The sequence below is a fragment of the Lissotriton vulgaris genome, chromosome 7, assembly GCF_964263255.1.
Source record: "Lissotriton vulgaris chromosome 7, aLisVul1.2, whole genome shotgun sequence".
Lineage (NCBI taxonomy): Eukaryota > Metazoa > Chordata > Amphibia > Caudata > Salamandridae > Lissotriton > Lissotriton vulgaris.
Window position 1 is genome coordinate 1,027,735,409 of NC_141695.1, and position 576,716 is coordinate 1,028,312,124.

Genomic DNA, 576,716 nt, shown 5'->3' on the forward strand with positions numbered 1-576,716 from the left:
TTCTTTCTCATTTCTTGGGTGGTTTCTCTTTACAGCGGTGAGAATATTTTGTAATCCTATGATTTTCCCACTGTGTACCTAGTCAAAGTGTCATTACGCACCTTAGTAAACATGTTGTAAGAATTAGGCCCTGGCAGAAAAATAATTTCGCTTGCAGGAATTTTGTAACTGCTAAATTCCATCAATTGGCACATGGTGGAATTACTCTCTCATATGTGGCTTCCGGTGTTCACAGGAACAACGCAAGGTTTTGCAACGTGCGCTTGTGAACGCGAGTTGCTGGCCCCTGTCACGATTACCGGTTGCTACAGAGACTTTCGCCACCATTTTGTAACAGGGCTGCTTCTCAAGTAGATTTTCTACTTGTGCAACATATGACTCAGACAGAACATGTAGTTTACATGTTCTAATAGTAAACATGCTAAAACACCATTTTTATTGTGGAAACACTTAGTCGCCCAATTGACGAATACAGGGTTACACGCTGACCCCTCAGATGTGCTAACTCCTGAACGGTGCAATCAAAGTGGGCACTCCAAGGTATCATACAACTCATTACATTAAGCCTGACTTGTATCTCAAGTCGAAAGTATTTTAATTGGTTGCAATGTGCAGCTTTAGCAAAGCTACCACTTTATTGCCTTTAAAACTCCTATGCATTCCCGAGCACACATGGAGCCTGTTCCACAAGACAACTTTATGCCCTCCTGGAGAGACATGCCAGTGGCTCTCAGGAAGGAGGGTGATAAGGGAGTGCAGACCAGGAAGGTGTTATCTGCCTTCTGAAGAAAACAACTTAAGTGTTTGCCCCAAAAGGCAGGCTTCAAAGGAGAAGTCATCTTTGAAGGGCAGATGTGTCATGCTAGGGAGAAGAGCTGACCATTGTTTAGGCGGACCGGCTGGCAGAGAGGAGAAACAAGTTGCCAAACTGGTTTCCCAATGGGCGTGTTGCCTTGAGGTGGCCACATCCCAGGGGTGGGTAGGGAGGTCTGAACACCAATAGAGGGTCTCACCATCTTGGGAGTGGGCATAATGGTTTATCCTGGGATAGCCAAATTCTACACTCCACATGAAGTGGTCATCAGGTGGGAGGCTACCAATGACATCCTGCCCTGGGGGGCATATTCCAAGTATAAAGGGGGTACCCCTGGGACTCAGAACTCAACCAACTTGGAAAAAGGACTGCCCTGTTAGACCAGCAAAGAGAGGCTGCACTGTCAAAGACTGCACCTACTGCACCTGGTGACTAGCGAAGAGAGGGAGTGTGCCTGCCATGTCCCGCTCAAGGTGAAGCTGTCTCCAGAGTTCCGTCCAGCTAAGAGAACTTCAAGGGCCAGCTGACTGCCCTGCTGTTTGCAGCACAGGGGCACAACAGCTGAAGAAGCCTGCTGGGGCAAGTTGGTAGCCCAAAGTCTTCAAACCACTACTACTGCCCGTGCAGCACCAAAAACCCGATGCGCACAGAGTTGAACCTGATTTAGCTGAGCCCAGGGCTGTTGTCAGAGAGTTGCTGCCATCCTTAGAAGGAGAGCTATTGATTTTCGACACAGGAAGGATTAGCCTGTGACCGCAACATCAGGCGACTTGTAGTCCAGTGGCAGCTGCACTTCGGCCAGACTGGAGAGGACCTCATGGGATGTCGATTCTGCTACTAGGATCCCCTAGCCATATTTGTGGATTGAGGAATACCATCAGAAAGACCCCCATCGACTTGTCGCACCCACAGAATCCTGAAAGCATTATCATCCTTCATCCATTACATCCCTTACTTACATCATGACCACTCCATAGGAATTTTTTGCAACACGGATAAAGTGCAAGAAACAGCTGAAGGACTGCTTCTTCACTGAAGATAACTGTTCTTGAGGACTTTGCTGTTCCACCTGACTAGCTCCCTGCCAGAGTTAGTTGCCCCAAGTACTTCTAACTGACCGAATTGACACTTACCCACATTTTCTTTGCAAAAGATTCTAAGTGTCGAGTTTTTTGACTTTGCCAAGGCTTGTTTGCAGTTGAGTGCAATTGCTTTGATTTATCATTGCTTGTAAACATCTATATCTTCAGAACCCATTGGTGGATTTTTTTTGTTCTATTGTCTAAATTCTTTTTTTTGTTGTATTTTTTTATTAAAGCACTGCATCACAGGATATCAATAACATTCGGGTGTCTAAATTCTTATAAAAAATATAGTCTATTTGTATAAATTAATGTTGATTTTTTGAGTGTGGTGTTGATTTCTTCTTCAATTGTTCTGGTGCTGTTAAAATGCTTTACACTTGCTCCTCTGTCTAATCCTTGCTGCTCAGTGCCAAAGCAACCCAGGATTGAACTAAAGGATTGACAAGCGAAACCTAAGGGTCCTAAAGGGTTTGAGTGAGGTCACACAACCAGACCATGTAATACACCCCATTACCTCACAGTCATAATGTGGTCAGCAAAAGCCTGCTGTAACCTTAACAAAACTATACATATTAATGTGTACAAGAACAGCAGGGCAAAACTCCATAGGTCCAATTACATATAGGGTGCATTTTCCCTGTTTGCGCCAAGCGCACCTACAAACAGTTGCGCCGAGTGCAAACAGGGAAAGTGCCCCCTATTAGGTTGAATGCACTGTCCTCACAGCATCTGCGAATTTCACGTTCAAGTGAAATATGGAGCGACTGCTTCAAAGTCGCTTTGTGTTTTACTGTGAATGCGGTACCTGCCTGCACTTGAAAGAAGTGAGAGAGATCCCCTTTGCTGGCGGGTGCAGTAAGTGACTGCACCCTCCTGCAAGGGGATGTCTGGGGGTCAATAGGACCCTTTGACCTCCTCCAAAGGGCTGCCATCAGGGAAGGGCACTGATAGTGCACCACCTTTTTTGTGGCGCAATGTCAGTGCGCCTCCTGATGGTTTCCTTACCTCTGTTCCAGAGTCAATAATATGGCACGGGCGTGGAGGTAAAGAGATTCCCTCATTTGACAGGGCCACGCCCCCCCTGCAAATGAGGAATACCCTTTTGAGATAGCGCTAGTGCAACATATGCGCTAGCATGATCTGTATTACAGGAGGGCCCCACAAGCGTCTGTGGCCCCTTCTGTAATACCAAAGTGCCCCAGGGGGGCACAAAGCGGGCACAAACGCCTATTGTGCCTCCAGGACACTTCTGTAATATGGGCCAATAAATCATCAGGCCTCCTCCAGCTCACATTGATACTTATGGTTTGTTTGATGTTTTCCTGCTTTTAAATCCAAATGAACGGGGTTATTCTTGCTTCTCAAGAGCACACATGATATCACCCAACACTATTCTACTTTCTTCTCTCACCTCATCATTTGAGTTTCATACTTATTCTTATGCCAATTTTACAGTAAGTGTTTTTTCATTCACACCTTGTCTCATTTCTATTGAAATCTAGAGAAAATTTTCTTTCTTTAAACTCATCAGCCAAATATTCTCTTCCTGTTTGTTCATCAGTTGCATCGATCACCTTGTACAGTTTATTTTCCTCTTTCACTTATTTCCTCTACTTCTACTGGCCAGATATTGGGCTTCATCGCAAATGCGCCCCTATTATTATCTGAGCATATGTCTCTGTAACCTACACATCATGTCTGCAGCTTCCAACCAGCTAAGTTTTCTCCTGGTTAAGGGCCACATACATCTCTGTAAATTGCGGTCACAAAGTGGCAGATTCGCAGAATCTGCCCCTTTGCGACCGCAATTTTTGCATTTGGGATGCATTGCACCAACTATAAAAAAATAGCGATTTCACAATTAAGAAACGCAAATTACCATCAAGTCAAAGTTGATGGTAATTTAAGAGAACTTCGAACAATGCACAAAAGAGCATTTTTCAAAGTTCTGTGTTGCACACATACATGTCCTTAGGGCATATGTAGGTGCAACATGTGTTGAAATTGCAAATTCAGGGGTGCATCAGGGTGTCCTTTTCGCACCCTTGCACCCTTGAAATTGCATGCGCAATTTGCGAGTACCTATTTGGTGTTTGCAAATTGTGCATGCAATTCCCATTGATTCCTATGGGCCTCTAGGCTCATAGGAATGAATGGGAAGCAATTCCTTATTTGCGAATTGCAATTTACGAGTAGCAAATAAGGATTGTGTAGGAATCGCACATTTTTTTTGCGATTCCTATATTGTGATTTCTTAAAAATTGCAATTTGTGAATCGTAAATGCAAGTTTGATGCATGTGGTCCTAAGTTCCTCTTCCTTTCCACTGTTTATATTGCTCTAATTATTGTGGCATTTACAGTTTCAAAACCAATTCTGAAGTCTTCAATCCACATTCATTCCAACTCTTCAGCTTTCCACGAATCAATGTTACTTTATCCGTCACTTCTTAAGTATTTATAACATTACAGACACACTTGCTCTTTGTTTTCTCAAGTTTCTATTATATCAACTTGCTTTACCTCTCTGTTCTCCTTCCTCGTCCTCACAGTGCTCCAGTTGCACTGTATCTATTTTTGCAAGGTGCTTTGAATAAAGGTTCCCTTGAAATGCAAATAAATGAACACACCTGCCTGGATGATTAGATGGGGTGCTGTTCTTTAAAAGAAAGATCAGAACAGGTTTGGTGTTTTAACTCCACGCTTTTGGTGGATGGCTCGTGTCTATTGGTAATTTTATTAATTAGGGGCTGGTTTGTTCTTGGTTTGGTTTGACTGGATTGTCTGTTGTCTGCATTTCAGTCTGTACATTCCAGTTCCCAGCAGTATGATGTTTATCAGAGATGGATTCCTGAGAAGTGAATCAGCGAGTTTGTTTTTCCATTCCCAGGAACCAGTTGAACCTGCAAGACACATCAGTGAGCCTGTAATTTCCAGAGATGTAGTTTTGGGGATTACACAATCGAGGGACATCTTCCTTCCATTACACCCAGTCCCGATGGATGGACCTCATTCTTTTGATGTTTCTCGTTTGTATTTCCTGCATACTCCTGCTGCGGAATTTAAGTCGAAATTTTAGATCTCAAACTTGCATCACCTCATTCGACACTTGTTATTTTTAAAAGTGTTTAAACGAATTGCTTTAAAGAACATGTTTTGTCTTTCATGTGTTTACTAGAGACTCTCTGGTGCTCATTTAGTGATAGTCGGACCTTTCCAGTAATGACAGTTTTTTCTGATGCTAATTGGCACTGATTTCCTGGGCACAGAACTGGTTTCACGGGATTAATGGAGGGAGCAGCACCACTTTTTTTTCTAAATACAAAAATCGTATTAAATGTAGGGAAAACTACATTCCACAAATTTTACAACATTTTTCACACCTTCGTAAAAACTGTAATTGCAATCAGGGTCACTGGGTGTTTATTTTAAAGCCTGTGTGCAAGGCCGACCTGTGGGGGGAGCGGGCTCAGGGCGTGGTTACCCAGGGCCAGAGCAAAGCAGAGCTGTCTGTGTTAAGGTCATGCAAAGTCTTCCTCCCACTTGGATCAAACTATTCATGAGAAACAGCTTTTAATCCCATTTTACTGAGCAGCAGGCACCCTTAACTAACCCCTCTTCGAGTCCCTTCCTCCTCCCACATCTATGTCCCTCTTACTTCTGCACCGACCCATCCCCCCCGGCTCTCTCCCACGCCTGGTCCTAGAATTCTGGATCTGGGAGAGCCACCAAGAAGTATGGGTGGCATGAGGATGCAGGATGGAGCAGACAAAAAGAAAGAAGGGCATTTCGCAACATATGCCATTTAGACATTTCCACCTATCTAATTTTGGCCTTTGTAGAAAGTTACATATTTTAGAGATTGTATGTGTAGGACGTTAAGCCACATAATGTGCCCAATGCTTAATTTGTACTGTAATGAGGAATATGTGCCACCGGCTATGAGTGGAGATCCTGTCCAGTGCTGACAGGACAGTGCTGCAAGCCCTGCCCATTGGGTTGTGGAGGCTGGCTACAAGGTCTGGGCTCTGGTCAATACCCGTGCCAGTGCACACTAGGCATAGACTTGACCCACCATTGCCACAGTGTGTGAGCTCTGAATTGTGGGATGTCATGGCACCAAACCTAACAATAAATGTTTAACACTTTAAAAAAGAATAGTTTTCATTATAATTATATTGCTCCTATGCCAATGGCTTCAAAACATATATTTCACAGGAATTTTACAAGCCTAAGAATTATTTTTTTTCAATAGATTGTGGAAATTACAATTGGCCTATGACTTACAGAAGGTAAAATAGTATAGAGAATACAACAGTAGGATCTAGTAGCGGTTAAATTAACATGTTCCTATTTTAAACATTGTAATATAAAAAATACATACTAGGTAACTTGTTCTGGTGACATTTACAAACAAGTCTGCCTCGTGGTTGATTATTATGTCACAAGACCACTGTGCCTTACCTAGGCCGGGTCGCCCCCACGCTCCTCCTGCTGCTCTATTGCCGCCTTCTTCCTTTGGATTTCACTGCCGCTGCAGGCGACCCAGCCGCCGCTGAGCCGCCCGCATTCCTCTTCCCGCTTTCCCGCCGCTGCCTCCCTGCGGCCCCGCACCCCGCCAGCCGACTGGTCATCCCGCTCCCGCCACCCAGAGGACCCTCCCTCCCGGCTCCCTTCTTATGATGCCACCACGCACGTGCAGCGGTCACGCGCAGCGGGCGCGCCGATTGTATGCCGAAGGCGTGCCAAAGGCAAGCCCGTCTGCGCCCGTCCGCGCCTGGACCTCGCCCAGCGCCAGGACCCCTGGTCCCCGAGGCTGCCAACTCATCCGCCGGTCCTACGACACCGCTACACTAAACGCACTCAACACCGGCCGAACCTCCGGATGCTACCGAGCCACCCCGCGACACTCCCACGGACCCTTCTGCTGCCGAGCCTGCAACTTCTCCTGCATCCGGACCTGCACCGCACCCGCCAAGACGAGCACCAGCAGTAACCACCTGAAGTGCATCCTGCTCAACACCCGCTCCGTCCACAGACACGCCGTGGAACTCTGGAATCTCCTCAACACCACATCTCCAGACATCGCCTTCCTGACAGAAAACTGGATGAACGCCTCCTCAGCGCCCAACATCGCCATCGCCATTCCGGACGGATACAAGATCACCCAGAAGGACCGCGTCAACCAGACTGGAGGAGGCATCGCCATCGTCCACAAGAACACCATTCTCATCACAACCAACTCTGACGACACCCTCTTGGCGGCTGAACACCTTCACTTCCAGATCCACACCGACCCCAAGACCACCCTCAGAGGCACCCTCATCTACCCCCAGGACCCCGCACACAATTCAGCGAAGACATCGCCGACTTCATCAGCCCACACGCCCTCCCCTCCGCCGACTACATCCTCCTCGGGGACCTCAACTTCCACCTGGAGAACAACAACGACCGCAACACCACCACCCTGCTGGACAACCTCGCCAACCTCAGACTCAAGCAACTGGTCAACACCCCCACCCACTACGCCGGCCACACGCTTGATCCAGTCTTCTCATCCAGCAAGCACATCACCTTCAGCCACTCCACAGGACTTCACTGGACCGACCACAGCTGCGTCCACTTCAGCTACAGAAGAACCACGACCCACCACCGCCCGCAACAGGTCCCCAGCAGGAGCTGAAGCAAGATCACCGCCGAACAGCTCACCACCTCCATCAGTCAGAACCCACCCCCCAGCACAACGGACCCCACCAAAGCAGCATGCAACCTCACGAAGTGGCTGTCCGACTGCGCCGACGACCTCGCGCCACTTAAGAACCCTACCAACAGACACAGAAGCAAGAAAGCCTCCTGGTTCACCGACGAACTCAAGGACTCCAAGAAGAACTACCGCACCCTCGAGAAAGCCTGGCTCCTAGACCAGACCACAGACAACATGACCGCCCTCAAACACGCCACCCGCAAGCACCACCAGCTTATCCGCACTACCAAGAAGAAATCACTGAAGGAACGACTGGACAATAACACCCACGACAGCAAGGAACTCTTCAACATCGTCAAGGGGTTCTCCAACCCCAGCACCGGCAACAACGACATCTCTCCTTCACAAGACCTCTGCGACTCTCTCGCCTCGTTTTTCCACCGCAAGATCGTCGACATCCACAACAGCTTCGGCGCACCATCAACGCACCCAACCGTCGAACCAAAGCCCTCCACCACCACCCTCCGCACCTGGACCACGGTGACCACCGAAGACACAGCCCGCACGATGAACACCATCCACTCCGGATCTCCGACCGACCCCTGCCCACACCACGTCTTCAACAAGGCCGACTCCATCATCGCACCCCAACTGCGGGACATCATCAACGCCTCCTTCAACACCGCCACCTTCCCGGAGAGCTGGAAGCACGCCGAGCTCAGCGCCCTACTGAAGAAACCAACAGCGGACCCCACCGACCTCAAGAACTTTCGCCCCATCTCGCTCCTCCCTTTCCCTGCCAAAGTCATCGAGAAGACCGTCAACAGACAGCTTGCAGCCTTCCTCGAGACGAACGGATCCCTCGAACCCCTCGCAGTCTGGTTTTTGAGCCAACCACAGCACCGAGACCGCCCTCATCGCAGCCACCAACGACATCAGGACCCTGCTCGACAACGGGGAAACAGCGGCCCTCATCCTCCTGGACCTCTCTGCAGCGTTCGACACCGTCTGCCACCGCACCCTAGTTCAACGCCTCAACAACATCGGAATCCAAGAGAAGGCACTGGAGTGGATCATCTCATTCCTCACCGGCAGAACTCAGAGAGTGCGCCTCCCCCCGTTCCGATGCGAGGCCACCGAAGTCATCTGCGGCGTACCACAAGGATCATCACTCAACCTCACCCTCTTCAACATCTACATGAGACCTCTCGCAGCCATCGCACGCCAGCATAACCTCAACATCATCTCCTACGCCGACGACACCCAGCTGATCCTCTCCCTCACCAACGACCCTGCCACCGCCAGAACCAACCTACACGAAGGGATGAAAGAAGTAGCCGAGTGGATGAAGAACAGCCGCCTGAAACTGAACTCAGACAAGACGGAAATCCTCATCCTTGGATCATCACCCTCTGCCTGGGACGACTCCTGGTGGCCCCCGGCCCTGGGCAGCGCACCCAAACCCACGGATCAGGCACGCAACCTGGGCTTCATCCTGGACTCCTCCCTCTCGATGACCAGACAAGTCAACGCCGTCTCCTCATCGTGCTTCGACACCCTACACATGCTCCGCAAGATCATCCGATGGATCCCGACCGAGACCAGGAAGACGGTCACCCAGGCACTCGTCACTAGCCGACTGGAATACGGAAACACCCTCTACGCCAGAACCACAGCCAAGATACAGAAAAAACTCCAACGAATGCAGAACGCCTCCGCCCGTCTCATCCTGAACATCCCCCGACGCAGCCACATCTCCGGCCACCTGAAGGACCTGCACTGGCTCCCCGTCAGCAAGAGGATCACGTTCAGGCTCCTCACCCACGCACAGAAATCTCTCCACAACCTGGGACCCAAGTACCTCAACGACCGCCTGACCTTCTACGCGCCCACCCGCTAGCTACGTTCGACAAGCCTCGCCCTCGCCGCTGTACCACGCATCCGAAGAGCCACCGCTGGTGGCAGATCCTTCTCCTACCTGGCGGCCAAGACATGGAACTCCCTCCCCATCCATCTTCGGCTGACCCAGGACCATCTCGCCTTCAGGAGGCAACTCAAGACCTGGCTGTTCGAGCAATAGCAGTCCCCTTCCCCCAAGCGCCTTGAGACCCTGCCGGGTGAGTAATGCGCTATACAAGTGTTATGATTGATTGATTGATTGAAGAGCGCCATATTGGCGTTATAGGACTACTGGTATGCAGATCATGCTAGCATAGTATCCCACAGAGGGAGACTGTATACTGTGCTCTAAATCAGGGGGATGAGTGACAGCAGGGAAGCACAATAGTCGCTACCAAACGAGAGTTCCCCATCCTAACTGCTAAACGTCCTGCTCTTAGACTACCAGCATATGAAGAGGTAGAGGTACTTTGCTCGTCAAAACTGGCAAGAAAAGTCTTGAAACGTTATGATTCTGACCCTGCACCATGCCAGAAATGTTACCACTGCTGCACAGGCCCCCTCTGTTTCTCATGATATTTTTTAAACCTTTGGACAACCTTAAGAATAAATAAAATTAAAATAATATAAAAAGTGCTAAGCTTCATCACTTTTTTTAACACAAACCTCATTGCATTTTTGAGTCATACACGTTGCCCTCATCTGGTACTTGTCAATAAACCATAGCCATTTACACCAGATATCAGGCAAAGATTAGGTGTACAAGTTTAAGCCCATAGGAGTACATGGCTTAGTAGCAGGTGGCACAACAGTTAAAAAAAATACTATCAGCTATTAAAAAATGCTATCTATTATCCTGTCTAAACACATTAATACGCCCCCACCCTCCCTGAACTGGACATCGTAAAAAAACATATACATATCATATTTGTGTTCAGAGACTGGGTTTACCCAAAGCAAAGATAGTCAGGTTCTGCATGAGTGATATTGTGCAATAGAGATCCCAACATTGTCTTGGTGAAATACCTCTGTTGCATGAGTATGCGCGGCTTAGGTGATTGTGTCCTATATAGCATAATATTTGTCTGTAGATGGGGTTGGATGTGCAGCATCCAAGGTTTTGAAGGACTCCAACAGGGCATCCCATTCCAGTGCTATGGGCTTTTTCCCGAAGCCGAAAAGCTTCACAACTTTGCACACTACTATATACAAACGTTGCCCATATTTATCCTATATACATACAGACATGGTGATTTTATGGTGGCATACTTGTGGCACTATAATATCACCAGTATAGTTAATATTAAGTTACCCTTTCCAAGGGGAACTCAAAATCAATTTTTTGCTGAACGTGTACCGTCTTCAACTAAAGTTCAAAACATTTTAAATGCCCTTCTTCGATGCATGTTTGGCAACACAATATACATTTACTGAACAACGAGCAAGGATTTGATAGTTTGAAAGACAATTTATAGGAATCCATTTTAGAGGACTACACTTACAGGGGCTTGTTCATAGATATTTTTATCAGTTGAAATTTACTCCTTGAAGCGTGAAACGCCACAAGGTTGTTCCTTTAGCCCTATTTGATCTATTTCATAAATATTCGCATTGGAGACACTGATCAAGTGCTTTACCCAATTTTCTATGTATATGCAGACAGCACACAAATCTTGGTGTTAAAATATGATTCTCTGGCTTGTCATATGGATACTTCGTTACATATATTGCGTTAAGTTAGCATGAGTGCATTACATGTTTAAACAGCCTTTTTTCCTTCGGCTTCAGTTTTGCACACGACACATACTTGTTGTTGTCGCCTTCACCCTAGAAGCGGTGAGGTGGTTTATTTGAGAATAATATGTTATTTCTATGCTATCAGCTTTGCCTGGTACACTTGGTACAACTGTCTGCACACTGAGAGCTGCACACTCTAAAATTAACCTAACACAAGGTTGCTGGGAGGCTTGATCCTCGCACCACATTAGACATAACACAAATAATGTTGATGCCAACATTTTGGGCTCTACGCGGGTTTAAGATAGAGTTACACGGAATAAACGTAGACACTTGGTGCTGCGCATGAAGAGAGCTGGTAGCTGTTGATGTGATCTGCTCCTACTGACATTGAGAGGTATGGGGCCGCCCTGCTAAAGCCCGAATGAGACCTTCTTAGATATAAAATAATATGCTAGATAGGGTGCGCGAAATATAGGTGATATAGATTTCTATAGAAATTGCATTATAACATGCTAGCACCTTTTGCTTACTATGGATTAGTGACTATGCTGCTGACTCTGATTTTTATAATCTGCATTTTGGTATTATACAAGATACTGCGTTTGAGAACTTTGCATTGAATAATAAATATTTCAAACTTGCACTTGTGTTCTTTGACTCTCAGTTTTGGTTTGAAATGATTATATAACGAAAGAGTGTTCATGTGTTCCACGACTCCTGAGGTATTCTAAAGATCATGTTCTGGTTTGTCTAAGACATGGATCATTCCATAATGATCCATGAGACACTGTAGCTAGCTAGGTAAGGGGATTTCTGACACTGAGATGAGTTTTTGGATCATCCTAACTCACTGAGGTTCTAGATCTCTATGCACAGTTCTGTGGGAGAACGGAAACCCTGCTACAGGCTAAGGCCTCCTCTTTCTTCCAAGCATATCTAACTACTCAGGCAGATTTAATGTCAGCAACACACTAAAATGGAAATATGAGACAGCAGAGATACTCAATGCCGGAGGGACCTCTTTCCCTCTCTATCTGGACCGCTGCTTTATGGGCCTCAAGCTTTGGCTGGTACACATGCCACTGAAGCAACAAACCTAGTCAATATTTCATTCAGAATTCACCTTGAAGAGATGCATTGTGTCCCAGAAGCCATGGAAATTACTTTTATAGTCTTCTGGATTATTGACAAAGCCCAAAAGTATTTGCAGAAAGATTTGTTGCCTCTACTGATGGCCTCTCCTTCTGTTATAAAAAGGTGGTTTTGTGGACCTTGCTCCATTTTTTCATGCTAAAATCCAGACTTTGCCATCCTTTAGCAAGGAGCTCAAAACACAAGTGTTCAGAGAAGCCTTTACAATGGGTGTACCCTCAGTTTCCCTTTTCTAAATAATAATCAAATAAATAAAAAGAGAGGGGAACCCAGTTACCATGAGGTGCGCGTTTATATGTATCTAAGATTGGTAAGCGAAATGCACTCAGGTAAATCGATGCTCGCCTCACAATTTCTTAGATGTATGAGTTATATGATTGACAGAATGTATCTTTTACACAGTATGTATGTGTATGTGTATTATAATATATATATATATATATATATATATATATATATATATATATATATATATATATATATATATATATATATATATATATATATATATATATATATATTCCAGTACTCTATCCTTCAGAATCCACTCACCAGCCAGGACTCAGATAGACAAACGCGGACCCATTTTTTCGTGCTTTTCATTATTTATTCAAAGAAAATTCGCCACGCATCAGTATGCCGCCATGACGCGTTTCGGTCCGACCTGGACCTTGATCACATGACGCGTTACTCATGGACCCATGCCAAATTTAAAGCGACAGGTAACAAATAATTGTAAACAGCTGTTACATAGCAAAATGAAACTGAAAAACAGACTATGCAACGAACATAATGTATATAAACCAGACTGCTAATGGAATATATAGACAAATCCTGATAGAATGTACAATTAAAATCATGCGTATTTACAAATAATTTCATGAATGTACACCTTCATATTGATACAAGAATATACATATAAGTCTCAATAGAAAAATATATATATATATGCATCTCTTAATAAATAAAGACATTTTAAGAACTAGCTCCCAAATAATATAAGGAGCACTCCTCATATAGTCTTAATATATAACCAAATCACTGGCCAATCGCTATATATACTATATATAACTCCAAATGCAGTCTTAAATGTGCTGTTTACTTTAATACAGCCCAAGTGGGCGAACACTTTAAAAATGGCAAAAGGATCCTGGGATATAAAGATCGATATTATCAGCTGCCTGAAATGTATAGGCGAGAAATAATGTGATAACATAATCGTAAATCAGTGAACCAAAGAAAATGGAATAAAAACCAAAATACTCCATTCTATTACTAGAGATAACCAACAGTGTGTTACGTGAATTAAAATGAGAAAATACTCAAATTCATATTATAGCGCAGATGTATATTTTGGAGAGACATATAGAGAGGCATTGTTAGCTAAGCTAAATGGAGATTCAGAAACGTGCCAGATCAGTAAAGATAATTAACCAAACAGTTATTTAAAGTCTCTCAAGTCATACAAAGCCTGTCAAAATCAAGTTAGCAGTTATTACAGGGACAGTGAGACTGGTTTTATATACAAGTATATAAGTCCTCCATGGTGTTAAGACCGTTTGGGACTTTGGAATTAAATTCCAAGATGTACCTGGTTTCCAACACTCTCAGGGCACTGTCTCTGTTGCCACCCTTGCGAGATGGAGGTATGCAGTCAATGGCAAAGTACTGAAGCAGAGTGTTATCACTATCATGCTTCGCTTGGAAATGCCGTGCTACAGGATATGTTTGATCCTTGTTATTGATGGCCCTGAGGTGTTGCAGGATCCTCATGTGCACGGGTAGCTTAGTACTGCCAATATAGCGCAATGCGCAGGGGCATTCCAACACGTAAACGACGTATTCAGTTTTGCACGTAATACGTCGCTTGATTTTAACTGGTTGGGACAAAAATGGAGTACTGTATTCCTTCACATTTTTAGCATGTTTGCAGGCTTTACATTGGAAACACTTAAAAAAAACTTTTTGCTTGGAAAGCCAGTTTGAGGGGGGTCTGATTTCGGGATTGCATTTATCCAAACAGTTTCCCATGGATCTAGCTTTCCGAAAAGTTATCTGAGGGGTAGGGTTGTCTCTAAGCAAATCATTGCCTATGACAGGGTCCTTCAACAACAAATCCCAATGCCTCCTGAAAATCTTCCTAATGGCCGCCTGTTGTTTATTATAGGTTATAATGACTCGCAATTTATTATTGGCATCATTGGCCATGGCAGGGATTTTGGGGGATAAGATACTCTCACGACTCAAAGATTCAGTTTTCCTGATAGCTTTTTCAATGATCGCGGGTTTGTATCCCCTTTGAAGGAACCGCTCTTTACAACTTTCCTGTGCCAGTTTACATTCCTCATTGTCACTGCAAATGCGTTTGATCCGCAGCATCTCCCCATAGGGGATGCTGTTGATCAAGTGCTGGGGATGATGGCTTGAGGCATGGAGAACAGAGTTTCCAGCCGTAGGCTTACGATGGAGTCTAGTGCATATGTTATTGTTACTGACATACACTTCCACATCTAGAAAGACTACCGAAGTTTTGCTCATATGAGCAGTAAACTGTAAGTTCAAAAGATTGTCATTTAACTTTTCAATGAACTCCCTGGCTCTTTCCTCAGACCCCCTCCATAAAATGAAGAGGTCGTCAATGTACCTCAGCCATAAAGGGACATGTGCCTTCAAGATGGTTTCATGTTCCCTTTTCAAGAGCTGCTCCTCCCACCAACCCATATGAAGGCAGGCATAGCTGGGGGAGAAGCAGGCCCCCATAGCTACCCCCCTTATTTGCTGAAAAATGGTGTTGTCAAAGGTAAAATAGTTATGTTCTAAACATATTTTAACCATTTCTACCAACATCTTATTGTGGAGAGAAAAACATGCAGGTCTACGATTAAGATAATATTCAATCGCTCTGATCCCATCCTTGTGACTAATGGAGGTGTAGAGGGATGTAACATCCATGGTAATTAAGATTAGGTCATCCAACCAATTATTGTCACTGATTTTTCTCAAGAAATCTGAGGTGTCCCTAACATATGATGGAAGTTTGAGCACCCATTCTTGTAAGAAAAAATCCACATATTTGGAGGTGTTCTCAGTTAAACTACCAATACCCGATATTATGGGCCTGCCAGGTGGTTTTTTCATATTCTTATGCACCTTGGGAAGAAAATATATCGAAGGCACAGCAGGGTAATCATTATGCAAAAATAGGTATTCATCATTGCTAATTAAACCACTACTTTTCCATGCCAATAATTTGCCATAGTAGTCCAACCAAGATGACTTCATAATTTGAAGGTTACTACGCTTGTAACATGCAACATCATTAAGTTGGCTGTAAGCCTCGTCCATGTACATTAGTCTAGGCCAAAGGACAATGTTGCCCCCCTTGTCAGAATGTTTTATAACAAGTTCCTCATTGGCCTGTAGTTTTTTCATTAGTTCTATGTAGCACCTTTGTTTGCAATTCATTTTGGTGCTACATTGATTAATTACTCTGTACAAATCCTTTAAATCCGAGGCAACAAGTTCATGAAAACGATCTAAGCTGTCATGCATCATAATTGGCAAAAAAATCGATTTAGGTTTAAATGGGGTCTTGATGGTACAACCAAAATCCATACCTTCCAACCCCAAGGCATCAGTGGGTTCAGTTTGTTCTTCCTGAAGTTGTTGTAAGTCAAAGAATAAATTCACATCACCAGCTGAAATTAAAGGTGGGCTAGTAGCATATTGAGGAGTTTTGTCGCTTTCCTTATTCCCTTTCGTTTTATGGAATTTTTTCAATTTTAATTTCCGAATAAAATGGAACACATCCATTCGGGTTTCTGAATAATTAAAATTGCTTTCGGGACTAAAAGAAAGACCAAGGGATAGTATCTGACACTCCGCTTTATTTAATGCAATGTCAGACAGATTGATCACAGTATTGGCAACATTATCCAAATTCATTTGCGGTTCCATCTGCCCTTCGTGGTTTTTTTCTTCAGAGGCTTGCTTTCGTTTGCGCTGCCGGTTGCGCTGTCTCCTGGCCCCCCGCTTGGCGTTAGCGCGCCTTTTTGCTGCTGCTGTTTCTTCCGGGGTCTTAATTTGTCTCTCCAATCCTGGCAGAGTACATTCATTTCCTCTGCCCGAGACATGAATAAAATTCCTTCTTTTGGCTGATTTGACGGGCCAGCTTCCTCCTCATTTTCGCTCCCACTGACAACACTTTGTTCTGAAGTGGAGGTGAGCGAGGGTGTGCTATCACTTGCAGTACCCTGTTTTTTGCGCTGAGTGGCAATGTTGCTTTTCTTCTTGGCCGCGCCATACCTTCGGGCAAATGTGAAAACGTTACCATTTTGATAATCAAGTTTGTCTCTATTAAACTTGAAAGCTTTGCGCTTTTTAATCGCATCCTCGTCTTTGCGCAATCTGGTTAGCATGTCCTCTCTCATTTTTTTGGTGTTTTCGGTCGCCTCAATTGCGGATATTTCCACCTGTAATGCATCGATTTGTGCTTGTAATTTCACTCTGTCACTCGCTGCATACTTTACCAGTATTCTGAGCAGCTTGGCCGATGATTCGAGATTGGCATCCGCCCATTCTCCAAGCATGGCAGGGTCAGGGTTATATATATATATATATATATATATATATATATATATATATATATATATATATATATATATATATATATATATATATATATATATATATATATATCATCCCACAATTCTAGTCTTCTGTACCAGAAAAAACGGCCAGCACTCGGATGAGGTGTTATTCTTTTTTATTTTGTTTCCGAACCCCCTACACCCCCGACAGACGCGTTTCGCTCAAGGCTTCGTCAGTGTTGTTTGTGAACAGACATTTTCGCCATTTTAAACAGTCCGCCTTTGCTGTTAGTAGACATAGAAGATGGTACATGGTTTGTTTACATGGCAGCCATTACTGAGTGTGCATTTACTCATTTCTCTCTTCCTGTTCCAAAATGGCGACAAATAAAGTGCACCGTGCAAATATAAAAAAAGTATGTTCGACAGTTGACTGAAATAATTATTTAGACTACCATATATACACTATTCCTATAGAATGATTGATACCATAGAACTTCGTTATTTACATCTTCGTGCAAAATATTTACAGTGGTTATGTAGGGGTGTATCCCCAATCTCATTTCTATCATGAATAAGTGCAGAACCGATATTTACAAAAAAATAAATCATTGTAGCTTTTGTCCCATATTTACAAGACTCTCATCATTCCTAAGTTCATCAATATTTTTGTTACTCCTATATCATGGCTCTTGTATAGGTATTAGGTGCTATTGGGCAAAGCTAATTGTTCCGTTATGCCGCCCTGTATGGGCTATCGGTTTACCACACTTATCCTTCTCACTTTCTCGTTCATGGTACCTTTATGCATTCAACGTTTTTCTCAACATGTGCTATAAGTCTAGGCATTCATCAAATTCAATAGACTAGATTTTTGGTCTTTCCTGTTAAGGTTGTTGGGTATTCCACCCCATGTATCCGTACAATCGATGGAATATTCTATCAGGTTTCTGTCATAGGTGCACCCACATCTCGGCATCGTTGTTGAGACCCCAAGGTGTCATCGTCTTAAGGTCGAGGATGTACTTTGATTCCATTATTCTGAGGGCCTTCTCCCTGTTCCCCCCTCTTTCAGATTTCGGAACCTGATCTATACAATAGTACATCAGAAGGTCTCTATTGCTTTGGTGTTGTTCCGCAAAGTGCCGGGCTATTGGATAGTTTTTATCTTGGTTCACAATAGCCCTCATGTGTTCCAAGACCCTCATCTTAGCCGGTTTTATGGTGCTTCCTATGTACCGTTTTTCACACGGACATACCAAACAGTAGACCGTGTATTCTGAGTTACAATTCAGGTGTTTTAAGATCTTTCTGTTCGGTCTGTCTTCCCCTGATCTACATGGGTACTCCTTCACCTTTTTACTGAACTTGCATGCCTTGCAGCGCAAACAGGGATAGAAGCCCACCACTTGGCTCACCCGTTTAGTTATTTTCTCAGGGGAATAGTGGCTGTGAACCAAATAGTCCGACAGGGACTGGCACTTTCTGTAGGTTACTAGTGGTTTGTCTTGTAACGCATGTTTTAAGATGTTATCAGTCTGCAGAATGTGCCAGTTTCTCCTGAAAGACTGGACCAATTCTCCCGACTTACTGTTATAAGTCGTGATCATTCTGACCTGATCATCACATTTTTTGGACTCATTTATCAGCAGGAGGTCTCTCCTGTTGATGGTTTCTGCTTTTGCACTGGCTTGGTCTAGGACATTGCGAGAATATCCCCTCGCCTGGAATCTTTCCCTAGCTTCTACCTGTGCTTTCCTGAAGTCCTTGTTCTCAGAGCAGTTTCTTTTGAGTCTTAAAAATTCACCATACGGTACATTTTTCACTAGACTCCTAGGGTGGTAGCTTTCTGCATGCAGTATAGCATTGCCCGCATTTGGCTTCCTGTATAGTCTTGTGTGGAGATGATCCCCTTCCACAAATACCTCTAGGTCTAGATAAAAAACACTTTGGTTACTGATGACACTGGTGAATTTCAGGTTCTTATTGTTCATGTTAAGAGTTGAGACATATTCCTCAGCCGAGGTCCTGTCCCCCCTCCAAACTATGAACAGGTCGTCAATATAACGGGTCCACATGAGTATGTTTTGGTTCCATTTTTCATTTTCACCTCCCCAGGCCTCGTGCTTCTCCCACCAGCCCACGAAAAGATTCGCGTAGCTAGGGGAGAAGCACGATCCCATAGAGGTCCCTCTTATTTGTTTGTATATCTGGCCTGCAAACAAAAAGTAATTATTAAACAAGCCTTCTTGTTCATGTTATCTGTAACCAAAAGCCTCTTCCTTCGATCTGTATGCACTGTTTATTTATTTAGGATGTTTGTAGTGAGAATTTCAAATGTGTTGAGCACTGATTTTTGGCATTTCATGTCTTTTTTATAGATTGAGTTCCACACAGAATTCGACAGCATTTCACTCTTTTTCACCCGTCCTGCCATTTAATGGACGTTCATCTTTGGGAGCACTTTATTTCTTCTCTTCACTTGGCATCTAGTCAGTTTCCGGCAAGGTAGGCCCCAATGTGGAGGGCAACCTTACACCTTGGACTTGGTACTTTGAATTCCCTTTGGAATGTTCCTCTGGGTGCGCTGTGGTATTTGTTCTTCACAGCATTCTGACAATACTTGTTTCTCGCTATGTTGCCCCTAGGTATTTTACCAACATAGACTGGTGGTTATTATGTACCAACTGCACAAAACAGGTTTGTGCATTCTGTTTCTTGTTGTATGTTGGCTCACATTTGCTTATAAATGTAAATGCATATACCGTGGTTACCGACACAAACCTGAGGTTAGTTTTTTTTTTTTTTTTTTTTTTTTAATCCTCATATTGCGAAAATTCTATGTATATGGAAAATTTGGTTTCTACCTCTGGAAATATTTTCCGTACCGTCACCGCCCGTTTCTCACTTGCCATAAGATGTTCCTTCTCCTTGTTTTCTCAGAGGAGACTCCTTTGCCATTACATATCCACAAGTCTGTAGGCGAGGGAAGAGGGAGCTAGCCACCTTGGCTACTCTTATGAGTATCATACTCATAATCCAGACTGTGTATTCGCTTAATCATAGGACAGAATGTTATATCCTTTTTATGGATTTACGTGTTTTTCCATAATTTCCCAATAATTAAACCTTTTACTCCTATGACCCATTCTATCCAGTTTGTTTGTTTTGATGACAGAATTCATCCATTCCCCATGTGAGGGGGCTGTTGGAACAATCCACTTAATGCATATTTCTCTTCTTGCTATTACCATTAAGACAAAAAGTAGCTTTGTTTCCATTACTGTCAGCCCTATTTGATCTGTTGTGTTACCAATCCCAAAAAGAATAAGAAATTCACTTACTTTTAGATGTTTTCTGAATATCAGATTTAGCGTCTTACCAACTGCTTCCCAGAATGTTCTTAATGTTGGGCATCTCCAGAACATGTGGATGTCATCTGCCCTTTCCTCCCCGCACTTCGGGCATTTCTTAATTCCTGCATTCTTAAATTTTGAGAGTCTTTTCGGGGTCCAATAAGCTCTATGCAGGGTGTACAAGTGATTTCTTTTCAGTCTTACAGATTTTAGTGTTGACCAGCATTTCTCTACTGACTCTTCCCATAGGTTCTCTAAATCGTCTGTTTCCAAATCTTTTCCCCACGTTTGTTCTGCTATTTGGTAGCTTTCTTCTTCTTCTGTTAAAAATGTCCAGTACCATTTTGCTACCTCCTTTTTTATGGGTAAGGTTTTTGTCATTTCTTTTTCCAGATTTTTGCTGTCTTTATCCTGTGATGGTATTGTTCTTGCCCAACTGTTTAACTGATAATATTTAAATTTGGATATTGTCCCATTAGTAATTTTATTTATTTCTTCCCAGGAGATCAATGTTGAGCCATTTAGTAGTTGACCCCAATAGTTGATGTTGTTTTGTCTTAGTGGATTTGCCATTACGTCTTTCAGACAGATCGGGGTTCCTGGAGAATTCCATATTGGTGCCAGTGCACTGTAGTAGGGAATTTTTAAAGTCAGTCTAATTTGTGACCAGAGTTTTAGTGCTTCTTTAAGGACCTTTAATTTAACTTTTTTAAAGTATTTTTGGTGTCCGAATTTGAACAGATAATGATCCTCTGCTTCTGTAATTATTTGCAAATATTCTGGGTAATATTGATGTATCCCCAAAAGATTCCTTATGTTTTTAAATTGGAATGCTTTACAGTATTCCATTAAGTCCGGACTTGCAATACCTCCTTTCTCTTTTTTTCTCCTTAGCTTCCTCCATGATATTCTGGTTCCCTTAGATGCCCATATGAAACTTGATAGTTCTCCCTGTAATTTTCTGAGTTCAGTTTTTTTGAATTGCAGTGGAATGTTATTAAAAAAAAAGGTAAATTTTGGGAGGATGTTCATTTTTATAATGTTTGACTTCCCTATGAAACTTAAGGGCCGACTAGACCATACTTTAAGTAGTTTCCTTACGTCTCGGGCTACTCTGTTTAGATTGTTCTGTGCTATTTTGTCTATGTTTTGATTTATCAAAATGCCCATGTATCTTATCTCTTTTTTTATGTTGGAGCTATGAAAATTGGTATTCCATGTCATTATTTCTGTTTTAGTATGGTTTACCAAATAACCAGAAACTTGACCAAAATCAGACATGATTTTTTCTATAGCTGGTTTGGATTTCTCGTATTCCTCTGTAAATAGCATGAGATCGTCTGCGTATAATGCTAATTTTTTCTCCCAACCCTGATATTTGAAGGGGATTATATCATTACAGTTTCTAATTTTATTAGCTAGGGGTTCTATATACAGGTTAAAAAGTAAAGGGGAAAGGGGACACCCCTGTCTCGTACCTCTAGCAATTTTTATGTTATTTGTGAGATTTCCATTTACTAGAATTCTGGATCTAGGGTTTTTATATATTTCACTTATCACATGAAGAAAGGGTTCCCCTAGATGTGAGGTTAGTTTGTACCAACTGCACACAACAAGTTTGTATATTTTCCTTTCTTGCTGCATGTTGGCTAACTTTTGCGTATTATTTGTACACACGTATACTGTGAATTTGTACATCCTCGCAGTATTTCACATCCCCTCTCCAAGATCCGCCGCATTTCAAACAGTTGCTGGGCTGCCATTCAGTCTTCATGATGTGTATTTTCTTACGCCTGGTTGCCGTAGTAACGGGTAGTTCTCAGTTGTTCTTTGACTACAATCATGGCGGTGGTTGCTCCGGTCACATGTGTTAGTATTGGGGCGAATGTGACTAATAGTATGCTCATCCTCTGTGCAGTTAACTGGAGGGGGCAAAAAAACGATATAGTATGCATTTCTATATTTGCAACAAGTTTTTTACGATATGTAAGAATTTATTTTATAACGTACTAAATATGTTTTGGGCAACGCTCGACATAGTAATTATAGTATCAATCTAAATATGTCTGATATAACTGAGTTACTTTACATTTCATCAACTGTGCTATTAAGTCCTGTTTCTATGGTCATGCACCTTGACACTTTATTTACCGGAAACTGCTCTTTTCAAACTAGCGTGATCAAGGCTGTCCGCAGCCGAAACATGTTGTTAGTTTAAATAAACACCCTTGAAGACTACAGCGGTGTTGTGTTATTTTGCGGACTGAGAGCACCTGTTATTCTGGAACTTTGAAGTAATTACATTACCGGCTTGCTCGGCCGGCATTGGTGCCACTTCCCGAGGGGCCGCTGTCAGCATTCTTGAGCGGACTTTGGAAAATATATATATATATATATATGTATATATATATATTTATATAGGGTCATCACCCACAGGTACCACCCGTGGCTTGCTTCATCATCTGACCCTTAACCAAACACTGAACGTGAATGGGTTGACTCAACGCATTTGTAAGCAAAGTTCTTTAGATAGTTAAAGTGAGTGAAGTACGGGGTATAGTTGAATAAAAAATAGCCTCTGAATTCTAAATTGCCAAATGTAAAGATGTAGGATTTAGGGCTAGGTTAAAAGAACAGTGTGGGGCTCTTAGGATTTAATGTTACCAGGCATCTATTAGGTCGACATGCTTTAGCTGTTTTGCTGCCCCCAGAGGGTCATTCGACATTCCTCAGGACCTTGATTTACCCTGCGTAAAATAATTTTCTTGCCTGTTGCTGTGCAATTAAGTTAGAATAAATATGCACACTACCATGAAGACCATACTCAAAGGACCTTTTCCTGGTATGGCCACAGATGTCTAGTTTTTTCAATAGACATCATGAGGTATTTCAGGCGAGGACCGTCCCTGTAGTCAAACATTCACCAAGGTTACGCATTTGCTCTCACTTGTGGAGTGTCCCTGTATCCTTGCATCTTAAATTTAAAGGCTTCCTTATCAGATATGAAGTCCAAGTGCCTAGATACCCTTAGCATACTCATTCAAATTGATAGGAAATTTGCTTAAAGATCACCTTAAAGCACTCATATCTTTAGTCTTTATCCATGAAATTTCACAAAACTTGGCATGCACATATAATCTACTTGCTTCATGTGCACCTTAATGATGAGTAAACAACGCCTCTTCCATTCCAAGAAAACACTCAGAATGTGTTCAAGATTTATGTATAAAGTCTGTAGCCCGAGTGTCCACAGGAAATAAAATAGCTTATATTCAATGAGTATCTTAAAAACATTGTGTTTAGCCCCATTGCAAATTCAGCTTCTGCAAGTTCAGTTACTATTCTTCTGTGTGAATGACATGCAACTCATACCCTACCTCTCGCACAAGCCCCTCAATACAAGAAACAAGTTCACGGCCTGCATGACCAAAGTCGCTAACTGTGTGAGAGCCAACTGCTTTAAACTCAACTCAGACAAGACAGAAGTAGATATCTTCAGCAGGAACACCTCACTACAATTGGTGACCAGCACCCATTGCAGGAACCTATCAATAACCATCAAAAGCCAACTGAACATGACCGCTCAAGTCAATGCCATCATGCATCTTGCTTCAAGACCCTAAAGATGCTGATGAAGATCTTCAAATTGGTTCCAAGCAACACTAGAAAAACTGTCGCTCATTGCCTATTCACCAGCAAGTTGGACTACGGGAACACCTTCTACGCCAGGATTACCAAGCAAATCAGTAGACGCCTACAAGCCATACACAGCGTAGCAGCCAGACTCATCCTCAACCTCCCATACAAAACTCACATCTCCCGCAGTGAGGTCCACTTGCTCCCAATAACTTGACATAGCTGCTATAGAGCTAACGTGTGTGATTGAAGTGGGAGAGCAGTGGTGAAGTTTGTGCTCATAGACCAGGCAACGCCATGATGTAATCCACCACAGGCTGAACTGGGACCACAAAAAGAGGGCCTCTATTGCCCCATTTTACTCTGCTGCAGCATTGAGGGAGACATATTTAGTTCTTTAAATGATTTAATTTGAGCTATGGCAAGCCCTGTCTTCATGGTGGTCTTTGGTAACATGGGGTGCAGGATGTATGCAGAAGAGATATTGTGAGGGTACTCCTGAAATCTTTTAAGTATGGGAAAGGTTCACTGCCATTGCTGTAATCACCCTACTGAAGGGGTGATTACAACTGAATATACGACGATACTTAGCATGCCATTACTACGCATGATTTTAGTGCGATGTTTTTACATCACAAATACCTTTACTTTGCATATTTTTATGCGCAGTCCATTACTTCGCAAATGCATTTATAAGATAATACTTTACTTTTACAACGCCTATCCTTACTACATATACCACTACTTTGTGTACATTGTTAATTTTTAATATTTTAAATTATAAGTAACCTACCCCCTGTGACGGGATTCCAGGGAAATAGGGGTTTTGGGTGGGGGAGTAATTTTAAATATATTTTAAAAATTAATACTCGTGTTTGAAATTAAATACATCGTATAGTTTAACATCACATTTTATCTTTTTTTAAACACCTCAACACTTAGAAACGTAAAAAAATATTTTTCAAGCATAAAATAAATAAATAAACACCCCAACACTACGCAAAATACTAAATGCAAATGCACTACACTACACAACACCAACTTCACAACACTACTCTGATCCCATCAACACTACCCCCAGCACGGCCCTACCCTGTGCCCCAGTCCAGCCCCTACACGCAAACACTTCCATACACGACCCCCTGACACTACCCTAAACCCTAAAACACTACTCTACACTACACAAACACTACAACACTACTCTAAACCCTAAATCACTACCCCCAGCACGACCCTCCCCCAGTCAATCCCCTACACTGATACTCTACCCTACATGACCCCCTGATACTACCCTAAACCCTAAAACACTACACTACAGTACACAAACACTACAAAACTACCCTAAACCCTAAACACTACCCCCAGCACAACCATACACCTACCCCCTGTCCGTCCCCTACACTAAACCACTACCCTTCACAACCCCTTGCCACTACCCTAAACCCTAAAACACTATCCTACACTACACAAACACTACAACACTAAAATAAATCCTAAAACACTACCCCAAGCACAACCCTGCCCCTACCCCCAGTCAGCTCCCTACACTGAAACACTATCCTGCACGACCACGACACTACCCTAAACCCTAAACCACTTCCCTACACTGCACAAACATTACAGCACTACCCTAACCCTGAAACATTACCCCCACCACGACCCTACTCCTACCCCAAGTCCATCCCCTACACTGATACACTACTCTGCACGACCCCCTGACTCTACCTTACATCCTAAAATACTACCCTACACTACACAAACACCACAACAGTACCCTAAACCTTAAAGCACTACCCCAAGCACGACCCTGCCCCTACCCCTAGTCTGCTCCCTACACCGTAACACTACCCTGCTTGACTCCAAACACTACCCTAAACCCAAATACACTACTCTACTCTACACTACACAAACACAACTACACCACCCTAAAACTTAAATAAAAAATGACCCCCTGCACGACCCCCCTTTTTGACAACACCCTGGCTTACCTCTCCTGACGTCCTCCTTTTTGTTGTGTAACCCTCTGAGTGTCTTTTGCGCACATGGCCCCTCAGTCCTTGAAGACGGTGGCAGCGCCCCCTGTCCCTTCATCCGCCGCTCTCTCTGCCACCTCCCCCTGGCTGGGGTCGCTCTCCTGTGAAATCAAATCCCATGCGCACGGGGCGCTGACTGTACACAAAGTCACGGCGGCAGCATTAGCTCCAGACGAGATTATGCAGCAAGTATTTTATTTCATCGAATAGTCCATAATGTGTTTCGACCCCTCTTGATCACATGACACAGGGAGTGTGAAAGACTAAATGGGCATAATACTTTGGATAGAACCCCAACTAAAAATGCACCATAATGACAATGTTTTAAAACATGAGTCAAAACACCAGTTAACTATTTAGTACTGTATATAATCCATTTATGAGTGAATATCTCCAGTTAGTTACTACATTATCTTTCTTACCCATCAAAGTCACGTAGCTTTACAAGGTCCTGACATTTCGGGACTAAAGAACTGGTTGAGTGTCAACATACCATGTCATAATCTCTACGCTTGTCTTGATGTCGTATGGTTCAACTATCAACAAAATCCATTGTTTTTAAACTAGCGGGCAGCTTCAGAGTGTCCATATTGCCCTCATCTCCAATACTTTATCACGTAACAATTATATCTTATGGCTCATCTATATTGGAAAAACCCAAAAACCCCTCCCTGCTTCCAGGATTCAATTTCATACTGGGCAAAGTGCTTGTGTCTTACTTATCAGATGAGGCAATGGTAATGATATTGTTACTCCTTCGTTCACCGGTTGTTTCCCAGGGATTGCTGCTATTCAAAAAGACCTCCGCCGCTGTCCAATCATCTCTGCGATAAACATCGACACTGTGCTGAAGTACATTACCCCTACAAACACTGGCTGCTTCAGATTGTCCTGTAATGAGTGGGCCTTAGGCGGTTGTCATGCCTGGATTCCACTCTCTGTCATAACAGTGAATAACTTCAATATGTAGCCGGCAAGCAAAAGAACCAAAGGTTACAGGGGTGTTATAGTTAGAAAATAGAATTTTAAAAAACTTTGAAATTCAGTGGAAAAAAACAAACATTACATGAATGTTACAGTTAGGCTGATATTTCACTTGAACAAAACCAAAGAAATTCAGCAGTTATAGTTAGCTGAGATAACTATAACTCACACCCCCACAATACACTGCTTATGACCTCACATATTACATCGCTCATGACATGGTCACTGACATCACTGATGACATCATCCAGTAACTGTGAGTGTTTATAAAATGTTTATGAGTATTACATATATGTATATACCAAGGTGCATTGATCAATCAGTGGCTGTATTAGTGCCTGTATGATTGATTCAGTGGGTACATGACTGACTTTATAAGTGAGTGATTAGGTATCTCAGTGAATGTATGAGTGAGTGACTAGGTTTTGAGAATATCTGTATCAGTCGGTCAGATGGTGTCTAAGTGGCTGTATGGGTTGGTAGGTAGGTATGTGAGTGGCTTTATGGGTGATTGATTGGGTGTCTGAGTACCTGTATGGGTGTATGAGTGTCTGCGTGGCTGGGTGAGATGGTGTGTGTCTGCCTGCATGGATGGGCGAGTGGGTGAGTGAGTGGCAGTACGGGTTAGTAAATGTGTAGGTGAGGGGCTATATAGGTGACTGTGTATGGGTATGTCAGTGAGTGGATGAATGTGTCAGTGGTATATGGGTGAGTAACTAGATATGTAAAAGGCAGTATAGGTGAGTGTTGGAGTATATGAGTGACTGTGTGAGTGAGGGATTGTGATAGTGGCTGTATGGATGAGTGTGTGCTTGTGTCAATCACAGTATAGGTGAGTGAGTATGTTTTAGTATTTGTATGAATAAGTGAGTGAGTGTGTATAACTGTAAAGGTGAGTAAATGGCTGTGTGAGTGACTCTAGGTGAGTGAGTAGGTGTGTGAGTAGTTCTATGAGTAGCTCACATTGTGTGAGTTGCTGTATGGGTGTATGAGTGGATATATCAGTGGCTGTATTAGTGAGCAAGTTGGTGTATGAGTGGCTGTATGTGTGACTGAGTGGATGTGTGTGTAGACTTATGAATCAGAGTTTGAGTGTGTAAGTACTGGTATGGGTGTGTCAATGGTTTTGAGAATGGTAATGTGGATGTTGGACTGGGTGTATGAAAGGTTATATGGGGGTGTGAGTGGGTGCATCAGAGATTCTGTGGATTATGCAAACACAAAGAGATGATGGACGGAGTACTGAAACACTCACCCCCAGTCACAGATCTGGGTTGAATCCATCATCGTTCTTTAGCTCACTTAGCCACCTCAGTTCAGACCCAGCTATGTGCAAATCAGTCTTGACCCTGTGCCTCATGGGAACAGTCCAGCCCGAACTGCCAAGCCAGATCTTCCCTGAACTGGAAACAAGTATCCTGGGACCGGTTGCGGGGTAACACCCCTCTTTAGCCAGGCTAGCTTGAATCCAGTGGCAAAGTGAGAAAGGGACCCACATCTGGGCATACCCTGCCAATTTAGGGCGAAAAAAGCAAACGCAAATAGATGATGGACGGAGCGCTGAAAGTTTTCAAACACTCATCCCAGTCAAAGATCTGGGTTGAATACATCATCGTTCTTTAGCTTACTTCCCTACCTCAGTTCAGACCCAGCTATATGCTTTATGGGCCTCAAGCTTTGGCTGGTACACATGCCACTGAAGCAACAAACCTAGTCAATATTTCATTCAGAATTCACCTTGAAGAGATGCATTGTGTCCCAGAAGCCATGGAAATTACTTTTATAGTCTTCTGGATTATTGACAAAGCCCAAAAGTATTTGCAGAAAGATTTGTTGCCTCTACTGATGGCCTCTCCTTCTGTTATAAAAAGGTGGTTTTGTGGACCTTGCTCCATTTTTTCATGCTAAAATCCAGACTTTGCCATCCTTTAGCAAGGAGCTCAAAACACAAGTGTTCAGAGAAGCCTTTACAATGGGTGTACCCTCAGTTTCCCTTTTCTAAATAATAATCAAATAAATAAAAAGAGAGGGGAACCCAGTTACCATGAGGTGCGCGTTTATATGTATCTAAGATTGGTAAGCGAAATGCACTCAGGTAAATCGATGCTCGCCTCACAATTTCTTAGATGTATGAGTTATATGATTGACAGAATGTATCTTTTACACAGTATGTATGTGTATGTGTATTATATATATATATATATATATATATATATATATATATATATATATATATATATATATATATATATATATATATATATATATATTCCAGTACTCTATCCTTCAGAATCCACTCACCAGCCAGGACTCAGATAGACAAACGCGGACCCATTTTTTCGTGCTTTTCATTATTTATTCAAAGAAAATTCGCCACGCATCAGTATGCCGCCATGACGCGTTTCGGTCCGACCTGGACCTTGATCACATGACGCGTTACTCATGGACCCATGCCAAATTTAAAGCGACAGGTAACAAATAATTGTAAACAGCTGTTACATAGCAAAATGAAACTGAAAAACAGACTATGCAACGAACATAATGTATATAAACCAGAATGCTAATGGAATATATAGACAAATCCTGATAGAATGTACAATTAAAATCATGCGTATTTACAAATAATTTCATGAATGTACACCTTCATATTGATACAAGAATATACATATAAGTCTCAATAGAAAAATATATATATATATGCATCTCTTAATAAATAAAGACATTTTAAGAACTAGCTCCCAAATAATATAAGGAGCACTCCTCATATAGTCTTAATATATAACCAAATCACTGGCCAATCGCTATATATACTATATATAACTCCAAATGCAGTCTTAAATGTGCTGTTTACTTTAATACAGCCCAAGTGGGCGAACACTTTAAAAATGGCAAAAGGATCCTGGGATATAAAGATCGATATTATCAGCTGCCTGAAATGTATAGGCGAGAAATAATGTGATAACATAATCGTAAATCAGTGAACCAAAGAAAATGGAATAAAAACCAAAATACTCCATTCTATTACTAGAGATAACCAACAGTGTGTTACGTGAATTAAAATGAGAAAATACTCAAATTCATATTATAGCGCAGATGTATATTTTGGAGAGACATATAGAGAGGCATTGTTAGCTAAGCTAAATGGAGATTCAGAAACGTGCCAGATCAGTAAAGATAATTAACCAAACAGTTATTTAAAGTCTCTCAAGTCATACAAAGCCTGTCAAAATCAAGTTAGCAGTTATTACAGGGACAGTGAGACTGGTTTTATATACAAGTATATAAGTCCTCCATGGTGTTAAGACCGTTTGGGACTTTGGAATTAAATTCCAAGATGTACCTGGTTTCCAACACTCTCAGGGCACTGTCTCTGTTGCCACCCTTGCGAGATGGAGGTATGCAGTCAATGGCAAAGTACTGAAGCAGAGTGTTATCACTATCATGCTTCGCTTGGAAATGCCGTGCTACAGGATATGTTTGATCCTTGTTATTGATGGCCCTGAGGTGTTGCAGGATCCTCATGTGCACGGGTAGCTTAGTACTGCCAATATAGCGCAATGCGCAGGGGCATTCCAACACGTAAACGACGTATTCAGTTTTGCACGTAATACGTCGCTTGATTTTAACTGGTTGGGACAAAAATGGAGTACTGTATTCCTTCACATTTTTAGCATGTTTGCAGGCTTTACATTGGAAACACTTAAAAAAAACTTTTTGCTTGGAAAGCCAGTTTGAGGGGGGTCTGATTTCGGGATTGCATTTATCCAAACAGTTTCCCATGGATCTAGCTTTCCGAAAAGTTATCTGAGGGGTAGGGTTGTCTCTAAGCAAATCATTGCCTATGACAGGGTCCTTCAACAACAAATCCCAATGCCTCCTGAAAATCTTCCTAATGGCCGCCTGTTGTTTATTATAGGTTATAATGACTCGCAATTTATTATTGGCATCATTGGCCATGGCAGGGATTTTGGGGGATAAGATACTCTCACGACTCAAAGATTCAGTTTTCCTGATAGCTTTTTCAATGATCGCGGGTTTGTATCCCCTTTGAAGGAACCGCTCTTTACAACTTTCCTGTGCCAGTTTACATTCCTCATTGTCACTGCAAATGCGTTTGATCCGCAGCATCTCCCCATAGGGGATGCTGTTGATCAAGTGCTGGGGATGATGGCTTGAGGCATGGAGAACAGAGTTTCCAGCCGTAGGCTTACGATGGAGTCTAGTGCATATGTTATTGTTACTGACATACACTTCCACATCTAGAAAGACTACCGAAGTTTTGCTCATATGAGCAGTAAACTGTAAGTTCAAAAGATTGTCATTTAACTTTTCAATGAACTCCCTGGCTCTTTCCTCAGACCCCCTCCATAAAATGAAGAGGTCGTCAATGTACCTCAGCCATAAAGGGACATGTGCCTTCAAGATGGTTTCATGTTCCCTTTTCAAGAGCTGCTCCTCCCACCAACCCATATGAAGGCAGGCATAGCTGGGGGAGAAGCAGGCCCCCATAGCTACCCCCCTTATTTGCTGAAAAATGGTGTTGTCAAAGGTAAAATAGTTATGTTCTAAACATATTTTAACCATTTCTACCAACATCTTATTGTGGAGAGAAAAACATGCAGGTCTACGATTAAGATAATATTCAATCGCTCTGATCCCATCCTTGTGACTAATGGAGGTGTAGAGGGATGTAACATCCATGGTAATTAAGATTAGGTCATCCAACCAATTATTGTCACTGATTTTTCTCAAGAAATCTGAGGTGTCCCTAACATATGATGGAAGTTTGAGCACCCATTCTTGTAAGAAAAAATCCACATATTTGGAGGTGTTCTCAGTTAAACTACCAATACCCGATATTATGGGCCTGCCAGGTGGTTTTTTCATATTCTTATGCACCTTGGGAAGAAAATATATCGAAGGCACAGCAGGGTAATCATTATGCAAAAATAGGTATTCATCATTGCTAATTAAACCACTACTTTTCCATGCCAATAATTTGCCATAGTAGTCCAACCAAGATGACTTCATAATTTGAAGGTTACTACGCTTGTAACATGCAACATCATTAAGTTGGCTGTAAGCCTCGTCCATGTACATTAGTCTAGGCCAAAGGACAATGTTGCCCCCCTTGTCAGAATGTTTTATAACAAGTTCCTCATTGGCCTGTAGTTTTTTCATTAGTTCTATGTAGCACCTTTGTTTGCAATTCATTTTGGTGCTACATTGATTAATTACTCTGTACAAATCCTTTAAATCCGAGGCAACAAGTTCATGAAAACGATCTAAGCTGTCATGCATCATAATTGGCAAAAAAATCGATTTAGGTTTAAATGGGGTCTTGATGGTACAACCAAAATCCATACCTTCCAACCCCAAGGCATCAGTGGGTTCAGTTTGTTCTTCCTGAAGTTGTTGTAAGTCAAAGAATAAATTCACATCACCAGCTGAAATTAAAGGTGGGCTAGTAGCATATTGAGGAGTTTTGTCGCTTTCCTTATTCCCTTTCGTTTTATGGAATTTTTTCAATTTTAATTTCCGAATAAAATGGAACACATCCATTCGGGTTTCTGAATAATTAAAATTGCTTTCGGGACTAAAAGAAAGACCAAGGGATAGTATCTGACACTCCGCTTTATTTAATGCAATGTCAGACAGATTGATCACAGTATTGGCAACATTATCCAAATTCATTTGCGGTTCCATCTGCCCTTCGTGGTTTTTTTCTTCAGAGGCTTGCTTTCGTTTGCGCTGCCGGTTGCGCTGTCTCCTGGCCCCCCGCTTGGCGTTAGCGCGCCTTTTTGCTGCTGCTGTTTCTTCCGGGGTCTTAATTTGTCTCTCCAATCCTGGCAGAGTACATTCATTTCCTCTGCCCGAGACATGAATAAAATTCCTTCTTTTGGCTGATTTGACGGGCCAGCTTCCTCCTCATTTTCGCTCCCACTGACAACACTTTGTTCTGAAGTGGAGGTGAGCGAGGGTGTGCTATCACTTGCAGTACCCTGTTTTTTGCGCTGAGTGGCAATGTTGCTTTTCTTCTTGGCCGCGCCATACCTTCGGGCAAATGTGAAAACGTTACCATTTTGATAATCAAGTTTGTCTCTATTAAACTTGAAAGCTTTGCGCTTTTTAATCGCATCCTCGTCTTTGCGCAATCTGGTTAGCATGTCCTCTCTCATTTTTTTGGTGTTTTCGGTCTCCTCAATTGCGGATATTTCCACCTGTAATGCATCGATTTGTGCTTGTAATTTCACTCTGTCACTCGCTGCATACTTTACCAGTATTCTGAGCAGCTTGGCCGATGATTCGAGATTGGCATCCGCCCATTCTCCAAGCATGGCAGGGTCAGGGTTATATATATATATATATATATATATATATATATATATATATATATATATATATATATATATATATATATATATATATATATATATATATATATCATCCCACAATTCTAGTCTTCTGTACCAGAAAAAACGGCCAGCACTCGGATGAGGTGTTATTCTTTTTTATTTTGTTTCCGAACCCCCTACACCCCCGACAGACGCGTTTCGCTCAAGGCTTCGTCAGTGTTGTTTGTGAACAGACATTTTCGCCATTTTAAACAGTCCGCCTTTGCTGTTAGTAGACATAGAAGATGGTACATGGTTTGTTTACATGGCAGCCATTACTGAGTGTGCATTTACTCATTTCTCTCTTCCTGTTCCAAAATGGCGACAAATAAAGTGCACCGTGCAAATATAAAAAAAGTATGTTCGACAGTTGACTGAAATAATTATTTAGACTACCATATATACACTATTCCTATAGAATGATTGATACCATAGAACTTCGTTATTTACATCTTCGTGCAAAATATTTACAGTGGTTATGTAGGGGTGTATCCCCAATCTCATTTCTATCATGAATAAGTGCAGAACCGATATTTACAAAAAAATAAATCATTGTAGCTTTTGTCCCATATTTACAAGACTCTCATCATTCCTAAGTTCATCAATATTTTTGTTACTCCTATATCATGGCTCTTGTATAGGTATTAGGTGCTATTGGGCAAAGCTAATTGTTCCGTTATGCCGCCCTGTATGGGCTATCGGTTTACCACACTTATCCTTCTCACTTTCTCGTTCATGGTACCTTTATGCATTCAACGTTTTTCTCAACATGTGCTATAAGTCTAGGCATTCATCAAATTCAATAGACTAGATTTTTGGTCTTTCCTGTTAAGGTTGTTGGGTATTCCACCCCATGTATCCGTACAATCGATGGAATATTCTATCAGGTTTCTGTCATAGGTGCACCCACATCTCGGCATCGTTGTTGAGACCCCAAGGTGTCATCGTCTTAAGGTCGAGGATGTACTTTGATTCCATTATTCTGAGGGCCTTCTCCCTGTTCCCCCCTCTTTCAGATTTCGGAACCTGATCTATACAATAGTACATCAGAAGGTCTCTATTGCTTTGGTGTTGTTCCGCAAAGTGCCGGGCTATTGGATAGTTTTTATCTTGGTTCACAATAGCCCTCATGTGTTCCAAGACCCTCATCTTAGCCGGTTTTATGGTGCTTCCTATGTACCGTTTTTCACACGGACATACCAAACAGTAGACCGTGTATTCTGAGTTACAATTCAGGTGTTTTAAGATCTTTCTGTTCGGTCTGTCTTCCCCTGATCTACATGGGTACTCCTTCACCTTTTTACTGAACTTGCATGCCTTGCAGCGCAAACAGGGATAGAAGCCCACCACTTGGCTCACCCGTTTAGTTATTTTCTCAGGGGAATAGTGGCTGTGAACCAAATAGTCCGACAGGGACTGGCACTTTCTGTAGGTTACTAGTGGTTTGTCTTGTAACGCATGTTTTAAGATGTTATCAGTCTGCAGAATGTGCCAGTTTCTCCTGAAAGACTGGACCAATTCTCCCGACTTACTGTTATAAGTCGTGATCATTCTGACCTGATCATCACATTTTTTGGACTCATTTATCAGCAGGAGGTCTCTCCTGTTGATGGTTTCTGCTTTTGCACTGGCTTGGTCTAGGACATTGCGAGAATATCCCCTCGCCTGGAATCTTTCCCTAGCTTCTACCTGTGCTTTCCTGAAGTCCTTGTTCTCAGAGCAGTTTCTTTTGAGTCTTAAAAATTCACCATACGGTACATTTTTCACTAGACTCCTAGGGTGGTAGCTTTCTGCATGCAGTATAGCATTGCCCGCAGTTGGCTTCCTGTATAGTCTTGTGTGGAGATGATCCCCTTCCACAAATACCTCTAGGTCTAGATAAAAAACACTTTGGTTACTGATGACACTGGTGAATTTCAGGTTCTTATTGTTCATGTTAAGAGTTGAGACATATTCCTCAGCCGAGGTCCTGTCCCCCCTCCAAACTATGAACAGGTCGTCAATATAACGGGTCCACATGAGTATGTTTTGGTTCCATTTTTCATTTTCACCTCCCCAGGCCTCGTGCTTCTCCCACCAGCCCACGAAAAGATTCGCGTAGCTAGGGGAGAAGCACGATCCCATAGAGGTCCCTCTTATTTGTTTGTATATCTGGCCTGCAAACAAAAAGTAATTATTAAACAAGCCTTCTTGTTCATGTTATCTGTAACCAAAAGCCTCTTCCTTCGATCTGTATGCACTGTTTATTTATTTAGGATGTTTGTAGTGAGAATTTCAAATGTGTTGAGCACTGATTTTTGGCATTTCATGTCTTTTTTATAGATTGAGTTCCACACAGAATTCGACAGCATTTCACTCTTTTTCACCCGTCCTGCCATTTAATGGACGTTCATCTTTGGGAGCACTTTATTTCTTCTCTTCACTTGGCATCTAGTCAGTTTCCGGCAAGGTAGGCCCCAATGTGGAGGGCAACCTTACACCTTGGACTTGGTACTTTGAATTCCCTTTGGAATGTTCCTCTGGGTGCGCTGTGGTATTTGTTCTTCACAGCATTCTGACAATACTTGTTTCTCGCTATGTTGCCCCTAGGTATTTTACCAACATAGACTGGTGGTTATTATGTACCAACTGCACAAAACAGGTTTGTGCATTCTGTTTCTTGTTGTATGTTGGCTCACATTTGCTTATAAATGTAAATGCATATACCGTGGTTACCGACACAAACCTGAGGTTAGTTTTTTTTTTTTTTTGTTTTTTTTAATCCTCATATTGCGAAAATTCTATGTATATGGAAAATTTGGTTTCTACCTCTGGAAATATTTTCCGTACCGTCACCGCCCGTTTCTCACTTGCCATAAGATGTTCCTTCTCCTTGTTTTCTCAGAGGAGACTCCTTTGCCATTACATATCCACAAGTCTGTAGGCGAGGGAAGAGGGAGCTAGCCACCTTGGCTACTCTTATGAGTATCATACTCATAATCCAGACTGTGTATTCGCTTAATCATAGGACAGAATGTTATATCCTTTTTATGGATTTACGTGTTTTTCCATAATTTCCCAATAATTAAACCTTTTACTCCTATGACCCATTCTATCCAGTTTGTTTGTTTTGATGACAGAATTCATCCATTCCCCATGTGAGGGGGCTGTTGGAACAATCCACTTAATGCATATTTCTCTTCTTGCTATTACCATTAAGACAAAAAGTAGCTTTGTTTCCATTACTGTCAGCCCTATTTGATCTGTTGTGTTACCAATCCCAAAAAGAATAAGAAATTCACTTACTTTTAGATGTTTTCTGAATATCAGATTTAGCGTCTTACCAACTGCTTCCCAGAATGTTCTTAATGTTGGGCATCTCCAGAACATGTGGATGTCATCTGCCCTTTCCTCCCCGCACTTCGGGCATTTCTTAATTCCTGCATTCTTAAATTTTGAGAGTCTTTTCGGGGTCCAATAAGCTCTATGCAGGGTGTACAAGTGATTTCTTTTCAGTCTTACAGATTTTAGTGTTGACCAGCATTTCTCTACTGACTCTTCCCATAGGTTCTCTAAATCGTCTGTTTCCAAATCTTTTCCCCACGTTTGTTCTGCTATTTGGTAGCTTTCTTCTTCTTCTGTTAAAAATGTCCAGTACCATTTTGCTACCTCCTTTTTTATGGGTAAGGTTTTTGTCATTTCTTTTTCCAGATTTTTGCTGTCTTTATCCTGTGATGGTATTGTTCTTGCCCAACTGTTTAACTGATAATATTTAAATTTGGATATTGTCCCATTAGTAATTTTATTTATTTCTTCCCAGGAGATCAACGTTGAGCCATTTAGTAGTTGACCCCAATAGTTGATGTTGTTTTGTCTTAGTGGATTTGCCATTACGTCTTTCAGACAGATCGGGGTTCCTGGAGAATTCCATATTGGTGCCAGTGCACTGTAGTAGGGAATTTTTAAAGTCAGTCTAATTTGTGACCAGAGTTTTAGTGCTTCTTTAAGGACCTTTAATTTAACTTTTTTAAAGTATTTTTGGTGTCCGAATTTGAACAGATAATGATCCTCTGCTTCTGTAATTATTTGCAAATATTCTGGGTAATATTGATGTATCCCCAAAAGATTCCTTATGTTTTTAAATTGGAATGCTTTACAGTATTCCATTAAGTCCGGACTTGCAATACCTCCTTTCTCTTTTTTTCTCCTTAGCTTCCTCCATGATATTCTGGTTCCCTTAGATGCCCATATGAAACTTGATAGTTCTCCCTGTAATTTTCTGAGTTCAGTTTTTTTGAATTGCAGTGGAATGTTATTAAAAAAAAAGGTAAATTTTGGGAGGATGTTCATTTTTATAATGTTTGACTTCCCTATGAAACTTAAGGGCCGACTAGACCATACTTTAAGTAGTTTCCTTACGTCTCGGGCTACTCTGTTTAGATTGTTCTGTGCTATTTTGTCTATGTTTTGATTTATCAAAATGCCCATGTATCTTATCTCTTTTTTTATGTTGGAGCTATGAAAATTGGTATTCCATGTCATTATTTCTGTTTTAGTATGGTTTACCAAATAACCAGAAACTTGACCAAAATCAGACATGATTTTTTCTATAGCTGGTTTGGATTTCTCGTATTCCTCTGTAAATAGCATGAGATCGTCTGCGTATAATGCTAATTTTTTCTCCCAACCCTGATATTTGAAGGGGATTATATCATTACAGTTTCTAATTTTATTAGCTAGGGGTTCTATATACAGGTTAAAAAGTAAAGGGGAAAGGGGACACCCCTGTCTCGTACCTCTAGCAATTTTTATGTTATTTGTGAGATTTCCATTTACTAGAATTCTGGATCTAGGGTTTTTATATATTTCACTTATCACATGAAGAAAGGGTTCCCCTAGATGTGAGGTTAGTTTGTACCAACTGCACACAACAAGTTTGTATATTTTCCTTTCTTGCTGCATGTTGGCTAACTTTTGCGTATTATTTGTACACACGTATACTGTGAATTTGTACATCCTCGCAGTATTTCACATCCCCTCTCCAAGATCCGCCGCATTTCAAACAGTTGCTGGGCTGCCATTCAGTCTTCATGATGTGTATTTTCTTACGCCTGGTTGCCGTAGTAACGGGTAGTTCTCAGTTGTTCTTTGACTACAATCATGGCGGTGGTTGCTCCGGTCACATGTGTTAGTATTGGGGCGAATGTGACTAATAGTATGCTCATCCTCTGTGCAGTTAACTGGAGGGGGCAAAAAAACGATATAGTATGCATTTCTATATTTGCAACAAGTTTTTTACGATATGTAAGAATTTATTTTATAACGTACTAAATATGTTTTGGGCAACGCTCGACATAGTAATTATAGTATCAATCTAAATATGTCTGATATAACTGAGTTACTTTACATTTCATCAACTGTGCTATTAAGTCCTGTTTCTATGGTCATGCACCTTGACACTTTATTTACCGGAAACTGCTCTTTTCAAACTAACGTGATCAAGGCTGTCCGCAGCCGAAACATGTTGTTAGTTTAAATAAACACCCTTGAAGACTACAGCGGTGTTGTGTTATTTTGCGGACTGAGAGCACCTGTTATTCTGGAACTTTGAAGTAATTACATTACCGGCTTGCTCGGCCGGCATTGGTGCCACTTCCCGAGGGGCCGCTGTCAGCGTTCTTGAGCGGACTTTGGAAAATATATATATATATATATATGTATATATATATATTTATATAGGGTCATCACCCACAGGTACCACCCGTGGCTTGCTTCATCATCTGACCCTTAACCAAACACTGAACGTGAATGGGTTGACTCAACGCATTTGTAAGCAAAGTTCTTTAGATAGTTAAAGTGAGTGAAGTACGGGGTATAGTTGAATAAAAAATAGCCTCTGAATTCTAAATTGCCAAATGTAAAGATGTAGGATTTAGGGCTAGGTTAAAAGAACAGTGTGGGGCTCTTAGGATTTAATGTTACCAGGCATCTATTAGGTCGACATGCTTTAGCTGTTTTGCTGCCCCCAGAGGGTCATTCGACATTCCTCAGGACCTTGATTTACCCTGCGTAAAATAATTTTCTTGCCTGTTGCTGTGCAATTAAGTTAGAATAAATATGCACACTACCATGAAGACCATACTCAAAGGACCTTTTCCTGGTATGGCCACAGATGTCTAGTTTTTTCAATAGACATCATGAGGTATTTCAGGCGAGGACCGTCCCTGTAGTCAAACATTCACCAAGGTTACGCATTTGCTCTCACTTGTGGAGTGTCCCTGTATCCTTGCATCTTAAATTTAAAGGCTTCCTTATCAGATATGAAGTCCAAGTGCCTAGATACCCTTAGCATACTCATTCAAATTGATAGGAAATTTGCTTAAAGATCACCTTAAAGCACTCATATCTTTAGTCTTTATCCATGAAATTTCACAAAACTTGGCATGCACATATAATCTACTTGCTTCATGTGCACCTTAATGATGAGTAAACAACGCCTCTTCCATTCCAAGAAAACACTCAGAATGTGTTCAAGATTTATGTATAAAGTCTGTAGCCCGAGTGTCCACAGGAAATAAAATAGCTTATATTCAATGAGTATCTTAAAAACATTGTGTTTAGCCCCATTGCAAATTCAGCTTCTGCAAGTTCAGTTACTATTCTTCTGTGTGAATGACATGCAACTCATACCCTACCTCTCGCACAAGCCCCTCAATACAAGAAACAAGTTCACGGCCTGCATGACCAAAGTCGCTAACTGTGTGAGAGCCAACTGCTTTAAACTCAACTCAGACAAGACAGAAGTAGATATCTTCAGCAGGAACACCTCACTACAATTGGTGACCAGCACCCATTGCAGGAACCTATCAATAACCATCAAAAGCCAACTGAACATGACCGCTCAAGTCAATGCCATCATGCATCTTGCTTCAAGACCCTAAAGATGCTGATGAAGATCTTCAAATTGGTTCCAAGCAACACTAGAAAAACTGTCGCTCATTGCCTATTCACCAGCAAGTTGGACTACGGGAACACCTTCTACGCCAGGATTACCAAGCAAATCAGTAGACGCCTACAAGCCATACACAGCGTAGCAGCCAGACTCATCCTCAACCTCCCATACAAAACTCACATCTCCCGCAGTGAGGTCCACTTGCTCCCAATAACTTGACATAGCTGCTATAGAGCTAACGTGTGTGATTGAAGTGGGAGAGCAGTGGTGAAGTTTGTGCTCATAGACCAGGCAACGCCATGATGTAATCCACCACAGGCTGAACTGGGACCACAAAAAGAGGGCCTCTATTGCCCCATTTTACTCTGCTGCAGCATTGAGGGAGACATATTTAGTTCTTTAAATGATTTAATTTGAGCTATGGCAAGCCCTGTCTTCATGGTGGTCTTTGGTAACATGGGGTGCAGGATGTATGCAGAAGAGATATTGTGAGGGTACTCCTGAAATCTTTTAAGTATGGGAAAGGTTCACTGCCATTGCTGTAATCACCCTACTGAAGGGGTGATTACAACTGAATATACGACGATACTTAGCATGCCATTACTACGCATGATTTTAGTGCGATGTTTTTACATCACAAATACCTTTACTTTGCATATTTTTATGCGCAGTCCATTACTTCGCAAATGCATTTATAAGATAATACTTTACTTTTACAACGCCTATCCTTACTACATATACCACTACTTTGTGTACATTGTTAATTTTTAATATTTTAAATTATAAGTAACCTACCCCCTGTGACGGGATTCCAGGGAAATAGGGGTTTTGGGTGGGGGAGTAATTTTAAATATATTTTAAAAATTAATACTCGTGTTTGAAATTAAATACATCGTATAGTTTAACATCACATTTTATCTTTTTTTAAACACCTCAACACTTAGAAACGTAAAAAAATATTTTTCAAGCATAAAATAAATAAATAAACACCCCAACACTACGCAAAATACTAAATGCAAATGCACTACACTACACAACACCAACTTCACAACACTACTCTGATCCCATCAACACTACCCCCAGCACGGCCCTACCCTGTGCCCCAGTCCAGCCCCTACACGCAAACACTTCCATACACGACCCCCTGACACTACCCTAAACCCTAAAACACTACTCTACACTACACAAACACTACAACACTACTCTAAACCCTAAATCACTACCCCCAGCACGACCCTCCCCCAGTCAATCCCCTACACTGATACTCTACCCTACATGACCCCCTGATACTACCCTAAACCCTAAAACACTACACTACAGTACACAAACACTACAAAACTACCCTAAACCCTAAACACTACCCCCAGCACAACCATACACCTACCCCCTGTCCGTCCCCTACACTAAACCACTACCCTTCACAACCCCTTGCCACTACCCTAAACCCTAAAACACTATCCTACACTACACAAACACTACAACACTAAAATAAATCCTAAAACACTACCCCAAGCACAACCCTGCCCCTACCCCCAGTCAGCTCCCTACACTGAAACACTATCCTGCACGACCACGACACTACCCTAAACCCTAAACCACTTCCCTACACTGCACAAACATTACAGCACTACCCTAACCCTGAAACATTACCCCCACCACGACCCTACTCCTACCCCAAGTCCATCCCCTACACTGATACACTACTCTGCACGACCCCCTGACTCTACCTTACATCCTAAAATACTACCCTACACTACACAAACACCACAACAGTACCCTAAACCTTAAAGCACTACCCCAAGCACGACCCTGCCCCTACCCCTAGTCTGCTCCCTACACCGTAACACTACCCTGCTTGACTCCAAACACTACCCTAAACCCAAATACACTACTCTACTCTACACTACACAAACACAACTACACCACCCTAAAACTTAAATAAAAAATGACCCCCTGCACGACCCCCCTTTTTGACAACACCCTGGCTTACCTCTCCTGACGTCCTCCTTTTTGTTGTGTAACCCTCTGAGTGTCTTTTGCGCACATGGCCCCTCAGTCCTTGAAGACGGTGGCAGCGCCCCCTGTCCCTTCATCCGCCGCTCTCTCTGCCACCTCCCCCTGGCTGGGGTCGCTCTCCTGTGAAATCAAATCCCATGCGCACGGGGCGCTGACTGTACACAAAGTCACGGCGGCAGCATTAGCTCCAGACGAGATTATGCAGCAAGTATTTTATTTCATCGAATAGTCCATAATGTGTTTCGACCCCTCTTGATCACATGACACAGGGAGTGTGAAAGACTAAATGGGCATAATACTTTGGATAGAACCCCAACTAAAAATGCACCATAATGACAATGTTTTAAAACATGAGTCAAAACACCAGTTAACTATTTAGTACTGTATATAATCCATTTATGAGTGAATATCTCCAGTTAGTTACTACATTATCTTTCTTACCCATCAAAGTCACGTAGCTTTACAAGGTCCTGACATTTCGGGACTAAAGAACTGGTTGAGTGTCAACATACCATGTCATAATCTCTACGCTTGTCTTGATGTCGTATGGTTCAACTATCAACAAAATCCATTGTTTTTAAACTAGCGGGCAGCTTCAGAGTGTCCATATTGCCCTCATCTCCAATACTTTATCACGTAACAATTATATCTTATGGCTCATCTATATTGGAAAAACCCAAAAACCCCTCCCTGCTTCCAGGATTCAATTTCATACTGGGCAAAGTGCTTGTGTCTTACTTATCAGATGAGGCAATGGTAATGATATTGTTACTCCTTCGTTCACCGGTTGTTTCCCAGGGATTGCTGCTATTCAAAAAGACCTCCGCCGCTGTCCAATCATCTCTGCGATAAACATCGACACTGTGCTGAAGTACATTACCCCTACAAACACTGGCTGCTTCAGATTGTCCTGTAATGAGTGGGCCTTAGGCGGTTGTCATGCCTGGATTCCACTCTCTGTCATAACAGTGAATAACTTCAATATGTAGCCGGCAAGCAAAAGAACCAAAGGTTACAGGGGTGTTATAGTTAGAAAATAGAATTTTAAAAAACTTTGAAATTCAGTGGAAAAAAACAAACATTACATGAATGTTACAGTTAGGCTGATATTTCACTTGAACAAAACCAAAGAAATTCAGCAGTTATAGTTAGCTGAGATAACTATAACTCACACCCCCACAATACACTGCTTATGACCTCACATATTACATCGCTCATGACATGGTCACTGACATCACTGATGACATCATCCAGTAACTGTGAGTGTTTATAAAATGTTTATGAGTATTACATATATGTATATACCAAGGTGCATTGATCAATCAGTGGCTGTATTAGTGCCTGTATGATTGATTCAGTGGGTACATGACTGACTTTATAAGTGAGTGATTAGGTATCTCAGTGAATGTATGAGTGAGTGACTAGGTTTTGAGAATATCTGTATCAGTCGGTCAGATGGTGTCTAAGTGGCTGTATGGGTTGGTAGGTAGGTATGTGAGTGGCTTTATGGGTGATTGATTGGGTGTCTGAGTACCTGTATGGGTGTATGAGTGTCTGTGTGGCTGGGTGAGATGGTGTGTGTCTGCCTGCATGGATGGGTGAGTGGGTGAGTGAGTGGCAGTACGGGTTAGTAAATGTGTAGGTGAGGGGCTATATAGGTGACTGTGTATGGGTATGTCAGTGAGTGGATGAATGTGTCAGTGGTATATGGGTGAGTAACTAGATATGTAAAAGGCAGTATAGGTGAGTGTTGGAGTATATGAGTGACTGTGTGAGTGAGGGATTGTGATAGTGGCTGTATGGATGAGTGTGTGCTTGTGTCAATCACAGTATAGGTGAGTGAGTATGTTTTAGTATTTGTATGAATAAGTGAGTGAGTGTGTATAACTGTAAAGGTGAGTAAATGGCTGTGTGAGTGACTCTAGGTGAGTGAGTAGGTGTGTGAGTAGTTCTATGAGTAGCTCACATTGTGTGAGTTGCTGTATGGGTGTATGAGTGGATATATCAGTGGCTGTATTAGTGAGCAAGTTGGTGTATGAGTGGCTGTATGTGTGACTGAGTGGATGTGTGTGTAGACTTATGAATCAGAGTTTGAGTGTGTAAGTACTGGTATGGGTGTGTCAATGGTTTTGAGAATGGTAATGTGGATGTTGGACTGGGTGTATGAAAGGTTATATGGGGGTGTGAGTGGGTGCATCAGAGATTCTGTGGATTATGCAAACACAAAGAGATGATGGACGGAGTACTGAAACACTCACCCCCAGTCACAGATCTGGGTTGAATCCATCATCGTTCTTTAGCTCACTTAGCCACCTCAGTTCAGACCCAGCTATGTGCAAATCAGTCTTGACCCTGTGCCTCATGGGAACAGTCCAGCCCGAACTGCCAAGCCAGATCTTCCCTGAACTGGAAACAAGTATCCTGGGACCGGTTGCGGGGTAACACCCCTCTTTAGCCAGGCTAGCTTGAATCCAGTGGCAAAGTGAGAAAGGGACCCACATCTGGGCATACCCTGCCAATTTAGGGCGAAAAAAGCAAACGCAAATAGATGATGGACGGAGCGCTGAAAGTTTTCAAACACTCATCCCAGTCAAAGATCTGGGTTGAATACATCATCGTTCTTTAGCTTACTTCCCTACCTCAGTTCAGACCCAGCTATATGCAAATCAGTCTTGACTCTGTGCTTCATGGGAACAGTCCAGCCCGAACTGCCAAGCCAGGTCTTCCCTGAACTGGAAACAAGCATCCTTGGACCGGTTTCGGGGTAAAACCCCTCTTCAGCCAGGCTAGCTTGAATCCAGTGGCAAAGTGAGCAAGGGACTCACGTCTGGGCATATCCTGCAAACTTAGGGCGAACGAAGCACACACAAAGAGATGATGGACGGAGTGCTGAAACTTTTCAAACACTCACCACCAGGTCCTTCCTGAACTGGGGCAATGTGGGGGCTTGCCGGAGGTGGAGGAGCGAGGTTGTTCCAGGCCTTGGCTGCGAGGTAGGAGAACAGATTTATTCCTGTTCTGGTCTTGTAGATGCTTGAAATGGTGGTGTCACACTGTGCCCTATGAACTACTAACCCCTGATACAGAATGGTGGTCTGCTCCCCCCTGTTTCTGTGCCTCTTATTTCTCAGCAGAAGGATTGGACTGCAGACTTGTTTACCACGCAGAAAGCGGGTACTTGAGTGTGGGAGAGCGGGCCCTTTAAACTGGCTACAGGCTGTGGACAGACCGCCTCTAGACCGACCTAAGCGCCCATTGGCCAATAAGAGGAGAGGACAACAAGGCTGGGACGAAGTTCGCTTCCGGGTTTAGCCACTAAGAGGAAGAGACCTTCGCCGAGACAAGGGATCTGAGATCTACGCTCGCAGCGGCAAGACCTGTGCTACAGACATGAAGGGCTCGGGAGAACCGAAGCAGCAAGGCGGCCACCGTATCCACGCTGCGCCCAGCCACGCTTCAGGAGAAGCTTGGCTCTCGAAGGTACGGAGCAAGGTTGCGGGTGGGTTGGGACAAGGTAGAGGTCCGACCCGTAGAGGGGGTGTTTTCCCACTCTCTATCCTCCGCTTCGTATTCCCGATACCTTGAGCATGTGCACTTACTTTGTACAGCCCGAGCACTTACCAATTTAGGGCGAATAAAGCAAACACAAAGAGATGATGGATGGAGTGCTGAAAGTTTTCAAACACTCACCCCAGTCACAGATCTGGGTTGAATCCATCATCGTTCTTTAGCTCACTTTGCCACCTCAGTTCAGACCCAGCTATATGCAAATCAGTCTTGACTCTGTGCCTCATGGGAACAGTCCAGCCAGAACTGCCAAGCCAGGTCTTACCTGAACCGGAAAAAAGCATTCTGGGACCAGTTTTGGGATAGCACCCATTTTCAGCCAGGCTAGCTTGAATCCAGTGGCAAAGTGAGCAAGGGACCCACGTCTGGGCATACCCTGCCAACTTAGGGCGAACAGAGCAAACACAAAAGGGATGATGGACGGAGTGCTGAAACTTTTCAAACACTCATCCCCAGTCACAGATCTTGGTTGAATTCATCCTTGTTCTTTAGCTCACTTTGCCACCTCAGTTCAGACCCAGCTATATGCAAATCCGTCTTGACCCTGTGCCTCATGGGAACAGTTCAGCCCGAACTGCCAAGCCAGGTCTTCTCTGAACCGGAAACAAGCATCCTGGGACCGGTTTCTGGGTAAAACCCCTCTTCAGCCAGGCTAGCTTGAATCCAGTGCCAAAGTGAGCAAGGGACCCACGTCTGGGCATACCCTGCCAACTCAGGGCAAACAAAGCAAATACAAAGAGATGATGGACGAAGTGCAAAACTTTTCAAACACTCACCCACAGGTCCTTCCTGAACTGGGGCAGTGTGGTGGCTTGCCGGAGGTGGAGGGGCGAGGTTGTTCCAGCCTCGGCTGCGAGGTAGGAGAAGGGTTTTCTTCCTGTTCTGGTCTTGTAGATGCTTGAAACGGTGGTGTCACACTGTGCCCTATGAACCACTAACCCCTGATACAGAATGGTGGTCTGCTCCCCCCTGTTACTGGGCCTCTTATTTCTCAGCAGAAGGATTGGACTGCAGACTCGTTTACCATGCAGAAATCGGGCACTTGTGTGTGGGAGAGCGGGCCCTTTAAACTGGCTACAGGCTGTGGACAGACCGCCTCTCAGACCGACGTCAGCGCCCATTGGCCAATAAGAGGAGAGGACAAGGCCGGGACGAAGTTCGCTTTCGGATTGAGCCACTTGGAGGAAGAGACCGTCGCAGAGACAGGGGATCTGAGATCTACGTCGCAGCGGCAAGACCTGTGCTACAGACACGGAGGGCTTGGGAGAGCCGAAGCAGCAAGGAGGCCACCGTATCCACGCTGCACCCAGCCATGCTTCAGGAGAAGCGTGGCTCTCGAAGGTACGGAGCAAGGTTGCGGGGTGGGTTGGAACACGGGTGAGGTGCGACCCATAGAGGGGTGTTTTCCCACTCTCTATCCTCCCACTTCGTATGCCCGATACCTTGAGCATGTGCACTTATTTTGTACAGCCTGAGCATTTACGGGTGATCCCTCATTCCCTTTCCTGCACAAATGTCCCCACAGACCACTGATATTCTTCTCCTTCTTTTACCTGAGCATCATCGGATTAAGCCCTGACCAGACCCAAAGACGAACTGAAGGAAGCGGAGAGGAAGAGGGCCTGGAAAAAGATCACCGGCTTGAACCTTAAGTCTGGCTTCCTTCAGGAGGAGACGTTTATGTAAAATAAAACCCACCCTATCCCGATACGGTTTTGAAAGTGTTTCTTCCCCATGCCCACAGGTGGCCAGAGAGAGCTCGGCTGATCAGAGGTGTCTTTTGGGTGGATGTCATGAGTGATGTAATATGTGAGGTCATAAGCAGTGCATTGCAGGGGCACAAGTTATATTTAGCTCAACTAATATAACTGCTGAATTTCTCTGGTTTTGTATGAGTGAAATATCAGCCTAACTATAATGTCCCTGTGGTGCAGAGTATAAACATCATCGCAAAAATATCGTGGGACAGAATATCGCCTCAAAAAGATCGTGGGTAAGAAATATCGACAACAAAAATATAGTTGACAAGAATATTGACTGACAGGTAAGTAATATCGATTACATACATTTTATGTATTTTAGTGTTTTTAATGAGAATTGTTTGTCATTTTATTATATGTTTTAGAGTTTTACTAGTTATTAATTTTTTTTAAATGTAATTCTCCATTTTTAGTTCCGTAGCAGGTTGTGGGTTTATAGGGGAATAGTGTGAGAAGTAATTTAATTTTATAACATGTATTGAATAATAATTGTGTTAATTGATTAATTAATAATAGTTTAATAGTTAGTTGTTAATTAATTTCAATTAGTCAATTAATAAATAAGTAGGTTAATTGTTTAATTAATTTTAGGTTGGCGTTGTGGTGTTTATATGTGTAAATTGTGTGAAGGGTGGTAAGTAATACAAAATTTGTATTGATTAATTATTAAATACTTTAAAATTAATTACCATTAATTAATTGCTAATTATTAATTGTATAATTAATTTGTGTGTTTTGGTGTTTATATGCGTAAATGGTGTAAAAGCTGGTAAGTAATTAATTTTGTATTGATTAATTAATAAATAATACATTAATTTTCATTAATTAATTAGTCATTATTAAATTTAATTGTGTCATTAATTGTAAGCGTGTGTTTTAAATACAAAAATTATTTATAAGTATGTTATATTTAACTTTTACGCTATCCAACACTTTCCCTACTGTTCCACTCTCTGGATTGAGAATAGTAATTTTTACCCCTACCCTATCCAACACTTTCCCTACTGTTCCACTGTCTGGAGTTGGGATCGTAATTTTTACTCTTACGCTATCCAACAGTTTCCCTACAAATTTTTACCCCCACGCTATCCAACACTTTCCCTACTGTTGCACTCTCTGGAGTTGGAATAGTAATTTTTACCCCTATGCTATCCAGCGCTTTCCCTACTGTTGCACTCACGGGTGTGGGTATAGTAAATTTTACCCCTACGCTATCCAGCTCTTTCCCTACTGTTGCACTCACTGGAACGGGAATAGTAATTGTTAGCCCTTCGCTATCCAACTTTTTAACTACTAATGTTTTTATTTTGTTATTAAATATATGTATTTTTTTAAAATAGTTTAATATGTTAATTAAATATAGAATATTTTATTTAAAATTATTTATATATGTGTTTATTTTATTTTTATATAATGAAAAACGTTTATAAATGACAAAGATAATAGTTAATAAAATATATTTAAGTAAATATATGTATATGTACATATTTGTTTGTGTTTATACTTCTTAAATTAAGTTTATTTGTTATAATTACTTAAAGTATATATTAAATTAAATGTATTATGTTAATAATATTAATATTATTGAATTAATTTAATTTAGGTTATGTCATTTTTTTAAAGTCCATATTTTTTACATCTATATTTTTTAAATCTATATTTTTGAGTCCATATTATTGTACTTACCTGTTTAAATATAGGGAGTCGATATTTTTGTAATCCATATTTTTACATCAATATTTTTTTCATCTATATTTTTGTAATTGATATTTAAACATGGAACAGTCCTTGTAACCTTTGTTTTTTTGCACTGAATTTCTAAGGGTTTTTTAATTCTATTTCCTAATTCTAATTCTCCTGTAACCTTTGGTTTCTTCAGTGAATTTCTAAGGTTTTTGTAAATGCAATCCTGACTATAACGTCCCTATAAACTTTAGTTTTTTTCAGTGAATTTTAAAATGTATCAAATTCTATTTCCCAACTCTAACGTCTATGTAACCTATGATTTTTTATTGATTTTTTAAGGTTTTTAAATTGTATTTTCTATCGAGCAGACATCAATGACCACCAACACATCCAAAAATAATATGTAAAAAAATCCAATCTGAACATTACCTTACACATATTACTATATACATACTTCTTTCAAAGCATGTTTAAACTCTTGTTTTTTAATCAGTTACTTTTAAAACCATCTTTAAAATCTATCTTCTGTTTTCTTGGTCATTCAGGGCATTGCGATGACATCGTTAACCGCCACGATTGCCACAATCACGCCATTTCAATAAAGTGAAATCACATATATGCACACATATTACAGTACTTTACACACTAGGGTTTCATTACAGTACACTTCAAACTCACATTTTTCTGGTGTATTTCTAGAACAACAATCACTAAAACCTATTTACCGTTTTCGGTGTCTGTGGAGATCGTGATGACGTTGGTAATTGTGATTTCCCTGGACATGTCACATCACAAAAGTGTTAAGCAAGAGTAGACATTCAATGGCCACCAACACAAACAAAAATAACATGGAAAAAAATCCATTCTGAACATTGCCCTACACATATTACTATATGCATACTTCTTTCAAAGCATGTTTAAACTCATGTTTTTTTACGAAGTTTCTTAAAAACCCATTTTTAAAACCTATTTTTTATTTTTGCGGTTATTTGGGTAATCGCGATGACGTCATTAACCCCGATGATCGCACCTTTTCCATGAAGTCTAAAATACTTAAATATGGGTTTGTTACAGTATTCTCTAAACTCATGTTTTTCTAGAGAGTTTTTATAAAAACCATCTCTAAAACCTATTTTATATTTTCGCAGTAACTCTGGAGAACGCAATGACGACGGTAATGGCGATCCACTGGATATGTCAAGTAAATGAAAAACAAAAGCAGAAATTCAATAGCCACCACCACATTAAAAAATTATAACTATATAATTAATTCTAACCATCAGAGTAGGTAGCTAACTATCTAAATACCTCTATAAAAACAAATATCAGAATCTCAATATCTCTATAACAATGCGTATTAATGATTCACTGATATATATTTTTTTATTTCCACTAATATTTGCGATAATGCTGAGTTGATAGTTGTGATGTCCCGCAACAGTACATGCCACTGCGTTGGCGCTCGCGTCATCGTCATGAATATCGCATGTGATTAAAAAAATCCATTTTGGACACCCAACTTGTGTCACTAACACCCCCCTTTCTCAACCATGGGGTTACAGCATCTCCACCCTGACCCCTTATGTGGGCTTTCACACAAATTTTCAGCCCCAGGAACCGTTCCTGATAGATAAAAGGGCAGCAGAAACTCTCGGTTCAGGTTCAGTCCAGCCAATCAGGGTATTCCCATTGGCGCGTGCATTTGTGATTAATCGCGAGACCACCGCAAAATATCTGTGGCCAGAGACCTCACTATAATTTTAAACTTACATTTCTCAGCAACTACTGGACGGATTAACTCCAAGTAAGCAAACGGCACATCCTTGAACCGACATCTACCTCCATGCCAAATTTGGTGTAAGTCCGTTCAGCGGTTTGGGCTGAAGGTGTGGCTAAAGGTTTCTATGGGATTTAACATTACAAACCAACCTTATTTCTTGCCCCAAATTCTTGGTCCCCTCTGCATGGATCACCCCAAACTTTCCATGACAATAGAACCCACCTTGGTAATGTGTGTGTGTGTGTATATACACACACACACACACACACTCACACACAATATATATATATATATATATATATATATATATATATATATATATATATATATGTATATATATATATATATTTCAAGCTCCGCAACTCTGCTACCGGAGACCGGCAGCAGAAAGCAACAAGACGGCACTCGCAGCAGGTATAAACCAAGTCCGGTTTATTTAGCGCAAAAAGAATAGGATCAGACGCGTTTCAGCACTTGCCTTCGTCAGTGTCAGCTGGCGTCGGCAGTGCAGCAATAGATAAGGCAAAATTCATTGAAACAAAAAAAGGTTCAAAAGGTCAAATGAAAGCGCCATCTTGTAACGATGAAATCGCGCTATTTACAATTTACATTTCACATTTTCAAGTTCAAGCAATGAAAGTAAATAAACTGAACATTCATCAACATTCTATTATCGTGTTAGTAACTGATTGAGCCCTTGATGGGCTAATTGAACACAAATTCCTACTACAGTGAAAACGTTCATTGCTTTCCTCATCATATCGTGTTGTTGGTATACAGTGGAAATAACACAATCCCCATAAGTTCTTAGTCTATGGTAATAATTGAGGCCTGGATGGCCATACACACAAATACCAATATTAACAAAACCACACAACATAAACCCTAACTAAAGGAAAGGGGTGTGGAGTGGGGGGGTGTTTGTTCTTCTGAAACCAACTGATAACTACGCCTTATGTAAAGTGAACGAAGGATATTACTACAGACAGTAACGTGGTTCAGAAACAAGTAGAAGTGTTCATAGGTGTGATAGTAACTCCTCCCCTGCATTAAGTCCTCCTGGTGACTTCGTTTGGAGGTCGATAATATACCGAGACTCCAGACGTCTGAGTCGCCTCTTTAAGTCTCCACCCCTAACATCTTGAGGGATGCAGTCTAAGCTGAAAAAGCTGAGTTTTGTCCTGTCGCTGTTGTGGTGGCTAGCAAAATGCCGGGCCATTGGATAATTTTCATCCTTATTCGCAATGGCTCGTTGGTGCTCCAAGATTCTCAACTTTACTGCTTTCGTGGTGCTTCCTACGTACATCCGTCCGCAGGGGCACTTCAAACAGTATACCACGAATGTGGTTGAACAAGTAATAAACTTGTTGATTTTAATTTTTGAGTCCCTGTGTGGCACTTGATAGCTCAATACCCTCTGACTGTTACTGCAGGCTTTGCATTTCCCGCATGGGTACGAGCCATGCATCGACTGCAGTTCTCCTTTGGATCTGCCCTTCGGTAGATGGCTAGTGACTAGTGTGTCTTTTAAAGATCTTAGTCTCCTAAAGGTAATCATGGGGTGTTGTTGTAGATCTTTTCCGATTACATTATCGGATTTCAAGATCCCCCAATTCTTAGCCATGATGGCTCTAACCTTATTAGCTGCCACTGAGTAGTTAGTGATCAGTCTAATGATACCACTTCCTTCTTTAGGGCTGCCTATCTTCTTATCCTGTAGGAGGGTATCTCTGTTGACTTTCTCTGCCTTTTTCTCAGCTTGAAGGAGGGTAGATACGGAGTAGCCGCGAGATTTAAAGCGTTTAACACTTTGTTGAGCGGCCTCTGTGTAATCTCTCTCCAGAGAACTGTTGCGCTTGATCCTCAACAGTTCCCCGTAGGGGATACTTTTAACCAGGGAGGTCGGGTGGCTGCTGCGTCCGTGGAGGACAGAGTTACCCGCCGTCTCTTTTCTAAAGAGGGCGGTCTGGATTTTGCCTGCATCAACGAAAACTCTGAGATCTAAATAGTTAACCTCACTCTTGCTGATTGTACAGGTGAAATGCAGGTTAAGGTCATTCTGGTTCAGAATCTTAATATAATCCATAGCTGAGTGTTCCGACCCCCTCCAAATAAGGAAGAGGTCGTCGATATACCTCCTCCAGCATATCACCTTCTCCACCCAAGGGGTTTTATCGTCTGCCCAGGCCACCTGCTTCTCCCACCAGCCCACGAATAAATTCGCGTAACTGGGGGCGAAGCAGGTTCCCATCGCAGTCCCCCTTACTTGCCTATATCGTTGGTTCTGAAAAACAAAAATATTGTTATTCAAGCAAAACGATATGAAGTCCAAAATCATCTGGCTGTGTTGCAAGTAACGGGCGGGTCGCAGATTCAGGAATGTCTTAACAGCTGCAATGCCATCATGATGACTGATGCTCGTGTAGAGGCTCGAGATGTCCATAGTGATCATCAGGAAATCCTCCTCCCACTCCACGTCTTGTATCTGCCTCAAGAAATCCTTGGAGTCCTTAGTATAGGAGCTCAGTTCAGTAACCCAAGGTGCCAAAAATGAGTCGATAAACTTCGACATATTCTCAGTTAGCCCACCTATGGATGACACGATGGGCCTCCCTGGTGGTTGCGTGGAGTGTTTATGAATCTTGGGGAGGTGATAAAAACTCGGTAGTCTCGGTTGTTTGTTCTGTAGGAATGAGTATTCCTCCCTGTTTAGTATGCCCTTTCCATACCATTGATCAACTAGGGAGTGGTTATTCCGGATACTCTCCTGATACTCTCGTTCCGTTGCCGGCATATAGTTATTACAGTCTTGTAGTTGAGAGAGGGCTTCCTTGCAATACTGTTCACGATTTAGGATAACAACGTTCCCGCCCTTATCTGAGGGCTTTATTACTATAGAGTCATCTTGTTGTAGACTCGTAATTGCTTTACGTTGTTGGAATGACAGATTCCAATGTATATCCTTCTTCCGTGCTTCTTCAGTTTGCGAAAGCTTTTGTAGGTCCTGGTTAACGGCGTCTGAAAAGATATCCAAAGCATCCATTGGTGTCTGTGGGAGAAAGCGGGAGGTTGGCTTGAAGTGGCTTGGTTCTCCAATCTGGGTTATGCCCATGGACATGCCTCTCCCAACGGTGTCAGTTGGAGGAGCGATTTGACTTAGTCCTTCTTCCAAAAGGTCTTCAAGCACCGCTAGGCCTTCCAAGTCATTGATATTCATTTCCGTGGGATCAATTTGAGTTGTAGCAGACTCCCTTGGTGGACCTTGTGCCTTCTCCTTGAGTGCTTTCTGTTTGAAATATTTCCAAAGTTTAAGTTTGCGGATGAACAGGAATAGGTCTATTCGTGTCTGTACATATTCATAGCGGCCTGTAGGGCAGAAGGAGAGTCCTAACTTGAGGACATTTTCTTCGTCCTTATTAAGTACTCTATCTGAGAGGTTGATGATGTTAAGATCTTCCATCAGTTCCTCTTGGACCTGTTTTGCCGAGACCTCTGTTTCCTGATTTCCCCTTCTCCGCTTCCTCCCGCCGCGTCTTGTGATGCGTCTCCGCTTTTTTCTTTGGTGATTTCCGGGGGGCGCTTCTTCCCTCCCCTTAGCCAATTGGAGCGGATTAGATCGCATTCCTCGTGAAAAGAAGCCGATTCTTCAGCTTGTGCGCTTTGTTGCGCTCGATTCTGTGCCTCGTCTTCAGACTGCTCTGCACTGGTCACCTCAGATTCAGAGGTTTCTCGTTGCACTGCTGGTTTCTGCCGTCTAGCCTTCAGAGCTCGGCGAGGCGCGTCGTACTTACGTGCAAAGGTCAAAATTCTTCCCTGCTCATAGTCACGAGCATCACGTTCAAATTTCTGTTGTTTTCTTAGTTGGATCTTCTTTTCGTAGCTTGTTAGCCTTTTTTTCATGGACTCCTTCTCTGTGTCCAGTTGTCCCTGGTCTGCCAGGTCTACAATCTCTTTTTCCAGCGCTTCAATATCTTGTAGAGCCTTTTCCCTATCTTTCCAGGCAAATTTGATTAGAAGGCATAACATCCCTTCCGAAGAGTGTGCTGTCAAGGTAGCCCATTCACTCAATAGTTCTGGGTCGGGATTCTCATAGGCTGGAATCGTGTAGATCCGAAGACCCCGTGGGACCCTCTTAGCATCCACGTAATGCTGCAGCGAAGTGGCCTCCCACCACTTCCTTGTTTCCCTTTCGTATAGTCTCTCTAGTTGTTGGTATTTGCTCTTTAGGGTTGGCTGAACCACATCCTCTGTCTGTGCAGCGTTCCGTGCCCTAGGCTCCGGTCGCTCTTTGAAAATGCCTGTTGCTGCCTCCCGGCGCGCTGTGTCGCTGAACATTAGAATTGTAGATTTTAAACTCCCTAATGTCGTGCACGTTCTGCTTCACTCGTGCCCCTTTAGAGTGGAATAGGTCGGCGTCTCCTACCTCGATCTCGATCTCAATCTTTCCGTCCCCGTTGCTCCGGTTGTATTCCTAGGTCCGAACACAGCGGGACTGGTGTCGAGGCTGCCGACTTCCTGGGCGGTGCGTTCTCCCTTTCCTCCGTCAGCTGCTCCCAGTGAACGCCAATGGAGACCGCACTCAGCCGAGTGGGTGCCGAAAAAAACGGCGGCGTGCCGTTTCAAATATTTCAAGCTCCGCAACTCTGCTACCGGAGACCGGCAGCAGAAAGCAACAAGACGGCACTCGCAGCAGGTATAAACCAAGTCCGGTTTATTTAGCGCAAAAAGAATAGGATCAGACGCGTTTCAGCACTTGCCTTCGTCAGTGTCAGCTGGCGTCGGCAGTGCAGCAATAGATAAGGCAAAATTCATTGAAACAAAAAAAGGTTCAAAAGGTCAAATGAAAGCGCCATCTTGTAACGATGAAATCGCGCTATTTACAATTTACATTTCACATTTTCAAGTTCAAGCAATGAAAGTAAATAAACTGAACATTCATCAACATTCTATTATCGTGTTAGTAACTGATTGAGCCCTTGATGGGCTAATTGAACACAAATTCCTACTACAGTGAAAACGTTCATTGCTTTCCTCATCATATCGTGTTGTTGGTATACAGTGGAAATAACACAATCCCCATAAGTTCTTAGTCTATGGTATGGTAATAATATATATATGTGTGTGTGTGTGTGTGTATATATATATATATATATATATATATATATATATATATGTATATATATATATATATATATATATATATATATATATATATATATATTATATATATATATATATATATATATATATATATATATATATATATATATTACCTACTGGCGGTCGCCAGTAGGTAGTTATAGTTAGGATCTACTTTCCATAGGAAATCCGCAACATTCTATTGGGAATAACTTTGGCGCCGGTGGACGAATCTTCGCGAATTTCTCAAAGTAGGTGGCCCGCTCCTTCCCTGAAAATGTGGGGGGGGGGGATTCGTCAAGCAGGGGCCGAGATAAAAGGGGGGTCCCAAAACATGTTTTCTCCATGTTAATTTCCATAGGGCGGTCGAACTCACTTTTAGCCCGAACGGCTGAATGGATTTCCACCAAACTTGGCAAAATTGTAGGGACTGGTAGCCCGATGTGCCTTTGCTATGTCTCAAGATATATGCGCCAGTGGTTTTTACGAAAATTAACTTTGAAAAATATATATTAGGCTACATTGTGCTATATATATGTTAGAGCCCAAATGTAGCCCAATGTAGCCCAAAGATGGCCACCAGAGACAAAAAAACAAATGTAACTCAAATATCAGCCAGATGTAGCCCAACTATAGCCCAATGACAGAATGTCCCAGAGTGTTCTAAAGAACAACTAGAGCGCTAACAGTCTTACTTATAAAGAGTTAGGAATTAGCATTTAAAAAACCTTTGAAATTCACTGAAAAAACCATAGGTTTCACACCAGTTATAGTTAGGAATTAGCATTTAAAAAACCTAAGAAATACACTGAAAAAACCATAGGTTTCACACCAGTTATAGTTAGGAATTAGCATTTAAAAAACCTATTAAATTCAATGAAAAAACCATAGGTTTCACACCAGTTATAGTTACCTGGAAATTTTACTGACATAAAACCATTGAAATTCCCACGTTATAGTTAGTTGGACTCACTATAACTTGCGCGCCTGCAATGCACTGCTGATGGCGTCACATATTACATCACTCATGACATGGTCAGTGACATCACTCTTAGGAAGAAACTTCCGCAGCAGAGGACAACAGAAAGATCCGTGGGAAAGACGCCCGCAGAAGGCTTGTCAAGCAGCCAAAGAGAAAAAAGCAGAAGGCCTAATCTCAGGGCCAACCTGGTGTAAATAACCCAAAACAAAAACACACAGTCCAGAAGGGCCAACCAGCAGCCAACAGAGCCACAGTCCCAACAAAAGAGGACTCACAGGCACATGAAATCCTACAGATCACACAACTGAGGCAACAAAAGAATAGCTCCCAACAACCAGATCAACTCACAGTTCACTGAGGGGGAGAAGGAAGAGGAGGTGGCCGAAGCCCCACCAAGAACCTTCGGATGGCCGAGTCTGCCAGGACGTGCAACAAAAGAGTGCCATCGAAGGGAAGAGCCACCTGCCGTTCGCGAACATTTTCTGGGAGCACACTGTCCTGAAGCAAAGCATGGCGGGGTAGGGCAACCGAAGAAGCCATGGCACAACCAAGCACCTACGAGATGTCCAGAGCGGAGCGAAGAATAAACGCCGCCAGCTCGTGGTCATCTAACGCATGGTGATGCAAGTCCACACTAGAGCCCTCTTGGGAAGCTGCAGATTCAAGGGACTCCGCCGAGTCCTACAATCAAGAGGTGGCCCTAGCCAGCACACATAAGGTGTTAAGGGCCGGCAGAGCCCACTGGTTGAAGCAAACATATTGCCCCAAGAGTCCAGCCAGCTTGCCTCCCATGATGGTGGAGACAGCAGCGACGGCAGGGTGGGAAAGGCGGTCCGCAAAAGAGGGCCACTGGCAGAGGGTGGAGGGAAAGACAAAACGGGTCACGTGGTCCCGGAAGGTGCCGGTGCAGAAGGTGTTGGGGCACCGGATCCCCCGTGGCGGGGTGCCCCCAAGTCCCCATCAGAGAGGAATGGAGTGAGCCCTCAAAAGGAAATAGCAGCTCCCTCTCATCAGAGCCCTGGTGAAGAACTTCTAATAGATGATCCAAGGGGAAATGTCAACTAAGAATGAGCAACCCAATATACCCTTGAGGGCTTGGGCGGTAGGTATGAAAGGGTAATTGTGTCGTCAAGGGTTTTGTTGAACTGTAGAGTATTCAAAATTATATATTATTTTGTGGTCCTAAGCATTTGACACCACTGATGCACAATTTGTGTCAGACAAAGTTTTTAAACAAATAGAGCTAATACCAAAGGGTAATAAAAAGAGAGAGCAATAGCAGGGTGTATGGAAAAGTTCTGTTTGTTTTAATTATTCACAAAACAAAAATAAAATATACATGGGTATACCATTTGTTTCAAAAGCTACAATAGGAAAAATATCAATAAAACAGCCTTTTTGCAGCAATTGTTGTAGCTTATCCACCTATTTACAAGTTATATCATTAAAAGCAGTGGAATAAGCGCAGTCGACGTTTCGGTCTCTAGACTTGCGTTATGGAGACCATCCTCAGGACAGACAAATCAAATCATGAATACCCTTTCTTATAGATAAATGAAGTTCATGGAGTTTTAATGGGCCTCAAATTCAAGTAGATGGTAGCGATGAGTACAATCATCTGTAAAGACAGGAATCGACTGATTTTATATCTCCCTGTGTGACTTTGGAAGTGGCGCTGCTGATGAAAACGCACAGATAGTCTATACTTCAGTTTTCTGTGTATTTAAGCGATTTGCAGGCCCTTGATCACTTTTAAATGAAATTCACTTAAAACGGCGGTCCTGGTTAAACAAAGGTCGAAGGCGATCCTCGCAGTTCAACAGGCAGCAGCTGCCGTTTTAAGTGAATTTCATTTAAAAGTGATCGAGGGCCTGCAAATTCGCTTAAATACACAGAAAGCTGAAGTATAGACTATCTGTGCGTTTTCATCAGCAGCGCCACTTCCAAAGTCACACAGGGAGATATAAAATCAGTCGATTCCTGTCTTTACAGATGATTGTACTCATCGCTACCATCTACTTGAATTTGAGGCCCATTAAAACTCCATGAGCTTCATTTATCTATAAGAAAGGGTATTCATGATTTGATTTGTCTGTCCTGATGATGGTCTCCATAACGCAAGTCTAGAGACCGAAACATCGACTGCGCTTATTCCACTGCTTTTAATGATATAACTTGTAAATAGGTGGATAAGCTACAGCAATTGCTGCAAATAGGCTGTTTTATTGATATTTTTCCTATTGTAGCTTTTGCAACAAATGGTATACCCATGTATATTTTATTTTTGTTTTGTGAATAATTAAAACAAACAGAACTTTTCCAGACACCCTGCTATTGCTCTCTCTTTTTATTACCGTTTGGTATTAGCTCTATTTGTTTAAAAACTTTGTCTGACACAAATTGTGCATCAGTGGTGTCAAATGCATAGGACCACAAAATAATATATCATTTTGAATACTCTACAGTTCAACAAAACCCTTGACGGCACAATTACCCTTTCATACCGAGGGGAAATGGGCAGCCGGATCACCCTTGCGCAAAATTCCCACAGCCGTGGAAAACAGCGTGAGCGAAGGCCGCACTCGCCTCCGTAGGGCCCCACGGTGGGGAAAGCAGCTCCTCCGTTGGCGACGGCTGCAAGCTAAGGCGGTCATCCCCTAAGCCAATCGAAGTGGGGAAGGGCCAGGGCCGGAAAGGAGAAAGAGGCGCCGAGGAGTGGGGGACCTGTGGCTCCTCTGGGGAAAACCACTGTCCGGCGTCTCCGGCGAGGAGCCGCCCTTGGATGATGGGAAAAAGCCATGACACGGCGGCCCGTCTCCGGCGAGGATGACACCAGGAAGCGCCCAACCTCTGGGGAGGAGGGGACGTCTGAAGACGAGTCCACGACTTGACGCCTGTCCGGTGCCGTAGAATCCGCAACCTGGAGCAGGGCATCGTCGGCGTCATCCAGCGCCACCCGAGATACCAGACAGGCCCCCGCCATATCACACAGCGCAGGAGACCGGGGCTGAGGCTGCTAAGGGACAGTGCCGGAACGTCACCGACTCGACCTCCAATGAGGCAGCCATCTGCGTGGAGGGATGAGAGGCACCCGGGGAGTCGCAATGAGCTACCCGCCAGCCTCGACCCATAAGGGGACGAGAGTGGCCTGCAGACCCCCAAGGCGGCGCCAAGGCCGTCTCGACCTCCAGCGAGGCAGCCACGTGTACGGAGCGACCAGAAAGACCAGGGGAGTGACAAGGAGATCCCCGCCAGCCTCGACCCACGAGGGGACGAGAGGGGCCCTCCGACCCCTGCGGCACCCCCAAGGCCAACTCGACCTCCGACGAGGCGGCCGCCTGTGTGGAGAGATGAGAGGGGCCCGGGGAGGGATGAGGGGTCCCCAGCCAGCCTCGACCCATGATGGGATGAGGGGGGTCCGCAGACCCCTGTGGCCAGGGCCAGCAGCTGCCGGCGCCGAAGTGGCTTCACCTCGGCCTTAGACTGCGCCTGTTCCAAGGGCCGAGAGGGGTTCGGGGATGCGACCTGAGCCCCGGCGACCTCCCGCGACACCACAGGGACTCTCGCAGGGGTGCCGTGGTCTGAAGGAGGGACCCCCGAAGGGCCGCACCCCAAAGGCACCACATCCTCCGAGCCTAGATCCGAACCAGTCAGAGCCGGGGCTGGAGCCGCCGGTGACGCCACAGAAGGCACAGGGCGAGGGATCCTCTGATGAAATGGTGGATAGGGGGACGATACGCGGGCCGCATCACCCGCGGAGAGCCCACACCCCCAAATGCTCTTGCGGCACAGGAGAAGGATGAGAACGACGATGATGACGGCTGCTTCGATAACCTTCCCCAGAAGCTGATCGAGGTGACAAAGCAGACTTGGACATGCAAGCCGAGAGAAGTTTCATCCAGTGCTCCTGCCGTGACTTCGGCTTCTACTGTTTGCACGCCTCGTAATCAGTGGAGCCGTGATCTTCCCCCAAGCACCCGTTGCAAATGAGGTGAGGGTCCGTCGCCGACATCAAACATCCACAAGACAAACACGTTTTAAAGCCCAAAGGCATCTGCACAATGTTCCCACAAGCACACGCAATAGCGAAGGGGAAAGCCTAAACAGGCCCAGAGCACGAACCGGATTCGTGTTGCACGCGGAAAAGGAAAAAACTGATGTTGGTGCGCCGGGGTGGGACTTATGTGACCTCGCTGATGTCACGCCCGCAGACGACATCAGGGCGGAATCACGCGGTACCGCCCCCGCATGCAGAGATGCTAGGGAAAAGACCATTTTTCCAGATCCAGTCTCACGCCTGGGGATAATTCTACGTTAAGGAATCTGCGGCTAGTAGTCTCTATCAGATACACCCACTCACTGACTTATACAACCAGTCACACACACACTCTCAATAGTTACATATTGCAGTTAGGGAATAAAATGAAGGTTCTGTGCTCTACCCTGTGTGGGCAGCCATCTCCCAGAGCACATTGATGAAGGCCATGTAAAGCTGGGTTGGCCGGGGGCCTGGTGCCTAACTCTCCACGTGTGGCCAATGCCAGTAACAACTAGCTTTCAGCTATGCACAAGAGGGGTTGGCCATAGGGCACTCAACCCTTGACAAGCAGCCATCCTTCCATGGGAACCCAATCCAAGCTGCGCAAGGCCATGAGACAAGTGAAGCAGGGGTTTGGTTGCTGGGTCTGGACTGTGACCAGGCCATGCTCCCATCCCACCATGTCTAGCGAACCCCTCACATGGGGCCTTTGGCCAAGCACAGCACTCATTCCTTTTATTCATTTTGTACGGGCTTTACAAAGCCTATGGTGGATTTATGAATCTGAGGTCTGTGAAGGGTCCAGGATTTGCCAATCTGTCATGAGATTCACAAACCCCAAGATAAAAATATTTTCTTGATAATTACTTTATTGCCATGGTGGGTCACTTTGGGACCTTAGGATCACTGTAGGTTCATTCTGCCCTTTTGTCAATAGGTCTCACCTATCCAGCGCGCAACGAGGGACCTCTTGAAATCGCTCCGGGCTTTTGTGGAAACTTGTACATGTTCTGCACTGTTTTCAAGGGGCCCTCATGCATGTGTGGCGTTTGCCATGCAGGAGCGAGCAGCAGTGGCATCTGTTTGTAATTATATCGCCCGCTGCTGCTCGCTCCCATAAGGTAAACACTGTAGATGGACTTTCGCGGCCGTGGCCGCGTTAGTCTTTCAGCGCTTGTTTTTTAAAGTTGCTTTTCTCCCGTCTGCTGCTTCAGCTTTCCCACCACATTCAGCCACAAACAGAGCATTTAAATGTTGTCGGGTGATTCCTGTAGTATATTATAGTCCTTCCATAGCTGCTTACTTAATACAAAGTGCTGAATCGCTCGTGGGTTGCGGATAGCAGAGATTACTGAAAGGTGCTCTTTAGCCCCTCTTCACCATTAGCCTCTCACTCACTGGTTCTGTTCAGTGTCGCTAAAGGGGGCAACCCTCTCCCGTGTCTTATGCAAAACTCCCCCTTGCACCCTGCAGAGATAGAGGCGATGCATAGACTGCAGGCCCCTGTGCTGCAAGCATAAAGCCGCCCACCTCACTACAGAGCTTAGGTACACTTACCTTCTCCGCTGGAAGGAGCTCTTTCTTTCTAGCAGCTCTCCTATCTGGCATGTGCCCATTCTCCGATAAGACAACTGTGAACTGAAGCTTGCACCTCAGTAAGGCCTGTTGAGCAATTCGGCAGCCTTCAGATTAATATTTCACCCTTCTGAGGTCATTATGGGTATTGTGCATTCGGTGAGGAGCCAAAGGCCAAGATGAGTATTAATAGTCACTATTTTTCAAAGATTTCCCAGGCGGAGTGCTGGAGATTCCCATGGTGAAGCTTGAGTTACCGAGCCACCCACCCCATCCATATTTTTGCATCACATACTGGAACTTGTAGTACTGATGTCATAACGGTACAGGGACAACGTGACTCGGAGTGTAAAGAAAAAAATATGTTCTGGATGCGACTCTCACGCTTGGACCTGGGAAACTTGAGCCGGTAACACTTAACCCTCGAGCCTTGCTTGGCAGGAACTGTAAAGACGCTGCTACATAGTAGCTACTTTCAGCAATGCCCTCCATCGGCCACAGGACCACCCCTTGGTTTCAAGCAGTAGACAGTATCTATAGCAGCTCGAGTTTCACCAACCCAGGCGTAAGTAACTCGTTAGTACTGTTTTTTTCTTTCTTATTCTGATGTGCTTAGTCTTTTTTAACTGGATTAGCAGGACTGGTGTACAAGAATAAGAAGCATTTGCAATGCAATAGGTCGCTAATTGCTGAAAGTTTAAGCAATTGGCCTTGTATTAATATTTGCAACGCCATTAGCTCAAACTTTTACTAATGCAAGACCTATTTCATTGCAAATGCTTGTTTTTCTTTTGCCCAGCATTGTGCTGGATGCACTGTATTGGGTAATGGCAGCCATTACGCATGCGCATATCGAGCGATAAAGCTCCATGGTCCAATGATGTGCTTTTTTTTTGTTGCATTCATGAATTGTCCATGGATTCCAAGCCAAGTAAATGCACTTCCTTCAGTGTGTATAAATATGTGTGTATTTGTGTATGTATGTATGTATGTATATATATATAAATATATATATATATATATGTGTATTTGTGTATATATATATATTTTTCGTCACAAAGTGATCCTGCAGATAGCGAGTGCGCTCACCAGCGTGTGCTCGGCTCAGGGGTCGGATCCTGACCCAGTTTAGAGTTTATGTCACAAAAGGAGCGGCAGAACCAATTTCTTATTGAAGAAATTGGTTGTGCCGCTCCTTTTGTGACATATATATATATATATATATATATATATATATATATATATATATATATATATATATATATGCATGTATGTATGTATGTATATATATATATATATATATATATATATATATATATATATATATATATATATATATATATATATATATATATATATATATATATTTATGCCAAAAGAAGGTTTCCACCATGCGAAGAACCGGAGAAAACACAGCGGGAATAACAGGTAGGTTTTTTATTTCAGCATGGCATGACGCGTTTCGGACGTAATGCCTTTATCAAATGCCTGCTGCAACATGAGTCCTCACAGCCAGTCAGCCTTCATGTATGTGTGTGTATATATATATGTATATATATATATATATATATATATATATATATATATATATATATATATATTCGAACACTTTTTCACTCCCAATCCGGGCTGAAAGATGGCAAGCGCACAGGTATCCGTTTTCAAGTTGATTTATTACAAACCCCTCACCCCTAACAGACGCGTTTCGCTTAAAAAAGCTTTGTCAGTGTCAGTTTGTGTGCACATGGTGACGCCATTTAAAGCCACGTTATGTTGTACATTCATCAACATAGAAAATGGTATTCAGTGCCTAGATTACATTTGCAGCAGCCATCTTGTAGTGTGTTACCAATAATACAGTTCATGTGGTCATTTAAGGCGTATTTCAAATAAAGTGCTCTAGTGCTAACTATTTAATGACATGTGACATCAGACTGAAAATTATCACAGTAAATACTGGCTTTGAACAAAACAAGGGATGATTTTTCTCCCATAATATCATTAAATACATTACTCATCCCTTTCTCTTTTGTAATGTTTTCATGGCCCTGAGTGGGCTTACTCCATTCATTATTATGTTTGTTTGTAGCCCTGAATGGGCCTGGTTACTAATCATTCTCTGTGGTTACAGGCTGTCATTTACTATGAAAAGTTCATTAACAAGTGTTCAGGGTGTCTATGCCTCATATTTTAACTTGGGCACTTGGTGGAAAATATGACTACACAGTAATCCTGCTGTGGGGGGCTGCAACATCCATCAATTAGGAGGCCGCGGTTGGAACGAGTCCAAACCAGCATGCGGTATGGCAACTTCGGACCTAATAGGAGCACGGACACAGCTCTGAAGTCCACTTCGGACTACAACAAAAACTCATACTATGAACAGCACAGGACCTACTTAAGGTGAAATATACTCCGTTTATGACTACATGTTCCATGGTGCAAAGCGCGCACGAAGCGCGTCCTACTGAAGGCGGAGTTTGCAGGGTTTACCTATCGTGACCCACGGAGCTCCCTGTGGTTGTTCAGAGACACTTAGACCTCTGATGAAGAAACGAGTGCTTGGAAACGCGTAAGGTCGAAAGTAAAGATATTTTCAAGAGAAGTGTGGTGTGGTCTTGTCCCTTGAAGAACACCGATGGTGATACTTGTGGCAGGTGGAACCAGCTGGTGGAAGCTGCAGTAGGTGCGCCCCCACATGCTTGGGCAATTGGTGGAAAATATGACTGCACGGTAATCCTGCCGTGGGGGGCTGCAACATCCATCAATTAGGAGGCCGCGGTTGGAACGAGTCCAAACCAGCATGCGGTACGGCAACTTCGGACCTAATACGAGCACGGACACAGCTCTGAAGTCCACTTAGGACTACAACAAAAACTCATACTATGAACAGCACAGGACCTACTTAAGGTGAAATATGCTCCGTTTATGACTACATGTTCCATGGTGCAAAGCGCGCACGAAGCGCGTCCTACTGAAGACGGAGTTTGCAGGGTTTACCTATCGTGACCCACGGAGCTCCCTGTGGTTGTTCAGAGACACTTAGACCTCTGATGAAGAAGCGAGTGCTTGGAAATATGTAAGGTCGAAAGTAAAGATATTTTCAAGAGAAGTGTGTTGTGGTCTTGTCCCTTGAAGAACACCGATGGTGATACTTGTGGCAGGTGGAACCGGCTGGTTGAAGCTGCAGTGAGTGCGCCCCCACATGCTTGGACAATTGGTGGAAAATATGTATATATATATATATATAGGCACTCTGCTTAAACGAACAAACTGCATGCTGGTTGCTGTAGTCTTTGGAAATAAACACTGAGCAGCGCGAGTGTCTCTGATACGATGGAGGAGTGGCCAACACTACTATAGGGGGATGGGCCAACCTTCAAAAGAGAAAATATGGACTTCCTGCACCCGAGGCATCTGATGAGGCAAACATCGCCGAAACGCGTAATGCCAATTAATAAACAGTGAATTCTCAGTCCCGCTGTGTCCCCTTATCTTCTTTCATGGAAGCGGATTGTTTTAGGAGAACTTATAAGAGCTAAACGTAATTGCAGTACTCCAGAAGGATATATACTTGTAAAAAACTGTATGATTAAAAGATTTTTGGAAAGGGGATACAGTCGATCCTTAATTAAACAGGCAGAGGATCGAGTGGACTCACTTAGTAGAAAAGACCTACTTATCCCCAAGACACATGACAAAAATGAAGAACAAATAAGATTCATCACCACATACGATAGTCAGGCATGGCAGGTCCGTCGCAGTCTTAACAAATACTGGGATGTGTTAAAACTAGACAGCGATATAAAGGAAGTAATAAACGAAAAACCTGCAATAACTTATAGGAAGGCAAAATCCTTAAAAGACAGTCTGAGCTCCACTTTGATCAAGGAACCCAAAAAAGCTAATAGGATCCAAGGGTTTTTTCCGTGCCAGAAATGTAAGGCCTGTAGGCATAGTCACAATTGTAAAGCACTCAAATTGTCATCAGATCATGAACCGCATAAAATCATTAAACATCTTCACTGCAACACTGACTTTGCGATTTATGCGCTTCGTTGCCCATGCAATAAATTTTACATTGGGTGTACAACTAAACCAGCAAAAATGAGAATACTGGAACACCTTAGGGCAATAAAAAACTTAAATCAACAATATCCAATGGCAAGACACTTTGCCATAGATCACAAACAAAACCCTGATCTTCTTGAATTTACGGTGAATTTACGGTGATTGACTGCATTGAGAAAAGAGAGAGGGGAGGGAACAGATGGCTGGAGCTCCGTAAACTGGAGTCTAAATACATCATCCAGTACGATACTTTACAACCAAAAGGTCACAACGTGGGTGAAGAGTTGGCAATTCATCTATACAGTTAATGTGTTTATTGATAATGTTTAACTATGACAGCCGCCATAGGAATTTCTCCATTTATTTATTTATTTATTTATAGTGTTTTATATAGCGCGAACAAGACCCGTGGGTATCAGAGCGCTTAACATAGACGATTACAGATTGACATTATAGTAGCAATTATAACAACAAAACAAAACAGGTGAGGTAGATGGTGATATACTATCTAGGGCGATTTAGATAAATAAATTCTTAGCGCCTGTGCCATTAGCATTAAGAGGTGCATAACGTAAAGCTTGAGTCATAGTCAAATATTCGGCTCGGTGAGGTAGGGTTACATAGTATTATAAGTACAATTATCTAAGTAGATTAGCACTGAGAGTAGAGATAGTTTAGATAGTAGCGAGGATCGTAAAGATAAACAAAGTAAGGTATAGGTAGTATCTTTCAGGTGGGAGATACAGTGTAGAGATCATATAAATATGAGGTAGCAGTAAGGTGTACAGCCGGTGTTTGCGCGGTAATCAGTCCTTTGTCTTGTCGATCTTCAAATTATTCAAGATGAGTCTGATCCTCTTTTGGCATAAATGTTCACACCAGTAGTCTGTAGGGATCTTTATGTAGGGTATATACTCATCATGTGGTTCTTCAGTTCCCGTTTAAATGTTGCAGTGTTTTTAATCTTCCTGATGTTAGGAGGGATTGAGTTCCAGACTCTGGGGGCGGCTCCGGAGAATGCTCGGTCATATGTCTTTTTCTTTCGGAAGAAGGCCGGCTTCAATAGCAACTCTTTAGCGCTTCTGGTTGGTCTGTTACCTCCCGATAGTTTAATTTTCTTGGCTAGATATCTAGGCGTGTTGAAGTGGATCGCTTTGTGGGAAATACAGGCTATCTTCATTTTAATTCTAGCTTCATAAGGTAGCCAGTTTAGTGCCTTCAGGTGAGGAGATATGTGGTCGAATTTCCTGGTTCCCGTGATGAGTCTTGCCGCTGCGTTGAGACAGGCCTTTAATGGTGCCGTCGATGTTTTCGGTAGGCCAGCTAACGTGGTGCAGCCATATTCGATCCTTGAAATAACTAGCGATTGGATGGCAAGTTTTAGATCCGCTTCTGAGATAAAGGGTTTCAGTTTTCTTAGATAGTTCAAGTGGAAGCGGGCGCTCTTAGCCATTGAGTTGATGTGTTCTTTCATGTCGAGGTTCTCATCTAATATAATTCCTAGTGATTTGGCTGAGTTAACTAGGGTCGGAGTGCATTGAGCGCAGTCACCAATTTAGCCCATTCCTTTACCTCTGGTTGACTCCTTGTCGGTGAGATTAACAGGAATTCTGTTTTGTTGGCATTAAGTTTCAGATGGTTGGTTGTTAGCCATTGCAGCGCTTTCTTTAGAGTTGCATTCAGTAGGTCTATGTCGTCACTGCAGGTGATCTTCATATATATTTGCGTGTCGTCTGCATACATATGGTAGGAGATCTGTGATTTTCGAAGAATCTCCGTGAGGGGTTCTACATATAAGTTGAAAAGATCTGGGGATAATGTTGAGCCTTGTGGTACACCCATTGCGTTAGGGCATGGGGAGGAGATTGCTTGGTTGACCAGGAATAGCTGAGTCCTGTTCTGCAGGAAGGAGTTAAACCATTTCAGTACGTTTCCCGATAAACCCATCCTGTCTTGTAGCCTGGTCATCAGGATCTCATGATTTACTGTGTCAAATGCAGATGACAAGTCTAGAAGGATCAGTAGACACGCATGATTTTGGTCAAGGGCTTGTAGGGCGTCATCAACAATATGTAGGATCGCGGTTTCAGTACTGTGCCCTGTTCTGAAACCTGATTGGCAGTCATCAAGTAATGAGAACTTAGCGATGTGTTGACTCAATTGGCCCTGCACGCATTTCTCAATAAGTTTGGCGAGTAAAGGGATGTTGGTCACTGGTCGATAGTTATTCGGGTCTGTTGCATCCGCTGTCGGTTTTTTGATGATGGGAACTACCTGCCCTGTTTTTAGGCAGTCAGGGAGGGTCCCTTGTGCAAGTGAGGCATTTATTATCTCAGTCCAGATCGGAACTAGAGTGTGGTTGATTTCTCTTACACATTTTGCCGGTAACGGGTCTTGATAGTGGTTGTTCGGTCTAAGTACAGCTAGTGTTTTGGCGATCTTTCCCTGGTCGTATAGTTCAAATGTGTCCCAGTTTGCCTTATTTTTTGTTAGGAGATCTTCCGAGGTCACATTAGTCTCATTTTCAGATGAGGGAAAGGTTGTGATATTAGCAGCGGCACTTGTAAGCTCAACTTCTAGCAGTTTAGTTTTATCCGTGAAAAATTAGGAGAATTCTTCGCAGCTTATGGGATTTTTCGGGTTCTCTTGAGTCGTTTTAGTTAGTTTATTAGACTGTTGTTTTAGGATCTCAAAAAGTTTTCGTGGTCTGTTTTTGGCATTGTCCAGTTCCGCCCTTATAAATTCTTTTTTGGAGTTGATGATCTTTTTGTTATATTGCTTCCTTATTTTCCTGAGGGCTTTCAGCTCGGGGGAGGATGGATGTTGTCTCCATTTCCTTTCAGCCATTCTCAGTCTTCGCCTGTCCTCGTTCAGTGCCTCATTAAACCAAGGATTTTTTGGCTTTTCCGAGACTCTTTTTAACTTTTGAGGCAATGTGTCATTAACTATCTTATCGATCGACGTTAGGTAGTGATCCGTCATCTCATTGACATTCTGCCTGTTGTTACAAGGCTTCAGGTCTTTCTCACATCTTTCGACCAGAAGTTCAATATTAGCTTCTTTTGTATCTCGTATCATTTTTTTGGACTTACGGGGTTGCACGGTCCTGCCTTTTTTCATTGTAGGTATTGTGAATGTTATGGCGTGATGATCTGACCAATCACACGGGTCTATAGCAAGGATTGATATCTCTTTGTTTCTTGAAATAATCCAGTCTAGAGTCGCTCCTTGTGAGTGAGTGGGCTGGATGCATGCTTGTGTAAGGTCTAGCTCGTAGAGGAAGTCTTTGATCGAGTTAATTAGTTTGTCATTGTCGTCGTCCCAGTGGAGGTTAAAGTCCCCTAGGAATATGTTGTTGGCATCTGGGTTAGAGTTGGCCGTTATAATCTCTATAAGATGCTCTGTGAACTTTGCGTTATCTCCAGGTGGGTGGTAGAACGCGTGTAGGTTGTAGCTTTGATTTTTTGGTAATCTTACATTAAGACCAAGGTATTCACAAGATTCTATAGGGTCAGATTGGAATTTGTTGACCTCGATCTCTGAGCGGTGAATACACGCTATACCTCCTCCCACTTTCCTCGGTCTGTCTAATCTGACAATGTTATATTGTGGTGGTACTAGGAGATCCATGGAAGGAGAGGATGATTCACTGAGCCAAGTTTCCGTGAGGATGGCTAGGTCGATTTCTTTATAAATGATTAGGGCGGCTATGTCTGATGCGTGTTTATTTGCTGATCGACAGTTAAGTAGTAGGCAGTTCAGGGTTTTCTGTGAGTTAGCGCTCTTTCCATTTTCTGTTTCAGTTGCAGTTACCTGGATATGTTGTAAGTTGTGGTGGATTACTTTCCTATCATTCTTTCTGGACGATCTATTAGGGTCAATAGGTACAATTTCGATATTCTCCTCCTTTCGTAGAGCAGATTGTTCATAGGATCGGAGTAGGGCCAGGGCTTCTTCGTTTGGTAAGGGATTGGTCCTGTTTGGTCTGTTGTGTCGGAGTACAAGATTCTGGATGTGTGAGACCTTGGTGTGCGTATTTATCGTCATCTCCCAGATTTTCCCGATTGTCTTTGAGACTTTCAACGAGTCTAGTGCCAGGTTGCCTATTAGTTTCTTGAGCTCCTTGACTTCTTTCTGTGTTCGGGATGGTTTCTTATGTGGGATAGATCTGGCTGTTAGCGTTCGGCCTTTTGCTCTCCTCCGTGGCTGGTCTGTTCTCGTTGCCACATATTTTGCCGTTGTATCCATAGTTAGGTTGTGATTCCTGGCTCTATTAGTGGTGTCGCCATTTTTTCCTGTGTTGTTAGGTGTAAGGGGTGTTTTTGTGGATAGGTATCGATGGGGCTCTAGATTCGTATTCGAGGGAGGTTGGGGAAGGTAGGTAACCTCTACCTTGTTCCTTTCGTAGATCTCTTCAGACGGGGGCTCACTCTGAACTGAGCTACCCTCTTCAGGTGAAGTGCTCTTCCAGTGAGGTCTGGTTCATCTCTTTGTTTCCCAGGGTATTGTATACCTCTATCCTTTCAATCTCAGTCTCCGGTATTGCCATCGCAGATTCAGGTAAATCTCCGGGGTTAGAGATTATATTATTCTGGCAGTCCGTTGTATTGGCATCTCTAGTCATAGGGTCGTCGTTGTCAGGTGTGATGTCTGGTGAGGTCATGATTTGGTGGTGATTTGGTCCTACTATGGATTCCTTTAGGGTTTGGAAAGTTATCTCGAATTTCTCGAGTTCTTTGTTGGTTGCTTGTATCAGCACTATTCCTGTTTTATACATAGTAATGCATATTTCTGTGTTACATCTTTTAGTTATTGAGGTCGTTATTTTTGTGCCATGTGGTATGTTTTTTACGGTTTTTGTGAACAGCATTTTTGTAAAGGCGTTGCGCCATTTAGCTGTTTTGTCCGTGTAGAATATCAGGTCATTCATCATGATACCTTTAACTCTGTCAAAATAAGGGTCAGCAAACAGAGTGTCCGCATTTTTTCTCAATGTGCAATGTTTGAATTTTTTGGCCGCATTTTTGGATATATTGGAAGGATATTCTATATTCTTTGCGTGAGACCCGGTCGGCCCTCTGTAACTTCCCTCCATTTCTGTTTCACCTGCACGTTGTGGGTCTTCAGAAGCCTATTGACTATTTTGTACTGTGAAGTTCCTGCTGGTGTTTTGTATTATGTATTTTCCTGCTGGTATATCTTGGTAGATATAGGAGTCTAGGTAAATCCAGTAATACTTTTCCTTGACGGTAGCTGTAGTTTCTTTGTAGTTTGGTTAGCTCTTATTATGCCATTGTGATCATGTCAAATAAAGAGGTTTGAGTGACTTCCGAGCTCTAGTTTCATGGTGGTAGGTATTATTGATTATTAAATTAATGGCTTGTCTAATTAAATGACTTGATTGACTGACTTTCTTTGTGAGAAGTGTTGTCTGGAGAAACTTCAGTCAGTGTCGGATGTTGGCCGAATCAACATATTATTTCCTGAGGGGAAAGTACTTTCTCTCTTTCCTTCTTGCAGTTCTTTAGTCCCTTATCACTTTCTTCGTTCTTACTCTCTTTACATTCCAACTTGGTTGGTCCCTTCTCTCTTTTTAGACCAGGATAGTTGTCCCTTGTCGCTGTTCCTAGTCCATTAGGGCATCTGGGAAGTCTTACTTCCTTTCCAAATGAAGTCGCCAGTCTCCTTTCCCTGTCAATGCCCCTGGGTTGTTGATCAGCATTCGTCTCATACGGCCGCCATTTTAAGGTCAGGCGCGACGTTTTTCGATCTCTTTCACTGCCAATATCCCTCGTTTTCCGTTTTCATTAGTCAGGGCGAGTTGTGCGCTAAGGGGGCTGCGCAGGGGGAGAGGAAGACCATACCTTTCTTGAGGTCACCAGGGTCTCTCAGCTCCGCCTCCGCGATGGTCCGTTTATTCCTGCCGGCACCGGCGCTGCTGCCCGTGTGTCTCCTCCGAGGTCCCGGCCACACGCAGACCGGGGTGACAACCGGTGGCTCCTTCTTTCTTTGTTTTGGGTCGGTTGAGTGTCCTCCCCGGCCGCTCCGCATCAGGCGGTTCCCATCCTGTGGAGTCCGTCGTCCGAGGGGCGGAGGCAGTCTTGACCCTCGAGCAGGTAAGCAGATTCTTCTTTCCTGCGTCCTGCTTCCCAGGCTTTTGCTTTCTCTTCACTCTGAGACAAGCAACAGTTGTTCCGCTTCGTCCATGTGTTGTGTTGGGGGTTGCTCTGGGGTTACATAGGGATTTAATCCAAAGTTGGAGATCCCTGGCCCCAGCGCTCCTCACTAGAGCTCCCCCTCGTCTTTCATATATTTTAATAATTGTGATCAAACTAAACTCAGAACAGCATAGTAAGAATATCATTGTTGTCTTTTTTGACTTGCAGGATGTTGAAACTGATCATTGCAACATGGAGATTTACGCCCACTGGGGCAATATAACTTAGGAATGATCGTTTTGGGCAAGACTTTGTGACTATTAATTTTCCACAATTCTGGGAGATAATATATATAACAGCAATGTTATTGGACTATACATGGACCATTTAATTTAAAAATGATGCTCAAACATGTGGTTTCAACATGTGACAACACTGTGTCAATAACTGCAACTCTATATTACTTTTACAACCACTTGGTTAATACTGCGCAACAATGTAACGCTGTTAGTATTTTGTTTATGTTGATTGATCACATGCACGCAAAATATGTGTTTGTATCACTTTAAAAGGAATGGCAATGGAACAGACCTGGACCCGTGAGCAAGAAGTCGGCTGACTTCGAAACGCGTAGGGTAATTTTCCTTGTGCCTGAATAAACCCTTCTGCGCACTATTGGGGCTTCGACTCTGGTTCTTTCTTTGTAAGAATAGTTTCCAGGAGGTGATTGAATATATATATATATATTCCTTCCCTCGGTTATCTTTGCGCCCGGGAATTGCAGCGCTCGATGTCCAGTTCGTATTACCTGCGGCAGAACCACGCCGCTCCCAATGTAAACACAATTCCCCCTTAGCAGGGCGGAAAACGTGACGAACTCGCGTGTTTAGGTTATTTTGCTTTTTTTATTTGATTTTTAAGCCTTCAGCTAGAATCTTTGCAGATAAAGACAAACACTGATCTGCCCGCCAGGAACATGATGCTGGAATTCGAAGGAAAGGGGGTATTTTATTTCCTTAAGCTAATACGCCTCGCATTTGGCAGCTGACTCGAAGTTTCAACATTATGGAAATGGCCATGGCAGGAGTGAGGGGACAAAGAGGAATGACTACAGTTTTGGGAGCGGTGTTAACAGTCCCTGCCAACTCACCTGTGACACGCACGGACCCATTGTCTTTCAGTTTCACCCCCACGCCACCGACCAGGATTTTGCCGAGACTGTGCATACTGGGAAATGCAGTTCTGTGGACTGTAATTGGAGCTGCACAGGTGAGCCTACAGCTTAAGGGGGAGGAGCATATGTGCAGTCGAGTATTCCACGCAGGAAGAGTTTCACTGGGGAAGGACACAGTACTGGGCGCTGAGGAAGGTCTGCTGACCGAAATGCATTCGCCGCTGCTGGCATCCTCCTCAATAAAGTAGCTGTTCTTTCAGAAATCCCCTCCGGCCTCTGTCTTCTTTAACTGGAAGAATTTCGTGACGTTTTCTGCGCCAGCCAGAGGCGCTGCACAGAAGGCCCCTGCCAAACAAAGAGACTCGGCTTCAAAACTGGCGTTCCGCTGTTCCAGCGTTTCAAGGTTGAGGGATCAATAATAGCCGGAGCCCGTCAGGAACATGATGCTGGAATTCGAAGGAAAGGGGGTATTTTATTTCCTTAAGCTAATACGCCTCGCATTTTGCACCTGACTCGAAGTTTCAACATTATGGAAATGGCCATGGCAGGAGTGAGGGGACAAAGAGGAATGACTACAGTTTTGGGAGCGGTGTTAACAGTCCCTGCCAACTCACCTGTGACACGCACGGACCCATTGTCTTTCAGTTTCACCCCCACGCCACCGACCAGGATTTTGCCGAGACTGTGCATACTGGGAAATGCAGTTCTGTGGACTGTAATTGGAGCTGCACAGGTGAGCCTACAGCTTAAGGGGGAGGAGCATATGTGCAGTCAAGTATTCCACGCAGGAAGAGTTTCACTGGGGAAGGACACAGTACTGGGCGCTGAGGAAGGTCTGCTGACCGAAATGCATTCGCCGCTGCTGGCATCCTCCTCAATAAAGTAACTGTTCTTTCAGAAATCCCCTCCGGCCTCTGTCTTCTTTAACTGGAAGAATTTCGTGACGTTTTCTGCGCCAGCCAGAGGCGCAGCACAGAAGGCCCCTGCCAAACAAAGAGACTCGGCTTCAAAACTGGCGTTCGGCTGTTCCAGCGTTTCAAGGTTGAGGGATCAATAATAGCCGGAGCCCGCCAGGAACATGATGCTGGAATTCAAAGGAAAGGGGGTATTTTATTTCCTTAAGCTAATACGCCTCGCATTTGGCAGCTGACTCGAAGTTTCAACATTATGGAAATGGCCATGGCAGGAGTGAGGGGACAAAGAGGAATGACTACAGTTTTGGGAGCGGTGTTAACAGTCCCTGCCAACTCACCTGTGACACGCACGGACCCATTGTCTTTCAGTTTCACCCCCACGCCACCGACCAGGATTTTGCCGAGACTGTGCATACTGGGAAATGCAGTTCTGTGGACTGTAATTGGAGCTGCACAGGTGAGCCTACAGCTTAAGGGGGAGGAGCATATGTGCAGTCGAGTATTCCACGCAGGAAGAGTTTCACTGGGGAAGGACAAAGTACTGGGCGCTGAGGAAGGTCTGCTGACCGAAATGCATTTGCCGCTGCTGGCATCCTCCTCAATAAAGTAGCTGTTCTTTCAGAAATCCCCTCCGGCCTCTGTCTTCTTTAACTGGAAGAATTTCGTGATATATATATATATATATATATATATATATATATATATATTCCTTCCCTCGGTTATCTTTGCGCCCGGGAATTGCAGCGCTCGATGTCCAGTTCGTATTACCTGCGGCAGAACCACGCCGCTTCCAATGTAAACACAATTCCCCCTTTGCAGGGCGGAAAACGTGACGAACTCGCGTGTTTAGGTTATTTTGCTTTTTTTATTTGATTTTTAAGCCTTCAGCTAGAATCTTTGCAGATAAAGACAAACACTGATCTACGCGTTTCGGGAGAGCTTCTCCCTTGCTCATGATCACCTGATCACAGGAAGTGTGTTCTTTTAAAGTGATGTTGTGTCCTTTCCTGTTTGGTGTTCCCATTGTCTCTAAGCATTCTGGAGGTTGTAGTTTTTATTAAAATGTTTTTCTTCACTTTGTTAAATCTTAATTGTTTATTTTGTGAACTCTTTCGTTATTTTCACCATTGTTCCTGTTTTTTATTTTTCTCTCATCAGTCCAACAATCCTCTCACACAGATTTCACTCATACAAAACCATTGAAATTCAGCAGTTATAGTTACCTGAGCTTACTATAACTTATACACCTGAAATGCACTGCTTTATGACCTCGAATATTACATCACTTATGGCATGGTCAGTGACATCACTGATAACATCTTCAAGTGAGTGAGTGTTTGGTAAATGTTTCTGAGACTTAAAGATATATAGTAAGCTATTGCATAGGTTCAATTAATATTCTTTCTAAACTAGTAATGAGTGATACTCTTTCTAACAATTGTCATCTGAGTGGGCGTGTGACTGTATCAGCGTGAGAGTGGGTGTGTGAGTGGATGTATAGATGAATAAGGTTTTGTGAAAGTAGCTGTATGGGTGTGTGAGTGACTGTGTGAGTGGCTGTATTGGTGATGGAGTGTGATTGGCTGTATGGGTAAGTGAGTGGCTGTTTGAATGGCTATATGGGTGGGGGAGTATACAAATGGCAGCTTTGGTGACTGGGTGGCTGTGTAAGGGGTTCTATGGATAGGGGTTAGGTGTGTTAGTGGCTGTATGGGTAATTTAATGGCTGTTTGAATGGATGAATGGGTAAGTGAGTGTGTGTGGCTGTTATGCACATTAAGTGTCTGTGTGACTGGTTGTATAGTGTGTTACTGCTTGTATGGATGTGTGAATGTGTATGTAAGTTATTAACTGGGTAAGTGAAAGGATATGTGAGTAGCTGTATGGATGAGTGAGTGAGAGTGGCTGTGTGCTATGTAAAAATACATTGTATTTTGATGAAAGAAAAAGGGTAAAGTCAGTTGTTGATAAGTAGATGATTTGGTTCATGTTAAAGCTCCTGTAGGTACTGTGTCTTGGTCCAAATTCACTGTTCCCTTTCATGTAACGAAGTGCTTTAAAAATGCTGTTAAATTGGAAAATGGAAAAATTTGGAATTTGAATCGTTGTGCCATTCTTAGACCTAACTCTGTCAAGACCGTTCTACCTTAGTTATACCATTTCAGTGTGTGTACCACCCCCTAAATGTTGCAGAATCTATGTGTTCCCTTCATTCGATTGGTCAGAAAGACGAGGAAAGGTCATCACACCATACTAAGATGAGGTAATTTTCATTGACCTAAATTGATCAAGTTCCCGCCCATAATTTACTTTCCCATGAATTTTATACCACCCAGCAATATTAGTTTCAATTCGTATACAATGTATTTATACAGTTCAATATTTCTTCCTCTCATGGGGTCAGACGGTCAGGTTCCCAGGAACATCTTGGGTAAGACGGGTTTTGGCAGCCATTCAATCTCACGACTTCAAGGAACTTTGTGCTTGACTGCGCGTGGTCGAGAGCTTTCAAAATGGAGTACACGTTCCCCTCAGGCCCAAATACGAGCTATCAATAAAGTTAAAGAGAGACACATTAGAATACAAATATAAATGAATGCATTGTATACCACTTACCTCTACTCTAACCCCATTACTTTATTTTAACTATAGCATTAGTGGTTAATCTAAACACACGAGTTTTAGTACAAGCAGAAGCATTTGCATTAGTATGGGAGAGCATGAAGCGGCCATCTTGGCACTGGTGCTCAGATGCAAGAAATTCCCACCAGAAGCGAAAGACGTCACACCACGTAGATGTAGAGGACGCATGCGCAAAAGAGTTCCTGCATTTTCGGTGGCCATTTTAGGACACTCGGGTCACTATTAGTAAAAGCACATAGACAAGCTTCCCCATCTTACTAGAAATGCCGTGTAGTGTAATTTTAGTAAAACAAAACATGTTGATTAATTAGTTACATGTAATTTCGAGAGGACTGAGTCCAAGCACGTTTCTGTATGTATGAAACCTTGCTCCATCAAGCATCCAATGTAAATTTTTCTAACACAATGGACGTATTCTGATTGGCTGCCTTTCGTCCACTCAATATGTGTCTCTTTATAGACTACTTATATTTGCAACCGTGTAGTAGTGGTATGTGGCTTTATGGGGGGATCACACCCGCTATACACATAGTTTTATTTTGTCTGCAATTGTAGAAGCAATCCCCGTAAAAGGGGCATTCATAGTGAGATCCACATTCACAAACCACGGAAGAAAAAACAAAATCACTCGCCTCAGATGCACAAAGTTAGTTCTTAACACTGCGTAAGTTTTCATTGGAGTTTAAGATAAATTAAATGCGTAATGTATTTAGAGTAAACTATTAATTTTCTAGTCAATACTGTTACTGGCTTTTGTATGCTCATTTTAACTGGAAGGCTACCTAACGTTAAATTGAAAGAAAAACTATAAAATGCCTCAAGGCGTACCATTGTTTCTTAATGCAAAGTTAAAAGTCCGTTGCTGCTTTGAAGTTGTGAAGATTGTATAACCATCGATGGGTTTTAGGAGCTGTGAAAATGATTTATATATACAGGACTGCACTGGAAAGCTCCCAGCAGTTTGCTTTTAAAAGCGCTTCAAAGCACAGAGCTCAGTTTGAAACGGGATTGTAGTCTGAACTGCAGCCAGATTCCCCCAGGCTGCTTCATTGTGTCGCTGCTCTGGTTTTCGAAATATAGGGTCGAGTGTTGCATAGAATATTTTATAGTTTCACCTCATGTGGGCTCATTTAGAGTCCTTTGACATGCCGATTTATTGGCAAAAATACGCAGTGCCCGATTACAGGACATTTTTGGTAATTCAGTGAACAGAGATGCAAGTGGTTTTACTGTGGTACTGAATAATGCGTCACTCAGTAATACTGCGTCACACCGGAAACATGCTGTTATATGGTTTCCACAAGCAAAACGCTGTGATGCTGCAACTGAGTGCTGGTGGTGTGAGATGGGTGGTCAAGGGGTATAGGACAAGGGGAAAAAATAGTCGAGAGACAAAGCAGGAACAAGGGTGCGGGAATGATGTACTCCAAACCCTAGTCCCTTCAGACAGGCACAGACATAGGGCATGAGGCTTTGAATAGACGGTGATAGCAGAAGGGGCAAGAAGGACATCATGGAACAAAGGAATGTTTGTAGAAGATAGTAGGACCTGGGACAGAGAATACGAAATTGTGGAAGCTTTTGATGTCAGAGACAGAACCTGAGAATTGGACTGTGATTGGTGATGTAGATTTTCGCACACAAAGATAGCAGCTGCGCTCTGCTCAGGTGCCATCACCTCCTACCTGTGTGCTGCAGCAATAAATGATGGATGGAATGCTGAATGAATCAAATATTCACCCCCAGTCAAGAGATCTGGGTTAGGATCCAGCTTGGCAGTTTGAGCTGGACTGATCCCATGAGGAGCACGGTCAAGACTGATTTGCATATGGCTGGGTCTAAACTGGGGTGGCGTAGTGACCAAAAGAGCGATGGATTCAACCGAGATCTCTTGACTGGTTGTGAATGTTTGATTCATTCAGCATTCCGTCCATCATTTGTTGCCACAGCATTTTTCGCCCTAAGTGGGATGGGTATGCCCAGACATGGGTCCATTGCTCATTGTGCCGCTGGTTTCAATCTAGCCTGGCTGATGACGGGCGATAACCTGAAACCATACTAGGATTCTTGTTTCTGGTCCAGGGAGGATTTGGTTTATGATGCATTCAATCCAGATCTCTTGACTGGGTGTGAATGTTTGATTCATTCAGCATTCTTTCATCATTGGTTGCCGCATCACCTTTTCACCCTAAATGGGATAGGTATGCCCAGATGTGGGTCCCGGGCTCACTGTGCCACTGGATTCAATCTAGCCTGGATGATATGGGGTGTTAGCCCGAAACCAGACCTAGGATGCTTGTTTCCAGTGCAGGGAAGACGGCTTGGCAGTTCGGTCTGGGCTGTTCCTATGAGGAGCAGGGTCAAGACAGATTTGTATATGGTTTAGTCCAAACTGGGATGGGGTAGTGAACGATGGACTCAACCAGATCTCCTCAGCATTCCGTCCATCATTTGTTGGCGCACAACATCACCTCCTACCCGAACACTGGCAGCCTGGTAACATAGGAGGCAACATCAACAATAGTATCTCCGGCTGCGTCACTACTGGTGGTCCATCTAAACCCTGCCAGTGTTAATCATCCAGTCATTACATGGGCTGGCAGGTCAGAAGGAAGGTAGTGGCGTGGGCCCCACCAGCTCAACTCTGGTGACATCACCAGCTCCCTCTCTCTGGGGCTCAGGGTGCTTCTCACAAGTCAAAATAACGGTTTACTTGTGAGGACCATTTTCACTGACACTACAAGATATACGCATTGACGCTCTATTGAAAGCAGGAAACAAAAACTGTCTCTCACTCATAATACACTCCTTTGTATTGAGAAATGTTAAATCTGTCCTTGAACATAGGATTTCAAGACAGGTATTTAGAAAGTAGGAAATAAATACTTTTCAAATACTGAGCAATCAACCAATTTAAAAAACAAAGATAATTTTATTCAGAATAAAGTATCTTCAATTGGATAGGACTGAGCGCCCAACTTCATGCTTCCCATTTATTGTGCAGTCCAAATGTTTCTGCATTGTTTATGCAGAACAAGCAGATGCGTTTGCAAAGGATTGTGGGTATTGAGATATTAAGCTATTCTGGAGTTGGGATGTTCACAGTCCTTTGCTGCAATGGTTGACAAGGGAGGAATAAGTGAAACAAGCGTTGGCAAAGCCAGTAGATCTGGTTTATTACTAAACATGCAAGCCAATGTTTGTGTCACCTTCAACGACCTCAATTTCATCCCATACGGCTTGTCTGTCATAGTCACTGTGAACAGTAGCCCGGTCCAGTATAGACATCCGCCCCTCGCGCAGGAGAGAGACACTGTTTCCTCTCCCGCTCTCTTTCCCATTCTTTGACTTGGTTCTTTTGGCAGGTCGTGCTTACATTAGTCATAAACAGTCCCTGCCATCCAGAGCTCCAAACGGCAGCTACTGTCGGATACGCAGTACTGCAGTGCTTTAGCTGGACAGTGAGAATAGCAACATCTCTCAGCAGAGGTGCAATACCTTTTAACGGGGAAAGCGCAGTAACCTCTCTATACCAAGCAGATACCAAGAGGTAGTAAGTACCCGCTTCAGCCTTACCATCTCAAACATTGTTACCATCCTTATCGCTGTAAACCCTGATAAAAGTCTCTGTGACAGTCACCTATCTTGCAGACAATCTTGTTGGAGGAGAAGTAGAACAGGAGCGCCACCTTGTGGCAGCTTCTTCTCCCATGGGCCTTTCCGCACACCGTTTGGCGTTATTTTGTAATATTAAATAACTATATTGTGATAAACAACAAACCGTCTGTTTTATATTGTATTAATAAAAGCGTAAATGATCTGATTGAGACAGAAAAAAGACAAGGCACCAAAATAAAAATGTCCCCCCATTAGAACATCATACAGCTAAAAACGTGGCCCACATTTGCAAATCATGGGCAGTGTTGAACTTGAGCAGACCCGCTGTATAGGAGTTTTGTAAGGCATTGCAGGCATTTGTGTTTGCTACATGCAATGTTCGTGATGATATCAGCGAAATCAACAGGAAACACCGTCCCACCGGCCCATACAACAGGGCAACGAAAAGCCACAGAGAAACACAGCCCCCATCTCTGATCTGTTTTACCAGCCCTACTGGCACTGCCTGATGGCCGTATTCCTAGCCGTATAGTCAGAGCCACTGAAATTATGCGATTGTGCGACTGCAGCGTTTTTCACATAATTATGGATTTGCCGCATTTGCCATACAATCCATCATCTGCAGGTTTTAACAAAAAAAGTTTCTAGCTCAAACGGTTCAAAAGTTAGTAAAAACGCAGCGACATGTAATGCTGCGCAGTGGAAGGCCCTTTGCAAACCTCTGCAAAGGTTGACTAGCCACCTTTCTGTTGCTTACTTCTTAAATTAAGATGTTAAATTGGTAATAATGAGGTGCAACCTATGCCCAGACAGTGTTAAGAAGTGTAAATTGAGAATAGCCGAACGATGTTGACTCGATTAACCGAGTATTGGGAAGTTGTTCAACTGTTGAGCTTGACAGTGGTCACGATTGATGCTAATGTTGTGGGCCTACTTTACACACTAACTCCTAATGACAACAGTAGTTAAGTCATATACCTTCCTCCTCGAATGTGTGTGGCAAGGGCTCAATCCAACAAGCATTTGCAATGCAATAGGTCTCGCATTAATTAAGTTTGAGCTATTGGCATTGCTAAATATTGCAACCCCAATTGCAACAAAAGTCTATAAATTGTAGGCCAAAAAAATGAGTATTTATTTTTGTAGCAATGGTGGCATGCTGCGCTTTAGATGAATATGTTTAAAAGTAAAGTGCGCCATACTGCGATTGCTACAATAGTTAATTGTGGGTGCGTTAACAATTGATGTTTGCACAGATGGCTGGTGGTGTGTGTGCCTGTAGAAATTGTACACTGATGGCTGGTGGTGTGTGGGCCTGGTGGAAGTGTGCACTGCCGGCTGATGGTGTATGTGCCTGGTGGAAGCGTGCACTGACGACTGGTGGTGTGTGTGCCTGGTGAAAGTGTGAACAGACGGCTGGTGGTGTGTGCTTGGTGAAAGCGTGCACTGACGGCTGGTGGTGTGTGTGTTTGCCTTGTGAAAGCGTGCACTGACGGTTGGTGCTGTGTGTGCCTGATGAAAGCGTGCACTGACGGCTGGTGGTGTGTGCCTGGTGAAAGCGTGCACTGACGGCTGGTGGTGTGTGCGTGCCTGGTGAAAGCATGCACTGACAGCTGGTGGTCAAGTCATGTCAATAATCTTTATTCGGATATTTCGTTATCCATAAAAGTACACACATAATCACGTACATGGTCATGATAATAAAAATCACATTAAAAGTAAGATAAAAACGTTGTTATGTTTTCCATTTCATTGGCAACAACAGCAATACTTGCATGACAATGTGCAAAAGTGCATTATTTCCCAGAGCATCACCAACTTTCAGGTATATTTCTAAAGCAGCATCAGAATAAAGTGCCCATGTGCAGAAATCACCTTTAAGATAGCAGCAATATATACGTAGTACACAAATTCTCATAGCATCAGCTACAGAGCAGTTTATTAGAGCAATTAGCAGCATTGTCTAAAGTGCTAGTTTTGTAAAGTGCATAGTTCCTGTTTAAAAAACCGTTAGATTAAGGTGCGAAATACAAGATTTCCTGTGGAACATCAAAGAGACCAGATTACTGTAGCTCATATAATTAGCAAATAGCAGCATTAAATAAAATGCGACTGTGCAAAGTGCAAATATACGACACCTCTAAATACATGTAATACATCTTTGCCCAACGACAATTAATTCATATAGAAACGAGAACGAATAGACATTTTTAAAAAGGTGCACACACGATATATAATATCATCATCTCTGAGCTGGAAAACAATTTTACAGGTCACTTTAAAATCCTTTATACCTTTAGCTCTGAAGAACGGTATCAACAAGAGCTTACTATATTTTTGATAGAAGGAACAAAAGAACAAAAAGTGCAATATAGATTGTTTCCCTGAATTCTGACATGGGCAAGCCAAGTTCTCAATGTTAGGTTGATAGCCTATAGGGAAACACAACAAGTATTGCATCGATCCTGCTCTTAATCAAAAAAGAAGACTGCACTCCCAACATGTAATATCTTTGAGGAGATAACCAACGGGTAAACACGAAATGGACTCAATATCACCTTCCATTTGAATGTACTGTTTCACAGAGGTTTTGACAGATTCTTGTTTATATCTAATCTCCCCATAATGTTTATATAGGATGTTCCGAATCGTCTTCCTGTCAATCCCATCTAATTCATCAGGTTTATCAAAAATATATTCGAGATTGACTGCTGTCAGGCTCGCCTGTACTGCACATGCACTGACAGCTGGTGGTGTGTGTGTGCCTGGTGAAAGTGTGCACTGACGGCTGGTGGTGTTTGTGCCCGGTGAAAACGTGCACTGACGGCTGGTGGTGTTTGTGCCCGGTGAAAGCGTGCACTGACGACTGATGGTGTCTGTGCCTGGTGAAAGTGTGCACTGACGGTGTGGTTGTGTGTGGTTGTATGCGTGGTTGTGTGTGTAGTTGTGTGTGTGGTTGTGTGTGTGTGTGGTTGTGTGTGTGGTTGTGTGTGTGGGTGTGTGTGGCTGTGTGTATGGTTGTGTGTGTGGGTGTGTGTGGTTGTGTGTGTGGATGGTTGTGTGTGGCTGTGTGTGTGGTTGCATGTGTGGTTGTGTGTGTGGTTGTGTGTGTGTGTTGTGTTGGTGGTTGTGTGTGTGGTTGTGTGTGTGGTTGTGTGTGTGTGGTTGTGTGTGTGGTTGTGTGTGTGGTTGTGTGTGTGTGTGTGGTTGCGTGTGTGTGGTTGTGTGTGGTTATGTGTGTGTGGTTGTGTGTGGTTGTGTGTGTGGTTGTGTGTGTGGTTGTGTGGTTGTGTGTGTGTGTGTGGTTGTATGTGTTGCACTGGTGCATGCAATGCTCCAGGTCAGGCACTTCCTGTCTGCAGGCTCTACATTGGTCAGGCTCTTTGCTAACCCTTGTGGGGTGTGTTCTAGCCCTGTCTCAGCTTTAGAGGGAAAGCAGAAAGGAGAGGCGGCAGTTTACACACCATTAGCAGGACACTGGTGGGAGCACTCCTGTTCTAATTCAACCATTCTAATAGTGACTGAAGGATGCCATTAATTGGTTTGTATAGTCAAGCACTAAATACACCCTTAACTATATAAGCAAATTATTGTCTGTGGCATTAGGATTTTTTGCACTTAATACACATTGACAGTAATCTCATTATGTTTCTCCAATAAATACAGCATGTGATATTTATATTGCACAAACTAAAAGGCCTAGGAGCACAGGACAAGGTAGACGGCAGAGGCCAATAGTGAGTGATAGGTGCTGAGAAGGCCTGCGCTATTTATGGCTTACCCTTGTATCTTTTAAAAGGAAATACTGCTCTTTTGCCATTTTGTGGTGAATAACAGAGGATAGTCCTTTAATGTAACAGTGCATCGTTCAAAGTTAATGGACTTTGTCAGCCGAGCTGGGGTTCTAAGTTATGTAACGCAGATCACACTATGCGACACTAAGAGATTAACTCGGTCTCATGGCAGCAGGATGAGGAACTGACAAATTCCATTCATTAGAGACACAATCACATTTTAAACAAATAATGAAAAATGAAATCTGCAGCAGAGGTTTTGACACTTGCCTAAGTAGGCCCATTTAGTGCTGGAGTACTCAGAACCTTCTAAAGCAGTCTGAATGGAATGGACCTGAACACAAGCAAACTAATGTGCGTGAAAACAGCACAGCTCACTGAGAGAAGCAGCATAAACAGCAAACTGCGGTGAACTGATGCCACACAGGTGTAAGGGTCACATGAGGAGACATGCAGACAGTCTAATCACCAACACCAGGTTACTATGTGATGCCGTGTCACAATTGTGAAGCCTTTTGCCAGCATTAAGATTAAAGAACCTTGTTCGAGTTTCAGCAATAGCCTCACCACTGTGTGACTCTGGGCAAATCTGTTAATTTTAACATTCCCGTGCCAAGAAAAATCAAGGTGTCCTCGTGTAATGTAATGTAATAGTGTTCGTGTAGAGTGCTCCAATACCTTTGTGTCCAGTGAAAGCTATGTAAAGATAGCAACAAGAAGAGAAAATGAGCGAGGAAGATCTGGCCTTGGAAACGCCCCCTGCTGTTTTTATTTTTTTGCAGAGGGAGTGGTGGGGGAAGGGAGACCTAGAAGCATACATCAGAGCCATTCACAAGTTTAAGAACTGGAAGGTTATACGAACGAACTGTGACATGGCAGACATGACTAAAACACCTCAGTACATGAAGCCAACACTATAGACATCTATACTTATTTTTTAATCTTCACGAATTCTACTTACTGCATTTCCACAAGACGAAATAATGGGTAAAATCTAGTAAAACAACTTGCTTTGTGATAGATAGATTTAGTGTCATTCTGTGAAAAACGATTTCATGTAGTAAAGAGCTGGCTGGGGAAATTCTTCAATTATAAACAAAATCCACCTACGTAGACATTTCACTCTGGGAATTATTTCTGTTTGTTCATAAATCTGTTCTGCTGGACGAATGTCATTCTTTTCACGCAATGCCATCCACTACTCTGTTGTGTAAAAGAAAATGCTCAGACCTAGTAAAGAGCATTCGTACCAAGTGTATATGATAATATGCACTTTTAAAACTGCCCCCAACTAACCAGCACTTCATTAACTAATATATACCGAAATGTATTAATACCTACAAGCATATAAACTGGGTGATAGTTCAATAAATAAAAGACGACATTTCAAAGGTGCAGACCTGGCGGCCGCAGTGGCTGCCTACCTTTAGCCCGTGGATGTTGCGCTTTCACAGAGGGTTTGCAGGCTGAAACTGTAATTTACCAAATTGAAGCACACATCAGAGGCATTCACAAACACGCTCAAAAGCAATTGTTTAACAAGCAGGTCGTAGGATAAGGGAGGTGGTGGCAAATGGTGAGCACTTTCGCGGCCACTTTGATGTTATCAGTGACCGCGCGGCTAACTGAGAACATCAAAGCTGTTGCGAAAGTCCTCCCAAAGGCTGCAGGGAGCATTTTTGAGAGCCCTTATTTAACTCTAGCCGAGTTGTCTCAGTGAGACCTAAAAACAACATAGAATATTAGCTTTACTGCAGACGCTACACGCACATTGTATATCTTCAAGAAACGCACCTAATACCCACAGAAGATCACAAATTGAGTGGAAGATGTAGGGGACAATTACACACTACTGCTTACTCAGCCTTTTCACGCAGTGCGGCAGTGTGGATCCGCGCAGTTGTCCCATTTTCACTGATAGAAGCCAAGATCGAAATGTGCTATGAAATGGCACGTTGGACGGGAAGCGGGTGGTGTTTGGCTCAGTGTATGCACCTAACACTGATCAGGAGACGTTTCTATCCTGTCTATCGTTGGACTGGACTCACTACCCATGGCTGTAGGGCTAGACCGATCACACCCTCCACAGGGTGGAATCTGGAGGCTATATGGTGGACCAAAATAGTGGTATGCATGAATATTCCTTTTCCTCCCATTCCCAGGGCCTTTACTCCCACCTAGACAGATTCTTGTGCTCACCGGCCCTACTTCCAGCTTCGACTTACACCACCTATTTGGGCAAGACTATCTCAGACCACAACCCACTTGAACTGACTCTTAACTGAGGCTGAATTATGTATTCAGGAACACAATAGCTTCAGCAGTCACCTCTTACTTTACAGAAAACGTGGGCACTGCCACAACGTGATTGGTGGAATGGGAGACTTCGAGGTCACGATTTATGTTGTTTCACTGGGAACAGTAGTGAGGGCTAAACAGAACTATCCTGTGACATTACTGAGCTAGAATCAGAGTTACACTCCTTGGGGGTGGCTGCCCAGACTAATGCACTAAAAGAAGGGAGGCTCCAAGATGCCAGGGTATGGTACGCAATACTCTTGGAGCGCCTCCGTCTGTTCGACTTGAACACATTCATTATGCGGTCGCACACAGATGCTGACAGGTCTGGTACTTTGCTAGCTCGCATAATAAGGCCACAACCTTCCCCCATGCCTATATTATCTGTTATCACCACCAATCACAGTCCGGTGACCACGCAGCTCGGGGTCGACACTGCGTCCCATGACTATTACACACAATTTTACTCCACATTCGTGTCACAACTAGTCCCCAAGTTGTTATAACCGTATGAAACATCCCTTGAGGAAGAATCCACCCCCACAACTAGGGAAGCAACAGTGACCTAGTTATTAAAACCTGATAAACCGCCCATGGACCTCTCCTCTTATAAGCCTTTATTGGCATCCTGTTTTCTTCCCTTGCTTCATGGGCTGATACATACTGAACAAAGTGGCTTCATACCCCGCCGGGACACTTCCCTAAATATACACGACTCTTCAGCTTAATAGACACAGCCCGTGACCACTTCCCTTATGCAGGCTGCCTGAAATTAGATATACGGCAAGCCTTCGATACATTGAGTTGGAACTATATGCTTGCACCACTGAGAAAATATGGGATCCCCCTGAATACTGCAGTTGGGTAGAACTACCATATACAATGACCACAGCTAAAGCAAAAACTGGCCACCACATCTCCCCTGCATACCAGATATTCCGTGGACCGCTCCAAGTCTGTCCCCTATCACTGCTCCTGTTTGTACTGGAAATTGAACCCCTTGCCCAACACTTGCGCCAAGCGATGATACCTTATGGTATACCGATATGCCTGGACACACACTCTGTGTCCTTATATGCTGACGCTATGCTATTCTATCTTAAAGATTTATGGCTGGACTTACATTTACTAACCACTCTCCTGACCCGATTCAGCTCCACTTCGGGACGACAATTAAAAGCCTCCAAATCGAGTGTATATTCCATTTATAATTTTTACAATTTGCCCACTTTGCAATTTGGCACAGAGCAGCTTTGGGTGGACCCGGTAATCTAGGCATCCAGATTTAAAGAGAAGCACACAATGTCCTGGAGGGGAACCTAATCCATGCGATCAACGCCCTAAAATCACAGATGGCCTTCTAGATTAAATTGCCTTTGTCCACGGCTGGGCAGCTCGCAGTGGCTAAGATGGTAATGCTGCCAAGGTTGTTATACTGGCAGGACCCTAATGCCATATGCTGACTTCACACGCACACATGGAGTGCCTAATACACTATTCTTGAACCATGCTAGCATACTACAATTTATCCGGAGACACTGGCTGGACGAGCATCAAGAGCCCTCCACATATGAATGTTTGAGTGCACTGCATACAATGGAATATGGGAGCCATTTTTTTGGTTAGATGGCTGTATAGAGGCCTGAGAGAACAATTATTAGTCGCATTACTTCGTTTTTTTGGCAGAAATGGCAGGCGGATATTGCAAGGGCCCTTACTGAACAAGGATGGGCAGTTATTCTTTAATATCCCAATAGGGTCTCTCGCAATACCAGGTTCAAGTGTATACAGTTTCATTAGTACACAGAGCATATTTAACACCACATAGAGTGCATGCAATTTTCCCCTCTGCCTCTTCATAATGCCCCGCTGCCACTAGCCCGACACCGACTTGATTCATATGCTTTGGTCATGTCCTTCCCTGCAAGAGTTGTAGAGGGAAGTTACTGAAGGCCTGTCGCACTTATCCGAAAACCCCTCGTGGCTATCTATAGAACCTTGTATCCTGGGCTTGTCCCCGCTACTGAGGATAGCTGTGGTACTGCACAGCTTGACCGATCTATCCCTAATATTGGCGAAAAGGATGCTCACACAGCGTTGGACATCCCACACAGCACCTACATAGGGGGCATGGGGAGAGCAAGTTATGTGATGGGCCATTGCAAAGAGAGAGGCCCAGAAGCGCATCTCCATGGAGTGGGTTCACCTGCTACAGCAGCTCAGGTCGTTTTCCTCAGATGCTTAGGGAACTTAAGAAATGTGGCCCTCTTACCAGTTAAACTATTGCGCATTATAATACACGTCATTAGACAATTGTTCTGGGGCCCACGGCCACCTCCCTCCATTTGCTTTTTTGCTCACTCTTTCCAATGTACACACTAAGGACCCACCAGACCACTCAAGCAAGTTTAAAGGTGGGAGGGGGGAAGGGGTTGAGCTATTTGCTGCTGTTTGTAACAAATGTACCTTGCTTTCCTCACGCATAGGCAACCTATGTGTACCTGCACATACCTTTGGAAACTGTCTACTATAGTATGTACATGGAACAGTGCTTTGCACACTGAATATTTAGTCGCTCTTGGACCTTTTCTTAATAGGCTACCAAAGTAAAACAGTAACAATGTATATGCAAAGATCTATGGGCTACCTATATCCAGCTGCTAGTCAATGGTATTGCGAAGGGCTCGCCTATCCCTGAGACTTGGAAGGGAGCCGAGATTATCCCTGTCTATATGCAAACTAACCTTTTAAACCCAATAAATCATGAAAAAAAGAAGTGTAAAATGAGAAAAGAATGAAGTTCTGCTTTCACAAAAAATGCAGCAAAATGTTTCTTTTCTTGCTGCATAATTTAGTCAACACTGTCACATAATTTGGCCCTCCCCTGCTGCATAATTCCAGTGGCCCGCATAAATCCAACCCTGAAGGCTTAACACCAATTGTGTGTGGTTAAGGTAGGCGTTGGTAAATACTGCCAGAAAATGAAAATTCGTTTCTGGGATTTTGGTGTACAAAATACAAGAACCTTACTGAAGGAATTATTACAGCTGCATGAAAAAGGACTTTGAATGTGAAATAATAAGTCATTGATAATGATAGGGGAGCTCCTTCTGTTGAAAACACGAGTAATATTTAACTATAGGTTACCCTTGTACCCGCCTAGTTTTGACAGAGTCGACCAGTTGACAATTTTTATTTTAACCTCTGTACAAAAGAAATACATTGACGATTTCTTTAAATTTAGGGTGTAGTCAGTGGGTTAAATAGAGTGGATCCAACTGCAGGCGAACGATAGGGAGGCCAGAAAAGACATCAACAGATGAATCCAGGAGACTTCTGCTGGACAAGCACATGAGGACTTGAGATTATCAAGGACTGTGGGTCGCGAGAACTTGTCACAAGTGTCTTTACAATTATGTTATGTTATGTTAGTTTGACTTATAACGTGCACAGCTAATCAAGAGTGTCCCGGCGCGAACAATTTAGGGGAGCAGGAAACTAGCAGATGAAAGGATACGTTTTAAGATTTTTCTTGAAAGCTGACAGGTCTTCAATACTGCGTAGAGCTAAGGGAAGTGCATTCCATGCTGTCGCCGTTCTCTGAGTCAGAGACCTGCCTCCCAGCCTCTGAAACTGAAATCGAGGAACCAGTGCTAGTCGGAGGGATGCCGATCGATTATATGACAAGAGAATTGTGTCCACAGAGGATTTCACAGCAGACCCATGTACCCATAAGATTATTAAATGTCCTTTGTGTACAGTCTCTGAGGTTTCTTGCTCCTGCTTTGAGGGTGACTAGTTCTTGATCCAGGGTTTTATTTCTATTCCAGGTAAGAGTTTCCCCGCACTGCCATGAACAAGTGAAAAGGAACCACCATCCTAGACCCTGATTCTGCTCTTTATAACACTTATCTGACGTGTGCTTCCCCTAACTCCTCCTTTTGTCTTCTGATAAGGACCTGCGATAAAAGTCACCCTCAGCATTGGTGAAGGTGTAAGAGTAAATTACATGTGTAAACTACACAGAAGTTTAATACTTTTGTAAATAGCCCTACAGTTTGTGAATAGGCCCAGGGCCCTTTAATTCGGTGAAAACAAGCTAGTTATAGTTTTGGAGTAAATTTACATTAGGATTTTGTAAACATCTAAAAAGCTAACAACTCACTCACAGGTGTAAAGTTATCTTTGTGAAGGAGGTCTTTTGTCTTTGCAAGGACATCTTAAGGATTTTAGGGGCCCAGGGCCAAACATATTTTGGGGGCCCTGGGCCAAACATATTTTGGGGGCCCTTGTTCAGAACGGCTCTGAATTTATGATACAATTTCAGCTTTTTCATGCCCTCATTGGTCAGTTCACCACGCTGAACTGGCTGTAGCTGACCCCGAGCATTTTCCCGGTGGGCCGGAAGCGTGGGGATGGGTTTGGACCAGTGGGGGCCGTTTTTGCTACTGGCGACGGTCTTGCAGCTGTACTGCAATTCCAGCCCCCTGTAACAAAAGCGCAGAAACAGTGTCCACTCTCCCTGTCCCCCCCCCCGCCCACCCTGCGACGTAATTGCCAGGGCTGGTTTGTGTTCCTAGTCTGGCCCAGGGAGTTGATGTGGACACATTGTATAGTATGAGCCGGGTGGCTCACTATAGGTGGGTACTAGCTTGTTACTCCATGTCATCAGACTGCCAAGTAGTTCTACCCCAATGTCTCCCTTCTTCCACATACATTTCACTCTCGTCCATAGTACATGTACATAGTCTCTTAACTCCGCCCTGGAACCAAAGCTAACTAAATTTGAAGAACGAACATATTTTAAACGTTTCTAAGTACTCTTTAGTTTATGCCGTTATGAGTGGAAAAACAAGCCTCATCTTTGGATCCAGCTGAAGCCTCGAAAGAGGAGTGCCTGGGCCACCAGATTACCATAGAGAGAGGCATCGTCACTCCTGGCACTGAAACAAAAGAAGGACGACTCCTGCCCTCTCGTTTAAATAGGCGTATTTTGCTCATTTAAGAATAGCAGTTGAACAGGAGAGTCCGACAGCTAATAAGCCAAATTGAACACTTCAGGAAGCAAATGTCGGGGCTTTGAACTGGTAAAAACATATTGGTGTCCAGTATCGGACTAACAAAAGAATGGAAGCATATATATTGCTTGATTGTATTTATATTCTATTTATGTTGATGCATATAACGCTGGCAATAATTTGTGTGCCTCTCTCTTCACAGAGGCTGCTGAACTTTGACTTCTTGAGGACTTCATTGTTTATTTCTGTTTACAGCTGCTTTGTGTAGAAAAGTAAAAACTCTTTTCTGGCTTATGTTAACCAGATTATGCATTAACCACCTTTCACAGGGACTTAAGCCCACACAGCTACAGGCTATCTAACAGAGAGTGTTTTCCAAGCCTGGAATGTGTACTTTGCTGTTTGTATTGTGTTTCTAGAGTGCTCTTTAACTCGCATGCACTGTGACCACAAGCATTGCTCATCTATTGAAGAAGCAGAATTGTGGTTTTTCCTCTTGCTCTAAGTGTTCCCGTGGTTGTAAATGGTAGAGTCTGCTTTAGAATGATGACCGGCCATGATCGGTGTGCGCGACGGGCAGCTGTGAAGAAAGGTGAAGCTACGCGTGAAAGAGAACAGGCAGGCAAACAAAGAAACGGCGCTGGACCATTCAATAAAGGTACTTTGTTGTTTGTATTGTGTCTTTTTGTGTGCTCTTGAACTTGCAGGCACTTGATTACTTATTAAAGAAGCCCGATCGTGGCTTTTGCATTAAGTAGATGCGGTCTCCATGTGCTTGCACATGGTAGAGTCTGCTTTAGCCCGATGACCAAGCATGATAGGTATGCACGACGGGGGTCCGTGAATCAAAATGAAGCAGAGCACGAATGCGCAGAGGCAGGGAAACAACAAGAAAAGGTGCTGGACCACTCAAGGAGACAAGCCCAATCCTAGAAAAAAAAATTACTGTCAACATTGAAAATTGCTACAAGCCTAAAAAATATAAGCAACGAAGAAGGAGGCATGGCAAAAGACATACCCCAATACATCTGTGTAATTAGGAGGAGGTGGGAGGGAGGAAAAATCTATTTAAATGTAATCAGCTATGGTGCCGAAACTACACACAGGCAAACAGAAACAGAGCAGGAAACAAAGAAAAAAAGTAGTCTCCCAGAGAACCGACAAAGAACTGTAGTGTGATGAGACAGTATTTAGTCACTGCTACATGGGAGGAACGGAAGAGAGAAAGGAAGGACAAAGATGCAGGACTAGCCACTGGCAAGCAAGGAATTTTCAAGGTCACTGACACAAACAAATCAAAAGGTGGGGGGTGGCTTTAACCCGACATAAGAAATTACAATAGGTCTTGAATGCTCGACCTAAAAATGACAAATCCAATAATGGTGAAACTAAAAATGTTCTGTGGGTGAGTGAAACACAGAAAGGGAGAAAAGCAAGAAATAGAAGCAAGGCACCTGAGATTGGCATGTACACCATCCAATTGTGACTCTGGAGTATTGTGTACATTGCTGTCTGTAGCGAGATAGCAAAAAAACATTAGGTGCAATAAAAATGGACAGGGGTCACATTCAGTATGAAGGTGTCTGCACATGAGACTGTGGCGAATGGGGCAGTCAGCGCACCCAGTGCACATGACTATGAATGTAAGGTTGGGCTTATGAAACATGCAATGAAAATTGATAACATGATTACATTTAAAGTTACAAAAACAATATGGAAAAGGGAAGGGAAATTAGAAAATATGAGTTCTGGGGCTTCTCTTCTTACGTATAAAGAGAAAAAAATAGCACAGAATACATAATTCAATACTGCCTTATACAGGGAAAAAAGAAAACATGTATATTTGATAACATCAAAATTCAGTTTTTTATTCATGATCTCAAAATGATTGACTCCAAAATTAAATACTCAAGATTAATGTTACAGTAATTATTAGATCTGAAACATTCATATTACATAAGTGCATCCATATTCAAGATCCGGCACAGAATGCAAGTCACTAGCATATGTGGGTAGCCCATACAAAAAAGTGATTTGTTGATCCATTCTGCTCCTGTAATAACAGTTTTATGGGAATCTGCCTGGACAACCAACGTGGTAGAGCTTGCGCCTGATGATGAGTATCACTTCCAGGGCTTACTCCAACCTATCATAATCACTTATTTAAATATGCCCACACCATGTGATTTCTATATAGGTGGCAGATGTTTCACTTCATAACTGAGTGGTCAGGAGGAAGCTTTCAATATGGCGCTCACCCTTTTAGCTGCAGCAAATAATATATCAATGAGACAGGGCTATGTCAGTGGAACAGATACAACAGAAGGGTGATTTCTCATTCTCTCCTGAGTGCATAGATACCAGACATGCAAAGGTATGCATGACATTTGGGGCCTACACGCACCTAAGGCTCAGGGGACATACCAGCATGTGCAGAGGGACACCTACCAGCTGCAGCCTTTCAAATCCCTATGTGTCCTGAACATGACAATCACCAAGGGATCCATAGGTGGAGGCAGATCACCAGCTGGCTACTGAAGAAAAAAAGGAAGTATATCTAAACAGAAAACAAAATCCACAGTTAATGATGGGCTTCTGTCTCTTGGCGAGGTTAATTGATGAGTCAGTTCTTCAGCTTTGTGCAGAACTTGAGAAGCGATGAAGAGGCTCTGATGTGGTAAGGGAAGTCGTTCCATGCTTTGCAGGAGAGTTATGAAAAGGTGTGGCCTCCGCCAATGGCTTTACGGATGCTGGTATGCGTGCCACTGACTCTACAGCTGGTATGTAGAAGTGTATGCGGCTGTTAAGGTATGAAGGTCCGGTGTTGAATAGTGATTTGTATGTGTGTGCGAGCAGTATGAATTAGGTGCATTTGTGGATTGGGAGCTAGTGCCGTTCTCTGAGTTGTGGGATTATGTGGTTGTAATGCGGTAGGTTGAGTAGGAGTCTTGCTGTGTCTTTTTGGATTGTCTGGGGCAGGTTCAGGAGTGATTCCTGTGTAAAGTGTATTGTCATAATCGAGTCTGCTGGCAATCAATTTTCTTGGCTTTCTCAGGAAGATCTTTGATCTTCTGTAGCATCCTAAGGATGTGGAAGCAAATGGAGGTCATTGTGTTTATTAGGGCTGTCATTTGGAGCTTGTCGTCAGGGCATGACTGGCCATACAGTGTATTGGGCGATTCCCCAGGAGGCTGGAAGGGTGGGGGCCGGATTTGCAGAGGTGGGGGTCCGGTTATGTTACTGGGGGCCAGTTTTGCAGCAGTACTACAATATCGACCCCCAATTACTAAAGCATCAAGCAAGTGTTTCCATCCTCTTGGGGTCAGGCAGGGGAGAAAATTGTCGGGCTGCTTGGGTTCCCAGTCCGGCCCTGCTTATCATGCAGGATGATTTCAAGATTTCTTGCATTGGTGGTTGGGGTAGGTGAGGATCTGAGGTTGGTTGACCACCAGGTGGAGTCCCAGGTGGAGGCTTTCCCTCTGAAGATCACTTGCTCAGTTTTGTCTGTGTTCAGTTTGAGGCAGTTGGTTTTCATCCATTTGGTTACAGCAGTCATGCATGTTGCAAAGTTGTTTTTTGTACTAGGGGTCTTGTCTGACAGAGAGAGTATCAGTTGGGTATTGACTGAGTAGGAGAGTATGTCGATGTTGGAGGATCTGAGGAAACCCGCTAGGGGAGTCATGTAGGTGTTGAATGATGTAAGGCTTACGGATGATTCTTGTGGGACTCCACAAAGGAGGTTATTGACGTTTGATGTGTAGAGTGCCAGGTTGACTCTTTGTGTTCTTCTTGTGAGGAAGGAATAAATTCAGTTGAGGGCAGTTTCTTGTATGCCTGTCTTGTGCAGTCTTTTTATCAGGGTGGAGTGGAAGACTGTGTCAAAGGCTGCAGAGAAGTCAAGTAGTATAAGGGTGGCTATGTTTAGACTGTCTAGGATCATCCTGATGTTATCGGTTGCTTCAATGAGGGCAGTCTTGGTGCTGTGATTCGGCCGAAAACCTGATTGCATTTTGTCCAGGAGCTGGTCAATCAATCAATCAACCTATCAGTCATTTATAGAACGCAGCAAATCACCTTTGAGGGAGGCGCTGGAGCTGTTCTATACGCCAAGGCGACCTTTGACTCATCCCTCCAATGTCGGCTGGTGGTCCCAAGGTTCCGTTGGTCGCGGATTGGTGGTCAGTCTTTATCAGTCAAAGCAGCTATGATGTGGAAATCTCTACCGGATGATCTCCAGCATATTCAGGATTTCCATATCTTTAAAAAACATCTTAAAACGTTTCTGTTTAAACAGCTGCATTAATATTTCTGCTCCCTCCTGCCATTGTCCACCTACGCGCCAGGACACTCCAGAGTATTAGTGAGCAATATATATTCCCCTATAACATAACATAACATAACATTAATCAAACAACCTGATCTTTAGCTCTCTTCTGAATTGCTGAAGTGACAGTGTTGTCCTGAGGTGCAAGGGGAGGTTGTTCTAAGCCTTTGCTGGCAGGTAAGAGAAGGAGCGTCCTCCCCTGGTTCCTTGAAGGATCTGTGGGGTGTCTGTAATGGTAAGGAAGGCTAAACGGAGGGATCCGGGCGGTTGGTGGAAGGTTAGGTGTTTGTTGATGTAAGATGGTCCTTCGTTGTGCAGGGTCTTGTAGAGGTGGGTCAGCATCTTGAACTGGCACCTCTTCTGAATCAGGAGCCAATGTAGTTTCTTGAGATGAGATGTAATATGTGTTCTTCTTGGGAGGTCGAGTAATAGTCTTGCAGCTGAGTTCTGTATCATTTTGAGTCTCTTCAGGAGGTATGCAGTGATTCCTACGTAAAGCGTGTTTCCGTAGTCCAGTCTACTGGTGATAAGAGCTTTCATGATGGTCCGTCTTGTGTTGACTGGGAGCCACCTGATGATCTTGCGGAGCATATGAAGGTTGTAGAAGCAGGCGGAAAAGACTGCGTTGACTTGTTTCTGCTTGGATAGTTTGTTATCCAGAAAGATGCCAGGATTGCAAGTGTGATCTGTTGGGTATGGGGTATACCGAGCTCTGCGGGCAACCATAAGTCATTCCATTTTATCCGAGTTGAGTTTGGAACACTTGTCCTTCATCCAGTACGTGATGTTCATCATGCATCTGTGGAAGTTTTGTGGTGGAGGGATCTTTAGACAGAGAGAGGATCAGCTGTGTGGCATCGGTGTAGGAGATGAAGTTGAGTCGGTGTGATCTGATGGTGTCGGGCAGGGGGGTCATGTAGGTGTTGAAGAGGGTCGGGTTGTGGGACGAACCTAGGGGGAGACCGCAGATGATCTTCTTGGGCTCTGAGATGGTGTGCATTGAGGTGGTGAAAGAATTGCTTGTTTATTGCTTTTTCCTCAATTTTGGCCAGGTAGAATAGGAGGGAGATTGGTCATTAATTTGCTAGCTGGGTAGGGTCTGTTGAGGGTTTATTTAGCAGCGCGTTATGACAAATATGATAATATGACAAGATGCGTAGCAGTACTTAATGCATGAGCACAAGCGCACAAATAAGAGTGTCTTTGCATGATTGTGTGACTAAGACTTTATTTCGACTTCCTGTCAGTGGCTGACACTTCAACTGGTTACAATCTAACCAACGGGTGTTTCATCTTGTCTTATAAAACAACAACATCTTCATGGCTAATGATGATTAGGTAAATCATATGCTGTTTATCCTCTAAAAAGATTATTCCTAGTCATAAAATCAATTTCTGAGCCATACCTGACTCGAGTTACAATGAAAAGCAATAAAATTCATAGGACAGGTAATAAACTTCGAATCCTTATTTTTCAATAGCGCATGTATGTAATTTGCTTGCATTTAGTAAACCTCAAGATGTAGAAAGATCTTTATTATTCCCAGGATCCAAAGGTTAAGAGTCCAGTATAAGAGTCCAATATACTGCAAGTGTGCATTTCTGTGTCTATTGGCTGCTGCAGTCTCGGCCTTTAGTCTTGAATGTTGTTTTATTTTGTATCCATTAGCTTCAAATATGCTTGCTAAATTTCATGGCTCTAGTCGGCTCAGGTGTTATGTTATTCAAGGCTGTTAAAGAATTATGCAAAGCATTACCTCACTTTCAGTCCTGGCAACCGGAAGCAGGATTTTGGGAGACTAATGACCTTAGTACTGCATTCATGAATGATTTTTCTACTTCTGGATGACGCGTGCTTCCTCAAGTAGAAGATACTGCCACCTGCTCATTAGAAAAGTTTTTTCTGAAAGTAACACGTTTCTGACACGTGATCAAGTTCCATAGACTTGTATGGAGAGAAAACCTATATAAACTATCCTAAGTTGCATGTAGGTTTAGCATTATGCTCCAACTGACCCTTTTCCAGAGAGAACCCTGGGCAGTTGAAATGACAACTGTCTTTTAATCATTTTGCTGTGCTGCTTGCTACATTGCATTGATGGCAAGTTAGATTTTGGGCTTCCTGATGTCACATCTTCAGAACCTGGCTATATTACAGCAAAGCATGCCCTTAACCTCCGCCCCGAGAATCTTATGATCTCCAGGTTGCAAGGTCCTCAGCTGAGATAGAGGCACTATTACAGACAAACTGCCCTTTCCAATTCACAGAAATGGTACAATGTATCTTTAACATGTCTCATACGACGGGTATAATCCACCTATTTAAGACCATAGGTTCTGGACTGTTAAGCACCTTTCAGACAATCCTCAAAGTTAATTACAACTTCATACACTCTGTATTCGGAAGCATTTTTGGAGGGCTTCAGCTGATCCGGTTCCTAATAGCAGGTATCCTTATTGTAATTTTTCTATTATGCAATGGACTTCCCAGTCACCAAGAAGATGGAAAAAACGCTCTTGGAGTGCAGATACCGTGATCGCTTGGTAATCCATCTGGGCACACCTCGTCTTCGAGAACTGAGCGAGTCTTGGTTCTTGTCAACTAGACCAGTCTGTATCGACTGTATTCTGCCTGTCCTACAATGCCTGTTCTGCTGACAAGAATGCATGTTGGACCTCTGTCTAACACTTCAATCAATTGTGCAATTGGACATTGATGCTTTACTGGGCCCAGTAACGGCCCATGTTCTACAGTGTCCTCAGCGTATTCCAATGTTGATGTCTGCATTCTTAAAGCCACCACAGGATGCTTCAGCTCCTGTCGGAAAGGATACAAACTCCTCAACAAATACTCAGCAGCAGCTGTGGAGAATATGGAGGAACATATGTGCTCGATTGACCTGATCTGCGAGGTGTTGCAGGGACCGTCATCTGCGATCTGCATCAGCCACAGAATAACATCTTGGTTGATGCAGTGGAAAATAATGGCTTCTGTGTGTTTAGTGTTACAAAGTCCCAGCCTGTGACAGAAAGCACTGTGAATATGTAAGTCAATATTTGAAACTTGCATAACACACACTATAAGATAGAATGCTACAAAATACACAAAAAGGTTTAAATAAAAGGATGCTTCCAAAATAGAGATTTTAGTAATACCCAGACTTTTTATAAAGCAGTCCCTTGAAAGCAAGCACTTCACAGCTCAGCTGGTAACTCCCTTGCACTACTACTCAAAAAGAGTAAATCTTTGCCATCACAAAGCTTCAAGTGATTCCATCAATTAAAGCGAGTACCAACTCTCAAGCACCCTTAACCTTTTCAGATTAACTAGTTGCACACCTTTGCATTTCTTTAAGGCAAACAGGGATCCTGGCAAGAAAGCTTGTTTATTGTTTAGCTGTGTGCCCGCCATCGGTTTCACAGTACAGAAGACTTCCTGAATAATATTTCTGCTGAATCATTATAACCATTGGAATTAACCGTCCTGGGGCGGTTGTCTTTTCACAAAAAGTGGGGGAACGTTTTTTCCTAAATTAAAAAAGTATGGGCACAATGTGCCCCTCCGATCGGCCTACTGGTTAGTTTACATGTTGATATTAAATTAAGAGACTGCCCATGCCGGGTCACCACACGGTCTCTGCCGGGGGCTTCCCTTTGCCAAGCAAGCTCAGTACTTAATTTGACCCAGTGGTTTCCGGTGCTCGGCACTAGCACTTAATTTTCAACAACCTCGCTTGTGACAGTCTGTTACAAGGTGGCACTGACTGAAATGACCATAACAACAGTCAATTATTAATTCAATATAAATTACAAATTACCTGCGCCCAAGCCCTTCTTTTGAGGCCTGGAATAGTCCGAACTGTCACACTTGCAGGAGTGTGATGGCTCGTAGTTGTGTTGTTACTGTCACTGGCAGCACAGCAGGGCCAATGTGTGGTACAAGTTACAGTGGAATCCTGACTAGAGCCCCGGCGCTTATTTTTATACAAATTAAGCACGGCCCGGCCTGCATTGCGCCCGTGCACTGCCGTTTGCCGTGTATGGAATGTTGTGTGGTATTTCTCTCGTGTCATCGGTTTATAAGGTGCAGGCGTGGGGGCTTGCCAGTGCTCGTTGCAGACAAGGAAGAATAAATGGGCCCACTCTGTTTGCACAGAAAGCCTTTGAGCCGTGCAACCAAAGAGGCGCTAATAGCACCCCATGCCTGGCAGCGGTCCAATCGTACATGCCCTTGGATCCTTACATTCCTTCGATGTATCCAGTGATGCATACCCCTGCGTTCCCAGACGGCAACAGGCAGCTGGTGCCGGGTTACTTCAAATATGCACCGAGGCGAAAATCGAATCAATAATCTTTTGCGACTCGTGTAAAATGGAATAGGGAGTGTTTGCACTTTTTGTTGCGTTCATAATAAGAAACAGAAACAACTGATTTGCCGTAAACGAAATATTTTTGTTCATATTTTAAAAGTGGAGAACATGTTTTTCCAAAATAGCTGAAACTCAGCTTGCTTCGCTTTTTGTGAACAATCTTTGTGTGGAATCTTTAATATGTACTGCAGTAAAACCAATATTCATCCTTTTCCTGTGTCATAAGTAGCAAAACGAGACAAAAGAACCTGACTTCATATTTTCACCAGTGCATTGATTACAATATTCAGCCCGAGAAGTCTATCTATGAAGGTCTCTAGGAGATGCAAAACGCTTTGTCGATGAACACAGCACTTCAAGGCTGTTTTTTTATATTATCATTTATGGCCATTGTCTCTTTGATGTTTGAAGTGCTGCCACATTTTCTAACAATGAGGCACTTGAACTGTGAATGCAGGATTCAAAGTTTGAGGCATTGACATCAGGTGGAAGCACTTGGGCCTTGAAAACAGATTAGGGAACCTGATTCCGTGCAGGGACTGTAGTGCTTGGTGAGCATGCAGGCTGTCAGAGTCTTTGCCTTTGTAGCATAATACCATAAAATGAACATGTTTCCTCCAAGTCTGAGTATGATAGGGGTGTAGCTTTCTTTGGTGCAGCAGGCGCAGTGGCACCGCGGCCAAGAGGCCTAAGTCGCCCACTGAACCCTGCTTATTGCTGTCTTTCAATCAATCAATCAATCATAGACATTTATAGAGCGCTCTACTTACCCGGAGGGTCTCAAGGCGCTAGGGGGGGGGGGGGGGGGGGGGTGCTGCTACTGCCCGAACAGCCAGGTCTTGAGCTTCTTCCTGAAGGCGAGGTGGTCTTGGGACAGGCGCAGGTCGGGAGGGAGGGAGTTCCAGGTCTTGGCGGCCAGGTAGGAGAAGGACCTTCCTCCTGTTGTCGTTCTTCGGATGCGGGGGACGTGACTGGCTGATCGGAGGTGTCGTTTGGGAGCGTAGAAGTTGATGCGGTTGTTGAGGTAGCTCGGGCCTTGATCGTGGAGAGCTTTGTGTGCGTGGGTAAGGAGACGGAAGGTGATTCTCTTGTTGACCGGGAGCCAGTGCAGGTCTCTTAGGTGTCCGGAGATGTGGCTGTGTCGTGGGATGTCGAGGATGAGTCTGGCTGAGGCGTTCTGGATCCGTTGGAGTCTCTACTGGAGCTTGGTGGTGGTTCCGGCGTAGAGGGCGTTGCCGTAGTCCAGTCGGCTGGTGACGAGGGCCTGGGTGACAGTCTTCCTGGTCTCGGTGGGGATCCACCGGAAGATTTTCCGTAGCATGCGCAGGATGTTGAAGCACGACGAGGAGACGGCGTTGACTTGCTTGGTCATGGAGAGGGAGGAGTCCAGGATGAAGCCCAGGTTGCGTGCGTGGTCTGTCGGTTTGGGTGGGGTTCCCAGGGCGGGGGCCACCAGGAGTCGTCCCAAGCGGAGGGCGAGGATCCCAGGATGAGGACTTCCGTCTTGTCCGAGTTCAGCTTCAGGCGGCTGGTCGACATCCACTCGGCTACCTCTTTCATTCCTTCGTGAAGGTTGGCTCTGGCGGCGGCGGGGTCGTTGGTAAGGGAGAGGATCAGCTGGGTATCGTCGGCGTAGGAGATGATGTTCAGGTTGTGTTGGTGTGCGATGGCCGCGAGGGGGCTCATGTAGACGTTGAAGAGGGTTGGGCTCAGCGAGGATCCTTGGGGTACGCCGCAGATGACTTCGGTGGCCTTTGATTTGTACGGTGGTAGGCGGACTCTCTGGGTTCTTCCGTCGGGGAAGGAGATGATCCATTCCAGTGCCTTCTCCTGGATTCCGACGTTGTAGAGGCGCTGCACTAGGGTGCGGTGGCAGACGGTGTCGAAGGCCGCGGAGAGGTCTAGGAGGATGAGGGCCGCTGTTTCTCCGTTGTCCATCAGGGTTCGGATGTCATCGGTGGCAGCGATGAGGGCGGTCTCGGTGCTGTGGTTGGCTCGGAAGCCAGACTGTGAGGGGTCGAGGGATCCGTTCGTCTCGAGGAAGGCGGCCAGTTGCTTGTTGACGGTCTTCTCGATGACTTTGGCCGGAAACGGGAGCAGCGAGATGGGGCGGTAATTCTTGAGTTCGGTGGGGTCCGCTGTTGGTTTCTTGAGTAGAGCGCTGAGTTTGGCGTGCTTCCAGCTCTTAGGGAAGGTGGCGGTGGTGAAGGAGGTGTTGATGATGTCCCGCAGGTGGGGTGCGATGACAGCGTCGGCCTTGTTGAAGACGTGGTGAGGGCAGGGGTCGGTCGGAGATCCGGAGTGGATGGAGTTCATTATGCGGACGGTGTCTTCGGTGCTGATCGGAGTCCAGGCGCGGAGGGTGGTGGTGGGGGGCGGTGGTTCGGTCGTGTCGGACGTGGCGTTCGTTGGTTGGGTGTTGAAGCTGTTGTGTATGTCCGCGATCTTGTTGTGGAAGTAGGAGGCGAGGGAGTTGCAGAGTTCTTGCGATGGGGTGATGTCGTTGTTTCCGGCGTTGGGGTTGGAGAGCTCTTTCACGGTGTTGAAGAGTTCCTTGCTGTTGTGTGCGTTGTTGTCCAGTCGGTCCTTGAATGCAGTTTTCTTGGTGTCGCGGATCAGCTGGTGGTGCTTCCGGGTGGCAAGCTTGAGGGTGGTCATGTTGTACGGTGTTGGCTCCCTTCTCCAGGCTTTCTCGAGGGCTCGGCAGTTCTTCTTGGAGCTCTTGAGTTCGTCCGTGAACCATGGGGCCTTCTTGCTGCCGGGTCTGCTGGGCGGGGTCTTCAGTGGGGGGAGTTCGTCCGCGCAGTTGCTGATCCACTTCGTGAGGTTGTCGGCGGCCTGGCTGGGGTTCGCTGAGCTGGCGGGAGGGTGCTGGCTCAGGGAAGCGGCGAGCTGGTCGACTGTGATCTTGCTCCAGTTTCTGCGGGCGACCTGTTGCTGGTGGTGGTGGATCGTCGTTCTTCTGAAGGTGATTGAAGATTGATTGATTGATTGTGGTGCTTGTCAGAAAACACTCTGATGACAGAACAGCAAAGAGGCGTTTTTTTGCAGCCCCAGAACATGGCTCTGGTGATTGCTACACTTTCTCCATGGTTTATCGTGTGCCACTGTGCCAAGCTGGCGCTTCAACGCTCTAAGATAAGGTGGTTCGTGAAAAGCCCTTGATGGCTACTGTAGATCCTGAGTGCAGGTCCTGTTCATCAATATCCTGGGGTGTTTGGCAGTTGTACATTTTTTTTTGCATCTGCTTACTTGAGGAGAAACACCTTCCAGGCAATAAAACTTGGAGTTTCTACTAAAAGTTCTAACTGCTGGAAAGAACATTGGTCTTCTTGCTTACAGACCAGGTGATAGCAATAACTTGATTGTATTTCCCATTATCTATTCTCCCTTTCCATGCTTTATGCTGGGGGGAACTCTAAATCTTACACCCCAAAGGACACCTCAGCAACACGCTCATGGTTGGGTGGATCCGGGGCAGTGTTAAACCTCAATTTCATGAGGCAATGTGTCCTCAAGTTAAGGTGCAGTCAATTAAGGAAGTAGAGGCTCTATAAGTGAGTTCTACAACAGAAAATAAGAACAATTTATTTCAAATATTTAAAGGAGTACAATACAGAAATTGTAAATACAGGTCCATAGTTCATTGCCATGAAGGATCTTACCAACAGAGCAATACAGAATAATAGGCAAAATCAAAATTGTAAGTCCCAAATGATCAGCAAACTCAGTAAGAAATTGGACAGCATCCCTAGCAACACCCAAAAGATTCTGGTCACCCCCAAATTTCACGGTTTATATAGGAAATCTTCTCATAGTATATAACAGAAACTGCAGATTCTTCATGGTGTGAGCAAAAGCAGTCACATGTTCCTGGTTTTAATGGGTCATAGCAAAAACGTTTAAAATAAATAGCATCATATAAGTATACACATGTAAGTTTGGGTGTAAATCCATTTCATGCACAGTCTTTGTGGTGCACAAATAATATTAATGCACAAAAACTTCTACAATGCCTAGTGATTTTTCCAAAGCTGGAACCTTACTCAGTTTATCTGAGTCTGTTTTTCTCTTGCTATTGTTGCATTCCAGTGATAAGTAGCCAGGGCTTAGCTCACACAAGGGACTGCAGAGAGATATAATACATTGAAAAACACACATTTCACAACACCTTAATGGGAACTTTAAAGTAAGATCACTGGATAGCTGACAAATTCCACAACCTGTGGGCTTGTGTACTTAAATCAAAGATAAACACAGCATATTACCGGAAAATGTTTTGTCCTCTCAATAAACAACATAAACAATTGCATACAAATTTTAAAAAAAGCATTTGAATTGCAATTGGTCTCACATTTGTTTTTGTTAAAGCTTTTAGCATTGTAAATGTCAATTTTATATTTGTTGCTATGGCCGTTTAACGGCTATGCCTACCCTCGGCTTGGCTAGACCCGTTACCACCTACTTTCCAACAGTGGCTAGCCAGGCTTTTAGCTGTGCATAATATCGAGACAGCTATATATAAGCGGAAAGGCAGACGACGACGCGAAAGGGGCATGAAAATTTGGACTCCTCTCACACACTGGCGAGCTCTACAAAACTGATTTATTATCGATACTGTAATGTATTCATGTTACTGCTTTAATTGGTTTTTCCGTGATGCTGGGAATATATTTTATTTTGTAAATTCTCTATAATGTATATCTAAATATGACAAACACAACGTAAAGTTCATGATGTTAATGAACAGAAAGTTTGCCTGTCCCGGGGGGGGGGGGGGGGGGGGGGGGGATAAATATGTTAAAATCAATAAAAACATTGAAAAAAAAAGTAAATGTCAATGTCTTATACCTATGTGTTATGGAGTGTATGTAAGTGGTGTGTAGTGGAATTATGTGGGTTGCATTGGATTAGCTAGTTGTGTAACTGTGTGGTGGATTTGTGGAGTGGAATTATGTGGCATGGTGAGCTGTGATATTACGTGGATAGTAATTATGTGGTTTTAAGTGTACTGAAATTGTGTGGAGTGGGATTGTGTGTTATGGAGTGCAATTATGTGGAATGGTAGTTTGTGTTGTGGAGCGTATGTAGTGGATTTTAATTATGTGTTCTGCTGTTGAATTTTGTGGCACAATGTGAAATTGTGGGGGGTGAATTGGATGTATGTGGTGTGTTGTGTAATTGTGTTGTTGAGTTGTATTTTGTGGTTTGGTGTTGAATTCTGTGGTGTGTATTGGAAATGGGTGGAGTTGAATTGTGTGGCGTGGAACTGAGTGGATAGCTTTGCCTTTTTGTGATGAAAAAGAACAAACAAGTAGGAGCTAAGCTCTACATCTGTGTGTTTGGGTTTTAAAAATAAGGAAAGAGAATTAGAGCTATTGGTGTTGTAAATGTTTCTTGCCTATGTGTTAAGGATCGGAGTGGATGTATGTGGTGTGTAGTGGAATTATGTGGGTTGGATTGGAATTGTTAGGTATGGAACTGTGTGGTGTGGAGTGGATTAATCTAGTGGAATTTTGAGGCATGGCGTGCAGTTGTATTATGTGGATAGTAATTATGTGTTTTTAAGCTGATTTCATACTTTTATAGAAAGATGTCCAGGAGAGTCTTGCACCCAGAACAGCAAACGGAAACCATCCACATGTTTTTTTACCAATAGGTTTGGTTTTAATCTGCTAACACTCGCACATATCAGTTATGCATTCTGTGTGCACACATTAGCATTCTAAAGCCAGATCTTTCCTCTTTCCCATTGCTCATTTGCCCAGTTGTCATTACTACTTTCCAGTAAAGGCATTGTTTTCTGGATGAAGTTAAAACCCTAAACAAGCATAGGCTAATGCATTGTGGCATCCAGGCATTCTACAAATTCTATGAAATGGATAATGAAGTAGAACCGTGGTATACCATCACATCTAACACTCATTCACAGTGTTTGATATGCAGTTGTTCCAGTGCGCCCCTACTGCATGGAGCACATGGTGAAGGCTACTGCTCAGGGGCTGTGTGAAAAATGCTAGCTATAAACCCATCATTACCCAAGAATTAGCAATTGTAAAAATAATACACAATAAAATAGTGTACTATCTGTACAGTTCTCATTAAGGGCCCGATGTAGGTAAATCCCATTTACCGATTTAGAAATACCGAATCTTACCGATTCGGTATTTCAAAATCGGTAAATGGGATGTAGGTCCCAACATCTGGATTCGTTACCGAATCCTTAACAATTCTTTAATTACCGATTCGGTAAATACCGAATCGGTAATGCCCATTCATTCCTATGGGCTTTGAAGCCCATAGGAATGATTAGGCATTACCGATTCGGTATTTACTGAATCGGTAATTAAAGAATTCACAAGGGTGCAGGGGGTGTCACTTTGACACCCTCTAGCACCCCCAAAACGGGCATGTGTGCAATGTGGCACACAGACATGCCCTAAGGGCACGTCTGTCTGTCACATGGCACATGTGTACATGCACAGATGTGCATGTACACAGGAATCGGTATTTTACCATGGATTAGTATTCCATGGTAAAATACCGATTCTGTAAGCCATGTGCCATAGGTAAATTTTCTACCTACATTGCTTTTTCGGTAATTTTAACGAATCGGTAAATATTACCGAATCGGTAATTATTTTACCGATTCGGTACATATTACCAAATCGGTAAATATACCGATTCGGTAATGATACCGATTCGGTAAAATTACCGAAAATGTGCCCCTACATCTCGGTAGCCCTTTACCGATCGGAAACGGCCGAAAATCGGTATTTTCGGCCGATTCGGATCGGTAAAGGGCTACCTACATCGGGCCCTAAATGTGGCCTGGTAATGTGTAGTGTGCAGCCTCCACTCGCTGTTTCTTTGACATATTGGGGTTTAAACCACAACACAAACAACTTATTATCAGGGATGCCAAACAAGCATGGTCGTACAAGCACAATATAGTATTCCCCTTCTGCAGTGATCCAGAAACAACCTCCCCAGCACCATATTATGAAACAAGTCCCCATTAATATCGATAGCTCGTTTAAATAAAAAAAAAAGATCTTCCCTTAAGATCATTTTAGCTTCAGGCAGATGTAGTTAGGCATCCGTAAATAATTAAAACAAGGAACAACTGTTCTATATGAAAAGAATACGAATTTGAATAGCCGAAGTATTTGCTATATTTTCACCTCGTGGTGTGGAACAAAGTAGGTTTATCTTTTAGTTATCTGCACAATCTTTTTCCCCATTTATGTTGTCTTTATTCCGATGTTTATTGTAAGATGCTGGGAATATGTGCAGCATTTCATTAAAATTTTTACTGCGGCGCATGCCCTGGAGCCACCAGCAGTAGGGAAAGGTAGGCTTGGACAGAGAAACAAGCTGAACCTAACAAAACCAGTATCACGGCTAGAGCAGTGGCGGATGGTGACATTCGAAAGTGGTAAGGCGTAAACCAATTGTCGTCCTGCACTGCGGCGAGCGAGCGTACGGGGAGTTGGGGGGGGTTATCCCCTGAGAATTTTCTTTTGAATAAGTGGGCAAATTGTGAATTTAAAGCAAATTTGAGAAAGCAGGAAGGTGTCAACCACTCTGAGGTCTGATGACCATGTCCCCTCTAGACCTCGGTGCCACTGCACCTTCTGCACTAATGCTAGCTACGTGCCTGGTTATCTCTCAGAAATCTTTTCTCCGACCAAAGCATGACTGCTTTGGTCGGCCCCAGGGCCAAACAAGCAGAAAGGGCACTTAGAGTGGTGCAAGCGACTCCACCCCCACCCGCCTAACCGCCTACCCGCCTGCCATCAACCAGGCATACCCTCCCACCCGCCCCGAACCAGGCATACCCCTGCCATCTGCTTTTTCACAGCGCGAGGAGCAGAAAATAAAATGGTATTCAAGATACCATTTTATTCTCTGCTTCTCGCACTGCGAGAAAGCAGTAGGGCGGTGCTCCAATGCCCTAATGGAGCGGTCGCCAATGACCTGCGGGCAAGGATGCCCGTTTTCCTTCCTGGAATTGGTGCCCACGAACCCTTTGTTACACTACTAGTGGATACCCTGATAATCAGACTGGATTGTTCAGTTTGATAGGTCGATGAGGTCAGCCCAGTAGAGACCTCACGTTTCAAGCATGAGGAGTAATGCATACACATTTTTGAGATCAAGTAGAAGTCACTAGTTCATACCAGGCTTTAACTCATGCCTAGTGAGGACACGTCATCTCTGCCATCAATTATGCTTTAGGCAGGGGGAAGGAGCTTGCCAGCGTCGATGTAGGACGTGTGTGTGCTGAGCTCCACGCCATCACCCGTAATATCCTGCTAATTATCCTTCCACAACGGACACCAGCGGATTTTCGGGGTGGGGACCCACTCCGTGGTCATTGCTGCTACAGTCGGTGAGGTCGCTGGCGAAACTGGGGCAAAACTTGCGGAGCTCTGGCAGTGCGTCGGTTCTGGCCGACTGGGCCTGAGGCAGCGGACTTGCCTGGAAGCTCGGCCGCCGTGCGTGCCTGTACGTGCGGCCACTGAGGGAGCTGAGACCCGAGGACCCCCAAAACGCCTCGGCGGAGAGAAACACTCGGTGTGCGGTGAGGTGTGGCGCTCCAGGACACACTGCGCTTCCCCTTATAGGGGGGGGGGGGAGAACTGCGTTGCCCCGTTCCGGAGGCCCCGAAGCCTCGGAGACGGAAACGAAGACTGTTTTGCGCGCACGGCGCCAGAATCACCGACGCAACTACAGGCCTTTAGCGGCCCGCCAGACACCCTGAAGTCGGGCTGGGCCGCGTTTACTACTGCTGTGCTGGGCGTTGCCCCCCCGGGACGACCCCTGAGACGCCCCCTCCCATCGGACATTGGCTGGGCAGTCCTGTTGAGGCGCGACAGATTCTGGGGAGCTGGGGGTGTTGGACCCGAGGTGGTGACCGAATCCCCGTGCAGGCTCCCCCACAACAACACCTGCTGCGGGCCTCGGCCAGGCGGAGCTGCAGGACAGCATTTCCCTCCTCCATTCAAGCGGCTCACGGCGGAGAGTCGGGGAGGACTGCCGGGGGGTTGCACTGCGACACCAGGGACAGCGCGCCAGTTTGGAGTTTGGAGACCCTGGTGTGAGTGGAGCAGCGCAAACTTAAAATTGACGACGCGGGTTGCAGCACTGCTGGCGCAATAAATTGGGGCGGTTTTAGAACAGCGTGGATGCCCCTGGCCCAGGAACGAGTGTCCGCAACTGCACTCGGTTAACACCGGGTGAAGGACTGCACTGTCGCCTGAGTGATCGAGGTTGATACGTTAACTGGAAGTGAGGCCTGCACCACGACAATACCTGGGACTGGCGTCTACCAGCTTCGGGGGGAGCAGCAACACGAGACCTGTAGGCAAGTGCGGAGTTGTGATACCAAGGCTGCCTATAGCCACTGCCTTCACACCGGAGACTACATACAGAAGCGTACACTGCCCGACTTGCCTGCGCACTATGGGCAAGAACGATAGAACCCAGACCAAACTGGCGTTTGAACAACGTAGAGCGAAGGCTCCGGAGAAACCAGCACCTGACCCTTCGCCTCGAAGCAAGGGCGCAGACAGCAAAATGTATGCTGACATTAAAGAAATGCTTGTATCCATGGAGAAAGGACTGCAAGAAAGTATGTCCTCCATCGGCACGAAGATAGATGCACTCACTTACCGCATGGACCGCATGTCGGAACGGGTGGATAAACATGCGGAACGACTCAACATGTCAGAGAGGCGTCTTACAGAGGTGGAGGAGGCGCAGACCGAGTGGGACAAGGACGGCAAGCAGTTCTCCAGACTCCTACAGGTCATCCAGGACAAGTCGGGGGACTTGGAAGCCCGCTCGAGGCGCTCCAACATCCGAATCACGGGGGTTGCAGAAACGACACAAACGGGCAAGATGGAGCTCTTTGTGGAGAAACTATTGGTCTCCCTGCTGGGTGACGACGTCTTCTCGCCGATGTTTATTGTTGAGAGAGCCCACCGCACGCTGGGAGCTACCCAGAGGCCGATAATTGCCAAACTCCTCAATTACAGGGACCGTGACACAGCCCTACGAGTGGCCAGAGACAAGGGGAAGCTCCAGTACGAAGGCATGGAGATTTCCCTGTACCCTGATTTTATGGCGAAGGTACAGGAGGAAAGACGGCACTTCGCTCCGTATAAAAAACAGCTGCGAGACCTAGGCCTAGACTATGCAATGCTGTACCCAGCAAAACTGCGGGTCAACAGACGAGGACACTCGCACTTCTTCACAAACCCAAAGGAACTACAAAAATCACTGAAGGAGTGGTCCAGTGAACAGAGAAACAGCCCAAGCGGACAGACCGAAGAGCAAGAAGACAGCAGTCGTTTGGACAAACAAGAATAGTCCACAGTGTGCTCCCAGGCTTGGGGAGCGACTGGGCGCACTAGACCCTGAGCAGTGTCATGATGGTGAACCACTGCCTCAAGATGACACCTGGGGGACAGGATGCGCTGCTGACGGGCAATTGCTGTGACCTGAGATTGGACTGCGACATGCGGAAGGGTGAGAACATTCCATTGTACATATGTTTGGCCCTGGCTGAGTGGAGTTCGAGACACAGCTTGTGACACTGTATCGTTGGTTGCATGCCATGCAATGCCATAGACCATTGTTGTTTTGGGGTGGGTTGTGGATGAGATGGGGGGGGGGGTGCTTTGGAGATACTGGACTCCATGCTCTTTTGTACCTTGATTAGGCCTTCCGTTGTTGGACTTTGACTAGGGTGATGGTGGCGGGAGCCACGTTTGCACTGGATAATTCTGATGCACTGTTTGGTGCCCTTTATGGTGACCTCTGCCCTAGCGCTTCTAGCTCTAATTGTTCTCGGGGGTAGAATGTCAGGAAATGCACGGAAAGACACCACAAGTTGGAAATTGATGGGAGGGTGTGGGTCCTGCCAGGCCAGGTTGGGGGTGGTCGGCTGTGGGTGGGGGGGGACTATGTTGGGGATTGTAGTTGTTGTTTTGACCGTGGGGTTTTGAAAGTAAAGCCAAGCAACGTGTTGCCTGATTTCAAGTATAGGAGAATGTACGTCATAGTAGTACAGCTGTCTGAACCCTATCGTTATCACTGTTGGAGTGACTAATACTAATGATGTGAATGCTTCACTCAATTTGCAGGAATTGAAAGTGTTGACATGGAACGTGAGAGGGCTAAATGATTACCGTAAGCTACGGAAGGTACTCAGTTACTTGCACAGACACCATATTGACCTCGCTCTCCTCCAGGAGACCCATCTTCCACTCACTAGTAGGATGCTACTGGCCAGGGGGCTTGGGGGACACAGTGTGGCAGCGGGGTTCACGACACACTCCAGAGGAGTACTCACTTGGGTTAACCCTAACTCACAGCTAAAACTGGTACCAGCGGTGTCAGACTGGAGGGCCGGTTTGTTATAACTAGATGTGTAGGCAGGGGGCATGATTTGGTAGTGGTCAATGTTTACGGGCCGAATTATGATAGTTCTGAATTTTACTCAACGCTGGCAGCACAATGCAGAACACACGTTCACTCTAGAATGCTGTGGGGTGGTGATTTCAACGTTGTATTTGACCCTGATCTAGACAGGTCGGCGGGGCCGACCTGGAGGCCAGTGGCTTCGGCTTTGCACATGAAGTCGGAGCTGATTACATTGGACCTGGTAGACGTATGGAGAAGTAAGCACCCCACGAAAGGTGGTTTCACTCATTACTCAGCATTCCACAATATCCACACTAGAATAGATTACTGGCTAGCGTCCCAGGCTCTACTTGATAGTATTAAGAGCTGTGTGGTGTTGCCCCGTACCCTCTCTGATCACTCCCCTATTCTGCTGAAACTGGTGGTCCCAAAGAAAACAATTCCCCCCTTCACCTGGAGGTTTCCCCCCTACTCTCTCCTGGATGATGTGTTTCGGGGTGAACTTGCGGACGATATCGACACGTTTTTTGAAACAAACTTGGGGTCTGTTGACAGTTTCCAGACTGTGTGGGACACTTTTAAGGTCTACATCAGGGGTATAGCAATGTCCAAGCACTCGAGTGTGCTTAAAACTATAAGACGCAGCTTGAAACAACTTGAATCCCAACTGTCCGATTTGGAGAGACATCTACAGAGTGGCTCTGATACTAACGCTGAGTCCCAAATCAAACTCCTACTGACCGAATACCATGAACTGGCAGACAGGGAAGTACAGCACATGGGCAAATACGCTACAGCGTGAACATACGGGGAGAGGGAAAGACCGGGTGCACTACTGGCCAGAATGGTACGCAGTACCAGGAGGCCCCTGGTGGTGGATGAACTGCTCACGTCAGATGGGGAGGTCATTTCTGATGAGGAGGAGATCCTCCAATCGTTTAGGCAGAACTATGCTGAGCTGTATAAATCCAGGTCACTGCGGGTCGAGGAGGAGATCGATGACTACCTCGAACATATTGACATGCCGTTTTTGCCTGATTCAGACAGGGAATTCTTAATGTCTCCCATACAAGAAGATGAGATTTTGGAGGCACTGGCGAGCATGCGATCTGGTAGTGCTCCGGGAGCGGACGGTTTGACAGTGGGCTTTTATAAGTCGTTTAAAGACAAGCTGGTCCCACACCTGATCACCTTATTTGACGACATATGCGAGGAGGGTAGTATGCCCCACTCCATGAGGGAAGCCCTACTCATAACCGTTTTAAAGCCTGGGAAACCCCCAGAGACTTGCAGCTCCTACAGACCACTTTCCCTGATAAACGTGGACACTAAAATATTCGCTAAAGTGCTAGCCACACGATTGGCGCTCCTGGTACCAGAACTGGTAGCGCCTGAACAGGCCGGTTTCGTCCCCAATAGGAACCTGACATACAATATCCGTACTGTGCTGGGGACAATGCAGCATGTGCGTCAGGAAAACACTGCCTTAACAATTTTCCTGGACATGGAAAAGGCCTTTGACTCTGTGGAGTGGCCTTTCATGCTCAGAGTTCTGAGAAAGTTGGGGTTGGGTGAGCCATTCTTGCAGATGTTGGGGGCCTTGTACTACAAGCCCACAGCGAGGCTGAAGATAGGAGACAGAGTCACGGACCCATTTGATATAAGTAGAGGAACTAGACAGGGATGTCCCCTTTTGCCCCTCCTGTACGCGCTGGTGGCAGAACCGTTGGCGTGTGCAATCAGGGAATACCACAGCCTGGAAGGTATTAGTTTTCCAACATATAAAATCGGCATATCTACGTATGCTGACGATACACTCCTCTATGTCCGTGACCCGGAAACAAACCTTTCAGCTGTCCTGAGGGAAGTGGTACGGTTCGGCGCCCTCTCGGGGCTGAAAGTGAACTGGGATAAATCAATCGCTTTCCCACTGACGCCCGCAACACAGCCCTTTGAGATGGAATACCCACTGAAGTGGACCACCGACTCAGTTAGGTACCTAGGCATACAGCTTCACACTGACCCAGACATATTAGTCGGGGAAAACTATGGCGTGGCGTACGCAAAGCTAGTTGAGGAGGTGGACGCATGGTGTAAACTCCCGCTGTCCCTAGTGGGCAGAATAGCCATCATGAAAATGGTGGTACTGCCTAGGTTCCTGTTCCTCTTCAACAATATACCGGTAGTCCTGTCAAAGGCATTCTTCAAACAGCTAACGCAGGTGCTCATCAGACTGGCAGGGGGGGGGTAAACAGCCTAGAGTTAAGGTGGAGACTCTACTGCTTCCTTGTGAAATGGGGGGGTTGGGGGCGCCTGACATGGAAAGGTACTACCGCATTGCGCAGGCAGCCCACCAACACTCATGGATCCATGGGGACCTGCGCATACCGCATGTGACTTTAGAGCGCTTATTCGTGGAACCCCTCCCCCTACCTGCCACTATCTGTCGCCCGGTAGACCGAGCCATCGGACACCTAGATTCTATCAAATCTACCAATCACGCATGGCACGAGTTGACCCGAGCGCGAGACTGTAGACTCCTGTATTCGCCACAGATGCCGGTGGACTGGGCGCTGTGTCTGGGCCCGTTGATGGAAAAGGGAGTAACAGGGGCACTGCGTGCGCTGGGACTCACGAAAATGGAGGACCTCTTTGTTGATGGGGTGTCCAAAACCTGGGAACAACTCTCCTCCACGCAGCCGGAGTCTACGCTTCTACAGCGTTTCCAGTTTCATAGGGTTCGGAGTGCGTTAAAGGAGTTACTGGGCCCTGAAATGGAGGAACCACCGGAGGTCCCTGAACTCACTTACGTAATTAACTCCACGTCATCCCGCAAGTTAATCTCCAACCTAAACAAGTTGGGTGTCGCATATCACCAGCTCCAGCACTCAAAAGCTAGGTCAGAATGGCAAAGGGATCTGCAACTGCAAATTGATGACGACATGTGGAAATACTGCTGCACCAGCACGAGAAAACTGTCCCTTAATGGAAGGCATAGGCTGGTACACTTTACGTTCCTACAACGTGTATACTATACCCCGGAGAGGTTGCACCACTACGGGCTCAGGCAGACAGCGGAGTGAGAGAGGTGTCATGCACAGGTTGCAGATTTTATCCACATGGCATGGTACTGCCCGGGTGTTCAAAAATTTTGGGTGGAAGTTTTCTCAGAACTCAGCACGATTTTAGGCTCGGAGCTGACTGTTAAGCAGGACTTAGCGCTCCTGGGATACTCCAAGCCACTTCCGTTATCCCAGCGACGACTCGTTGATATGGCCCTACTGATAGCCGGAAGAGTGGTGGCCATGTGTTGGATGAGGGGCCCACTTCCCACCAAGAAGAGATGGGGAGGTGACTTGCTTTACTGTTGTACACAATCGGAACACTACAGCGAGCTGCTCCTGCCCAGGAGCAGGCCCAAAAATTTCTGGGGTTTATACCAGGCCTACATACATCAGGGAGAGGAGGAGAGCCTTGACCAAGACGAGGCACTGGACCCCCCAGAATCCCCAGAGGGACAAGTGGAGCGGTAGTCGTAGTGCCTCCTTCAAGCTAGACTAGATCTTGGAGTAGGGACTTCAACACAGTGCTTGAACACAGTGGGGAATGGACTAGCCGGTAGCATAAACACAGATACATTACTAAAGGAACAGGATTGCTGGCACACGGGGGGAAGTTGGGGTAGCATGTTTTTTTATTCTTAAGGTTTTAGGCTCATATGAAGATACGATTTCTGATGCGTGACTCACTGACACAGGCAAGTCATGTGTATGTTGGAAGCGAAACGAGAGCGCAAACACCTACAGAGTTATATATATACTGCTATGTCGCTGCAACTAAGAACTATTATCTTTGCACATCTGATGTACTGAACGCCGCCGGGCCCCCGGGATGCCGGCTAAATGGCTGTGTCACACATTTTTACACTATGACGATAAGCAGTGCTGCGCTGACTACTTGTATAAGAAACTGTGAGTTACGTAATGTACACTATGCTTTATGAAGAATAAAGGTCTTTAATAAAAATAAAAAAAATTATGCTTTAGGCAATAGAGTATGATCTCCATAGGGTATCTGCACTGTGCGAAGAAGTGCTCTACTTCGCCCTATAAGAATGATATATTTAGTTTATTTAATCTGGACTGCTGCTTATATTGTCCTTTTCAGTCCAATAGTATAACATGCGTACATTCATTTACATGTGATATTTGGTATACCTTTATTCTTTTTGCATATATTTAAGCATTTTTCATCATTTCTTTGATCTCACATCCTTACGGTCATTGATGTAAAAGGTTATGTGACAATACTTCCTGTGACATCACCACGTCTACTTTTAGTCCCCACTCCTAAGAACTGTAAAAACCTGAGAGTCCCGACCCAGTGCAGCCCACCTTTTTCCCTATTTTTTCCATCTATGTTTCTACATATGTGGATTGTAATGTTGGTACAGTAGAGTGCACAGCTGGTACCATTGTAATGCTTGTATATATATTTGGCTGGGGTGTGGTGTGAATGTGCACTGGTTTGGTTGTAGTGTTTGTGCACACTGCTGATTTGCATGCTGTGATAGTGTACACGGATGAGTGGATCGCAATGCTCGAATTATAGTGTGTACAGATCAGATGGTCTCATGTTAGTGCTATCATACGTACTTGGCTGGGGTGTACTGTGAGTGTGCACATATTTGGTGGTAGTGAGAGCACACCGGTGGTTGCGCATAGTGATGGTGTACACGAGTAAGTAGAATGCTATGCTAGTGTAATAGGGTGCACTGATGGTGACTTTTCAGTGCTGGCATACATAGTCGTCTGGGGTGTAGTTTGAGTGGGCCTGGTTTGTTTGCATTATTTGCGCACACTGTTGGTTGCATGTAGTGATGGTGCACTGGTGCACTGATGCGTGCAGTGATGGTTTACACGAGTGAGTGAATTGGAAAGCTTGCGTAATAGTGTGCACAGGTGGTGGAATATTAGAGCTGGCATTCATAGTCAGCTGGGGTGTAGTGTGAGCGTGCACGGATAGTGCTAGTGCATACAGACGCTGTGTTTGAGGTTGCCCCGTAACCAGTATCTGCTTGTAAAGTTTGAAAGAAGGCTTCACTTTGCAATGGTGCACCAATTGATTCATCATAATTTATTGAGTGGGCATTTTGTGAGTGTATTCCTTCTTCACACTCTGCTGGGAGTTCTGCTGCCCGCCTGTTCTCTGGCCGCTGCGCCGCACCACGCCTCGCGGCCCCCGCTACGCGGGAGCCGCTCGTAGGCGAAGACACTTTTTGGGGACTTTGTTACTGGCCCAACGTGCATTGGAGCACCACCACAGCCACAGTACCTGCCAATCCTGCAACCAAGCCCAGAGGCGGGACTGCGAGGACCAGCGTGCTGAGCGGCGCTGATCGGCCGCAGCTGGTCCTCTTCTCGCCCCCTCCTTCCGATAAAAACCTGACGGATAGTGAGCTGCCTGGGTTCCTTCTTCACACTCTGCTGGGAGTTCTGCTGCCCGCCTGTTCTCTGGCCGCTGCGCCACACCACGCCTCGCGGCCCCCGCTCCGCGGGAGCCGCTCGTAGGCGAAGACACTTTTTGGGGACTTTGTTACTGGCCCAACGTGCATTGGAGCACCACCACAGCCACAGTAACTGCCAATCCTGCAACCAAGCCCAGAGGCGGGACTGCGAGGACCAGCGTGCTGAGCGGCGCTGATCGGCCGCAGCTGGTCCTCTTCCCGCCCCCTCCTTCCGATAAAAACCTGACGGATAGTGAGCTGCCTGGGTTCCTTCTTCACACTCTGCTGGGAGTTCTGCTGCCCGCCTGTTCTCTGGCCGCTGCGCCACACCACGCCTCGCGGCCCCCGCTCCGCGGGAGCCGCTCGTAGGCGAAGACACTTTTTGGGGACTTTGTTACTGGCCCAACGTGCATTGGAGCACCACCACAGCCACAGTAACTGCCAATCCTGCAACCAAGCCCAGAGGCGGGACTGCGAGGACCAGCGTGCTGAGCGGCGCTGATCGGCCGCAGCTGGTCCTCTTCCCGCCCCCTCCTTCCGATAAAAACCTGACGGATAGTGAGCTGCCTGGGTTCCTTCTTCACACTCTGCTGGGAGTTCTGCTGCCCGCCTGTTCTCTGGCCGCTGCGCCACACCACGCCTCGCGGCCCCCGCTCCGCGGGAGCCGCTCGTAGGCGAAGACACTTTTTGGGGACTTTGTTACTGGCCCAACGTGCATTGGAGCACCACCACAGCCACAGTACCTGCCAATCCTGCAACCAAGCCCAGAGGCGGGACTGCGAGGACCAGCGTGCTGAGCGGCGCTGATCGGCCGCAGCTGGTCCTCTTCCCGCCCCCTCCTTCCGATAAAAACCTGACGGATAGTGAGCTGCCTGGGTTCCTTCTTCACACTCTGCTGGGAGTTCTTCTGCCCGCCTGTTCTCTGGCCGCTGTGCCACACCACGCCTCGCGGCCCCCGCTCCGCGGGTGCCACTCGTAGGCGAAGACACTTTCTGGGGACTTTGTTACTGGCCCAACGTGCATTGGAGCACCACCACAGCCACAGTACCTGCCAATCCTGCAACCAAGCCCAGAGGCGGGACTGCGAGGACCAGCGTGCTGATCGGCGCTGATTGGCCGCAGCTGGTCCTCTTCCCGCCCCCTCCTCCTGCCCCTCTCCTTGATAAACTGAGTCAGTGACGCGCACGCAGGACGCGCGCGGGGCTCAGGCCGGGGAGAAGACCGGGCAAAGAGTGGGCCGTTTGAGGACGTTCGAGGACAAAGAGGACTGGCCTGGCCCACCCCCCTTGGTTCGTGTCTTCTGGCCTGCCCATTGCTACCAGTAAGCACATTGTCGGAACTGTAATTTAAATATATCATGAGTACACGGGGCAGTCGCAGTAAAACTGCAATGGGGCTGAGTAAGCCCAGCGGGACATTGGATGATTTCCTTGTGAAGACTAACTTGGCAATTGACGCCGAAATTACCAAAATGCAGAAGAGGGTGTCAGTTGAGCTTGACGCTGCACGTAGGCTTTCTCAGACCTTTGCCCATTCTAAAAAATCTTCTCTAGGGAAAATCGCGTCTGCTGCATCTCCGCAACACGCTTCTTGCCCTCCCCCACTGATAATTCATGCCGATGTTCACCATGTTCTCCCATCTCTTTCCCTTCCATTAGAGCCCATATCCACCTTAACTACTGTGCCCTCTAAATCTTTTGAGGGAATCGTGCCTATTGGACATGGAACTGCCATTATCTTGCCGGACAGTCCTAACCCCCCTCCCCCTGTAGTAAAAAATAAAAATAAAGATGGCCCAAGTCTAAAAAAGAAAAGCAACGCAAGATCTGCCTACGCCCGCAAAAAAGCAAAAATTGCAAGGCTGCAGTTTTTTAACAACAGGCGAACATTACCTACCACGGGGGAGACCACACAAGTGCCAAACTTGGATAACCACCTAATAGGGGGGGACAGGGAACACAGCAACCTTAACGTGGTCCTTGGCCCTATTTCAGGGCCTCTCCCCGCATACGGCGAGAAACTCAAAGAGGGAGGGCAAAGTGAGCCAGGGAGGGATAGAGACAAGGGGGGTGATGACGAAGATTTTCTTAAGACAGTCTGGGTCACTTTAAAACAGCTATTGTCACCTCTGGAACTCAGACTTTCACGTATTGAGAATAATCTTCTCGAGATGGATAAGACCTTAGTCTCCCTGGCCACTCTTAGCCTAAAACAACTGGAAGCAAGTTATCCTCGTATTGCTGAGTTGCTGAGGGTGCTCCCCAGGATGGTGATGATGGCATCCAATCGGCCCCAGAAACTAACGTTATTTCCCCTGCCCCTGAAATGTTGCCCCCGGTCTTGCTCCCACCCCCACCAAAACCGACTCCAATACCCAAACCCCGGTCAATCCCAAATGTTCCCGTTCCTCTCATACCAAAACTCCCAATACCAGTGACAAAAGGCCCCGAGAACCAGACCCTACCCAAACCTATCCCTAAGGCTGCCCACAAGCCCAATAAGAATAAGACTAATATCCCCCCTACTGCGCGTATAACTAACCAGCACCATGGTCGCCAGAACTTTCGTGGGGGCTATATTGATCTCCCTCCTGACGCCGGGCCCTATGTCGTTATACTGGCTGGTGTACCACCACTTGACCCTCATTCTATGGAGACCCAGTGGTCCCTAAAGAATAAGGTGATTCACTGGCTTAACGTCAACAGGCAGCTCCCTAATACTGTCAGGAGCAGGGTCCTAATGGTTAGGAGAGTGCCATGGGTGGGTCGTACCCATAAATCCATCCCTGGAGACTGCATAGTGGTTTCATTTGCAGACCCCCACACAGCCCAACTTATCACTATATGGGATTCACGTGACACTGACCAATCTATTGTCACCAGACCCCTTACTTTTTTCTATCCCCCAAAACAGACTGTTGAGCTACCTGGGGCTTGGTCAATAGCCCACAATCGCAGATGGAAAGGACATGGGCATGGTTGGCAACCCATTAATAACTGGTGGGAAGGAGCACCCACTATGAACAGGTTTGAGTGTCTGGATCAGGTGGATTGACTGGGAACTAGTGTTACTTCAATCCCTACCAATGCCCATAATCCCCCAATGGAGACCGTTTCGAGCAAAAAATTAACGCCCACACCCCAAGATCTAAGTCCAATAGGGATAGACTTAAACTCCCCTGAACAGCACGCTCTTACTGCACAGGTCACACGACAGGCAGAGCTTGCACACTTGCAAGATCTGAAAGGCACAACGGGGAATGAAGGTCATCATCCTCAGGAAATTGGAAACCCTATGCACTCTCTCCTTTCCTGGAATGTAGCAGGCCTTGGTAGTAAGATCACCCACAAACCTTGGCTGGAGATTGTGCAGAAGTATGGCATCCTATGTCTTCAAGAAACCTGGCTTATAGAGGAAGCCCAAAGGTTGGGCTACCGAACCTTTCATTCTCCTGCTGTGCCATCAGCCCAGGGTCGCAATAAGGGGGGCTTGTGCATATACATCTCGAACGTAGGGGATGTAAAAGTTTGCAATTTTCATTCCAATCAGTATTTCCAAATCATACTACTTAAATGGGGCACTTCGCAAAAGGTGATTCTTGTGAATTTCTATAATAACTTGCCAATTAGTGAAGTGGAATCAAATATGAACAATATGATCCATCATATCCACAAACTGAGAGATCAAGGTACGGGGGATCACATAATGCTGTGGGTGGGTGACTTCAATTGCACCATCTGTCCGTCTTCTGAGTTAGGTTTGTGCTGCCTGTCAGATCTCGGGGAGGATGGTCCTCTGCACTTCTCCCACACCAACATGGGGTCTCTTCTTAACAACGTTATATTCACCTTCGACCTCACTTTTATCAACCAGGCATGCTCCCCCCCGGTTCCCTTTGCCCCAACGTATAATGGAAGAGGTTGTAAATCGACTATTGATTTTGCCTTGATATCACCCACTCATCCTGATTTTATAACCTTCTGGGAAATTGGGGACGACCCTATGAGCGATCATTATCCCATCACCTTCGGGGTAAAGCTTATGGAGGGCAAAGTAAAGGAACCTAGTAGGGTTTTATACCCATATGAGACCAACGGGTATGTAATTAAATGGGAGAAAATGAACCCAACATTCTTTTTTCAAAACTTCCTATCCTCTTGCTCCACGGACATACTTGCTTGCTTAGAGGAAGATACCGACCCAAAGAGCATCATGGCTGCATTTTCTAACATTCAGCGCCACATAAAAAATGCACTGACTAGGAACTGCAAGGACAATGGGAGGCATACTCGTGGGTGGTTTGACTCTAGATGCACATCTACACTGAAAAACTTAAAGAAAGCTTTATCCGCTGACCCAAAAGATAGGGTTCAAATTCGTCAGGCGAGACAAGATTATAAGCTGGCAATTAAACAGCGGAGGGCGACACTGAAGAAGGAAGCCTGGGAAGCTCTGGGGGAAGCCGCTAGGAACAAGGACAGTAATGCCTTTTGGAAAGTCATAAGATCTGTTTATAATTCAAAAGATAGAGATAATTCTGTAGATGTAGCCATAACGGCCGAGCTCTGGGTAGAACATTATGGTAATCTTTATACCAACACCCAGGGTAATGCCCCGAACCCACACAAGGAGACTTCACCTACAGATAATATAATTCAGGATAACCAGCTAACTGTCTCTCCAGCACCCCCTTACCCGATTGAACTGGTATTTACCACTCTAGAAGTGGAAGATGCCCTTAGGGAAAGTCCGTTAGGCAAAGCCCCCGGCCCTGACCACACCCCAGTGGACGTCTATAAATCAAAACCGTATTTCTGGGTTCCTTTGTTAACCAACGTATTGAATATGGGAAATAAATGCGGTTTCATTAACACCTGGTCAGACGCGATCGTAGTCCCCATATTTAAAAAAGGGAACAGGGACAACCCTGCTTGTTACCGTCCAATATCGTTATTGGACGGACTTATGAAAGTCGCAGGAAGGATCGTCCTTAAGAGGATACAACACTGGGAAGAAGAGAAAAAGGTTATCTCGGAGTTCCAATATGGGTTCCGAAAGGGACTAGGGACACTGGAGCAATGTCTAAACCTGTCCCTATTAGTCTCTAAGTACACGCAGGCCAAAAAAGGGGACCTATTTGTTACCTTTGTCGACCTCAGCTCCGCATTCGATTGCGTGGACCACGCGCTGCTCTGGTCGACATTGGAAGACATCGGGGTGGACTCAACTATTCTCACATTTATTAAAGAACTATACAGAGATGCTGGGGCTAGAGTAAGATTTGGGACCCAGGGGCAATGTTCTCAAAAATTCGCCATAAACAGAGGGGTTAGGCAAGGCTGCATACTTGCGCCCTTGCTTTTTACATTTTACATAAATTCTATCGCTGAGAGCTTAATAACTCTGTCAAGCGATTACCCAGCTGTCAATGGTAGGCCTGTACCCATTCTTTTATATGCCGATGACGCGGCAATCATGTCTAGGACAAAAGTAGGCTTGCAGAGAGCAGTAAATGAATTTGCATCTTACATGGGTAAAAGAAACTTGAAGGTGAACATTTCTAAAACTTTCTCTATGTCCTGCTCCCAAAAGAACAATAGACCACCATGCTCAATATATCTGGAGCAGCAAAAGATTGCCATTACAGACACTTTTTGCTACTTGGGCATTGTGTTTGACAGGTGGGGAAGGTGGAAACATGCAGTGTCAGCTAGGAAACTCGCCTTCAGCCGTGCCATAGGTGCTCTACGAACCTTTGCAGGCAAAATTGTGGGTAAACCCATTAGAGAAATGTTACAGATCTACCGGGCAAAGTGTATAGCCACGGCCACATATGGCGCAGGTCTTTGGGGTTTCGAGAATGTGTCCTCATTACAAACTTGCGAGAACATTTTCATTTGTTACTTACTAGGTGTGCCCAAAACCACGCCGACTTTTATGACTCACATTGAGACCGGCGTTAAATACCTTAGCGACATTATAAAAATATCACCCTGTTTGCTTTGGTATAAGATTTGGACCACAGAGGAGTGCAAACTGAATAGAAACCTCATTAAAGACTGCATGGCTTTGGATGGTGCAGCAAAAGTCAAGTGGCTGCGATATGTACAAACGATGTTCTCTAACATTGGACACCCTGAATTTTATGATGAACCAGAGACTCTACAAACCTTGACTAGGCCGGCCCTTAAAAAACTATTAATTACACACCTAGAAAGCGCAAGATGGGACATAGAGAAATTTAAAGGCACAACCCTTAGCTATCAGCAAATTACCCCTACTGAAGGCCTACAATTTTACCTCGGGATTGAAATAGCACCCTACCCTCGCATGCTTTTGACCAGGCTGCGCCTAGGGATTTTCTTCCGCATGATCACTTTGCCGAAACAGAATGACTGGGCCTCATTGAAACTAATATGTCCATGCGATGACCATTCAACACAAAGTAACATTCATATCATGTTCTTTTGTAACCTGTATACCAGCCCGAGGAAACTTTTCCTTCTACCCTTACTTAAACGCTGGGGGCTAAGAACATGTAAACCTGCATATTCGAAATTATTGCTTTTAGAAGATGAGGATGTTATCTTTGTTGTTTCTCGCTTTTTAATGTCAGTGATGAAATTTAGAAACTCAATGAGTTAAGTAACACATGTCAATATCGACTGATCAGTGTAACACGAGGCCCTTCGCCCAAATGACTGTTGTAGATTTTAATCTTTGGAGAAATGTTTTACCTATTTTTGTAACTTTGTTTATGTGAAAACTGTTCTTAAATTTCCTGTATAAATTGTATTTGCACGCTTTTATGATTTTCTGATAAATCGAATAAAGCTTATTTGATTTGATTTGATTTGATTTGAGTGTATTCGACCTGAAATGCATGGGTGCATGGGTGCATAACAATGAGAGGCGTGTTTGTGTACTTGTTCAATAACTAAAGTCATCCTGCAGAATTTAAACGCCTGTTCTGTAATGTAGCGGGAGTTGAACTTTTTTACTCAATTACTTTTAATACTCACATGCCACAGACTTCATGTATTTGCATTGTGATAAGACGTAATATGTATTCTCCTCACTGTCGCAAACAATGACATTCTAGTCATATGTGCTGGTTGGCAGACTGTAGGCAGGAGAGAAAAACGAGGATGCCGAGAAGAGAAAGAGATAGGCCCTTTAACACGAAAAACGATTAAGTTAGTCAGACGCGCGTGTGAGAGGCTCCGCTGGGACACCCCGGCGTTTTTCGTACCTGAGGTCTGTGGCGGCCCTCGGCAGCAGTTATCCCGGGACATTTGGTGATCTTGCGTGGCGCTTGCTTCGGTAGTCCCCCAATGCCATTGGGGGGGCTCTAAACGGCAAGGAGCAGCAAGTCGGCGCGTGGGTGTGCTTCCTGGCGTGGCTCTCGGCGGTGTGAGGCTGAAAGAAACCACGGAGCAAGTGGTGGGCGGAGCGCACCGGGGAGCTGCTGTGTTCGGCCGGACTCAGCTACCTGGATACTATTTGGATACTTCTACGTCTACGGTGATATTTCTGCTGGGATACAGTGTATAGAGGCAACTCTCTCTCAGCAAGGGAGCGAGAATACTACCAATCCGCATTTCTGACGCCCTGGAGAACAAGCATTTGCAATGCAATAGGTCTCGCATTAGGAAAGTTTGAGCTATTGGTACTGTAATTTTTTTATTTTTTATTTATGTTTTGTTTTTGAAAATAGCGAAATTAATAGCTTTGTCATTTACAATGCCAATAGTTATAACTTTTGCAAATGGGACACCTATAGCATTTGTAATGCAATATGTGTTGTATTTACGTGACTTACATGTATTGATATTACAAATAACAATGGCTTTTAATTTTTTGTTAAACATTACTACTTAAATAAAGGTTATTGTAATTTATGATGGCAATAGCTTAAACTTTTGTAAATAACTTTTTTAAAGATTATGTGCAGCGTATTTTATTGTGACCAAAATACAAGAACAGAAGTGAAATATTAACATCTTTTTGTTACATTTGTAATAAAGCTTGAAACATTGAGAAAACATATTTAAACCAAGTGTTGTTGAATGGTTGCACAGATTGATGCTGTGGTGGCGCTGGGTGATGTTGTGATGGGGAACGAGTGATGCTCTGGCTTTCAGTGATGCTGTGGTAGCGCATAGTGATGTGTTGCCCCTCAGTGATGCTGTGGTGCTGAATGAAGCTGTATGCTATGCTATGTTTTGCTATCCTATGTTTTGTATTGTTATGCTATGCTATGTTTTGCTATCCTATGCTTTGATTTGTTATGCTATGTGTTGTTATGCTATGCTATGTTTTGTTGTGTTTTATTATGCTATGCTTTGTTTTGCTATGCTATGTTTTGTTATGCTATGCTATGTTGTTTGGTATGCTAGGTTTTGCTATGCTATTATGTGTTTTGTTTTGCTATGCTATGTTTTGTTATGTTATGCTATGTTTTTTATGCTATGCTATGTTTTGTTATGCTATGCTATGTTTTGCTATGCTATGTTTTCTTTTGCTATCCTATTCTTTGTTTTGTTATGCTATGCTATGTTTTGTTGTGCTATGCTGTGTTTTGTTGTGTTTTGCTATGCTTTGTTATGCTATACTATGTTTTGTTATGCTAAGCTATTTTTTGTTGTGCTTTATTATGCTATGTTCTTTTATGCTATGTTCTGTTATGCTATGTTCTGTTATGCTATGTTCTGTTATGCTATGTTCTGTTATGCTATGTTCTGTTATGCTATGTTCTGTTATGCTATGCTCTTTTATGCTATGTTTTGTTATGCTATGCTTTGTTATGGTATGCTTTGTTATGCTATGCTTTGTTATGCTATGCTTTGTTATGATATGCTTTGTTATGCTATGTTGTTTTTGTTATGCTATGTTGTTTTTGTATGCTTTGCTATGTTGTGTTTTGTTATGCTTTGCTATGTTTTGTTGTATTTTGTTATGCTATGCTATGTTTTGCTATGCAATGTTTGTTGTGTTTTGTTATGTTTTGTTTTGCTATGCTTTGTTATGTTATGCTTTGTTTTGTTATGCTTTGTTTTGTTATGCTATGTTTTGTTATGCTATGCTTTGTTTTGTTATGCTAAGTTTTGTTATACAATGCTAGGTTTTGTTGTGTTTTGTTTTGCTATGCTATGCTTTGTTGTGTTTTGCTATGCTATGTTTTGTATCCTATTCTTTGTTTTGTTATGCTATGCTATGTTTTGCTATCCTATGCTTTTTTTGTTATGCTATGCTGTGTTTTGCTATGCTATGATATGTTTTGTTATGCTATGCTATGCTGGTGAGAGTGAATGAGGGTGAGTGAGGGTGTGTGAGGGTGTGTGAGGGTGAGGGTTATTGAGGGAGGGTGAGGGGTGTAAGTTTGTTAGGGGGTGTGAGGTTGTGAGGGGGTGTGAGGTTGTGAGGGGGTGTGAGGGGGTGTGAGGGTGAGGAGGTGCGAGGGGGTGAGGGTGTAAGGGTGAGGGTGTGTGAGGGTGAGGGGGTGTGTGAGGGTGAGGGGGTGTGTGAGGGTGAGGGGTTGTGAGGGTGTGGGGTTGTGAGGGTGAGGGTGTGGGGTTGTGAGGGCCATTGGGCCCGCCTCTCGTGCAGAGTGCAAGAGGGGGGCACCTGGAGCCCGGGTCCCACCTGCACTGCAGGGGGTGTAAATCTCAGTTCCCAGCGCTCGGTAAATGCTGTAATTTTTCTGTAGTGTGCCAAGTGCTGGACATGGAAGTACACAGGAGGCTCAACAGAAACACCGCACAATGCCATAGTTGAACACCCGTGGTATTTTCTCGGTGGGCTGGAAGCTAGGGGGTGCTTTCTGTGATAGCCCAACCATGAAAGCTCCGTTAGTTCATTCTGCTCATGGCCTCCTGCAGTGTGGGGATGGTTTTAACATTTTTGCGGAAGTTTTTCGGTCCGGCCCCGCCCACGACTTTTCTGCAATGGCTCCTTACCCTGGACAACCCTGCACCTGCGGGCGCGCGCCAGAGAAGGCCATCCTCATGCGCACTCTGAGCAAGGTCCTCGTGCGGCAGGCACATTTTTAGCGCAAGCATTGCATGGGAAAGGAATGCAGGATGCTGTAACCGAGGCGGGCTGGGCCCCAGCAGCACGCGGCACAGTGTTCTAATAGAGTGGCGCGAGCTCGTTTAATCACTACTGCACCGCCATTCTTTCCACATATATAGTGCATCACAAAACGCCGGCATCTATGAAGGCGGCAGGATTCAGAATTACTGAGTTCTACCCAAACTTAAGCATAACGGAGCAATTAATGGCCGGGGGAAAAAAGCACACACAGCTCACCAGGTCAATTGGTCTATACCAGGGGCGTTCAACGCCAGTCCGGAAGGGAAGTTGCAGGTGTAATGTTCAGGATTTACACTCAAAGTACTTTTTATACCGCTGATATCAATGAAAACGATTACGATAATGTTATTAGTGCATCACAAAACGCCGGCATTTATGAAGGTGGCAGGATTCAGAATTACCGAGTTCTACCCAAACTTAAGCATAACGGAGCAATTAATGGCCGGGGGAAAAAAGCACACACAGCTCACCAGGTCTGGTTTTAACATTTTTGCGGAAGTTTTTCGGTCCGGCCCCGCCCACGACTTTTCTGCAGTGGCTCCTTACCCTGGACAACCCTGCACCTGCGGGCGCGCGCCAGAGAAGGCCATCCTCACGCGCACTCTGAGCAAGGTCCTCGTGCGGCAGGCACATTTTTAGCGCAAGCATTACATGGGAAAGGAATGCAGGATGCTGTAACCGAGGCGGGCTGGGCCCCAGCAGCACGCGGCACAGTGTCCTAATAGAGTGGCGCGAGCTCGTTTAACCACTACTGCACCGCCATTCTTTCCACATATATAGTGCATCACAAAACGCCGGCATCTATGAAGGTGGCAGGATTCAGAATTACCGAGTTCTACCCAAACTTAAGCATAACGGAGCAATTAATGGCCGGGGGGAAAAAGCACACACAGCTCACCCGGTCAATTGGTCTATACCAGGGCCGTTCAACGCCAGTCCAGAAGAGAAGTTGCAGGTGGAATGTTCAGGATTTACACTTTTTATACCGCTGATATCAATGAAAACGATTAAGATAATGTTAGTTCTGACAAGGTGACAAAGAGATCCAGCCCCAGCGTCAATGGTCGAAATGGGGAAAAAAAAGTCTGTTTGCCCGCCTCCCTGCTCGGGGCCGCGCTGCCATTGGCGGACCCCTGAGGCAGGAAGCCAGGCAACGGGAGAGAAGACGTAGGCCGGGCCAGAAGACAGAAGGAAGTCCCGCCTGCTGCTGGGCTATGATTGGCTGCCCGCCGGTAAGGAGAAAAGAAGCCGAGTCCTCCCGCGGCCGGGGCTCCCGTGAGCTACGGAGCGCCCCGGGGCCGCCCCAGAGAAGAGAAATCCTGCGTAGCCGGTGAGTGGGGTCCGGTGCTGGTGTGTGTGTGTGTATGTGTACTATTGCGGCGGCGGGGGGGAGGGGGGTCTTTGTATGTGTGCGTGCGTGTGTGTAGGTGCACTGGTGTGTGTGGGGGGGGTCTCTGTGTGTGCGTGTAGGTGCGCTAGTGTGTGTGTGTAGGTGGGGGGGTGCCTGTGTATGCGTGTGGCTGTGTATGCGTGTGTCTGTGATGTGCGCATGCGTGAATGTGGGTGCGCGTGCACGCAGCTGAATCCATCCGAGGAAAAGCTCGTGACAGTTTCTTGTCCTCCCATTCCCCCGTGTCAGATAGCTATACGTCTCCGCCCTGGACGCATCCTTCGGATGCGAATTCCAGGGCGAGACCTAAAAAACGCATTTTGCATGGCTAAAGCGGCAAGTAAGTGGCTCAGGAGTGCTGCACAGCTGCTTTACTAATTAATAACTGCTCCGACTGCCCCAACATTGTGAAAGTCGTTTTTGGGGGGGAATTTGGTGCTGTGGAAAGAACAAATAATAACAAAATGTGTTAAACTGCATGCCCCATTAGTTCTGTGCGTCAGTGATTCACCGCAGGGCATTATGGGAGGAGGCAGGGGGAGACGAAGCTCTGCTAGACTGTGCTATTTGACTTGTGTTCTACGCAAACCTAACACCAGCTGCTTGTCATACAGATGAATAATAGAGCGTCATACTAGGACATAACGAGGGAACACTCTTCTGGAGGGCTGGAGCTGAAGGCGGAGCAAAGATTTCTGAGGGATAGCTAGGGACATAGCTAGCATTAGTGGAGAAGGTGCAGTGGCACCGAGGTCTAGAGGGAACAGGGTCATCAGGACTCAGAGTGGTTGACACCTTCCTGCTTTCTCAAATGTGCTTGAAAATGCACAATTTGCTCACTCATTTTCAAAATAATTCTCGAGGGAGACCATCTAGGTGATTCAGGCTCGCTAGCTATGCTCGCTCATCACAGTGCAGTACGACAATTGGTTTACGCCTTACCACTTTCAAATTTCACCATCCGCCACTTCCGCAGGTTCTGGTGACTGAGTGAAATACCGCTATCAGTGGAATGTCGGGGGACGCTTACATCCTTGTGCCCCAGCGCCACTGCAACTGTTGAGCTAATGATAACAAAGCCCTCGATAGCCACAATGAATATTAATGGGAAAACTGTATATAACGAATGTTGCGCGATTATTTTTAGTTTTTGTAGCTCAGCTAGTTAAACATGGATACACAGACAAGCAGGCATGATGGTGACTGACAGACAAGACCTACGACAGTAGAAGACGAGGAATGAAAGACGAGACATAACAGTCAGTAGGTTACAACAGGGGGCATGGCACAGAATACAATAAAGGAATAAGGGGTGAGTGATAGACAGATGTTGGATAGATTACAGTCCTTTTGGCTCGGTTACTGATCTTGCATCACCACATTCAGGACAGAAAAAAAATCCATATTTTAATCCTAACCCCGGGCCTTCTCTCATTTCATAAACACTTTTACTATAAGTATAACTTCCTGTAAATCTCAATTGAGCTTGTCTTTTCTGCATTATGTGTACTCCGTAGTGGTGGTGACTAGAAACTTTCAAAGTAGTAGTGTGTAAGTACCTGCCTTTAGTCGCGGCTCGCAATACTGGCCGGGGGGGGGGTGGTTCGTGGTGGGGGTTCGCGTGGGGGTAGGGGGAGGGTTTAAAGTTAAAATAAAATAAAACTTACCTGACCCGACCAGTCCGCGTCGCCTCTGCTCCTGGGACAGGGTCCGCCGTTCTCAACAGGAACAGGCATGCTGCAGCTCCCTCCCCTCCCATAAGCCAATCACAACACTGCAAGGTGAGGAGTCTCGGATGGCACCAGTAGGGACGCCTTTTTAGGTCTCGGGACGAAGCTGCGAAGCAGCTTCCGGTCAGGAGAATTAATGTCAGTTAGTAGGGCAGTTTAGACCCGCCTCTCAGCTCCGTTCGCTTCCATTGGCTGGCTTCCTAAACAGAGGCCAGCCATTGGAAGAGAAGTGAGTCATTCCAAACAAGCCCCGTCTTTTTCGGATTTGGGGGTGTCATTTTTGCTGTTCTTTAGCTCGTGACGTTGTCCGTCACTCAGGACAGCAAAACACGCCCCCAAATCCGAAAATGGCCGTGCGTTTCTCCAAGGCATTTTCTCCTTGCCTCGGAGAAACGTGGTGGTGTTTTCGGAGCTGCTCGCCTCCCTAGGATCTGCTCGGCTTCGCTCCTTTCCTCCCTTCCCTCTGCCCTCCTCATCGCGCTCTCGCCTCACTCCCTCCTCCCCCCCCCCCCTGCAGCTCTCCTCCGTGGTGCTAAAAACACATCGGACCGTTCTTCACTCCTCCCTAGGAGCTGCTCGGCTCCGCTCGCCTCCTCCCTTCCCTCTGCCCTCCTCCGTCGCGCTCTCGCTTCCCCCTCCCCCTCCCTCTGCTGCAGCTCTCCTCCGTCGTGCTAAAGATCACATCGGACCGCATTTGGTCCACTTCTTCACTTCTCCCTAGGAGCTGCTCGGCTCCGCTCGCCTCCTCCCTTCCCACTGCCCTCCTCCGTCGCGCTCTCGCTTCCCCCTCCCCCTCCCTCTGCTGCAGCTCTCCTCCGTCGTGCTAAAGATCACATCGGACCGCTTTTGGTCCACTTCTTCACGGAGAGGCTAGGTTTGGGTCCAAGCCAGAAGACTTTCAGCAGGTCAGGGAACCCGCAGTCAACTCATCTGTCAGGCGCTGTGCCCCACTAGAGGTACGCCGGAGGCGCGCTGTCCAGCGATGCGATGCACCTTTTCTGTCTTAATCTTGCTAACGGAGATCCAGTTTGGAGATGTGTTTCAGAAAAGCTGGTGCTTTGTTGCTGTCATCCTAGCAGTCTGGTCAGGTTGAGATGGATCTGTTATTTGGGGTTTATATGAAACCCAATGTTCTGACTTGAGATGCTTGTTAACGGTGCACTGTAACCCTTGGTGAGCTCCAGCGAGAGCAGCTCTCTTCAAGCACTACGCCATTTTGGTTGCAAGTATTGGGCATGACGCGACCGAGTTTAAGTTGAATTGTACACTCCATCAGTCAGCTACCTGAATACCATCAGTGGTCCGTGGTGGTGGTATCTCTTCAAAATAGGAAGCGTTAATCTCTGCACACCAGACTTGGAACTTCAGAAGCCATCCTAATTTCCTACTTATAGCCATTAAAAATGGTTAAATGTCAGTGATGTTCTGCATATGGTAAACTGTTGCATACTGTCACGGGGCAGTGTACTCCAGCTGTATCCACTATATTCACACTTATAAAATTCAGTACATTTAAAGGAGCACTTGTTTTATGTTTAGTGATCTACTCACAGGGGTCCACCCAGTGAAATATTTAACCGAACATTTCAAAATCGCAACAGAAATCACGAAACAATTCTACAATGTCTGTTGGTGGTTGTTAGAGATTGGGGACTGGGGAAAGCGCGCTGTGTGTTTTTTATTTTCTCTACCCTAGAAGGCCCTTTTATATCTGGTGCATTTTCTGTGCCATACAGACCGAGCATATACTTGAGCATTAATTGCTCAGTGGCATATCCTATAAAATAGTATTTATGTATGGACAACATATTTTCAATAGGGACATTTTTACATTATACATGTTTAAGGTGTTTCTACTACAACAAATTTTTTTCTTTTGAAAAGTAGAAGCACCTATTGCCGAGCGAGTATACTATTCTTGGATCATTTCTGGGCAGATATTGTTCTTTTTGTTGTAATCGGATGTAGCTCTCTTTGGTTGAGGAGGTGCATTTGCACCAGGTCTTATTTGTGTAAGGTTTCCCCTGACCGCCATTGTAGCTGTTTTCTTTTTTGTCACCCTTCTGTTTGGCCAATGAACTCATTCACATTGCTTGCCTGAAGATTAGTGCACCCCTGCTCTGCCACTGAATGCAATATCACGTTTATAATACTCTCACACACCGGCAGCAGTGGGAGGAGGAAGCAGCGTCATGGCAAGAGATGCTTCTGTGGTAACCGTCTTCTGTTACTGAAAGCCGTCATCTAAAGGCTAGTGTCCAACAACTTGCACTGTGTTTGCAGTGGGGGAGGGGGGTTGTGCACCACTTAAAGCCTGGCACGTCACGGCACAGAGTAGCCTTTATACGTTATTGTTCAAGCCACTCAGTCCGGCGAGTTGCATCAGCCTGCCACCCTGCAGGACTCGTGGCCATATTAACTCAAGCGTGCAGCAGTGAACACCGACAGGAATGTGCTTGCACAATAGTTTCTGCATCACCCATCTGTTCTGTGTTAAATCCCTTGCAGCGCCATCATTTTCAGGACAGCAAGTTACAGCTACGCGTGTTATATCTACACATGATTTAAAAACCCGTTCTGTAAACACGCCTTAAGAGGTTCTTATGGTTCAAGGAGACACAACACGTGGTTGAAACGTGCTGCGCATTCTTAACAGTTCGGAAAGGCAGAGGTGTCCCGGGAAAGCTTATAAATGTAATCCGTATATTCCATTCAGGGGCGGGGGGCTGGAGGCCCCCATCCTTCAGGGATTCCCCATTCCCCTGAAAGCCTATGACTATCTTTCAGATATGGGATGCTGGGGGCCCCTCCTCGTATATTATGCTGCGGGGACACATGGTTTTGTGTTATGCCACTGGTCCAATTCTTGTGAAAACGAGAGAGCACTGTTCTCCTCTTAAATAAATATTTGTTTGTGTGAATACACTTTCAGATCAGATCTGCTTGTATATTAAACGTATTCTGGTTTTTTCTACAGTCTGTTCTGGGTTTGGCATATTTGACATTCCTGCTCTCTTTAATTTTTTTTTTTTGCATCGTGGATCCTGCTGCCGCTCCAGAGTCTCTGCGTCTGTGCTGTTTTTCTTGACTCTGCCACCCTGTTTGTGCATCCAGATCTCTTGCCCCCCTTCTGCCCGCAGCTCTCCTTCCTCCTGCTCTCGCCCCCCCGCCCCCACCTCGAGGCTTAATGAGGAGGGCCTAGCCATATGGTCGTTACATATATCTATCAGTGATGGCGTTATGCCTTTAGTTAGCAGAAGCTTGGATCATAAATGGCTCTGTCTGTGTGTGGCTCTGTCTGTGTGTGGCTCTGTGTGTGTGTGGCTCTGTGTGGATAGCTTTTTTGTAGGTGGCTCTGTGTGGGTGGCTCTGTCTGTGTGAGGGTGGCTGTGTAGGTGGCTCTATGTGAATGACTCGGTGTGGGTGGCTCTTTATGTGTGTGTGGGTGGCTTTGTGCGTGTGGCTCTGTGTGGGTGTAAATGCAATAGGTCATGCATTTGCGAGCGATTAAGCTATTGGCATTGTAAATGACAATGACATTTATTTAACGATTAAACTATTGGCATTGTAAATGACAATGCCATTTATTTATGATTAAAAAAAAAATCATGAGCAATGCCAATAGCTCTACCTTTAATAATGCCGAGACCATTGCATTGTAAATGCTTGTTTCTCTATGTAGGCTGTTTGCAGCCTATTTAGAGAAAATGTAGAGTGCGAATGACTTATTTGATCGGCCCCACAGCTTACCAAGCAGTCAGGGCACTTAGAGTGGTGAAAGCTTTTTCTGCTTCTCGCACTGCAAGAAAGCAATGGGGCTGTTGGAGCGGCCGCTACTGGGCTAGGGCTTCAAAGAAGCGCAGTACCGACTATCTCCCGTACAAGAAATAAAGTTAAAACATACATGCTAAGTGACTCTTGTTGGATGACATGCATGTGTTTTCAGGAACAAAAATGACAGTTTAGCTGCAATGTAATTTTAAAGGGAGTAAATAACGCATTGCTGTGCAGCCAAAGGTTTACTTTAGACCAACAGTTCCTATATTATTAACATTTATTTCCAACAGCAATTCAGTGCTCCTGAAGCAATAGGGGATGGAGGCAGGAGTTGGTGGAGGCGAGTAAGGGGGGTGGGTAACGTAGAAGCAACATGAGGGACGGTGTGTGGACTAATGTAAAAGCAACATGGGAAGGGTGGGTGTAGGCAGTGGAGCGAAGTACAAGGATGAGCACATCAGGAAGGGGGCCCGGCCCCAGCCCTACTTCCAGAGCTGGGGAAGTGAGGCGAAGGTGGCAGTGGAGGTAACTGGGTGTCTTGGACATGAATCCTGAGGAGTTAATAAAAACAAGGCGAGCTCCCACTTCTTGCGCTCGGCGCTCAGCTCTGCCACTCCGAGGCTCTGTAAATTAAAAGTCAAAGTGCTTGCAAAACAGAAACAATTCATCCTCTTGCGCTGTAGAAGCTATAATTGCTCATGAATATACACATTTCAGATGGCGTTTGTAAGAAATTTAAAAATGGGCAATGTATAACGGAAACTGTTCCAACATGTGAACATTGTTTATAATGTTTTTGCTGCACTGTTTCCAGTGTTTCAGGACAGGGGTTTCCAATGAGGCAAAGTGAGCCTGTGATAAATATACCAGGCTATCTATGGACAGATCTTTTAAAATGCTGCAGTTACCAACTAACGTTAAATGAAGAAGTGCAGCGGTCAAAAGCCATATGTAACTGTAAATTAGCAGTGAGAGGAACAGTCTGGCAACAGTTCCAATAGAAGCGCAGGGATTATTATGCTTTTTTTAAGCTCCAGGTGTATTTAAATGAGAGCAGGTCGTAGGATATGGCCCAACTCCAAGGCAGAGGATCACCGGACATCCTAGGGCTAATATGGTGAAGAGCTATTTATTTATTTATTTATTTTATTTTTTGTATTTGTATGGCGCTCAGCTACCCAACAAGGGTTTCCCGGCGCCTTTGACATTGAGTTGGCCAAAGGAAAATGCTGAGTTGGTTGATTAGCACATTTGTTTCTGAAACAGCCAGGTTTTTACGTATTTCCGGAATTTAGTGTAGCTATCCTCTTTCCGGATATGCAGGGGGAGTGAGTTCCATAAAATTGGGCCTCTAACAGAAAAGGATCTCCCGCCAGTTCTTTGTAGTTTAAATCTGGGTACGGCGAAAGTCGAGGCCGTTTGGGAGCGGAGGTTTCTTATTGGTAGGTAGGGGGAGACTAAGGCTTGTAGATAGGAGGGAGCCGTTTTGTTTTTAATTTTGAACATGTAGCTCAGGGTTTTGAAGCTGATCCGATGTTCAACTATGAGCCAATGTTCATTCAGGTGTTTTGAGACTCTTTCAGCCTTTGGAATCCTTCGCAAGAGTCTTGCAGCAGAGTTTTGAATCATTTGGAGTCGCTTGATTACTGCTAAGTTAGAGCTAAGATAGAGGGTATTTCCGTAGTCGATACGCGATGTTACTAGTGCGTTGACTACGGTTTTCTGCGTGTCAGGGGGCAGCATCCAAATGATTTTCTTTAACCATTTTATTATGGTGAAGCAGAGTCCTGCGACTTTGTTTGCCTGCTGTTTCATAGACAGAGTATCGTCTAGAATGACCCCTAGGTTTCTTACCTGAGTAGCTGGCGGGGGAATGTTACCCAGCTCAGGCGGCCAGTGGGAGGGGTTCCAGAGTTCCTTGTTTCGTCCTAGTAGGAGTACCTCCGTTTTGTCCCCATTTAATTTCAACTGGTATGTAGTCATCCAGTTGAAAATTTTCTGGAGTCCGGTTTTGAGTAGGGAAGGGGCTAACGGGTTTGCTTCAGAGAGGGAGAAAATAATTTGGGAGTCGTCAGCGTAGGTCATTAAAGTCAGGCCTGCGCCATCTGCCAGATCGGCCAGTGGTCTAAGGTACAAGTTAAAAAACAGCGGGCTCAAGATGGAACCTTATGGTACTCCATGTGGAGCAGGGAAGATGTCTGAGCTTGCAATACTGGATTTAATCTGAAAGGTTCTTTCGGAAAGAAAGGACTAGATCCACTGTAAGGCGTCATTGCGAATGCCGTTTTTCTCTAGGGTGGCCAGAAGAGTTTTGTGTGATATGGTGTCAAACGCCGCACGCAAATCTAAAAGAATGAGTGCGACCGTTTGACCCTTGTCCAGCAGTTGTCGATTTTTTTCCGTCACACCCAGTAGGGCAGTCTCCGTGGAGTATCCTGCTCTGAAGCCTGACTGTGAGGGGTGGAGGAGATTGTTGTCCTCTGAAAAAGTGGTGAGGGCGGAGTGTATGTGCCTTTCCATGAGTTTGGAAAAGGCGGGAAGCAGAGATATAGGTCGATAATTCGAGAGAACTGTGGGGTCGGATGACGGTTTTTTCAGTAATGGGGTTACCACTGCATGCTTCCAGTTAGATGGGACAGTGGAGGCTTGGAGGGAAGCATTAAGCACGTGTATTATGGCAGTCAGGGGGGTAGGATCAAGTTGTTTTAAAATACTCACTGGGACAGGGTCGCAAGGGAAGCCTGATGAGATGGACTTTAGGGAGGTTTTTAGGGAGTCCATCGTTACCAGGGGCCAGTTTTCCAGGGTGTTTACTTTGCCTGATGACATGGGGATATCCTGGTGTGAGCAGTTGCTGAGGGGCCTGGTCGTGATGTTGATGATAATGTTCTCAATTTTATCATTAAAAAATGTCGCAAGGTCCTGACATTGTTTTTTAGTTAGGGGATGGGCAGTAGCCGTTGTTTGGGCCCCAGCTAGGTCCTTTACTGTATTGAATATAGTCTTTGCTTTGTTTGTGGCATTATTGATGGAGTTTGCCACATGTTGGGCCCGTGCTTTGATGCAAGAGGAGTGATATGCGTTTCTCGCCTTATTGTATGTAATCTTTTTTTCAGGGCAGTAATCTTTGCGCCAATTTCTTTCTAGTGCTTTACATTTAGATTTTTCAACTATGGTTTTCACACCCATAAAAGTTCAACACTAAAAGTCAAACCCTGATCTAACAACATGCTGTATCTGTGTCGACCCGCAGCAAAACGTCACCCCAGAGAGCCCCACATGCTAGCCACCTCTCACAACCAAGAGCACCAAAGAGCTCTGTTTTCCATTCAAGACACCAGGCGAGCAATACTTTCCACATCTGCTCATTGTTTGACTGTGCCAGGGTTTACCTTCCGCTCCGTCTAGTGAGCAGGACAAGCTTGAAGGGGAGGGGAATCAGCAGCGCCATGCAGGCTGCAAGGGGGAAAAGAGCCTGACAAGCAGGAGGGAGGAGGAGGCAGCTGCAGCTCGAGAGGGAGCAAAGGGCAGCTGATCAAAATAAAAACAAGCTGCAAGGGCCGAGAGGTGTTGTTGAGGGAACTGCACTGGAGATTAAGTGAACTCAGAGCAGCGGCGAAGAGATAGTGAAAGATAAAGTAGTGCACTGAGGTAAAACATATGGCCCATAGTTAAAGGATCCATATATCAAGGCAGAACAAAACAGCCCAAAGGCCGGACCAATGTATGCCATTGACCAACAAAAACAATGGAATTTGTAAAATCAGGCAAAAGAACCAATGGAAAGCGCTGGGCGTCTTTGAAGCGCAATTGCTGAAAACCACACGTCTCGAAGGCAGCGCATGCGCTGCCTGGGTGAGACCTAAAAAGGAGCTGTCTCTTTTTGTGGACTCATCTCAGGGTTATAATAATGAAATACCAATACTTCTTAGTGGAATGGCAAAGCTCCATAAATCACGAATGATATTAACTGTCAACCAGTGGCTGATGGATGTGTAGATTACAGGAGCTCTGTCAAAGGCTACAGGGTCTCTGTCACACCTAAGCATCATCTATCCATGTAAGCTTAAAGAATTGTTTTTCAAAACACCAAGATCATAAGCAAATGCTTGGCTAGATCTGCCAGGGCTATTTTTGCACCTTTGGTATTTATATGTCATGACCGCACACTGACTCTTTGTTTATTTGCTTGCCTTAGTTTTCTTTTAGAACCTTATTTCAGTTTTGAAAAATAAAAAAGCACATTTTGCAACTTGCATATTTATTTTGTGTTATCTTGAAAATGTAAAGCTACACACACAATTCGATATCGTTCTCCTCCCCTTTATGACCAAAATTAAATATACTTAAAAACATTAAATAAAGTACCACTTTACACTAAGTGTGCGCAAAATTATAATTCTGCTGGTGGAACTGGGAGCAATTCGCAACTGTCCCCTTTATGACATTGACATATGAAATGTATAACTTTTGTTTTCCCAATGTAGTAGGATATTTTTTTATTAGCATAAGTAAACATATTCCTGAGTATTTTCTAATTACTTTGCAACGAAGAAAGAATTGCAAAAAGTCAATGTGTGCTTTTTCTCGCAATGTTATTTATCTGATTTTGTTTCTGAATCAATTGTTTTGACAAAATATGCACATTTCTTTTAACGTTGTTCTCCATTGCTTCATGAAATATATGAAAACAATGTCAACAATTTTGCACACTCATTCCTATATCTCCTGGCACGTTTAAATGAAATAGTTCTATTGCTGATTACCAATTAGAGAACTACATTATTGGGAAATAGTCATGTTATCAATGGTTCGCGAAATGACTCTTACTTGTCTAAAAGCCTGAAAAACGGTGAGAAGTTTCCCAAAGGGCAGCAACCTGCACAGAAAAGAATCGGTTACCCCTGTGAATGAGGCATCACTAAATGTTTGGGAGATTTACCATTTTTTCACGTAGCGCACTGCAGCAGCCGCAAATATAGGAGAGCGTCCAATTTACTAAAATAAGGCACTCTCCTTCCGTCTCCCTTGCGCCATTGCTGAATCAGCTGCAGTGTGCCTCTGAGACACCTTTGCGTCAGGGTGCATGGGTGTCTCAGCGAGTCTAGCATAGGTTTTGTACTGGAAGGTAATCCTTCCAGTACAAAATACTATGGGGCAGATGTACAAGGACTGGCGCATCCCTGCATATCAGCAGGGATGCACCAGGTAAGATGCGTCACGCAAGGTTACCCTTGCGCCACCACAGAAGCGCCGCATTTATAATGCGGCGCATCATGGCGCAAGGATAAACAGATGCGTGACGCATCTGATGGCGTAAGGGCGGCGCATTGCTGGAGTTGTGTCGCAAGCGTGAGGCAACTCCAGCAATGCTCAAGGGCTGCCCATACCTAACATGCTGCGTCACGCCTTACGCCTGCTTCAAGCAGGTGCAGGGTTTTGAAGCAGAAGCTCGGAAAGGTGACTCCGTGTAATCTTGTAGATTTCACTGCGTCACATTTCTCAGGCTTTAGACAGAACGCCCACCCTGCATACATTAAACCTGATGCAGGTTTAATGTGGGGCAGGGCTTTACAACGTGACGCATCTCCCTAGGTGCGCCATGTTGTAAATAAGGCGAAATATGGCGCATGGTTTAAGCCGCCGCTGTGTCACAGAAGTCACGCAACGGCTGCATAAATGTGTTGCAAGGGGCTTGTGAATCTGCCCCTATGCTTAGACTAACTTGAAGCCTTTTCCCACTTTGTATGTGTGCTGTACAGTGCAGCACACATGCAAATTCGGAAAAGGAAGGGGAAATGAAAGCCTTTCTCCTTCCTTGCGCCTACTTTGAAAGGGTGCAGTTTTTTCAAGCTAAATAAACCCTGTTAACTTTGTTTACTAAATTGAGTTTAACATGAGAAACCTTGGGTGGTTGCATGGGATCGCCCATGCTCTACCAATGATACGCCCCCTTGAAGCTAAGTAGTGCAAAGCAGCGCTACTTTCCTGTTATTTCCAGCTCTAAACAAGTTTAGCACTGGAAAGTAAATCAGGAAAAAAGATTTTGCGCCTATTTGCGTCACTTTTGTGACACAAAAATGGCGTACCATCTTAGAGAATCTCTCCCTTTGTAAAACTAAGCACAGAGAACAAGTTGTTGTATACCATTGAACGCAATCAGTAGTAAAGGATGGACCGGTATATAGCCTTGTCTGTAATGCAGTGGCCTATATTCAATACAATCTGATTAGAACCATTCTGCAGTCTGTGCAACCACCGGATCAAATACTGGGGTGAACCAGATTCCTACAAAAGTCCAAAGGGTAAGAAATCGAACATGCGTTCACTGTACAGCACTGCCGCTCAGGATGCAGAGGTAATGTTCTATGGTGAACCACAATTGATAGAGGCAAAATTTGCAGACTTCTTCAATCTATATTGGAGATTTCCATCTAGATTCTCAGATCATAAACCACTTTGACTGAAGGGGGTTATCAGCAGAGTAAATAAGGGCAATGCTCAGGTGTTCAAATATGAGTTTTTAATCTCTCAGACCTAGATCTTGGTTTTGCTGCCTTTTAGGGACTAATAATTACAAATCTCCTACTAACCAGTGGCTTCAGACATCTGCTAACAAGGGCAACTGATGTTGTTTTTTTGTTATGTGACACAATGGTTTGGTGCTCTTCTACATTTTTGTATGGCCCCAAAGTGCATTTGCAATGTAGGTGCCCTTTACAATTCTGGGATTCTCAATATTCAGTGTCAAGGTGATTTGTGGATATTGTTTATGGTTTTGTTTCATGAAATTTAGAGGGGTAACATATTTGATTGTGGCCAGAAAGGTTAGGCTAGAGTCTAGACTATTACATTTGTTTAGTTATGAGTTAAACTGGACATTGGCAAGCTAGATGTGTAATGGGTACGAGTTGAGCATGTTTGTGTGTTGAAGTGTATGCCTAAGGAATTTGATGTTTATTTAGTTCTGCACAGTTGTCCTTTGCTTGTTGTGGGTGTTCAGATTGGAACCATCTTTGCTGATTAAGTGACTTTGGTACAATATTGTGTGCATGTGAGTGAGGAATATTTAAGTAAATATCTTTGTGAATGGTTTATATGGAGATTGGTGAGAGGTCATGACTGTTTTGGTCGGATGGCATACGTTATAAAGGTAGGTGGATTTGTTGCTGTGCTGTGTGTGTCATGGTGCCGGAAATTGTGTCTAATGTGGTATGTTGGAATAGGGTGTAGTTTGTAAATAAGCTTATAAGGTGCTGCTGTTGAGGTGGGAACATTCATCTAACTACATGGCTTGGAGACGTGTGATCTGCATGATGATGCTATAGGTTTTATCTCTTGTTTACTACTAGTGCAGGTTGATATGTAATTTCTGTGAGTTCTCTTTGACGGGGTCATTTATTTGGTATGCATGTCTGTAACACTGGTTTTAACCTATATTCTCTGCATACTGTTTTGTTGGGCGTAGGGCCGCCTGACAGCTTTAAACTAAACAAGATGGGCTGTTCAGATGGCAGTTATTAGCCAGCTATATTGCTTTGGTGCTGTGTGGTATATGTGATGGTGTTAAGTTGTGTGTGTATGTTGTGTTCCATTGGTGTAGTGGTAAATGCGAATACATTTTGATATTGAAGTGTGGTGAAGATGGCAACCCTGGTCCACCTCTATGGTGCGGTATTGTGGGTGTTATTTGTGCCAGGGGGTATAGTACATTTACATACGCTGTATATATTTGGTTATTGTAGTTATAATTGACCAGAGTCAGGCATCATCCAGCAAAAGTATTTAGTTTGGTTTAGATGTTCAGCCTTGAATGTATGTGAGTTGTTCTGCATGCTGTGATGTGTTCAGTGTTTAGTTGTGTGGGATAAAATCATGGAGGAATTGAAGGGGGGAGGAGTTGGCCTAACGGCTTGGGCGGCCGTCCTCGAATCTGGGGAACTGGGTCCGAGTCTCAGCAACAACACTGAACATCCTGTGATTCTGGGCAAATCACTTAATCTCCCCGTGCCTAACAAAAAAATAAATGTGTCCTCATGTAACGCAACTGGTGCTATGTAAAGCGCTTGATACCCGATTTGGGTCAAGTTTGCGCTATATAAAACTCCGTAAAAAAAAAATCTTTGCCATTATAAATACTTGCGTTCTAACCAACGTGGAACCTCTACTGCGATTGTGAGACAAATACCGAGGCACACTGCATGAAGAAATTCATCTTTCCCTATTAATCTGAAGAGATTCTAACAATCAAATATTTTTGCTCTCTTTTAAGATTGGGGATATCCCTTCTGGGATTCCCATCTGGCCTTCAATTCTTTGACCAAGGGGTCAAGAAATTACACATGAATATTATTTGTCCTGAAGATGGTCTTCTTGACTTGATGCAAGGAAGACTTAAACGTCAGCGACTAATCCATTCTTTCCTTTAGTGATTGTTTAGTTCTGAGTCCTATGTATAAGACAGGCTCACTATATTGCTTAATAAAGATGGATAGCCAGACATTGATAACTAAGATTATTTCTTTGAATCTGATTTATATGTTCACTATTGTCAATGTTTGTTAAGTTTTTCTGTTGTTATTTCTGTACACTTACTGCTTCATTTATGCCATTTGAAATATATTTTTCAATTTTGGTTCACCCGATTGCTATAATTGATATATAACTTATTTTGATTAATTGTTCTTATTTAATCAATTGAGTGCCATTTGATGCCACTTCATATAGATTGGCATAGAATTTATTCAAAACCTTTGTACATTTAAGTAAATCCCTTGTAGGCATCTTTACCCTTCATATTTCAATACCCAAGCCCACAAAGGAATATTGGTTTGCCCATTGCTATATTATAAATACTTAGACAGCATATCAGTCACTTAGTTAGAATCAAAAAGGTAATACTGAATACATAAATCTTACGTTACCTGCTCTTTCTGATGACGAAAAAGTGTCCTCATCTACAGAAGCTCAGCAAACCCTCCATCTGTCGCAAATCTGTGATGTTTTGGTTATGCCCTGGAGTCATGGGGCTACCGCAGTGTGAGCATCCTTTACCTCCTGCTAGATGTGGTACAAGAGATCCCCAAGGTCTGAGGTGATGATTGGGAGAATTGGAATTATTGCGAGACCTGGTTATTTTGTAGTGGTTATTATCCTTATGAGCACTGTGATGCCCAGCACTATTGCATACATCTGCTGTGTTGGATATACAATCTAATATTCTGTTGGATTTGTTTTGTACATAGTTTCTCTGACTTTTGCTGTTCTGGGTGTTGTGTTTAGGCTATATGCAATATGTGCGCTGTCTAGATGCACGGGTGACTTTTTTTTAAATAGTTTCTCTTGAATGCTGTGGTTAGACTGAGTGTTGAACACTAAAGGATAAAGTACATTAGCAGGGATATTAAGAGGGAGGTCTTTTTGATGAATTGAATAATGTATTTTATTAGTTAGCTAAAAAGAAATAATTTTTAGGCAGTATATTGTAATTAAACGTCTTTCCTTTCACAAAACATTGTGGTGACCTGTGACTGTATGGAAGTTTTCATGATACTTTGTGCATCTTGTTGAATAGGATGTGATACTGTGCCAGAGTTTAATGAGCAAGTAGTTGTGCTTACCTTTTAAAGTACCCACCAAAGTGCTCTCAATGTGTTCTTTGTCCACTGTTGTTGGCGTCTATGAATAACCTTTCGGTCCCTAGAAAAGTAGAATGTAGAAGTCGATTGGAAAACTGGTTCTTGTGAACTGTTGAATTTTACAGCTATTCTTTGCCATATCGGAAGTATAACAGATTGCCGCCGATAGAACTGACATGATGCGGGTTCTATGTGGAAGAAGGGTGATTGTAAACCATCAGTACGAGAAAGAGAATTGCAATTTTCCGAGTCAAACAAATCCTTGGGTGAGAGGCCAATGCTGGTGAGAAAGTCTTCTATTGTGTTATATAAAAGGATGTTCTTGGTAAAGTGTTTATGGAGTACATTGACGAGTGATTTATAAGGAATGTAGGGAAATACCCTGTTACTGGAAGGATCTTTGATTTTGAAGGGCCCAATTTTTGAAGGCCCCAATCCTTATGTGATTGGCCAAGGATACAAGGTTTTACTCAGTTCAGACAATTGATTTTATTAGATTTATTAATATTTGAATGTGCAACAAATGCCAGGTGATGAGAACGGGATATCCCCTGCATGGTGTACAGTCGTATCCCTTGTCCTGATTGCTTAACTATAAGTAACTAGTATCCTGTTTTTTTGATTTTTGGTCCCAGCCTCACGCAAACCTAGGGTGTGCCACAAGTACTATGGCTGTCGTTAGATGTAATCACAATCCTGGAACATCAGGGGTGCACCAGGCACACTCTCTGCTGTTACACAAGAGTACTGTACCTGCCACGATTAAAGTATGCTGGTAGCAGCATACTGTGTTTTTATCAATCCTAGTGGAACCAGATAAATTAGGCCTCGCCTAAGGCAGCGCCTGTGCTGTCTCCTGCAAGAACTTTAATTATTTTGTAGGGGGCTTACAGGGTGCCCATTGCTTACAATTGGGTGGCTGTATTGTCACTCTCATTTGCTTTCTTCTTATTGGTCAACTTTCATCCTTCCTCTTCATGTATTTGTCCCTGCCATGGAGCATGGACGCATTACTTGTGTCCTTCCAGTGTACATTTTTAGAGGCGCTATACTTTTATCTTTATTAAAGCATTCTACGAGAGCGTGTGTTTTTCAGTTGTCTCCCTCATGTCCTTCTTTCCTCTCTGCATTCCTCTCCCAACCCCTCCCTCTCTCCGTTGTCAGTTTGCTTGTCCCCAGCAACTCTCGACCACCCTCTGTTGTCCGTCTACTTGCCACAACCCCTCCCTCCCCTTCTCCATTGTTCATCTGCTTGCCCCAGTCCCTCCCTCCCACACTCTGTTGCCAATGTGCTTGCCCCAGCCCCTCCCTGCTGCCCTTGGTTGTCCATCTGCTCAGCCCTAGCCCCTCCAACACACCCTCTGATGTCTATGTGCTCCTGCACCTGCGTCCTTGCTTCCCGCCCTCCTTGAGGCCTTCCTTCCTCCCTACCATCCTATGTTTTACCTTCTTCCCTTCCTCCCTCCTTGTTGCTTTGTGGGAACAATAAAAAAGAAAAAGCACTGACACAGCAACCGCTGCTCGTGTCACAGCACTTTTTGTTTATTATTCAATACTCTACCCACGTCATAGTCTCTCGTCCTCCATCTCTCCATGTTGCCTCCCACCGTCCCTCCCACCCTGTTGCCTCGGGGAAGCAATAAAAAGAGCACTATAATGCGGCCAGCACTGGACGCGTCATAAAGCTTTTTTTTATTCCTACCCCACCCATGTCTTTGCCTCCTGCTCTCCGAATTGCCTCTGGGAGTATCAAAAAATGCTCTATGACACACCCAGTACTGACCGTGTTACAGCACTTTTAAAAAGTACTTTTAGCCCTTCTGCCTAGCAGATGCGCTAAAGTACAATAATGCTATGAAACATTGAAAAAGTCAATAGCTATCATAGGCGAAACAAATTGGCGTTGCTAATGCTTGTTCGGTGTATCACCTGAGTGGTGGCCTACCGGCCCACTCTTGTAAAGTTCCGCTGGAACAGACGGACCCAGATACTTGTGCTACTATCACAAGCACATGTGTGTATGTATGTATCTGTGTGGTCTACGTGTTGCACACATCTGAGCGAACCAGAGTGAAAGAGGCCTGAGGATTCCATTTTGAAAGCTCATGGCCTGTTCATATGCAAAAGATGGAGGTAAAGTTACTTCCTCCGACGGAGGAGGTGTATTTCTGACATTCCTGAGATTGGAGGGAGGGGACAAAGACACACAAGTGGGGAAAGCGGTCATTTGCTGCTGATTAGTCTCCCTGACTACTGCCATTTAGTTGATAGAGGGGGTGAAGGGGGAAAGATCGGACTGCAGTTCTTGTTGTCAGTGTGTGAATGGTCCTTTAGAAAGGGCTCCCATTTTGTCTCTCTTTCTGATCAATGTTAGGTGTGGCTGTCGATTGCCGAGTGCAGAATACTCACACTTCTCAGTTGTGGGTGTTTTAACCTGGAGCGACACTGCTGTGAGGGGAGACTCTCTAGACAAAGGCTGAGTCTGAAAGACAACCGTAGAACCCATGAAAGAAAAACTTACTCAAACCAGAGCTGGTCGTGCAGACAGACAATACATATCTATTTTCTGCTGTACCTTTATAAGAGTGAGAGCTGTTGGACGACTTGTTGTTCCAGTTCAAATTTCTCTCTGACCAAGAAAGGGGTGCTCCTCCAGAGAGTACCCAGAGGGAACTCTGCACAACCAGTGTCTGCCTGACAGTCAGCTGCAGTTGAGGGAACATCAACCTTGAGTCTGATCTGGAGGAAGAACTGTTTCTGATCCTGGAATGCCTGGAGAATCCTGTCTGGAAGTAAAGAGAAGGAGTGAACCCGTGCTACAGGAGGAGCCGACTACTGGTATTGGCAAGAATAGTTGATGGCGGTGCTGTGGCTCTGTCCAGCAGACTACTAAAAGCCTGACTAGCTCAGAGTCATCACCATCTCTGAAGTTGAGGATTGGCAGCACTGCCGAAATGTGCTCAAGTGGATCGCACCATTGACTCTGTTGTTGCACATGTAGCATTCTTTCAGGGTGCCTCAGGAGTCCGTATCATTGAAGAAGAGACTTACGTTACGTTTGGGTGCTATCCAACTGTTGCCGAACAGACTTTTGTAGTGGCTAGCTGTGTGGCACTTGTCCAGGCCGGACCAAAGAGGACTAACCTACTGTAACTAAAGCTGCTGTGTCAAAGCACTTTTCCACTGTGTGCTGAAGTGACTATGCGCTGACTGAGGCACGGACTGAAAATATACCCAATCAGACTAAACCACTGTCGCTGAACTGAAGCAACTGAACATGTGATCTAAAGCAGACTGCATCGCCGCCTTTAGACCTTAAGAGCATGGATCAGCTGAATCGCTGACTCACTACACTGTCCAGGAGGAAGGAGGCCCAGCTGAGACCTGCAGAGTCCAATCTCCAACTGACGCCATGTGCCAGGAAGAGGGTTGCTGGCTGAAGACAGCTGCACACCTGACTCTTCTTTTATGCGCCGCTGTGCAGACTGCAACTGCTCTAAAGAAGCAGGGCAGCTAATTGATGCGCCTGCGGCTTTCACCTCTTCTCACCAAGTTTGAGGCCACGTCAGAAATATGGGAGGCGGGTGCGAGCCACACCATGGACACAAACTGTTGAAGAAGTAACAGCTGAGTGACTTAGTGCTTGCTATTACCTACTAGACCAAAGCAGGGGGTATTGATGCACTTGTGCCTTTACCCACAACAGAGTACCTTTAGAATGCATGGATAAATGGAGGTAAAAAGGGGCACAGGGGGGACATCCTCCCTTAGGAAATAGTAGCCCTGCACCAGAGACTCAGAAACTCTGAGTTTATGATACAGTTTATAGTGTGCAGTGCTGAGTTTTATTGTTCATTAACCTACTTCTTCTCTTTTACCAATACTGACTGGGCAATCAAGTTATTACGCTGTCAAGCATCTGTTGAGCTTGTTATACCTCCACAATAACCTGCCTGAGAACCCAGTGACTGCTAGTGAGATGGACACCAAGACAACACAGGCAAATGACCTCAGTCCCCGCTGCTGTAGTCCAGTAGGCCCTGCTTGCCTTGTGTCCTCATAACGGGGACTGATGCCTGAGGTCCATTTTCTAGATGCAGTAGCTTGATGGTAGCATGTGAGGAGTAGTGGGACAGAGCTCTCGACAATGACTGTTCTCCTGGCGTTTTGGGAGGACCAGGTAGGAATCATTGTAGATGTACAAGTTCTGGCTTCAGACCCTTCCAAGCCCACACAGGGAAGTTGCCAGTGGGAGTCTTCCTTTACGTCAGACCCCATTCACTAGGGAGTGCCTAAGAACAGGGATTGTAAGAAAAGGCCCCCTTAGATCATGTGAATCGATTAAAAGTGGCAACGCTAATTGGGCCCCAGCTATAAAGTGCCCAATAACCATGCAATTTCAATAGGGAATCCCACATTTTTAAAACACAAAATACATACAACAACAACAAACCACCAATTACCAATCATACCCGTCACATTCATGTCCCATCAGTGGAACCTCGTTTAATTTATTAGATGGGCTAGAGAAGATTATGGAGGATTACCTTCTCTCCAAACTACCATAGGGTGGTTCATGTTATTATTTTTGCCTTTTGGGCGGGATTATGTAGCCACATTAGTCACAATGTAACGTCCCCGATCCCAGGACTTCGCATCTCAATATTTCTATATTTCGATGCTGGGTCTTTAGGGGCAGCGCAGAAAAGGACAAGGGTTGACACGCAAGCAGTGAGACAGAAATAGGGTGAGGAAGAGAGAGCACAGGCATTTGGACAATAGTGAAACTGGAAGATCAGAGCAGCATTTCAATGAGAATACAACCCTAGCCCCCTCATCGACTTGTTTCCCTCGTGTAAACCGTTCATTGTGAGCAAAGAACAAACTTTGTGTGGTTGTGTGTCATAAAAACTTTACTTGGATTATTCTGTGGAAAAATCAATATATTAAAATATGAACAAGGACATCACATGGCAATTCACAAACCAGAAAATGTATAATTGCAAAAAAAAAAAAAAAAAATTTGGCATTGCTAAGGTGAACTGACAGAGGGAAGAACAACATGATCACTTGTGTTCCCTGTAAAGCTCAGGTTACATAAATAAGTGTCAATGACAAACGTTAATTAGACCTAAATTCCTACTCAGCCCCCAATTTAGGTACATGGAAAATAACCCATTCAAATATTACCCTCAGCGGTTTAAAATGCTTCATGTGTTCTTTCTAGAAGGCAAAGGCAAATCTTTTTCATTTCAGCCAATCTGTGTCCTGCTTGACTAACCAATCAGAAGTGAGGACACACAAAGCCCCGCCTCTGCAAAAATTGTCCTGGCACATAGATGTGCTATTGCACTGTTATATAATGTTGAACATTCTTGAATACCTGGCAGTTCATTTGTTGGTCTATACGATTTCAGTCAACTCACTGAAATCCCTACTGAGAACACATGGGATGTCACATAATATTACAACACGGTCATAATTTACATCCTTGCTGTTGAGTTCAGCATAGAGGCCAAGTAACCTTTAAAGCTAGAGCTAAAAGGTTCCGGGGCAGTTTTATGGGCAGTCTGATGCAGGCTTGCACTTACTTTAAAACACAATACTTTCTACTGCTCCCACTGTATCTCTTTTTGCAAGAACAATATTTTCACTCAGCAACATTCACATACGCATTTACAGGTAGCTCACGCAGCTGTAATACTATTCAAATTTTCATTCGTGACAGCTGGTAGAAATCGTTCTGAAAACAACTAAGAATAGTGGATGCGTCTGTTGTCTTAGAGCAGAGATTAAGGTCGGTATTCAGCGACTACGACATTACACGACTTCACTGAAATGATTTAAGTACTGGAACTGGAAGATGCAACTACATGAAATTAGCATTAGTGAGATGCGTACTGTAGATAAGAACAACATTAAATGCACAAACTCTCAGTGAGATTTTTTTTACTTTTGTCCTTGATTTTAGTATTTCTACTTACAACTTTTCTGACACAAATAAACTCATAATAGCTAAGTTTGTTCCAAGGAACACAACTTCAAAACAGATTTATATATTTTTTAAACAATAGTCTTGTAGTCACATATGCCAAATGTGGTCGGTGAATAGCTATCATGACTGTCAATGCATTCATTAACAGCAAATACTCAAAAATAGACCTTGGTTACCTGGGTTTGGTAAATTCTGAAGTTTCTGAGCTTTTAGGCAATTCAAGACTTGTTTGACTTACAATTTTGGTAGGTATGTGTGAAAGGTTCTAACAAGACAGATACATTACAGAACATAAGGCAATCCCACAATGCTTAGAAAATAACCACTTACCCTTAAAGGTTACTCTAGGTGACAGTAAATAAGAAGTGTCTTTAAAAAGTGAAAATGTTTACAGTACAAAAGTGAAATTCTTTACAAAAGTGAAATTCATTGAAGCCCACCCTAACACTTTTAGATGAACTACTTCTCATTAGTTAAAGTTAGACACATTTTCATCATTGGAATGGTGCAATGCTGAGCCAGCCTTGCTTAGATCAAAAACGTTGTCATGCTATGAGCTGCACATGCCTTTACTATTGGCAAGGTAACCTGCTGTGTTATGTCACTAAGATGAGAACCTTCTACCTGAACATTACACACAGATCTCCAAGGCAGACACAGTAGGGCACTGATGCTATCTAAATGACATTGGAAGAGGTGACCTGCAGGTTAATCCACATCCCCATAGCATGCACATTAACCCACTAAATTATGTAACTGGGTGGACATCTTTGATCTTTACATTACGCACACAGATATCTTTAGTTGTCACATGCTTCCCTGAGCTATTCCATAGGCAACCAAGAGCAGGAAGAAATAAGGGGTGGGCTACAGTACCTTTGGATGGCCTGAAAGGGATGGGAAGAGGTTGTTACATATAAAAATGACGAAATCAGATACATGTTGTGCATGCCAGATATATATTTTTGCCACTTCCCCTGCCTTGCTAGCCCTTCACAGGTACCAGCTATGAAGAAAATCGCATTCAGGCCTGCATGTTTGAAGGGACAGAAGAGCTCGAAAGGAGCTAGTCAACTGTCAGCACCCAGATTTGATCACATCAGCTTGCCTTCATTTGAAACTGTATTTCAGTCTTTCCAGCCCACTGTTTTTCAAAGCACGCACCTGATTCCAGACATGGCAAAATCTTAAGAGGATGTAAAGCCTGGGGATAGTGGCAAAAGCAAGTCATGAGTAGCATAAAAAACAGACATACTAGACACTGGAAGACTCACAAAAATGAAAACCACTGACTACCTTCCCAAGTCTCCTGACCAGCGACAATCTGATCATTTGATTATATTTGGAAGTTTAAAGATAGCCTTGAAAAAGCACAGTGGTCACCCATGCCATGAGCAAAACACATGTCTGTTTTGTGTTTTTGTTTAATATTTTTATATCCCAACACAGCAAAGTTAATAGACTATGGATGTTATTTTCCTTTTCATGGAATGATGATTGCTTAATAACAAACTACAAAAGTTAAATACAGTTAATGAAAAATGAGTTTTTGGAGTATGACATTTTCATATAGTTAGTGGAAACACCTTCACGTCAATAATTAATACAAATTGGAAAATGCGTTCCTGATTAGGGTATCTACATCCAGAAAAGATTACAAATTTTGATCTGAAGTTTCAACTCAGCACTTAGATCACAATTTGCATTTATAACACGCAATGGTAGTTCCAATCAGATATACCCAACTATAGCCCTTCCAATCACAAGGAATTAACATAACAGACTCCACCTGCTAGATAACTGACTCTTCCTCGGCCCTGGTGGCCTTTTAGTGTAATTGGCCATGTCTGGAAATCTCCACTGCTGCCTGCAGGTCAGCTGCTTTCTGCACACTCTGAGAGGACCTGATTCCCAAAGATGTTGTCTTACTCCAATCTTACATCTAAAACACTCCTGAATGTTCAGGTCTGATTCACATTTTCTGTGAGTAGCTATGATGTACTTCAGGCTTAGGTTAGTCTTGCTAGTTAATTTTCAAGAGTAAGATATGCTTTTCGAAGAAAAAAAAATTAATGATTTACAAAGCAAATTTTCATGAGATCGCATGTGTTACTCATAGCAATAAGTACGTAAGTCATACCTGGAGTAAGAGAAAACTACTCAGCTCAGCGAAAATGTATCATGATCAGGCCTGGAAATGCAAGTGTAGTTCACACCTATGCCAGATGAGAGACACAGCAGCTCATAGAAAAAGCTTTGTGAATCAGGCCATGAAACTTTAACACTGTCCATTATTTACTCCCTATTCAACTCAAATCTAATCTCCCCTCTCTTGATTTGTACAACTGCCTTTGAATATTATTTCTACATTTTTTTCAAATATCAAATTTCCATGAGAGATATTTCGGATCCTGATTACTTTGCAAAGGTCCACAAATAACTTCTACAGAAAAACGTGAGCTCTCTGCGAACTACTTGAGCAAGAGAATTGTCTAAGGATACTTGCACATATATAATAGTACCATATTTAGTAATACATTATTGAAAGATAGATGCAACAAACCTCAAGTCGGTGTTCAATGTAAAATCAATACAGAAATGAAATATTACAAAGTAAAAGTTCTAAAAAACTTGGCATCCATACCAGTTGCCATTGCAGTTTAACTGTTCGTCTTATTATGAGTTTGATGTAAAGGTACCTTGTAGAAATTCCCTTTATCAACCATGATAGGACTGCAGCAGGAAGCCTGAGATAACACTGATTGACTGGGAGTTGGACTGGATGTCATCCCAGTAGGAATATAGTACAAACGCTCCAGGGGGTTGTCTGGCTGGTTAACATGCACTTCCTGCTTTGGAATATGGGAGCAATTGCCACTGGTGATTTGATGATCATGTCTGTGTTGTTGATTCTGCAGGTGTTCAGGATGAACATGTGGCATTGTCAATGGAGGAGAAAAGCCTGGAAATCCTGGGTATTGTAAGTAAGATGATCCATAACAGTCAGAACTCAAAACCATTGGCGGAAACGGAGCCTGATAAAACCCAGCATGTGGGGGTACTGGGAGAGGTGGTATCAATACTTCAACATATTGGCCTGTTTCTGGATCATAGAGCATTTTGAGATGAGGGTTTCTCGGTGGTTCAATATAGTAGCATTTTCCACTATCAGGATCAATCAACATTTTTCGCTGCACCTGGGGATGATGCGCACAAGGTATGCCACGACATGAAACACCTCTGTTACACTGGATTGATTCGTCACTCACTTGCGCAGAACGGGCAGTTAATTTTGCAGGAAGAGTCTGAGGATGTTTTCGGTTGGGTTTAACATTCTCGAAAGATTGGCCCAAAAGTGATTTCTCTTGCAGTATTTCTTGGGGATCTTTTCCTGGTGTACCTGACTGTGAAAGATCAGAATCTCCTTGTGTGAAGAAGGAGAAATTTGAAATTGAAGATGCGGTGCTTGAAGCCCCTGAAGCAGTGCTGGATTGTGGAAGAGTGGACCCTGACGAACCCGTCTCCACTGATTTCTGTTCTTGGAAAGGAATTGTAAAATAAGGTGCATTTCCAGGTTGGGCGGGCGAAGAAGCATCTTCATCAATATTTTGTACTTTACGTAACAATTCTGGATTCATATCTAGTTGTCGAGCCTGTACAGAGGTTTGTGACAAAACAGAAGATCCAGACAGTAATTTTGCTTCTTTCTTGTACCCTGGAAAAATATTCAGAGGAACGCTGTACTCAGGGTCACATTCCTCATACAAGTGTGCAAGGTTGCCATGTTTCTGAGTGGTATCACATATTTTATTTTCATTTGTGTCATGTTCCACGACTGACTGTATGTTGTCATTGACAGATGCATTAGTGACAGTTTCTAGGTTCACTGACACTGTTGATTTTCCCGCAGAGTTGAACTGATGATGCACTTGTTCACAATTGCCCCTGGGCAGATCGGGACTCAGTGGTCTACTTTCATGTTCTGAATGTAAAGGACTAAAAATGGCCTTATTGATCTCCTGTAGTTCAGCTGTGTTAGTTTCAGCAAATACATTTTCTGGCAATGATGAGTCTGTATTAATGTCCGTGAAAGAGTCACGAGAAATCCATGGTGGGATACTTGTTTCGGGAGTGACACCATCATTTGGACTATTCCAGGTAGTTTCCTGAGTCTCTTTGATGTGACATGATGAAGTGTCACTGATTTCATGACTACCAGTGGCAGGGACTGTACTGCAATCATAGGAGTTTACCTGGGTTAAACAAGAAGACTTCAAGTCCTGTTTGGCTTCTGTTGGTAGGTCTTCTTCAGCAACTGTACTGTCAGATTCTGGGTTATTTAGACATTGTGGAGGTTTACTGTTTATTCTAAAATTCAAATGAGATTCCTTCATAATTACTTTTTCACCTATGTTCAAAGTACGTTGTATAGTAATGTGGCTAATTTTTGACTGACTTCCCACTTCAGTTTTTGTCTGCTCAACTGGATCTTTATTTTCGCAAAGCACATTTATACTGTCTCTTGTGTATGGAGGCGTAATATTGTCCATTGGAGAGCTATTGAATAAAGCATTCTCTGTCTCAATCACATCTGTGATGTGGGCATTGACACTTCTGCTGTGCTGCTGAGGACTTTTCTCATCTTGCACGGTAAATTGTGATCCTTTTGACTCAACGTTGTCAAATGTTTGTTTTTCATTCAGTGAGGTCCTATTTTGTGAAACATCTTTTTGGCATATTGCTTTGCATTGTATGAAAGAAGGTGCTAGTGAAAGCTGTCCTTTATGCAAGGAATCCGATGCCTTCGTCATGGTAGTTTCTTGGTTATGTAAAGTCTGGCCTGTACTAATAGTGGGTATTTCAAATCCTACACTACAAGATTCTTTCTTTAGTTTGGAGATGTCTCTTGTTTGGCAGATCCATGATGTTGGTTTGTTTCTGTCTTCTGTGGCTTCCCAGCTATCAGAGTAAGAAGATTTATTTACGTTAGCATCACTATCACAAAACAGGTTGGCTGATGATGGAGCAGTAGGAGACAAGATCGCGTGCTCTGTAGCTGACACTGGTTTTGTCCCCGCATCAGTTTTGCGTTGTAAATTAATAACTCGACAGATGCTGAATGTGTTGTTCTTCTGTTCACTGTTTGCTTGTGGCATTAGCTTTATTTGTGGTGTCTTTGATGTAAAGACGTTCACTGGTGGCAAATCGTTTTCCAAACTATTGTCTCTTTTTTCATCCCTACTTAAAACCTTCCTATATTGGTTAGCAGTTCTTTTTGCGGGGCCTGGCCTCAATCTATTCATTACAGCGGTAGCACTGAGTGGTTTACAGTTAAGCTGCTGTGTGATGAATCCTGGTTTGGCATCAGCCTCATGTTCTTCCCGCTTTTCCTCAGCCTCAGTGTTCGTCTCACCAGAACTCCATTGCAGGCGGTTGGCATGTGTGTGAAGGTTCTTCAATTGTCCAACTTTCTCATTATTTACATGTTTGCGATTTTGTTTGCGTGCATTGGTCAAAGCATTCTCTCCTGGAGAAACCCCTGAGTATTGCTTGAAGAAGCTGGAAGTGTTCGGAAACACGCATTTCGACGAAGACCTCTTAGAGGAATTGCACGGCAGGGCTTTAGAGGAACAGTCGCTCTCTGGCTTTGATGGACCACTTGTTTCATTGTCTATGTGCATCCCAGTGCTTTTGCCATGGCCTGATGATTGTGCTAACAAGACATCTTTTGGCAATATTTGCCCAAGTCGGAGACTGCTCTCACTCTGCATTTTTCTAGCCAATACATCTTTGACATGGCACGACGCAAATCTGGAATTATATGCTGCTTTATCTAAAGATACTGCACGGAGACATCTTCCCTTCCCTTCTGGATCTTTAGTTGCACCAGAATATCCATTCAGACCACCGTTACTGTTTTGTAAAAGTTGTTCTTTGTTATCCAACTCTGCCGGTGGCTGGGCAGGTGCGTGAACAGCGGGGCACACGTTCTTTTCGTTTTTCTCTCTGCGCTTAAGCAGAATTTTGCGCTTCGGCACTGTTTTTTTCGAAGAGTCTTTCTTAGCGCCATAGTTTTCAAGGTTAACATCAACACATTCAAAATGCTCTCTCCCGCTCTCATCGGACAGGTTCTGCACCGGCGTTGCCTTGGGGGGCGCAGACGTCGCATCTTCCTCAGAGTGGCACGTGAACTCCGCAGCGCGCAAAGTAGTGCGGTTAGTGGGCGGTTTATGGCCGTCGCCGCAGGGCACCAGCCTTGGAGCCGCTGTGTCCCACTCCCGGTGCGTGTGCAGGTAACGCTCCTCCGGACCTGACAGGCTGTGAAACGACAGAGCCGTCAGCCGCCGGACCTCGCTGTCTGCCTCGTCCGAGTCACTCATGGCGCCTCTTTGCCTCAGCACACTCCGCGCGCGCTCGCGCCGCTATACTACTTACAGGGAAGTGGCCGCGTCCACCCGTGTCCCTTGCACCCCAACGCTGTGCACGCAGAGGAGGGAGTCGTCTGATTTTTTTTGCAAAAGATTTTATAAGCCGCGGTCTGGAAAGTTAGACCGTCTGTGTCCAGGCATTTTTTTTCTTTGTGTGGGGGCCCAGGAGGGCAGTTATTTTAAGCAGTGACTGACGGCTGAACCTGTTGTCGGTCTGTGCCAAGGCGCCCCACCAGCCGTCCGCCTACGCTCCGGCTGCAGCACTTGCTGTTCTGTTGGTGTCTGTTTGTTGGGTGCGTGACCTCTTACTCGTGACTGTCGCAGATTCAACTGGGCTTTTACTTCTATTAAGGGTTTCACCAGCCCTGGATTCATCATTGTCCACACGGTCTTATCTTTTGCTTATTTCTATTCTCAGAAAGGCAGATTACGGATATTTTAACGTGACCATTTATTGCACCGATTTCGCTGACTCAATCGTAAACTACCACATTGCCTACTTTTTATTTAATGCATGGCCTTGCACACGTACAAAATGTGCAGACGACTCAACGCATGCAGTAATTTCACCGTAAAGGATGTGTGAAGTGAGCAGGCACAATCACAAATACACTGCAGAATTTGTGTAGCACTTCCCAGTCATGACTAGGACATTAAGTACCTAGATTAGTATTGGTTTCCTGGACGGCCTTTGGGAGTGTTGGGTTGAGCAGAGTGTTGGTTTTAGGATGACCTATATGGAACGTGGTGGGTAAAGTGTGTGAGGGGGGAGATGTGTTCTAAATGTGGTGCTATGTTGTCGCAGTGCCTAAGCACGAAGGACGCCATTGTGAGTCAACAGGAACCCTATCCCCACATTGGATCTGACTGCATTCCCTGACCTCAGATTACCAGGCCCACAAATCTCGGACTAGATAATCCCGGTCCCAGAAACACTTGTCCCAATTTAACTGGGTGCAGATCCCCACCAGGTGAAACAGGGGTCAAAGGCACAGCCTAGCCTCTGTCTGACCCCTGCAGCACCACAGGGGAGCAGACAACACACACCCCTTCCCGCATTGTCCTGCCCTTTTTTACCTGCAGCCGACCGCTTCAATCCCTCCACCAGCATTTACCAATTTATAATACAGGTAGTATTGAAAATATGATGGTTAGTCGGCCTGGAAGGAGGAATTTCATGTGGAAAAGGACCCAAGATTTCCAGGTTCGCATGTTATTCCCCATTCAGGCTAGATAAATGTGTAGTGTCTGGTATTTGTTGTGCCAGCCATATTCATTGATTCTAGCCCCTTAGTATCCTTGCACAAAATAATAGACAACTTGAAATAAGGCCTGAAGTGTTGAGGAATAGTGTGATCGTAGGCACTATGCTGACGCAGACATATGTGGTTAATTATAGCATGGAAGTTAAAAACATAGACAAAGCCAAGCTGTTAGAGCTCTAACGACTTCAGACTGGCTGTCAGTAACTCTTTTCATGGTGGAAGATTTAAATGTTTTTGCAGTCTGAACAATTAAGGAGTTTCTCCTGGTACGAGATTTGTTGAAGAAAGGGACAACTGGCAGTGGACCCGTCCTGAATCCAATTGGTCTGATTTGATGGTAGTCATGAACTTTTTGTTGAAGTAAGCAGGACCCTGACCCATGGATGGCACTATGAGCTGGATTTAGGCACAGCTCTTTGTACTGGGGTGAATGTATGACATTGTTCTGCATTCTGTCCATCAATTGTTCTTTTAACTATGAGCTGGACACCATGCTTTGAAAGGGATACTCCTAGCCAAAGGCAGCCAGTGTAGAGACTGAAAAGCAAGGAAAATGCATGCTCTTATATGGAGGTTGATGAGTTGTTTTGAAGTTGCATTCTGGATTCTTTTTGATCCCTTGGTTGGCTAATGCGAGTTATAAACCATTGTCGAAGTCCAGATGGATGAGGACTAGACTAAAGGTAGCATGTATCTTTTGGTCGAATCCTAAATAAAGGGAGTTTTTGCCTATGCATTGGATCATGTAAAAGCACCATTTTGTGACTTGCCTCATTTGACATGTCAGGGACGGGCTTGAGTCCCAGTGCTTATTTTGTGCCAGTGTTAGTCAGTGCTCGGCTCCTGTACTTATTTCTTCACACGGCACACATTTATGAGAGCCCACTACATGGTGGCACTGCCAGTCTATTTAAACAAAAATGGAGCAGAGTGTTTAGAAATCGGATGCACAATTAAAAATAATTATTATAATAATACCAGTATGCCCAAGCCATTCTTACATCTTTAAGTCACCTGGTATAGCCCAAATTGGCATATTTATAGGAGTGTGCCGGTTAACCACTGCATCAACCGCAGGTGCCCGGGCTGAAAAGTTTGTTAAAATTTGAAATTGCAGGGAAATGCTTCCAGCAAAAAATTTAGAAGGGAGAGCGATGGTCTCTAATTGTGAAGTAATCTCCAAAATAGGTAAACAGAAATAATTGCAGTAGTGGAAAATATTTAAGTAAATGCATCAGATATGCGTATACAGTTTCTATGATACTCCAGGTTTTGTGACATTTTACACCCTGGCAGAGCTTTTTTTTTTTTTTTTTTTGCTCTTTCAAAACCTTTATTGTCAAATTCAATATGAACAAAATACATGTAATGATAATACTGTCATGCAAGAGTCGAGCTCCGTAAGGCACTACTATGGCACCATAATTAACACATTTGCTAAAGGAGGTGGTGCCACTACCGTAGGGATAGAGGCAAAGACAACCAGAAGAGAAGGCAGGAGGGAGAGAGGGGGCCAGTTACTGAACAGCACCGGCGGCCACTGCGGGCGGAGTGCCGGTCGGGAGTGAGGGGAGGCAGCAGGGCTCAAATGAGGACGGGAATGAAGATATGTCACCAAGGGCCCCCATATGTCAATTGGGCAAGATCGCACAGGAAGTAAGTCTCAAAATCCAGATAGCAGGGTCTGACATCTCGAGGCGTCTTCAAGCCAGTGAGCGAACTGGGGTGCCGGCCTGCGACCCAAGCACATGGCCACCCTACGCCTAGCCAGGACGAGCAGCATTGCGATCAGGCAGCGAGAAGCATCCGGGCAAAATTTAACAAAGCCTAGCAGACACAGCGTTGGGTCGGGCTGCACCGGTGCAGAGGTAATCTCGGAGATAGCAGAGCAAACCGCCAGCCAGAAATCTGACACCTTAGGGCACAACTATGCTAGATGAGCAAAATCCGCAGCAGGGGCGGCGCAACACATGCAGCTATCGTTAGGTATGAGTCCCAGTTTGTGGAGCTGAGCAGGAGTGCTATATAGTCTATGCAAATATTTGAAATGGATAAGACGAAGCCGGTAGTTGGGAGACAATGTCTTCGTCTTGATTACAGCAGTAAAGCCAGTCGGCCTGGGTGATATACATGCCCAAGTCCTCGCACCATGCCATACGTGCCCGATGCGTGGAGATAGAGGCGGACGATAACGTAAGGGCGTATAATTTAGTGACTAATTTATGAGTTGGGGATGTATATATAAAATCAAGAGCAGGCATCAAATGTGGAGGCAGGGAAAACGTTGGATGTAGCTCCCTTCATATAGCACGCAACTGATAAAAGAGTAAAGTGTCCAGATTGTCTTGGGGGTGGTGAACGTACAATGTGATGTCATCAGCATACATGGAGATCAGGTGAGAGCGGGCCGAAAAACCTATACCCCGCTGAGTATAATGCCGCTGGAGTCTAGCCGCAAGAGGCTCCATTGCAATGGAGAAGAACATAGGAGATAGAGGGCACCCCTGCTGAGTTCTACGTTTGATCAAGATAGGATCCGGTAACTGACTGTTGATTCGAAGACGAGCAGAGGGGCGAGTATAGAGAAGGGATACCTTTCGTATGAACATATCACTAAATCCAAGGCGCGGTAGGAGATAAAATAGAAAGGGCCGTTCAAGCATATCGAACGCCCTAGTGGCGGCGAGAAAAACGACAACAGCGGGGAGACTGGGGTTGATTTGATAAAGAACCGAAAAAATGGTACTGAGGTTATGCAAGGTGGCCCGGCCAGGGATGAAAATGGACTGGTCCGGGAGAGCAATTAGGGGCATGAGGGGGAGAAGGAGGAGGCCACCAATTTTGCAAATATTTTGTTGTCAATATTAATTAGGGAGAGGGTCGGTAGGAATCACGACAGTCAACCGGTTTGTCCGACTGGAGCAGTAGCGTTATCATCGCCTCACGGAAGGACTGAGGGCAGAGGCCATTGTCGAACGAGTCTTTGTACATGGCGGCCAGATGTGGTTCTAAGAGCGATGCAAAAGTCTTATAGAAAGCGGCCGGAAGCGCATCGAGACCGGGGGCCTTATCACTAGGTAAGCTGTTTATAGCGGCAAGAATCTCCTCCTTGGTAAGGAGCTCGTCTAAGAATTTCCGGTGATAATCCTCCAGCCAGACCAACTAGATAGTTTAGAAATATTGTTCAAAGGCCTCACGCGAGGGGGGGGGGCCGGCGGTGTAAAGTTGCGAGTAATAGTCTGTGAAACGAGCCTGGATTTCCACAGGAGAGGTGGTTCTAGTGGGGCCACCATCTCGGAAGGATGTGACGTACGACGCAGCACAGGGGGTGTAGAAGGTTGGCCAAGTGCTTCCCAGGCCGATCGCCTTCCCCGAAACGACAGGCTCTGGCCTCTCTACCCAGGAAGGCAAGTTCCCTGTCGGCCTCCTCAGTAAATTCCGTATGCTTTTCCCTTAAAAGCGTGAGGTCTCTGGCCTGCGGTGGGTCGAATGGGCAGCATCCAGAGCCCCAATTTCAGATTCAAGCTTATCCAGTGTGGTACGGATAGAACGAAGGACACCGGCCTGTTTGGAGATGCACTCACCCCGAATTACTGTTTTAAACCCTTCCCACAGGGTGGAAGCAGAATCCACCGAACCAACATTTAAGTCGAAATAGTTGGTGATCGCTGCTTGGATCCCGTTGCAAAAGACTGTATCGCGAAGGTCATTCGGAGGGAGCTGCCATGTAAATGCACACTGTGGAGAGTGAGGGAGACGAAGACAAATTTGAACTGGAGCATGATCCGAGAAGGTGCGCGCCATATGAGTAGCAGAAGTGAGCCAAGTAAGGACATCCAGTGAGGTGATCCATTAATCGATGCGGGACCAGCAGCAGACCAGCAGGTTCCTTCACGGGCATCGGGCCATACATGACGCCAGGCATCATATAAAGAGTTGTCCGTCAGAATGGACTGAAGCAAAGCGGTAGCGTGAGAATGGGAAGAGTGTGGGCCAGGTCGGTACAAGGCCGCCGAAAGGGTAACATTAAAATCCACCCCCCAAAGAAGGGCCACCGGGCCCACGGAAGAAATAAGGTGGCACATATGGGTAAAAAGGTTGTGGTCGTCAGAATTAGGGCCGTGCACTGCAGCTATCGTCATGGGTTGGGACAACAAGGAGCCGTGTAGAATCACGTATCGTCCATCAGGATTCGCAAGTACCTAAATAGTGTTCCAGGGAAGACCCCTGCGTATCAGAATGGAAACCCCCCTTGCGTAAGAGGAATAATACGCTGAATGTGATTCACCCCAATAACGCGATTTAAATCTGGAGGAGGTCTCGAGCAGAAGGTGGGTCTCCTCCTGCAAGAGACAAATGTCTACTCTGTGCTGCTGAAGGTGAGAATGTATGAGCCTGGCTTTTCGGTGATCGTTAAGACCACTGATGTTCCAGGTCCAACAAATGGTGTCAGTCATGTGAACTATATCTAGGTAAAATGTGGCGCAGCGCAAGAGGAGCAGGCATTATATAAGACTGGTTGGTGTGCTGCAGCTTAATAGTGCCAACCGAGAGGGAAGCAGGATGGACGCCTTTAGCAAATGGTTGGACAGATTGGGGACCAGCAGAATGAGAAGGCCCAGACACAGGGGAGACCTTCCAATGCGCAAATATCAGAGGGAATAACAGGGAAGGAAACAGTGCCATTCAGACAGAGGAGTATATCATGCACAATCGTGCTGCAGAAAAAACATTGATAGCGGTAAAGCGATGCATTCTGAGTACAAAAGACAAATTAATACAAAACGACAACATCCCAACCCTCAAAAAACGCAGGGCAAACCTGCAGAACCCCCCACCCCGACCCGACCCACTCCACAGAACCTTCGGCGGTCTAGAATCTAGAATCTGCCAGAATAAAAGCAGACAAAGTACAGGCAATAATAGTACAAGAATCCCCCACCCGCCTTTGCAACCCAAAAAACATTCCCAAAAATCCCGCCACCTGCACACCCACTCCAACCCCCCAATCCTGCTGAGATACCTCCTCAACCCACCCAAGGGACCAACAACTGGGAAGAAAGGAAAACAACAGTAAGAAGGGGACACCCCGCAGTAACGCACGGTGGCCAAGCTGTTTAGAAAGCAGACAGCGTACAGTAGAGAGTTTACCAATGAGTCAAAGCCAATCAGTCATTGTCACTAAGATTGTCAGAAGTAGCGAGCTGGGAGCTGGAGGGAGACTGGCATGAAGATTTATCAAGTTTCTTAGCAAATGCAAGTGCATCTCTCGGGTCAGGGAACATGGGAGGAATTCACGTCAAGCTGCCAGAACTGCCAGAGTATAGTCCGGGAAAAAGGAGAGTGAGTTTCCTTGATGAGTGATTTTCCCCCTGTTGCGTGCTGCACGGAGGATCGCGTCTCGATCTCTAAAATTCAATATTTTAGCAATTAAAGGGCGAAGAGGGATCCTGGGCCAGGGTGGGGACCAAAAGAGTGGTGGGCACGTTCCACAATAAAGACTGGAGAAAGAATGTCTCCAAATAGTTCCCGGGCCAGCTGTTCCACGAAATCCTCCATGCGGGAGATATTGGTTGATTCTGGCACGCCCGTGATGCGGAGGTTGCTCTGACGGGAACGTGCTTCCAAATCTTCATTCTTACTTCGAATAACGTCCAGAATTTTATTCATTTGAAGCATCCTCTGGCGATCCTGAGTGGCAGCGTCCTCAATTTCCGAAATACGGGACTCTACATGGAGTAGGCAATGGTCATGAGAGTCTACCCGGGCCTTAACCGAGTCCAGTCGTGCAGAGAGTTGTTCGAGTTGCACAGCGATACCAGTGACCGTTGATTTAACGTCCAACATGATCGCCTTCAGGTCGTCATCGTGTGCCGGAGGCGCCTCCATGCTGGCAGCAGAGTCACCCCCGTCCGGCCCGCACCGTCCTGACGAGTAGATCTACGCTGATCAAAGCGAGTTTTGTCTGTTTAGGGTCAGTCCTCCCCATGGCGAATGGTCACCGGCAAGGGGCGCCTTTAAGGCGCAGAGAGGCTGGACTGCAGGCAGGAGGAGCAGCAGCACAGAGAGCAGCGGGCCGGACACCACCTCTCAGAAAAGGCAGGCCGGGTGGCAGAGCCGGCAGAGAACCCAGCGCCAAGCAGCAGTAGGGGTCAGCCGCGACCCGCAGTGGACACAGAAGGGCGCCAGAGAGCAGCTACAGGAGGAACCGGCTCCCAGATGTCACGAATCCGCCACAGCGTGGCTCCCCAGGGGCGAGCCACCAGCGTGTGGTGAGATTATTCAGAGAACACACCGCGGTATCGGCTGCAAGCTTCAGGTAGGCTACAGGACCAATGCGGCACCGAATACTTGGATAGGCAAGACACGTAGCGCAGCTTATTGGAGTCTCAACAGCCTAGACCAGGGAGAGTCCAGGGTGCAGGGGTGCACCAAGCTCCTAAAGCTGGGGCAAAACGGTGGAAACAGGGCTTCACACAAATCGATGCAACAGGCGGTAAGTGCAGGATCAGAGCGTCACGCTGGATCTCCTCGCTTTCTGTGGAGCAGCCAAAGCGGAGTCAAGCAGGCCAGGGGGTAGGCGTCGTCAGCCCAGCGCAATTACAATCTCGCAGCCGAGGCCCAGGGTTAACACTGCAGGAGAGGCAGGAGGGAGGCAGATCCAAGAGCCGAGGAGCAGCCAGAGCAGGGCGCGGTGGGCTGTGGGGACAGGCAGCCGGAGCGCGGTCTCACGCTGGCCACGCTGCACTGGAGCTTCAGGAGGCCACCGGGAGCACACGCCAAACTGAAAGGGAACCGTGGCGAGGAGGCGCGGGTGGTCCGCCGCTCCCGGTACCAGGCCCAGCCTCTAGCAGCCGTAAGCTTGATCCTGGCCGGGAATCAATGCAGAGGAAGTGTGTCGGCAGGCCCGGGCCGGGCCGTAGCACTCACGGACCCCCAACCCCGCCGTGGGCAGCCCCAGCAGCAGCCGCACTCACTGAGACAGGATGCAGAACGGCCCTCGGCGTCCCTCGGGCAGCACAGACCTCCCAGGCGGCAGGCAGCGCTAGGCCAGACCAACCCCACTACGAGGAGCGGGCCCGGCGAAGCAGGCAGGCCACTGATCTCGGCCCACACAGGTCGTCCGGGAATCAAAACGGCAACAAACAACTCCCAGGGTGTTGCAGCTTCGGGATCGGCAGTTAGGTGGCAGAATAACTGCTGTCTGTTGGCAGATTATGTCGGATTATTAGCGTGGCCGGCAGAGCCCACTTAGAGTGTGGCCATCTTGCAGCCGGCCAAGCCACGTCCCCCCATCCGCGCAGAGCTTTAGTGCTACTAATGGACTGCACTTACCGCTCGTAAAGCGACAAAGCTTAGTGTATGAAGGGGTTCACAGATGTGAGCTGCCCTTCGGAGCTCTCAGCTGCCTCCTGCTGTGGGCTGGGGCTGGCAGAGCGAGCAGCCTCAGTCTCACACCTCAAGTACCCCGGCTGCACCAGCGCCCTGTGCTCCACGCGGCATGGAGGTTTGTGGGGTGGGGACCTCCCTCAATGTTCTTCTCACTTGCGGCCAGGCAGCGAGTAGGCTAGTCTGGTCTCTCTTCATTGACCAGTCTCGTGACCTTCCACACTCTCTGTTTTGTGCATGCACAACATATTATACCCGAGGGGGGATGTGGCACGCAGAGGTTGGGTCTCGTGCCCAAGGGGGATGCCTGCCTTTAATTTCCTAGCTGGCGTTCATTTGTAAGCATGCCTTCTCCTTAGATGCTCCTTGTCCTTCACATGACACTTTATTTTTAAGAGTGCACCTTGAGGCCCTGGTGGGGACTTAAAAGTGTACTACTGTAGCTGGTATGGCACCAGAAGACTGTTTGGAAACTTTGGAAAAAATTTTCACCAGAGCTCCAGAGGGACTCGCCAGGAAAAGTATCTGTCCAGCAGGTCTACAGCATTGGACTGGATTTCAGCATCATCCTGTGCGGAGACCTCCGTACCTCAGAAAAATTGACAAAGTCCCATTCTGCCTTGGGCCTTTGAACACATTTCAATGTTTTCTTTGATAAACGGACTAAGTCCAATTCTGAAGTGGGACTTGGAAACTTTTTTGAACTTTTTGGCTTACAGACTTTCATACGGACCAATCCACTTGGTGCATTTGACCCGGGCTCCACTGCAGTCAGCCAGAAATCGCACCTAAGTCCCAGTCTACTGCTTCAATAGACTATCCTTTTCACTTAGTGCTTTTTGGAGCTATTTTTCTTAAATAATTAATATCTCTTATTTCCCTTATTGTGTTTTTCATGTTTTTGTGTCATTTTCTTTATTAAATGTTCCTCTATATTTCTAATCCAGTCTTGGGTTTTTATTGTTTGCTTTTTTGTCTTTTTACTGTTTTGACACAGCATGAATACTTTATACAGTGCCCGTTAAGACTGTCTGCTCTGCACAATAGCTACAAGTGGGTGGAGTTCAGGTTAATTTTGTGACTTGAGGTTGGCAGTTGCTACCCCAAATAATAATCCACTTTCTTACATACATCAACTATATTATATAAGCATTGTATGTGCTAAACAGTATACTTGCTAATATAAATATATAATGGAATGGGATGCATATTTTAAGATGAAAGGAAGGATGACGTATGTAGGAATGAAGGAGTAGCTTTCCAAATGGTTTCTTGTTTTTGATGAATGTAAAATAGATGAATATACACTCATTCCTCCCTGGTGGAAGTCCTACCACTAGTAATATAGCTGTGAACAAAATCCGCCTAAACCTTTTGACGGTAATTGCTATTGCCTGATGTAACTGCATCACATATGGGGAAACTCGTAAACAGATATCTTGAACAGAGAGTAACAGATAAATAACTTGCATCTCAAATGGATATTAGGACAACAGTTTCTAAGTGCTGTAAATAAAAGATGTCTATTTACTGATATGCAAATCACTGTCAATAAGCATTATGGATTTAACTCTTAGTTGGTCCTTACTGAGAGTCAAATTTGCGTCCTCTGGTATACTTAGTAATTGGCAACTAACCAAAAAACAATAATCTGATAACGTTACCCTCTCACTACGTTAGCAATGATCAGTATGCAGCTGGATTGACTGACGCAGCCTCTACCATGGAAGAGGAGACTAAGATGCCCTGTGTGATGATTGGAAACAGAGGAGTGATTTGTTCAATGGCAAGGTCCCTAAGCGTTACCCCTGACTTTCATAGTGGCCTTTTCTGGGAGGGAACCATTCTCAGGAACACCAGGTACCCATAAAGGTGTGACCCTGGGAGCTATAACCGGAGAATAAACAGGGCGTGTAGGGTGGGTGCAAGGGAATTTATGAACTATCCAAATCCTTACCACCAATGAGACGACTGAATGGGCTTTACATTATTTTGAGCTGCGAGTGACTATTGTACTTCGCTAAAATCTGAGGTTGGAAACACTTAGGCATTAGTGAAACCTGTGAGCGTCATTTCAACTATATCAAAGACCTCCAGGCTACCAAATTTCACACCCTACCATTCTGTCGAGAGTGGTAAGCGGCAGCGCCACAACATCAGAGATAACACACAGACGGCTGCAAGTTCAGTCCAGCTAGTGCACAACATGTGTTCCCCAACTGGGTACCGCTGAAACAGACATCCTGTATAATGCCCTCTCACCTCATGTGCTGAAACGTCAATGTTGCACTTACAACTTGGGGACCAAAGAACTGATATAAAGATCTCAGGACTTTAACATACCCAGGAGTATGACCTGTCCTTGCTGCTTCCCTCTATTAGAGCACAAGTAGCGGCATGGTGGCTCCCAGAATGGACTTGCAAGCATACCTCTGCACCTCATCCAACATGTTCCATTTGAAGATCCATACCCCAGCTTCGCTTCCTGGGGTTGGGAACAGTAGCAGCTCTTAGATGTGGAATTGGTGGCACATAACTGAATGAATGACCTGCCTCTGCAGTGTTCAGCAGAGTTTTTCTTTCTGAAAACATTTTTAAGAATGGGGCCATACAGTGAATTTTACAGCAACATTTTTAGATAAACTGGCTAAATAACCACATTATTCATACAGTTTTGTTGGGAACGTATACATTATTCCAGTATTTGCATAAAGTGAACAGCAAACCCATCCTTTCATAGGATTGCCATTGATGGCACCCCTCAAAAAAACATGGAAAACGGCGGTGGCAGGTGGTACATTGTTTTTATGCTTTATTGTTAATGTTAGTTAAAAGCATACATAATACAACAAAATCAAATACCTTGGCACCGCTGGATGCCGGCTTACCTCATTTATAAAATACAAGCAAAGCACAGTTTTCCAAGTGCTTCCTTCAGTCAACTCACATCCATACATTTTACCAACAAATGACATACATCAAGACATTTACGATTTAACACGCCTCAAAGTATCATATTAATTAGATATTTGTTTGGCCAATACAGATTTAATCTACCCTAATCTTGGTTTGTATAATTTTTTTAATGATGCATGTGTCACCACAATTTTCCTTGAAAAAATCACTGAAAGGTCATTAGTTAAACAAGCTGTTTGGCGCCAAACAATGGTAAAGATGTATATTAGTGTTTTTCGTCATTTCTAGCTTCCACTTCTTTAATTTTTCAATCATTCATCTCCTAAATAGATTTTCGGTGATATATCTTGACTAATAATCTACTTGGAAGAACCGAGTGAAAAATACACTTATTTCACAATTTCAGATTGTAGGTAGCAGTGCTATCTCTTGGTTTTGTCAGATCACACTCCCTCAGACACTAGTATGGCTACTCATCTTATAGAGACCGTTCAAGTCTTTGACTGCAAACGTACCGTGCAGTATCTGGCCTTAAATAAAAGTTCCTATGATATTATCATAAAATGCTATTTGAATACAGATGACAAAATGCCTGGAGATCAGTCATGACACAATAGCGTACCAACAAGTACTTATTGGCACCAAGTTAATCACATCAGCAATTAGTATTCCACACTCAGCATGAACTGAATAATAGCTTCAAATATTTCATATAAATGTAATAGGGTAGGTAAATACTTAATTACATCAAATAAAACCATATGATTGTTGGACCTGGCCAAACGTTTTTGCCTTCACTCTTTTGTTGGCTTTAGGACTCTGTACACTTTACCACTGCTAACCTGAGCTAAAGTGCTTGTGCTCTCTTCTTTAAACATGATAAAATTGGCTTACAGCCAATTATCCCACTTAATTCATTTATAAGTCCTAATAAAGTGGTCCTACAGGTATCCAGGGCTTGTAAATTAAATGCTACTAGTGGGCCTGCTGCAGTTATTGTGCCACCCACTTAAGTAACATTTAAAACACGTATCCGGCCTGCCATTGCAGCCTGCATACAGTTTTAAACCAACATTTTGCTCTGTCAAAATAACCAGGTCTAAACCTTCCTAATACATATATTTCACACCTTAGGTAGGTCCTAAAATGCCCATATGGCAGGGTGTGTTGTACTTTTAAGTTTTACATGTAGTGGTAGTAAAAAACTCTCAAATTCGTCTTTCACCATTGCACGGGTTACCTCACCCATAGAATAACATTGGATTGCCTTATAACAATTAATAAGTGATAACTTCTGTGTGGGAGTACGTAGTAATATCATTTTTGGTGTCTGAGGAATTTTAATGTAAAACCTTGTTTAATGGTAATGTTGGATCTTCAGTCAAAATTCTGAAAATGCAACTTTTAGAAAGTTGGTATTTTCTTGTTCTAACCATTTGGTGCCTGCAGCCTGTTTCCTGGGTCACGTGAATAGGTGTAGTTGCCCTATGTGTATTCCTCCCAGACAGTATCACAATATAGAGCCAGGGTGTTGGCAGGATGGGCCATCCTTTCTTGATGGGGGGGCGAGCTGTCACCTAGCACACTTGCTCATCAAAGACACTGCCTCAGCTCACACACAAACAACTTCACACTAACCGCAAGAAGAATGGGAAATTCCAAACACCTCTGTTGGGGAAAAACTCCAGAAACTTCTTCCATATCAAAGCTAGCCCCAGGTATAAAATTGGGCTGGCACCAGAGTGTACTCCTACTGGCCCAACTATGGGACTCCACAGAACTGACAGTGCCAAGCAACTCTATGCAGAGCAGTGTAAGACCATAGATCGCAGTACATCGCAGTTCCTCATCCGAACCGATGCAGCACGACGCAACTTAAAACAGGACCTCGCATCACAGCCCTCGCAGCTTCTCATCGGAACCAAAACAGTATGATGCAACCCAACACAGGACCGTGCATCGCAGCCCTTGCAGCTCCTCATCGGAACCAACGCAGCATTCCTGTATTAAGGATATAAGATACAATTCTCAGTGGGACTAACTTGTTTCCTTATATCCAGCCCACATTCCACCGCGATCAGCCTGAACTTGTGACTTTGTCATGGTCCACCGTGACCAGATAACCACAGTTGATGCTTTGCGCTTTTAGACGCTGTACTTACCTTAAGACTTTTAAATTGCATATCTCCAGTTGTACTGGGTGGATATTTGTTGTTTTGGTGTCAAATAATTTATTAAGTATTATACTATTTTTCTAAATTGGTGTGGGATGTTTCTTGTGTTATGTTTTCACTTTATTACTGTTTAAGTGCAGCATAAAAAACTTTACACATTGCCTCCAAGTTAAGTGTGAGTGCTTTTGTCCCAAGATGATAGAGGGTTAAGCACAAGTTAATTTAGTGACTGTGGTTCAGCCTGAAAAGGATTGTGGCTGTTGCTTGAGAAGGGTTCACACCCCTCCTCAACCAACAACCAAATTTCTCTCAGTAATCATAAAATCATATTTTACATAATGCCAGGCCGTGAACCACCCTCAGTTACAGAAAGTAAAAACCCTTAGTCAGTCATTTCTAAACAAAACATTTAATTATTGTAAGTCATTGTTCAAAAAAGGTAACATATAACAATAAGTGACGTCTGTATAATCTCATTAAAAAGTAGCCTGCTTATATCCAGTTTAATAACTTAAGTACTGCAACTGAGTGTTCTGTTAGATCCTTTTTAAAAATACATACCAATTGCTTTATGTATTGCTGGGCAACCCAATTTAAGGACAATAGGGTGTGAAATGCAGCAACATTGTCAAATCATTGTTACATTAGTTTGTCATTTTCTAAAAATACACACATTTTGCTCTCAAATGCCAACTCTTCTAAAATGATAAATGAAAAGACACAAAATCAAAAGAGGTTGTTACAGGGGATGGGACAATGCAGGCATATCAATTCTGGATGATAAGTGGAGCGAAGCAGGAATCAAAAATTTGCTAGCATTCGCGCCAAGAATTTTCAATTCTATTACGGACACAGAGGCGAGGATTATGCTTCTCTTATCTTTACTGCAAAACACAGCAGCCAATGAAAATGCATATTTTCTGTATAAACATTATAAACAACTACATTTCCCATGATGCACACATATAGCCACGCCTCCATAGTCCATAAGAACCCTCTGCGTGGTCCCATCATCCTCTTTCTTTGTAGAAAACGGAAGTCCCAACGGTAACATGAATAAGTCTATAAACTCCTCTAACGTGGAAGAACAACCAGTCCTCAGGCATACCCTCGTACCATCCTTCTTCTTTTATTCAGACTTCTTGTCTGAACCTGAAACAAATGAAATGAAACAACCGTAATCACCGTATAAATCAGATCGTCATAACAGTGAACATGGGCGGGTAAGCTTTTTACAGTTAACAAAGCTGGGTGGGATAATCCTCGCCTCCGTGTCCTTAATAGAATTGAAAATTCTTGGCGTGAATGCTAGCAAATTTCAGATTCTATTACAGGACCGGAGGCTTCAGATTATGCTAGTTTAACGCTGTTCAAACACCACAGAAGTAATATCTCCCACCGGCTTATAGTAAAAGGTTTTAAAAGTCGACTCTGAGGACCAATCTGCACAACGCGTAATGTCCTGAATGGTAGAACCCAACATGTATGATTTCGAGGCCATAGCACCTCCAACAGAGTGTGCACCAAAAATCTGCAGATCAACACCAGCTTCCTGCATTATGAATCTGAGCCATCTGGCAATGGTGGCAGCTGCCACAGGTCCGTACGGTTTTTGCAGTGCAATCAATAATTGGGAGCAGTTTTGCGGTCTCAAGGCTTTTGTACTCTCTTCATATGCCTTTAAACAATTCACAACACATAATTTGTCATTTTTTGGAAAAGCATTATAATCAATATGACGAGGCATTGTCTTGGTACGTCTTGTAATAGTGAAAGAAACCCCTTCCGGGGTAAACACTCTACCTGTAACGTCGAGTGCTCTCACGTCCGAGGAACGTCTGCACGCTGACAGACACAACAACATTGCCAATTTTACCGAAAGATGCTTCCTGGAAAGAACACTATTGCCAGGCCAGGTATTGAATAAGGAGAGAACTAATGACACGTCCCAAAGACCCGAATACTTGGGTTTAGGAGGATTAGCAACCCTAATTCCTTTTAGCAGTTTGCACAAAACTGGATGCATACCCACTGGTTTACCATCTACTAGCCCATGCCCCGCCGAAATTGCCGATCAAAAATTGTTGACTGAACGATAAGCCAGTCCCTCTGCCGCTTTATCCGACAGGAAGTTTAGCACCTGGGAAAGCTCTGACCCCACGGGATCCAAGTGTCGTTCCACGCACCAATCCATCCAGTTCTTCCAGGCCGGGGAGTAACGCTTTCTGGTGGAAGATGCCCAGGCTTGCTTGATAAATTCCGAAGCCTAGTCCGAAACTCCCAGCATGTGCCACTGTTCCCTGAAAGCCGCCATGCCATCAGAGTGAGTCGTCCCTCCATTATCATTGGATGCCCCTCCTGATGAGGGCCCAGCAATAACAAGGTCGACTCGGGGAGTAACCTGGGGAGATCGCAGATCCACTGAAGTAACATCGGAAACCACGGTTGGGATGTCCACCATGGCGTCACCAGGACAATCTCTGCCTGTTGCCTGATCACCTGTGACATCACCCTGGGGATCAGTAAGAACGGAGGAAACGCATATTGAACTGCTCCCGACCATTCTTGAAGGAAGGCATTGGTCGTCTGAGCCATTGGATCCGGCCTCCAGCTGAAGAACCGGGGTAGCTGGCAAGTGAGTCTGGAGGCGAAGAGATCCGTTCGAAACGCACCCCATATCTGATGAAGCCACTGAAAGACCTCCGGCAGCAACATCCAGTCACTGAAGTCTCTGAGGTGTCTGGAGCTCCAATCCGCCACCTGATTGGACTGTCCCGGAATATACTCCGCAATCACTGAGATCTGATGATTGAGGCAGTAGCGCCAAAAGTCTTTGTCTACCTCGACAGAAAGAGATGATCTCGTGCCGCCCAACTTGTTGATATACCTCACTGCAGACACATTGTCCATGCGCAGGAGGATGCAACATGAGGTCTGCCTCGGGAATAGTGTTCGAATTGCAAACGACCCTGCGAGCAACTCCAAGCAATTTATGTGGAGAGACAATTCCTTTGGAGACCATCTTCCGCCTGTGGAGATGTCGCCACAGCGCGCGCCCCAGCCCCAATGGCTGGCGTCGGACTCTATTACCACCTCTGGTTGAGAACCGAAGATTGCTCTGCCGTTCCAGGCCTTGACGTGACTTAGCCACCACTGTAGCTCGGTTCTGACTTCCTGCGACAGTGGGATGACATCCGCGTACGACAACCCTTTCTGAATGTGTCTGATCTTCAAGCGTTGAAGGGCCCTGTAGTGAAGGGGGCCCGGAAATATGTCCTGAATCGATGAGGCAAAGATCCCTAGTACCCTGGCAATGGCCCGGAGGGAGACAGTCTGCTTGCCCAGCAGGGACAGAATTTCTTTCTTCAAATCTCTCAGTTTCGCCTTGGAAAGACACAACTGAGACGACCTGGAGTCTATTGTGAACCCGAGGAAGTCTATGACCTGCGTTGGGAGAACCACCGACTTTGCCAGTTTGATGACAAACCCTAAGCCCTGAAGCAGCGTTGTCGTGAGGTTCAGATGCTGTAGGAGGGAGACTGGGTTCTGCGCCATGATTAGAATATTGTCCAAGTATATTATCAACCTTACTCCTCGCTCTCGAAGGTGAGCGACTACCGGTTTCATCACCTTGGTGAAGCACCAAGGAGCTGACGAAAGCCCGAAAGGAAGGGCCAAATATTCGTACCATCGGCCGTTCCACCTGAATTGGAGGAAGCGACGATACGGTCTGAAAATTGGAATGGATAGGTAGGCGTCCTTGAGGTCCAACCTGACCATCCAGTCGTCTCTCTGAAGTAAGTCTGCTAAGAGATGGATCCCCACCATCTTGAAATGATTGTACGTGAGAAATTGATTAAAATCTTTGAGGTTTAGAACAAGCCTGTTCCCACCTCCCTTCTTCTGTACAAGAAAAATGTTGCTGCAGAAACCGTGAGGCCCCGTGTCGCACTGTGCTATCGCGCATTTCTGCAGCAACCCTGCAATTTCTTCATCTATAAACTTGCGATCTTGTAGGGAAAAATGGAGACTCGCGGAGGGAGCGGTTTGAAAAGGAGAAGAATAGAAATCTAAGTGAAAACCCATGACTGTTTGCAACACCCACGCGTCTTGCGTCAACTGCTGCCACTGTGGTAGACAGTGCTGAGTTCGACCCCCCAAAGGAAGATGTGAATGATCGGAGACACTCACCTGTGGACTGCTGAGCCTTCAAGTTTGTCCTGTTGTTTCCGGTCTGGAATCTTCCCTTGTTGAAGCCTCGGCACGATTGGTAAAAGGTGCCTCCAGGAGTGGAGTCCCAGTCCCCTCAACCACAACCAAAGTTGCCTCTCTGGGAGCCTTGCTGGAAACTGCGGCCTGACGAGCGGTCCCTACCTCGTCCGGCCTGATTAAAAACACCCTGCTGGAATACCCTCTTTATTCCAGATTGTGCCTTATCCAAGGATGTAAACATGCCTACGTACTTTGAGACGTCTTTAACAAATCGCTCTCCAAAGAGCTGTCCGTTTGCCAGGGGGCCAGGTTCGGCGTCCGCCAGCTCTGTGAGATTACTGTCCATCCTGATGAGTAATGACTTCTTACGTTCCGCAGAAATCGCACAATTGGCGTTCCCAATGAGCCATACGGCCCGTTGAGTCCAGCCCGCCAGGATATCTGGGTCTATTGAAGAATTGCTTTTTTTTGCTGCCAGGGCCATCTCTAAGATTTTTGCCAAAGGGCCCACCACGTCGAGCATCTTATCTTGACAGCCGCGCCAAGCGCGGTCGAGGCCCCGTTTAGGATCTTTTGATAATTTCTTCAGGAATGTTATTAGGCTTGCGTCTATGTCAGGCGTCTCAGCCACCTTGTCTGGTAGATCGGGGCGTGGGCATTCGGAACGCAGTCGATTGCGCACCTCCAGAGAAAAACCCTTTCGCAGATTCTCATGCAAGTAAGCCGCAACTGCCGAAGGCGGTATCCAATCAGAAGATCGTGGGTGCATGATGTCTGAAGGATCGAAGGTAAAGGGAGTTGAGGGGGCCGCCAAGGCCAATGGAGGCGAAGTCTTCGCCTTGTTTCGAGGGGGAGGCTCCTCCGAGGCGTCGGTATCGGTGTCTGTGTCCGTTGTGGTGGAATCCATATCAGTATAAGCCGTTAGTTTAGCCTTGGCCTTACCTCTCATGTAAGAATGGTCGCTTGCCCCACTGGCGGGCAGCGTGGATAGCGCCTGGGCGTGTGGCCACTGTTTGGCATTAACCGAAACCTGACCAGAGATTGAAGCCTCTGACTTCTGCTTTTGAGGCCGCTTGCCGTAACCATGCCGCTTAGCGAAACCTTCCAACTGCTTCCTAATAGGCCGCAAGGCAGTTGCCAGGGCCTGCTGGACGGTCAGGGGGACCGTGGTCTCCATTGCTCTACTTACGGAGGACTGGACAGAGGCGTCCAGTGCCTCCACCAGATTATCTTCTAGGACAGCCTCCTGCTGTCCATCATACGCCTCCTCCTCCTCCTCGTTCTCCTCAGGGTATTTAACCCAATCTTCCATAGTCAGGGTGGACTGAATAGTATGTTAATAATGACGCAAGAGATGCTGGTACCGTAATACTCGAGCCACCAGGAGGGATAATGGGGGGGGCAACCCACAAGCACACTAATGGAAATTCTTAAAGTTCTTTAAACTACCCCCCTCAGCAAAGCTGTAATCATTGAGGTCAGAGACCAGGGCCAATTGAATGATATAACGAGCGTATGCCCACTCTAATGGCCGATATTTTCCAACCATAACAGGCGATTTTGAACAGGGCGGCAAACCGAGTCCTAAAACGTGTTTAAATGTAGCTGAGGGATCGCGCTGAGGCTCGCCGCCCAAACGCGCCCAAAACCAGCCCAATTGAGCATGCTTGAGGCACGCGCGTCAGCTGAGAGCCAGCCGGTGCCTGCGTAAGACTGAGGGCGATGAGGGAAGCCCAGACGCTGATGCCGGTAGAAGGCCCCGTGAATGTGTGAAGACGGCCGCCGCCCTGCCCGGTCAAGGACCGTGACCTAGACGCGCTATCAAGCGTTGCGTCACTGGCGGGAGAACTCCGCTTCTATGAGGCCACACAAGGAAGTCTAGAAAGGCTGAAAATCTGGCATAGACCGGAGCGTTCGCTCCTAGGCTGAAAATCAAGGGTAACAACCCCTAAAGGTAATTCAAGACACCCAATGCAATATAAATCACCCCTTAATCAGTGACAATATCAAAACACAATGAAAGCCCCCATCATGCAAAGCAGAGTGAGGGAACATAAAATGGAGCACTTAACTCTTGCTGTGAGCAGCAAAGAAAGAGGATGATGGGACCACGCAGAGGGTTCTTATGGACTATGGAGGCGTGGCTATATGTGTGCATCATGGGCAATGTAGTTGTTTATAATGTTTATACTGAAAATATGCATTTTCATTGGCTGCTGTGTTTTGCAGTAAAGATAAGAGAAGCATAATCTGAAGCCTCCGGTCCTGTAATAGAATTTAAATATACAAGCAACTAAAGTTTGCAACACAGGAATTCCTGATAATTAAATACTTGCAACTAAACCGCACCTTGGGCCCTTATGTCCCTAAAATGGTCACCATCCCAGGAAAATCGCCACTTTGTTGCGCGCACTGCATCGCATTTGGGAATGCAGTGCACTCAACAAAATTTGTTTTATTTATTTAAATGTTTACTTACCTGGGAAACTCCGTAATCCATACATTACTACCCCCCACCCTGCCCCTCCCCAAGTCACCGCCCTGCAGGTGCTCCCACTGCCGGCCGCGGCTGGTTCTCAAATGTTTGATTTTAATTTGTGTACATCTTGCAATAAATATCACCACACCTGATTCTTTGCTGACGGAATGTACTACACAGTGCTTTAGCACAAGACATTTTGCAAGGCTCCATTTACACATTTGCTGTATTTTATAGTTTTGTGTATTAATGAATCTGTTTATTCAGCGCAAAGGTTTATAAAAATTATTAAAAATGGTTTGAACAGAAATTATGCCTGGCTCCTTAAAAGATATAAATGTAAACATTAACATACGAAACTTCACAATTAGTGGAACCTCCTAATACACACATACTATATACTAGTTTACCTGGATGCTGGATTTGCAATGAGTAAAAACATGAAAACATTTTAGCTTTTAGTTTGAACTAAATTATCGCCAACGTCCATAATTAATAGAAATAACAAACCATGTAACTATTTTCAGTTTAGCTGGAAACACTAACTACAAAAATCGAGTTTCATATGTTTCAATAATTTCTTGCAAAATAAGTTCCAATGGTTCAGTTTTCATCAGTTCTCTCTTACAATGAATACTCCTCGTCTTGTTGTTGCTTCAGATGTTTTAAAATCACATTTGACAGAACGTGTGAATTGTTTTCTTCTGTGATATTTCCTTGGAAGTCTGAAAAAATGTATTGATTAAGATATTTGTTAAAGTTGAATCACGCTCCTTTTATTGGTAAATACATCATGTTTAAAAAGTTAAAACGTAAAACATTGTTTGCATAAAAAGATTATTATTGATATTCGTGCCAACTGAGATGTGTTGCATATCACGAATGCACAGCAAAGGAAATGGATTCTATTTTTAAAAAACATATTTTATTGAGTTTATTAGCAATTGTGGAAGGGGCCATCATTATTGTAGAGCCACGATTAATGTAGGGGTGACGGTTTGCAAAGCCAAACAAGCATTACCAAATGCAACACGTCTTGCTTGCATTCTAAATATATGCCTTTAATACACAAATTAAGCCAAAGGGTGGTGTTAATACACCATGCATATTAAATTGTAGGCACTCCTTTATGTTTTGAGAAATCCATAATATTATGTTAATGATATTAAAATATAAAATATAGCAATTACTATAGCATCACTTTAACCTTTGTTTTTTCAGTGAGTTTCTTGGCTTCATTTCAATGTAAGATAAGGACTTAGAACCTAATCTAACTATAACGTCACATTTGTTTTTTTTCAGAGAATTTCTGTGGCTTTTTGATCATACTTTATATTGAACCAACACCCAAACTTTGCACGCAGCCAATCTGCTAGGCCCTACGGCCAACTACAGCAGGTGTTGGTCGCAGGACGTGGCCAAACATCAGGTCCTGCACCAACCCCCACGTGTTGCCAGCTCCGCTGCACTCAACCTTCGCCCAGGTCCTGCCCCTAAAATCCCATGTGCTGCCAATCTCAGTTGCGCACGCCATTTGGCCGCGCGTAGTTGGGTTGGCCGTAAGGCTGCGCTCGGTCCCACAAAAGTACCATAGTACCATCTACAGTACGCCAGTGCCATGTATAATCGATAGATGGCATTAGCAGCTACTAGCAACTAGAAAAGGTGGTTAACTCAGGGGTGGTTCATCAAGTGCAGGCTGTTGGAGGGCGAAGTGGGCTGGGAGATGCTGTCTAAAGGAGCAGAATATATTTTAACGTAATTCTCTGGAGGTAAGTTGAGTTTAAACGAAATAAGTGTTGTATTAAACTAGGTTGAAAGTATGAAGAAAGTCTTATTAATATAGTGCAAGAATAGACTGAGTTCGCAGATTCAGATTTTTTTTTTTTACATTAACTAACTTTATTTATTAAATACTGTAATGCAATGTCAATGATTTGAAGAATCTAAAGAAATATCTAAATAAAACTTTATTTCAGTCGTAGACCATAAAAGTATGAATACAGTAAATTACACACCTAACAATTTTAAGCCATTAAAAATACACTAAAAAACCTACTATAAATACCAATCATGGCTATGTCTACAGTTCATAATAGAGTTCAACAAGTATCATTATCACCTGGCACCAAGGAGGCAAAAGCCATTGTGTATCCCCATTTGGATGGCATGCCCCTCTATGCTGCCTGGTTCAGACGTTATTTACACACTCGACAAGGTTAAACATTTCCAAACAACACAGACCATATCTTCAATATTAAATAAAAGTTGCAACATAGAGCTGTTCGAATAAAAAGGTTGGCAACCTATACAGCAATCTAAAACGTTCGGCAAGTGCCTTCTAATTGCCCACATATGACCCAGAAACTTAGAGACAGAGCAAACAATTGCTGAGCTAGTGTCCGATCTTAAAATGCGTAAAGCTTCGCGCAGTGTCGGGTGCCCTGCTGCTTGCAGATCGACCTCAGCCACTTCTTTCTTGGGCAGGAGTCCTTGGAACAAACAAAAAAGACATGGGCAGTGGATTGGATTATAGTGGGACATTTAGGGCAAAACTGGGAAATAGTCGTTATCTGTCGCCAGGAGGCAGTAAACGAATTCAAGGGAAGGCAACCAAATCTAAACTGCATATAAAGTTTCCTTTCCTGGGGTGTGGTAATTATTTCAAAATAGTATTCATAAGAACCAGTCAATTTAAATGTAATAAAATCCATGGTTAAGCGTCCCCGTGAGGAACTGGAAATAGAACCCTGTATTACCCAGTCTCAATATTGCTTTTGAACTGTACCTTAACTAGGCGGCAATGATCTATTCTTTGGGGCCCAATAGCTCTCTAGACCTATTGCACTTAACAGAGAGTTCAGATTATAGATCCAGCCAATCTTCCATGAACGATCAAGTGCAATAACTGCATTAAGGGCAGCAGCATATGAGGAAAGCTCTGGGGTAGACCTAACGCGCAGCCAAAACAGTAAGGGGCATAATTTAGCCTTCTCAGTGCTGGTGGCTGGCTCTACCCGGATCCAGCCTTAGCAGAAGTAGCAGGGTGCTTCAGGGTAGAGAGACCAGGGACCTAATGAACTTGTTCTCGCAATTCAAAAGGGAATCCACCGTCTCAACCCCCCCCCAGTTCGGCTCCGTACAGTGCAGAGCCTACTGTCTTGGCCTCGCAGATCTGGAGTGGGGCCGCCAACGGTCTGCTAAAGGAAGTACTATGTTCTTTTAGCAAGGCCCCCACAATTTGTTTGTGCTTTAGGGTTTGTTTGGCTACGTGAGGCTTCCATGAAGTACCATCTGAGATGGTAATACCCAAATAGTTGAATGTGCTTACCTTCTCTAGAGGACCCCCCTAATGATATTTTGCATCTGAATGACTTTTGGGGGTTTAGTTTTAAAGGCTTTGTCTTAGAGGTATTAACCTCTAGACCATGTCGCAAAATGTTTTAAAGTGATCTAGGAGTAGTTGGAGCCCTCCTGGAGTTTTAGAGACAAACAGAGTATCATCTAGAAACAATAGTGTTACCACTTAATCACCCCCCAAAATTGGAGCGTCCTCTGCACCCTCTGAAAGTTACTGAACCACACCATTAACAAAAAGAGAGAAATGTGTAGGCAGCAGCGGTGCGTCCATTGGGGCGTAGGGGCGGAGCCCCACCAGCCACCATGGACGCATCGCGGCCGCCGGCCGTATCTTAAAAATTGCGCAGGGGGGTGGCCTGCTGCAGCTTGAGTGACAGTCCACACACTCAGGCTGCAGCAGGCCGTAGTGCGCAGTCCCGCTGGGGAACTTACAGTACGCATGCTTGAGAAAGTTTTCAACTTTTTCAAGCATGCACACTGTAAGTTCCCCAGTGGGACCCTGGGGTGCTTCACAGTGCTGCTGTAGCCCGGGTTTCCTAAGGGCGAAAGGGCGAGTAGCAAATGTGACCCCCTAGCCAATCCTGGCGCTGCTGCTGCGCCAGGATTGGCTGGTCCACCTGCAAGCGGCATCCCATTGGATGCCGCATGTGGGGTTGGCCCGGTGGCAGCATTCGTCTCGTCGTAAGCCAAGGAGGACTGGTCGTTGGTGCCGGCGGTGCCCGATTCCGGTTTTCCACAGCACAGTGAGTGACTTTTTCAATTAATTTTAGCTCTGGTGAAGAGAAAATCGGAAGGCGGTGGTGCTGCTTTGCATGACCTGTCCAGGAAATATGATTAATCTGGAAAGAATTTCAGTGATTGAGGCCGTAACAGAGTATGAAACCTTCACGGTAAGTGAGCAGGGTGCATTGCTCATGGTGGCCAAATCAAAGCCCCAGAGATCTGTCTTCTCACCTCCATTAACATTATGATTCACGTTATTATGGGCTGTGTGAAGTGTGATGCTGTTCATAGCAAAGATGCAAACATCACGCTATTAATAAGTCAGATCCCTGATTAGTAAGGACTAAAAGCAAAAGCAATAAACATAGGCACAGAGACGTTTCAGATTTCAGAAGTTTAACTTGCAAAGACTGTTTTAGAAGATGGAGTGTATATTCGAAAAGCAAGTCATGCCCAGTGGTCAGCTTTGGACTTTTCATTGGAAATTAAGCAACTATAAATGATAATCGTGATTTTGCCACACATTTATATCTTGGCTGTGCATGGCGCGCTTTCGGTTTAGGTACGGCTGCCGACTGCTTTTGTTTCCTTGTTTAAAAATATGATTCGTTTTAGACTGATCACCTTCAACACTGTTTTTCCTATTGCGGTGCTATCAACTTACTGTGATGTTGGTGCAGTGTTTTTTTTAAGTAGCAGCCATCCCATGCGAGCAGGCATGCTAAGGAGGTGTCCTGTCCATTTATTAACATCGCAATTCGCAAAGCTGTTCTCATCTCTTTCACATCGAGAGAGAGAGCGAGAGGCGGGAGTTAAGTGGAGGGGGCCGAGGGAGGAAAACGAGATAAGAGCGTGGACGGAGAGAACGAGACGCAGAAAGGGAGACGGGGGCGACGTGCAGAGAAGGGGACGAGAAGAGACAAAACAGCCCTGAGAGAAGATAAGAGAATGTAAGAGAGAGGGAGAGAGAGAGAGGGGGGGGGGGGGTGAGGAGAGAAGCTAGGTCACTGCTGAGAGGGGAGGGCAGGCACGAAGGAAGAGGAAGAGCATGTGAAACATAGGGGGGGGAGGGTTGAGGGAAAGAGTGACCCAAGCAAGGGAGAAGAGATAGGTGGGTGGAAGAGAAACGTGTGAGGTGAAGGACAGAAGGAGGAAGTGAGGGAAGCGGGGACAGAACGTGGGAGGGAGTGACACAGAGGGAGGGGGTGACACAGAAGGAGTGAGTGATACAGAAGGAGGGGGTGACACAGAGGGAGGGAGTGACACAGAGGGAGGGAGTGACACAGAGGGAGGGAGTGACACAGAAGGAGGGGGTGACAGAGAAGGAGGTGGTGACACAGAAGGAGGGGGTGACACAGAGGGAGGGGGTGACACAGAGGGAGGGAGTGAAACAGAGGGAGGGGGTGACACAGAGGGAGGGGGTGACACAGAGGGAGGGAGTGACACAGAGGGAGGGAGTGACACAGAGGGAGGGAGTGACACAGCGGGAGGGACTGACACAGAAGGAGGGGGTGACACCGAGGGAGGGTGTGACACAGAAGAAGGGGGTGACACAGAGGGAGGGGGCGACACACAGGGATGGAGTGACACAGAGGGAGGGAGTGAGGGATGGAGTGACACAGAGGGAGGGAGAGGCAGTTGTGGCAACGCCAATACATTGATTGCTATTGGGCAGTACTTAACTTCGCAGACCACGAAATCGCACGCCCCGACAACGCGTTTTGTTTTTTGTACCCCTCTGTTTCATGTGTGAACTGCTCTTTTATCCTACTGAAATGAAATTGTTGTAAAAAAGACAAGAATACATATCCCATATCGGTCCGTATTTAGCCAGCCACGCATTTCCCAGAGTGTGCTTGCTGCCCGTCCTATAAGGCACCTGGACGCCACCCAAAGCGTTATGAAGCGCTATGTAAATATCATTACTGTTGGGGATAGTCTGGTCCGCTGTGTATGAATTGTGATTGGCTTTAAAATCTGTTCCCTAAAGTGTACTTTATATCGGTGCATATTTCGTCAGCCACGCATTTCGCAGATTGCGCTTGCTACCCGTTCGATAAGGCACCTGTACGCCACCCAAAGCGGTACGAAGCGCTATGTAAATACCATTAGTGTTCGGGATAGTCTGGTTCGCTGTGCATAAAATGTGATCAGCTTTATAATCTGATTTCTAACGTGCATTTTTCTTTTCTGCTGTGTACGTTTCTTTCGCTTGCAATTACATTTTTGAGGCACAGTGTTTTCTATGGGAACGCAAACTGGCACTGACTGTACATGATTTACGACCTGATTCTTTAAACATGGCTAGTTTTTCTTTTTAAACCTAGTTCATGTACGTAATGGAACGACAGAGGTTTTTGTGAATACATTTATTGCAGCTCGCTCCTCCCGTCTACAAAAGGCCCTGAAATGGTTATGCCTGCAATTCCATCCATCCACCCTGTACAGACTTACATGAAGCAATTATTAAGTATTTGTTTGCGAACTATCCACCCATTCATCCATCCACCCACCCTTTGATCCATCCACATACCCATCCAGCCATCCTTCAGCCATCCTGCCTTTGAAACATCCATTCATCCATGCACCATTTCATCTAGCCATCCACCAATCCTTCACGCACCCACCCTTTCATCCGTCCATGCATCCAGCCACCCTTTCATTCAGCCAGCAAGCCATCCGTCATCCACCCACCCTTTCATCCATCCAGCCAGCCTTTCACCAGTCCTACATACACCCTTTATCCATCCACCCACCCTCTCCCCATCAATCCACCCATCGCATTAACAAAGGAATGATGATATTGACATTGCGCACGATTTACGTTATTTGTAGCTTTGTTGAGCGTTTGCAGTATTAATGAATGCATTACAAACAATTCAGTCAACTGGCATTAAGTATATGACCGTTATTAAGTATATGAGCGTTATTAATACGCGCGTCAATAAGCTAAGGTGACATAGCCGCTGTTTAAAATAACCATGTCTTCAGCTTTTTCTGAAATTAAAAAAATGAGGTACACTTTCTCAGAGACTCAGGAACAGCGGTCCAGAATTTGACTTTGACAAGGATGTTTTTTGGTCTTGTGGTAGCCAAGACATTTTGATTTTCCTAAAATTGTATACAATATACTTACCTATTGGGGCTTTCAGCCAACCGAATTGGTCTGTTGTTGACCCATGTGCACCCTTGACTTGTGCCTGATTTCAAAGCCATGTACTTCAACATGGCTAATGTCCATCTCGGTGGCCATGTTTAGGTCACCAAATACTTCATAAGTACCTGAGTATGAGAGACAGTGGAGGATGTGGGGCTATTTAATACATGTCCTGGGGCCCAGTTCCACTTTTCAGGTATTGGGTGACCTGGGAACTGAGAGGTTAAATCACAGGAGGGGATGGGAAAGATTGGAAATCATGGGAAGGAAGGCGCATATATCATGTGGAGGACAAAAGAAAAGTAACTGAGACCTCGAAACAATAAGGGAGTGGAAGGATGAAAAATAATGAAACAGGAAAAAAAAAAGAAAAACAAGCAGTGGCTCTGTGTTGAGTAATGTAGTCTTTTTAAACCATACTGCTCACGGTTCACAGGATATAGGCAATACACCGTGATACTGGTCCCCCAGGGATCTGTAGTGGTGCTTAAAGTTTCAGTAAAAAACACTCTTGATTTCTGAATAATAAGTATAAAAGTGTTAAGGTAGCTATGTTATTCTACTTACATTTCATATACTTTACTTAATCTTGCATCCATATGAGGGTTTGCTTTTTCCAGGAAGGTACTTTTTTTCCAGGCAGCATATCACTCTTGTGCATAATTTAAATTGAGCCGCATCCAGGTATATGTAGCAGGGCACAACTGGGTTGTAGCTGAAGACAGTGTGGGTGTCTTTGTGGGATAGTATGGTGTTCATTGGGGGATGTGGCACTACACCAGAGCTGCCGAATTTCGTTCTGGGGAACCAGGTTCAGCCTTCATGAACAGTCCACCAGACTACCCTCCTGGAATCCTGGAGTGCCTCTGACTTCGTTCTGTTTCTTTACTTTTTGTGACTGTTGGTCCTGCTGGGAAACATTTTCAATTTATGTTGTCTTGTTTACTGGGAGCATTGCTTTTATTTTCCTTTAGTGTAATAGGCTGGCTGGTGAAGTGCACTTCCCATAGTGTGCAGTCACTTCAATTTGCCTTTAGGTGACTACCTGGCTTGATGGTGGTTTTCTATTTGATTTCATGTAACTCCTTGTCTTGATGAGTGCATTGGTTTTAGTTTGTTTGAGGTAACTGCTTCACATGCTGGTTTCATCACACAGCTGACACCCACCCTGAGAAAGCCAGAGCTGCCCTGTTATTGGTATCAACACCAGTGCGCTTAGGTTCCTTACAGCTCCTTCACTTGAAGTGGGTTACCACCTACTCGTTTACTTTTTGTATCCTGCTCGTACCAAGTCAGATCCAGACCCAGACCAGACATTTGTCTTTCATTAAACTGTTTGACTTGCTTGGTGCTTTTATGTTGGTGCCTGCATGCTGAGGTGTACTCTTCTTCAGTTTAAATGTATGTGACTGGCCTGTTGACTAGCACCCTGCTTTCAAAGTGAAGGTTAATTTTGGAAAAGGTGATGGACAGAGTTTCTGAATGATGCAGAATACTCCTACCCAGTCAAGAGATCAGGGCTTGATCCATCACTGTTTTTTAGCTCACTGCACCATCCCAGCTTCAGAACTTGGCTATATGCAAATTAGTCTGTTCCTGTCCCAGTGCATGATGGGAACAGGGCAAACCAAACTACCAAGCCAATTCTTATACTGGAAAGGAGACAAGCTACCGGGTACCGGTTTCTGGCATATCAGCCTCGTCGGCCCGGCTTGCTTGAATCCTGATGGTGCAATGAGCTAGGGACTCACGTCTGAGTATACCCTCCCACAAATAGTGTGGATAAAATCAATTTTGGAAAAGGTGATGGACAGAGTTTCTGAATGATGCAGAATACTCCTACCCAGTCAAGAGATCAGGGCTTGATCCATCACCGTTTTTTAGCTCACTGCACCATCCCAGCTTCAGAACTTGGCTATATGCAAATAAGTCTGTTCCTGTCCCAGTGCATGATGGGAACAGGGCAAACCAAACTACCAAGCCAATTCTTATACTGGAAAGGAGACAAGCTACCGGGGACCGGTTTCTGGCATTTCAGCCTCGTCAGCCCGGCTTGCTTGAATCCTGATGGTGCAATGAGCTAGGGACTCACGTCTGAGTATACCCTCCCACACATAGTGTGGATAAAATCAATTTTGGAAAAGGTGATGGACAGAGTTTCTGAATGATGCAGAATACTCCTACCCAGTCAAGAGATCAGGGCTTGATCCATTCAGAAACTCTGTCCATCACCTTTTCCAAAATTGATTTTATCCACACTAAGTGTGGGAGGGCATACTCAGACGTGAGTCCCTAGCTCATTGCACCATCAGGATTCAAGCAAGCCGGGCCGATGACGGCTGAAATACCAGAAACCGGTCCCCGGTAGCTTGTCTCCTTCCCAGTATAAGAATTGGCTTGGTAGTTTGGTTTGCCCTGTTCCCATCATGCACTGGGACAGGAACAGACTAATTTGCATATAGCCAGGTTCTGAGCTGGGATGGTGCAGTGAGCTAAAAAACGGTGATGGATCAAGCCCTGATCTCTTGACTGGGTAGGAGTATTCTGCATCATTCAGAAACTCTGTCCATCACCTTTTCCAAAATTGATTTTATCCACACTAAGTGTGGGAGGGTATACTCAGACGTGGGTCCCTAGCTCATTGCACCATCAGGATTCAAGCAAGCCGGGCCGATGATGGCTGAAATGCGGAAACCGGTCCCCGGTAGCTTGTCTCCTTCCCAGTATAAGAATTGGCTTGGTAGCTTGGTTTGCCCTGTTCCCATCATGCACTGGGACAGGAACAGACTAATTTGCATATAGCCAGGTTCTGAGCTGGGATGGTGCAGTGAGCTAAAAAACGGTGATGGATCAAGCCCTGATCTCTTGACTGGGTAGGAGTATTCTGCATCATTCAGAAACTCTGTCCATCACCTTTTCCAAAATTGATTTTATCCACACTAAGTGTGGGAGGGTATACTCAGACGTGAGTCCCTACCTCATTGCACCATCAGGATTCAAGCAAGCCGGGCCGATGACGGCTGACATGCCAGAAACCGGTCCCCGGTAGCTTGTCTCCTTCCCAGTATAAGAATTGGCTTGGTAGTTTGGTTTGCCCTGTTCCCATCATGCACTGGGACAGGAACAGACTAATTTGCATATAGCCAGGTTCTGAGCTGGGATGGTGCAGTGAGCTAAAAAACGGTGATGGATCAAGCCCTGATCTCTTGACTGGGTAGGAGTATTCTGCATCATTCAGAAACTCTGTCTATCACCTTTTCCAAAATTGATTTTATCCACACTAAGTGTGGGAGGGTATACTCAGACGTGAGTCCCTAGCTCATTGCACCATCAGGATTCAAGCAAGCCAGGCCGATGACGGCTGAAATGCCAGAAACCGGTCCCCGGTAGCTTGTCTCCTTCCAAGTATAAGAATTGGCTTGGTAGTTTGGTTTGCCCTGTTCCCATCATGCACTGGGACAGGAACAGACTAATTTGCATATAGCCAGGTTCTGAGCTGGGATGGTGCAGTGAGCTAAAAAACGGTGATGGATCAAGCCCTGATCTCTTGACTGGGTAGGAGTATTCTGCATCATTCAGAAACTCTGTCCATCACCTTTTCCAAAATGTATTCAAAGGGAAGGTTCACAGGTTCACACTTGCTTTAGTTTACTTTTGTATGGTTGACTGCATGCACTGTTTTGCTGGATGCATTGCTTTAAGTTACTACTTGATGCATTGCTTTCAGTTTGCTTTCAAGTAATTCCCTCTCATTTTCCTAATGCTTTGTGAAGGCTGTTTCCCAACTGCTGTGCAACTTCTTCTACTCTTAGAGCTGAGATTTTCATGAAAGTCTTGTAGTCTGAATTCAGCACCTGAGCGTAAGAGCGTAATAGGACGAAAGGAATGAAGCTCTGTGGTTATACTGAATAAGCAGCTACCTATGTTATGCCATCTATTAATGTAATAACTGCACTTTCACAATTGCTTTATTAACCTTCCTGCTTTCTGAAATTTGCTTGAAAATGCACGATTTTTCTTCTTTTTTTTCTTCAAAATTTTCATGGGGGGGGGGGTAATCCCCCAAACCCCCCTTTTGGGGTTCGGGCTCGCTCGCTGCGCTCGCTCGCTACGGTGCTGTATGCAAATCACTTGCCGCCCCACCACTTTGAAATGTCACCCACCGCCCCTGTGTGTAGGAGCCAGGACACAGCCCTGGCGTACTCTCCTATTGATTTCTATTGGATCAGTGAGCTGACCTTGGCAACCTAAATGGACCTTAGCAAAGTTTGCTTCATGAAGGCGAATGATGAAAGAGAGAATTTCTGCTCTGGGGTACCTCCCACGATTAAATGGGGCTCAGGGTTTCCTACACAGGAGCCTTATATACTTTTTAAGAACATGGAGACCAAGTCCCTAAATCCTGTCATGGCCACTTCAAAATTGTATTTAGCTCTTGCTGCTGTCCAATCAGATCACGAGTTACCACATTGGCTGATGAGAGAAAAGGCTCCCTCAGTTAATAGGGTTCAATAATTGTACTATGAGAGTTCCGCGGTATATAATGGTCCAGATATCATTACGTTTTCCGGCTAATTAACACTTCCATAACCACCACGAGCGCCTCTTCAATAGCAAATTTATGGAAAACTAGGAAACAAATTTACAACAAATGACGAAAAGCATACTATCTGACTTCTAACTTTCTGACAACATTGATGTAATTCCGTTCAGATCTTTTTTTCTGTATTGGGAGGCAAAGTTTCCCATGAGAATTAACAAATTAACATGGGAAATCATTGTTTTGGGTGCCAAGTCCTTAAAGAACACAAGAATGAGACAGTGTGATATATATATATATATATATATATATATATATATATATATATATATATATATATATATATATATATATATATATATATATATATATATATATATATAGACATATGTAGAACATAGAGGCACAGTAGTGTGTTCCTAAATTGAATATCATGGAATTTAATCCTGTATTTATGTCATGTTATGCATAATCGTAAAAATGCTTTTACAGATTTTAATTATTATACCATTACCAGTCAACATAGATCTATATTTGTATTTATATTTTGGTATATATTTATATATCATTGATGGTTTTTAGAGTAGGCTTTTAAACAAATTCTTGTATTTGCTGGAATGTTTTTAGCATGACCCGATTATTAATGAACTTTGCTCGGGGCAAATGGTATTTGCAAATCTGGCATTTTAGCACTGTACAGTGCACTTTACATGTCGAATCACACTGTGTTTTTAGAAATAATAATGCATTAATACAATGATCAACTTTGCATGTAACCTAGGTCGTATTGATTTGAAATACTAGCTTGGTTAAATGTGCATAGTTTTTCTACCATGTCTATCACCATCATGTGACTGGGTGGGGAGATACGTCATTCTCACAAAAAAACACACAGCATATCTATAAAAATATTAGCGGACAGCGTTTCTGTGAGTGAACAAGGGTACTTGTTACCCGAAACGTGTCTGACGGTGGTGGCTATTGAAATAAAGACCTGCTGAATCACAAACTGCTACGGAGTCTGTTTCCCGTTTTTTCCTTGATGAGCCCGGCTGGGAGCGCTAAAAGAAGGGCGGGAGATTTCAAAAACACACGTATATATATATATATATATATATATATATATATATATATATATATATATATATATATATATATATATATATATATATATATATATATATATATGTATATGTATATATATATATATATATATATATATATATATATATATATATATATATATATATATATATACACGAAAATGTAACATTTTAAACTAAAAAAACACTGAAATTAATCAAGTTAACTGAAGAAACTATAACTCATGCCCGCCATGCACAGTACTGTCATCAATGATGTAATTTCAGATGTAGTCAGTGATGTTATCAATGATGTCATAGAACCTTTCCTGAGTGGTGTATTATGTGAGGTCATAGCTTGCTTCCAACTCCCCTAGGGGGGGCAAAATCCTGCCGCACACTGTCCTTTTTTGTTTTTAATTTTCTCTATCCCATTGGACTCTCGCAAGAGTCCCTTGGGGTGCAGCTTGTCCACCTATGCTCCCGCAAGACTTTGTCACTAGCACAAAGTACCATGCTGGCTCTGAAGAGAGACCTGCTGGATCGGGGAACCTTAAAAAATATGATTCCAAATTTGACTCCAGGGGGTCCATTATGGACCTCCCCTACAAGGCCTTTTACCTTAATTAATTTTAATTTTCCGAAAACAAGGGACCGAGTCGTGACTCCTTTAATGGTGGCCAAAACATTTCTGTTTCTACTGCAGCCAACCAATCAGAGCGAGGGCTCTCGTTGGACTTGCAAAAGCATCCCACTCCAGTGAGAGTGAGATGCCCCGGCAGGAAAAAATGTCCTTGCGGCCAATCACATTGCTCCATTATTTGAAGTTGCGTGACCATGGTAATCTCTTGAGACTCCTGCGTTCCCAACCCTCCAGATATCTATACATTTTTAACCTTAATTTCTCAAAAACTACTATATGCATTTACATTAAATCAGAAAAAGTAGGCTTTCTGAGTAAAGATCTAGTTTTCTACCAAATTTAGCGTCATTATGTTCAGCTATTTTGGTTGTAGCACTGTATAAAATTCTCTATGGAAATTTAATGGGGAAATTGTGTTTTGGGACCCCCTCTTTTTCTTGGCACCTGCTTGAAGGATTATCCCAAAAGTTTCAAGGAAGGAGCTGAGGTGGATGAACTTCTTTTTTCAAAGAAGGAGGTGAGGTGGATGAACTTTTTTTCAGAAAGTTTCGAGGAGGTTTGTCCAACAGTGCCTAAGTTATAAGCAAAACAAGATGCTGTCTGTCAATCAAACGACTTGGCCAATCCCAGTAATCTACACATTTTGAACCTTAATTTCTCAGAAAAAACTGAACAGATTAATACCAAATGACAAAGTGTAACTATTTAGCTTTCTGTCACATTTGGTGAAATTCCATGTAGCCATGTTTAGGTCTTGCCTAGCAGCGTATAGCGTTGCATAGGAAAAGACCTGTAGCCATCGCTTCAGCTTTGCTGCCAAAAACGTGCACGCATTCCATTGCTTTGAATGGGAACGCGTGCACGTTTGGCTATTTCCTTTCGGGAGTGAGTTTGAAACCATCTGTTAGTAATTAACAGACAGTTTCTGCTCGCTCACATAATTAAAACAGGAGCAGGCCCCCTCCTCTCTCCCCTCCCCCTGCTGCCAGCTCAAGGCTCGCTGGGCAGACCGAGATCTGCATAAGATCACACTGTTGCTTGTCTAACATGGCCGCCTTGCAGCTGTGCGAGCTGGCCTCTCCCACTCCAGCGGGCTGTTGATTCATGGCTAACAGGATCTTTATGAAGAGATAAAATGCGAGGTGTTCTTGAACATCAGAGAGCTATGGGAGGCACGGGCCGCTGCCGCTTCCCCTCTAAAAGCATTCCGGCAAAACACCGCATGAAGCGCGGCGAGGACGGAGATTTCATTTATGAAGGCAAACCCTTTTCAAAGAGCACATGTAATGAAACTAGATGTTTTCGGGGCTCACGCCCCTTCTCTCAAAACTCAGCCCTGTCGATTTCGATTAATGCTAATGGGCTTCTGTTACTGTTAGGCATAATGAAGCCCGCTCTCTACCCGAGGTTGTTGTATGGAGGCTCATGGCTTTAAAGCCGTGGAGTGCAGCGCCCTGTGCCCCAGTGATGCATATGAATTAGGAGTAGGCACACTGGTGGTGTAGTCAACACTATTTTCCTTGTTTTTAGCACTGCAATGGATTCGCACTGCTTCAGGGAGCACCAGTAGCCCAGTTTGGTGAAATGCGGCCAGATCAAGGTGTGCGCCTCCAGACCCTGATTCTCTTCTGCAGCCCAGGGGGGGTGTTGCCAAGGGACGGTGCTGCGCCAGGTTTAACTTAGTGTAGTGGCAGGTACTGCACATGAACCGAAGTCGGCAGGTACGTGCTGTGCTCAACTTCATGCATTAGGAATTTAGGGGTCTTTTATTCCAGCCGTGCTGGCCAGCTGCAGATCTCTCTATGCTCGAACAATTACCCTGCCTGCAAGCATAACTCTGCCATGTGCCACTCTCCGGTACCACGAGCAGTGAGTCAGCAGGGGGAGTACCGATGCTTTGATGGGGACAGGTGCTAATCACAGCGGTTTACTTGCTCTAAGGAAGTGTTTTGAACTGACCACTGATATGTGACACATTGTTCAGATGAAAAATTACCATTTTGTATAGTGCATAGTGCCCCAAAAAGACCCAGCAAATGGTGCATAATTTCATTTGTTGAGCATAGTAGCTTTCATGAGGCTGGCTTTACATAACAGCAACCTTGCTGTGACAATTTCATTAGAGATGGGCGAGCCACTGAGAGCTCGAGCCAGGCTCGAGTCTGAGGCCTGGCTCGAGCACAGCTCGAGGTCCAGGTGGAACCACCAGCCTCTAACCAGCCGAGTATTCTTGTAGATTCTGCCTGCCCCCATCACTGCACCCAGGATATGGCGTTATTTCCACAGCTGCCGACTTGGAAACTGGTGAACCAGATTTGAGAATCAGCGCAGATTGACACACCCCGCAGTCCACTACTATAAACAGATAATTTCTCCACGGGACAGTGTATGTCAGGCCAGGGTTAAGTGATATTTTCCTGCGTGGCGAACGTGTCATAAAATATTCAAATTGGGCACCTGGTCTAGTCTCTCCCCATGAGCCATGAGTCGAGGAACAATTGAAGACTCGGACTGGACTGGACCTGCGTTGCTTTGCAACTTGCGTGGGCAACAAACCATTAAACTAACTCAGGTCTCCTGGTCACAAAGTGGCAAATCAGAATACATTACAATTCCATATGGTTTGGGGCACAAAAGGGTACACATGTGGCATTGCAGACTTGCTGCAAGCTAAATTTGCTGAAAGAAGCAAAACAAGAAAACACACTAGAACAGACTTTCAAATACGAAAACAGAAAAACAAAACGCAAACAATGCATCAGTCCAAACATTGCTAATACCAAATGTAGAGGATGTCCAGAATATGAGAAAAGTGAATAGGGTGGATTTATAATTGCAATGCATTCTTGATACTAGTGGATGTGAAGTTCACTGCACACATGTGATACAAAAGTATCTGCATGAAGTGGGATAAATAAATTAAAAAACACAATCTATTACATTTTAGTCCATGAACTGACATCTCGCAGCTTGGTGCGCAATGTTTACTTTTGGGGAAATAAAAGTGAAAATAGAATTAATTTGAATGTGATGTTTCGCTTTAGAAGTGAATGAATGCTCTATGGAAAGCCACAGCTGCGCACATTTAAAACAGGGAAGTTCCTGATTGAATGGATGACCGTCGATCAATTATTTAGTTAGAAACGCATATAACATTCAAGACCGGCACAACCGATTCTAGGTGGTACCAGTGAATGGGGTGTAACCTGCAGACTACGACAATCATACATCGATCTATTGGAAGAGTTTGTTAACACCCCCAAACTGCGAGCGTCAGCGTACACTCACTGTGATGTCATATACCCATGTCTTCCTAAATCTTGTTCTTAGTCTGAGAATCTGACACCTGCAGTGTGTGTCCGGGGCCCCTGTGCAAGGGGGCCCCCATGGTGCTGCTTGGGAAGCAAAAGTAGCAGTAAACAGGGTTCAGGTGGCCGATCGGACTTCCGGGCGCCGGTGCCACTGCACCTGCTGTACCTGCTGCATCGCTGTTAGCCCCTGGCTAACTTGTTGATGGAAGAACTTTGTTTAGTGGGTGAAATGGGAGGAAAATAGGGCGCAGTATATCGTACGAATTTTAACTTAGCACCAACAAGATAGTTTATGTAATTTGGCCCATCGCAGGTTTCCATTGGCAAGGATAGTAGCAAAAACCTCTCTTACAATTTTATACATTTCTGCTACGTCCCCGATTAATTAAAAAAAAAAAGTGGCTAAATAGCTCATAAGATATGTGCTCTATTAATACATGTATTTTGTTTCTTGGAAGCACAGTTGTGCAGCTCTTGCATTCTGTTTATTGTTCAAGGCCCAGATTACACCAGCTCCCACACATGAAAAGGATTAATCGGATCCTATGACTAATGATGCCCTTGCCTCTTGGCCTTTCTTTTATCAGAACTATGCAGAGGATCCTTTATTTTAAACTTTCAAATAAGGTGTGCCGACCAAGCAACAGCCCGTATATTCTTCACTCGCAGAACGTATCAAATTTCTATTGAATCTTGACCTGACATTGAACTACAGCCCTAAAGTCCTTCTCCTGTGTCCCTCTGCCCAGTGGGGTCCTACAGCTGGACAAGTCAAGATGTCACGAGAGATGCAATAAGCATTTGCAATGCAGTAGGTCTCGCATTTACATGACTTTCAGCTATTGGCATTGTAAATGACAATGCCTTTTATTTATGTTTTAAAAACAAAAATAAAAGGCATTGTCATTTACAATGTCAATAGCTTAACGCCTTAACCGCGGCGGTTTTTCCGCCACGGTGCGGGCGTTCTATTGAGCCGTTGCCTGACGGCAGCACCCGCGAGGCCGACGGGAGCACGGAACGGGTTAAAGTCATGTAAATGCGAGACCTACTGCTTTGCAAATGCCCGTGTTCTCTGTTTGTGACACCATGATCTGCAGCATTCATGGTATGGCTGCAGTGCATCGGAAACTTAAGTGTATCAACTGCATTTAATTTGTTGTTCGGACACTAGACCATTGGTTAAAAAACAAAGAAAGAAAATATTCGTTTTCCCAACAGGCGTGGCGACATGATATAGTGTAAGTGTGAAACCTGCATGGTATCTGTTGTGAAGGAGGCAGCTTTGCTCCATATTTCTAAGTTTATGAGGTGAGGGATTCGCTCATGCTCTGAGGTGGAGGACTAGTGGGTATATTATTAGGTTAATGGGAGTATGGAGATGGCTCAAGGTGGTAGGACACTTGGTTTGTCTCCAATACATCACGCCCCTTGTATATATGCAGTGACGTGGAGGAGACAACCCATGTCTGCTGGCCCAAGGAGGTGGGGGCTGAGGGAGGACACAGGCCCTCACACAAACCTGTTGTCTGTGTGTGCTGTGTAGTTTTCGAGGTATGTATCCTTGGCATCCCAGACAGTGTGGTCTCTCGCCCCGTGAAGGTGGCAGCAGTGCCATGTTGAGATTTCCGCTTTTACCCACTTAAGTAGAAGGGACTGGGAATTTTAAAGCCATTGCTATACAAGATTTTATGAACATACACCAGGTTTATGAATTTAATGACACATGTGTTCCTATATGTGCACGGCAGGATCCCCAAGAGACATTGCAAGGGATCAGTGGGTACAACCCAGCCTGTGGCATCCAGCTAAAACTGCCTGATCTCCGGGCAGGCCCCACCATATGGCAAGACTCTTCCCGGGAAAATATTGTGGATACATGAGGGAGTGAGATAGGTTTGATGTGGATGGTTAAATTGAGTGAACTTCAGGTGGGGGTTCCTGGACACTGTACGAACATATTCCAGGGCAACAGACCGTTAGAGCATGGTCCTTGTTCGTGGCCAATTTGTATTTGAGGGTAGAGAAACTTGTGATACAGTCATCCAGAAATGCTTTATATTTCACTGCAGTTGCTCGTCTATCATTAAAGTGAACGAGCATTGGCATAGCCAATAGGTCTCGCCTTTGGGACCTTATAAGTGTTTAGCCATGCAACAGTTGATGTTGTTGCGCCAAGGATATTGTACTGGATAACTAAACACTTATACGGTCCCAAAGGCGAAACCTATTGGCTATGCCAATGCTTGTTCTGTATTGCTGTTTAATTTTCTTATGGACAAATTGCATGGGGAAACTGCATTTTGGGACCCCCCCTTCTTTTTTTACAGCCCCTGCTTTTCGCATCTCCCTGAAACTTTCCAGGAAGGAGATGAAGTAGATTAGACTTTTTTGGAAAGTTTCGTGAAGATTTGTTAGACAGGGTTAAACTTATTAGCAAGCCAAAAAATACATTTCCTATGGAAACATGGTCCTAACTAAAATTACCCAATGCAACTTCAATTTGGGAATATATATATATATATATATATATATATATATATATATATATATATATATATATATATATATATATACATACACCACGGCTGTTCTCCTTTCTCCTTTCGACATAGGAGAAAGGAGAACAGCCGTGGTGTATTTTGAAGAGGCTGCCTGCCTCGTCACGGACCGCCTTCTTTGAGTGGCTGGGATAGGCGCTGCAAGCAAGTGTGTGTGTGTGTATACATACACACACACACACCCATATATACACACACATATATGTACATATATATACTGAAAAAAACAAAGTTTACAGGAACGTTATAGTTAGGCTTCAGATTTCACTCGCACAAAACCAGTGAAATTCAGCAGCTATAGTTACCTGAGCTAACTATAACTTACACCTCCACAATGCACTGCTTATGAACTCACATATTACATCACTCGTGACATGGTCAGTGACATCATTGATGATGTCTCAAATTACATCACTGATGACATCATCCACAGAACCACTCGCACAACCACTCACACCGCCCATACTTCCTCTCATATGCCCTCTCACAAACCCACACAAGAGAACAAGGCTTGGGGCTCAGGGTATTCCTGTCTTGCCCCCTTTTCTTTTTTTCACTTTTTTGGGGACTCGGCAAAGCCAAGTCCCAAGATGGCTAACAACACTTCCTGGTTGAAGTGTTGGCAGCCAATCAGAGTTCTGCATTTCCCTGCCTGAGGTCGTCATTTTTTGCGATTATTCGCACAGGACCCGTAGCCCTACATATCACCATCTTGATTCTCTTAAATTTCTCAACAACTACTGAACTGATTTACACCAAATAATTGCATATGTGATCTGTGTAACCAAATCTATCTTTCTGCCAAATTTGGTGTAATTCTGTCCAGTGGTTCAGACTGCAGGATCAACTAAATGTCCTAGGGGAATTGACATGAGAAAACACACGTATTTTTACCTCCCTTTTTCTCAGCTACCCCTTGATGGATCGCCCAAAACTTGTGATGCACATCAAGATTCAATGGGGCACTTTCTAGGGAAAATTTTGCGAAGATTTACCAAACTGCATCAAAGATAAAGGCAAGGCAAAAATGCTTTTCCTATGGAAACATGGTTTTAACTATAAGTACCTTCTGGTGAATATATATATATTCGCACTAGATGGTTCCTTTTCTCCCCGATTTGGCGCTGCTTGGCAGGTGCGTAGCTCTCGCAGTTGAACCACACCGCTAACAAATCCAACAACGTTTCGAAAAACAAGACCATTAAGCCGCAACTCCAGTCATTTATTCCTGAAAGTTAATTTATTCTTAAATCAATTTTTAGTCTTAGTACAGACTTAAACCAACGCGTTTCGGTTGCTCCGTCTACCTTGTTCACGGTTAATTCATAAGGTGATTATACACAGTTTAAAAACACTTCTCTACAGGAAGCCGTGATTACCCAGCTTCCTGTTTGTCACGAAAGGAGGAAAGGCTACCCCAGAGGATTCTGGGCTCTGTAGTCCTCTCACTTCTTTTGCGACCTAAATCATTATGAATGCAACAGTTGATCTTAATTTTGCAACACATTATTTCTTGTTCAGGGGAAAACACCATTGTTAATATTGCCCAATTATTTCAAGAAGTTGATTTTCAAATAAACATATGTTGTAACATATGATTTATATAACCAATATCAATAAAGTTTTTTATCAATAAAGTTTTTCCTTTTCTTCCTTTAGTGGGCTATTGCTATTGTCTTTTCGCATAGTGATATTTATTATCCATAAATCAAGCCCTCCAGTGGGCACATATTTTTGGTGTTTTGTGTTCCTCATTTTACCTGAACAGTGTTATGCTCTGTCTTTCCCTCCTTGTTGCAATCATACTCAAAACAGAAAAACGAAGCCAATTGTTTAAGTTCACAAATGTATATACAGTTCTTCCGACTGATTCAGTCCGAAAGGTGTCATGGTGCGGAAGTTCAGAATTTGACGTGACTCCTTTTGAAGTAAGATTTTCTCTCGGTGGCCACCTCTATCGGATAAAGGCAATGTTTCTATCCCAAAAAACTTTAAAAGTTTCCAATTTCCGTTATGGTGAATTTCCATATGCTTTGCTACAGCATTGTTTCTGTCTTTGTTTACTGTAGCACGAACATGTTCAAGTATTCGTTTCTTTTTTTTTTGTTTTAATATTTTATTGAAAAGAAAAAACAGAGAACAGCAGAGTCATCATTCAGCAAGCAAGCAATGCAATACAGAATCAAATAGAATGGGCATACACAGAAATAAATCAGTTAAGGATCATTATATCGTCTCGGTCTAGCCTTATCTAATGCCATTTCCACAGAGGGGGAGGTACAGTTCTCGCAAGTATTCGTTTCTTTAATTCACATATAGTGCTCCCTACATATTTTAGCTTGCAGGGGCATTCTATGATGTAAATTGTGTACTGACTCTTACATGTAATCAGTTCTTTTATTTGCCAGACTTTGTTGTTTGCTATAGTTATTTCTTTTGTAGGTTTGGCGATCTCACAAACTTTACAGTTATGGCACTTTAAGAATCCCTTTGTTTTCAGCCAAGTTGTTTTCAAATTTTTATTTCTGAAATGGCTGTGGACCTGTTGATCTTTTACGTTTCTGGCTCTCCTGTACGTTATTACTGGATGTGTCCCCATTTTTTCTCCAACTGTGGTATCCAACTGCAGAATCTTCCAATTTTTCCTTATTATTTGTGCTATATTTCCGGACTCTTGACTATAGTCCAGAATTAGCCTTATGGGTTCCTCTTTTGAGCTATTTTTCTAATTTTTTGGCATGAGGCACTCCATTCTCGGTTTATCTTTAGCTCTCTTCCAGCTCTTATTTATCATTTTCTTACCATATTTCCTTTGCTAGAAGCGCTTTATCGTTCCTGCGCTGTGTTTCTTCCATTCATTTTCCTCACTGCAGATTCTTCGCAGACGGAGGAATTCCCCGTAGGGGATACTTGAGATCAATGATGGTTGATGGAAGCTTGTTGCTTCCAGAGTTGCATTGGTCGCTGTCGCTTTTCGATGTAAGGTTGTCTCCACGCAATTATCCTTCACATACACTTCTGTATCCCGGAATACCACCTTGCTCTTGCTCTGTTCATAGGTAAATTTTAAACCTGGAGTACTCGTGTTCAGAAATTCATTTGCTGGAACTCCATCTCACTTCCATCCCAAATGATGAAAAGATCGTCTATAAACCTTTTCCAGGTAACTATGTGTTTGGTGAATCGCTCATTATTGCTGTTCCAAGTCACCTGTTGTTCCCACCAGCCCTTAACTACGCACGCATAGCTTGGGCTGAAGAAAAAGCCCATTGCAGCTCCATTTTGATGAGGACATACCCTACTTTATAGTAAGTATAGCAGACTCTTTGCTATGTAAGAGTAAAACATTCCTTGATAAACGTAGATAGTAATAAGTGTTCTTTTTGAACCCATATTAGGATTATGATGAGAATTTGCCCACAAGCACCTACGCAGTAATAACTAGGGGTACTATTGGAGTTTTTAAAGGTATGTCTATAAGTCTCCCATGATATTGGGAAGAGTGATGAGCATGTATGAATGTTTCGTCTCTCACATGGCTGGGGAGGGTAAGGTATAATAGTATGGATGCAAGAAAGAGGAAACACGAGAAGAGAGGTTTCCACCACCTTTTATAATAAGGGGAACCTGCAAACAGCACAGGAGTCAATGTAAATATTATCTCTATTAGATGAAATGTTATATAATATGCGAAGTAATGTAACTACTGAGATGAAATTAAAAATAGTGAATTGTGTGATTCTATGTAAACGTTTGTCAAGGATGGATAGTGATTATGTTTTCCTTTCTTATAAAAAAAAATATATTTTCAGAATACTGTGTTTTAATTGTCCTGAGGAAGGTGGAGCGCACAGCAGGATCCACCGAAACGCGTCGACATGTATAAATTTGTATGGTTTTAACAAAGGATTGTTTTTGGCATTGTTTGTATGGTATTTTGTTTTATGATATATGAACTTATCAAGTAACATACAATTGTATACCCTTACAAGTAGTATATGTACACTTGATTGGTATCTTCAAATGTTTTTAAATCCTTCTTTTTAATAATAAAAAAAACTGAATGATATATACACCTTGGCAGCGTAATATATATATGTTCCTAGTTTGTAAGTGCTTTTGTGGTTTCACTTAAGGTGTGGGGCTCAGAGTAAATGAGAGGATGACTGAGGACCATCTTTGACTAAGAGATCCCTAGAATATCAGGAAAACGATATTGGAGGCGGTTGTATGATAATTTTAACTATAATCAAGGGAACCTTCTTGTTTTATTGAACTACTTACCCTGTTCCCTTGTGGCAAAAATGGTTACTCTCCTTTTTTCCCACAATATAATAGTTACAGTTTTGCAGAAGTACTCAAATGGAAAACCTTTGCAGGTGGAAGAGTAATATAAGTGTAATATAAATCTGCATTAGCACATTACCTTTCTTTCTCCATGGCACCAATATTTTTTGGCCATGGAGGTACTGATGAAAACTAGACCGTCATCAAACACACATATCGGTTCCTTCAACCACCTCTAGTGTACAAACACACTTGCTACTCCCCTTGCCAATGTAGTATTTCTTTCCAAATGTGTAATATTGGGTGAATTTATTTTGGGAAAAGTGAAGATTTTAATGATGCATAGGGTCATAATTGATGAATCAATGATTTTGCCCTTGAAATGAATTTACTGAGTCATTTTGAAATGTAATTAATACTGTGAAGTGGTTTTGCCACATTTTTTTTATTTTTTATTTTTAAACTTTATTTTTGTCATTTTGCAAGTGCAATACAATAAGACAGCACAGTGACATATTTCAACGAAAGCAGTCCTGTATGATTCACAGTGGGTAGGAGTGCATTTCCCACGCAGAGATAAGAGTGGGTAAAAAAGAAAAATGAAAACAAACATTACACGTCCTCTCAAAGATACATAACTCAGTACAGGGCAAGGCAGTATCACATGTTACAGAACCCTCGTAACAGATCATATGCAGTCCTACACAGTTTGACAATGTCGACACCGTCTTCCAAACAGTACATTACATCGCAGCCGATATCCTCTAAACAATCAACTACTATCAGGCATGCCTCCAACTTCCTCCAGTCCAACCCCCGCTTGTACCTCCTCATCTATTGTGGTATCTCCCTGTTGTGGTATATAGTCCTGTAGTGGCCCCCAGATGTCCTTAGGCCTCAAGGACATGGGCTGTGTTTCGGCATAAATTCCAACCTGGTCCTGGCAGTATATCATGTCCTGTAGCCATTCTTTATATTTCGGGGCCCTCCCCCTCCCCCATTTGCATGCAAGTCGCCGCTTAGCCAGCAACAGGGCTATATCTAATAACTTTCTGTTTCCTTTAGGTATGTGTGAAGTATACCCAAGCAGGAGGATTATGGGATCCATATCAAAGGTCAAATTTAACATCTTCTCCAGAGCACCATGGATTTCCTCCCAATAGTGCCATATCTGTGGGCATTCCCATGACAAATGGAAAAATCCAGCCCCTGTCTGTCTACATCTCTCACAACAGTCAGTGTCAGCTAATTTGAACCTATACTTCCTGGCAGGCGTATAATATACCCTATGCAAGAATTTATAATGAATAATCTTAAAGCAGCAGCTCGAGGTGATACGTCCGGTAACTTCACAACAGTATTCCCATTGCTCATCAGTGAGCTCCTGCCCTAAGTCGACGTTCTAGTGCCCCCTGGCATTCCCCACCACCTCTGGAATGTGTGTGCGATAGCTGCTATATATTCTCGATTCCAAGTGTGAACTGTCAGCGCTGCCCAATAAAACATTCAGTGGAGGGACTACCTCCGGTTCTCGCGGGTAGTCTGAGAGGAGTTGTTTCATTCATTCCTGCAGTCGTACACAATAAAAAATGTCTAGGGGTGTGGGGACAGTATCTCTAAAGAATTGCTCCTTGGAACGAAACATCCCATCAAGAAACAGATCTCCCCAAAGTGTTATGTGAAGACGCTTGCACATGTTTTGGAAGCCAGTTTCTTGTATCACATTCACTCTAGGGTGATAGGTCAGGGGCAAGCGTGGCGCATACAGCAAAGGGATCTGCAATTTATGCAGTATTCTCTGCCATGCATCTATAGTACAGGACACCGTGGTAGGTGGTGTCTTAAGGACTGTAGCCGGACCATGGACATCACCATTAAGCGGCAACGGTCGTGCAATCCAGTCCTCCACCGCTATCTGCGGCATATATCGAGTAGGTGTAATCCAATGATATACGTAATGCGCCTGAGCACTGAGATAGTATGCCTCCATATCTGGGACGACAAAGCCCCCTTTGCCATATGGCTGGGTCAGAACAGTCCACTTAAGCCTCGGCTAGTGACCTCCCCAGACTGGCCTAATCAATTCCGATTTCAGGGTTTTGAAGAAATACGCTCCCGGATGATAGGGTATTTTGAGGAAGAAGTATAAAAAACAAGGCAGTATGACCATTTTAATAAGCAAGACTCTGCCAGCCATTGATAAAGTCAATGCGATCCAGTGGGTGATGGTATCCTTCAATTGCATCATGGTCGTACCATAATTCATCCGTATTGTCTCCTCTTTATCTCTCGAGATCTGGACCCCCAGGTATTTCAGATCAGATTGGCACCATTCTAACGGATACTCTAAGGGGAATTCAGATACAGCGGGTGTTAGTGAGAAAAATTGGGACTTGCTCCAATTAATAGTTATACCCAACAGTCTACCAAAACTACACATTCGAGTAGCAATGCGTTGAGTCTGAGCTGGGGATCCGCGACGTATAACGTCACATCGTCCGTGTACAGAGATTTGACGTTGGAAGCATCGTAACGCACTTTCCTGGTGCAACTGTCGTAACTGGCATGCCAGTGCTCTATTGCTATTGCAAAAAGGAGGGGCGACAGTGGACACCCCTGCCGAGTGCCTCTAGTGATGGATAGGCTGGACGAGAGGTGGCCATTTACAAGCACCCTCGCAGTAGGTTTATTGTATAATAACTGCATCCATGTAAGGAAAACGGGTGGGAAACCCATCTTTCGCAATAAAGTGAAAAGGTAGCTCCATTCCACCAAGTCGAAAGCGTTGGAGGCATTCAAGAACACTGCAGCAAGTGGGAAGTCTGGTGCTACCGTTTGGATGAGGGAGAAAAGAGTACGGAGGTTATGACTGGTCGCTCTAGACGGGACAAAACCTGACTGATCTTTAAGTACAATTTGTGTCATGAGCAGAGACAATCGAGTGGCAAGGACTTTGGCCAAAATCTTTGCATCACAATTAATTAGGGACAAGGGACGATAGGAATCGCAGTCTTTAGGGTCTTTGCCAGGCTTCAACAGGGATGTGATCACTACTTCACGCATTGTTTGTGGTAAAATACTCTTGTCAAATGAATCTTCAAAGACTTAGCGTAATACCTGCGCCATTACATCTATGAAGCATTTGTAGAACTCAGCCGGTATACCATCTAAACCCGGCGCCTTCCCATTCTTCAGGGACATGATTGCCTCCCTGATTTCGTCCAGTTCTATTGGGGCGCTTAAAAATTTTCTATGAACATCACTCAGCCAACATAGGGCCACGTCCCCCAAGTAACCATCATATTCCATGGCGTCCGAGGCCCGCGTGGTGTACATCTGTTCATAGTGTGCGCCTAAAGTGTTCATGAGATGAGCATTGTCCCTACATGCCACTCCATTCTGATCATTAAGCTCAAGGATAGTGTTATCTCCTCGAGCCTTCCGTATGACCCCGGATAATGCTTTTCCTGACCTTTCCCCTTCTCCGTATTTACGGGCGACCCAATATTTGTTACGAAATTTCAACTCCCTTGCCACTTCCTCCTCATATTCTGACAACTGATTTCTAAACTCTTCTTGCACAATGGCTCCATTCCCCCTCTGCATTCTACGCTCTAACTCTTTCAAGTCTCCCTCCAGCCTGCGGATCGTGCGTTGGATGTCTCGCAGTACTCCACACCCTTTCGCTATGCACCATCCACGGACTGTGACCGTAAAGGCCTCCCATACCATAGCAACGCTGTCAACAGTGCCCTTATTTAGTGGAAAAAAGTCCAGTATATCTCCCTTCAGCTCTTCCCGAAATGCCATATCTAGTAAAGCAGTAGGTTGTAATCTCCATACAGGAGGTCTGGGACAGTCACACCCAGGCACCCGCAGTTCAACTAGTACTGGGCAATGATTGGAATATGCACAGGCCAAGTGCTTCGCAGCGGTGATACCTACAGCCAGACCCCTTGCTAGAAAACAGTAGTCCAGCCGTGCCCAAATGCCTGTGTATGAAGTGAAATGTGTGCCCTCCAGTTTCATGGGATGCATATGCCTCCAGCTGTCAATCAGTGACCCGTCTTCAACTATACCTTGCAGAGCCTCCCTTGCTTTGGTGTGATAGTGTGCCAGACCATCTTCCCTGTCCAATGCAGGCACCAAAGCCACTATAAATCTCCCCCCCCAAATCACCTGCGTAGAGCCAACATCAAGTACCTTGCCCCATATCATTGCAAAGAATTCTGGCGTATCTGTATTGGGGGCATAGCAATTTACGATAGTAATCGTTCCTTCTCCCAGCCTCCCCCATATTATGACATACCTCCCTGAGGTGTCCACCATTTGGCCAATCAGGATAAAGGGGACTGACCGTTTAATCAGTATTGCCACACCTATGGCGTATGAGGAGTAAGACGAGAATTATCTACCACCTGCCCACCTACTGGCAAAGGAAGGGCTAGACTGTGGAGGAATGTGTGTTTCCTGCAACAATATTATGTGTGACTTGTGTCTGTCAAGGTATGAGAGGACCTGTCTACCTTTGCGTGCATCATTAAGGCCTCTAACATTCCAGGAAAGTAACGTAAGAGATGTATCAGGTGAGTCGCCCATCAGTTATCTGAGAAATGCATCCTAAGCGGGTCAACAAATCGTGCATGAGGTCTGCCCCTCCCACCCCACCATGTCGTCCTGAAGTGTGATCTCGTGCATCCGTGCCGTCTAAATCATAACAATCATCCCCCTCCTCCACCCTCCTCCCGGAGGCGTGCCGCATATAACAAGGCGTAATCAATTTGTGCTGCTCGCAATTTTTTCTTGACCTCTATGAATTTGCGCCTTTCTTCCAGTACTATTGGAGTAAAGTCCGGAAAAATGGAGACAGAAACCCCATTGTACACCAATTCTTGTTTGGCGCACGCTGCACGTAGGGCCACATCACGGTCGCGATAATTTAGTAGGTGTGCAATGATAGGTCTCGAAGGACAGCCAGGTTTTGGTTTGGGCCCGAGCGACCGATGTGCTCGTTCTACGATTAGATGTGTGGAGAATGCCTCAGACCCAATGGACGTTAATAGTAGCTTCTCAATGTAGTCCTCCATGTGCCCAGTGTCTGTGGATTCCGGAATGCCCGTAACGCGTATATTGTTGTGCCGACTACGGGCTTCCAAATCTTCATTCTTTGCTACGATGACACGCAATAGCTTATCCATTCTTGCCAATTGTGTTGCATGACCTGCAGTGAGATCGTCAGTGTCCGATATCAGCCTCTCGGTCTCCTTAAGGCGTTCCTCATGTTGGTCCACCTTATGTACAATGGCATCCATTCTGGAGGACATGCAGTCCACCTTGTCGACAACTGTAGCAAACCCTTGCTTCATTTCCTGTAAAATCTGCCTCATGTCCAAGTCGGGGGATGTCGCGCATTGCCCGGCATTTCCGCAGTGGCCAGTTCCACATCAGCTGAGCCCGGCTTAAGCCCTTTTTTTTCGCAGCCTCAAAGTTGAGTTTAGGCTGTCGGTGTCTGGCTTCCCCATAGAGTCCCCTACTCAGGGCTTTCGTAGGTCAGCCACCGCCACACAGCGCAGGTTCCTCTTTGGCACCATCTGCAGCACAGAGCCACGGCGAGAGTAGAGGCAGTATCTGCAAAGTCGCTATCTGTTGACCTTGTGCCGGCCGTAGGTCACAGAACACCGCACCGCCCTGTCAGGCGTAGCCACAGCTTCAGTCTGAACCTCAGTGCGACATGCCTATCCACACCAGTCCTCAGCTTAGAGGCCGCACAACACCAATATACCTCTATTTTCAGGATCACCACGCTGGCGGCGGGGGTCCGGTAATGCGCCCAGCACAGTACAGGCATCCAGTTTCAGGTCTACAGGCCTTCACACATCAGTCGGCCTGTTCGTTGCCCAAGCAAGCCATTTAGTGGGCACCATCACAGTTCAGACATAGCACAGCGAGGAAGGTGGAAGGGGGGGAAGGTGGACTAGCAGCCCCCGCATACTGACCTTTCTATTAGCCAAATGCTAATGCCAATATCCGCTGTGCCGCTTCACCACCGCCACCGCTTGTCGTCCTCTGCACCTGCGGCCTGAACAGCAATCTCCGTCTTGGCCTACACAGCCCTCCTTTGTAGCCGCTAGTACTCCAATGCGCCCGTGTGCCTCCCAGCCATTTCCAGCCTCACCGTCGCAGCAGGGCGTCTCTCTCACCAGCCTCCGCATTCTTCGGGGGGGGTCGCGAGTTCCGAGCACCTCAGGCTGGTGCCTCGAGAATTCACCCACAGTAGCTCGCCGCAGGTTACCCAATATGTCTGCCACCCTGATTTGCAACCGCTCATAAGCCTCAGTGGCGGACGTTATTCCTGTAAAGTTGCTGGGCTTTCAACATTGCAGCTGCCTGCAGGATCCCACACTGCGAGCAGACAACCCGTTTCCGCTATCACTGCCGGGTTACAGCCAAACATGTCATCGGTTATCTCCAGCTTACCAGCCAAATCGACTGCCGCGGCCTAGGCACCTCGTGTTAGACCGCGGTCTTTCCCAGTAGCAGTCTCCGCCTTCCGCAGTCGCACCTCTCCGGCAGCAATCCCGGGCAATTCCGTCCCGCGCCAGTTCTCAGGGACGAAGCATCGGAGCAATTTGACACTTTCACCGAGGAAGGATGGCAGGTCAATGAATCCTCCGGTGTAGTTGAAGCGAAGTTGCAACCCAGTTTTTAAGGATAAATGTCGGATCAGTTCTCCAGGAAGCAGGAGCCTCACGCAAGCGCGGCCATTCTGCTTGCCCGCCCTCTAGCGCCCCCGGTTTTGCCACATTTTCATGTGAGAAGCCGTTTCTTTGAATGACAATTCAGTTTCTGGTGTTCTACTTATCTTGCCCCTGCTCATTCCCCATCCGAATCAGTGCCCTGCTGCAAACCATCCCTCCTCTTGTTTCTGTGGATCACCAAGTGAATGACGTCAAGGATTCAAGGATGAATAACTTTGTTAGGAAGTGTGTATTATGAATGAAGCTTTCATCATGTACCCAAATTATCATATTCAAGGACTTCCGCTGGAATTTCGGCTGAAGGCATGCTAATTCTATGAGCTATTGTTTAAGAAATGTTTAATTTTGTGCTCAACATCTCCGGAGTGCAGTTGCTGAGAGAAAAGGTGGAAGATTTCTCTTACCTTAAGAATTGGGTTAGTACTAAAAATATTACTTTGTTGTTTCTGATTTGCCAATGCGAACTTAACCATGATCATACATGCTGAATTTGCAGAATCTATTAATAGGCAGTGTGATTTATGTATAAAAACTCTTGGTCTTTGGAATCATGGGGGTCATTTTTATAGCTGCCTCTAGGGCTGCTAGGGAGAGTTCTAATTTGTTTCCCTGATACTATGTCCATTTGACTTAGATTTTCTCTTGGCAATGCTGTTAGTACTCTTCATGGGTTTGATTTGGGATTTTATCTAGACTTGAATAATTGGGTCTAAGTTTTGTGACTTTGTATTACTGTATATGGACCTTCATGGCAACTCATACATTTTTCTCTGTACCACATTTATTAGTAATTTTGCAATAAATACATTTTTACCTTACTGTTTTTATCTAGAATTCAATTATTAATGCTTCCTCGTTTATTTTGTTTTATTCTGCGGAAATGTATATTGTTTTATGGGAAGTGTAGTCTCTAACCGTTAGATCTATTAGAGATTCTGGAGCCAAATTAATTGAGTGCAAATTCAGGTGATCAAAACATTGGGGTTTGGGTAATTATTAGAGTTTGGCTCCCACACCAAAAGAAAATTTGTGAGAATTTCCAAGATAGAAAGCTACCTGCATGGGCTATAACATTTCACAGAGCCTGTGTTTCTGGTTGTTCACACAGGATCTCCAAATAAAACCCACAAACTTTCCAGCCCGCCTTTCCCCAAAACCTGCAAAGGCAAAAATTTTAATATTTTGGCAGAATTTACAAATTCAAAAATCTTATTACGCGGGTATATTTCCACCAATTTGCCCTCGTAAATGTGTTTATTTGCACCCCTAGCTTGAATTCCGTAACCAAAAACATTAGTAATACAATTAGTTTAAGATTATCTCCCTGAAGCTAGAATTTTATAATTCTTTTTAAACCATCTATTTTTCAGCCATTAAAAATTTGGAGACACCTTAAGTTTGTCCAAGTGGACGAAAACAAAAAAAAAGTAGAATAGCCTGGCAAAAAATGCTTACCTGCAATTTTCCATCGTTCTACATGAGGGGGGGGGGGGGGGGGAGCAAAGAGTTTTCTAAAAAAAAAACTAAACACGTTATTTTGTGAAATGGAAGGAAGTATTTACCGTCATAAACAACGAGTCTACACAAATTTCTGTGTTCAGGTTCCAGACATGTTTCCAAAATGTTTTCTAAAGTCCGATAGAAGAGCTTTGCTTGTTGGACGCGATCTTCGCTGCTAAACGCTGCACTGGATAGGTTTGACATCTCACGCAAGGATGCCAATGGCGTTGCATATTCCACAATACAATAATGTGGCTTCCGAAATAAAAGAGAAAATGTAAAATGTTAATAAAACTTAAGTATGTGTGCAATTGCAACAGGGTTATTTTTGTTACAGTTATTTCAAAACAATATAACTTCTAGACGTGCAGAAATACAAAGGTGCAACAGTAGACAGTTGTTATTACTGAACAGTCCAAAACATGCTCACATAATACAGGAATATTACATAATAGATTTTAGTCAAAGTTAACGCATCAATTATTTTTGAGCTGTTGAACCAAACATCCATGAATCTAGGGAAAGACACGAAACTGTACTTGAAGTCTAACAACCTAGAGCAATGATTCTGAAGACAGAAAGAAAGACATCATGCATTAAGAAAAGGCATTCATTTATATATGTGGTATTTGTATAGCGCAAACCCAGTCAAATGCAGAGAAAGAATCTGAGTGACTCTGGACAGAGTGTGCTGGGGTTTGGTGTGGGCTATTTACTGTGTTATGATGTATTATTCTTGGAAGAGTTGTCTCTTCGGCTCTTTTTGAGAGCCACTGGAGATGATGAGCTTTTGAGCCAGGGAAGTGAGTATGCCAGTTGTGAAGGCTTTGTAGACGATACAGCTGGCAATTTATAATAATGGAACATGTGTTTTTCGTGTTCTAGTTAATTAATCCATCATGATGGCCATTTACAAAGGTATGGGAGGATATGCTTTGCAAAGTGTAAACTTTGATTATAAGATTATGCTTGTGCATAAATAGCATTTTTTGATGATTGCGGCACATTTCATTGCGGTCCATATTAATATACAAACTGCATAAACAATATATGCATCTCCTTGTAATTTACATACAAAAAAGTGACCCCTTTTGCATACCCGGTAGACTTAGGAAAATTCCCCAAACTGTTTCCATTTCACTTTTCATTTATTTAGTTTTTCTTCTACATGACACCACGTCCTACACATATCACATCTATATGTAAATTGTATTTTATTTTAATTGCATTTATATAGCGATTACTACCCCTGACGAGGCGTCAAAGTGCTTTTTCAGCAAGTCGCATGCTACTCCAGGAACCCATAAAGAATTAGTGGTGAATTAGCATAGTGAAAATATGAAAGTAATTTGAGTGGTGAATATGCTAGTCAGTTAATTGGATTGAGAAAGATAGAGGAGGGCTAGAGAAGGGAAAAAGGTTTGCATCTATATAGCGCTTGATACCCTTAATGAGGTGTTGAAGTGCTCTTTGGCGAGTAGTACGCTACTTTGGAACCCAGAAAGGATTAGTGCCGGATTAGTATAGTGAAAATATGAAAGAGATTTGAATGGTGGATATGTTAGTCAGTTATTTGGATGGAGAAGGATAGTGAAGGGATAGAGAAGGGAAAAAGGTTTGCATTTATATAGTGCTTGCTACCCCTGATGGGGTGTTGAAGCGCTTTTTCGGTGAGTAGCGCATTACTTCGGAACCCATAAAGGATTAGAAGTGAATTAGTATAGTGAAAATATGAAAGTAATTTCAGTGGTGGATATGTTAGTCAGATTATTTGGATTGAGAAGGATAGTGGAGGGAAGGAGAAGGGGAAACATGGTTTGCATTTATATAGCACTTGCTACCCCTGATGGGGGGTTGCAGTGTTTTTTTCGGCGAGTAGCACGCTACTCTGGAACCCATACAGTGTTAGTGGTGAATTAGTATAGTGAAATATGAAAGTAATTTGAGTGGTGGGTTTGTTAGTCAGTTATTTGGATTGAGAAGGATAGCGAAGGGGTAGATGAGGTAAAAAGGTTTGCATTTATATAGCGCCTGCTACCCCTGATGAGCTGTTGGAATGCTTTTTCGGTGAGTAGCACACTTCTCTGAAAGGCATAAAGGATAAGTGGTGAATTATAGGGTAGTGCATTGGATATGCTGAATTAGAAAAAAAGTAATAAATAAGTAAAAGTAATAAATATATAGATCCAAAATAAATAAAGATATAGATCCATAAGTACATGGACGGCATATAGATGCATAAAGGAAGGATGTTGTTCTGTGATATTTTTGCAAATAGGTTCTGCAAATCATGGTCTAAAGATGAAAGCCCAACATGGCAGCTGGACTCAAAATAAGATAACCCAAAGTATTCAGTCAGCTTTAGTGGCGGTTCCTCTGCTAAGTCGGAGGAGTGTTGCCCCACTGCCCTCAGAGCAGTTAAAAAAGGAAAAATAAAATGATAATAACACAAAGTTATTATTATTATATTTTTCCGTACTAGCTCATTTCTCGGGGCGGACTGTGGTGTGGCTGGGCTGTGCAGAGCAGGGCGAGGAGGGGTAAGAACTTTCTGAATGTGCATGACGGTTTGGCCGGCCAAACCATAATGCGCACTTTGCATGTTCTCCACTGTGCTACAATGCACAGCCTAGTTGGAGAACATGCAGAGGCTCATAGTCCCTGTCTGAGTGCCAAACCACTGAGCTCAGACCAATCACAACGCTGCTGTCATGGTGACAACAGCGTCGTGACTGGCTCAGGGGAGCCTGAGTGCTACCTGCTTCGGACCGGGAATCAGAAGAGACAAGGAGAGGTGGTGTTGTGGCGACAGTACCCAGGTAAGTGATTTTTTTTTCACTTGTTCTCCCAACCCGCTCCCCACCACACCTTTCCTGTTCGGTTGCAGCTGATCAGCTTTAACAAATCAGATGCCCAACATCGTACTCAAGTGCCTAGTGAGCACAGTCTGGAGCATGACCCATTAAACGAAGGACGTGACCTTGTGCAGTGCCCAGCAACTAGCCAACAGTGCCCACTATTAACAGTCTGAAGATGTTCTCCTTCCCCAATGTATTCTTGGTATGGATTGTGGCTGTTTCCACTGTAGAATAATGAATAGCCACACCCTCTACTAAATATCGAGGCTCTAATTCCCACTGGCCATCTTGTGCGTCCATTGGCCCCTAAAAGACATGTTGTTTTGTTGGATGTGAGGGTAATCTGGATCTGAGCCGAGGACAACAGACCCATGATTATGGTTACACTAATGCCCAGATTACTAGTTGCACGGTATAGGTAGCGTGCAAACTCTTCTTCCATAATTAGCACTACAGTAAGTTAACACCCCACAAATACCTTGCAATATGTGTTGACCTGGGTTCACTAGATCACACATAGTTATCCTTTTTCCATGGGGTTTAACACACACATTTCATACCTTTTCTCAGTGGTGGTGGGAGGGTAAATGTGTGCGAAGGTTGGTGTTTGCTGGGGGACAGGGATCGGTTTGAGGAGTGTGGTAAAAGGTAAGGGGAGAATGTTGGCTGCAGAGGGAGAACTATACGCTCCCTTGTGCCTAGTCTGAGGGTTCGGCGGGAGCCCATAGTACAGGGTTGGGCTTCAATCCAGATATTTCCCTATGCGATTCTACTGGCCAGATTTTTGGTCTGGTAGAGCAGGGTGCGGGACAAACAACCCACACATGATTGGGTAGCCCAGAATTGCACACAGGAATTCTGCTCCGCTCTACTCATATTCATAATGGGGCCCTATATGTGAAAGACCAGACACAAAAATGCATATTATTTTTCAAGTGTCAGTCAGTCCTGGTTTTAAATGTGCGAACGTCACATTCCAAATTGTAATTCTGTAATATTGGTAAATTACATTTTCCATCCCTCCAATCTCAGTTCTTCCCCCCGATGCTTGCCGCCATAGCTCATTCCTCATCTCTAGGGCAATACTGCCAATGGCAAGGCCCACACACCTCACAACATGGCAGACAAAGTACAAGACGTCTGCAGTCTTTCTGTTCACAGACTTTACAATTTACCTCAGTTTTCCGGGGCATTTCTCAAACAACTCTTGATTAATTTAAACGAAAAAAAATAGCATTGAAGACAACAGAGAAATATGTAATGTTGATCGAGCAGGCGTTTTATTTTTGGTAGTAAAAGGAAAAATTCACTAAGGGACTTAAAATGACAAGCATTTAAAATGCAATAGGTCCCGCATTATTTAAGTTTGAGCTATTGGCATTGCTAAATATTGCAACACCAATTTCAACTTAAGTCTATAAATTGTAGGCCAAAAAAATGTGTATTTATTTTTGTAGCAATGGTGGCATGCTGCGCTTTATTTTAATATGTTTAAAAGTAAAGTGTGTCATAATGCGATTGCTACAATAGTTAATTGTGGATGCGTTAACAATTGATGTGTGTACTGATGGGTGTTGGTGTATGTGCCTGTAGAAATTGTGCACTGATGGCTGGTGGCGTGTGTGCTTGGTGAAAGTATGCACTGCCGACTGGTGGTGTGTGTGTGCCTGGTGGAAGCGTGCACTGACGGCTGGTGGTGTGTGTGCCTGGTGAAAGTGTGCACAGATGCCTGGTAGTATGTTCCTGGTGAAAGCGTGCACTGACGGCGGTGGTGTGTGTGTGCCTGGTGAAAGCATGCACTGACGGCTGGTGGTGTGTGTGTGCCTTGTGAAAACCTGCACTGATGTCTGGTGGTGTGTGTGCCTGGTGAAAGCGTGCACTGACGTCTGGTGGTGTGGGCCTGATGGAAAAGTGCACTAACGGCTGGTGGTGTTTGTGCCCGGTGAAAGCATGCACTGACGGCTGGTGGTGTTTGTGCCCGGTGAAAGCGTGCACTGAGGACTGATAGTGTCTGTGCCTAGTGAAAGTGTGCACTGTCGGTGTGGTTGTGTGTGTGTGTGGTTGTGTGTGTGGTTGTATGTGTGTGGTTGTGTGTGTGGTTGTGTGTGTGTGGTTGTGTGTGTTTCTGGTTTGGTGTGGTGTGGTTGGGTGTGGTTGTGTGTATGTGTGGTTGTGTGTGTGGTTGTGTTTGAGTGTGGGGTGGTGTGTGTGTGGTTGTGTGTGTGGTTGTGTGTGTGTATGTGGTTGTGTGTGTGTGGTTGTGTGTGTGTGGTTGTGGTTGTGTGTGTTCTGTATGTGGTTGTGTGTGTGGTTGGATGTGAATCATGGGCAGTGTCTAACTAAGCTCAGCATACATATTAAATACTTCTATTAACAGGCTGCACGCAAAAACAACAAGAGTTTGAGCTATTGGCATTGTAAATGGCAATGGCTTTTATTTATGTGTTCTTTTTAAAGCAGATAAATAAAAGGCACTGTAATTTATATTGCAAATAGCTTAAAATCTTGCCAATGCAAGACTTATTGCATTGCAAAAGCTATGAGAGAAAATAGTGCACGCAGGCTGTAATTAAGACATACTGAGCAACAACACACGTACAAAGGGGTGTCGCCGCCGGAGGTTCCAAAATGATACACATCTGTGCGAATATGCTGCACACGCAGAAGCGAACATTAAAGGGCCCTTTACGATGTTGGGCGGATTGCCCCCGCCAGGCTGGTGGGGGCAATCCGCCCAACATCCACACTCATTTTCTCCCCGCCATATTAGTATGGCAGGGGGGACCTAGGCGGACGGAAAGACCGTCCGCCGCTTTTTCGCCCCTGTCGCCTTGCGGCCAGGGCGGAAAAGGTTTAATATGGGGGCGGTGTCTAATAGACACGCCAGCCATATTATGATGGGCATTTTGGAATGCCTTTCCGCGGCGGCGATGCCGCCACGGAAAGTCATGCGGTCTTCACTCTGGGGGCCCCCTGCAGGCCCCCAGAGTAAAGGTGATGTGAGGGGTGCACACTGCATTTGCATATACAAGGCGGCAGGCACCGGGCGGTGCCTGCTGCTTTGTATATGCAAATGCTGCCTTACATTGTTAGCATTGTGGCGGGCGGTGCTGAGTGCTCCGCCCGCACAATGCTAACAATGCAGGATGTGCCCGCCACTGTGGTGGGCACATCCTAATACCAGTCACGGGACCCCTGCACTTATGGCGGGTGGTCCCCAGTTACGTTAGGATGGCGGGTGGACTAAGTCTGCCCGCCATCCTAATGGGCCCCTAAGTCTTAGAGATGTATAGCACACATTCACTTAGTCAATCACAAAGTCACAATGTGCATGAGGATCCAGGCATTGAACCACAGAGACACACTGTACAATCAGGCTTACTGTATTCATAGAGGCATGCACTCGTTGAATCTCGTAGGTAAAACCAGAGTACCACACCCATACACTGTGTACATGGGTACAGCTTCACAGATGCACTGTGCACAGAGCTAAGTCTGAGACGTATTCTGCACACACACAATGTATACAATAAACGTACTGTACACATAGATGCATGCATTCACCCCCAAAGACACTTGGTACCCAGGTATGTCCTGAACCTCATAGATACAGTGTTCATTCAGACAGCAGGCACACAAACACAAGGATTCAAGCACACAGATTCAATGCAATCCTATAGACTCACTGTGCATGCAGATACATAATACGCAGAGGCAAACTCAATTCAACAGATTAAAGACAGGTAATGCACAGACATACTCTGTACTCAGGAACACTCCCCACACAGATACTAACATTGTTTAGCACAGGTGCACTGTACCAAGATACCATCTTTGAACAAAGAGATGACCAATGAACACGGATATTTGTAGATGTGGAAGTGAACATTCAAAGCATGCGACCGACAAATCTACAGAACAGACAGAAATACAAATTCAGATTCACAGATGCACTCTGTATACACAGACTCCTTAACCTGTATGGATATTCTGCACACACTTAACCTTTGGGTGCTGGGATGGTGACTTCCTGAGTGGAGCTGCAGCCAGTGAACCAGGCACAACCTATGACTAGAGTGATACACAACGTATATTAAATACTGTAACCTATGGATGAGTAGTGGCACCTGGATCAATGCACAGGGTGCGCACTGTGCGCTATTTGATGTCAGTCATGATTAGGAACACATAGCAGCAGGTGGCAGGAAAAGCGAGGAAGGAGAATGCAAGATCCCTGGTTCTCTTGATGCGCCCCAAAGATCAGGAACTCCCTACCCAGGAATGCACCACGACTCTTACTACGGCTAAACTGAAATCTTCCTCTTCAAGCAACATCTTTACCATGTGCTCCGCTCCAGAGGATGCTCCTCAGCCAATTATGCATCTTGTCCTGCCTGCAACTCTCTCTAATCCCCTTTCTGTGTCCTACCTTCTACTCCCACCTTCGTGTAGTGCTCTGTTGCTTTGCAGCTATGTCTGTGCTATGTTATTCTCTGTGTGTGTGTGTACGCATATGTCTACACATACATATGTCTCTCTCTATCCCTTTTGTTTGCCTGCCTACCTTCAGGAGTCGTGTGGATCTGACTGAGTTTTTAAGAGCGCATGGCTCAATGCTACAGAACTCTCTCTCTCTCTCGGCTAAGAGGCAGAAAGACATTGGCTGCTTTTGCAAAACATTAAACCTGACTATTCATAGAAAGTGCCCCTTGACTCTCCTTGTAGGGCACTTCGCTAAGTGTCTGGCATTTTTTTCACACCTGAAAAGCCCGTTCTGATGAGGACAGTGATTCGTTCTTTGACCTTTATGGTGCATACGGCGAGGTGTCTACAAACCAAAAATAACATAACCTGGCATAACATATGGATAATCTCTTGTGAGATTTGTTACAAAAGAAATGGCTTCCAGAAAATAAAAGTGTTTTAGGTACGTACAAAGACCCACAAATGAGTAAACTATTGTGAGCTCCTATCAAAACAAGTAAATGTTATGGAATGTTCCACATTCTATAAAAAAGGCTGGGTGATGGGATGATGTCTTGGCGGTTCAGTATACAAGTTGTCGAATGTTGCACTGGCGATAGACATGGGTGTGGGCTGGATGATGCAAAGGAGGTGCTATATCGAGACTGTAGAATGTTCCAGTTTCTATAGACCTGGCCACATGTTTGAGTGATGCCAAGGAGGTTCTATATAGAGTCTGAGGAATGTTTCAATAGATTTCTGTGCTGGTTTATATGTGGTCCTAAGTGAAGAGCTAGCCGAGTACACACCTAGCCGAGGTGTGAGCATAAACTGAAAATCCACACGTTTCTGCAGTAATCCTCTTTCGCAAGAGGGTGTTGGCGGCCAGAGATGCCGACTCGGATGCTGGGGATCCAGGGTCGAATCTCGGCGTCAGCGCAACATGCTTGGCAAATCACTTAATCTCTCAGTTGCCAATGGACAGCGCCTGGATACCCTAACGGCTGATAAGCCGCGCTCTATACATTTATTATTAAAACATTATATATATTATATTCATTATAATAATTAATAAATCAAACGTTGGGTGAGGGTGTGATGCCTCCGCACAGGAGGAGTGTGGCAGCCATGTGTAGCCTTAGTTTTTTCTAGACGATTTGGTAATTTCTGACCCACTTTGTGCAAATAGCAAGCCATGGAGGAAGCAGTGAAACAAGAGTGCACACGTTTTCAGTGAAAAGATCACATTTCCTGCCACACTGTTAGTCATGTTGGTGCTTAGCAGCTGCGAACCACCCCATTGCTAACCCCAAAAACTGCAGTGCCAGGGTGTGCCAAACTTCCTGCCGCCTTCAAACACATACCCGATAAGGACCGTGGGCACACACACACCAGCACAGACCCTCTGCTTCTGAAGAGGAGGGCCTCAAAGGTCCCACGGCATGATAAGTGTATAACACTTCAGGTTGGCTCACATCACTGATAATTCATTTAAACAAGAAGGTGTTCAAGTCCTGTCGAGGAAACTCGTCTAACATCGTACACATAGTGTATCCTGTGGTGTTTGTGATGAATAGGCGGCATTTCGAAGGTTGTTGAGCACACAACCTATTTTTTTTACGTCTCACGGGCTGAGAGCCGCGGGTAAAAGTATAACATAAGGCGTGCCCGCTGGTATCATAAACAAACAAGGCGATATGAGACCATGGTGGGCAGGGAGGGGCCAGAGAACAATAGGAGAGTGTGGTGGGTGGAGAATTGAGTGGGCACAGTGGAACGCAGGAGTCACAAGAGAGAACAGAGGCTAGACTTGTGCACACGTGGTGTGCATCTGGTGATGTGTACCGTGGCTGCACACGCAGCGCTTCAAGCAGCTGGGACTCTTCCAGCCCGCGGAAGGTGAGCGGCAGTGTTCTACGCTTTCTCAGCTCAACAAGTGGCGCCCACGTCACGCCTGTGTGGGCACAATCATAGCTCCTCCCACAGCCTATTGGTGTCTTTTACAATAAGACGCATGCAAAGGCCAATGGGGGAGCTGAAAAGGAAACGCACATGCACGAGCGTGTGCGATTCCTAGGTGACTGCTGAAACCCCTTTTTCGATTACTAAATGCCTCGTTCTGCGCGAAGTACTGCCGCGCAGTGCAACGCTAGGTGGAGACCTAAAAAAGGATGTTTTTGAACCCTGCCTAAAACAGTTCCACTACTTTGACCAATCTGTGTGGAATGGCGCATGGCCATCTGTTTTTTTTATAAACGGTAATGCAAATTCGCCAAACAAAGGTAAAGTTGTCAGCAAAACAAAAGCCTGTTTTTCCTTGGAATAACCAGATATGAAGAAGGGTGCAGGGATAGATATTGTTTATTATGACTCAATAAGTCGATAAAGGAACTCATCCTGGCTGAAGATGGCTGATAGCCAGAAACCGGTCCTAGGATGCTTGATTCCGGTCCAGGAAAGACATTATTATTATTATTATTATTATTATGTTTCTTATATAGCGCCAGAATCGACCCCCGAAGGGGTATCTCCGCGCTTGCCTTGGGAACCCGTCCTGGCTTTTCCCTGTGAGATAGCCCCTACAGGGCATCCCCAAGGTGAAAGCCAGGCATCCCGCCACGGGGGGCCGTAGTGGAGATTAAGCAAGCTTAATGCCCAGAGTTGCAGAGTGTGAACCCAAGATTAGGTCAGGCCCCGAAGCGAGAATTATCGAGTCCATGGACATTTGAGCTCAAGACCCTGCCGCGTCGGGAATTGAACCCTGGTCCCGGGTCTGACCTCTGCTTCAGGGTCTGCCTGCTCTAACCAGTGAGCCACACTTCTCCAGTCAGTTCGGGCTGGACTGTTCCCATGAGGCACAGGGTCAAGGCTGATTTGCATATGGCCATGTCTGAACTGGGGTGGTGTGGAGTGCAAAAAACGATGGATTTAGGCCCAGATCTCTGTACTGGGGTGAATGTATGACATTGTTCTGCATTCTGTCCATCAACTGGTATTTTTGTAGAGTGTATGGTGGCATAGAGTGCAGTGGTGCTGAGAAGAGTGGCACAGAGTACAGTGGCATAGAGTGGTGCAGAGAAGAGTGGCATAGAGTGGTGCAGTGTAGAGTATAGTCCCGTAGAGTGCAGTGACACAGAGTTGAGTGCTGGAGAAGGCAGTGGCATAGAGTGGGGTGATGAAGAGTAGAGTGGCGTAGGGTGCACTGGCATAGAATGCAGTAGTGGAGAGTAAAGTGGAGTAGAGTTCAGTGGCGTAAAGTGCAGTGTTGAGTGACGTAGAGTGCATTGCTATAGAGTGCAGTGGCATATAACAGAGTGGTGCTGAATGAAGTGGTGTTGAGTGCAGTAGCGTAGGGTGCAGTGGCATAGAGTGCAATGGTGTAAAGTGCAGTGTAGAATAGAGGGCAGTGGCATAAAGTGCAGTGTAGAGTAGAATGCAGTGGCGTAGAGTAAGCCATACTGGTAGAGTGGTGCAGACTATAGTGGCATGGAGTGGAGTGGCATAGAGTACAGTGACATAGAATTCAGCTGTGTAGAATGTAACATTGTAGAATGCGGTGGTGTAGATTAGAGTGATGCATAGTTGAGTGCAGTGCGGTACAAAAGGGGGTGGTGATGGACAGAGCATCTGAACCAAGCAAACACTCACACCCAGTCAACAGATCTGAGTTTAATCCACCTAAATTGGCAGGGTATGCTCAGATGTGAGTCCCTTGCTCACTTTGCCACTGGATTCAAGCAAGCCTGGCTGAAGCCGGTACTAGGAAGCTTGATTCCGGTCCAGGGAAGGCATGGCTTGGAATTTCTGGCTGGGCTGTTCTCATGAGGCACAGGGTCAGACTGATTTGCATATGGCCATGTCTGAACTGGGGTGGCAGAGTGGGCTAAAGAATGGTGATGGATTAAACCCAGATCTGTTGACTGGGTGTGAGTGTTTGATTGGTTCAGATGCTCCGTCCATCACCACCCCCTTTTGTACTGTAGTTGAGTGCAGTGGCATGCAGTGGAGTGGCGTAGAGTAGAGTAGCATAGAGTACAGTGATATAGAGTACAGTTGCGTAGAGTGCCGTAGAATAGAGAGGCAGACTGCAGTGTCATAAGGTGATGCAGAGTGCAGTGGCATTGAGTGCAAAGATGCAGAGTAGAGTGGCGTAGAGTGCACTGGTATAGAGTGCAGTATGCAGAGTATAGTGACGTAGAGTTCAGTGGCAGAGAGTGTAGTGTAGAGAGCAGTGGCGGAGAGTACAGTGGTGAAGAGTAGTGTGCAGTGGCGTAGAGTGCAGTTCCGTAGAGTGCATTGGCACAGAGTGCAGTGGTTTGAAGTAGAGTGGCATAGAGTGGAGTGTAGTGGCATGGAGTGTAATGGTGTAGATTGTTTCAGAGTAGAGGGAAGGGGCATAGAGTTGAGTGGTACAGGATAGAGTGCAGTGGTGTCGAGTGTAATGGCGTAGACTAACGTGGTGTAGAGTGCAGTGGCACAGAGTGCAGTTGTGCAGAGTAGATTAGAGTAGCCTACAGTGGACAGGCACAGACAGCAGGGGCGTACAGTTGAGTGGTACAGAGTAGAGTGCATTGGTGTAGAGTGAAGTATTGCAGAGTGGCGTACAGTGGAGTTGTGCATGGTTGAGTGGAGTGGCTTAAACTGGAGTGGTGTAGAGTGCAGTGGCGAAGACTGCAGTGGTGTACAATATAGTGGCGTAGAGTGCACTGGCATAGACTAGAGTGAGTAAACTAAGAAGCATAGAGTGATGTGGCACAGAGTGCAGTGGCGTAGAGTGGAGTGGAGCGCAGGGGCACAGAGCGCAGACGCTTGGAGTATTGTAAAGTGGAGTTGTACATAGAAGAGTGGAGTATGCATGGTGTGGCAGCACACTGCCAATAACAGACAACATATTTTCAATTGAAATGACCATTACATTTTCACAGACATATAGTTTTACTAATAAAACTATACAGCGCACAAATGCTAATGCGTGGAAATGGCATCACCTAGTGTATGGATTTGTTTTGATCACATTAAAGTATTTGTCTTCTACACTCTTCAGAATTAACAAAACATGCTTCATTTGTGGGTTTCCTAATTCTGATACATTCAGAAATACTTGCACAGTTCATGTGCAAGTATTTGTTGGCATGCTTGTTGGCATGCTCTCCTGTGCTTTATCTATTTATGGACCCCTCTTCACCTACCCCTTACCCCCTACCACTACAATTTGTTCTCCTTGCTTTTGTTTATTGTGTGCCCTGATCGTTACTTCCATTTTATTATTTAAATGTATATAATACTATGAATTCTCACTAATCTGCCTTCTCCTAACTCAATGGTGAGAGTTGCTTGAGCCTGATTGTAGCTTTTGCCCAGAACTATTGTATCCTGTATATTTTGCCTGCTCCTGTAAAGCGCTCTGATACCTCTGGGTGAAGCCAGCGCTTTATAAAACCTTACAAATAAACAAACAAATAAATAAATAAATAAAATGTTGTGTGGTAGAAAAAAAACTTTCTTACCTCCAGTATCCTGCAAGATTGTCACATACATCCTCTAATTTTGAAGTAAGAGATAGAAAAGTAAACACCAAGCTCTCATGAAAGACAGAGCCTGACATTTGACCTCTGTCTTTGAATGCACAGCAAATGTGACAAGATAAGATAAACTTGACATGCCTGTTTACAGAAAGGAGAACTTGTGGAAGAATACAAGGAGAGTTAGTGTGAAAAGGCTTTTCTCCTTGAGAGGGTCAAACTCACGCTGGCCACCCTAAAACAAATAAAGCCAGCAAATATAAAGCCAGGAAATGTGAGTTACAAACCAATGGTAAGCAACAGGTGGAATGCATTCCCAGGGAGGCTTTCTGAATGTTCCAAAAATGTCCTTAGCAAACCTGACAGCTGCGCTGACTGGTCGACTTTGACCTAAAAATATCTTCCTCTGGCATAAAAAAGAAAACATTTTTGAACTGCTATCCGTAGGAACCGAGTGGTTTGTAAATGTCACCAAAAATCCATGGGTCCATAATACACGTTTAAATGTTTCAAATGTTGTGGTTTTGTCATAGTTGCCAGCTTTCACAGGTACCCGGTGACAAAGATCAGTCAATTCCATTTTTTTCTTTACGAATTCTTGGACTTCTTTTCTTAAGAGTTTTATGACTTGTAGTCCTCGGTTCATACTGGGTTAAATATGAAAGTCCCAGAAGTCAAAGAAAAAAACCTGGACTCCCCTAGTCACGCATGAACCAAATGTGTGCAGCATGACAATATCAGATTTTTGCCAGCCAAGAATCAGATAGAGGAGTTGAGTATTTTGCAGTATTATTTTGGAGGTTGTAGTAAAACTATGAAAAAATAAATCGCTAGTTGACTCTAATATTTTCACTATAAAAAGGCGGTTTTGGGCTTGGAGACTAGTTGCCTGGCAACAAAGAAATAGGAATGATGAACATTTTCAGGCTTACCATTGGATGAAATCCTTAACCCACATAATTGATGTAATTCCTAAGATTTACATATTCTAACTCCGGTTTGGTACATAATTTCCACATATTTCGTGTTTTCAAGCTACAGCTGTGCAATGACAAATGTCACAAATGTAAAATGTATATAACTTGTTTGTATTACTAACACAATTTAATAGACTATTTAATAGCATAACATTTACCCTTTTTTCTTCATCGAAAATTTGGTACATGCTGTTTTTATAGACTCTTTGCTTGACTCCAGCTCTGTCTTTGTAAATTGGTGGCAGGCTTTTGAAGAACTCGATGTTGCTGTCCGCGTTAGATAAACTGTCGTACATTTCACAGCTTACTGGAATTAAAATGTGCAATTTACATGTTTCTTTGTGTTTGAGAAGGTTCTCATTTTCTTCGGATTTGAGAAGGTTCTCATTTTCTTTCATGAAAAGACTTAAGGACTCTTTAAACTCTGCAAATAAACAGAAGGAACAAGTCACACGTTTGTTTAGTGATTTAAAGTCAATAACACCATTAAGTAATGTTTTCTGGTTCTTTATACAAAAGTATTTTCAAACTGAAATGATTTAAAATCCTTGATAAAACAATTTTTATGTGGACCTGTGACCTTGACTAGTAGAGGACAGATGGTGAAAACACGCGAGAGAAAAGGTTAAACCTCTTTATACAAATCTAATAAAACAAGCAACAAGACTTCTTGAACACGCGCATGGTGGAAATTCAGACCACAGACATGGACAGTTCTCACTGACCCATCCTCCCTTGTTCGAGTATTCCTCATTGTCAAGCAAACTGCGAACAACCAACCAGATTCTTGATGAACTCAATGGAAACACTAAGACAAAAAATATCCCCTCATCTCCCACAAAAATCTGATTTTGCACACATCTTCCATGATCCAATTAACAAATCCTTCAGCGAAGGACAATTTCAAAATGGGCATTCATGCCACCTTCTCTAACCCAGGTTTCATCCAATTGCAGACCCACTACTAACCACTTCATCATGGCAAGATCCTTAAAAATATTTTTCTTTCTAATACAATGCTATCTGGAGAGCTATTTAGGCCTCTCACTTATCAATTTCTGCTCGCCTCTAGAACTGCGAATGTGGATCAGGGAGACCTCCACATCCACCATGTCCAGTTCACATTTGCCAACTGACCGCTTGCGAGCCCTTGGTCGTCCGTGGTTGATGGGCAATATCCGTGATGGGTGATTATGTTTATACATGGTATCCCAGACATTTAGATACTAATGACTCTACATATGGGTGCTCTCCAGCGTAGGTATCTTTGGTGAGCAGTCAAGGCAAACCACAGGAAATTATGTAGGATAATAACTTAGACACAGTGTGCCACAGTAAGCATACACAATTAAGTGAATGTCCAGTCAGAGCTATTACGGATATGTTTTTATCTGCATGTAGGTCAGACTGTTTTACATATGGCCATGTCTGAACTGGGGTGGCAGAGTGGGCTAAAGAACGGTGATGGATTAAACCCAGATCTGTTGACTGGGTGTGAGTGTTTGATTGGTTCAGATGCTCCGTCCATCACCACCCCCTTTAGTACCGCTTTGTTCGCCATAAGTTGGCAGGGTATGCTCAGACGTGAGTCCCTTGCTCACTTTGCCACTGGATTCAAGCAAACCAAGCTGAAGACGGCTGAAATGCCAGAAACCGGTCCTCGGAAGCTTGTTTCCTGTCCAGGGAAGGCATGGCTTGGCAGTTCGGCTGGACTGTTCCCATGAGGCACAGGGTCAGACTGATTTGCATATGGTCATGTCTGACCTGGGGTGGCAGAGTGGGCTAAAGAACGGTGATGGATTAAACCCAGATTTGTTGGCTGGGTGTAAGTGTTTGATTGGTTCAGATGCTCCGTCCATCAACACCCCCTTTTGTACCGCTTTGTAGGGAAGGCACATCACAATTCTCAACATAACATAGTAAAGCAGAAAGTCTTAACAATTGAGGCTGAGATGCGACACTAAGCTTGGTGGAGTGTTTCTCACATGTGGCTAGCAAACATTAAGTTGGCGACCAAGAAAATCGAGAGCTAGGACGAGTCCTGGTGCAATTTCTCAACGCTGGCGATCGCAGCAGGTCGCTGCTGTTCGTGTTGAGAAAGCTGCCGCTCGAGTAGAAAATCTACTTGAATAACAGAAAGAAGCAGTGCCCTCTGGTGCACCGTGGTGCCTTTCCCACGGATTTTACAGCGTGGAACAAGCTCCCGGTGCTAAAAATTAGCATGAGTAGCACGATCTGCCGAAATTCCGCCTTGAGGAACTCTGCAGAGATTTTATGGAACTCCGCAGAATTTCACTGAGTGAAACTCTGCGAGTTACACACACTCCTAGCCATGAACTTGTCTGCCATTTTGTGATGGATGTAGGCACTCGCTAACAGCTGATAGTGTGGGTGTCACTATGGCACATACCGGGAACAGTGCTGGTTGATAATAATATAGCTTCAGGGTTTCATTGCTTTCAACACAACTGAGCGTAGATGGTATCACAAAAGGGAAGAAATTACACTAATTCATAATGCTTCATTTCAGATTCTGAGAATCTTATAAATATTACATAACAAGCAAGTACAACATCTACTTAAACTACTTAATCTATATTAGACCTGCCAGCCTATGGGGTGGTCTTCCACCAAAGCTCTGTCCAACTGGAGATTTCTGACTTTCAACAAAGTGACAAAGTCTGAAAGCAGAAATGCTCACTGTAACTTTGTCCAGTGACTCCCCAACGACAATGCCTCCTCCTTGGCCACTGCTGGCTACCTTGCCCCACTTACCTTTACCATTTAGGGGACTTTTGCTTGAAATTTCTCCCAAGTCTGAAGGTGAGTCAAGACAAGGCACTACAAAAATGGGAGTCTAGAGGGAAAGACAAACAGAACTAGGACGCCCTCCACTCTGAAAACTAATCAACAACACCAGTCCTAGTTCTTATGGCAATATTCTTTTACTGGACTGTAAACATCCATGGTCGAAATTCGTTATCCAAGGGATCTCTTTAGTCTCAAGATAATCCTAAGATGTTTCAATCTACTGCCTCTTTAAAACAACAACCTCTCTGATCTATACAAACAGGACAGCACAAACAAAAATGTGTGAAAAGCGAGATGGCACCTCACGGGCGCACCACCAATGGGGCCCCTGGTTGGTACTCACCAGGATGGCCCTGTTCTCATCATCGGTGCCATCAAGCTAAAACAAAAGCGTGTCTCGAACCCAAAAATAAAAAGACAGTGGATGGTGCAGTGGACACAACTTATATGTGACACAACTGACAGCATGTAACATTTAACATATAAGGCACTGCGCAACTGGGACAATAAACTTTACTTTCGTTCCTTTCTTTGTTGCAAAACAGTGAACACACATATACTAAAAAAGGAGAGAGTAAATACTACCTATCGATTCACTCTCTACTTACAGCCGACATGTTTCATTGCCTTGGTTTCTATCAGGCAATTTCTTCAGGGCAATTCACTTTAAATGCCACTGCAAGAGACACTTAATCTTGGGTGCTGTAATATAAACAAACAAAAGTGTGGTCACCTGGTATCCCTCTCTATGTTCTGCATACCAAACTGTCTATCAGACCACCATGCTGTATTGATAAGTAAATGAATGAATTCCATTATTACCCTGCATGCAGTTTTGCCTCTCATACCAGTCATGAGGATATGATAAAATCGGAATCCAGCTCCCTTAGGTGAGCTTGGTCCTTACTCCCCGTTCGAGAAAGTTACTGGAATGCAAAAAACACAGTGCATTCAATTATTTTAGTATTGGAGCCTTCTCCTACCTTGCGCAGTGTACACAGCCTAAATATTCACACATTTTTGTTTGTGCTGTCCTGTTTGTATAGATCAGAGAGGTTGTTGTTTTAAAGAGGCAGTAGATTGAAACATTTTAGGATTATCTTGAGACTAAAGAGATCCCTTGGATAACGAATTTCGACCATGGATGTTTACAGTCCAGTAAAAGAATATTGCCTTAAGAACTAGGACTGGTGTTGTTGATTAGTTTTCAGAGTGGAGGGCGTCCTAGTTCTGTTTGTCTTTCCCTCTAGACTCCCATTTTTGTAGTGCCTTGTGTACGGCGGCTCAGCCGTGAGAGTACTCCTATACAACCTTACGTCGTAACTCTGATTTTTTATTCATATGTGTGGTCACCCCTACCTGGCTTCCCTACCACTCACTGCACAATCAAACCACCAATAAGCCTGTATTCTGAGAATGGACAAAAATTGCCTGGCTTTCACGAATGAACAGATCGCGGCAATTTTTGCACGCCCATCATTATTTGAAGGGAATCCCCTTTCCGGTAATAATAAAGTCAGAGAAGAATGGGAGAAATTGAGTAATCTAAAAAAGAAACACATAAGAATTGCCCTGCATGGGGCTCTTATGACTGAATATTATCAGTCTGGAGCCTCACCTGCAAGTCTAATAGTGAGAATCGAACCGCGGATCTTCCTTGACGATAAACAGTTCCGACGTGATTGGAGCTTTATCGCTAATAAATGTACTAGGGACTGGCTAATATTGATAATAAGTACAGCTCAGAGATTAAGTGAAGAGGTACTTAAAGAGATTGTAGAACTTGAGGAGGCCATCAGTCGGGACAGTAGTTTTACTGACGCAAAAGAACATCTACAAAAAATTCAAGACGACCTGGATGAGTATAAACAATACATGATAACTCATATCCTCATGACTGGTATGAGAGGCAAAACTGCATGCAGGGTAATAATGGAATTCATTCATTTACTTATCAATACAGCATGGTGGTCTGATAGACAGTTTGGTATGCAGAACATAGAGAGGGATACCAGGTGACCACACTTTTGTTTGTTTATATTACAGCACCCAAGATTAAGTGTCTCTTGCAGTGGCATTTAAAGTGAATTGCCCTGAAGAAATTGCCTGATAGAAACCAAGGCAATGAAACATGTCGGCTGTAAGTAGAGAGTGAATCGATAGGTAGTATTTACTCTCTCCTTTTTTAGTATATGTGTGTTCACTGTTTTGCAACAAAGAAAGGAACGAAAGTAAAGTTTATTGTCCCAGTTGCGCAGTGCCTTATATGTTAAATGTTACATGTTGTCAGTTGTGTCACATATAAGTTGTGTCCACTGCACCATCCACTGTCTTTTTATTTTTGGGTTCGAGACACGCTTTTGTTTTAGCTTGATGGCACCGATGATGAGAACAGGGCCATCCTGGTGAGTACCAACCAGGGGCCCCATTGGTGGTGCGCCCGTGAGGTGCCATCTCGCTTTTCACACATTTTTGTTTGTGCTGTCCTGTTTGTATAGATCAGAGAGGTTGTTGTTTTAAAGAGGCAGTAGATTGAAACATCTTAGGATTATCTTGAGACTAAAGAGATCCCTTGGATAACGAATTTCGACCATGGATGTTTACAGTCCAGTAAAAGAATATTGCCATAAGAACTAGGACTGGTGTTGTTGATGAGTCAAGACAAGGCCCAATCCACCTCGTGTATCCATAATGTGCTCCATCGCAATTGGCTATAACTTTTGACTTCGTATCAGTCTTACACAACTAAATGCCTGCGGTTCGTGCTTTGATATTTTAGATGCTAATTTTAAAATGTTAAAAATCCATAACTACTGTTCTACTGAATGGATTTAATTTTACAATTTTTTTGTCATTGGGGCCTAGTCACAGAACTAATCTGAGACAAAATCCTAAACTTATTACTTCTGGTATTCACACAAGGCACTTACGATTTTTGGTATTCACAGAAATCACTTACGACTCCTGGGCCCAATTCACAAAAGTAATCTGAGACAAAATCTTAACTTCACGACTTTCGGTACTCACATAAGGCATTTAGGAGCACTAAAGTTAGGATTCCTACCTTTACTACTACTAAACTGAGAAAAATCCTAACTTTACGACTTCCGGTATTCACAAAAGGCATTTAGGAGTAGTATTAGTACTCCTAAATGCCTTTAGTGAATACCAAAAGTTGTAAAGTTAGGATTTTTCTCAGTTTAGGAGTAGTAAAGTTAGGAATCCTAACTTTAGTAATCGTAAATGCCTTCTGTGAATAACGAAAGTCGTAAGTGCCTTCTGTGAATACCAGAAGTAGTAAGTTTAGGATTTTGTCTCAGATTAGTTCTGTGAATCAGCCCCATTGTATTTATTAAATTGTACTTTATTTTTCTAAATTGGTGTGGGATTTTCTTTGTGTTGTGTTTTCACTTTATTACTGTTTGTGTGCTGTATAAATACTTAACACAGCGCCTCTATGTTAAGCCTACCTGCTTTTGTGCCAAGTTACCAGAGCGTCAAGTAGAGGTTAATTTAGTAACTTTTATGGTTTACCAGCACAAAGATTATTGTTGTTGCTTGAAAAGGGTTAACCCCTCCCAAACATAAACCCAATATCTTACATAGGTGTTCAGCTGTGGGATCCAGTACTTGTGTTTGTACAGTATCACACAGAGAATTTTTGTAACACTAAAATCCTTTGTAAATAAACTAACATTAAGTTCGTTTACTTTCTTTTTCCTTGATTGACTTTTTTTGCTCTTTTCAAATTCACTTCCATTGTAGCTGTTTGCACCTGTAACTCTGCCTACAAGCATTGAGTTTGAGCTCAACAACCCAGAGAGCTACTCTGTGGCTGAGCTCAAGTGATTCTGCAGGAAGAGGGGGCTTCCAGCCACCAAGAGCTCCAACAAGCAGGAGCTCTAGAAAGTCATCAGGGCCACCCTACAACACCAGAGGAGAAGGAGGATGGCAGCCCCATGATCAAGGCTCCAGAAAAGAGAGAGGGCCCACAGAAGTGAGGTCCCTTTCCAGACCAAGAGTGGGCAGGACCATCTCTTCCATCAAACTGCCCCTAGAGGAGCTGGAGGACCGGAATGCAACAAGGGAATTTAGGCTGCAATTGGCCAAAATCAGGATGGAGGCGGCTTCTGCAAAAAGTGCTGCAGAGGAGGCTGCTGAAAAAAGGGCTGCAAAGAAGGCTCTGAATGAGAGAAGGGCAGACGCAGAGATCATCCTAGCCAAGGAGAAAGTTAAGGCTGAGAGAGCATTGGCTGAAAGGAAGCTGGTCTTGCTTGGCTCATGAGGTGAGCCTGAAGGAACTGGATCTTAAAACTAAGCAAGCAGGAGAATCCAGCAGCAATAGCAGTGGCAGTGGCAACCCAGTGTCCCATGGAGAGGTAAGGATCCATTTACCCCAAAACCTAGTGCCGAGATATATGTTGGGGGACAATATAGACAAATATTTTTCTACCTATGAAGTAGCCCTGAGGATGGACAGGGTCTCGGAGGAGGATTGGGGATCAAGTCTGTAGAAACACATGCCCACAAATACATGCCCACAGTGGGAGGTACCCTTCTTACACTAGAGGTGGGGGATCAGATGAAGTACGCTCCCATAAAGGCCATTCTGGTCACTAAGCTTTGGCACACCCCAGAGAAATACCGCTTAAGGTTCAGGGATAGCCAGAAATTGCCAAACTAGTCTTGGGTGGGTTTTGTGGAGTATTCTAGCAAGCCACTGACTGGTTGGGTTGGGGACAGTAAAGTAAGTGATTTCAATGGGCTGAAGAGATGTTGGTCAAAGTCCACATGACTTCAAATATGTTTAAGTACAGGCAACGAGTCAACATCAGTGGGCAGAGGTTGGAGGCCTGAGGGACACTGGAGCCAGTATAAGTACTGGAAGGTTTCATCTGGTGTCCTCTGAGCAGGTAATCCCCAATACATTCCACAAGGTTGTAGTAGCAGACAACTCAGAGTCACTACCCTGAGGCTCTGGTTCCTTTTGAATGGGGGGGGGGGTCTCTGTTTCTGTAAACGTAACTGTGAGACCTGTCATCTGTATTGTTTGATTGTATGGAATGATTTGGAGCACACCATATGGAAGGAGGTAGAACTCAAGCCTCACCTGGAGATGATAGGGTTGCCTGAGTAGGTGTGCCTGACCACAAGGTCCTTGGCAGCCTGAGAGGAAAGTCTAAAAGCATGGAACCTGGCAAAATGGTCCTTACAGCTGACAAAAAGAAGAAGGGTCAGGGACATGGGAAACCAACTCCTGAAACTCCCACATCCGGGATGAGGCTCAGACTGAGGGCAACACCCGGGAGCCTACAGGGGAGGTCAGTGCAGCCCTGAGAGACCTGCCTGAGCAGGCTGAATGGTGAGTTGAGGGTGAGCCCACCAGGCAGTTCTGCTGAACCAAAAGGGAGTGCTCAACTCTTAAAGGCTTGAGGTGGCAAGCTGAGACCCAGGCTGGTGACACATGTGGAGATCACATTGCCTATCTGAAAAATACCTCCTATAAAGTGAGTCGACGGTTCCTGAGTCTGTGGCAATCTATGTGTTAGATGTCCCTCAGTGCTACAGGGCCTTCCTACTGAGTCTGGATCATGAAATACTCCTGGCAGGACATCTTGGACAGAACAGGACCATTACCATGCAGGTCACCCACTTCTATTGGTCCCGGATGAAGACAGTTTGAGATGTATCCTGTAGGTCTTGTCCCACCTGCCAGGCCTGGGGAAGTCAGGAAAAAAGCTCTAGACTTCCCTGGTTCCCTTACCTGTCATTGGCACCTACTTTTAAAGAGTGGACATCTGCATTGTTGGGCCTCTGGACCCCATGACTGCCATAGGTAACAGGTTTATTCTTGTCTAGTTGGAACATGCCACTAGATACCGATACGCAGAGGTCATACTTCTGAGGAACTGTAGCTGCATCTGCAGTGGCTAGGGCCTTGAAGGAGATTTTTACCTGGCAGGGTTCCGCAAAGCAGTAGTGTCTGGCAGGGTTACAAATTTCTTATCAGCCTAAATTTCACCAAGTCAGTGTGGGATGAGTGTGGAGTAACTTACAAGTTCCCCACACCCAATCACCCTCAGACCAATAGGCTTGTTTAAAGATTCAACAAGATACTTAAAGTCATAATTAAGGGGCTGCCTGAGCCCATGAGGCAGAAGTGGGATGTCTTCCTGCCATGACTTCTTTTTACCTACAGGGAGGTACCACAGAAAGGGGTTGGATTAAGTGTCTTTGAGCTCCTCTATGGCCACCCTGTTAGAGGATCTCTCAGTTTGGCGAAGGAGGGGTAGAGGCAAGCTCCCAAGAAGCACTGCCAGGATGTAGTTAGCTACATGCTGGCTGTCAGAAACCAAATATAGATGCAGCACTTCTGGAATAAGACCTCTGAGACTCTTGAAGCCAAGCCAGAGGTGATGAAGATCAGGCATAAGCCGAACCCCATTCAAGTTGAGGTTCAGCCTCAGCGTAGATTATGGAGCAGGTGGAGCCCAACACCCTCCAAGACTGCTGCTAAGGGCATTATGAGGTAAAGGAGAGAAAGCGGGCAGTTACCTAACTGATGGACATCAAGACCCCCAGGAACCCCTTAAGGGTTCTCTATGCTAACTGTCTCAAACCACACTATGAGAGGCCTGAAGTCACCATTCTCCTGGTGACAGAGGATGGGGTGGAAGAGGACAGTGAATATGTCCCCAATTACCTATCTTCCAAGAGCAGGAGGGGTCAGTGGAAGGTGTCAACCTCTCCACTATCCTGACCCCAGAACAGCAGAGGAACTATCGCCAGTTGCTGGAGCAGTTTGCATCTTTGTTTTTCCTCCCCCTGGGCTTACACATTTGTGTATCCATGACATTGAAACAGGAGACAGTATGCCTGTAAAAAATAGAATTTACAGACTGACACAGTGAGGGCTAGCATCAAGGAAGAAGTGTCCAAGATGCTTGAACCTGGGGGGGATTGAGCACCAAAATAGTCCTTGGTCCAGCCCAGTAGTTCGGGTACCCAAAGCCACCCCAATTGATGATGCCCCAAAACTCAGGATCTGTGTGGATTATAGAGGGCTCAATTCAGTTACTCAAACTAATGCTTAACCCATCCCCCAACCTGATGAGCTCATAGACAGGTTGTGATGTGCCACGTTTCTGAGTACTTTTGAGTTAACATCAGCATACTGGCAGATTGATTTGACTGAGGGGGTTAAAGAGAGGTCTGCATTCTCCACCCCAGAGGGCCCCTTCAAATTCAGGGTGATGCCTTTTGGGTTAAATAATGCCTGTGCCACCTTTCAGAGGTTGGTCAACAGGGTCCTGGCTGAGGTGGAGGCTTTTAGTGTGACCTTACATGATGACATAGCTGTATTCTGTTCCAGCTGGAAGGATCACCTATTTCACCTCCAGGAGGTGCTTCAGGCTCTGCAATAGACATAGCGACATCAAGTCCAGCAAGAGAAAGACAGGACAAGGATCTGTGGTATATCTGGGACACCTTGTGGGTGCGGGCAAGGTGCAGCCCCTCCAAGGCAAGATTGAGACTATTCTGGCCTGGGACACCCCTCAATTCAGACTAAATTGAGGGCCTTCCCAGGACTCACTGAATACTATAGGAGGGTTGTCAAGGGCCTGGCCATTGTTGCCCCCTTGACTGAGTTGCCTTCTAAGAAGCAGCCCAAAAAGGTGATCTGGATAGAGGCCTGGCAGAAAGCTTTTGATACTCTCCAGGAGGATATGTGTACAGCACCAGTGCTCAAGGTCACAGCATCAGTACTCAAGACCCCTGACTTCTCCAAGGGGTTTACAGTGCAGACAGATGCTTCAGAGCATGACATAGTGGCTGTACTATCACAGTTCATTGAGGAGGCCCGAGTCAAACCTGTAGCCTTCATCGTAGGAGGTTACTGCTCATGGAAAGAGGTAGAGTGCTACTGAGAGAGAGACGCCTTTGCTGTGATCTGGGCACTGAATAAGTTGAGACCATGCCTGTTTGGGGCTCACTTCTGGGTACAGACAGACTACATGCCCCTCAGATGGCTCATGCAGATGAGGGGTAAGAATCTTGAACTGTTTAGGTGGTCTATCTCACTAAAAGGAATGGACATTACACTGGAATACCTCCCTGGGTCAGACCACTCCAATACTGATGGTCTATGCAGGTTCTTCCACTTTAGTGATGCAAACTCCCATGAGGGTGAGTAGTTCTCCCCACTTTCAGTTGGGGCGGGGGCACATGTTAGATCTGACAGCCTTTAGTGTGGTCTTCCCCCAAACTTTTTGCCTTCCCCCCTCCTGTTTTCTGACATTTGTTTTTGTTCACTTAAGGACTCTGTGCATTTTACCACTACTAACTAGTGCCAGAGTGCTGTGTTTACACCATATTGTCACATTTCATTTACTTATAAGTCCCTAGTAAAGTGGCACTACAGGTACCCAGGTCCTGTAAATTAAATGCCACCAGTGGCACTGATTGTTCCACCCACTTAAGTAGCCTCAGGGCTGCCACTGTAACCTGTGTGCTGTTTTACACTGCCTATTCGACCTGGCAACATACATTTTTGCCAGCCCTAAACTTCCCTTTTTAATAAATATATGTCCCCCCTAAGGTCGGCCTTAAGAAGCCAATGGGGCAGGGTGCACTGTATTTAAAAAGCTGGACATGTACTTTTAACTTTTACATGTCCTAGTAGTGAAAAACTCCCACTTTTGTTTTTTACTACTGTGAGGTTAACTCTCCCATGGGATAACATTGGGTTACATTTAATAAGTGCTAACTCTTGTTTGGGAACAGGTAGAAATGTCTTGTTTGGTCTCAAAAGAATTTTAATTTAAAATCCTCTTTAATGGTAAAGTTGGATTTTATGTCACAATTCTGAAAATGGTACTTTTAGAAACTTGTAATTTTCTTGTTCTTACCATATGGTGCCTGCAGCTTGTGTCCTAGGTCACATTGCTGTGAACAAGAGTGACAGTTGACATTTGTGTACCCCTCCCACAGAGTGCGACAAAAGGGGACAAGGTGTTGGCAGGATGGGATGGATGGACCTGTTCCTTGCCCCGCTTACATTTCAAAGAGCTGACTACAGCACACTCACAAAGAACTTGATAACAGCCTTTTGTCACTATAGCCCTCTTGGCACCTGGGCATGGGAAGGAAGGAAGTTTCCAGACTAGATGTGGGAGAAAGTCTAGAAGTTACTCCCACTTCAAAGGCTGGCACCAGGTGTTTACATTGAACCCTCAGGCCAACTCTTCAGTACACTCCTGGACAAGCGGAGGACACTGAGAAGGCCTGCTTTGTACTCTAAAGGACTGCCCTGTTGATTTAAGCCTGCTTTGTACCTCAGAGGACTACCTTTCTGATACCAGAGGAATGACCTGCTGCTTGAGCCCTGCCTTGACGCTTGAACCCAGGACTACCACTATGGCACCAAGGGCTAGTTGGCTGACTTCCTGTTCTGAGCTACAGGGATACAACAAGCTCCAACAACCGTGAACCCTGGACCTGGACCCTGCCTGAAGTAAATCCTGTTCTCTTGGGTACCACCAATCCTAGAATCTTGGAAAAGGCGCTAAAGATGCCCAAACTGCCTGAAACTTGGGACTTGGAAACTTTTTCGCCAAAAAGTGGCCTGAGAACTGACAGAAGAAAGGGACCTACCTGCTTGCTGATTCACCCAAGGTGCAGTGCCAGTCGGCCTGACTTTCCAGTAGCTCCCGCTACATTCTTTTTTGCAGCAGCAGATCCTGTTCAGCAGGACTTTATGGTATCTGGCCTAGTGGAGCCCTTGATGGCTACAGCCTGCAGCTTCGTCTCACTGCAGATTGTCACTTTTTTCGAAATCAAAAAAGTCAGAATGTAGAAATTTTTACAGTAACTTCATCCAGTTGCTCCCTGATGATGACCTCCCCTCCTCAGACACAGCTGACTGCTTTGCCGCACTGAACTTTACCTTCTTTACCTTCTTGAAGACTTTTTCTTGAAATGTTTTTTAAGTCCAAAGGTAAGCTTAAACTGGGCCCAATCCGTCTCGTGTACTCGAACTATCGCAGTGGGCCATGACTTTCGAATTTGTCCCATGCTCGCACGACTTGATGCCCACAGTTGTCGCATTGTTGTTTTAGGCACTCGTTTTTACAACAACAAAAAACTTTAAAATAACATAACTTCGGTTTTACTGAATCAATATAATTTGTTTTTGTCTAATTTTATTTATTAAATTTTACTCTATATTTTTCTACATTTGGGTGGAATGTCCTTGTTTGTGGTTTCACTTTATTACTGTTTGTGTGCTGCATAAATGCTTAACATGCTGCCTTTAAGTTAAGTCTGACTGCTTTTGTGCCAAGCTAACAGAGGGTCAAGCACAGGTTTATTTAATGACTTGTGTGGTTCGCCCTGAGAAGGACTGTGGTTGTTGGTTTAGAAGGAATAACACCCACCTCAACCAAAGACCTAACTTCTTACAATCTAGTTAAAAGTTCATGAATAAAAAACCACAACAAATGTTACTCCTACCTAAACATTTCAAACAGAGACAGTTTACAATGTCAGAGAATCTTTAAACAGCTTAATCAATATCAATTATTATCTCTATCAATTTTATAATAAATAAAAGGTAATGAAATAATGGAAACATCAGAAGACACCTGGCACAATATAAAAACACTCTGGATCTGATTTAGAGTTTGGCGGATGCGGTCAACTACCAAAAGGAGGTGCGTGTTCCATCCATCCTATTTGCAGTGCATTGACAATTTTGCACTCTAAATTGGGGAGAATTTAATGAATTTTAATATCTTGCCCCAAGCTGTTCCTAAATATTTTAAACCTCAATGACTATGAGGTTCATAGTTCAATTTACAGAGAGACAAGATGCAGTTTATATCTGTGATCTTGTAGTGGAATGGGCAGCTCTTAAACACAATCTCAAAATCCTGAGTATGGGACACAAAAAGAGGAGGTGGACAGTTATTTCTTTGCAAGTAATACAGGCCAGGCAAATATCGGATTTAGTTTGTGTTCCATTAGAACTGTCTTCCCACACAACAAGTATGTGTAGAGTAATGTGAAGTACCCCAATTATGAGCGAATGCATTGAGTTTATAAGAGAGGGCAGTATACTTTATCCGAAGGCTGCAGGTTAAAAAGGTCTGTGTCACTGCCACCAAAGGACAGCCTTCCAATAGCCACATAGAAGTAAGTAGCCCTCTATTATGGGTATATTTTAGGTGCATGCACCTGCTGTCAGCCAAAGCCCTAGTGGAGCAGGTTTTGGAGCACCCTAGTCATCTCATAAAGGCTGGGGCCACAGGGCCACCAGCCAGAAAAGCACAAAAATGGAAGGATGGCAGCTTTCCGCATATTGTGATGAATTTAAGCTCGACGGCAAGTTACTTTCAGATTAGACTTGGAAGGCAGCCACATCATTTGACCGGGAAACACTTGAATGGTTATAAGCATTCCCATGTGATATTCTTGCCATATGCTCCATGTGATATTCAGCTCTTGCTGGAAAAGGAGCCACCACAAAACCTAGGGGATTTCACTTTTCATAAGATGCATTCACACTTACCTGTCATAAGCTACTTGAAAGGTTTGTGGAGCATCAGTGAGGTAAAATAGCACCACACAAATAAGGTCTGAACCTCTTTAAGGCTCAGATAACTGTGAAACAGTCATTCTTAATCAGTAATCAGTTTTCTGCAAAAGGGATGAAGACTGATCAAGGCCGTGGGATGCTCACTTCAAATTTAAATAGGAATGGTACCAACTACTTTGTCAAAAGTACCCGGGCTGTCATTAGTCCAGATGCTTTACAAGCACTGCCTTACACTCTACAGTACAAATGATCTTCTTGGGTTTCTCATTGAGGTGATGCAGTAAAAGGTGTAATTGTGGTTCTATAATTGTATATAAAGTTGCTGTGGTGTCCTGCAGATCTCAAGAAAGCTCGTACATAGACTTAGGTGTCAAGAACCTAGCAGTCCAGGGAAGACTAAATGTTGTATTTTTTTTTAAAGTGTCATTTTAATACGAAAGCGATACAAAATAAGGAAAAAAAGCAAAGCAATACAATATAATTTTGTGAGTACAGTGATCAGAGGTCATTCGTTGTTTCTCATTTACAATGCTACATTACTCAATAGTCCATTCAATGTACTGCTTGTTGTGGATACATGTTTCCCCTTTCAAAAAATCTTCAACATATTTTAATCCCTTACATTAAAGTTAAGCCACCTTATCTTTCATTTCATTACAATTAACTTTTCCCACCGATTTGATTTTACAGCATCTTCACCTCACAGAGAAGGAGATCAGATTATCAGCATATTATGTGGTCTTTTCAATGTGCAGTTAGTAAACCCCCTCTAGATTGTAAGCATCTCCAGTCTTGTGATCTGTCTCCGCTAGCGTTGCCCTTTAGTACAGAAGCGTGCAGTCAGTAGTCCATCTATCGCCTTCTGTCTCCCAGTATGTAATTATTGATCATTTCTCTGACTTTTGTGCATTAAATAGTGCCTTGAAGTCCTAGGGAGTGATGTTGAGGGTAAGGTTTCAGCACGTTTCTCTACTCTCATTGTAGTACATCAAGACCCTCATGCAATCTTTTAACCGAGCTGCTAACGCCAACATTGGTGCGCCACTCTTCTTTTGCTTAATAGAAAAGAAGGCTACAAATGTCCTCACCCCCTCCGACACATCTTTGATGTGTCCCATCAAGGCTATTAATGGTGCAGGGGTAATCTCATGCTCAAATATCTTGGAGAGATGCTTCCCATATGTGACATTGTAGTTGGTAGTTGATTATGAGTATTTGCCGGTCTTTGATCTATGGAATATCTGAGACCAGAAGGTCTCCGGCAGGGGGCACTTCACGGCTAGGTGCAGAAAGTGAAAATGAGGGTCCCTACATCTAATGCAGGTCGGTTCAACATCGACTCCTGCCGTGTGTAGGCCTGCTGGTGTATAGTACTTTTTGTACAAAAATTGAAAATGTATAAGTCTGCACTAATTGTTGACCAATATCTTGCACGTCTATGCACAACAGTAGTACCATAACCCATCTGTCACTTATTCTCCCAGATTTATCACCCACCTTCCCCTGCCCCTTATCTCTCATATAAACGTATGTAGCCTAGTTATCAAGCCTTTAGGAGAACTAGATGAAATAAGTATATCTAAGGTTTACAGACAGGGCGGCTCCACAGGGAAAGAAGAACGGACCCTAACCACGTGTTTAAGTCTAAAATAAAGAAAAATATAAAGCGGAGAGGTCTCTCCTTAAACGTATCCCTGTTCAGTCACGGTTGTTTATTTACCCACATGTAATTGAGCATGATTGTCTGGGTTTCTGCGAAAAACCCTTTCATCAGTGGTATTGGTATGTTAGTGGACAGGTAGAGTAGACATGGTGAGGATACTATTTTTCTAACTGCCACTCAGGCACCCATCAAAAGTGGGAGGGAGTGTCGTGCAATTGCCTAATATTGGAGCTTCTATACTGCTGGGTCATATCTCTCTCATGCCACCCTGTCAGAATTTCTATGGATTTTAATGTCCTAGTATCTTGACGCCACAAGGGAAAATTTGAATGTCATTCTTGGTATTTTTATAATGATGGGTTTGACCTGAGGTCTATACCACTTAATCTCCAATCCCCGACAGTTGTCCAAAACATATTTTTGTGGACTCATGTTAGAGGGGTATTTGATGTAGAGTACAATATCGTCGGTGTGTAGAGATATATTGGTTCCCCCGTATTTCTCTGGACATGCTTTACTTTGATAATACTAATCAGGGGCTCGGTTCCTATCGGAAAGAGTAGCAGGGACAGTGGGCATCCCTGTCTCATCCCTTTCTTAATATTTCTTACTGCCCATAACTGGCTGTTTATTCAGACATGGGTGATAGGATCTTTATAAGTAGTGTACCCAGCATAGTATATTGCCCCTGGCCCATCCTCTTCAAGACTAAGAACTTCTATTCCCAATTGAGACAATCAAATGCTTTTTAGGCACACAACAGTATGGCTACCACCATAAGATGTGGATCATTCTGATGGGATATGGAGAAAAAACAGCTGTTCTCTCTTTGGCGAGAGGACATTCGAAAGCTAAAGTCATTGATGAACAAGGCAGTAGAACCAGGACACTACGTAAACAATTTTTGACTGGTAACATATACCACAACGTTTTTTTCATTTTTTAAATATTTTTTATTGATTTTTTAACACACACAACCCATTTTTACATGGCATATTTCCAATGGGAAGAAATACATTGCATGTGTATTCAGCATCCACAGTTGAGACGACATCAGTATCATTAGTCCGTATCATCTTATATTACTTCCCGTTCACGTTACTAATCAAGGTCTTCTCCAATATACACTTCTGATGTCATCCCATGGTGCAATGATCCGTCGACTTAGTGCCTCCCACATGTTCCTGCTCTGCCCTCCCCCAACTCCCTCCACCGGTGTGCTCCAATAACATAAACAAGAATAATCCAATATCCTTCCGTGCTAGGGAATGTAGGTCTCTGATCTCACTTCACTCATACTCCCAGTTCCGTAGGTTCTGCCCCCGCTCTCATTTTCCTGAGGACTACTCAAACCTAACTACGTGTGTTGTGGTCCAACTGTTTCCTGAGAACCCTCCAGTGAGCCTGCGTCTGAATCTGCCTTCGGGTGTGTCAACAGCTCCACCAATGCCTCCCATGCCTGCGCGGCTTCTATCGCTAAGTCATTATTTACTCTCCTGGCTGCTGAATTCTAACCATGCTCTCACTGGATGCCCATTTCGCAAACTCCACCCTCCATCGTTCTACACTAGGGCCCTGCCTGGATTTCCATTGCCTTGTTAATTCTCGCTTAGACAGCAACAACCCCAAGTGCACGAACTTGCTTGTGATCTTAGTGCGCTTTGTGTGTGGAAACCAGAACAGTATGCACGCCCCATGTCAGGTTTTATCTGTATGTCCGTCACCCCGCCCAGGACCTCCATCACCTCCTCCCAATACGTTTCGAGCTGTGGGCAGCTCCACAGCATATGTTGGAAATCTGCCGCTCGTGTGCTGCACCTGGGGCAGCACGCCGTCTCTACGTGGAAGTATTTAGCTATCCGCTCAGGGGTTAGGTAGGCACTATGTACAATGTAGAAATGAATGAGTTGAAACCTGGCATTCCGTGTACCTTTCCATGCCCTTTCCACTATTTTGGTCCATGCTGTCTCAGGAATATCCCTTCCCAAGTCCACTTACCACTTTTTCGCGCAGCTGTGTCAGTGGTTGCGGTCCCTCCTCCACCATTCGCCTGTGAAGGCATGTCACTGCCTTCACCGTCCCGCTTGCTATTAACACATATTGACACGTCAAAGACATCTGGAGTTCTAGTAGCCCAGCCCGTCCCCCAGTACTTCTGAATCGCAGCCACCAGGGCTGCATGAAGCAAATAGCCACCTCTAGGCAGGCCATATCTGTCCTTGAGTGCCTGGAAAGGCAGAAGGGCCCCCTCCTCATATAAGCCCCCAATCATCTGCAGTACTAAATCCACCCATTCCACTAACGCAGACCAGTCCTCCCCATGCGGGAAGGTCGTGCACATGCCCAGGGGAATCTCTGACGCATACGGGCGTGGAACACCACTCCTATGCTTGTATCCGTTCCAGCTTGCCCTGAGCGTTTTCTCCTCACTCGTCAAAGAGTTGAGTCGCAGTCGCTGTCCCAGTACCACAAATGAGAGAATATGCCTTGGTAGCCACCTGTCCTCTGGTCCATCCGGCTGCCTAAATTCCCTATCTACTGCCTGCGTAAGCCACTGCAACTGGGCCCCAAATAATACCCTTCAAAGTCCGGGACTGCCCATCCCTCTGCGCCCCTAGGCCTCATCATCGTGGTCAGAGCCACCCGCCGTCTACCATTTCCCCACAGAAAGCCACCCACCAAGGACCACAGTGCCTTGAACACTGAGCCCTGAATCCCGACCGGCAGCATCCTGAAGTAATATAGAAGTCTAGGCAACACTACCATCTTCAGCAGCGCCACTCTACCCGCTACCGAGAGTGGCAGAGTGCCCCAAAACACCATACTCCCTTTGATCCCTCACACTGCCCTGTTCACATTGCCCTCCAAGAGGTCCGCCTGTTCATGTTAGATGTTAGTTCCCAAGTATTGTAAGCAACAAGGCTCCCACCTCTCTCAAGTCCTGCGGGAGCTGCCATTGCCCTGCACGCCGGGAAAAGGCAAGTCTTCTCCCAGTTCACACCAAACCCTAACACTTCTCCAAACATCCGCAACAGTTCCGTCGCCCCCGTATCTACCTCATCAGGGTCGGCCAGAAACATCAGCAGGTCATCCGCGTAAAGCAATATATAGTGTTTTCTCCACGGACCTCTATCCCAGCATAATGCTTCCCCCTATCTGGCCTGCATCGCCAGTGGCTCAATTGCCAAAGCAAACAGGAGCGGGAATAGCGGGCAGCCCTGCCGCGTCCCGTGTCCCACTGAACAGGGCCCCGACACCGTCCCCTCGTCCGCACCCGGGCCATCGCTGAGACATGCAATATGCGGGTCACCCTCACAAACGTTTCGCCCAACCCCACTTTGCGCATTACCTGAAAAAGATACGGCCATTCCAGGCTATCAAATGCCTTCTCTATATCACCGATAAGATCAGGGCTTTCAGTGTCGGCTCCCGGCAGTTATCCAGGGTTCGCAATAAGCGCCTAATATTGATATTTGTGCTGCGTTTAGGGAAAAAACACGATTGGTCCCGGTGCACTAACTGCGTCATGTGCGGGAGTAGGCGTGTTGCCAGGATCTTACTCAGGATTTTGTAATCTGTCGCCAACATTGAGAGTGGGCAGTAGGCCTTCACATCCGATGCTTCCCTATCCGGCTTCAGGAGGGGGATGATAATCGCCTCCCTAATGGTCCCAGGCAGCCTCCCTGCTGCGTATGCCTCCTTATAGACTACTTGCAGTCGCGGAGCCGGAATGTCCACGTACTTGGAATAAAATTCAATAGGTATGCCATCCACCCCAGGTGTCTTGTTGTGAGCCATGTGCTTAATCGTGCATCTGATCTCACCCGCCGTGATCTCACCGCCCAGTGAATCTCCTTGCTCAAGCTCCGCATTGCAAACCCTTCCAGATAATCCTCTATGTCCCCTGCATCCACAGCCAGCTGTGTGCGGTATAGATCTGCGTAGTACTCTAGGAACCGCCCATTAATCCCTATCTGCGTATGTATCAATTCCCCTGTGGCCGCCCTCAAGCCTAAGATCGGCTTGCCTCTTGGTAGCGAGTTGGCCAGCCGCGCCAACAGTGCACCCGATTTGTTCCCCTCCGCGTGTATCCGTGCTCTATAATTCTCATAGTCGAATGAGCGCAATCACTCCATCTGCACCATAACCGCTTCCTTGGCTTCCAGCACCGCAGTGCATGCCCTGGGTCTTCCCGGTCGGTCCCTTTCCACTCCCCTCAGTCTGCCCTCCGCTGTTTCCAGGTCTGCTAGCAACGTTTTCCTTACCCCTACCACCTTGCTAATGCAAATACCCCTGACCACGATCTTAAATGCATCCCATTCTATTGCCGCCGATGTCGCGTCCCCTCGTTCTCCTCACAGTATTGGGCAATGCCCGCCCCCAACTCTTCACTAAAGACTGGATCTTTCAACGCCTCCAGGCGGAGCCGCCAGATCGGTATAGGTGACCGCTCTCGGCTCCATCGTAACGCACCAACAACGGATTATGGTCAGAAATTGTTCTCGCTAAGTACTCACTATCTATCACCTTGGCATGGACATCAGGGGTGCACAATACAGCATCCAGGCGCACATGCATATTGTGGATGCTAGAATAATAATAGTCTCTCTCCTCCAAGTGCTGTGCCCGCCAAGTGTCGATAAGTCCCCAATTAGTTTGCCACATCCTCCTCACCTTGGAGTTCCGATGTACCGGGGCACCTGAAAGCGGAGGGTAGGACCTGTCTTTGTCCACATCTGCTATGAAGTTGAAATCCCCCCCCCCCGGTAGAGTCGCCCCGGTTAAGTAGGGCGCCAAGCTCCCCGATAATGTCTCAAAAAAGGAAGGCTGGTCAACATTCGGAGAATACACACTGCACAATGTCAAATCCACTCCATTTAGCCTCCCCATCACTGCTACAAACCTCCCCTCTGGGTCAATCAGTTGCTGCGTTGGTTGAAACGGAATCCCTGCTCCAATCCACACCAGGACGCCCCTAGCGTACGCCAAATAAGTTGTACAAAATACCTGCCCTCTCCATCTCTTCCTTAGTGCTGCCCCCTCGGAACAGCTGATATGTGTTTCTTGGAGGAGCGCCACCTGCACTCCACGCCTTACTAGGTAGGCCTGCACCTTATGGCGCTTCTGCATGGAGTGGAGCTCCTGTACATTCCAAGTTATACATTTCAGATCATGTAATGTCCCCATGAGTCATGCAGACCCTCACCACCACCCGCCCTCTGTCAAAGAGCACACTGGTAGCCCTAACTTCCCCCAAACCTAACCCAGCCCCCCCCCCTCACCCCCAGTTCCCTCCCCCCAGAACAGGCTCTACAACATTAGAACCCATCCAAACTACCATTCAAAACACTCCCCTGATACTCTCAGGGAGCTACTCCCACCCAAACTTACGGGAGGTGAGCCCTCAACTTCAGAGAACTAGACGCCCAATAGACCCCCAGCCCGCGCTCAACCCCCAGTATAATATGCTGGCCCCCTCACATCCTTTAGTCTTTTACAGCACATTTTCCACCGCCACCCCAATGTGCTCCGGAACCCATTGAGTCAGCCCGAACCAACCTCTTACCCTACTGGCCCCCCTCCCTGCCTCTCCGCCCCAGCTGGAACCCTTCCCATGTCTAGCCAGAGTCTACGTCACCCATCTACAATCTCATCCGCCGTCCCTGAAGTCATTTGTGGCAACTTCAGGCTCCCAGCCTTCGAATGCTCATCGTCCTCTTCCAGAGATCCTCCGTCCGACTCCGACCTTGCTGGGGGGGTACCCCCCTCCATCTGTGAGATGGCTGTGACAGCCTGCAGCGCCGCTGCCCTCTCCTTCTCCGTTTGTGTCTCTGTCGGCCCCCGGGCTGCTGGCTGACGTCTCCGGTTTCACCTCAGTCTGCGAGGACGAGGTCTTTCTGTCCCCGCTCCCACGCCGCTTCCTGGCTCTCCGATACCCGCCTTGTACAACTCCACCCAGTCCCAGGCCCCCTCCGGGCTATCATGAAAGGACATCTTGCCATCCACCATGATCTTCAAACGGGCCGGGTACATCTCAGAGTATTGAATACCTTCATCCCGCAACGCTCTCTTAACTGCCACAAACGACACCCTCCGGTGTTGAACTTCGAGCATGTAGTCAGGGAACAGTGTCACCTTGCTGTTGTCCACTGTATAGGGGCCCACCGTCCTTGCTCTGTTCAGAAGGAGATCTCCCTGTCTTTATGATGGAGCAGTCTGGCCACCACCGGCCTCGGCGGTCTTCCAGGGGACAACGCTTGGCCGGCACTCTGAGAGCCCTCTCCAATGTAAAGAAAGATGACAGACCCTCTGGCGCAACAGTTCTCCTTAGCCACTCCTCTAGGAAGACCACCAAGTTGGTTTCCACTGCTCCTTCAGACAGCCCCACCACACAAATATTGTTTCTTCTGTTCTGTCCTTCTGCGTCCTCTGCCCGCCTCTCCAGCATCTTCAGCCGGGTCTGAAGGTCCGTCATCTGTGCCTCCATCGACTTCTGAGCAGGCCCCAGATTTTCCACGGCCACTTCCGTTTGTTTTACCCTGTCTGCCAGTTTGGCATGGTCCACCCGAAGCAGCCCCAGTCCCTGCGTCACATGCCCAATGTCCAACTGCAGTGCCTCCCTGGTATCCGTTATGGCCTTTAGTATTTGATCGGCCGGCTGCTGGAGCATCCTCTCCGGTTGCACTTGCATTCCCTTGGAAGCCTCTCTAGGTGTTGTTTCCTCTTCCTGTTCCGTTGGTGCTCCCACCTGCTTCCCTCTTGGCTTACCCATGTTCCCACAGGTCTTTAATCCCGCACGTCCCCAGGGGGGGTCCACTACAAGTCACGACCTTTCAGCGGGTCCCACTCCGCAGCCAGGTCCAGCGCAGCAGTCCGCCTGTCCCTCGACGCTCAGCGGCCCCTTCCAGGGGCACACCCCAGTCCGAGTTGCACTCTGCTCTCTGCCGGTCTTCGTCCCCGCCCCCGGTCCAGCTCTCAGTTCAGGCCGGCTTCCTGCTGGGCCTCCAAAACCTTCGCCCAGACGTGCGGCTCACTCAAGGCCTGCCATCAATGGCCACCATGTCCCCTGCATTGCGGGGTCCCTTAAGGCTCCGCCTCATAAATCAGGGGTGGCTGGGCTCTTTCCTCCTGCGTTGTATCCACTTGCCAGAGATGCAGCATCAGCCCGCACCGGTGTGACCCGCCAGGCAGTTCCTCTCACTCCCTGCTCCAGTCCATCTCCCCTTCTGCGGCGCCACCCGGTCCACTCCTTGCCAAGGTCCCTCACTGATGGCCGCCTCTCGCCTTCTCCAGGCTACAGGACCGCTGCGCCCTTCGGCAGTGCTCCGCCGACTTGCCAAATGCCTTCACTTCCTCCTCTCACCCTGCTCAATGCTGCTGTCTGGTAAGGCTCCAAGATGGGGAGGGCACAGGCATATTCCAGCAGTAGCAGCCAACTTCGCCCAGCTCTGCAGTCACGGCTTTCCTCAAAATTCCCGCTGTGGCTGAGCTGCCCTCTAGAGTCCCATTGTCCAGTAAGCAGGTTTCATCACCTGCGGCCCATTAGTCCCCCTGCACCCTCCACAGGGTCGGCGCCACTCTTGAGTCCTGGCGCCAAGTTCGCACCCGGGTCCTGCTTGTCGGGGCCTAAGCGCCCTGTGGACTCCGCAGGTATGCACCTTCCCAGACCCCCAACTCCACAGGGGTGGCACCAGGCGCTCCCAACTCCAGCTCAGCTGCCTCCCGTGCTCTACCTTCTCCTGGCCGCTCTGTGTCCCCACCAGCAGGGGGCCTCCACAATGGCCGCAGCTTTCCAACACCGCCACAGGCCACAAGATTCAGCTCCCGGCAGTTCCCCCAATGGCCGCTACCGTCCTCTCTTCCGGAGGGCCCCCCGCAATGCAGGCAGCGTCCTAAGGGGATCCCCGACTTGATCCACGCAATCCCTGCCCCCTTGTGTACACCGGCAACACCCGGTCTCGCCTGTGGCTCCTCACGGACTCTCACAGCGCCTCCGCTACCGTTTTCAATGCGTATGGGAAGGGGAGGGGCCCGCCGCTGAGCTCCTCTCACCTCCTCAACCGCTCCGCTCACGCAGGCCTCCTGCCAGCTGCCCGGACGCCGCAGCGGTAGGTGAGTCCTCTAGTCCCTCTGTCCGCCTCAGGTCCTCGTCGCTACATACTTCAATCTAGCCGGCGCCGCCACTATTTTAGGCGTAGGCAGTCGCCAGAGCCATCGGGGCCCCAGGTCCTTCGTGCCTCACCGTCTCCTCACTCCCGCTGTCAGGCACAATCCTCGTCAGCGCTAGGCTCTCCGCGAAGCTTCAAGGGCTGCACAGCTCCCACAGCCAGCTGGAGCTTAAAGCCCGCACGCCACAATCTTGGGTCCGTTCTGCGGACCGGGCGGCCCACCGCCAATCTCCCCACTGCGGCGTCCTGTAGCCGCCAAATTTTCAGTGCCGGAGCTTCCAGGCACCTTCACCACTCTCCAGCAGTCACTGGGGGGCTTCTCGTATAGCCCCTCTACAGGATCAGGGTTGGGGTCGGCGCGGAGCTCCGTGCTCACGCGTCCGTTCCCATCTGCCTCTTGGCCACACCCCCATACCACAACGTTAAGTGTCCAGATTTTCTGACTTTTTTCAACAGAAAGGGTTTCCTTCTGACTAGCTCACTGCTTCACGTTCTACTCGTTCAGCTTATAGTTGTCCTTTGTTTTCAGCCTACATCAAGTGGCTGAATTTCTTTTTCAGGTCCTTTGCATAAATTGCCACGCTATGTCTGGGAAATCTCTGATCTCCTTCCCAAACCAGCTTCATCAAGGTGGGGGGGGGGGTTGGTGGAGGGGGGCACTGTAACCAAGCTCTAAACCCAAAATGGCTCCTTTTTGTGGGCCTCTTAATAACTGGAGAGAAAGTATGCCAGGAGGATGTCCCAATTCCACCCCAAGAGCTACTCTTAGCACCATCACTGATGCAAGCAAATTAAGGAAATGCTCAATTAGCCAAATGGTTTGAGGGTAGTATGAGGTGGAGAACCGGTCAGTCACTCCGGATTTAACATGGCTTTCATATTAATGCACATAAATGTAAACCTCGGTCAGAGAGGCCTCTGGGACACCAACTTTGAAAAAAGATCTCTAAAATGTTTTTGGCTATCAAAGGGACAATAGTGCACCCAAATGCATAGCCTCAAGTTAAATGGTGGTGTAGCTTACCACAAAAAGAATGTACTTGTTGCCCGAGTTGTAGGACAGTCAACTGGTCCAAGAAAGTTGATTGTTGGCTCTCAACGTAAATAACTGCTGTTGGTAGTGGTGTACAAGAAAATCCGTTGTCTGCCCTCAAAACATACTACCCAATTTGCAAGTCAGGCAAGTCCAAATACCTCTTAATGTTGATGCCCATTCCAGGCGGCTAATAAAATAGAGGCTACAGGTGTTTCCTTGTTTTCTTGCCCCAAAGTGCTCTGACAAGGGTATCTTATGAACCAACAGTAACAGAAAGTTCCAGTGGCAAGGAGGGTGCCCTGGCCTCTGTCTAGCACACGGCTCAGGATCTGAGGTCTCACTAATCAGAAACCTATTTTCACAGGCCACCTTAAAGCGACCAGCAGAGTGACCTGTCGAGTGTGCCATCTGATACACTATTTCTAGAATAAGACACTTTTTTTCAACTTGCAGAGCTCATCTATATATCACATCCAGCAGCTGACACATCATGTGACCTTGGCAAATCCTCTTACTCAACCACCTGGCCAGGAGCAGGACTTTCAGATTCCTCTCTGTCTTGGGCAGTGAGCTCTACTGGTACACCTGCTGTGTCAGACTTGGCCTGAATGGGGAATGAGCCTTCATTCTCAGTTTGGCTCATATGAAATATATATCACTGAAAATTAGAGAACTTGTTTGTCATGTTCATTTACCTATATCTGGCCTCTGACAACGTTGATAGGAATAAACTTTGGTACTCCCATTCCAAGGCAGGTATTGATGATAGCCTAGTTGAAGATGTTCAGATGATGCATGAGTGAAATTTTGCTAAAATCAAGTGGGACACGTATGGGGAGACTATGTCATTCATTGGAGCGAATCATGGGATGAGGAAGGAGCGTGCAATGGTCCCTATCTTGTGCAGTACTTTTATTAATGAGGTAAATCTGTATCAAGCTATATTTCAAGATGACACCCTTAGGTTGCCTGGCTTCCAAAATACCAACTCCTCTGTTTGCTGAAGATCGAGTAATCATAGATCAAACACCAGAAGGCATTTTAAATCAGCAAAAGCTGTGGGCTTTATTAAATGCATTGGGTGTTTACTGCAAAAGGTGATTCAGGGATCAGCTTGTATATAACAAAGCGGTAATTCTGAGATAAAGGGAGACGCTCAGAAATCGTGCATTCCCAAGAATACAGAGGACAAGAGTCCTGGGACACCCCTAAAACAGAAAGGCAATCCAGAAAAGATTACTGCCCCTATGAGACATATATATTCACTATCATCAATATCAACAGAGCAGAATGCCCAGGTGATTACCTCCATCACATGAGGGGAGAGGCATAGAGATACATTAAAAGTGATGGTGCATTGGTCTGTGACAATACCTTTTTGAAGATAGCCCTTCGCATGCCAATGGATACCTCCACTGTGCTCCGTCACATGGAGTTGGTCTAAAATAGCACTCATTTTCAATATCCCACTGGGAATAAACCAGATGCTGACTATTGAGTGGGAAGAAATCCAAAAAAATCCCTTTCCAATTGCCTAAGAAACCTTTATCTATCCCCATCTAAGTCAGAATCTAAACAAAATGGGGGTGTTGTTTTGACAAACATCTATTTTTATTTTAAATCAGTTGTAACAAAAACTACCAAATTCTAATGGCGATATTAAGAAAGGGTCTCTCTTGTCACTCAAACAAAGCACAGAATTTTAACTCATCAATACCCTAGATCAGCCTAGGCTGAACTGCTGTATTATTATGTATGCTGGTGCATTGAAGAAACAACTTCAAAAACTAGATAGCATCCAACAGCAAGCAGCCAGAATCAGCCTGATTCTGAGGAAATTAGACCAGTTTACCCCAGCAGTGAAAACCCACTTTTGATTCCCACAACTACAGAATCCAATTCAAGATCCTCCCATTCTGAACCTTCAAGAAAGAGATAAAGACCTATCTATGCAAGGAGGCATTTGGCTCCAGTAAGGACCCAAAAAAGACTCAGACCCATTAACAATACCTGACAACAACAAAAAAACCCTCCTTCGATTTAACACCAGGATGGAGAGATTCAGGAGGCATCTGAGTAAACTAATCAAACCATCATTGCTAATCTTAGCCTCGACCGGACATTTAAGCGATTTGAGCGTGCAGAAGGTAATACACAGGGACAACGTAAAACCCTTAAATAAATAAATACCATTTCGTTTACACCCTTTCCTATAACGTCAGTTGTGGACAAATCCCTGCCTTATTCAATTAAAAAATACACTTCTAGATATTGCATCATGTTCAAGTGGCCAAAATCTCCCACAGATTGATTGCGTTAAAACGCTCAGTAGTCCATCTGCTTGGAATAATCTTTCTGAGAATATACCAATGTAGAACAAGTGAAGCAGTCAATTCTTTAGGGAGATAACTAGCTTAGGGCAGAGATGCATACAGTCTATGTCCTACTTCATTCAGATATTTGCATATTGAACAGGTACCAATCGTAGTTTCTGGATTCATTTTCAAGATACTCATCAACAGCTTAAGAAAACTTACATTCAGTTTATTGTGTGTAAATGTATTTTTTAAGAAGATTTCCAGAATATCTTCAATATATTGAACCTTCCTAATCTTATTTTGGACAGCCTTCGTATAAGAGTGCCTTTCTGGTTTATTACCACTAGCATCTCTAGGTGGTAAATTGAAGTCTTCTTTTGAGTCCTCTGACATATGTCTGTTTTACCTGTTTATCTGTTCCTTGCTCAGCTGGCATAGGACTTATATGTTTGTGCTCTGTTGCAGTGTATGACATTCTGTTAGTAAGCCATAGACGCAAGACCACCATCATCACCACTACGATTATCGCAGTTTCCAAAATCATAGGAGTGGTTGGTGTAAGTGCAATGCTTAACCTAACTGAATGAAAAAATACCTGTGTTTTTTTAACCAATTTTTATTGAGTTTTATATTAGTATCACATAGACATATTACAAACGTGTGGATCAATGATACACATCCATGTTTGATGACCCCCACCCTGGCCGCTGCACATACATTACAATACATCAGGTCCAAAAGGAGTGATTGGCTCAGTAGATTAACAATGAAAACATAGTTAAAGTTAAGTCATGACAGTTGCAGTTTCAAATATAGGAAATTAGAGGCAAGACAATCGCTGCCCTCTCGAGTGTCTGCCCTCCGCACACTCACGCCTTTGTTCTGAGAGACCCTTACAAGTACATACGATATGGCACCACCCCGACAGTATACCAACAAGGTATAGCCCCCGCCCTCTTAGCATTCAAGCTTGGGGCAGAGGGGAGGGAAAGCGCTAGGCTCTAGGAGCAAATAAAAAATACCTGCTGTATAAGAGTAACAATATCCTCTTATCAAAGGAGTTACGGGAAACTTGGGGCCCAATTCACAAAGTGCCTCGGCAGTCGTGGAGGAGGTTTTGCACCGCAGTTCTTCCTCAAGTACGAAGACTCCGCAAGGACGGCGTAACCTCCGCCACAACGGTGGAGGCTCTTCGTGAATCAGGCCCTTGGTATTTAACTGTAAACAACATCACTTGACAAGTAGGATTGGGCAAGTTGGCAATGCTGTGCTTTTCGATGACTGATGCCTGTTGTTATGAATGTGTATCTTTATAGCTTAAGGATACTGTAATCCTTATGGAATAAATGAATATATTGTGACTTATTTCAACAGATTTCCGAATGTTTGTTTGTAGAGTATTGAGTTAAATTCTATGGGCCTCATTTATGAAAAGTGACGCATCGCTGCGTGAAAACAGCGATGCGTCACTTTTCACTGCGCCCTCCTTGCGAGACCAATGATGCGTCATATTTACAGTATGACGCATCATGGCGCAAGGAGTTACAGATACGTCAGTATTTCTGACGTATCTGTATGGCGCAAAAGTGACGCATTGCTGGAGTGTGTCACAAAAGTGACGCAACTCCAGCAATGTGTCCTTTCACAAGGGGCAAGCCCCATGTGAAAGGGCCTGCGTCAGTCTTACGCCTGTTGAGAGGCAGGCGTAAGAAATTGACGCATTTGTGTCCTAGAAGTGGCGCAGTGAAATCTGTAAGATTTCACTGCGTCACTTCTATTACCCTGTCTTGCCTCAGAACGCCCCCCCCCTGCATACATTATACCTGGCATAGGTATAATGTAGCGCAGGGGTTTACAAAGTGACGCATCTACCTTCACTTATAGAATTGGCAACAAGGTCAAAAGTCAGGCGCACAGCTGGAGGTAAAACAATAGCAAATGAGTTGTAATATTAGTGAACGGGACAGGTTACCATACAATCCCCAGAAAACCCTGAATAGCAATCCAGAGTTTGTCACAAATTTTCACTGGTATCTCCCTGAGCTCCACAATAATAAACAGCAATGCAATCTATGCAAAAAAAGTATAAAGAACAGTTCCTCTCAAGTGCAGAAGTAATGTCTTTCTTGGAAGAAAATATATCCGTTGAAGTAAAGTGATCCACAAATCCAATGTTATGATTGTCCAATGTATTTTAATGGTCGTTTCTTCAAATAAATCCTTTAACAGCCACACAGCCAACACGTGTTTCGTCAAATGCTTATTATTGCATCAACTGACTTCATCAGGGCTGCAACCCAGAAAATAAAACATTATATAAGTAAGCCAATCTTACACTAATTTCTTAATAACCATCACCGAAATTCAAGGGTTGAAAAGGAAAGTAGCAACCAGTTAGAGAGACAACCAAGCAACTAGTGTGAATCAATAAAAGGCCACCTCAGTGAAAATACATATGCACCATAGTTTGAAAGACGTGCTTAAGTTACAAAGTAAAAAGTAGTCCCAACGTACCATATAATACAACTCAATGTAAAAAGAGAGTAGTTTACCTTAACTGTTATCTAGTCCTTCCCTGGACTATTAATCACAATGTTCAAAGTCTGAGACAAGTTTGAAAATGCCTGGAATAAAGGTATACCGACCTGATCAATCTTAGTCATTATATATCAAATCCAATTATCAATATACTAATTACTAAGCCATGACACCTATTATTAAGGTTGTATATTTAAAAATCATCTATCTATGACCACCATGTGTAATTACAAATAAAACTGCACTGTCACAACTATCCAGTAAATCTAGCTACATCTATCAAAATCCCAACTATACCCAAAACGTCTCTTATACACTATATGCCACATACATATCTATAAATGTTTTGTAAGGTGTATCACCTCACCTCATTTCATCCACATCTTAGACTCCACACATTATCTAATCGTCAAATTCTGCCTCGATAGTAATTTGTCCAAAATACAGGATACACGAGTACATGTACCTGTAAAGATAAGGGAAATATGTTTTATTGTAAGTTCCACTAATAAACGACCCTGCTCCCCTCGATGTCGGCACTCACCTGTCTAATGTCATCAATGCTCCCTCTTACAATTGTTTGCTTTCGCGTTCGCGTTGTACCCTAGCGCCATCTTTAAAATATTATCGTAAGTCAAATTAACGGGCGCCATGTTGTACATTCGATATTGCCATCTAGAGCAAATAACTCCAATAAGTCAATTCTTAATATGTGAGAATTAATTATCGGGTCAGGTACATGATCTGTGGGTGATCTAGTTTCGTTCATAATCAGATGTCGATATATATTCAACTCGTCAATATTAGCCAATACGGGTTTTAATATTTCTCAAATGGCCATCCAGTCACCAAGTATTATGATAAATTAGTAATCCGACTGTATATATCTATTTAAATCTAATGTGAGTCCGACTTTCTTAGGAAGGTAAGACAGTCCTCTCTCTATTTCCATTCAGACATTGTACACGGCGACTCTCCTCGCTTCGATAAGAGTTTACCAAAGTTCCAATTTTATTTACAGTCCCACAACCTTACTTAGTTTGATTAATGTCAAAAACTCATATAACTAATACTACACTAATTCTGTATTAAAAATAGAAATAACAAAAGTGCGTAAGAGAGCTGACATAACTCATGCTCATAGCTCCCACGAACCGGCGGTCTCAAAACTCACTGTCTCACGACAAACCTCATGGCTGTACTTTAGTATCCTAGATATCAACAGTATCCGGTATACCTATGCCCAGAATTCTCCATCCTTGCCCCCATGTCAACATTCGTGTATAAAGTAGATTGGTTCTATACACCAAGGAGAAGGGTTGAGTGAGGAAAATAGAAGTTAAAGTTTAGTAGAAACAAATAGAAAAGTTACAAAAATTATTCTAATGATGTCATTATAACATATCAGTATTTCACAAGTGGTATTTTCTCGTAAACCTAAGATTCATGTTTCCCCTAAAGTCCATTTACATATCAATAACATATACGACTGTGTACATTAGTGGTATTCGTCCACATCATTGTTCAAAATCAAAAAATAAAATCTCATAGTCATCTACTTACATTGTATGATCTACATCCATTGGTTAGAACAAGAACCATAGTATATTCATACAGTACAAAAATAATATTTCCCCATAAACCTGAGATACATGTTTCATGTAGAATCACATTCTGCCTGGTGATCCATTCATTCACCTAAGAAATATTGAAGCTCCGAATCCAAATTAAGACCATCTTCAACCGCTCTAAGTTTCATGATCCATCTTGCCTCAACACGTCTCAATTTAAGTACTTTATTGCTGCCCCTACTGTCCATCGTTACATGCTCTATCCCATGATACATAAATCTATGTTTATCTTGTTCATGACAGTTTTGGACTAGATGGGCAGCGATTGGATACCTCATGTCCCCATTTTTTAGTGCACGAAAGTATTCAATCATTCTGTCTCTCAGTCTTCTCACGGTACTCCCTACATAAATCTTATTGCTGGTGCATACTATAACATAAACAACAAACATCGTATCACATGTGATAAATGACTTGATAATGTGTTTGCCTGTGTTATTGTATTCAAATTGTTGAATCTTTCTGAAAGCCCATCTACATGAGCTACACTTGCCACAATAATAGAATCCTGTTGGTCTATCAGTTAACCAATTATCTCTAGATATTGGTCTCGGGTAGCTCGGGCTAACAATATTCGCCAATGTAATACCCTTCCTAAATGTTAAAGATGGTCTATCAGTAAGGAAAGGAGAAATATCTTTATCGTTCTTTAACCCCTTCCACGCTCATGACGAGCTGGGCTCGTCATGGCGTAGCCTCCTCGCACGCTGATGCCGAGCCCAGCTCGTCATGAAGCATGGGATTTTGAAAATCTGAGCATGCGAGCAGAATTCTCTGAGCGCGGATGCGGTTAAGAGGTGCCAGTATTTGTCAACTATAGAATACAATTTGTGGCTACCTGTGCCAAAATGTGTAACCAATCTAATCTTCTGTGCTTGTAAATCTCTAGTGTTAGCTTTTTTTGGTTTCAATGTGTCTCCTCTCTTAATTTCCTTCGCTTTACACATAGCTTGTGTTACAATTTTCTTCTCATAACCTCTGTTTGTAAATCTATTAGCCATATCGGTCAAATTATGTTCAAAATCTGAATCCTGTGAGCAATTCCTGCGGGCTCTAAGCATCTCCCCATATGGAATTGCATTAATTTGGCTTCTCAAGTGACAACTGTCAGCGTGTAAAAGTGCATTACAACTTGTCTCTTTGCGAAACATACGACTACAAAGTCTGTCCCCCTCCACAATAACTCTATATCCAAAAAAGTAAGTTGTTGTCCACTGTAACAGGTTGTGAGGACATATTTACATCATTAGTGTTCAGCTAATCAAAGAAGCTATGAAGTTCCGTAGTGGTCCCCCTCCAGATCAAAAGACAATTGTCAATATATCGTCCCCAATAGCATATACGATCAATCCATTGTTCTCCCCTTGATGCGTCATTTTGTAAATATTGTGCAACAAGGCACACTTTTTACGCTGCTGGTGCATCACAAAAAGTGACGCACCGGCGGCGTAAGTGACGCACGGCTTCATAAATGAGGCCCAATATTTTTACACCGTTAGCATAGCATCACTTTGTTTTTGCCCCCTGTATCTAAACTTGGGCTTTGAATATTTTTAAACAATATTTTACTGTTTATTTTATTTGTCATTTGATTGAGATTGCTTTATTACATTTTGCATACTGAAAATAATACTGAAAAAGGACAAGCTGTGTAAGTATGTGATATTGGAAATATTCATTCATATGTTAGTGACTGATCAATAACCCATCCAGAGATCACCTTAGATGATTATACAGTTCCCAGGCCTGAACTCTCTGAGATCAGAGGTAGAAGAAAGATAATATTAGCACGGGGAGAACATTAACTTAACAAGCATTTACAATGCAACGGTCTCGCCTTTGCAAAAGTTAGAGCGATTGGCATTGTAAATGACAACATTTTTATTTATGTGTTGGTTTTGAAAACAGATAAATAAATGGCATTGTCATTTACAATGCCAATAGCTTAATCTCTCGCAAATGCGAGACCTATTGCATTTGAACCCACACACACACACCGAGCAACACACAGAGCCACATGCACCCACACACACACAGAGCCACACACACAGACAGAACCCCACACACAGACAGAACCCCCCCCACACACACACAGACAGAACCCCTCACACACACAGACAGAACCCCACCACACACACAGACAGAACCCCACACACACACAGACAGAACCACACACACACACAGACAGAACCCCCCCCACACACACAGACAGAACCCCCCCCCCACACACACAGACAGAACCCCACACACACACAGACAGAACCACACACACACACAGACAGAACCACACACACACACACAGAGCCACACACACACACAGAGCCACACACACACAGAGCCAGGCTGCGTCACGTCAGATTACGGGCCAGTGTCCTCGAGTCATTCAACTCTGAGAGACAGCTGGGGACCCCAGCCTACACTCCACTGTGCTCCCCAAAAGGACAGTGGCCACCTTGTGATAACAGAGCACAGCACCCCAAACCAGATCCCGCTTCGACCCTATCAGAACCCACATCACCAAACTGGGCTTAATTTGTATACAAAAAAAAAATACAGTTGCCCAAAATGTTTGTTAGGAGGCTGCAACAAATTCCCTCCCAGTTCGCAATGCCCGCTTCCTTCTAAAGGTAATTTCCCACTTCTCCCCACTGGCACCACTCACTTCTGTATAGAGCGCGTCAAAGCCAGATTGCAGCCAGCAGGCAAAACCAGCAGGCCAGCTTCCCAAACAGTGTGAGTGTGTGTGTGTGTGGGGGGGGGGGGTGCGCAGGGGGCGGCTAGGGAGAGTTAGACAAATGTTCCCATGACACTTTCCATATTTTAAAAGTTGTGCAACTCCTTCACAAAGTTTCCCATAGAAAAGTAATTACAATAGGCACACCTGACAATAACTCTGTATGCTCTGCAAAGAGGCCAAGGATTGAATGGGCACTATTGAGAATCTTTATTGCATGGTGACTTTCGCTAATAGACACTCGCACTTCCTTCCCTCATCCTAAACTACAGAGCTCTTAGGCATGCTATCATTACCACTCAGCCACCTCTGGAACTCACTCCGAAACCTAAAGGCGGCTCAGTTTGCAGTATGTGCTGTACAAGATTCATATGTTAAACGAAAAACAAAACTGCAGAAACACATCATCTGGGAAAAGAAATCACTCTCAGGAAATAGGAGTCCACATACCATGCATTTTCCAGTAAAGCTTGAAAGCATCACCGACTTGAATGAACATAAGGGTTGTTGCACACATTGTTGAGAAATAAATCATTTTCTTTCCTTCGAAACACAAGGTCTTTAAAGAAAGGCCCACTTTCAAAGTTTGTTTTTAATTTAAAAACTATTGGTGCTAACCACCACCATCCCCCATAAAGCTGTCTCACACACTTTCACACTCACATATTCTCTCTCTCTCTTTGTCACTCACTCCTCTGTCTCTTTATCCCTGATTGCAATGACAGGCAGCCCAATACGTTTTAATAAATAAGGCAGCACAAGTTTCTCACTATTTACAAAATACTAGTGTGCAGTCAAAAAGCATTGTTTAGCATCAAAAGAGTCGTCCTCCCCTACAATAGGAACCAATGAGCAGGGTAAGGTGAGCACTGATAGGGTGAGGTGGGTACTGATAGGGTGAGGTGAGTTCTGCTGTTGTGATCTCTGGCGGTGTGAGATAGGTGTAGTAAGTACAAACTAACCACAGCCAATAAGGTGCACCACATCACCTTCTGCAGAACTGACCGCTCTCTCCACACACAGGCCACAAAACCACTTTACTAGAGCGCACCGCATAATTACAAAGCTCCCTTTTCCACCCCAAAACCCACTGCACAAAAACCTACTGCATGCAACTCACCAGAGATCACCAATGTCAATCACCATATGAGAGCCCACTTCACCCAGCAAGAGATCACAACAGCAGAGCCCACATACGAAAGCCTGTCTCACACCGCCAGAGATCACGATAGCACAGCCGATCTCTGCACAGCCCCTACCTCACCCCACTACTGATCACCAATACGGAGCCCGCCTCACCAGAGGCCCCATCCCAATATCAGATCCCACCTCAGTTTACATGAGCCTACCAGTCTAGAGGCGACCTCATCACCACAGCGCCCACTTCACCAGAGCCCCATCAGTACTTGAGAGCCCACCTCACTCCACCACAGATCACAGAGCCAAGCTCACCAGAACCAACATCTCCACTGCCCGCCTCACCCACTGCAGAGCCCAATTCACCACAGCTTATGTCAACCCAACAAAGCCCACCTCAATCCGCCCGAGATCACAACCGTAGAACCCTTGTCACTAGAGCCTGCCACAGTACTACCTTCCGAAGCCAATGCCACCTTTCACGACTAGAAGCTATTCTAGACAAAAGGCCGTTTCACATGAGGCCGCTTTACCACATCAGACTTCATAGATCACTCAGAACCCAAATCACCAGAGTCCATCTCAGCACATCAGAGCCTTCCTGGCTGCGCAGGAGTAGACTACAGTAGAACCCACCGCAACAGAGACCACATCACCACACCAGAGCCTACTCCACAATGCCAAAGATCACTACTACAGAGCGCAACTCACCAGACCCGACATTACCATATGAGAGTCCACCTGACTCTGCCGGTGACCACAAGAAAACCCATCTCACATTACAGCCCCCTTCACCTCACCCGGGATCCCCACTACAGAGCTCAACACATCAGAGCCCCATCACCACATTAGAGCCAAGCCCACCTCACCACGGAAGAGACCACACAGGACTCACAAAACCCACCTTGCCACAGGCCACTTAACAACACAAGAGCCTTCTTCACCCGCCTTACATCACTATTACAGGACTCACTTCGCCAGAGCACAATCACCACATCGGAGCCAGCCTCACCACGTAAGAGCTCACGCAGAACACACAGGGAAGGGGGAGGGGAGCCTGGCCTTGCACGGTGGCCCCGCTGGCCCAAGTCGAGGCACCATGGCCGCTGGAGAGGGAGGGAGGGGTGGGGGCCCAGGGAGCGGCTGAGGGAAGGGGGGGGCAAGAGAGCAAGCAGCACCAACGAGGGGGGGGGCAGGAGAGCAAGCACAACCAACGGGGGATAGGAGAGCAAGCACAACCAACGAGGGGGGGGGCAGGAGAGCAAGCACAACCAACGAGGAGGGGCAGGAGAGCAAGCACAAGCCACTAGGGGGGGCAGGAGAGCAAGCACAACCAACGAGGGGGGGCAGGAGAGCAAGCACAACCAACGAGGGGGGGGCAAGAGAGAACACACCAACGAGGGGGGGGCAGGAGAACAAGCACAACCAACGAGGGGGATTGGGAGAGCAAGCACAACCAACGAGGGGGGGGGGGGCAGGAGAGCAAGCACAACCAACGAGGGGGGCAGGAGAGCAAGCACAACCAACGAGGGGGCGGCAGGAGAGCAAGCACAACAAACGAGGGGGTGCAGGAGAGCAAGCACAACAAACGAGGGGGGGCAGGAGAGCAAGCACAACCAACGGGGGGTCAGGAGAGCAAGCCCAACCAACGAGGGGGGTTAGGAGAGCAAGCACAACCAACAAGGGGGGGTCACGAGAGCAAACACAACCAACGAGGGGGGGCAGGAGAGCAAGCACAACCAATGAGAGGGGGGAGGGCAGGAGAGCAAGCACAACCAACAATGAGGCGGTCAGGAGAGCAAGCACAACCAACGAGGGGGAGCAGGAGAGCAAGCACAACCAAAGAGGGGGGGTCAGGAGAGCAAGCACAACCAACGAGGGGGGAGGGCAGAAGAGCAAGCACAACCAACGAGGGGGGGCAGGAGAGCAAGCACAACCAACGAGGGGGGGGGCAAGAGAGAACACACTACCAACGAGGGGGGGCAGGAGAGCAAGCACAACCAACGAGGGGGAGTGGGAGAGAAAGCACAACCAACGAGGGGGGGCAGGAGAGCAAGCACAACCAACGAGGGGGGCAGGAGAGCAAGCACAACCAACGAGGGGGCGGCAGGAGAGCAAGCACAACCAACGGGGGGTCAGGAGAGCAAGCACAACTAACGAGGGGGGTTAGGAGAGCAAGCACAACCAACAAGGGGGGGTCAGGAGAGCAAACACAACCAACGAGGGGGGGGCAGGAGAGCAAGCACAACCAATGAGAGGGGGGGCAGGAGAGCAAGCACAACCAACAATGAGGGGGTCAGGTGAGCAAGCACAACCAACGAGGGGGAGCAGGAGAGCAAGCACAACCAAAGAGGGTGGTCAGGAGAGCAAGCACATCCAACGAGGGGGGAGGGCAGGAGAGCAAGCACAACCAACGAGGGGGGGCAGGAGAGCAAGCACAACAAATGAGAGGGGCAGGAGAGCAAGCAAAACCAACGAGGGGGGGCAGGAGAGCAAGCACATCCAACGAGGGGGGTAGGAGAGCAAGCACAACCAACGAGGGGGAGGCAGGAGAGCAAGCACAACCAACAAGGGGGGGCAGAAGAGCAAGAACTCAACAAGGAGGCACGGGGTGGAGGGAGAGCTTACCTGCGTCATCCAAGCAGAGGGCAGGAGAGCAAGCACAACCAACAATGGGGGGGTCAGGAGAGCAAGCACAACCAACGAGGGGGGGGGGGGGTAGGAGAGCAAGCACAACCAAAGAGGGGGGTCAGGAGAGCAAGCACAACCAACGAGGGGGGGGCAGGAGAGCAAGCACAACCAACGAGGGGGGGGGCAGGAGAGCAAGCACAACCAATGAGGGGGGGCAGGAGAGCAAGCACAACCAACGAGGGGGGGCAGGAGAGCAAGCACAACCAACGAGGGGGGGTAGGAGAGCAAGAACAACCAACGAGGGGGGGCAGAGCAAGCACAACCAACAAGGGGGGCAGGAGAGCAAGCACTCAACAAGGGGGCACGGTGTAGAGGGAGAGCTTACCTGCGTCATCCAAGCAGAGGGCCACGACCAGGAGAGACTCCACACAACCACATTTCTCCGAGGCAAAGCAGAAGTGCCTCAGAGAAACGACCCGTGATTTTCGGATTCGGGGGCATTTTTTCTTTCTCTCCTCTTCCCATTGGCTGGAAGGTAAAATTCCAGCCAATGGGAAGAGGAGAGAAAGAAAGTAAAAAACACAACCCCGAATCCCAAAAAGAAGGGGCTTAAACGGAGTGATGCCCCTCTCCTCCAATGGCTGGCCTCCGTTTATGAAGCAAGCCAATGGAGAACAGGGGCGGGTTTAAGCCCCTTACTGAAAAACATAAGATCTCCCCTGCAAGACTGCGCAAGCGCAGCCTTCGCAGGCGGAGACCTAAAAAGGAGTAAATATGCAAACGGATGAACCGTCACCGATAGTAAAAGGAAGTGAGCACTGAGGCTGAGTATAAACATTTTTTTTATTGAAAGCTCTGGAGCCCTGGGACATGAAAGAAACACAATTTGATGCAAAAAGGGGAGTTCAAATTACTAAAGAAAAAGACTATATAGTTTCCAGTTCAGACTATTCCTTTGAAAAGTAGTGACATGCACTAAAGCTCTGAATCTGAGATCACTGAAAGCCCAGTATAAGGAAATGTTCAGGTAATAAAAGCAGGCGTTCAGAGACAGAAGGTTGAGGCTGTGATGAAGGAAGCAAATTAAAAAGGCTTAAGGAAATGCTGGTCCTTCACAGTTAATGGGGCAAGAATTTACAGGAAAATATTATTGCCAAAATGACAAGGGATGCAGAGAACTTAGAAAACAAGCTCCAAACTAATGCAAATAAAACCAAGGTATTGGTCTTTGGACATAAACGAAAAAAATCTCTGTTGGGTTGGAACATCGGACCACTCATAATTGCTACTGCAAATAAATACACCTACTTGGGTGTACAATTCTCAGACACCGGCAGAACAACATCTCAGGCCAAATCATTGGAGACAAAATCCGCTAAGGTCACACACGCCCTATGTAAAATCTACCAGAACCTTGTGAGTCATTCAACTAGGGGCATTCGAAGAGTAATACAAGCCAAGCTCTTTTCAACAATCAGCTATGGCCACCTGGCTTTCCCGGGCGTATTGTCCGATAAACTGGAGCATCTACATATTATGGCTTTCAGGAAAATATTCAGGTTACCATTCTCGACAAGGCGCACACTGATCAGACTTGAGTTTAGCTTAACATCAATGGACATAGAATGTAAAAAAGACAGACATAGTGAAATTATACCATTGTGTGTACAAGGCTAGCCAGGTACCCTAGGGGAAGCACTTCAAACTCTCTTTATAGATCAAACCAGCCGTTGGGCTAGGTACATCGTTTTAGCGAATAAAACACTACGCCTGACAACTGATCAAATATTAAATCTGCCAACAGTTAGCCTAAAAAACCTGTTAAAAAACAGGGAAAGACCATCTCAAGGCTTCGGGATATAGATACAATCAGAACAATTTGTGGCGCTGAGGGCCTCGTAAAATCACATGAAGCCACTCCATGCCAACCATACCTGAATGCCGGACTGGGGAGATATGCTCTTCAAAATGTCTGAAAGACCAGGCTGCTAACCCTACCAATAAAGGACTCTAGGGCTCACTGGTCATCCACACTAAGTGGAAATAGAGGATGTCGACTGTGTCAATACCACAAAGAATCGGCAGAGCATATCATCTGTTGTTGCCCAGCATTGGTAAGTCCGAGGCGTAACTACTTAAGGGCAATATTCAATCTTAATAAAGTAAGAACATGTAAGGAGGCCTTAACACACATTTATACCACAACAGTGCCAATGGAGCTGGCACGTGCCGGGAAGTTCTTTGTCTCTGCTTGACAGAGCTTATGTCAAACACAAAGTCTAAAAAAATAACAGCTTAACTATAATTTGAACATGGACAAGCATCCACAGTATTAATAGTGATGCTTCACTAATTCCTATGGTCATGAACATTGCCACCCTAATTGAATAGACTTATTTTAATCTCATTGCATTTTAAATGTTTTGTTTTTTGTTTGTTTTACCATGGTCGTAATATGCTTCGCTCTTTGTAAATGATTTTAGGTAATCATACAATAAAGTATTTCACGGAGAGAGAGTACACTCTGTGGAAATTGTCTTCGCCCTGGATAAAAGTGAAATGATGAAGCATGGTCTGGGTCTGCAGGAAGAACAATGATAAACTTGTGAACTGGCTGGTGTTTGCAGTACAAATATAAAAAGCATCCTTAAGACCATTGGTCAAATATGGTCCCTTCATAATCTTTGCAATTTAAGAGACCAGTAAGCACCCATTCTTAGCAAATTTGCCATGTGGCTCACCAAATGGCATGATTTCTTGCATCTTTGACAAACTGTTACAGATAAACTAAAGAAGGAAGGAAATAAACCAGAATCCTATAGCTCATTAGGACTCTTAGACGCTGACCACAATATACCGCCAGATACATCTTTTCCACATTAGCAACGAGAAGGAGCCAAATCAAGAAGATATTCCCTACACAAGGTTGGTTCAGAATCGGCACGTCCGCAAACAATCAGATGTCCTCACCCATAGCATCGAGAAGAATCGGAAACTAAAGAAGATGTTTCTACACCTGGTCTTTCTATACCACAGCAAGGCATATGTTATAGCGGATAGAGCCAATCTTCGGACAAAGCCGAGCCGGGTGAGCACAGACACCGCTCTTTGTACATCTACCAAGCAAATGTATTTCAATACCGTTGTGCAATTTAGGAAAGGCCCAGAAGGAGACACAAGTGTACCTATAAACACTCACCGAAGAGTGATGTCAGGCAGTCTCCTAGTAACCGAATTACTTCTTTTTTTACAAAAATTGTATATATCACTTTAGGCTGGAAACGGCACAGGAAATTGTGAGAGTAAGAGATCAGAAAATGTAATATTACTGACCAATGATTTGCTGCACCTGGCAGGAATACAAGCAGCACTTTTGTGCCGCAGCATCAGTGTAAAAAACGTGGGCAATTTACAACATGATGCATCTAGGGAGATGCGTCACGTTGTAAAGCCCTGTGTCACATTTACCTGCGTTAGGCATAATGCATGCAGGGTGGGCGTTCCCATGCAGGAAAGACTCATGAAAAGTGACTCAGTGAAATCTACAAGATTTCACTGCGCCACTTTTAGGAAGCCAATGCTTCATAACCTTACGTCTGCTTGAAGCAGATGTAAGGAGTGAAGCAGTGTAGTGAGAATAGGCCTCAACATGCATTGCTCGAGTTGCGTCATGCTTGCGACATGACTCTAGTAATGCGTAACTTTCGCGGCAATAGCTGCGTCAGAATTTCTGATGCATCTATCAATCCTTGTGCCATGGTGCGCCGTATTGTAATTACGGTGCATCTATGGAGGCGCAAGGGTTTCACAAGTTGGCACAGGGAAACTAACGCATCTATACAGATGCGTCAGTTTCTTGAAAATCTGGCCCCTCTGCTCCTACAGAACTCCTACTGCTATGTTATTGCTATGTCATTGCTATGTCACTGTTTTGTTCTTTTCTTCTTTCCACTTCTCGCTCAGTGATACCATGTCAGCACGAGTTCTAGAGTGCTGGTTAGTGGACGTTTGAGCTGAGAAGGGAGCGGAGGCGTTACTTTGCTGTACCGGTGTTCCTGCATTAAAACCCACTTGAAGTCACACTCTAAGTGTCAGACCATCTTTACAATTGGCAACGAGTGGGACACCTGTAGGACCCACGATTTCACGCATCGGTTTGCTGCACTGATGTAAGCTTCAAAAGATTTGCTGCTCAGACCTGTGAGGAAATTGACATAGAGTGCGACTTGTTTTCCTCTTTCGGGTGAAGTTCTGAACACCTTCTTTTCAGGTCGTATGAGTCAAGCTGATTAATTTTAAGTACTTTTGCTGTGCTCTTGAAACTTATTGTGTTTCAAACTCTTAATTGCCTTCCACGAGCGCTCTGCTTACTTTGTTTACTTCTTGGAACTTGGAATTCCCAGCGGTGTTCGTCTTCTCTTCCTTGCGCTGCTGCTGTTCGACGCACTGCTGTTCTTATACGAAATCGCGTCTACGCACTCTATTCTACACAAGCTCACCCTGGGTCACACACCGTGACCTTATGTGCCGCCATTTTGTCAAGCACCTACTTTCATTGTTTCACTGCGCGGTGATACGCACACCTTAATTCTTCGTTAACACTTCTTATGTGTGATACGCACACCTTTTGCAATATATTTAGCACATATCTTGTTCATGCGGTGATGCACACACCTTCTCTACTATTTATGTCACTAGTCACTTCCCCCACCCACATCGCAGGCCACACACTCGACCCCATCTTCACCTCCAGCAACCATGTCTCCTTCAGCCACACTACGGACCTCCTCTGGACTGACCACAGCTGCGTTCACTTCACCTACAACAAACCAAAACCCAGCATCCACCTCCAACCTACCCTGAAAAGGAACTGGAACAAAATCACCACGGACCAAATCTCCGCATCGCTCCTTCAACACACCCCAGCCCCCTCTTCCAACGCTAACGAAGCCGCCGCTAACCTCACCCTATGGTTATCCAACACCGCCGACACCTTGGCACCACTGAAAAAACGCCAAAGCAAACCTGGCAGCAAGAAGGCCTCATGGTTCAACGATGATCTCAAGAAGTCCAAGAAACTCTGCCGCTCCCTTGAAAAGGCCTGGAAAAAAGACCCAACCACCAGCACCAAGGACGCCTTCAAAAACGCCACCCGCACTCACCACCAACTAATCCGAAAAGCCAAGAAAGCAGCATTCAAGGATCGACTCGACAACAACGCTCACAACAGCAAGGAACTTTTCAACATCGTCAAGGAATTTTCCAATCCCTCGGCCAACTCCAACGACATCACCCCCTCTCAAACCCTATGCGACTCCCTAGCTTCTTTTTTCCACAACAAGATTGCAGACATCCACAACAGCTTTGACAACCAACCCGGAAACCAACCCACCCTACCATCTGCTGTCCATCTTCCCCCCATGAACACCCTTAACGACTGGAACCCAATCTCCACTGAGGACACCATCCGCCTGATGAACTCCATCCACTCAGGATCCCCCACAGACCCATGCCCTCACCACATCTTCAACAAAGCAGACTCCGTCATAGCACCGCACCTCCGAGACGTCATCAACTGCTCCTTCAACTCCGCTACCTTCCCAGAAGACTGGAAACACGCTGAACTCACCGCCCTTCTGAAAAAACCAACAGCGGACCCCACCAAACTCAAAAACTACCGCCCAATCTCGCTTCTTCCATTCCCGGCCAAAGTCATCGAGAAAGCCGTCAACAACCAGCTCGCCGCCTTCCTCGAAGCCAACAAATCCCTCGACCCCTCACAATCTGGCTTCCGAGCAAAACACAGCACTGAGACCGCCCTCATCGCAGCAACAGATGACATTCGAACTCTACTGGACAATGGAGACACAGTCGCCCTCATCCTCCTCGACCTCTCTGCAGCCTTCGACACAGTCTGCCACAGCACCCTCCTACAACGCCTCAATAACATCGGAATCCAAGGAAAAGCACTTGAATGGATCACCTCGTTCCTCACCGGAAGAACCCAGAGAGTCCGCCTTCCTCCATTCAAGTCCGAGGCCTCTGAAGTCATCTGCGGCGTACCTCAAGGATCCTCACTCAGTCCCACCCTCTTCAACGTATACATGAGCCCCCTCGCGGCCATCGCACGCCAACACAACCTCAACATCATCTCTTACGCGGACGACACTCAACTGATCCTTTCTCTCACCAATGACCCCAGCACCGCCAAAACTAACCTGCACGAAGGAATGAAAGAAGTCGCCGAATGGATGAAACAAAGCCGTCTGAAACTGAACTCAGACAAAACAGAAGTCCTCATCCTAGGCACATCCCCATCTGCTTGGGACGACTCCTGGTGGCCGGAAGCCCTCGGAAAAGCACCCATCCCGACAGACCACGCACGGAACCTTGGCGTCATCCTGGATTCTTCACTCTCAATGAACAAACAAGTCAACGCCGTATCCTCTTCCTGCTTCAACATTCTTCGCATGCTCAGAAAAACATTTCGCTGGATCCCCTCCGAAACAAGGAAAACAGTCACCCACGCTCTGGTCACGAGCCGACTGGACTACGGAAACACCCTCTACGCAGGTACCACCGCTAAACTCCAGAAGAAACTCCAACGAATCCAAAACGCCTCAGCCAGGCTCATTTTAGACATCCCACGCAACGAACACATCTCTGGTCACCTTAAAGACCTCCACTGGCTACCCGTCAATAAGAGGATCACTTTCCGACTGCTCACCCACGCACACAAATCACTTTACGACATCGGACCAGATTGCCTCAACTCTCGACTGTCCTTCTACACCCCCTCCCGCCAACTACGCTCTTCCAACCAAGCCCTCGCCACTGTACCTCGCATTAACAAGACCACCATGGGAGGCAGATCCTTTTCTTACCTGGCTGCTAAAACATGGAACTCACTCCCCGCTTACCTTCGCCTCACCCAGAACCACCTAGCGTTCAGAAAACAGCTTAAAACGTGGATATTTGACAAATAATCCTCCTCCCCTTCCTAAGCGCCTTGAAACCCTCTGGGTATGTAGTGCGCTATACAAATTTTATGACTTGACTTGACTTGACTTGATCTTATTCACATGGTGATGCGTACACCTCAATAGTTATCATTTTACTTATTATTGAACATTGAAAGATTTATTGCACATCATTTCAGCGCGGTGACGCGCTCACCTTATTTGTTTTTCTTTCTTCTCTATTTTTTTTAATTATTTTATCTATACCATGGCAACTCAACATTTTTCTATTCAGCCACCCCAAGCGTTTTGGCCTGCAGGTACTAATCCATGCATGCAATAGTGGAAAGCATATTTTATCAACTTTATTGACACTAGAGGACTAAAAGCATATGAAGAAATGACCAAGGATTTAGGTGGTGGAGATGTTAATGTTTTTGATGCCATAATGAATGATTTTGACACTTACTTTGCACCCAAAGTATGTATTGGCATTGTAAGATATACGTTTTTCCATAGGAAACAAGATGTAAATGAAACTATTGATGAATATGTTTCAGCTTTAAGAAAGCTTGCTGCAGATTGTAAGTTTGATCACTTAGTGGACCAGTTTATCAGAGATCAAGTAGTCATGCATAATAAAGATTCTGTTGTACAAGAGGTTATGGATTAATGGAGATGCTGAATTAAAAGATATTTTAAGCATAGTTAGAAAAGCAGAAATATCTAGTTGCAGTGCCAAGTACTGAAGCAAGATGCTGTAGTCTCTGAAACTTATGCAGAGATAATTAGTAAAATCAAGGCCAAGGTTACTGCTGCTACCAAATCTAGCGCTCCAATTAAACTTAAAGTTGAAGCTACTAAAAATAAGGATCTTAATCGTTATGCCAATTTCAGGTGTTATGGTTGTGATGGTTCTATGTACCTCGCATCTAGCAAGTCTTGTCCTGCCTTAAAACAAAGATGTTACAATTGTGCCATTGTTGGCCACTTTGCCAAAGCCTGCAGAAGGAAGGGTGGTAGGAAAGTAAAGTGTTTGGATGAAGCTGAAAATGATTCTAGTGAATGTGAATACAGTATTAGAAAACTTGACGAACAAGTTACTTACCTTCGGTAACGATATATCTGTAAGAAACATTAGTTAGTGTTAGATTCCTTACCTTAGAATATCCCCAGGCGTCAGTCTGGATCTGGAAACTTTTGCGTAGCAGTACCCCTGCGCGTCGGTAGGCGTCGTCTGCAGGCGTCCCCTGCGGCTCCGCGTCCGTCGTCGGCGTCGTGCGCCGTGATGACGTCGCTGGAGTATATAGACGCCGCCTCCGCGCGCTGACGTCAGTTCTTTGCACACAGCTTTTCCGCGCCAGGAGACGCAGAGCCATGAGAGAACCAACACTGGTGCCATGCAAAACTAGGGCCCTGAAAGGGATGACCTTAACCCTAGGTATCAGTTCGCAGAACGGGGAGGATGGGTGGGTTCGGTAAGGAATCTAACACTAACTAATGTTTCTTACAGATATATCGTTACCGAAGGTAAGTAACTTGTTCATCTGAAAGAAACACGTTAGTGTTAGATTCCTTACCTTAGAATACATACCCCAGCAATACCAACCCCGGTGGTGGGTCTGCGAACCAATACAAACTACACCAGAAAGTCCTGGAGGACAGAACGGCCAAAGAAGCCATCCCTCCGGACTTGACTGTCCAGGCAGTAGTGCCTCGCAAAGGTGTGCAGCGAGGCCCACGTAGCCGCTTGGCAAATGTCCTGCAAGGGGACTCCCCGGCCCAGGGCAGTAGTAGCCGCCGTGGCCCGAGTGGAATGGGCCCTCAGCCCAACAGGAGGCTCCTTCCGAGCCAAAGAGTAGCACGCCTTGATGCAGAGGACAACCCATCGAGAGATGGTTCGTTTACAAACCGCCCGTCCCTTCTTCGCACCCACGTAGCCAACAAACAGTTGGTCATCCACCCGGAACTGGCGTGTGCGATCCATGTAGAATGAAAGCGCACGTTTTGGGTCCAGACGGTGGAGCCGCTCTTCATCCTTTGAAGGATGCGGAGGCGGGAAGAAGGAAGGGAGGGTGATGGACTGCCCGATGTGAAAGGCCGAAACAACCTTGGGCAGGAAAGAAGGTCTAGTCCTCAGAACCACCTTATCAGGATGAATGGACAGGAAAGGAGGTTGGACAGAAAGAGCCTGGAGCTCACTCACTCTCCTGGCAGAGGTGATGGCAACCAGGAAAGTCGTCTTTAAAGTCAGGAGACGGAGAGGACAAGAATGAAGGGGCTCAAAGGGAGCACACATCAGGAAAGTTAGAACCAGGTTCAAATCCCACTGAGGCATCACAAACGGAACAGGTGGAAACATGTGAGTGATGCCTTTCAAGAATCGAGTTACAATCGGGGATTTGAACAAAGAAGGCTGATCAGGAAGCCTCAAAAAGGCTGAAAGGGCAGAAAGGTAGCCCTTGATAGTGCCCAGAGCAGAGCCCTGCTGGGCAAGAGAAAGAAGAAACAGAAGAACCTCCGAAAGAGGGGCAGAAAGAGGGTCCACAGCCTTTGCTGTGCACCATGCCACAAATCTGTTCCACCGACAGGCGTATACCGACTTAGTGGAGGGACGCCTGGCTGCCAGAATAACATCACAGACTTCAGGAGGCAAGTCAAATGGCCTCAACTGCCGCCGCTCAATCTCCAAGCATGGAGGTGGAGACTGGACAGGTTCGGGTGGAGGACCGTCCCCTGCTGCTGCGACAGAAGGTCCTCCTGAAGGGGCAGGCGGATCGGGGGACCGACTGACATGCTGAGTAGCTCGGGATACCAGTACCTTCGAGCCCAGTCCGGAGCCACAAGGATAACTTGGGCCCGGTCGCGCCTGATCTTCTTCAGCACTCTGGGCAGAAGTGGTATAGGCGGAAAGGCGTATAACAGACCGCAACTCCACTCGCGCCGAAAGGCGTTGCCGTGCGAGTGCCGTCTTGGAAACTCCAACGCGCAGAACTGATGACATTGCACGTTCTCTTCTGTGGCGAATAGATCTAACCAAGGCTCTCCCCATTGCAGAAAGATGCCTTGCGCCACGTCCGAGTTCAGACGCCATTCGTGATCCATCGAGCACCGACGGCTGAGTTCGTCCGCATTGGCGTTCAGAGAACCTGCCAGGTGTTGAACCGTCAGAGTCACGCCCTGACGTTCCAGCCATTGCCAGAGGCGCAGAGCCTCCTGGCAAAGGGTCCACGACCCCACTCCGCCCTGTTTGTTGCAGTACCACATGGCGGTGGTGTTGTCGGTGAACACCTGCACTACACTCCCGTTGACAAAGGGGAGGAATGCCTTCAGTGCCAGACGAATCGCCCGCAGCTCCAACAGATTGATATGGAGCCGGGACTCCGCCGGAGACCAGATGCCTCTGATCTCTGCCTCTCCCAAGTGGCCACCCCAGCCCTGGAGGGACGCGTCCGTCACGACAACGTGCTCCGGTTGGGGAAGGGAGAGGGACTTGCCCCTGACCCAATCGCGGTCCGTAAGCCACCACTGCAGTTGTCTCGCAGTGCCCTCCGAGATCAAGACGTGGTCGGACAAGTTGCCCTGATGCTGGGCCCACTGAAACTTCAGGTCCCACTGCAGAGCCCGCATCCGCCACCTGGCGTGATGCACCAGAAGGATGCAGGAAGCCATCAGTCCCAGCAGCCGCAGCGTCAACCTGACCGAGACTCGGGATAGCGGCTGAAAGATGGGAATCAAAGCCTGAATATCCCGAACCCGCCGTTCCGGAGGATAAACCCGAAACTGCGCCGAGTCCAGAACCGCTCCGATGAAAAGGAGCTTTTGAGAGGGACACAGGTGTGATTTCGGCACATTGATGGAGAACCCCAGGTCGTGCAAGAGGTCTGCCGTCATCTGAAGGTGGTGGACGACTGTTTGGGGCGAGCCCGCCTTCAACAACCAATCGTCTAGGTAGGGGAAGACTGAAACCCCCAACCTGCGCAGATGGGCTGCGACCACCGCCATCACCTTTGTGAACACCCGTGGGGCGCTGGTAAGGCCGAAGGGGAGCACGATAAACTGAAAGTGCTCCAGGCCTACCGTGAACCGCAGGTAACGCCGGTGGGCCGGCAGGACGGGAATGTGAAAATAGGCGTCCTGCAAGTCCAACGCTACCATCCAGTCTTGTGGGTCTAGAGCAGCCAAGACCTGAGCTAACGTCAACATCTTGAACTTCTCCTTCCGGAGGAAGCCGTTGACGTTCCTTAGATCCAAGATAGGACGTAGGCCCCCCTTGTCCTTCTTGGGCACAAGAAAGTAGTGGGAATAGCAACCACGCCCTACTTCTGGCCCAGGAACGCGCTCAATGGCCCCCTTGGCCAAGAGGGCCGTAACTTCCTCCTGCAGAAGTTGCAAGTGGTCCCCCGACACACGGTGGTTCTGCGGTGGCATGGCTGGAGGAGAGGTCTCGAAGGGGAGGGAGTAGCCCCTTCGGACGATTTGCAGCACCCACCTGTCCGAAGTGATCGTGCGCCAGTGAGCGCGGTGATGGCGAACCCTGCCACCCACTGGCGTCACATGGGGCCGAAAGCACGGACTAGGAGGATTTTGGGGTAGATGCTGCGGGGGAAGGTGTGGTCTGACCCCGCCGTTGTCCCCGACCGCCACCACGGCGGTTTCCACGGCCACCACCGCGTTGGAAGGATTGTTGCGGCGCGTGGCTGGCAGCACGTGTGGGGGCGCCCCTTCCTTGGCCACGAAAGGGACGAAACGAACCCGTTTGCTGACGCTGGGTCGAGAGACCCAAGGACTTGGCCGTGACCCTGGAGTCCTTGAAGCGTTCCAGCGCGTGGTCCGCCTTGTCACCGAACAGGTGACAGCCATCAAACGGCATGTCCATCAATGTATTCTGGACATCAGCCGAAAAATTGGCGGATCTCAGCCAGGCGTGGCGACGAATCGCCACCGTCGTTGACATAGCTCTGCCCAGCGAGTCGGTCGTATCAAGACCACACCGCATTGAATATTTCGCTGCATCCCGGCCCTCAGCCACAGCTTGACCGAGTTTTGCGCGCACCTCCATGGGGCATTCTGGCAGCAGTTCCGCGACCGTATCCCACACAGAGTGGGTGTAGCGGCCCAAGAGGCAAGCGGTGTTGCAAGACCGCAGGCCCAAACTAATGGACGAGAAGACCTTTTTGCCAAACTGGTCATACCTCTTGGATTCCCGGTCGGGCGGGGCCGACGGGAATGCGGACTGGGAGGTCGAGGCCTGGATCACCAGACTCTCAGGAGTGGGGTGGGTAGACAGGTACTTGGGGTCGTCCGGACAAGGACGGTGGCGCCTGGCCACGTTCCGATCAACAGGCGCACCTGAAGCGGGCCTGGACCACGTGCCCAACAGAACGTCTGACAAGGCTTCATTAAACGGCAGCAGTGGCTCCTGTGGGCATGACTGCGGTTTGAAGACCTCGGTGAGGATGTTAGGCCTCACGGCCGCGACGGGGAGCTCAAGGTGTAAGGCCTTGGCAGCCCTCATCAGCACCACAGAATAGGCAGCTCCCTCCACCGATGCCACGGAAGGAGGAGAGATCAAACCAGGGTTAGGAGAGTCGTCCAAACCACTGGCATCCCCCAAGTCACCTGTCCAGTCCGGGTCATACTGGCACTCGCGTGACAGAGGGTCCTCGGACCCCTCCCAACCTTCACCGTACTCCTCATCTTCTCCGTATTCGGAGTCAACGATGAAGACCGGCTCCTCGGGGTTCATGGGCCCCATCGGCGCCGGGACCGGCGTCGAGCGACGCCCGTCCGGCGCCGCGTCCGGCGTCGGGGAAGGTAAGGGGACGGCGCCGCCCGGAGCCGGCGCCGGAACCCCACCGCCGGCCGGAGCCGGCACTGGAGAACCGGCGCCGCGCGGGGGCGGCGTCGGGGGTAACCCCGATGGCAACGGCGCCGGGGAGGCCGGAAGACCAGCCGGCGCCGATCCCGAAGGCCCTTGCGGCGCCGGGGTCGGAGCCGTCGGCGGCGCCGGGGCCGGAGCACCCGACGGCGCCGAGGCAGGGACACCCGAACCGCCAGGGCCCCCAGACGGTAGCACTGGGCCCGAAGGCGCCGTAGGCCCCGTCGGAGAAGCGAGCGCCCTCATGGCCATGAGGAACGCCTCGATCTCCTCAGGCGTCGCGCCATGCCCAGGGACCGGAGGGTATGAGGCAGGCCGCGCCGGCGACTCTCGCGGAGCCGCGGGGTTGGGGTCACCCGAGCCCCCGGCCGCATCGCGCGAGCGTCGGGGGGAGTCGGGGGTACGATGACGACGCCCCGACTTCTTGTGCTTCCTACCTGACGAGCCTGACGAGTGGTGTCGACTTCCGGAACGCTCGGCGCGGCTCCGCGACCGCTCCCTCGAACGCTCTCTCGACCTCCGGCCGGACCGGGACCGATCCCGGTCCCGACGTGGGGCCGACACCCGGAGCTCCAGTAGCTTGCGGGACCGCTCCCGCCTAGCCTTGTTGGTGAGGGCCCGGCAGTCGACACAGGAGTCCACGTCGTGGTCGGGCCCAGACACCGGAGACAGAGGCGGTGATGGTCCGTGACCGACATCGTGCGCTCACAGTCATCACAGTGCTTGAACCCAGGCATCCTATCAGGCACAATAAGAGAAAAAACAATCGAAAAACTTGGTCAAAGACCGGGTACCGCTCTTCAGATCTGCGTCCACTGGCGCGGAAAAAAGAAGGACTGACGTCAGCGCGCGGAGGCGGCGTCTATATACTCCAGCGACGTCATCACGGCGCACGACGCCGACGACGGACGCGGAGCCGCAGGGGACGCCTGCAGACGACGCCTACCGACGCGCAGGGGTACTGCTACGCAAAAGTTTCCGGATCCAGACTGACGCCTGGGGATATTCTAAGGTAAGGAATCTAACACTAACGTGTTTCTTTCAGATGTTAATCATTCCAGTAATGATCCTCAAAACTTAGATCCCAAAAAACTATTTATTTGGAATGTTAATGATAATTTCAATGTGTGTTTGAAAAAGCCATTATGTAGTATGTGTATATGGGGCATTTTTGTACAAATGTATGCTGATTCAGGCTCTCCATACACTATAGTAGATGAAAAACCTTGGAAATCCCTGTTTGCTAAAAGTTTGGGTGATAGACTCTTTGAGTCTGATATTCACCCAGAAGGATTTTCTGGAGAAAAGTTTGATATGGTTGGGTACAGGTCGCTGGTTTTTAAGTTTAAAAATAGGGAGACTACTAGCAAATTGTGTGTTGCTAAGAAAGGACCGGCAGTTTTAGGCTGGCAAGATCAGGGTAAATTGGATATAATTCTCAATCAAAATAGTCCTGATCCTGTCATGGTCCTTAATAAGGGTGATTCACTTTGTGAGAACATTTTGAATGCATTTCCTAAAGTTTTCAATGGAATTATTGGGTACCTCAATGACTTTGAACATGGTATTGTGTTAAAGACAGATGCATGCCCGAAAGTACATAAAGTCAGACACATTCCTGTTCTGCTTAGAGAGGATGTTGAAAAAGAATTAGACAAATTGGTAACGGCTCACATCATAGAGCCAATCGAATCCTCAGGATGGATTTCTCCAATTGTAGTAGCCAAACGTAGCAATGGAAAGCTGAGATTGTGTATTGACCGTAGGCACTTAAACAACAATATTGTAGTGGATACATTTCCCCTTCCAAAAATCTCTGAAATGCTTTCTCTAGTGAAAAATGCTGAATGGTTTTCATCAATAGATCTTTCTGCTGCTTATCATCAAATTTCCCTTGCTGACAAAAGTAAACAGTTTACAGCTTTTATTAGCCCTTTTGGCTGTTTCTAGTCCAAGAGACTTCCCTTTGGGTTAGCCTCTGCTGCTACTATCTTTCAGAGATTGCTGTACCATTTATTTGGCAAAATTAAAAACGTCAGGTGTTTCCAGGATGACATTCTTGTTTTTGGAGCAGATAGGTCAGAGCATGACAACATTTTGAATGAAGTTCTCACCATCCTGGAATCCAAGAGTTTAACTGTTGAACATTCCAAGTGTAAGTTTGCTGTCAAGTCCATTAAGTATTTAGGAAACATGCTCAACAGTGAAGGAGTTTCTCCTAAACCCTCCTTAATTGAAGCCATCCGCGATGCTCCAAGCCCCAAGAGTAGAGAGGAAGTTAGTTCTTTTTTAGGACTTGTTGAGTTTTACTCTAGATTCGTGAGGAATTTCTCCTCTGAAATGTTCCACATCAGACAACTGCTCAAGAAAAAAGTTACATTTTTGTGGGATGTTGAGTGCCAGTTGGAATTCGACAATATCAAGTGTGCAATTGTGGAAGCTCCTGCTCACAAGAGATTTGCTCCTGAATTGGATAATATTGTCACTGTGGATGCCATCGACAAGAGTTTAGGTGGTGTTTTATCGCAAGGTAGGGCTGATGGTAAAGAAAATATTTTTGGCTATGCTTCCCACTGAGGAGGAGTTCTCCGTAGTTGAAAAAGAAACTCTTGCATGTGCGTGGGCCATGGAACATTTTTGATCTTTTGTGTGGGGGAAGTCATGTGTGATTCGTACTGTCTACAAACCTTTGGTCAAATTATACTTACTACGGAAGGAAGTGTGAATGCTTCTGCTAGAATTGCCGGATTATCCTGGCGGCTGCAAGATTATATCTACAAAATTGAGTATGTTTATGGCAAGAAGAAGGTCATAGCTGATTTCTTGTCCAGAGTACCCATGGAAATGCAACAGTGTGATCATTATGATCTAGATGCTGAACAGATTGCTTTGATTCATAACCAGGGTTTGTCAAAGTTTGACGAGAAAGAATGGTCAAATTGCTATAATCTTGACTCTGTTTTACAAAAATTGTCTGAGTTTATTAACATTGGTTGGCCTTGCAAAACCAAAATTTCTAAAGTTTCCAAACCTTTTTGGGGAATTAGACATGAACTCTCTGCTGCCAACGGGTCTATCTTTAGAGGAGATAAGGTTATTCCTCCACTTTCCTTGAGAATGAAAATTGTTAAACTTTGTCATGAGGAGCATAGAGGCATTATGAAAACTAAGCAAAGAGTCAAACAATGGTTCTGGTGGCCTGGTATTGATCTCCTTATAGAGAGAATTGTACGTGACTGCTTGCTGTGATGCAATTCAGATAAATCTTTGGTCACTTTGAGACCTAAAATTGGTGAGTCCTTTGTTCCAGCCAAACCATGGCATAATATTGCAATTGATATCATGGGTCCCATTGGATTAGAGAAGAAGTTTGTCATAGCAATCATTGATGTTTTTTCAAGGTGGCCTGTCATTAAAGTTGTCAGCAGAATTACTTCTGTGGAAATATTGAAGTTTCAAGACAGGACTTTCATTAAAGAAGGTTTACCTGCTCAAGTTATTTCTGACAATGGGGTCCAATTCATGTCCAATTTGACTCAGGAATATTTTAGGAGAGCTGGGGTTAAACACAGAACCACTTCCCTTTACAACCCTTCTGGCAATGGCATGATTGAAAGATTTAATAGAGTTTTGAAGAATTCTCTTCAAATGGTTGTTCAAAATGATTGTGATTGGGAAGTGCAAATCTTTAAAACCGCCGGGATGTATAGAACCACGCCTCATGATGCTTTAGAAGTTTACCCTTTTGAAGTCATGAGAGGTCGTGGTGCCAGGACAAATTGCAATCCTGAATGGCTGTTAGAAACAGCTTCCAGGACCGTTCCTTTAGATGTTATCAGGTCAAGGATTATTAACAAACGTAACAAGTATCAAGAAATGTATAACCAAAAACATAATTCTAAAGATGTTTGTATCAAAGTTGGTTGTTGGGTTAGAGTTAAGAAACCTTGGAAAACTAGTAAAGGTGAAAGTCAATATTTCCGACCTTTAAAAGTTACCAAAGTATTGAGGAATGTCGTACAATTATCTGATGGCAAGGTTTGGAACTTTAAAAGAGTAGCCATTTTTTGCCCAAGTCTCAATTGCTCTGAGAATTTATTTCCTTCTCCTCGTTCTTCTGATTCTCATGCTGAGTGGGACATTGTTGCAGAGGAAAATGTTCCTACCAATTCTGTTACAGTTCCTACCAATCCTGATGGAGACTGTGTCAACAATCCTGGGGTTTCCATGGATGTTTCTAATTGTATTGGTGGGGATTATACTTTTCCCATTGTAAATAATGATGTGGTTACTGGTGATGGTGAATGCAATGTTGATGGTAATCTACCACCTTGTGACAAAAGTATTCACTCTAAACCTAAATGGATGGCGGAATATGTTTGTGAAGATGTATCTTAATTAGTTTATTTTGTTTTGTTAAGGTGGGAAGATGTGTTATGTTATTGCTATGTCATTGCTATGTCACTGTTTTGTTCTTTTTTTTGTTCCACTTCTCGCTCTGTGATACCACGTCAGCATGAGTTCTAGAGTGCTGGTTGGTGGACGTTTGAGCTGAGGAGGGAGCGGAGGCGTAATTTTGCTGTACCGGTGTTCCTGCATTAAAACCTACTTGACGTCACACTCTACGTGTCAGACCATCTTTACAATTACTGCTGGGAAAACAATCTCTCTCCAACTTCAACCCCTTTGTGGTGGTGAACGACTTAGGACTGATTGATTAAAATATTTCTTGTCTGACATTTCCAAAGTCTGCTTATTGCAGGTGAGACTGTTCTGCAGGATCTAGAATTTTCAAAATTGTGTGCATAAGTTCCTGGTTGTAAATGTCTTCATCAATTTGCACACTGATAACTGGGATTAGCTACTAAAAACTTTAACATATTCAAAACACAGCAGTTAGATTATGTGTGGCAGGCAGAAATTAGATCGATAGTAGTTGTCAGACAAAAGAGAGGTTGTGTCTCATTCTTTAATCTCCTACCTCTCATACCTCCTCTTTAGCCACAAATTGTTTCATAAATGTACTGGACTTGAAGTGGACACAATGAGAAGGGAGTCTGTTCAGCATTCAAGTAGGTAACCTTTGGAACAGACTCCCTCAGCATCCTAATACAGAATATTTCCGCGGAACTATAGAAAGCATCCTGAAATAGAACAGAATGTTGTTATTTAAAGTTTAGAAGGCAGTAAGAAGCTTTACTGTTCAACCAGGGTATTTTGGGTCCTCTATCTCACATATCCCCTGGGCAAAATGCTAGACCACCGAGATGCCTCGTTTAGTGTACCTGCTGCACTCAAAACGTGTTGAAGTAAATAAATACATAGACAGAGACTTAAACAAATGTAGGCTTGACAAGATGGAAGTGAAAAGCTATTTCAGTGTGTCTGTGTGAGAGAGAGGTGAAAATATTATAAGAGAATGTTTATTTTCTTAGCTGTTTTGATGATCAATGGTTACCCTTTGTGATAATGATGGATAAGAAAGGGCTCCTAGGATAACGGAAAGACTTGGTACCTCCTATGGAATGAACAAGTAATGTCATTCTGGAAAAGGGATGGGCTACTTTCAAGACAAGAACTTGTACAATAGCCGAATAAGAATGCTGCAAAATAAGCTAACAATTAAACTAGGGATTAACCTAGAGATAGCAAAGTAAAAAGGACTATTTGAAGTACTACTGTATTGAACGTATGCCAGTGTGGTTTCTTCCTTTCACAATGGACCGCTACCAGTGCCTTCTGATTGAGCAAAAACCAATTGCTTGCAGTTGCGCTGAAGTAGAAAGGGGGGTCACTCAGTTTGTGAAGTAGCTCAGAGAAATGACCATCACAAGTCTCTTCATACCATGGGGCAGTAGGCAGTTTGACATTTTTACAAGTAGGGCCTCAGTATCTGTTTTTTTCTTTTCTTATTACTTGCACCTCAGACGGCGAACGAGGAAAGCGCAATGATGGTGTATATGCCTCTGAAATACCTCTCCACAGTTTGGCACTAGGATACAGAGCTCATGGACTCTGGGTGCGAGACCTTGAGGGTTGATCACATGCAGAGAACAGACTTGGCTATCCGGTGTTTAGTATCCTGTTGGTAGGGTCCTGATGGTCAGGAATTTGCAAACTGATGAGCCCTGTCTCACCCAACGCTGTGTTGAGAGAGGAAAAAGCACACAAATCTTAAGAATTGACATTTTGTGTGACCTATTGTCAGATGCAATGGGATATTTGTATTTGTCTGGATTGAATAAAACATGATATATTTTCATAAGCCAGAGTGGCCTTTAAGCCAGTGTTTACCAAACTGTGGGGTGCAAACCACTGGTGGGTCATCAACTGTTGTAACCAGGAAGAAGACAGGGCACTCAACTTCCAATATGGGTCAACGTACCTAATTCAACAAGTAAATCACAGTGCTCAAAGGGAGGAGGGATTGGTTACCCTAACAACCCCACCGATACCCGCACACCCGGGTACATCAATAAACAGAAAATTGGATCCTCCCTGAGCACTCCAATAATAAAAGTTCCACGTATACAGTATTCAATGGCCAGTAATTTATTCTGTTTTCTTCAAATCCAAAGTTCTTCTGTTGGTACAGCACAAATTCTCATATCCAAGTATTCAAAGCAATCAAAAGAGTCTTTTTTCACATGTAACCAATTGTCAATGCAGCCAACACGTCTGCCCTAGGAGTCTATAGAATTTCACTACCCAGGGGGTCCTTGCTATTCTCAGCCAACACGTGTTTCGACATGCTAATTAAAGCATTCTTGACTTCTTCGGGGCTGCAAACCCAATAAACAGAACATAAGCACAGTTCATGCTAAATTAAAAAAAATCCATATTAATACTCTTTGAACCTCCTATAATTCAGAGACACAGAGTATAGCAGAAAAGAAATGTCTAGTTAAGGTATCATAGTACACCAGCACCCATTGTGCAAAAAAATTGAGTTTCATAGTAAATTTCAGAATAAGTACAGTAAACAAAGTATCTCCCTTTTAATCACCCGCGTGCGTGAAAGCCCAAGAGCAAAAATAATAAAGTTACTATCTATAAAAGTCACCTGAAAGTTGACAACCAAAGTGAATGTGTATTGAACTCCCCCGGTATAGAACGCCTCACTCACTATCTGTAAAATCGAGATCACATTATTATATACAACTCCAGTTACGATACCTACACCTCTAATAATATAATATGGTCCCCTATTTAATTCTAGTAAGGAACATGACTGTAACATAATTCAAGACTCTTAACTCCCCAATAACAAATCAATCACTGAGTTCTTAAATGTCCCAAGTATAAGGTACCACTTTCAGAGACATCCGATTTAGTAAGTCATTAATAATACTCAGTAGTGTTATTTCTACAATTAAGAAATAGCACTACTGAGTGTTACAACCTCTGGGGAGAGTGAGATGGTAATGCTACTAGTGGATTTTTCTATAAATTGGGGTATAATGGACTTACTAAATCGCAGTGTGGATTTGCCTGAGCAAGCTGTATCTCAGTATGAAGTGAAAGAACAGGAGTCTTTTTAAAAACTTTTTAGAGTTTTATATAGCACAAACTAGACCCGAGACATCGGGTTTCAGAGCACTTTACATGAGCACCAGTTTAGTCACAGATGGACACGTTCATTTTTGTTAGGCATGGGGAGATTAAGTGATTTGCCCAGAAACACAGGATGTTGTTCGTCGTTGTTGAGACTCGAACCTGGTACCCCGCTTCGAGGTCGACCGATTAGCCGTAAGGCTACATCCTCTCCCTAAGAGAAAGAGAGGATGTAGTGAGGGATAGAGAGCATGCACTTTACATTAAATTATTGATGTATCTGATTGAAAAGGTATCTGTTGTGTCCACTCAGGAGAGACATAGAAGCAGCCCCTGGCACTAGCAAGCACTATATATAGGAAGTTATGGCAGGCAATGTATGTAGTCAACCCAGCTGTAACAGGCACATACTAAGCTTTCGGAATCAGAGGAACTGCAATACAGGTTCCCTCTATTGGTAGCAGTTCAGGGTCCCAAAGGCAGACCCTGTGTCCAGGCCGATGGAGTAAATTGCTCAATCAAGTCCACTCTGGAGTGACAGAGGAGTAACCCATAGGCATCCACTGGGCACACGAATCACAGGTAAATGCAATATAGGGCCTTATCCGAGCAGCAGTTGAGAAACCCAGTCATGTACTGTATTATACAGCCAGCCAGGGTGAAATGTTCCATAACATCCACCTAGGAGGGACAGATGAGCAACCTACAGGCGTGCACTTGTTGCAGGCAGTCAGTCACAGATATCACAGGGCAATGCCATATATCTGTCAATTCCTTCGATCCCTGCTGAAAGCCGAAGGTTTTTTACCATACATAACAATTTAGAAATGTCTGTGCATGCTATACCTTTTTCGGCATATATTCACTACAAAGCGTAACTAAAACTATAATGTACACTTACCTGGCAGAATAATTTTCAAATATCCAATATAATAAGACCAAGCTAGTCCATGCGCAACATTTAGTTTATTCTTTTCACAGATTTCGGAAATGTCCACTTGTGTGGGAGTCTATAGAGGTGAAACAGACAATCAAATACAGCAAACATAACCCTCAGAAAAGATTTCACAGAATTTATTGCAATTGATACAGCTCAACATATGAAAAGCAAAACAAATGACGGCAGTGCCATAGTTGCCAAGGTTTCAGATTGCTTATGTGTGACATTTTCATAAGTCTGTGTAATTATGAGTGACAGTAACCGACTGTGTGCGACACTTTCTCGCGAGAAAAAAATCAAGCAATGAAAACCAGGGAAACATATTGATATCAGATATTACACCTATTTGATCAACAAGGAACCCTAAGAAGATCTTAAACTGCTGCAGAGCACCAGAAATTGAATGGTGCTAACCTCGCTCACTTGTAACCTGGTAATACTGTTAAACAAATAAATAATCATGATATTAAACAAGTCTTTTAGAGGCAGTACGTTATTAAAATTCTGTGCACATATGCAGACACACGTGCAGTTAAATACAAAATATAATGCTTACTTGATGCAACAGGTTGTCACACATTATAAAATAAACATTATACTATTAAAGTCCTTATGACCGTTCACAAGGTCATCTGTAATTATTAAAATGTTCAAAACGAGCTGGGATGCACACCATTGATCTCTCGCTTCCTCCATGTTTATCCTAAAGTCATCCAAGAGTGCGTGCGTTACTAGTATGGTGCCTGGCCCTGGTGGCAAACTGATAATTGATCATGATGAATGGGGTGACCAATTCACCCCAAACCCTGTGCACAGCTGGGTGTGAAGAAACACAACGCTTTGAATCGATCCATTATTCACCAGGTAATCAATATTTTAATCGCGCACGAAGACGTACTTCACCGTTGAAAACTGCATCATTTTAGAGACACTTTCAATAACAGAATATTATGTTATTATTTGCATAATTTGTTGTGCCTAAAAATTACCTGTGGTAAAGAATCGGGTGAATGCAGGTTTATGCATGATGGGAGTTGTAGTTGTTTTGGGTCTGAGTGGTTTAACCAGGTGATTCTTCAGAGTAAGCACGCATCAGGGAGGGATTCCAATTAGCACGTTTGGTTTAAAAACCGAGCGGCGCAACAGGGGAGGTAACACTTCTTCCAAACATGAGGCGGATACGGAGCTGTTAAAATCATCCAGACAGGTACGTGTGGCTGCTGACAGAACGTGGTGATTTTGGGAAATAAATTGATTAGAGCACAGCAAAGGGAGGGGGTGGAAGGCATTGTAGAGTCGCGCTCTAGTCTTCGCGGGTAGCGTCATGACGCAACACTCGAAGACGCCAGTCATGGAGCGAGTGCGCATGCGCGCCAAACTGAGTGTCTGCGCGAAAGGACGCTCGGCGCTCTTCCTGCCAGAGAAAGGAAATAAAGCGAACCTTTCCCCCTAAGCATTGGTCTGCCTCCTTATTGCTCCACCGATTGGAGCAACATTACAGTGGCGACGAGGAGTGGGATCTCCCACATGATACAAAAAAAAAAAAAAATTGCGAAAAACGGAGGGCCAGCAGCAGACAAAGGGGCACAACCTCCATAACTGACCCACCTTGTGGGGAGCATAACAGAAGAAGACACGACGGCCAGAGTTGCTGGAGGAGCAGGGAGAGCGCGGCAGAAGCGCAATAGAGCGGTGAGCACCCACCAAGTGCACCAGTGCCAGAAGGAGGCAGCAGCCAGGAGGAGAAGCACAGTAGGGGATTGATAAGACCCCACAGAGGCCCTGGCGGAACTGGAGGACCGCAGGGAAGGGGGCGCAGAAGAACCCCAACAGAACCCGACACAAGGTGGGAATGCAAGCACACCGGGCAGCCCGAGGAACCAGGGAGCGGGACCGGAAGAGCAGGCCAAGATGAGCACGCAGGCATCAACGCTTACAGCGCCGATCCCATTCTTGCCCAAACCAGGGGACCCTAGATGAAATGGGAAGACTGGAGGGAATATTTCAAGAATTATCTCGAGGCCCTGGAAGATGAAAAAGGGGAAGCCTTGTCCAGTGCTAGGAGGAGGAGGATACTCCTGCACAACATAGGCCCAGAAGGGATAAGAGTATTCACTAACATGGTGCCCATGACCAGACCACAAGCGGACGTCGACGTCTTTAAGCATGCCATGGAAGATCTGGACAATCACTACCGTCCAGCGGTGTGTGTCTCCATTGATCGCTACAACTTCCAGCAAAAGAAGCAAGAAGGGGGTGAATCCATAGACGACTATGTCGCAGCTTTGAGAAGGTTGGCGATAACGTGCAAGTACGGGGCCCTCCAGGACGAATTCATAAAAGATCAAATCGTTATGCACACGACCAATAAGACTGTACAAGATAAATTGTGGGCACACGGAGAAGCGTCGCTGAAGGTGTTGTGATCGTATCTAGGACCCTAATTAAATATTCCCGATTTATGCCCTTGTGTGGTTATAACAAATCATACCCTTATAAAGGCATAAGAATCATAGCCATATTTAGTAATAGCCAATGCAATCCAAATACGGAAAGGCTACTTCCTTAGACTCCTAGAAAGTACAACGAGTTCTTTCAACAAACCAAACCTCCAGCAACCTGGGCATTCCCCATGCTCTTGTTTTGATTTGTCCTAGAACTCCTGTGAGTCCGAAAGAACGGTCAGTTCTTAGTGACATCTTTTATTGACGTCATATGTCCAACCTTACGTCAAACTCGGCACCTTCCAGGTATAAATATACCAACGTTTGCCTTAAGCAACACACGGTGGTGTGGAGCAGAGCGGCTATCTACTTATCCGAAGCCCAGCTGATGCGAGTGCCGAAGGAAGCCGTCCCTCCCATTTGACGCAATGAGAAAGACACTGTCTTTTTCTCCTGCCGAGAAAATCCAGCTCCAGTGTTTCCAGTCACCCTTGCGGGTTACTGGGAGATCATGTCCTGAAAGCGAGATACAAGACCTCCTTCATTCTAAAACCAAGGTACGGAGCTGATTAGATCCTTAGAAAATTCTTGAGTCAGATTCTTGGCAAAACTAACTTAACTTAAAAACTCCTTTACTCCTTCCCACGTACTAGGCTTAGGTTAGGTACACCGGGGTAGGCATATCTAGAAGCATCAGTTGAGTACGTTTAGTCAAACTTTTATCATTGTATATAACTGTATATATTTTATACCTTTTAAGTATCATATGGCTCAGAAACCATATCAATGCTTTTACAGTATTATTTCATAATACTCCTTTTACTGTACGCACTTTACTTTATAACAAGTATTGCAATTGTGGCAATTCATTTCTCTTGCATGAGAAAGAAGACTGCTCAATAAATAACACCTTTTATTGAAAACGCCCGTCACTCTATTTCTCTGCACTCTGGTGAAACTAAGTATGCACGATTGACTGAGTGAAATAGCTATCTATTGTTTTCGCACAACTCTGGAGATATACTCCTTATTCTGGGGGAGCAAAGTTTGTCATGTTTATGCGGTTGTCAGAAACTGAATCCCTTCTTGTCTAATCAGGGAAGTTCACTCCTCCCTGTTAATTCGAGAAAGTTTCAAGTGACCTCTGAGCTAGCTGGCAAACCTAATTAAGTCTAACATATTCAATAGAGACCTAGTCGACCTCAGTCCTACGTCTAAACTATTGTTTATGTTATTCCAATGCGCAGAGCCTATTGGGAAAATAGGAACTACACTATAAAGGAGGTCATAGCGATGGTAAAGAAAGCAGAGTTATCGAAACGATGTGCCGAAGCAGCGAAAAGGGAGATCGCCCAGAGGACCATGGTGAACAGAGTGGAAGATTCGGAACCTTCAGGAAGGTACAGAACGGCGCCCGGAGAAGGTAAAGGAGCAAACAGATGGGCGGGATTACCCGGACAGACAGGAAAACAGGCAACGGAAAGCAAGACTGCGTGCTACAAGTGCGGAAGCCCGACACACTCAGCCCAAGATAAACGCTGCCCGGCGTTCAGGGCGAAATGCATGTTCTGTGGTCTAATAGGTCACTATGAAAAGGTGTGTTGCAGGAAAGGTAAGAGACCTGTGGTGAAGTACGTAGCACAAGACCAACCAGAAGGAGAAGAGGATGAGCTGGAAGAAGATGACATTGTGTTGTGCATAGGGGAGCAAGTGTTGGGAATAGACAACAAGCGTTCTCGTAAACCACAATGCGACATGCTGATAGGAAGAGTGAAGATCAAGATTGTAATATACTCAGGATCCCCGTACACTATAGTCCAGAGATCAGTATGGGAGGAAGAGTTCGAGCCCAGCCTAGGACCCAGATTAGAACCTCCAGACATACGGCCGGTGTCGTACACAAACAACCCCATCCCCATGGTGGGGTATAGGACTCTACTGTTCGAATTCGGAGGAAGAACAGAGGAGTGCAAGCTGTATGTAGCGGAGAAGGGTCCATCAGTGTTAGGGTGAATGGATCAAGGGGACCTGGGGATAAAACTGGACCCGGGGGGAGACATACAAGTGCTGATGACAGAGCATGAGTGCTGGCCGGACCTGGAGAAGATGAAAAAGGACTTCCCGAAGGGGTTCGGAGGGAAGGTCGGCAAACTGGAGAAGTTCATACACAAAATCCTGCTCAAGGAGAACTCCCATCCAGTGTTCCACAAGGTGAGGAATGTCCCCCTAGCAGTAAAGGAAGTGGTGCAACAGGAACTACATAGACTGGAAGAGCAGGGAATAATCGAACCCATAGACAGTTCGGAGTGGCTAGCGCCTTTGGTCGTGGTAAGAAAACCAAATGGCAAGGTGCGCCTGTGTGTGGACCTTCGAGAACTGAATAAGTGCCTGATCGGATGTATGACGGTACCACGCGTACTTTGACAACGCGTACCGTTACAACGCTACTTTTACCACGCAAGTCGTTACAACGACTTGCGTGGAGGGGCGCTGGATAGTAAATTATTTAATTTACTATTCCAACTCCAGTCCCCGTGGACTCTAGGGAAAGGAGGTGGATAGTAAATTAAAGTATTTACTATCCTGGAGCGCCCCCCAGCGCATTTCGTTGTAACGACCTGCGTGGTAAAAGTAGCGTTCTAACGGTACCGCGTTGTAAAATATGCGTGGTAACCGTTGCATACCGCCTGATCGTGGAGAAATTCCTGCTGCCTCGCATAGAGGAAATGCTAGCCAAAACAAGAGGGGTAAAGTGGTTCTCCACCATCGACCTCACATCCGCCTATCACCAAATAGACCTGCACCCAACGAGCCGGAAGCGAACATCCTTCATAACACCGTTTGGATGCTATCAATTCCGCAGAATGCCCTTTGGTCTCGCCTCAGCTGCAGCGATGTTCCAAAAGTTAATGCACCGCCTGTTCAAGGACATCGAGGGCATCCAGTACTTTCAGGATGACGTTTTGGTGATGGGGATGGACCAGAAAGACCATGACAGGAAATTGAATAAGGTGCTGAGTGTACTACAAAAGAATGGCTTGACAGCAGAATGGGAGAAATGTCGGCTGGGAATGACATCAGTTACATACCTTGGGCATGAGATAGGAGGACACGGGATCACGTCGAAAAGAGAGAACGTGAAGGCGGTCTGTGATGCCAGGCTCCCAATAGCCAAGAAGAAGTGAGATCCTTCCTGGGGATGGGCGAGTATTACAGTAAGTTTGTCCAGCACGTTGCCACTAAAACACATCAACTGAGGCAGCTGATAAGAGACAAGACAGCGTTCAAGTGGAATGAAGAAGCACAGAAGGAGTTTGAAGAGTTAAAAAGGGACATAAGTCAGGCGGTACCACTCCAAGGGTATGATCCCCTAGGTCAGACCATACTGACGACAGACTCCAGTGAGAAAGGACTATGAGCAGTCCTTGCGCAAGAGGGAGCAGACGGAACAGTGGAGACCCTCAGCTTTGCATCCAAAGCTTTATCTCCCACAGAACAGAGGTTTAGCTTGATTGAGAAGGAAATGCTGGCGGCGGTATGGGCCATGGGGAAATTCAGGCAATTCCTGTGGGGCACGAGATTTCGACTGCAGACAGACCACAAGCCCCTTGTCAAAGTTCTTACCTCGAGTGGACATGCGACCGCCATACCACGCATAGCCAAAATGACATTGAAGCTACTAGAGTAACGGTATGATGTGGAATATATACCGGGGACACGCAACAAATGGCTGATTACCTAAGTAGAGCCTCAGCTATTGAAGAAGCTCCTAGCCCCGCAGCAGAGAATGAAGAGATGATAGCTGTAATGGAGGACTCAGAAAGGGTGATTGGCCAGCAAGAATGGGCCCAAGCATATGACAGAGACGCAGAAATCTGTGAGGTCAAGGAGTACATAATCAGCGGTTGGCCCGAAAAGAAGAGGTTAAAGGAGGTGCTGCGGAAATTTTATTAAGTCCGCGAAGAACTGTCGGTGAGTGACTCTGGAATCTTCCTGTGCCGAGGTGACAAGGTGGTGCCTCCTACGAAATTGATCCAGCACCTGTTGGCCCAGCTACATGATGGACACCTCGGCATAGTGAAAACCAAAATGAGAGAGAAGCAAATGTACTGGTGGCCTGGACTGGGCATACAAGTGGAAAGGCATGTGAGAGACTGCGATCAGTGCCAAGGAGCTGACAAAATTCTGAAACCCCTAAGGCCAGCTTTGGGCAAATTCGACCAACCTTGCAACCCATGGGAGGATGTCTCGGTAGACATTTTGGGACCTGTTTTGGACAACCAAGGAATGCCAAAATATGTATGTGTCCTAGTGGACAAATACTCCAAGTGGCTTGAGGTTCACATCCAAGAGGAAAATGGACTCTGAAACGGTGATAAAGTTTCTCACCTCGATTTTCCTGAGGGGATCCCGAGAACAATCCTGAGTGACAACGGCCCGCAATTCACCTCCGAGAAGTGGCACAAGTATATGGAAAGGAATGGGATCAAAACCAAGCACACGTCCATATACCATCCTTCGAGCAACGGACAGGTAGAAAGATTCAATCGGGTCATCATGGAGTCCATCCAAGCGGCCATCATGAAGGGCAAGGACTGGGAAAAAGAGATAATGAGTATGATCTGGGCTTACCGGATTACCCCCACATCAACAGGGTACAGCCCATTCCAGATCCTGAGAGGCAGGCACCCCTTCACCAAAGACAATGTGGTTTGGAGGGAAAAGACCATCACCAGCAAATGGCCTCCAGCAGTAGTTCAACACAACCTAGAGAAGGCCCAGAAAGTATATACTGAACAATATAATCGGAGAAAAAGTGTGAAAGAGGCAGCCCTTGAAAGAGGGGAGCGGGTGAGAGTCAAACTGGTGGAGGGGAGAGCAAGCCTCTGCAAGTGAAAGAAGTATACGCCAGAGTTACTCAGCGACGGGAATGTGTGGTCCCAAGACTGCATGGCAAAAATCAACAAGATCCTACAGTGGCCTACGGAGGAAGGGAGAGCCCTACAAGATCAAGGAGCAAGAGGATGTGAAGGAGTTACTGCAGCAGGTGAAGAAGGTCAAAGAGAAGAGGGATCTTATGAGGAAGGGAGAGATCAAGATATGCCCGTGGTAGAGGAAACGGAGATAGAGAAGATGGCGACTCCGGAAAGAGCAGAGCAGAGTCCTCAGAGAGATAGTATGGTGAGCCCTGCTGAGAACTGCACTCCTCGTGGGCAGAGTGGTAGTCAAACCCTATCATTTCAGAGACTTTGAACTGGGGGAATGTTAAGTCGTGGGGACTTGGTGGACTCATTTCAATGTGTGTAAAAAGGGGAGATATGTAAAGTCCCACTCTAGTCTTCGCGGGTTGCGTCATGACGCAACACGCGAAGACGCCAGTCACGGAGCGAGTGCGCATGCGTGCCAAACTGAGTATCGCGCGAAAGGACGCTCGGCGCTCTTCCTGCGAGAGAAAGAAAATAAAGCGAACCTTTCCCCTTAAGCATTGGTCTGCCTCCTTATTGCTCCACCGATTGGAGCAACATTACAGGAATGTGAGGTTGAGCGAGGGAGGTTCTAGTTTGATATCAATCTCTGTGACAGGAAAGCCAGTTTGAAGGGTTAACAAGAGGAGGTTACCCGACTATGTGGAAAAAGAAGGGGAGCCATGTTTAGCGGTCAACATGGTTCTAGTGAAATCTATGTGATTTGCCTATAAGCTGAACAGTTGCATGAAGGATGAAGAGTTAGGCAACGTGTTGTGAGGTGAGAACGATTACATGGACACACACGAAAGATTCAGCTTAGAGGAACGTTTGGGCTTGGGTTTATAGAAATGTTTGGGTTTGGTGAACAACGCAGGTTAAGAGTAGGTTAGGATAAGCGAGTTACGAAGCTTCATGGGGTAGAATGGGGATGTTTTACGGTTTGGTTTGAGAGTCAAGTGGAAGGGTCACGTTAATGCACTGAAGCATTCTCACAATATGACCGTGTCTTTGAGCAGTTTTTCAAATGTTAAACATGTACCTAGGAATAAGTGTAAGCAAACAGTAACTGTGAAATTGTTTACTTGTAGTTACCCCTGAGGAAGGACTTGTGTAGTCCAAAATGCATTGGGTTTTATTAAAGAACAAGCCTTGAACGAATCGTGCATTGGTCGTGTTTTTGATAGAGGACCTGATGGTCACATCAGGAACACAAGAAGCATGGAAAATAGCATAATAGTCCATGTGTGGATGAAGCGCAATTGAGAAAAAAAAGAGGATTCAAATATTGATTACCTGGTGAATAATGGATCAATTCAAAGCGGTGTTTATCTTCACACCCAGCTGTGCGACTGGTTTTGGGGTGAATTGGTCACCCCATTCATCATGATCAGCTGTAATTATTCCCAAAAGATGAGTTTAGTTGCTACCTAAAATAATTTAAATCAATTCATTTACCGCGCTGAGCGGTTCGCCCAAGTCGGCACAGTGCTGGCCAGCCCCGCAGGGCACCAGACCATCTGTAGCCTGAGAGCACTCAGCATCAGCCAGTGACGGAGCTAGAGGCTCTGCAGACATACTATCGCTCAGCGCTAAAAGTTAAAGAAGTTGTGCCAACAGGGAGAAACAATCTTAACAACGCGGTCAAAACACTGCAGTACATTTAGATTGCTGCTTTTACCACGCAAGTCGTTACCCCGACTTGCACTGGAGGGCGCTCTAGACTAAGGAATAGTGTGATTTACTATCCCAACACCTTACCTACTGTACGTAGGCTGGTTTTGGAATAGTAAATCATACTATTCTTAAGTCCAGCGCCCTACAGCGCAAGACGTTGTAACGACTTGCGTTGTAAAAGCAGCGATGTAATATACCACGATCTAAATGATAGCGTTGTTACATCATACATCCCCACCAGGCTCACTCCAAAACAAGTTAATGCCACTGACTCCGTAACGCTGAAATCAACTTGCAGTGAGCAGACTGCAGAGAGATCTCAGCTGTAACTCACACAGCAGGGCAGCTCAGAATGATTTATTCATTTATTTGTATTTTCTGAGTTTTCTATAGTGGGAACTTGACCTGTAGGTATCAGAGCACTTTACAAGGTTGACTTAGCAGCAAATACATGAGTTACGTTTACAGTAACTATAAATACACAGTGATAGAGGGAAGACGAAGTGTATGTCAAACATCCGACTATGTTGACGATACATGTTTAAGGTAAGTACTCATACGTATAAAGTGCTTTACCAAGAAATAGCGTCGGCAGGTGCACAGATTACATGAGGAGTAAATACAATATTACATAATGACAATATATAATGACAAAATTGAGATGCAACAGTAGTACATATAGACTATTGAGGTAGAGGCGGTATATATAAATAAGACGGCATTTGGGGTAATTACATGCTAAGTATATCTAGCGCCTTGTAGAGCTAGCAGATCAGTAGGTGCACGAGCTTTTTGTGGGGTTAATAAAATAATAAAAAGAAAAATGCATAAAGGAAGTTTGCGACAGTGAAATCAATGGACGATAAACCTGCAGAGCTATCAAAAATCGGGTGTTGTACAGGCGAGGAAAGTAGAAGCACAGTTTTCACCACAGTATTGTTGTGCAAAGTTATTCATGGGGTGAGGGATGGGCGCAAACAGACCATTCAAATGGTTTAGGGTGGAGGGTTTAGATATTAGTTGAAGAGAAGAAGTTAAGTTTCTTCTTGAGGTGAGGAAACAACTGATTGTCATGTAAATCCTGAGGCAGTGAGTTCCAGATTCTGGGCACATTACCAGCGAAGGAGCTGGTGCGAGATTTTTCTTTTTAAACTTATAGCGGAATCAAGAGAAGACTGTGAGAGCTTCAGAGAGGAATCTTTTCACCGAATGTTGATAATTTGTTTGTGAGGTTTATTGGTTTTTCCATGTAGAGAGCTTTGTGAGTTATGCAAGGGGTTTTGAGTATAGCTCTTGCCTTGATTGGTAGCCAGTTGAGTTTCCGGAGAGTGGGAGTGATGTGGTTGAAGCAGTTATCACTATAAAGTTTTCTAGCCATTGTGTGAAGTGTGGCTTTCGAAGGGGCTAAGTGTATTTTTGGTTCACCCATAATCATTGCGTTACCGTAATCTAACTTGGTGAGGGCAAAGGATTGCACTACAGTCTTCGATGGGGATGAAAGGATTTACTTTTTTAACGAACTTCAGAATGTAGAAGGTACTTTTGGCAGCGGCATTTATATGCCCTTTCATGTTTACGTGACTGTCATGCATGATCCTCAGAGATTTAACAGAGTTGGAAAAGGATAATTTGCAGTTTCAAGCATTGAGGTTGTCGAGCCAGATGTCTACAGAGTGATTTTCCTTTGGGTTGGATACAAAGCAATTCAGTTTTGTTTGGGTTGAGTTGAGTTTAAGATGGTTGCTAGACAACTGGGATTGAGCAGTGGCGCGAGTGCTATTTAAATGCTGGATGTCTGTGATTGATGAGATTTTCATGTAAAGTAGGATGCCATCTGCATAGAGGTGATAGGCAAATCGGGCTTGCTTCAGGATCATTACAAGGGGTTCTACGTAGAGCTTGAAATTGGCAGGAGACAGGACTGACCCTTGATCGCCCTAAAAATAATACTTTTATTAGGAAGGAAATTGGACTCACACATCCGCTTACTTCTGTGTCTTTGCGACCCACGGTGCCAATTCAGTACACTTCACCTATGATACAGCCAGTAAAAAATACAAGTGGCAACCAGAAGGAACGAGTGGAACCCTTTCTAAGCCACTTTTCCTCTCATATACTCTCTTAACACTCAGAAGGCTCTTCAAAAAATGTAAATATATGACATAGGGGCCCCGAATTCACCTTGCCTGGCCGCAGTGCTTGGAAAAACACCAGTGAGGTGCTCTCAGGAATCTGACATTGCCCATACAGTACACCCTGTTAACCTGGAAGGAACTTGTTACATCCAGACTTCAATGAAAGGCGGATAAGAGACTGGTGAAGTATAGGTTCTTTAATAAGCAACCTTCACAGCAAACACGAAGCAACGTCAGCTCTGAACAGAGATCAGGCAGTAACTGACAAAAGGTAGAACATCAAGGATAGAACCTAAAGAGAGCATTCTAAGCAATAGAGACAGATGGGAATATAGATAGACTGAGAGACAGAACCATAGATACCACACATCTCCCTTCCCCAAAACGAAAAAGAAGGAAGAAGAAAAAGAGAGAAATAAATAAAAAAAAACAGATTAAAGATAATAGTCCTTTAGATAAGCAGGAACACAAGTGTTGCGAGAACTCCGCCTGAGAACAGGTGGAAGATCAAATTGAGCAGAAATGACATTTGTAGCAGAGTCAGAACCATCAGGAAAAACATTAGAGGCACAAACATCATCGATGACATCAGAAGAAGAACATTGGTCCAACAGCAAGGAAGAAGGACCTGGACGTTCCGGATCATCAACACCAGAAATGAAGGAAGAGTCTCTTTGAGGGGAAGGCGTGGAGGGCTGAAAATCCAAAGAAGATGAAACTGAAAAGTTGCTGTCCTTCTGGCCTTTGTAGTCTTTGGAAACAGGAGGATTGACAACCACGACACTTCTTTTGCTCCACCACTTCCCATTTGAAAGTAACACAGCATTCTTGGAGACTCTGATAACTTTAGAAGTAGGATAGAATTTTGAAGTTTGACTACTGTTTTTCAGAGGTCTCTTGACTTTGACGGAATCACCCACATTTAGAGGAATCACTTTAGTTTTGAATTTGTCATCATAAGCAATTTTCATCTTGTTTTGCATAGAAACAACCCTGTTGCGAACCTGATCAACATTGGGTAATTTCCCATCAACCTTTGTCTTGTCAAGGACCCAGTGGGGACTAAGCTTGGAAGAGCCAAAACGTTTCTTTAACAAGACAAAAGGGGTAATGCCAGTTTTGGAATGGGGAGTATTGTGATAACTCCACAACCTTTCTTTGACAGCTTTGGGAACATCCAAATTTTGCATGCAGGCTAACTGGATAGTGTCTTTTAGCATCCTGTTAACCCTTTCGACCATGCCATTTCCTTGTGGACTGTATAGGGCAACAGTCAAGTGTTTGATGTCAAGATTAGATAAGAACTTTTGAGTGACATGGGACTTGAACTGGACACCATTGTCAGAGACTAGAAACTTAGGGATCCCTTCTCTGTGAAAGAGGTCATCCAGAAAATCAATGACACCAACAGTGGAGGGATCAGACATGAACTTGCACTCAACCCACTTGGAAAAATAATCCACCAAGACTATGGCAAATCTTAAATGAGGCTTCAAGTTGTACATGGGACCAATAAAATCAATGCCCAGTTTCTCCCAGGGGCCCTGAGGGTAAGGAACAGGAATAAGAGGGGTATTCCGCAGCTTGAGAGACTTGTCAGCTTCAAAACAACAGGAACACCTACCAACAAAGTTTTCAACATCAACATCAAGATTAGGCCACCAGTAGTAGAGTCTTAACCTTTTCTTGGTACCGGTGATCCCTAAATGACCAAGATGAGCCAAATTCAACAATTTCACTTTGAGCTTGTTAGGAGGAATTAACAAGGAGCCCCTCATCAAAAAATCATCCTCTACAGTAAGTTCATCTTTGACTTTAGCAAACAAACGTAAACCAGAATCAAGATTCCTGTCATCGGGCCAGCCCTTGATAACATGACCCTTAACTAAATTTTGGACCTTGTCCAATTTAACACAATCCAACCACTCATCCTTGCTGATGATATTCTCAGAGAACAACAAACCATCAACCATACCTACAACGCACTCAGAGTCCTCACAAAGGGAAGAAGAATCTTCAGAATCCTTAAGGGGACATCTAGAAAGGAAGTCAGCACGGATATTTTTACCTCCAGGGATGTGAGAAATAGAGAAATTAAAATTGTACACCCTTGAGAGTAACCTGACTAAACGAGGACTGAGACTATTGTGGTCTTTGTTGGACAAAAGGAACACTAAGGGTTTATGGTCGGTCACCAAAATAAATCTTCTACCCCAAAGGTAAGTCTCGAAATGCTTGGTGGCCCAAAGACAAGCCAGAGCTTCCCTCTCAATGGTGCTGTATCTGCGCTCTGCAGGAGAAAGGGATCTGGAAGCAAAGCCAACAGTCTGTTCCACACCATCAACCAACTGAGACAAGACAGCCCCTAATCCGATGCCACTTGCATCCACAGTGACAACTGATTGAATATCATCTCTAAAGGAATGAAGAGAGGGGGCCTGAACAATGAGCTTCTTTAAGTGCACAAAAGTCCTGTTAAGAGAATCATCCCAAACAAACTTTTCACCTTTCTTGAGCAATTTTCTCAAAGGTTCAGTTTGCAAGGCAAAACAATCCACAAATCTTGAATAATACTCGCAAACACCGAGGAAAGACCTGAGTTGATCTTTGTTTTCCGGACTGGGACTATCCACAATGGCTTTAATAAGATCTTGTTTGGGAGAGATGCCACTGCTGGAGATGTAATGGCCAAGATAATCAATACTGTCAACCACGAACTTACACTTCTCTTTTTTTACAGTAAAACCATTGGTTTCAAGAATGTTCAACACTTCAGAAAGTTTCTTTATATGATCATCATCACATTTAGAATAGATGAGAATGTCATCTTGGTAAGCCAACACATTGCTACAATTACCAAACATTTTGTACATAAGCTTCTGGAAGACAGAGGCAGCAGACGCAAGCCCAAAAGGCATGCGTAAGAATCTATAGGGACCAAAAGGTGTATTAAAAGAAGTCAAATCACGGGAGTCTTCACAGAGTTCAACCTGGTGATAGGCAGACCTTAAGTCCAGACAAGAAAAAACTTTAGAATCACCAAGTTGGGCCAACATGTCTTGGATTTTGGGTAGGGGAAAGCAATCTATTAAAATATTTTTGTTTAAGGACCTTAAATCAATGCATAATCTTATGTCTTTGCTACCCTTTTTCTTCGCGATAACAATGGGGGCGACCCATTCTGACGAATTTATAGGCTCAATAACTTTGTCAAGGCATAGCTGCTCTAAGTGTAGTTTGAGTTGAGACCTAACAGATAGGGGAACATTCCTGACTTTATGGACAACAGGAATGGCATCCTTTTTGAGAACAATGCGATGCTCAAAGTCATGAACAAGACCCAGCTTGTCCCTGAAAAGAGCACTATGTTTGGCTAAAAGTTGGTGTAAGGCAAGATTAGAGGAGGAACAAACTTCAACCAAGGAGATAGGACAAGAAGTGCCTGGTCTTAAAACCATGCCGAATTTGCCCTGATCTTTCCATCCCAAAATGTTGTACCCATTTTTAGCAACATATATTTTAGTAGCAATAGACCTGTCCTCAAACTTTATGGTATCATTGAAAAATCCCAGCATGTCAATGGAATGGCCACCAAAAGAAATGGTGTGAATGTCAGGAGGGAAAAGTTGGGAAGAACTCCAGTGTAAATTAAATAAAATGTCAGTGACAAAGGTGATCGGAGAACCAGAATCCACCGTCACTTGGATTACTGTATCACCAATGGTGATATCGCAGATAGGACCACCATCATCCAACTCAGCATCAATGTACAAAACAATCTTTTTAGAAGGGACAACTGTACATACATTCTCAGGTTCAGAAAACTCAACATTTTCAATCGCATTAACTTTTACAGGATTTCTGTTACATACCCTGGTGAAGTGACCAGTACGTTTACAATTAAGACAAGTTTTACTAAGAGCTGGACAACTTTTGGAATTGGCAAGATGTGAAGAAGAGCCACACCTGAAACAAGCAAAGCTTTTTTTTGGTTCTCTGGAATCTTTGTTCTTAAATTGGAAAGGCTTTGGTTTGATGTTTAGAGCATTGACAGCTTCAGTTACAGCTTCACCTTTATTTTTGTTCAAAACCCTTTGAGAAGAGACAGATCTCTCAATTCCTCTCGCAAGCTCAAGAGTTTCATTGAGAGATGGATCCCTACAACAAAGCAATCTCTCTTGGACCTTTTTGTTATAACAATTAACCACTATTTGATCTCTGAGGTAAGAATCAATATTACCATCAAATTCACAAGTTGCTATCAAAACTCTAAGTTCTGTCAAGAAAGTGTCAATTGACTCATACTCAAACTGATGTCTGGTATAGAATTTGTGACGCTCTACCACAACACTGGTTTCAACAATGAAATATTTGGCTAACCTAGAAACAGCTTCCTGAAAACAATCCCACTCAGTTTCATGAGGTTGAGGAGAAACAGGTAAATGATCAAAAATACGTTGACCTTCTGCTCCAAGACTGTTATACAGTAAGGCTAATTTCCTGTCTGGTTCATATTTCTGACCATCTAAAGCAATAATATAACTGCCAAAACCCTTGAACCATTGTTTCCATTTAGTTTTAGGTACACCAGGATCAGGAAGAAAATAAGGAGGAGTGACAATGTTTTGTGACATAACAAAGCAACAATTTGTACAGAGAACACAATAAAAAAACAGAAATAATGTAAAAACACACAAAAAAAAATGGTCTCTCTCAATTGAGGGTTAAAGTACTTGGTAAGATGTGCACATCATCGAGTAGAATTCAAGGAGATGTGCCGTAGGAGAAGCAGAACCAAAGACTTGAATAGAACAAAACCAAACCTGAAGGCGATTAAATTGCTTGAAGTCCAGAACAGCGTAATGAAAAAATAGAATAAAAATGAAAAACGCTGTAAAAATGATGAAAAACACGTTGTCCACCGTGACGATGAGAAGCGATGATCTTGAAGAAGCGAGCGCGTGAAACTGACAGCGCATGCAAATGAAGGTGAAGAGACTTGCGTGAACTGCACCAAGATGGAGTCACGTAGGGTGAAACAACGTGAAGCGCGTCACTCCGTCATGGACTAGGCGGAGGACTGTGACGTGCGCGGAAGCTGACTGGGAGGAGGGACGAAGATGGCCGGGAGAGAAGACTCAGGAGAGTACGTTCGAATGGAATCCTCAAGCAGAGACTCGCTCGAGAGAGGGGAACGTAGAGTCTATGGCGCTCGAGGAAAACTCGCTCGAGGAAAAGGAGGTGCGCAGTGAAGATAAAGGTGGCGCAGGACAGGTAAGAACTGTCAGGAAATAAAAGTTTTCATACGACCTTTTTAAGAGGGTGCGCGTTTCTTGTGGAAAAAGTTCTAGCGCACTCGGATGGTCGAGAAGGCCTCCCAGTACTTCTGTGGATGCTGAAGATGTGAAGGAAATCCAGGAAAAATCCCAAACGTCGCCAAATGTTACATCCAGACTTCAATGAAAGGCGGATAAGAGACTGGTGAAGTATAGGTTCTTTAATAAGCAACCTTCACAGCAAACACGAAGCAACGTCAGCTCTGAACAGAGATCAGGCAGTAACTGACAAAAGGTAGAACATCAAGGATAGAACCTAAAGAGAGCATTCTAAGCAATAGAGACAGATGGGAATATAGATAGACTGAGAGACAGAACCATAGATACACAGAACTCTCTTCAGCGAACACAGTAGCCAAACACTGTCCTGGTGGGCGGCAATTAACCAGACTATTTTCTGCCACAGCATGATCCCGAAGCCTGAAGGGCCTATTTAGCCCCGCCCTACAGCCGCTCCCCTTCTAAAAAGTAAATGGGTTGCTGCAGTCTTTGCTCCATAACCATTGCGATGGACGGGGAGAAGTATTTTGACTGAGGAGGTTGGCCAGGACTGTTGTGTCTGAGAGGCAGTGCTACCTCACTACGTAATGGGTGCAAGCGAGTGGGAAAAAGTAGTAATTTTTTTAACAATAATCTTCCCTTGTTGTTGGCTATGTATATGAATGGTGGGTGGCCCAGTGTGAGCGGCCTCACGCTCCTCTAGCTGTTCCACATTTTCGTCCTTCACTCCCTCAATCACCTATGGTGCTGTCCAGAAACAGACCATGCCTCTAGCCAGCCCTGGCCGCAACTACTCCCCCCCAGCCATGGTCCATCCATGAGGTTGGGTCCGGTCACACAGCAGCTGCAGTATTTGATCATCATTAGTCAGAATTACTGCTGCGCTGCACAAGGCAGTGCGAGCAGCAGCAGCTGCGCTGCCATTTATGGCTGCCAGACATAATTTGAACTCTGCCCCCGGCCCCAGCTCACCCAAAGAGCAGCCGGGCCCGGCTATAAGTGTGTATGGCACACTGTCCTGGTTGTCTTGCCAGTGCCCAGTGGGCACGGACTCCTCGTGATGTTAGGCTGTATCCAGTAATGCCATGCTGTTGTCGGGTGAAACATGGTTATGTTGCTACATTTGTAGCATAATCATTTGAGCTGAGAGCAGCTGAACCAGCCTCCAAGTCTGGCGGGAACAGTGCGGATCGTGCACTGCCACTCCAGTTAAATTTCTCAGTCAATGAGTGGAGCATTACTTAGTAGCAATCTGTCTTGGCAGCTGAGGAGGCGCTATAATGCGTGACTTTGCATTTCAATGCAGTGATGCAGGAAGGGCAGCAGAGAGCAGCAAACAGCAAGCAGCAATCAGCAACAGCGAGCACGAGGAGGAGGGAAGCGGCAACTCCGGCTCTGGCGGCTCCAGTACCAGTACAGTGCCGTGGGTCTAGAGAGACTACAGAGACCGCAGAGACCACGGAGCCACAGAGCCATGGGTACTGCGAATTAGCGAGTGCCACAGGTTCCCCGCCTGATTCCTCGCACAGAGTCGCGGGCACTGCCGGTTCCGAAAACTACAGGAACTACAGCAAACTACAGGAACCATGAATTTGCTGGTGTGGCGAGTGCTGCAGGCACCGCGGGTGCCGCGAACCACAGGAACCGCAAATTTGCGTGTGCCTCGCCTGACTCCTCTCCACTGAGTCACAGTCCGCTTGGACATCCAATAGGCCATCAAGCTGCCAAATCTACAACATACCCCAATTCCTCGAAGAGGCGAACTTGGACTGTTTTTTCCGGTGACCTACTGACTGCCTCCCGCCGCATCCTGCCTCCTCCTGCCACAGTCTGCCTTCTGCAATCTGCTACTCGCTTGTTACCCCCTTGTTACCCACAGATCACATGCAACTTGCAAACAGGCTTGACCGGGGTGACAGAGTGCGGAGAAGGATGGATAAGGAGGCAGGTGAGAGTCAGAACCAGGCGGGTGCGCCTGGGGGTGTGACCCTGGATTGCAGCAGTGAATGGTGAAAGGTGCATGGTGTTACTCAACTTACACCAACTCACTTCCTACAGCCCGCTCTCCCTGTCTCTTTGCCTCCTGTTTTGCCTGGCGCTGTGCACTATCGCTGCAAGTTGGGTTGGCACCAAGGGAGCGCAGTACCGAACAGAGGTCTAAGAGGAGAACTAGCCAACCCGCAAAAGAAGAAATGAGATCTGGCAGGATCAGGAGGTGCCCGTCTGAAACAAACAAACAGACTACAATGAATAAGCGTAAAAGAGAATCCTTGTCGCCCAAGGGCTGCATGGCCGAGCCCCATCCTAAAACTAAGATTAGAGCAGACGTTACCTCCCCTGACATTGGCCCCACTACAAGGGTCAACAATTTGGAGCCAGGACCATCTCAGAACTGCTACAAATGGACATAGCCTAAGATTTATACAAAATTTCAGTTTTTAAAAAATCCATGAGACGCCCTCTTATCAAGTTCAATTGCAGTACAAGGTCTCAAAACTCCAATTTTACCACTCAAACTATCGGATAGCGGGGCGAACAAGACTCAAATCAGCGACCAAAGCGTGACATCTGGTACAAAAAGCGCCCACGAATCGAGTGATTTACCACACCGAACACACAGCACATCGGCTGCAATTCTAGCTATGCAAAGTAACTCCAAAACACTGCAACAAGAGCCACAAGAAGCTGGAATGCTAAAAGCAATTACACCAAGCATTTTAGAACCAACAAAGAAGCTGGCAATGCCTCCTGGACGAGCTGGAAGAGTGCATAAAGACCAGCAGGAAGAGCGAGGTCGCAGTGGGAAAAAAGAGAAAAATTTCACCACAAACAAGGAATTGTCTATAATAGAGATAGGCACACTACCTACTGCTACCAAAAAATCAAGGATCGGTTGGACCCCATCGCTTAACTCCCATTTGTTATTGTCATCAAAGCCCGACAGCACGGAACCAGTATTCGGAGAAGAGTTGGAAAATCTAAAGGAACTATATAAAACGGACGATGGGGACTGTGACGATTTACTGATTAACTCCACACAATAAACATCAGTGAGACCCAGGTTGGACCCCCAAAAAATGTCCTTTAACAGAGAACACAGAGCTGAAAGGGTCACAGGGCAAGGAGCCCCTATCACTGACACCCGACTTAGGAAATCCAACCAATCTTCATCCAAAACTGAACTCTGAAAATGCCTGGGCTAGCTTACTTAAAACAATACAACTCCTAGTGGAAGCCCTTAGGTATCAATCAGACAAAATGGATACTCAGCTAACTCTATTAAACGCACTGGCAGTGTTTGTGGTGGCAATTGATGAAAAACTTGGCTCTCTGAATTCACTCTTCCAGAGCTCACAAGGAAAACTACAAGAACGGGAGGTAAACTGTGGATGCGGCCCGATAGTAGACAAACTCTCCTCTGCCCCCTCAATACTGAGAGGGTTGTGCATCCAAATTAAAGACTCCTCACGGAACCCCACCGAGTCAAACCAAAAGGGAACCCAGTCCGTTGAGGATAAGTATGGAACAAGCACATATTTCACGGGAAATCCATGTTCTAAACCGCCTATCTCAAAGCCGACAAGAACAGGAAACACCAAAAAAGATGGGCACACCAAAACACGCGCATCAGAATCTTACCGGGGGACAGAGACAGAGTCGGCGGACCCAGGAGCAACTTCTAATGTCAAACAAAGGCGAGCCCAAACAAAGGGTCGGAATCAAAAACCTACCTCAAAAATTGAGGATTTTGCCCGCCTCTTTAAACAGACACTACCTGAAGTATCTGACTTTTCTAATCAAGCATCCCTAGCGGAATCCGTCAACACACAATCAATCAAATACATTGCGTCCTGGGCAAGGGTTGATCTCAAACTCAAACTCTATTAAAAAAACATCCACCACTGGTTCCTTGCAGCAGTCATCGCCAGGGGAAGAAGGAGGAACCCGCTCCCACAAGAATTGCAATTTAGTCAGGGAGGAAGCTGAAAATCAATTACTGCTGTGTCGAACTAAATTGGAAGAAACCACCACACAGCGTCATGTTTCTAATCAAACAACTTCAGGATCCACGGTCGAAGATAACAAAATCTCTAAGACTGCCAGCGCTACAACCCAGCCAGATCATCGAATGGAATGGGTGTTTAATTATCCGTCCAACCCGGCTTCTAGTACTGGAGGGGATGAGTATATCGTTTCCAGATATGAGAGTATAAGAATCAAGCCCGCTGCCGTGGAAGGTATGGAGCTGCCCTGCGCTGGGCCAGCTACAAATGTATTCCCTGACGACCAGAGCAGGGCAGAAGCAGCTACAAAATCAGCTCAAGCGAGCACAAACAACCATGAACCCACTAACAAGCCACAATTAACAACCAAGCAAATGACCGCAATAAGAATGTGAAAACACTGGAGCTTATACCAGTGTATAGATCAAGAGGGGCTCACGACTTATTAAACCGAGGGAATATTCTTTGTTTATTATCACACTTACTCTCGCTATCGGATGTAAACTCAACCGATCTGGACTCAGTAGAGTTTGTTAGCCAAGGAGACTCTTGGGGGTGTGAGGTCACACAGACAACATGGAGGTCGGAAAACATTGCACAAAAAATATTACAAGAAAGATCGACATTTGAAAACTGGGGCATAAAAATAAAACCTATCAACACACCCGGTTATCCAGCAACATTAACACAGTGGCAAGAGGACAGACGGTTAACAGAGAGGTCAACACCTCTAAGTCAATACAGAGAGGAGCAAGGGGGCCCTCGCTGGACCATGAGGCAGCCACTGGATACAGGGATATATCGCCTGAACCACACATATCAAGGTTTCTGCCATGAATGCTCAGAATGGCCCACGAGGGTAGTCACCAACCAAGAAAGAAACAACTGACAGAACAGGAGGTAGAATTTGCCAGAAGGTGAAATAAACTTACTACGGATATGCTCATGGAATATCAATGGGCTAAACAGCAAGCTGTCAGACCATGCCTTCATGAATTATCAAAAATCATTCCATATCATTGCTTTTTAAGAGACATGTATGACGGATCCACCGCATCTACAATGATATCTACGCTTTTATGCACCAGCCCTCAAAAGGGCAAGATTTGGTCACCTACAGGGAGGCCTAATGATCTACTTAAACAACATCTGCGCAACCTCAGTTCATACAGTTGGCTTAACAACACCAGAATCCATCGCTATAAAAATCTCCACCACAAAGGGGCCATCAGGGAATGGGCACAAGGATATAGTAATAATACACCCTAATCGGAAATCTAACGATGCAAAACAACTGGTCAACTTCGTAGATTCATATATGAGTGAGGTCGATACACCAGATATGATACTGACAGGGGATTTTAATTTATATCTACTTGGCCCATCAAAAGCGGAGGAAGTTTCTATACATAACCAGTTATGGAACATCCCACCACAGGGCACCAATTCATCAGCAGCACCCTCAAAAATTGGTCAGCGCCTTATAGAGGATCTTGAACATCTTGCCTCAGAGCAGCAAATTGCAGAAGTACAGTTGATACGCCCCCTGCATTCACCTATCACTCGTTAACCAAAAACTCAACATTGGACTATACCTTTGTGTCTCTAACCCTTTTTAATGGGGGGGGGGGGGGGCGGAGCTAGCCTTGAAGCGAGTTGGCCACTTGTTAGCGAGCTCCTCGCCAACGCCTGACTATCCTAAAGCTACATCCTTTCAACACTGGCCCAAGTGCCTGAAACCGGTGGAGGTCAAGAGGCGATGAGACAGGACCACTGTAGAGCTGTGTCCGACTCCGGAAGGCTTCGGCAAGCCCCGAAACGGCGAACAAGCAACTTGCGGCCCTCGCGGAGAAAACTAAAGTACAGCCGCGGGCTGCAGCAGGAAGACACGCTGAGACGTACGGCACGCAGCGCGGCTGAGGGAGAAAGGGAGGCTCGCTGCGACCGCTTCTCCGTGAATGCGAGTGGCGGAAAAGTTGGCGGACATGAACGCTGAGGCCCGACACCACCCGCATTGAGTGCGGAGAGAGGCGGGACACCTGCAGAGGCCCCGACGAGTGCCGGAGACCCGTGAGTAATACAATATCCCGCTCGGCCCAGGCCCTGTGGGCCCTCACGGGCAGAGAAGAGACATACTGACCTCCCCAAGACACTGGAAAAGCGCACCGGAGGATGCACCGCAAATATCCACAGATGTGGCCCACCCCTTTTTCTTCCTCTACCCCCATTCGCCGCCCCGCTCCCGCCTCCCAGTTGCTCCTCCCTTCCACTTGGCCATTTATGGCGGAGTCAACGCGGTGGTGAGCGGTGACCCTTGACCCAGCTTAAGGGCTGGTCGCTCCACACACCACGTGACTCCCCGTGAGTGTGCCAGGCTCCCCGCTGCTGACCTGACTCGAGCTCGCCGCTGCCCTGCAGCTGTGCCTTTGGTTTTTCCTCGGCGGTCTCCACCGGTGCTTTGTCGCCGCCCCTGATATTTATTTACTGTATTTCGTATTGTAAATTGTATCCTGTTCCTGTTTTTTTGTATCTGCCTTGTCTCTGTGCTCGTGTACTGCCCGTTCTCTTGTCCTCCGTACCCGCCTCCTCGCCCGTTTCTCCCGCTCTCCTCTCCCCCCGCTCCAGCCGCTGCTCCCCTGTGGCCCGCCCCTTTTTCTTCCTCTACCCCCATTCGCCGCCCCACTCCCGCCTCCCAGCTGCTCCTCCCTCCCACTTCGCCATTTATGGCGGAGTCAACGCGTACGCGCAGAGAGCCCGCGCAGCGGGCGCGCCGATTGTGCACCGAAGGCGCGCCAAAGGCAAGCCCATCTGCGCCCGTCCGCGCCTGGACCGCGCCCAGTGCCAGGACCCTTGGCCTCCGAGGACGCCATCCCACTGGACGGACTTCCGACGCCGCAACCCTCCACGCACTCAATGCCGTACGGTACCCCGCCTGCTACCGAGCCATCCCGAAACGCACCCACAGACCCTTCATCTGCCAAGCGTGCAAGTTCACCTGCCTCCGGACCTGCGCCGCTCCCGCCAAGCCACGCTCCAGCAGCAACCACCTCAAGTGCATCCTGCTCAACACCCGCTCTGTCCACAGACATGCCGTAGAACTCTGGAACCTGCTCGACACAACATCACCAGACATCGCCTTCCTCACGGAAACCTGGATGAACGCATCCTCAGCGCCCGACATCGCCATAGCCATCCCAAACAAATACAAGATCACCCGGAGGGACCGCGTCAACCAGACTGGAGGAGGCATCGCCATCATACACAAGAACACCATCCGCATCTCGACCAACTCCAACAACACCTTCACAGCCGCCGAACACCTCCACTTCCAGATACACACCGACCCCAAGACAACCCTCAGAGGCAGCCTCATCTGCAGACCCCCGGGACCACGCACACAATTCAGCGAAGACATCGCAGACCTCATCAGCCCGCACGCCCTCGACTCCTCTGAGTACATCCTCCTAGGGGACCTCAACTGCCACCTGGAAAACAACAAGGACAGGAACACTGCCACCCTGCTGGACAACCTCACCAACCTCGGACTCAAGCAACTGGTGAACACCCCCACCCACTACGCCGGCCACACGCTTGACCCTGTCTTCTCCTCCAGCAAGCACATCTCCTTCAGCCACTCCACTGGACTTCACTGGACTGATCACAGCTGCGTCCACTGCAGCTTCAGGAAAAACACGAACCACCACCACCCACAACAGATTCCTCACCGGAGCTGGAGCAAGAGCACCGCCGAGCAGCTCACCACCTCCCTCCACCAGAACCCTCCCGCTAGCACACCGGACCCCAACGAAGCAGCCAGCAACCTCACACAGTGGCTCACCAACTGCACCGACGACCTCGCACCACTAAAGAACCCCCCCCCCCCAGCAAGCCCAGAAGCAAGAAAGCCCCCTGGTTCACCAACGAACTCAAGGACTCCAAGAAGAACTGCCGCACCCTCGAGAAAGCCTGGCACCACGATCAGACCTCAGACAACAGTTCAAGCACGCCACCCGCAAGAACCACCAGCTGATCCGCACCACCAAGAAGACAGCATTCAAAGAACAACTGGACAACAACACCCACAACAGCAAGGAACTCTTCAACATCGTCAAAGAGCTCTCCAACCCCAGCACCGGAAACAACAAAATCACACCCTCGCAAGACCTCTGCGAATCCCTCGCCTCGTTATTCCACCGCAAGATCTCCAACATACACAACAGCTTCGGCGCACCAACCACGCACCCAACCGCCGAACCAACGCCCCCCACCACCACCCTCTACAACTGGACCCCGTTCAGCACCGAAGACACCACCCGCACAATGAACACCATCCACTCCGGATCACCTACTGACCCCTGCCCCCACCACGTCTTCAACAAGGCCGACTCCATCTTCGCACCCCAACTGCGGGACATCATCAACACCTCCTTCCACACCGCCACCTTCCCGGAGAGCTGGAAGCACGCCGAGCTCAGCGCCCTCCTGAAGAAACCAACAGCAGACCCCACCGGCCTCAAGAACTTATGCCCCAACTCGCTCCTCCGTTTTTCTGCCAAAGTCATCGAGAAGACTGTCAACAGACAGCACGCCCTTCCTCGAGACGAATGGATCCCTCGACCCGTCGCAGTCCGGTTTCCGAGCCAACCACAGCACCGAGACGGCCCTGATCGCAGCCACCGATGACATCAGATCCCTGCTCGACAACGGGGAAACAGCAGCCCTCATCCTCCTGGACCTCTCCGCAGCGTTCGACACTGTCTGCCACCGCACCCTAGCACAGCGCCTCAGCAACGTCGGAATCCAAGGGAAAGCACTAGAGTGGATCATCTCGTTCCTCACCGGAAGAACCCAGCGAGTCCACCTCCCCCCGTTCAGATCCGAGGCCACCGAAGTCATTTGCGTCGTACCACAAGGATCATCACTCAGCCCGACCCTCTTCAACGTCTACATGAGCCCCCTCGCAGCCATTGCACGCCAACACAACCTCAACATCATCTCCTATGCCAACGATACCCAGCTGATCCTCTCCCTCACCAACGACCCCGCCACCGCCAGAACCAGCCTACACGAAGGGATGAAAGACGTCGCAGAGTGGATGAAGAACAGCCGCCTGAAACTGAACTAAGACAAAACGGAAGTCCTCATCCTGGGATCATCGTCCTCCGCCTGGGACGACTCCTGGTGGCCCCCGGCCCTGGGCACCACTCCCAAGCCAACGGACCACGCACGCAACCTGGGCTTCATCCTGGACTCTTCCCTCTCGATGACTAGACAAGCCAACGCCATCTCCTCATCGTGCTTCAACACCCTGCGTATGCTCCTTAAGATCTTCCGCTGGATCCCCACCGAGACCAGGAAGACCGTCACCCAGGCACTCGTCACCAGCCGACTGGACTACGGGAACACCCTCTACGCCGGAACCACAGCCAAACTGCAGAAAAGACTCCAACGCATCCAGAACGCCTCCACACGTCTCGTCCTGGACATCCCCCGACGCAGCCACATCTCCGGCCACCTGAGAGACCTGCACTGGCTCCCCGTCAGCAAGAGGATCACGTTCAGGTTCCTCACCCACGTACACAAGGCTCTCCACGACCTGGGCCCCAAGTACCTCAACGACCGCCTGACCTTCTACGCACCCACCCGCCAGCTACGATCGACCAGCCTCGCCTTCGCCGCCATTCCACGCATACACAGAGCCACCGCCGGAGGAAGATCCTTCTCCTACCTGGCAGCCAAGACCTGGAACTCCCTCCCCATCCACCTGTGGATGACCCAGGACCATCTTTTCTTCAGGAAGCAACTCAAGACCTGGCTGTTCACGCAGTAACGTACCCCTCTCCCCCAGCGCCTTGAGACCCTTCCGGGTGAGTAGCGCGCCATACAAATGCTATGATTGATTGATTGATTGATTGAGTGGTTGGGACCCAGTGAGCAGCCCCGCCGAGGACGCATAGTGGACCGCGGAAGCAACGGCGCAGGACCACCCTAAATGCGAACTTCTCTTAGGGGCACTGACACTACAGAGCAGCTGATTGGCTAAAGATAGTCATGTGCCACCCATACAAACCTTCGAACCACAGACATTTTCGAAAACTAGACAACTAGGGGATTGCAGGGTGGTGTGCCTTGTGTAGATCCCATGAGGTCTACTTATCCACAATGTCCTGCAAACCTCAAACTTTGCCTGAAATCATGCATTTTCCTTCCATTTCTGTGATGGAAATGTCTGGAATCCGCAGGACTCCAGACATCCCTACCACACAGCGTTACCCCACTGGGGCAGATAAAAACGCTGTGGCACTTGTGTGGCTTGGATACTGCCCAAAAAGGAACAGATCAAACCAAGGTCAATGGGAGCCATTGGACTCCCATTGACCGTGGTTTGATTTGTTCCTGTCGCGGGAGGTCCAGCCACACAAGTGCCTCAACGTTTTCATCGGCACAAGTATGGAAATCCTGGGTGGTAGGAATTTTGTGGACTGCTGGAGATTCTGGAAGTTTTCATCACAGAAATGTAAGGAAAACACGTGATTTCAGGCAAAGTTTGCGGTTTGCAGGGCATTGCAGGTAAGAAAATGTTGAGGGATCCACAGCAAGCGCACCAACCGACTCCCCCGGATGTCTAGTTTTTAGAACTGCCTGGGTCTGGTAGACTTTCCAACGTGGCAACCTACTCAAGCACAAAAAGCCACTCACCATTGCAATTTAGACAATTTTGGGAGTAAGTCACTCTCTTAGACCACATGCAAAAACAACACCCAAAATAATCAAATGCCCTCTAGCTTGCCTTTGGGATGGGATACTTTATTCTGCATAGGAGCAGAAAGACTGACGCTTTAGGGGTTAGGGTTGGGCCTGAAGTTAGGGTGGGCCAACATTTTATTTTAAAAACGTGGTTCTGCCAAACCGGGGGTCTTTTTGCCCACCAATGGGCAATTTGGGGGCAGATCTCCTTTCTGCCACTGTGGGGGGGGGGGGGGGGGGGGGGGTTAGGGGCAAAAATACACTTTTGTCCCTTTGGGGTTGGGGGGGTTGACAAATGCCAGAGTGCAACACCTTAACTACTTTTTTTTGCTCCAAAGGCAGAAAGACACTAATGTTCAATCTGGGGCGGGGGAATGGCTCAGTGCTGCCCTGACCTTTTGTTTGTTTTGGTGCTGTTTTGTGGTTTTCTGCCCATTGCAGATTGGAAGTCAATACCCCTAGCTTCTTCCCAGGGGACAGACAGTCTAAAGGTTGGGCAGGGTGGGGGAGAGCACGTGCCCATGCCCCAGGGTTTATCCCCACCCCAAACAAATTCTGCATAAATGCAGTCCCTGGTGTCCAGGAGGCTTTTCGCCCCTGTCAGAGCAGATTTACTGTTAGCATATTTTTGGGGGTGGGGGATTGGCCATGCCTATGGTGGGCAGCTCTCATCCCTATATTTATTTCATCAAGCCCTGGTGTCTAGTTGTCTCTCCCCCCCTGGAGAGGCAGATTGGGGATAATCAGTCCGGGGATAATCAGTCCATTCGCCCCATGGGTGGGCAGACAAACTGACAGTATATTTTGTTGCTGGGTAGGGGGAATGGTCATGCCCATAATGGGGGGAGGATGGCAGACCAGGGGAAATCACTCCTGTCTGCCCCTTGGGGGAAGCAGAAAGATTAACTATATTTTGTTGGGGGTGATCATGGCCATGCCCTTAATGTGCAGCTCCAACCTCTATATATGTTTTTAAATTAAGACCTGGTGTCTAGTGCATTTTCTGGCCCCCTGGGGGTAGTTTTGGGGTAATAACCCCCATCTGATCCCCGGTGAGTGGGGGGGGGGGAAGCAGAAAGACTGCCAGTATTTTTTCTTTGGAGTAGAGCATGACCATACCCATAATGGGTAGCCCACCCCCCTATGTTCTTTTATTTTCAAGCCCTTCTGTCTAGTGGGCTTTCTCCACCGGCCCGCAGGGGGAGCACATCAGGGATAATTAGACTGTAGCCATTAAATGCGCTGGTAGGAGCATAAGCCCTTGCCTAAGGGGCCACTTCCCCATCCCTGGTGATTAGTGGGTAGATCCATGCTTGGGGATAGCTCTCCTGTGGCGATCCCCAAGCAGGGATACACTAGGCAGGGATATCATTGGAAAGGAAAGGGGAGATTCACCCCTTTCCAACAATACTCTTCCACACCAATCAGTGCTCAGGGGGACCGAGATATGCCCCCCAGCATTTTGTTTAATGACATCAAAGATTCAGGCTGCTCTGGAACCTCTTCCTGAGCAGCCTAAGTTTAAAAAATAATAAAGACCGCCCCAGTGTCACTCAATGGCTGACAGACGCGCTGGAGAGGTAGTGGGAGTCAGCTATTGGCTGACACCGCACTCAAGGGATTACTGTGCTCATAGCAAAGCCTTGTCTGGCGAGAACCAAAACAAACAACAAACTGTCATACAGCATTGCTGGAAGAGAGTCCATTAGTCGTGTGCCGCACCAAGCCAAAAAATTGTCCCAACAACAGTCTCAGTCGAGGGACATATGACTTCCAAGATGACATCACCCACCTCTGGTGGAAGGTTGAACTTGTTCGGCTGTCGCTGCTCAATCTCCAAGCATGAAAGTGGAGATTGCAGAGGCCCTGGTGCAGAATCCTGCTCCGTTTCTGCAACAGCAGATCCTCCCGAGGGGCAGCCTCATCTGGGAATATATGCTCAAGCCCAGGAGCTCTGTATAACCGGCTCACCGTGCAGTCCGGATCCACTAGAATGACTTGGGTCCGGTCGGTTCTGATCTTCATCAGAACTCAAGGTAGAAGAGGTATCGTCAGGAAAGCATAAAGAAGTCTTGAGTTCTACATTAAATGGAATGCATTTCCGAGGGAGAGACACATTGGAAACTCCAATGAGCAGAACTGCGCTGGTGTGGTTGATTATTTTTATGATCCTGATGCATAACTTTGCACTTGGCGTAGGTGCAGAAAGTGTTACTCCTCGGGTATAGAAAAATTAGGGGGTCTGAGGGAAGCAGACCATGTTTAGATGCATTTGATGTAAACAGAAGCCTGTTTATATTGAAAGTTGCCTTATAAACTTACAAGGGCCTCTACCTAAATTCCTCAAAATACCTTACATGACAAACTTGCCATATGGTGTCGTGCAAAGTTACTATTACAAAGAAGGCTTGTTAAAAACCATCGCTAGACCAGGCCAAACTCGGAAACTTCAGGCCTATATCTCTCCTCCCTTGGGTGGCTAAGATAGCAGAGGCGCATGTTAATAAAACATTTTTTGAACTTCAACAACATCCTGGATCCATCTCAAAATGGCTTCCGCTCGGGCCACAGCAAAGAGACTGCTCTCTTGGCCATGACTGAACACCTGCGGACCATTCTCGATGCCGGTCAGACGGCGGCACTGATTGTGCTGCATCTTAGTGCCGCCTTTGATATGGTCTTGCATGGCATTCTGCTACAGCAGTTGGGGGAGGCAGGTGTGGCTGGCCTGGCTCTGGAATGGTTTACATAATTTCTGACCGAAAGATCTGTCCGAGTGTCAGCCCCCCGTTTCTTTCTCAGGCCCATTACATCGACAATGGGGTGCCCTAGGGCTCGGCGCTGAGACTCTGACTGTTTAATCTGTACGTCCAGCCTATGGCAGGGGTCGCCATGCAGTGGGACCTCACCATGGTCTCCTATGCGGATGACACGCAGCTAGTGTTGGCCCTAGCTGAAGGTTCAACTCTGAATGCCTCTAGGTTTAGAGGTGGCGTGGCAGCTGTTGCAGAATGGATGACCACTAATTGCTTACAGCTGAATGCTAGCAAAACCAAGGTTTTGTTAGTAGGGAAGAACTCGAAACTGTGGAGTGAGCGATGGTGGCTGAGTGTCCTGGGTAGTACTCCTAACCCGAAGGCAGTGGTTAAGAACCTGGGGGTATGGATGGATTCCTCTCTCAGCTTTCAAGACCATACCAAAAAAGTTGCCGGCACTTGCTTTGGCCTCTTACAGGGTCTTAAGCCCCTTCTGAAGTTTTTTGACCCACCAACGCGCCAGCTGATTGTTCAGTCAGCTATTCTATCCCGATTGGACTATGCCAATTCTCTTCTACTAGGGGCAAATCAGGCTGAAATAACTCGGATGCAGCATGTTCAAAATGCGGCAGCCAGAGCCTTGTTGGGGCTCATGCGGTCCTGCCCCTCTGCTGGCGCTATTCGGAGACTTCACTGGCTTCCCATGGGGGAGCGCATCCAATTTAAGACACTGTGTCTTTCTTTCAAGATTCTGAAGCTTGCCACGCCTAGCCTGCTTGGTAACTTGCTTACGCCTTATGTTCCCCCGCGCCAGCTGTGCTCCCTGGGGCAGCACCTGGTTGCTGTTCCCTGTGTGAAACGTTATCGCGCGGGGGCTGGTCCTTCCACTGTCTGGCAGCCAAGCTATGGAACTCCCTGCCTGTTCAGATTCGTAGAATGGAGTGTCTGCTGGAATTCAGAAAAGCTATCCAAACCTTCCTCTTTCCTTTAATTTAGTTTTCTTGGCCTCTTTTTCTTTGTTTCAACATTCTACTGTTCTGGTGTTTAGATCAATTTTCTGATACTGGGAGCGCCGGGGCGCCCCTTTGCTGGGGCAGCTGTGCACTATATAAGTCCGAATATCATAACATAACATTAGAAAACACTAAAGGAACCTGAATTTTTCAGACCATGTCCCAACAGTATGCAAATATTTTGTTAGGACTCATATGTGGGAGGTTTCTTTAATAGCAGTGTCAGGACCTCGCTTTGTTAGATGATAAGGGAATGGACTTCATCACAGCATATGGAAGAGATGAATCTATACTGTGTAAGTATATAGTGTAATTATGTTCTCATGTATGTGGATCATCTCTTTGCCTGTCCAGACCTTTGCATATTAATTCCTTTAAATAATAAAATCTTTTTAAGTGGTCACTATTCTTTTGTTGAGCCTAATAGCAGTAACTTTAAATAATGTATTTAATGTAACTAAAAGTGCTATTTGTATGCCTGGATTAAATATTGGGAAATTGGCAAATGTTTAATTAAATATTTTAGATTTTTGCAAATTAGGGCCATCAACAGTAAGACAAAATGTAGGATGCTAGATTATTCATCATTGTATGTCTGACAAGATGCACATTAAGAGTGTCATGAATAAAAGGTATTTCCTCCTAATAGTTTTCAGGTCTTTTATGCAAGTAAGATGTAAGAGAAGTCCTTTGACACTTTCCTTGATTCACGGAGAACACCTGGGAAACATCAAGATGGCGCAAGGGTCTATTGTCAGGAATGAGCCTTATAACCTAAACCCACTAATTAATTACCAAGCCAAACTCTTGCATCACTAAGACAGTTCAGCTATTTCAAGGTATACCATGGCCTGATCCTCCCACAGGGAAGGTGAGCCAGAGAGAGTTGGAGAAGAAGACTGAACAAAGAAAGGCGATGGGAGTCATACACACCTTCCTGCCAATGACAGGCACGACCAGGAAGTCTCCCCTTCCTTAGCACCTGCCTTTACCCCGCAAGGGTGACTGGATAAAAATAAGATATTACATCTCACATTTCTCTAAACTATACGAGATAATCAAATATGTTTTCTGAACTGATCGATGTATCCTAAATTTCATAAACCTTCACAACAATATAAACTATGTAACTGCCACCGTCTTGAAAACCTAATTTAAATCCAAATCATGCATTTGCTTTGTTTAGGAGAGACAGAGATGTACCCTTTGCCATGTCAACTGTCTCTGGCATTCAAAAGGCTAGTTTAGACATTTGTTGCTGTAGATATGATTATCCTTCTCCAAAGCCCCATAATATGACACAGACGTCACTGGACAGTGGTGGTTATGAACACATCTATCCTATACTGTGCATGTTATGAATATTTGACTCAACTAACATCAACCTGGTGAAATTACACAATGTCAGGTTAGTCTAATCCTAAGAGAGGCTGCTTGTGCAGAGAAGAAAAACTACTTTCAAGAGAGACATGTTTTTGAAGCGTAGATAGTAGGCCACAGACCACAGCCAAAACAGGCAGGTGCTCTCACTCATACAAAAAACTACTCTCAACCCTGATGACCTCGCCAACTACCAGCCCATTATTCACATACTATTAGTTGGCAACACTATTGAAAAACGCAGTCTATGTTCAACTCCAAGATCACATTATTGCTAACCATCTCTAGCACAGCTACCACTCTTGTGTCAGATCACGTTCATGTAGACCACTAACTTACACATCATAGATGAGGCCGCCCTGATTATGGATGTAGCTGACATCTGCTTCCTGATACTACTGGACCTTTCACCAGCCTTTGTCCCAATTGAAAATCTCACCCTCATATGCATCCTAGAGTCTCAAATGGGATTCACATGCAGTGTTTCTCACTGGTTCCCTTCCTACCTTTCAACCTCCACCAGTTTGTTCACATGGCCATTTCATGGTCCCAAAAGATGACTGTCACCTGCGGAGTCCCCCAGAGTTCCATACTATCACCTGTCATCTTCAACGTCTACATGGAGCCACTTAGTGCTCTACTCACTATTAACAGCATCAAGATTCGCCAATATGCAAATGATTCACAACTCTAATTCAAAGTCACCTCTGCTTCAGACAATTAGTGCCTCAAGCACTGTTTGCACATCAACCATACATGGATGTGCAGTGCCTACCTGAACCTTAACCCACACAGGACAGAATTCCTGTTATTTCTGAAGAACAAACAAGAAACAATACAAATCTGGCTCAATGACAGGAACCTTCCTGGTTTCAAACGACAACATTCAATGAGCACAAAGTTATTTGGATTCACACCGGATACCAACCACACCCTCAAGAAGCACAGTGACGAAACGGGACACCAACATCACCCTCAAGAGGCGCAGTCCTAAAAAGGACACTACCCCACCCTCAAAGAACACAGTACCAAAAACACAAAGATGGATTGGTACCAGCTCCCTCTTCCATTGAAAGTGAAACTGTTTCTCTCACTAAGTGACATCAAATCTGTTGTTCAAGCACATATACTCTTACATCTGGATGCTGGTAACTCCCTGCTCCATGGCCTCCCAGACTCCACGATGGAACCCCTCAGGGATATCCTACATGTCGTAGCACATCTCATTCAGGCCTGAAGAACTATGATCCAATCACCCTCATCTAGATGGAAATCCTTCGGCTTCCCTAGCTGCCCTGCACCATCTTCAAAACCAGCTCCACACATTGGCAGAGCCTTCATGACCAGCAGCCCCGCATGCCCTGCATACAGGATCACCCCCGCTTTGGTGTTTCGTGCACATCCCCAGCAAGGACACGATCAGACTCCAGACTAAGAAATGTAAATAAGAAAAAACAAGGCAGCAGGCATTTACCATCTAAGCTCCCAGGATTACAATAACATTCATCCATCATGACTACCCCAACGCTGCTTCAGTTTAGGCAATATTTGAAAACACAACACTTTAAAGAACACTACATCACAATGTATTAACAGACTACATACCAGCTACGTCTCCTATCACTGATTGACTTTATGCTTGTCTTAGACTCCGTACAAAGCTCTGTTGCATTTGACTAGGTAAGCACTATGAAAATACCATATACAAACACACGAAATAAATAAAAATACAAGGGTCCAAAAAGTTTTTTTTTAAACTGGGTAAACATACTAGGGAGGTGGAATGTCTCACACTCTCAAACTGCGCTGCTAATAAGCATGCTCATTCTGTTTACTTGTTCTGGTGTTACAAACAAAAGTTACAACTAACATCAAATAGGCCTGCCAGAATGAAACTAAATATTCATATCATGTGAACCATTCCCAATCATGGAGTCTGGGTCTGTGCTGACTTACCTGAAATCCTGTTGCAATATGTAGCAGATTGCAAATAGATGCAAGAAGGATGTCCCTTATTAGTGTTGTTTGAAATGACTCATCATTGAAGTGCAGAAAGAGCAGCCCACAGAGTGGAACAAAGAAAGATACAACCAAAACTTTAAAATGGGCACAAGCCTTTGCAGCCTCAATCCACTTGCCATAGTACCTAAAATGAATAATCAATGTAGAAGGTAAGGTCCTACATTAAACATGTTGTATACAGTAACATGACATAGCACTAATAATTAACTCTACTCCTATGAGCACAATTGTATCTTTTACTGTATTCAATTCTCTGGTGCTTGCTATTGCAATATGTTGTGCTCTACTATATAAGGAAATAAGGTAAGTACAGATATGAGAGTTTGCATTGTACAGAACGTTGAGAAGTCTTTTTGTTATCCATTTCAGTGACACCTGACGAAGGGCCCCTGTGGCTTGAAATGCATTGGGTGAAAAGAAATAAACATCTTTTGAGCTAAAACGAGTTTCCAATGATTCTTTCGAACGTGTCACTGTCGAAGGCCTGGAAGGCATGCAGGAGATATGTGAAAATTTTAAATGAATCATTCTAGGATTCCGCTGCTATCACAGTGATGCTGAGAACAAGGATAAATTTCTGGAAAAAATATTGGATTACAGACTGGTTTACTGTGAGAAATAGAACACCACAATTAAACGACTTGGAGGTTGACGAGAGGGCACTGTCCTCCTGGCTCCTCCATGCAGCAGATCTGTTCGCCCCCTCCGTACACTTGTCTAACATTAGAGGTAATGATGCCCACAAATGGTTCACCCAGGAACTTAGAGCACTTAAACTAGGGGTTCGACAGAAAGAAAGACAGTGGAGAGCCACTTATTCCCCACAGGATAGGGAAATTTTCTGCGCTACTAGGAAAAAATATCAAAAAATTTTAAGCCAACACAAACTTAACTACTTTTCTACAAAAATTTTATCTTCACTTAACAAGTCCAAAGACATTTTTAATATAGTCAATGAACTCTGTGACAACGACAGGACAGCCCCCTCAATAGCTCCCACGCAGAAGCTATGTGATTCCCTGAATAACTTTTTCAGAGAAAAAATTGTCATTATTAAGTCGAGCATTGCTAGCTCCCCAACGTTACTTCCTTTGGATGACGTTTTTTATAATCCCTCTGTACTAGATGCCTTCCCGGCCATCGATGGTAAAACTTTTTCTTCATTGTTGGCGAGGGTTAAGTCCGGATCCCCAAATGACATCTGCCCCCCCCACATTTTTTCTGAAATCGGTCAGACTATTCCTCAGGGTATCCTGCCTCTACTAAACAAATCATTGGCCCAGGGCAGGGTACCTACTGGTTTCAAACACGCCCTGTTAATCCCTCTGATAAAAAAACCGGGTCTGGACCCACGGGACTCATCAAATTACCGTCCCATTTCCCTGTTGCCGTTCCTATCTAAGATATTGGAGGCTCACGTCTCCAACTGTCTTTCCAACTTTGTGGAAACCACGGGGTTTTTGGAGCCCAACCAAGCTGGGTTCCGTCCAGGCCACTCGACCGAGACGGTAACCCTGGCAGTCCAGAACACACTTCGGTGTAATGCAGACAGGAACGTCCACCAGGCACTGGTACTCCTTGACCTGTCTGCTGCATTCGACACGGTCGACCACACCATTTTGGTCGGCCGTGTCGGGCAGGCAGGCCTCAGAGGTGCTGCCCTGAGCTGGGTGGAATCATTTTTGTCTGACCGGACTCAAGCAGTGAGACTGGGCACTTTCACAGCCCCTAGAATTAAGAACGACTGCGGTGTCCCTCAGGGCTCTTCCCTGTCCCCCCTTCTATTTAATATATACCTGCGTCCCCTCTTGTATTCCTTGAGGAAATTTAAAGTGTGGATCTTTAACTATGCAGATGATCTGCAATTGATTTTCCCCCTAGGCTCGCCTGACGCTGTTACTGAGTTTAGGGAGGTCATGGCTCATATCCAGAGGTGGATGGGCCTTAACCACCTAAAACTCAACCCAGGCAAGACTGAACTAATCTTGCCTGGGAAGAGTGAACTCAGTTGGGGACCTCAATTTTGGCCTCCGGAGATGGGGAATCCCCCTTCCAAATCCCGCACGGTCAAGAGCCTTGGAGTCACCTTTAGTGAAGACCTCTCTTTGAAAAGTCAGGTAGGGACAGTTGTCTCCGCCTGCTTTATTCAGCTGCGCAAGATTAAAAAGATTGCCCATCTCCTAACCCACTCTGCCCTGATACAGGTGACCATCGCCCTTGTGCTGTCTAGGCTGGACTACTCAAATAGTTTATATTTGGGTCTTCCAGCCGGGCAGCTCAAGAGGCTGCAGCTAGTTCAAAACCAGGCGGCCAGGCTGGTCTGTGGGCTTCCTAAATGGCAGTCCATCAGACCAGGCCTGGCAGATCTGCATTGGCTGCCGATAGCCCAGAGGGCTGCCTTTAAAACCGGCTGCATCATCTTCAGGGCGCTACAAGGAAAGGGCCCCAAATTTATCATCAACTTGCTTGCTAAATATGTCCCCTCTCGCAACCTTCGGTCCAGTTACAAAAGCCTGCTCACGGTGCCTGTTGTTAGGAAACAACGTCAGGGCGGCAGCTCCTTTCACTTTCTTGCTGCTTCCCTCTGGAATTCCCTGCCAGCTTCCTTAAGGTCACACGAGGATATTCTGGCCTTCAGACAAGCCTTTAAGACCTGGCTTTTTAGAGAAGCCTATCCTTAGTTGTTTCAGTCTGTCCTTCTGTTGTTGTGTTGTGTTTCTAGAAAACTTCCTACAGCGCCATGAAGCCTACGGGCGTACGCGCGCTTTATAAATCAAATTTAACAAATAACGAAATAGAAAAATTGTTACTTGTTAGGATACATTCCTGAATCCGCAGTACGACATATGGGTGCGTACACTCGCACCCTTTTGGACAATCGTATACAGTAACATGACATAGCACTAATAATTAACTCTACTCCTATGAGCACAATTGTATCTTTTACTGTATTCAATTCTCTGGTGCTTGCTATTGCAATAAGTTGTGCTCTACTATATAAGGAAATAAGGTAAGTACAGATATGACTATATTACATAATATAAAGCAGGAGAATGACAATATGTATTTATATATTTTCAAGCACAGCATGGACTCTGTTAACATAAAACTGTGCGACAACTTGGATAAATCGTGACAAGAATCTTTAGTTAGGAAGAGATTTCATCATAGATTCTGATTAAATTGACCAAGGTTCAACACCTGTTTTTTTCTGGCATTTAAAAAAAACACATTTGCAAACAATGAAAGAAAATGTAAGTGTAGTGAAATTGTGTGCAGCTTTAGATCGCCTCCATTAGTCTTTAAGACAGTTGTGGTTAAGGATGGTCATATCGGATGTGAGTTAGCACAATTTAGAACAAGGGGCAAGATGTACAACTGCAAATCGCAAAATAGGTTATGCGGGTCGCTATCAGGAAGGGGCGTTCCAAGGGCATCCCTTCCTAATAGTGAGTAAGATTGTTTTGCAATCGCCCCTTCCCCTTTGTGATTGGCAGAGAAAATATTTTTAAGAGCAGGCAGTGGTTCCATGGACCAATGGCTGCTCTTAAAAAATTAAACTGAAAAGTTTAATTTTTCTTTTTTAAATGCATCTTGTTTTCCGTTAAGGAAAACGGGCTGCATTAAAAAAATAGCTTTATTGCAAAAGCAGTCACAGACATGGTGGTCTGCTGACCCCTGCAGGCCACCATCCCTGTGAGTGCCGGCCATTCCAAATGGGTCGCCAAATGCTACCAGCCTCATGTGTATTAATTGGGCAGGTCCTTTGCGACCCATTTGGGAATCGCAAACAGTGTCTCAGACACTGTTGTACATCAATGTTGGTGACTCAGAATTTGTGACTTGCAAAAAATGCAAATTGCGAGTCGCAAACACTGAGGGTCTTACATCTGGCCCAAGATTCTGTGAATCAGTGTAGCGTTGAAGCAACAGATGCTGTTTCTGAGGCTAGATTTGATACCTGATGAAGTCTTTGATTTATTCTAACAACAGTTTGGCCTTCGGTCAGAGGAAAGATTGAGGGCATAAGTAGGTTTTTGGTTCTGTTAAAAGGAATTTTCACAGTAGAAAATCTTGGGAAGTTATCAGTGCAAGGCATGATAGGGCCCAGGAAGAACAACATTGCCACTGCACAGTTGGGAGCCTAACTGGATGTGGGAGCCAACAGGCTGAGTGACATTTGAAATCTATTTACTATTACTTCCAATTAAAACAAACCCTTTGTGGAAGATGCAAGACCACAGATCAGAATTAGTATCAAACCATTCGACCCAGTTGATGTTGAATTCGAACTTCAACAGATACTAAGTAACCTTGTTTGTACAAAAAGTGATATCTGCAATGCCTAAGAAACATTTTATTGCTTTGTCAACGGCATAGTGAGAGATTCTTTAGACACCTTTATTATGGTTTACATCAGCGACAGCCTGATATTCTTTCCAGGCAAGTGCAGCACTATCCACCATGAGACAAGCATGACTGGTCCAAGTGTTTCAGTCCTGCTTATTTTGCTATAAAAGAAATGGAGAAGACTGGATATCAGGCTGAGGAGATGCAAAGCCTATAGGCTTCAAAAAGTCTACCTTCAAGTGAGAATGAATGAAGCTAAGTCTGAACAGGGATTTTTGATAACATTCAAAATGATTTGTACTTCGAAAGAAGCGGAGTAGGAGCATAATGAATACTCTGGGCAGATTTGAATGCTCCTGGGCTTCTCTTTCAAAGAGGTGTCGGTCCATCATGTGGTATGAAGTTAGAGTACGAATTCGATAATAGCGCCTGAGGAACTATAATGTAGCAATGAAAGTCGATCTAATGTGGAGCTGAGGTCAAACTTTGGATCGTGTTCTTTGATTTTACTTTTAATATATTTAAAAGCCTTTTTATGCTCGTAGCAGGGTACTTGCATTGGCATGAAATGTAGACGTTAGTCCTACTCCTCATAGTCATGATGAGTGGGACTATTTTAGTAGCTTAAATAACAAGAGTGTTCTCCTCCGGGGTCAGGGGACCAGGCGGTCGAGAGGAGTGGTAGGCTGGGAGCGGGCAGTTATACTGGAGTGGGTGGATCCTTCCGTCGGCCACAGTTCTCTGTTTATTTCCAGGGACTAGGCCTTACATGCTCATCCCTCTGAGCTTCAATTTGAATGCGGAAATGTCGTAACCCATGGTCATATCCATTAGGACAATAAGTGGTTCCAGACCGCTCATAAAAAGGCAGTTTCCCTACTCTTTTTTTCCACTTTGGGAAAGAGTGCTGGCAGCTTGGGCCCTAACCAGTCCATGGATTGTGCTCCCCTATGACGCCCCCTCCATAACCTGAAGTGGTAAAATCTCTCCAGGGTTCTCTAGGAGCTTTAGTCAGGCAGCTCCCTCCACACTTTAAAGCGTTTTCTTTGCCTGACCTAGGGGGGTCACTTCCCCACTCACTGCTTCCTCTGCCTTTCAGAGGATTATTCATACTCTCTAGTAAAGCTTCACAATGGCTCACTACCAGGCTGATTTGGAAGGGTACAATGAATTCCAGGAGGAACCTGGATTGGCCCCTAGGAGAGGAGAATCACGTCCAACAGTCTGTCACTAGGTCCTTGGAGCTCGCACTCCAGCCCTTCAAAAGACAGCCACAGTAGTACGCCCACTGAGCTGCAGTTTTGGAATCTTCATGCAGCCCCCCTCACACGAGGAAAGGACCCCCAAATTCTCGAAAGGCAAGGCTAAAGCACAGAAACAAAAGTTAGTTACGTTCGGTAATGCCTTATCTGGTACATGCTCTATCTAACCGTAGATTCCTTACCTTTGAATATTCCCCATGCGTCAGACTGGAACTGGAAAATGTTGAGCAGTACCTTTGTGCACCGGTAGGGGGCGCCGATCAGCACTGCGTAGGCACCGGATGTGATGTACTCAGTGCCTATTTGGCGCCAGCCAAGCACGCTAACATCAGTTTCTTTAAATGACAATTCCCGCACCAGAAGCACAGAGCTTCCAAGGGCCTACAAGCACCTTTTTAGGTGGAGAGGTCCAGTTCACAGGGCAGGGAGGATGGTAGAGTAGGTAAGGAATATGCGACTAGATAGAGTATCTACCAGATAAGGTGTTACCGAAGGTAAATAACTTGTTAATCTGATATACACTTTTAGCATCAGATTCTTCACCTTAGAATAGATACCAAAGCAATACCTCCCCGGAGGTAGGTCTCCTAAGTGGCTCACTCTAAAAAGTCCTGGAGGGCCAAACGGGCAAAGTGCCCATGACGACAGCCCTGACTATCAAGGCTTTAGTGTTTAGTGCAGAGAAGCCTAAGTAGTAGCCTGACAGATGTCCAAGACAGAGACTTTGTGAGCTAACACAGCTTTGGTTCAGGTTGAATCAGCCCGCAACCCCACCTGGGGTTGCTTCTTGGCCAGTGCATAGCAGATGTTAATGCAGAGTACAATCCGTTTGGAGATATTCTACTTCTGCACTGCTTTTCCTTTCTTCGCTCCAAAGAAGCAGGCATGGCCCCTGCAGGTAAGAGCATTGGAGCGGGGTGGGAGTCGACACATGACGATGAGGTAAATTTACAATAAAAAAAAAGGAAAACCACTTACCTTGCGCTCGCTGCATCCTAAACTCGGCAATGTGGCGAATGCAGGGTAAGTGGCTTTAGTTTTTTTTTATTTACGTTTACCTCGTCGTCGTCTGTCGAGTCACCCCCCACCCTGTCCCCCCGGTCTTACCTGCACGGGCCACGCCTCTAGAGCAGGTTGTCCACCCTGTGTTCCTTGGTGCGACTGATAAAGAATGACATAGGTCTTTTTGGGTCCAAATGGTGAAGCTTCTCCACCTCCTTTGGAGGGGTGAGGTGGAGCTAAGAAGGTTGGCAGAGTGATGCTTTGGCCAACATGGAAAGGTGTCCCCATCTACGGTAGAGAAGAGGCACAGGCTTGGAGACTAGTTTGTCAAGGGAGAAGCTGGTGTATGGAGGGTGAACAGAAAGAGCCTCTAGCTCGCAAGAGGACTGTCTTGATGGTCAGAAGTCTTGGAGAGCAACTATGAATGAGTTCAAAGAGGACACATCAAATAGGTAAAAACTAAATTAAATTCCCATTAGGGCCTTCCAGAAGGGTTGGGGGAAACATGAGCTCAAGTCCTTTGACGTGTCACAACGTGTAACTGAAACAGGGAGGGTTGGTCTGGCAGTCACAAGAAAGCTGAGATGGCAGAAAGACATCCCTCAACTGTACCCACAGCAAGTGCTTACCAGACTAAGGACAAAAGAAACAATAACACTTCAGACAAAGGTGCAGAAAGTGGGCCAACGTGTTTTTCAGCGCACCATGCCACAAACTTGTCCCAAAGGCAGGTGTGTATAGTTTTTGCAGATTGATGCCTGGCTGCCAAGATGACCTCACATACTTAGCAAGGAAAATCGAATACTCTCAACTGCCGCTGCTCAATCTCCTGCACAGGTTCTGGTGTAGGACCCTGCCCTTTTGCTGCACCCGGAAGTTCTCCTGAAAAGGCAGCCTGATAGGAGGACTGATGCTCATGCTCAGAAGTTCGGAATACCATATTCTCCATGCCCAATACGGAGCCACTAGGATGACTTGGGCCTAGTCCGTCCTGGTCTTCTTCAGAACTCGAGGCAAAAGTGGTATTGGCGTTAAAGCATACCAGAGTCCCAAGTCCTTCTCAAAATGAAATGCGTCTCTGAGCGTGCGCCACCTTGGACACTCCAATGTGCAGAAGTGCTGAGATTGAGCGTTCTTGGCGGTGGCAAAATGATCTAACCAAGGTTATTCCCAGACCCAGAGGAGATCTTGTACCACCTCTGAATGGAGATGCCATTCATGATTCACAAGGCATCAATGGCTCAGTTCATCCGTCAGGACGTTCAGAGAGCCTGCCTGATGTTGTTTGACCAGAAAAATGTCCTCACATTCCGGCCATGTTCAGAGGTGCAGAGCCTCCTGCCACAGGGTCCACGACCCCACTCTGCCCTGTTTATGTCATCAAGCATACTTCATCAGCAGGGTCCAAGAGGCCACCAGACCCAGCAGATCAGTCTCAGAGTCAGTCTCATTGAAATCCAAAATTGAGCTGAAACATCTGGATCATAGCCCAAATATCCTGGATTTGTCACTTAGACAAGGAACAGCAGTGTGTCCAGAATAGCTCAGATGAAAGGAAGCGTCTGAGAGGGAGTCAGGTGTGAGTTTGGCACACTTATAGTGAACTCCTTGCGATTGCAGCAGGTCTGCCATAGTATGGAGGTGGGGGACAACTGCCAGGAGAGAGGTCCCCTTCAACAGCCAGTTGTCGAGGTATGGAAAAACTGGAACCACTGAACTCTGCAAATGCAGCCACTACCTTCAGTTTCATAAACACATGAGGGACCCTGGTAAGGCCAAAGGGTAGCACAGTGACCTGAAAGTGCTCATAGCTCACGATAAACCGCAGGTAACGCTAGTGGGCTAGCAGGAGGGGATGAATCAATATCTGTCCTGTAAGTCCTGTCTAACACTACCATCCAGGATCCAGGGCAGACAGAACATGACCCAACGGGAGCAATTTGCATATCTCTTTTTTCAGGAAGTATTAGAGGGGACACATATCTGGTATAGGACAGAGGTCTCCATCCTTCTATGGCACCAAGAAGTAGCGGGAAAAGCAACCACAACCTATTACTTATGGCAGCACCCTCTCGATGGCTCCTTTGGCCAAAAGAGCCTGCACTTCCTGACACAGCAGGGAGAGATAGTCCTCCGTCAGCTGATCAGAGGGCGGTGGCAGGGGTGGCGGGTTACTGTGAATGGAATGGATTAATCCCACAAAGAATTTGGAGCACCCTTTGCCCAAATTTATGGCTAGCCATAGGGGCAGGTCGTGCCTAATCCTCCTCCAACAGGGTACACTAAAGGGGTTTGGAGGTTGCAGCTGCTGGTAGGCGGCAGGTGGGTGGCAGACTGGACACATCCCTGGCCTTGGGTCCCTCAAGGCTTCCTTAAAGCGCTCAATCACCATATCAGCCTGGTTGGCGAACAGATGACAGCCGTGAAAGGGGATGTCCATCAGGGATGCCTAAACATCCTCCGAGAAGCCAGATGTTCTCAGCCAGGTGTTGCGATGGAATGCCACCAATGAAGCAATGGCTCTGCCCAGTGAGTCGGTCATATCCAGTCTGCATCATATTGTGAACTTTGCTGCATCCCCGCTATCTTCATTTGCCTGGGTCAGGGTGACTCGGGCCTTCTATGAGACCATGCGCAGCACTTGCGCAGTGGAGTCCCACACTGTGTGGCTGTACCAGCCCAGGAGGCACGCAGTGTTCACTGACTGCAGTGCAAGACTGGTGGAAGAGAAAATCCTCTTACCAAAAGTATCCACCCCTTTTGATCCCCAATCCAGTGGAGTGGTAGGGAACATGCCAGGGTAAACTTTAGATGTTGAGTCCTGCACCACCAGGCTTTCAGTTGGGGTGCTAGGTGAGGAAAGCTGGCTCCCCACGAGCGGGGCAGTGGTGAAGAGTGATTGTCCTGTACAGAAGAGTGCCTGGGCAAGGCTTGGCCCAATCCCCTAGCAGGGCATCAGTGAGAACTTCATTGAAGGGGAGGAAGGGTGAAATAGCTTGGGTTAAAGCACCTCCATCAGAACACTGGTCTTGACCTCAACCGAGGGCAGCTTAAGGTGTAGAACATCAGGCACCCTCCTTAAAACCATAGCATATGAGGCCCCTTTCTCTGTAGACACGCTAGGAGGGAAGATCAGGCCAGTGACTGATGAAATGTCCACACCACTGGCATTACCCAGGTACTCATACAGTTCTCTTTGGCTAATTCAAAGGGGTTAGCGTAGCCAAAGAGATCCTCAGATCTGCACCAGTCATATTACTCACAGGGCTTATCATGAAAGAAAGGTACAGTCTCCAACCTTGAAGGTCTCGGTCTGGTGAGCGCCAAAGTCAACCGCGGATGATGCTGATCCAGCGCCATATTGGAGTCAGAAATTATGATGTGTTTGGTGGAGCAAGTGATGGGAATGGCGCAACAGGACCAAACCAAAGCGAATGTTGTGGATTTGCGAACAGAGTCAGTCTCGAACCAGGAACAGATCCAGACGTCTCAAATGGTGCCAAAGGCAAATCTGCCAGCAGCAACCCAATTGGGGCACCTCCCGAAACCGTAGGTCCCGATGTAACTGGAGACGGTTCTGCATGCCCACATGTGCAGTGCATAACCTTATAAAAATCTTTGAATTAGGGAGGGGTCCCTTCAGATGCAGGGAAGTCACGGAGGCCCAAAGCATGCACAGGCACAGTGGGGAGGTGTGGGAGCTGTGCAGAGACGTGTGGCATTGTTTCCGCATCTCGTCCGAAGACTTGGCCTTGTGAAGATGAAGAGGGTTTTGACTTCTTGGGTTTCTTTTTTTGTAGGACTTACCAGATGTCAATTTGGACCTCAACAACAACCAGCGGGATTGACTTCATGTGACCGAGACCTGGAGCAGTGCAGAGTCATCCGGTATCGAGAGGCCAGGAGCTCCCAGATCACCTGGAGTCATCATCTGGCTCCAGGCACCACAAACAAACTGGTTCGGGTCTGTCACTAACATTTACATGAGACAGGCTCCACAGGGTTTAAAGCCCACAGTGTTAGACATGTCAGCCTTTGGTGGTCTTCCCCCAAATACTTTGCCTTAACTCCTCCTGTTTTGCTAAATTCGTTTTGTTGGCCTTAGGACTCTGCACACTTTGCTACTGCTAACCAGTGCTAAAGGCCATGTGCTTTGTCCTTTAAACATGAAATTCAGGTTTCAAAAAATCATAAAAATGTTACTAGACCTGCAGGTCTCTAGTGGCTCAAATAATGTACTCGGCCTAATTGTAATGTTCTTGACCCATAAACTGGTTTCAAATGATGTGATTGTGGGCAAATATGTTAATTCATTGAGGGGTCATTTTATTCATTATCACATATGAGAGTACCTTCAAATATATGAGTTCAGCACGTCTGCTGTACAAAAAAACCTTTTTTGATTTAATAGGCTTAACTCTTGCTCCATATATAATACAAATCTAGCCACACCCCTTACTCACCTCTTAGTTTATTGGAAGCATTATCATCAGGGCAGGGGCAGGAATATTTTTCAGATCATGATTAAAAAACGATCACTTTTAATAAATACATACCTAAAGCATGAAGTGGTAGCACACTGTCATTTGCAAGCAGCTTATTTTACATTGAAATGGCCACACAATTTCCCACTGACATGCGGTTTTACTGATAAAACTATAGTGTAAAAAAGATAATGTTTTTCAATAGAGTTTCAGCAAACATGTGTCATTTGCACATCACCAAGTAAAGTTTTCTGTTTTATTTTGCTCCTATTTAACTTTTTTGCATTAACACTTGTTAATTACAAAACAAATGTGCTTTCAGAATTCCTGATATATTTTGAAATATTTGTAATATTCATTTACAGGCTATTTGTTTAAATGTTCTGTGTTAGAGGAAAAGAACTTGACATCTTCAGACAGCTCACTTGAAAAAAACCTCTAATTGTAGTTAAAGAAAGAAAAATAAACTCAATTTTCCAAGCAGCAATAAGTAAAAAGACAAACTGACATTTGACCTCTTTCCTTGAACAGACAGCAAATGTGTCAAGATAAAAACAAGATTTAATGGCAGCTTTGTTGCTCATTCACTTTATGAATGAAAATAACACCTGATCCTTTCTAGCTTAAGTTCACTCCCTAAATGGGACTCGTAGGTGCTAAAAATAGCTCGACCTGATAAAATCCACTCACAATTGGGAGTGGGCAAGGAGATTTTTTGAGGCCTGAAATTGGATTACATCCAGTTAGCACATTTAATTTATTTTTAAACTCCAAGAAATATATACCCAGACCTGTAATTTAAATGCTACTGGTGGGCTTGAGGCACTGATTGTGCCACTCACTTAAGTAGAATTTTAAACCTGTTTTAGGCCTGCCGTTGCAGCCTGTGTGTGCAGTTTTAAACTGCCATTTTTACCTGGCAAAATAAACCTTTTGCCAGGTCTGGCCATTCCAATTTAAAACATATGTCACAAATAGAGTGGGCCCTAAACAGCCCATTGGGCAGGTGCATTGTATTTAAAAAGTTGGACATGTACTTTTAAGTTTTACATGTCCTGGTAGTGAAAAGCTCTTAGATTTGTTTTTCCCAACAGCCAGGCCTATCTCTCCAATAGGATAACATTGGGTTACCTTATTACATTTAATAAGTGATAGTTTTTGATTGGGAGTAGGTAGGAATGTTGACTGTTTCAATTAACAAATATGAAAATGCCACTTTTGTAAAGTTGGCATTTTCTTGCCTAGGCTTTCAGCCTGTTTCCTGGGTCACATGACTAGGTGAAGTTGGCAGTTGGCCCTTGTCTATTCCTCCCAGACAGTAGCAGAAAGGGGGACTATGAGTTTGCAGGATGTACCATCTCTAACAGGATGGGGGGGGGGGGGGGGGGGTGGAGCTGTCACCTACCACAGTAGTACTTCAAAGGGGCCGCCTCAGCACAATCACAAATGGTTTCACGCTAGTCTATTTTGACCCCAAACAATTTGGGGCCAGGGCAGGGAGGAAGGACATTCCATACCATACACCTCTGTGGGGTGAAAATGCTAGGAGCTTCTCCCATTTGAAACAGTACACCAGATATAAAAATAAGACCCTTAGACCCACTTTTCCAATCACTTCTGGACCTGTGGAAGACTCAGAAGGAGGACTGCTCAGATGCCCTGCTGCTGAAAGCATTGCCCTGCTGTATGAAGGACTGGCCTGCTGCCTGGGGCAGGAGGACTGGACCCCTGGAAGTGGGGCTAAAGGTGCAGAACCTCGCAGCTCCTCATCAGAATCAATGCAGCACAACACAACTCGATGCAGGAGCTCATATCATATCCCTCGCAGCTCCTCATCAGAACAGACGCAGCACAAAGCAACTCGATGCAGCACCTCGCATCACAGTCCTCGTAGCTCTCCATCAAAACGACACAATGAGTTGAAATGTCCAGCATCAAGGACATAAGGTACAATTCTCAAGGGGACCAGCCTGGTCCCTGTATCACACCCACTATACATTGCGGTCAGGCTGAATTTGTGGCTTTGTCCCAGTCCTGCACAACCAGATAATCACAGTTGGCGCTTTCTGCTTTTAGGCTCTATTTATGGTATTTATTTACCTAAACCTTTAAAGCTGCATATCTCGCATTCTACTGATTGGATTTTAGGTGCTTTGATGTCATTTTATTTATAAAATGTTGCTCTATTTTTCTAAATTGATGTAGGACTTTTCTTGTGCTCTGTTTCCACTTCATTATTATTAAGCGCAGGTTAATTTAGTATCTTTAGTGGTTCTACCTGAAAGGGATTGTGGCTGCTGCTTGAGACTGGCTCACACCCCCCACAACCAATAACCCAATTTCTCACACACAGGTGTTTTACATCCCTAAAGCACACTGGGAGCTGAAAGCTCAATAAAGGTCAACAAAAATTTGAAAAAGGTAGTCAGAAAATGGCTGAGGCAGTTCTTCTGGATCTGCGCTCATGGCACGGAAAGAAAGGAACTTTTGTTAGCATGCTGGGGTCTTCTATATAGGCACCGTACATATCACACCCGGCGCGGACAACGCCTACGACGCTGATGCAGATCCGATTGCTGCCACCTACCAAATGCACAGAGGTACTGCTCTAGATTTCCGGATTCAGTCTGATGCCTGCGGAAGATTCTAAGGTAAGGAATCTGTGGCTAGAAGTCTCCATCAGATATGGCCTCGCACAGAGGTTTTGGAGAAGTTTAAAGTGCCTACTTTGGGGTCATGTTTATGGCTTGTCCAGACATGCCCGATCCTAGTACATAAATACGGACACAGATCCAACCACCGATCATTCCTCTTATTATAACCCAGAGGGATGACAACCCAGGGATAAGCAAGATCAAACTTAAAACGACAGGGAGTCCCACTCAAGACGCTAGGCCCAACAGAGTCCTGAAGTTTGATGAGGATGACATTACACACCCCAGTATTTACTGGGTTCACTAGGTGACTAGCTACTTCCAAGCATGTTTAAAGAAGAGTTTTTGAGAACAACGTTAGGACCAGAGTAAGGTTCGAATGCCTGAGACCAACCCTTCTGGGCAAAGTAACCGAAACCGTAAAAGTAGAACAGAGCATGGTTACTTTCATGAAAAAAATACTCTAAGGACCTGAAAGAGGGATTAGATTGAGGTTGGTGCAACTGCCAAGATAAATTCCTGGACTTAGTGGGTCCCCACAAAAAGATATTAGAAATGGCCTACGAAGGCATGGATACCGTAGAACCAATATACCCAGATGTATTAACCGGCTTGACTCAAGAATCCATTTGTCAACTTGGTAATGCAAATTGTGCAGTTTCATCAGAAAGACATATATCTACCTTGATCAGCATAGATCCTAAGTTCAATGATTCGATGAGCGCAGAAGCAGGCCCAATTGCTGAAAGTCTGTTGTTCATCGCCCCATTAGTGAAGGACCGCAGCAAATTTGTGACCACCTTCAGTGCCTTGGATAAGGCCCAAATTTCCCTTAAAAAGTGTTGATCGTGGGCTTTTTTGGCAGGGTAGGATGTTTCAGAGGACGATTGTTCGGTCGTGCCTCCGTTCAAGAAAGCCAAATGGGTTAGATGCCTCATGGTGGATGGTAAGACTCCTCTACAAGAGGCAGTTTCTTCTCTTCCATATCGAGAGGTGGGGGGAGAGCAGTTTAATAGAGGAGGTTACCGTAGATCAGCACCTTCAGGAACAGATGCCGGATCTATAGGTGAGAGTGGTGCCTCCAGATGGTTGTTTTGTGGGTCCGACTTCAGTTCTTCACCCCTAACTGGTAAAAGATATCACTATCCTATAAACTGTCGGATGTTACAAGCAGGACTTCTAAGTTGCTCCACTCCTGCAATTTCCTCCCAGACAGCTGTGATGTTCCCTTTTAGAACAGAGTTCCATAGATTGTGAGATTCAGGAGCTCTTGAGGAAAGAGGCAGTTTGTCAATCAGTTCCCCAACCAAGTGTATCATCAGTACAATTTTTCTGGTACAGAAGGGTGAGGCATTTTAGTTTGGTTCTGAATCTACAAGAGTTCATGCTTGGATTTTATATCCCCATTTCAAGATAGAGGGCATTCATCTACTTCGATATCTCCTGCAGAATGGGACTGATCTTAGTCTAAAGGACGTCTTCGTATCCATTCCAATTTCTGCTCTCCACAGGCGCTTTCTTCAATTCTTCTGGTGAGACACCTGTTATGAGTTCAATGTCCTCTTCTTTGGTTGGTCATTAGCTCCATGATGTTTCACCACGGTAATTAGACCAATAGTGGAATGATTTAGGATGAAGGGTGTCAGGATCATCATCTACTTTGACAAAGTGATCATCATTGCTCAGGATCTTCTAACAGTGCTCCCTCATCTATCTTGGACAGCCTTTTAACTGCAAAATCTCAGTATGTAATAAATATCCATAAATCCATGCGGAGTCCAAGTCGACTTGGTTCAAGCAGAACTCCGGCTGCCATCCCAAAAAGTGAGGACGATCGAGAAAGAATTGAGATTAGCTTAATCCTACTAGATCTCATCATTAAGGTCATTAGCCAAGATTGTGGCCCTGTTGGCATTGTCGATTCTCAACATTGCAGGGACCTACAGCGTCTTAAAATTCATTACCTATTCAAAGACCTGTCCTTTGCAGATCAAATAGCTCTATCTGCAGAAGTCAATATTGGAACTGACTTGGTGGCTCAACCACATGAAAGAATGAGATAGCAGGGCCATATTTGACAATTCACCAGAAGTGGTGATAAAATCCGATGCCAGTAGATGAGGCTGTGTAGTGAGATGCAGAACAATTCCATTGGCAGCCGCCGGTCTCTGATGGAGTTGAACTTACATATAAAGAGCCTCTTCCTGCAAAACACTTGTTTCATGCTATATTAGGTTAGTAGTGTGTGGCTAAATAGATGCCATTTGTATTCACGTCATGCAACCCACTGAGTTATCCCCGTAATGTGTAGGCTTCAGTTAGTGAGTGTGACTCCATTTCGTATTTCGTCATTCCTAATAGGCTGCTTAGACTGTGCCTGAACTAAGCCCTATTACTGGTATTGAATGCCTCAGCAGAACACTGTATTTTGTTATTATTTTCTCTTTTGTTCAAGGCTGTTTCTCGATTTACTAATGAATAGGCAATTCTGCCCTCGCATACCTATCGGAGTGTGTAGTTTCTGCTCCCACGTAAGGAGACGCTGAGGCTCAGCACAGTAACCTTGAATTGTCGATAACGTGTACCCATCTGGTAGGTAGTAGCTCATCCGTCTGTGCCCTCTTTGGTCATGTTTGGCACAGGCCGTTAGCCTTCCACTGTGTGCGTGGTTGGAGGCTATTGGGAAGATTCATTATGTGTTGTAGTCTGTTGGGAGGTCAGTCCATCGGTAGACATCTTAGGGTGCAGGTCAACATGGACTCCTCTGCAGAGTATTGCTAATAAAATGTATATTTGTATTCTAAACTGTTTGACCGACACTTCATTCTTGGGAAGGCCTAGCGGGTGGTTGTAAGTAACCCAAGTGGCCTCTAATGGCCACTTCCTTCATCTCCTCACAGAGAATGACTTTCTGTATCCGGTTCGCATGGACAATGTTTCAGCTGTCCAATACATCAACAAACTTGGGCAGATGAGATCCTGCTTGTTAGCAGAGACAACCAAGGACTTTTGGCCTTTTTTGTTTTCAGCACTACATCTCGGTGTTAGCAGACAACATTCCAGGAGGAATATGATAGCCCATTTGAACTCTCTGCAACTAGTGGACAACAGTGACTGGAGGCTCCGTCCTTGGGTTTGAGAGTCTCAATCAGACTTGAGGACCATGCCAGTCCTGTTTGTGACTCAACTCAACAAACTATTTCCAATGTTCTTCAGTTGATACCCAGATCCCCTGGCAAAAGCCAAGCAGGCCTCCCTTCAGGACTGGTCTGAGAGTCGGAATTAGACGTTTGCTCTGTTCTTGATGCTTCCCAGGGTTTTTACTCCAGTGAGGCATCGCAGGGATAGTCCTAGTGACTCCAATATGGAGAGCCCAACCCTGGTTCCCAGTGCTGCTCGATATGTCGTTCGATAACCATATCAAGCTCCGGTCTGCCCTGAATCTTTTAATGGATCCGGGAGAGCAACTATATACCTTGATTATTTTGGGACAATAAACCTCAAGCCATAGAGGGTTCACAGAAATGTTGCTATATGCTGGGCATTTTGCAGCAGGCCGGTCAATATATCTGGCAATCCTGGTCCACCACTACACATAAACAATATGTTTTGGGATAGATGCAGAAGTATAAATGGTAATCAATTTCTTGTCTCATATGGTGGAATCAGGACTTGCTTACAGGTCAGCAAATCATTTTAGTTCCACCATTTCAGCAGGCAGCAGATCATGCTCCACTGGAATTTAAGTCCATAGGAGAACAATGCTATTGTGCTTGACATTCTGCATAAGGGTTCCTTAGTCAGTAGAGTATCCTCCCCAGATGGAGTTCCCTTTACTATTTCAACAACGTAAGAAAACAAATTCACTTTGTATGTCTTACCCTTCTATTCCAGATAATTATAAATTGTGTGTGGCACATTGTTTAAAGGACTATGAGGCTTGTACAAGGGAGTTGCATCAGACACCAAATGGTCAATTATTGATAGCATTACAGAAAATGTTTTGCCACATTTCTTCAGCCACTTTGGCAAGGTGGGTTTCCTGGTTATTATTGGAAGCAGGTATTGCTGTATCCAAATTTAGGGCCCACTCAACGAGAGGAGCAATGGTTCCAAAAGCGTATGCTCTGTGCTCTCAATTGGAGGATATCATGTTGGCAGCAGTTTGGGCAGCAGAATCAACATTTAAAACCTATCGTCTGTGTGGCTTCTTTGGTTGTGGGACATATTTAAACAAGGATATCTGAGCCTCCGGCCTGACATAGATCAAAAATGTTTCTAGTAGACACATCAAGAATTTTCAATTCTATTTAGGAAACAGAGGTGAGGATTATTCTACCCATGATACAATTGGATTGTATTCTAATGTCATGAATTACAAGTTTAATTGTTAAAGTGTGTTTATTTGTATTGAAATATGGATTGCACCTTCACGCATTTATAGGATACTGTGACAGGATCTGTTGTTGGTTATAGAATTATGGCAGTCCTCTTTCGTTTTAGGGGCGACAGTATGCACGTGTAATACTCTTCTATGTCCTCAGACAGCCTGACAGATGTACAGAGGTTTGAGTGCTATCATCCATCTAGATTGAATTTCCGATGTCACAAGTTGAGGTTTCAAGTTCATTTGTCATAGAAGCAGACCTTTGGTTACTTCTGTTCACTGGACAATATATGTGGATTATTCTCCATGTTGGAGTTATGAATTTGAAGGACTGCCGGCGGTAACGATCCCGGATCTGATGGAGTTTGTTAAGGGGCTCGAGGTGCAGCGTTTGTAGCGGATCCGATGATGCCTCGCTTGACAATTGACTCCAGGTTTTGTCTGCCGGGTTTAAGCCGTGGCTAAGTATGGTGTGACGCCCAATCTGAATCAAGCATTCAGGCACAAGATATTCAGGCAAAATGCTGGCCGGATTTTGATATTCACCACAGCATATATAATGTGAGGCTTATAGTGATGCGGTTGGAGGATCTTTGCCGCTCTGATGGGGACTAAGATGAACAATAGTCAGGGGCTGTGAGATAGTAAGGTCCTGGATATTCCCCTAGGCTGAAGCCATTTTACGCCCAGAGCGGAGGCAGTCTTGGAGGTAGGCTAAAACAAGCAGACCAGCCTGTTTGTGATTATAACTTGCTCGAACTTGACTGGTGAATGTTTTTGTAAACTTTGGCCTATCCTGAAGGCCTTGACTGGGCAGAGGACTTCACTCTTGGGCGCCCACTTTGCTCGGTCGTTTGGTCGCCATGTTATACCTCTTCATCAGGCTTGAAGACGCCGCCCCCTTCCCTGGACCTGAGGCTCGGCATAGATGGGAACGTGAAAAAGGACTTGCTCCTCTGAACTCCCAGGGTGGCCATCTTGAAGTGGAGCCCTTTACTATAGAAGAAGTCATTCTGCCTTCGTAATTTAGCCTTAGAAGCTGCAGGATATTATCATTCTTACACTCCATATGCATCAAAATGTCTGCCCCCACTATGTGAGTCCGTATTACGGCTCGAAACTCCACGCCGCACTCAAAGTGCCGCTCCAGCTATCCCACTTCTTCCTGTGTGCAGTATATTTCTGATGGTCATGATACCCATACACCACCCTTTGGACTAACTTTTGGGCTGAACGGATATCCTATAACTAAAACTGATCAGCAGCTAGATTTTTGAAACCTTTAGTCTTACGAGTACCCAAATTTACTCATCTCCATCTTTATGCATTATGCGCTCCTAACATTTTTCATTTTATCTTATATTTTAAAGGCTTCTCGACAAGCTAAATTTTATGCTCAATTGCAACCAGACGTTGGTCGCCTATTGCGCTACATGCAATCAAACTGAACTACCTTGTCAGGAGGCTTTTTTATCACAAAGGTTCCTTTACCTGCTGCTAAACAATCTTTATCTTATTCGGAAAGCTCCAAGATGCTTTCAACTTAATGTGCTCTGTTGGACTTGGCCTTTTTCCCCCAAAATTTTTCGCTTTTGACCCCCTTACCTAGGATGTCTCCCCCATGGGATTAAACCTGTATAGGCCATGAGTGGTGTGAGACCCCTTTTGAAAAATGTAATTACCTGACATAATGTGAGCACTTGTAAAAACCCCCATTTTAAAACTGCACCTGACTGAAATGTATTGCTTTTAAAATGGATGCCATGGCCATGGGTTCTGCCACTGGACTGACATAGGTCAGCGGTCTAGATAATATTACCCAGCTACCCCTAGTTTTGGAGGGAAAGCCTGGCACCCAGGGTGCTCACCCCCTCCCCTAGAACCAGTTTAGGCTAGATGTGCAACATTCTAGAAGGTCCTGGCACTGCCTGGGAGGAGGGTATAAAGAGGGTGAAGTGTCACCAGAGAGTCAGTCAGCGCTGGGACAAGGAAGGGAGGGGACCTGTTGTGAGGTGCTACCGCCACATGGGCCTGTGAGCTGGGCCCTGCACCCCTAAAACCCCCCATCCTCTGCTGTCCCCTGGGCCCCTGACCAGGGAGGGCCCCTACCCAGGTCCCTGACACTGTGGGGACCGGGAATTCCGTCAGCGTTGCGCGGAAGAAGCGCCAAGGAGGTGAGGAGTGTGCCCCTGAGGCTGATGATTGGGACTGTCTGTACTCCTAAACGCTATAAATCTAAAGCGCCGTGCTGAACCCAGGGTTGCTGACCTGCCTCAGATAATTTGCCCCTGGAACGCCTAGCAAGCACCGTGGGAAGAGAAGCACTGGGGCTGTGTGGCCTGGGGAACTGTAGTGAGACTGTCCAACCCCCCCCTTGGGAATTTGTGGCCCTGGACTGTGAAAGAGCTGTGCTGTGCCCCTTTGAGGCCCCAGGGTCCTGGGAGCTGTGGTCCTGAACTGCCTCAACTGCCCTTCAAGCGCTCTCAGGCCGTGCCCCCTGATAAGCGCTGTACTGTACAAGCCTGCTGTGACTCCAGAGACCATGGTTGTGCCTCCAAGCGCTGCTGGCCATTAGGAGCTGTGTGTGACCTGAAAGCGGTGCCCCTTCGAAGCGCTGCTGTTTTCCCACTCACCGCCACAGCCCCGTGAAGCTCTGGGTCCGAAGCGCTGTTGTCTGCCCCGGCGGCCCCCGGTACCAGGAGAGGGCCGCCGCCGTGGTGTCAAGGGCCGCGCCCGGCCCGATTGCGTGGAGTCTTCCGCGGTGGCCCCTGGAGCCCTGAGGAGACCGCCGCGCGTTCCAAGCAGGCCACACTAGGCCTGAAGCCATCGCTACCTCCACCACGTGACGGGGGCGCCGGCCGCGTCACCGGCCTGCCCCCGCCAACGCCGCACAAGGATTGGACCCCGCGGCTACATCTCTGGAGGCTGCAGCTGATAGGCGGGTGCGGTCGTGCCTTTCCCCAAGCTGGGCCCTGATTGGTCCTTGGCCTGCCGGAGCTTGAGAAGGCCGGTATCGTCGACAAGTGGATCCTGGAGAGAGGGCACGGCCCCCGTCTGGTCCCCAGCCCCGATCTTGCCCAAAAGCCAACGCAAGGGCCCCGGAGGGCCGAAGACAAAAAGGTAATCCCCAGGGGAGGAGGGCGGAAGGCCGGAGAAGGCCTCGAGTTCGCCCCTCCCCCGGGAAGAAACTGTGGCTGGGTCCCGTTGGCCCTACTTAGCCAAAGAAAGACCTGGAAGTGGGTAGAACATGGGCAAAAGCCTTTGGTGATGGTCTGGCCATAAAGCTAACCCCTGGCTGGGGGATGGTTCTTCATGGACTACCGCTAGGCCCCGTTTAATGAAGGGTGTGCCTATTTGATGAAATGTTCTACTGGTTGGGTTACTGTTATTAAATGCAACGTTTATTCCAGCCTGACCAGTAATGAAATGTTTACCCCCATTTAATGACTGGCTGATTCCTGCAGCTAGGAAATATTGTTGGCTGTGTAGTGCAGCGTTTGTTCTCCTAATGGGATGACACCTGAATGTTAAGGGTTTATGACAGCACGAGGTTACATGATTTTCACTAAAGTGTTTAGGCCTGCCTGAAGGAAGCTGTTTACTCAGGCCCTGCAGTTATCTGTGGTTACTGTTTTTATGCTAAAGATGTCCTGCCCTAAGCGGGCCTAACGATTGATTCTAGGCCCCTGATCATACCCCGAGGTTGTTGATAGAGGGAGCCTAGCTAATCCCTTACAGGTGTTCCTGAGCTTTAAGGAGTGCCTCTACCTGATGTTAATGCTAGGCGATGTATGTTCCGCCTGATGTTTGATACACCTAGCCAGGTGACATGCCTAATGAAATGCCATAGTTACCTGTGCCAGATGGTCCCTGAGGTTAGGCATGGCTCTTAGGTTACTGTTTATACGGTTATGGTGAGGCCACTTTCCTACCTAATGGTTAATCGCATGCTTTTGTGCCTGTTATTACAGGTGCTCCTATTTATGAGGTACTATGTTGCCCTGATGTTTTCTTTTACAGGGGTTGGGTTGGCGTGATTGTGCATGATATAAATATCTATGCTAAGGTGGTATTTTGCATTTACAGCCTTCCCGGTAGGATGAGAGTCTGAGTTGGCCCCGCCAGATTGGGCTCCAGATCTAATGACATTTTTAACCCATCCTTTTTCCCTTACAGCATGGACTTTGGACTTAACCCTTTTTATCCCATGTAAATAATCCCCCTCTGAAGTACTGGGCTCTGGTGCCAGTTGGCGCCGTGTTATGATGACACTGTTGATGCATTTTTGCCTTGCAGGTTGGAGATACTAAACTGCTTAATTTTCCAACTCAAACTGGCATCCTGCCTCTTTTGTGGTGTGCCTGGTGTGTTGACTGAGGGTACTGCGTGAGTGCTTCACATGTCCTCCAAGTTTGGCCTGCCCGCTTGATGCCATGCTACCCCCTTTGAGACTTGGGCAACCCCCATTTCCAACATGCTCCCTTTATTATCTACCTCATTTCAACGCTTTAATATTTTATATATTTCCTTACCTGCTGCTTGACAACCTGTAATTTTTCCCCTGAACTGTCACTAGAGGTTTTTAACCTATTGTGATCTGTGCATCCAAATTGTTCTACCTCTTCTTGATGAGCTTATATTTCAAATGTTTTGTTGCCTGCTGCTAAGTTATCTGTATTTTTAACCTCATGCGCTACGTGCACCCAAAGTCATCTACCTCATTTTGATGCTTTACATTTCAAATGTTGCTTTGCCTGTTGCTAGTCTATCTGTATTTTATTTGGAATTGTGACTTGATGTTCCTTGTCTAATGTGCTTCATGCTCCCAAACCGATCTACCTCATCTTGATTTTAGTTGCCTTGAATGTTGCATTGCCGGCTCCTTAATTAGCAACACAATAGCACATAGCACCTTGCCTCTTAGTATTATTCTGATCTCCCTCCTACTTTTCACTTCTTCCTCTCATTTTTCTCTATTGTTCTGTCTCCCTAACCGCTAGACCACTATTTAATCCTCTCCTTCTCCATCGTGCTGACTTAGATCAGAGTCTCAACTTCTGGATACCCCCCTTTTTTCCAACACCTCCCCGCCTCAATACAAGACCCTTGCCCAGGTTTTGGGGCTAATTTCCCATTCACTGACTTTTCTCCCACCCCCCACTTCTACTCCCCCCCCATCTTTGCGCCTCCCTCCAATCTCCCGCCTGCACAACCTACTCTTTCCCCCTTGATCATCCTAGCTGAATTACCATGCCACCCCTCAATCATACCCTTACAGCTCAGGATTCGCTCATCACTAGGCGTGGCCCCAACTCTTGGACCATCCTTTACCCTCCCAACCTCTCTAAAAATGCTAAGAAGAACTTGAAACACAAACTAATAATAGGTCACCAAGAAACCTTATTTGTTGATAATTATCTTAGCTTCACCTCCATTATTAAAACTAACTACATTTTTTACTCCAGACGCCCCTCTAAATGGAAAAGTATCTTCCTCCACCACCTCCCCATAACGAAATCTTTCAAAATCCCATATGGTTTGAAACTGTCCCCCACCCCTTCCTCCACTTTTTTAAGCAAAGATGAAATCTCTTAAAAAAAAAATTGTTTATTTGCATTTTTAACAAACACAGCTGGCAAGTCACAAGCGATTATCCATACATCCCTGCGCTCCCCTGACCCCCCCAGCAAAAATGACATCTCTAATTTGAAATCCAAAAATATCCTCATACAAGACCCTGCAAACCACCTCACCGTCTTTGAGCACCACTTCAGCACCTTATACGATCTACTATCTTCTCCTTCCTATATCTCTGCCGCCCCTCAATCACAGTAAGTCATCTCGGCTTTGCCCCTTTTGACCCCAACCCTGCCGCTCCCTGATTCTGCAACTACCTATAAAGTCTCCCAATCCCAGACCTTTGATCCCACCGCCCCCTTAGCATCCTCTACTTCGCCTGACACTTCCACATCGTACTTAGCCACTCAAACCCTCTCTCCCCTCGCCTCATCTGCCTCTCCACCGTCTCCTGATATTTAGTCATCCCACTCGGCCACCCAAACCGTCTCTCTCCTCTTGACTCTCTCCCACTCAACCCTAATCACTCCCTTCTTACCTCTCATTCCTTCCAGCCCCCTCAGACTGATACCCCTACTTTGATCCCCTACACACTGCACCCCCTCACACTGACCCTCTTACTGCTCCCCTAAGGACAGCAATCTCTTGCAATCTATATGTCCCCCACCACTATAGACAAGATGGCACCCCACTCGCCCCATGCCCCCTCATCTTCTCATAGCACCCATCAGGCCCCTGGGTATGCTGGCTCTCACACTACATTTCATCCTCAGTCTAGCATCTAGAACACCCCTCACTTACCGCCTCCTGGGTTTCCTCCATGTCCACTTCCTATTCCTCTCTCCCTGTCTAATGTGGAACATGCCCCTTTCCCCCCCGAACTCCTTGCCTCCTTAACTTCCACGCTCTCAGGAAAGACTTTAACGCCCTCTTTGATACTAATCTTGCCAATCAAACCTTTACCATGGGCTATGTACAAACTAACAGAAGTGTGGCTCACCGGTTAGAGGAGGCAGACCCAGAAGCAGAGGTCGGCCCGGGACCAGGGTTCATTTCCCGACGCGGCAGGGTTTGGAGCCCAAATGTCCACGGACCTGATAATTCTCGCTTCGGTGCCTACTTGAATCAGGGGTTCACGCTCTGCAACTCTGGGCAATAACTTGCTCAATCTCCACTACGGCCCCCGCGGCGGGATGCCTGGCTTTCACCTTGGGGGTGCCCAGCTGGGCTATCCCACAGGGAAAAACCAGGACGGGTTCCCAAAGCAAGCACGAGATACCCTTTGTGGTGATACGTGCGCTATATAAGAAACTACATTTTTTTTTTAACACTACTTTCCCTCAACAAGGGAGTACTACTCCTTGCGGTATTTCAGCTGCTGGACCTCCCAGTAACAGTTTTCTTATACCATCCCAAGCCCTGATCCATCTCTCCTCCCCAGACCCCCGGGACTTAAATGATATACCTACCCCCATATCTCCATAACTACTGACCCTCCAACACTTCACTCCACTATTCCGGTGATCCTGGGGAAAAGCTGTATTCTCACATCCCCTGGCTCCCCCAGACCTCCTCCGCAACTCACCATGATTACTGACCCCCCTACAAGTCACTCCACTCTTCCGGTGATCCTGGGGAGAAGCTATACCCCTACCTCCCCGGCTCGCCCAGACCTCCTCCGCAACTCACCACCATCCATTCCTGCTGTCCCCCCAAAATCAACCCTAAACCCCTCAACTGCATGCTGGCCAACTGTAGATTGGCCGCACGACATGCAACAGAAATCTCGGAAACCATCCTTAGTGAAGCCATTGACATCGCTTTTCTTACGGAAACCTGGCTCAAGGCTCACTCTACATCTATTCTTGACCTGCTCTCTCCCCCGGGTTACTCCATCCTCGGAAAAGATAGGCTTGACAAAACTGGAAGGGGCCTAGCAATAATCTATAAAGAGGAACTCCAACTCTCCTTTGTTAAGAATTCCGATCAAGCTACTTTTGAATACATCGGAGCTGAACCTAAAGTTCAGGGTTCCCCTCCTATTCGGCTACATAATATCTACCATCCCCCTGGTGACCCTTTGCCCTTTATGAATGCTTTCCCAAGCCTCGATTTCCAACTCCGAAAACCTCTTCCTCTGAGACTTTAATATTCACTGGAACAATAAGGACGATCCCTCGGTTAACATCCTCAATGACCTACTCGATGTTACTGACTTAAATGAACTCTGCCATTTGCCAACACATTCCAAAGGGGCTACTCTTGATGCTATCATTACTAGCAAAGATCTGGCTTCCCTTTCCCACATTGTCCCTATTAACTGGTCAGACCATCACCTTATCCTCTTCACGATTAACAGCACCATACCTCCCCTTCCCCTAAAAACTTCAAACATAGGAAATTAACCAGAAATCTTCACCTTATTCCTCCAGGCGAACTGGAGACTAAGATGAAAGCAAAACTTCACCTATCACCTCCCTCACAAACACTACAACTATTCCATCATTGAGGTCCTTGACCAAATTGCCCCAGCCAAATTAAAACCACAAAGAAAACAACCCTGCCAAATCCTGGTTTAATGATGATCTCAACAATGACAGACGCTCACTTAGGCTGACCAAACGCACGTGGAGACAACACCCCTCCCCCCAAAATCTTGCTCTCCTCAGAACCGCAAGGGCGAATTACAAAAAAACACATCCTGAATGAAAAGGCCTCTTTCTTCCGCGCACAACTCGACCGGGCTAAAAATAGTCCCAGGGAAATCAAACAGCCTCTGCCTCCCCCAAATTAATGTCCTCTATCGAAAGATGTGAAGAAATTGAGAACTTCTTTTCTGAAAAAATCATCAAGATTGATCAATCCTTTGCCTTAACCCTTCCACCACATTGCTCATCACCCTTTATGACCTCCCATCCAAGTCTGCTTTTACACCTTCGCCCTCTCCTGACTCTGTTCATCACCCTCCCGCTGTCGCCCCTCCGGAACATTTACTCACCAGCCCACAGCTCAAAAATAATGCATCTTGGCTTAACTTCAGCCCGGATACAGAGTGGGAAGTCCTCAACATCATCACCAAGCTTAACCCCCCTCTCATACCTTGGGCCCTCTCCTCGCTAACCTTGTTCAAGATTTAAAGCATATCATTGCACCTTATTGGGCCACCATCATCAACTCCTCCTTGGCCCAGGGTGTGTCCCTGTTTCCCTCCAGCTTGGCCAAATCACTCCCACCCTCAAAAATGCTACTGCCGGCCCCACCAACCTTAACAATCTGCGTCCTATCTCTAATCTTCCTCTTCTATCCAAGGCCCTCGAAAAATGAGCATTGCTCTAACTGGACAAGCACATTGACTCTTTCAGCCTTTTGGACACATTATAGTCAAGCTTTAGAAAGGGCTGCAGTACTGAAACTGCTATGCTCAACATTGTTGATGACATCCACCACTCCCTCGACAAGGGGGAGGCCTCCCTTCTCATTCTTCTTGACCTCTCTGCTGCTTTCGATACTGTTAACCACTCCGCCTTACTCAACACCCTCAAAGATCGTTTCGGCTTCAATGGTGCAGTCCTCAAATGGTTCACCTCCTTCTTTCACCACAGAACCCAACAAATTACAATCAGCAATTGCCTCTCTAAACTTATTTCTGTCTCCCTGGCTGTTCCCCAGGGTTCTATTCTCTCTCCCTCTCTATTTAACCTCTTCATGGAACCCCTCACCCTCATTCTTAAACAAGCAGGAATCAACTACCACCTCTATGCTGACGATACACAGCTTTACTATAAGATCAAATCCCAAGCTGACATTCTGCACATCAATGATGCCGACTAAGATTCAACAATGGTTCCATCACAATCACCTTAAACTCAACCCTAAAAAAACAGAAGTCATTCTCTTCCCTCCTAAAAACAATGGGCTCCCCATTCAACACTGGATCTCTGACCTTAAAGCGCTCAACTGCTCTTTGTCCGCTTCTTTAACTCAGTTAAATCCCTCGGAATAAGCATTGACCAGAACCTCAGCCTTTCTCCCCACATAAAGAACGCGGCCAAAGGCGCTCTCTTCACTCCACATCACCTCAAGAAAATGAAACCCTTTAAATTAGTTGTTCAATCACTAGTACTTTCTAGATTGGACTGTTGTAATGCCATTCTCTCTGGAACACCGAAAGTCCACTTAGCCCCAATCAAATCAGTCCTTAACCTTGCGGCCAGGCTTATATATGATTGTAAGTGGTTTGGCCACATCTCCCCCATCCTCAAGGATCTCAAATGGCGTCCCATCGAAGGCAGATCCACCTATAAGAATGCTTGCATTACGCATAAAGCCTTGCATCATCACACCCCATTGTATCTCTCAGACAAACTCCACAAAGCGGGCTGCACTAGAGAAATGAGGAGCACAAATACTCACATGCTAGTACCTCCCTTGGTAAACAAGAAATCTACATAGTCACGCTTTTTAGCCGGAAATGCGCCTACTATCTGGAACTCACTCCCCAAAGATCTACGTTGCAACCCCTCCTACCTCAGCTTCAAAAAAGATCTCAAGCTGCACCATCTCAACAAATACTGGGGTCCTTAATCCTGCCACCAAACAGGGTTTCACAACCTGCCCATGACGGTGCTATGTTCTCGCCACATTATACCTGACTTACTACCCCCCTCTGTTCATTCTTACATATACGTCCACTCTCCCCCTACTTGTTCTCTTATAATCACTGCCTAATCCCGCATGCTATCACCTCTCCCATCACCCTCCTCACTTCCTCCCTACCTCCATACTCCCCCACCCTCCAGCCCCCCCCCCCGTCCCCGACCAACAAACGCTAGCTTAGCTATCCAATACTGGTTATGGCCTAATTGTACTCCTTATTTTCTCGTCCATGTAATTACTGTTCTTTGCATATTGTTCTTATTGTCTTGCATTTTACCTTTTTGTACAAATGTTATATTGCAATTTGTTCCTCTCCCAACCTATGTAAATCGCTCTGATAACTTTGGGTCTTGCCAGCTCTATTTAAAACTGTTTAAATAAAAATAAATACAAATAAATTATCATGTAGGGATACAGTTCTAAGGAGCAAAGAAAACGGAAACAAAATGGTGGCATGGCAGAAAGCTATGTGATTGGTACATGTGATCTATGAAAGCGTACATGTATTCATGGGAAACATTGTTTTTTATTTTGATGACTTTTCATTGGCTGCTGTAACAAATGCAGTAAAGACTGAGAAGTAGAATCCTTTCCTTTATGTTCTTATTAGAGTTGGAAATTCTTGACGCATCTGCTAGAATTTTTTTTTTATTCTACTCGTTTCCACATGAAAAGTGATACGAGAGGATTTGAAGAGAAAGCACAACTGGTATTCCCAGTATTAATATCCATTGACAAGGAATTTCATAATTTCTTGCATATTGTTCCTTTATTGCAGGTGGTAGCGCATAACAGATATGGAGACTAACAGGCCGTTTTGAGTGGTGAATACATTATCTTCGACGCTTAGGAACCCCAGCAAATATTAAATCGACAAGCAAATTGTTGTACGTTCTTAAATGCAGACGTCGATGTGAGCTAATTGGAAAAATGAAAATGAACAAGCTTTTTTTTATGAATCAAGTAGACCAGGGATTTATTCTATATTTTATTTTGTAGTTCATATTTTGTTTGCTTTTTGGTATAGGAGGTAATAACAAACAAATAAGAAGTTACATGGATACTTTCCAGAGGATTCTCTTTATCCGCTTACAACTGGGAAATTCATCGAATATTTTGCTGATAAGAACCCACGGTTGTAGTGGTAGTGGTTCTTTATGAAATAACAGGAAGAAGTAACCTTCTAGATTGAGATGAGATGATATTTAGTTAATTACCAATAATAATATTACGGGGAATGGGATCATTATCGATACTGGATATATTTTACTGTGAGTCTGAGCTACAAGAGAAATCTGTTATGTTAATCCCATTTAGTACATTCGCCAAAGGTTTTTTAGCGCTTAGTAGATTGCAGAAGTGACAATGCTGGCAGATACATATCGAGCTAATTAAATGCTTCCTTGAAAAGGCATGTTTTCAGTTTCTTCTAAAACTGCATTAAGTCTGATTTAAGGAGTAAGGTTACTGGAGGGAGTTCCATAGCATGCTTTCTGTATTCTTGGTATGATAAGAAGGTTGGAATGAGCAGATCTTGAGGAACGTAAAGGTGAATAATAGTTTTTTTTTTTTTTAAATTTTTGAAAACCTTTATTGTGCATGAGGAAAATAACAAATACGGGCCTACAACCATCCGGCCGGCCACAAACTCTCAGTTAGCACTACAGCTTACATTATGGCGACACAGTACTGCAGCAGAACCGCGAACATTCAAAGGAAGGAAAACTGGAGAATGTCGCAGTACCGTGGCACAGGATGAATGAAGGTTAAATTTTAAGTTTTTTTTTATGCAACTATCAAGTTCAGACCGTAGTGTTCCGTACTGATAAAATAAAAAGGTAAGAACAAGGTCCATGCAGGTGGGACACGACATTAGCTACTGTATCAAAGCAATTCGTACATCGATAATCAAGTCCCCGCCAGGCAGGGTGGTCTCACAATATCTATGCTACAAAGTAGCACCCACAACCCAGTCATATTTCCACTGCCACCCATCACCCAGCACTCCTGAACATGGGCAAGAAAAGGTAAAATCATAGAGGAAACAAGAACAGGTCCCATAGAAACTAACAAAAATGAAATATAACCCCCCACCCTACACACATGCAGAGGCTATGGCCTACCCCCCCCCCCCTAGCAGCGTGCCTGTCGCCCCATAAACCCGAAATTTAGTAAGAAGAGAAGTCGGAAGAAAGGAGAAGAGACAGCAAGGGAATGCAGTAAGAAGGAAAGAGGAGACAAAAAGAAAGAAAGAATGTCACTCTTGAATATAGGGAGGAAGAAAAGAACAAGCTGATCTACCACTCCCAAAGGAAGGAGGCGGGGAGGAGCCCACCCAGTAGCCGATCTCCCGGACTCCCAGCCACCTGCAACCCTATCGCCTTGCGGAATAAATGATCAGCGTCATGCGGAAGAGGAGGAGCAATTCTGAGAAAACAGGCAAAGGAAGCCGGAGCAGTCCCAACCTAATCCCCGCCCGCCCATGCATCTATCGCATTAAGGAAAGCCTAGCCCTGGCCCGATTTGGGACGTCCCCCTGCGCCCGCCCACCCCGAGAAGCCTGATCCTGCAAGAAGAAGGGGAGAGCCCGCCCCTACGAGAACAAAGGGACAAAATGGCCACACTCGGCAATGGAGAAAAGTCCGAGGGCTAAATAAAATTCGCCAGTCCCAAACAAAATCAGTACTTAAATCAAGCAGCATGGTGAAAACCACAATACCACACAGCACGGTAAACAATGAAGTCCCCACAAGAGAAGCATAGTCAGGCAGGATAGGCCGACGTCATAGCATCAGCCCCTGGAACTCCGTGGGAGGGGTTGCTCTCCGTGCTGGGGAGGGAGACATCGTAGCGATATACAGGCGAGAACATTGTAGCACATTCTCCTGAACATCACGAAGCTGTCGAATAATTCCACACGTCCCCGGCAACAATGTTTCCCTGACCGGGATCAGCAGAGGCTGTTCAGCAGAGCAGGGGGAGAGGATGGGCAGGATATATTCCGATCCAGACAGGCAGCCATCGACCTTCTCCTCCAGCTGTAGCAAGTTCGTACGCCATTCGCACCGCAGTTCAGTTAGTGCCAGGAAAACAGAGGCGAGAGTAACTTGTGAGCGTTCTTCCATTGCCTCCGTGGTATTTGCCTCTTCAGACACGTCAGCTCCCAAAGTAGATGCAAGACGAAACTGTCGGGCAGAAGCCAGGGCGCCACCCGCCATCACCACAGAGGAGCCGCCTTTCAGGATCCCACCATCGAGCATAAAGCGATTTCAGGCAGAACCAGGACAGGAGAACATGAGCCGCTCCCCCGAGGCAGGATAGGTCCGCATTCGCAGGGTGCAAACAATGGGGGGGGCTCCTTGCCGACCGACACTGGAGAGGCGAGGCAGCGTGGGGGTTACGGCTACTGAGGCGCCCTCGGCATGTGTTAGACAATGAATGGGTGTCTCACCGCCGTTTTCCGTGAGAAGGAGCAAGTCAGGATTACCGACGGCAAGCGGAGACAGTCACCAGAGCGCCCAACACAAAAGCCAACTCCTCCGTCGGCCAGCCCAGGATGTCAGCGCCGCCCCAAGGTAATCGGCCCCTGTGGCCACGGCAGTCCTGGCGGCGCTTTGTGAGGCAGAGCACGGGTCCGGGGCCAGGGTCGTCCCCTACACAACTCTCGACGGTTCTCAGGCTGCCGGGCGGGTAGAGACACCGGAGGGACACCTCCGGAATCAGGAAACTTCCCTCTTCGATCCGCCGGTGCACAAGTACAGGATAGGGAGCAGGATTGTTGTGCCGTGTATAATAGTTTTATCTTCTGGCTACACACTAAGGAGCCATACCTCTTAACCCCTTGAATGTACGGCAGTAAGGTTTAAATGGGATCCGTTGTTTTATTGGAACCCAGTGAAATTATTGCAACACTGGTGTTCATTCTCTACTACTTGCAATCTGTTAAGGATGTTTTTGGTAGTCCCAAATAAGTGGAATTATTGTAATTTAGCCTGGACAAAACAGTGGCCATAGTTGCAATTTCCTGAGTCTCTTTGCAGGAATGCTGAGCTTGAGTACCGATCCCATTCCAGAGGGCCAGTGTAACTGACTCCACAGGCTACTTTTATTGTTCAAAAATATGATCTCGTTTTGTCTATGTTTAGCTTCAAACAACTGGTGCTCACACAGTTCCCTATGAAGCACACTATTAGTTGAAATTCCATTTGGGAATCCATGTGCTATCAGGATACATCAGTCATTGTGAGGGGTCGGCATTGTTATAGAGTGTACATCCACTCGCTGCGAGTTCTTGAATCAAATGTTTTTTAACAGAGTTTTATATAGCTCGCATTGATCCGAATCGGGTATCATAGTGCTTTACATAGCACCAGTTGCATTACATGAGGACACATTCATTTTTGTTAGGCACAGGGAGATTAAGTGATTTGCCCAGAATCACAGGATGTTCTGCGTCATTGCTGAGACTCGAACCCAGTTCCCTAGATTCGAGGTCGACCGCCCTAGCCGTTAGGCCATATATGTTGAATAGGTGATGTGACAGGACGATCCTTGGGGAACCCCACATTTTATATACAATGCTTTAGCAGAAAAGTTCAAGAAGTGGACTGCCTGAGTTCACTCTACCAGGAAGAATTTGATCCAGTTCAGGGAGGCTCCTTGTAGACCAGCAACTTCAACCCGGTCAACCAAGGTTGTGGTTGAACGTATCAAAGGCAGCAGATACGTATAATTGCACCAGTGCCAATACTAGTCCCTGGTCATCATCCCATCTCATATCCTCTACCACTGATAGAATTACAGACTCTGTACTGTGCACTGGGTGAAAAGGAATGAAGATGAACAGACGTCTGTAAATATTTGCAGATGTCGTCAGGCACATGTGCTTTTAAAATTTTTGCTATATATGGAAGCAGTGATATTATTATTATTATTATTATTATTTGGGTTTTGTAAAGCGCGTAGTAACCCGTAAGCATCCCAGCGCTAAGATCAGGACAGTCTAGAGGGTGACATAGGGAGGAAATCAGGGGAACAGGTGGGTTTTCAGAAGTTTTCTGAATCGAAGGTAGTCTGGTTCCATCCTTAAAGTGCGGGGGAGAGTGTTCCACAAGCGGGATGCGTTCACAGAAAAACGCCGTCCGCCAGTGCGTGCCCTCTTCACTCTAACAGTGGTGATAAGGTGTTTGTGGTCAGAGCGAAGGGATCTTTATATATATATATATATATATATATATATATATATATATATATATATATATATATATATATATTCAATGAAAAAACCATAGGTTATAGGCCATATATAGTTAGGAATTAGCATTTACAAAACCTTATTTTACTCGCATAAAACCATTGAAATTCCATATATAGTTAGCTAACTATAAGCGCTAACTATATATCGCGCACCCGCAATCCACTGCTGATGATGTCACATATTACATCATTCATGACATGGTCAGTGACATCACTGATGACATCACTGATCAAAACAACCAGTGATTGTATGTGTCTGTAAAGTTTAAATATGTTTCACATATTGAAGAATGAGTGGATGTATAAGTGTCTGGATGAAGAATTTAGTAGGTGCATGACTGACTGTATGAGTGAGTGATTAAATGTGTCTCACTGAGTACATGGGTTAGTGACTAAACTGTCTTAATTCGTGCATCAGTATGTTTGTTGTTGTGTAAGCTGCTGCATGTGTTGATCAGTAGCTATAAGAGTGGCTATATGGGTTATTGATTGGTTGCCCAAATATTTGAATGGGAGGCTGAGTGTGTGTGTGGGTGGCTGGGAGGTGCGTGACTCTGTGCATAGATGTGTAAGCAGTTGATTCACTAGGAGTATGAGTTCAAGAGTGCATGTGGAAACAGCTATATGGGCGGTTGACTGTGCATGGGTGTGTTGGTGAGTGAATGGATTTCTCATTGCTACATGTGCAAGTAAGTACGTATGTAAAACACAATACATGTGAGAGTTGAGATATATAAATAACTGAACATAAGACCCAGTGAATGTGTGAGTGGCTGTATCGATCACTGTGAGCTTGTATCAGGGATTATATAAGAGAGTAAATATGTGTTATTATATGTTTGAATAAGTAAGATGTGTATAACTGTATAGTTGAGGAAATGGAGCTGTGATTGATTCTTTGCATGACTGACTAGGTGTGTGAGTAACTCCATGGATGAGTGACAGTCTGTGAGTGTCTGTTTATACTGAGTGTATGTAAGGTTATATTAGAGTCTGAAGAGGTTCATTGTATTATCACATGAGTGATGTGATCAGTGATGACAAATGAGATGTCATCAGTGATGTCATTTGAGTTGTCATCAGTGATGTCATCAGTGATGTCATTTGAGATGTCATCATTGATATCATTTGAGTTGTCATCAGTGATGTCATTTGAGATGTCATCAGTGATGTCATCAGTGATGTCACTGACCATGTCATGAATGATGTAATATGTGACATCATCAGCAGTGGATTGCGGGTGCCCGATATATAGTTAGCGCTTATAGTTAGCTAACTATATATGGAATTTCAATGGTTTTATGCGAGTAAAATAAGGTTTTGTAAATGCTAATTCCTAACTATATATGGCCTATAACCTATGGTTTTTTCATTGAATTTTCAAGGTTTTGTAAATGCAAATTCCTAACTATATATCCACTATAACCTATGGTTTTTTCTGTGAATTTCATTGGTTTTTTAATAGCAAATATGAAAAGCTTTAAAATGTCAAGTACGTGATAGATAAAAACATTTTCGTATTTATGCACGCTGATGTGCTTTGAACGCTGCCCCCCCCCCCCCTCCCCTCTTTTGCCTTAGTAGTACTCTCTCTTTGCAGATACAGAAGGGTAGTTAACGCAGGCCTTTACCCCCGTTGTAATCCGTCGTACCTCCTTGTCTCTCCATTTGATTGATTGTTGTCCAAGCATTTACTGTTTTAGAATTGGTTCTCTTTGGATCATTCTCTATTTACAAACAAGCACAAAGTCGCAATACTCTGTTTAGTCTTTGCAGATAGTGAAAAATCGTGTAAAAAAATAAAAGTAATCGAGCAAAATCAGTAGGCCACTAATTGGATCTCTTTTTGACCTCGCTAAAATAGAAATATTAGGAACAACCCTTCTTGAGAAATACGAAAATAGTGAGATGAACTGAGCTCCACACCATGAGGGCTGCAAGACAGCTCGGCTCCATCACCCATCCCGCACAAAATAATGACAAACCCTATGCAAATATTAAAAATATAGACAACACACCAGCAAAGAAACAGGGTAAAACATTTTATTAAAAAACTATTTACATAACGTTGGTTTATAAGATGATGTCAGTAGTGGACCGATGTGTGAATAGATCGAAAACAGCACAAGGCTCCAAGATCCGGATAGCAAGCTCCTGGATGTTGGGTGCCATAGTTTAGAGTTCTGAATTTCAGCCTTTTTCAATGCCTGTGCTTTGTTGAATCAAAATGGCGGCTTGACACAAAGCTGACTCAAGCGTTGTTACTGATGCTATGCAGACCAAAACTGGTTTTCAGTTTGTACATTTTTCTAGATTTTTCAATCCAAGTTTGGTTGACTTTGTAGAACGATGGCTTCAGATTTTCAACATACGGTGTGGTGGCGCTGACTGGGAGGGGGCGCTTCGCTCCTGCCCCCTCCCCAAGTAAGATTTTCATACGTGAAAGTACGTTAATGGTTTTGGTCCCTGAGATGCTTCGATGTCACTACCATTCTCAAATAGCATAAGTTCTAGATGTTGGGTGCCATAGTTAAGAGTTCTGAGCAGCGCTTGTAACACTGTCTGAAGCTTATTTCCACCTACTGCAGCTTCACTATTCTCAAAGTAAGTGAGTGTCGTTTGTGGACCTGACTGCATTAGAAAACAATGTGATATGTTACCTTCCTAAACAGCTTGACGGAGGCCCCTGAGGGGCGCTGTGATGGCCATGGACTCGGAGAAGACGCTTGGCTCCGACACCCTCCCCAAGTCTTATAGCACTGGTGTAGCCTGAGATCGCCCCCGACATAGGCGGCCGGCTCCCGGGGTCCGGCGGTACTTTTTGCCTTTTGATGACTCTTCAATTCTGGACCTTGTCCCACAATCCGTTTGACCTGAAGACAAGCTGTAGTGAGGCGCCCCTTTATCGTTTTAGTTGCCATTCCGCCCGCTTTTGCTACACTGTGCCTCTTCCGCCATTCAGCTGTTTTCCGCCCGCTCTTGCGACTACAGCGTCTCGCTCACCATGTAGTTGAGATGCGCCCGCTCTTGCGGTGCAGCGATAGGCGGCTGCCACAGGACTCTCAAAATGGCGGCCGGCTCTTCGGTTTTGGGCCTGGTCCACTAAAATGGCCCTGGGACACCTTGGAACTCGGACGCTTGTCTGCTAGGGCTTGGGTCCCATTCTCGAAAAGCGTCCCCTCAGCCGTGAAGATTCTACAAAAGTCTTGGGGGCCTCCGACTCCCGCAGGCTTCTGGTGGGGAGCGGCTGCCATGATTGCTCGTGGAATGGCCACGACGGAGCTACGAGATGGTAGTGGTCTCATGCTGACGCCAGCTTTAGTCTGAAACATCCAGAAACACTGTAGACTACCAATTCGATCAGTTCCGGTAGCGCCCCAACATGACCCGGAAGAGAAGAACTTGCCCTCCCCTCTTTGACTGATGGTTCTTGTTGCCTGTCCCCTCTGTTGTCATTTAACAGAACTTTTTGGACTGCTGAAAGGGGTTGTGTTCTGAACGCTGGTTGGTGGAGACATTTAGACTATATTCTTGACCTACGTTGTCGCGTAATGCGTTTTATGACACGCCGCGTTAGCGCACCCGGAAGTGATCCGAGGCGCGGCGCGCAGCGCGTAACGTAAGCATAACAGGTCATGTGACTTGTTAATAAAACTTTTCATTGGTTCATTTTACTTTTGTTAATTTAATGATGAAAAGCTTGGTCATATGACCTAAAAATTACGCTTTTTATTATTTTCGAACAATATTTTTTTTTCAAACATATGTTATAATATTCCAGGCTAATGTACTTTCCCGGAAAATTTACAACTGTCTTGCAAGTAAAATATATTTCTTTTTCGAGAAAAAGGGCGTTTCTTCCTTCCATGACGGAGCCGTTGAGTAAAAGAGATTCGGCCTGCTGTCTTAGTCGCCGATACGCCTGATTATCAGATTCTTATCGATCACTTTATGTTGCAGACATGAAAAACACAACTGCCCTTGACCATTTATCTTTACTGCGTTCCTACATATTATACCTTTTATCCGTCATGTAATTGGACTGCTTTATTTCACTTGCCTTTTACTGATTCGAAAACAGTCACTAAAAGTAAAAACTTTACAAATGAAAATACTACTACCGTGTTTTGTTTTAAAAACCTTTATTGTGAAAATGTCAGTATACAAATACGGGCCTATAACCACGTGGGCCGGCCACGGAGCAAACTCAAATCGTATATGATGAGGAGACATTTACACTGTAGAAGAACGTAACGAGCGGGCCATTAGGTGACAAGAACAAAGGTGTCTAACAGTTGCGGAATCGGTGGACGTACATTTTGTAATTAAAATACGACAGGGCCACTTACAATAACATTTTCTAGATATACATTTGCGGGCAAAGAGTTACGAGTCCCATTTATACCGGCGCCATTTTGGGCGAGGCCGGGCAGGTCCAAGATATAGTCAAAATGTCTCCACCAACCATCGGCCAGACCAGAACCCCTTTCGGCCCTTTATGTTACAAGATGGTGTCTTCCATTCAGAAAATATTGGTGGCAGCATTTTGAAAGGAAACAGAAACAGCCGTTCTCCTAGTGAGTTTCACATTGTTACATTTAGGAAGAATGTTGAAGAGTAGTATGTGGAAAATCTGAAGCCATTTTTCTACAAACTCTCAATCAGACTTGGATGGAAAAAAAAACCTGAAGAATGTACAAACTGAAAACCAATTTTTGTCTGTATAGCACCAACAGTAACGCTTGAGTCAGCTTTGTGTCAAGCCGCCATTTTCATTCAATCAATAGCGTCCCCCTGCACACATTCAGGGACCTGGTCGTGTCTTCAGATGAAACGCATTGTAGGAAAAGAAGCAGAAAGGAAAAGGAAAAAAGTTCCGCCGGACCTAGTGAAGCTGCAGCAGGTGCAAATAAGCTTCAGACAGTCTTACAAGCACTGCTCAGAACTCTCAACTGAGGCACTCAACATCCAGGACTTGCCATTCGGATCTTGGCGCCTTGTATTTTTGTTTTGTTTTTGATGGAGGGGAAAGAACAAAAAACAGACATTGAAAAAGGCTCAACAGTGCAGGGCGCCTTGTGCTGGTTCCGACCTATTCACACATCGGTCCGCTACTGACATCACCTCATAAACCAACGGGGCACCCCACGCCGACTTTCGGCGCAGCATTGTAGGATGGCCACACCAGTGCGGCAATTTGCTGGACACCACCTCGGTGCCATCCAGATCTCGGCGCGTTCATTCATTCAATAGCGTCCCCCTGCACACATTCAAGGACCTGGTCGTGTCTTCAGAAGAAACGCATTGTAGGAAAAGAAGCAGAAAGGAAAAGGCAACAAGTTCCGCCGGACCTAGTGAAGCTGCAGCAGGTGCAAATAAGCTTCAGACAGTTCTACAAGCACTGCTCAGAAATCTCAACTGAGGCACTCAACATCCAGGACTTGCCATTCGGATCTTGGCGCCTTGTGCTGGTTCCGACCTATTCACACATCAGTCCACTACTGACATCACCTCATAAGCCAACGGGGCACCCCACGCCGACTTCCGGCGCAGCATTGTAGGATGGCCACACCAGTGCAGCCACTTGCTGGACACCACCTCGGTGCCATCCGGATCTCAGCGCGTTCGAGTCACTGTGCCGGAAGAGTGACCGGAACTCAGCTGAACACGCCGTCTTTCGGCGCAGCATTGTAGGATGGCCACACCAGTACGGCAATTTGCTGGACACCACCTCGGCGCCATCCGGATCTCGGCGCGTTCGAGTCACTGTACCGCAACAGTGACCGCAATTCAGCTGGACACGCCGTCTTTCGGCGCAGCATTGTAGGATGGCCACACCAGTGCGGCAATTTGCTGGACACCACCTCGGTGCCATCCGGATCTCGGCGCGTTGTGCTGCCTTCGGCCTATTCGCACATCGGTCCGCTACTGACGCCGCCTCACGTGCCAACGGATTTTCTACGCTTTTTGTAGCCCTATGTCGCATAACAGGTCATGTGACTTGTTTATAAAACTTTTCATTGGTTCATTTTACTTTTGGTTTCCTAAAGATGGAAGGCTTGGTCATATGACCTAAAAATAACACTTTTCATTGGTTTAGAACATTTTTTTTTCCCAAACGATGAAAGCCCCACCTTGTTTCTGGATCATTCAGACTGAAGCTGGCGTCAGCATGAGAGCACCACCATCTCTTGGCTCCGTCGTGGTCATTCCGCGAGCAATCATGTCAGCCGCTCCCCACCGGAAGCCTGCGGGAGTCGGGGGCCCCCAAGACTTTTATACAATCTTCACGGCTGAGGGGACGCTTTTCGAGAATGGAGCCCAAGCCCTAGCAGGCAAGCGTCCGACTTCCAAGGTGTCCCAGGGCCATTTCAGTGGACCAGGCCCAAAACCGAAGAGCCGTCCGCCATTTTGACAGCCATGTGGCAGCCGCCTATCGCTGCACTGCAAGAGTGGGAGCAACTCCACAACATGGTGAGCGAGACGCTGTGGCCGCAAGAGCGAGCTCAACTCAGCTAGATGGCCGCCACCTGGGGAGGCCCGTTCACGCCGCCTCCCCCCCCCCCCGGGCCGCCGCACGCCAATTTTCGGAGCAGCATTGTAGGATACCAAAACCAGTGCGGCAGTTTACTGGACATCACCTGGGTGCCTGTCGTACATGTTCTGTCAGCCATGTGACACTGGACACAGACCGCTACTGACGAGGCCTCCCCCCGCACCACCCGGGACGCCCCACGCTGTTTTTCTGTGCTGCATTGTAGGATCCCTAAACCAGTGCGGCACCCAGGCGACATCACCTGGGTGCCGTCCAGAACTCTGCACGTTGTGCTGCCTTGGGACTATTCGCACAACAGACCGCTACTGACGAGGCCTCCCCCCGCCCCACCCGGGACGCCCCACGCCAATTTTCGGAGCAGCATTGTAGGATCCCTAAACCAGTGCGGCACCCAGGCGACATCACCTGGGTGCCGTCCAGAACTCTGCACGTTGTGCTGCCTTGGGACTATTCGCACAAAAGACAGCTTCTAACCATTGTTGCTTTTTGTGTTAATAAATGTTTAAATGTTTTTAGTTTTTGTTCTGTTCATTATCGTTAAAAGTTAATAAAGTTTTATAACCTTAATTTGTTGGAGTGTTATCTATTTTTTGAAAAACGGGTGAATGGGGCCTTGAATCGGGTTATTGTCATGTGTGGGCTTTGGAAGTGTGCTGCTGCAGGATCGGACATTTCAAACTCAAATGCACGTTCTTTTTCTTACCTTTCCGAAGCATGGAGCGCAATAGCAGGCAGAGAAAGGGTGATGCACGTGTTGAACACTACCTGACCTGGCAAGTTGCTGGCAGTGCCCCCCCGCCCGCTCCTGAAAGAGGGCACACACACACCGCCGCCCCGAGTACTTCACAAATCTTTAAAAGACCATGCGCTTGTTCATGAGGCTTAAATGGTTTATCACCTCTTCTAGAACCCCTACATCGACCCTCTGACGTTTCATGGAAAAATTACCATGTAACACAATACCAAGCCCTGTCAGCTGAAACCCCCAAGGAATCGTGGGGCATATTATCAAGGGGGTTTATCTCCGCTTTTTTGGCTTTAAAAACCATGAAAGCGGAGATAAAATTATTTCCCTATTATCAAGCTGTCGCTAACACCAGTTAGTGACACCTAAAAGGAGATAGCGACCATCTTGGGCCCGGCTTTGCATGTCAGTGATACTTATCACTAATGACATGCAAAGTGGCGTGCCAAGATGTTAGCGACTGGAAACAGTCCCTAACATCGCTACCTTCTATTACCAACTTTTGGAGATATTCGCGCTAAGCGCGAATATCTCCAAAATCTAACACCTGCCCTGAGCAGTTCTTAGCCATGTTATCCAATGGGAGGTGGATAACATGGCTAAGAGCATTAGGTCGATAATACATGAATATCGCTGACTTTTCTGCGATAATAGCAAGGTTTATCTGCGATAAAAATCGCCGATGTGCGGCGATAATTTTTGTCTCTAAACAAGTTATAGACAAAAATTATCGCTAGTTCGTAATATGCCCCCGGGTTTTTGCTTGCAGAAATCGGGAGGCGGGAGACTAGCACTGAAATCAGTACTCACACGCCTGAATCAGGAGGATTGGCATGTCTGAATTCTCTACAGCTGGGGCCATAAACTACATCCGCAGGGGTAGGTGATAGCCTGGGACCAGCCTGGCATCTAAAATGGCTGCCGTGCACGACAAAATTGTGGCATTCGAAAAAAGGCAAGATGGCGCAGCCGCTGGAAGAGATATATCAACATATATCAGCCTCCTCAGCCACCCTCAGGAAACATAGGGGATTAGGATATGTCTCCCGCACCCCCTTATACCTAGTACTTTAATTAACGAAGCACAAAATGGCGAATTCCCGTTTCGCTACCAGTTTGCGGCCCAGTTCGCGGCCCGTGAAGCGCTTCTACCGTGAAAAATCATTTTTTTTTTATTTTCCCCACGGGACCCTTTAATAACCCCAACAACATTCCTAGGGGGTCAAGAGGGGGATACCTTGCCCCCTTTCATTAAATTCCCCCTTAGTTTTTCACCTTTTCTTCTCTCTCGATCCTACCGAGAGACAAGATGGCGGCCGCTCCGGACTGTCACGCAGCAAAAAAAAAAAAAAAGCTCACGCACAGCCGCTGGAAGAGATGTATCAACATATATCAGCCTCCTCACCCACCCTCAGGAAACATAGGGGATTAGGATACGTCTCCCGCACCCACTTATAACTAGTAATTTAATTTACGAAGCACAAAATGGCGAATTCCCGTTTCACTACCAGTTCGCGGCCGCGCTTCTACCGTGAAAAATCATTTTTTTTTTATTTTCCCCACGGGACCCTTTAATAACCCCAACAACATTCCTAGGGGGTCAAGAGGGGGATACCTTGCCCCCTTTCATTAAATTCCCCCTTCGTTTTCCACCTCTTCTTCTCTCTCGATCCTACCGAGAGACAAGATGGCGTCCGCTCCGGACTGTTTAGAATGTTGACAGACACCGGAGAGCCAATCAGCTTTCTGCGCGCAAAGTTCCGATAAGCGAAAAGTAAGCGGACCGGATCGCTGCCCAGAGCGCTGTTACAGATATATATCTTGGTTTGAACGTTAATTTCTCAAAAACTACTGGAGCACATATATTGAGACCTAGCAAAGGCACATCGGGCTAACAGTCCCTACAATTTTGCCAAGTTTCGTGCAAATCCATTCAGCCGTTCGAGCTAAAAGTGAGTCCAACCGCCCTATGGAAAAATGAATGGGAAAAACGCGTTTTGGGACCCCCCTTTTTTCTCAGCCCCCCCTTGACGAAACCCCACCAAATTTTCAGGGGCTGCTCAGAAACAAAATGTGCCATTTTCCTGAAAATTTCAGCCGATTCCGTCCACAAACGCCAAAGTTATTAGACATAGAATTTTCAAAAGTCCCATAGGGAAAAAATTCTAACTATATATACCTACTGGCGATAGCCAGTAGGTAATATATATATATATATATATATATATATATATATATATATATATATATATATATATATATATATATATATATATATATAAGTGTGTAGTTTTTTAAGATCATCTCCCTGTGTCTTTTAGTATGGGAATTGCAACTGTCTTTGTAAATGAGCTTGGTACTATTGTGATCACGATAATGATTCAAGAGGTTCAAAAGAGGTCACTTTATTGTTGTTGACATTAATGTTAATACTGAAGAGTGGCATGGGTCAAGAGAAGGACCAGAATGAACCTTCAACATAAGATCTTGAAACTGGAAAGAGGTGGCGTGGCCTGAAGCGCCAAGATGGCGGTCGCACTCCAAGAGTGCTCCAGGACCTTTCCGTCATCCGCTTCATATGCCACCACCTTTGGCTGCCATCCATCTCCCGAAACTCAACACCTCTATCCCCGGAGAGGGTCCTGTGCAGCGACGGTGCGAGCTGCTGCCTTATTAAGGGGAAAGGCCCGTTTCGACGCCCGTACCCCCAAGGCCTGTAGGCCACAAGATGGCGGCACCTGCTGATCGGAACATGGGGCCCTGAAGAGATCTGTTTGCTGGATGCCTAGCGGCAGCACAGCTCCTCCTGAGCTTGGAAGTCCCACACGCCGAGTGATCCGCCAAGGAGGAGGACGTGAAGAGGTGGTGTGTTCCCCGGCTGCTCTGGCTCCCAGGCGGCCTACCGCGAGACGGCCTCCCTGGCTGCCAGTGGCGGAGCCTTGTCTATCCGGGCTGCACTCTGAGGCCATGACGGACTCCCGCGCCGCCCGCCTGGTGAGTTGTGTGGGAGCTGGGGAGTTCGGCTGCTGCCTCGGGCAGCAGGGGGAGGCTTGTGGCATGGGACTTCCCCCCCTCTGCTCTGGGTGCTGAGCTGTGCCAGTGGGGGTTATCCAGGAGCGGGCTGTGACTGAGTGTTCTCGTCTGGGGGCACTCCAAGCGGTCCCCCCGTGAATGTGAAGCACGAATTGCGGACCCTCTGGTGCGGAGTCGTGGGAGTCCTCCCCTGCTGATCCTCGCTGAGTTGGTGTGGCGCTGGCCGGGGGGTCGGAGTTCTGCTCGCCAGGGCCTCGGGGTGAGCCGGTCGGCTGCTGGGATCGTGCAGCGGGAGCCTCGAGAGGGACTCCATGCCCCCCCACTGTTCTTCCTACACCTGCGGCTCATCTTCAAGCCTGACGCCGGGGTCTGGGTGCAGGGCCTGTTGGCTGCTTCAGTCGGGCAGCGGATGCCTCAGGTGAGGCTCCCCGGCGTCCGTCCGCCCGCCCTCCCTCTCATTAGGCCACGTCCCTTGTCCGTGCTGCTTCTGGGGGTTGGGGCCGGGTGGTTCGGCTGCGGGTGTCGTGCAGCGGGGGCCTCGGGAGAGGCGCCCCACCACCATGTGAGGCACAGAGCTGCTTGACACAACGCCATTCTGCGGACACACCAGCTGCCCGCCGTTGGGGTCCTGGGATACACGGACCCTTGCACCCTTGCACCTACCGCCCACCTACCTGAACAGGCGAGGCCCCGAGGCCAGCTTGGAGGAAACTGATCACCCAGCCCTCTGGGATGTCCCGGCGATCATGACCCCCTTGAATTTCCTGCAGGATCAGGAGTGGTCCTGCTGCCGTCGCCACCCCGCTGGCACTACCCGGGATTCCTCGTGGGAGTCACAGAAGGATTTCGCTGGGCCTTGAACAGCCTACCGGTGTGTTGCTCCCCTGTTGGCCGGCCTGCATTGCAGACGTCTGGGACTGAGAAGGTCTGCCCAGGCTGTAGGGCGGTCAAGGTGGTCTTGATCGTGCTGCGTCGCCCGCAGGAGGGGGCCTCAGCTACGGGGTCGCGCAGCGTTGGTCTTTTGTAGGCTCCTGTGCCCCACCGAGATAGGCCCTGTGGACCCAGAACAATGGTAACTCACCCCCACGAGGCGGACCCCTCCACTGGTGCACCCCGGGCGACGCTTGGAGGTCACTCAGAGGTTGAGATCTAGGGGCAACAACCCCGGGACCTTCCCGCACACGATTTCGGCTGGGAGGGGGGTGGACCCCACCTGCGTTGGGCCCTGGGTGTCAGCTCACCCTCATTTGAACAGACACCCCCCTCCCTCTTTTGAAATCCATGATGGGGAGATATCATGTCCCTAAATTAACAGCGGCACCAACGCAAACTAAAATGGACCAGTTCACAATGGCTGACCCGGGCCCGGCGGGGGAGGCTCTTGGGCCCCTCCCTTCCGGGGTCTGACCTCTAGACTATCCTACAAGCCATCGGTGCCTCTCAGATCTCGGTGGACAACAAGATCGGCGAGATATGGGTGGATATGGCTCTCATTCGCCAGGACTTGCAGAACACCACGGCTCGTATTTACGAAGTGGAATCCCAAATCTGCACCCTCGAGGACTACCTCAACCAGCTGAAAGACCAAGTAACCCACCCGTGGAAACCTGGCTGAATTCCTGGATCCCCAAGGAAGAACTATCACCCTGGTTCGCTATCGAGCATGCCCACCGCTCTCTTGCCACTAACCTGCCTCCTGGTGCTCCGCACAGGCCCATTATTGCCAAGATCTTGAACTTTAAAGACAGGGATGCCATCCTGACTGCGGCCCGGGCCCAGGGCACCTTGAAGTTTCAAAATCACAATGTGATGCTCTTCCTAGACTATACTAAAGAGGTGCAAGCACAACATCGCTCTTATAATAAGTCAAACAGAAGCTTTGTAACCTGGGCTTGAGATAGGGACTCCTTTTCCCGGCCCGCCTCCGGGTTGTCTTGCAAGACAAGATGCTCTTCTTTGAGACCCCACAATCAGGGTGGACTTGGCTGACCGAGGAGAGGCCCCTTCGAATCCGGTCCACATCCTCGGCCGGAGCCTCCGGAGCGATGAAGGCTGACTCACTCCCCCCCCCCCAGCAGCAGAGGAGGCGCATGCGGTTCCACAGGGGTCGTGGACCGCGTGAGGCGTCATCTGCATTGCTTTGGTTCAAGAGCCCCAGATATCACAGTGTAGGAAATGGGACCCCCGGCCGGCCAGGGCTTGCGCCACAGCCAGTCAGAGACCACCACTCCTATATAAAGTCGACCCCAGCTCGCCCTCTAGGTAACGCGGCGCGGGCAGTCAGGCCTATCTCTGAGGACATGTGTGAAGCATTTGCGCACGCACCCACCAACAACAACCTCCCGGGCCCCCCACAAAAGGAACTCCACACCAAGTATATATATGAAAATAGTCTTTGTATTACGAAGCACACATAGGAACATACACTTTACAAGGGGCTCGAGGTACGGCAGGGGTTACAAGGGAAAAGAACAGGGCAGGGCCAAGGGGCCCCTGCCAGGGGTAGGCACATGATCGATCTAGCATTAGAACACATATTCACTGGGAGCTTCCTCGGACTAGGACTAGAACACATAATCACCAGGAGCTTAGCATAGAATACGTCACGCCCCGGGGTCTCATAGAACCAGCAATAGAACTCACTCTAACCAGTATAGACATACATGAGGCAAGGTTATACAGGAGGGAAGGAATGGCAAGGTACAGCACACCACAGAGGCCCCCATCAGCAGGGCAACACATAAGAATTCCTAGCAACACTTTGATGATAGTCGGTAGCGCCCCCTAGGCCAGATGGCCTTCCTGAGGCAAGGGCGCCTTAAAGTCTCGATGTCCATAATGGGCTGCAAGGGGCCCGGGGCAAACCTAAACGTGGCAGCGGCCCACTAAGTGCTGGGCCGCTGGGGGACTTGGACATAGCCCTGCAGGCTTGGGGGGACAGGGGGTAATGGTGGAGCCTCTCGCAGGGTCAGGGACACGTGGTGGGGCCACTCGGGGCCCAGGCAGGGCCAGGGACACGTGGTGGGGCCACTCGGGGCCCAGGCATAAGGACACGTTGGAGCCGCCTCGGGGCTCGGGGCCAGGGCACGTTGGAGCCTCCTCGGGGCTCAGGACAAGAACTGTGGGCAGGCGGGGCCCCCCCCTCGGGGGTCCCGGCATCAAGGGGCGCCCCCGGGGCCCGTGACGGAGCCTCGAGGGCTCGGAGGGCCAAAACTGTAGACGGAGCCCCTCGGGGCTCAGGGGGGTAAGGTAAGGCCAGGCGGGGTCCCTCTCGGGGGACCCGGCATTACTGCGGGGCCCGCGGGCCTCTAAACGCATTTGTGCTCGAGCTGGAGGGGAGGGGCGAGCACCGACAATGTGCTCCGACGCCCCGCCTCCCCTCCGGCGCACTCACCGCTCACCGGCCGGTCGCGCCGGTCTCTCTTCGCTCTCCGGGGCTCCCGCTCGCTCCTGGGGGGCCCCGGGGGGGGGGTCAGCGGCACTTCTGTTGGGGGGACGCAGGGGCGCGGAGTCGGCTCCCGCTGCCTCCTGCATTGCTCGGATCTCTTCTGGGTGGGCAGCTCCCCGGGCCGCCGGCCAATCAGAGCGCGGCCCGGGGAAACGTCATCGGGCCAGCCGCCTATCAGAGCGCGGCCCGGGGGCGGGGCTTCACGCGGGGTCCCGGGCCGCGGCGGTGAGCACAGGGGAAATTGACGAGGGCCCGGCTCCCTCGATAAGGCAGCCAGTGAGGTGAAAAAGCGAGGTAGGCACTCGCTGAGGTTGTTGAGCCTCCGTAGCACGGGGCAGACGCCGGGTGGGCACCGGTCTAGTTGAGGATAGCGCTCCCAGCGCGAGAGTATGAAGGAAGCGCCCTCAAGGCGCTTGGCCAGCAGGAAAACACTCACGAGCGCCAGAAGCGTAGATGAAGCGCCCAAGGCGCTAGGACAGCAGGTAAACGCTCCCAAGGGCTAGTGGCATGGAAAGCAGAGTCCACAGGAGGTCCAGGAGTTCAGGGGGGAGCACATCAGTTCTTAGAAGGGAAAGAGGAACATCAGCAGTCCAGGAGTAGGGCAGGGCCCAGGGAGGCCAGCCCACCCTGAGCCCACGCAGCAGCACTACCCAGGTAGGGACCCAGGCAGGAAGAAGAAGAGCGAGAGAAGAGGGCCCACCCCCCTTTTATACAGGAGCTCCCTTTGTCTCCAAAAGGGGCAGGCAGGGAGAGAACCAGCCAGAACTGGTTATAAGGAATTTCATGCTACTGGCCAGGCCAGGGGCACTGGACGCACCCTAGGGGGTGGAGCCAGCCTGGTGGGGAAGGCCCAGCCGGCTTCAGCCAATCATACACCAGCACACCTACTGCACACATGCACCAAAGTCTAGAAGTGGCACTTCCCTTCTAGTCACACACATGCTGCATACATCATCTTGTAGCATTCAACCTCACGAGCGCACACATACCAAACACGACCCGGCACGCCCCCACGCATCAGGAACTACCAGAGCCACATACATTCCCCATGCATTCCTATGGGAGGCAGGTCTCTCTCACCACACACACACTCAGAAGGGGAATCACCATTCCCCGGACACATATAATAAGCACCAAACTTCAGGGGCGGACCTGCCAGACGGGCCAAGTCCAACACACAGCCAATGCGAACTCCCCTGCTTCACTTGACCGCAGCAGGGACAGCTCCGTGGAGGCCACGCACTGTGATCCTGAACTCTCCGAAGACCCAGATCCTGTGGCCTCAGACACTGATCTCTCCAAAAGTTCGACAATTTAAAGACTGGGACAAACATCTTAAAGCTAAGTTCCAGATGCTCTTGACTGGTTGAGGTTGGAAAAGGTATATCCCAAGGCCCATGTAGCCCAGGGTGGCAAGACACAGAGACTGCTGTATCCGATAATGTGGAAGGGTCCACTATTTCCACGCATTCCCCGGTATGGCGTTTCAGTCTAGCTTGTAGTTGTTGTTGTTAATTTTTCCTTTTCAGGGCGACAGATGCTTCAGTTCCGGAAGTATAGGGCGGGGGGTGGGGGGAGAGGGAGGGTGGGGACCGTTGTCCTCTGGGTTGTTTTAGGTTTGAACCTGTCAGGGTATCCTTTTATAATGAACTGCAGCACTTCGACACTTGTTCACTGCTCTGACACCGCAAAACACGTAGCACCCAACTCGCACCACGTACATATGCTGGCGTTGCACCGCCCTTACCCTGTTGGGGTCCACTACCCTTTGGCTTACTCATTATGTGCACCTGTCCCGATGCAGTAATCCACCCCTGGTAGGCCCCTTCATGTTCTATCCTGGAATGTGACCGGATTATTGGATTGCATCAAGTGAACAGCAGTTCTTAAGTACGCCCAACGCCACGCGCCCGACATACTCCTACTGCAGGAGACGCACCTCCTAGGAACCCAATGCCTCTTCCTCGCACAATATGGTTTCGATAGAGTCGGGCACTCTGGGTTCGACTGCGGCTCCCGAGGGGTTGCGATTCTAATGCGGCGAGGGCTTCCCTTCCCTCCCGGGCAGGTCTTGGCCGATCCCCAGGGCAGGTTTGTGACTGTGTCTGGGAAGCTAAAAGGGAAAAGCCTTAACCTGGCTTGCATATATATTACACCCACTACGCTCACCTCCGCCTTACAGCACCTCCTAGGCACACTCTCCTCTCTATCCTTGGCAGATGGTGATTGGGGGCGACTTTAATGCTGTTATGCAGCCAGCACTCGACGCAACGGGCATACCCTCCCCAGCTAGACTAGCCAATGCTAAGAAGCTGACAGACTGGGTGGCCACCCTTGGCATGTGCGACATCTGGAGGATCTGGAATCCCAGAGGCATCCAACACACTCATACCTCAGCGGCCCATCATACACATTCCCGCATTGACTTGATACTCCTGACTGCCTCTGAGGGTATAGGGCAGAGGTATTCAAACTTTTCCAGGTTGAGCCCCCCCAGCTGAATTCCCCCAGATGTTGGGCCCCCCACCACCCGACCGAAACCTCGGGAATCCGGCACACCACATGATCGACTGCAACGCGCACACCACGGGCCATATCCGGCAAACAATGCTCAACACAACAAGAGTGCCTAGCAAACTGCAGGCCTGTGAGTGGGTGTGGCGAAACGACAGAGGCGTACCACACAGCTCAAAACACAATCCTCCAAGGCAAAGGAAGTCATCACAACCCTCCCCATCCATCATGTACACCTTGTCATCCACCAACTCCCCCACCATTCATTCCTTCCCTCCATCTGTGCCCCATCCACATCCAAACCCCTTTAACCACTTACAAACCCATCCACCATTGATCCCTCCATCCATCATCTTACCCATCCATCCCTCCATCCACCCCCTCACCCATTCATCCATCATCCATCCATCCCTTCACCCAATCCATCCCCTCACCAATCCATCCACTCTTCCACCCATCCATCCATCCACACACGCATCCATCCAACCACTCACCCCTTCACCCAAGCTATCCTCCCACTCATCCATCCACTCCTCCATTCATTCATCCATCCACTCCTCCATTCATCCATCCACTCCTCCATTCATCCATCCACTCTTCCACCCTTCCATCCATCCACTCCTCCACCCATCCATCCAACCACCCACCCTCTCACCCATCCAGCCATCCCCCCATCCACTCATCCATCCACCCAGTCACTCATCCGTCCACCCACTCAACCCCCCACTCATCCATCCACCCACCCATCCATCCCTCCCGCTCTTCACCCTCCCCCACTCATGCATGCACTCTCTGTCCCAACCATCTCCATGCTCCTCTCCTCACCCATCTATGCACACACCTGCCAATCATTCATCCATGTCCTCACTCATCCATCCATCCATCCATCCTCCCCCTCTCTCTCCATTCCCCCCTCACCCAGCCACCCATCCCTCCATCCACCCTTCACCCATCCACCCACTCATCCATCCACTCATCCACTCATGAATCCATCCATTGACCTCTCACTCACCCCTTCACTCCTCCATCCATCCCCCCGTCCATCCACCCTCCTCAATCACCCATCCATCCCCACATCCACCCCTTCACTCATCCATCCATCCATTCATTCACCCCTTCACCCATCAATACATCAATACATCCATCCATCACCTCTCTCATCCATCCACCCACCGACTCGTCCACCATCCACCCCCCATCGATCCATCCACCATTTCACTGATCCATCCATCCCTCCACCATCCATCTACCCTTCCAACCATACACACATCCATCCGCTCCCATCCATCCCTCCACTCATGCATCCATCCTCTCTCCCACCATCCATCCACCCCTTCACCCTTCCATCCATCCCCTCACTCATCCATCCACCCCCCCACCCATACATCCACCATGTCACCCACACATCTACCATTCCACCCATCACTCCACCCATACATCCAACACTACACCCATGCATCTATTCACCCACATGGCAACATAACGGACGTCTGGTGGCCGGCTCCAGCCGACATCCCTCGCTCTCCCTCTAGCTGCCTCTGTCTCCCTCGCTCTCCCTTTGTCTCCCTCGCTCTCTCTCACTCTGCCTCCCTCGCTCTTCCTCTGTCTCCCTCGCTCTCCCTCTGTTTCCCTCGCTCTCCTTCACTCTGCCTCCCTCGGTCTCCCTCTGTCTGCCTGTCTCCCTCCCTCGCTCTCCCTCTGTCTACATGTCTCCCTCCCTCACTCTCCCTCGCGCTGCCTCCCTGGCTCTCGCTCTGTCAGCCTCTGTCTCCCTCCCTCGCTCCCCCTCTGTCTGCCTGTCTCCCTCCCTCGCTCTCCCTCTGTCTATCTGTCTCTGTCTCCTTCCTCCCTCCCTCTCCCTCCCTCTCCCTCTTCATCTCACCCTGCCTGTGTGTGCCCGGGCTGACACAGCTTCTGGGCACACACACACACTCAGCCAGCCAGCCGCACCCGAGCACTTCACACCTCTTTAAGAGACCATTCACATGCTAATGAGCTTTGTTCAGCTCTTAGGCCCCTGCAGCCCCACTCTGACGGAAATCGCCCGCCCTCACAGAGTCTCTACATCGCCTGCCACAGGGACAAAGGAACGGGCACAAAGGGAAGATCGGAGTGGAGCGCGCGCCCCCCCTGGGATGGTGCCGGGCCCCCCCAGGGGGGCGCGCCCCACAGTTTGAAGAACCCTGGTATAGGGTATCCAATATATCCATTCTTCCCCGGGGAATTTCAGATCACTCTGCCCTATCCCTGCACCTGGGTGGGGCCTCAGACACAACCCGGGTGATGTGGAGCCTAAACGTGTGGTTCCTGCAAAACAAATAAGTTAAGAAGGCAATAGAGGTGGAATTGCATCACTACTTCCTCACTAATCACAGATCGGTCCCCTCCCCGGGCACCCTCTGGGAGGCAGGTAAAGCCACTATCGGCAGTGTGGCAAGGGGTCGGGTTAACGCAAAAGCTCTTGGCACAAAGCGACCGCCTGACTCTCCTTGAGGCACAAGCCATACGGTTGGAAGCAACCCGGACTGGGATCCCGGCCGCTCACTGGGACAGGCAGCTTGCGCTCACTCGGGAAGAGATCAAGTAGATCTCCTTGGAGTCGGCCAAGAAGCTGTGGTGCTTGTCCGCTGCCCATAATACAGGTGGGGAGACAAAAATGGAAGTCTGCTACACAGACTGCTTTCCTACACTCTCGCTAACAGGATAATACTACTATGCCCAGCTGTACTCTGCTCGCGAACCAGAGGCTATCCTCCCAGACACGCTCAGCCAGGAAGGTGTCCATCTCGTATGCCTCGCAGAGGATCAAGCAGATGTCTTGGACCTCCCCATTACCCCGGAGGAGATACATGGGGCAATCTCCCTGCTGAAAGCCAGGAAAACACTGGGGCCGGACGGTTTCCCTCAAGAGTATTATGCGACGTACTGTGACCTGTTGGTTCCCCATCTCGTGCGCCTCTACCAGCACATCGGAGAGGTTGGCTCCTTCCCTTCCAAGACTGATGTGGCGACTATTGTTGTTATTCCCAAGACCCAGGCGCCCTCCCCCAGATGTGCGGAATATTGCCCAATTTCTCTTATCAACACAGAGATAAAAATATACGCCACGATCCTGGCTCAGCGACTCCGTCCCTTTCTCCATAAGTTGGGCCATGCGGCTTCATGCCAGCACGGAGCACCAGACACTGCTTACGACGCCTTCATCTGGCCCTGGCTGGCTGCCAAATCCTTACACCCTACCTTGCACTCCTCCTTGTAGACTTTGAAAAAGCCTTTGACACGGTGGACTGGCACAGCCTTTGACACGGTGTACTGGCACTATCTGGAGGAGGTCCTGCAGCTGATGTGTTCTGGGCAGCAGTTCCGGTGCTTTTTCCAAGTCCTCTACTCCAACCCCAGAGTCAAGGTGCTGACCAACAGAACCCTCTCCAGGGCATTCTCAATCAAAAGGGGTACAAGACAGGGTTGTCCCCTTTCGCCCCTTTTATTTGTGCTGGCAATGGAGCCCCTGGCCTGCCTTATTCGATCTGAAAGCTTGATCCAAGGCTGGACTTGGGGAACCCACCACACCGACAAAATCTCCCTCCACGAGGACGATGTCCTGCTGTACCTGGCGAACCCAGCCAACTCCGGCCCTAGATGCCTTGAGGTCTTACAGGCCTTTGAGAGCATTTTGGGCCTCCGACTCAACCCGGTGAAATCAACACTGGTGCCCCTCCACCTCGCTAGGGAATGCTTTGACTGGCAGTCGACCATCCCCATCGGGAGGCAGTCATTCAAATACTTCGGGGTCTGGGACGCTCTTCTTCCTGATCTGGAATGGGCAATGATATCACCTTGCTGGTCCGTAAAGCCAAAGCAGAGCTCAAGCGCTAGCAAACCTTGCCAGTTAACCCGCTCGGGAGGATAGTGTTGTTCAAAATGATGATCCTCCCACACTTCTTGTACATCATTCAGAACACCACTTTTAACTTCCCACGTAGCTGGTTTAAGGAGTTAGAAGGGGTGATCACGAGGTTTCTATGGGGGGGCGAGGCCCCAAATTGCTCTTGCCCGTTGCAAGATCCCACCCTTCGATGGCGGTATGGGCATGACCGATCTCCACCTATAATACCTGGCCACCCGGCTCCTTGTAATTCACGACTGGTTCACTGGGGGATGGTCCGATCCGGCTTACATGACGGAGCTCAGAGATATGGATCTTCAATAAGTGCAAGCGTACCTATATGGATGCCCCATACCTAAAGCGATCCCGCAGATAACCAGGACAGTCCTGGTGGCTTGGCGCAAGGCCCTGAGGCACACACGATGGGACAACCCTCTGAGCGAGCACACGCCTCTCTGGCGGGGCACATGGCTGGGTGAGGTGTTAGCACTATCGGGGTTCAAGCAGTGGGGGCCTCATTGGGGTTCTCTCTCCTGGGTGATGTCTGGGTGGGAGACCACATTAGGACGTTCCAAGACTTACGGGGCGGTACACTCTCCACGCTTCACAGTTCTATAAATATCTACAACTTCATCATGCCCTCAACATACATATTTCAACAGGCACGTCCCTTCCCGAATTCAGCCCACTAGAAGCTCAAGTCATGATGGGGAACCTGGGGAGGGGTAGGGTCTCCAGAACATACCGTACCCTTGTTAATAACAGACCGGCAACTCTTGATCCACTCTAGACACGTTGGGAGGGGTGAGTGGGTCCTCTGGAGGACGAGGACTGGTGCGACACCCTCATGGCCCTTAAAATAGTCACGTCCTCAGCCAGACTACGCCTCATTCAATTATACTATCTCCACACGGCATATATCACCACAGCACGCTTACACAGAGCAGGGCTGCGTCCCTCCCCAAACTGCACTCGCTGTGGCCAAGCACCTGCGGACTTCTACCACATGATTTAGACTTGCCTAGCCTTGACACTTATTGGTCGGGCATTGAGACAGAGCTCACACAGGTCCTGGGATGGACAGTTCCCCACAATCCCGTACGCCTTGTCTTGGGGGTGATGGAAGGAATGGACGGTTCACGAGCAGACAAAGCATTTCTTGGGACTGCAGTCGCGGTGGCCAAGCGTGACATTGCGGCCTCCTGGGCGCAAGCCAAACCCCCAACCTTGGCAAAATGGTGCCGTGGAGTGGAGTGGATGGTGTGCCGCACAGGAAAAACTCTTATTTGAGGCCCGAGGTTGCCCCGCCAAGTATAACAGAGTTTGGGGTAAATGGCTGAACCCGCTGGTCTAAGTGCACAAAACCTCCCCTATGTGTATGGGTGTAATGTTAGCATGCTACGGTGGTGATTCCACCTAATATTTTGTATGCTGCACAAATGGTGTTTGCGGTAAATGCTTGTACTTCAGTGTCCCGTGATGCTAATGTGTTTGATCTAAAAACCAATAAAGTTGATTATCGAATAAAAAAAACTTGAAGCTGCTCTTAGTCAACACCTCTGAAAGAAGTATGCCTAGAAGAGGGCAATCTGTTTCTGAAAGCAATCTGTGTTGCCATTCAGGAATATATATTTATTAAACACTAGGGGGCTCACTATGATGTCGCACGGAATCACTTCCGCCTGACATCAACTCGGTCATGGGACGACCGACCGACACCCAGTCGGCGATCCCGATTGCCCCATTAGGATGCGACCGTACACTGTTCGGACGCATTCCTACATTTCACTATGGGAGCATGCATTACAGCCGTAAACAGTCCGTAATGCATGCTCCCATAGTGAAATGGGAGGTGCGGTTCATCACTTGTCACCGCGGAGACAGCGCAAATATGATAAGCGAAGAACTGTACTATTATCAGACATTTATTATGATCAGTTTCCACTGGTTTACGGGGTGGTACATTGGGAGAGCATGCTTGATAATCAGCATTTGCTTAATATCTAGTTCAGTCATGTACTCCGGTTTGGGTTTAAACTATTTTCAGATCATGGAATATTATTTATCTAGTTTGTTTCCTGGGTGTTTAAGTAGTGCATTTGTTTTACACAGAGATTTGGTGTTGTTTCTTTGAACTGTTGGGAAGGATTTTTGGGTCAGACATACAGAGTGAGAGATTCCGTGGGAATTCAGTTGAGGTTAACATTGCGTGCAGTTTGAGGGGGAAGTAATCTTGTGTTAGTAGTTAATGACCACGCCCCAGGGTTTTAAAAAGAACGAGAGTAAGAGCAGCTGAAGACTAGGTTTATTTGCCAGGAAGAAAGAGGAAGTAATGGAGAGAAGGACTAGGAGGTGAGGCTGTTGAAGGCAGTGTTTTTGCAAGAGGAAAAGGCGAGGGACAGAGAGAAGGAGGGAGAGTGTTACGAAGGAAGGACCGTGTTAATGGATGTAAATATGAGGGCTGAGAAGGATGCAGGTGGTTTCTTGTGCAGAGATAGCCATGGGGGACATGGTTATGGTGGGGATGGACGACTAATGGCGATGGGAGTTGATTTTTGTGTCTTTGTGGTTTTTCGAGATAAGGGGTATTATGAGTAATTTAGTAAAATTGAGGCGGCTTCATTTACGTAATTTTGGGCTGTGGGCTTTTAGGAGTGTAATGAGCAGGGTGATTTGGTATTTTGATTTTCATAGTATGATAGGGTCAGGAATATGAAGGGCGATATATGCACAAGTAGTCACTGTTTCATTTTTCAATAAGATGTACGCCTTATAATGGATCAGTTACTAAAGCTGTTTTAAGGTTTCGCCTGGCGAACAGCTGCGCAAGCAGCGTTTTGCGCAGGCGAAACTTTTGTTTACCAGTATGGACAAAAGTCCCGCCTCAGTCTTCCATTGGGTAGCTCCATAAATGGAGGCTAGCCATTGGAAGACCGAGGCGTCCGTCATTCTGCGAGGCGACTCGTGGGCGTTTCTGAGATTTTTTCTCATCCAGCCCCTTTGTTGCCGTCATTGCGGCGGTGGGCGGTTCCTATTTTTTTGGGGGGGAAGGTTTGTTTTGGTCATTGCAGGCCGACCGCCGCCGGAAGAAGTCCAGGTGAGTGTTTTTTCTTGCCGTTTCCGCCCCCCTCCCGCTGTCCGTGCCTTTCCCGCCCCCCTCCCGCTGTCCGTGCCTTTCCCGCCCCCCCTCCCGCTGTCCGTGCCTTTCCCGCCCCCCCTCCCACTGTCCGTGCTTTTCCTTGTTTTCTCTGAGATGTCCATCTAGTATCTCCCGAAGGAGCCGACACTCGAGTAGCTGGATATGAAAAAGGGGCTTTCCGTGTAGGAATAGAACGTCTCTTCTTTCTGCTGATGCCTTCATTTATTTTTATTTTTTTTGTTTTTCAAATCCGTTGCTCACAAGCAATAATAGACGATGACCTCACGCTGCAAGCGGGCAATCTGTCGGATGTGAGCAATCCTCACATGAAAACAAGGAGAAGAAAAATCCATTGCTCTTCCTTTGAATATGCCTGACTTAAAATACAAAAACAAACGTGTAGGTATGCAGCGTGTCGAGGAAAGATTAAGAATGAACACTTCGTGCGATACTATTGTCTCAGGAAAACCCTTGTAGATTATTCATTGGGGGGGGGGCATTTTGTCTGTTTACTCAATTGAGACCATCCAGACGTCTTCTAAATAAACCTTTAGCACAATGTGATTTTGGATATTTTCTTCATTTTTTTATTTTTTATAAATGTGTGCTTCTTTTTCCTAGTCTCACCTGCCATGCCCCTTACAAGCAGCACAGAATCCTTTATTAGCCCATTACGCCTCTCTTTTGTCTTGCTTTCTCCTCCCTTGTCACATCTTGTACTGACCTGTCAAATTAGAGATGAAAAAGATAACACGATCATATTTGTTTTTTTTCATTATTATTATTTTTTTTACTTTCCAACTTATTTGATCCTTTTATTTGTGAGTTGGGTTAAGGCGTGTTAGTATTTTTTTATTTTTTATTTGATTGACTCTGCCCGTTAGCCATGTGCAGGAATCTTAGAAATTCCCTTACGTTTTGCTGAAAAGAGGCACTTTTAATAAAATGTTTAATAGAGACACTCTTCAGAATCTTATTCCTCTGTACCATTCAGTGTGAATATGACTCGTTTCTTCAACCCATGCGGCGCCTTTCATCTGTTGCCTCTTTTCTAGGGCTCATGGCGCATGGTTTCAAAAGCCACCTCCCAGCCTGGACTGTTCCTATTGCTGCTGCCTGCTTACTGGTTTGATTTTAATTTAATTGCCATATTTTCTGAATAAACGAACTGCGAGTGGCATAAATACCATAATTGATTTGACGAGTGCCGGGTTTTCTCGGACTCGCAGGTCTGAGTCATCGACTGAAACCGGAAGTAAGGATGCTCTGCCCACCGTCCCTGGAGGCTCCATAGAGCCAGAGCGTTGGCAAGTCCCTGCCGCCAACTGCCTCTTTGCTAGGCCCGTTAGGAGGCGTGACGGAGCTTCCGGGATTTCACGCCTCTTTGCACAAACCTATCACGAATGCGTGTGCGGCGCAGGTGCTGGTTAATTTTGCACGGACGTTTGCACAGTCTGGCCAGTGTGAAAAAATTATGCAATCTCCCAGAGACCAGAATATTATTTTGCTCTGGCCAGTAGCTGCAAGTCCTTGCAAAATCACACCTGCACCACTGCAGTCTGGGTGAACCGCATTGGTGCAAACTTGCACAAGTGCAATGTCTGAAATATGCCGACTGCTTCCAATCAGTACTGATCGTGCATTTAGAAGGCCCAGTTCTTGTTAGTATGCACGCTGCTGATATGACCATTTTAATGCTATCTGCTCCCTTGCTTAATTTATTTGTATTTAATCTGGCGGCGTTCTGTACTATTCCCATTTCTCTGCTAATCTGTAGCCCATAGTCACTGGATGGGTTAGAGACCCATGCCCGCCCTTCTAAACCAAACATTCGACCTGTGTGCAAAAAAGCCACAAAAGCATATCTGTGTTCACAAATCGTGAAGCACTTGGACAAATGTAGCCAATTTCAATTTACGACTCATTACACGTTGAACAATTGGGATGCAACTGGCTAGTAAAGCTGTAGGCAACAGCAGAACATGAACGGCATGGTTTTTTTGGCATATCCGAGTTCAGCTAGAATAATAATTCAGTTTTTTAAACTGTTTTCCGGTTAATATAATTTTTTATAAAGCAGTTAATTTCCAACCCCCCACTGAGCATGGCCTTCGGTCATGTGCAGTGGGGTTTGCAGAAAGGGGCTTGCTGATGGCCAGCCTCTTAACTATCCAGGGGGGTTGGCGGCTGGGGTTGGCCAGTTGATGATGTTCCCCAAAACTGAATCAGTTGAATGATAGGGGGCAACTCCAGGCATTTTTCCTCCACACGTGTAGAAGATGGTTTCCATTACCAAGTTTTGATGAGGGCTGCTTTAATTATGTAGCTAAGAGGGCCAAATTATGTTTCAAGGTTAACTAATTTGTGCATCAAGAAAAGCCAAATTATAAGGGCTAATGCAGCACATTTTGAAGCAGTATTCACTGTTTTGCATTCAATGCACATTTTAAAACTAGATGGGGGGGGGGCAGTTTCTCCTGATTGATGTCAGTTTAATATAGTGTTCTTCAAACTTTATAATTCATACCTAGTACCGATGAAGAAACTGTTTTCACATCATCCCTCCCACCCCAGCCCACACATGCTCAAGTTGGTGTGCATGAAGTGATTGTATTTTTTCAAAGCAAAGGTGGCCTACAAACGGGAGGGGGGCTTATTCAACTGCACAGTGGGGATTGTTCTGGGGCATAAGGAGTAAAGGAGTGGGCTCACTCCAGGTTCCCGCAGCTCTTTCTTACTGCTGACTTCTGCATTGTTTCTGCCAAGCCCGCAAAGTCTCCTGCCTACTGCCCCTCCTCCCCCATCACCCACTGACTCAGGAAGCTTTCCTCCCATCCTCATTGCCACTATGCTAACCTTCCAATCTCTTGCAGCACACCATCCCTGGCATACCACTCAACTCACCCTCGTCTTGAGTGCCACCCTTGCTCATTTTCTCTCATCAGACGCGCAACATCTCTCCTATTTACCTGAATGGGATCACATGCTCTGAAAACCTTCAACTGGAAAACATTTTTTCTCACAATTTGTTTAAATGGTATCACCCTTCAAAACTTCTCCATCTTGCCAGACGCTGAGACTCAAGACTGAGGATCCTACAGCACTTACTGCCTCTGGTCTTCTGCGTCTTTCTTTGTCCCACGTTCCCCTAGTGCTTCCTCTGTTTATGATCCTTTAGAACTCTCTCCATGAAAAAATGTAGGAACTCTCTCTTTCTCCTGACTGATTTTCCTCTCAACCCTTCAATGCACTCCACCTCCAGAGTTTATCACCTCATCTACACTTACTACTGCAAAGACCCTGTTCCTGAAGTCTCCTGAAGTGCACCATCCCTTAAGGCTCCTGCAGCTTTCTCTTTTTGTTAGGTTTCGCCTGTCGAAAGCTGCGCAAGCAGCCTTTCGCGCAGGCAAAATCTAATGACTTACACTGTGTGGCTTTGTTCCGCCCTCTCTTTCCATTGGCTAGCTCCATAAATGGAGGCTAGCCATTGGAAGAGAGATCTGCTCGTCATTCTGCGAGCAGATTCGTAGGCATTCCGGCGATTTTTAGGCTTTTCGCTACGTCATGCGGCTGTGGGCGTGTGTTTTTTTTTTTTGGGAGGTTTTTTTTTGGTCATTCCGCCGAAAGCCGTCGGAAGAAGTCGTCCTTGGTGAGTGCTTATTTTATCGCGTGATCCACTTCAGTCCTCCCGGCTGCTTTGATGAAAGCGCCCGCTTTCCCACAAGCTTCGCCGCTCGCTCCGGGGTGCCGCCTAGTGATTAATGATCCACAACGGCTTCTCGCGACCAGACATGCACGGGGGCCAAACCCGCCCTACCGCCGCCGTGCACGTTCTTAAGTTAGTTCCTCCGGTGCAGCGCAGGGTGCTACTCAGTATTTCTCCCGGCCACCGCTATTCAGGCATGCCGTCAACGAGGCATATGGGCTCACCTTTATTTCAAATATGGTCCATCATCAATACTCTGCATCCAGGGCACCGCCGTGAGTGCCAGGCGTCGCAGCTGCAGTCCAAAGCACAACCCACGGCTTCAGTTTCACTTTCAGCAGGTAGGCCACCGCTGCGCCGGCTTTCGTTCCACGTTTGCAAATCGTCTTATGTGTTTACAGTCGGTGTTTTCGGATGCATGTACCCGTCCTCAGCTTTCCAGCAGCAAGTTTTCTGCCATCATCTGTGTAATTGCAGGATTATGAGAGGATTTTTAGGGCGTTCGAGAGGAGCTCGCTTAAAACGCGGCCATCTCTCTCAGCAGTTAGCTCCGCCCCCACCATGAAAATTAATATTTAGATGAAAACTAAGAGATGTATTACTTTTTAAACAAGTGAGTACTTCAATCTCTGAATAGTATACAGACATATAAGATAGATACATTGGAAGACCACTTTAGTGGCTCAGACAGTGTTTAAGGAAATACCATTGAAACATGATGTCCATAGAGAGGCCACATTCATTTTGCTAGGCATTTTGTCAAGCACAAGGAGATTAAGGGTCTAATTATGACTTTGGCGGTCCAACACCGCCGTAGCCACAGTGGCGGTGGGGCACCAGTGCATGGGCGGTCAGACCGCCCTATTGCAAGTTGGGCAGTCGGACTGCCATGGGACTGCAGCATCACCGCCAGGGATCAGAGATCCCTGGGGGTGTTGTGGTGGTCTTGAGGCCGTGATATGCTTGGCGGTGCCACTGCCACTGCGGCACCACCAAGCAGATTATGAGTTTCCTCTCTGCCACGGTTTCCATGGTGGTGAGCTTGCTATGAAAAATGTGGTGGAGAGGAAACAAAGGGGGCGTAACAGGGCCCCCTGTTACCTGAGGGCCATAGGGTGCATGCACTGCATCAACTGCACCGTTTCAAGCCATTCAGGAACTTCCTTTGACGCTCCCATTGAGGTGTCTTTTTCATAGGCACCGCCATGGGACCACCAAAGGACCACCAAAGAACCACTTGCCAGAGACTAAAAATGTAACACTCTAATCACCAATGTACGGATTTAGTGTTCTTGGAGTGGGGCAGCAGCATGGTGGCCCCGCTCCAAGACTGCCAAAGTTGTAATTAGGCCCCACCGGTTCCCTAGCTTCGATGTTGACTGCTCTATACGTTAGGTGACAACCTCAGAAAATCCTAAAAATTGCAAGCCAAGTTTTTAAGAGGCCTCAGTTGGTGTGTGTGTGTGTGGCTCTGGGTGTGTGTGTGTGTGGTGTGTGTGGCTCTGTGTGTGTGTGTGTGGCTCTGGGTGTGTGTGTGTGTGTGTGTGGCTCTGGGTGTGTGTGTGTGTGTGGCTCTGGGTGTGTGTGTGTGGCTGGCTCTGGGTGTGTGTGTGTGGCTGGCTCTGGATGAGTGTGTGTGGTAGTAATTGCTGTCTGCTGAGCCCGTCCGTAGGGTACAATAGGTCTCACATTTGCGAGAGATTAAGCTAATGGCAATGTAAATGACAATGCCATTTATTTATCTGTTTTCAAAACCATCACATAAATACAAATTTTGTCATTTACAATGCCAATAGCTCAAACTTTTCCAAAGGCGAAACCATTGCATTGTAAATGCTTGTTTTATCTGTTCTAGAATTCCCTGAAGAAGAGCCTTAGGGGCTCGAAATGGATTGGGATAATATAAGTCGTGCCTACTTCATATTTGACTTCAGTCTGTATGTACCGTTGTACGAAGCCAAAGGCATACAGCTGGCATTAGAAGTGTTTAATAAAGATTACAGATTGAATTATACTGTCTCCGTTGTGACGAAGAGAACTAAGTCTATGAAAAAAAATGAAATGACAAAAAACAGGAATGATTGAAAAAAAAAGGGTTTACCTTGGAATACCAGGATGAATAGTTCATGTCATAGGGATAAGTTCCAGCTTTTCGCAGTGCGTCAGTAAAGAGCACGAGAGGAGTGCTCTGTTCAGAATACAGTTGTATTTCATGTGGTTGGGGCGATCCACAGTACTGCACGCACGGATGCACCTTAAATGAAGTTTGTGGTGTCTCAGCAAGGGAAGTAGTGCGCTCTCAATTAGGTTTGTTCTACATCAACAGAGGGGCACCTTAGGTGCCTCCTTGGCCTCCAACCGGAGGCCGTGCACTTAAGGGGGCCCTGCTGGGGCCCCCCTAACACGCTTTCCGACATGTCAAAGCGTGTCAGACAGACCGGCATGGAAACCATGTCGGAGACCGTAATCGTAATCTGAAGGGCGGAAAGAGCCACCCTTGAGATTACAGGCCGGATTCCGACAGGTGGACCGGCTGTCTGAGCCCGCCGGAAGCCAGCTGGAATGACCGGCCAGTTTCCTTTCTGACCGGCTCCATCATAATGTGGCGATCAGAAAGGAAACCAACCCGCCCATTACGATGCAGGCCTAAAGGCTCCGACCATAGGTGGCAGCCTTTACGGGCAGTATCGTAATCTGCCCCTAAATATAAAAAAATATTTGAATGTGGAATTGGTGCTATTTTATATGTATGCCTTCATAATATGAGAAGTTTCTGAAGATATTCTGTGTAGAGGCAGCTTTGAGAAAATAATTGTATGTAGAATCAAACGATAAAAAGGACTGTAGTTCAAGCCTGTAGGATTTACAATATTTAAGGTTTGGCCAATTCTCTGCTTTGATCAAAAGGGGAGTGATAAGAGTGGTGTATTGTTGAATGGATTAAAAAAATGAACATGTGATAATGTCGTGAATTTTTATTCTACTTCACTGATGACATGTTGATATGTTGAAATCGGGAATGGTGTGGGATTGGGGGATTAAAATGTCAAGATTTTATGATAGTGATTTATTCTTTGCATGTTTTAATGTACATATGTGGTTATCAATATAGGTCAGAAACGGTATATGTTTTATTTGCAGATTTCTATATTTGCTGGTATATCAATAAATTAAATATAGGTATATTAATAATGCATGGTCCTGATGAAGGAGACTCATAATTCAAAGAGAATCCCAAAACGTGAACACAACACCTGTGTGAGGCAGGAAGATAATATATATGAATTAATTTTTTGCATTGTTCCATCAAGTGGATAACTAAATGAGGTTGTCAGAGTAATATTAATTGAACAGTCATTTGCCCCTCAAGATTTTGGATTGGAGCAGGGGCCGCAAAAGACCGAGCTGTGGAAATAGCTCCTGCTGTCTGTGGTGTGGGCCCCGACCACCAGGCGGAGGGGACTGCGCAGAGTGCGGCACTATCGGCCGCCGGAGAAAGGAGACAGAGCACCCACAGAGACCACACGATCGCGGCCAAGTCGGGCGCAGCAGGTGAGATACTGCGGACATCGCCCCTTCCCCTTTCGTATCTGTGGAGGGGGGAAGCCCCGTGCTGAAAGTGATCGGGCCGGGCCTCCCCCTGGGACGTTGGATACTTGCTGCGGACCTGTCGAGGCGGAGACTCGAGGTCACTGAGAGAGAGGCGACAAGAGGTGAGGTTGTGTGGACCGGACGCGGTGTTGTGGAAACGGAGGGCTGGGTTTCAGGCCTTGACGCGGACTGCATAGCTGATTTAAGAAGGCGCCATTTTATATGCTGAGTCGTGGCCTGGGCCCTCCTGAGCCATGAGCGGCGCCTCGGTCGCGGGTAGACTCTGCCTTTACGATCTGCGCGCGGCTACTTGAATTGAGGCTGCATAGGCACCGCAATATCTGCACAGGCTGAGAAATACTTGTCTCTCCTTCCCCCCCCCGGGTTGCCTCCCGAGATTGGCCTGCTCCTGCCGGTGGGTGAGGTGCTGTCGGACGCCATTTTGAATGACGGAACGTCCGTTTCCAGCTCCGACAAGTGAGATTGGCAGATAACCTTTAATTGTGCCTTCCTTGGGGACTTTCGCCCATTGATATCCCGCCTCGTGTTACACGCTGAGCTGATACCGCTTGACCGAGGGGGACTCACTTGCGGTGTACTTGCCTAAGTGCGACTGCGCTTCTGAGTCGATATGGGAAAGCCAGATGCTCGCCAGCCCAAGATCAACTTTGAGAATAGGCGGGGGACGAAACAGTCCGGCACTGAACAGGGAGATTTGGATGAGGCAGGTGGGGGTCCAACGGATGGCGCTACGGGGGCTGATCTCCGAACATTAATGTTAGAAATGCGTTCCAGTCTGCAAAGTATAGATGCCAAACTGGACACTCTAACGTCACAATTGGAGACAGTGAAATCCCAGGTCTCCACTCACGAAACTCGGCTGGACTGCTTAGAAAATCATCACACGGAACAACATGAATTCCAACAGGAAACTAGAGCCCCATCTCCAAAATGGATAAATTGCTGGCTGTTATACAAGCAAAGAACGATGATCTAGAGGCACGGTCTCGGAGGAGCAACGTCCGAATTACAGGCATTCCGGAGACGACAGCCACTTCCATGATGGAGGTGTATATCTCGGATCTCCTACACGAGCTGTTTGACCCTCATCTCTCACCTGTCTTCGTGGTGGAACGGGCTCACAGGGCGTTGGACCCAAAACCACCGGTGGGGGGTACGCCCAGGCCGATTTTGGCCAAATTGTTGAACTTCCAGGACAGATACAGTGCTAAAGCTGGCACGGGAAAAAGGGAAAATCACGCACAAAGGTAACCATATTTCATTCTTCCCTGACTTTACGCCAACAGTACAAGCTGTGAGACGCGAATTCCTGCCAGCAAAGAAGCTATTAATGGAAGCTGAAATCCCCTATTCACTATTGTACCCGGCTAAACTTAAAGTATCATATGATGGCACGTCACATTTCTTTGCTGATGCTAAATCGGCACTTAAATTTGCTAAACATGTCTGTGGCTCCAAAGCCAAAAAGTCTAATGTAGGACGAAACGGAACTGACGGCCACCTAAGTGACAATGATTGATGTACTACCCCTCTTCGGAGTGACTCCCATATTTTTGTTTAGATAACTGAGAAGGTCACATACTGTTCCTTGTGTCTCATTGTTCTTAACTGCTGTACTATTTGTTTTGCTTGGCGAGTGGCTCAACTCTCTATTTTGCAATGAATGCCGCGTGCGTGGTCTCTTCTTGCCTCGCCCTGCTATATCACATATGTACTCCTTTCAAGGTTGCACCGATTACTGCTTTTTTATAGATGGACAAGTGGGCGCCATATGATCTATTGCATTCCATGTTAAATCCTAAATGCTGTAACATATGCCATTATTTAAAACTAGCCACGCACGGTTTAGATTGCTGATTGATTAGCTGTCACGGGTGGATGATTGGTAATATGTGATATTGGTGTGCCATTTCCATTGCTTTCTTTATAGCATGGTTCCTGGGGTCGGTCCACTACACTGAGCTCAGCCACCCTGTGAAAACAGGGGTGTATGCTGGAGCTTCCACGCCTCTGAGGGGAGTTCCCATATGGTCTTGTTAAGCCACTCTGAGGTGGTATTTGTGAGGGTATGTCTCCGCCCAATTGGGGGGTTGGGCGGGATGGGTATGTTTGGTTTTGTTGGGCCGGTCTCCACTATTGTACTAGCGCTAGGTCTCTAATATGGATGAGCAGATCACCCGGTAGATCCATTGCACCTCACACTGAGTTTCCCCATGGCTGCGATTAGAATTCTTACTTGGAATGTGAGAGGGCTGAATGACTGTAGGAAGGCACGCTTAGTACATGCATACTTAACGAGGCACAATATTGACATCTGCTTCCTTCAGGAAACACACCTAAATATAACCCCTTCCCCAAGACTTAAGCACAGTAGATGGGCACATATTCACTCTGCGACCTATTCCAGATATGCACGAGGCGTTGCAATACTGATGCGCAGAGGATTAGACTGGAAAGAACATGAGGTGTACTTAGATCCTGAAGGTCGCTATGTTATCTTACAAGCAGTGGCGGGTGGTGGCATTTGAAAGTGGTAGGGCGTAAAAGTCAATGGTTGAGTGCCCAGTGGTGAGAGGTGGAAATCCAGATGCAAGCACAACATCATGGTTACCTATTCAGACTGGCAAACCGAAAATATGAATAGCTAAAAACCGGCCCACATGATTGATGACAATGACGTGCAAATTGGGGCAATTTTGAGCTTGTAAATAGTAGAGATACGCAGTGATGATGTAGCTATGAATTTACAAGGGTATATCGCATGCATTTGTTATTTGTGGTCGTCGGTGTTTGCAGTAATATCAGAGAACAAGTGCACAAAAGTAAACACCAAACCAGGTGGCCGCTGGCAGAAGCAGAACACAAATCAGGCCTACATTTGGTGGTGCTGCAGCTCCTATGATCTTGTAGAGAATGTTATGGCCATTATTTGGCAGTTTCACAACATTCCGGCAACCAAACATTAATGTGAGCAAAACAGAGGCACGCACAAGCAACATCAGGGTCTGGAAAACACAAAATAGATAGGTTCCACATGAGTATGTCGGACACCAAAATAAAAGAGGCCCGAGATAAATATGTGCAAATCGGGGCAAATTTGAACTTGGAAATACACAGTGACGGTGTAGCTATTATTTTACACGGGTAGACTGCATTAATTTGTCTGACTTTTGAGCTGTAGTCGATATTCGTGCCAGTAATATCAGGGAACACCACAACACTAATTACCAACCAAGGCCGCAGCAGCAGACGACAAAAGAGGCCTGACCAACATATGGCGGTGCTGCTGCTTCTGTGATTTTGTACTTGTAGAGAATTATATAACTAGTATTAGGCAGTTTCACTACTCTCATACATTCCGGCAACCAAATAAATATGAATGCGAGACAAACAGATGCACGCACAACCAAAGGGTAACGGGGTCAGACTGGTGAACAGAAAATAAATAAGATTCAGCACGGGAGCACATCGAGCACTGAAATAAAGGCGTCCCAAGATACCTTCTAACCATCCCACATCCCATGATTGAAGACCAGTCGCGGCCGGCATTATGGGCGGGTGGGGGGGGGTTGGAAATGGGGTCGCGACGATCTGAGGGGATAAGGGGGGAGGCGGGAGAGGTTTGGAAACTATTTAAACAAATTAAATATATATATAAAATAAAGTAAACTTACCGTCCGGAGACTCCGTCCCGACTCCCGCCGTCCTGGTTTTCAAGTCCTTCAGCACGTCATCAGGAAGGCGGCGCAGCAGGCAGCCTCCCTCACTTCCACCGCAGCCAGCGCTGTGATTGGTTCGACCGGCTGCCCTACCCACATAATTTCTCTCTGTATGCTGCAGCATACAGAGAGACAGGGAGAGTGGGAGGTGTTACTCGAGGGCAGGGGGGAGCGGCTTGCCTACTGTTGTTAATACTGTCTGTTTGGGCAGCCTCTCAGGCTACCCAAACAGACAGTATTAACAACAGTGGGTAAGCCGCTCCCCCCTGCCCTCGAGTAGCACCGCCCACTTTAAACCAGGAACTTCTGCTTTCTCGCAGTGCGAGAAGGCAGAAACAAATGGTAGTTATTACGCAGGGGGGCGGCCCCCAAACGCCCCCATGGAGGAGCCGCCACTGCTTACAAGGTACACTCGGAGGTAAAAAGGTGGTTTTGGCAGCTATATACGGTCCGAATGTAGACTCCCCGGTGTTCTTTCGCGAGGTCTGGGCACGAATTGCGGCAAAAAACTGCGATAATATCATCTGGGGCGGAGACTTCAACGCGGTGCTGAATGATACACTAGACAGGAAAGGGACTGCTAGGCCGTTACACCCACACACTAGAGCAGCATTGTATGACTTAATGACGGAGGGTGACTTTTTGGATATTTGGCGTGTTCGACACTTGGGTCTGCTTGAGGAGACATGTATATCAAATGCTCATGCCGCCTGGTCTAGGTTAGATTTTTGGCTGGTCTCCTCTACCATTGCTGCATTGACACTAGAGGTGGGACATTTGGCCCGGTCTCTGTCGGATCATGCTCCCGCTCTGATCATTGTCTCTATTCCTGACTCGCCTGCCCGGGCCTTTAGCTGGAGGCTTCCACCACATGCCTTACTTGATGAGGTGCTTAAAGAAGAAATTCGTACTGACGTTGTGGAATACTTCACCCTTAATGCTGGTTCGGTATCTACTGAAGCAACCTTGTGGGATGCTTCAAGGTGGTAATCCGGGGTAAATGTATAGCGAGACAGGCTGGGGTTTTGAAGGCGATTAGAGGTACCCTAGCCCACATTGAAGGTCAGATTCAAGGTCTGGAGAGGCAGTTCTGTGCTGACCAAAGCCCCCAGATTGCAGCTGAATTGAAGGACAAACTTTTAGAATATTCGGAGGAGGCCCAACGTGAGGTAAAATTCTTGGGGAAGTATGCTGAGGCTCGGCGATATGGCAAAGGAGATAGGCCGGGGAAAACTCTAGCAAACATGATCCGCAAGGCTTCATCGACACCTTTCATACACATGATTAAAAATCCGTATGGAGATACCGTAATAGGCCAGGCTGAGGTTCTCAATGAGTTTCGTGACTTTTATGCTAAACTATTTACAGCCGAACACACAAGTAGCCCCGAGGGTCTACAGGCCTTCTTGGACTCCCTTGCACTGGTGTGGTTCAATGATGCACACCATAGGTATATAGACCTCTCTGTCTCAATTGATGACATAAAGCAGGTCATTAAGAGCCTCCCACTGAACAAGGCACTGGGCCCAGACGGTCTAACCACTGCATTCTACAAGGCATACGCTGAGGAGCTTGCGCCGAGGTTGCACGAAGTATACGGCGAGGCGCTGGAGGCTGGGGTGCTTCCTGACTCCATGAGAGAAACCCTAATAATCACTCTATTGAAACCTGACAAGGACGAGGTGGAACTAGACTTGTATCGTCCTCTGTCGCTTATTAATGTAGACGTGAAAATGTATGCAAAACTTGTGGCAAACAGATTGCAACCTCTTCTCCCTATGGTAGCCCTGCCGGATCAATCGGGGTTTATACCCGTTAGATGTACGACACATAACATTAGAACGATATTTGCAGTCCTGCACTATCTACACCCTAGTATAAAAGCCGCCGCCGTCTTCTTAGATGCAACAAAAGCCTTTGACACCCTTGAATGGCCCTATTTATTTCTGGTCCACGTGAAAATGGGCTTTAGTCACATGTTCATTAACCAGATTAGACTCCTTTATATTGCCCCGAAGGCGAGAGTGAGAGTAAACGGCATGATATCGGAGTCATTTCCCATTACCCGAGGCACCAGGCAGGGGTGCCCACTCTCGCCCCTATTATTTGCCATTGCCATGGAGCCACTGGCTGCCAGAATTCGCCAACACCATACTGCTAGGGGTATTGGGTTTAGCTTATTTCATTATATGCGGACGATATCACTTTGTACATTTCGAACCCTTCAGAAAATATTAACACTACACTTAGGGAATTCATTAAATTTGGAGGACTATCGGGTGTGTCCATTAACTGGACAAAGTCCGTCATTTTTCCTTTGACAGACGGCACACCCGAGGTGAATTCGGAATATCCTTTGCGCTGGGAGCCTGTGGAGGTCAAATATTTGGGCATATGGATTTGCAGGAATATACAGGATATTTGGGGCATGAATTTTGGTAGACAGTGGATTGGCTCGAAGGGAAGGTGGAAATCTGGTCCCGGCAGCCGCTTTCGGCGGCGAGCAAAGTGGCTCTATCCAAAATGGTGGTACTGCCAAAATTTGTATATCTATTTGCGGATATCCCGATCCCACTCACACAACATTTTTTTAAGTGCCTTCGCACTCAGCTGCTGTCATTGGTATGGTCCGGTGGACCGGCCAGGGTGTCCTGGGCCCTCTTGACATTGCCACTACGGCAGGGAGGTTTAGGCGCCCCAGATATGCAGCTCTATGTGCTCTGTGTGCAGGCTCAATTATTACATTTTTGTGTACACCGCACACCGTACAAGCCACATGTAGCGGTGGAAATAGACTCAGTAGCCCCAACTTCGCTGGACGTCGCCCTTTATAAAAGGGCGCCGTGCCCTAGAGTTGATGTGGACACTGCGGATATGCTAAGGTGGACTTGGAGAGAGTTGCAGCACAGAGCCCGCCTCCCACTGTTGTTTGCTCCCGCAATCCCCTTGAGAGGAAACCCAATGCTGGCCTGCTTAGAGGATGGTGGTGGTATGTTGGAGTTGAATGGTTTTCAGTTGAGGACATTTGCAGATTTATACCCTGAGGGGCAATTCCGCCCTCCACCTGTAGGAGACGGAGATGAGGAGGTGCCATTTAGAGAGAGGTTTGAATATCACAGATTGAAACTGGCTTGTACCACACTATCAAAGAATTTCCCTGAAACCCCCCCGACATTAGCTGCACTGCAGGACATACTGGCGAGGGGGTCACCACGAAAGCTGGTCACTAGATTGTACACAGCTATGCAAGACCAGGCCCCAATTGCGAAACCTAGATCGATCCAGTTGTGGAATATGGATTTAGACCCACAGCTGTCGGATAAACAATGGGAATTCTGTTGTAAACAATTGCTTGAGCTTTCCCCGAATTATAGGTTGCATCTAGTACATTTCAAGTTTCTGCATAGATATTATAGAACACAGACTAGTCTACACCGCATGAATCTTCGTGATGATGCTCGATGTTGGAGGTGTGGGTTTGAACCTGCTAATTTTATACACATGGCATGGAACTGCCCCAAGCTGCAGGAGTTCTGGCATGCGATTTTTGATGCTATTAACCAAATCTTAGGCAGAGCAGACAACTCCGCCCCACATCAGGGACTATTAGGCCTTGTATGTGATACAGTACCCTCTGTGAGAAAGTTACATGCACTCCTGCTGTTATATGCTAAAAGACCGGTCGCTTTAAGTTGGGGAGGAAAAGGGCTCCTACATTCAAAGCATGGCTGGCAGATGTGGCCTATGGACAGGTACAACTGGGAACGTTCTGGGAACTGATGCCGGCTGCCTCCAGACCCAGGGATATTTGGGAGCCATTTCTATCTTGGGCTAGGGCGAGGGTGGGCTCCCCTACTGCTGAAGGATCCTTGGGACCAACATAACTACTGAGTGAATACTATGTTTGGCTCTGCAGGGTGTTAAAGATGGTGAGAAACCATAAGATTATTGACCTCAAGGTGTGCCTATCTACCATATGTACGATACCTGCTCGAAATCCTTCAGAATGTGTACTCTAACTGAGCTGACGTGTCCCAGGTAAACGAAATGTGTTAATAACATGTCGCCTTTGCGGCTATTTATGCCTTGTTTGTCTACTTTGCTGATCATCGCTCTGAACCTAAGAGTCCATGACCTATACTATGTCTTAATTTTTATTTTTGTTCATTCTTTCATGTGCTGGTTGGAATTGTGGACTTGACCGGTCCTTGTTCTCTTGGTTGTATTAATGTTATCTGATCCTATGACCTGATGTAGCTCGTGAGAATGACATTTGATGAATATATGTCTGTACAATTATATGAGCTGGATTGTTTGAAAATCTCAATAAACATAAGTAAAAAAAAAAAAGTATTTTCATGAGATTTGTGAGAAATGTTATGTTTTCCATTAGCGGTGATTAGCTCAATCCCAAATGATTGTGAACATTTGAAAGCACTGCTAGTGCTAGTCCTGTGGCCAAAAGATTTAGAGAATGAGCAAGACACTAGCGGATCATTCTCCTGGACAAAGAAAGCTTTAATTGCATTGAATATAAGAATTCACAATGATATTACTATATGTAGACCTTACCACTGCCTGAAAAACTGCATTCAAGAGGGATCAGATTGAATCAGAATCATAACTAGAATGCATTTATATAACCCAAATGAGGTCATGTACAGTGTGGCTGATGGGGACATCCTGTTATATTCATACAGGGATCTGGGTAGCGAGCAGTACCAAGAGCTTAGCAGGCAAAGACTGGATTTGGAAGGTAAAGAAGTATTACCATCCATCAGAGCATTGTCAGGCACGAATGTAACCCGCTGCTGAGCGTCCTCGCCATCTGTGTTATACCAGTACTTCAATGCTTGCAGTGACCGGGAGGGGTTTGTCTGAAAGTTGTATAGAGTGCACAGGGCAGCGACTGCACTTCAGAAATCTGTGCTGCATTCAAGGTTTGGCTTCTTTACAGTCTAATGAATGCCACTGGAAAGGGGATAGGATTGCGCTTTATCCTTCCTCATGTCCGGAGAAGTTTGATGCCTTGTTGATTTCTCAAGCGCTATCTTCACAGTCAATCAAGAATTACAAGATTGCCATAGGTTTTTTTCTCCTATCTGTGACAGAAGACAGGAGCTACTTGGCACCTTTCACGTGCACTACTTTGTGTAGGGCGGCACCATGGCTGCTGGGAGGAGTCAACAAAGGTACTGAACAGACCTTTTCAGCATCTAGTCATTCACACAACACTGTAAACCGGTGGATTATCTGCTACACCACACTCTGAGTTCTCGTGCCTCATTTAATAGTGGGGAAATGCTGTGTCCAACGTCGGAGTCTCGTCTTGCTCCACTGTTGGAAACTCCTTAGTGGTGGGCCAGCTACCTCAGGGATGACACTGAAGGCTTTGGAAGGCCCATCCTTTTTGGACTGGAGAATCAAATGGCAATCAAAGGAGGAACTCCTCCATACACTGGGATAAACTATGAGCACATCTGTTTCTTGATTTTTTTTTAAACTCAATTTAAGGATACGTTTCTAAAAACCAAAAAAAGATATCCATCATAATATGGCGCTCTGGTGGCAATACATTTCTGCGGCACTGGCAAATTCACTCCCAACCTAAATATTCCTGTTAAAATCATCAGGGGAAGAGGGGTTGTGGGGGAAGGGTGGAGTTCTCCAAATGTGTCCAGTTCTTTGCCAACTGGCTGGAAGTGGTAGAAGGTCTTGGAACAAGGTGGTGTACGGCCCATTGTGGTTTGAATGGCCCCTGAAAAACCTAAGGTATTCAGATTCTACCACATTCAACATATGTTATTGTAACTCTTTACTTAACTTGACCAAACTTGAAAACAGACTGAACTCAAGGGAAAGCCAATCCAAACTTTTATGTCAAGTACTGCCATGGGTATGTCTAGCCATTGCTGAGGAAACCTTCTACTGCCAGTCAGCTTAGCCCCTGCAGATCTCAGATCTCCAACTAGTACATCCCACCCAAGACAGTTGGTCCAGGCACCATCTGGTTCTGTGCAAGGACGAATATATGTCAGGTTTTAAAACTGGAACGTGGACTTAATCAAATTGAAGTTATTGTACGGTCTGTGAAGGCATGGTTAAATTTGGGAAAGCCAGAAATGTCCCGAGCTGTGAGGTTCTACACAGATTGCAGTACATTGTTAGTGGGAGCTCACACAATTTTTTACAAATATTTCTTTATTTTTGTTTTTATTTATTTAAATATTAACAACAAGCCAAACAGATTAGTCATTGCGTATTGCCATACATAAGCGTCCTAGAAATTGTTGTTAATGCTTCCCGACAAGCAGGGCATTACATTTATGGCTTGTTTAGTCAGCTTATGAATCTCCATCAGCAAACATGTAAAAAAAACTATCAACTATCACTCGATGCAGGCCATTGCTCCCTACTCATAATCCTGGACTTATTGGCTGCCTTCGACACAGTGGACCACAACCTACTCATCAAGGTACTTCAAGAAAGGGTAGTTGCAGAAGAGGTGGTCTTAAAGTGGTTCTCCTCCTTTCTCCAGAACCGCACCCAAAGAATAAAGATCAGAAACTTCTCATCAGACCTACACCCAGTCAGCAGGGGTGTCCCCCAAGGCACAGTTCTTTCCCCTCAACTGTTCAACATCTACATTGAACCCCTCACCACCATACTCAAAAAGACAAACATCCCCTTCCACCTCTACGCTGACGACACCCAGATCTATTTTGAAACCTCCTCCATAGATGACATTCATAGACTCAGCAACACTCTAAGAGAAGTCCAACACTGGCTATCACTAAACCATCTGAAACTCAACAAAGACAAAACGTAAATCCTCCTCATCTCCAACAAAGAGGAGAACCCCCAAATCGTAGAATGGCTAAAAGCAATTGATGCTCAAAACGGCAATCTCACCCTGGCGGATCACGCCAAATTGCTGGGAATCACCCTTGACCCAAAACTCGACATGACCAAACACATCAAGAGCACTGCAAAGAGCGCCTTCCTCAACCTGAAGCTACTCAACAAAATAAAACCCTTCATCCCGCCTAACGACCTTAAACAAGCTACTCAATCCCTGGTGCTGTCCAGACTAGACTAAGGGAATGCCTCCCTCACAGGTACAGCAAAATCCCACCAAGCCCCCCTCAGATCAACTCTCAATGCAGCAGCTAGAATGGTCACCGGAGTAAAGAAGTATGATCACATCTCGCCCGCACTCAGAGAGCTAAAATGGCTCCTAATTGAAATGCATGCCAATTTCAGAACGGCTTGCCTCACGCACAAAGCCCTGCACACAAGGAAACCCACCTACCTGGCCGCCATACTCCCGAAGGCCGGTCAGACAAGGAGCCTCAGAAGTTCTAACACTCTACTCCTCATCCTGCCTAAAATCCGCAAACAAAAAAACGCTTCTCAATCCTTCCCTGGAAATGCGCCCAAAATCTGGAACTCCATCCCAGTCCATATCAGGACTAGCCCCTCTTCCTTAACTGTTCTCTCCTATAGCGAGATCAACTCGCTGGGCACACCCTTTTTCAAAGCGTCGATCCACTGAGGCGCTGGGAACACTGAAAGACAGCTTTGGCAGCCATCTTTGATTGGGCAGGCTCGCCGGAGAGCTCGACGCCCCTCCCACCCTCCTCCCGCCCAGCCCGAAGTATGTATAAAAATCACAGTATCACCCGTCCGCGCAGCGGGCGGGCGCAGCGGGCGCGCCGGCGGCGCGCCGGAGGCGCGCCAGAGGCAAGCCCGTCTGCGCCCGTCCGCGCCGGACACGCGCCTAGCGCCATACCCCCTGTGTCATGCCATATCGAAAGGATTACATACACCGCTGATGAAATCCGTAAGCTGAATCCCGGACCACTGCCGATTTGCAGTCTATATACTCCAGAGAATCTTGAAGATCAAGCCACCATCAGCTGTAGGAGCTGCAAAACTACTATTCCCCTCATTAACAATAAAGTTAAACACCTGATCGACGCTACCACCACGCATCCCACGATATTCATCGCCCTTATTAATGCTCGCTCCCTGGCTAAGCATAGGCAGGATATTGCTGATTTAATTACAGATCACGCAATAGACATCCTTTTTATAACCGAAACCTGGATGGATGATACATCCGAGCCCGACCTTCAGGTAGCTGTACCGGAAGGTTATAAGGTGCATAGGCAGGACAGACAGGGGAGAAAAAGAGGAGGTGGCCTGGCTATCATCACACGGGTCATCTTCCCAGTTAGACTCTCCCCGGTACCATCGTCGGCATGCGAGGCGCTGCACTTTGCCATTAAATTGAACGCGTCGCACAATGTTAAGGGAGTGCTTATCTACAGGCCACCAGGACCTCGCTCAGAATTTCTTTCCACTTTTTCCTCCTGGTTGGAACCCTTAGCCATTGAGGATTCCTTTATGGCATTAGGAGACTTAAATTTCCATCTGGACAGGACAGATGAGGCGGATACACTAACGTTACTAGGAGATTGTAACACACTGGGCTTAACCCAGTACATAAAAGCCCCAACACACGATGCAGGACATACCCTGGACGCTATTTTTTCTAACATCAGTGATCTGGAGGTATCTAAAATCTTGCCGCTCACATGGACAGATCACCATGCTATTTTCTGTCATTTACCGTTTAAACGACCCAAACCGGAAAAACAGGTCCATTATCAAAACAAATTCAGAGTATGGAAGGACATCGATGACGAAACCTTTAAGATGTCCCTGTCCAACACCTGTCCGAATATCCAGTCTGACCCCACCGAAGCAGTGGAGCAGTACCATAATTGGGTAGACAAGGCGGTAGACATGCATGCTCCTTTAAAAACTATATCAAAAAACAGAAAGGTGCCCTCAGCGCCGTGGTATTCAAAAACCCTTAGACTGCAAAAACAGATTTGTAGAAATAAGGAAAGAACCTGGCGTAAAACATATGATAACTTAAGCAAAGCTCAGTATAAAGATGAACTCATCATCTATAAAAAAATGATTCAGGAGGTAAAAAAGGACTACTTCGAGCAGCAAATTGAGCAATCAAAAAATTCGAGTCGACAACTGTTTGAAGTAGTTAAGACTCTGGCAGGGAAGGTGGTAGATCTGAATCCCCCACACACTCAGGAATTCTGCAATAATTTAGCAGATTACTTTTTCTCAAAAGTAAACGATATATATGCAGAATTCTCGGTCATTCCATCAAACACCAGCACTTATCCTAAATCATCAAAAAATAGTATGGACTGTTCGTTTTCCCAATTTAGGGATATGACGGAACAGGAAATAGGAGATATTATGAGACTGGTTAAAACAGGTTCAGCCTTAGATCCTTGCCCCCCTAAAATTTTTATTCCAGTAACTGATGTGGTGAGCAAAGTCATAACCCCCATCTGTAACGCCATGTTCCAATCGGGGATCTTTCCGGATAAGTTAAAAAACACTTTGCTGAAACCCTTATTGAAAAAAACTGGTCTTGATAAAACAATTCTCAAAAACTACAGACCCATTGCTAGCCTACCCTACTTGGCTAAAATTGTGGAAAGAGCAATGAATGTTCAACTAGCCGAATATATTGAGCAAAACAGTCTCCTGGACGAATCGCAGTTTGGATTCCGGAAACTTCATGGGACGGAGACTGCCCTCATTAAGGCCGCCGATGATATCAGAGCCATTAGGGACCAAGGAGGGACAGCTTTACTGGTCCTACTGGATCTCTCGGCGGCCTTCGACACGGTCAATCATACCGTTCTGATTGACCGTGTCGAGGAGATGGGCATTTGCTCAAAGGCCAAAGAGCTTCTGGCATCATTCCTGTCCAATAGAACACAGGCAGTAACATTGGGCGCATTTCAATCCCCTCAGCTCGCCCTCCCATGTGGCGTCCCGCAAGGCTCATCCCTAAGTCCGACACTCTTTAACATCTATGTGTCGGACTTAGCAAGGGTGATTAAGAACCACCGGATGAGCCTTACCTCCTACGCCGACGACACCCAACTGGTGATCGCTATTAAGAACAACGGTGAGGAGGTTGCCGCCAGATTCCAAGAAGGCATGCTTGCCATCAAGGAATGGATGTCGGAAAACTGCCTGCGCCTCAACTCGGAGAAAACCGAGGTAGTGATCTTTGGAAATTTATCACCACAGTGGTCCACTCTTTGGTGGCCGACACCCCTCGGAGCCCCTCCAGAACCAGTAAAAAAGGTCAGGAACTTAGGCATTATATTTGACGACAATCTTAATTTTTCCAACCATGCCAACCAGGTTGCGTCGTCTGCTTTCCACAAGCTTAAGATAATTAAAAAAATCCTGCCCTATCTTCCGGAGAGTGCTAGGAAAACAGTGGTGAGCTCCTTAGTACTCTCTTCACTCGACTACTGTAATGGACTGTTTGTATACGCCCAGGCAAGGGTGGTGGCCAAACTCCAGCTTATACAAAATGCGGCCGCAAGGCTACTAGCTGGCATTCCTAAGTTTCAGTCCACCAGGCATGCGATTAGAAATCTCCACTGGCTAACAGTGAGAAATCGCATCAGATTCAAGACCCTGTGTCTCACCTACAAAGCTCTCAAGGGTCTTGGACCAGCCTTTCTCAAACGAAAACTTCAATACTATTCACCAAAAAGATCCTTACGCTCCGAACATAGTCACCTACTGGTAGTGCCTCGCACCAGGACGGTGACATGGGGCGACAGAAGTTTTACCAATGCTGCAACCAAAATCTGGAACATGCTCCCAAAGGAAATAAAACTGGTACCATCGTTATTTCAGTTTAGAAAACTGGTAAAAACTTGGTTATTTGACCAATAATCCGCTCAGAAACAATACGTTTGAAGGAAGATACCACCTTATTCTGGGATTTTCAGCAAAATTATAGCGCCAAGACACCCACGGGTATACGCCGCGCTTTATAAATTTTTAAAATAAATAAAATAAATAAATAAATGGATAGCTGCTGCCAAAATGCTTAGGCTTGCACATTGCAGGACTCAGACAATATGTCACTGAGACTTCTACCTCATCCCCTTCCTGACCCCTCCCTCTCCCCCCCCCCCCCCCCTGGCTAAAGGAGGCTCGGCTCGAGCCAACCTGCTCAATATTGTGATTCTCTGTGTCTTCCTTTCCTGCAATTGTTGTTCAGTGCACCGAGACTTCCTTTTGCGCTAATAATCAGTTCACAACTGCCAAACTGTGTGTTTTTACCCATGCTGTGAAGCGCTCCAATACCTTCTGGTCTGGCTAGCGCTATATAAAACTCTTCAATAAATACATAAATAAATATAAGCAAGCGCAAAGCAACACTTAAATCCACAGTCCGAAGGCCAACCAGGGTAGATTCTTGTTTAAAAGGAAAAAATTATGCGTTATCATGTATACCCTCTGCAACGGGGCAGTCACCTATACCTGCCAGGCAGGCACTCAAACACTACCTTTTTTTTCTCTTATCGGGTTATGAATGTTTTTTTTAAAAGCTTTATTAAGACTTGGTACGGTACATCAGTGTAATAAACAGTCCAGCGGATAATGAAATTGCAGTGTATTACATTTTAAACACCTTCCCGCTTCCACCAAGTTCAACAACGTGTTCCCCCTTCTCGGTAACCTTGTATGACAGTTCGTTCTCTGATGGCATAAGGCACTCAAACACTACCTTCCTCGGGGACAATGGCCCTTTGGGGTTTAGGATTTATCTGATTAAGATTTTTCACTTGTCATTTTTTGGCCTCCACCTTCACTATATATGTGTCCCTTTTGAACAAGTCAAGAAGCTTAAAGCTCACCTCTGTGTCTTACTAAAATGGGAATTTACAATCATCTTTTCAAATGTGCATTTCTATACAATAAATAATGGTGACATCCTTACCTTGTTTTCAAATGATTTATTTCTTCTGAGAAATCACATAGTCCTTTGACCAAATCATTTAGTCCTGTTATAAGGACGTGAAGTGTAGCAAGCCTTGCAATTTTTGCTAAATTATAACTGCTGCCCCAAACGATAGTAGCTAAAATAATCAATAATATGAAAGCAGCGATACGTGCCCGATTGCCTCTTTCTTTTGGAATGATGTTGTTTCTTTGAAAATGTAAGCTTTCTGAAGGACGGATCATCTGTAAAAGGAAAAAACATTAGAGCAAAAAATGATCAAAGCTTTGTGTAACAGAAATGTATAGAATTCATTTATCTTTAAAAGCAAAATGATTTCGATGTAACAAAGCTGTGATTGCATTTATCAAGAAATACCTACACAGAAGAGCAGCGTAAAGGAGTAAAGCATTCCCCCTATAAATGTTACCAGTGAATTGGCATATCAGTACTAGAGGGGCAAACTGGTTGCCTCTAATACTCTCAATGGTGGGTGGGAGTGTCATAAACATGTCTACAAACACATAGATTGTTTTTGAATATGTATAGAAAAGCACTATATTTTAATTGATTTTGTCTACTATATTCTACATTCGGTACAATTGCATTGAGCTTCTCCAGGGCAATAATATTCCAGATGGGGCTCCACCACAAGGAAAGTGGTGGGGGTTAAGTTGTGCAGCAAACAGCTAAGAGTGATTGGGATGTCAGACCTCCCATTTCCTGTTGTTGATCTTAAGGATTAAATATTATCTTCTCCCATGCCCCATAACACAACTACCTGGGAGTCATAGAGAACATGTATATTTGTGACGTTCCTGACTCTGGAATGGACCATTTTCTAGATAACAACATTTTAATGGGCTCACAGGTCCATTAAGTGTGGTACATATCACCAGGCTGATCATGTACCCTCTAACAGGCATCAGAAATTCCAAACATGGCCTTGGGTTTAACTGGAGCTTGGCATCACCAGCAGCAAAGTTTATATGTGTGTGCTTTGAACTGAGAACAGAGGATATCACAGCTCTTTATCTCCAATTCTTCTGAGATTGCTCTACCTTTTCCCAAAGGACGAGTTCAATGTATAAAAGTGTTCTCATGGGTTTCAACTAGTTGGAGTGCTTTGCACAAAATGATCTTTTCAATGGTGATAATATCTATGTTCTCCCCTTTTGCACTTTGTTTTGCTTACCCGAGTTTAAAAGTTGCACAATGTAAAAGTTATCAGTGTATCCCTTGCATCTGTTAAGCCATGCTTGCGCAACACTCAGTTTGTTATGTTGGTCCTATATATGCAGGTCATGCAGACATGAGGGGTTATTGGGTGACCATCTACAAAATCATTTACCTCAAACCTCAGGCAGCAGGTCAGGGTTGCTAACAAATGAGTGACAGTGCAGAGGTGAAAGATGATGCCGTTAGACCAGGCAACCGGTGTCAAGTAATATGGTGCTGTCCTGGAACATTTGGGAAGGGACACATTGCGCTTGTGATATTTTGCAGATAGGCAGGCATGTCCCAGTGGGAATGTAGAATGTTCCAGTTCTACAGGGAAGCTACGTTTCCCAATAGATGACCCACCTACGGTTTCAGTTGGGTTACTAAAAATTAGTAAATATGTCCACATAAGGAAATCTTAGTTCCTAACAACATATGGACTTACAGAGAACTGAGCTGGTAACTCAGAGATTTACTGAATCAAATAAAGGTTATAATTTTATGGTGAAGGGTCTCAAGGATATCTATGAAAAGACAACAGGAAAGGTCTGCACACCATGTAGACTCTGTGGCGTAAAATTTATCTTCACACAGTTCAATCAATCAATCACAAGAATTTGTATAGCGTGCTGCTCACCCGTGAGGGTCTCAAGGCGCTGAGGGAGGGGGTTCAGGAGTTGTTTCCTGAAGGAGAGATGGTCCTGGGTCAGCCGTATGTGAGTGGGGAGGGAGTTCCATGTTTTGGCTGCCAGGTAGAAGAAGGCTCTTCCTCCGATGGTGTTTTCCCGAAACCGTGGGACGGAGGCGAGGGCGAGGCTGGCGGATCAGAGCTGGCGGGTGGGTGTGTAGAATGTGAGGAGGCTGTTGAGGTACTTCGGGCCCATGTCGTGGAGAGCCTTGTGTGCGTGGGTGAGGAGTCTGAACGTGATCCTCTTGTTGACGGGGAGCCAGTGAAGGTCTTTCAGGTGGGTAGAGAAGTGGCTGCGGCGAGGGATGCCCAGGATGAGTCGTGCTGAGGCGTTCCGGATGCGCTGGAGTCTTTTCTGGAGTTTGGCTGTGGTTCCAGCGTAGAGGGTGTTCCCATAGTCCAGACGGCTGGTGACGAGGGCCTGGGTGACCGTCTTCCTGGATTCGGTGGGGATCCATTGGAAGATCTTTCGGAGCATGCGTAGGGTGTTGAAACAGGATGATGAGACGGCGTTCACTTGCTTGGTCATCGTGAGGGAGGAGTCCAGGATGAAGCCCAGGTTGCGTGCGTTGTCTGTTGGTTTGGGTGCGCTGCCCACGGCAGGCGGCCACCAGGCGTCGTCCCAGGTGGAGGGAGATGGTCCGAGGATGAGGACTTCCGTCTTGTCTGAGTTCAGTTTCAGACGGCTGAGCTTCATCCATTCTGCAACGTCTCTCATTCCTTGCTCCAGAACCATGATATCTCCAGTTTTTCCCATCTGTTTAGGTCTTTATACGGGATTTCTAGGAATGTGTCAGTGAAGAGGCCAACTTTATTGTGACCAGTCGGTATATGTCCTCCCTTGATGAACACATTGGCATTTAATTTTTTATACTAAGGGCTCCATTGTATGGTCAAACAATAGTGGGGAAACGCAGCAACTCTGTTTAATGACCTTTGAGAGCACAATGGAGTGTGCCAGTTGCAAATAAACTGGTATTCATACAGGGGGGCATTAAATTTGAACAAATGCATATCTGGATTTTTGGACCCAGGCTGGACTTCTGTAACATCTTTTGAAGAGACCCCCCTCGCCGTCTCACTGTCAACTATTTTGATTGCATTCTCAGCATCTAGTGACAGAAGAATCATTGGAGGGTCATCCCGCAAGGAAAAGTGTGCTACTCTAACAGTATCTATCGCCTGTGTGTCTTTCCTTAATTAAACCTGATGGATTTAGTGATACTACAGTGGGCATGTACCTTCTAAGAGCACACTAAAAATCGGGATCGTGGTTTTACAATCATAAAGGACACATGCGGTATAGGACTCAATGCCTCCTTCCGGTTTCGGCAGAAGGGATAATGTAAATTTCATCAAGCTGTCAGTAATTGACCCTGACTGTTGGAAAGTGTTAAATGCATTGGGCACTGAACCCTGAAAAGAATTATAAAAAGTGACTGTTAAGCTAACTGGACCAGGACACCGTTTTCATATTTGGGAAAATGCATTGTGCACCTCATCTTCCACCTATGTTTTGTGTGGCAGGGCTTTCCCAATAGTATATACATGTTACGTATAAGCCAGGCCTGATTGTATGCCAATTTAAATGCACTAATCCCTTAGACTATGGCTTAGGGGCTAAACAGCTAACTGTTTGAATGGTAATGCTAACAAATGGGTGCCCCACACCTAGATTTTATTCAGAACTACATTTTGGCATTAGTAGCATTAACAAAACAATAAAACTGGAAACTTTCCATTCTCTGAAAGCTGCAGAGTTATATGTAGTGATTACAGCTGCAATAACACCCTGCCTTGCATGGACCTGAGTTGGAAGGAAGAGGAAAATGTTGCACTGGCTTGCCTTCCTTACGCTCCGGTAAAACGTGTGTTGTCAATGTTCCAAAGTAGCAACATAAGAGCTGCCAGGAGTGCCCCCTCACCACCCATAAACCATAGGAGACAAATTTTAAAAGGATGCCGTAATTAGTGAGGGGCGGCATTCCTAAGGACTGGATGCTGAGGGGGGGCATGCTCATAGGTTGATATCCGACTGCAACCTCAACAGCTTTGTAAGGTATGCAGGGAAACCAGCATGCCTAGGCATGATAGAACTTAGGCTAATGGTGTACCCAAACCTATCTACTGTTTTCAGGAATCAGTGCAGGGTACTGTTTTTAGGTCTTGCCTCATGATGCAGCGCACAGCGCTGCTCGCGAAGCGAGTCTTATTGTCGCTGTGTAGGCTGCGAAGTGGGACAGTAGATGTGCACGAGCCTAAAAACCCATTGCAGACAATGGTTGTGAGCGCGCGCTTAAGCAGACATAGGCGGTGAACGTGCACGTCTGTTCTCGCGCTCTCCCACGCTTTCACTTTCACGACGGAGTGCGCAAGCCGCAGACCACGCCGGTATTGTAGAAGTTAGTTAGCTCACTGTTTGCTACTTAACTCGCTGTTTTTTGTCTGCACGTTTTCGCGGTGCCTTCATGCCTACACAGGCAGCACACGGCGGCAACATTCTTTTTTCAGTCGCAGCCTCGCCCCTTGCTCCTCGCGCGTCAATGTTTATTGTGCAGCAGAATAAAGACGGAAGCAGCAGAGTTCACGGACCTCTGACGGGCTTGTTTAAAAACAGCATCGTGCCCGCTCACCACTTCCGCTTCCCCAGTGCCACACGTCTTATCAGCTTCACCAGTCTGCTCTGTAGCCTTGCACTGTATATCTGTGCATACCAGGCTCTGATGCCTGTAACCCTGAACCCCCCACCGCGCACACAGACGCACGCGCTAGGCTTTGCGTCCATAGTTTCAATCACTTTAGTCCCTCCACCCACTTGGCTTTGCTGTTCCAGCCTCTTACCTTCCTTGCACCCAAGGCTCTGCCGCTGCGTCCAATCATAACCAGTTACCTCCCTCTGGACACCTGGCTCCTAGCCCACCGACCCTAACAGTACACTACCCTCTCTACTCTACCCGTCCCAACCGTGTTCCGTCGTCTGTGCCAGTACTTTTTTTTGTTAGGTCTGGTTTTATTTAAGCAGCCGCCTCAGATGAGATAATGGCGAACGTGCTTTTCTTTTGTTTATTGTTTTTTATCGTTGACAGCAGGTCAGGCCTGCTTTCACTTTAATATTAGTGTGCACACCATGCTAAATATGTAAAGTGGTGGCCACACTTTTGTTTTCTTATGCGCACATCACCAAAAAGAACTTACAAACATTGATTTCATACTTTTTAACAGCGCGGCATCCGTACTTTCACTTCTTTCGTATCGGACGCGCTCTGTGCCTTACAGCACTGCTGCGTCCCCGGCTTACACATGACACCCCCTGATCCGCCCCCACTACTCGGCAGCAGAAGCCAGAAGTAGAGGTGCCACAGTAAGGTATAAGGATACAATGTATTGGTTGTGGCAAAACGAGGTCACTGTAGAGAGGCTGTGTAACTACAACTAGGGACAGAATTGTTTTTTGTTCATTGGGTCAGTATACGCTGAGTCAAAGTGTGGGTTTGCGATTGGCTGTGAGAACCAGCAAAGTCGTTCACTGCGTGATAGTTTTAGAGACAGTTGTGCCACTGGTCAGGAGCTTGTAGAACTTCCCAGTCTTCCATAGGAGCACCAAGAGGTAATCAAAAGCTCTGCAGCGATGCTGCTTCACCAGACATCGACTCTGCCCGAAAAAGAGTTTGTAGTATCATCCGTTTCCAACACCTAGAGTGCATCTAAAGCAGCATCGATTTATTTCTCCCCACCCCGCGTACTGTAGTTCAGCACACAGACTGCACCCACCACAAAAGATATGACTGACATGCAGAACTGCTCCTACAAGCCTCCAGTAGCGATTTATCGTTTTTTTTTCCAACAGTACAATACATTTGTACTTTCACTTTTTTTCAACTTTATGTGTGCAGCTACCATTTTGCAAATGAATCTGTCTGGTTGAAACGCAAATGATGCTCATATAAAGCGCTCCGATACCTTCGGGTCTAGTTCGTACTATATAAAACTTCATAAACAAAACAAGCATTTGGAATGCAATAGGTCTCGCATTAACAAGAGTTTAACCTATTGGCATTGTAAATGACAATGCCTTAGACTTAGGTTCTAAAAACTAAAACATAAATAAAAGGCATTGTCATTTACAATGCCAATAGCTCAAACTCATGTAACTGCGAGACCTATTGCATTGCAAATGCTTGTTTAATAATATTTCCTGCAGATGAGACATGCAGCAGCGCTGACAAGTGCACATACACTCCCTTTCAAATTGAAGAAGTGCAGATACTCCGTACCGGAGAGCACCTGTCCATTTAAGCCTCTCCTAATTAGTATGTTTCATTTCTTCCTTTACTCTCTTCTTCCTCCTGTCCCCCCTATTTCTTTTTCTACTGCTCTCCCTCCAAAAACAACGTGATTTCATGCATATCACATTCTAAGTGTGCCTTAATTTGTATTTAGAATATAAAAACCTCTGTGTAACCAGTTAAAGTAATTGAACATCCTGGTGAGTGTGTATCAGCACACCTCTTAACACCTTGGCTGCTACTTGAATTTTTCCCCTGTGCTGGACATTCCAGAACAGGGTGTGGTCATGACGGAACCATTCCGTCATCAGCACAGCTCAGCCGTGACTGATGACGGAATGGTTCCGTCACAAGCATCGAAGGGGTTAAGGATTCAAGTGCGGCTTCATCAGACTGCAGTGGAGTATATGGACACTCAACGTAGTGTCGCTGTTTATTAAAAGGAAAAAACAAACAACAAAATATGCTGGGTGTGGGCTTGTAGGTACAACGTTTAGTTGGTAAGGCCATGACTCTAGAGCATTAAAAGTGAAAGTGGGCATGGTTTAGGTTAAAGTGAGCCCATAGTCGTGAAATTGGTATCATTGGCAAGGTTATTCAACAGACTCAAAAGTGCTCCAGACCTGCCTGCGTAACGGCTGGTGCCTTCACCATGCGCTCCGACATTATGCCAATCGTGCAGTGTGTTAAGAGCGCCTACAGCGCCCAAGCTATGTCTTAGTGCAGAGCTCTATAGAACATCAGAGTCAGCGTAGCCTCCCAAAAGACCAGCTGTAACTTGTTAGCAATTCCCAGCACCTCTTACCTCTCTTAAAAGCTTGTGACCAGGCATAGTCTCAACGCTTAATCCATACTCACCTGCTTCTGCTCAGAACAGTCCGGCTCACCTACCCGCTGCGCTGCATCAGGAAGGAAAAGACAGGTTGCCAGTTTATGTCTTAAATACCCTCTCCTGGTGCCTTTAAGCATGGTAAATCAGCCGCACCTGGTGTGTGGTGTGATGGTGTTGGCATGACATCATCAACAGTGTAACCATGGAGGCCATCTTTGAATGTGGTGAAAGTCTATAGTTCTGGCTATTACCTTGATGTGGACGCGTATCAAGGGCTTCAAATTTGGCATTGAGTGGTGCGGTTTTATCAACAATGTGAACAAGAATTTATACAGTGCAAAAGTGCTTGTGTCACTGTGCAAAATGTGTGCATAAGTTCCTGGCGTCTGCAGATTGGGTGATTCGTATGTCGACCATCAAAGAGTGCAGTATTGTACTCTATTGTTAGTTATTAGATATATCGTCCTAACATAGCCTAATCTCCATATCTGATTAGCCTGATGTCAATATCATGTGGCAGATGTATTAAGAGTTGAGAGACTAGCGTGGAGTCCTAAGCTGATATACTCATTTGTTAAAGTTGCGGACAATGGTTGTATATATCAGATTAATTAATGGTGCTCCAGGGTATGGCGTCATTCATGCCGTCATTTGCTAAGTCAAGACGGAACACCCACCTTTGTTCAATCCTGAACAAAGCAGTCTGTGTTATTTGTTGGTGAGATTCTAGGATGACCCAGCGTAGACTCCTCTCTGGGGGGTGTCCGTGTTCAGAGAAGTGGGTGTATAGTTTGGTGGTAGTTTTATGGCAACAAATATTGCTCATGTGCTCAGTGATTCTGACCTTAACGGTCCTCATGGTCATGCCAACATACCTCTTCTCACAAGGGCAGTTCAGCTTGTACACACAACGTGGGGTGTTACAGTTAGTGTGTTTGATTAGCGTCAATGTAAATGTGTCTGATAGAACCAATTGTTTGGTGTGTCTGGTCTGTGGGCACACTGTACAAGAGCCGCAGGGATAGTGTCCTGTCACGAGATCCCACAGATGCCTCTGGTTAGGGATGTTGCTCTTCTTGGGTCTAGTGTGCACCAACATATCTTTCAAATTGTTGGTAAGTTTAAACGCAAACCTTGGTTTGGGTTTTGACAGTGTACCCGTGTTCAGAATTGCTTTCAGATAGGGGTATATTTTTTCTTTGTTAAATTTGCTTATATCCTTCTGAAGCTTGCTAACCTTCTTCTTCATCAGAAATTCCTTGTGCTCAGCAATCTCATGGTTGATTTGTCAATTTGGATTTAAATACAGTGCCATGTATGGTAGTCTTTATGGCCCCTTCAGCAACCCGTATTCTAATAAGGAGGGCATCAGCTATCCTCTTTGCTGAATTAATAATGAGGATAAGTATGTCCCTGGTGCATTTCCATGTTTGTATATGGCAGCGTTTGAACAAGAGACCATTCAACATGTGAGTAACGCCTTCTGAGCTAACCTGAGACTGTGGAAGAGGTACATAGATGACATCCTCATCTTTTGGCAGGGTGACATACAGAGATGCGCTGAATGTTGTGAGTGGATTAACACAAAAAAACAGCACTTGAAATTCAACCACACTATATCTGCCACGAACACTGCCTTCCTAGTTCTCACCATCAGATTACAAGAGGGTAGAATAACAACATCCTTATACAAAAAGCCTACTGACAGAAACAGCTTGCTACTGTACAGCAGCTATCATCTGCTACACTGAGAAATAACCTTCCCTTCAGCCAATTTCTTAGAATTAGAAGAAATTGTAGTTCTAGAGAGGACTACAAAATTGAAGCAGAGATACTGGCTGACAATCTGCTGAAGAGACAATACCCTAAGAAACAGGTTCACTCTTGCATGAAACGAGCAAGAAACAATAATCGTGAAAGCCACCTAGAGGTACATGAGAGGGAACCAACTGACACTTTGACCTGTGTGACCACGCACACACCTAGATCCAAGCTAATGAAGAAGGCAGTGAACAAACACTGGGCAATTCTGAACACCGGTACACTGTCAATACCCGAACCAAGGTTTGAGTTTAAACGTACCAACAATTTGAAAGATATGTTGGTGCACACTAGACCCAAGAAGAGCAACATCCCTACCCAGAGGCAACTGTGGGATCTCCCACCCGTGACAGGACACTATCCCTGCAGCACTTGTACCGTGTGCCCACAGACAAGACACACCAAACAATTGGTTCTATCAGACACATTTACATGGGCGCTAATCAAACACATTAACTGTAACACCCCACGGTGTGTGTACATACTGACCTGCCCTTGTGACAAGAGGTATGTTGTCATGCCCATGAGGCCCGTTAAGGTCAGAATCACTGAGCACAAGAGCTATATTCGTTGCCATAAAACTACCACCAAACTATACACCCACTTCTCTGAACTCGGACATCCCCCAGAGAATCTACACTGGGTCATCCTAGAATCTCACCAACAAATAACACATACTGCTTTGTTCAGTATTGAACAAAGGTGGGTGTTCCGTCTTAACTTAGCAAATGATGGCCTGAATGACGCATTCCCTGGAGCACCATTAATTAATCTGATATATACAACCATTGTCTGCAACTTTAACAAATGAGTATATCAGCTTAGGACTCCACGCTAGTCTCTCAACTCTTAATACATCTCTGCCACATGATATTGACATCAGGCTAATCAGGTATGGAGATTAGGCTATGTTAGGACAATATATCTAATAACTAATAATAGAGTACAATACTGCACTCTTTGATGGTCGACATACGAATCACCGAATCGGCAGACGCCAGCAACTTATGCACAAATTTAGCGTAGTGACGCGAGCACTTTTGCACTGTATAAATTATTGTTCACATTGTTGATAAAACCGCGCCACTCAATGCCAAATTTGAAGCCCTTGATGCGAGTCCACATCAAGGTAATAGCCAGAACTATAGACTTTCACCACATTTAAAGATAGCCTCCATGGTTACACTGTAGATGATGTCATGTCGACACCATCACACCACACACCAGGTGCGGCTGATTTACTATGCTTAAAGGCACCAGGAGAGGGTATTTAAGACAGGAACCAGCAACCTGTCCTTTCCTTCCTGATGCAGCGCAGCGGGTAGGTGAGCTGGACTGCTCTGAGTGGGAGCCGGTGAGTATGGAGTACGTGTTGAGACTATGCCTGGTCACAAGCTTTTAAGAGAGGTAAGAGGTGCTGGGAATTGCTAACAATTTACCGCTGGTCTTTTGGAAGGGTGCGCTGACTGATGTTCTGTAGAGCTCTGCAATAAGACATAGCTTGGGCGCTGTAGGCGCTCTTAACACACCGCACGGTTGGCATAATGTTAGAGCGCATGGTGAAGGCACCAGCAGCTACACAGGCAGGTCTGGGGCACGTTTGAGTCTGTTCAATAACCTTGTCAATGATACCAATTTCACGAATACGGGCTCACTTTAAACTGAACCATGCCCACTTTCACTTTTAATGCTCTAGAGTCATGGCCTTAGCAACTAAATGCTGTGCCTACAAGCCCACACCTAGCATATTTTGTTGTTTATTTTTTCCTTTTAATAAACTGCGACCCTACGTTGAGTGTCCATATACTAGGGGTGGGCGTAATTTGCGAAATTGCGTTATGCAAATCTCCGCAAAATGGTAAAAAATCTCTGCGAACACGCAGAAATTCCGCAAACATGCGGAATTGCTTGTTCGCGATGCTTTTTACCTGTTCGCAATCACTGTTTGCGTGCTCAGGAGGAAATATCTCACGAACACGCATTTTGAGAATGCGAACAAGCAAATTTCGCGAAGTCGCGGAACACAGAATTTTGGGCAATTTGGCGTTCTCCGGGAAACGCAAAATTACCCAAATTCCGCAAAGTAAGCGAGCGGAATGGAATTTACCGCCCAGGCCTACCATATACTCCGCTGCGGTCTGATGAAGCAGCACTCGAATCCTTAAGAGGTGAGCCGATACACACTCCCTATGATGTTCAATTACTCTAACTGGTTACACAGAGGTTTTTATATTCTAAATACAAATAAAGGCACACTTAGAATGTAATATGCATGAAATCACATTGTCTTTCTCACTTGTATAGATTCAAAGAGGTTGTGTACGGTGAAACACACCCATTGGAATAATGGGACCATGTACCAATATCTCTATTTGGTTTTTTGATCCTTTTTGTTTGTACTCTAGGTTGGCTGCTTTTCTCCGGGGCAACGTCCTACCGAGAGAAGAAGTGGTATGTAGAACCACACCACACACTGTAGATAGTTTTCATTTAGTCACTAGGTCCTGAGGAATTGCAAACTGATCTATTAATGACATTTTATAGGCGAGAAACATGTTGACCACTAAGGGGTAGAGCGTAATGTTTGTCAGATTAAAACAAAATAGTCGCCCTTCTTCTTTTTACTTTTTAATCAGGTTGTGAACTCTCCAGAATAAAAATAATTATAGAGGATTCCCTTACCTGTTTTAACCCACACACCACATCTACATCTTACCAGGCTCCTCACACCTACGGCACCAATATGGCAAGGAACAAAAGAGCTACGATAAAGAGCCCCTTTATGGGTGCCCATCGAGCATTGCAGCGCCGGCTCGACGAACAGCATACCCATATGATGAAGCATGATACCTAGCTTGCTGGGTGTGTGAGGGTCTTAGTTCCGAAAGGAGGTATTCCCCACCCCCCCACCACTCGGAGTACTCACCAGGTGGCCAACTTGCCACCCACACCGTACCTCTTTTATCTTCTACTCTTTCCTATAACATACACAGCACCCTGCCCACAGGGGTACCTTGGGCCTACCTTAGGGGTGACTTACATGTAAGAAAAGTGAAGATTAGGGCTTGGCAAGTGGGTGCACTTGCTAGGTCGACATGGCAGTTACAAACTTCACGCAGTCACTGCAGTGGCAGGCCTGGTAACCCCTTTTAAGGGCTGCTTGGAGGAGTGGCACAATCAGTATTGCAGGACCACCAGCACCATTTGATTTACAGGTACTGGCACCCTCAGTGCACTTTACTAGGGACTTACCAGTAAGTCAAACATGCCAATCATAGAAACACCAATCCATAATACAATTTAGAATAGGACCACCTGCACTTTAATAGTGAACAGCAATGAGGAAGTGTGCAGAGACACTGAACCAGTAAAAAAAGAGTGAAAACTAGGTCAGAAAGGAATAAACCAGGAGAAACATGCCAGAAGATGGCAGGTATAAGAGGGGCATTTATAGTTATCGATATATGTTGATGACGAGAAGAACCAGTTTCTAGAAAATTTTGTCAGAAGGGGGTCCTTACACCTAAAAAGTTTGACAAGGAGTCTCGACATCAAAAAGTTTGAAGACCATTGCCTTAGATCCCCGTAGCAGACAACAAGCTCCGCAGGTAATTAAATACAGCAGCAATGACAGACTGGAGCTCAGAAGGAACAATGGAGGCGTAGGTCACGCGACAGGTTTGGTTTCTATTCCTCCTCCCTCTAGGCATGGAAAAAAGTTCAACAAAATTACAGACAAGTACCTGAAAAAATGTAAATACTGTAAGATTACGGTAACTTCCTGGAGTCACAACCTCGGGAACCTTTAAGCTTGGACTATCTTTGCTACCTTACGCCATTGTATGCTAAATAGCCTAACCTCAAACACTGCTGAACATTAATGTCTGGTTTAAATGGTAACCTGAAATTACTCTCTCGACTCGGGGACCACACACTGCTGTCTTGAACATGTGCTGACACTGCCATCTGACAGTGCTGTACACATATTTCGGGAAGTGAGATTAATGTATGTGTCACATGTGACTCCGAAATGTCACAGAGGCCTGGGAGTGACAGCGAGTTCCACCTACCGTCATTTTTGGGCTCAGAACCCTTGGGCTGCGGCTCGGCCTGTCCGGTTCACCGTCACAGAACTTAAGTCAGGAGAAAAGTGCCCCTGTGGCTACTATTACACCAACCATACAAAACTTGCACACTACCTTACACCAGTGCTGAGAGAGAGGACATGATACACAAATATCTGTACCAAAAATAGTAATCTATTTTATTAAAATACATACACAATTATGCTTCAATTAAATAAAAAGCACCATACATAGCTCATTAAAAGCATAGAAATAAAAAACATAAGAATAAAAAAACAAAGTATTGGTTACATAGGACAGTAAATTGGGAACAAGAGAAAAGAACACTAGTTCATGATTCTGGAGGAGACTACTAAATCAAGTCAGTATTCAATTGTGTCCACAATGGGTAAAGACTCAATAATAATCATACAGTACAATTGTCTCAACAGATTTTAAATAGTATCCTCTTCACAAAGCATCAACGCGTTTCGGTGGGCCTATAGATGAGCGGCCAACACCTTCTTCAGGAAATAACATACGTCCCAATCACAATATAAATAGTCTGTGTTTTCGGGGCTTGTAAGTACCTTCACGCCAGTATTTCCACTTGGTGCTCAGTATATTCAGTACTCCGTAACCTCGATATCTGAGTCAGAGAGACAAAGGGGACCACTGCTCAAAGCTAGACTGTTCGATTATAGTAGACCTTTCTTCGTCCCGTCACAGCACCTGTCTGCAAATATTTAGAGAAATGCTTCAAGGAGCCTTTGCTTCAATTTCGGGTAATAATTGCTGAATTGTAATGTTTTCAAGTTCACTCGATACAGCTTGAAAAATGTTGCAACGGTGCTTCCAATGATAAAACTGTGGAAAGCCCAACAAACCGCCCCCTTTCCCGATCTTCAAATGCTGTGTGTCTCGCTACGGGGTGGAATGCCTCCGAAAATAGTCACTAAATGCTGTGAGGAATTATAAGCGTTGAGCTAAACGTTTCTGTGCTAATCTGTTGCAGAATTTGAGGGGGTAGGACATCAAAACAGCATCTATTTTGTAGTTCATGGACAGCAGCTTCAGCAAATCATTTTACCTCATTTTTAGGTCTCGCCTGAGCCAGCGCATGCGTTGCTCTGGCGAGACTTTTAGTTAGTGGGTTTCCACAAAGCCGACCACAGCTTTTTGTGAGGCATTGAGCGTGCGGTTACACGCACAAACGCACGCGCCTCGCTTCGCCTGCTTCAACATCCTGCGCATGCTACGGAAGATCTTCTGGTGGATCCCCACGGAGACCAGGAAGACCGTCACCCAGGCCCTCGTCACCAGCCGACTGGACTACGGCAACGCCCTCTATGCCAGAACCACCGCCAAGCTCCAGAAGAGACTCCAGCGGATCCAGAACGCCTCAGCCAGACTCATCCTCGACATCCCACGAAACAGCCACATCTCCGGACACCTAAGAGACCTTCATTGGCTCCCCGTCAACAAAAGAATCACCTTCCGTCTCCTCACCCACGCACACAAAGCCCTACACGATCAAGGCCCGAGCTACCTCAACACCCGAATCAACTTCTACGCTCCCAAACGTCACCTCCGCTCAGCCAGCCGCGCTCTCGCCACCGTCCCACGCATCCGTAGAGCGACAACAGGAGGAAGGTCCTTCTCCTACCTGGCCGCCAAGACCTGGAACTCCCTCCCGGCCGACCTGCGCCTGACCCAAGACCACCTCTCCTTCAGGAAGAAGCTCAAGACCTGGCTGTTCGAGCATTAACGGCACCCCCCCGCCCCTAAGCGCCTTGAGACCCAACGGGTAAGTAGTGCGCTCTATAAATGTCACTGATTGATTGATTGATTGATCTCGTGCTTCAAAGCTCCTCCCCCTCCCCCACCACAGATCGTGTCTCGCGGACAGTCTACCAGATGAGTGAGTCCTACTTCTATTTCTGCAACTGTGGCCTTCTTCCCTCTGGAAACAGCGAGTGTCTTTCCTCAGTATCAATGAGATGTGCTTGCTCTCTGGTTGTGATCAGCTTGTGTCCTTCTTCTATGTCTGTGAGTCGTGCTTGCTCTCCAGGTTTGACCAGCCTTTGTCCCTCCTCTGTGTCTATGACCATTGCTTGATCCCCGGCTATGATTAGCTTGTGTCCTTCATCTGTGTCTGTTGCCCATGCTCGCTCTCCGGCTATGATGAGCATGTGTCCTTCCTCTATCTTTGATCAGCGAGGTCAGTTCCCGGAAGTGATTGGAGAGGTGTCTTAGTGACACACACCTGCACCATGCTGGACCATGCTGCGGACTGCGGTGTTTGGGGCGAGGGCCGCCCTACGGAGGGCGAGTGACCCTGTGGATGGATGGCAGGCTGTCTGTCTTACATATGGCTCCATGCCCCCTCCTGACTGTCATACTCAAGCGTTCCCTTCATGTCCCCAGCTCATCCCCTGTTTTGGGTTTACCCCGACTATGCCCCCTGTCTCTAGACTTTAAATTTGCCCCCATCCACCTGAACCACGCTCGTCCTGCTCAGGGGTATATGTGTGATCCATACTTTTATGCTGCCCAAGGCTGTACCCGGTACTCGGTTTTGTCTCCTTATATTCTTTGTGCTCCACCTGTCCCCATGTGAAGGAAGGTCATTTCCACATTGTTGTTCCACAAACTTGTTCCTTAGCTCTGGAATGTTTGCATTGCATTTTCGGTGCCCACTTGTCTTTTGTCCTAGCGTTGCCCCAACTGGTCCCTCTGCACGGATACAAGTGTGTAGGGTCTTAGAGGTGGCAAGCCTCCTGTTGGTGTTCTCCCACCTTGCATGTTTCCTTGGGAGGTGAGTGACGCGCTGAGGGGGGCACCGCTCACATTTCCTAATATAGTGATAGGGAGCTACCTGTTAGTAATAAAATTGAAATTACTATTGTGGTTGCCCCGAAGTTGTGGGCGCGTATTTTGTTTTTCAATAGTCCCTTTTCACTTATTACTTTCTTTCTGCTACCTTTCTTTATTTTTATTTTCTTGCCCTACTGTTGTGTATGTAACATGCGCAGTTAAAACAGTATATTGAGATATGCTCATAACTGATGGAAATATGTACACTCTTGCGTGTTACTTGGGTCAGTGTTACCTTTAAAAAAAAGTAAAAAAAGTTTTTGAACAATTTTCATGAAAAATTCACAAGTTGTGAGGTCTTTCTGAATAAAAAGAACGTTATTTGACATTACCTAGATGTGAAGTACTTGACCTTTATTTATATTATATATGACAAGTGCTGCATTGTAGGATGCACTGTAAAAAGCTGTGTTGCATTGGCCACTGTTAACTATGAACATATCAACTGTGGTTGTTTTTTGTGATTGTGTGAGCACGGATGTGTAAAGCAGCGACAGGACTGCAAACCTTGATATATGCTCATAAAGCATTAGTGGATACAAAGCATCCAATGCCATACAAACAGAATGGTAATGTGCTGGGCAACTTGAAGTGGCTTTGCAGTTGCAATGGGTTAAGCGTGTTTATGTGGCTTCACGATGTATTGTAATTACGTTCTAAAAGATTCCCTTATTAACCATACGGAATACACGCTCATTGTGTGATAAAGCAATTAAGTGTCTGGTGTTGATCTACATATTAACTACATTTGGCTTTGGTTAGGGCGGCACAGTGCCCAGGATAATGTGCTGCACAGCTAATCGCTTAGAAGGTCACAAAAGCGAGACCTACTGGCTATGCCAATGCTTGTTATGTCTGGCCTCTGAGACACCTTTCGTTTTCTCTCCAGGCTATTGTTTTTGGGAGAAAAATAATCATACTTATTATATAGACATAGTGGATTTCGACAGTAAGCTTCATCCATTGGTCTATCTTAAATATGTTTCCTCCCCCTACAGTATACAATGGGGCACCTCCCTTTGCCCACTTGCTCACCTCACTTCAAGTGAGAGTTTCTATATGGCTAAAACATGTAACAGGGCATAGAATTAAAGAAAAAATTAAAGAGAGTGTATCCTTACGGCCAGATCTGTCGAGTTTGTAGCTCGAAAGGCAGGTTCGAGCCTCGGCCTTGGCTCAGCATTCTGTGATTCTGGGTAAATCACTAAACTCTCCCCGTGCCAAACAAAAATGAATGTGTCCTCGTGTAACGTCACTGGTGCTCATGTAAGCACTTCAATACCTTCGGGTCGAGTTCGCGCTATATAAATCTGCAAAATAAACCAGAACGCTTCTGTTTCCACCTTTCAAGGGCTAGCAGTGTAGACACATCTAGAAATGAATCTACTGCTGTAGACAATTGCTTAGGCGGGCTGGGTTCCAGCATTGCACTCTGGTCACGTGATAGCACTATCCGACTCACTGGACGCTTTTTTAGGTCTTAGCTAGCGTGGGCTGCACACATGCGCAGTCTCGCTGGCAAAATGTAATGTTTTTGAGGGAGCTTCAGTATCGGGCTTTAAGCCCGCCCCTCTTTCCCATTGGCTGGCGTCGCCGTTTATGCTAAACTATGGCCAACCATTGGGAAAGAGCTCTTTGTGACGTGTTCTTTTCTCTTTTTGAGCCGTCCCACTTGGACGGGCTCACATGACTTCCTCCCGTCGCAAAAGGATTCTTATCTTTATGGGGCCATGTGTTTCAAACAAATGGACCCATAAAGACAAGCTCCGGCGCAGCACCAAACTTCTCTTGTATCCCTTTTCTCCCGCCCTCTGACTCGCCCCTCCCTGCTCTCACCCTCCCTCTTCTTGTTAAATGTTTGTCTCATGCCAGCGCCTTTGTCATATTGTTATCATCCTACTTTATTCATAAGCATTGCATGCAACAGTCTTAGCCCCAACTCTACACCAGGGAAATTAACTTATTTTAGTTGGGGAAATCTCCCGCTCTCATTGTCTGCAGTCTCAGCCTGACCAGTGTCACTGTCCACGTCGGATTTATTTGCTTCTCCCACGGGGAAATCCAAAGTTTTTCAGTTTAAAACATTGCCTTCTGCATCAAAGACGTCAGCCGTCTCTTGTGAGAACTTGATACCGCTGGTACGAGCCACTCCGCCTCTGATGCGGAAACCACCGTTCTAAGCGCATTAAACCTCTGGAAATGCTGAGGAACGGGGCAGCGATGCAGAGTATGCACCTCGTCTCATGGCCCGCACAGCCCCACCCACATTCCTCAGTGGAAAGAAACGGCCTGGTGCGCCTCTCTTGGGAAATGCTATCGCTGCACTCTCGTATGAAAGGTAATTATGGAAAGCATAATTGGATTTTATTGTCAGCCTTACATAACACCACCTCATCATACCCTCTTCCTCTAAATCTGTTTTTGACATTGTTGATGTTTTCTCTGAATTTTTCTTCTGTGCTGCAATTTCGACGTACCCGCACCATTTCCCCAAACGGGATATTTTTAATAACCGGATTGGGGTGTGCACTGGAAGCGTGCAATGTACTATTACAAGATGTAATCTTGCGGTACAATGTACTCTGTATCTTACCCTCTTCAATGTAAAAGAGGATATCCAGAAATTCTATACTTGTCTTGCTAGATTTGATGGTTCTGTTATACAGAACGAAACGTGTTGGCTGGCTGTGGTATATAATCCTAATGAAATTAAAATTTGAATGCACACCAAGATTCAGCGTCTTAATAAGGACTTTAACTGATAAATTATTTATTGAACTTATTGAGCAAGTGGTGCAGTTCCAAATTTGGAAATCATTTCAGTTTACCCTGCTGTAAGGGTGGTGTGGTTGGACTGGACACACCTTTTGGAACTGGCACACGGATTACATATTTTTGGTTCATAAACATATACTGGTTTGTATAAACGAGAAGATTGGTGCTAGTGCTTTTGGGTCCACTGTCCAACTAAGGTGTACACCTTTTTGGAAAAACTTTAGATTTATCAACCCCTTTTGGCTCATCCAAGCCCTCGCGATGCCGAATGATATTTAAATATATGCTAAATCTTCAGAAACTGGCAAACGTTTAAACAGCCAATAGGCCAATCTGTTCCCCAGCCAGCCAGTACCAAAGGGATGCTTGAACACGCCTGATGAAGCCTTCTGTTTTCGAGTTTGGATCATCAATAATTTTTTCTTGCAACAGCATTGTTTGTGAAAGTCAGTGCCAAACCTTCTTGTTCTCATTGTGCAAAAACCATACTAAGGATGACCTGTCCGATGTATAGTGGACTAATGCATAATCTCAACATATGACATACATATAAAGCTTGATATTGAAGCGCTGGTTGCTGAATAATTGTAATAAGAAAATATGGGCCACTCACTACTTGTGTTTTTACTAAAACAGTAAAAACCAATGCGCTGCACACTAGGATTCTCAAAATTCCAATGGTTAAAATCGTGACGCTTTCTTCTAATTGCTTTTCTACTACCTTATCACTTGTGTTGCTCAGATGTTTGCATTACTGATGCCACGCTGCACCTGTTTTCATTAGAGAAATTTTGCACTTTGCTAGGGCCCATTCAATCATAGTCGTGTACACTGCTATTGATCGGGTCAGCGTGATACCTGTTTGGTGTTCGCGAATCTTCCATTGATGCTTTCTGTGGTGTGCGTGTTATTTTTATTTTGGCTACACTTGCACCCCTGTTGGCCTTGTTTTTGCTCTCCATGTGTACTCTGCCTTCTATGTGATCCAGCTTGCACTGCTGCACTATGTGCTGTTATTACTTTATGCTTGTGTGGAAAGCGTGCACTGCTTATGAACATTCCATAGCTGTCATGTGTGGTAAGTAATCTACGCTGCAGCTTTAGTGCTGGTACACTTCTGTTCATGTTATAGAAGCTTGCACCATGGCCGCACATTCTACACCTGTTGTGTGTGGGAAGTAACCCACGCTGCAGCTTTTGTGCTGATACATTTTTGTTTATATTATCGAAGCTTTCACTGGTGCTGCACATTCTATACCTGTTGTGGGTGGTTTATATTATCGAAGCTTTCACTGGTGCTGCACATTCTATACCTGTTGTGGGTGGGAAGTAATACACGCTGCAGCTTTTGTGCTGATGCACTTCTGTGTATGTTATAGAAGCTTGAGCTGCTGCTTCACATTCTATACCTGGTGTGGGTGGGGGGGGGCGGGTGTGTGTGTGTGTGTGTGTGTGTGCGTGTGTGTGTGTGTGTGTGTGTGTGTAGTTATCCACGCTATTGCACAGTCTATACCTGCTGTGTATAAGAAGTAATCCACCACGCTACAAATGTTGTGCTGATACACTTCTGTGTATGTTTTTGAAGCATGTTCTGCTATACTGCTGTAGTGTATATTGAGGCTGCATCGGCTGTGTTTTATGCTGTATTGCGCGACTCTGTTTTAAGTTTGTCTGTTTTGTGTTTAATATATGTTTGTATGTACGTGCTTTGCAGCTGATCTCTTGGCATAAGTGCAAAATACACATTAAATAAACGTAACTACAAATAAATACACATTTTGAACGAGTTCTCGGGGTTTGTGTGAGTGTACACTGCCTGTGTTGTACCATCTTTCTTATTTTCAGAGAATGCTACAAAGTCACTGCAATCTACTGTCCTGTGACAGTTATTTGTGCTAGGGGAGCTTGCGCTGCTGCGATCTATGCAGGGTGGTCCTTGCTTGGAATCCGTGACTTTAGCTTTCACTCTTCTGCTGTCAACATGTTATTGCCGATAAGGTTCTCGCAGGGGCTAGTGCTGTTTGTGGAAACGCTTCGGGTGAGATTTCAAGTACTTGGGAGCAGCTCAAAGAAGCATAAAGGTGCTCCTGACGTCACCATGCGTTCTTTATCTGTGCGGCACCAACATGTCCTTTTCACTCTCTGGTGCAGCCTCTGTTCGTTCTCAAGTGACACCTGGGCAGGTGTGTGTGTGTCTGCGCTTTGTTGAAAGGACGCCGGGCCCTCGTTCATTCATGCCTACAGACTGCACCAAATTACTTACAAATGTTTCGTTCTGACTTTGAAATTTCACTTATTTTACTAGATTGTCCCTCCGCACCCTCGGAGGGTATCAAAATCGCAGGCGGGTGCACAGAACAACTTCCGTGCAGAGGGAACTCCCTCCTCTCAGAGCTCGTAACTTCCAAACGTTGTACTAAATACGAGGCGCGTGCACAGCAGCTTCACCCCCTGGCGTGTTTTTTTGTGAATTAGTGTGTACCGTACGCACACACAACACGTGGCTTCAGAGGGATATCTGCAGCAAGACTCTCTACTCCTCTCTACTACTCCCTCTCCTATTCTCTACTACTCTCTACTACACTCTTTGCTACACTCTCTACCACTCACTCTCTACTACTCGCTCTCTACTACTCTCTCTCTACTACTCTCTAACTACTACTCTCTAACTACTACTCTCTACTCTTACTACTACTCACTCTCTACCACTCTCAACTACTCACTCTCTACTACTCGCTACTACTCACTCTCTACTACTCTATACTACTCTCTACTCTCTACTACTCACTCTCTACTACCCTCTACTACTCTCTACTACTCACTCTCTACTACCCTCTACTACTCACTCTCTACTACCCTCTACTACTTTCTACTACTCTATACTACTCTATACTACTCTCTACTACTCACTACTACTCACTCTCTACTACTCCCTCTCCTATTCTCGACTACTCTCTCTACTACTCTCTACTACACTCTTTGCTACACTCTCTACTACTCACTATCTACCACTCACTCCCTACTACTCGCTCTCTACTACTCTCTCTCCTACTCTCTCTGCTACTACTCTCTAACTACTACTCTCTACTCTTATCCAGTATTTGGGTGTCTTTCATGGATTCACATGCCTGAATCATTCCCCGTCGCCGAGACGGGAGCCTCCGGTACATAAAAAAGTAATGTCCTAAGGACATACATAGAGAATATAGGCCGAAAGGCCTCCCCTTTGGGGCCTTTCCACGTCCTTATGTAAAAAGGACCGAACTCTCATCGTTAGCCAATCAGCTCCGACCTCCCTCTAGAACCTTCCCGGGAGGAGCCTCAGTCCCTCAGATTTTTCTACCGCACGTTGTGCTAGGGAGTCTCCAACCTGAGCTCTTCAGGTTTTTCTTGCTTCGAAGTCTCAAACTTCGCTGGAAGTACAATTTGTACAAACAGAATACATATCCTATCTTCGACTACTGTCTCCCATGTCGGAATCCAATAAGAAGGCTTCATCCATGGCGGACTCGCAAAAGAAAGCCCTTCTCAGGGCCTGTTCATCCTGCGGCAAGCAGCGGATTCAAGCGGAGGACAAGCACGATCTGTGCTTATATTGCCTGTACCCTGACCACGTCCCTGACAAGTGTAGGGTGTGTAGAGCCTTCCCAAAGAAGACTGTTAAAGAAAGAGAGGCTCGCCTTCTCGAATGGCTCGACAGGCTTAAGGTCCGAGACACTCTGGAATCTTCCGAGGGTAGTGTCTCCGTGACCTCCAAAGTCTCCAAGAAGAGACCCAGGGTGCAGTCCCCTGGAGAGACAGACACTCCTCCTAAGAAGGCGCAAAGGAAACCTTCGGAGGCACGTTCCACCACCTCCTCCGTGTCTGTTAAGGACGGCCAGAGGTTCAAGAAACCCGCTCCATCTACTAAGCGGACCACCTCGGTCTCGACCACTGTGTCGACCACTACGGCCTCATCGCCCTCCGCGACGGCCACAACGACCACCGCTGCGTCATCAGGCGCACCGGTCTCCTCGACCATTCCTCCGAAGCCTTCGTCCAAGACTAATACCGGACCATCGTCGCTATCTGCGTCATCGTCACCTAAGAGGTCCAAATCTAAAGGTACGCCTTCGCCGAAGACATCTCATACCAAAGGAGCGTCACCTAAACGGTCGAGGTCAAGTTCAAAGGGTCCGCCTTCACCCAAGAAAGCTCAAGTCGAAGGCTCTACCACCAGTAAGTCGGCGATACAATTATCCCCGCAAAATTTGATGCCATCGACACTAACGGAGGCGCTCAAGTCACCAGCACACACGGCGGGCGCGCCATCTTCACGCACGTCGTCGAAGAGACCCCGACGCCATCTTGGAAAGAATCTAGACTGGTCGAAGTCTCCATTCACTCGATTCCAACTTCCTCGGTTCCCCCAACGGTAGAGTTGGCACCCGAGCAAGAGCAGGTGACACTGCAGAGTGAGGAGTCCGAAGAGGACAACCAGGACGTTCACGAGGACCAGGACGAAGTTATGTATCAGGAACGCTCCATGAACGTCAACACGGAGAACACCCCGATGATCTGTTTGCCCCTGTCTCTGGTCAACGATTTGCGCTCCCTGGTGCAGGACTATAAACAACGGTTCCCGGATGCCGACAGCGGATCCCAGGTGCCGGTCACCCAAGCGCAACCGTCGGCATCGCGCCCTCCCGCCCTACAGGCCCGTCCTCGGAACCAACCCCAGCCTCGCACTCGGCCCCAGCCGCAGGTGGAGGACTCCTCGGAAGGCGAGGAGGAGGAGACGGACTTGGAGGAAGGCGAAGTGCAAGACGTCGACTCGGACCACAGAGACGACGATGCCGATGCTGCGTCATCACACCATTCGTCTACCCCGGCATCCCCCCGACCGCGCCAATCAGAGACGGCGGACGTTGGAGGTTTCCACAAACTGGTAGACAGGGCAGCGAAGAGGTTTCACATGGCGGTGGAATCCGCGGAAACGGAATGCTTCCTCCATGATTTCAAGGAGCACAGCCAGAAATTGGCCAAGTCTATTCCACTTATAGACTTTCTGTGGGAACAGGGCAAGAAGCTGATGCTTACGCCTGCCTCGGTGCCTGCGGTGGTTCCGCGCCTAGACAAAAAATATAAGGCCCCGATCACCGCGCCAGCCTGCCTGACCGGCCACCCCAAACCGGACTCGGTTGTGACTCAGGCGGCCCAAAAGCAATCCCGCAACCCCTCCTCGCCGCTGTCCGCACCCCCAGACAAGGAAGGAAGGAAACTGGACACCATTGGCAAACGGTTCTCTACCACGTCCGCCATGACCATCAAGGTGGCGAATTCCATCGCCCTACTTGGACGCTACAACCGTCAGCTATGGGAAGACATAGCCCCCTATCTGCAAGGTCTGCCATCCACGGTCCAGGACGAAGTGAAAGCTCTCCTAGCGGAAGGACAAAACTCCGCAGCTGAAATCATCGACTGCGCCATCGACGCAGCCATGACGGGATTCCGCCAGTTGGCCGGGGCTGCCGTGCTCCACCGCCAAGGCTGGCTCAAAGCAACGTCCTTTCGACAAGAGGTCCAATCTAAGGTGCTGGACATGCCGTTCGATGGTCAATTTCTCTTTGGGGAGAAGATAGACGAGGCACTACAGGCCATCAAGAAAGATACCGATACGGCGAGGGCTCTAGGCTCCCTCCAGTCCCGGAACCAGTCCTTTCGGGGGGGCCGCTCCAGAGGTCAGTACTCCTACAGGGGTTCCTACCAAAATCGGTCGTCTTACTCCTACGGCAACAGAAACCAGCCCCAACACAAACAACAGACCCAACAGTCGTCCTATGGGAGGTCGTCCTTCAGAGGCAAATCCGCCAAGAAGGGCACTGGCGGCCGCCAGTGACCATTTACTCCAGCCAGTCCCACCACCATCTCAATCCTTTCGAATTGGGGGAAAGCTGACCCACTTCCTCCAAAATTGGCGAAAAATCACTACGGATCGGTGGGTACTACAAATAATTCAATTTGGACATTCCCTCGAAATGGTCAACACCCCTCCCAACACTCCTCCGCTGAAGCGTACTCACAAACACCTGCACCTCCTTCTCAAGGAAGTATCCGCCATGTTGGTCAAAGGAGCCATCGAAAGAGTCCCATGGTCCCAGAAGGGGAAGGGTTTTTATTCCCACTTCTTCCTAGTCCAACAGAAAGGGGACAAATGGAGGCCGATCTTAGACCTCCGGGCGCTCAACGCCTTCCTGCGGAGTCAATCCTTCCGGATGGTCACAATCCAGGAGATCCTGGGGGCGCTGGAAAGAGGAGACTCGATGGTCTCCCTGGACTTACAGGACACCTACTACCATATCCCCATCCTCGTACGGCACAGGAGGTACCTACGGTTCGAAATAGCTGGCAGACATTACCAGTTCAAGGTCTTGCCATTCGGCCTCAAATCGGCACCACGTATCTTCACGAAGTGCTTAGCGCCGGTGGCAGCCTTCCTGCGACAAAGGGGTCACCAGGTATTCCCCTACCTGGACGACTGGCTGGTGAAGGCGCCTTCCCCGGAGGGCACGACTGCTTCCTTCAACGCCTGCAGCGCTCTTTTTCAACAGCTGGGTCTGACGATCAACCTCAAAAAATCCTGCACTACTCCATCGACGAGGATCACCTTCCTAGGGGCTACCTTGGACACGAGGCGCGCAAAGGCTTTCCCCTCCAAGGACAGGACCAACAAAATACTGTCTCTGGCCACGGCTGTGGCCAACAAGTCTCGCATCAAAGTCCGGACATTCACCTCCTTACTAGGGATGATGTCCTCCTGCATTCTCCTCATACCACACTGCAGGCTCCGCATGCGCCCCCTGCAGGAGGCGCTGGCGAGACAATGGAAACAGAGTTCCGGCTCCTTCGAGGACATTATCACAATCACACCGGCCATCACAAAGGCCCTTCTGTGGTGGAGAAAACGGACACACCTGACGGCCGGCTTGCAGTTCCTCCTGCCGCCGGCACCTCTGGTCATCACGACAGATGCCTCACTGGAAGGCTGGGGCGCGGTTCTGTTGGACCTCCGAGTCAGCGGCAAATGGGACGCCCAAGAGAAACAACTACACATCAACCTCTTGGAACTGAGGGCAGTGTATCTGGCTCTGCAAGCATTCCTGCCACGTATTGGAACTTCACCGGTGCTCGTCAAAACGGACAACACCACGACGATGCACTACCTCAACAAACAAGGGGGAACGCGATCTCTCTCTCTCTCCAGAGAATCGCAAAAAATCTGGAACTGGTTGGTGGCACACGGGCTCTCCCTCAAAGCGGAGTACGTTCCCGGGAAGGACAACACTATCGCGGACGCCCTCAGCAGACAGACCTCTCTCTCCCACGAATGGGAGCTGAACGGCGACACGCTGGCACACGTCTTCTCGCAATGGGGGACCCCGAGGATCGATCTCTTCGCGACGGCAGGGAACGCCAAATGCCCAAGCTACGCAAGCTGGCATCCCCAACGGGGGTCGCTGGGAAATGCTTTTTCCATCGGCTGGTTCAGCGTGTTTGCGTACGCTTTTCCTCCGTTCCCGATGATACCGAGGCTCCTCCGGAAGATGAAGACGGAGCCGTGCACCCTGATCCTGATTGCTCCGTACTGGCCGAGACAACACTGGTTCTCGGACCTGCTTCGCCTTTCCATCAAGCCCCCGATTCACCTGCGACAACACCCGAACCTCTTAACGATGTCCGGAGGCCAGGTACACCACCCGAACCTCCGTTCGCTCAAATTATCGGCCTGGCTCCTGAGCACCGAGAGTTCGGAGACCTAGAGATCCCGCAGGACTGCAGGGCCGTACTAGCCAAAGCGAGGGCGGGCAGCACGAACAAGACCTACTCGCTGAAGTGGAAGAGGTTCTGCCTGTGGTGTTCGGAACAAAGCTTACACCCTCTCCGGGTCACCCCAGTACAGCTGCTACCATACCTCCTCCACCTGGCTCAATCGGGGCTGGCTCACGCCTCCATTAAGGTTCATCTGGCTGCGATTTCTAGATTCACCAGGACCTCATCTGGACCTTCCCTATGGTCCAGTCGACTGATAAAGCAATTTCTGAAAGGGCTCTACAGATCCTTTCCGAGGCCTCGGAAAGTCCCTCCGACCTGGCAATTGAACTTGGTGCTCAACCAACTAATGAAACACCCTTTCGAGCCCATACACCGGGCCACTCTCAAACATCTCTCATGGAAGACGGCACTCCTGCTCGCCCTGACGTCGGCCAGACGAGTCAGCGAACTCCAAGCGCTGTCTATTCAGGAACCCTATCTCCAATTCAGGCACGACCGAGTGGTACTCAGGCCCAACCCTACATTCATTCCTAAAGTGCCGTCAGACTTTCATCTGAACGAACCAATTGTCCTCAAGTCATTTTTTGCGAACCCTTCCACAGCAGCAGAAAGGGCGCTACATTCCTTGGACCTTAAAAGATGTCTCAAATTCTACTTGGACAGGACCAAACATGTCAGGAAGTCTTCTCAACTCTTTGTAGCCTACAGCAACCCGCGCATGGGTTTGCCCTTGACAAAACAGAGCATCTCCCGCTGGATTTCTTCAGCGATTGCTTTCTGCCATGATCAGGCCGGACGGCCTTTGACGGACCGAGTGGCTGCCCACTCTACCAGAGCGATGTCAACGTCAGCGGCGCTCTTCGCTGGAGTGACGATCCTGGACATCTGCCGAGCGGCGACCTGGAAGTCCCCGCACACCTTTTCCAGGCACTACTGCCTGGACATCGAACTGCAGAAGGACGCTGCAGTGGGACAAGCGGTGCTGCGCCATCTCTTCCAATAAGGTGAGCCTTACCTCGTCCCGCCATCCAGGTATGCACATTCTTCATGGTTTTTTCTGCTATATGCATGACTGTATATTGCCATGTTTCTCTCACGTTGTCTGTAATTTATGCAGGCCTGCTGGTTGTGAGAATGTGCTTTACCACTATGCATGTATAACTGCTGGCTACTCTGATTCAGGCATGTGAATCTATGAAAGACACCCAAATACTGGATAAGAAATGCGTTACTTACCTGTAACAGCAGTTATCCAGTATTGGTGTCTTTCATAGATTCACATGCAACCCTCCCGCCTCCCCGGTAAGGACTCACGTACCTCTATGTCTACATTGCGACTCCCTATCTGGGTGCGTACGAAAATCTGAGGGACTGAGGCTCCTCCCGGGAAGGTTCTAGAGGGAGGTCGGAGCTGATTGGCTAACGATGCGAGTTCGGTCCTTTTTACATAAGGACGTGGAAAGGCCCCAAAGGGGAGGCCTTTCGGCCTATATTCTCTATGTATGTCCTTAGGACATTACTTTTTTATGTACCGGAGGCTCCCGTCTCGGCGACGGGGAATGATTCAGGCATGTGAATCTATGAAAGACACCAATACTGGATAACTGCTGTTACAGGTAAGTAACGCATTTCTTACTACTACTCACTCTCTACCACTCTCTACTACTCACTCTCTACTACTCGCTACTACTCACTCTCTACTTCTCTATACTACTCTCTACTCTCTACTACTCACTCTCTACTACTCACTCTCTACTACCCTCTACTACTCTCTACTACTCACTCTCTACTACCCTCTACTACTTTCTACTACTCTATACTACTCTATACTACTCGTAATTTTAAGCAAAGGTGCACCACAACAAGGACATGTGTAAACTAAGGTCTTCTAGTTTGCACACAAGATATATTCAAAAGAAATTTTTCATATGAAACAGGACAATTTTTTTCTCAAAAAAAGATTTTTCTTTATTCAGAAGAAAAAAGAAAAATCTTTTTTTGAGAAAAAAATTGTCCTGTTTCATATGAAAAATTTCTTTTGAATATATCTTTTGTGCAAACTAGAAGACCTTAGTTTACACATGTCCTTGTTGTGGTGCACCTTTGCTTAAAATTACGCTTTGTATCTCAAAGTTCTATATAGAACTGCCATTGTGATGGTGGGTGGTTGTCAGTGTGCACACTACTCCCTCGGTGATATTTAGAGGGGAAATATTAATTTGGCTATTGTGGTCAGGTGCTTCGTTAAGAAAGGTTCCACCATCCAACTTGCTTCTTTACTCTATACTACTCTCTACTAATCACTACTACTCACTCTCTACTGCTCACTCTCCTATTCACTACTACTCTCTCTCTACTACTCTTTGCTACACTCTACTACGCTCTCTATTACTCTGCTACTCTCTACTATTCCCAACTACTCACTCTCTACTACTCACTACCTACTCACTCCCTACTCTCTACTCTCTACCTCTCTCCAGGGCCGGACTGGTAACCAAAACCGGCCCTGGCAAAGTGCTCGGCCGGCCCCACCCCCGGGGGGTTGTGGGTACCGCCGAGCTGATTGCCAGGTCCGGTTTTCGTTGATTTTGTTGCAGGGCCAATTTTGCAGCTATGGTGCAAAAATGGCTCTGTAACAAAAACGGCCCCCAGAGGGACCCAAAACCGGCCCCCACCTGTGCGGCGCACCGGGGGATTGCCTGGTACCCGCTACGGCCAGTCCGGTCCTGCCTCTCTCTCTGCCTCTCTCTCTACCTCTACCCCTCTACACCTCTCTACCTCGCTCTACCCACACACACACACATATATATATATATATATATATATATATATATATATATATATATATATATATATATACATATATATACATATATAGACATATATGTCTATATATGCATATATATGTATGCATATATACATACATACATTCATACATACACAAACATATATACATCTGCAAATCTATATAAATACAAATATAAATGCATGCATACATATACATATATATGCATGTTATGTACATGAAAGATTGAAAACACTAATAAAACCAAAGCTAAAAAGCCATCTAATTACAAACAGAATTGCAGTAACTTTTACAAAGCCGAGACATGTTGCATTTTTAATGGTTGTTTTTCCAAGGACGCCAGCTCTTTCCGGTGCGCGCTTAAAATCATGTTTCTCTGAAACAAAAGCAGCGCTGATAAGAATGCTCGAAAAGCCCAGCTCCCTTCCTCTCGGTTCCCACTGAGCCAGTTTCCATAAACCCCGGGTGCTGGAAAGGTTTGTACAGGAGGGGGGGAGGGGGGGGGGGGGGCAGATCGCCACCGAGCTTTAGAAACCGGCCCCCGTGTCTCTAGACCCATCAGCAGAGCGAACTAGAGATTTTTCAAGAAATGTGACTCCTGTTCTTGTAAATATAGCATCTGAAATTACAGCCTCAGTAGTGACAACAGCTGGGAGATGCGCGACAGCCTCCTGGACTGTAGCTAAGAAAGGTACAGCAAGTGAGAAAAGCAAAGCGACACGAGCTCCAATGAACCTTACCTTGCTACTTGAAGCTTTCAGTTGAACAGGGTATTTTAAATATTGTTTCAGCATAAAAAACGATTTGTGCAGTACTCATACAGTAAAATATGTTTCCCAGGACTCGAATGAGAAATGTAGGTTGGGTCGGATGCTGTAAGAACGAGGAAACAAAAGTGAAACTGAAAGCACTGTGTAATAGAAAAGAAACTAGACAGCCTGAAAGTCTTAAAAAAGCATTAAATGGATGGATTTTTTGGGTAGCCATCTTAGTGGGCTACATTGAAAAGACATAGACACTCGTATAACAGATTAGAAGAATGAACCAAATTCCAAAAATCTTCTCTTGCAAGCATAGACCTGTCAAAATATTTGTCATACTACTAGACCTTCACAAAACTGATACAATGCCAATCACTAGACCATCGCTAGACCTGGGTGATAGTGGGTGGGTTGATGAATAAGCACCACTCCTGAAGAAATCTTTTCCCCTCCGTGACCCATTTCCAAAGAAAATAAAGGGTCGGTTTTGGTGAGGCTCATTCACTATTTTTATGGATTTCTGAATATATACTAATTTGCACATTATATACTATATATAATTAAAGTGTTATTACCTCCTCGTCCTGTCTCCCCGTCCCATTCCTGACAAGTGAGCAGCTAGTCTGCTTTACAGAAACCCCTACCTAGCTGAGCTGTTTGCACTTCCCCCTATGATGATGTCACCACCACGTGACTATAAAGGGGGAAGTGCATCTAATGAACATCCTGTTCTTTTTTTTCTGCGATCTGCGACCGCGTTCCTGGATGGGCTGTTCGTGGGCTGCCGGTGTTCCGGGTAAGTTCCCTGCTGTTTATGTTTGTTGTTGCGGCGGCGTGCTTCAGCGGCCGCCTTATTTCTCGCGATGCCGATTTCACCGCGATGCCTCTGGTGTTTGGGGGCTGTTGTATTACACGCGGCTCGCGTTAGCGGCCGTCTCTGTTTTATGCACTACTTGCGCTGGCGGCTCGCGTTAGCGGGCGTTTTTGCGCATTTCACTCACCGGGCTTTGGTTGGCCTGCTCCAGCGGCCGTTCCTGGGTTTCCTCCGGTCCTTTTTCGCCCTGCTTTAGCGGGCTGGGGCTTTTGAGGGGTTTGTGTTCTGGCGCGCCGTTGGCTTGGGCCTTAGGGGGCGTGTTGGCTGCTGATTGGGCTTTTTATGCCGGCCCATTGCCTTGCCTGCCACAGGTTTTCGGGGCCTCGTCTTGTATATATGGGGTCCTTCTTGGATGTTTTTTTGTCCTTGTTTTTGCCTGTTGGTGCGGTTTTTGGACTTTTGCTTCTGTGATGGATGCTGAGGCTTCATCTTCTGCGGCCCCTCTGGATGCCCTGCGCTTCCTTGTCAGTGAGGCTGTTGTTGCTGCTTTCCTGCTTAGGGATGCAGCTGAACCTCCTCCCAAGAGGCCTCGTGTTTCTGTGGATCCCCTGGCTGACCCTGAGGATGACTTGGGTCCTGAGGATGATGAGGGTGTGCGTGGTCGTTGTTCAGGGTGCTGAGCTCACTGAACTGTTCGCACATGTTAGGTCCAATTTGGGGTTCTCTATTCCTGCCGCTGATGTTTTGGAGGATGACTTCTTCACGCAGTATGTCCAGCCTGCTCCGGACTCTTTGCCTTTGCACGGTGCTATTCGCAAAGTGTTGTCTCACGAATGGCAGGATGTGGACAAGTCTGCTTTTCCTCGTTTCCTGTCTCGGCGTTACCCTCTGGAGGGTTTTGCTGCTGAGTTCCCTCAGGCTGTGAAGGTTGATAATCTGATGGCTGGCCTTTCTTCTCAGGGTTTGGTCGTTTCTGAGGACGCCCTTCCTGCGGACGCTGTGGATAAGCGTGTTGAGGGTGCTGTGAAGCGTTCTTATGCTGCTTCCAATTTTTCCATCCGTGCGACTGCCTATTCGAACTATATGGTTCAGTCGCTCCTTAAGGATTTCCAGGCCCTGTCGGTTCTGCTGCAGGACGGCGAGGATGCCACGCTTCTGTTGTCTTTGATGGAGCAACAGGTTCGATACCTGTCGGATATTTCCTTTGACAATTTGGGGGTGGAAGCGGCTGCTTCTGGTGCTTCCATCGCTGCCCGTCGTCATATTTGGATGCGTTCCTGGAAGGCGGACTCTTCACAGAAGTCGGTCCTCCTTAAGTTGCCCTTTGCTGGTTCCAAGGTGTTCGGTCCTCAGCTGGAGGGAATGGTCAAGCAGTCTGCTGAGAACCGCAAGCTGGTGGCTCCGGTCCGCCCTCCTTCTCGGGGTAGTGGATTTGGTTACCGTCGCGCTTTTGGGCCTCCTGCTCGTGGCGCTTCTCAGCCCTTTCGTGGCAGGGGTCATGCCCGGGGGGCCCCTGGAAGTGCCAAGCCCCGTGCCGCTGCCGGTGTTGCCACCCCCACTTCTTCCTCTTCTCAATGACTGTCTGCCCTTGCCGGTTGGTGGTCGCCTCCAGTCCTTCCGCCCCCAGTGGTTGTCGGTTCCGGATGCCTGGGCGGTTCAGACTGTTTCAGAAGGTTGCCGGATCGAGTTTTCCTCTCCTCCTCCTCCGGGTTTAGTTCAGACTCCCCTGCCGCGTCTTCCTCTGCGCAGGGATGCTTTGTTGGCAGGTGTGCGGCTCCTGTTGGAAAAGTGGGCTATTGTGGCAGTCCCCCCTCTGGAGAGGGGCAGGGGTTGCTATTCTATCCTCTTTCTCGTCTCAAAGAAGGACACTTCGGATCTTCGTCCTGTTCTGGATCTGAAGCGGGTCAATCGCTTCGTTGCCCACCGTCCTTTCAAGATGGTGACGCTCCAGTCCATCCTGCCTCTGGTCCTGCCAGGGGGCTTCCTGGCGTCCCTGGATCTCATGGATGCGTATCTGCACGTTCCTGTCCATCCGACAGACCACCGTTTTCTCCGGTTTGCTGTGGGGGCCCTTCGCTATCAGTTCCGGGTGCTCCCTTTCGGCCTTTCCTCGGCGCCCAGAGTGTTCACCAAGCTCTTGGCCCCTCTGGTGGGTATCCTTCATTCCAGGGGTCTTCTGGTGTTTCCATATCTGGATGACTGGTTGATTGTCTCTCCTTCCTTTTCACAGGCTCTGTCGGATGTGTACCAGGTGTGTCTTCTGCTAGGTTTCTTTGGGTTCCTTATCAACCACAGGAAGTCGTCCCTGGTGCCCTCCCAGTCCCTGAAGTTCCTGGGGGCTCTCTTCCACATGGACTTGGACATGGTTTTTCTCTCACAGGAGCGCCAGTTGACTTTGTTTCATCACCTTTCCTGGCTTCTGTTCCAATCCCAGGTGTCTGCCCGTCTCTGGTTGTGGAATCAGGGGGAGATGGCTTCCACTCTGCATCTCCTTCCTTGGTCCAGGCTCCATCTGTACCCCCTGTTGCATCATGTCCTGTCGCACTGGGATCCTGCCTCCTTGGACTACGATACTATGATCCCTGTCACTCCAGGGATTCGGGCGGATCTCCAGTGGTGGTTGTCCCCTCTCTCTCTTTCCCGGGGGTTCGATCTCCTTCCTCCTCAGTCTGTAGTCGTGTTGTCCATGGATGCCAGCGCTTTGGGGTGGGGTGCCGTTCTGGGTGCCTCCAAGGCTCAGGGTTGGTGGTCCAGTTTCGAGTCCCTCCAGTCGTCGAACTGGAAGGCGTTGAGGGTGGTTTGGTTGGCTCTTCTTTGGTTCGCTCCTCTCCTTCAGGGTCGGGCGGTCTCTGTGCAGACGGACAATCAGGTAGTTCGTTCTTATGTGAATCACCAGGTGGGCATGTGTCGTGCTCTGTTTCTCCTGTCCCGGGAGATCGGCTTTTGGGCCGAGTCGAGTCTCTTGTCTCTGACGGCATTCTATCTTCCGGGGAAGGAGAATGGGCCTGCGGATTCTTTGAGCAGGGTGTTCCCCTCCTCGGTGTCCCTTTGTCTGTCCCCGGATCTGTTCGACCTGATTGTCCTCCGGTTCCGCCTTCCTTGGCTGGATCTGTTTGCCTCGGAGGAGTCCGCCCTTCTTCCTCAGTTTTGCAGCATAGTTCCCTCTCCGTTGGCGTGGACTACCGATGCTTTCTCCATTCCTTGGTCGAGGGGTCTGCTGTTTGCCTTCCCTCCGTTTGCCTTGATTCCGAGGGTCCTCCGGAAGATCCGTTGGGATCGGGCGGAGGTTCTCTTGATGGTTCTGGAATGGTCTCGGCAGTCTAGGTTTCCCCTTCTGCTGGCCTTCTCGGTTTGCCCTCATTTGAGGTTTCCCCTGTCTCCCTCCCCGCTGCGGGCTCCTCTTCTCGGGGTTGCCTCCCTGTGTCGCCTCCAGCTGGGGGTTTGGCACTTGAGAGGTTAAGTTTGCTGGGTCTGGGTTGCTCGGTTGAGGTTGCCCGTTGTCTCCAGCTTTCTAGGCGTCCTTCCACCTTAAAGTCGTATGACCGTCACTGGAAGAATTTCTCCTCCTGGTGTCTTGTGAGGGGTCTCTCTTCTGCCTCCTGTGAGGCCGTGAAGGTTTTGGACTTCTTGCAGGATGGTTTCGTCTTGGGGCTTGCGGTTTCTTCCAGTGGGCTGCCATTCTTGCTTTCCGGGGTTCTTCTGTTTCCTCTGTCTCCCCGTTGGTGGCTCGCCTTCTGCGGAGTTTCTTGCTTCAGCGTCCTGTCTCTCGTTCTCTTGTGCCTCCTTGGGATCTTCCCTTGGTTCTCCGGGCTTTGATGGGTCCTCCTTTCGAGCCTTTGGATTCCGTGTCCCTGAAATTCTTTTCTGCTAAGGTTATTTTCCTGGTGGCCATTACTTCTGGGCGGAGGATTGGTGAGATTGGGGCGCTGATGGCTTCCCCTCCCTTCTTGCGCTTTTGCGATGATAAGGTCATTCTACGTCCTAGTCAGTTCTTTCTTCCCAAGGTGGTGTCTTCTTTTCACTGTCAGGAGGATATTGTTCTCCCGGTGTTTTTTCCGGCTCCTGCCTCTCCTGAGGAGGTGCTCCTCCATTCATTGGATGTGCTGAGGGCTCTCCGCATCTACTTGGAGCGTACGGCTGGCTTCAGGAAGGTTGATTCCCTGTTCGTCACCTATGGCCTGTCGGGGCTGGGGCTTCGTCCTTCCTTGTCCACTTTGTCTCGGTGGGTCAGGGGTGCTGTGGTTTCTGCTTACGACTCTGCCCACTGTCCTCTGCCTTCTTCGGTTCAGGGTAGGTCGACTAGGAGCGTGTCGTCCTCCTGGGCCATGTTCAAGGGGGCCTCGTTGAAAGACATTTGCAATGCTGCCACGTGGGCTTCTCCCCATACTTTTGTTGCACATTACCGTCTTCAGTTGGGGATGGCGGCCTCTGCTGCTTTTGGGGCTTGTGTCCTGTCTTCTGTACATGATGTATAGTCTGTACTGTTTTCTGTTGATTAAAATGGACCTGTTTGTTCTCGTACTTTCTGGTCTGTTTTTTTCTCGCAATCACCGTGTGCTTGGGTATGGGCTCACTTGTCAGGGATGGGACGGGGAGACAGGACGAGGAGGTAATGCCCGGTTACTCACCGGTAATACTCATTACTCCGAGTCCTGGTCTCCCCGTCCCATTCCTGAGCCCTTCCCTCCCTCCCTGGTTTGGGTTTTTTCTTTGGGTGATTGTCTGTTTTTTCGTTCTGGTTTTCTTTGGTATTTTCAGGATGTTCATTAGATGCACTTCCCCCTTTATAGTCACGTGGTGGTGACATCATCATAGGGGGAAGTGCAAACAGGGGGCGTGGCTAAGCACGCAATGGCGATAGTCGCACCAGGGTAGAGCTCCGTGTTAAGCTCCCCTTCCCTGAGCCGATTCTCCGCCACACTACTCCGCAGCCGCCCGAAACTGCAGGCGGATCCTCCCGGGACACTTCTCGGCATTTTGGCCGACTTTCACTCTGGGGCTCCGACGAGGCCGACCCCGGCCTATCCTGCGGCCCTCCTGAGGGATCTGTTGCCTCCTGGCTGGCACGGTATCTACGAGAGGACGCGGCTTGGGCCCAGCACACAGGCCCCGACCGGCGGTCCCCACCACACGGACTGCGGCCTCCCAGCCTACTGCCGCCAAGCTGATCACACCCTCCGGCGGCCCCGAGGTTGCCCCACCTCGTTGCTGGACGCCTGCGGGGGGATTAGATAGTGCGAGGAGCAGACGCCCGGCCATCGCGCCGCGGCCATCTTACACCTGAGGCCCCGTGAACGGCGCTGACTCACTAGGCTTCCTAACATCGCACCCGGGGCAGACACGACACGGAGGACACCACTGGCGAGGCGCTGGTGTAATGGCGGACCCAGCTGATGGGGGCTCCACTTCGGGATGCAGAACAGAGACCGGAGCCACCCGGTGAGTCCCTCTCGCGCCTGCAGGCATAACGGAATCTGTGCGGAGCAGCCGCCTGGGACTGGCGTTGTGTACCTGCTGCCTGACCAGAAGCTACCCGGCCCCATCGACCGGTCGCCGCACAATAATCAGCGACAGCCTGGCCGGCCCCCTGTGACGGAGGCTCTTAACAGCGCACTCCGCAGCGGACTCACCTGAGGGCCCCCCCACGAGAATAGCGGCTGCCCGTGGGACGGGGAGACACATGGGGAGCCGCGTCCTGGGCTTGGACCTGACGGCCGGTTCTGCCTGCCGCAACTGCACATTGAGGACCCGCGGGCCGCCCTAGCCGCCTTGGCGGCCCCAGCCCCCAGCGACTACTGGGCTGGTGCGGCGAAACCACGCCGGGAGAGAGCGGGGACTCGCTTGACGGACCCTCCCCCCAGTCACGACGACGAGGGTTCCGGCCGGAGGGGCGGCCGCCGTCCGACGGACCCCCCGCCTGGCGGTGGTCTGATCCCGGAGGCACTGCTGGGGTGGCCCGGGTGGAGGAGCTGCGGACCGGGCGATCCTGCCCATGTCCGGAGGGGTGCGGACCCGCACTGGGACTGGAGGTGCCCCGCCGAAGGGAAAAACAGACAAGTTGTTAAATAAAATGGCCACCGACCAACTAACTGCAAGGCTGGACAGCGTGCTAGCGGCCATGGAGCGCATGGAACAGTCGCTCCAACTGACCAGAACTTCCTTGGAGTCCAAAATCAACGGTGTTGCCGTGGACCTAACCCACCTCAGGGATGATCACAGGAAGCTGTCTGATCGGACCAAGACCCTGGAGGGCACGGTGAAGGAAATTGAACCCAAGGTCACACAGACGGACAGGCAAGTGCAAGACCTCCTGAACAGAGTGGAGTTCCTGGAGGACCGGGCCGAGGACGCGGAAGGGAGGGCGAGACGCAACAACATCAGGCTCGTAGGGGTCCCGGAAAAATGGGAAGGGAACCACCCTGCCCAGCATGTTGAGGACTGGCTCAGGACCCTGCTACCCAAAGGCACGCTATCACCCCACTTTGTAGTGGAGCGGGCGCACCGAGTGCCGTCGAGGCCCCGCACCACCGGCTCTAATCCAAGACCGCTGCTCTTCCGGATACTGAACTATAGGGACCGGGACACGGTGCTGAGGGAAGCCAGACGCCTAGGCGAAATCCGAATAGACAACACCACAATAATGTTCTTCCCCGACTACACTGTCCAAGTGCAACGCCAAAGACACAACTTTATGGAGGTGAAGCGGCGACTCCGCACCGCGGGCCTTAAATACTCCCTGCTATTCCCGGCAAAACTGAGAGTGGTGGCGGGGGACAAGACTCACTTCTTCAGCACCCCCGAAGAGGTCAGTGAGTGGCTGGATGAGGGCACGGACACGGCACCCAGACAGGCACAAGGAGAGGCAGAGGTCGCGCGGGCCGCGGCGCCGCCGCAGGAATAGAGCGCAGCAATCTCAACGCCCTGAGGAGGGGTCCCGACACTCTCCCCCGATGGACCAAATGCTCCAGGAACAACAGGATACGCTCCGGAGAGTCACCCAACTGAGTGCCTCGCCGTCCCAGGGGGCGGCTCTGGAGGACGGCCAACAGACAGTCCCTAGCGATGAAGATGAAGCTATATATGGGATCCCGAACTCACAGATATCGGTGGACCTGCCAGATGTCACACCGCAAACTGCTGACTTGTTTCATTGACTCAGTGAGAGTCATCTGTGCAACGTCTGCTGTGGCGGGGGAGATGGCGGCAGGAACTGTCTGGACGTTGAGGCGCGGCTGCTGCCTGGCGCCGCTGGGGACGTCTCCTGCCCCCCTGCCTGCCGATTGGACAGAGGACAGCTAGAACAGTGGAGATACTCCTCCGGGAGTCGATCCTAGCGCTATATAAACTTGCAATTAATTAATTAATTAATAGCTGTCCCCTACATCTACGGCGCATCGCTGTCACCTCCGCCCCGCACAAATGCGTTTCCTGCAGGAGTGCAATGTGCACCTGCTGCCTTTTCAAGTAAGAATGTATTTGGTAGCGGCGTGACGGTGTGTGCATGCCTCTGATGTTCCAGGTGCATATCGTTATCGCGGACATTCTAGCAGTGTGATCTCCCCCCCACCATATTTACGAACAGCAGCCCCATGAGGGCCCAGTGCATCCCCCTTCCCAGCTCTCCCACAACCACCCCCCTCAGTACACTCTGCAATGTTCAGGAAGACATTAGGGAAGGGGAAAACGAAGAACAACAAAAACCAGCTGTGGGTGAACTCCACTAAAATACCAAAAGGGCAGTGGCGAAACGGGCCACCGTCCATACTCTCGATCGAGAGGGACAACCTTTCAAGTCTAGGGGGTAACGCATAGCTTGGGAACGCCCACATCCGCCCATCCCCACATGGCGCTTACAACCTGCCCTACTGCTGGACGCCCCCTTACGGGACTCCCTGCAGGCTTGCGTAACACAATACTTCATAGACAACTCGGACACAGCGTCCTCCCCACGGGTCGAATGGGACGCCTGCAAGGTGGTGATACGGGCACACTGTCTGGGCACGCAGGGGAGTATGCAGAAAACACTAGAAGCTGACTTACGCAGGGTGGAGGCGGATCTGCTCCGCTGGGAGCAGGATGCGGTAGCCGGGCCAGGTGACCGATTACACGAGGCCCGGGCGGAACATGCGGCATTACTGGAACGACTGAAAAACATCAACTATGCGGCACACTCGGCGTGCGTACACCAACACAGTGACAAGCCCGGAAGATTACTGGCCTGGCTAGTTAGGCAAGAGAACCGCACGGAGCCGGTGTCAGCCATCCGAACAGCCGAGGGAGAGACAGTCTACACCCAGAATAGGATACACCAAGCCTTTGTGATACACTACCAGGCCCAGTATAGGTCCCAGCTGGGGGTCTCCTCAGCGGCCATAGCAGATTACCTTGCAGAGATACAACTGCCTTCCCTCCCAAACGCGCAACAGGGGGACCTGGGAGCACCGTTCACACAGGAGGAAATGCGCGAGGCCATTTTCGCCCTATCCAATGGCAAATCCCCTGGCCCGGATGGCTTGCCTGCCGAATTTTTTATAGCATGCTCAGACACACTGATCCCGGAGCTGCTCAAGGTTTATAACGCCGCGATTGAGGACTCTGCGCTCCCGGACACGCTTAATGAGGCCAATCTTGTCTCGCTATTGAAGCCCGGCAGGGATGGCACATGCATGGGATCATACAGGCCATTAGCCATGTTGAATACTGACAATAAAATTTTCACCTCCTTGCTGGCCCGACGCCTAGCCCTAGAGGTCCCACATCTAGTGCATGAAGACCAGAATGGTTTCATGCCAGCAAGAAGCACTTCCCGTAATATACGCCGCCTCTTTCGAGTTCAGGAAGCAGCCACGTTGCATTGGCCGAGATCGGGGTGTCTATTTTTGGACCTTGAGAAGGCCTTTGACTCCGTGGAATGGCCCTATCTGGGGGCGGTGCTAGACAGATTTGGCTTGGGCGACGCCTTCGCGGACATGGTCGGATTACTCTACCAGCGACCCAGTGTCCGAGTGAGGACGGGCGGGCTGTTATCGGAGGCGGTGCAGGTGCGCAGAGGCACCCGGCAGGGCTGCCCCCTGTCACCCCTTCTCTTCTCCCTGGCCATTGAGCCCCTGGCGGCATTGTTGCGGGACAAGGGAGCAGAATGGGGGATCCCGCTGGCTGACGGGGTACATACAGTTTCGCTTTACGCGGACGACCTGCTGCTGTATGTGAGGGATCTTACCGCAGTACCGGGCGCACTGTCAGACATCTTCCAGACATTTGAAGAAGTATCGGGTCTCAGGGTCAACTGGACTAAGTCCGGAGTGTATTAGTTCAGTCCAGACCTGCGGGAATGCGATGTGCACCTCGGAGGCGCTCGACTCGCATGGTATCCCACCACTTTTAAGTACCTCGGGATGTATATATACAGGGGCCCGCAAAACATACTGGAGGGCAACCTGGTGCGCGCTATCTCCTTGCTACGGGCCCAGATGACCTTCTGGAAGACTCTGCCACTGAACGTACCCAGCAGGATCGAACTATCTAAAATGATAGCCCTGCCCAGGCTCCTGTATCACTTTGCAAACCTCCCACTGTATGTCCCCACCAAGATATTCCGTGATCTGGAATCAATGCTCCGCAGCCTGATATGGAACATCGGACGCCCCCGCGTGGCCCTGGCGAAGCTGTACTCTCCGATTGCAGAGGGAGGGCTGGCTGTCCCTAATATGGAGCTATATTACCTGGCTGCGCAGCTACAGTGGGTGACACACTGGCTCAGTGACTCACACCTTGACGACACGGCCACCGCTGATTACCAATGGACCCACGCGCAGGTCTGCACCCTGTTTCATCCCTTGACCAAGGGATCCCGCCCCCTACCCCTGCACATGGCTGTGGCCCATAAATGCTTCATCCGTAGCCTAAAACTGACCCAGGCGGTCAGGCCATATGCCCCTGCACTCCCCCTGATGGGCACCCCCCGGGGGGGCAGGACAGTGACATCCCGTGTTCTGGAGAGCTGGACCGCGGCTGGGGTGGAAACCATGGGCGACCTCTATGCGGATGGGGCCATGCTCCCATTTGCTGAACTGTCGGAGAGCACGGGCCTTCCGGCGGGGCAATTCCTGCTCCATGCGTCCATACTGCGGGAGTACACGGAATCCTGGGGAGATATCCAGGATGAGCCACCGATTCACCACCTAATGCAGTACCTGCACGTCATGGGCAACGGCTCCCACATCATTCGCTGGCTGGCGCAGGCCCTCCTCATGCACACACAAAGGCCCATACAATCAATTAGAGACAAATGGGCGGCCCACCGAGGGAGGGATTGGACAGACAAGGAATGGAACCTGGTTCTGGCCAGCCCTGTGAATATCCCTCGTAACTCCCGCTTCCGGACCATTCAGCTGTACGTACTGCACCAGGCGTATTTATCACCAGACAGAATCAATAGGTACTTCGTGCTTAACACTGCCGCCTGTCCTAGATGTGACCTGCTAGACGCGGACATCTTACACATGCTCTGGCACTGTCCCTCTCTAGCCACTTACTGGGGGGAGGTGACATCTCTCCTGACGCACAGCACGGGCCCGGGGCTACCACACACGTGGGAGGCTTGCATACTTGGGCTATACAAAAGAACCAAACCCAATAAGACACAAGCTAGGTTCTGGGATCTAGGCCTCATCACAGCCAAACGGCTGCTCACCAAACACTGGAAACGGAGAGAACCGCCACACCCCAAATACTGGTATGCATCCTTCACCAACTGGGCTCGAGCAGAAAGTACAGCATTACACCGGGAGGAGACAGCGGGCCTAAGGCAGTTCCCAATAGCACAACTCTGGGATGACATCCTGAGGTCCCTCCAGGGGGAGGGCACGACCAGAGGGCTCACATAGAGACCGCCTCAAACGAGATTATATTGCTGGGGCAACAGTGGCGGAGACAGGGACGCAGGCTGTATATCTCCCCCCCCCCTTGCACGGCACCTGCCCGCCGGGAGCAATAGAGGCGAGGCACATGTGGCCTGTAAGAAGCCAGCCTCCCCCCCGGACGCCCTGAGCAGCAGATGTACCACACGTCCGACATGCTAGCTATGGACTCGGATGGCCACCCACACGAGGACTCACTTATCCACGATGGATTGAAACACACTCCTGGCCCCTCTCCGCGGCATCGCTCCCGCAGGTACACTCTCCCTCCCCGCTCCCCCTCCCACACATATCCCCATGTTCACTGTTTTGGACTCATGTTCCCCGAATGTAGCCATGATTCCCTTACACATCACACTTGGAGGATGTGCCTGGTCGCATGTCCGGCCATAGGACCGGACTCGGGCGGCATCTCCCAAAATCACAACATGGCTGCACCACTTACTAGTCAGGCGCGTCACGCACTCTTCCGACAGCCCATGGGGCCCCACTGCTCTTAATGGCTGTCACATGCTGCGACAAAGACAGGCCGCGTACATGCACTGATAACCCCCATTCCAACGCCACGCCCCCAAGGACTGATATTTCGCTTTGTGGGTTTCAGTGTCGTGGATGCTGGAAAGATGCGCGATAACACAGCTAAAGTACGGGACACACCGATGAGAACTGAACTGTTTTGTTTGCAGAGTTAAATTGTTTACTTATAGTAAAAAAATGGAAAAATAAGATGTCACTTGCGAATGTAATTGTCTAATGAGCACGTTTGACATGAAAATGGTCATTGAAGCCCCGCTCACTGGGAGCACAATCAATGGAACGGTGCACCTTTCCCCATGCTCCCTTACCTCCACGATACACCGTACTGTTGCAGCCGGCCCATCGGGTTGTAGGCTCAGCTATATGTACTGCTCTATAAACTACTAATAAACGTCTTACAAAAAAAATAGGGGGAAGTGCAAACAGCTCAGCTAGGTAGGGGTTTCTGTAGAGCAGACTAGCTGCTCACTTGTCAGGAATGGGATGGGGAGACCAGGACTCGGAGTAATGAGTATTACCGGTGAGTAACCGGGCATTCTCACGTTATAGTTGACCATGGTTAAAGTGTATTCCTGTTAAATTAGCCATAGTTAATATAGACCTCAGTTTAGCAACTCACTGTAACCTCAAAAATGCATTTTGGCTGCTGTGATTCTGTCTCCTCTTTCTCTCGTTTTAGGAGCCGAGCTATAGTAGTGAAAATTATTTCAACTTGTTGCTAATGTTTTTTTTGCTCTCTGAGGAAATGTCAACAGTATGTGTTCTTTCGCGAGTGAACAGTGAATTTCCACACCTGTGCCTGGGAAAAGCTGCCTGTGATATACCAACCTATTCCGAGATATCTTTTGAAGGCCACGCAGCTGAAATCTTCCATTGTGTGATGGCTGGAAAGACCGGTGACGCCATATCATATGGAAACGCTGGGCCCTGATAGGCCCTCCTCCCTGGGGAACCGTGAGGAGTGCTGCAGATTGTAGATAATTGTATGTTTAGCTGTGTATTGCTGAGCTAGTTAGATTCAGATACACTTACCCACTTGTTTGCTGACTCATTACTTGCCTTTACTGCTGCTCACAGAGTTAGACTCTTGAGCAAATCCCTTCTCATCTACCTGACTGAATCTTTACTTCACTCTGCCGGATTTACTTGCTGACACATTCTGCTTGATTCCCCTCCATTCATTTGACTTCTTAGTTTAGCGTTAGGGAAATTCCTTTCAGCGGAAACTAAAATGTACTTGATTTGCTAATGACAACTTTAACAGTCTTTCTTTGTTTTTACTATATTTGAATCTCTTTGAATTATACTTACCATCACCGATTACCAAATGATTTAGGATTTCTGACTCATTTGAATGATTTGTGTTTGGATCTTGCTAATCTGCTAATAAACCTTCATTGTTTGCACATCTACTACTGTCTGGCATCTTTGTGGGGTCAAACGTGCATCACTGTCAGAGGAGATATAAGGACCAAAGGGAAAAGTTCTTTTTACTCACAAGTCTACATAAGCAGGATACATTTCTAAACAATTTGTCTCTAGACATCCCATCATATATGTAGCCTCAGTCAGACCAATGTTGCTAACATTTAAAAGTTGAAAGTAGTAGCTTCACCTGGTCTTTAAGTGAACTGGTTCCCTCAGGGGTTCGAGACCCGGTAGTAAATAAAAACAGACATTGACACAGGTCCTTATATGGCCCTATATTCATGTCCATATTAGCGATTTAGCTCTTGTTTATATTTAATGTGTTTAACACTCATAGGTAATGCTAGATTAGGTAAGCTATTTCCAAGATGTTATGTTTCTTTATTTTATTTGCATGTAGCATACTACTCTTGCATAGTGCATACTTTGGACTGAGTTCTCTCCATGTGTTTATAACAGGCACGATTGAGAGCTCTGGAGCAAAGGCTGGAGGCAGTGCGAGTTATCACAGTGACTGTCAGTAGGTCAAAAAGGTGTTCAGAATTCATGTTCATCCAATCCTTGGCCGCTCTGCAGAGCACACAGAGGAGTAGTCGCTTATTCCAGTTGCAATTGTGGGTCTGTGCAGATGTGTATAAAAGAGGTACACACATCAAGATATTGACAAGGCGAAAGTAAAAACTAAATGCCGTGCTTACAGGTGAACATGTGCATTGTGTATAGGGGCGTTGGGAAGTGTACCCAGGAGAGAGTGAAAAGAGGGCGCTGAAGAGGAAAGAGAGAGGTGGAAGATATGCAGATGGATGAGATGTGGAGATAAAAAAGGTGCACATGGAGTGAACATAACAGGAGTGATTGAGACACTCTGAGAATGACTACCCCTTCCTCATACCTCAGTAATATTTAATTTTAAAATTGAAACATTTTCAGTATTATTCACTACAAAACCATTCTAGTTACTCATTTATCTCAAACTACTAACATCAATTGATAAAGCCAATAGTCCAGGCGGGTTTTAGGTGAATGCGGGTTCTGTGGAGGGTTTTGACGTATACAGGAAGTGTGGTAGTGGTGTGTGTTAGGTAAAAAACAACAATAATGAAGACGGTGCAGCAAGGTCAGAGGAGACCCCGAAACCTCTGCAGAGAGTGGCCAGGGCCCACTCGGTAATTATGACAAGAATCCTGTGCACACATTAAGTGAGGTGTATACATGTATCATGCTTAACCCAAAGAGCACAATAAGTAGTAGATGAAACAAAGTGGACACAATAGAAAGTCTTTTTGTTCTTCAAAGGATTGTATTTGACCTTCCTTTGTTGAAAGGTAACTTCAAAAGCAAATGACCAGCCGACACGTGTTTCGTCAAGCGGGTAAGGAGCCTGTGACTCTTCAGGGCTGTAAGCACAAATGGGGTAACGGTCCGTATAGCCGGTGATATTTCCGACCCGGCGTCAGAAGTCTGTAGTTGTATTATATATATGGAATCAATAACAGAAAGCTTAGGAACCAAAATACTGGTGGGGTAGCAGACTATGAAAAACACTGAAATGTAATCAATATGTTTAAGCCACGCCCTTAATTATGTAGGCCCCACCCCCTCTAGAGATCCCCTGCTTTCTTCATCCCACTTAAAGGTCTGAGCTTTTAGTTTGTTGAGTTACTGCTGGTAACTCACACTCAAGTTGAGGAAGGGGGTTGAGAAAGAATCCACCCTAAAAAACAGAGTGAACTTGGGACTGGTGTGCACGTGCTCCTAGTTGTCATCTTTGGATCAGCTTGTTGGCTTAGCCACCAGTGCTGGGGGGGGCTACTTTGATAATGCTGGGATGAAGTCACTTTTCTCCCTAACAGAAAGTTGCTGAGGGGTCTCTTTGTAATGCAATGTGGGGTAGTGCAAAATGCTCTTCAGAGGCAATGGGTAGGCCATTTGTTGTTCTAGTTTTCTCCTTTCCAAAGTATTTCATTGAATGGTGACATAAACTTCTTGACCTTTCCATTCATTTGGGGCCAGACAGTGGCGAACTTCCAGTGAGCAGTACCCAGCTCTCATAAGTAGGCTCAAAATCCTCCTCTCGGAGCGGGGCTCATTGTTTGTTTTTACCATCCCGGGGATGCCATATGCTGTGAAGATTCTTTCCAATGTTGGATGTACGTGCTCAAATGCCGTGGTTTAGGTGATTTCCATGGCAGAGTATTTCGTAGAAGTGTCTATGATGACAAGTAGAAGTCAGTGCTGAGGTTCATCCAAGGTGAATCACAGGCATCTTCAGTAATGACCAGTGCTGGTAGCTCCCGGCTGTCTTTTGCTTGGCACAAACAGCAGTTATCTGTTTTCTCAACCCAAGCATCCATGGCAGAGTACCACAGCTTTTCCTGGATTCTAGCTTTGGTTTTGATGATCCTTTTGTGGCCTAGGTGCACCAGTTGAGTCATTCGGTCTCTGAATCACAATGAGACTAAAATATTATTTCCCCGTGGAAGCAGGCCTTCACTTGTCACACATCATTTGGGACCCTTCACACGCCATGAGAGTTTGTTGGCTGAATGAATCTCTACCCTTTGATTTGAATAAGATTGTCTTCCACATGTTGTTTCTGGACACTTCGAGTGTCAGCAGCAAGTATGTTTTGGCAGGTGTGGCATTTGCTAGGCATATTGCTCTCCGGTATGTTGATTGGGCTACAAAACTGACATGCGCTCTGGCCTTCGGGCTTTGGCTTGTTGGGTGTTGTGAGAAGAAGTCAGCTGGATTGTTGCAGCCAGGATGGCCTGCTTTGCCAAATCGATACTTTCGCAGCTGTGCGATTCAATTTGCCCATACAAGTAAAGGAGAAAATGAGTACAGCCCCACTCGATTTCAATCATTTTTCCCTCAATCCGAGTGTATCGAGTTTCAGTCTCTGAGAGGGTGCAGCTTGCAAATGCTATCAGTGTCCATGTGTCAGTCCACTCTGCGTCAGTGGGGCATTTCCATCCTTGATGTCATTGACCTTTTAGGTATCAATGTTTAGCCCATGACATGGGAACACATTCCTACAGATGTTTATGATCTCTATGAGGAAAGAACACCTTTGTCTATGTAGCATGGGGACCCTTGTCCTCTGTCCTGGGTGTTCTGCTCGAACAGTTACTATTAGAGAAGTAGCATAAAGGAGTGGTCGTGGGCTCATTACGCTCGTACATATTTCTAGAAATAAACACCCAATGTTTTATTTACCTACTACTGGAGCAGTCTTCCTTCCAAGGCAAGATTTGGCAACAAAAATGGCCCGTATTTTAGCCAACTGACCGGCACAGATTCTTCAAGGACATCACTTGCTCCCACCTTGCCGAAGCTCCTGTATTCCTCCTGCATTGTTTGCTTTTCCCCAGTGAGGAAGACTGAGCAATCTTGTGGAGTCTTCTGGTGTTTCCAGGTAGCATTTCTGAAATTTGACAATAGTTGCAGCAACTCTTAGCTGTTTACCCAATCGCACAGCTTGAAGGCAAAATCATTCACAAGTTTTTTGCATAGTTCCAATATGTTTTTATTCTTCACTTTTAACAATTCATTCTGGTTTAACTTGATTTTTGACAATATGACTGTCCAAAATTGCCCATTGCTTCACATGAGGTGGTTGTGCCCATCCAAAGTGTATTTGTTTAGCATTTGGGTTAAAACGGGTAACACGAGTAAAAGGTTGATTGTTTACCAAGCAACGCTAGTATATTGGCAGGTTCTACATCGAGGATGGAGTGGGGGTGGTCACTGCGTGCAGTAAACTATCGACAATGCAGGAACATAATTGTGGGCATAAGGTAGATTTATGATTTGCAATGCTCCAAAAGGGGCAGAGCTTTGATTAGATTTTTTTGGAATATGTATTTGTTAAAATACATTACATTTGTGTACAATGTTCGACTAATATAGGTTTTATGTCATTTTTAAATCTGAACAGCTTCCCCTGAAGAAGGGCCAAAAATGAGGGCCCGAAATGCATTGGGATTATCAATTACTGCTGTGATACATTAATTTTATGTCCCGTACGTGAAGTGGTACGAGGTCTGGATGGGCACAACCACCTCATGTGAAGCAATGGGCAATTTTGGACAGTCATATTGTCAAAAAAAGCAAGTTAAACCAGGATGAATTGTTAAAAGTGAAGAATAAAAACATATTGGAACTATGCAAAAAACTGTGAATGATTTTGCCTTCAAGCTGTGCGATTGGGTAAACAGCTAAGAGTTGCTGCAACTATCGTCTTTATCTTCAACGTGCCTAGGGCAGGCACGGTCCCAGTCAGCACGCACAGTGGATCAACATGGAAAAACAAGAGAAACTGCACAAATGAACGAAATTAGTATAATTCAAAATTTGCAAACATTCGTGACAAGAACTTTCAATTCTATTAAGGACTAGGAGGCGAGGATTATGCTTTCTCATTTCTTTAATGAGCCCAGCAGCCAAAGAAACAATAAACTACATTACCCAGAAACACATGGGCAACAACCATAGAGTCAGGGGTATAAATAGGCATATAGAGAGTCACTCTTCCTCTTTCTTTCGTAACATAAATTCCAGGAAAACAGACCACATCCAGTCCGGAAAGTTCAACAAGGAAAACAGGAAGGCCAAACTAGGGAGTCCAAGGAGTATCCAGAACTGCAGAAAGTGTCGAAGACTGAAGCCAAAATCCTCAGCAGGAGCAGGAAGACCGGGTCCAGGCAAAACGGAGACATCCTCACTTGGGATCAGATCCTAAAAAGGAACACAAAGCCGTAATATCCAAGCCATTCAATAAATGAGCATAAAGCAGAAATGGGGTGGGAAAAGACAAGATACATGTCAAAACAGCATCAGAAATACCACAATATGATAAGCATCTGAACAGTATGCATACAATAACGGGTGGGATAATCCTCGCCTCCTAGTCCTTAATAGAATTGAAAATTCTTGTCACGAATGTTTGCAAATTTTGAATTCTATTTCAGGACAGGAGGCTCCGATTATGCTTGTTTAAAGCTGGTCCACCACAACCGAAGCAACAGTATAAATAGGCTTAAAGTAAAAAGTTTTGAACACAGAATCAGAGGACCAATCTGCAGCCTTCATGATATCAAACAAAGTCACTCCCAAAGAGAAGGCCTTGGAAGCCATAGCTCCACGTGCAGAATGTGCCCCAAAAACAGATACATCAATGCCAGCTTCAGCCATGAGCCACCGGACCCACCTGGCTAACGTAGCCGGGGTAACGGGGCGGAAAGGCTTCTGCAACGCAATCAACAGTTGACCTTGCATATCAGAACGTAAAGAGGAAGTACTTACTTCATAATCCTTTAGGCATTGAACGACACATAGGTTTGGACGTTGAGGAAAAGAAGGATAGGAAATAATGGCAGTATTCGTTTTGGTTCCTCTGGAAAGACGAAACGAAACCCCTTCAGGAGTAAAACAGCGTCCGGCTAGATCCAAAGCCCGAACATCAGAAACTCGTTTGCAGGAAATTAGACAGAGCAACATGGTAAGTTTAGCTGACAACTGCTTACGGGAAAGTAAGGAATTAGGTGGCCAAGATTCCAGAAAACGTAAGACGATAGAAACATCCCATAAAGAAACATATTTAGGACGAGTAGGAGTTGCTTGGCGAACACCCTTGAGCAACTGAGCAACCAGAGGATGTTCCCCTACCGGTTTACCATCCAAATGAGGATGACCAGCAGAAATAGCTGAAAGGAAGTTGTTCATAGTACGATAAGCTAGGCCAGAAGAAGCAAGAGAGGCCAAAAAATTAAGTATCACAGAAACATCCGCCGAAGAGGGATTAACTTGCCGTTGATGACACCAGTCACTCCAACGCTTCCAGGATCCCCTGTATCGTTTGTGGGTGCTAGGGGACCAGGCGTCACTGATGAATTTGGAAGCGTCCGCAGAAAGGCCTGGGACAGACCAGCGTTCCCCGAAATTCGCCACGCCAGAAGAAGGAGAGAGCCTGACTGGATCAGGGGATGCGGATTCTGAAGCGGATCCAGCAGAAGATTCCACTTCTGGGGAAGAAGGAACGGCACTGCACAAGTCATTTCCAGGAGAACCGGGAACCTCGCTTGAGCCCTCCAAAGAGGAGTGATTAGAATCAAGTCCGACCGGTACCTCTTCGTGTAAGCCAGAACCCTGGGAATCATCATGAACGGGGGAAAGGCATAACACAGAGCAGTCGGCCATGGTTGAAGAAAAGCGTCCGTGGGAAGGGCCGCCGGATCCGGTCTCCAACTGAAGAAACGCGGAAGTTGGGAGTTGAGACGGGACGCAAAAAGATCCAGATGACAAGGGCCCCAAGACCGGAGAAGAAGACGGAACACTCGAGGATGCAGCCTCCAATCGCTGAAATCCTGGAGATATCTTGAGTTCCAGTCCGCCACCAGATTGTTGCACCCCGGAAGATATTCGGCAATAACCGTGATCCTGTGGTGCAGACAATAATGCCAGAACTCCTTGGCGATCTCCGCCAACAAACGGGACCTGGTCCCTCCCAGTTTGTTGATGTACCGGACTGCGGACACATTGTCCATCCGGAGGAGAATGCAGCAGTTGGACTGAAGAGGAGAGAGGGAGCGAATTGCGAAAGAGCCCGCCAACAGCTCCAGACAATTGATGTGGAGCGATAGTTCCTGGGGAGACCAACGACCCCCCGTCGAGATCGGACCGCACCGGGCTCCCCAGCCCCAGCGGCTGGCATCCGATTCTATCACTATCTCCGGCGTGGAACCGAACAGAGCTCGACCATTCCATGCCTCCATATGATCTAGCCACCACTGCATCTCTGTTTTCGCCTCCTCCGAGAGGGGAACCTGATCCGAATAACGAAGGCCGTTGCGAAGATGGCGAATCTTCAGACGCTGAAGCGCCCTGTAATGCAACGGGAATATCGCCTGCAGAGAAGAAGCTAAGAGACCCACAACTCGTGCCAACGACCTCAACGACACAGTCTGTTTCGAAATAACAGAAGTCAACTCCCGTTTGATATAACAAATCTTTGGACGTGGCAAAAGAAGTTGGCAAGTGAGAGAATTGACCTCGAAACCCAAGAAGTCGATCACCTGAGTCGGACGTAACACAGACTTCTGAACGTTCACCAAGAAACCCAGGGACTGCAAAAGGTCTATTGTCCAAGAAAGATGAGACATCAATTTGACAGGACAATCTGCCAGAAGGAGGATGTCGTCCAAGTAAATGATCAGCCGGACACCCCGAATGCGAAGAGATTCTACGACAGGCCTTAACAGCTTCGTGAAGCACCAAGGTGCTGAGGAGAGGCCGAACGGAAGAACCTGATATTGGTACCAAGAACCCAACCAACGGAACTGAAGAAAACGGCGATGGGGAGGAAAGATCGGGACTGACAAATAAGCGTCCTTGAGGTCCAGACGGACCATCCAATCCTTGTCTTGCAACAGATCTCTCAGGAGATGGATGCCCTCCATCTTGAAGTGGCGATAAACCACTCCCCCGTTGAAATCCTTCAGGTTGAGAACCAACCTTGATCCCCCTCCCTTCTTCTCCACGAGAAAGATCGTGCTGACGAACCCTCGCGGATGACGGTCGGTTGGAACTATGGCCCCTTTTTGGAGAAGAGAGTTGAGTTCCTCTGTGATGAACTCTTGATCTCTTTGGGAAAAAGACATCGGAGAAGGAAGACGAGTTTGACACTGGGGATGGTAAAACTCGATCTTGTAACCCTGAACTGTCTCCAGCACCCAAGCATCGCTGGAGATCAATTGCCAATTGTGTAGAAAAAACTGAATTCTGCCCCCCAGAACAACACTGCATGCAGGAATTAAGCTCACCTGAAGTTCCGGAATCGTGAAATCCACCGGCCTGACCGCCGGAGCGTCCTTTCTGGTATTGACCTCGTCCTTTCCGAGATGGATAGAAATTGGACCTCTTGGAATAATTGGAGTCCTGATGACCCCCTCTGTTGGACTGAAAGCCTCGCTGCGAGGACTGCTGCTGCTGACCGCGGCCGAATGAGCGTCCTCCACCACGTCCGGCCTTTGCAAAAACCGGACGGAACGCCCGGCGGAGGGTTGCCTGCGCCTTATCCAATCCGCTGAAGGTACTCACGAATTGCGTCAGTTCCTTCAAGAAAGGTTGCCCAAAAAGCAAACCCTGAGCAGCAGGACCAGAGTCGGAGATAGAGAGCTCTGCCAACTTCGGGTCAAGTTTCAACAATATGGAGCGGCGCCTCTCACTAGAGAGCGCGCAGTTAGCATTGCCAAGCTGACAAATGGCACGTTGAGCCCATTGAATGAGGTCGTCCGGGTCCACCATGGTGGAAGATTCTTTAGCGATATATCCAAGATCGAGGATCTTAGTCAGGGGCCCCAGCATGTCCAACACCTTATCCTGACAGGATCTCCAAGAGCGGTCTAATCCTTTTTTGGGATCCTTAGTGAATTTCCGCAAGTAGGTCAACATAGTAGGATCTACCTCAGGGGTATCAGCCAAACCATCTGCAAGGTCTGGCCATGGACATTCAGAGCGGAGGCGCGCCCGGACGTCCTTATCAAAAGACTGCCTAATATACTGCTGAACATATTCCGCCACCGCTGGGGACGGTAGCCAAGCCGTCGAATTAGGGTGGATTATGTCAGCGGGGTCAAAGGAAAGAACTTGGGGGTGACTAGGGGCATCTACAAAGTGTTCCTTGCACTTTCTCTTCGCAGGAGGAGGGGAAAGATGGTCAGAGGAGGAAGAAGAAAGATGGTCCTCACTTTCGACCTCCACAGCCCTTTTTCTCGAGGTGGAAGCGGACAAGGACTTGGCCAAAGTCTGAAAGGCAGACGCATGAGGATTCCCTGGAGAGGAGGTATAGGACTGCGAAGCAGGGACCCAACCCTGCTGCTGCGCATATTTGGTCAAATGGCGCTTAAGAGGAGTAATGGCTCGAACCAAGGCCCTATTCATAGAGTGCTGGACACCCCTATCCAAAGCCTCCACTAATCCTTGTTCAAGGGTATCAGAGGCCTCCTCATCATAATAGTCGTTGTCATCAACATAATAATTGTCTGCCATTGTGAAGCAGAGCAAGTCACAGCCCACTAGATGACAAAAATTGAAATATGCCGAAGGCACAATCAGCGGGAGTGCAAAAACCCCACAGTAAGCCAAGAAGCAAGAAAAGAATGCTTCACAAAACGAGTAAAGCGTGGAGGGAAGGCTTGCCAAACAAAAGAATACACTCTAGGCAGAGCCTATGCTTGATTGTACTTGCCTGGAGCTTCAATAGCAACCGGCGTCTGAAGGGGTTAACTGGAGGCAGTGGGCGAGGCAGACACGAAGGAACTGCATTCAAAGTGCTCCGGTTCTGACAGACACGGAGCGCCGGAAATGCCTCTATGCGCATGCGCGAGCGCGAGACACCGGCAACCTCCCAGCTGAAAGGAAGAGCTCGCGCAGGCAGCGCGAGCTTTACCAATCCCAGAAAATCCACTCCACAAGGAGCAGCGAAGGCACCGAAGCGCCCGACTGCCAAAAGGGAGGTGAGCACACGCTCCCAATGCGCCGATAGACAAAACCGGCAAAAATCACGAGCACACCCAAGCGCAAACCACAAAGCCGCAAGAGGCAATACAATGCGCGATAGATAACGCGGCAACAGCGCAACAAAGCACACAATGACAAAGCCACACAGCACAAAGTCAAGTAATGCAAAATAGTCAACAAAAGCAAGAGAGCTCTTAACTGGCTGCGGAGCAGCAAAGAAAGAGGAAGAGTGACTCTCTATATGCCTATTTATACCCCTGACTCTATGGTTGTTGCCCATGTGTTTCTGGGTAATGTAGTTTATTGTTTCTTTGGCTGCTGGGCTCATTAAAGAAATGAGAAAGCATAATCGGAGCCTCCTGTCCTGAAATAGAATTAGGTGTGCATATGCCATCCATATATATATTTCTGAAATTTGGCCACAACCCCCATGTCACGCGCTCATCCAGTGACGCCTGCACTTCTCGCGTGCCTTTGTGGTTAGGCATCCATTCAGCACGTCACCACATTTCAAGTCTAAAGCGGTGGCCATCTTGGATCAGGTAAGGGATCTTTGTGAAGGTTTTTTGGTAAAGTTAGCCTGCACGTTTGGTGACAGGCACACCTTGTTTAAACTACTCTGTTAGAAGTGCCTGCACACTCGGTAACAGGCACCCCTTTCTTAGAATAATTTCTGACTTTGAGCCTGCACACTCGGTGACGGCCACATCATTTAAATTTCTACTTGGCTTTATTTGTTCTTTGATTTACAATTTGTTTGCATGGATAACCTACTTACTTGAAGTACTGATTACTAATATTGCTTAACGTTTCTTGATTGTGTTTGCTTATTTGGCTAATTACTATGGCTAATTTAAGATTTATTTTCAGAGTTTTTAGTCATTGGAGTCATTGATGTGAAAAACGAAGGTGATAGAGGCACATCCAGAAAGATATCAGACATATGTTTTAGATGTGGTTCAAGATCACACATCGGAAACAATCCGAATTGTCAAGCTAGTAACAAGCGTTGCAACAAATGCGGCAAGATTGGCCACTTTATGTCTGCGTGCAGGAGTTCCAGGAATACAATGAGAATAAGTACTGTGGATATCAACACTGATTCATGTTCACAAGAGTTATCATAAGTCGTTTTAACTGTTTCCTCTGATAACACTTCTGAATCTGGAGTAAAAGGACCCTGGTGTAAGGCCACAGTTGCACAAGTGTCTATAGACTTGATGGCAGACTCTGGCGATCCAACGACCATTATTTCAGATGTTTTTTTCATGGAGAAATAGGGTACAAGATAGCTGGATAAAACTGAAATTCACTCTGGACTCTTTGGTGAACAAGACATTGACATGCTGGGGTACTTTATAGATATCATGTCTTGTTTAGGAAGGCAAACCACCACAAAGATTTATGTTGCAATTAAAGGCAGGAACATCATAGCATGACAGTATTTGTCCGGACTTGGGATCATATTACTACCTGCTGTGGAAAATTCCATCTCTTTTATTGAAACGGGTGATGTGAATTTGGATACTGTATAACAAATTTCAAAATATTTTTAGTAATAACATAGGTAACATTTCAAAGTTCGAGCATTGAATCCTGCTCAAGGAAGTGCCATCCCTGTGGGGCACAAGGTCAGGTCAGTACCTTTAAGCAATAGGGCGGATCTAAAAAAAAAACTCCTTGACAAGCTATGTATTGATGGAGTCCTTCAGCCAACTGATTCTTCTGAACGGGTCCGTCCGGTTGTTATCATGAAGTAAAAGACAGGTGAGATTTGTCTCGGTGTAGACTTACGCACTGTCAACAAAAACATCATTGGCTGTGCCCCGTTACCCAAAGTACAGGATCTTTTAGATAATTTAGGGGGTGCCAATGTTTTTTTTGTTGCTCGACCTCAGATCAGCCGATCATCAAATACCAGTTGCTGTGGAGAGCCAGGACCTTACTGCATTTATAACACCTTTTGGAGCATTCAAGGTTTTTGTGCATACCTTTTGGTCTGGCCTCCGCAGGAAGTGTATGCCAAATGTTTAAGGATACCATGTTGGGAGGCATCCAGGGTGTGCAGGTGTTTCAAGACGATGCACTTGTTTTTGCTGAGAGTGCTAGGGAATGCAATTTGATTTTGGAAAGGGTACTTAGAGTTTTGAAAAAAGAGGCATCACCCTCAGGAAGGAAAAGTGTAAATTCATGGTTAATCATTTGGATTATCTTAGTCACTGCATCTCAGATCAGGGTATAAAACCCAAAATGTTCCTTGTCTGTGCCAATTAAGACTCAAACTAAGCAACAAGAAGAAATGCCAGTACTGATTCCTTGTGCACACTTCCTCTCTTGGGCAACCTCTGTTTTTATCAATTTGGAAATGATATGTTTGTGTATAAAATGAATTGTTAAAACATAAAAAACAGGAAAGATGATGAATAAGCTAATAAATCAAAAGTAATCTCTTTTTGGTGGTTTAGGTTTATTTTGTGGTACAAAAAAGTTTTCTCTAGTACAATAGAGCAGACGGATTGTGGTTGCTCTACTCACAAAAACTATGGATAGTATTGATTTGACTCATTTTGTATAATCATTAGGTCTAGGACCATTGTTGTTTTGATACCATTGAACGCCCAGGTCCATACCTTATGGGTTACCCCATTTTTCTTAATGGATAAGTTGAATGGGCCAGATGGGGCGGTTGATTGTGTTGTTGCTCTTATTGGAGATTTTGCAAAAAAACAAGAGTTTATTTCTAGAGAAGTGTGGATGAATTTCCTAAATGATGATCTTATTCTTAAACAGGTCATTAAACATGTCAAGTACAAGTGGCCTCGGGAAAGTAATCAGGAGACTGGGCTCAAAGTTTTTGCACAAGTTTCAGATGTTGGTGGTGTTATATTTTACAAGCTAGTTTGTTTTATTATGATCTATGTTGAACATGTAGAATCTTGTGGTTGCTGGGTTACCGGGAGCTGGAGGGTTGGAAAGGCAGTTCCAAGCCTGTGTGGGAAGGTGAAGCTGTGTCCCAGAGGTCCCTGCATCTGTACAATAAACCGACTTCTACAATCTCAATATTGTTGGTTGTTTCTTCAAAATTGGCGACAGAGGATGGGATCGTTCATTTTCAATGAAGAACACCTTTGTTGAAGATTGAAATTTCTTTTTTTACAACTCGATTCTGGAAATTTCAACTTCAAAGTGACCTCTGCATAAGGTATTTATGACACAAAATGCTTCTTATCACAATCTAACTCTACATAAAATAACCTGCTGTGGTTATCATCGATATTACTCTACTCTCAGTTCTCTCCAGACCAGAGTCTTTTACGAGTAGTAGAAAAGCTGTAATTTAACCATTTTTGACTTAAAAACAAAGTTAAACTATTGCGCTTTCAACAATTACAATCTTATGACACTCAAAATTATTTTAATATTTCTTGCTGTCAAGTTGTGCGCGTAATGTGTGAAGAACAGCTGTTTGTCTCCTGATTTAACTTTAAAGATTGAGTTTAAAGTATTTCTGACTGCCGTCCACTGTGAGTCACATTATTGCTATTCTTCGTTTTACCATAAGAGTGAGAAATTGGATTCATCGTTGAGTAAGGAAAATCTGTTACCTGAATGTGCATCTTTTAATTTACAAAGCAACGATCGAAGCTTCTGCCTCTGCACGGGTTCTGTTCGCGTGCGCAGTGTGGAGTTTGTAAAGTGAAGACGTTTTCATTACGCTACCAACACATGCGTGCATTTGTGTATTCGTTATCATAAACGTCAGCAAGTAGAACGTCTAAGCTTTGTTTCTTCCTGGCGCTTAGCAACAAACGACGAACCAGTGTGGAGAAGTTTTCTTCGGGGGATTTCACAGTTTAAGAACAGCATTCTCCATCGGGAACGATTTGATTTCAGTGATACGCTCACTGCGTATCAAAGGTATTTTGACTATTGGTTTTAGGCACACCATTGTTTGGAATACCTTTCAAGTACACTTTTCGGTGTTGTGACATACATTTGGAAATTTTCGGAAATTTTCAGTGATTCACACTCTACCAATTCTTGTGTGTTTCTTATTATCAACGGTGATACACACACCATATCAATATTGCTGACATAACTATAACTTTTGTGTAACCATTACCTTTATATTTTTAGTTATTGTTAAGTTGTCTAGTATTTCATTGTGTTTTAATTTTTTATTTTTTTTGCTCTAGAAGATAGTAGTTAAAACACATCAGTTATTAGATGAATATGTTTTCCCAAATGATTCCTGCACCACCATATTTCTTACAAAATCCTGGTCAACCATGCATGTTATGGGAGCATTGGAAGGAAACGTTCGAGACCTATCTTGAGGATATTGGTGGTGATGTTTTTGTTTCAAAAAGGAAATTAGCTATTTTAAAATAATTCTTGGGTCTTGAGGGAAGAAATGTTTTAAAAACTTTACCATTAATGGAAACAGTACCTGTAGAAACTGTTATTGATAGTGAATCATCTGGTGATAACAATGTGGATGTGTATGACATTGCTTTAAAAGCTTTAGAAGATAACTTTGGAAAAAAAGTAAATGTGGTTGTTGAGAGACACACATTTTTTTCACGTGCACAATCTTCAGGTGAAACTATCGAACAATATGTAGCAAGTTTAAGAATGTTAGCAGTTACATGCAAGTTTAATACCATGAGAGACAATATTATAAGAGATCAATTAATTAATAGAATGTCTGATCTTAGAATTCAAGAGAAACTTCTTGATTTAAAAGACCCCACTTTGGACAAAACTTTAGCTGTTGCCAAAAGAATGGAAAATACTTCCGAATACATGAAGGAACTTAATGGTGCTTCAAAGAAAGCCGTACAGGATAATGAGTCTGTTCATGTTGTAAATAAAAGTCAGAAAAAGACTTTTCAAAAAAACTTTTTCTGATACTAAACGGGATATTTCAAAACCCAGAGCCAAATATTGTTTTAGATGTGGTAGTCCAAAGCATACCTCTGATGCGAACTTTTGTCCTGCCGTCAAAACTAGATGTCAGAAATGTAAAAAACTAGGACATTTTGCTAGATGGTGTAAGACATCTGGTCCATCTCAAAGTGCAGTCAATCTGGTTGATGACTGCAACTTTGATCATAGTGTGATTATAGATCACAATAATGATACTACTGAGGATGATGACTTTGAAGTCATGATGATAGAACATGAACAGGTATTGGAATGCGATATAAATATTTTTTTATTTTAAAAATGTTTTATTTGCATCAAGGGGAATAAAAAAAAAGAAACCATAATAAACAATAATTATCTACATACAGTTTAGCAAGATCAGTAAATTGACATTTCCAATACAAAAGAATACATAAATCACAAGAAAAGTAGAGGCCACCCAGAAAAAAAGGAAGAAAAATATACAGTTATTAAGACATTATTAACCCCCAGATTCTGTCGACTTTCCGTTTCGTCTGCAAGCCCCTTGTAGCAGTCAGAGCAAGCTCCATATGATATATTTCCTTAACCAGGCTCCACCACTCCATAACCGTTGGTGAGTTTTTTTGAATCCAAGCCCTAGCAATAACGAGCCTTGCACAGGTAACTAAAATATTCAACAAGTCACAAAATACCCTATTACCCCCAAATATACCCACCATCACATCCATTGATGAACATGTAATAGGATGAGCAAGTCTATCAGAGACAACCTTAGCTATTCCATCCCATAATTCACTAAGGTGAGGGCAAGAAAAAACATGTGTACAATATCAGCACCAGTTAGATCACATTTTGGGCATTTCGTACACTCACTGAAATTATTATTTGTTGCCCATTTAAGAATTCTCTCGGGTATGATACAGTTGACATACGGTTTTAAACAGCTGTAGTTTAAGACTGGAAGATTGAACTGACACATTTAGGCTATTAAGAGATAAAGTAATCAAATCTGATGGTACATTCATCGCCAGCTTTCTACTCCATTTCTCGGTTAATTTTACGATGTCATTAGTATTAAAGCCAGAAAAGATCTTATACCCAATACTAATCGTGGCTTTATCTGCTTCTCTATAAATGCAATTCCAGACCTCAGAATCTAATACAGTGGTAAGTTCTAATAGATAATCTCTGATCTGATAGCATTTAAACCGAGCCACTTCCGGCAGATTGTAGCACATCTACGATCGTTCATATGCCATGAATCCATTGTGATCATATAAATCACCCAAAAATTTGATACCGGAGTCTAACAGTAAGCGACAAGCTGAGTCATGAAAAATTGCAGGTAGACCCGGATTACCCCATAAGGGTGTTTTATAATGTAGAAGATATACCTTACTCTTAACCAGAATGGAGCGCCAAATATTAACTGTCTCTCGTACCGGCTTGAATTTTACCCGTTTAAAGTAATTAGGGTCGTTTAGCTTATAAAGAAACATATTTGCATCCTGTCCTAGTAAAAATCTATGAAAATATAAGCATTTATCGGGGATCAACAGGCTACGAAAACGAGTCAGAAAGGCCGACCAATAATAAAGTTTAAAATCCGGGAGAGCCAGTCCTCCTTGTTTAAAAGGAAGTTTGAATGAGGACACAGCCCTTTGGGCTTTCTTATATCCCTGTATAAAGCTGCTTATAATTCCCTCTAATCTAAGAAAATATGAGTTGTTTACCCGTAAGGGAATTGCTCAAAAAAGATATGAGTACTTAGGTAATATTTTCATCTTGACCAGGTTTATTCGGCCAATAATGCTAAGCGGCAGTTTATGCCATTTCTTAAATTGCATAGCAGTCTCTTTTAATAATGGTTCATAATTTAATGCCAAGATTAGATCAATATCCGTGGAGATTTTAACCCCCAAATAAGTTGCTACACAGCAAATTCCTAAAACCGGGGCTAACGGTTGATGGTTCATAATAATTTGAGTTATAGTGGTGTTAAGTTGGTAGCCTGAGACTAAACCATATTTTCCCGCTTCTACTATAATACCCTTTAAAGCTTGAGGCACATTGGAAGAAAAAACTGCAACATCTTCTGCGTACACAGTAATATCAAGTGAATTTGAGCCGTTAAAAAAGGACAAATTAAAGCCTGGCGTTGAAGTGCAATCAAAAAAGGTTCCATACCCAAAGCAAATAGCAGGGGTGACAAAGGACACCCCTGCCTTGTCCCGCTCCTAATTGGGAAAAAAGAAGAGCATTTTCCCATATAGCATACCTTGCCCATAGGGTTATCATACAGTGATTGAATCCATCTCAAGAATTGGTCTTTGATGCCAAACGCCTGCAATGCAGCCCATAAGAAGCCCCACCCCACTCGGTCAAATGCCTTCTCGGCATCTAGTAAAATCATACCGAGTGGGGTGGACTGAGTCCGAGCAGCATCAAAAGCCGAGATAGCCATATTTATATGTGCTGTAGTATCGCGTTTTGGGATAAACCCATGTTGCTGGGAAGAAACAAGCTGAGACATTACTGGCGCTAATCTAGTTGCCAATATTTTTGCAAACATTTTAGCATCGCTATTAATGAGCAATATTGGTCTATAAGAGCCTCTCTCCTGAGGTGGTTTACCCATTTAAAAAAAAAAAAGAATTTGGGTTAGATTCCAAGACTTTGGTGCTTGCTCCCCATTACCAATAGCATGGATCACATCAATAAGTAGTGGTATCAATTCCTCCAAACAGCATTTATATAATTCCAAAGGAATAGAATCCTCACCTACAGCTTTGCCCGTTGCTAAGGAATTGATAACACTTCTAATTTCTATCGTTGTAATGTCTGCCGCCAGTTGATCAGATTGTTTAGGCTCCAAAGTTTTAACCTTATTTACCTCTATGTAATTTTTAATATTATCATCCGTCACTACGGTTTCAGGTGTATAGAGATTTTGATAGAACAATGCAAACTGTTGCAAAATTGATTTGGGATCTAAGAATAATTGGTTGTTATCCCCTTTAATTTCTTTAACAATGTTCTGAGATCGATCTTCAGCCACTTTATAAGCTAAAACTTTGCCAATCTTATCGCCATTTTCATATTGGTCACGTTGATATTTTTTTAATTTACTAATACTCTTAGCCCTGAGAAGATCTTTTAATGCAGCTTTGAGTTCAATTAATTTAAAGCTTAATGCAACCAGATTCGTTATCCCAACTGTTAGAGCTTCAGATATTTGATGTTCAATATCTAGTATTTCTGCAAGCATTTTCTCATTTTGACATCGACGCTCTTTATTTTGCCACCATATAAACTGTTGTGTGAATCCGCGTATGCTTGCTTTGCAAGCATCCCAAACTATCAAAGATTGAGTAGAATGTATATTTATATTGACAAATATATATGTTCTTTAAGTTGGTTCACAAAATCAAGGTCCGTAAATAAATATCTTGGAAATAAGAAAAGGCAAGGAGAAGATTCCACAGTTGTAACCTCAAAGGTTAAAGAGATCGGATTATGGTACGAAGTTGCCCTTGGACATATAGCCATAGAGCTAGTTCCAAGAATAAAATCTGAGACCCAAACCATATCTATGCGCGAGCATAGTTTATGCGCTGCAGAGTAATATGTAAAGCCAGCCAGATTAGGGTATAAGCATCTCCAGGCATCTTTTAGAAGGTGAATTGCTGCCAGATCTAAGATTGCAGCCCTAGTTTTCCTCATTCTCTGAAATGAGTTTTTTCTAGTAGTATCTAAATTATAATTCATAATACAATTAAAGTCACCCAACACAATATATCCCCCTTCCCATGCAAGCAATTCCATATTAATCTGGTCAATAATTATTGGATCATCTTGATTTGACGCATAGACCCTACAAATTGTATATTTACGAGCTTCCAATATTTTCTGTACGATTGCCCATCTACCCGCCTTATCAGTTAATGTCTTAAGTATTTCAACCTTTAGGCGTTTATATTTTAGGACCGCCACCCCCCGAATTGAAGCATTAAATTCAGTACAAATCATAATGTCATATCCCAGTTGATTAAGCAGTTTTTTATCCTTATATGCTATATGGGTTTCAGTAATGACCACAATTTGAGGATTATACATCTTAAGTTCCTCATATACGAGATTCCTCTTAATCCTGCTATTTGAGCCTGCCACATTCCATACCAAACATTTTATTTGATACATAAAGGGCCCGATGTAGGTAGGGCTTTACCGATCGGTATTGGCCGAAAATACCGATTTTTGGCCCTTACCGATCGGTAAACAGCCATCGAGATGTAGGGAACCAAAAACAGAACGAATCGGATAGAAAACCGATTCGGAATGAGTACCGAATGGGAAAGAATCCGATACGTACATACCGAAAATCGGATATGTAACGAATCGGAAAAACACCGAATCGGTTACAAAGACCGAATCGGTCCTTGTACCGATTCGTTAGTGACACCGAATCGGAAAATCACCGAATCGGTCCTTGTACCGATTCGTTAGTGACACCGAATCGGAAAATCACCGATTCGGTCCTTGTACCGATTCGTTAGTGACACCGAATCGGAAAATCACCGATTCGGTCCAAGAACCGAATCGTAAGTGACACCGAATCGGAAAATCACCGATTCGGTCCATGTACCGAATCGGAAAAAATACCGAATCGGACATGATCCGAATCGGAAAACATGCCGATTCGTATGAATCTCCGATAGGGAAATTCCCCGATTCCGACAGTTGGGGAGATGTAGGGAGGCACAGAAACACCGAAATCGGCTCAAAATCGGTAGAATTCACTCGGTATTTACCATGGATTGCAATCAGGTGGTAACCAACTCCAACCCATATAAACAGTCCCAAAATGCATTGCAACTTGCAGGATGGCAGCTTTCTATGTCATTGCGAGGCGGCTACGGCTACAGCAGGAAGGACAGAGGGAATGGCTAAGAAATGAACAGGTCTACAGACAGAGGATAACCCTGTTCATGCTCACTGAGGCTGAGATCCTACAGAGATACAGGCTGGACTCTGACACCATACTTGAGCTCATCAGGGACCTTAAGCCATACTTGGACCACCACACCCCAAGGGCACACGCCATCCCTGCGCACGTCCAGGTGCTATGCAGCCTACACCTGGTAGCGTCTGGCAGCTATCAAAGTGGAGTAGCAGCAGCAGGAGGGGTGAGCCAGAGCAGCCTGTCAAGGTTCTTCCACATATTCCTTGACGCCATGATAGACAGGATGGACCAATACATCTCATTCCCTGCAACCCACGCAGAACTGCTACAAACCAAAGCGGACTTCTACCAGATGGCACACTTTCCCCAAATCATCGGTTGCATAGATGGCACGCATATTCCGATTTGCCCACCAGCGGACACCGAATACATATACCGCAATCGGAAATCTACACACACCATCAACGTGCAGGTGATCTGCAATGCCAAGTGCACCATCACAGACCTGGTAGCAAAATTTCCAGGAAGTACCCATGACTCCTATATATTCCAACAGAGCGGCATATATGCACGGTTGATGGCTGGCGATTTTGGAGAAGGATACCTCCTAGGTGAGCCACATCATCAGACCCCCATAACACATAGTAGGTAGGTGGAATACATGTATGCATGTGTCTAATGTGACCCCTTTCTCTTCCAGGCGACAGTGCATATGCCCTCCGCTCATTCATACTCACCCCCTACCTCAACCCCTCCACACCCAGCCAAAGGAGGTATAACCGGGCCCACATACGCACCAGGAATGTTGTTGAACGGACCTTTGGCATCTGGAAAAGTAGATTCAGATGCCTGCACAAGAGTGGAGGTGCAAGGCAGTATACCCCCATCACCTGCTGCAAGATCATAGCTGTATGTGCAATGTTACACAACCTTGCGGTCAAGAAGGGCACTGAGGTGGAGTTGTCTGACTACGAGGACTATGACGACGACGAAGCTGTGCCACTGACACAGCCAGCTGGGGTGTGTACGCCATGTGATGGCAGATACAGACGTGAGGAGATCACTGAGAACTATTTCTGACTGAGTACAGATGCAAAGACAGCTAAATGTTGCTTGGAAAATAAAATTTTTAATAGTGATGCACCACAGTTACAGCACTGAAGTGCATAAAAAAATGGAGTCTGTAAAATCAAATAAAGTCCAGGGTACTGGTTTGCTCATCCCCCCTTGTCAGGCTATTTTTTGGCCCGCTTGGCAGACCCACTGGGGTGTCCCTCGGCCCCCTCCGAATGGCCAGCAGCATCAGCGGATCGCCTGGTGCTCCTCCGCGGTTCAGATGCAGCGCTGGCCGGGCTGCTGCGGCTGCTGCTGTCTCCAGCATCACCCAGGTCCAGGGCAGGATTGGAGGCGGCGTTTGATATTAACATGGCCTCCATGGCCGTGGTGATCCTGGCCATCCCCCTGGTGAGCTCAGCCGTGTGCTGACTGAGCACGGATTCCTGATTTGAGCTTCGATGGCACAGCTGTGCGGTCGCCGCTGCAAGGCGGGCCATGGCCCGGTTGAGCACCCGGGCATCCCTCCTGCGCGCAACCTCATGCTCCTCCTGCCTGGCAGATGAGTGGGTGATGGCAGTGGTCAGCCTGCCCAACCCTGCTGCCACCTCCTTGTTGCTGTCCACAACAGCCTGGAAACCCTTCACCAACTCCCCCATCTGCATGTTGTGCTGCAGGAGCTGGCGTTGGCAGGCCATGGTGGATCTGGCCTGTTGGCGCTGGATTTTGACCATTTGGCCCTCCAGGCCCAGGAACACACTGCCCTCCCGTGCTGGTGCAGCAGTGGTGGTGGTGGTGGCACGGCGATGGGCACTGCTGCTTCCGGCCTGCTGACTGGGCTGGGGTGCCACTGGTGGGGGTGTGGTGCTGGCAGGTCCCTGAGCCCCTGCTCCCAGGACTGGTTGGACAGGTGGCAAGGCCACGATTGTGGCAGGAGCTGGTGTAGGCGGAATGATCTGCCTTGTAGGGGAGTTTTCGGGTGAAAATTGCAAGGGGGGTGTGCTGGACAGTACTGGGGAGTGCACTGGTTGGAAATCAATCACCAGGACTCCCTCCATTCCAAGCCCTGGGGTGTCTCCTTCCTCATCCTCATCCTCCTCCTCCTGGCCAGCCTGGCTGTTGCTTGGCCCTGCGACTGCAGTGTTTGACGTTGATGCTCCCTCTGCTGTCACAGTGGTGCCGCCTGATGGTGCCCCTAGGTACAAAGAAGCATTTGTAAACTGAGTGCCGATGTATTACAGTCAGTACAATTATGGCATTCCACATGTCCTTGCATCTCCTTACACCGTGTCACACTGTTTCCTGTCTTGTGATTCTGCACTGACATATTTGGCTAACTTCTGCTGACTACATGTACCATGATGCTTGTCTCTTGTATGTTGGTGACAGTACAGTGCTGGTGTTTGCCTATGCATTGTGTCTAATGGGGAGGTGTCTGGTAGGGTGTGTCATGATGCGCATGCTTCTTACCTGTAGCTGTGGCTCTCGCAGTGCTGTCCAGGGTCCCGATTCCTACAATGCTCTCCCTCTCGATGGTGCTGGAGACAATTTCCTCCAGCTCGGTGAGGGGTGGCGCCGGGTTCTTGCCTCCTCCGGTGTGTCCTGCCTGCCTTTGAAGGTCAGCCAGCTTCCTCTTGGTGAGGCTGCGGAGGTCGTAAAACCTTTTCTTCAGTTCCTCAATGGACCTGGGGGTGACACCAGCAGCATTGACCTTCTGGGCGATGTCGGCCCACAATCTCCTCTTGGTGCTGTCTGGCACGTTGAGGGACAGCTTGCCAAAGAGCTGGCGGTGCACCCTCACCACCTCCTCAACCAGCACCTGAAGTTCGGTGGTGGTGAACTTGGGCTTCCTCTTTTGGGAGGACTTCTGGCTTCCTGCCTGATCTGCCATTTTCTCCTGCTCAGTTTGCAACCTCCTTCTCCCACTGCTGCTAACTGTGTGTGTTGGGCTCAGGCAGGCTTTCCAGAAAGTTCTAGAAACTTCTTAATTGGCTGCACCTGCCAGGGTTGCCACTCCCTGTTTGGGTGGGGGAGGGGGAGCCACCTCATTGGCTGAATCGCCTATTGCCGATTCGGCTTTTACCGATTCGGTAATATCCGATTCGGTAAAATCCGATTCGGTATTATCCGATTCGGTAAAAGCCGAATCGGTTCATGCAATGCATTCCTATGGGCTTTTTCGCCATGGGTCTATGATTGCCGATTCGGTTTTTACCGATTCGGCTTTTACCGAATCGGTATTCGCCGAATCGGAAATATCCGATTCGGTGGTAGCCGATTCGGTGTTTTCCGATTCGTTGTTGGCCGATTCGGTAATTTCCAATTCGGACCGAGCTGAATCGGAACGTACCGAATCTCATTACCGATGCCGACCGAATCGGTATTCAATCGGTAATTTTTTCCTACATCTCGTTTTCCGATTTCAGAATACCGATTCGGCCCGCCTCGGTATTTTGAAATCGGAAAATCGCGTTTACCTACATCGGGCCCTAAATGAAGTATATTTTCCTATCTGAAAAGCCTCTACAATAAATCAAAACAACCTTGTAATTCCTCACATTTATATAGATTTTTAACCCCTTGATGCATTTTTTACCCCAAGAAATATCTCCCTCTACCCCACCCTGCACACTATCCCTCCCCCACCCTACCCAATAGCTACCTGCAGGTCCCCCCTGTAGACCGGCTGCCTCTATATTGGCAGCCAACGAGCGTAGTCAACCGCTTGGAGGATCCGGGCATTCAAATAAAATTGTCGGATAAACAAGACCGTGCTGAACAATCACTATTATTGTATGCTTTATACTACCACCTGGCCCCAAAAATCAGAAAACAAAATAAAAAAAATAGCAGTAAATCCTTGAATAAACATCCACATTTTTTTCACGCATATATTCCATGCACAATCTCTTGTTATAGCATTATTGGAGGAAACAGATCAAGGAAGAGATTGAGAATATTTAAAACAAAACATTATTCAATGTCCGTTTTTTGCAAGTCTCCAAGTAGCCAAGGCTAATTCCACCTCGCTCTCTTCCAAAAAATAGTAAGAGCGACCATTTTTATTTACTTTCAGCTTAGCTGGCTCTTGTAAGAAAGATTGGCCACCCAGTTCCTTAATCGGGTCGATAAATTGTTTCAACTTCCATCGTCGTTCCAAAGAAAGTTTACTCAAATCAGATCTAACAAAAAAAGTAACTAGATCAGTGGTAACTGGAGTATTTGGTCGCGCTTTTATTGAGATAGCTTGGCGAAGCAGGTAGTTACCTATACATATCAGGATTGGGCGGGGATATTTACCACCCTTATTTCTATGAAACAATGGGAACCGATGGCACGTTGTATCTGCGAATCCCAATCCCAATCTGATAAATCAGGAAAAGCTTTTTAGAATTATTGAACAATGAATGCCCTAGGGTCAGCTCCTTCGGCCCCTTCCGCAATACCAAATATGCATAAATTCTGTCTGCGTTGCCTATTTTCTAAGTCTTCAAGTTTGAGTTGCATTTGGCATACTTGAGCGGCATGTTTATTCACAGCTATTTCAGAGCGAAGTGATTTTTCCTCTGTTAGTACCACTCTTTGCTGTAGTTCTTCCATATCTTGGGAGACAGCACCAAGTTTGCACGCCATTTCTTGCAAGGAAGATCGAGTCTTACTACTGTCTTCCCTCATCTGCTGATAATGAATCTTAGCTTCCTGTTTTTTTCACTTAGTGGTTGTAGTATCGTCTGAAATGAAGCAGACACCTCCCCTTGAAGGGTCCAATCCACCGGCAAGGAAGAAGAATGCTCTAGCCCATCTGAAGCAGATTCTTTTGTTAGCACTGCACTCAAAGCCATCTCGATACCTGCCTCTGTCGAATCTTCTATGTTCACTGCACTCTGTAAGGTAGTGGTGGTAGTAGAAGAGAGCGTACCAGGATTTTCCACAGATGCTATTGGTGCAAGAATTATCGCCGGCTGATGAGTTGATAAAGCAGAGGAGGAGGCTTCCACTAAAGCTTCCGTACTAGGACCGGATAGATCTTGTCCGCCCATTGAAACCAGTATAGGAATTGTTGTAGCAGTTACATGAGGAGAGAGGAGAGCGGGAGTAATTTGTGGATTCTGGTTTACATTAAGTACTTCAGCTGCCTGTTTGTTAGACCCCACTGAGCCAGATATATCCATCACCCACTAAAATGCCCGGATCAGTAAGACTATTTCCTGAAAGTCTCACAGCCATTGACTTAACACCTCCTTTAGCTTGTAGCCATTGTCTGATAGGGCTGTTTTCTGCTATCGCCTTCATAGTAGTAGGCTTAGGTTCATTTATAACCTTCTTAGTCTTATTCTTGGTTTTATTTTTGAGCTTTTTAATACTGATAGCTTTATCTTTGTCTTTAGTTGGCACTGGTGATGTATTATTACCCAAATCATAAAGGTCACAGTACTCCTCATCCGTCTCAGCACCATCAACATTTTCCAGTCCCTCTCCCCCTAGCATTCCCACTTCAGCTAGAACTTCGTCTGATGTAATAGAAGAAATTTGAATAGATGGCGTAATTAGCTTATCATTTAGACTAGGATTTTCCATAGACTGTGTCTCAGAGTGAATTGGAGTAATGCTAATAGTTATTGCAGGAGATGCAGCTTGAGTAGTCGAGGCAAGAGAGCGTGTAACTGATCCAGTTTTAGGGTTAATAGCAGTTTCAGTCAACGGGACAGAGCCTTTTAGTGTATTCGCAACAATTGCGTTAGTGTTATCCTCTCCGTCCTCAGGATCAGCTTGTGGTACAAGTAGGCCACCTCCAGATCTATCCAAGCCCCGAATGCTGTAATAGCCGTGGGCTAGAGAAGGATCAGGTGAGGGCAAAAATAATAAACAGGAAGGAAAGGAAGGGGACTGCAGGGAGAGAGAGCTGCGAAGACAGAAAACAAACAAGGGATTGGTGTCAGTTCTCATGAAAGTACTCTCTTATTCAAGCTACCAATCAGGCTATACCATGCTATACCTGTATGTAGAAAGCTGACCGCCTGAACTCAGAAGATGCCTCTCTTATACTGAGGTTACGTAAATCAGCCTGTAATTGCCTTCCCCTGTGAACACAAAACTTAACAGTAAAACACCCCCTAAGACCCTGCAAATAGCAATACCTATATGGGGGAAGAAGGACACTACGTACCCTAATCTTTGAGCTTCAGAGTCCTGAAGAAACGTAGACCAGGTTCTAAGGATTGCGTAGTATGCATACAGTAACTCCCACAAAGTAAAATAAGGGTTACGTCACCCACAAACAAAGGAGACAAAGGTTACCTGAAGGCAAGTGATGTCAGGTGGAGTAAACTCTTCGTCCCAGCATGGAACTAAATAATGCAGACCCTCTGCAATAGCCGGTGCAAGAAGGCTGTCCAACAGAGGGTCTTGTAATTCAAATAACGCGAAAAACAAACAACTGTTTCCTCCGCAATAGCCGTAGCAAAAAGGCTCGCCAACGGAGGAAACGGAAAGAAGCAAAAGCGTGTCCTCCGCAAGAGCCTGAGCAATGGGGGGGCTCGCCAACGGAGACACGCGTACAAAACCAGGAAAACACAATGACTGTCCTCCGCAATAGCCGGTGACAAGGCTCTCCAACGGAGGACAGTACTGAAGAAACAATGCCAAGGACACAAGACCGTCCTCCGCAATAGCCGGTGACAAGGCTCTCCAACGGAGGACAGGACTGACGCAAACAGCGCCGGAATTTCACACAACTGGGTGAATCCGAGATACCGAGGTAAACCAACAGCTCAGACGAAACCTCACCGCATAGTCGACAGGAACGCCAGGAAACACGAACCGGAATATCCGACACCGGCTCCAGGAAGTAGCGTCTATTTATGCTCCGCCTCTCGGCCGCTAAGCCTTCTGGGAAATGTAGTCTTTTCCCCGCGGTACCCGTTGGTTCCTTGAGGCGCGATAATATCTGACAGTACATCCCCCCTCACCTAGAGCGCCGAAGGGGACCAGGGCGCTCAGGGAAACGGCGATGATAAGCAGCCACCAGACTTGGTGCATGAACACCCGATGCGGGTTCCCACGAGTTTTCCTCGGGACGTAGCCTTTCCAGGCCACCAGATACCAAAGGCCACGGCCACGCCACCTGGAGTCCAGAATCCCCTCCACCTCGTATTCCAGACCATCAGAAACCAGCAAAGGGGGAGGGAGGCGTCGCACCACCGCAGCTGCAGGCTTGAGAAGGGACACATGGAAAACCAGATGAATACGCAGATGTCTAGGTAACATCAACTTCACTGCCACTGGATTGATGCGCTGCACCACACGAAAGGGACCTATGTATCGAGGGTTGAACACACTGTAATGTCTAAACCTGAAGTTCCGGGTGGACAGCCACACCCAATCCCCCACACGATACAAAGGACCAGGACGACGTCTTTTGTCAGCCGTGATCTTATAAGCCACCTTGGAGGTTCTCAGGGAGTCCTGCACCTGCTCCAGAATTCTTTTGAGTCGAGAAACCCTTCGGGCGGCTTCAGGCACGGTCTCCTCTCTGTACGGCTGCACAAAAGGGAGAAATCGGGGATGATGACCATAAGTGCAGTAAAATGGCGATACTCTCGTGGCAGAATGTGTCGCATTGTTGTATGCCACCTCAGCAAGCCAAAGGTGCTCCACCCAATCTTTTTTTCCCTGGGAAACATAGCATCGCAAGAATTGCTTCAACGTCTGGTTGAGCCGTTCCGTCTGTCCATCGGTCTGGGGATAGAAGCTCGTGGACAACGCTGTCTTGATGTGGAGAGAGGAGCACCACGCCTTCCAAAACTGGGCGGTGAACTGAGAGCCCCTATCCGACACTATGACCGATGGTAGGCCGTGCAAACGAACGATATGTCTCATAAGAAGCAGTGCCAATTGACCTGCTGTCGGTATCTGAGGACAAGCAATGAAATGCCCCATCTTAGTTAGATAATCAATGACAACCAACACTGTGGTGCAGCCCTGATCCCTTGGAAGACCTACCACAAAGTCCAAAGATATACGTTCCCAGGGAGTAGAAGGGGTAGGCATGGGCTGCAATAGTCCTGCAGGCCGACGATGATCAGACTTGGCGCGAGCACAAACATCACACTCAACCACCCATTTTCGCACATCAACCCTAATCGTAGGCCACCAACACCTACGCTGAATCAGATCCATAGTCTTATCTAACCCAACGTGTCCAGCACTGGGTGAAGCGTGACACCACTCAAACATTTGTTTACGCAAGGATTCAGAGGGCACCAGCATCCGTCCTTGGTTGATTGGAAAGCCATGTTGTAGTTGCCATTCAGGATGTGACTGTAGCCATCTCTTCCACTGATCCGTTCTAATCCCATATCGTATACCCTGCAGAAAGGCATCAGGTTGGATGCCACAAACCACCTTGACAGGGTCCACTATAGAAGTTTCTGCTCTGGCCTCCGAGACCTTTTATAGAAGATTGACGCGACAAGGCATCCGCCTTTCGATTGTCTGCTCCAGGTCTGAAAGTGATAATGAAATTATATCCCGAAAAGAAAAGCATCCACCTCAACTGTCTGGGGGTTAAATGTCTGGCTGCTGACATGAACTGTAGATTGCGGTGATCGGTATAAACCGTCACCACGTGCTTTGCCCCCATAAGGAAATGCCTCCATTCAGTGAACGCCTGCTTGATAGCTAAGAGTTCTTTCTCGGCTATGCAATAGTTAAGTTCCGCCCCCGTAAGTTTATGTGACATAAATGCCACGGGATGCAATTGTCCTGTGATTTCGTTTCTTTGTGAAAGAATGGCTCCGGTAGCTACCTCTGAAGCGTCTGCCTCGACTATGAAAGGGACATCAGTATTGGGGTGTGTCAATATTGGAGCAGTGACAAACGCTTCTTTTAAAGCAGCAAACGCCTCCTGAGCCCTCATATCCCACATGAACCCTTGGTCTTTTTTCAACAATCTAGTTATGGGAGCCACCACTTTCGAGAACTGGTTAATAAAACGTCTGTAGAAATTGGCAAATCCTAGGAAGCATTGGACATCCTTGATGTTTCGAGGACTTGGCCAATCTCGTACTGCTTGAATCTTCCTCTCCGCCATTTCCTGTCCCTGAGGGGTAAGCATAACCCCCAGAAACTCAACTGTAGTGACGTGAAAGTCACATTTGGACAATTTGCAATAGAGATGGTTTTTCTGTAGTATCCTTAGAACAGACTTGACATGTTGTATGTGCATGTCCTCTGATTCTGAATAGATGAGGATATCATCTATATATACAATGACATGTCTGTCCAATATTTCTCTTAACACGTCGTTCAGGAAAAACTGGAATGCAGCAGGGGCATTGCAAAGCCCGAAGGGCATGACCAGGTATTCGAATAACCCATACCGGGTCTGGAATGCTGTCTTCCATTCATCCCATGCTCGCATTCTAACCAGATGATATGCTCCCTTTAAGTCTAATTTGGTGAATACCTTGGCTTTCTTCACCTGCTCCAGTAAGACGTTTATTAATGGCAAAGGGTATCTGTTCTTGATTGTTACCGCGTTGAGGGCTCGAAAGTCTACACAGGCTCTCAGATCCCCGTTAGCCTTAGGGATGAAAAACAAAGGGGATGCTGCTGGTGATCTTGAAGGACGTATGAACCCTAATTCTAACAGCTTGTCTAAATAGGTTCTCAAGTAGGCGTTCTCTGGCTCTGTCAGTGCATACAGCCGTCCCTTAGGGATCACCGCCCCTGGAACTAACTCGATTTGGCAATCGTATGGCCTATGTGGGGGTAATTCTTCAGCTCTTACTTCGTCAAACACCCCTTCAAAGTCCTGATATGCCATTGGGAGAGATACTGCCTTTTCTGCGGCCGTGGCTATTACACCCCCACCGGCCAAAGCAAACGAAGGACATTGTGCATATTTAAAGCAATGTTCTTTACAATGTGCAGAATTCATCGAAATATTGCCGGTTTCCCAATTGATGTCGGGGTTGTGTCTTTTCAGCCAGGGAATGCCTAAAATCACCCCATAATGCGGTGCCTCTATGATGCTGAAAGACACTCGTTCTCTATGACGACCGAATCTCATCTCAGTGAAAAGCCGTTTGATAACTTATGGGTCCTGTGTTCAGTTTCCTCCCATCTACTGCAAACACATCAGTACCGTCTTCCTTGGGGATTAGAGGAATGCCTAACCTTTCTGCTTCTTTCATATCCATGAAGAAACCCGTAGCCCCGGAATCCACCATGGCCTGTGTATGTACCTCAATCATGCCTATCATCAAGACTATCTTAACGAATAAATGTTGCGCTCCTACAACCATACTCAACATGGAAGGGATAGTTATCTGACTCCAGGGAACCCCTTCAACACCCCCAGAGCTCTTCAGTTTTCCGCCGGTTTCTCAGTGGCTGCTGACACCCCCCTATTCAAGCGAAATTTGGAAAATTTGGGTTTGACAGGGCATTCTCTAACATAATGGCCTTTTTTGCCACAATAAAGACAAAGGCCCAACTTGCGCCTCTGTTCCTTTTCAGTGGCGGTCAAAGCGGCACAAACTGCTCCTATATCCATAGGCTCAGCGGTATGCGATACCGAACTATCCGGGGTCTTTACCGCCACGGAAGAGGAAACTGGTCGGTTCTTTGCTCCACCACCGCCTTTACGATTCTTCATCCTATGGTCTAGTCTTAATACCAAATTAATCAAATCTTCACATGACACCGGTTGGGGGTCGATTTGAGCGATTATGTCTTGCATTTCTTCGGTTAAACCCTGATGAAAGATTGACGCTTGTTTGGCTTCCGGCCACTTAGTTTCAGCAACTAAACGTCTGAAATTATTCAAATATGTTACCAGGTCTTGATTCCCTTGACGTAGGCCTAATAGTTCTTTATCTGCCGTATATGTATCAGCTCTCCTATCGAATACCTTTGTGAACTCTGCTTGGAATGCGTCCCAGTCATGTAACATTGGGTCATTTCTCTGAACCATGGGAACCGCCCATTGAGCCGCGTCTCCTACTAAATACGAGATGACAAACGCCACCTTTGACTGATTGGTAGGGAAGGACCGGGGTTTGCATGAAAAATGCATCAAGACTTGCGTCAAAAACACTTGCACTGATCCAGCATCGCCGTTGAATCGTTCTGGATGTGCTAACGGAATGCTAGGGGGTATCTCCACCACTACCGAACCGGCTGTACCAGACCCTGAAGCCCCAGCACTAAAGGGGTTTTTCTGGATGTTATCCAACGGGTTCCATAATTCAGTGCTTTCTTGCCTGGATGCTATCAATTCAGATTGCACCACGACTAACGCTGCCATCACCTCGTCCAGGGTTGCCATCACCCTAAACTGATCGGGAGGACTAAATAGCTTGGGTCGGATATTCTGTTATCCTCTCCGTCCTCAGGATCAGCTTGTGGTACAAGTAGGCCACCTCCAGATCTATCCAAGCCCCGAATGCTGTAATAGCCGTGGGCTAGAGAAGGATCAGGTGAGGGCAAAAATAATAAACAGGAAGGAAAGGAAGGGGACTGCAGGGAGGGAGAGCTGCGAAGACAGAAAACAAACAAGGGATTGGTGTCAGTTCTCATGAAAGTACTCTCTTATTCAAGCTACCAATCAGGCTATACCATGCTATACCTGTATGTAGAAAGCTGACCGCCTGAACTCAGAAGATGCCTCTCTTATACTGAGGTTACGTAAATCAGCCTGTAATTGCCTTCCCCTGTGAACACAAAACTTAACAGTAAAACACCCCCTAAGACCCTGCAAATAGCAATACCTATATGGGGGAAGAAGGACACTACGTACCCTAATCTTTGAGCTTCAGAGTCCTGAAGAAACGTAGACCAGGTTCTAAGGATTGCGTAGTATGCATACAGTAACTCCCACAAAGTAAAATAAGGGTTACGTCACCCACAAACAAAGGAGACAAAGGTTACCTGAAGGCAAGTGATGTCAGGTGGAGTAAACTCTTCGTCCCAGCATGGAACTAAATAATGCAGACCCTCTGCAATAGCCGGTGCAAGAAGGCTGTCCAACAGAGGGTCTTGTAATTCAAATAACGCGAAAAACAAACAACTGTTTCCTCCGCAATAGCCGTAGCAAAAAGGCTCGCCAACGGAGGAAACGGGAAGAAGCAAAAGCGTGTCCTCCGCAAGAGCCTGAGCAATGGGGGGGCTCGCCAACGGAGACACGCGTACAAAACCAGGAAAACACAATGACTGTCCTCCGCAATAGCCGGTGACAAGGCTCTCCAACGGAGGACAGTACTGAAGAAACAATGCCAAGGACACAAGACCGTCCTCCGCAATAGCCGGTGACAAGGCTCTCCAACGGAGGACAGGACTGACGCAAACAGCGCCGGAATTTCACACAACTGGGTGAATCCGAGATACCGAGGTAAACCAACAGCTCAGACGAAACCTCACCGCAAAGTCGACAGGAACGCCAGGAAACACGAACCGGAATATCCGACACCGGCTCCAGGAAGTAGCGTCTATTTATGCTCCGCCTCTCGGCCGCTAAGCCTTCTGGGAAATGTAGTCTTTTCCCCGCGGTACCCGTTGGTTCCTTGAGGCGCGATAATATCTGACAGTTAGCCACTTTAGCTCCTGTAGCAGCATTGATACTCTGACTCTCCCCTTTATCCCCGTTATCCTCAATGTTGCTCCCTGTCTCAGGCAACACTAAACTAGCTTCCGCGGTTTGTAACAAAACATCGTCAATTACTGAGTTAGTCTTAGAGCCCTCCACTCTCTCCCCCAGTTTCTCTTGCCTACCCGTAAGTTTTTTGTTTGTATCCGAAATTAACTCAATTGTATCCGTTTGGGAACCGGCAGCATTTCCCACAGGAGCCGGGTCAGTAGAGTTGGTAGTCGTCATCGGCATCGGCGCTTGTTTCGCCGCTGTAGTTGTTGTCCGGGTGCTTCGCGCTTGAGGCCATCCCCGCGTAGTCCGCTGCAGCCGTTGATGTGAAAGAGCGCCGATAGACTTTCAGGCCAAACCAGCTAACCGCCGACCAGCCCTTCGAAGCTTCAGAAGCTAGGCGCAGTAATTGAATGAAGCGGAGTAAGCTCCGCACTCGGCTCTCGATCAGCTGAAATTGCAGCATCCGCCCGAGTTCTGGCCACGCTATCAGCCTCCGTAGCTGCCCCGGACCAAGCCGTACCGGACTCGCACCAAGAGTCAGTAGTGTACAAGCAGTATCAGGTAATCAAAAGTTTCGAATAATTCCCACTCTCATTAGCGGAAAAATGCCAAAACACGAGCAGACTCATAAAAAGCATGGTCTGACATAATCACAGCCCGGACCTCATTCAGCGTTCCTCCGCACTGGCGGTGTCAATCCGCCATCTTGGCCCGTCAGAAATGTAAAAAACTAGGACATTTTGCTAAATGGTGTAAGACATCTGGTCAATCTCAAAGTGCAGTCAATCTGGTTGATGACTGCAACTTTGATCATAGTGTGATTATAGATCACAATAATTACACTACTGAGGATGATGACTTTGAAGTCATGATGATAGAACATGAACAGGTATTGGAATGCGATATAAATAAAGATGAGGGTTATCGTCCTCCAAAATGCAATGCCAAAATAAGAGGGAAGGATGTACAAATATGGGCGGATTCTTGTTCTCCCTATACCATAATTGATAAGTTCACATGGGAAAGTATTGGAGGCAAGTTGGAAGAATTACAAATCTACTGATGTACTTCTAAAAGGTTATTGCGGTGTAAAATTACCTATTATTGGATTTATTGAAACAGAATTGTTATTTGATGGTAGGAAAACTATAGTGAAACTCTATGTGGTTCATAAAGGCAAGTCCTTGTTGGGGTGGAAAGATCAAAGAGCTCTTGATATTATTTTAAATCCAAATCATCCTTTACAGGTGCTCACAATGTTCTCTGGGGAAATATCCAAATGGTGTACCAAGTTTCCTGAGTTATTCAGTGAAAAATTGGGTTGTCTTAAAAAAATTTAAGCACAAGATAATTCTTAAAAAGCATGCTGTTCCCAAAGTGCACAAAGTTGGGAATGTGCCTTTTGTTTTAAGAGACAAATTAAAAGAAGAACTAAATAGACTCTGTAATGAAGGAGTAATTGAGCCTATTGAGGCGTTGGATTGGTTAAGTCCGATTGTTTTGGCTAAAAAACCCAATGGCAAAATTAGGATGTGCATTGATTTGAGAGATGTAAATGATAAAATTGGGGTTGACCGTCATCCTCTTCCCCGAATTAATGAGTTGTTAGCCACTGTGAAAGGAGGGACACATTTTACTACATTGGATCTATCAAATGCGTACCATCAAATCTTATTGCATGAAGATTCCAGACACATCACATCTTTCATTACTCCTGTTGGAGCTTTTCAATTTTTGCGCATGCCTTTCGGGTTGGCGTCAGCTTCGGCTGTACTTCAAAGAGTAATGCAATCAGTTCTAGCTGACTTAAATAAAGTAGTAGTATTTCAGGATGATGTTTTAGTCTGGGGAGAAAATGAATCTGATCATGATTGCAATCTAGAAAAGGTTCTCAAGAAACTAGCGGATGCGGGTCTAACAGTAGCTAGGGAAAAGTGCAAATATGGCAAGAGTGAGGTTGAGTATTTAGGACACACCTTGTCCAGTGAGGGTGTCAAACCCAAACAGAATTTAGTAGAGGCAATTGAGAAAGCACCAGCTCCAAAAGATAAGGACCACTTAAGATCGTTTCTCGGCCTTGCCGAATATTATTCTAAATTTGTACATCATTTCTCAGACAGAGTGTATGAGCTAAGGAAATTAATGAAGAAAGGAGTTAAATTTGAGTGGTCTTTTGCATGTCAACAAAGTTTTGACTCCATCAAAAAATGCATTGCAAATGCTGTTTCTTTGAAACCTTTTGATCCTACTGATCAAATTATTGTCTCTACAGATGCCAGCAACTATGGTTTAGGTGCTGTACTTATTCAAATACATGTTGGTGTAGAAAGGGTTGTAGCTTTTGCGTCTCGCACATTGAAGGGTGCGGAACTTACTTATTCCACAATTGAGAAGGAGGCTTTAGCCTGTTGGTGGGGCGTACAGTATTTTAGAATGTTTGTATGGGGAAACCATTTTCAATTGCATACAGATCATAACCCTTTGATTGATCTTTTTTCCACAAAGGGAGCGAGCAGAGCTACTCCTAGGATAGCTAAATGGTTGTATTGTCTTCAGGAATATGTATTTGACATTAAATATATTCCTGGAGCAAAGAATATAAATGCAGATTGTGTATCTAGGTTACCTTTGGATGTTGAACAAGATTGTAAAGAGGATGATTGGATAGTAGCTGAGGTGGAGGATGTTTGCAGTGCCATTAGTCAAGTGGAGTGGTAATGGGCTTTAGATGAAGATGAGGTTTTAGGGAAAGTAAGAGATGTTTTGGGTGATGAACAGGGTTGGAAAGCACATAAGGACCTGTTGCCATTCAAACTGGTTTGGTCAGAATTGAATCTTATTGATGATTTGCTGAGAAGAGGTAATAGGTTGGTAGTACCTATTAGTTTAAGAGAAAGGTTGTTAAAGATTTTGCATGAGGGACATAGAGGCATGTCAGCTTTGAAAAGGAAGTGTAGGGAGAGTTTTTGGTGGGCAGGCATGGATATTCAAATGGAACATTTTGTCCGTGATTGCATTGCATGCGCATGTAGTGACAAGACTCATTGCTCTAGAGAAACTGAAATTGTATCATCCTCATTTCCCAAGGGTCCATGGGAGAAGTTAGCAATAGACATTTGCAGTCCTTTTGATACTCTGGGTATGTCAGAGATGTTTGCAATAGTCATGATTGACTATTTTTCTAAGTGGCCTGAGGTTGCTTTTGTGAAGGAGATTAAGTCTTGTAATGTAATTTCTTTTTGTGAGGATATTTTTAGAAGAGAAGGCTGTCCAGCTGAAATCATCACGGATAATGGGCCACAATTTATCTCTGATGAGTTTAAGTCCTTTTTAGACAGATGGGCAATTAAGCATAGCACCACTCCTCTTTATCATCCAAGGGGTAATGGTCTCGTCGAGCGTTTCAATAGAGTGTTGGTGGAGTGTGTTCAATTGGAATATACCAATGCGGAACCTTGGAGGGATCATGTTAGGAACATGTTGTGGTCGTATCGTACAACACCACATTCTGTAACCAAAGAAACACCTTTTTCTCTTCTCAAGGGAAGAGTTCCTTGTTCTCAAGCTGTGCCAGCTTGGATGTGTAGAGCTGGTAAACATGATGTAGATTTAAGTAAGTTACAAGAGAGAGTTCAGAAGTATCAAAAAGGTTATTGTGATCGCCATAATAAGAACATTGTTATGCCCAAGCATGTTTTTACTCAAGGGATGTTTGTCAGAGTATTTGTGGGTGACAAATCCAGGAAGGGTTGTTCGAAATGGTCACCTCCAAGAAAAGTGGTTTGTGCAAAAGGGAACAGTGTGAAGTTGGAAGATGGAAATAGGTGGAACACGAGAAAAGTCTCATTGTGTTCTGATACTGAGCTAAAGATGTTTGCAAGATCTCATCAAAGAAAGAGTTCTAATTTTGATGGGGTGTTTGACAAAAAGGAATCGTCTGCTTACACTGGTGATGTTTCCAATACTTTGATCAAAAGATCTTCAGAACGTTGTCATGTAAGACCTAAAAAATTCGATGACTATGTTTGTGCATAGAAACATGTCTTATAATGTCAAAGGTTATTTATTGTTTTTTTTTTATTTTTATGAAGGGAGATGTGTTATATTTTACATGCTAGTTTGTTTTCTTATGATCTATGTTGAACATGTAGAATCTTGTGGTTGCTGGGTTACCGGGAGCTGGAGGGTTGGAAAGGTAGTTCCAAGCCTGTGTGGGAAGGTGAAGCTGTGTCCCAGAGGTCCATGCATCTGTACAATAAACCGACCTCTACAATCTCAATATTGTTGGTTGTTTCTTCAAAAGGTGGCTTTGTACTCTCCGAATTCTAATGGCTTGGTAGAACGTCTTAACACATGTTTGAAGTAAGTGGTACAGACTACCTTATCTTCTGGCCTGCAGGTTGAGAAATTTCTTAGAGAGAAGGTTTGGAGGTATCACACTACACCATACATTACCATAGGTGTATCTCCATTCAAATTGTTACGCAACAGACAACCCAGTTGCAAATTGTGCCCTGAATGGGTCAAAGAGTTTTCTCATGACACTGAAATAAATGCAAACTCTGGGCATATGAAAAACAAAGTAAGAAATAGAAAGTGATTACTAAATATTTTGATGATAAAAATAATACCAAGGAGGTTGAGTATTTAGTTGGAGACTGGGTTCTTATTAAAAAACCTAATAGGGTCTGGAAAGAAGAGTCAAAATTGACTACCTGTCAAGGTGCTCAAAGTGTCTAAAGGTGCTCTTCTTTTGGAAGGGAGAGGATGGTGGAGCAGGAGGAGTCTTGTAAAAGTTACTCAGGACCAAGCTTTAACAATTACAGCTGCCAAAAACAAAGGCTAAAGGATTATTTTATTTTCCATTTTTCCTTGACTTTAGAATGTTATCACCATTTTGACATTTGAGTGGACAGCTGAGGATTTGAAGCAACAAATCTTCTCATGTGTCCTGAAAAAGAACTGCTCAATCTTATACAAAGGGATAGTCTTTTAATTCAGATAGTGCACCCATTCTGAAAGGCAAGATTCACTTGGCTGGTCACAGCCAACTATAGGCCTTATCAAATTCTTATCAGAATGTGATTTATTTCTATGACAGACCAGCCAATCTTAAAACCTGACACTAATGTGGGAAGTTCCTGGTGGGATGTTTCTCAGGATGGTGCTCATCATTCTGCTTGTGGTACTTCCTCTGATACTGGTGGTGCTAGTTCATCCAGTGAGGTGCCTCGGGGGTTTGATGATACCTATATGTTTATCAATGATGAAAGTCTTCCAGCTAGTTCCAGTTTGGGCAGTTTGAGTACATCTAATAGAGTGTCAAGCCCTTCAATTAAAAGGGCTTTTTTACAGAAATTCTCGAAATGTTTCCTTTCCTCTAAAATTCAAAGATTATTATTTGATGTGATATGATATTTATTTACTTTCATTGAGTATTCTTTTGTTGTGTTTTCCTACCATACTATGTGTTTAATCTTTAGTTGTTTGAAAAGGGACGGATGATGACGTTATGTTGAACAAGTTGTCCTTTTTCAGTGTTAAGGACAGCTTTGTATTGCCCCGTACTCCCACTCGGGAGCATGACTGTATTCTTTCAAATGTAGGGCTTACGATCTGTGGTCACTGTCCTGGGTGTTCTGCTCGAACCGTCACTGTTGGAGCAGTTGCATCGAGGACGTCGGAGGAGCAGTTGTAGGCTCATTACGCTTTTACATATTTCTAGAAATAAACACTCAATGTTTTACTCACCTATGACTGGAGTAGTCTTACTTCTAGTGCAACAGTCACGTGCTTCCGCAGTTTTCACATTTCATAGCGCGGAATGAACAGTTGTTATCGCTCAACTCCGGTTTACTCAGTGCATCAAATTCAGATAAAGAGTAGATTCATGTTGAGGTCGACACTCTTTCTAGCTTTTGCTGTTGGCACAGCTGGTGGGGACACAAAATCCCAGATTCACGAGCCCGCAGGAAGTGGGGCCATCTCCAGCGCAGCGCCGTGGAGCTTTAAAGCGCGTTCTCATCTCCCACAGCACTCTATCTGGCGGCTGCTGTTGGCATTTGATGCGGCTGCTGGGAAATCAAAAATTAGCTAGCATTCGCACCAAGAATTTTCAATTCTATTAAGGACACGGAGGCGAGGATTATGCTTCTCTTTCTTATATTTGCTTCTCACAGCAGCCAATGAAAAACGTTCTGTATGCAAATAAAACTACATTTCCCATGATGCTTGTACATACATCACATCCTGTATAGTCCCATAAGAGCTGCTGTACCCTGTGTCTCTTCCTCTTTCTTTGCTCGAACATATACAGACCACACATTAATAAATCCAGTCCATTCCACGGAATAGGGGTCCCAATAAACATCCTTCAACATGGGGAACCATCGTCAAACTGAAAAGGTTACGTCTTCTAAGCCAGAAGAACACCTGCTTACGTCTTCTAAGCCAGAAGAACACCTGCTTGGACGCCTTCGGGCAGCAATTCGCGCTCTATAAATTCACATCCATTCCATTCCATTCCATTCTTTCCTCGAAGCTGAAAGGAATGAGACAGGAAAAACCCGTAACTTCTGCTGATACAGAATATCAAGTACATGCGGGTGGGTAATTATTACCAAAACTGTAATAAACCGGGTGGGATAATCCTCGCCTCCGTGTCCTTGATAGAATTGAAAATTCTTGGCACGAATGCTAGCTAATTTTTGATTCTATTACAGGACCGGAGGCTTCGGATTATGCTAGTTTAACGCTTATCAACACAACTACAGTCTTAAATCTCCCACCGGTACATAATACACTGTTTAAATAGAGTCTGAGAAACTCCATCAGAAGAATTAAAACTTGCACAACAATGGGAATCATCAAAACAAGAATGATAAGTATTGTACTTGAACAAACTGCGTCTCACAATTGGTTCTAACACCCATTCTGGCAAAAGGCCCTCAACCATCGGCTGTAAAAGCCTCGTACTCATATATAAAATGTCAATAATCATCAACCATCATATGAACATATACGCGAAAACCTCGGATAGTAAATCCGAGAATCATCATTGTAAGTCATGAGGCATGTGAAGAAACACCCATAAAGTGCATTATCTCGATGTCGTGTGACCAGGCCCTGACCACATGCAGTTCAGACCTCGCTGACAGAGCAACTTCCTAGAGTATATACTGTACCTGTAAAACGCGGGCTTGCCTGCCATAGGAACACCTGAAGGTGGAATGCTTCGTAACACAGCCTGACAATATTTAATGTCCAGTCGACATACTATTATATGTTTATTAATAAAAAGGAAATCACGAGAATTAGTCCGGTTTGGGATATTTACGCCACCAAAAAGAATTTGAAAGAAAAACCCGACGCAAGTTCAGCAACCTGCCCTGAACCGAGAATGAGCCGCAGAAAAACGGCCAAAATGGACACTATAAGGTGAACGTTACTGAAGTCCCCGTACATTATTTGGTAAATAATTCACAAATAGAGAAATCAGTCCTCACAAAGCCGCCACATGGCGTACATATCAACAAAGCGACCCTCTATCTCCGAAACGTATGTCGGAAACGGAAGGACCCAGAAATACGAAATGAACGCCCTCAGCGCGTTCGAAAACCTGGAAAGTATTGTAGATACCAGAAACTTGATCATAAATAAAGCAGAGTCGGAATACATACCACCTAGGGAAAACTGTACTTTCCACATTGCCATGTGTCAAACCCAGACCCGTGCTTACTAAACGGCAACGATTAACCTGCGAGCGGTAGCTCCCTGGTGAACCATAAAGGCATCTGCCTGATCTACATGAGTGCTACTTCATGAGAAAAGGAAATTGTAAGGTAAGGCAGGAAACCGGGCCGGCCTCCGCCGACCCAAGGGGCATCGGAATTTCAAAAAAATGGAGTCCACCCTGCACGAAAGTTGCGACCCAGTCGCCGGAAATACAAGGAAACCGGATGGAACAATCCTTTACTGTCATGAACGCTAAGGAGGTATACCTCAATAACCTAAAATGAAAGTTCCAGCAGAATGGCCTGAGTCCTGGAACAAGTCCACTAAGAAGATGACCTATATGCCCATACCCGCTGATCGTTCTCGCAGTCGAGATATTGGGCATGCTGAACAGTCAGCCTCCAGAGGCGTGCACGATAAAGAGCCCGAATAACTGAAGGATCGGAAAAAACTGTTTGAATGACGGTGCCCAACGCACCGCTACCGTGGCACTCACACCAAGGGAAACTCTTGCACTGATACCATCGGAAAGTCATCCTCGCATTGTAGATTGGGTCGTACAACAACGGAGTCTCGTAGGATAGAGGTAAACCTGGAAACCTAAACTAAGAGCCACAAATGTATGAAGGTTATAACCGGGCTACTCCAGCACATCATAATCCGATGTCTGGAAATGTGAGGCCAAGGTCTGTTAGGATAGACCTATCCATACATATATGTATCCCATTAACTTGAAAGGTAAAATAACCGCCACCGGAACAACTGCCATTGTAGGGAAGGAGGAGACCACCAGACTCTCTCCTGAACGCTATATGCCAGAAGCTGCGGAAAACGACGGAAAAAGAACCGACCAACTAGTATGAATGTGACCACAAGCAAAAAACGTCTACCCTTTATACACGCAACAATCTGAAATCTGTCCCATAGGGGCCTGTCGCAAAAGGTCTACCTTGATCGGGTGTCCTGGTCGCAACGCCCTAGGCTAAATCCTGTCACACGCGCGCGGCTGCTTTACGTGTTGGCGAAAAGGAAAATCGAAATAAAAATAATAAAATAAAAAATAATAAATAAATAGATAAAACAAAATCATGCTCAAGGATTTGTGGTAGCAGAACGAAAATGGGCGTCAATCAAACCCTGTCACCCTGAGTCAGGGATAGTCATACTCAAGGCCCTGTTGACCACACAAGAACGAGAAGAACCTGGGTGTCAACATAATTAGTTCAGGAGGCTCTTGCGCTCCTATCGGTAGTTGTCATCCTCCAATAAATATATATAAATTATATATATATATATATATATATATCCCAACATCACCCTCAAGGGATATCCGTATTCAATATATATAGTAGTGCAAAGCACAGCGCAATGGAGGAGTAGAGGGGGAGCCAACCCTATGCACACTAAAACAGAGAAATGAATAATGTATCGTCTCCTCAGCAAAGCTGTAGTCATTATACCAGCCCAAAGGGCGTTGGAGTCATTGTGAAATACAAGGAGCGTGTGCGCACTCCGAGGGCCAGCCTATTGTTAAAGCCTGGAGGCTACCAGGAAATCTGCTCAGATAAAGCAGGAGGCACAGAGACCTCGAAACAAAACAAACAGGGGACGCGTGCGACGTGCGTAGGTCAAAGCGCCCAAAATTAAGCCCAAGTGGGTTACGCACACCGGAGCGTTATGACTCCATAACCGCACTCGGCTACTAGGGAAAGCCTTTGGCGGAGAAAACGCGAGACCGCGCAATAATTCAAACAACCCTTTGGAAGTGACAGGAAAATCTTTGCAATGTGGAAACAGCATCGTTGGAACCTAATCTAGGAGCAAAAATTCTAAATACAAACCACAGTTACCCATTTCATCATGGCGCAACGCTAGCGCCGCATTTCAGCTCCAGAGGGAGCGTTTGATTCAGTTTGCGGCCGAGCCCAGGCCTCCCATGAGGATTAAGGTCGCCGGCATAAGCAGAGCGACCTCACCACTCCCGCAGGAGCGATCTGAAAGTTGTATCGGCGGGTGAAACCAAAAACGCTACCAAGCGCACACTGCCGTCCAGTATAAATAGTGAAACATACACCAGGAGAATATTAAAATGAAATTGTTGGAAAATATAAATTATAAACATTATTTGATAATCGGAAAAACATGACTCGGGGCACCTGGGATCGAACCCTGCACCATGGAGATAAAAGGCAACAGCCTTGCCCCGAGGCCACGTGTAAACCAATAAACGCGAAGTTGATAAGGCCTGAAGACCCCGGCAGTGAAGCGCAGCATGTGAGGATCAGCGGGAGTACAGAGCGCCTGATAAGGCCACCCGCGTAGAGGATACACCGCCGTACCCACAGTCCCAGGATGTGGCAACGAGGCGACGCATGCGTGTAGAGTACTGCTCAGCCTGTGCACGTGAGTATAGAGTGTAGAATGGTAGAATGTTAGAATGTTACATGAAGGTCAGTTACAGTAGGAGTTGGAGTACGGGCTGAGCAGAGATCATACTGCTCCTGGTGGGGTTCTCCATTTAACTACTTAACTTGAAATAAATACCAGCTTACAACCTACAACATCGGCTTCCTGATTTATCTGTACTTTACATCTGGCGACGAGGATGGCGACGAGAGGGGTTTGTGTTGCCTTTTCGTTTTATTGTGTTACTCCAGTGTTTCTCTTTCTTAGCTCATGCTTTGCTTTCACGTGTGTTGCCTTTTCGTTTTATTGTGTTACTCCAGTGTTTCTCTTTCTTAGCTCATGCTTTGCTTTCACGCTTCTACACTCTTCTTTGTGTTTTCTGAAAATAGTTTTATCAATTTCAATCCACCTCTTCATATGTTTTTGCAATACATTTATTATATAAATGTTCTTAATTATATTTATATTTAGCATAATACTTTGTATGGTAACTTATCGTTATGATTTTATGAAGCCTTCTTTTCATTGTTAAGAAGGGAGAAGTTGTAGAGTACTGCTCAGCCTGTGCACGTGAGTATAGAGTGTAGAATGGTAGAATGTTAGAATGTTACATGAAGGTCAGTTACAGTAGGAGTTGGAGTACGGGCTGAGCAGAGATCATACTGCTCCTGGTGGGGTTCTCCATTTAACTACTTAACTTGAAATAAATACCAGCTTACAACCTACAACATCGGCTTCCTGATTTATCTGTACTTTACATCGCGCGCCTGCCTTTATTTAAGTGAGCTGTGCGGAGTTCAGCGGCCAAAGTGACTGAAACCGCGCACGAACGGGCCAACAGATCAATCAACAGACTCTGCTGCGGGAGGAGGCGCAACACCCGTACGCCGCTCCCTGCGATAAAACACTGCCATGCCCGCAGGCCATCGGGGACGTAAAACCCGGAGAGGCCGAACCGTTAAGTAAGCAAAGCGTCCACGGAGAACGCCGCTCCCAGCAGGAGCAAATAACCAATGAAGCCCGCGAACGCTGACTCAAGAAGTATGGCAATGCTGCTTAAGTCGATTTAATACATACTCCTAGTACCCAAAAACCACCATCTTGCCACAAGCATTAAAATAGCGCGATATAAGCGCAAAGCATTGTAACATTGTGCGATCTAAACGCAAAGCATGTAATATAGCGCGATATGAGCGCAAACATACTGGCAATAACAGCAAAGATAATCCAACAGTCAACTAAGACATTAATCATAGCATAATGTTGTGAGCACTTTACTGTCTGCGTGAGCAGCAAAGAAAGAGGAAGAGACACAGGGTACAGCAGCTCTTATGGGGCTATACAGGATGTGATGTATGTACAAGCATCATGGGAAATGTAGTTTTATTTGCATACAAAACGTTTTTCATTGGCTGCTGTGAGTAGCAAATATAATAAAGAGAAGCCTCCGGTCCTGTAATAGAATCAAACTCCCAGATTCCTGAGGCCCGAAGGAGGAGGAGGGGCCGCAACCTGTGTCTTCCACACCGTTGCATTAAAAAAGCCCGCCGAGGTGCAGGCCTCGCCCGTCCTGCGCCTCCCAGCACCAGGAAAAGACGGGCGGGTCACCCACCTTAGTTTCACCGCTGGATGTTGTCAAGCACCCCCACTTTTACCAACGGCTGTTTGATGCACATACAGGTATGCTCCTTATTATACCCCTTTGGTGGACCTCAGTTAGGATACGACTCAGTTATTCTTCCGAGAGCTAGGATTGCGGCGTATGGAGAGACATTCCAATTTGCGGCAAGTGAGTGGGGTTGCAACTATACAGAAACGCCAGATATATATCTTCAGCTGGGGTTTAACTGTGTCTCTTAGTGCCTGCTTTTCCGGCATTATCTAGGGGAAGGAGATGGCAATATTTTCTCTCCTCTCTTCCTATTATATACTGCGTAGGCCGCCTTCCGTGCAGTGTATATTTCGTACTCACCACAGCTTCATCTGAGCGGAGCATGAGGAAAAGAAAGACGCCTTAAAGCCACTGTCTCCACATGTTGCCTCACAAATTACCACCATTGATGGATTCCTGGCATGGGAGGTGGGGATTGTTTCGAAATAAATGGAGCTGGAAGAAAGAAAGCTGTCTAACTGGGAATGACCCTCTGCATTTTCTATTAGATCTCCCATGCCATTCTGCTGCTCCCACTGCGTATTCAGAATTTCGTGGTACAATTGCAAATACTCCATCAGAGGGCGAACTGGATGGGGCCTAGGTGGTTAGAGCCTCACCTTTGAGAATGGGCGCTCCAGCTGAACATACCCGGGAGCTTATCCACTCAAGCTCAATTGTAAGCCCAGGTGCAAGTGCAGGCGAAGGGCAATAGTCCCAAAATAAAGATGTAGTTCAGACAATGTGGGTGTGCAAGCAGACTCCGAACCAATGCCACGCTCCTCTCACTGATCAGACCATCTGTATAATGCTCACTTACGCAAGTTTAATGCGGTCTTGAACACTAAAATGGACCCAATTTTGTCCAGGCTCGCATTCATTGAAACCAGACTATTGCAGAATTTGGACTATATGGAAAACGCTGCAGACCCACGGCCGGGACTGAGTACTCTATCCTGTGGTGTACCTAACAAGACTTGTCCAGCCCAGCTGCAGAGACTGCCAGAGTACTTCAGTGAGCTATTTCCTTACCCCGAGCTCCTCAGCCTGTTAGGGTGTCATCTGGTGTCTCCGGATTCTTCAGACCCCGCTTGTCCCATCACATGGTCTAATCCTCCGCTAGTGATTACCCCTTCATCCCCTAAGGCAGGGGCTGTAATTAACTTGCCTCCTGAAGCGACTCCCATATGTAAGGCTCCTAGGGAATGACCACCCCCCCACCCCCGACCAAGCCTACACCGGAATCCTATGAGGAGCTGAAAAATACAGAGGTTCATTGGTTTAACTTGCATTCTAACTTAGGCACGAAGATTTATGGACCCATTAATAGGGTGTGAAGGGCAAAATGGTTTGGCTATGATGTTCAGAGGCAGACGGGGGACCTTAACAAACCCACCTTTGCTGCACATGTTCTGAATACCTTAAGCACATTTAGATCTTCTAGAACATCTAACATCCAGGCCCTTCCCCTTCCTTTTTTTCTATAAGCCAGAAATAGTTTGTCAACCTTTGTGGAAACCGGTCCGACAGGGGCAGGTCTCTTGGGGCAGACCCATCTCCTCCCTCTTGGTGACCCCACCTGTGCATATAATGAACAGATTAGCTCCTCTGGTTAACTCTGATACCTGCAACTAATTTACCTCCGTCCCCCCCAATCTAACATTTCCCACCACCTTGTGTACAATTTACCCTTCGGATATCCCAACTAGCAATTCTGATGATTTGTTGTTGTTATCCTGGAATACTGTAGGCCTGTCAGCCAAGTTTAATGATTGCAATTGGGTGCAGTTTGTTAGGCCTTATCAAGTGATATGTCTGCAAGAAACTTAGAAAGAGAAAACCTCTTTTTTCTAGGTTACAAAACCTACTTTTCCACCGCAGTGCTGGGGAGGGCCAATAAGGTACAGATCATTTTTGTTCAGGTGTAATATGGGAAAGTCAAGGATCTTGCATGGGATTCACACTTATTGCAAGTGATAAAGTTGACTTTCCCTGGCTCCACATCTCAGACATTAATTATATTTTATAACGCAAAAGAATTGTCTGAGGTATCATCTGACCTCACCAGCCTAAGCTCTGCCATTGAAACTCTGGCAGGGCATGGTCATAGGATGGAAAAGGCAATACTAGTGAGTGATTTCAACTGCTAGTTGTGTGATTGCACTTTAGATTCATCTAACACTAAGCACAAGTGTACACTGGTAGAAGGGCTTCACATGACTCATACCTGGGAAGGCTCGAGTTAAATACAATTTTATGTACCCATAGCACAAGTTACTTACCTTCGGTAACAATATATCTGTAAGAAACATTAGTAGTGATAGATTCCTTACCTTAGAATAACCCCCAGGTATCAGACTGTATCCAGAAAGTTTTTTGCCAGCAGTACCCCTGTGCGTCGGTAGGCGTTGTCGTGAGGCTCCGCGTGCGTCGTTGGTGCCGTGATGATGTCGTCGGCGCTACTTAGACGCGCACTGACGTCAGTTCTGTACACAACTTTCCATGCCAGGAACGCAGAGCCATGTAAGATACCGACCACTGGTGCCATGATACTAAGGCCCTGAAAGGGATGACCTTAACCCTAGAAATCAGTTCGCAGAACAGGGAGAATGAGTGGGGCGGTAAGGTATCTATCACTACTAATGTTTCTTACAGATATATCATTACCGAAGGTAAGTAATTTGTGCATCTGAAAGAAACACATAGTGATAAATTCCTTACCTTAAAATAGATACCCCAGCAATACCAACCCCGGTGGTGGGTCTGCGAACCAAGATCACACCAGAAAGTCCTGAAGAACAGAACGGCCAAAGAAGCCGTCTGTCCGGACTTAGTTGTCCAGGCAGTAGTGTTCGGTAAACGTGTGCAGCTAGGCCCACGTAGCTGCCTGACAAATGTCCTGCAAGGGAACGCTGCATCCCAGAGCAGTAGTGGCCGCCATCGCCCTGGTAGAATGGGCGCGCAACCCCACCAGAGGCTCCTTTTTAGCCAAGGAGTAGCAAGCCTTTATGCACAGAACGACCCACCGAGAGATGGTTTGTTAGTGCACAGCCCAACCTTTCTTGGCGCCCATGTAACCAACAAAGAGCTGGTCATCCACCCGGAACTATTGTGTGCGGCACAGATAGAAGGAGAGCGCACATTTTGGGTCCAGACGGTGGAGCCTCTCTTCCTCTTTAGATGGGTGCGGAGGCAGAAAGAAGGTGTGCAAAGTGATGATCTGCCCGATGTGAAAGGCGGTGACAACCTTTGGCAGAAAGGAAGGACTTGTCCTCAGAACAACTTTGTCCGGATGGACAGAAAGAAAAGGAGGTTTAGAAGATAGAGCCTGGAGCTCGCTCACTCTTCTGGCAGAGGAGATGGCAACCAGGAAAGCAGTCTTTAGAGTCAGAAGAGGACAATTATGAAGATGAAGATTCATGTCCCACAGCGGCATCACAAAAGGAAGGAGGAAACATGTGCGTGATGCCTTTCAATAATCTATTTACAACAGGGGACTTGAAAAGGGAAGGCTGATCTGGAGCCTTAGAAATACGGAAATGGCCGAGAGATAGCCCTTGATAGTGCCCAGAGCAGAGCCCTGCTGGGCCAAAGAAAGAAGAAAAAGCAGGACCTCTGAAAGAGGGGCAGAAAGGGGATCCACAGCCTTTGCTGTTCAACATGCCACAAACGTATTCCACCTAGAGGCATATACAGTTTTTGTGGAGGGACGCCTGGCTGCCAGAAGAACATTACAGACTTCAGGAGGCAGGTCGAAAGACGTCAACTGCCGCCGCTCAATCTCCACGCAAGGAGGTGGAGACTGGGCAGGTTTGGGTGGAGGACCGTCCCCTGCTGCTGTGACAGAAGATCCTCCCAAAGAGGCAGATGGATCAGGGGTAGATGCTCATACTGAGTAGCTCGAGATACCATACTCTTCAAGCCCAGCCAAGAGCCACAAGGATGACTTGGGCCTGGTCGCGCCTGATCTTCAGCATCCTGGGCAGAAGTGGTATAGGCGGAAAGGCGTACAACAGACCGCAACTCCACTCACGACAAAAAGTGTCGCAGAGTGAGTGCCGCCTTGGAAATTCCAACGCGCAGAACTGATGGCATTGCACGTTCTCTTCGGTGGCGAACAGATCTAACCAAGGCTCTCCCCACTGCAGAAAGAGACCTTGCGCCACGTCCGCGTTCAGGTGCCATTCGTGATCCAAAATGCACCGACGGCTGAGTTTGTATGCCCTGGCGTTCAGAGAACCTGCCTGGTGTTGAACCACCAGGGACATGCCCTGATGTTCCAGCCAAGCCCAAGAGACGCAGAGCCTCTTGGCATAGGGTCCACGACCCCACCCCGCTCTGTTTGTTGCAGTACCACATGGCAGTGGTGTTGTCCGTGAACACCTGCACTACACTTCCCCGGACAGATGGAAGGAATGCCTTCAGTGCCAGTCGGATCGCCCGAAGCTCCAACAGGTTGATGTGGAGCTGGGAATCCACCAGAGGCCTCTGAGCTCTGCCTCTCCCATGTGGCTGCCCCAGCCCAGAAGGGATGCATCCGTCACAACCGTGCCGTGCAGTGCCGAGATCTAGACGTGATCAGACAGGTTGCCCTGATGTTGTGCCCACTGGAACTTCAGGTCCCACTGCAGAGCCCGCAAATGCCATCTGGCATGATTCACAAGCAGGATGCAGGAGGCCATCAAGCCCAGCAGTCGAAGGATCATCCTGACTGAAACCCGGGACAGAGGCCGAAAGATCAGAATCATAGCCTGATTGTCCCGGACTCGCTGTTTGGGAGGATAAACCCGAAACCGCGCCAAGTCCAGAACCGCTCTGATGAAGAGGAGCTTCTGCGAGGGAATCAGATGCCACTTCGGCACGTTGATGGAGAACCCCAGCAAATGCAGGAGGTCGGCCGTCGTCTGGAGGTGGGAGACAACTGACTGGGGCAAGCCTGCCTTCAACAACCAGTCGTCGATATAGGGGAAGACTGAAACCCCTGATCTGCGCAGATGAGCTGCGACCACCGCCATCACTTTCGTGAACACCGAGGGGCGCTGGTAAGGCCAAAGGGGAGCCCAGTGAACTGAAAATGCGTGTGACCTAGCGTGAATCGCAAGTAGCGTCTGTGGGCAGGCAGGACGGGGACCTGGAAATAGGCGTCCTGCAAGTCCAACCCTACCATCCAGTCTTCCGGGTCTAGGGCAGACAAGACCTGAGCCAGCGTGAGCATCTTGAACTTCTCCTTCCAGAGGAAGTGATTGATGTTCCGAAGGTCTAAGATAGGATGCAGGTCCCCTTTATCCTTCTTTGGGACCACAAAGTAGTGGGAATAACAACCACAACCTACTTCTGGCATCAGAACGTGCTCGATGGCCCCCTTGGCCAACAGGGCCGCAACGTCCTGCTGGAGAAGCGCCAAGTGATCCCCGACATGCGGTGGTACTGAGGTGGCATGGCTGGAGGGGTTGCCTCGAATGGGAGGGAGTAGCCCCTTAAGACAATTTGCAGCACCCACTTGTCTGAAGTGATTTTGCGCCAGTGGTAGAGATGGCATATTCGCCCACCCACTGGCATCTGATGGGCCTGAAAAGTCAGACCAGGAAGGCTTTGAAATGGATGCTGTGGGGTGGAAGTGGACTGGCCCGCCCGCTGGCCCCCTGAACTGCCTCCACTGTTCCCTCGTCCGCGGCCACGCTGAGGTTGTTGCTGCTGTGGCCTTGAGAACACTATGGGGTGCCCCTTCCGTGGCCACGAAAGGAGAAAAAAGCAGAAGGCGGAGAAGGCCAAGCGGCCAACAGGCCCAAGGATTTGGCAGTAGCCCGGGAGTCCTTGAAGTGCTCCAACACACTTGTTGCCAAAAAGGTGGTTGCCATCAAAGGGCATGTCCATTAAGGTGTTCTGGACATCCCCCGAGAAGCCAGTTTTCCTCAACCAGGTGGGGCGCCGAAGCGCCACCGTCATGGAAATCGAACTGCCCAGTGAGTCGGCGGTATCCAGCCCACAACGTATGGTGAGCTTTGCTGCATCTCTCCTGGCTGTAATCGCCTGGGAGAGAACTGCCTGGGCCTCCTCCGGGCAGTTGGGCAGCACCTGCGCAACTGTGTCCCGCAGAGAGTGGGTATGACAGCCCAAGAGGCATGCGAAGTTCACCGACCACAGCCCTAAGCTGGCAGATGAAAACAGTTTCTTGCCAAACTGATCCAGCTTCTTGGATTCTCTATCCGTAGGTGCTGTAGGGAACGCGCTTCGGGAAGCTGAGGCTTGGACCACCAAGCTCTCGGGGGTGGGATGTTGGGTGAGGAAGAGGGGGGTCGCCCGGAGCCGGGCGATGGGGTCGGGCCACGCTCCTATCCACAGGAGCCCCTGTGTTGGGCCTGGACCAGGTGCCCAATAGAACGTCCATCAGCGCTTCACTAAATGGCAGCAATGGCTTCAAAGAGGTAGCTGCTGGTTGGAGCACTTCTGTCAGGAGGTTAGTCCTGCCGGCCACTGTAGGTAGTTCGAGGTGGAGAGCCTCGGTTGCCCTACACAACACCACTGCATAACTGTCTCCCTCCTCCGTAGCCACGGTAGGAGACAGCATGCCAGGGTCAGGTGAGGTGTCAAGACCACTGGCCTCCCCCAAATCCTCTGCCCAGTCCTGATCATAAGCACATTCCTGTGCTAGAGGGTCCTCAGACCCTCCCAGTCCACCCCTTCCTCCGAAGTCTGTGGAACAGGCTCAAAATAAGGAGGACAGAAATAAGGCATGAAAGTCCCCATCGACATCGAGCAACGCCGATCCAGCGCCGTGTCCGGGTCGGGGCTGAAGCTGGGTACGACTTCGTCCAGAGGAGGGGGCGACCTCGGAAGCGGTGCATGGGAGACCGGAGCCGGTGGAGGTGTCACGAGGTCAACCGGCGTAGATTGGAGTTCGATCTTGGATCCATGGGGGGCCGGCAGCGCCGGGGCCAGAGCCGGCGGCGACACTGAGGCCGCCGGAGATGGTAAGGCAGGACACCCTTCCCCCTCCCCCCGTCGGGCTCGCTGGGCCCGTTGGCGCACTGGCGGGGCCAGACCGCCCAAAGAGTCAGGCCATGGCCGTCGCCCCCGCACCGGGAAGGGGGGTAGACTGGGGGTGACGTCACAGGCTCCGCTGGAGCAGAGGGGGGGGGCACTGCCCACACCCTCAGTCGCGTCACACAACAGGGAGTCGAAGAGCGACAATGCTTCTTGGACTTGTTTTTGGAATGCTTCGACTTACCTGACCCGAGTGCGAAGACTTAGATCCAGAGGAATGGGGATGATGACTCCGCGACCGGTCCCTCGACCTCCCACAGGACCGGGACAACGAGCGGCACGGAGCAGACTGCCGGGCTTCAAGCAACTTTCGGGACCGCTCCTGCAAAGTCTTCGGCGCCATGGCCCGGCAGTTGGGGCACGACTTGGGGTCGTGGTCGCGCCCCAGGCAGTAGAGACACACGCGGTGGGGGTCTGTCACTGACATCATGCAATGACAGTCCCCACAGTTCTTGAAACCGGGCATCCCTACGACACCAGGAGTCGATTGAAGGCACTTCCAAACTGTAAATTTATCTTATGTAAGAGAGCATGGGACAAACTAGCTCTGACCTGTGAAACTAAAGCCATTTCTTTGTTTTGGAGAGTGACAAATGAACCGATTGTATGACGTTGCATTCCGCTGTAACACAAGCCTTTACCACGCATGGTTGCAACACAAATGCCATTACAACGCAAACCTTTACCTCACATAATTTTTCAACGAATATACCTTTACCATAAATGCCTTTACAATGAAATTTGTTGTAAAAGTATGTATGATAAAAGCATATGTGTGGTTAATATTTCCCTGACCCCTACCTTAAACCCTAATCCCGGCTTCTGGTGCACCCCACCCCTAGCCCCCAACCCTTCTAAAGAAAATAAAACCATTCCCCTGCTCTAAACCCTAAAACACTACCCGTGCGTGACCCCCCCCTCCAGTGCCCAGCCCTTTTCCTGCACTATACCCTAAAACCCTACCCTAGCGTGACTCCCCCTGGACCCCAGCTCTTTCCCTACCCAAAACCACTACTGCTGCGCGACCCCCTCCAGCCCCCAGCCTTTTCCCTACCCTAAACCAGAAAACCCTAACCATGCGCGACCTCCTCTGCCCCCAGGCCCAATCCCTCTTACCTCTTGTGGTTCATACAGGCAGCTGATCAGAGGGGGGCAGTGCACGTCGTCGTGAGGAAGCAGAAGAGTCTGCATATATTTTTTTACTACACATATGACTTTACCATACATACCTTTACAACAACATTTGTTGTAAAGGCATGTGTGGTAAAAGCAAATGCGTGGTAAAAAATGCATAGTAAGCTCTACATATTGTAATGCTTGTGCTGTAATGGCTTGTGTGGAAACAGCCGCGTTGTAATGGATATTTCCCAAACAAGCCTTGCTTTGCTAATGCAACTGGCCCAGCCATATGCCATCACATTTCAGAGCAACAGTGGATGCAGCATTTTGAAGGGGTATATGATTTTGGGCTCAGTGGAGGTGAGAAGAACCAGGATGGACTAGCGGGGGCAAATCTAATGTGATCTTCATGCTGCTTAAAGTAACCAAGGGCATTGAGGCACTATCTTGCAATAAGGACCCAGGACCTGATGGGATACCTTTTTGGCAATATTGAGATCTAGGGACCAACCATTAATGCTGCTGTGAGGGAGTGTGCACCACCTTCGTGGTCCACCACCATATCGTCCTGGGTTTCAAGCAGCGGTGTTACCTGCTGATATCACGGATTGATGCTGTGGTGAAGGTCCTAGGGAAGGTACTTTTAGGTTTAAAGCATTTTATTAAAACATTTACAAAAGGAAATAGAGACAGTCGTCGCTAAGAATCAGTGCAATTGTACAACCATACAGGAGCGCAACCAGCGCGTAAAGGTTCTGCAATCGTAATGTCCATCTGAGCGTGGTGCCTGGTGCGCATGCAGCAACAACAACTTCAAGAATAAACAACCCCTTCCAAAACTCCCCCCTCCCTTCCCGTCCCCTCGAATCCCTCCCTCACTCCCCCGTACAGTACTAGATTCGCCCTCCCGCGTCACCTCCCTCAGGCCACCCTCCCTTCCCAGCTGACCGTAACCCAAGACTCACTGGTTAGCTGGATCCGTTGGCGATGTTAATCTCAATAATCGGAGATATCGGGGGCATGTGAGTTCTCTAAATTCCGTTACAAGTAGTGAGTGAAACGGCTGCAACAGGTCATTAAACTGCTCCACCTCTCCCGCCACCATGAGCGACAAGTTCTCCATTCCCAGGACATGCCACAATCTATGCAGCCAACCCGTAGTGGAGGGGAGTGTGGTGGTACGCCAGTGAATGAGTATGTTTTGAACAGCAGAACCCAGTGCAATCGCTATCTGCCTACCCCTACGAGACTTCAGAGGGTACATCAACCCATTGGGCAAGCCCAACAGGACATACGCGGGGAAGCGAGGCAGTTCAATGTCAAAACGTGAATCAATCTCATCTAAGACTTCTTTCCAATAGGGGCACAGCAGGGGGCAGTCCCATAAAACATGTGTAAGTTTTCCTATCTGCCCACAAGCCCGCCAACAAGTGTTCTCGACGTTACAGTTCATTTCATGCAATCTCTCCGGTGTGTAATACCAATATGTGGATACGTTAGTGAACGTTTCTGTGAGTCCCGTGTGGTACGCGAAGTGTCGTGCCCGGTAAGAAATGTGGTCCCACTCTGTGTGACTTAGGGCCCTCCCCGTTCCCATTCCCAGCGTTCCCTACCCGGGTTATAAATATGAGATGAGGAAGGCTGCAAGAACTTATATGGATCTGAAATGAGTTTTGTGTCCGAGGTGCGCGTCACAAGCCACTTCTCATAAGGCCGGAGCCTCCTGTCCGCTGATTCGCGCGCTTGCGGCTGGAGCGCCCAGTGGCACACCTGCATATACCGCATCCTTTCCATCTCGGGCAATTGGTATTCACGCCTGAAATCTTGAAACGGGATGACGCCGTCCGGGGTATACATGTGAAACAGCGTCCTGCATCCTGCATTCCGCCAGTGCGCGAAAGCCCCGAGTTCCATCCCGGGATGAAAATCTGGATTCCCAACCAATGGCGTGAACGGCGAGGGGAAAGTAGTGAGATCATGTGCAACGTTAGTAGCGTCCCACACTCTCATCGGGACTCGCGTGACGAAGGACGCATACAGGTTGGGGGGGCGGTGATCCCTACGTAAGAAGGGCACCTCCTGCAAAGCCCGGCCTGGGACCGCCTGATCCTGAAAAAGCCAGTGCTTATCTGACTCCCACTTGCTCCACTCCACCAGATATCGCAGTTGTACTGCCTGGAAATACTTGCGTAAGTCCGGTATGCCCAGTCCCCCAGCCTCAGGGGCCAGTGTGGATAAGGCTCTCTTGAGTCTGGGTTTGCGGCCGTGCCAGATGAAGCGTGAAAGGTCCGCTTGGGTCTCCTGGATCCATCCTTTCGGGGGCTAGAGCGGCAGAGCCCGGAACAGGTATAGCACCTGCGGCAGGAGAGTCATCTTCACTGCGGCTATTCTGCCTAGCCAAGACAGTGTTCCCCTGCTCCAGCGGCTCAGTTCCTCCTTCATTTTCTTACCCAAGGCTGCGTAATTGGCGGTCACCATAGCGGGTAGGGTGGGTGCCAATAGTATGCCCAGGTATGGCACCAAGTCTTTAGACCAGTGCATGGGGAAGAGGTCCTGTAAATCGGTTCTTGTGGCAGCAGTCAGTGAAACATAGAGGGCCGCCGACTTCCCCATATTCATCTTGAAGCCTGCGACAGCCCCGAAATCCTCCAGCTCAGCAATACAGGCAGAGAGTGTCCTCCTTGGATCTGCCAGCGTTAGTATAATATCGTCTGCGTAGAGGCTAATGGTGTGTGTATATCTCCCCATCCGTATGCCGGTCGCATTCGGGTTTTGGCGTATCCTTTGGGCAAGGGGCTCCATAGAGAGTGCGAAGAGCAGCGGGGACAATGGGCACCCTTGTCTGGTGCCCCGCTCTATCGCAAATCTCTGAGAGCTACAGCCATTCACCCGTACTACCGCAGATGGAAATCGGTAGCAGTTGAATACTAGAGTGCGAAATTTCTCTCCTATGCCCACCTTTGATAGAACCTTCTCCAAATAAGGCCAATGTACCCGGTCGAAGGCCTTCTCCGCGTCGACAGCCAGCAGCATTCTCTCGCCGGGGATCCGGGAGGCCTTCTCTAGAATATGAACCACTCTCTTGGTATTGTCCACCGTTTGCCTCCCGGGGACAAACCCCGCCTGATCCGGGTCCACCAGCCCCGGCAGATGAAGTGCCAGGCGGGCCGCCAGGATCCCGGTGTACAATTTGAGGTCGATGTTCAAAAGAGATATCGGTCTGTACAAGCTGCATTGAGCCCGGTCCTTCCCCGGTTTGGGGATGACCGACACTGTCGCTTGGAGTAAATCCGGAGGGATAGCTCCAGGGAAGGAGAATGAGTTAAAGAGGCGTGTAAGGATAGGTGCCAGTCCGGGGCGAAATGTTTTATAAAAAAGGGACGTGTAACCGTCCGGGCCCGGAGCCTTCCCGTGTTTGAGCTTGGAAATGGCTGTAATTACCTCCTCAACCCGAATGTCTCTTTCCAGATGTTCCGCTTGTTCCGTGGTGAGGGAGGGAAGATCAACCGAGTCTAGATATTCTGCCTCGGCCTGCGCCGATGGGGGATCGCCTGTGTACAGTTCGGCGTAGAACCGATGGAAACCCTCCGCAATCTGGCTATTCTCCGTGGCGGTCTCTCCAGCGGAGATCGATAGCTCTTTCACTAAGTGTCGTTGATGCGCCACTCGGAACTTGTTCGCTAGGAGCTGGCCGCACTTATCGCCGCCCGTGTAGTACGCGTGTTTCAAGCGTAACGCAGCGTATTCCGCCCTGTCCATATCCAACGCTGACAGGACTTTCCTCGCTGCCTTAAGTTGCTTCCAGACTCTGGGGGCTCCCGTTCTCTGATGTACGTGTTCCAGCTCACGCACCTTACGGGTGAGTTCGTCCCGCTTTTGCTGCCGCGCCCTATTCTCCGCCGAGGAGATAGCAATGAATTCTCCTCGGAGCACCGCCTTCAGTGCTGCCCACTGTGTCGCCTGGGTGGTGTCAGCATTATCATTGTGCATCTGGTAATGACGAATCGAGTCCTGTATGTGCTTCACCACTGCCTTCTTATGCAGAAGAATGTCTCTGAGGCGCCATACCCCGCGTGAGGGAGACATCGGTGGTAGACGGAATGTGTCTGTGACGGGGGCGTGGTCCGATAGTGAGAGAACCCCTATTTCAGAGGCTATGGCCAGGTCCCAGACCGGTCCCGTGACCAGAAGGTGGTCCAGTCTCGCATAGGTTTTATGTGCATGCGAGTAATAGGAGTAGTCACGGGCGGTGGGATTGAGGCTTCGCCAGAGATCGTGGAGATCTAGTTCGTCCAGTTGGGACCTGCCTATCTGCGAGATCTCCCCCGTCTGTGGGTGCCTCTGCGCCGATCTATCCAAAGACGAGTCGAAGACCATGTTCAGGTCTCCCCCTATGATTATGTGCCTATCCGGGGTGGCCGTGATGTTCACCAAGGCCGAGCGAAGGAATCGTTCCTGGTGTTTGTTGGGGCTGTATATCGACCCAGTGGTAAACACCAGACCTCCCGACTTTACTCTATATGCTAGGAGCCTCCCTTTCTGTTCTGTCAGATTATGTAGGACCTCTCCCTTAAATGTTCTGGACATTAGGATTGCTACCCCTGCCGTATTGGTAGTGTTGGAGGAGAAAAACTGCGTTGGGAACTTTTGAGACCGCATCCTTTGACAATCTCGGGCCAGGAGGTGGGTCTCTTGCAAAAGACAAATATCAGCTGGTGTGTGTTTTCAAGCAAGGATAGCACTGCTTTCCTCTTCACAGGGTTATTCAGCCCTTTCACATTAAGAGTAACAACCTTAAGGGCAGTCATCGATGTGGGTAGAAGTAGAGCCCTATCTGTGGGCCACGGCCCAGGAGGGGCGGCCCCGGTGCAATCAGTGTGTAGGAGTAGTGTAAGAGCAGAGCGAATGCATCAAAAGTACTGTACGGTCCCCCCCCAACTCCCCGTGAACAACCCTCAAACTGCCCTTCCCTCCCCACCCCCTCCCCTCCCCCCTCTCCTCCCCAACAGTCCCTTCATGCAAACAGCCAACCTCCCTTCCCCCCTCTCCTTCCTCCCCCCCCTCCTCAACCCATCCCCCATCCCCTCCAAACCCGAAACCTCCCCAACTGCCCCCCTCCCTCACCTCCCCCTCGGCCAACTGTTCAAAAACCCCCATTGTCCAAGTACGGTCCCTAGTGGAAAAGTCCGTGGAAAGTTATTCAAGTGGACGTCCAGCCACAACACACCCCCTCACCGCCCCCTCTCCCCGGAACCCCCGAACCTGCATTGATGAAGAAGCCATGTCAATCTCCCCCCGGAGTGCACTCAGGCCGTTAGGGCCACATCACCAGACACTGTGTCTCTGGTCACCTCCCGCACTGCACTGTCCATTTCTGCCCGGATAGTGGGTGAGTCTGGTCGCATGGGCCTAGAAGGAGATCGCCGTCCCTGGAGCGTCTGCCAACCATCTCTAGTGCCGCGCCGACGGCGGGGAGTAGGTGCATCCTAGTCCGTTGCGGTGATCCCCAGCACTCCACAGGTGTCCTGCAGGGACCGGAGTTGGTGCAAAGTCCCGTTCCACCGAAAGATGAGCCGTAAGGGATGGCCCCAGGAGTACTGCGTGTCGTGTTCCCTCAGGAAATCCGTAGCTATTTTAAATGCTTTGCGTTTTTGCAGCGTGATTGCTGATAAATCCTGAAAAAGGGCCACCTGGTGTCCCCGGAAATGCAGGGACTGCTGCTTCCGTGCCTCACGAAGAATCCGTTCCTTCAAAGGGAAGTCCGGTAAGAAGGCCAAGATATCAGGGGGCGACGCCGAGGTCCGGCGCGGCAGGCCCACTCTGTGCGCCCTATCAATTCTTATAGGGAAGTCCCCTGGTTCGCCCAGTATCTCCCTGAACAGGTCCCTCAGGTATTCAGCGACGTCGCCGCCCTCCTCTTTAGATGGAATTCCCCGGACCTGAATGTTATTGCGCTGAGATCTATTCTCGAGATCCTCATTGTGCGCTTGGAGGTCAAGCTGCTGATCCCTTAGTCGTATCACCTCCTGCTGTAACTGCGCGATCTCTTCGTCTCGAGAGTGGGCGGCGTCCTCCACTCTTTCGCCAAGGGAGTCGACTTCTCTCCGCACCTCCCGAACCTCTCCGGCCACCTCTTTCTTTAGTGTTTGGAAATCATCCCTGAGGGAGCTGAATAGCGACTCCAGGAAGGATCTGGTTACCGGGGGTTCCCCTCCTTCCGCTCCGCGGGAGCTGCTCGAGGGGCCTGAGGGCCTGCTGATGTTTATCCTGTCTCGGGGTACCCCTACCCAGCATTTCCGGCAATGTGCGGTCTCCCTTCTTACTCTGTTACCGGACATCATGAATGTGGGAAAGCGCGCCAAATGATGTAGCCCTCTGGCGGGAGCAGTGCAACTTGGCATTAGGTCAGGGGCACTCTCCGTCCGGCGGGTGAAACTCCTTGTGGGACCCGGGTCCTATGGCACACCAACGGGTGTCACAGCTAGCTCTCGCTCCTGCCTGCGGGTCCCCAGGACACACCGAGAACCCCGATCCGAGGGGGGCGATCGAGGTCTACCTCCAGCGTTGGTCGCAGTAGTAGTGCACTGAGTCGAGGGGCAAGGCTGTGTGACTCCGGTGGTCAAGGCTTGCCACGACTGCGTAACGGGTCGCCTGAGGTGCGGTCGGCCCGCCTGGGACGACTCCTGGTGGCCCCCCGCCCTAGGCAGCACACCCAAACCGACAGACCACGCATGCAACCTGGGCGTCATCCTGGACTCCTCCCTCTCCATGACCAGACAAGTCAACACCGTCTCCTCGACGTGCTTCAACATCCTGCGCATGCTATGAAAGATCTTCCGGTGGATCCCCACCGAGACCAGGAAGACGGTCACCCAGGCCCTCGTCACCAGCCGCCTGGACTACGGCAACTCCCTCTACGCCGGAACCACCGCCAAACTCCAGAAGAGGCTCCAGCGGATCCAGAACGCCCCCGCACGACTCATCCTGGACATCCCCCGTCGCAACCACATCTCTGGACACCTGAGAGACCTGCACTGGCTCCCGGTCAACAAGAGAATCACCTTCCGTCTCCTCACCCAGGCACACAAAGCCCTACACAACCAAGGCCCAGGATACCTCAACAGCCGCCTCAACTTCTACGCTCCCAAACACCAGCTTCGATCGACCGGCCATGTCCTCGCCGCTGTCCCCCGCATCCGAAGAGCCACCACAGGGGAAAGGTCCTTCTCCTACCTCGCCGCCAAGACTTGGAACTCCCTCCCGACCCACCTCCGCCTGACCCAGGACCACCTCGCCTTCAGGAAGCAGCTCAAGACCTGGCTGTTCGAGCAGTAGCGGACCCCCCTCCCCTAGCGCCTTGAGACCCTCCGGGTGAGTAGTGCGCTTTGTAAATGCCTTGATTGATTGATTGATTGACATGGCTCTTTAACTTGGCTGTGTAGCCCCTCCCGCCATTCCGACGGTGTCCCCCGCTGGAGTCTAAGTCTCTTACTGGCTGGACAGGACCGCGGCAGAACTGCACCCCCTCAGCCAGGGAGCGAGGTGTATTACAGGCCGTGTGGTTCGACCCCCGCAATGTTGCGGCCCCCCTCAGGTCTCCGCAGTTTTTCGCTGTCTCTGGGGCCTGCGATGGTGGCCCCGGGCTTCCCTGTGGTGTCGGAGGGGTCATTGAGGGTGCCCCCAACCCCGGCGCCGAGTGTCGGCGGGCCACGGGGAAGACGTGTAGCTAGAGGCCCACTTCCGGCCGCGTCCTCGGACTCTCGTAGCGACCCTACTCCGATCCGCCGCTTCAGCCTCCGGGGCTCCGCACACCCAGCCGCCGCAGGCTCCGGCTCGGGTCTGTGTGATGTCCGGCAGCTATGCTCTGGCAGCCCGCGCTGCGCTGAGGTTCTCCCGAGTGGTCGTCCACTCGCTCTCTCCTCCTGCCCGGATCTCTGATGGAACAGGGGAAGAGCGTGCAGCCTCAGGCCTCCCGGCAGGCCAGGTCCCCGACCCAGCGTAGTGACCCCACACCGGTCCCTCAAGTAGTGGAGTCAGCTCCGGGCACCATATGCAATGCGTGCGTCCCCGCCACCGGGTCTCGCTGGGGGGCTGTGCAGGGGCCGCCCGTCACCCCCAGGCGGTCCGTGTGCCGTCGGGTCCACCCCCTCTCGGCTCCGTTGTTCTGCGACCCCAGCCTCCTCAGCGCTCAGCCAGCTCCCGAGCCGTCTCCTTTCCCGGGCTCACTCCGGATTCCAGCTGCCGTAACCACAGGGCTACTTGGAGCTCCGAGCAGCGCCGCTGTGTGCTCTCTCGTTTCTGGCGCCGATCTCCGTGCAGTTGGGGGGAGATCAGCAAATTTCAACGGTTCAAGGGCCCAGGATTACGGGAGCTCACGGACGGTGCGTCCTCTCAGCCCGCCATCTTGGCCACGCCCCCGAAGGTACTTTTAAATGGGCTGATGTGGGTAGATTAAAATTATACATTTTCTGAGGGAATAATATGGCTTCAGGCCAGGCAGATCAACAACAAACCAGTTTCTGAACTTATATTTAGTTATAAATAAGTATACTGTTGCCCAGCGTGAGTCGCTTCATTTGGCATTTATGGACCTTACTTCACTTTTGGGGGTCAAACACAGGAAGTTGTGGGGCCTGCTTCTTGCGATGGGGATGGGTTTGGATATTGTGCTTCTTTTATCAGATTTACATGCCCACATCTCCACCTTGCTGAGGTACTCTTAGGGCGTGAATTGCTCCCAGACCCTTAGAACCAGTAGGTGAGTTTGCAAAGGATGTATTCTTGCCCCATTTTTGTTTACCCTTATATTAATGGTTTAGAATACGTCATTTTTTCAGCGAAGGCTGATTGCCTAAGGGTGTGGATGAGATCGCATTCCAGTTTTGCTGTACACCAATGGTGCGGGCTCATGGTGCAGACCGCAGTGGGACTGCAGGCATTACTGGATAATTTGTTGTCTTTATGTCTAGTTTGGACCTTGCAGTAGATTTCCACAAAGTTGGAAAAACTATTACCTTGGCTAAAGTCTTGCTTTTCTCATACCTTGGGGTACTGTTCGGCTCAAACACAAATGGGAAAACCCTGACTGAAGTTAGAGGGAAGCTTGTTAAGGCCACGGGTGTCGTGGCAAGCTTAGCCCAGAGGTTGGGCTCTAGGCCCCCCAGCATTTTAGCCAAGATCAGATCAGGCTAAATGTGTCTCTAAGATTTTATATGGGAGTGAGGTATGAGGATTCACAAAATAAATGTAAGTTGACAATATTCAGACTGCTGAAAATCTTATTTAAAAAAAAGATTACGAAACAAAAGAACAAGCTTCAGATACAAGCAAATCCCAATATACATATACAATTTATGGCAAAGAAACAGCAGATACCAAACACCTCAGCACGCAAGTACAATTTACGCACTTCTGTACACTACTAGATTGAATTCTTCTCTTAACTCTCTCAGGATTGCCTATACAACACAACCCACAGACCCCATCACAGGCCTCTATACAATCTCCAGGCCCCCACATATTTTCTCCCACTTGCGAGGGCATCCACGGAAAATATGTTTTTAAGACATGTTGCAGGTCCCCAAACGCACCCTGGCTTTTTCTGTCCACGATGAGCTAGGTCCTAGCTCTATATCTCCTACATATAATATTCCTAGCTGCTAGGAATAATATATATAGGAGATATAATTGCTCTTAGACCCTTGCTATGTTGGATCAAGATCTGGACCGGGGAGGGAGCTCAGCTGAATAAGCAAGGTAATTTCTGATTGTTTGTCCCTTGACCACGTGAACAAAATTAATTTACCTGTCAGGTAAGCGCCGCGATCATTGAAGGCTGCTTGATCATTTTAAAACGCTGCTGAACTAGCGCGAGTACAGCGCTTTTAACACGACAATTTTAATTTAGTTTCCGGGCTTCTAATATTGCTTCGTGTGATCTGTGATTAGTGGGTTTGTGCTAGGACATACTCGCACATAAAAGTACAATTGCACCGCTGTTTAGCGGGACGTTAGCTGGTACCTTGGGGTGGGAGCCATCTTGGGGGAGGAAGTGCCGGGTCGGTACGCCATCTTTGGATGCAGGCTAGTTGCTGCCTGACGACCTCGCACGCTCGGGGCTACTTAAACCTGTCATATGCAAGTGCGCAGCGCACGCGCGCAGCGGGCTCGCCATGGGCACGCCGGAGGCTCGCCAGAGGCAAGCCCATCTGTGCCCATCCGTGACCAAACGGGACCCGGGGCCATGACCCCTGGTCCGCGTATCATCTATACTAGAGGTGAGTTATGGGCAGTTAATTCTGGAAACATATCTATCAGTCAGGGATGTGCTACCATACTCAGCCAGGAAGGACTACTGAAAGCTCCTAGGTCTTATACAGGTCGGAAGGACGTATATAAGGTTCGGGGTCTGCGCTATGGTCTCCTCAACACTCGCTCCCTTCAGCGTCATCATTTAGAGGTTTTTACTCTATTGGAAGATGGAGCATTGGATCTATTAGGAGTAACGGAAACGTGGCTAGAAGACTCCTCAATGCCTGATCTCGTAGCTTCTATGCCAGATGACTTTTCGGCGTTATGCCACAATAGAACGGAAGCTAGTAGAGGGGGTGGTGTGGCCCTTCTGTATAGCTCTCGCCTACGGGGCGAAAGGCTTCTGGCCGAAAGTATGGGTGGTGCGGAGGTGCTGGGTGTTAAGCTGAAGCTGGGGACAGACTGCATGATCATTCTCCTAGTATATCGCCCCCCGTGGGCATCGCCGGACTTCCCAGACCTGTTCCCGAGACTGGTCCAGGATATACGCTCTAGGTATGATAAAGTGGTCATCATGGGTGATTTTAACTACCATTGGGAAAAAGTCCCAAAAGAAGGACAAGCTTTCCAGATTGAGGAGGCATTGACATCACTGGATTTTGTCCAACAAGTGAGAGCCCGACACATGTCAAGGGCCATACCCTTGACCTGGTCTGGATGACAGTCCCAGCGCAAGGCTCGGTAATCGTCCAGCCGTGCCTATGGTCCGATCACCATTTGGTGAGGGGTGAGTTCCTAGTGGACGATCAAAAAATGACGTCCAGGGGAGGGTGGAAGGCGGTCAGAAAGTGGAAAAACATCGATGGAGATAAAATGGTAGACTATCTCCGAACCTATCCACTACCTAAGAACCGGACAGATAATCCAGATGTCCTTTGCAAGGAATTTATGGATAAACTCAGGAAGGCCGCGGATTGGGTGGCACCAATCCGTAGGATGAACTTAGTGGACAGAGGACTTGGTGCCCCGTGGTATAATGAACCACTTAGGGAGAAGAAACGGGGGCTACGGAAACTGGAAAGAGCCTGGCGGAAGGATTACAATTCCAACTCCCGGAGTCGATATACACAGGCACTCGCTAATTATAAGCAGGCGATCATAGCTAGGAGTTCTTTGAGGAGAGGATTGTAACTGCCACGAACCCCCAGAAAGAAATCTTCAGAGTCCTCACGGAGCTTAGGAAAAACAAGGAACAGACTACGGAGTTCATGCAGGAGGACTGCCAAAAATGTCAAGACTTCTTTACTAACAAGATTACGGATCTTGTTTCTGAAATTGTTGCGACCCCCAAGATTGACTGCCCGTCGCAGGTCATGCCAGTTAGAATGCCAGTGACAACCCCATTAATTACCTTACCCTTGATTACAAAGGAGAGGTTGTCTTTTCTTATGGGGCGGGTCAAGTCGGGCTCCCGGGCTGATCCGTGCCCACCTGAAGTGTTCAAATTGGCACTCGCTGGTATAGAGGAAGACGCGCTGAGCCTCCTGAATTTATCCTTACAGACAGGACAAGTTCCGTCTTCTTTCAAGGAGGCCCGGCTGATTCCCCTGCTGAAAAAAAACGGGGGCGGACGTGCAATGCCTGAAAAATTTCAGGCCAATTTCCCAGTTACCATTCCTGGCGAAGGTGGTGGAGCAACATGTACTCACCACTCTGTCGGAACACCTGGAAAGTAACATCCTGCAAGAGCCGAATCAGTCGGGGTTCCGTGCGAATCACAGCACGGAGCTCGTCATGCTGTCGATTGTGGATGAACTGAGAAACAGAGCAGATAAGAAAACTCCGGGTGCCCTGGTGCTGTTGGACCTCTCCGCGGCATTTGACACCGTTTGTCATAAACAACTATTGTCGCGGATGAGGGAGTTCGGCATTCAGGGCACAGCACTTGCATGGTTCACCTCTTTCCTCCAAGGGAGGATGCAGAGAGTGCAACTTGGTGACCTGTTTTCCACCACAACATCAATCACCTGCGGAGTACCGCAAGGGTCTGCACTGTGACCCCTTTTGTTCAACATTTATTTACAGCCTTTGATTCTGATGCTCAACCAAATGGACTGTCAGGTGTACAACTACGCGGACGACACCCAGATCATCATCCAACTGGATGATGGCCAGGATGCCTTCGCAAGATTGCAAAATATCTTGAGATGCACAGCCAACTGGATGTCCAGGAACTCTTTAAAGATCAATCCGGATAAGACCGAGGTGTTGCCAATTACCATCGCTGGCAACCCATGGAATGATCAATTCTGGCCAAGGGAGCTAGGTACACCCCCGGAACTGGCGGCTGTTGTCAAAAGCCTGGGCATCCGTGTGGATGGTAAGCTGTCCATGAAAAAACAAGTTATGGCTGTGGTGGGCACCTGTGTCGGCCACCTTCGACAACTTAGGAAAGTCTCCTCGTTGCTGTCCTTTTTCACCTTGAGGAGTGCTGTCTCTGCTATGATTTTAGCCAGGCTGGACTACGGCAACTTGTTGTACATAGGGCTGCCGCAAAAACTTCTGAACAAGATGCAGGTTGTCATGAATGACGCTGCTAGACTCATTTTTAAAAAGCAGAGGAACACGCATGCATCCCCCCTCCTGCGAGAATTGCATTGGCTGCCCGTCAAGCAGAGGATAATGTTCAAAGGGTTGTGCATTGTCCACAAAGCCCTATATGGTAGGGCACCAAGTTATATGAAATCACGCCTGACCCTCTACAGGCCGGGTAGGGCTCTAAGATCTGCAGAAGCTACCCTCCTTACCCAACCACGTTGCAGACTGGCTACCGTGGGAGGTCGTGCCTTCTCCCATACTCTCCCAGCTCTCTGGAACAAACTGCCAATGGAACTGCGGAAAGAAACCAAGTTGCTGTCCTTTCGAAAGAGATTAAAAACAGTGCTCTTTCAGCAAGCGTGGGGTTGCCTCTAATTTTTGACCAGCTGTATCTTTTTTTAATCGCCTAAGTGGATCCTGACAAAGCGCTTAGAGACCCCTGGGTTATAATGCGCTATACAAATCAAATAAATAAATAAAATAAATAAATAAATTTGAATACGTATGGGAAGGTAGCCGTTATTAGGCTGGGTAGGGAAGACATATTTGCATATGGCCATGTCTGAACTGGGGTGGTTTGGTGAGCAAAATAACGATGGATTAAACCCAGATCTGTGACAGGGGGTGAATGTTTTGTCCTTGTGAAACATTCAGTCCATCATCTTGTTTGTTTTGCTGTTCACCCTATGTGGGAAGGGTATGCCCAGACGTGGGTCCCTTGCTCACTACGCCACTGGAGTCAAGCTATCCTGGCTGAAGACGGCTGATGGCCAGAAACTGGTCCTAGGATGCTTGATTCCGGTCCAAGGAAGACATGACTTGGTAGTTCGGGCTGGACTGTTCCCATGAGGCACAGAGTCAAGACTGATTTGCATATGGCCATGTCTGAACTGGGGTGGCTTGGTGAGCAAAATAACGATGGATTAAACCCAGATCTGTGACTGGGGGTGAATGTTTTGTCCTTGTGCAACATTCCGTCCATCATCTTGTTTGTTTTGCCGTTCACCCTATGTGGGAAGGGTATGTCCAGACGTGGGTCCCTTGCTCACTACACCACTGGAGTCAAGCTATCCTGGCTGAAGACGGCTGATAGCCAGAAACTGGTCCTAGGATGCTGGATTCCGATCCAGGGAAGGCATGGCTTGGCAGGTCGGGCTGGACTGTTCCCATGAGGCACAGGGTCAAGACTGATTTGCATATGGCTATGTCTGAACTGGGGTGGCCTGGTGAGCAAAATAAGGATGGATTAAACCCAGATCTGTGACTGGTGGTGAATGTTTTGCCATTGTGCAACATTCCGTCCATCATCTTGTTTGTTTTGCTGTTCACCCTATGTGGGAAGGGTATGCCCAGACGTGGGTCCCTTGCTCACTACGCCACTGGAGTCAAGCTATCCTGGCTGAAGACGGCTGATAGCCAGAAACCCGTCCAAGGATGCTTGATTCCAGTCCAGGGAAGACATGGCTTGGCAGTTCAGGCTGGACTGTTTCCATGAGGCACAGGGTCAAGACTGATTTGCATATGTCCATGTCTGAATTGGGGTGGCTTGGTGAGCAAATAACGACGGATTAAACCCAGATCTGTGACTGGGGTGAATGTTTTGCCATTGTGCAACATACCGTCCATCATCTTGTTTGTTTTGATATTTTATAACCCCCCAGTCCCTGCACCCTTTGGAGCTGAAATGAGGAGGAATCTGTTTTTAGAACACAAATGGTGCAGTGGCATGTGCATTTAAAAGCAGTTCAGTTTATGGAACCATTTGTAGGTCGAGCCTGTGCAGCGCATGAACTGCTCTGTGAGCCATGCTGTATTGGAGTATGGAATAGAAGAACAAGTTACTAACCTTGGGTAACGATATATCTGTAAGAGACAAAGATTAGTTATGGATTCCTTACCTTAGAATGACCACCAGGTGTCCAGAAAGTTTTTCGTTAGCAGTACCCCTGCACATCAAAAGGTGGCGTCAGTCGGCTCTGCGTTCGACGTTGGCGTTGTGGTCGCCGAGATGACGCCGTAGTAGCTACTTAGACGCCGCCCTCATGCACTGACATCAGTTCTGTACACGGCTTTCCATGCCAGAAGCACAGAGTCATGCAAGACACTGACCACTGGTGCACAAAACTAGGGCCCTGAAAGGAAGTCTTTAACCATAGAAATCAGTTTGCAGAACGGGGAGGATGGGTGGGGCGGTAAGGAATCTATAAATAATCTATTTCTCTTACAGATGTATTACCGAAGGTAAGTAACTTGTTCTTCTGAAAGAGACAATTCGTTATACATGCCTTGCCTTAGAATAGATACCCAGCAATACCAACCCTGGAGCTGAGTTTGTGAACCAAGTTCACACCAGAAAATCCTGGAGAACAGAACGGTCAAAGAGGCCGTCTCTCCGGACTTGGCTGTCCAGGCAGTAATGTTTTGTAAACGTGTGTAGCGATGCCCACGTAGCTGTATGACTGACCCCACGTAGCCAGCAAAGAGCGTGTCATCCATCCAGAATTGCTTTGTGTTATACAAATAAAATTAAAGCGCACATTTTGGATCCAGACGGTGGAGCCTCTCTTCTTTGGAAGGAGGTGGAAAGAAGGAGGGGAAACTGATGGACTGTCCAATATGGAAAGAAGTAACCACTTTGGGAAGGAAGGATGGACAAGTGCGAAGGACAACCTTGTCCGGATGAACAGCCAGAAAAGGGGGCTTAGAAGAAGGTGCTCGGAGCTCACTCACCCTGTGCGCAGAGGTAATGGCCACCAGAAAGGCAGTTTTTAAGGTCAGAAGCCTGAGAGGACAGTTATTTAGCACCTCAAAGGGAGCACACATAAGATATGTAAAAACCAAGTTCAAGTCCCACTTGGGCATTATGAAGGGAACAGGAGGAAAAAGAGGAGGTTTGCCCTTAAGGAAGCGATTTACAAAAGGTGACTTGAAAAGAGAAGGCTTATCAGGAAGCCTAAGAAAGTCTGAAATGGCCGAGAGGTAGCCCTTTATAGTGCCCAGAGCAAATTCCTGTTGGACCAAAAAAAAGGAGGAACAAGAGAACCTCAGAAAGAGGGGCGGAAAGGTGGAGAAGTGTGGCTCAGGGGTTAGAGGCGGCAGACCCGGAAGCTGAGATCGGCCCTGGACCAGGGTTCAATTCCCCGCCTCGGCGGGTCTTGGGCTCAAAAATTCCACGGACTCGATAATTCTCGCTCCGGTTCCTTCTCGACTCACGGGTTCACACTCTGCGACTCTGGGCAATAGCTTGCTTAATCTCCACAACGGCCCCTCGCGGCGGGATGCCTGGCTTTCACCTTGTGGATACCCTGCCGGGGTTATCTCACAGGGGAATACCAGGACGGGTTCCCTAAGCAAGCGCCGGGAAACCCTTTGTGGGTAGCTGTGCACTAAATAAGCTCAAATACATACATACATACAAAGGGGATCCACAGCCTTTGCTGTGCACCATGCCACAAATTTGTTCCATCTGCAGGCGTATACTGTCTTAGTGGAGGGACACCAGGCTACCAAGATAACATCACAGACTTCGGGAGGAAGGTCAAAAGCTGTCAACTGTCACCACTCAATCTCCATGCAAGGAGGTGGAGGCTGGACAGGTTTGGGTGGAGGACCATCCCTTGCTGCGGCAACAGAAGATCCTCCCGAAGAGGCAGTCGGATCGGAGGATCGATGGCCATGTGTAATAGCTTAGGGTACTAGACTCTTCATGCCCAATCTGAAGCCACAAGAATGACTTGGGCCGGCTCATGCCTGATCTTCTTCAGCACTCTTGGCAGAAGTGGTATAGGCGGAAAGGCATATAGAAGACCGTAACTCCACTCGCGACGAAAAGCGTCACCGAGCGAGATCCGCCATGGAAATTCCAATGCGCAGAATTGCTGACATTGTGCGTTCTCTTCAGTGGCAAATAGATCTAACCAAGGTTCTCCCCACTGTTGATAGAGGCCTTGCACCACCTCCGAGTGAAGACGCCATTTGTGATCCATCATGCAGCTGTGGCTGAGTTCGTCCGCCCTGGCGTTCAGCGAACCTGCCAGGTGTTGAATCACCAGGGATATGGCTTGACGTTCCAGCCATGTCCAGAGGCGGAGGGCCTCCTGACAGAGTCCACAACTCCACCCCGCCTTGTTTGTTGCAGAACCACATGTAGGTGGTGTTGTCCTTGAACACCTGCACCACTCTTCCCCGGACAGAGGGAAGGAATGTTTTGAGTGCAAGAGAAATCGCCCAAAGCTCCAGAAGGTTGATGTGGAGCATGGACACCATTGGAGACCAGAGGCCTCTGATCGCCGCCTCCCCCTTGTGGCCGCTCCATCCCAGAAGTGATGCATCGGTCACCCCTGTGAACTCTGGTTGAAGAAAAGAGAGGGATCTGCCTTGGATCCAATCCTTGTTCGTTAGCTACCACTGCAATTGGTGTGCAGTGCCCTCCGAGATCTGACGCAATCGGACAGGTTCACCTGATGTTGTGCCCACTAGCACTTCAGGTCCCACTCCAGAGCCTACATATGCCATCTGGCATGATTCACCAGCAGGATGCAGGAGGCCATCAGGCCCAGTAGCCGGAGGGTCATCCTGACCGAAACACAGGATAGAGGCTGAAAGATCAGAATCATAGCCCGAATATCCCAGACTGGCTGTTCGGGAAGATAGACCTGAAACTGCATTGTGTCCAGCACAACTCCGATGAAGAGGAGCTTCTGAGAGGGAGTCCAGTGCGACTTCGGCACATTGATGGAGCACCCCAGCGAATGCAGAAGGTCGCCCGTAGTCTGGAGGTCGCTTCAGCCACACGTAGCGTCGAAGGGCTACCGACGTTGAAATTGAGTCGGCGGTGTCCAGTCCACAAGGAATCGTAAACTTGGCTGCGTCTCTCCCCTCGGCAACAGCACGGGAGAGCAACGCCCGGGCCTCCTCCGGGCACTGAGGCAGCACCTGTACCATCGTATCCCACACGGTGTGGGTGTAACAGCACAACACAATGAAATATATCTTTCCCAAGCAACTTCACACAACAGAATTGCAATAAAGACTGTAAACAAGTAAAAGAGTTCAGAAAAAAGATAAAATATGCATACATTTTTAATAAAATTCATCATAGTAAAACAAAAGCATTTCGCTAATATACATAATACATTTATTAAAAATACAAAAGGTGGCACAAAATAGTTCTTTTTTAACAAATGTATTATGTATATTAGTGAAATGCTTTTGTTTTACAGTCTTTATTGCAATTGTGTTGTGTGAAGTTGCTTGGGAAAGATATTTTTCATTGTGTTTATTACACTGTCCCAAGAACTAAAATTAGTTTCCAGGGGGTCCTTGCTACCTACATGTAACAGCACAACAGACATGCAGTGTTTATAGACCACAGTCCCAAGCTGAAGATAGAAAACATCTTCTTTCCAAGATGGCCCAGCTTTTTGGATTCCCTATCAGGTGGTGCAGTAGGGAAGGCGCTTCCTTTAGACGTAGATGCTTGGACCACCAAGCTCTCAGGGGTGGGGTGTTGGTAGAGGAAAATGGGGTCGCCAGGCGGTGGCGTTGGCCAATCATCCTATCCACTGGAGCCCTAGTGTTGGGCTTGGACCAGGTGCCCAAAAGGACGTCAGTGAAGGCTTTGTTGAACTGCAGCAGGGTCCCCAAAGAGCTCGCTGCCGGCTGAAGCAACTCGGTCAGGAGGTTAGTCCTGACTGCCACCGTAGGTAGCTAGAGGTTGAGAGCCTTGGCCGCCCTAGGCAACACAACTGCATAAGACGCTCGCTCCTCCGTAGCCACAGTAGAAGGAGACAACATGCCAAGATCTGAGGAAGTATACAGACCACTGGCTTCCCCCAGTTCCTCTCTCCAGTCCGGGTCATACTACAACTGGTCAGTGGAGGTTGAACAGACCCCTCCCAGTCCTCCTCACCCTTCTCTGGTTTTCAATCTGGCCTGATTGGAGCACCATGGTAGAACAAGGGCACAAAGGTACCCACCCACACCGGATCCGGCGTCTGTTGACGCCTGTCCAGCTCTGTGTCCAGTACAGGGCGGCGGTTGGGGTCAATGCCGGCTAGGAACACATGCAGTGTTGGCTGCGGACGTGGTGCCGGGGGAATTGTCTCTGGGGAGGTGTAATCTGCTCGACTGGTGCCAAACCGGATCCAGGCCAGAATCCAAGGGGACCTTGCTGATCCAGGGCCAGAGCGGCTGGCATTGGAGACCCAGGGCCCCCAGCCGCGTCCAAGGGGCCCGAAGGCGTGGCTGCAGAGTCGGGCTGGCCAAAGATGGCATGCATCGCTTCGTAAAAGGTGCGAAGCTGGGCAGGGGTCGCTCCAGGTCCTGGGAAGTGAGAGAAACTCAAAGTTGACCCTTCAGGCTCCGCACGCAGAGCAGCAACACCTGCATCCCTCGTCGCGTCAGCTGACCGATGGGGAGAAGTCGAGGAGCGATGATGCTTCTTTGACTTCTTCTTGTGCATCGACTTACCTGAGAAGTATGAAGACTTTGAAGGCTGGTGGTGGTTGCTCTGCGCCCGGTCCCTCAACCTCCCACGCGACCTCGAACGGCACGTAGCAGACTGCTGGGCCTCAAGAAGCTTTCGGGACCGCTCCTGCAAAGACTTTGAGTTCATGGTCCGGCAGTCGGAGCACGACTTAGGATCATGGTCGCGCTCCCGGCAAAACAGGCACACGCAGTGCTGATCAGTCACCAACATCAGTCGGCTGCAAGAGCCGCAAGCCTTGAAACCGGGCATCCCAGATGCGCACCAGGAGTCGAAGACTCAAAAACGTGTCAAGATAAGTCACCAAAAAGTCTGTAAAAAACTGACTGGAGGTACCACTCTCTCCAGATCTGCGCTGGTTGGCCCGGAAAAAGAAAGAACGGACGTCAGCGCACGAGTGTTTAATCTAAGTAGCTACCGCGACGTCACCCCTGGGACCACGACGCCAACAACAAATGCCGAGCCGACCAATGCTACCTTTCAGCGCGCAGGTGTACTGCTGACAAAAAAACTTTCTAGATCCAGTTTGACGCCTGGGGGTACATCTAAGGTAAGGAATCTATAAGTAATTGTCTCTCGCAGATGTCCCGCCCACTCTCCACCCAAATTTGTCAATTGCTTGTATCATTGTCCTTCGTAAATGCTTGCTTCCGATTCATTATTAGGCTCTTTAGTCCCTCCTTAGTACTGCCTTGTCTTCATTGGTAACCTCCCATGAGGACTGGCCCTTTTACTTCGGTTGTTACACGGTACGTAGTCTGTAGGCACTATTTTCATTAATGAGTTTCTTTTACTGCAGGAGGGTCTTATTGTGTGGATTTGTGACCATCGGCTTGTTTATTTAACTCGTAGCAAACTGAGAGCTCTTCAGAGGCCATGGTAGACAGAAAAGGGCAACTCGGGGATTCCTTCAAGCATTTCCAATGCAATAGGTCTCGCATTTGGGAGAGTTTAAGCTATTGGCATTTTAAATGACAAAGCCTTTTATTTATGTTTTAAAAACTAAAAACATACATAAAAGGCGTTGTCATTTACAATGGCAATAGCTCAAACTTGCCTAAATGCGAGACCTATTGCATGTAGGTGCTTGTTATCTATTATAATTAGGGAGAGGGATAGATTTATTTTGGCCAGATTTAGATTTAACCTGTTGCATCATCTTTTGGCATCTCCCAGTGGATGGAGTCTGTGGCAGTTTGGGGCCCTGCAGCTGCAACAATATGTCTCCGCAAGACACCCTACAATTTGTGATGCTTTGTAAATATTTGAGTGTGCCTAGAAGACTGTTTATTATCCCTCAACTGAAACTTTTGGATTTTATTCAAGTACGCCTGGCTCTCATCTTCCTTCAGGCCTACCTATGTACAGGTCATACTCATGGTGGTTTAGTTCTTTTTAAAATCTGCGTTGTGATCGAGGCATTCTAGACCCGATTAATTTTTGCTGCTGCTATTGGAGGATTTTAATACAAGTAACATTAGGGCTCTTCGTTTTTAAGTGTCTTTCATCTGCTGTTATGATCTTTTTGATGACTTTTTATTGAGTGTATGTTTTAGTTCTCTGATATGTATGTATTATATCAGGTTCTTTTTATGGTTATTAATAATAACTGAATAAAGATTTATGAATAGACCTGTGTCACGTGCTTCCTCAGTTTTAACATTTCATAGCCCTGCATGAACAGTTGTTATCGTTCAAATTAGGTTTCCTCAGTGCATCCAATTCGGCGAAAGGATAGATTCAGGTTGAGAACGTGTAATCAGGCCTACACAGCTCGCTTCTTCATTGCTAGTGTCATTGGTGATGCGGCTTTGTTTATTGTAACCAGAGTGACAAATGTTATCTGTTTTGTGACACTTAAACCCCAAGGTACTGTGTCTTCCTTCTTTACCTTTTCTCACCCAAGAACCTGTATCACGGCAGTTTGCTCCTGGTGCAGAGCAGGCGGAAACTGTAGACACCATTTGAATATTAAATTATAATAACAGCTGCTTGGCTGAGTTAATGGGAATTTCGACCAGCTGCAAACTTTCCTTTGTCTTTGCAGATGCAAGGCCTCAAAATTAATATTAATATAATCAAAACTGGGAAATCCAACAGACCAGCATGAACGAGCCTCAGCTGGAAAAAAAATGTTATCTGAATCCAGAATAATACAACTGGAACATAAAGCAAATCCAGGGGACAGTTTTACCCCCTGACTTGAGTAACACAGGGGACAGTGTTCCACCTAACATGTGAGTAACAAAGGGGTCCCCTTCCCTAAATGTTGGTCCTTACGAATGCCATTGACCCAGTGAGGGAGCAGGTGGGCTGAAACATGTAACCATTTTTTTTCACAAAACGATGTGAGAGATACATTGCACATCCCATTTTCACATCTTCTCTCGTTTTAACCTTACCCATATCTTTTTCTTTATTAAATCACTTTTTTAGATAAGAGGTAATTTATTTGTGGATCCCAACTAATCTCTCGAGTCAGAGGGATTACCTCCTCCTGATGGAGGAAACGACCCAATGACGATTCTAAGTTATTAGAACGCGGATGGCAAAACATATACCACTGGCAGAAAGTAGTTGTTGAGGGTCCTACAGATTTTTCATTGAGATCCCTCTTAATCACAAGGCCCCACTCTTTTCTTGATCTTTTTCGCAAAGACTGGGAAATACTTATTCCTTAGTTCTTTATTGGTGAGGGAAAGAGTGTACAAAAGTGTGAGGAAGTTACCCAGGAGAATGGGCTCGCACCTGGTATGGAAAGACTACATGTTTTCTTTTTCCGCTGTCCCGATTCTATTATGGCTACACCCCGATAATTCGATGGCACTACATGGATTAACCACTACATCAACATAAAACCAAATTAGTTCCGCTTCAGAGAGACTCCTCGTAATAGTCATTCATGGTCCATAACAATTAGTTTTGAAGTTCAGAGGGATACTCCACTGCCCATTTGAACAGTGGAAAATCATCAAGGAAAACCAGGGAGAAGGGCTCCAGAGGAACAAAAATCCATTCCAGCATCTACGGCCAAACGAAGAAGCATATCTGGGGCAATGGAAGGGTCTAGTAGACCAACAAGCTGGTTTGAGGTCTGTGCACATTTATCATATATTTCTTGCTGCCTGCTCTAACTTGAAAAATCTTTACATCAAAAAACATCTAAGTAATTAGGTCACCATGTTCAGCAGGACTCACCTTTGCTGCTAGCTAGAAAAGTCCAGTGGCAGTTGGCAAAGTTTTCAACCAGATAGGACATAAAAGGTGCTTTTACTGAACTGAGACAGTTCGGTAAAAGGTGCGCATATGCCTGTGGTAGAATATTTTCTTAAGCAATTTGCTAAAAGGTTATAGATTTGGCCAGCATTTCTGAAGGGGCCCAACAGCTTGTATTCTGCAAAATAAAGAGAACCCACCCTTCTCAGAGGGGCGGAACTGAATATTCAGATTATTTAAATATAAACTCAGGACATCAGTTTGCGTCGGGGACACTTAACCCCTTCCCTGCTGCGCACATTCCCCTGCTGTGCTGGGGGGCAAGGGGCACGCACAGCCCCCCCCCATGCTTATGACGAGCTCAACCAGTCATGCAGTACAGTGCTCCTGTGCTCATGACGAGCTGAGCTCGTCATGGCCACACCCGTTTCTTTAGAACGCTCAGCACAGCAGGGGAATTAGCCCAGCGTGCGAGCGTTCTAAAGGCCATGACGAGCTCAGCTCGTCATGAGCACAGGAGCACTGTAGCTCATGACGAGCTGAGCTCGTCATGAGCATGCAAGGGGTTAAGTAGCTGTGCACATTATAAGTCTAATTTAATTCATTTAACTATCTAGAGAAAATATTGAGGGGACCTCTGCACACAACCAATAATTTGCCTAGAAGTCCCTTGTAAAGTGGTATAACATATACCCAGGGCCTATAAGTAAAATGTTACTAGTGGGCTTGCAGCACTAATTGTGCCACCCACACAAGTAGCCTTTCAAACCTGTCGCAGGTCTGCCATAGTAGTGCCTGTGTGTGCAGTTTACTGCTACTTTGACTCAGCATTTAAAAATACTTGCCAATCCTTAAACTCTCCTTTTACTACATATTGGTCAACTCGAAGGTAGGCCCTAGGTGGCACTAAGGGCAGAGTGTTACATAAGAAAAAAGGTTGCACATGTACTATTATGTTTTGCATGTCCCAGTAGTGACAAACAGTTCAATTTGTATTTCACCACTGAGGCCTACTCCTCTCATAGGTTAGCATTGGAAAGTCCCTTATACACCTTTAAGTGGCAATTCCTGATCAGAAAGGATTAGCTACTTCACGTTTTATATCTTTGGAATGGAATGCTAAACCCTCCTTAATGGTGAATTTGGATTTAACATTACGGTCTTAAAAATGCAACTTTTAGAAGGAGTTTTTACATGAAAGAAATGCCCCCCCACTACTTATTTGAAAAAGCTCTTAGTTATAAGCAACACATCTACTTGAGTTAGAGGTGTTTGGTATATTTATTTGTACCTTAGATTCATCAATTAGTCAAAACGTTCAAAGATTTACATGTCAGACAAAAAACACTACAAATATGACATATACATATACCAGTTTGAACACAATGTTACAAATGAAAACAATGAGACAAATCAACATGTGCATGTACTATACACAACCAAGCATTAACGTCTGTATTCAGACAATTCCACACAAAAATCACAGTAACCAGTAATGAAAAATTTGTTATTTGGACAATAATGGACAAAATCACACATGAAAGGAGATATCACGACAAATGAATTGTGATAATCATTACAGAACACTAGTTCCTGGTCGTGTTAATTGTTTTTTAAGGATGATTATTATTTCTATCCCCTTTCTTGCCGACGCGTTTCGAACTTCATACGTGAATTACGAGTTCTCTTCAGGGCCTTGTCAATACTATCTTCAGAGCCTTGCCATTACTATCTGCCTGTGTGTAAAGTAAAAAAGAAAACACTCTTTCAGTGTCAAATAGTGTACCTCATCTCTTAAGATCTTGTGCGTTTTAAGAAAAATTATACCTGAATGGTAGCCGGATATTTCTCTGTGTCTTGTTCTGGGTGAAGGCGTGTTGCAGTCTACAAAAACGTTAAAAAACCAAAGTGACGATTTACAGTCAAAGTTCAGGAATGGCCCTACAGTCACATCGGCCAGGAACATTGCGGGACATACCTTTAATTTAGTTTAGGGTGCGGAGGGGCGTCTCCCTATGGCACGGTGAGGCTTCAGTTACCTGAGGGAGGGGGGGAGGAGGGAATCAGTGCCAGCACGTTTAACATTTTGTCATGAGCCGAAACATTAGATTAAAAAGGCTAAACGGTTAGCCTTACCTCAAAGGGTGCCCCACGGGCTTCAGGAGAGGCTCACTTTCTGCCAAACAGTTTTCGGGTCCACGTTAGTCAAAAGTACCGCGTACTCGCGCTCAGTCACCCTCCGATCTCACGCGCTGATAAAAAAGAGATCGGTTTCTGTTTTAGGTACTAAGTTAAGCAACCTATTTTAATTCGACCACACAAGCCCTCCGCTCACCTTTCCACAAGCGATGCGCTTTCCAAATGATTCAGTCTCGAGGGCGGCGGTCGGGTTGCCAGGCAACTAAGTACGGTCACATGACCGGAGGTTTTGTGGGAACTGTAGTACTAAGTGCGCGCGTACCCATTCAGTGGCTCACAGGTTTCAGGGGTTACGGTGCTCCAATTACATATCATCCTCTTGTACCCTTCAATCAAGGGGGAGATCACAGGCCCCCATGGAGTCCCATACAACCTTAAATTATAATCTGGACACCTCGGACAGAGTGTTCAATCCAGTTTGTGCGCTATTGAATTTGAGGATCAAGTATGCCTCTTTTCTTAGCAGGGTTTCCTCAATGTCAATCGGGCCCTTATTTCCTGATGGCACTACTGTGCACAGTACGGTCCACTTGAAATCCATTTCGCTGTGGTCTGAATCCAGAAAGTGTTGCACCATAGGAGCACTTTCCACTCTCTTTTTGATACGTGACCTGTGTTGGGTAATGCGACTGTTGACCTGTTGTGTCGTTTTGCCTATATATAGTTTTTGGCAGGCGCAGGTGATTGCATATACCACATTTCGTGTCTTGCAATTAGAGAATCCATTGTTTCGACATTTGATTCCCCTATGTTCAAATTCCGACCCTTTGATTGTGGATTCACATGATATACAGTTTCCACATCTGTGGTGCCCTATTATTGGCTTAAGGCCCCATATCGAGATCAGATCACTTTTGGGCTTGGGGGGTCAATACATCCGCCCTAATCACGCTTTGGCCAATGCTCTTGTTTTTCTTATAGGCAAATAACGGTCGCGGGAACGAACATTCAAGTTCCTCTAGTAGATGCCAGTTCTTCAGTACCATTTGTCTTACTCAATGTGTGTCTGGCCCAAAAGTCGACACACATACCAGTCGATCCATTTCTGGTTTTTGTGTTCGCTCGAGTAAACACTCCCTCGGAGTGTAGTGTGCCCTCTTTTTTGAATTGCTAAGCAATTTCTTGGGATACCCTCTATTTTGCATTTCTTCACAAAACCTGGTCGCATGTTTGTCATATTCAGCCACTTCCGAGCAATTTCTTCGAATACGAAGAAGTTGCCCGTAGGGCAGATTGTCCCTCAGGCTTCTAGGATGAGCACTTCGATGATGAAGGATGGTATTTTTGTCCGTCTTTTTGCGAAAAAGAGTGGATTTCAGGTGTCCGTCTGTGCATGTTATTTCTAAATCTAGAAATGTCATTTTTTGGTTGCTGGACTCCAGTGAGAATTTAATGTCACGGTGTCTCTCATTGATCCATAGGTGGAAAGCAGTCAACTCCGCGTGGCTCCCCTGCCACAAGAGCCACACGTCGTCGATGTATCTCCACCATTGTTTGATGTGTTTATTGTAGGGATTGTCGGAGTAGATGAATCTATTCTCATACTCCGCCATGTAGAGTATGGCCATCTCCGGCGCATATGGACAGCCCATGGCCGTACCTTTGACCTGCATATAGAATTGGTCATTAAACCTGAAGTAATTCTTTTTGAGTGTAATTTCTGCCAATTTGAGGATGAACGAGGTAGGGACCTGGTGTGGCCTGTCCCTCTTCTCGAGATATAATTCCAGCACTTCCAAAGCCTCATCTTGAGGAATTTGGGTGTACAAGGACGTTACGTCCATTGTCACCATTAGTTCTGTAAGTGGGTCAAATTGTGTTCCCTCAATTTTCACCAGGAAGTCAGTGGTGTCCTTCAAATATGATTTGACACCGCTGACAAAAGGCTTCAAGAAGAAGTCAATGTATTTAGAGAGTGATTCCAAACAAGAATCGCACCCAGAGACAAAAGGTCGTCCTGGGGGCTCTTTCGGATTTTTATGAATTTTCGGCAAAAAGTAGAGGATGGGGGTTCTTGGAAATTTCTTTACCAAGAACTCACTCTCCTTCCGGCCCACAAATCCTGCATCCACACCGCTCTTTATTATTTCACAAATTTGCCCCTGAATGGCCCGGACCGGGTCATTGGGGAGTTGTCTGTACCATTCTGTGTTATTCACTTGTGTCAACCCTTCTTTCAAATAGTTCTCTTTTGACCAGATCACGACTGCTCCGCCTTTATCCGCGGGTTTAATTACAACCGACGAGTCATTTGAGAGATTTTTAATTGCTAGCCTTTGGCCTTTGGTGATGTTTGGTTTCACATACTTTTTGCTTTTTTCTAATTTGTTGATTGATGATAATATAATCTGTTCAAATGCCACAACCTGCTTCGGGATGTTCTGGTACGGGATAAAGTTTGATTTATTCCTTAACCCTGTTGTTTCTGAGTCGGGAGCAGCTGGTTTATTTGCAAAAAAGGCTCGTAGGCGGCTCTTTCTACAGAACGCAATTGTTTCCATTTTGAGTCTGGTAAAATCCGTTCGCTGACTTGGGACAAATTTTAAACCTAGGTTGAGGACCGATTCCTCATCCCTGGTTAATGTTTTGGTTGAAAGGTTCACTATTGTTGACGGGGTGGGCTCTAGGATTTGTAGAAATTTCTGCGCGTGCGCATTTCCCATTGGGGTTTGAATCAGGTTTTGGCCTGTTGGCCTTTCTCTAAAAAAGGCCCTTTCTTGTTTGGATTGTTCCCTCTGTCCTCGGGACCAGATGAGTTCGAGGAGGATGACGTATCAGAAAAAGTCTTAAATCGATTTCTGGAACGTCCCTGAAAGTTGTATAGGGCTCCACGTGACTCTGTCCGAGTATAATAATCCTCCTTGAGGAATGGGTAGGCCCTCTCTAGTGTAAAGGATTTGGAGTCCCTCTCGTATTGAGCAGATTTAGAATTAATGGTGATGTCTCTAAAGGTTTGGATGTCTTTCTCAATCTTTTCGAGCAATGTCATGGCGTCAGTGATCGCTGGGCTATCCTGAAGACTCTTTGTTAAGACCTCAATTTCTTCCAGCTCTTTAACACATAGTCGTTGAGCTGTTTCAATAGTATGGACCATGAGGTCCCGGCTACACTTGGTATTTATGCAGCTAAATCCTTTTTTGTACTCACTATCCTCCGTAAATATCACAGGGACATTTTTAACCTGAAGTCCCCATGGGATGGTGCCACCCCTGAGGTGCTTCAGGAGGAAATGACCGTGGAGTTCTGTTCGAATGTGTTTTTTCTTGAGTCTAATAAGTTTATCTGACTCGTTCTGTTGTTGTGCGGAGTTGCTAAGAGTGATATTGTCAAAAGCTGATGAGGCACATAAGTTCTGAATATGTGCTTCTGAAAAGGACAAAGTGTCTTTCTCTGCCATTAGCTCGGAAGGACCAAACGACCCCCCCGCGATTATGATGATTAGTAGTTAGGGCTCAATTTACAATGCCCGTATACTACTCTCGCGAGTATGCACCCGCCCTCAACTTTTTAGTATGAAGGAGTTCGGTCCTTGAATAATGGGGAAGGCTGGACCTGAGATACTTTTTACTTGAAAGAAATGCCCCCCCCACTACTTATTTGAAAAAGCTCTTAGTTATAAGCAACACATCTACTTGAGTTAGAGGTGTTTTTTATATTTATTTGTACCTTAGATTCATCAATTAGTCAAAACATTCAAAGATTGACATGTCAGACAAAAAACACTACAAATATGACATATACATATACCAGTTTGAACACAATGTTACAAATGAAAACAATGAGACACATCAACATGTGCATGTACTATACACAACCAAGCATTAACGTCTGTATTCAGACAATTCCACACAAAAATCACAGTAACCAGTAATGAAAAATTTGTTATTTGGACAATAATGGACAAAATCACACATGAAAGGAGATATCACGACAAATGAATTGTGATAATCATTACAGAACACTAGTTCCTGGTCGTGTTAATTGTTTTTTATGGATGATTATTATTTCTATCCCCTTTCTTGCCGACGCGTTTCGAACTTCATACGTGAATTACGAGTTCTCTTCAGGGCCTTGTCAATACTATCTTCAGAGCCTTGCCATTACTATCTGCCTGTGTGTAAAGTAAAAAAGAAAACACTCTTTCAGTGTCAAATAGTGTGCCTCATCTCTTAAGATCTTGTGCGTTTTAAGAAAAATTATACCTGAATGGTAGCCGGATATTTCTCTGTGTCTTGTTCTGGGTGAAGGCGTGTTGCAGTCTACAAAAACATTAAAAAACCAAAGTGACGATTTAGAGTCAAAGTTCAGGAATGGCCCTACAGTCACATCGGCCAGGAACATTGCGGGACATACCTTTAATTTAGTTTAGGGTGCGGAGGGGCGTCTCCCTATGGCACGGTGAGGCTTGTGTGGTCGAATTAAAATAGGTTGCTTAACTTAGTACCTAAAACAGAAACCGATCTCTTTTTTATCAGCGCGTGAGATCGGAGGGTGACTGAGCGCGAGTACGCGGTACTTTTGACTAACGTGGACCCGAAAACTGTTTGGCAGAAAGTGAGCCTCTCCTGAAGCCCGTGGGGCACCCTTTGAGGTAAGGCTAACCGTTTAGCCTTTTTAATCTAATGTTTCGGCTCATGACAAAATGTTAAACGTGCTGGCACTGATTCCCTCCTCCCCCCCTCCCTCAGGTAACTGAAGCCTCACCGTGCCATAGGGAGACGCCCCTCCGCACCCTAAACTAAATTAAAGGTATGTCCCGCAATGTTCCTGGCCGATGTGACTGTAGGGCCATTCCTGAACTTTGACTCTAAATCGTCACTTTGGTTTTTTAACGTTTTTGTAGACTGCAACACGCCTTCACCCAGAACAAGACACAGAGAAATATCCGGCTACCATTCAGGTATAATTTTTCTTAAAACGCACAAGATCTTAAGAGATGAGGCACACTATTTGACACTGAAAGAGTGTTTTCTTTTTTACTTTACACACAGGCAGATAGTAATGGCAAGGCTCTGAAGATAGTATTGACAAGGCCCTGAAGAGAACTCGTAATTCACGTATGAAGTTCGAAACGCGTCGGCAAGAAAGGGGATAGAAATAATAATCATCCATAAAAAACAATTAACACGACCAGGAACTAGTGTTCTGTAATGATTATCACAATTCATTTGTCGTGATATCTCCTTTCATGTGTGATTTTGTCCATTATTGTCCAAATAACAAATTTTTCATTACTGGTTACTGTGATTTTTTTGTGGAATTGTCTGAATACAGACGTTAATGCTTGGTTGTGTATAGTACATGCACATGTTGATTTGTCTCATTGTTTTCATTTGTAACATTGTGTTCAAACTGGTATATGTATTTGTCATATTTGTAGTGTTTTTTGTCTGACATGTAAATCTTTGAACGTTTTGACTAATTGATGAATCTAAGGTACAAATAAATATACCAAACACCTCTAACTCAAGTAGATGTGTTGCTTATAACTAAGAGCTTTTTCAAATAAGTAGTGGGGGGGCATTTCTTTCATGTAAAAAGTATCTCAGGTCCAGCCTTCCCCATTATTCAAGGACCGAACTCCTTCATACTAAAAAGTTGAGGGCGGGTGCATACTCGCGAGAGTAGTATACGGGCATTGTAAATTGAGCCCTAACTACTAATCATCATAATCGCGGGGGGTCGTTTGGTCCTCCCGAGCTAATGGCAGAAAAAGACACTTTGTCCTTTTCAGAAGCACATATTCAGAACTTATGTGCCTCATCAGCTTTTGACAATATCACTCTTAGCAACTCCGCACAACAACAGAACGAGTCAGATAAACTTATTAGACTCAAGAAAAAACACATTTGAACAGAACTCCACGGTCATTTCCTCCTGAAGCACCTCAGGGGTGGCACCATCCCATGGGGACTTCAGGTTAAAAATGTCCCTGTGATATTTACGGAGGATAGTGAGTACAAAAAAGGATTTAGCTGCATAAATACCAAGTGTAGCCGGGACCTCATGGTCCATACTATTGAAACAGCTCAACGACTATGTGTTAAAGAGCTGGAAGAAATTGAGGTCTTAACAAAGAGTCTTCAGGATAGCCCAGCGATCACTGACGCCAAGACATTGCTCGAAAAGATTGAGAAAGACATCCAAACCTTTAGAGACATCACCATTAATTCTAAATCTGCTCAATACGAGAGGGACTCCAAATCCTTTACACTAGAGAGGGCCTACCCATTCCTCAAGGAGGATTATTATACTCAGACAGAGTCACGTGGAGCCCTATACAACTTTCAGGGACGTTCCAGAAATCGATTTAAGACTTTTTCTGATACGTCATCCTCCTCGAACTCATCTGGTCCCGAGGACAGAGGGAACAATCCAAACAAGAAAGGGCCTTTTTTAGAGAAAGGCCAACAGGCCAAAACCTGATTCAAACCCCAATGGGAAATGCGCACGCGCAGAAATTTCTACAAATCCTAGAGCCCACCCCGTCAACAATAGTGAACCTTTCAACCAAAACATTAACCAGGGATGAGGAATCGGTCCTCAACCTAGGTTTAAAATTTGTCCCAAGTCAGCGAACGGATTTTACCAGACTCAAAATGGAAACAATTGCGTTCTGTAGAAAGATCCGCCTACGAGCCTTTTTTGCAAATAAACCAGCTGCTCCCGACTCAGAAACAACAGGGTTAAGGAATAAATCAAACTTTATCCCGTACCAGAACATCCCGAAGCAGGTTGTGGCATTTGAACAGATTATGTTATCATCAATCAACAAATTAGAAAAAAGCAAAAAGTATGTGAAACCAAACATCGCCAAAGGCTAGCAATTAAAAATCTCTCAAATGACTCATCGGTTGTAATTAAACCCGCGGATAAAGGCGGAGCAGTCGTGATCTGGTCAAAAGAGAACTATTTGAAAGAAGGGTTGACACAAGTGAATAACACAGAATGGTACAGACAACTCCCCAATGACCCGGTCCGGGCCATTCAGGGGCAAATTTGTGAAATAATAAAGAGCGGTGTGGATGCAGGATTTGTGGGCCGGAAGGAGAGTGAGTTCTTGGTAAAGAAATTTCCAAGAACCCCCATCCTCTACTTTTTGCCGAAAATTCATAAAAATCCGAAAGAGCCCCCAGGACGACCTATTGTCTCTGGGTGCGATTCTTGTTTGGAATCACTCTCTAAATACATTGACTTCTTCTTGAAGCCTTTTGTCAGCGGTGTCAAATCATATTTGAAGGACACCACTGACTTCCTGGTGAAAATTGAGGGAACACAATTCGACCCACTTACAGAACTAATGGTGACAATGGACGTAACGTCCTTGTACACCCAAATTCCTCAAGATGAGGCTTTGGAAGTGCTGGAATTATATCTCGAGAAGAGGGACAGGCCACACCAGGTCCCTACCTCGTTCATCCTCAAATTGGCAGAAATTACACTCAAAAAGAATTACTTCAGGTTTAATGACCAATTCTATATGCAGGTCAAAGGTACGGCCATGGGCTGTCCATATGCGCCGGAGATGGCCATACTCTACATGGCGGAGTATGAGAATAGATTCATCTACTCCGACAATCCCTACAATAAACACATCAAACAATGGTGGAGATACATCGACGACGTGTGGCTCTTGTGGCAGGGGAGCCACGCGGAGTTGACTGCTTTCCACCTATGGATCAATGAGAGACACCGTGACATTAAATTCTCACTGGAGTCCAGCAACCAAAAAATGACATTTCTAGATTTAGAAATAACATGCACAGACGGACACCTGAAATCCACTCTTTTTCGCAAAAAGACGGACAAAAATACCATCCTTCATCATCGAAGTGCTCATCCTAGAAGCCTGAGGGACAATCTGCCCTACGGGCAACTTCTTCGTATTCGAAGAAATTGCTCGGAAGTGGCTGAATATGACAAACATGCGACCAGGTTTTGTGAAGAAATGCAAAATAGAGGGTATCCCAAGAAATTGCTTAGCAATTCAAAAAAGAGGGCACACTACACTCCGAGGGAGTGTTTACTCGAGCGAACACAAAAACCAGAAATGGATCGACTGGTATGTGTGTCGACTTTTGGGCCAGACACACATCGAGTAAGACAAATGGTACTGAAGAACTGGCATCTACTAGAGGAACTTGAATGTTCGTTCCCGCGACCGTTATTTGCCTATAAGAAAAACAAGAGCATTGGCCAAAGCGTGATTAGGGCGGATGTATTGACCCCCAAGCCCAAAAGTGATCTGATCTCGATATGGGGCCTTAAGCCAATAATAGGGCACCACAGATGTGGAAACTGTATATCATGTGAATCCACAATCGAAGGGTCGGAATTTGAACATAGGGGAATCAAATGTCGAAACAATGGATTCTCTAATTGCAAGACACGAAATGTGGTATATGCAATCACCTGCGCCTGCCAAAAACTATATATAGGCAAAACGACACAACAGGTCAACAGTCGCATTACCCAACACAGGTCACGTATCAAAAAGAGAGTGGAAAGTGCTCCTAAGCAACCTATTTTAATTCGACCACACAAGCCCTCCGCTCACCTTTCCACAAGCGATGCGCTTTCCAAATGATTCATTCTCGAGGGCGGCGGTCGGGTTGCCAGGCAACTAAGTACGGTCACATGACCGGAGGTTTTGTGGGAATTGTAGTGCTAAGTGCGCGCGTACCCATTCAGTGGCTCACAGGTTTCAGGGGTTACGGTGCTCCAATTACATATCCTCCTCTTGTACCCTTCAATCAAGGGGGAGATCACAGGCCCCCATGGAGTCCCATACAACCTTAAATTATAATCTGGACACCTCGGACAGAGTGTTCAATCCAGTTTGTGCGCTATTGAATTTGAGGATCAAGTATGCCTCTTTTCTTAGCAGGGTTTCCTCAATGTCAATCGGGCCCTTATTTCCTGATGGCACTACTGTGCACAGTACGGTCCACTTGAAATCCATTTCGCTGTGGTCTGAATCCAGAAAGTGTTGCACCATAGGAGCCCTTTCCACTCTCTTTTTGATACGTGACCTGTGTTGGGTAATGCGACTGTTGACCTGTTGTGTCGTTTTGCCTATATATAGTTTTTGGCAGGCGCAGGTGATTGCATATACCACATTTCGTGTCTTGCAATTAGAGAATCCATTGTTTCGACATTTGATTCCCCTATGTTCAAATTCCGACCCTTCGATTGTGGATTCACATGATATACAGTTTCCACATCTGTGGTGCCCTATTATTGGCTTAAGGCCCCATATCGAGATCAGATCACTTTTGGGCTTGGGGGGTCAATACATCCGCCCTAATCACGCTTTGGCCAATGCTCTTGTTTTTCTTATAGGCAAATAACGGTCGCGGGAACGAACATTCAAGTTCCTCTAGTAGATGCCAGTTCTTCAGTACCATTTGTCTTACTCGATGTGTGTCTGGCCCAAAAGTCGACACACATACCAGTCGATCCATTTCTGGTTTTTGTGTTCGCTCGAGTAAACACTCCCTCGGAGTGTAGTGTGCCCTCTTTTTTGAATTGCTAAGCAATTTCTTGGGATACCCTCTATTTTGCATTTCTTCACAAAACCTGGTCGCATGTTTGTCATATTCAGCCACTTCCGAGCAATTTCTTCGAATACGAAGAAGTTGCCCGTAGGGCAGATTGTCCCTCAGGCTTCTAGGATGAGCACTTCGATGATGAAGGATGGTATTTTTGTCCGTCTTTTTGCGAAAAAGAGTGGATTTCAGGTGTCCGTCTGTGCATGTTATTTCTAAATCTAGAAATGTCATTTTTTGGTTGCTGGACTCCAGTGAGAATTTAATGTCACGGTGTCTCTCATTGATCCATAGGTGGAAAGCAGTCAACTCCGCGTGGCTCCCCTGCCACAAGAGCCACACGTCGTTGATGTATCTCCACCATTGTTTGATGTGTTTATTGTAGGGATTGTCGGAGTAGATGAATCTATTCTCATACTCCGCCATGTAGAGTATGGCCATCTCCGGCGCATATGGACAGCCCATGGCCGTACCTTTGACCTGCATATAGAATTGGTCATTAAACCTGAAGTAATTCTTTTTGAGTGTAATTTCTGCCAATTTGAAGATGAACGAGGTAGGGACCTGGTGTGGCCTGTCCCTCTTCTCGAGATATAATTCCAGCACTTCCAAAGCCTCATCTTGAGGAATTTGGGTGTACAAGGACGTTACGTCCATTGTCACCATTAGTTCTGTAAGTGGGTCGAATTGTGTTCCCTCAATTTTCACCAGGAAGTCAGTGGTGTCCTTCAAATATGATTTGACACCGCTGACAAAAGGCTTCAAGAAGAAGTCAATGTATTTAGAGAGTGATTCCAAACAAGAATCGCACCCAGAGACAAAAGGTCGTCCTGGGGGCTCTTTCGGATTTTTATGAATTTTCGGCAAAAAGTAGAGGATGGGGGTTCTTGGAAATTTCTTTACCAAGAACTCACTCTCCTTCCGGCCCACAAATCCTGCATCCACACCGCTCTTTATTATTTCACAAATTTGCCCCTGAATGGCCCGGACCGGGTCATTGGGGAGTTGTCTGTACCATTCTGTGTTATTCACTTGTGTCAACCCTTCTTTCAAATAGTTCTCTTTTGACCAGATCACGACTGCTCCGCCTTTATCCGCGGGTTTAATTACAACCGACGAGTCATTTGAGAGATTTTTAATTGCTAGCCTTTGGCCTTTGGTGATTTTTGGTTTCACATACTTTTTGCTTTTTTCTAATTTGTTGATTGATGATAATATAATCTGTTCAAATGCCACAACCTGCTTCGGGATGTTCTGGTACGGGATAAAGTTTGATTTATTCCTTAACCCTGTTGTTTCTGAGTCGGGAGCAGCTGGTTTATTTGCAAAAAAGGCTCGTAGGCGGCTCTTTCTACAGAACGCAATTGTTTCCATTTTGAGTCTGGTAAAATCCGTTCGCTGACTTGGGACAAATTTTAAACCTAGGTTGAGGACCGATTCCTCATCCCTGGTTAATGTTTTGGTTGAAAGGTTCACTATTGTTGACGGGGTGGGCTCTAGGATTTGTAGAAATTTCTGCGCGTGCGCATTTCCCATTGGGGTTTGAATCAGGTTTTGGCCTGTTGGCCTTTCTCTAAAAAAGGCCCTTTCTTGTTTGGATTGTTCCCTCTGTCCTCGGGACCAGATGAGTTCGAGGAGGATGACGTATCAGAAAAAGTCTTAAATCGATTTCTGGAACGTCCCTGAAAGTTGTATAGGGCTCCACGTGACTCTGTCCGAGTATAATAATCCTCCTTGAGGAATGGGTAGGCCCTCTCTAGTGTAAAGGATTTGGAGTCCCTCTCGTATTGAGCAGATTTAGAATTAATGGTGATGTCTCTAAAGGTTTGGATGTCTTTCTCAATCTTCACGAGCAATGTCTTGGCGTCAGTGATCGCTGGGCTATCCTGAAGACTCTTTGTTAAGACCTCAATTTCTTTCAGCTCTTTAACACATAGTCGTTGAGCTGTTTCAATAGTATGGACCATGAGGTCCCGGCTACACTTGGTATTTATGCAGCTAAATCCTTTTTTGTACTCACTATCCTCCGTAAATATCACAGGGACATTTTTAACCTGAAGTCCCCATGGGATGGTGCCACCCCTGAGGTGCTTCAGGAGGAAATGACCGTGGAGTTCTGTTCGAATGTGTTTTTTCTTGAGTCTAATAAGTTTATCTGACTCGTTCTGTTGTTGTGCGGAGTTGCTAAGAGTGATATTGTCAAAAGCTGATGAGGCACATAAGTTCTGAATATGTGCTTCTGAAAAGGACAAAGTGTCTTTCTCTGCCATTAGCTCGGAAGGACCAAACGACCCCCCCGCGATTATGATGATTAGTAGTTAGGGCTCAATTTACAATGCCCGTATACTACTCTCGCGAGTATGCACCCGCCCTCAACTTTTTAGTATGAAGGAGTTCGGTCCTTGAATAATGGGGAAGGCTGGACCTGAGATACTTTTTACTTGAAAGAAATGCCCCCCCACTACTTATTTGAAAAAGCTCTTAGTTATAAGCAACACATCTACTTGAGTTAGAGGTGTTTGGTATATTTATTTGTACCTTAGATTCATCAATTAGTCAAAACGTTCAAAGATTTACATGTCAGACAAAAAACACTACAAATATGACATATACATATACCAGTTTGAACACAATGTTACAAATGAAAACAATGAGACAAATCAACATGTGCATGTACTATACACAACCAAGCATTAACGTCTGTATTCAGACAATTCCACAAAAAAATCACAGTAACCAGTAATGAAAAATTTTCTATTTGGACAATAATGGACAAAATCACACATGAAAGGAGATATCACGACAAATGAATTGTGATAATCATTACAGAACACTAGTTCCTGGTCGTGTTAATTGTTTTTTATGGATGATTATTATTTCTATCCCCTTTCTTGCCGACGCGTTTCGAACTTCATACGTGAATTACGAGTTCTCTTCAGGGCCTTGTCAATACTATCTTCAGAGCCTTGCCATTACTATCTGCCTGTGTGTAAAGTAAAAAAGAAAACACTCTTTCAGTGTCAAATAGTGTGCCTCATCTCTTAAGATCTTGTGCGTTTTAAGAAAAATTATACCTGAATGGTAGCCGGATATTTCTCTGCGTCTTGTTCTGGGTGAAGGCGTGTTGCAGTCTACAAAAACATTAAAAAACCAAAGTGACGATTTAGAGTCAAAGTTCAGGAATGGCCCTACAGTCACATCGGCCAGGAACATTGCGGGACATACCTTTAATTTAGTTTAGGGTGCGGAGGGGCGTCTCCCTATGGCACGGTGAGGCTTGTGTGGTCGAATTAAAATAGGTTGCTTAACTTAGTACCTAAAACAGAAACCGATCTCTTTTTTATCAGCGCGTGAGATCGGAGGGTGACTGAGCGCGAGTACGCGGTACTTTTGACTAACGTGGACCCGAAAACTGTTTGGCAGAAAGTGAGCCTCTCCTGAAGCCCGTGGGGCACCCTTTGAGGTAAGGCTAACCGTTTAGCCTTTTTAATCTAATGTTTCAGCTCATGACAAAATGTTAAACGTGCTGGCACTGATTCCCTCCTCCCCCCCTCCCTCAGGTAACTGAAGCCTCACCGTGCCATAGGGAGACGCCCCTCCGCACCCTAAACTAAATTAAAGGTATGTCCCGCAATGTTCCTGGCCGATGTGACTGTAGGGCCATTCCTGAACTTTGACTCTAAATCGTCACTTTGGTTTTTTAACGTTTTTGTAGACTGCAACACGCCTTCACCCAGAACAAGACACAGAGAAATATCCGGCTACCATTCAGGTATAATTTTTCTTAAAACGCACAAGATCTTAAGAGATGAGGCACACTATTTGACACTGAAAGAGTGTTTTCTTTTTTACTTTACACACAGGCAGATAGTAATGGCAAGGCTCTGAAGATAGTATTGACAAGGCCCTGAAGAGAACTCGTAATTCACGTATGAAGTTCGAAACGCGTCGGCAAGAAAGGGGATAGAAATAATAATCATCCATAAAAAACAATTAACACGACCAGGAACTAGTGTTCTGTAATGATTATCACAATTCATTTGTCGTGATATCTCCTTTCATGTGTGATTTTGTCCATTATTGTCCAAATAACAAATTTTTCATTACTGGTTACTGTGATTTTTTTGTGGAATTGTCTGAATACAGACGTTAATGCTTGGTTGTGTATAGTACATGCACATGTTGATTTGTCTCATTGTTTTCATTTGTAACATTGTGTTCAAACTGGTATATGTATTTGTCATATTTGTAGTGTTTTTTGTCTGACATGTAAATCTTTGAACGTTTTGACTAATTGATGAATCTAAGGTACAAATAAATATACCAAACACCTCTAACTCAAGTAGATGTGTTGCTTATAACTAAGAGCTTTTTCAAATAAGTAGTGGGGGGGCATTTCTTTCATGTAAAAAGTATCTCAGGTCCAGCCTTCCCCATTATTCAAGGACCGAACTCCTTCATACTAAAAAGTTGAGGGCGGGTGCATACTCGCGAGAGTAGTATACGGGCATTGTAAATTGAGCCCTAACTACTAATCATCATAATCGCGGGGGGGTCGTTTGGTCCTCCCGAGCTAATGGCAGAAAAAGACACTTTGTCCTTTTCAGAAGCACATATTCAGAACTTATGTGCCTCATCAGCTTTTGACAATATCACTCTTAGCAACTCCGCACAACAACAGAACGAGTCAGATAAACTTATTAGACTCAAGAAAAAACACATTTGAACAGAACTCCACGGTCATTTCCTCCTGAAGCACCTCAGGGGTGGCACCATCCCATGGGGACTTCAGGTTAAAAATGTCCCTGTGATATTTACGGAGGATAGTGAGTACAAAAAAGGATTTAGCTGCATAAATACCAAGTGTAGCCGGGACCTCATGGTCCATACTATTGAAACAGCTCAACGACTATGTGTTAAAGAGCTGGAAGAAATTGAGGTCTTAACAAAGAGTCTTCAGGATAGCCCAGCGATCACTGACGCCAAGACATTGCTCGAAAAGATTGAGAAAGACATCCAAACCTTTAGAGACATCACCATTAATTCTAAATCTGCTCAATACGAGAGGGACTCCAAATCCTTTACACTAGAGAGGGCCTACCCATTCCTCAAGGAGGATTATTATACTCAGACAGAGTCACGTGGAGCCCTATACAACTTTCAGGGACGTTCCAGAAATCGATTTAAGACTTTTTCTGATACGTCATCCTCCTCGAACTCATCTGGTCCCGAGGACAGAGGGAACAATCCAAACAAGAAAGGGCCTTTTTTAGAGAAAGGCCAACAGGCCAAAACCTGATTCAAACCCCAATGGGAAATGCGCACGCGCAGAAATTTCTACAAATCCTAGAGCCCACCCCGTCAACAATAGTGAACCTTTCAACCAAAACATTAACCAGGGATGAGGAATCGGTCCTCAACCTAGGTTTAAAATTTGTCCCAAGTCAGCGAACGGATTTTACCAGACTCAAAATGGAAACAATTGCGTTCTGTAGAAAGATCCGCCTACGAGCCTTTTTTGCAAATAAACCAGCTGCTCCCGACTCAGAAACAACAGGGTTAAGGAATAAATCAAACTTTATCCCGTACCAGAACATCCCGAAGCAGGTTGTGGCATTTGAACAGATTATGTTATCATCAATCAACAAATTAGAAAAAAGCAAAAAGTATGTGAAACCAAACATCGCCAAAGGCTAGCAATTAAAAATCTCTCAAATGACTCATCGGTTGTAATTAAACCCGCGGATAAAGACGGAGCAGTCGTGATCTGGTCAAAAGAGAACTATTTGAAAGAAGGGTTGACACAAGTGAATAACACAGAATGGTACAGACAACTCCCCAATGACCCGGTCCGGGCCATTCAGGGGCAAATTTGTGAAATAATAAAGAGCGGTGTGGATGCAGGATTTGTGGGCCGGAAGGAGAGTGAGTTCTTGGTAAAGAAATTTCCAAGAACCCCCATCCTCTACTTTTTGCCGAAAATTCATAAAAATCCGAAAGAGCCCCCAGGACGACCTATTGTCTCTGGGTGCGATTCTTGTTTGGAATCACTCTCTAAATACATTGACTTCTTCTTGAAGCCTTTTGTCAGCGGTGTCAAATCATATTTGAAGGACACCACTGACTTCCTGGTGAAAATTGAGGGAACACAATTCGACCCACTTACAGAACTAATGGTGACAATGGACGTAACGTCCTTGTACACCCAAATTCCTCAAGATGAGGCTTTGGAAGTGCTGGAATTATATCTCGAGAAGAGGGACAGGCCACACCAGGTCCCTACCTCGTTCATCCTCAAATTGGCAGAAATTACACTCAAAAAGAATTACTTCAGGTTTAATGACCAATTCTATATGCAGGTCAAAGGTACGGCCATGGGCTGTCCATATGCGCCGGAGATGGCCATACTCTACATGGCGGAGTATGAGAATAGATTCATCTACTCCGACAATCCCTACAATAAACACATCAAACAATGGTGGAGATACATCGACGACGTGTGGCTCTTGTGGCAGGGGAGCCACGCGGAGTTGACTGCTTTCCACCTATGGATCAATGAGAGACACCGTGACATTACATTCTCACTGGAGTCCAGCAACCAAAAAATGACATTTCTAGATTTAGAAATAACATGCACAGACGGACACCTGAAATCCACTCTTTTTCGCAAAAAGACGGACAAAAATACCATCCTTCATCATCGAAGTGCTCATCCTAGAAGCCTGAGGGACAATCTGCCCTACGGGCAACTTCTTCGTATTCGAAGAAATTGCTCGGAAGTGGCTGAATATGACAAACATGCGACCAGGTTTTGTGAAGAAATGCAAAATAGAGGGTATCCCAAGAAATTGCTTAGCAATTCAAAAAAGAGGGCACACTACACTCCGAGGGAGTGTTTACTCGAGCGAACACAAAAACCAGAAATGGATCGACTGGTATGTGTGTCGACTTTTGGGCCAGACACACATCGAGTAAGACAAATGGTACTGAAGAACTGGCATCTACTAGAGGAACTTGAATGTTCGTTCCCGCGACCGTTATTTGCCTATAAGAAAAACAAGAGCATTGGCCAAAGCGTGATTAGGGCGGATGTATTGACCCCCAAGCCCAAAAGTGATCTGATCTCGATATGGGGCCTTAAGCCAATAATAGGGCACCACAGATGTGGAAACTGTATATCATGTGAATCCACAATCGAAGGGTCGGAATTTGAACATAGGGGAATCAAATGTCGAAACAATGGATTCTCTAATTGCAAGACACGAAATGTGGTATATGCAATCACCTGCGCCTGCCAAAAACTATATATAGGCAAAACGACACAACAGGTCAACAGTCGCATTACCCAACACAGGTCACGTATCAAAAAGAGAGTGGAAAGAGCTCCTATGGTGCAACACTTTCTGGATTCAGACCACAGCGAAATGGATTTCAAGTGGACCGTACTGTGCACAGTAGTGCCATCAGGAAATAAGGGCCCGATTGACATTGAGGAAACCCTGCTAAGAAAAGAGGCATACTTGATCCTCAAATTCAATAGCGCACAAACTGGATTGAACACTCTGTCCGAGGTGTCCAGATTATAATTTAAGGTTGTATGGGACTCCATGGGCGCCTGTGATCTCCCCCTTGATTGAAGGGTACAAGAGGAGGATATGTAATTGGAGCACCGTAACCCCTGAAACCTGTGAGCCACTGAATGGGTACGCGCGCACTTAGCACTACAATTCCCACAAAAACTCCGGTCATGTGACCGTACTTACTTGCCTGGCAACCCGACCGCCGCCCTCGAGACTGAATCATTTGGAAAGCGCATCGCTTGTGGAAAGGTGAGCGGAGGGCTTGTGTGGTCGAATTAAAATAGGTTGCTTAACTTAGTACCTAAAACAGAAACCGATCTCTTTTTTATCAGCGCGTGAGATCGGAGGGTGACTGAGCGCAAGTACGCGGTACTTTTGACTAACGTGGACCCGAAAACTGTTTGGCAGAAAGTGAGCCTCTCCTGAAGCCCGTGGGGCACCCTTTGAGGTAAGGCTAACCTTTTAGCCTTTTTAATCTAATGTTTCGGCTCATGACAAAATGTTAAACGTGCTGGCACTGATTCCCTCCTCCCCCCCTCCCTCAGGTAACTGAAGCCTCACTGTGCCATAGGGAGACGCCCCTCCGCACCCTAAACTAAATTAAAGGTATGTCCCGCAATGTTCCTGGCCGATGTGACTGTAGGGCCATTCCTGAACTTTGACTCTAAATCGTCACTTTGGTTTTTTACCGTTTTTGTAGACTGCAACACGCCTTCACCCAGAACAAGACACAGAGAAATATCCGGCTACCATTCAGGTATAATTTTTCTTAAAACGCACAAGATCTTAAGAGATGAGGCACACTATTTGACACTGAAAGAGTGTTTTCTTTTTTACTTTACACACAGGCAGATAGTAATGGCAAGGCTCTGAAGATAGTATTGACAAGGCCCTGAAGAGAACTCGTAATTCACGTATGAAGTTCGAAACGCGTCGGCAAGAAAGGGGATAGAAATAATAATCATCCATAAAAAACAATTAACACGACCAGGAACTAGTGTTCTGTAATGATTATCATAATTCATTTGTTGTGATATCTCCTTTCATGTGTGATTTTGTCCATTATTGTCCAAATAACAAATTTTTCATTACTGGTTACTGTGATTTTTGTGTGGAATTGTCTGAATACAGACGTTAATGCTTGGTTGTGTATAGTACATGCACATGTTGATTTGTCTCATTGTTTTCATTTGTAACATTGTGTTCAAACTGGTATATGTATATGTCATATTTGTAGTGTTTTTTGTCTGACATGTAAATCTTTGAACGTTTTGACTAATTGATGAATCTAAGGTACAAATAAATATACCAAACACCTCTAACTCAAGTAGATGTGTTGCTTATAACTAAGAGCTTTTTCAAATAAGTAGTGGGGGGGCATTTCTTTCATGTAAAAAGTATCTCAGGTCCAGCCTTCCCCATTATTCAAGGACCGAACTCCTTCATACTAAAAAAACTTTTAGAAGGAGGACATTTGTCTGGACTTACTGCTCTGTGTGTTTTGCAGCAAGTCTCCAATACATTTCTGGGGAATTTGACAGTTACAGTTTGTGCATTCCCTCTAGACAGCCACAAACACAGGAGTATCCATCTATATGCATGAGCATTCTGAAGAGACGGAAGGGAGGCGCTAACATCACTGAATAGGTAGTGTCCTGTCCCCACACAAATGGCTGATTTACCCCCCACACCCCAGGGCTGGATTGAAAGGAGGACTTGTGTACTGCAAGAAGCTGCTGTGAAGTCATATGAAAATTTTCTTTCATATGGGGGTAAGTACGGAGTCGCTGACCCGCTAAAATCAGACACTACTGGACTTGTAACTGAAGCTCTGCCAGAAGAACTGCTGTGCTGCTAAAATAACTCCGCTGGACTGCTGATCTGGAAGGCCTGATGCTATCGTACTTTGCTGAAGGAGAGCTGGACTGTGCCTTCCCTCCAAGTGTGCTCCAAGGGCTTGCCTCATGTTGCTTGAGACTCTGGAATATCAGCTTCTACCCCTGCTTCTGTTCCTGGCTCACTGTAAGTTGCCCAGATACATGCAACACAGACTTCAACACATCTCATGTCTGCTTGTAGCAGAACTGGTGAATTGACCCAGTTGCAGGAGTGAAATTTGCGCATCACATCGGAACCAGTGCTTTGCCTCCCGCGATCGAAGCATCGGACAGCGTATCACCACCACTGCAGCTTGGAGAGATCGATGCATCCCCTCAACTGTGTGGAGAAACCCGGCAAATTGCTCAATGCCTCAATTCCAGCACCCGCCTATGGAAACGACGCATCGTCATCAGCGCATGGAAAAAGTTGATGCATCCTCGATGCAGTTCAAAATGCATCTCGCTGTTACAACCAGGAAAGGTACTTTATTCATTGTGGCCTGTGTGGGACCTATAACCGGCCAGCACTCTGTTGTGGTCGGCGCAAACTTTGACTTTGCCTCAGTCCAACACGACCTCAAGTTCTCAATTTCTATACAATGGATTTTTGCCATTTTGTTCAGAATATAATTGTTGGACAGGCCACATGAAGGGCTCGCTCCCTCCCCGCATGACAGGGCCCGGGCACCGGCTCTCCTGGTGCTACTCCCAGAAGCAACTCACAGAACGTCCCCCACGGGACTCCTGCTCCCGGACATCTCTATATTACCGGGCCGGGCCACCGTCAGCACCCTTGCCCGACCCGACCGCCATCTTAGACACTGCACCACGAGGCTGCGTGGCCTCAGCTTGACCCCAACCCTGGGCCTGGCCAGGCCCCGACAGCCCGGCACCACCATCCACCCAGGAGGTGAACGGACCACTTGGCAGGTCAATGGGAGAAAGGAGTGTCAATGGCTCTCCCCCGCCAGGTGCCGATCGCCCCCAGCCTCCCCGGGCGCTGGCTCCACCCCCCTGCTGGGTGTCTGGACTCCCTCATCCCGGACCTCCCGACCTCCAAGTGCGAGGGTCCGGACATCAAAGGGCGCCAGACCTATAACTGGGGCAGCTCCAGAGCAGGAAGGCAGTTGTATCCTGGAGTCGAGAGACACCGAGAAGAACTCATCCTTGACGGACTGCTGGCGGTGCCGCAGCCCTACCTTGTGAACTGTTGTCCTGCCGCTGGCGCTGCCGCGGCCCTCTGCAATCTACCGTCTTCGTTGGGACCTGCTGGCGCTGCCGCGATCCGTTGTAACTACCATCTTCGTTGGGACCTGCTGGCGCTGCCGCGATCCGTTGTAACTACCATCTTCGTCGGGACCTGCTGGCGCTGCCGCGGACCGTTGCCACCTTCGACCACTCCGGGATCTGCTGGCGCTGCCGTAACCCGTCCTTCAAGAACGCCGAGCTCGAGGATTGAGAGCTATCCACCATCTCATCGTAACTACCAGATTGGTAATAAGACTGTCCCGCTACCCCTTTCCTATCCAAGAGATTAGAATCGAGGGGACCCCTGAGTCCCGACCTCCTTGTACCATCCTACCGTACTTCAAGATTACTTATAAAAAACGTTAAATCTTATCCTTGTGTGGTGCCTATTCTGTGGGGGGGAAGTTACTTGTCTGTACGATCGCTGGAGACGGCTCTCCCCGGAGACCTCTCCCCTTATCCTCGGCCGACCCTCCAGGTCCCGTCTAACATTGGTGGCCAGCAGCGCGATCTGAACCAACGCGTAATCGTACAGAAAGCAACTCACCCCACGACTAAACCACAATGCCGGCCCAAGAGAGCGGGTCTACAGAGAAATTCCAAATGGACAAGCTGGAGGAGTACAACCATCGAGAATTAGAACAATTTTGTATAGAACTGGGCATTGCTACCACCGGTCTGAGCACAAAAGATGACTTTAAACACGCCCTAGAAGCATGGGCGGAGGTAAACCCCGCTGGTCCCCGGGACCAACACAGCGAAGCCCCGGAAACTGACCCCGCTCCTCCCGAGGAAAGGAGGGCAGGTCTCTCCCGGGAAGAGATCCAAGAGCGAGAGAAAACCAGACTGCATGAATTAGAGTTGGCACGGCTCAAAATGGATGGAGAACTAAAACTAGCGGAACAAAAACTGAACCTAGAACACTTACGGCTCCGAGAAGAGCGAGAGGAAAAACAAAGACAAAGGGAGCTTGAAGAAAAAAGACTGGCATATGAACACGAGCGCAAACTAGCCGAAATAGAACTACGTAAGCAGGGCAAGGACCTGGGGGTGCCCGAGCGACCACGCACCCCAGGGACTTCAGAAGCAAAGGTCCACATTCCCAAAGATGTCGTCCGAGAGTTCTACCGAAACGACGACATACAGCAGTGGTTCAAGGCCTATGAGATCGCCATGTCCTCTCACCGGATCGATCGGAGCGACTGGGGAGCCGGTCTATGGGGGAGGTTCGTCAACGAAGGCCGTGATGCCCTGTTACAGCTCCCCGATCACCAAATGACGTCCTATGATCACATGAAGGCCGCCCTCCTCACTCGATATGGGCTGACACCCGAAATGTACCGCCAGAGGTTCCGCGACTGCACCTGAATCCCGGGTACCACTTGGGTGGAATATGTGAACTATTTCAGCCGAGCCCTCGAGGGGAGGATCAAGGGGAGCAACGTAACGACCTACGAGCAGCTTTTTAACCTTGTTGTGTGGGAGCACCTCTCCAATAACTGCTTTGTCGAGCTCAGGCAGCACCTCCTCGACAGTAAAATGACTGATCCACGGCAGCTCGCCACCGAGGCTGACCGATGGGAGAGCACCCGAGTGGGCCGGGGTGGCCCGAACGAACAGAACAGGAACAACCAAGGCCATCACCACCCCCGAGGAGGAGGAGGAGGCCAGGGTCGGGGGAAAGACACCGTCCCGGCCGCTCCCGCCACCAGCACCCCGCCCCCGGCCAACAGGGGCAACCCCCCGATGCACCCGGGGTTCAGAGCCAATATCACGTGTCACCGATGCCAGCGAGTCGGTCACTACGCCAGTGACCTGAACTGTCCACAGAACCAGACTCCGAGGCCCCGCCAGGTAGCGGCCGCCGCCCTCGGAGAAGAGCAAACCTCCGAGGACCAGGAAGAGTACGAACACGAGCAGCAAGAGTGGGAGCCGGCCGCCATGGTCCTGGCGTGCCTAGGGGGAAGAGACATAGTTCTGCGGGCTCCCCTACCCGCCAACACCAGAAAGTATAGTCAGTGGGTGAGCATCAATGGGCGCAAGGCCGAAGCCCTACGTGACACCGGGGCCAGTGTGACGGCCGTCCGCTGTCACCTGGTGACCCCGAGCAAATAATACCGAACATTCTCTGCCCCGTCCGATCGGCCGACAATTCAGAGAGCATGTGTCGGATGGCCTGCGTCCCCTTCGAGTGGGGAGGAGTATCCGGCATGCTGAAGGTGACGGTCCGCGATGATGCCCCCGTGGACTGTCTCCTGGGGAACGATCTCGAGAGTTCCCCATGGGCCTCCGTAGAAAGAAGAGAACACCTGGGGATGTTGGGCCTGCCGGACTGGGCATGCGTAACCACCCGGTCCATGGCGGCCCGCACCATCCCCCGACCAGAAGAACCCGAATGGCCAGCACCTCCTCCCCCGATCGCTCCAGTGGGGGACGCCGACACCGTCGACCTCCCAGAACAAACCCAAGAAGAACTCGTTCAGCCCCAGGATCTCCCAGACCTGGCTCAGTGGCGTCAAGAAGGGGGACCCACACAGGAGCAATTCCGTCAAGAACAGAAGACATGTCCCTCCCTCGAGGGACTACGACAACAAGCCCTCGCCCAGAGCACAGGAGATACACCCGGGGCCCACTGGATCTATTGGGACAATGATTTGTTGTACAGTGAACAAAGAATCGCAGAGTTGGGGGCCAGTCGAGTGTTAGTGGTGCCCCTCCGTTTTAGAGACTTCCTGCTGAACTTGGCCCACGATGTCCCCCTAGCCGGCCACCTGGGTCAGGACAAAACCTACAACCGCCTGGTGACCCATTTTTACTGGCTCAAGATGAGAAATGACGTGCTCAACCACTGCCGGTCCTGTCCCACTTGTCAGGCCAGCGGGAAGAGCGGCCGCAAACTCAAGGCACCCCTGCAGCCCTTTCCAGTGGTTACCACCCCGTTTGAAAAAGTGGGAATAGACATTGTGGGGCCCCTAGACCCCCGAACAGCCCAAGGACATCGTTTTATCCTGGTACTGGTGGACCATGCCACCCGATATCCCGAGGCCATCCCCCTTCGAACTGTAACCGCCCCAGTGGTCGGCCGAGCCTTAATGGGGAGCTTCTCCCGAGTGGGCTTCCCCCGGGAAGTCGTCAGCGACAGAGGCACGAACTTCATTTCGAAATACATGAAATCCCTCTGGCAGCAGTGCGGGGTCACCTACCGATTCACAACCCCCTATCACCCACAGGGGAACGGACTGGTTGAGCGGTTCAACCGTACCCTCAAGGGAATGATTATGGGGTTAGAAGAGCCCCTCCGCCGCCAGTGGGAAGTGCTTCTCCCGTGCCTCCTCTTCGCCTACCGAGAAGTCCCTCAGAAGTCCCTCGGCTTCAGCCCCTTCGAACTCTTGTACGGGCACCCTGTTCGAGGGCCCCTCAGCCTAGTCAAAGAAGGTTGGGAGATGGCCCCCCTGAAAACCCCTCCAGACGTCTACAAGTACCTCCTGACCCTCCGCAATCAGACCAGGCGGTTCCGAGAAATTGCCAAAGCCAATCTTGAAGCCAGTCAGGAGGACATGAAGAAATGGTACAATCAGAACGCCTCCTCCATAGAGTTCGTACCTGGCCAGCAAGTATGGGTGATGTCCCCCACCGAACCTTGTGCCCTGCAAGATAAGTGGACGGGGCCCTTCAAGGTGGTCGAGCGCAAGAGCCCCGTCACCTATCTCATCGACATGGAATCTTCCCGGAACCCCCTCCGGGTCCTCCACGCCAACAGACTGAAGCCTCACTTTGTGCGCTCGGAGCTCAGCCTATTGATGGCTACAGACAGTGGGACCGAAGAAGACTCCGAGCCCCTCCCTGACCTACTGAGGACCCGTGAAAAGGATGGTTCGGTAGACGGGGTCCGGCTGTCGGACGCCCTGACCGCAGAGCAGCGCCAAGACTGTCGGGCGCTCCTGCTGCAGTTTGCAGCTCTCTTTTCTTTCACCCCAGGGGTCACCCCCTGGTGCCTACACGACGTGGACACGGGGGACAGTCCCCCCATCAGACATCGGGCGTACCGCGTGCCAGATCGGGTACGTGCCTGCATCCAAGAAGAAGTCTCCAAGATGCTCACCCTTGGGGTCATCCAACCCTCGGACAGCCCCTGGGCCAGCCCAGTCGTACTGGTTCCCAAAGCTGCTGCCCCCGGCACCACCCCTGAGCTCCGATTCTGCGTCAACTATCGGGGCCTGAACGCTGTCACCAGAACCGACGCTCACCCCATTCCCCGAGCAGATGAACTGGTCGACCGCATGGGGGCTGCCCGCTACCTCAGCATCTTCGACCTGACAGCGGGCTACTGGCAGATCGGCCTCACCCCCAGGGCCCAAGAACGATCCGCTTTCTCCACCCCGGATGGCCACTACCAATTCAAAGTGATGCCCTTCGGCATGAAAAATGCTCCAGCCACTTTCCAGCGACTGGTGAACCAGGTATTGGCAGGCCTCGAAGACTTCAGCGCCGCCTACCTGGACGATATCGCAGTGTACAGCCGCCACTGGTCAGACCACCTCAACCACCTCCGAAAGGTCCTGCAGGCCCTCCAACAGGCCGGCCTCACAATCAAGGCCAGCAAATGCCAGATTGGCCAGGGGTCCGTGACCTACCTCGGACACCAAGTGGGGAGCGGTCTGGTGGCCCCCCTCCAGCTCAAGATCGCTGCCATCCAGTCCTGGCAACCACCCATCACCCAAACCGAGGTCCGAGCCTTCTTGGGGCTCACCGGCTACTACCGGCGATTTGTGAAGGACTATGGCAGCATTGTGGGGCTCCTCACGGCACTTACATCCAAGAACCAGCCGAAAAGAGTCAACTGGACTCCTGACTGCCAAGCGGCCTTCGAGAAGCTGAAGGCCGCCATGTGCACCGCCCCTGTGCTCCAGGCTCCCGACTACAGCCGAGAGTTCATCGTCCAGACTGATGCCTCCGACCATGGCATTGGGGCCGTCCTCTCCCAACTGAACCCCGAGGGAGTCGACCAACCAGTGGCCTTCATCAGCAGACACCTACTGGACCGGGAACAGCACTGGAGCACCATCGAGAGGGAGGCCTTCGCAGTAGTGTGGGCCCTCAAGAAGCTCCGGCCCTACCTCTTCGGTACCCACTTCCGGGTGCAAACAGATCATCGCCCCCTGCAATGGTTAATGCAGATGCGGGGGGAGAATCCCAAGCTGTTGCGATGGTCCATCTCCCTGCAGGGGATGGACTTCACTGTGGAGCACCGCCCTGGCCAGGATCACGCCAACGCGGATGGCCTGTCACGCTTTTTCCGCCTCGACGAGGAAAGTCCCCAAGAAGATGGGTGACTCTCCCCGCCTTCAGCTTGGGGGGACGCATGTTGGACAGGCCACATGAAGGGCTCGCTCCCTCCCCGCACGACAGGGCCCGGGCACCGGCTCTCCTGGTGCTACCCCCAGAAGCAACTCACAGAACGTCCCCCACGGGACTCCTGCTCCCGGACATCTCTATATTACCGGGCCGGGCCACCGTCAGCACCCTTGCCCTACCCGACCGCCATCTTAGACACTGCACCACGAGGCCGCGTGGCCTCAGCTCGACCCCAACCCTGGGCCTGGCCAGGCCCCGACAGCCCGGCACCACCATCCACCCAGAAGGTGAACGGACCACTTGGCAGGTCAATGGGAGAAAGGAGTGTCAATGGCTCTCCCCCGCCAGGTGCCGATCGCCCCCAGCCTCCCCGGGCGCTGGCTCCACCCCCCTGCTGGGTGTCTGGACTCCCTCATCCCGGACCTCCCGACCTCCAAGTGCGAGGGTCCGGACATCAAAGGGCGCCAGACCTATAACTGGGGCAGCTCCAGAGCAGGAAGGCAGTTGTATCCTGGAGTCGAGAGACACCGAGAAGAACTCATCCTTGACTGACTGCTGGCACTGCCGCAGCCCTACCTTGTGAACTGTCGTCCTGCCGCTGGCGCTGCCGCGGCCCTCTGCAATCTACCGTCTTCGTTGGGACCTGCTGGCGCTGCCGCGATCCGTTGTAACTACCATCTTCGTTGGGACCTGCTGGCACTGCCGCGATCCGTTGTAACTACAATCTTCGTCGGGACCTGCTGGCGCTGCCGCGGACCGTTGCCACCTTCGACCACTCCGGGATCTGCTGGCGCTGCCGCAACCCGTCCTTCAAGAACGCCGAGCTCGAGGATTGAGAGCTATCCACCATCTCATCGTAACTTCCAGATTGGTAATAAGACTGTCCCGCTACCCCTTTCCTATCCAAGAGACTAGAATCGAGGGGACCCCTGAGTCCCGACCTCCTTGTACCATCCTACCGTACTTCAAAATTACTTATAAAAAACGTTAAATCTTATCCTTGTGTGGTGCCTATTCTGTGGGGGGGAAGTTACTTGTCTGTACGATCGCTGGAGACGGCTCTCCCCTTATCCTCGGCCGACCCTCCAGGTCCCGTCTAACAATAATCTATTATTCTAAACCTGTGTGGAGTCTTTTTGTGGTGTATTCATTGTGTTACTGTTTGTTTGTGTGTTGCACAAATACTTTACACATTGCCTCTTTTGATAAACCTTGCTGCTATGTGCTGAGCTACCAGAGGGTCAGTAAAGGCTATCTTTTAGTGTGTACTTAGACTAGAGTGGTGATCCCTGCCTGGCCTGGGTGCATACCTCAGCCAACCAGGAATTCCAGTTCTAACACTGCACACATATGAGATTGCACATTGGTCAGACAATTGCAATCAGTGCTTGTGTGAATGTACTTCCCCACTTACAATCGTACACAATCTTCTTCTAATAATGAGGAGAAACATACTATTTCCCATGGAGAATCTCCCTTATTGATGCCCCCAGCAGATATGGGGTGGGTATTACATTCCCAGTCCACCCTGGAAAGGGAAAAATAAAACTAACAATTTCCAGGGGGGGGGGGGGGGGGGGGGGGGGAATGGATGGGAAAGAAATGTGTGAATATCCACAAGATTTCAATTTGTGCATGTTCTTAAAATGTCGAGGACATCCTTCCCAGGTACGCCAACAACATGAACCCGGTGTAGGTTTTAATCTTTCACAAAATTACACTAGCGTGGGTTATTGTTACACACCAGTTGGCAAATTGAGAGGTGTAAAGTCATCTTTTGTGAATAACTTGAGCTTGCAAATCAGACCATTTTCAAATGTAAGCTAAGTTTACATGCATAAATGACTGAGAATTTGATGTTTTAACTCTATTTCTATCCGTGATGCACCTTTTTGAAGTGCTTTAGCTGTTTCTACCTTGGGTTATCAACCTTAATACATATAATACATATTACACCTTGCCTTTGATAAGGCTGGGGAGTGGAATTAACTCCTCTTGCGCTTAGACACAGTGGGGGTCAGAAAAGGGGACAGCACCTGCTTTATCTTTTCCTTCTCATCCATGGACATTAAGGATTGCATTACTTCTCCACTTTGGTGAACTGCAAGGCAGGGAGAGGTTTTGTACCCCAACCTTGGCCAGTGGTGAGTGGGTACACTTAGACCATTAAGTTTCCTTTACGCATCCCAGCCTTGCTCGTGGGTGGTATAATTCGGTCTAATGCCCCCTGATTTGATCAAGCCTGGGAGGGAGATTGGCTATTTCATCCTACCATTGCTCTCTTTATTTAAGAGTGAGGAGGTCTATTTCCGTTTGCAATGTCTGCTTTAAGCAAGCAGACTTATACAGACTAATTCGCATCACCCAGAGATGACCAGCATTCAGTGTCCTATTAAGGACCATATGACGAAGACACTCACCAACACTTCAACCACCCGCCATATCTCCAGCACCCCTCCCTTCCAAGCTGACCTCCAGTGTGCGAGAGGTGCCCTCTTTCTTGCATGGTATGCCCCCACTTTTTGCTGAATTGCTGATGTGCTTTGACTGAGTGTTCTGTGGGATCCTGCCAATCAGGTACCCAAAGCCTATGTTCTGAGGTTCCGTGACGATTTGAACCCGTGTTTTCAACATTGTCGTAAACTTATAATTTTGGTATCAGTGAACCGCAAATGATCCATTTAGCATATCCTGGTGTTTTCGCTATGCTACGAGCAAGAGCACTCCTGTTATAAACACATTTCTGGTTTACCCATGGCATCCATCTTAGATTACGGCAGCCATTTTGTATTCTTGCCCTCACATAGTCAATGGACACGCAGTGACCTCTGATCAACCCATTTCACTTAAGGACAGGTAAGCTTTAGCCGGCGATTCACCTTGCTAGTGACACGTGCACCTTAGGACAGAAAACGCTATGGCCGCATGACTCGGCAGAAGCTGCCTCCCCAGCCTGAGGCCAGTCCTGCTATACTGGTTCTCGTGTTCGTTGGCCTGATCATGATTAGGCGGCCGAAGCTGGTAGCTTTGCCCATTTACGACCCACAAACATCTCTTATCCTGCTTTTCTATCTTCTGCACCTGGCTCTGGTCCTTTCCTTCTGGGCCTTTATTAGGGGGAGGTAACGAAATTTACGATGAGGCGGTCCGGCTCTTGAATGAAAAGTTGACATGGGATTATGATGGAACAGTGGGAACCCCTCGTTCGTAATGTTTTGACATCAGATATTGTTGACGATTCTTGTGTAACGCCAAATATTTATTGTTTAGGACATGAAGGTTTAGAAATGTACTAGCATGTGAAGAATGTTGCCCCGAGCTGAAAATTTAGTATTTAAGGAGCAACCCACTTTGTACAAATCGAACAGGCTCCTAGATTCTGCCCGTGTGTAGTTTCTGTGACTTCTGTGTCCCTGCAGTAATAAACCTTTGGTCTTTGACGCCACCATCGAGAAGCCCGTGTTTCTGTTTATTTGTGCACCGAGACAGGTAGAACTCAGGGGTCTTCGGGTGTTGTCCCTGACACCTCTGGACGGAACCAAAAAGTCCAGAACTCCAATTGGCGCCCACTGTGGGGCGACGTCATTCGGTACCGGTCCAAAAGCCTGAAGAGTTCGAGAAGCTTCGTGTGAAGATTCCAGAGGGAGGCGCCCCACTTCATCGATCCCGGCATATCGCAAAAGTGGCCCGACGTTCTCTTCCACGAGGGTTCCCGTTCGGACGGCTGCAGTGGTCCGCTGCCTTGACTGTCGCCCTGTCTTGGACCCGAGGTGCAGACCTTAGTACGGCGAGACAAGACGGGTTTCTCCTTGGTGACGTCTTCAGTGCCTCAGTTAAGTATTAAGTGGTTGCTAGTTGTTTGGTTACTTCGTAAGGGTTTGCTCCTGTTTGGATCATCCTTTTAGTTCTTGGTTTGGTTTGGTTTCGTAAGATTATCACTGGTTGTTCTAGTTACGATAATCATTTGGTTTAGTTTGGGTATCGATACATTTGTTCGCTTTGGTAGGCCTAAGTTCTTGGTTCAAGTGCGCACCTTTGTTTGTGTCTGTTCTGTGTTCCGGATTATAAAATGGTAAGTCGGAAAAATTGTATGTTGTCGTGTTTCGGTTGCAACAGGGATTCCCGGTTGGAGGACTCATGTCTGGTTCCTCCGATTGGAACTCCTCTTTATGATCTTTATTGTAAGCATGGTGTGGGTCCTATATCTTATAATGAGGTATGGATCCGATATACAGAGAAAATGGTGTCTTTAGTTGGCCACTGCATGGTAGTTTTGAGCCCGAAATTCTTGATAATTTAGAAATGAAATTATTTAAGAAGAAAGCCCGGCCGGCAATGTTTGATTCTTTCCGTTATTGGCGAAAAGAATCCAAACAGAGAGAAACTAAAAAGTTAAAGAAAGAACAGAAAGAACAAGAGTTGACTTTAGAACAGTCTGCCAAGCAGCTGCAACTCAATGAATCTGAGAAAGCGATAGAGGTGGCCAATAGAGAGCGTAATTTAGCGATAGACAAGTGCTATCCTGCCTTGCCATCGAGTACAGCTAAGATAGTAGAGGACCCTGAAAAGGATCCCCTGTTGTCTTACTTGTTGAGGTCACCCCCACCGTATGCTCAGGGTGCTACAGCTCCACCTTTACCGAATGTTCAATTACCGGTTGCTGGACAGCCTGGTATTCCTGCTCCTGCTCCCCTGAATCAAGCTCCTGTACTTCCTGTGGTCAATATTAATGTTCCTCCGGCACCCCCTCTTCCAGGGTTGCCAGCTCCTTTGCCTGTGCCTGTACCGCTGATACCTGTTGTTTCACAAGCTACTTTGCCTGCTACCCCTACTGTTGCTGTTTCTTCTGTCCCGACTACTACTCTTCTCCAAACTTCTGCGAGCTATATGACTCCGCTTTCTGTTCGTCGGAGAATCACTGATTCTGTCACTAATATTCTATCTCCCTTTTACAAAACTTTGATTAGGAGTCCTGTCTCTGACTCTGTTCAGAGACGTAGTCAGCTTCCTAGTAGTGAAGAACGTAGAATATTAGACTCCACTGCCCTTAGGTGGATTTCGAAAGTTGGAAGATATAGTGTGCAAGATGTATTAGATACATTCATGCAATGGAAGGAACCGACACAGCGCTATGTGTTTGATGTCATGTGTTCCCTTTTACGTGAAGAATGGGAAGAGAGCGAATCTGAACAGGTACCGGATGAATTAATCCAAGTTCAACAAAAATTTGCAGCAGGTATGATAGTTGGTCAGGAGATAAAAGAAGCAATGGAATTAATTTTAGATTTTAGATTCGATCCTTCCCTTCGTTCACCAAGAGAGTTAGAAAAATGTAGTACGAAACAAGGTCGACAATATCCTATGAGGGAGGTTCCTCCAATATGGCGTGAAGCCATTCAAGCTGATGCAGCCCATGGTATTGCTGCCGCTCCGGCCCAATTCCAGAGAGTGTGGATACACATTCCGTGGAAACGAGCAGAAGTGTTAGCAGTGAAACAGGCCTTGCCAGATCCGCGTAAGAATCCAGCCGGATACTACAAAGAGTTAGCGCAAACAGTTGAAGCTTGCGTAATGAATTTAGCGGACATTGATATGTTATTTGGCAATGTAGTTCCACAACCAATTTGGGCTAAAATTCGTAAAGAAAATCATCCAGTTGCCCTAGGTGGTGATTGGGCAGCTATAATAGCAGCGGATGGTCAACAAATAGGTGGTTCTAAACCCGAACCTCTAATTGCTGATTTGCCTGGTAGAATAATCGATTTAATGAAAACTCTGATGCCAGCATTGCGCGTTAACTGGGACAAGTTGTCCGCATGCAAGCAGAAAAAGGACGAAAGTGTCTCCGACTTTTTCACAAGGTTTGAAGAAACTTTCGTAGATCATAGTGGTCAGGATATGAGCACGGAAGGAGGACAGAGACTATTTGTGGATAAATTTGTGCACAATCTGTTACCAGAGCTCACTAATAAATTAAAAGATTCTGAGAGTGCGTGGGCTGTCTCTACGACTGCACAAATACTTGCAACTGCTCAGTATTATGAAAACAGGGATAAAGAAGAGAAGGAAAAGTCAGATAAGAAAACGAAAGATTTGAAAACTAAAGTCCTTATGCAGCAAGCATATCCGCCTCGCACGAATCAGACGAATACACAGCAAGGGCCATATCAGAGGACAGATTATGGTTCTCAGAGACCACAATACCAATGGAATCAGTGTGCTTACTGCAAGAAGGAAGGTCAATATAAGAATGAGTGTCCAGTATTAGCACAAAATAATGCTGCAGCGGCTCAGAGAGGTCGTGGTGGTTCTACGCAAAATTCTAGAGGTCGAGGACGAGGTGCCATGCCTCCACAAACGAATTATCGCCCTTCTAATTATTTTGATCAACGAAATGGACAGTCTGCCCAACCAAATAGATCTCAACAGTATCACGTTGAAGACTACTGTGAAGTTAGTGAGGAATTTCAGCAAAATGAATACTAGGACAGCCTTGGACAAAGAGAGGGAGTAGTATCAGTTCCAGTAGATCAGAGTGGGCCTTATGTTGCAGTAGCAACATCAGGTGTAGTCGAACCGTTTCTGTTGGATACTGGTGCAGCAAAAAGTTCTATCATACATGCGAAACTCCCTGGCGCACCTTTGTCTGGCTTAACAAATGTTTCAGTAGGTTTTTCAGGCGCCCCTGTTCACAACCCCGTATCTGGTCCTTTGTCTATTTCTGTTGGACCCCGTCAATTGAAAGCCCCCTTGATATTGACGACTGGTTGTAATGAAAATCTGCTTGGTTTAGACTTGTTAAAACGCCTGTATGCTACTCTGTACTGTTCTCCGTCAGGAGTACAGCTTACATTGGGTAAGAGAATCATCTCTCCGATGTACTTATCAATGGATGCGCTCCCACCGGAGCTGCATTCTCTCCCTGATACTCTTTGGGCGACTGGTCCTAACGACGTAGGTCTTTTAGAAATTCCACCATATGTAGTCACTTTGAAAGCGAATGTCAAATTTCCACGAATCCCACAATACAAGATCTCTAGTGAAGGTGAACGTGCGCTTTTATTGATCGTGCAAGATTTGATCAAGAAAGACGTAGTAGAAGAAACTAGAGGAAATGTCTGTAACAGTCCTGTATTGCCAATTCTGAAACGCACTGATCCTTCAAAGCCTCCAGTCTATAGGTTTGTAATCGACCTTAGAGAGGTTAACAAAATTGTGATCCCACAGTTTCCTGTGGTGCCAGACATTACTGCATTGTTAACATTGATTCCTGCTACAGCCACATGGTTTTCAGTTATCGACTTGAAGAATGCTTTTTTCAGCATTCCGATAGCCGAGGAAAGCAGAGATATTTTCGGCTTCTCTCTAGGAGGCCGAAGCTTCAGGTTTAAACGTGCTCCACAAGGCTATTGTAAAAGTCCATCCATTTACAGTCAGGCATTAAAGAGTCAGTTAGATTCCTTTGTACTTCCTACTGGTTCTGCTTTAGTGCAATATGTTGATGATCTTCTAGTGGCTGCCGATGACAAGGAAACTTGCAAAGCAGCTACAATTTCCTTATTGCATCATTTGTCTAGTTTAAATCACAAGGTGTCACCCTCCAAAATGCAATATTGTTGTCAAGAAGTGACCTACCTAGGTCATATCTTGTCAAAGGAGGGAAGAAAGTTGACCCCAGAGAGAATAAAAGCAATTACGCAGATGAATGTTCCTAGCACACAGAGAGAAGTGCATGCCTTTTTAGGTATTACCTCATACTGTAGGCAATGGATCCCAAATTTTTCTCTTTTGGCAAAACCATTGGTGGCCTTGACTGGGAAAGGTGTTCCGAGTCCGGTGCCATGGTCTGCCGAATGTCAGCAAAGATTTTCTGAATTACGAAACGCATTGTGTTCAGATCCTGTATTGGGTACACCCGACTACAGCAAGCCATTCACACTCTATGTTCACGAGAGAGAAGGTTGCGCGTTGAGTGTTCTGACGCAACGATTTGGTGATAAACAACGCCCTTGTGCGTATTTTTCATCAACATTAGATCCGGTAGCCAGAGCGTTGCCTAGTTGCTTGAGAGCTACAGCAGCAGCTGCAGCGTCCATTCGACAATCTGCTGGTTTGGTCATGAACAACATGCTAGTGGTCATGGTTCCTCATGCTGTGGACACGCTCATGAACCGAACCAAGACACAGCACCTTACCAGTGCTAGATTATCAGGCTACGAGCTGACACTGCTAGTGAGTCATATTCAGATCAAAAGATGCAATGTATTGAATCCAGCAACATTGTTGCCGACTAGTCAGGAGTCGAGTGATTCGGAACCACATGACTGTTGTTTCAGAACCGAGGAAGAGACAAAAGGACGGATTGATCTTAAAGACACTCCGTTACCAGATCCAGATGGCACGTTGTATGTTGATGGGTCTTGTTTTAAATTGGAGAATGGTGATGCAACAGCTGCCTACGCAGTAACGACTTTGAGTACGATTGTGAAGACTGCAAGAGTGAGTCAGAATTCTGCCCAAGCTGCAGAATTAATCGCATTGACTAGAGCGTGTGTTTTAGCTAAGGGAAAGAGAGTGAATGTGTTCACAGATAGTCAGTACGCGTTCGGCGTAGCCCATAGTTTTGGCCGTTTGTGGAAAGAGAGAGGTTTCATTACGTCCCATGGGACTAAGATTCAGCATGGTCAGCTAGTTAATGACTTGTTGGAATCTCTAACCTTGCCGACTGAAGTTGCGATTGTGAAGTGCAGTGCTCATCGAGCAATCACGGATGATGTTGGTCGTGGAAATGCTTTTGCTGATGAGACCGCTAAACAGACAGCTAGAAATACGATGAGTAGAATGTATGTTGCAACGTCTGCAAGATGGATTACTGAGTCTGGAATGTGTGAGGATACAGTGGAAAGTGTGAAAGCAATTCAGGAAGAAGCGACTGAGGAGGAAAAGCTTGCATGGAAAGAGAATACGGGTAAATTGGACTCGAGTGGGTGTTGGATTGACTTGTCGGAGCAGCAGCGTTGGATGTTGCCTGATGCGTATGTGCTTGCGGTAGTAACGATGGCGCATGGAGCAGCGCACATCAGTTCTAAAGGGATTTGTAAGATGTTGGCTCCAGTCTGGAAGAATGATGGAATTAGTAAGTGTGCAGAGAGAGTGGTGAGAAATTGCATGATATGCCTGATGCATAATCCTGGCAAGGGAATCCCCACACCCGCTGGTCACTTCGCTCCTCCTTCTTGCCCCTTTGAAGTGATTCAGTTAGACTTCATTCACATGGATCGTTGCAACAATCTTAAGTACGTTTTAGTGGTAGTCTGTGCTTTTTCAAGGTGGATCGAAGCATATCCACTAAAGGACAATCCTGCCTTGTCCACTGCCAAAATCCTTCTCAAGGAATACTTCCCCAGGTTCGGCATGCCACGGATTATATGGTCAGATAATGGAAGTGAATTCATAGGGAAAGTTATGCAGAGTGTGTGTGCAGGCTTAGGGATAAAGCAAAAGTTCCACAGTGCGAATCACCCCCAGTCTGCAGGTTTAGTTGAGGGTTACAATGGCACCCTCAAGCTGAAACTTGCCAAAATACAGGCCTCCACGGGCTTGTCCTGGCCAGACGCCTTACCTTTGGCCCTGTTATCCACAAGAGCGACTGTACATTCTCGAGTAGGGCTTAGCCCTTATGAGATTGTATTCGGTCGACCTGCGAATATTTGGGGGGTACCTAGACCGAAAGAATTTAAGCAGCTGGAATATCCAATGCTAATTGATTACCTTTTTGACTTGACTGCTAAATTGAGTCTCATTCACCAACAGGTTTTCGATGCTTTACCAAAGCCACCGGAGAGTCCAGGTCATCAGCTGAAACCCGGTGATCAAGTCGTCATAAGGAACTTTTGACGAACCAGAAATCTTCAACCCAAATTCGTCGGACCATTCCAGGTCCTGTTGGCGACGAGGACTGCTATACGTGTGGCTGGCAGAAAGAATTGGATCCATGCGACGCATGCAAAATGTATGCCCCTTCCACTTCCTTATGATAACTGGGTGAAAAAAGGAATTGGTGCTTCCGAAACCGAACCAGTTCCTAAATACATTCCTTTCAGTGATGCAGAACTGGTTATTGATTCACCGAACTCTGACTCCTCTTCTGAAACTGCTCCTTTGAACTCCGAACATTTGTCCTCTGCATCAAAAGAACATTTGCCATCTGCGAACTTGAACATTGCCACCCCTGCTGAAAATAGACTGTTTCCGGATCAAACAACGCCAGGAAAATTGAGATACAACCTACGTTCTCATTCAAAAAAACTAATAAAGCAGGAAACTGCCTATTTTTCATATTTCAATTTGATGCATTGCCTCCAGCCAGGAAGTTTGCTAATATTTTGTATTTTTCTATGTATGTTTTGTTGTTTTAATCGCCTTGCCGTCTGGGTAGCCGTAGGGTCGTGGCTGTGTGCCTAGTTGAATCTGCGGGGGCCAGACACAAGGTCGGTCTTTCTGTTAGTTCTGGGAACGAAAGATTCCTGCTGGAAAAAGAACAGCGATGGGTTTTCCGCGTCCAGTCACATAAACATGGATTAAATGATGACATACCTTGGAGCCAACTGTAGGCTAGTACTACCATACTTCCCTTCAGCAGCTAATCCCCCCATGAGAGCTTATCAGCAATAAGTCTCTACATATATCTTATAAGCACTCTGCGCAAATGACATGCATATATATTCACTGTGCAATAAATATCACCCCCCAAAAAAAACCCCTCCCTTTTACATCACTATTATTAACCATCACGAGGCTGCAATAAAAGACACCTCCAAATCATCCAAAATTACCCGACCGATTGGAATTTGCATGAAAATAAGTCCTGAAGGGTTTACATTATTTTCTTTCTACTTGGATCGTAATCCATAGACATGAAAAAGAGACTTCCGCTTCTTGTGCGCCTCGCTGTGCCAAAAATAGGCCTCCATCTTAACGGGTTGACGCTCTAGCACTAAACAAAGGGGGCGGCACCCAGCGCGGAATGAACGCGGAAGCATAACGGCTTTTAAAAACATCAAGCCACTTGAGCCCAGCAATCCTCGGAGGTGCACGGGGGTAGGAACAATGCTTTCTTTTTGCTAGCAGAGACGTAAGTAATAGACTCCGACCTTGAGTCTTTAATAAACAGGTCGCGGGGGTAGATAAACGCACTAATATCTCGCTGCGTTTTAAAACGAACACCTAAAACGAACCTTTGTCTTTCTTAGTAAAAACTGCGCAGATTACCCCTCGCCTGCAAAACCTCATGGGGCATGATAACTGCTGAGATAAGTATGTCACAATTCCCAATTCTGAAACATTTTGCAAGGAGGTCCCCCTCCCCTCTCTTTTGTTAGTGTGCTGTCAGTGCATTGAGTCACGATTGTTAGTGTGTGTGTGGAAAATTATGACGAAGGTCCCGATAAAAACGGTACCAGTGGTGTCTCCCACATAGGGCAGTGATACTAAGAGACACATGACTACATGCTGATTTTTCATGTATGGAAATAGAACCGCTTTTAAATAATTGAAATTGTGGTCCTCTACAGAAAAAACCTGTTTGTTTGTTTGTTTTCTTTTCCACTTAGAAAACAATGTCCGTGCATAAATATATGTTGGTTTTTCTCTTCCTCTTTTCTTACAGAGACCATAATAGGTCGATTTTTTCTGCCTCACGTGAGCCAACTCATGCCCAGAGGCCTAAACATCCAACTTATTTTTGTTGAGTGTTTATAGGACAGTAGGCATTACCTGTTAGAAACTGAGTAAAAAAACAGTAGGGACTGTTCTTTTGGTCCTGATGAGTAAGCAGTAGGGGACTGCTTACGAAACATGTCGACAAGGTAGTAGCTAATGCTCTACCACACAACCCCTTCTTAATGTTCCCAGCTGGAGAAGTTAATAAATGTGTTTTTTTCTACTAGCCAGGGAATTTTTAAATCTTTTCCATTTTTTTCACTTTTTGCACACTCACTAGTGTTAGGTCCCTACACTTTCACTGACTCCTATACACCTACACATAGCCTCTGTCACATCTTAGTGCTCCCGCGTATTCCGTCTGGTCGTAGCACGCCCCGTCCCGTTATAGGGGCGGGAAGACCCCTATGATGAAGCATGACTCTATTTGGTTTTTTAGAGTGTGAGGGGTATTTTAACAAGCACATTGTGCTCCCATCTTTCCATGTGTAAGAGAGAGCCTAGCACCCTGGTGTAAACGGTAAAAAGTATATATACAAAAAATATCACCTATTCACTTTTTTGATAGAATCTCTGTGGTTGTAAAATCTTATTTGGAGGGTGATTCTATCAGTACCTCTACGCTTCTCCCTTTTGGTTTGGAAGTTCTGGGAACTCCCAGGGCTGATAGAGGCATTTTCAACTACGTACACATCATCAGTGGTCGCGAGCGGTTGTAGAAGATGGAGCTTCCTGAGCTGCACCGAGAGAATGTAATTTATGTTCGCAGAAATAGACTTTACAAGATTCTTCATAACAAATGTTTTCTGATGCAATGTGCGATTACGTTTTTGATTGTTTTAATAACGTTGGTGGGTGGAATCGTCTTTGGTGTGCATTTAATTTTTACACCGATAACAACTACAGTACCTCCCCTTGATCTTGTTTCTTCTACTGTTGCTTCTTATCATTCTTTTCACTCGTTCCCTGAACATGAGCAAGCTCGACGCTCAGAATTCATAAATAACACTTTTGTACAGCTCTTGCATCAACACCAACTGGTAGTTAACACAACAGACTGCTGGGTATGTGGTTTGATACCCCACACTATGGATAAAGGCATTCCCTATCTAGTCTTGCCTTTTAGCTATAATGGATCATGTCGGGCCTTCCAAACTGTATTTGTCTATGCTCTCGAAACCTATCCCCCGCGTCCTCCACGTTTCGCTAAGTATACATCCGTTAATAAAGCCTTGATAAAGGGAATAACTGACATGATTAAAGACGTCAATAACTCCCCATCTGTCCCTAGAGATGAACTACGGGTTTATCTGAGTTGGAATTCTACGGAGTATACTATTAGTTTGGGTGAAAGCAAGCGTAAAAGCTCAACTCCAGTCTGGGTCGTACCTCACCGAGGTCAATTCTGCTTGCAAGGAAATGGGAGAAATCCAAGAGCTCGGCTAGGGAGGAGTGACTGTGTTGAGACTTACGTGTATCCGTCGAACTCCTCCCCTGCCTTCCTAACTGCTAAGGGTACCTACTTCATCTGTCAGGATAGGGCATATACATGGCTGCCTGCTGACTTTTCAGGTTCATGCTATATTGCTCGACTGTTGCCTCCAACATACACCGCTTCCCCAGATTATCACAAGACCAGAGTAGCAAGAGGTGTTTTCAGCAAAGAAGATACCGCTGGTCAGGAAGCTGGAGACTTCTTCAAAGGTTTCCTTCCGTTCTGGGGGCCTATGGCCAATAGTAGAAATCTACGTCAGCTAACACAGGTAGTTGAATCTACTATTACAGAAACTGCTGGTGCCCTTAGTAACTTAACAGCTGAGCTCCAGGCGGATCGTCTCATGACGTTGCAGAACCGTATGGTTCTAGACGTAATACTTGCAGATCGAGGTGGGGTATGCAGAATGATCCAATCGAGCTGCTGTGTTTTTATTCCCAACAATGCTCCGACTGTATATGAAGCGATCTCTAAGCTACACAAGATTTCCGACTCTATTCATGTAGACAAGGGAAATTGGTCCTTAATGGAGTGGCTTTGGACTCTACTATCAGCGTGGGGATGGAAGGTTCTGATGGTCGTTGGTATTATCTTAGTATTCCTATTCTCGTGCTGCCTTATTATCCAATGTGGTCTCGCTTTGTGTAGTCTCTGTGCTGCAACCTGTTTCAGAAAACCACCTGTGTTTGGAGACAAGGTACGAGAAAGGATGATGATCCAACAACATATCACTGACCTAATGAACATCGAGATAGACTCTGACATAGACTGAGTAATTGCCTATGTAAGGGCAAAAGGAGAGTCTGAGGTTCCGTGACGATTTGAACCTGTGTTTTCAACATTGTCGTAAACTTATAATTTTGGTATCAGTGAACCGCAAATGATCCATTTAGCATATCCTGGTGTTTTCGCTATGCTACGAGCAAGAGCACTCTTTCTGGTTTACCCATGGCATCCATCTTAGATTACGGCAGCCATTTTGTATTCTTGCCCTCACATAGCCAATGGACACGCAGTGACCTCTGATCAACCCATTTCACTTAAGGACACGTAAGCTTTAGCCGGCGATTCACCTTGCTAGTGACACGTGCACCTTAGGACAGAAAACGCTATGGCCGCATGACTCGGCAGAAGCTGCCTCCCCAGCTTGAGGCCAGTCCTGCTATACTGGTTCTCGTGTTCGTTGGCCTGATCATGATTAGGCGGCCGAAGCTGGTAGCTTTGCCCATTTACGACCCACAAACATCTCTTATCCTGCTTTTCTATCTTCTGCACCTGGCTCTGCTCCTTTCCTTCTGGGCCTTTATTAGGGGGAGGTAACGAAATTTACGATGAGGCGGTCCGGCTCTTGAATGAAAAGTTGACATGGGATTATGATGGAACAGTGGGAACCCCTCGTTCGTAATGTTTTGACATCAGATATTGTTGACGATTCTTGTGTAACGCCAAATATTTATTGTTTAGGACATGAAGGTTTAGAAATGTACTAGCATGTGAAGAATGTTGCCCCGAGCTGAAAATTTAGTATTTAAGGAGCAACCCACTTTGTACAAATCGAACAGGCTCCTAGATTCTGCCCGTGTGTAGTTTCTGTGACTTCTGTGTCCCTGCAGTAATAAACCTTTGGTCTTTGACGCCACCATCGAGAAGCCCGTGTTTCTGTTTATTTGTGCACCGAGACAGGTAGAACTCAGGGGTCTTCGGGTGTTGTCCCTGACACCGCTGGACGGAACCAAAAAGTCCAGAACTCCAGTTCCTTCCCTAAAACTGCATTGAAGCCTAAACCCAATTGGCATCTCTGACCACATGTCAATCCCTGGTAAATGTTACCATAGGTACCCAGGACCCTGTGACCAGAGAAGGACCCTGAGGGCTGTAGCACTTATTGTGCCACCCTTGGAGACCCTGTGACCCTGACAGAGACAGAGACAGAGACAGAGACAGAGACAGAGACAGAGACAGAGACAGACAGAGACAGAGACAGAGACAGAGACACACACACACACACACACACACACACACACATACATGTTTATATCACTCTATGAAGACCAGTGAAAAAAACCTACATTATGAGGGCCACCCTTTCTGATCATCAGAGAATCAAAATGATCATACATTTTATGTTTATACTATAATGACATTATGAAAGTTATATCAGATTTTCAAAAACGATTATGGGAATAGTTTTGAGACTTTCTGACATAACCCCCTTATGAGGACCGCATATGTCCCGTATCCAAGAGTTATGAAGACCATTATTACACACTACATAAAGACAGCAAACAGCTTTACGAGGACCGGTGTGTGTTTTTATACAAGGCTGTTTATGAGGACCAGATTATATTTTACTTATAGTGTCTTCCTATTTGGTACAGTATATATTTGTAAAAAAACAGCCTTTATTTGGATCCCTTTCGTATGTGACTGACAATTTATTACAGAATACATATGCATTTAGCAAACACTGCTTTCTTATTTCATCTAGCGTATATTTAACTGACCATACTGGATTTAAAATAGTGTATTATTTAGACAATACCTTTAAAAAATAGTTCCTAACTGCTAAAATATCCATCTTTTCACTGTGTTTCCCTTTGAATTTGTGTAGTTCTGCATCCTCAATTCAGTTGGTATTTTGAACATTTGCGAAGTGAAGAGCTGCTTTTCAGTTTCCAGCCACATGTGCTATATTCTTAAAGTGGTAAAAAAGGTAGGGCCCGGATTAGGCATTGTAGCACTTGTAAAACTGCAGACGGGATCTCCATCTTGTTTGTGAAGGTGTATCCCATTCATCCAACTCTAATTATAGCATTTGACAATTTGTAAGTAAATTATGTCCATATATTGTGAAAAGCTGGTTAAACGTCAACTTCAACATAAGAACTTGAGGTCGCTCAGATAAGACCTGGAAGGCAAGAGTAGAGCTGAACCTATTATGATCTTTAAAATGGGGATACATAGGTGTTTGTCTTTCTGTAGCTATGAGTTTTACACCTGTTTAGGTGCCTGATATGTCTGTGCTTCTATTGCCATCATATGGATCACATCTTAGTGTGTTTCAAAAAAGTGTGATCTGTTATCCATCACAACGAGGACCATATGATATTGTGTGTTAAACATCTGACCCTATTCTCATAACAATTACCTCACCATTAGGTCTGATGAAAATTTGTGCTGTTATCAATGCTACTGTTATCAAGCATGAATTTCTTTTCTATTCAATAAGGACTATATCACCTAGTATATTACAATTGAATGTGGTTTTACCATTCACACTGAGAAACAGATAATATGGCATGCTACAAGATTGTGTTCTTTGATACATCACATTGAGGGCCACATCATGGTGTTTGTTAGTAATATGAGCGGGTGCCTATTCATCACAGAGGACATTTTCATACTGTGTATTGCAGGGTTGTGCATGCTTTAAACGTCACCAGGAGTAAAATATTATGGAGTGTGTTACAAGTCAATGCTTGTTAGACCAGTCAGCCTTAGGGTGGTCGTCCCCAAAGCTGATTGCCTTCACCCCCACTATATTTCTGAATTTGCTTTTGTTGGCCTTAGGACTGCTAACCAGTGCTAAACTGCGTGTTCACATTCCCTAAAACATGATAAAATTGGGCTACAGACCCCATTGTCACATTTAATTTATTTGCAAGTACCTAGTAAAGTAATATTGCATGTACACCCACGGCCTGTAAATTAAATGCTATTAGTGTCCCTACAGCACTTTTTGAGCCACCCACTTAAGTAGACTTTTTTTAGCCTGTCCCTGGTCTGCCACTGCAGCTTGTGGGTGCAATTGTAAACTGCCATTTCCACCTGTCAAAATAAACCTTTTACCAAGCGTAAACCATTCTGTTGAGTACATATAAGTCACCTATAGGGTAGGCCCTCAAAAGCACATAGGGCAAGGTGCAGTTTACTTTAAAAAGTTGGGCATGTAGTTTTTAATCTGACATGTCCTGGTAGTCACTATTGAAAGGCCTGCCTCTTTCATAGCATACCATTGGGTACCTTATTACATTTAATACGTGTTAATTTTTTATTGGGAGCAGGTAGGAACGTCATGAATGGTATCAGAGTAATTTAAAACCATCTTGAATGGTAAATTCATATTTCAATCCTCAATTTTAAAAATTCCACTTTTTAGAAAATTGGAAACAAGAAAAAGGTCTGGACGTACGTTTTGGAATAAATACATTCATAAATAACCACCTTAGATTCTCAAGTAGTTATATTGTTTTCCTTACACTTGTTATTTGTTCATTTATTTGTGGAACAAACAAGATGGATATTTCTTTCATGTCTTAAAGAAGAACAATTAGTACCAACATATATCAACAACACAATGGTGACAGTACTTTGGACATATAACAAATACTTAGGAAATGACCAAACATGACAAAACAATAGACCAGTCCTTATTTTGACATAAAGAACAATGGCGGTACAATTCAGTTATGTGTTTCACTACATACACCTGCCATAACCAGCAAAGCAGTTAAACAGTTACACCAGGCCTGAATGTCCTGTTTGTACTCGGTATGGGTCGGTTGATTGGTGGTGATTATTGCTGGCTGGGTGGGGTCGACACATTTCAGAACCCTATTTGATTTCAGGGTTCTCCTAAGGACCAGGACTTGGTCATTCACATTTGAGGTGAGGGAATTCTCACGGGTGATCATGCCTTATGAACTCAAGGGGTGTGGTCCTTTTTCTCTTGTTGTGTCCAGAAATGACTGCGGCGGTTGCTGGTGCTTCAATATGATATTCATGCTTCAAAATAATTAGATGAGGACAGGGGGGACTTGTTAATGGCTTTCAAGCTGTAGCTTTGTGAATGGTTCTCATGGGGGCCCCACATGGTTCCTCTCCTCATGTACGATGTACATCCTATGTACTCTGTCCCTGTTGTAAATCACAGATACCCCTTTATCTAAATCCTCCCCCCACCACCAAGTATAAATCACCCAAATCTTTTTCACTTGCCCTTATTAATGTCCGCTCGCTCGGGAAACACCGACAGGACGTAGCCGACCTGATGGAGGACAATAGTTTAGACTTACTATTTATGACAGAAACTTGGATGGATAGTTCGTCCGATCCAGATATAGTGATTGCAGCTCCAAAAGGCTTTTCCATCCATAGACTGGACAGACAACGCAAGAAAGGTGGTGGGATTGCCGTCATTTTACGCGACACTTTTATCGCCAGAACCAACATGATCTCACTACCATCCTGTGAAGCTCTGCAATTTTCTATCAAACTGACGCCCTCCCATAACTTTAATGGGATCCTTTTGTATCATCCACCAGGATCAAGGACCGGATTCATTTCCAACCTCAGGTCCATTCTGGAATCTTCAGCCCTTGATAGTTCCCTCACTGTCCTCAGTGATTTTAACTTTCATTTTGACAAAACAGAGGACAAAGATACTGCTGCGCTTCTAGGAGATATGACCACCTTTGGTCTCCCATTATTGGTCAAATCATCCACACATGACGGGGGCCATATTTTGGATGGCATTTTTACCAACTCACAGGATTTACAAGTCTCTCAAATCCTTCCAGTTACTTGGTCAGACCACCATGCCATCATGGCGTCACTAACCATTCAAGACATTGGAGCCTCCACACTACCATCCAACTCTCAATAGTCCTTCCAGGCGTGGAATGACATTGATAGTTCCAGCCTGAAAACTCTCTCAACCAAATCCACTCCCCCTCTATCAACCGACCCTAACACCGCCACCTCCCAATTCTATGAGTGGGTGGGCTCGGCGGCATCCTCCCTGGCCCCGGTTAAACAACGGTCTCGCAATAGATCTACCCCGTCGGCCCCCTGGTATTCGGAGGCCTTAAGAGAACAAAAACAACAGTGTAGGAATAAGGAGAGGCACTGGAGGAAAGACTACTCTGTAGAAGCCAAAATTAAGTATAAAGAAACGGTAGCCAAATATAAAACTATGATTAATGAGGCCAGGAAAAAATTCTTTAGCGTTAGAATCGAAATAGCCAAAAACTCCAATAAAGCTCTGTACGAAACTACTAAGCAGCTAGCAGGATACTCCACAAACCTGACTCCACCTCCCTCACAACCCCTCTGTGATGCCATAGCCAGCTTCTTCTTTAGTAAAGTCAACAACATCTATTCTGCCTTTGCTAATAACACCAAACTCCCTCCCAACTTGTCGACCGCCGCCCATACTGGACCCATCCTCTCTCAGTTCGCAGAAATTTCTAGTTCCCAGATTGCTGATATTATATCCACCATTAGATCAGGTTCTGCTCTTGACCCCTGTCCATTTAAAGTACTGCTACCTGTTATTGAAACGGTTCTTCCTGCCATCACCTCTATCTGCAACGCAGTGTTTAGTACAGGCACTTACCCTGATATTCTAAAAAAAAACCTCATTAAACCACTCTTAAAGAAGCCACATCTCGACATGGAAGAACCTAAGAGCTATCGACCTATTGCCAGCCTACCAGTACTGGCTAAAAAAGCTGAAAAAGCTCTGAATCAACAACTCTCCGCGTTCTTAGAGCAACATAATTTACTTGATGAATCCCAGTTTGGCTTCAACCAATTCCATGGGACGGAGACGGCTCTGATCAAAGCGGCAAATGATATTAGATCCATCCGCGATGCTGGGGGTACAGCAGTCTTGATACTGCTTGATTTATCGGCAGCCTTCGACACGGTCGATCATGCTACGTTGATCGACCGTGTCGAAAACATGGGTGTCCAGGAAAATGCCAGTAAACTTCTGGCCTCTTTTCTGGCCAATAGAACCCAGGTGGTCACAATGGGACCCTTTCACTCTTCCACTTTGTCCCTGCCATGTGGAGTACCTCAAGGCTCATCCCTAAGTCCGACACTTTTCAATATCTATGTGTCGGACTTAGCCAATGTTATTCGTGCACATGGGATGAGCCTTACTACCTATGCCTATGACACACAGTTGGTCCTGTGTGAAGTAGTGTGGCTCACTGGTTAGAGGCGGCAGACCCGAGAGCAGAGGACGGCCCGGGACCAGGGTTCGATTCCCGGCGCGGCAGGTTTCTGGACCAGGGTCAGCGGACTCGATAATTCTCTCGCCTCGGTGCCCACTCTGATCAGCGATCACACTCGGCAACTCTGGGCATTAGCTTGCCTCATCTTCACTAACGGCCCCACCAGACCGCCGGGGATGCCTGGTCTCACCCTGGAGATACCCATTAAGGGACCATCTCTCAGGGAAGCCAGGAAGGGTTTCGCAGCGGTCGAAGCGCCTTGGGACCCTACGGGTAAGTAGTGCGCTATATAAATGCCAATACATTTACATTTACACAGTCCTTGCCATTAAGAACAACGGCCATAAAATAGCGGAAGATCTTAAATCAGGCATGGTAGCAATTGGGAGCTGGTTGGCTTCCAATTGCCTAAAATTAAATTCCGACAAGACAGAAGTAGTCCTCTTCGGACCGCTGACTCCGGAATGGTCATCCAATTGGTGGCCATCCTCATTAGGCTCGCCTCCCGAGCCTGTCAGTAAGGTGAGGAACCTGGGAGTCATTTTTGATAACCGCCTCACTTTTCATCTACACGCTAACCAGATCACCTCCTCAGCCTTCCACAAACTAAGACTCATCAAAAAAATCCTCCCCTTTCTTCCTGATACAGCTGGTAAAACCCTGGTTACTTCCCTTGTATTGTCCACCTTGGATTACTGCAACGCTTTATTCCTCAATGCACAAGAAGGAGTTTTAAACAAAATGCAAATTATACAAAACTCAGCTGCCAGGCTACTGGGAAAAATTCCCAAATATCAATCCGCCTCGGACACAATCAGAGAGTTACACTGGTTACCCATCAGAAACAGAATAAAATTCAAAACTCTCTGTATTGTGTACAAGGCCTTGCATAATATGGGACCAGCATATCTTGTCCAAAATCTGATTCCCTATTGTGAGTCCAGAACACTACGTTCTTCAAGTCTAATTGATCTTGTGGTTCCTCGGACCAAAACTGTTTCTGGGGTGACAGAAGATTCCTGGTGTCAGCTCCAAAATTGTGGAACACGCTGTCCCATTTGATTAAAGCCAGTCCTTCCCTCTGGTCCTTTCGTAAGCAACTTAAGACCTGGCTCTTTAATCACTAGACTCAGCTCCCCCCTCTCAGGTTAAATATTAAAGATATCTTAGCGCCGAGACGCCCATGGGCCTTTGTTCACGCTTTAGAAATATCATTAATAATAATAATAATAATATGTGAAGCGAATGATTTCTGGCAGAAACCGTGATGCATTGACATTTTTGTGCAGTGTAATGCCAGTGGCGGGGAACACAAGTATTTCAATGACTTCCGCATTGTTGGCATACCAGGGAGAGACGATGCAGCAGAGGAGGAACTCGATCGGGAACTTATACATAATTGAAGGAGCTGAGCCCTTCATTGAAAGACTCGCAATCCCCACCGCCGGCATTACACTGCAAAAAAATTTCATAAGGCTGCCTTAAGATGCTTGATAGAGGCAGAACTGTATCCAATTCTGAGTGCACTCCTGACAGAGATTGTTCCTCTTAGGTGCTGATAAGCAGGAGTTGTTTTTGATAGTTTAGTCCATTAAAATGATTATATCACATTTCATATTGCAACATTGTGCGCTATTAAATCCTTTATTGAAAAAGCATCATGAATCACAGCAGGGTCATGGTTGCGGGGCGGCGTGGCGGCTGCGCATGGTGTGCCGGGATGACAGGCATTGGATTTGTTATTTTCGGGTGGCGTTTCTCAATGTACCCATGTCGAGTATGTGCTTTTCATTAATTATGCAAGTTTAGAAACTTAGTAGAACTTAAATGTTTATCTGGTATTAAGATAAATATTTATATATATTTTTGATGACCCTATATATTTTGTGATCATGTGAAAGCATAAGGTAAATCATGCACTTGTGTTAATTTATTTACGCTGCCTAGACCTATTTAATGCCAGGCTTTCTTCCAAAGGTTCTAGGCATCGTACAAGGTCCAACAAAGTCTTTTCACTATGTTTACTCATATGTGAGCTTGGTGTTTATAGGTGATATGGTATAATCACCAAGTATGTATTGGCTTTGAGAAAGACCAGTTTGGTTGAAACGCGTCAGCCGAATAAAACTTTCTTTGAAAACCCTAAAAAAAAAAGAACCAGCAGGGTCACAATCACAATCTTGCCAGTGGTTTTCTCCTGCTCTGTAAAATGACCATAGCTTTGATTTTTACAGGTGTGTTGGTATGTTATATATGTGAGCTACTATTATCATACTTTGGATCAAGTCATGGTGTGCATCACAGCAGTTTGATTTTATCCATCATAATGAGGACCACATGATGTTGTGTGTTACACAACTGAGCTTTTTCCTATCACTGTGATGACCACCCCACTAGGTCTGTTGCAAAATCGTGCTAGTACCTAAAGTACTGTTACCAAGAATTAACTTCTTTCCATAACAAATAGGAATATATCTCATTGTATGTAACAAATTAATTTGGGTTTATCAAGTGCAATGAGCACTAGATGCCATGACATGTTTCAAGATCGCTTGTTTTGATACATCACATTAAGGAGCACATCATGCTATCTGTTACAACATGAGAGATTGTCTATTTATCATAGAAGGTAATTTCACATAGTTTTACATGGATGTGCATGTTTTAAATATCACCAGGAGGGCAATATCATGCAGTGCACTACAGCTGCATGTTGGTTTATTTCTTCATTTGTAATTAATCGCAGAGACTTTGTGATGTGCTGGCATACAAGAACAAGGCTACCGTAGCATTCTTAATAGACATAGACCAATTCCTCATTACAACTGTATTCATGTGAGATTGGTCCGTCCTATCTGGTGTCACTAAATATGATTTGTTTAAGACTTTTAGTCCATCAAACTCATAACGACATCACAGTGCATGATTTAACTCTCTGTGATATTACACCGCACTCTGATGAAAAAAAACTCTTGCGTGTTTTTATCCATCAAAATGAGGACTACATTGTGGTATGCAATTCAGATGACCATGTGTGTAAATTGTGAGGTTTTATACATTGCAAAAAGGAGCATAGCAAAGCACATGTTACAGTTTTCTTTTGTGTTTCTAACATGTAGTAGACACTGCCACAACTTTACATGTGTATCAAGCATATGAACCTTTCTTCTGGACACTGAAAACCATTTCATATGAACCTTTCTTCTGGACACTGAAAACCATTTCATATTTTGTGTATCACAAGAAGGTGCTCTTTTATGCTTTACAATTGCTCCTATATAAAGGTGGCTTATGCTCCTATGTGCACTTATAGGTCACACTGAGGACCATATTAAATTGTGTGAGACAGGTTTGTGTACCTTTATCTGCCACAAGTAATATTGTGGTGCCTATTACAGAGGTTGGCGTTTTTATCTATCACAATGAAGACTGTATCAAGATGTGTGTCATAATTGTGTGTTTTAATCCAACACAATGAGGACCACACTTTGGTTCATTTTAGACATGTGTGCTTCTGCTATCACATAGTCACACCATGTGATATTGAACAAGTTCATGTTAATGTAGCTTAATTAGAAGTACTACATTATTGTGATTTAGTTTTATTGCACATTCCTTTAACAGTAAGCTCCATTAACAGTAAGCTTCTTTAACATTATGTTGGGTATTAGTAAAGCGTTTTTATCCATCACAATGAGGACTGTATCAAGATGTGTATAACAACTGTGTGTTTTTATCCAACACAATGAGGACACATTTTTGTGCAGTTTAGACAAGTGGGCTTCTTCTATCACACAGTAACATCATGTTGAATTGAACAAGTTCATGTTAATTTAGCCATCATTAAAAGTACGACATTAATGTGAATTAGTGTTATCACATATTCCTTTAACAGAAAACTCCTATGACATTATGCTGTGTATTAGTAATGTGTATGATCTTAAGTAACTAAAAGAATCTATATTGTATTGTATCTTGGAAATGTGTGCACTCATCCATCACAATGAGGGCTCTATACAGGCCTGGTCCCTAGGACATGCACCATCCAGCCAATCGACCATCATAAAAAAGTACAGGTGCTAATGTGCACCGGTATACATTTACACTTGCAAAAAGATGACTAGTGAATGTGAGTAAATACTTCTGTGTGTGGGGTTAGTGAATTTCAGAGGGCCTTGTTGTTCTGCAAAGTATTTGTGTGCCTGCAAATGTGCTACTTTGTAACTGTCCACAAACATTTCTTCAGCCCATTCCAACCCAGGGAACAATCTGATATTCACTTCTAACACGTGCCAGATTAAATCTGTTTCCAGGGTTGGAAGTGGAAGCAATCAGACTAAAAATTGGAAATAGCATAGATGAAGAGATTATTCCATAGGGGAAAATGTTTTTAAAATGTTATTACTTCTACTTGCTTCAGAATATTTCCCAAAATCTAAGCATGCAAACTTGTTCAAGGGAAAATGGAATTCTCAAAAGAAAATGAAGACTACCCCTTGAAATACATCCTCTGTAGCTGTATGCTAACTGTCCCCAAGGCAACCTTTGTGAATTAAAAAGCAGCTTGCTCATGTAATCCAAAATTATAATAAATGTAGCACTTGGTGTAGTGAATTGAGTAAATGTAAATGTATAGTATTTATATAGCACACTCCTACCCAGAGGCCTCATAGCGCTGTATTCATACCGCTGTGGAACCCATCCCGGCATTCCTGTGAAATGTCTACTCCTGGGCACCCCCAAGGTGAAGCCAGGCATCCAAGCGCTGCTGGGGCCGTTGTGGAGATTAAGCAAGCTATTGCCCAGAGTCACACAGTGGGACCCATGATTAGACTAGGCACCGAGGCAAGAATTATCAGGTCCGGGGAAATTGAGTCCAAGAACCGCCGAGGCGGGAATTGAACCCTGGTGCCGGGCCAGACCTCTGCATCAGGGTCTGCCGCTCTAACCATTGAGCCACGCTTCTCCAGTAAATGATAAAGGAGTATAAAAGGTGTTTGTCTATATGAATCACAGCAGGGTCACAATCACAGTCTTTCCAGTGGTTTGCTCATACCCTGCACAATGACCATAGCTTGGAGTGTTATAGGTGTTTTGGGGTTTTATATAAGTGAGCTACTATTATACTTTGAATCAAGTCTTGGTGTGCATCACAATTGTTTGTTTGTATCCATCACAACGAGGACTATATGATGTGTGTTTTATATCTGAGCTTTTGAATATCACTGTGAGGACCACCCCACTAGGTCTGTTACAAAGTTGTGCTATTATCTAAGCTATTGTTACCAAGAATGAAATTATTTCCATCACAAATAGAATTATACTACATTGTATGTTATAAATTAATTTGGGTTTATTAAGTGCAATGATCACTAGATGCCTTGAAGTGTTACACGATTGTTTGCCTTGATACATCACATTAAGGAGCACATCATGCTGTCTGTTAGTAATATGAGACAATATCTATGTATAACAAAAGACAATCTCATACAGTGTTTTACAAAGATGTGCATGCTTAACCATCACCAGTGGGGCAATATCATGCAGTGCACTAAAACTGCATGTTGATTTACCTCTTAATTTGTAATTCATTGCAGAGAATATGTGATGTGCTTGCCTAGCATCATAAGGCTGCCTTAAGATACTTCATAGAAACAGACCTGTTACTCATTAAGACTGCATTCCAGTGAGAGACTGGTCCTCCCTAGTGTCAATAAATATGAATTGTTTAAGAACTGTAGTCCATCAAACTCATTACAGCATCACACTGCATGCTTTTAACTCGGTGTGCTATTACACTGCACTCTAAAACAAAATCACAACAGTGTTGTTATCCATCAGAATGACGACTACATTGTGGTAGGCAATTCATGTGACCATGTGTATAGCGTGTAAGCTTTTGTGTAATGCAAAAAAGGGCACATCATGGCGCATGTTACAGAATTGTGTTGAGATTTTTAACATATTATAGACCCTGCCACAACTTTATAAGTGTATCAATCATATGAACATCTGTTCAGGACACTAAAAACAACTTCATATTGTGTGTCACAACATTGTGCTCCTTTATGCTTTGCAATTGCTCCTATATATATGGGGATTATGCTCCTATGTGCACTTTATAGGTTAAACTGAGGATCATATTACATTGTGTGAGACAGGTTTGTGTGCATTTGTCTGCCAGAGGAAATAGGCTGCCTATTGGAGAGGTTGGTGTGTTTATCCATCACAATGAGGACCATATCAAGATGTGTGTCACAATTGTATGTTTTTATCCAACGCAATGAGGACCATATTTTGGGGCATTTTAGCCATGTGTGCTTCTTGTATCACAGAGGAATATCATGTTGCATTGAGCAAGTTCATGATAATGTAGCTATCATTAAAAATACAACATTAATGTGATTTTGTGTTTTCGCATATTCCTTTAACAGAAAGCTTCTTTAACAGTAAGATGGTTTAACAATATGCTGTTTAGTTGTAGTGTGTATGATCTTAGGTAACTCAAAAAACTATATTGTATTTCATCTTGGAAATGAATGCACTTTTCCATCACACTGACGGCTCTATGCAGACCTTGTTCATAGGACATGAATTTATCTACATCACAAAAAATCCCAAGGGTTAATGTTGTGTGCCTTTATCTGCCACAGGAAATATTATGCTGCCTATTACAGAGGTTAGTGCTTTTATCCATTGCAATGAGGACCATATCAAGATGTGTGTCACAACTGTGTATTTTTATCAAACACAATGAGGACACATTTTGGTGCATTTTAGACACGTGTGCTTCTTCCATCACAGAGTAACATCATATTGTATTGAACAAGTTCATGTTAATTTAGCCATCATTGAAAGTACCACATTAATGTGAATTATTGTTATCACTTATTCCTTTAACAGAAAGCATCTATAATATTATGCTGTGTATTAATAAAGTGTATGACTTGAGTAACTAAAACAAAGTATATTGTATTGTACCTTGGAAATGCGTGCACTTATCACTCACAATGACGGCCCTATACAGCCTGGTCCATAGGACATGCATCATCCATCGAACAATCAATCACAAAAAAGCACAGAGGCTAATGTGCACAAGTACATATGTACACTTGGAAAAAGATGACTATTGAATGTGAGCAAACATTTTTTGTGTGTGGATAGTGATCTTCATAGGGCTTTGTTGCTCTATAAAGTATTTGTGTGCCTCCAAATGTGTTCCTTTGTAACTGTCCACAAACAATTCTTGAGCCTATTCCCACCCAGGGAACAATCTGAGATTCACTTCTAACAAGTGCCGGATTAAATCTGTTTCCAGGATGGAAAGTGAAAGGAATCAGACAAAAAATTGGAGATGGCATAGGTGAAGGGATTACTTGACAGGGGAAAATGTTTTTCAAATGTTATTACTTCTACTTGCTTTGTAATATTTCCAGAAATGTAAGCATGTAAACGTGTTCAAAGGAAAATGGAATTCTCAAAAGAGAATGAAGGCTACTCCTTGAAATACATCCTCCTTAGCTATAAGCTAACAGTCAACAAGACAACCTTTGTGAATTAAAAAGCAGCTTGCTCTGTATCCAAAATGATAATAATAAACGAAGCACTTGGTGTTGGGAATAGAGCCAATGATTAAAGGGTATAAAGCTGTTTGTCTACATGAATCACAGCAGGGTCACAATCACAATCTTTCCAGTGCTTTGCTCATACCCTGCACAATGACCATAGCTTGGAATGTTACAGGTGTTTTGGGGTGTTATATAAGTGAGCTACTATTATACTTTGAATCAAGTGTTGGTGTGCATCACAATTGCTTGTTTTTATCCATCGCAACGAGGACCGTATGATACTGTGTGTTACATATCTGAGCTTTTTCCTAGCACTGCGAGGACGACACCACTAGGCCTGTTGCAGAGTTGTGCTATTATCTAAACTATTGTTACCAAGAATGAAATTATTTCCATCACAAATAGAATTATACTACATTGTATGTTATAAATTAATTTGGGTTTATTAAGTGCAATGATCACTAGATGCCTTGAAGTGTTACACAATTGTTTGCCTTAATACATCACATTAAGGAGCACATCATGCTGTCTGTTAGTAATATGAGACAATATCTATGTATAACAAAAGACAATCTCATACAGTGTTTTACAAAGATGTGCATGCTTAACCATCACCAGTGGGGCAATATCATGCAGTGCACTAAAACTGCATGTTGATTTACCTCTTCATTTGTAATTCATTGCAGAGAATATGTGATGTGCTTGCCTAGCATCATAAGGCTGCCTTAATATACTTCATAGAAACAGACCTGTTCCTCATTAAAACTGCATTCCAGTGAGAGACTGGTCCTCCCTGGTCTCAATAAATATGAATGAGTCCATCAAACTCATTACAGCATCACACTGCATGTTTTTAACTCGGTGTGCTATTACACTGCACTCTAAAACAAAAACACAACAGTGTTGTCATCCATCAGAATGACGACTACATTGTGGTAGGCAATTCATGTGACCATGTGTATAGCGTGTAAGCTTTTATGTAATGCAAAAAAGGGCACATCATGGCGCATGTTACAGAATTGTGTTGAGATTTTTAACATATTATAGACCCTGCCACAACTTTATAAGTGTATCAATCATATGAACATCTGTTCAGGACACTAAAACAACTTCATATTGTGTGTCACAACATTGTGCTCCTTTATGCTTTGCAATTGCTCCAATATATATATGGGGATTATGCTCCTATGTGCACTTTATAGGTTAAACTGAGGATCATATTACATTGTGTGAGACAGGTTTGTGTGCATTTGTCTGCCAGAGGAAATATGCTGCCTATTGGAGAGGTTGGTGTTTTTATCCATCACAATGAGGACCATATCAAGATGTGTGTCACAATTGTATGTTTTTATCCAACGCAATGAGGACCATATTTTGGGGCATATTAGGCATGTGTGCTTCTTGTATCACAGAGGAATATCATGTTGCATTGAGCAAGTTCATGATAATGTAGCTATCATTAAAAATACAAAATTAATGTGATTTTGTGTTTGCGCATATTCCTTTAACAGAAAGCTCCTTTAACAGTAAGATGGTTTAACAATATGCTGTTTAGTTGTAGTGTGTATGATCTTAGGTAACTCAAAAAACTATATTGTATTTCATCTTGGAAATGAATGCACTTTTCCATCACACTGACGGCTCTATGCAGACCTGGTTCATAGGACATGAATTTATCTACATCACAAAAAATCCCAAGGGTTAATGTTGTGTGCCTTTATCTGCCACAGGAAATATTATGCTGCCTATTACAGAGGTTAGTGCTTTTATCCATTGCAATGAGGACCATATCAAGATGTGTGTCACAACTGTGTATTTTTATCAAACACAATGAGGACACATTTTGGTACATTTTAGACACGTGTGCTTCTTCCATCACAGAGTAACATCATATTGTATTGAACAAGTTCATGTTAATTTAGCCATCATTGAAAGTACCACATTAATGTGAATTATTGTTATCACTTATTCCTTTAACAGAAAGCATCTATAATATTATGCTGTGTATTAATAAAGTGTATGACTTGAGTAACTAAAAAAAAGTATATTGTATTGTACTTTGGAAATGCGTGCACTTATCACTCACAATGATGGCTCTATACAGCCTGGTCCATAGGACATGCATCATCCATCGAACAATCAATCACAAAAAGCACAGAGGCTAATGTGCACAAGTACATATGTACACTTGGAAAAAGATGACTATTGAATGTGAGCAAACATTTTTTGTGTGTGGATAGTGATCTTCATAGGGCTTTGTTGCTCTGTAAAGTATTTGTGTGCCTCCAAATGTGTTCCTTTGTAACTGTCCACAAACAATTCTTGAGCCTATTCCCACCCAGGGAACAATCTGAGATTCACTTCTAACAAGTGCCGGATTAAATCTGTTTCCAGGATGGAAAGTGAAAGGAATTAGACTAAAAATTGGAGATGGCATAGGTGAAGGGATTACTTGACAGGGGAAAATGTTTTTCAAATGTTATTACTTCTACTTGCTTTGTAATATTTCCAGAAATGTAAGCATGTAAACGTGTTCAAAGGAAAATGGAATTCTCAAAAGAAAATGAAGGCTACTCCTTGAAACACATCCTCCTTAGCTATAAGCTAACAGTCAACAAGACAACCTTTGTGAATTAAAAAGCAGCTTGCTCTGTATCCAAAATGATGATAATAAACGAAGCACTTGGTGTTGGGAATAGAGCCAATGATTAAAGGGTATGAAGCTGTTTGTCTACATGAATCACAGCAGGGTCACAATCACAGTCTTTCCAGCGCTTTGCTCATACCCTGCACAATGACCATAGCTTGGAATGTTACAGGTGTTTTGGGGTGTTATATAAGTGAGCTACTATTATACTTTGAATCAAGTGTTGGTGGGCATCACAATTGCTTGTTTTTATCCATCGCAACGAAGACCGTATGATACTGTGTGTTACATATCTGAGCTTTTTCCTAGCACTGCGAGGACGACACCACTATGCCTGTTGCAGAGTTGTGCTATTATCTAAACTACAGTTACCAAGAATGAACTTCTTTCCATCACATATAGGATTATATTACATTGTATATTACAAATTAATGTGGGTTTATTAAGTACAATGATCACTAGATGCCTTTAAGTGTTACAAGATTGTTTGCCTTGATACTTCACATTAAGTAGCACATCATGAATTCTGTTAGTAATATGAGACAGTATCTATATATAACAGAGGACAATCTCATGCACTGTTTTACAAAGATGTGCCTGCTTTAACCCCTTCGATGCGGCCGTGATTCCCCTGGTGTGCTGTAAACAGCACGAACAGGGGCGGGCCGTGACCAACCCCAGCCGTCATCAGCACACGAGCACCGTAGTGCATGACGGCTGGGGTTCGTCATGAGCATGGAAGGGTTTAACCATCACCAAGAGGGCAATATCATGAGGTGCACTAAAACTGCCTGATGGTTTACCTCTTCATTTGTAATTCATTGCAGAGAATTTGTGATGTGCTTGCATACGATCATAAGGCTGCCTTAAGATACTTCATAGACACAGAACTGTTCCTCATTAAGACTGCATTCCAGTGAGAGACTGTTCCCCTCTGGTGTCAGTAAATATGAATTGTTTATGAAGAGTAGTCCATCAAACTCATAACAGCATCACACTGCATGTTTTAACTCTGTGTGCTATTACACTGCACTCTGAAAGAAAAAAATCACATGCATGTTTTTATGCATCAGAATGAGGACTACATTGTGGTAGGCGAATATTCATGGGACCATGTGTATAGCATGTGAGTTTTTATGTATTGCAAAAAAAGGGCACATCATGACGCATGTTACAGAATTGTGTTGAGATATTGAGATTATGCTCCTATGTGCACTTTAAGGGTTAAACTGAGGACCATATTAAATTGTGTGAGACAGGTTTGAATGTCTTTATCTGCCAGAGGAAATATGCTGCCTATTAGAGAGGTTGGTGTTTTTATCCATCACAATGAGGACCTTATCAAGATGTGTCACAATTGCATGTTTTTATCCAATGCAATGAGGACCATATTTTGGGGCATTTTAGCCATGTGTGCTTCTATCACAGAGAAATATCATGTTGCATTGAGCAAGTTCATGATAATGTAGCTCTCATTAAAAATACCACATTAATGTGATTCAGTGTTTTCGCATATTCCTTTAACAGAAAGCTCCTTTAACAGTAAGATGCTTTAACAATATGCTGTTTAGTTGTGTATGATCTTAGGTAACTCAGAAAACTATATTGTATTTTATCTTGGAAATTAATGCATTTTACCATCACACTGACTGCTCTATGCAGGCCTGGTCCGTAGGACATGAATTTATCACCATCACAAAAAATCCCAAGGGCTAATGTTGTGTGCCTTTATCTGCCACAGGAAATAATATGCTGCCTATTACAGAGGTTAGTGTTTTTATCCATCACAATGAGGACCGTATCAAGATGTGTGTCACAACTGTGTGTTTTTATCCAACACAATGAGGACACATTTTGGTGCATTTTAGACAAGTGTGCTTCTTCCATCACAGAGTGACATCATATTGTATTGAAAAAGTTCATGTTAATTTAGCCATCATTAAAAGTATCACATTAATGTGAATTAGTGTTATCACCTATTCCTTTAACAGAAAGCATGTATAACATTATGCTGTGTATTAGTAAAGTGTATGACCTTGAGTAACAAAAAAAACTATATTGTATTGTACTTTGGAAATGCATGCATTATCCATCACAATGACGGCTCTATACAGCCTGGTCCATAGGACATGCATCATCCATCGAACGATCCATCACAAAAAAGCACAGAGGCTAATGTGAACAAGCATATATGTACACTTGGAAAAAGATGACTATTGAATGTGAGCAAACATTTTTGTGTGTGTGGAAAGTGATCTTCACAGGGCTTTGTTGCTCTGCAAACTAGTTGTGTGCCTCCAAATGTGTTACTTTGTAACTGTCCCCAAACAATTCTTCAGCCCATTCCCACCCAGGGAACAATCTGAGATTCACTTCTACAAGTGCCGGATTAAATCTGTTTCCAGGATGGAAAGTGAAAGGAATCAGACTAAAAATTGTAGATGGCATAGCTGAAGGGATTACTTGACAGGGGAAAATGTTTTTCAAATGTTATTACTTCTACTTGCTTTGTAATATTTTCAGAAATGTAAGCATGTAAACTTGTTCAAGGGAAAATGGAATTCTCAAATGAAAATGAAGCCTACTCCTTGAAATATATCCTCTGTAGCTATAAGCTAATAGTCAACAAGACAACCTTTGTGAATTAAAAAGCAGCTTGCTCTGTAATCCAAAATGATGATACTAAACAAAGCACTTGGTTTTGGGAATTGAGCCAATGATGAAGGGGTATAAAGGTGTTTGTCTACATGAATCACAGCAGGGTCACAATCACAATCTTTCCAGTGGATTGCTCATACCCTGCACAATGACCATAGCTTGGAATGTTACAGGTGTTTTGGGGAGTTATATAAGTGAGCTACTATTATACTTTGAATCAAGTCT

General features: G+C 46.1%; 1 protein-coding gene across 1 annotated transcript; it reads right to left on the reverse strand.

Annotated features, from left to right (window-relative positions):
* Positions 1-177,882: 177,882 nt before the first annotated feature.
* Positions 177,883-427,388, reverse strand: STING1 (stimulator of interferon response cGAMP interactor 1). The gene is made up of 7 exons (XM_086928840.1): positions 427,253-427,388; positions 397,331-397,575; positions 317,422-317,611; positions 282,971-283,079; positions 223,571-223,836; positions 209,654-209,846; positions 177,883-178,394 (listed from the first exon to the last, which is right to left on the reverse strand). Exons 1-7 carry the CDS (start codon positions 427,304-427,306, stop codon positions 178,294-178,296), a joined length of 1,158 nt encoding a protein of 385 aa, XP_086784966.1. The 5' UTR covers positions 427,307-427,388; the 3' UTR covers positions 177,883-178,293.
* Positions 427,389-576,716: the final 149,328 nt, after the last annotated feature.

Coding starts and splice junctions, on each gene's coding strand:
- STING1 (XM_086928840.1), bottom strand. CDS start 427,306: ATGCTGAAACAATATTTAAAATACCCTGTTCAACTGAAAGCTTCAAGT. Junction 317,612..397,330: donor ATAAATCATTTGAAAACAAG/GTAAGGATGTCA, acceptor TATTCATTTTAG/GTACTATGGCAAGTGGATTG. Junction 178,395..209,653: donor TAGACTCGTTGTTTATGACG/GTAAATACTTCC, acceptor ACATTTTTTCAG/ACTTCCAAGGAAATATCACA.